Below are 575,422 nucleotides of genomic sequence, written 5' to 3'. Positions count from 1 at the left end.
ATATAATGCATCTCTACTAGCAGGGAAATAAAAATTTAAAGGCAAAACCTGTATGTTAAGACCAGTGTTTCCATTCCTCTGAAAGTCTTAGTTTGATTCTAGAACTGATCTCATCAAAATTCACTTTATGCAAAGTAATCAAATACTTCACTGTTTTAAAAACAATAAAATTATCATTCCTTCTCCCAAACAAGCTCACTGCTATTCAGAACACATTCTGGGGAAAATTAATGCTAATCAGTGCAGTGGCAGCAACCAAAATACCACTTTAATGTATTAAACAGTAATATAAGATTAAATTCACAGTAAACTCAAGAGCAAATAACCAATATCAATTTAAACAGATTAAATCCTGGGAAAGGGCAAAGGTTAGCAATGATTTGAAGAGATAACCAAATTCTATTGAGAACAATAGGTCTTGTATTAGACAACAGCAACCCCTACCGGAAGCTTGAGGCTGCCTGGGCAGGCGTTCATAGGGGCTACAAGAAAACATGTACAAGAAGAATGGATTTGTGAAGATGCTTAGACCTCTACTTGGCAGGTGGAGCCGCCATGGAATTCATGTGCGTTAGTCCCCAGATCAATCATTGCTTTCTAATATTGTGTAATCACAATCGTAATTTCATCACCTAGAATTTATAATGAGGAAGAAATTGACTCAGAATGTCTTACTTTAGAGTACCTTTTTTTTTTTTTAAAGAAAGCTAAATTTCTGTGATAAATACTCTACATGAAAAATCAATATCTGCTTCGGCAAATATTTTTAATTAGGTTTCCTTGAATTCCCCCACTGTGCTCAGAATTGGTCCTGCCCTTGGTAGAGAATTTTAGAGGGTGCTTTGATTTGACAACCCAACAAGCATGCACTGTGTATATATCTGTATACAAAACATACATACACACTCTCGCACACACATACTCTCTCTCTTACACACACACCCACCCATATATACAAACAGTGTGTTATTTATGGTTCAAAGTGGAACCGAAAGAAGCCTGCCTAAGATGGAAAGTCTGATGGAAAGTCTTCACCATCAGCCTGACCTGTTTGGTTCAGGTTTATGACTTTTTAATGTTATTCTCTGGGTGAGTAAGCATTCTTAACAATCACTTAAAAGAAGGAATATGGGACTTCTCTGGTGGTCTAGTGGTTAGGAATCCACCTGCCAACACAGTGGACATAGGTTCCATCCCTAGTCTGGAAAGATCCCACATGCTGCGGAGCAGCTAAGCCCATGCCCCACAGCTACTGAGCCCACGCTCTAGAGCCTGTGTGCTGCAATTACTGAAGCCCACGAGCCTACTGTCTGTGCTCTGCAATAAGAGAAGCCATCCCAATGAGAAGCCCATGCACTGCAAGGAAAAAATAGCCCTTCTCACAGCAACTAGAGAAAGCCTGTGCACAGCAGCGTAGCCAAAAATAAAAACAAAAAGAAATTTAAAAAAAAAATTTAGAAGCAACCTAGATGTCCATCAGCAGATGAATGGATAAGAAAGCTATGGTACATATACACAATGGAGTATTACTCAGCCATTAAAAAGAATACGTTTGAATCAGTTCTAATGAGGTGGATGAAACTGGAGCCTATTATACAGAGTGAAGTAAGCCAGAAGGAAAAACACCAATACAGTATACTAACGCATATATATGGAATTTAGAAAGATGGTAACGATAACCCTGTATACGAGACAGCAAAAGAGACACTGATGTATAGAACAGTCTTATGGACTCTGTGGGAGAGGGAGAGGGTGGGAAGATTTGGGAGAATGGCATTGAAACATGTAAAATATCATGTATGAAACGAGATGCCAGTCCAGGTTCAATGCACGATACTGGATGCTTGGGGCTAGTGCACTGGGACGACCCAGAGGGATGGTATGGGGAGGGAGGAGGGAGGAGGGTTCAGGATAGGGAACACATGTATACCTGTGGTGGATTCATTTTGATATTTGGCAAAACTAATACAATTATGTAAAGTTTAAAAATAAAATAAAATTAATTAAAAATAAATAAATAACAAAAAAAAATTTTTAAAGAATATGAAAACTTTTGAGAAATGGTACAAAGCAATAATCTAACAAACAGATTAGCCATCTGTAAAGCATACTCTTTTTAAAATTGCTGCAAAATGCCCAACAGTATTTTTAATTTAGCAATTCCAATAAATCAAAAGTTTAAATTGGGTTTTGTCATATAATTGAAGGAAATCTTCTCCAGGCTGACTTGCTAAACATGCCTAAATATCACAAGCAGTAAGTACAGTTATCAGAGAAATAAGCTGAAGAAAAATCAAGAGTGATCATTTTAACAGATGGGGGCAGAGTCAGAGAGAGGATGGAAGAAAGAAGGAAGCAGAAGCAAGTGCTAGAACTAGGCCTGACTTGAAAAGAAGCCTGAATTCCTGTGGAAAATGAGCACAGAAACAAATCTCAGCTTTGCTTGACTTTCTGAACACCCATCTCACCACCGCCAGCACCAACTGCTTTAGTTTCATGAAAGAAAAAAAAAAAGTGAAGTCACTCAGTCGTGTCCGACTCTTTGCAACCCCATGGAATGTAGCCTACCAGGCTCCTCCGTCCATGGGATTTTCCAGGCAAGAATACTGGAGTGGGTTGCCATTGCCTTCTTCAGGAGATCTTTCCGACCAAGAGATTGAACCAGGGTCTCCTGCATTATAGGCAGATGCTTTACCATCTGAACCACCAGGAAATTTCATGACTAACTTACAAATGGTTTTTATAAAAACCTACCAGGGAGGCCCAATACCCAACCAAGAAGATCCAATCCCAGAGTCCATGTTCATGTTCCCAGTCAGAGAGGAGAAGCTGACTTTATTTCCCTGGGAAAAGATTTTTGGGGACCATGCCATGCCACAAGGTATGTGGGATCTAGGGAGTAGACCCATGACCCCTGCATAGCAAGCATGGAGTCTTAACCACTGGACCATCCGGGAAGTTCCCCCTTCTTGGAATTTTTGAAGTACTTGGAGGAGACTGAGGGTAGCCAAGTTGGAAAGCACTTTGTTTAACCCTCCTGCCTGAAATACAGAGTAACGTGATTTTAGAAAGGAGTCAGATAATTTCTGGGAATTGTCTGCAGGTGAGAGTGTTGATTTCCTGAGGCTAGAAACACTCAACACATTCCTGTAAGAAACAGAACTAAAAGTATTTGAGATTACAAGTGCTTGAGGGAGGCAGCTTAGTAGTTGGGAGAGCACCCTGGGTCAGGACAGAAGAGCCCAAGATCCTATACCAGCTGTTGCATTTGAGTGTACAAACCTCTCTGTGCCTTATTTTCCTCATCTTTAAAATTAAAGACATTGACTATTTTTCTAGCTTTGATAGCAAAAGAAATTTTAATGAGGATACAGGATTCAGACAAAACATGATCTAGCAGAGCTTCGTAAAACCATCATTGTTCAAGAAGAGAAGGTGTCCACAGAATCCACGAACTAAAGTTAATGATGCATCTTCCCTGGATTCACTCATTTATTTATTCTTTAATTGTTTTTTTAAGGATCTAGTATGTGTCAGACTCCAAAGAGGAAATAGAATATAGATTTGTGTATAATTAAGTCTCTTCCCTCAAAGGACTTGGAACTCAGTGGGGAAAGAAGACAAATTCATTTTCACAACACAGAACAGTGAGTCCTCTGCTAGCCTATGCCACCACTTTAAGAGTGTTTGGAAGATCTCAGTCAAGGAGCCAAGGGTGAAAATGATGGTCACAAAGATAAGGTCACAAAGGATGCCCGGAGCCGCAACACCCAAATCCCTCCTTAAATCCTGAACAGAAGTTAGCCATGAAGGAAAAAAGAGGGTGCATTTTAGGCAAAGTGAGCAGCCTTTGAACTCAAGGCTGGAGCAAGGAGAGAACACGGAAGGTTCAGGAAACCACAAGCAGGGATGTGGCCAGAGAAGGGGCTGCAGAGACAGAAGGAGTGAGCTGAAGGACAAAGCTCCTTCTACCCAAGGTGAGAATAAGGGTGGGAATACGACAGTATAGATTGGTGGCAATCTAACTGGCAAGAAGACCAGTTAAGAGATTGTGATAAAGATCTGTACTAAGGCTTTAGCAGTGGAACAAGAGAGAAGGGAAAAAAATTACAAATGTTTATAAGGTAAAGTTAGCAGGGTTTGGGGATTGATTGTTCTTAAGGGTGAAGGAGAGGAAGATGTTGAGGATGACTTCCAGATGTCTAGCTTGGATGGGCAATGGAGTATGGAGATCAGTTTGGGTGGGGGAAATGAGGAATCTTATTTCCCAACATGGGTTGGGTTAATGAGGCATTCAGATGGAGATATCTCTAGGGGTTCTAGAGGATAAAGAAGAGACTAGAGCCAGAGGTATTGATTTGGGAATCATCTGGAGTGTTGTTCCAGAATCATATCCTCACAGCTCAGTGCCCAGTGGAAACTCTATTTTCTTTTCTCCTACCTACTTCACCAACCAAGTACTGAAAAGTCCTGTGGAAGAATTCTACAGGCTTTGATGATATGCCCAAACCTGTGGGGAAGAGGGTGGGTTTCTGTGATTTGCAGACTCTACTAGGCTTACTGATCCCCTGAAGAAGGCAATGGCAACCCACTCCAGGACTCTTGCCTGGAAAATCCCATGGATGGAGGCACCTGGTAGGCTTCTCCGTCCATGGGGTCACAAAGAGTCAGACACTTTTCACTAGGCTTACTGGAAGGATTGTTTACTTACTAGAAGGGTTGTTTCCCAAAGGATAAAAGAGGGCTGCACAAAGCAGCAAATGTCCCCAACTTCCCTCTATCCATCATTCATTCAGTTCAGTTTAGTTCATTACCTTCTGATAAGAACTCGTTCTCATGACTGCATCCTGAAAATGTATACTTCTGTAACTCCTCCACATCAGAAATTCCATGTTCCCATCACAGCCTTCTCTTATCCCACGTCTGTCTCCATCAGCCCCAATCTCATGCTTGCACTAAACCTAATTTTCAAGTTCATGTAGGACTCCAGTCTGCAGACCCTGCCCATTTCTCCCTTATACCATCCTCCTCTGAGGTCTACTTCCTTCTCTTTCCAGCCTGGACCATTTAGGCCATCAGGTTTGGTTATATAGGATCACAGGAGACTCACAGAAGACACTGAGCAGCCTGAGGACGGACCATGACTGTCCTCAATTATCTTCTGGACTCAGACCTGAATATTCACATACTCCTTGATTTGTCCTCCCCAAAACCCCTAGTTCAGATGATACTCAGCTTATTGGCCCATACTACCTCATATAACCCCAAATCAAATTGTTTTGAAGTGTTTTAAAGTGATATTGCATTCTTGACCAAATCCTTTCCTCCGAGGAAGTTCAGAAGATGCCAGTAAAAGTTACCACAATTTTAAAACGGCAGCTTCTCTATGCCACTAGAGAAATCCACAGTTCCTGGACATGATGAGTTACTCCATTTTTTTCATTAAATAATAAATATCCGTCAAGCATATATTTCAAGATATATCCATAGCCTTTAAATTTTTTTATTCTGTAACAATTTTAATAAATAGACTAAACCCTTTTTATTCTCTCTGCCAAAATGCCCAAGGTCCAGGGATCATTGATGAATATATTGATAAAGAAAAATAAGGTTACCCAGTTACCTAGAGTTAAGTAGTGATATCCACAAAAAATGAACAGCCATCTGAGGAAGTAAACTAAGACTTTGTCTATAAATATGTGACTTAAATTCCACAATGAGGAATTTCCACAATTTTAATTAAGAATATCTGAAACTTATGTTTAGAAAGGATAAACTAATATAGTGAATTATATAGTATTGAAATTGGAGATAGGCTGTATGAACTGTCCAGGAAAAAGAGTGACCTCTCTGAATAACAAGACTACATATATCTCATCTAATTCTGTTCATTAGTGAACTTCTGATTTTCTTTTGGGGAGTTGTTTGACTATAAAGGGGGAAGATACTGGTTGTACAGATGGAAATGCACCATATTCCTAGCAGTTATAGTTCTCATTGCCAATTAAAATTTTGGTGTTAATTTCACCATCTCTACTGTGAGTTTAGTTATGTGAGTTGGCATCTCCAAATCCTGCTTGCTTAGGCAATTGCAGGTTCTGCAAAATATCAGGTTTGGAAGCCTTAGAAAAGCTTGCATAAATGCCACTTTTTGGGACCCACTTGTAGAAGGCTTTTTAATCCCTCCAGCCATACTCTTGAACAGGATCCCCGCTACTACCTTCTATATTATTCAAAGGAACTCCAATTGATAAGCCAAAAAATAATTATTGATCACACTAAACTTGTGTGGTTGTTAGTGAAAATTATAATTCTTATTTGTTGAATGTCCACAATATGTCACAAGTAGCTGAAGGTAACTTTTATATATCGATATGCTCAGTCATGTCCTACTCTTTGCGATCCCCTGGACTGTAGCCTGTCCAGCTCCTCTGTCCATGGGATTTTCTAGGTAAGAATACTGGAGTATGTTGTCACTTCCTTCTCCAGGGTATCTTCCCAACCCAAGGACTGAACCTAGATCTCCTACTTTGGCAGGCAGATGCTTTACCACTGCACCACTTGGGAAGCCCGTAGGTAATTTATGGAGGTATACAAAAAAGGTAAAATTTCCCCTTGAAACCTTGTTTATAACAGTGTACTATGAACTGGATATTTGTATTCCTCAAAAATTCAAATGATGAAACCCTAATTCCCAACATTTGGAAGTGAGGCCTTTGGGAGGTGATTAGGTCGTGAGGATGGGGTCTCATGAATGGTATTAATGCCCTTATTAATGGTAGTGGGCAAGAGAGTTTGCCCACTCTTCCTATCCACTCTGTGCCATATGGGGATACAATCAGAAAGTGGTTGTCTGCAAACCAAGGAGACACTACCAACTCTCATCAGACACTGAATCTGCTAGCACTTTGATGTTGGACTTCCTAACCTCCAGAACTATGAGAAGTAGTAAATATTTGTTTTATAAACCACCCAGCCTACAGTAATTTGTTGTAGCAGCTAAGCTTCACCCAAGCTAAGATGGTGAAAAACTAGAATTAGCCCAAATATTCACCATACAATAATAAAGTACAATCCCATTTGGTAAAAACCCACAAATGAAAAAACTAAAGAACTACTCATGAAAACATGAACAGCCAGAATCAGGTGCTTTTTTTATTATTATTAATCTGATTTTTTTTCTTTTATTTATTTAAATTTTTTCCACAGCAAACATGTTTTATAATGGAGATGTTTTCATTCACTGCTAATTCACAAAAGGAAACTTTAATATTATTGTATAAGTCTTCAGAATGTTTTTAGATCTTGTTGTTTCAGAGGAATGTCAGATTTCTTATAAAGGTTATATTGAAATTATAGATGAAATACAGATAGACTGTCTTTTTGGTTTACTGAAGAGTTAATTTGTCATTTTCTTGCTCATAGTTGGTTCCTCATTCAAAACAAAACCATTAGAGCAGCATCCGCCTAATTTTGCTTCATTACCATAGCAACATAATAGTGAAAAAGCACACAGCTCCTTCCTTCCCTCTTACATATGTGCTCTGTTACTGTCGCTCTTCCACCTACTTTCATTCATCACCTTTTTCTTCCATGCAATTTTCTTCATCTTTTTTCATACATTGGCTTCCTTCCGCCCCACCAGATTTATATGTGGCAAAGAGTGTACGTGACTAACCAAAAGGCCCTAAATTCTAAATGCCAATTTGTTTGCTCTGGTTTCACTCTTCAGGAATCCTCCTGGACAACCATAAGTAAGGAATAGACAACCATAATAAGGAATAACTTTTCCCTGGGAAGTTTATCTGATTCAAACTCCTGAATGCAGATAATTTCAATATTCAGACTTAATTTAAATGAGCCCATAGGTAGAGGAGAGAAGACATATTGGCGGAGTTGCTAGTAGTAACTGGGTTTAATTGGACTTTGTTCCAACTCGTTTTCTCAATTCCTCCCACACAAATACAAAATAAATTCACTATTGATTCTGGCAGTTGAGAAGAGATGGGACTATGTAACAGGAGCCATCACAGACAATCATTTCAGTTGCATTTAAAATATAATCAAGGACATGGATACTGTTGTACTCTATGCACAGAGTATACAGGTGACCTGACTACCAAGTTTACTCTGGGCACCCCTTTTCCCACACCCCTTCTTCCTTCCTGTGAGTTCTGACTTCTCTCAGGTATCTGCCCTCTTCCTGGAAGCCATGTCCTTCCAGAGGAGATAGCACCAGCTCCAAAGCCTAGATGGTGAGTCTTGATTGATATGAGTTAATTATGATGGCAGCACTCTTTTGTCAGGATTGGCCTATGCATGGGCAAGCAATGTTCTTTTGGCCAATAAGACTTAAGGGGAAGCCTGAGACTTCGCTGGTGGTCCAGTGGTTAAGACTCCATGCTTCCACTGCACAGCACAGGTTCAATCCTTGATCAGGGAACTAAGATCCTGAATGCTGCATGCTGTGACCAAAAAAATAAATAATAATAAAAAGACATAAGGGGAAGCTGCTGGTGGCTCTGAGAAAGGTTGCTGAGAGGTAGCAGAATGCGGCAATGAATTCTCACTTAGTCCGTAGGCAAAACGGGCATGCATAATAAAGCAATGCGTATGTAAATATCTGAACTATTTATAAACTTCAAACATAGTCAGCTGAAGATTATCAGAGTTTTAGAAAATTTATCTTTGGCCTGACACACTTTACAAGGCCAAGTAACAAAAAGCTAGCTTTTTGTCTAACGTAAATATAATGGGAAGACCAGAAAATATTCACAAATAAATAAAAAGTGAAAGAGAATTTCAGGCACAAATAAACAATGAAAAAGAATGGAACTGTTAAAAAACCTTTACCAACCTTTACCAATGCATTCATGCTGACAGCACCATCAGAAAGTGGCTGAAATGTTTGTTGTCATCAAGAAATTGTGAATCAATGAAAAGCCAAGCAGGCACATAGAAAGAGCTTCACTGCACTGCACTGAGAAGACAGCCTAGGGTCCTGTGGGGAGAAGTAGGGCCGAAGGGTAGGGAGTCCAGAGGAGCCTGCTCTCAGGAACGCAGAGTTGTCACCTAGAGAAACGGCATCTCCCTTATCACCCCACTGTGCTTTTCTGCCACATCAAACACCAGATGGACAAGCAACTGTCAGAAAACACTGTCTGCTTGCCTCCTAAACGAGAGGACAGTGTGTGGAAGGTACTGTTTTAGAACCTTGTACTTTCATGTGAGAAGGGCTTGTAAGGCAGCAGGAGCTCAAGATAGGGGTTACGTGTTGCAAAAATGTCCAGAAACATCAAACGTTACTCTCTCTGCAGAAAGGTAGGCTCCAGCTTCAGTTGCTGATTCTTTGGTTCAAGCTGAGTCCAGCTGTACACAAAGAACAGACAAAATCCAGCAAAGGACTGGCAGTCACCATGGGGTACTACAAACCAGTGTGGCTAACTCTGGACACTGTTCCTTCTCTGTGGAAGAGAAGCACCTGAATTCAGCTTAAGCTTGGCCATGTCTCCTCCTCTGGACCTCTGGAAAAACTTTCCACGGCAAGAAGACGGGACTCTGGTCACAGAAGGTCCTTGTTTCTGTATATATTTGAATGCTTATTCATATGGAGATTTTATTCCTCAGGCTTCACTGATTTTAAGCTGAGCTTCTTTTTTTAATGAACTATAAATGAGGCATGACACAACTGTTGAAAATAATTTCTTTTTCAATAGCTGAACACAAGTGCAGTCTCCTTTTTCTGGAGGCATATGGCATTAGCCATATCTAATATTAGCATGTATATCTCCCACATAACCCTTTGACAACCCAAACTAATTTCTCTTTCAATTATCCATTTACTGTTTACTATAATACTAATCATCACAGACCACTCTTTTGAGCGTCTTCTGCCAGTTGTCATGGTATATCAACTTTTAAAATATCGTTGTTTTCTTCAATAAGAGGTAAAAAGAAAAAGCATTTTCTTTCATCTAATATTATGGATGTCAAGCATAATAAGATATTTATGGATCTTAAGAACTGTCTGCCTATAGCATTCATTTCTCCAATGAACATTTCTTAAATGTGTATAAAACATCCTATTACATAAGGAAGAATTACCCATTATGCTTTCCATTTTGTAGAAAAGGAAATAAAAGCCAGTTGCGTGATTTCTGCATACCTTTACCATGCAGTGGGGAATAAGAAGGTCCAGGAACATCACCCATTAAATTATTTAATTGCTATTACATTGTCATTTATCAGTGTAGAAACAATATTGAGAAATGTGCACGTTTCAAACCTCTATAGAATGCAATTTGGGGGGGAAAGACCCTTCTTTTACCACTTCTACTTTTGGATTTTCTCCTGTGTCAACTCTAAGCTAGGAGCACTGAACACTGTGTGATCCTGAGCATCTCTGAGACAGGTTCTCCCTGAGAAGGAGATGTCGAAGGGTGGGTGAAGCCCTCAGCACACTGAAAAAGCAGACACTAAGATAACTGGTCTGTCAAGTAAGGCTTTCTCTTCCTATTTGTAGTCATGTGGCTGGAAGATCTTCTTTCAGGTCAAGCATCTGCCCACTTCCACACAAGAACATGACTGCTTCTATGTTCACAAAACACTCTCTTCAAAAGTTGACCTTCAAATATCCTTGAAGGTAGAAAGACAAACAAACGTGCTATTGTTCCCATAGATGACACGAGGCACCTCCCAATGTTTGGTCTAATCTGCTAATATACTGCAGCAGGTGGAAACAGTCAACAGAATTCCCACAAGTGCCATTTTCTCATTTGAACAAAATGGAAATGTACTGGATTAAGTTTAAATATTATCCGTGACTGTAACACATAGACAGTAAGGAAGTTTACAATACTGTGACGACTAGCCTTGCCAACAATTACTATCTTTTAAAATTTACCCTGTAGCCTACTCCCACAACTTGTTAAGACAGTGTGAATGGGCCAAAAACAGATACCTCATAGGAGACCCAATAATCCACATATATTTTAGCAAGTCATTCATAGCATCCAATTTAAAAAGATAAAACAGGTCAAAATGCCACTGTGATTGTTTTTGCATGATCAGTCACACAGTTCCTCAGTGTGAACTGTGACAGTCATCATGAGACATGCAAAAGGCACCAATGATAGTGGTGGAAGCAAAAGGTTTGGCAAGATACACGTCAACATTTGCCACAAATAATTTCCATGGAAATTCACAGTTGGATAATTCCTACACAAGGTGACATCAAGAATAAAGTAGTAAATAATCTGGTTTCTGAGTACAGCTAAACAATGAAACATATAGAGAATGCACAAATCTTAAACAAGTATTATAGTACTGAAGAGATTATAAGTTCCTCTAATTTATACAGTCATACCAGTCCATAGACTCAACACAGTTGTTCTAAGATTCTATAAAGCAATAATTTTGGAGAAGGAACTGATACAACTCTCCCAATGAAACATCACAAAAATAATTAAGGTATTAGTTTTGGAAGAGGAAAAGTTAAATGAAGACGCAAAAAATAAGACAAGTAGTCATCTTGGTAAGTCTGGTTTCATGTAGACTGGTGACTCATTTTAATGACAACTCAGCAGGTAGTATCTTAAGGATATTTCTATGCTGACAACAGATACCTATTAAGTACATACTGTTACACATTTATAGCTGTTTCTATCAAAGGAATAGTTGAAATAAAAACATGAAAGTATAGAATATAGTATTTCTGTTGTCCTAAAAGAAATCAGAGCAAATAGATAAGCCTTTATCATATAGCAAAGACAACTGATTTTTAAAAGTATTTATTTATTTATTCAGCTGTATCAGGTCTTAGGTGTAGCACACGGGATCTTTGTTGCTGCACACGGGCTTCTCTCTAATCAGAGTCTGGGCTTAGTTGCCCCTTAGCGTGTGAGATCTTAGTTCCCCAACTAGGGATCAAACCTGCATTGGAAGGTGAATTCTTAACCACTGGACCACCAAGGCAGTCCCAAACACAATGATTTTAAACTTGATTCCTTACTGAATCTTTATTATCTCTGCTCCATGTTATGTTCTGAGTGAAAGGTACAAATTAGGGAAGTATAGAAAATAGCCTGAGTAGTACAATACATCTTGCAGCAAAACAATATGATCTGCGTTACAATACAAGGAAGAATATGCCATAGTTACCAAGAAAGACGCTAAGAGGTCCTTTTCAGTGGGAAAAGGAAAGAAAACATGAAAGAATTGTGATTATGAGGATAAAGATTTTCCTGAAGTAGCATTTTTCCAGAGGATAAACCAAGGGAAAGTAGAGGCAGAGAGACAGGAGTTAATCAAAGGAGCAACATCTGAAAAACAATGGTTAAAAAAAAAAACCTGTTAAAAGAGTTTGTGGATATTTGGTTGGCTTTTCTTCAGTGGAAAGAAAATTTTAATTATGTACATATGTATAAGGTATAAAAAAATCATTATTTAAAAATTGAGAGTAAAATATTTAATATAGTAAATGTGAAAGCACTTTGATAAATAAAAAGAACTGTAAAACTGCAAAGTGTTATTTTGCATTCTGTGATATTTTCCATGACATTTTGCATTCATCAAAATGCTTGTCTTGCTATTATTAATAATTGTCAACAACAATGTGATGCTGTAGGTTATTGACAATAATGTTTGAATGAAGGCTTGTCTTTGACGTTAAAGTCTATACATTTAGTTCTATTAGAATTTTTGAATAAGAAATTTTTTCTTTGTATATGCTTAATTACGTACTTATTTTCAGTTTTCCTTCAGAAGGAGTATTAATTTCATTTTGAAAAACTGCTTAAGGTTGCTCCATAAAATGAAACTTTATGACCATGATTTTTATAGTATTATAGGGATGTTATCTAATTAGCCTAATTTATTATATCCTTAGGAGAGTGAATATGGGGTAATTTTTCACTATTTATTTACCTAAAAATGATACTCCAGGTGAAGCAAAGGAACTAGTTGGTGGAGATGGTTATCTGGAAGTTCAGAATTTTAAACTTTAGCTAACCAATTAAAAAACCCCACTGCTTGGTTTACTTGATAAAGAGACAATATTGTTTTGCTTTCAAAGTCAGCCTCAACATCATAATATATCTTAGCTCTATGAGACTCTATGATTTCTTCACCTTGTCACTATATCAAGAAATTAAAAGTATAAGAAGGATATTATATATTAATATCTTTTCTCACTTTGACTCCCAGCTCAGCTCCTGTCTCAAAATTTTTTTAATTTATGAAAAAGTAGAGACTTTAGTATACAATATTAACACAATTGCACATGCTTTTACTTCCAGGTGAGAAATAAGACAGTATTGCTGAGAAAATTATTAGACATTTGAACTATAGCTCAGTTGTGATCATCTTAAAATCAATATACTTCTATTTTTTAACAATTTTATTTATTTGTTTTCTTTTTGGCTGTGTTGGGTATTTGCTGTTGCTTGGGCTTTTGTCTAGTTGTGGAGAGTGGAAAGCTACTCTCTAGTTGCGGCACGCAGGCTCAGTAGTTGTGGCACACGTGCTTAGTTGCCCTGCAATATGAGGGCTCCTCCTGGATCAGGGATCAAACCCGTGTCTTGTGCATTGGCAGACAGAGTCTTTACCACTGAGCCACCAGAGAAGCCCTCGATATTCTTTTATTGGAACAAACAGAAGCAAAATTCACTTAGATAGTACCCTAGCAAATCAGGATACATTAGAACTCAACTGTGAATTTATTAGATCATTTGGACAAATTGTTTCAACAACTTTCACTTCTGCCTCTTGTAAGTATAAGAAGCATTATCATCTTTGCAGGATGATGTGACTTTGAAGAACTTGTTTTTAGAAAAACTTTCCAGATTCTCCCATTCAAGTCAGAATTTCCTAGACAAGAATACAGGAGTGGGTTGCCATTTCCTCTTCCGGGGGATCCTCCTGGCCCAGGAATTGAACCTGCATCTTCTGCATTGTAAGTAGATTCTTTACCACTGAGCCATCTAGAAAACCATAATAAAAGAGGAGAACTGTTATTTACAAAAGTAGTATCTGTCAAGAGGTAAGTTTTCATCTTAAATATTTGAAAACATGCCCGTATTCCTATATGGGTAGCCTTTACATACAACTTCAGAGGAACACAATACTTCATGAAATAAAATCCAGAATAGGCTTTTAAAAATAATAAAAACTTGAGAAATAAAGCAGATGAATCAATTTAACTGCCTGAATCCTGAGGACTCTTTTATTCATTCCACATAGTGTCTAAAACATGCCAATGCCATAGATCCCTTTGTTGATCTTGTTTTGAATTTCCCAAGTGAAAAACACACTCAAGAAGCAAAATTGAATTTAGAACTAGCTACCGCGAGAGCCGAGGACATGACTGGTCATATTAAAACAGCTGCCTGCTTCCACGATGCGCGCAGGCCACCCTGCCACCCCTCACAGCACCCAGTTGTCCAGGGACAATGTTTCCACAGCTATCATCTACTACACCTCTGCATGCAGGTCTATTAGACAAAAACCCTCTGCTGTTTCTGAATAAGAGTGCTTGCAAAGCCACATAATTATCTTCTGTGACTTCAGTCTCTGAGCACTTGATCACTAGGTAAAACAGCCATTTAGCTGTTTTCATAAATCTTCTTTTTTTCAATTTTATTTCTAATGATTTTTCATATTATTGGATATGCTCTCCTTCTACAAAGTACATCCTATTTCCAATAGCTTTTGTCTAATTCTGCCTTAAACCTCTGCTAACACAATCACCTGTTTGTAACTAGCCATTCCTTTTTTCTTTTTTAAGACAGATGAACCACCATGAAGATACGCAGCTGGCTAAAAGTACACCATCAGGTGATCATACCACAGGCAGAAACTGCTAAGAAATACCAGAGGTTAAAAGGAAATTCTGCCTTTCAGACCTAGTAACGTAAGAACTGTCTTAGAATAGCACAGACTTAGCAGATATTAAGCCTCAGGAAGATGTATTCCAAATCACTGACCTTGGGGAGCTTATGAAATTTACCACAATAACTTGGTCTTTCAGTTCTGCCTGGTGTGTCCCTAAGAAAGGAAATTAGCTATAGTTTAGGTTTGGGACTAAAAGAGATTTGTAGATTCACAATGCTTTCCTTGTGTCTAGTAGCTTTAAAAGGTAAGTTTCCTTTTGTTTCAAAGATTATTATTATGAGTATTCAGCAATATAATTTATTATAAAAATCAGATCTTTTTAAAAGTCCAACATGCAGTTTGTTGATAAAGTACTTTTATAAAATTAAAATATTTATTTTTTATACTTTGAGTGGAAAAACTACTGAGTTTTAATTTTTACTTTCAACTATTCATGTTGTGTTAATTTAAACTGTGTCATCTTAAACTGTATAATTGCCATGCTCCTAACAGGCAATTTTATATTACAGAGAATGACATTTCCAATTTGCAATAAGTAGATTCCTTTCTTAGGTCCAGAGTCACATACCATTTATAAAAATGTGTTAAACAGATTTTTTTTTACGTTGTGTTGAACTATGTGCATTGACATTAATAGTATTAGAAGGCAAGTAATAACTTTTCTTCAGTTATGCACTATTCTCTTAATATTTCTGGAGAACAAAACTAGTTATATGGGGGCGGGGGATAGTAAGACACGTTCCTGAAATTTCAATTATCAAATATGAATTATGACAGTAACCCTGCAGCCACTTCCAGAAAACAAACAACACCCCTGTCTTCAAGCCACCTCACTGTCTTGAGTTGCCTGGCATGCTAGTTTTCTTACTGTCTATTTAAGGTGCTGTAAGGAAGGGTATAAGGGAATCCCTGGGGCTCAGCGGTAAAGGACCACCTGCAGTGCAGGAGACGCAGGTTCAATCCCTGGGCCAGGAAGATCCCCAGGAGAAAGAAATGGCTACCCATTCCAGTATTCATGCCTGGGAAATGCCATGGACAGAGGAGCCTGGCGGGCTACAGTTTATGAGGTGGCAAGAGTTGGACACGACTTAGCGATTAAACCACCATCACTGAAACCCTGTACAAGCCTCTTTGTCCTTCCTTATCTTCCCTTTTTTTTTTTTTTTTTTTGAGAGTTGAGTTTTATTTGGGGCAAAATGAGGACTGCAGCCTGAGAGGCAGCATCTCAGATAGCTCTGAGAGACTGCTCCAAAGCAGCAGTGGGGGAAAGTCAATACATTAGGTTTTGGTGAAGGGGGAGTTCGATGCCATGAAGCACTCATTTTACAAAAGGTTTTTGTTAGTCATGAGGAGCTGATGTCACCATGAAGAGATTTAGTGCTCCTCTAGATATGAGGAGATGCAAGGATAGAGATCATAAAATCTATTCCTAAAAACATCCGACTATCTAAAGACCTGTCCGGCAGATTCCCTGGAGCACAGAGTGCCTCACTCCACCCTGAACTTCCTCAGGGGTTGTTGAAGGTCAACAGCTGGAGCAGCATGAGCTTCAATCTCCATAGAGGCAGATGGCAAATGCTTTTGTTGTTCAGTCATTGGCAATGCTCTTGGTAAGTGCCAATTTGTAGTTGACACGGCCCCTGTGTGGTCATAAATGCGACCATACTTTGGGGGGCATTTCATGACCATTTTGTCCCGGGTTGCTGGGAAGGCTCATTCCCAGTTTTGTTTTGTTTTTTTAATGTATTTATTTATTTTAATTGGAGGCTAATTACTTTACAATATTGTAGTGGTTTTTGCCATACATTGACATGAATCAGCCATGGGTGTACATGTGTTCCCCCATCCTGAACCCCCTCCCACCTCCCTCCCCATCCCAGTGTGACGGCCCTGAGCGCTCTGTCTCATGCATCAACCTTGACTGGCAATCTATTTCACATATGGTAATATACATGTTTCAGTGTTATTCTCTCAAATCATCCCACCCTCGCCTTCTCTCACAGAGTCCAAAGTCTGTTCTTTACATCTGTGTCTCTTTTGCTGTCTCGCATATAGGGTCATTGTTACCATCTTTCTAAATTGCATATATATGTGTTAATATACTGTATTGGTGTTTTTCTTTCTGACTTACTTCACTCTGTATAATAGGCTCCAGTTTCATCCACCTCATTAGAACACATTCAAATGCATTCTTTTTAATAGCTGAGTAATATTCCATTGTGTATGCATATCACAGCTTTCTTATCCATTCATCTGCCGGTGGACATCTAGGTTCCTCTCAGCAATCCCACTGCTGGGCATACATACTGAGAAAACCGGAATTGAAGAGACACATGTACCCCAGTGATCATCATTGCAGCAGTGTTACAATAGCTAGGACATGGAGGCAACCTAGATGTCTTTATCTTTTGAAGTAAAATGCTGACTCTAGAGTTAATGATTGGGAAATGTGAAGATGTAGAAACAAAGACTAGCTGTTGGGCTGAGGAACTGGTAACAATTTAGACTCTAATTCTGCCACATAACAGAATCATCAAACTCCCAGTGTTGAAAGATACAGATAAGGCCTGACACACATTCCTAAGTTGTTTTTACAGGAAGCAGAGCCTTTCTGGAGGAAAACTGCAGACCACAAACACATAGACCCTAAACTGGTTGCAACCCGAAGGTTGATGATGCTTGAAACTTCACCTTGATGCCAACCAATCCAAGAACTGTCCACGAGCTGATCACACCCTGCTCCTTGAATACTATAAAACTCATGACCCCCACTAGGGAGGGTCACATGGTTTTCAGGGCATTTATCCACTGTGACCCCCTTTTCCTGGCAAAGCAATAAAAGTTACTCTTCTCTACTTCACCCAAAACTCTGTCTCTGTGTTTCTATTTGGCACCAGAGAACAGAGGCCAGGATTTTGGCAACACCACCACCAATGATGAGTACCTCCTCACTGGGGGTCTAATTCACCGACACTCAGAACTTCAAGTCAGAAAATTAGTTGATAAGTGACTCACTGTCACTTTCCAAACTCAAACATTCTCCAGCACATTAATTTTTCTTTGAAGAAAGGTGGAGTTCTAGCATTCATATCCTTTAAAACACTCCATAAATCTCACAGTATTTAGGTGACAAGTGACTCAACTCAAAGTGTACCACAATGTTGATAGTTCAAGAGGGACTGCTGGTGTAGTTATTGTTTCTTCCTTCAAGTTTCCTGAAGGGGAGAAACGTATTTACTGATGTGCTTGTGGGACTCTATAAGATACTCTCAAATTCACTCTGTTATTGAGTGCTTATTATATACCATACAGTATATGAAGCTCTAGGATATATCGTGATGAAGTAAATACACGAAGCCAGACACCAAAAGCCACACAGTGTATGATTTCCTTTACATTTCATTTAGTTCTTGCAATAACCCTGTAAGAGAGATATTGTTAATTCACATATTACAAGTAAAATTGCACTATCTAAATATTTTCACTGACAAAAATATTAAAAATTGAGTCATTTTACTGTGTATTTAAAAAGGAAATCTAATAAGTATATCTTTTTCTATGATGAAAGAAAATTTGGATTTTTTTCCCCCTATTGAAATCTGATTTAGGTTATACCTGAATGGTCTAGTGATTTTCCCTACTTTCTTCAATTTCAGTCTGAATTTGGCAATAAGGAGTTCATAATCTGAGCCACAGTCAGCTCCTGGTCTTGTTTTTGCTGACTGTATAGAGCTTCTCCATCTTTGGCTGCAAAGAATATAATCAGTCTGATTTCAGTGTTGACCATCTGGTGATGTCCATGTATAGAGTCTTCTCTTGTGTTGTTGGAAGAGGGTGTTTGTTATGACCAGTGTATTTTCTTGGCAAAACTCTATCAGTCTTTGCCCAACTTCATTCCGTATTCCAAGGCCAAATTTGCCTGTTACTCCAGGTGTTTCTTGACTTCCTACTTTTGCATTCCAGTCCCCTATAATGAAAAGGACATCCTTTTTGGGTGTTAGTTCTAAAAGGTCTTGTAGGTCTTCATAGAACCGTTCAACTTCAGCTTTTTCAGTGTCACTGGTTGGGGCATAGACTTGGATTACTGTGATATTGAATGGTTTGCCTTGGAAACGAACAGAGATCATTCTGTCGTTTTTGAGATTGCATCCAAGTACTGCATTTTGGACTCTTTTGTTGACCAGGATGGCCACTCCATTTTTTCTGAGGGATTCCTGCCCACAGTAGATATAATGGTCATCCGAGTTAAATTCACCCATTCCAGTCCATTTCAGTTCGCTGATTCCTAGAATGTCAACTTTCACTCTTGCCATCTCCTGTTTGACCACTTCCAATTTGCCTTGATTCATGGACCTGACATTCCAGGTTCCTATGCAATATTGCTCTTTACAGCATCGGACCTTGCTTCTATCACCAGTCACATCCATGGGTGGATATTGTTTTTGCTTTGGCTCCATCCCTTTATTCTTTCTGGAGTTATTTCTCCACTGATCTCCAGTAGCATATTGGGCACCTACTGTCCTGGGGAGTTTCTCTTTCAGTATCCTATCATTTTGCCTTTTCATACTGTTCATGGGGTTCTCAAGGCAAGAATACTGAAGTGGTTTGCCATTCCCTTCTCCAGTGGACCACATTCTGTCAAATCTCTCCACCATGACCCGCCCGTCTTCGGTTGCCCCACGGGCATGGCTTAGTTTCCTTGAGTTAGACAAGGCTGTGGTCCTAGTGTGATTGGATTGACTAGTTTTCTGTGAGTATGGTTTCAGTGTGTTTGTCCTCTGATGCCCTCTTGCAACACCTACCGTCTTACTTGGGTTTCTCTCACCTTGGGCGTGGAGTATCTCTTCACGAGGTCGCAAAGAGTCGGACAGACTCAGCGACTGATCTGATCTGATCTGATTGAAATCTGATAATAGTTTCCTTTATTCTATTTTCTTTTTCCTTTGGTTGGTTTTGGCTGCACGAGTTTTCTTTGCTGGGCTGGAGCAATCTCTAGTTGTGATGCAGGGAGGGAGGAGGGGGGATGGTGGCTTCTCTTGTTGCAGCACGCAGGCTCAGTAGTTGTGGAGCATGGGCTTAGTTGCCCCCAGGCATGTGGAATCTTCCAGGAACAGGGATTAAACCCATGTCCCCTGTACTGGCAGGCAGATTCTTAACCACTGGATGACGTGGGAGTCAGTTCAGTTCAGTCACTCAGTCATGTCCAACCATCCAACTCTTTGTGACCCCATGAATTGCAGCACGCCAGGCCTCCCTGTCCATCACCAACTCCCAGAGTTTACCCAAACTCATGTCCATCAAGTCAGTGATTCCATCCAGCCATCTCATCCTCTGTTGTCCCCTTCTCTTTCTGCCCCCAATCCCTCCCAGCATCAGGGTCTTTTCCAATGAGTCAACTCTTCGAATGAGGTGGCCAAAGTACTGGAGTTTCAGCTTCAGCATCAGTCCTTCCAATGAACACCCAGGACTAATCTCCTTTAGGATGGACTGGTGGGATCTCCTTGCAGTCCAAGGAACCCTCAAGAGTCTTCTCCAACACCACACTCAGAAGCATCAATTCTTCAGTGCTCAGCTTTCTTTATAGTTCAACTCTCACATCCATACATGACTACTGGAAAAACCATAGCCTTGACTAGACGGACCTTTGTTGGCAAAGTAATGTCTCTGCTTTTGAATATGCTATCTAGGTTGGCCATAACTTTCCTTCCAAGAAGTAAGCGTCTTTTAATTCCATGGCTGTAATCACCATCTGCAGTGATTTTGGAGCCCCCAAAAATAAAGTCTGCCACTGTTTCCACTGTTTCCCCATCTATTTCCCATGAAGTGATGGGACCAGATGCCACAATCTTAGTTTTCTGAATGTTGAGCTTTAAGCCAACTTTTTCATTCTCCTCTTTCACTTTCATCAAGAGGCTTTATAGTTCTTCTTCACTTTCTGCCATAAGGGTAGTGTCATCTGCATATCTGAGGTTATTGATATTTCTCCTGGCAATCTTGATTCCAGCTCGTGCTTCTTTTAGCCCAGTGTTTCTCATGATGTACTCTGCATAGAACTTAAATAAGCAGGGTGACAATATGCAGCCTTGACATACTCCTTTTCCTATTTGGAACCAGTCTGTTGTTCCATGTCCAGTTCTAGCTGTTGCTTCCTGACCTGCATACATGTTTCTCAAGAGGCAGGTCAGGTCATCTGGTATTCCCATCTCTTTCAGAATTTTCCACAGTTTATTGTGATCCACACAGTCAAAGGCTTTGGCATAGTCAATAAAGCAGATTTTTTTTGGAACTCTTTTGCTTTTTCCATGATCCAGCGGATGTTGGCAATTTGATCTCTGGTTCCTCTGCCTTTTCTAAAACCAGCTTGACCATCAAGAAGTTCATAGTTCATGTATTGCTGAACCCTGGCTTAGAGAATTTTGAGCATTACTTTACTAGTGCATGAGATAAGTGCAATTGTGCTGTAGTTTGAGCATTCTTTGGCATTGCTTTTCTTTGGGATTGGAATGAAAATCGACCTTTTCCAGTCCTGTGACCACCTGGGAAGTCCTCCTTTATTCTTAAATAATGATGATGTGTGGGTCTGGCTTTTGACAAACTCACGAAATGAAATCATAACAATAAAAAAGCAAGTTACACAAGTACAAAGTGGGCAAAGGATTTAGATAGACATCTCTCCAAAGAAGATATACAAAGGGCCAATAAACACATGAAAAGATGCTCATTATCATTAGTCATCAGGGATATGAAAGTCAAAACTACAGAGATATTACTTTCTACCCAGTAGGAGAGCTTTAATCAAAAAAGACAATCAACAATTGTTGACAAGAATGTGGAGAACTTGGAAACCCCATACATTGGTAATATAAATGTGATATATATTATATAATATATTATATTATAGTAAATATACAAAGTGATCCAGGTGCTGCGGAAAACAGTTTAGCAGTTCCTCAAAAAGTTAAACAAAAAATTGCCATACTACTTCTGGGTTTATTTCCAAAAGAACTAAAAACAGATACTCAGATAAGTGCTTGTACTTGAATATTCATAGCAGCACTTTTCACATAGCCAAGAGGCAGAAACTATCCAACTGTCCATCAGTTGATGAGCGGATAAACAAAATATGGTATATTCATCCATGCAAAGAAATTTAGCTATAAAAAGCAATGCAGTGTTGATACTCCTACAACATGGATAAACCTTGAAAACATTATGCTAAGTAAAATCCAACCAGTCCATTCTAAAGGAGATCAGTCCTGGGTGTTCTTTGGAAGGAATGATGCTAAAGCTGAAACTCCAATACTTTGGCCACCTCAAGCGAAGAGTTGACTCATTGGAAAAGACCCTGATGCTGGGAGGGATTGGGGGCAGGAGGAGAAGGGGACGACAGAGGATGAAATGGCTGGATGGCATCACCGACTCGATGGACATGGGTTTGGGTGGATTCGGGGAGTTGGTGGTGGACACGGACGCCTGGCGTGCTGCAATTCATGGGGTCACGAAGAGTCAGACATGACTGAGCGACTGAAATGAACTGTAGTAAAATAAGCCAGATACCAAAGGCCACATATTATATGACTCCATTTGTGTGAAATGTCCAAAATAGGCAAATCTGTAGAGACAGAAAGCAGATTATTGGTTGCCAGCAGCTGAGGGAGAGTGGGCATGGGATTTCTTTTGAGGGGGATGAAAATGTATTAGAATTAGGTCGTGGTAATAGTGCACAACTTTAAATATTTAAAAAGCTACTAAACTGTATGTATTAAAAGGGGCGACTTTATGGTATATGAATTTTATGTTAATTTTTTAAAAATAAATTTAAAGTGAGCCGGATTATTGTCTATTATAAAAAATCATAAGAATGCAGTTCTTGCTCCTCTTTACCCTAGAACATATCTAACACATGTGTCTGTCCTCAGTGTAATAAGTGTGACAGGACACGTAGCTTCACACTTCCTCAGTTTGTTTTAGAAATTATTTCACAGTGAAGTTTGAAGTTTTGAAGAAAGGCAGCAAAATGCAGGGATTTGACTGTGCATCAGCCTTATGGTTTGAGCTTTAGATTACTTGGAAAAAGCAACTCCTAATACACAACATCTCTATGTACTTTATATTTTGTACTCCAGTTCTTACAGACATAAACTGGGTTAGCTTTTTGAAAAAGAATTTCCTTTGGAGATGTGTAAAAATATTAAGAATAATTTTACCCAAGTCAGATGATAAATGCCTTACAATTTCAGTTCTAGTAAAAAAAAAAAGATGTGTGTATGTATTTGTGTGTGTATGTATGTGCACAATAGAGAGAATTCAAATATCTTCTTGTTCCATATGATTTTGACTTAAGCAAAATATTAGATCAGTGTCCCAATTCTTAATATATTTTGCAGAATCTAGTCCTATGTGAAAAGAATTTTAAAGGGGATGATATTTTCGTATTTCTTTATTAGTAGATAACAAGTTATCTTTGACTCATAAAACTTTTTCTGGTCCACAGAAAGTGAGGAATGAGTTAATTAATTGGAAATTAAATAGGAGAGGAATTAATTGGTTGGGATCTGATAAATTTACTGGCTTTTTAACTAGCATCACTTTGTACCAAAAATATCCTTGTCTTTATGCTCTAGAATCCTCAGAATCATTTCCAGCTTTCTCCTCTGACTCAGATCAGTTAAAGTGAAGTTCAGAAATTTTATTGGCAACTTTTGTCTTTTACTGACCCATGGACCTAAAACAGTCCATGTAGGAATCCGGAGTCAGAATTGTAAGAAGAGACTTGTAAGAATATTCTGTTAAGAAATTTAAAGCCAAGTATAGCTCTCCCAGGAAATATGTGTGCTTTGGGAAATAAGCTATTGAAATAACGATTTTTCATTCTGAACTCAAAGTGAGATGCTTCATTCTTACCTTTCCATACAAAAAGTAAGCAGGAATGTTCGAATTGTAATTATATTCTCTTCTTTGCAAACTTGTGGTTCTCTTAAAACTCAATGGCTATATACTAAGAAAAATGTTCAATACAAAAATAACCCAGACTCAGCAGTTAGTGTATAATCCCTGGTCCCTTTCCTCCTATACTTAAAAAAATTCTTTTAGTGCATCTATTCATGATTTTCAAAGACATTTCCATTGGCTATGAACTTGGGCAAATAAGATTCACACTTTCAGGAATCATTAAAAGGACAATATTTATCATTAGCAAGGTTCAATGCAACATTGACTGCTAAAACATTTTTGAATATTTATTCAACTGATAAGATAAAATATACAAACTTTCTAATTTGAATAGTATAACTTTAATAGGAATGCATGATAGACTTTAAAATAAGGTAATACTGAATAACTTAGATCTACATATGACAGAAGAAAGTTTAGAAAGCTAGGATGAATTTTAAAGGTATAGAACCTCCTGGAGATTAAAGAGTAAGATTGGGGCTGGTTTGAGTATAGTTATGCTCGATAGCAAAAGAATGAAACAGATCTATTATTCTATTACTCCAAGACATTGTGATAATACAGAAAATAGAATTATACAAGTTCTTAATACTCAAGGAAAAACAAACCTGTCCAAGGGATAGGACAATTTGGGGCAACTGATAATCCGCCTATACTTTTCAAAGCCACTAGAGTGACTAAATACAATAGTGATGCAAATAACTACTCTGAACACAAAAGCGTAATGAGTTAGGGGTTTGCTCTTTGTTTTGTCAGGTTTCAAACTTATTAAGGTCCTGAGTCCTAAACCCTGAGGAAAAGGTGAGAATATCCTGGTAGCTCTGGGGATGATACTCATCATAATACTTATGCTGAGTTAACAAATGCAAGACACATGCGTGGGAACGCCCTCCCTTGTGACCCACATCTCTACCTGATCATGACCTTACATCTCAGATTTGTCCACAGAACCCTTTTCAACAAACAGTACTATGATAATTCTCCTACATATGAACAAGTTCCTTTCCAAGAGTGTGTTCCATAAATCGTTTGTTCACAAGTCCAACAAAGTTAGCCTAGGTAACCAACTAACACAATTGGCTATATAGTACTGTACTGTAATAGTTTATAATACTTTTCGCACAAATAATACATAAACAGTAAACACAAAAATAAAGAAAATATTTTTAATCTTACAGTATAGTACCTCGAAAAGAACAGTAGTACAGTACAACAACTGGTAAACAGGAGAGATCATTGAGTGAACAGGCAAGAAGAGTTACTGACTGGAGGAAGGAAAGGAAGTGGGAGATGGTAGAGCTGAAGGATAATCAGCAACAGAAAACAATGGGTGAGATGTAATGCACTCACGCCTAACATTGATGGAATACGTTTGCATCTCTGAAACTATGCAACTTAAAGGTTCATACGTAGAGGACTTACTGTGTAGACAACAACTAATTTTCAGCTGGACCGGCTTCGAGAGAACAAGCTCATTCACCATGGTTGTCGAGGGTGCCCAATGAGGGGTGGGGGTGGCGATTCGTTAAGAAAGGAGACAGCGGGGGCAAAAGAAGGGGAAGTCCTAGAGTGCTAAAGAATGCCACATTGCATAAGAACAAAGAGTTTATCAAATCTAATTGTTCTCTTTCATAGATAGACACACTGATGCCATTATATGGCTTCTGCAGGTGGCACTATGGTAAAGAATCTGCCTGCCAATACAAGAGATCCAAGAAACTCAGGTTTAACCCCGGGGTTGGGAAGATGCCCTGCAGGGGGAAATGGCAACCCACTCCAGTATTCTTGCCTGGGAAATCCCATGGAGAGAGGAGCCTGGCGGGCTACAGTCCATGGGGTTGCAAAGAGTCAGACACAACTAGCATGCACACACACGTAGCTTCTGCAAAACTATAAGTGATCTTTTTTTTAAAAAAGCACACTGGACTTGAAATGAGAGGGGATGATATTTCTGCTTTATCTCAACTAACCACTCTGGTTTGCCTGCCATATTCCTTTGAGTTTTTTATATGTGTTCATTATATACTTAAATTTGTATATATTCCTGATAACAAAATCAATATATTCTTGTTTTGAAAATTCCACTGTTAGTAAAATATATAAAGAAGAAAATAAGTAAAGAACCTCCCTAAGACCTCTACTAGGGAGACAACCACTCTTAGTGATTTTGCATCCACTCCTCCATAGTCTCAGTGCATATTTAGGTTTATCTTTTTAACAGCTATATAGTAGTCTATGTCTGAATGCATCACACTGTATTTAATCAGCCCCCTTACTGATGGTCTTGGAGTTGGGGACGGTGTTATTTCATTGTAAACAATGCTTAGTGAACATCCGAGTACATGGGTTTCTGTGTACTTATGCAAACATTTCTGTAAGGGAAACCCCTAGAGGTAAAATTGCAAGAACAGAGAGTATAAACATTTAAAATTTTAATAAAAAGTGCTAAATTGACCTTCAAATATGTTGTATCAATTTTTACTCTATCAGTGTGTTAGACTGCCTGTTTCTCACTTGTTTTTAAAGGAACACAAAAATGATGAGAGGAAATTATTTAAAATTAGATTCATTTGGTCTTAAATTACAGTACTTATAGAAAACAAACAACAAACACAAGTCCAAAGAAAATAGTATCAGAGTTGCCAGTTGTCAGGGTAAGTAGATACCATAAATGTGGTTTGTTGGACATTTAATTGATTTTTAAGACTTCTCACCATTATCAGAATGGAAAAATAGGACAGTACTTATCTGACTTCACATTAAAGAAGTGAGATAACAGGAAAAAGTGAGAATTTCTTATTATTAGTGCTTTTTTTTGGTTCATTTTCAGTTCCAATATTTTGTCTCAAAGTATGAGGGCACAGTACTGAGAATAATTTAACATAAATTAGGTTCCTAAAAGTGATAACCTATTTTCTTCATGGAATTCCATGTTTGAAAAAACCCCAAATTAATTTGGGTGGAAAAAAATACATGCTTTTTAAAAATCACTTCTTATTTAGTTTAAACACTTACAGCATTGCCTACCTTTACGTGATACTTGTATTGCTTAATACAAAAGGAACTGTAAAGAAGTATAGCTTAATAGACATCACGCTTATTACTAGCAATGACCAGTAACTACTAGCATCCCTGAGTACTAACTCAGGCACCGTGTTAAGTGCTTTACATGAATTATCTCATTTAATCCTTATTATAACCCTATGAGGTAAGTATGATTATCATCCCCCAGATCCAATCCACAAATCTTTTCCCCTGATAAAACACTTGAAGCATAGTCACAAATACAGATGCTTTAGATAGTCATTTGTAATGTTGAAAAGCACCCTAAATCTCAACTTCCTCCCATGGCTCACATCTCTGAAAGGGGATACTAATTGATTATACCTTTGCTTTTCCTACCTTGGGTATTGTGAGGATTAAACATTAACACAAAAATAGGTCATGTAATCTGTTCTGGATTTACTTGACAATGAAAGGGACTCAGAATTTTAAACATGCCAATGGATCATCTCAGCTGGAGTGAGCTTGGAGTGGAGTTGGAACCTTGTCGGGAGCGTGGCCCTGATTCTCTTCTTTAATGCCCAGGTGGGTATAACATGGCTGTGCTCTTCTAAAGTTTTCTCTGCACAGAGAAGGTCTCAACAAGCAACAGGGATAGATTCTTGGTGCTCATGGATAAGCCATGAGGACAATTCACCTCACTGATGAATTTCTGTTGGACACTTGGTTGCATTATGAGAGCAAAAGAGGAGAAAGCCCCAAAGTATAGTAAAACCCAAACTACATTTGAAGGGAAAGGGATCTATAGAGAAAAAGAAGCTTGCAAATCTTAGTAGGTACATGCTGGGCAGAGCATGGGCAAAAACCTCTGAGATTTGTAGAAGAAAAAATGGCATTACTGAGACAAAGCAAAAGAAGAGAGAAATTGATTGAATGTTCAAAGGGGAATTAACATTCATTCCACTTCAGTCCAAAAGTATATCATGTTTGTACTGAAATATTAATTCTGAACAATACTTCATCTGTACCCTAGTCTGTAACAAAGGTGGTGTCCCTCGGGCATTTTGAAGTAGTCTCAGAAAATGAGCAGTTGGAGGGAAGATGATAATGAAGCAGCCTTGATGTCATTTGATCAAAAGTAATGAAAGAAATGGAGAGATGGTGAGTTGCCTGTGTAACAAATCCTAAAGGAAAGAACATCAGGTAATACTGGAATAATCTTTGGTGTTTAATGCAGTCCCAAATTAGACTCCATCTCCCAGACTGTCATTCTCCCTTCATCTGCACTTCAGTAGTTACTTAAATTCAGTTCCTAAATGAAATGTTAGCTGTGTCCAGTCATGATTTTATCTGAGAAGATTCAGCAAGACAAAAATATTCTAAAATGAATTTCTGGGCTTTAGGTTTCAAACTACTCTCTCTTTCTGGACCCTTAATTGTTTTCTGTCAAACTGGGAAGTTAATCTGGAATGTTTTCAGGATGTTCAAGTTTTTGCAAGCTTTATACCTAAAGCAGATTCACAGCTGTGCAGAGAACAACCTTTGAAGTTACCATGCTTTGCTAGTATCTCAAATATTTTTCTTTGATCTGGAGGCACCCTTTTTCCTAGGAAACTTTCTTATGATTACTATATTTTCTGTCACCAAGTGTTTTTATTCTATAATGCCCATATTTCTTATGAACCAAGGGTGACAAATATGCACAAATATTTTGCCGGTTGTGAGAAACAATATCACTGGAACTATGTGATTTAAGTTTTCATTTTAATGAATTTTGATTAGATAGTAATTTTATATTTTCTTTTTATTTTTATCTTGTGGTATTTCAATAAGAAATGTGGAATCATTTGTAAACATTATGTAAAATGAGAAAGAGGCAGGAAAAAATCAATCTCTTGATGAGTTTCATTTTTAATTTGTTATAGGACTGGGTTTCGAAAAGCTTTTTATTGAAATGCTTAATAAATAATATATGTTTAAAATCTAATGAAATAGCTAATAATAGTGCATGTGCGTGTGTGTTAAGTTGCTTCAGTCATGTCTAACTCTCTGCAATACGTAAATTTCATATTTACGAAATGTGATGGAGAAAGAGAAGAAAAGTCAAGGGGAGAAAAGAAAAAAAGAAAATTTAACAAGGGGAAGTAATAGTAGAAGTGAAAAGAACCACAATCAAGGAAGAACCTGAAAGGAAAAGAATACAGAAGTAGATAAAAGAAAGAAAAGAAGGCGAAAGGAAAAAGGGAGTAATCATGCCAAGATTATTCTCTGCAGATTTTAGTGCTATGGCTGGTCCTATACTTCAAACTATCTATGTGTGCATGGTAAGTAGCTTCAGTCATGTCCAATTCTGTGCGTAGCCTGCCACGCTCCTTTGTCCGTGGAATTCTCCAGGAAAAAACACTGGAGTGGGTTGCCATGCCCTCCTCCAGGGGATGGTCCCAACCCAGGGATCAAACCCATGTCTCTTATGTCTCCTGCATTGGCCAATGGGTTCTTTACCACTAGTGTGACCTGGGAAGCCGATACTTCATTAAATAAATGTCTTTATTTCATGAGTACATACAATACTAAAAAAGAGTGATCCTGAATGCTTTTCTTTCCCGTTATTTATTTTCTGTTTTTTAAAGTATCTTTATTTCCCCATGTTCTTATATACAAGGATATTGTATCCTTGCAGTGCGGTTATTATTTCTGGCTTAAAAAAGCGTTGATTGTGTAGATTTTCCTGCACTGATATTTGCTGTTAAGGTGTTCATATATTTGTTTATTCTAAAAGATAATTGAATAGCTTAGGGGATACTTCAGCTCCCACCACTGAAAGGTGCTAAAGATATTGAATAAATGAATAAACTGTCTACAAAAGCCATTTCTGTATTAAAGTCAAATTACTCTCTGAAAAACTGGTATCTAATTCTTCCAGAGGGCAATGAATACATTTGAGGTTGGAATCTGTAACACTGCATTAAGACATTGTATAATAATCAAGAGTCACTAATCTTGATACAAACATTTTTAGCGTAGTTTTTGTCTTGAATTCAGCTTTACTACAGGATCACAGTAATTATAAATGCTATGCTAGCAGTTAAAACTCAGCCTACTGCCTTCACTTTGTCTATCTGGGCAATTGTTTTTGGCCTCCTGCACACCTTGAGCATATGCATCGGCTACAGTGTGTACAGACAGACGCACAGCAGAACAGTCTGACACAGCATGCAGAACAAAACAAGTATTAGCACTGGGATCTGGATCAAATTTAAGTTGCTTTTTCAAGGTTTCCTCCTTGTTAGATGGTAGCCTTCTGAATTCTGGCCAGCTACTTGCAACACTGGGCACTGAGGCTAACCCATGCTCAGGCTTAAAAAGTTCCACTCTTCTTGTTCACTACCTGTGTGTTGGCACCTTGTGTTATATTTCAACAACAGAAGTAGCTAGGGATCAAGCCAATTGGCTACATGACTTTGAAAGTCAATTGCAGAGAAAGGTGAAGCCAAGTACAGCCTTCTCTGTAGAGAAGAGCCAAGAAGATTCTAAAAATATTTGAGGATCTCAAGAGAAACAGCTGCAAATAGGAACAGTACTTAGTCACTGGGAACGGCTGACACTTTATACGTACTCAGCTCCTTTTCTCCATGGAGCAGAAAACAAGACACTTTGAAATGTGCAACCGCCCTGCTCCTGAGTACCAGGGCACCTTTCATCTACTTCTGGTGACTTTTATTTTCTTTTGTTGTTGGATCCTCTACATAATTGCAAGCATATCGCAGACAAGCACAATCGTAAACAGTGGATGGACGCTTCCTCCTCAAATGCAGACAATATCTGCCTGGCTGGCACAGCTTAATTCAGCCATTAACCCACTTTTATATGCTCTTTTATATGCTAACGGTGCAAAAAAACTCTTCAGAACTTAGAGGAGAAGACGTTTTCCAAATTTCATTTCTGGTCCAAGATGTTTTGGTGAGTCACTCTGAAAATGCTAAGTAAAAAGCAGAAAGAAAGGCCTTCCAAAGAGTCGTAAACAACCCGGGGGCCTCTTTCAGAGTAAGCCATATGTGTAACCTTTGTTAGAGTGCAAGACTGCCACTCATAAAGCAACCCCATCAGATGAGTATATTTTGAGCAATTTTCTGATGGGGCTAGGACATCCCTCTGGATTGCAGGAATGTTCAAATCACAAGCAAGCAGCCCTTTTCTAGGGTCCTAGAGTGAGTGCAGGTGCCCTAACCCACTGTCTTTACAAGTTCATCCTTCACTCTCCGACTTCTCTAAGGACTTCCCTTGTGGCTCAGACGGTAAAGCATCTGCCTACAATGCAGGAGACCCGGGTTCGATCCCTGGGTCAGGAAGGTCCTCTGGAGAAGGAAATGGCAATCCACTCCAGTACTCTTGCCTGGAAAATCCCATGGATGGAGGAGCATGGTAGGCTACAGTCCATGGGGTCGCAAAGAGTTGGACACAACTGAGCGACTTCACTTCACTTCACCTCTCTGAGGCTTCCTTGATAGCTCAGCTGGTAAAGAATCCACCTGCCATGCAGGAGACCCATGTTTGATTGCTGGGTCTGGAAGATCCCTGGAGAAGGGATAGGCTACCCACTCCAGTATTCTTGGGCTTTCCTGGTGGCTCAGCCAGTAAAGAATCCGCCTGCAATGTGGGAGACCTGGGTTTGATCCCTGGGTTGGGAAGATCCCCTGGAGAAGGGAATGGCTACCCACTCCAGTATCCTGGCCTGGAGAATTCCATGGACTGTATAGTCCATGGGGTCGAAAAGAGTTGGACACGACTGAGTGACTTTCACTTTCACTTTCTCTGAGGCAGCTGCAGTGGTTCCCTCTCTGTTCATCCTGCCTTCACCAATTCCCCAGTTAATTCATTCTCTGCACAGTTACAGCACAGTCTCCTTAAGGCAGCCATGACTGAACTGAGCACTCTCTGGTTGAAAGCTTCAGTGGTTGCCCATCCCTTGGAGAAGGAATAGGCATAAGACTTTCTTCCAGAGTTTTCTTACCTTCTCCCAGTTTTCTTACATGCTCTTGAAAAACTGGACAAAGTACTTGATGTTTTCTAGACATGCCCTGTATATCCTACTGACAAGTTTCTATCCATTTGATTCTCTTCTCCTAGGATACCCACCCTTCACCAACTGCCCCCCACTTCTCCTCTGTTGAGAATACCTGTGAATGTAATCTTATTTTGAATAGGTTCTTCACAGATGATCAATTTAAATTAAGATGAGGTCATGAGGGTGTGTCCTAAACCAAAATGACTGTTTTCCTTATAAAAAAGGAAGTATGGATACAGACACAGATAGGTACAGGGGGAAGACAGTGTGAAGATGGTAAGGTGAAGACAGAGGCAGAGATTGGATTGACTCAGCCATGAGCCATGCAACACCAAGGATTGCTGGCCACCACCAGAAGCTAGGAAGAGGCAAGGAAGGATTCTATCCCAGGTTTCAGAGGCAGCATGGGTCTGCCAACAACTTAATTTTGGATATCTAGTCTCCAGAACTGTGAGAAATAAATGTATGCTATTTTATTTTATTTTTTGGCCATGCTGCTTACAGGATCTAGTTCTTCACCTTGGGACTGAACCCACGCCCTTGGCAGTGAAAGTGTGAAGTCCTAACCATTGGACCACCAGGGAATTCCCAAATTTTTGCTGTTTTAAAGCACTCAGTTTGTGGTACTTTATTACAGCGACTGTAGGAAGCCAATACATTTATCCTTCCAAGCCCAGTTCACAGGCTATTTACTTCATTAGACCTTCCTTGACTTCAATCTCTCAAAGTAATCTCTTGTGCTCTCCTGCAGCCTCATAATATTATTTTAAGAGCATGTCTCTCTGTCTATATTTTCTGTATTAAATTGTGAGCTCCCTGAAATAACCCTTTATCCATTTATTCACTTAATTTTGTGTCTCCACCAGGGTCTCCACCTCTACATTTGGAAAGTTTCCCTTAGATGTTTATTGAACTAAGTGGAACGGAATCTATGTTTTTAAAGATAACAATGACAAACAACTTATAAGAAACTATTTTTAGATAATATCTTATTATCACCTGTTAACTTTGTTTCTGGAAGAGCTCTTGGAAAAAAAAATACAATGGAAAAATGAGGACTAGATAGTAACAGGCAATCCTCAGAACAAAATACAAAAAATATGAAAAACTTGGAAAGATATCATATTACTCCTAATTCAAAGATTCCCAGTTAAAACAAGTTACTGTTTTCTACCAATCGGATAAGTAAAAGACCCAAGTTTGATAATATACTATGTTGGCATGGATTTAACAAGACCTGAATTCTCATACATGATTAGTGAGGCTACAAATTAGAACAATTTTTGAGAGTAATTTGAACAAATTACTGTTCACCCATAAAATGGATTATTAAGTAGTCCAGAGTAAGAATGGAGTAGAACTACATGAGATGGTAGGAAATGATCTCTAATACATATTATCATGAGAAAGTAAATAAAAATATACCATGCTAAATATAGGGTGCTTCTATTTCTCTATAAGAATGTACATTGTTGTTGTTCAGTCACTAAGAATTGTCCAACTCTTTGCAACCCCATGGAATGTAGCACGCCAGGCTTCTCTGTCCTTAACTGCCCGGAGTTTGCTCAATCTCATGTCCACTGAGTCAGTGATGCTATCCAACCATCTCATAAGAATGTATAGATACATACATATGCTTATGTATCATCTGATGATTTTTGTAATGGTATGTAAGAAACCAACAATTGTAGTTGTCTTTGGGAAAAAAGACTGGAAGTCTCAGAGGAAAATCACTTTATACTCTTTTGGAACTATTGTAAGTTTTATTATATAATTATTTTCAATTTTAAACGTTTTCTTAGAAATACTCTAGAGTATTAAATATATACATAAAAATACCTCAGAATTAAAATTTTTCTCTAGGCACAAGTTACAAAATTTTTTAAAATAAATATGTACATAAAATACTATTTGGTGATATCAGACTCATTTTGCTTAAATAAATGATTCATCTAATATGATTTAATTAACTTTAATTTTATACCTGTTAAAATTTATAATTTGGAAGTGCACATAAGTACCTATTTTAGAATCAGACATTCAAAATGTTTCACAATTTTTTTACAAAAGCAAAACATAATTACTAAAAAAATTAGAAAATAAAGACAAAAATAAATATTCTTATTTATACCAGCCAAACATCAAGGTAACAATTTGATGAGTATCTATCCAGAATTTATTCTATACTAAAATATATTTTGAACTGTGGTGTTGGAGAAGACTCTTGAGAGTCCCTTGGACTGCAAGGAGATTCAACCAGTCCATCCTAAAGGAGATCAGTCCTGGGTGTTCATTGGAAGGACTGAGGTTGAAGCTGAAACTCCAATATTTTGGCCACTTGATACAAAGAGCTGACTCATTTGAAAAGACCCTGATGCTGGGAAAGATTGAGGACAGGAGGAGAAGGGGATGACAGAGGATGAGATGATTGGATGGCATCACTGACTCAATGGACATGGGTTTGGGTGGACTCCGGGAGTTGGTGATGGACAGGGAGGCCTGGAGTGCTGCAGTTCATGGGGTCACAAAGAGTCAGACACGACTGAGTGACTGAACTGAACCGAACTGAAAATATATACAGAGAATGGATTTATACATGATTATATGTCTTAGGACAGGCTCATGTATTATACCAACAATGTGTTACAGTCTATGATGTACATCTTGGGACCATATTCCACCAACTGAAGATAATAAATACTTCTCAGTTGAATAAATAATAATGAACAAGCATTTATTGAGCATTTATTTTGTGCCAAGTATTGTGTTACATTCCGAGGCTATAAAGATTAGGCAGACACAGTTCCTGGCCTGAAAACCTTGCAGTGAGACACAGGAGACAGATATAAACAAGATCAGTTTTTCCACTGTGGATCTTTTCCAAGGTTTGTATTTATCTCATGGATGAAAAAAGAAGAGGCAATATTTACGAATCAAATATAAGTAATAATCTGTTTTTCCTTAATATTTTAAGAAATAAATGAGTAAATGGGACCTAATTAAACTTAAAATTAAATTTTAACTTAATTAAAATTAAACTAAACAGCAAAGACAGTATTGACAAAATGATAAGACAACCAACTAAATGGGAGAAAATATTTGCAAATGATATGACTGATAAGGGGTTAATATCCAACATTTATAAACATCTCATACAACTCAGCATCAAAAAAATAAATAAACAAACAAGTCCAATTAAAATGTGGGCAGAAGAAATGAATAAATATTTTCCAAAGAGGATATGCAGATGGCCAAGAGGCACATGAAAAGATGTTCAACATTGCTGATCATCAAGGAAATGCAAATCAAAGCCACAGTGAGATATCACCTCACACCTTTTAGAATGGCTATCATCAAAAAGAACACAAATAACAAATGTTGGCCAGAATGTGGAAAAAAGGGAACCTTTGTACCCTGTTGGTGAGTATGTAAATTGGTACAGCCACTATGGAGAACAGTATGGAGGTTTCTAAAAAAAAAAAAAACTAAAAATAGAGCTACCATATGACCCAGCAGTTCCACTCCCCAGTATACATCCAAAAAACCAAAACCACTAATTCCTAAAGATACATGTACCTCAAGTTCATAGCAGCATTATTTGCAATTGTCAAGATGTGGAAGCAACCTAAGTGTCCATCAACAGGTGAATGGATAAAGAAGATGTGGTACTAAATAGAACGGAATACCACTCAGCCATAAAAAAGAACTAAAATTTTGCTATTTATGGCAACATGGATGGACTTGGACATTATGCAAAGTGAAACAAGACAGAGAAAACCAAATACTGTATGATATCACTTATTTCCATTAGACATTTTCCTAGGCACCCTTGCATAACAGCAAATACATGAAGTTTACTTTGTACCAAATACTGCGTACTGTTATAATTGCATTATACAGAAAAGGAAAATAAGGCACAGAGAGGTTAAAAACTTGCCCAAAGTCACACAGCTAATATGTGGCAGAAACTAAGGATTCAAATTTCACATGATTTGATTAACTATTGTTATATTATATTTCTAAGTACCAGGTACTTGACCACAGAATTCTGAAGGCTTGCTCCCACCAGTATGCTCAGAAAAATACCTATTTCTATCCCCCCCCTTTTCTTAAATCCCATTTGGCATTCTAAACACTAAATTAGTTTGGGTGGAGAAGGTCCATGGGCTATGAGAAGTAAGAGCACCACAGATACTATCTCTGTGTTTGTTTTACAGATGAAACTAAGATCTCTGAGAATTAGCTCCTACAAAATTGCATGCAACTGCCTTAAACCTCTTATTTTCTCATGCCCTTAATTTTTAGGGTGTAGTGAGTTAACCAAAGTTACAGTCCTATTTAAGTGTCAGGAAATCAAAATTCGTAAAAGGCCATACATGTTTTCAAATTTAATCATTAGACAAAGTCCTGCCTTTAGCAATTCATTAATTTTTTTCATTTTTAAAAGTAGCCTTTTCAATGAGATTTAATGGATCACATTACTAATCGAAAAATATCAGAAAAAACTAAACAATTTCCACTTTGAGACACAAATATATATATATATATATATATATATATATATATATAAAGAGTGAATCCAGGACAAAATACTTTCAGTGTTTCTTTTATAGTAGATCTATTTCCTTGCTTTCTTATCAACTGAAACCAGGCCATAAGGTTCCAACAATGGAAAACAGATTGACTTCTTTTCAGGATTAACAAATAGACTTGAAATACTGCAGAATTTATTATATGGCTGCTGACACTAAATTTCTTTTCAAAGCCACACTTCCATCACTTAATAAAAAGATAATACATATTGACAAGATTTCAAATGTCTATTGGAAAAAATCACAATTAAAAATGTTGAATTATTTCTTCTGTCTTATGCAAACACATTTTATTGTTGTACAAGATTGCCCTCTTGTGTTTTCTCTAGTTAAGTCATTATCATTTTTTATCAATTTAATATTCGACTTGTAACTTTTCAATCTAAAATTAACTGAGTATTAAATGAACGTCAAAGCTGTATGTTCAAAACCATATAGATTAGAAATTAATGTTATGCTATGGTGTGTGGTACATTCTATTCCTTTAAATCTCTGAATTAATCTAAAAAGTACTATGGCCTAAAGTTGAGAAAAAGTAGAGTTAAGCAGAATTAATTACATAAAGAAAAATTTAGAATTATGTCAAGAAATTCTAAAACTCTGATATTAACTACCCACTTTACCAAGTTATGGAAAATGCAACCAATTTGTATAGGTCTGGCACAATATCCTCACAGTCAGTTTCTCCTTTTAGATACTTAGCTATTATGGGTACATAAAAGCACTATTATAATTTTTAATTATTTTGAAAAATTTTTCCTTGTATGTTAGCAATTTTCTTTTAAAAGTTACTTAATTAACAAATACTTTTATGTGTTGAAATGTAAATTTGGTACACTCCTTGTTTGTTAAGTCAAATTGGTAGCATAAGTTAAAAAATGTTTATCGGGTTTGCTCCTAGGAATTGGGCTCAAAAGCACAAACTCAAGTACCCCCAAAATTGAATGCCTGTAACACTTATCATAGTATTATTGGAAGTGCTAACACGTGGGCTACCCTGGTGGCTCAGCTGGTAAAGAATCTTCCTACAATGCAGGACATCCCAGTTCAATTCCTGGGTTGGGAAGATCCCCTGGAGAAGGGATAGGCTACCCACTCCAGTATTCTTGGGCCTCCATGGTGGCTCAGATGGTAAAGAATCCGCCTGCAACGGGGGATGTGGGTTCGATCCCAGGGTTCAGAAGATCCCCTGGAAGAGGGCACGCAACCCACTCCAGAATTTGTGCCTGGAGAAGCCCCATGGACAGAGGAGCCTGGTGGACTACAGTCCATAGGGTCACAAAGAGTTGGACACAACTGAATGCCTAAGCACACACAAACATGGCTGTGTGTTGAATTAGAGTGGAATATCCTTGGAAGAAAAGTTATGACCAATCTAGATAGCATATTGAAAAGGAGAGACATTAATTTGCCAACAAAGGTCTGTCTAGTCAAGGCTATGGTTTTTCCTGTGGTCATGTATGGATGTAAGAGTTGGACTCTGAAGAAAGCTGAGCACCGAAGAACTGATGCTTTTGAACTGTGGTGTTGGAGAAGACTCTTGAGAGTCCCTTGGACTGCAAAGAGATCCAACCAGTCCATTCTAAAGGAGATCAGCCCTGGGTGTTCTTTGGAAGGATTGATGCTAAAGCTGAAACTCCAGTATTTTGGCCACCTCATGCGAAGAGCTGACTCATTGGAAAAGACTCTGATGCTGGGAGGGATTGGGGGCAGGAGGAGAAGGGGGCGACAGAGGATGAGATGGCTGGATGGCATCACCGACTCGATGGACCTGAGTTTGAGTGAACTCCAGAAGATGGTGATGGACAGGGAGGCCTGGCATGCTGCGATTCATGGGGTCAAAAAGAGTCGGACATGACTGAGTGACTGATTTGATCTGATCTGATCTGATAATGACACAGAGGAATTTTTTGCAACAATTAAAATTTAATGCAATATTTAAAATAACTTTTTGTTACAATGTTAAGTTTTAAAAATTCAGGATATACATACGTGTGTGTGTGTGTATCACAATGATCTAAAAGCTGTTCTTCTGAAACTAAAGAAAGACTAAAATGAAATTCCTTAAAATATTATTAATAATGGTGGTTGTCATTTGAGGGTAGCACTATGGTAGCTTTTTCTATATTTTTTCACTTTTTTGTATTTTACCATGTTATTATGTTGAATACTATATTACTGTTGTAATGGGGAAAGTCCCTATGTTCCAAATATCAGCAGAATGAGATACTGCCTTCTTTATATAGATCAGGAATTTTCGGAGCTTTCTGTATAAGCTCAGAAAGCTTTTCTAAAGAAAACCAAGACTTCAGCAACTAGCACAGGATGTAGCCAGTTGAACCATTGAAGAAGAATGGAGGGGTCCCTAGATCACTACAAGAGTGGGAAAAGTTCTTAGGATGGATACTTTCTCTCCTAACACTTCATCCTTTGAAAGAAAAGAGAAATAGAGCCTGGTGATGAATTCCTTCTCCAAACACATGAAAGAGCAAACAAAACAACAATCACTTATTAAGTGCTAAATAGTGCTGTGTGCTAAGTTGCTTCAGTCATGTCTGACTCTTTGTGACCCTATGGACTATAGCTCGGCAGGCTCCTCTGTCCATGAGATTCTCCAGGCATGAATACTGGAGTGGGTTGCCATGCTCTCCTCCAAGGGATCTTCCTGACCCAGGGATTGAACCTGCTTCTCTCATGTTTCCTGCGTTGGCAGGCAGGCTCTTTACCACTAGCACTACCTGGCTAGGTTGGTTGAAAAGGGTCACAGGCTAAATGTGATGAGTGGATGAATGAAAAGAAGGATAGCTACAGCATTTTACCTCCAGGCTTCATGTAGGACCTTCTCAGCTAGACTGAAGCTAAAGACCTGGTCTTCCCACCTGCAGCCCTGCAACAGTTTTCCAGGCTGCAGCGAGAGTGATCTTTTTAAAGAGCAAACCTTCAACAGATTCCCAGTGCCTCTAAGGATAAACTCTAAACTCCTTATAGTGGCTGACAAGACCCTTTATCATCTGTCTTGGGCTTACATCTCTCACCTCCTCTTCCGCTTCCACTCCATGTTCCAGGCATTCTGACCTTCAATAAGCTTTTTCTCAGGTGTTCTCTCAGGTTGGACCCAGCCGGTCTCTATTGCATAGCTACCTCCTGCTTACTTTTCAAGTCTTTGGTTAAATGTTGCTTTCAGTGGGAAAACTTGGCTGAATCCACTATCTGCTCCTATTATAATCACTGCTTTCTCTGTCAAAATCCTTTCCATACATTATTAAATTCTCTGGTTTAACTGTCCCTCTCATCTGGACTGCAGGCTCTGTGAGGGCCAGGGCTGAGTCTGCCCTGTTCACTTCGATACTATAATACCTAAGCGAGGAACGATAAATATTTACTGAATGAATGAATAAGTGGATGAATAAGTGAAATAGCCTAATTACATTCAACTTGTTCAGACTTTCTTTAAAGAGGTACTCTAACTGATGCAAGTGCATATCAAACTAAAGAGGACAAAGGTAATGGTGGTGGGCCTGAGGATGCTGGGAGTGCTTCACTCAACACTTCAGTCCTGCGTCTTGTCCTCACTTAACAGATATGTGTATGTGCACGTAAGCTTTAAGAGATTTTTCAAATTAAATTTTCAAGCCCCTGTGGCTCAGCTGGTAAAGAATCCACCTGCAATGATGGAAACCTGGGTTCGATTCCTGGGTTGGGAAGATCCCCTGGAGAAGCGAAAGACTACCCCCTCCAGTATTCAGGCCTACAGAACCCCATGGACTGTATAGGCCATGGGGTCGCAAGGAGTCGGACATGACTGAGCGATGTTCATTCCACTTCATGGGAAAAAACACACTCTGATACATTGGCCAATTCGTTCTAATTATTAAGAAAAAGAGATCTCTTCATTCAACTACAGAGGAGCAAATTATGATTTGTAAAATAGTTATACATAGTCTTTAAAGACATGGGGAAGATATAACATTAAGTTTCTTTACAAAGTACACAAACTATTTGTACAGAATAAGCTAATTTCTCTTACACAAAAAGAAATTTACATAGGTTATATTGTATTTACATAATAAAAATTTGAAAGGAAATACATTGAAATCTAAATTGTGATGATTTCTGAGGGTCATCACATGTAAAATACTTCTCCTCCTTATACTTTTCAGGATTTCTCTCAGAATAAGCATGTATTACTTCTATCAAAACACTAAGGGTTATCAAAAATCTCTATAATAAAATAAATTTATTTATGTGTAGGCTGTTATTTCAAAATTGGTTTTAAGACTAAAGGGTCAGCATGAATATTTTTCATGTATCACAGATATACTTTAAAATATTTGATACTGGGTAGATTTAATAAGGCAATGACCTTTAATACAGATGTTATGAAAAGATATTACAAAATTATAATCTTAAATTTGACTTCTCAAATATCTTTATGTTCAAAATTTTTCATATTTCTCAAGGGAAAGCAATTTTATTAAAGAATGTTTACTTGGAAAGTAAATTAATGCACATATTATTAGGTTAAGCACAAATAAAATGACATTTTAAAGCAAGATTAAAGGATAGGCTAGACGCAATCAACTAAGTGTATAGTTACTTGAAGTGGATTAGGCAAGAGGCTAACTTGCACAGAATTACCTCTTGAAAATAGTCAGGCATAAGCAGCAGTTTAGACTGCCCGTCTGGGAAAATCCCTCACCTGCACTACCTATCTCAATACATCTAGGAAGTTCCTTTTTCCTTTGCTTTAACAATAGGTCCAGTGATAAGCAAAACTGCCCTCCTCCAAAGCTCCCTGAAGTGCAAAAAGACTAAGAAGATCAAAGAACCCATTAGCCACTCCCTGAACTTCAAAGCTTTCTCCTCTGGGAACTCTGAGGAGCAGCTGTGAGATTGCTCAGAGATTTCCATTACAGTGTATAAATCTATCAATAACATTACAAATGTCTTGGTCACTATATTCTTTTTATATCCTTACGATGACTGCATTTTAGGTTTCACAGTCTTGTAAACATATTAAGATGAGTAATAAGCCAAAATATATTAAGACTAGAGATCTACTCACCCCAGTGAGCACTGAGACACTCTTCTTAGCATTATCCTTTTGTGCTTTCTAAGTCTAGCTTTTCAATGCCTTGATCATTTCTATACTTCCTCATTTGGGAAAAAAAAAAAAGTAACAAAACAAGCATTTTATTTCACATAAGTTTGTGTTTTAATGCAATATTCAAACAAAGTCTACAAAGTAAGTTACCTTTCCTGGACTTCTTTCACAGACTCAGTCCCTGAGATGACCTAATGCCTCTTCTAACTAGCTTTAGGATGGAGCTGACTTTCTGAACAGCAGGAGAGAGGGAAAAACCTGTATTTTCAATAATATCACTGAACCAACTAACCCTGAACTTCACCCTACCTCTGATTTCTTTTACATGATAAAATTCACTTACTTATTTAAAAGCTAGATTGAGCTTGATTTCTGTTATTTGTGGCCAAAGCACCCGACCAAAATTTGGATTCGATTATTAGGCAGCGGAGAGTCACTGAAGAGGTTTAAGCGGGAGACTGACATAATCAGTTTGCATTAATTACTAGGACAGCAGTGGGAGAAGTGCTGAGGAGGGAGGGGTGGGATGGAAGATTGGCTAAACGTTACAGAGGGCTTATTATGTGCTTTGTATTATACTCATCTAACACTTTGCATATATTAATTCATTTTTCACTTTCATGCATTGGAGAAGGAAATGGCAACCCACTCCAGTGTTCTTGCCTGGAGAATCCCAGGGACGGGGAGCCTGGTGGGCTGCCGTCTATGGGGATCGCACAGAGTCAGACACAACTGAAGCGACTTAGCAGCAGCAGCAGCAACCCTTCCCAAATTCTATGAGGCATGTAATATATTATCCATGTTCAATGAGAGGAATCAGAAGTCCAGAGACATTAAGCTGTCCAAGACTACACAGCTAGTAAGTGGCAGAGTCAGGATTTGAACCCACTTTAATTATAGACATTTCTTTATGCCTCCCTCCTACCCTCCAACCCACATATATCAGGAGAAGCTCATCTCACTCTCAGCCTCAAATAGACCTAATTGATGTCAAAGTAAACCTAGGCTCTTTTCAGTGATTGACACAGACGTAGACTGACAACCCAATTCTGGTCTATTTATACTTCATAGGGTTATTGAGAAAACTGAATGGCTACTGCTCATAACACACTTGGTATGGGGTAGGCCCACAGTAAACTCTAGCTACTACTGTTATGATTATAGACCACGATCATCAAGAAAAACAGAAGTAGTGTTCAGAGAAAGAGAGCAAAGGAGAGTGGTATGGCAGAAGCCAAGGGAAGAGCTCTTGGTAGAGTACATCCGAATCAAACAACATGGAGAAATGAAGTGAAATGAGAGTCGAAAAGAAAAGTTCATTGGGTTTAGCCTTTGGGACATAATGGGTTACCTTTGCCAGAAAGGGGTTAGTGGAAGGGCTGAGGTGGAAGTCAACCAGTTGAAGAGCAAACTTGCACCTGAATTGGAGACAGTGGCTACGTATTTATTCCACATTAGCAGTTTCACTGTGATGTAAAGGGTGGGTCTCCAGATGGAGCACATTTTTATAAACTTTGAGCACTGTAGTGGTCAAGGATAGTCGCTTTTGGATGAAGTAAGCCTGGAAGATATGTAAAATAATTCTCAAATGCTGTGCTGAGAGTATAGCTAAACTGAAAACCAAGAGTTTTCAATGGCGTTAATCAGTTCAGTTCAGTTCAGTTGCTCAGTTGTGTCCAACTCTTTGTGACTCCATCAATTGCAGCATGCCAGGCCTCCCTGTCCATCACCAACTCCTGGAGTTCACCCAAACTCATGTGCATCGAGTTGGTGATGCCATCCAGCCATCTCATCCTCTGTCATCCCCTTTTCCTCCTGCCCCCAATCCCTCCCAGCATCAGAGTCTTTTCCAATGAGTCAACTCTTCACATGAGGTGGCCAAAGTACTGGAGTTTCAGCCTCAACATCAGTCCTTCCAATGAACACCCAGGACTGGTCTCCTTTAGGATGGACTGGTTGGATCTCCTTGCAGTCCAAGGGACTCTCAAGAGTCTTCTCCAACACCACAGTTCAAAACCATCAATTCTTCGATGGTCAGCTTTCTTCACAGTCCAACTCTCACATCCATACATGACCACAGGAAAAACCATAGCCTTGAATAGACAGACCTTTGTTGGCAAAGTAATATCTCTGCTTTTGAATATGCTATCTAGGTTGGTCATCACTTTCCTTCCAAGGAGTAAGCGTCTTTTAATTTCATGGCTGCAATTACCATCTTCAGTGATTTTGGAGCCCCCAAAAATAAAGTCTGCCACTGTTTCCACTGTTTCCTCATCTATTTCCCATGAAGTGATGGGACCAGATGCCATGATCTTAGTTTTCTGAATGTTGAGCTTTAAGCCAACTTTTTCACTCTCCTCTTTCACTTTCATCAAGAGGCTCTTTAGTTCTTCTTCACTTTCTGCCATAAGGGTGGTGTCATGTGCGTATCTGAGGTTATTGATATTTCTCCTGGAAATCTTGATTCCAGCTTGTGCTTCTTCCAGCCCAGCATTTCTCATGATGGCTTTAATGTGAGTGAGTGAGTGAGTGAAGTCGCTCAGTCATGTCCGACTCTTGGCGATCCCATGGACTGTAGCCTACCAGGCTGCTCCATCCATGGGATTCTCCAGGCAAGAATACTGGAGTGGGTTGCCATTAATATGTAGGTACAAATACATAATTCTCCCCAGTTCAAATAGAAATATATGAATCAGCCTGTCTGTGTCTTTGTGCAGGTTATGAAGATTAGAGTGAGATTGAAAATAATAGAAATGGGGACCGTTTGACCATAGTAACTCTCTGGTTCCTCATGTTTTTCTGGGGCCTCAGTTCCACAAACAAAATCTGTGCTTATAATTGGGATTGCCAACCACTGTTATCAAATGGAAAGATGGTCAAAGAATAGACTGTCAACATTTGCCCCCCTCTCCTACAAGTTCAAAGGGAAGAATCAAATTGTTAACGAAAGCATTTTACCTGTGAATCTCACAGTGTTCTAGGATTACATGTGGTAAAACAATATACTAATATCCATCCTTTGATTAAATTCTATAGCCCTCAAATTTGATGTATGCCTTTTTTTTTTTTTCATCTAAGATAAAACAAAGCTACTGCTGCTGCTGCTGCTGCTAAGTCACTTCAGTCATGTCCGACTCTGTGTGACCCCATAGACGGCAGCCCACCAGGCTCCCCGTCCCTGGGATTCTCCAGGCAAGAACACTGGAGTGGGTTGCCATTTCCTTCTCCAATGCATGAAAGTGAGAAGTGAAAGTGAAGTTGCTCAGTCGTGTCCGACTCTTTGCGACCCCATGGACTGCATGCAGCCTACCAGGCTCCTCCGCCCATGGGATTTTCCAGGCAAGAGTACTGGAGTGTGGTGCCACTGCCTTCTCCAAAACAAAGCTAAGGACACTCATATTTATGGCTTTATGTATAATAGATAGGATTAGTAGGATTAAGAACCACATGGCACATAAAATAAAACTATACAAATATTTCAATTATTCAGTATGTGTGAGTTAAGGGAACTTAAAGCATCTCTCCATTATTCATATCTTCATTCCCACAGCTATGTTTCAGGTAGGAACACAGCTAGGTCTCCCCTATAAACCTTGGCAATAAGAGGAAAATGTCTTACTGTTAGAAAGAATTAGAAAGGAACTTATCTCCTTCTAAGCTAATTTCAGGAAGCTGCTTTAGGACGTTATTTTGAAAATGCTGTTGGTTATTTTAACTTATTTAATGAGGAGTTTTTTGCTTCTAAAAACTAAGGTGTGTCCCTTCATTGTTCAAAAAAGAGCAAAGACAAGAGTAAGGAAAAAAAAAAAAGTGACTACTGCAACACAGTATATTACCAAGCAATGAAAATACCAATTATTCAGATAGAGAAGTATCACTCTAGACTTCCCCTGCTCTAAGACCATTCCTTCCTATGCAGTCATTGCTCATAGTGATAGTTGTCTTTTCAGAGTGTCAAAATAGGCAGATATGCCTAAAGAATTAGATAAATAGAACTAATTCTATTTCTTTGCCTAAAATAATGCTATTATCATATCAGCATATTACTCAAAAACATGAGTAAAAAACCCTGAATATTCATTAGAAGAACTGATGCTAAAGCTGAAGCTCCAACACTTTGGCTACTCGATGTGAAGAGCAAGGTCACTGGGAAAGACCCTTATGCTGGGCAAGATGGAGGGCAGGAGGAGAAGAGGGCTACAGAGTATGAGATGGTGGGATGGCATCACCGACTCAATGGACATAAGTTTGAGCAAACTCCAGGAGTTAGTGAAGGACTGGGAAGGAAGCCTGGCATGCTGTAGTCCATGGGGTTGTGAAAAAGTCACACATGACTTAGTGACTGAACAGCAACAACACGGGTAACAAAGAAAAGATTTCTTAAGTAGAAGGGCAAATTTCCTAGAGAAATCATCTGATTTAGAAGCTCATCATTGATATTTAACACTGGGATATAAAGCAGAGAAACTGGAGCTTAGATAGCAGAAATCTTATTAGCTTATTAACTAGCAAAGAGGTCAGAATTTACTTTGTAATTATAAATATCCTAATTATATGTAATTATAAATATCCTAAACTAATGAATGAAGGAATAGCATAATTTAGTCAAAAAACTTAAAAGATAAGATCAGATCAGTCACTCAGTCGTGTCCGACTCTTTGCGACCCCATGAATCACAGCACGCCAGGCCTCCCTGTCCATCACCAACTCCCGGAGTTCACTCAGACTCACGTCCATCGAGTCAGTGATGCCATCCAGCCATCTCATCCTCTGTCGTCCCCTATTCCTCCTGCCCCCAATCCCTCCCAGCATCAGAGTCTTTTCCAATGAGTCAACTCTTCGAATGAGGTGGCCAAACTACTGGAGTTTCAGCTTCAGCATCATTCCTTCCAAAGAAATCCTAGGGCTGATCTCCTTCAGAATGGACTGGTTGGATCTCCTTGCAGTCCAAGGGACTCTCAAGAGTCTTCTCCAACACCACAGTTCAAAAGCATCAATTCTTCAGCGCTCAGCCTTCTTCAGTCCAACTCTCACATCCATACATGACCACAGGAAAAACCATAGCCTTGACTAGACGGACCTTTGTTGGCAAAGTAATGTCTCTGCTTTTGAATATGCTATCTAGGTTGGTCATCACTTTCCTTCCAAGGAGTAAGCGTCTTTTAATTTCATGGCTGCAGTCACCATCTGTAGTGATTTTGGAGCCCAGAAAAATAAAGTCTGACACTGTTTCCACTGTTTCTCCATCTATTTCCCATGAAGTGATGGGACCGGATGCCATGATCTTCGTTTTCTGAATGTTGAGCTTTAAGCCAACTTTTTCACTCTCCACTTTCAGTTTCATCAAGAGGCTTTTGAGTTCCTCTTCGCTTTCTGCCATAAGGGTGGTGTCATCTGCATATCTGAGGTTATTGATATTTCTCCCGGCAATCTTGATTCCAGCTTGTGTTTCTTCCAGTCCAGCGTTTCTCATGATGTACTCTGCATATAAGTTAAATAAACAGGGTGACAATATACAGCCTTGATGAACTCCTTTTCCTATTTGGAACCAGTCTGTTGTGCCATGTCCAGTTCTAACTGTTGCTTCCTGACCTGCATACAAATTTCTCAAGAGGCAGATCAGGTGGTCTGGTATTCCCATCTCTTTCAGAATTTTCCACAGTTTATTGTGATCCACACAGTCAAAGGCTTTGGCATAGTCAATAAAGCAGAAGTAGATGTTTTTCTGGAACTCTCTTGCTTTTTCCATGATCCAGCTGATGTTGGCAATTTGATCTCTGGTTCCTCTGCCTTTTCTAAAACCAGCTTGAGCATCAGGAAGTTCACAGTTCACAAATTGCTGAAGCCTGGCTTGGAGAATTTTGAGCATTACTTTACTAGCATGTGAGATGAGTGCAATTGTGCGGTAGTTTGAGCATTCTTTGGCATTGCCTTTCTTTGGGATTGGAATGAAAAAAAAACAAACTTAACAAGACCCCTTTTTATGTGTTAGATAAGTGAATACAAAATGAATGACTCAGTTCCTGACCTTCAGGAGTTCTTCACAAATTTCATCTTTCTGAAAATATCTTTCAGAAAGAAACAACATCAAATCAGCCCTCTAGTATGAGAAACGGAGAAGGCAATGGCACCCCACTCCAGTACTCTTGCCTGGAGAATCCCATGGACGGAGGAGCCTGGTAGGCTGCAGTCCATGGGGTCGCTGAGGGTCGGACACGACTGAGCGACTTCACTTTCACTCTTCACTTTCATGCATTGGAGAAGGAAATGGCAACCCACTCCAGTGTTCTTGCCTGGAGAATCCCAGGGACGGGGGAACCTGGTGGGCTGCCGTCTCTGGGGTCGCACAGAGTCAGACACGACTGAAGTGACTTAGCAGCAGCAGTATGAGAAAACTGAATGACAACTTACAAGGTAGAAAGAATTTGAACACTTGTGGCCACTCATTCAGGACAATGGAATCACATCTATTTAAGGACAAGCTTATATTCCACAGTTAATAAGAGAGTTTTCTCAGCAAAATGACACTTCAACCTGTCTTGGGGAAATGGTGAGACCATTTTGGCCAGTTATTCCTGCATGACTTGAATGGATCATTGTTTCTTTGGCTGAACACCCAGGTTATACTTAGAAACTATGTAGTTTGAGAATACATATCTTTAAACATTGTGTGTTTACATTTGGAAATATGGTTTTGTATCACATTTTTTTTAAACCCATAAATGGGATCACAGTGTACTTATTACTCATCTCATTTATTTACCCTTAAGGAACTTAGGAGGTCTTTCCACATAAGCACTTGTGGCAACTTGTAATTTCCCAAAATGCCCACATGCTCTTTAAGAACTTTGCCTCTCCTCAGTCAAGAGGTAGAGTCTATTTCCCCTCCTCTGGAACTTGGACAGATAGAATACAGTACAACTGACACTGTATAACTTCTAAGGCTCAGTCATAAAAAGTATATGCTTTTTACCTGGCTCGGTCTCGGTCTTGGTCTCTCTCTTTCTCGGCATACTCGCCCTTGGAACCCAGCCATCAGGTTGTGAGGAAGCCTCAAACCAGTCCATACTAAGAGACAACATGGTCTACATTACATCAAACTGAGGTCTCCAGCCTGCAGCCTCCAGTCAGCATCAAACATCAATAGGAGAGTGAAAAGTTTTCAGATGATTCCAGTCCTCAGCCTTTGGCTCTTCTGGTTGGGGCTCTGTGCATAATGGAGCAGAGAAAGTCATCTCTGTTGTGCTCTGTATGAATTTTTGACCAACAGAATCTGTGAGCAATATAAATGATTGTTTCACACAACATTGTAGGGGTAATTTGCTATGCAGACACAGTAATGTGAAGAGTACCAATATAAGTCAATTTCAAATGATACAGAATGAATTGTACTGACAGATACTCAGATGATTTGGAATTATTTATTCCCTGGTAGCTCAGTCGGTTCTTGCCTGGAAAATCCCCAGGGACGGGGGTGCCCGGTGGGCTACCGTCTGTGGGGTTGCACAGATTCGGACACGACTGAAGTGACTTAGCAGCAGCAGCAGCTCAGTCGGTAAAGAATCTGCCTGCGGTGCAGGAGACTGGGATTCAATCCTGGTCGGGAAGATCCCCTGGAGAAGGAAATGGCAACCCACTCCAGTATTACTGCCTGGAAAATCCCATGGCCAGAGGAGACTGGCAGGCTACATCCATGGGGTCACAAGAGTTGGACACGACTTAGTGACTAAACCATCACCACCACCATTCCTACTATAGACAAGGCTGAAATAAGTTTCTGCATGTCTATTTGTCCACATATGATTTATTTTTAAAAAAGACATATATTTATTATATTGCTGTGTCAGGTCTCATTGTGGCACACCGGATCTTCATCATGGTGCCTGGGCTTCTCTCTAGTTGAGGCAGGAGGGCTTAGTTGCCCCTTAGCATGTGGGATCCTATTTCCCTGACCAAGAATGGAACCAAGGTCCCCTGTGTTGGAAGGTGGATTCTTAATCACTGCATTGCCAGGGAAGTCCCATAAATGTATTTCTATAAAAAACTATAAAAGAGTTAATAAATACACATAATATATTTAGGACAGTGCCTAGCCCAAGTAACACATTATGTTATTATTATCACTATAGGTTGACCTAGATTGTTGTTTAGAATGTAAGTCGTTTCTCTTTCGTGACTCCTACCAGACTGTAGTCCACCAGGCCCCTCTGTCCATGGGATTTCTCAGGCAAGAATACTGCAGAGGGTTGCCATTTCCTCCTCCAGTGGATCTTTCCAGTCCTGGGATTGAACCCACCTGTCCTACTGGGTTCTTTACCACTGAGCCACCTGGGAAGCCTTTGTCCTTCTAGATAGGTGGAAGTTTTTCTTTAACGTCTTTAGTGAGAGGGAAGCTAACAATTTTATCTAACAGCTATGCTACACTGTATCCTATTTTTTTAGTTTAGATTATGGCAAAAATTACAGTCAGAGAATTATATCTCTGAAAACATCCATCTATTGCACACGTGCCCAGCTCTACATTAAGCCTAAAAAACTTAACTTGCTCCGTGTGCTGGTGCGTTACACTACCTGCGCTCCTCTTAGAACAGAGGGACTGAACATCGCGGCTGTGGACCAGAGCCGAAAGAGCAGAGCCTCGCGCTCTGGCGCGGAGGGCAGTTCTTTTCCCTTTGCCTCCGCACTGGCAGATGACTTGGCAGAGAGGGCAGAGCGGGGCGGGGGCAGGTTCAGGACACCTTTTGGCCGGTGCTTCTCACCTATCACAATTCGGTTCACAAGTTTAGGAATGTGCTTCTTAGCCATTGTCATTCTCTTTCAACATCTCTAATTTTCCCCAGGTGTCTTTACAGCTGCCGAACACCTGTTAATCCCATTTACTTCCAGTCTTCCTGGGCGGGGTGAAAGGGATAAAGAACGAAGGAGAGAGGAAAAGGACTACCTGTCAACTTTCTCTTGCCTCAAAGAGGCAAAGACTAAATTCACGTTGCAAACGAACCAGTTTTCCTCAGTCATTCTCATAATTTTCACAGTTCAAAGTTTTAAACTTCCTCTCCTTTTCGGGGATTTTTCTCTCCTGATTGCTCCATTTTTAAGGGACACGGGTAACCCTCCCCCTACCCCACGTCAGAGCAAAGGTTAAACGTAGTACAGCTGAGGAAAAGCATTTTTAGAAGATTGGTCCAAGGCCCGGGGAGCAGGCCCAGAGCGGGTGAGCTTTGCGGCAGCTTCGTGGGAGCGCCAGTCTGGCCCATCCTTCCCGGGCTCTGCAAGGTCCGCGGGCCGAGCAGCCCGCAAGGCCGAAGATGGTGGGTTTAAGGCTGGTGACTCCCAAGCCCTCTGCAACTTCCCTGCCCTACAGCCCCACCCACTAGCACGCAGCCGCCACCGGGCCTCGGGAGACACCTTCGCCCCTCCCCTCCACAGGTCACCTCCCTCCACGCCCCTTTCCCTCGGCCCGGCAGCCGGCAGGCAGGGAAGTGTCGTAAAGCCAGGCCCAGGAAACTTTACCCGGGGTAACAGCCGAGGCGCTTTACGGCGACGGCGGCTGAGTGTGAGCCTTGGCGGCGGCGGAGGCAGCCGCGGCGGCGAGGGAGGCGGCGGCGGCTGAGGAGGAAGAGGAGTGGCGGCAGTGGCGGCGGGGACCTGTGCGGGGTGAGCCGCGCGGAGGGGACGGGGAGGGGCCGCGGGTGACAGGGCTGGCGGATGGGCGCGGGCGGACAGGGACGGTGGCCGGCTGAGCAGCTGGGCGGCGCTGAAGAGACGGGGCGGGGGGTGGCGCGGAATTGGGGGGCCAGCTCTGTTAGGGACGGTTTCTGCCTTTGTTTCCCCCCCTACTCCCGCCACCCCCCGCCCTCGGCTTCCTCTGCTCCGCGTTCGTCCGCCGGGTCTCATGGCCTCCCCTCTCGGTCTGTGTCGCCTCTAGGATGGCGGAGGTACCGCCTGGGCCTAGCAGCCTCCTCCCACCACCAGCACCTTCGGCCTCGGCCGCGGCCGAGCCCCGCTGTCCCTTCTCGGCGGGGGCCGCCCTCGCCTGCTGCAGCGAGGACGAGGAGGACGACGAGGAGCACGAAGGCGGCGGCTGCGGCGGGAGCCCGGCGGGCGGCGAGGCGGCGGCCAAGGGGCATCCGTGCCTCCGCTGCCCTCAGCCGCCGCAGGAGCAGCTGCAGCTCAACGGATTGATCAACCCCGAACTGCGGCACCTCCGGGCGGCCGCCTCCCTCAAGAGCAAGGTTTTGAGCTCGGCCGAGGCGGCCACGATCGCGGCCACCCCCGACGGTGGCCCCAGAGCGACTGCAACAAAAGGAGCCGGGGTACACTCGGGCGAGAGCCCCCCTCACTGCCTCCCCAGTAATGCAAGAACTGCGCTCCCCAGCCCGGCAGAGGCAGCGGCGGCGAGCGATCCCGCGGCGGCCCGCAATGGACTGGCGGAGGGCACGGAGCAGGAGGAGGAGGAAGACGAGCAGGTGCGGCTGCTGGCTTCATCCCTGACCGCAGGCTGCAGTTTAAGGAGCCCCTCAGGCCGGGAGGTTGAGCCGGGGGAGGATCGGACGATACGTTATGTCCGATATGAATCCGAGCTACAAATGCCCGATATCATGAGACTGATCACCAAAGATCTGTCTGAACCCTACTCCATATATACCTATAGATATTTTATCCACAACTGGCCACAGCTGTGCTTCTTGGTAAGTGGATGGAATGAAAAACGGGTGAACCCGGCAGAGATCCAGGCCGTGCGGGGCAGGGAGTGTGAGGGCTGGAATGTCAATGTATGTATTCTGCATTTCATAGTATGATACATGATGTAAAGTGCATGTACACACTCCTAGGTATTTAATGAAACAGTATGAAAGGTAAGACTTCGTGATCCGGGTCAACTTGACACTGATGTAAATGCAGTAAGCTAGTATGATGCATGTTGGGGGTCTCGTATCCTGTTTACACTAGCTTATCATCATGTTTAACCGTCTTTAATTATCCTCCTTCATCCTCAAAGCACTTTGCAATCATTTAATTTGCGCATGGTTCTGTTCAGATACGGGCCTTATTAATGTCTCAATTACACCCATAATCAGGGAAGAGTGTATGCATAAACATGTTTTGGTGAACATGATTGTCGGTAAACTTGCTGTGGCCACATTGGAGAATTAAATCTTACAAGCATATTCCGTAATTATGGAGATTGTTTCCTTTTACTTCAACAGGACAATTAGCAGTTGTAGCCAGCCTGTTTTCTGGTGCACAGTTGCAGAAGGCGATACTAACACTTCTGGTGCTTGAAAGACTCCTGAAACTTGAGCAAAATACCTTTTTTGGGAGTGTAGGAAACTAAGTGTGAAATTGTTACTAATCTATAATTTTTTTAAGAAGTTGGTCACAGGTATGTCAAAATGCTAGTACTAATGCTGGCTTGTGTGAAATATAATTGACAGAAATTTTTTACTTATATCTGAATAAGAAAGACTTAGCTTACCAAACAAGCTGAATATATATATATATATATATATTTTTTTTTTTTTAACTTACATAGTACTGGTAGTACCCATAGTTTCCCAATAATATTGACCAATTTCAGTCTGTACGAAACCTTTCACCTAAATATTGACTACAGGTATGTGCTTTGTATCATGTGCTCACAGCATGTTGTTTCCATTGAATTTTATTGAAGAAAGGCAACATGCTTTTAAGGAGTGTTTTATGATATGTGAAGGGAAAAGCCACTACCATTATTTATTGTTTAGAATTGACTTACTTTCACTTGTTACTTCCTTGTAAAATGCTCTGACCATACTTTAGAAATCTGTCTTTCTGATTCCATAGCTTGGTGGTAATCTCAAAATATAACCTCTGTATTGTTGTAATGGTAGTTGTGCTGTTTTCTGCATTCTCTTCACTAAACTTCAGTTTAGTATGTTTGTTTAAGCTGGGAAATATTTTATATTCTACAAAGCTACTCGTACAGGATTCTGACTGTTGCATCAAAGTAGAAGTTCTTAGACATGTCTGTGTCAATGAATATGGGAAAGTGGTTTTCATAACATTATTATAAATGTGATTATCAAATCCCAGTATAAATGCTAAAGATTGTAGATTGATTGTAAGTTAACTCACAAAAGCATACAGTTTAGTTACACTTTAAATTGAAATGGTGTGTGTGTGTATTTTTGTTAATTCCAGAAGATAGTTGTGTATGTATGATAGTCAACTTTTAAGTTCTGGTATTACCTCAACTTGTCTGCCATTTTAGAGTCTGATAAACTGGATATTAGTAAACTTTACTTTGATTATACATACACTCCTCCCAGTTCACCAGCTAATTGAACTTTAGCCCTTAATAGCTAATTTGTTTAACATTAAATTCTGAATATCTAGGAATAGTGATATACACAGTAGTTGACCTATAAGATTTACTAATACAAGTATGAAACTGGAGTATTGAACATAAAACAGTGGTTAAACAGACCATTTGGAACTGGGGCCTTTATATTGGAATTAAAAATTTTTGAATTTCTCATGAGAACTAATTTAAAACAAATATAAATGTATGTTTATTTCAAGTCATACCATTTTAAAATTATAAAGGATCCCAGATATAATCTAGTTCAACCTCTTTTTTTTTTTTTTAATGAAAAAAAATGAAAGACCAGAGAGACTTGAAATGTTCAAGTCTCCAGGTATTTTGTGTCCAGAGATATAAAGCTAGAACCCAGGTCTCCTGGCCTCTTATTATGGAAACAACTAAGAACTTGAAAAATGACATACTCTTGACTAATTCAGCCAAGATCCTGTGTCCCAAGTTATGCTTCGCCAAGGAATAGTTGTCCTTGAGAACATCAATCTCAAGAGACTAGAAGTCTCCAGAATGTTCCTGGTTTCCTTAAGTAACCTGCAGTGGATCAAATGGAGTATATAAGGTTGTTCCTTAGAAAATCACCAATCCTTGACCATATTTGACTAACAAAAATGGTTTTTAACGATTCTTCCTAATAATTGTAACATGTGAAAGTATGGTTCTGTACAAATAGGGACACTATCATTTACTCTGTTCTTAGCTAATTTACCTCTGTCTCTTTTGAGTTCATAGTATTTTCAGTTGTTGTTGCCTTTTTGAACTTCTTACCAGTGATATTCTATAGTACTTCTGTTATTTGTTCTAAATTTAAATTTCCAGCTTTTTCTGTTTTGCTGTTTGTGGTATTCTGGAATTTGGGAATCTATTTCACACAACTTATGTTTTTCAAGTTCCATAGATTGATAAGCATTTGACCTTTTAGAGTTAAATTTTAATCTTGCCTGAAATTTTTCAGTTCCCATCCTTGAAAAACATGAACACATTTTAATAGCAAGAGTTCCAAATGTAGATACAGAAGCTTTTATCTGGAAAAAATTGACATGCAGTTTAGTGATTTTTGTGTGTATATTCATCAACAGTTTGTCAGGAGAAAATACAGCATTAACCTTCCTCAGTACCAACATCTTACTAATAACTGTGTATCATATATTGGACTTTTATTTTTAAATGATGTTTACAGTTTGATTTTTTTCCTTCAGATTCTTGATTCGTAAGAAATCAACCTAGCCCAAGAGAGAACTCATATGATACTTTGCTAATTACTTTCTTGGTCAGAGGACAAAGATTTGTTTGAAATGGCTATCCAGTTTGAAAGTATTGTCTAGTTGTGTGCTAGTGGTTTTAATTTTTCCTCTTTTGGATGGTTTATTAACTGTGAAATCTAAGTGTCCTACAATTTTGTATCATAGATTTGTCTAGATTTCCATTTCCCCTAGCTTATGAGGTCAGGCCAAATTTTCTTTAATGTACCATCTTATCTCTAACATATACAGACAGACACCACACACACATATATTTGAAGTAAGTTATGTCCAAGTCAGAAAATGCTGTTCAAACAGGCAACTTTTGTATATATTTCAGTACTTCGTACAGAAAAAAATTTTTGTTTCCAAAAGAATTTTGAAAGAACCAAGTTGATTTATCATGAATAAAAATAGCAATAACAATTTTAGAGGTTTACTGGCCCCAAGTAATTTTGGATTGTGTTGATAAAACAGAAATGAATTAATGTGAATCATTGAATTTAATATCCTTTCAAAGTAAATCAGCTGCAGTTAAATCAACTGTACTTCAGTTAAATAAATAAAATTGATGTCTCTTCAAAAGGATTTTTCTGACCTAGTTTAGGCTTGCGTGAAATGGATTAGAATTATCTTGCCTAAAGATTTCTCCGCAGTTGGAAAAAAAGGCTTTTTAATCAATTTATAGAATGATGAACTAAGAACAAGTCATAACAAATTCAAGATAAAAGAGGTATTAAGTATATGTTGGGCTTTGCTTATTGATTTTTTTTTTAACCCATTCCTGGTTTTTGTTGTTACAATCATTTCTGAAAAATGAATTTTATTTAGAGATGATTTGAAACTTTCATTTTTTATTAAAATGAGGGCTCTTTATATTAGCAAGGTATTTCTATCTGATACATTAAACAATTGGAGCTGTTGCCCTTTTATATTTACCAGAATACAGTATTTAACTGGAACTTCTTGTCAGGGATGGAATGCTGGAAAAGCATGCTTTCACTGGTGATACTGGAAATTTTAATGAAAATGGAGGCTGATTAGCTTTTATTTAATATATAGTCTCTGTCTGGAAGACTGTACATTTTTATTGAAATAGGAAGCTCTGTAAAAATTAAGCTTTTACTTTAATATGAAACTTTGAGTTTCAGATATTCTATGAGCTTTACGGTAATGACTCACACTGTCAGGAGAGTCCTAAAAATGAGACCATTATATATCTAGTTTTTATAGTCCCTCAGTAACAAAACTGCTTGAGTAGGATCTAGGGAATACCTTAAAAACAATCCTTTTTCTGAAAATCTTTTAGTTTTTTTATTTTCCTGATCAAAATCTAACTCTGCTATTCAGGTATAAATGTCTTCTATCTGTCTTTGCTAAAACTTCATCATGATTGAACATAAATTTGTTGTACTCTGTTGATAAGTTTCACATTATAATATCTAATGAAAAGACTTTTTCTTAAAAAAATTATTTTCACGTTTCCTCTTTCCCAAATCTTAAACATATAGGTCTTTATTGCAATTGATTATAAGCACCTCTTATAAAGTACTTGAATGTTTACTATGTGGAAATTTATTTTCCCCCTATATAATGATAGGCTTTAATAATGAGCATAAGAAATTCATGTTGTAAAGAATGTTGAAATATTTTAAAACTAGAATATATGAAGGAGTTCTGGGATTTAGATTTCTGAAATTTCTGTGATTGCTCTCGCTAAAATTCTCATTATTTCTTCCTCCTCCAAAAACACTGACCAGTGGTTGGTTGCTCTTTCCCTGGGTAATTGTGCAGTACTTAATGGCAATGGCAATGTATTCTTTGTAACTGTTTGTTTATTTTTAAGGCCATGGTAGGGGAGGAGTGTGTAGGTGCCATCGTTTGCAAGTTGGATATGCACAAAAAGATGTTCCGCAGAGGTTATATAGCCATGTTAGCCGTGGATTCCAAATACAGGAGAAATGGCATTGGTAAGAAAAATATTATGTCAAAAAAAGAATGCCTAAATTATTTTCATTTTTTTAAGAAGCAGAAGACTTAAATGTAAATAGTATGTAGAAACAAGCATGAAGCTGAGAGAAGATTATTGATTGCTTTTGTTTCAAAATATTTTCAAAATGTTTTTTAAAATGAATTGTTTCCGTTATTACTGTTTAATTATTTGAGAGATTATCTTTCTAACAATTACTAGGTGATCAGTTTTCACCTCCAAACATTTTTTTGATCACATTCAAACTGTACTGTATTGAGTTCTACAGTTTTTAGAACTGTAGAATAATTCTACAGCATTATTAGGGTGCTTGATCACAGTGCTCAAGCAGCTGTCTGTACTGGGTTATGGGTTCAACGGTCTTCAATCAAGGCAACATGGAGAAATTACCATTATTCCATACTAGTCACCAAACATTGTATTAGCAATTCAGGGAGGTCCAGAAGAAAGCAGAATTGTTTGTTACTACTATTCCCAAACTTCCTGGGCTACCTTTCCTGGTATTTTCAGTTAATCTTATACTCATGGTTTATAATGTCATTAGAATCATCTGGGTGGTTTACAAACAAATGCTTAGGCCCCTCCCCTTAAGAATCTTGTTTGTCCTATTAGAAGTAGGGCTGAAATTTCCCCAAGTGACTATGTTGTCAGCCACTTAAGAACCACTGTCCTAGAGTCTTGAACCTACTGACTTTATTCAAAAATGGAGGAGCAAGTAGATAAGCACTTATCTTAACATGGCAAATTCTGAAATGTTCTGAAGCTAAGTAAGTGTTCATGACACAAGATTTGATGCCCTGTGCCTGCGTGCTAAGTTGCTTCAGTAATTTCAACTCTTTACAACCCCTTGGACTGTAGCCTGCCAGGCTCCTCTGTCCATGACATTCTCCAGGCAAGAATACTGGAGTGGGTTGCCATTCCCTTCTCCACGAGATCTTCTCCACCCAGGGATCGAACCCAGATCTCCTGCATTGCAGGCAGATTCTTTACCACCGAGCCACTAGTATGTAATTACTAGCAGCTTTGTCACTTACAGTTTTTTTTAAGCCTCTTATGAGTGGCTGTGTTCAATTTAAGACTAGTTTGCACAATCTGAGACATGAGATGTCATTATGAATGGATTTACTTAATACAGTAGGTTTAACCATCTTTTCTTACAGTGTTACAGTTTGCCACTAAGATTTTTAATGAATTGGGCTTATGTATAAGTCAAGTCCGTGTCTTAGATCTATTAATAAGAGCTGATAAGGATTCATGGCAAATGATAGCAAATTGTCTGGCTACTTCAGAGGTCAGAAACTAGTGCCTTGAGGATTGCATCTTGGCCCTCGAACATGTTTTGTATGGCCCATGTAGTGGGTGCTTGCTTGTGTACATGATGTGAAAATTTAAGGGAGTTCCTATAAAATTTGGATTTCTTCTCTTAAAATTAGATCTGGCATTTGTTTTCCTTTTAATGTACTAAGTATATCTACTCTAAACTAGAATACAGACACAGCACTGAAACCATCTGGTGTGCCCAGGCATACTATAGTACCCAAACTACAAGGTTTGTAGGAACTAACCCAGTATCTTGGGCCCACTTTGGGTCATAGCAGTTCTTATATGGTCTTGGCAAGATTGGCTTAGAGGTCACACAGTGAGTTCTTCCCAGCTGAAGGAGTTCCTGGGTGGTTCTGGCCATATCTTGCCTTTTTCTTGGAATAAAATAGCACTTACCTCTGAGAAAAAGATATATATCAGGAGATAGGTCTTTCAAAAGGAAACTTATTGCTATGCATAGGTTCTGTTGGGCCTCTCAGAATTATAAATATAATTTATAATGTAAATTACAAATATTATAATTTAGGTATCTGTAAGAAACTAATTACATTTTTACTTCATTAATACTCAGCTCTGTATTCTAGGTACTAACTTGGTTAAGAAAGCTATATATGCTATGGTTGAAGGAGACTGTGATGAGGTAAGTCTTGCTAAATGTTTAAGACCTTTTGTCCTGGGCTATATTCTACTGGGTATTTATATAAGTATCCCAAGTAAATTATACTGTAATTTCATTGCAGACTATTATTATATAAATATAACTTGTGCTAAAAATTATATTCCATTTAAAAACACATGAACTTTGATCTAGTACAAATTTTAAGATGATAATAGCTAAAATTTGTTGTGTCAAAATATAAAGGTAACATTTTAGATATTTTCAATAAATAATTGGTATTCAGAACTCCGATCTGTTATCAGTCAAATCATTTAAGGTAGTTCTTATTATAAACCTTATTGTAATGCAGTTGCATACTGGCCTTGGTTTCTCTCTAAATAATAGTTTTTCCCCTCTGTGGGTCAGCTATCAGCCAATATGAAAAACATTTCACATTTGAAAAAACTCTCAGCATTAAATAATAAGGCTGGAGGGGGGAAGACAACCACTTTTTAAATGCAGAACTACCTGTATATTAACATAAAAGCATCTTTTCTCTTCAGCTTGTTTGTAAAGCCTTATGGCAGGTAGTTTCTTTGTATGCTGCAGCACTGTGCTTTACATATGGTAGGTTCTCAATACATAATGGCAGTGGTTGGGAATATTAAGATTTACTATTACATAATGTGGAAGGAAATAAGTATAAACTAGGAAAGTATGGGTATCTTTAATATAATAGTGGTGACTAAGAAGTACCAGAGTTGTATTGTGCTAGTAATTTTGTGAGTAGTACTTCTAACACTTATCTTTCTTATTGGAGGGCAAATGTTCCTTAGAGAATTCTCAAAGTACTTGAAGTTAGGTAATTTTTTTTCTCAGACTGATGCTGTTAGGTAACTTACTTTGGTTACTTTATTTTTAAGTGGGTTTTTTTTGATACAGAATTTATACACAAATCATTAACCTTTATATATGTGTGTGTACTTGGAATGCAAAGTCCCCCTTTCCCCCCCATCTCCACACTTTTCAACTCTTCATCGTTCTTTCTACTTACAGCTACTATTCATCTTGCAATTTGCATCCTCCCGTTTTCTAAGCACACTTGAATGCAAATATTCACACTTTTTTTTATACAAATGAAATCACAAATTATTACTCTCTAATAACTACTTTTTCCACTAAACAGTATCTCATGAACAGGATTCCATGTCAGTACAGATGGACTGCAGAGTTACTATTCTCACACTGCTTGTCCACTTTTGTAGTTTGTAGCCTGACGGATCCCATTAGATGGTGGTTGTATGAGAAGGCCTACAGACATTGGACAGCACAGGGAAGTCATCCTGGGATTTACAGATATTTAATTATTTTACCCCAAATAAGAAAATTCACACATGATGAAGGATCTCATATTCACAGCTTTTAATCTCAAAAAGTAATAGGTGCCGTAACCCCGATTATTTACATTACTGGTAACTAAAATATGAGTATAAAATTGAGTATAAATTTTTCATGAACGTAGGTCTAATATGGACCATAGCTATATTGGCTTAGATGGTTCATCAAGAAGAGAAGTTGGGCTTCACAAAAGCTGTTCAACAGTTTGGATAAATCTTTGGATGAAAAGACCATGTTTTGTGCCTTTACTGAGTACTGTGGTTCCCAGTGAACAGAGATGTTATAAGAAGGAGTATTATGTTCCTAATGGATAGCTGTTTCTGATTTATCCTAGTTCTACCTGTGAGATAGGTAGTATGCTTTATCTTAACTGATCAGATGTTTAAATAGTATTAGTTTTTCTTTGAAAGTTCTGAGGAATGATGAGATTTTGGTTATACTGTTGTAATTTCAAGGTTAGGTCCTGAATCAGTGGTACATTTTATGGTAGGACTATTCACTGTGGGCCTAGGGTTCTAACTCTGATTTGTTTTTCTTACTCTTGAAGCAATGGGTTTTACTCAGTCTTAGAATGAAATGGGAATGATTTTTGCATTTTAAGTAGCTCTGTTTCTGGTTTAGGGTACTCTTCTATGGCTTAAAAAGATTGGTTATCTGTGTCCCATATTGTCCAGATAAAGAATTTGCTGTAGAAAGGGACAGAACTCTTGTTTACTCTTTATTAGGCTTTCCCTTTCCCTTTCATTGAGTTTTAAACCACATAAGCAGCAAACTCTTGTATCCCCTTTTTCTTTCTAATTTTTGATGGCAGTGTGTGTGTTGGCTCTACTTCCTTGTATCACCATTCCTTCCTGTTTGGTTTGGTTTTCTCCCCTCCACTCCAGTGTAACTACTTTGTATTTGCTAGACCCAGAAGTTTCTTGGTCTTCCTCTGCTTAGTAAAAAACTTCTCAGTCTTTTAAGACCCAACTCAAATATCAACAACTTCTTTTAAGTTTTCCTTGATCCATTTGGACAGAATCAGTTGCACCTTCCATGGTTTTTTTGACCTCCATTTCTGTAATACTTACTGTGCTTACATTTACTTGTTCGGAGTCTGCCTTAGACACTGAGAGCAGAGATACCATTTCCTATTTACTGCTGTATTTTTAATGCTTAGTATACAGCATTTGTGATAGAGTATGTGGTTCATAAATATTGGTTGAATGATTAGTCCTGTGCTTCACCATCTTAACTATATCTCTTTTGGGGGAGGGGAGAACTTTTGAATTTTGATTTGTTTAATTAGTTTTTAACTTGTCTTTCTGTCTAAGCTTTCTAGCTTTTTCTTATTTTTTTGCACATAAAAATATATCTGCAGGGTTAACAAGTTATTAAAATACCTTTTGATAAAAGCAATTTTATATAAAAATAGTCTTGTATATAATTCATTGTTCTGAGGAAAACTTTGAAACTATAATTTTCCAAGAATATAATGACTATAAAATAACCAACTTGTGATTTTACTTTCATTAGTTTAGGCCAGCCTTCATTTCTCTTAAAGTTAAGAAACTTAAGGTTAAGAAACTTTGACAAATTACCAGAAAGACGTTTGGGAAGGCTTTTAAATTACATTTTCTACTACATAGGTTGTGCTGCTATTTTTTTATTCTTACAGAGAGAGAGATTTTTTTTAATCTATGAGAAAAACATTAAGATAAATACATTTCGAAATTTGGAAATCTCTATGAAGCTTTATTGTGCACATCCAGTCAATTTTTACGTTCCTTCTGTTTGCAGAATTTATGACCTTGAGTCATGTTGCTTTTGGTTGCCACTGGTCATTTTAAGGTAAATTCAGAGTAAATTAAACTGAGGTTAGTTGAAATATAGATCTGTACATTTCACAGTCAAGATGTAAATCATGCTTTTGCCCAAATTACAATATTACCCTTCTGGTCTGATAGATCTGTCCATTTTGCCATTCTGTGACTTTCCTAACTGTTTATATCAGAATTAGACATGTTTAAACAGTCTAGGGAAAGACTTTTTTCATTTTCTGTATATTTGGAGCTGACTAAAAAGTTAATAGCATCAAAAAAAACCCAAAAAGAAACAGATGCATTCCTTCATGAGTAAGAAATGCATTATCTGTGTTGCTGATCTGGCCTGAATTTGGTTACTTCCTTATGTGCTCTGGCTGCCAAATGTTTAGTGGCTACTAGGACAAGCTTCCGGAGAAGACAGTGGCACCCCACTCCAGTACTCTTGCCTGGAAAATCCCATGGACGGAGGAGCCTGGTAGGCTGCAGTCCATGGGGTCGCTCAGAGTCGGACACGACTGAGCGACTTCACTTTCACTTTTCACTTTCACGCATTGGAGAAGGAAATGGCAACCCACTCCAGTGTTCTTGCCTGGAGAATCCCAGGGACGGGGAGCCTGGTTGGCTGCCGTCTGTGGGGTCGCACAGAGTCGGACACAACAGAAGCGACTTAGCAGCAGCAGCAGCAGGACAAGCTTCTTTGGTTTGGTTTTACATTAGGGGAAATAATAAGAATACATACAAATAATATATACGAATTTTTTTATGTACCTAAAATAATGAACCCACATGTGGCCATTTACTTTTATGTACTTAAAACAATTTTTTAGATTAATGTATGGTTACCATCATATTAATACTCAGAACTAACTCATAAATGATGAAAATATATTGGAATCAAAATTTCTTAATGGAGTTTAAGAGTGCAGTATGACCTTTAAAACATTTTTAGTTGACCAACATCTTATTTCCTCCTTTCCCCAGCCCCTGGCAGCTACTGTCCTACACTCTCTTCTATTAAGTTTGACTATTTTAGTTTATACACATAAGCAAGCTCACGAAGTATTCGCCTTTCTATTTTGACGATTCACTTTCTATTTTCCAGGTTCAGCCATGGTTGTCACTGTTTTTAGGCCAAAAAGTGTTCTGTGTGTGTGTAAGTGGCCTCCAGGTTCGCCCATGGTTGTCCCACTGGCAGGGTTTCTGTTTTTAAGGCCAAAAAGTATTCTGTGTGTGTGTGTAAGATATATGCCCTCCAGGTTCACCTGTGTGTGTGTATAAGATAAATGCTCTCCAGGTTCACCCGTGTGTGTGTATGTGTGTGTGTGTGTGTGTGTAAGATAATGCCTGTATGCCCTCCAGGTTCACCCGTGTGTGTGTGTGTGTGTAAGATATATGCCTTCCAGGTTCACCCGTGTGTGTGTGTAAGATATATGCCCATATGCCTTCCAGGTTCACCTGTGTGTGTGTGTGTGTGTGTGTGTGTGTGTAAGATATATGCTCTCCAGGTTCACCCGTGTGTGTGTGTGTATAAGATAAATGCTCTCCAGGTTCACCCGTGTGTGTGTGTGTGTGTGTCTCAGGTTCACCCGTGATATATAAATGCTCCAGGTTCACCCGTGTGTGTGTGTGTGTGTGTGTGTGTAAGATATATGCCCTCCAGGTTCACCCGTGTGTGTGTGTGTGTGTGTGTGTGTGTATATGCCCTAAATGTTCTCCAGGTTCACCCGTGTGTGTGTGTGTGTGTGTGTGTATAAAATGATACCCGTATGCCCTCAGGTTCACCCGTGTGTGTGTGTGTGTGTGTATATATGCCCTGTGTGTGTGTGTAAGATATATGCCCTCCAGGTTCACCCGTGTGTGTGTGTGTGTGTGTATAAGATATATGCCCTGTGTGTGTGTGTGTGTAAGATATATGCCCTCCAGGTTCACCCGTGTGTGTGTGTGTCTGTGTAAGATATATGCTCTCCAGGTTCACCCATGTGTGTGTGTAAGATATATGCCCATATGCCTTCCAGGTTCACCTGTGTGTGTGTGTGTGTGTGTATAAGATATATGCCCTCCAGGTTCACCCATGTGTGTGTGTGTATAAGATATATGCCCTTTGTGTGTGTGTGTGTATAAGATAAATGCTCTCCAGGTTCACCCGTGTGTGTGTGTGTGTAAGATATATGCCCTGTGTGTGTGTGTATGTGTGTGTATAAGATGTATGTCCTCCAGGTTCACCCGTGTGTGTGTGTGTGTGTATAAGATATATGCTCTCCAGGTTCACCCGTGTGTGTGTGTGTGTAAGATATATGCCCTCCAGGTTCACCCGTGTGTGTGTGTGTGTGTGTGTGTGTGTGTATAAGATATATGCTCTCCAGGTTCACCTGTGTGTGTGTGTGTATAAGATATATGCCCTCCAGGTTCACCCATGTGTGTGTGTAAGATACATACCCATATGCCCTCCAGGTTCATCCATGGTTGTCCCACTGGCAGGATTTCTGTTTTTAAGGCCAAAAAGTATTCTGTGTGTCTGTGTGTAAGATACAGCCAACTTTTTCTTTATCCATTTGTTGGATGTTTAAGTTGTTTCTTATTTTAGAAATTGTGATCATCATGAACATGGGAACCTTTTTGAGGTCCTGATTTTACTTCCTTTGGTTATATACCCAGAAGGGTGATTGCTGAATTGTATGATAGTTCTTTTTTTAATTTTTTCAGGAACCAGCACACTCTTTTCTATAATGACTGTAGCAGTTTACATTCCTACCAACAGTGGCTGAATTTACTTAAGTAACCAATAGTAAACTTGTTACACGTTAACAAAATAACATACAGTTTATGGTAATGTACAGGATGACTTAAGTATTTTGTGTTCAATAATTATATGTTTGACATTTTTAGTTTTTTCACTGGAAACATAGTTTATCTATGAGGCAGAGGCTGCCAGGTGAAGAACAGAGTAAAATGGAGTTATTTAAACTAGAAGGATTTTTGGTTGAGTAGTTTGGCCTAGTTAAAGAACTGGATATGGGAAGCCTGGGTTCTCGATACATCTTCTATCAGTATAGTTGTGTGATTGTAGGAAGGTCATTTAACTTTTCATAATCTGTCTCTTTGTCTCTGCAGTGTGATAGTAAAGGGATGTGATCTTAAAGGGATGTTTTGAAGAGAATAAAATTGTGTATTCAGCCCTGCCTCTAGGACTCCTAGCAGGTAGTTTTAAAAAAGGCTTTCTAAACTGTAATGGTTTGGCTTATCCTGACGGTGGTTTGTTCCTGAGAGAGTCTGTAGAACTTCACTGTAACCCGTTTTTTCTGTTGAGTAGAATTCAACTTGGCCAAGTTTCTTTAACATTAAAATAACCTTTGGCTTCCTATGTAGTATTCCCATGATGCAGACTAGATAATTTTATAGAAAATTTCCAATATAAGCCCAAATTCTGTTTTTGAGTATTTTGTATTTTGTGTATTTATAAAACTTTGTATTGTGTATTTATAAATACACAAAAACTCTGTTTTTGTGTATTTATAATTAAGTGTTACAAAGTAGTTACTTCTTTGTGAAATTTTCTGTTGTGTCAAATAAAACATGATTTCTTTGTTCATAGAATGTGAGGGTGCTGAGAGAATCTTTTCATTTTAATCAAGGTGTTAGTCCTCTGTGTAATGTTTTGCTATAAATTGGGCTTTATTTTATTAATCTGTTAGGATGCTAACAAATCTGAATTCAGCTCTTAAGTTATACCTCAAGTGTGTATTTATGTAGTCATAGTTAGCCTCAGCTGTTTTGAGTATTTTAGATTACTAAGTATTAATGAATATGAACTTGGAATCCCTGTATTATGTAGATCTCCCATTTGCTGCTTTGTTTTACTTTTGGAAACAATCAGAGTTACAGAAAAGTGGATACTATTAAGTTCTAGTTCACATTTTCAGTCTGGGCTCTATTTTTGTTCTACTGGTGACCTTGAGTTTCATTCACTTATAAGTTAGAGATACATCTATTTCATAGGGTTCTTGAAGAAAATCACATTATGTCAGATGCATGTAATATGACATAATGCATGTGAAATGCTTTATGTAGGACTTAGCCTTCAATAAATAGTATTTTTTTTAAACTGTCACTCTCCTTTTCATTTCTGTGAAATCTGTTTTAAGTTATGAGTTGTTGGAGCTTTATTGCTTCTCATATTAATTGTTTTAACATTTTAGGTGTAATTAGGTGCTGGCCTGAAACAGAACTGTAGGAATTACTCAAGAGAATAGTTCAAAATTGGTAAATTGCATTGTCCAGATGGGAGTGTTCCAAACAGAGGATGGCATACATCACTGATGGCATACATCACTGTTAAATTACAGTCTTTTAATTTAAGAGCAGAGAGAAATTGTTGATTTCTTATTCTCACCTTAAACCAGTTTGCTTGCTATATAATTTTTATTTAAGGTCTTCTTAGGAACATTTTCCCTTGATCCTGAACCATGAATTACTTTGTTTTTAGATCTTTTTAGAATTTGGATTTAGTATGTGATTTGACTTCATGAGTTTTTTTTGCATAGGTAATTGCCTCAAGATAATACTTTTTCTTAAAGTACTCTGGTCATTTAAAAGCTTGACAGCACTTTTGTTTGTTTCATATTTATGTAATATATGTAATATAATGAAAAGTGCTAAGGACGTATATAATTAACAAATGTTTAAGAGCCTTCCATGTGTCAGGCAGTATGTTAGGTGCAGAGGAAATGGCTGTGAACCAGGTACCCATGATCCCTGTCTTTGTTGAGCTCACCAGCTGGGAAAGATGACATAGCTCATCAAACATTAGACAAGAGTGCAGTTGAATGAAGAGCAGTGCGGAGTTCTGTGGGGCACTCTGAAGGGAAAGAGATATTCTACCCAGTATGGAAGTGACATACTAAAGCCAAAAGCAAGAATAGGAGAATGGGAAGAGCATTCTTCCAGACAGAGAAAACTGCTATGTGAAAGGTCTAGGGTGGGAAAAATAATGGTGAGTTCTAAAAACTGCAAATTTAGTGTTGATCATGGTGAGGAAGGGATGGGGACCTAAAGCACACTTGTGTGTGTGTGCTCAGTTGTGTCCGACTCTTTGCAGCCCCATGGACTGTAGCCTGCCAGACTCCTCTGTCCCTGGAATTCTCCAGGCAAGAATACTGGAGTGGGTTGCCATTCCCTCTTATAGAGGATCTTCCTGACCCAGGGATCAAACCTGCCTCTCTTGTGTCTCATGCATTGGCAGGAGGATTCTTTACCACTAGCACCACCTGGGAAGCCCAGTTATTAATAGCAGGGTAGGTGGAGGCCATATCTTGATGGATCTTTCAGTTCTCTTTAGATTACTGTTAGAGTGTGTACCCTTTCTTGAGGACAAAAAGGAGTCAATAAATGGTTTTAAGCAGGGGATTAACAAGAGCATCACTCAGAATGGGAGACCTTAAAGCTAGGAGGTAATAGTTGATGGCAGCTTAGACTAGAACGTTATCAATGGGAGCAGAAAGAAGAGGATCAATTTGAGAGAGATTTAAGAGATAAAGCTGAAATAGTGCTTGGAGTATTATATACAGGGGAGTGGAGGGGAATGAGGTACAGAGATGACTCCTAGGCTTTAGGTTTGAGGCATTCATGGATAGACATCTTGTTACTGATATGCAGAATTGTAGAGAAGTTGGTCATGAGTTTTTTGGATATGATAAGTTGAGTTTTTTCTCGTATCTGTTGCTTGAATTCTTGTCAGTTTTTTTTGTTTTAAATAGCTTGTGATAGAAAGAGATTCATAGGCTTTGCTTGGGCCTTTGTTTAATTATACTCTGCCCTTTTTTCCACTCTATAAACACCAGAGGGTTATGACATCCCAACAGTAACTGGCTCACTATGTTGATTCTCTGTGAGGTAAGTTGAGAATCAATAGAAAGGCAAATAGAGCTATGTATGTAAAAGATACATAGGGAGGATGGGATAGAGGATACTTTGGTAGAGGAATGTAAAAGTAAAGTAGAAGAACATCACATAATATTCAAAAGTATCAGTTCTTCATTGTCAGGGCCATTGGTTCAGTAATATTTAAGAAGACCTAGATAGAAGTTAATACTTGTATTCCTCTTAATATTATATTGATATCCATAATGTATGGACAGTGGTTCTCAGAATGTAGTCCCCTTACCAGCAGCATCAATATCACCTGTCAATTAAAAAAAAAATGCAGATCCTTGGGCACCACTCCAAACCTACTCAGAAACTCGAGTTGATATGCATTCTGTTTTAACAAATATTCCAGGTACACTAAAGTTTTGGTATCTTTGATCTAGTTTTGGCAAACTTTCTCTGCAAAGGGCCTGATAGTAAATATTTTAGGCTTTGCAGACCGCAAGTCTCTGGTGCAACTGCTCATATCTGCAGTTATATTGGGAAAGCAGCCAAAAACATTGTGTAGATCAGTGGACATGGCTGTGTTTCAATAAAACTTTACAAAAATAGGCAGTAGACACATTTGGCCTGAAAAGGGCTACAGTTTGCAGACTCTGGTCTTGACTCTAGATAAATGCGGTAGTTGTCACCAGGATAAAGAATGACATATTAATGAGCACGTAGGAGTTGGAGGTCAGTTTGAATAGTTTCAAGTACTGGTTTATTTTCTTAAACCTTTGATTGTTGATTTTTTTCTTTTCTTCATCTTTTTGTCACACTACTTTTCTTTACAAGAAACTAATTCATCATCATTTAGTATAAAACATATTTCTCATTGCTAAAAATTCCAAAGTGAAGGTGTTAGTCGTTCAGTCGTGTCTGACTCTGTGATCCCATGGGCTGTAGTCCACGAGGCTTCTCTGTCCATGGACGTTTTACAAAAACCAGTAGAAAAGAAGATGTTCCCAGTTTTCCCACTTCCCTTGCCCTGAGAGATAATTAACTTTTACAGTTCTCATACTTTTTCTGGATTCTTCCTATACATCATTAATGTTTATGCTTTTCACCATCAGTTTTAAAACAATTAAATGTAGTTTGTTTTTCTTAAATATTTGATCATATTGTTTATAAGTGATTTGTCAAATTATGAAATTATAAATTAGTTTCAAATATATAAAATTGTAACTTAGTTTTCTCTTTTTATTTTGAAGGTTGTTTTGGAAACAGAAATAACGAATAAGTCTGCTTTGAAACTTTATGAAAATCTTGGTTTTGTTCGAGATAAGAGGCTGTTCAGATACTATTTAAATGGAGTTGATGCACTGCGACTTAAATTGTGGCTGCGTTGAGAAACTGACATCAAGGAACAACTTTCCAACCATGCAGAATCGACCTTTGCATGCAATGCAATTTGTACAGAATTGCTTTGCAGGTGGAGTTAGTGATTTCCATGCAGCTCTTATCTGTCAGTGTCTCATTTGAGTGTCGCACAATATTTGTTGCACTTTGGCATGGCGCATTTCTTCTGAATTAAAAGAGATTGTTTTAAACTTAAAGAGTTCTTTTGGTACCAACAAGATGTGCCAGTTGATAGCCAAGATTTGTTTGTTCATTTGGAAAGTCTGCTGACATTATTTACACAGTGATAATTTTATCGCAGAACCAGGATGTGGAACATGATTTTTGTTTCTTAAAAAAAGCCAATGTAGGTTGTAAAAATCTCTGAATATACTAACATTTCACATGAAACCTGCCATAGTTTTTCTGAGGGGGTGGGGGAAAAGCTTCAATTTTAGGTTTTATTTTTTCAATATTAAATTTTCCATTCTTGAATATTGGTACCTCAGTGATTAGTGAATTAAAAAATTGTTACGTAGGGTTGGGTGTGTCTTACAATGAGTAAAGATAACCAATTGCGTCTGCCAGTGCCTGTGTAGATAAGTATATTTGTCTTCATCTCTATAGGTTTTGAATGCATGCTGTCTTTTCCTTTTCTTTAAGGCCTTTGCAAGCAAACTTGTTTTTATTTAAATTCTAAATTTGATAATAAATTATTTCAGATTTTTATAATTTGGATACTTTTTCCAGGTGAGTGACAGAGTGGTTTACTGTAGAAGTCCCTTCTTATCTTACAAGTTAAATCTACTTGGAATATCTTTAAGAAATGACTCAAAAGGGATGAGAAAAGTTGATGAAGCCGGGAATTGCTGGGTTTTAGATGCACTTTTTTTGAGAGTGAGGGAATTTTTGGAAAAGAATAGAAAAATTAATGTAAATTGGTATGATTTTATTTAATCAAAATTATTGCTCAGCTGTGAGGAACAGCTTTTACAAAGTAGTTGGAACTTTTTTCCCACTCAGTTTGAATTCACATTGCTTCCACTTTAAATGCTTTGCTTTTGGTTCTTGGTGTTGAAAATAAATTTCGAGGTGCACTGTATCTGTTTTAAACTGATATTATTTTCTTTTCATTTGTTTGTGCAAATTCTTGGGGGAACTTTGCTTAGTTCCCAGAAAACAAAAGGGAGACATGGAAATTTTTTTTTTTGGAATGAGTTCTATGGGTTTTCTTAATAGCCATCACCATGTTCATTAGTTATATTTTGTTTCAGCCAATCTGTGCAGTGTAATAAATTTTAAAGTTGATTGCTTTCAGTTGAGTTAAGAGACCTGTGATGGATAATTTATTTGACTGGAAAACCTAGGTACCCATTTAAAAAAAAAGATTCATTCTCTGTGAAAAATGTTTTGTAGGAATCTATTGTTTTTTCATTAATTTGCATATGCTTTTCTTCTGCTCTAGAATTTGGTTTGAATTTTATTTTATGGCTGTAATTACTGTATTTTTAAAAAACCCTACCTCCATTAACAGTTGGTAAAAGCCCCCTTTCAGGAAAGTTTGTTGCCTTTTTTTTTTTTTTTTAAAGGAAAGCTGCTCCTTGCTCAGTGTAGTGTCTTGAAAGTGAACATGGTAACAAGTACTTTTAAAATAAAGATTCATAAATTTGGTGAAAATAAAATCTTCCTGTTGATGGGATCATTTATATTAATAGTTCCTTATTTTTAAAGAAAACCTTTTTCTTTCCATCTTATATTGCTCTTGAAAGTTTAATGGGCAGAATACTTACATTAAAAATATGAAGACCACACAATACTCAGCTTTCAGGGTGACCTTTTTGAGTATGTTTTTGCTCAAACTTCATTTGGACTCTAGCACTTAGAGGAATATCAATTATAATGATGCTTCTGTTATTCTTGATATTGAGGGAATTGAACGAAGTGTATAGTTAGTACTTTCACTGTCAAATTTTATCTTACCACCTTACGTCTGACTTGCTGGTTAATGGGTAATGATTGTTGATGAACATACATTTGCTTGACTCACTAATAAGAACAGTTCTAAAGTAATACTTGCTTGGTTTTTAGCTCAGCCATTAATTTTTTGGCAGGTTGTCAGTGAAACCATCACTACTGACCTTTTCACCCAGAATTGGCCAATTTTGCTGAATTGACTGGGTGTTTTAATTGGGTATTTTAAACATGAACTTAGCCATGTGACTGAAAAGTCAAATGGTTGTTGTATTTTTTAGCTGGTATATGTTGAATATCATTGTCTACCTTGTATCTTTAATTGGCTGTGCAAAAATTGTTTACTTAAGTGCACTGAAATTTTCCTCTAGCTGATAACCCAGCACCAAAATTAAGTCTCAAAGTATCATCAAACGAATTTTTTATATTGGACGTTCATCTTTCTTATATAATCGTGAAACAGTTCCATTTGAAATTGATAGAGTGAGTTCACTTGGCTAAAACTGAGCAAAATTGGTGCAACTTTCTTTTAATGGGGTGCTGCCTCTTTAAGACTGACTGTACTATCCACTGACACTGGTTTGGCAGTTGGTACTGCTGAACATTTTTATACATGCTACCATGAAGCTATATATGTTAGTATTGAAGAAGCTAACGGGTATACTACCATTTTTGATGTGTGGGCTGATTATAATTTCCCTTACATGAGGATGAAACTACTCTAGAGAAGTCCACAGATCATAAACCAGATAGTAGTTTTGAATCTGAAGCCAGCAAAATTTAAAAAGTTACTAGTTAAAATATTGGTTTTAATATTTTCTGCCTCTTCCCCAAAGTACCCTCCCCATTTGCTTGACAAATCTGTGTAAAGTTTGTTTGTCACATGTTTTAGCTTTACCTTGCCCTGTGTTATGGTATTGGCTGACATGTATAAGACTGGATGTGTATATTATGGTGTCTAAAAATCATGAAGTTCATCACTTTCCAGGAGCATAGATAAAAGCAAATTGGTAGTGCATCAGTTACTTTTCAGTGCACCATGACATCACTAAAATGAGTGCTATATTGTTACAGGGCTTTCAGGTTTGTAAAAACATAACCATAAATTATACTGACGTCAGATATGAGTTGAGTATCTATAAAGTATCACGTGTATCAAAATATTGGACTGCTGTTTGATGACTGGATATTGCTGCATAATTTTCTTCTATTGTCCCATATCCTTTTGGAGAGAGAGATTTAATGGGATTTGAAATGTGCAAGCTGTCTCAATAAGATGCAGTCAAATAAAGTATGGTTAAGTTGTGTTTGCATTTTTCTTTTAGATACAGCTGTGTGCATTTTATGTTTGAGTTGTTTTACCTACTAAGAAGTGAAAAAAAAAAAAAGGCAAATCTGTTGTGTTCCCCACTTACTGCCTTGCATCTAAGAGTTATTTGGAAGAAGTTATATACAATTGTTATCTCTCTCACTTTGTATTCTGACAAAGTAAATGTGAAAATAACAACATGAACTTGATTTTCAGTATTCAAAGTTAGCTCATATACCAGCTATCAGTACAAATGAGCATTTTTGCATGCATTAAACCAAAACTTACTTTTCTGTCCTTATTCTGTAGAAGTTTATTTGTAAGACAGTTTTTATTTTAATTATTTTTTGTTGATAACCTAGGTAATGTCCCCTCACCCTCAAGACCAAAGTAAAATAGAGCAATATCTAAAGGGCTTTTGGTCTCGTTCTTGTGAGAAACTTTAAATGACAGTTATGTATTCTTTCTTATTTCAAAATTTATGGATATTAGTGGGAGATCTGTTATAAATATGGCTAAATTACTTTCATCATGCATGTCAAATTTTTACTTTGTTCTTTTACAGTCATGTAGTGAAAATAGAATGTGAGTTCATATTTTACTTGGCCCTATATGGAACTCTTAAGTACTTCATAAATTGTCTAAATAAGGACAGGAAAGTTGATATCATTCTTTCACACATATAAACAGAGATCAATAATAACCTGTAGCCTAAAGATATGATACTTTTAAACAACTTTTTAAAAATGAGTTTGAAAATTTCATGAGTATTGCACGATGCACTTTCTTCAGATCAGAGCTGTCCCCATGGCACTTTTTATGATAGACATGTTATTTGTGCTCTCCACTATGGTAGCCACTAGTCACGAAGCTACTGAGCCCCTGAAGAAAGGCTAGTATGATTGAATAACTGAATTTTTAATTGAAATTTACATAGCTACATGTGACTAGTGGCTCCTGCATTGGATAGCATAGCTTTAGGTAATATTTAGACAGTAATAACTGGGGAAAGCAGTTTTTGAAAAGGATTTTTTCAGACTAGCTTATTGAAGAATGAAATAAAAGGATCATGATTAAAAATTGCCTCTGAGCAATGTACGCTATACAAGAGTAAAGCTACAGTATTTATGTTGACAATATTTCATTAAAATAGTGTCTGTCATAGCGCCTTTTCATAGTGCTCTTGCTATGAATTAGCCTTTCTGAGAAAAGCAGCCCTTTCAGTTTTTTCCATTTGGTAGTTGTCTGGGTTGCAAAGGTGCACAGATTCAAGTGCCAAAAATTGGTTTCTGATAAGACTGTCATATCTTTTTAGCTTTAAAACATTTTACAACATTAGGCTTAACAACCTCTCATTTTAGGTGAATTCAAGATAATTTCACCTCTATTTGAGATTAGTCATTGCTTGTTTTATGAGTGGTCAAACTGAAACATGGAGGTATATCATTTTTAATCCATTTTAAAAATGCTAGATTATGTTGATACAAGAGCAAGTGTTTTTGTTTCTGAGAGAACCAGATTCATTTTGCTGTGTTCTCTGTTCACGGCATGTCACCCTTGACTCTAGCTGGACATCTAGTAAGTGTAATTCATCAAGAGAATAGGAGTGGAGATGGGAAATACCCGGCCCCAGGGAGTGCCAGGCTTGCTATGACACTGTTAACACTGCTGGAGAAAGCTCAAGGCACATGTTCTTTTGATAGTAATCAGTGTTAATCTTCATGTGAAAAAGATTTAGGAATAATAAAGATCACCAAAGTGCCAAAATCGACCTTATACTACTTAAAAAATGTAAACAACGCAGGAGTTGAAATGTAAGGTTTTTATAATACTAAGAAGCCTATTTTTAGTTGATTAATTTTCATGACTACCTCTTTGCTGTATGACTATATCTCAATTTTTTAATACCTCAATTTCCTGAGACTTTGTATGTACGCTTTTGTAAATAATTTACCATATGCTAGAGGAAAGGACCTGACTTAAATTGTATGAAGACATTTGTTACTGGATTTGTTACACAGTAAATTGATTTGAAATTTCTTTAAAACAGCCTTTTCTGCCCCCCTTGATTGAGGTTTTCTTTTTTGTTTTTGCTTTTGTTTTTGTTTTTTTTTCAGTAAACATATTCTTAGTGAGATTTGTGTTCCAGAAAGCGTGTATCCTCATTTGTTCTGCAAAGATTTGTATGTCTCCTATGTTTTCCTTTCATGCCAAAGAAATTCACTCTTTTAAAAAGTCAGCAGGTTGTACTAACTGAAAAAAATTTTTTGCCCCTTAAATAGGCATTAAGTTTTACTTCCTGAGACTTAAATATTTTCCAAAGGAAAATATATTCAATTTTTTAGTTAAAGCCATTAGTAAAAATTTGTAAAAATGTGTTTTTAGTAATTCACTAGTTCCATAGGAAATAATATTGGCAATTTTAAGGAACTGTGCTGCTTTAAAATCCACTTTTGTTTGAAACTTTTCAAAACTGATATATAAAGTGATTGCTAAATTTCATGTACATTTGTGAACTGTTCAGGGTTCAACGCCCTAACATATAGGGGATAGATTACTGACGTCTGTAACACCAGATAACCTGTGATTGTATATGTTTATTGATCATTTTAAAGGAGCTGAAGCTGCTGCCTTAAAGCTAAACCTGCTGCCTTAAACTTTGCTACCTCCCTCCAATTGTGGCTGTAAACAGTGACTGAAGAGTCAGCTAGCCTTATACTTGATTTTATTGTGAATGCTAATAAAATTTATAAGTCCACCAAGTATTGACTTAACTAGGAAAATGTAGATTGATTTCAACTGTGTCTTTGGCCAAGTCTACTTGATAGCTTATGATAATATGAAATGAAGTACACCAATATGGATGTGAGCATTGTGTTTGAGTTATTGTGAGAATAATTTTTCCTTAATATTTAGAACTGATAATGAGCATTCAAGGTGTCTATTTGCATCCTGATGATACTGAGCAAATTTCTTAATCTCTCTGAGCCTTTAGTGGTAACTGCTTGATAAACTTAGTATGAAGAATAAATGAGATAATTTATGTAAATTCACTGTAATGGTACCTAGTAGCTTGCTGTGCTGTGCTTAGTCTCTCAGTCACGTCTGACTCTCTGCAACTCCATGGAATGGGTTGCCATGCCGTCCAGGGGATCTTCCTGACCCAGGGGTCAAACCCAGGTCTCACACATTGCAGGCAGATTCTTTATTGTCTGAGCCACCAGGGGATCCCAATACTGGAGTGGGTAGCCTATCCCTTCTCCACGGAATTTTCCCGACCCAGGAATCAAACTGGAGTCTCCTGCATTGCCAGCGGATTCTTTACTGGCCAAGCTACCAGGGAAGCCCACTAGTAGCCTAATACAGGGTAAATAAAACGTGATAGCTATTATTAATATATATACTATAGTATATAGTAATTTTGTGTTGTGGTATTGGATTTTGTAGCACCTTTTAAATGGTAAAGGTCATCTAAATATTATATTAGGTCTGATGAGAGTAGCCCAAACCATAACAAGTGAAGAGAAAAACTTCTTTATTGTGGAGAATATTAAAATAGACTGAAGAGTGTAATGATCTCTCCATGCACTTATCAACTGTGCCCAAAGCCCATTGCCAATCTGGTTCTATCCATTCCCCTTTCCCCTTCTCATAGTTCCCCCCCCCCCAAAAAAAAAAAACAAATCCTAGAGATTATATCTTATCTATAAATATTTCAGTAGTTATTTCAAATGGTAAGGTCTTGTTTTTAAAAACAAAACCATAATATAATTACACATATACGCAGACACAAATTGTCAACTGTATAACCAGTATTAATGCTCCAATTTCTAGGAAACTGTTTTTAGTAGTATGAAATAAATATAATGACTACAGAAGAGGTTACTCTCAAAGAGCAAAGATTTCTGTTACAGGAACAGTTGACACCTTAGTAGACAAGTTTGGTGGTATAGACAAATGATTAAAGGAAAGATAAGTGAAAAGTAGAGGTGAGGTTGAAAGTGAGTGGCTGTGTCTTGCATATCCCAAATATGTAGTGTTTTCCTATGGGCATAATAAGACACAAATGTTTATTGTGGGGAAAATGGGGTAGATAAATAATGGTGCAATTGCTAGTGGCGATAAAGGAATGACTTTAGAAAGGGTTGGGTTTTTCAAATATAATCAGCAAAACAGGAGGAAAGATCACTGGGTAAGCAGGAAAGAAAAAGTGGATGGTAACAGGCGCAGAGTTTGAATAGAAATTGTTGAGTAGGTGAAGACCATTTTTCTTCTCTTTCAGAAGAAAACAAGATAGGGAAGGATAAGAACAATGCTGTATTCTAGCACCCCAGTGTTGTGTTCCAAAAGGAATTAGTAGAGAAATAATTCCAGATAAATTCATCACAGTCTGTGTCTGAACTTATAAAGAAACCTTAAACCACATGGCTAACTAGAGTTGCCATTAATGCATAAAATCAGGAGATGGTGAGTATGAGCTACAGAACTGTGGTTCTTATGCTAGGAGTCCAATTTTGCACCTGACTACAGATAGGGAAGAATACTCACACATCTTTGTGATCACTATTCTGTCCTGATTGGATGTGATCCCCCAGCTTGGGGTGGAGAGATCTGTGGTGAATGTTACTTCTTCACTGCCAGGAAGTGAAAGAAAAAGTATTAGTTGCTCAATCGTGTCCAACTCTGCGATCCCGTGGACTGTAACCCATCAGGTTCCTCTATCCGTGGGATTCTCCAGGCAAGAATGCTGGGTTGCCATGGGCTTCTCCAGGGGATCTTCCCAACCCAGGCATTGAACCGGGGTTTCCCACGTTGCAGGCAGATTCTTTACCATCTGAGTCACCAGGGAAGCTCTTGCCAGGAAGGCAGAAGGGTAATGATAATAGCATCCCGTGAGATGGTCTTTTTACAGTTTCCAAAGCAATTTCACTTATTTTTACTCAATCTTTAGAAAGATCTTTTGAGATGGAAGGATTACTACTCAAAAGTGCTTAACGGACACCTCTAAGGTCACAAAGCAGTGATGAGACCTGAACCCAGGCCTGAGTCTCCTAGATCTAGTTTTCTTACTGTCATACTCTGTGCTTGATGAAACCCAAAGAGGATAGAGTCCAATACATTTAATTTTGTTTGTAAAAATTAAAACTTTAACGAATCCTACAAAATTATTTAAATTCGGTTGTTTGATTCAGCGTAAAATTTAGACACTTTAAAAATGTTTAAGAAGTCTTATTTGTAAAATTCATCAAAGGATTTAGGATTAAGTGGTTTTCTTAACATTTAATTGGTTTCTAATAATAAAGTCTATTGGGCTTCCCAGATGGTGCTAGTGGTAAAAAACCCCAACGGCCAGTGCAGGAAACCTAAGAGACATGGGTTCGATCCCTGGGTCAGGAAGATCCCTTGGAGGAGGGCATGGCAACCCACTCCAATATTCTTGCCCGGAGAATCCCGTGGATGGAGGAGCCTGGCAGGCTCTGTTCCATCGGGTTGCAGAGTCAGACACGACTGAAATGACTTAGCATGCATCTTTCAAGGGAACTGCAATTGATTTCTTCTTTAAAAACAAACTTTTAATGTGTATTATCCTTTGTAAGTTGAACTGAATCCTCATTTATATACTTCACTTATGTTTGAAATGTTCTAAATATTATGCTCTTATAGGTAACTCTTGCCATATGTCCAGTAAACTTTGTCAAGTTTCAAATAAGCCAATAGAAATACTTTTTCTAAGGAAAAGTTCAAAGAAAAAAAAAAAAAACTACCTTGATTATGAATCAAATTCGAAGTCTAACTAAAATATGTAGAAATACTTAAAACCACTGCAAAATCAGGTCATATTTGTAATCTCTTTAAAGTACAAAGCCTGTAAAAATATGAACACCAGGAGATTATTTTTGTGTGTATATGTATGTGTGTGTGTACATGTATAAGTGTGTATATATCAGACCCTTTCCCTGGTGGTAAAAACTTGCTTTAATTAGAGTATTAGCTACTGGTTCAGTTCAGTTCAGTCGCTCAGTCGTGTCTGACTCTTTGTGACCCCATGAATTGCAGCACGCCAGGCCTCCCTGTCCATCACCAACTCCTGAAGTTCACTCAAACTCACGTCCATCGAGTCAGTGATACCATCCAGCCATCTCATCCTCTGTCGTCCCCTTTTCCTCCTGCCCCCAATCCCTCCCAGCATCAGAGTCTTTTCCAATGAGTCAACTCTTCCCATGAGGTGGCCAAAGTACTGGAGTTTCAGCTTTAGCATCATTCCTTCCAAAGAACACCCAGGACTGATCTCCTTTAGAATGGACTGGTTGGATCTCCTTGCAGTCCAGGGAACTCTCAAGAGTCTTCTCCAACACCACAGTTCAAAAGCATCAATTCTCCGGTGCTCAGCTTTCTTCACAGTCCAATTCTCACATCCATACATGACCACTGGAAAAACCATAGCCTTGACTAGACGGACCTTTGTTGGCAAAGTAATGTCTCTGCTTTTGAATATGCTATCTAGGTTGGTCATCACTTTCCTTCCAAGGAGTAAGCGTCTTTTAATTTCATGGCTGCAGTCAACCATCTGCAGTGATTTTGGAGCCCAGAAAAATAAAGTCTGACACTGTTTCCACTGTTTCCCCATCTATTTCCCCTCAAGTGATAGGACCAGATGCCATGATCTTTCTTTTCTGAATGTTGAGCTTTAAGCCAACTTTTTCACTCTCCTCTTTCACTTTCATCAAGAGGCTTTTTAGTTCCTCTTCACTTTCTGCCATAGGGTGGTGTCATCTGCATAAAGTTATTAATATTTCTCCTGGTAATTTTGATTCCGTCTTGTGCTTCTTCCAGCCCTGGTAATACAATGTTAAATATTTAGGTTGGTCTATAAAGCTGCCTTCAAATAGAGTAGGATGCTAATATGCAAAATCCATGCCATTGAAACCACTGGACAGTTCAGGAAGGTCAGTCATACTATTTTACTCATAAAAATGGAGTTATAAATACTTGTCTTTTAGGATGGTGATGTGGGTGCCATTGGAGTGTAATTCCATAACAGGGAATTTGTTCATGGCTGTATTTATTCACTGCCTAGAATAGTGCCTGGAACACATTAGGCATAAAATGGGTGCTTATTACATAAATGCTTTAATTGATGCAGAATACTTTTTAAGGTGCACAGCAGAAAATTTTGAGGCTTAAAATCATCAGAGTTATCAATGGTGTTAATGGCATACAATCTCTATGTGTTTCCCTCCCTCCCTTTCCCTCTCCACCCCTACATTTTTCATGAAAATGTACATCCTCTACTAACGTTCTTTACCTTTACATCATCAGGTCATACGAAGTTTATTTTTTTTGCCATAAGGCATAACTCTTCAGTTATGCATTAAGCAATTACTGAGAACCTGCTCTGGGCCAGGCATTGTGCAAGGCACTAAAAAGACAAAGTCAGACAAATGGCTCCTGTGGGGCTCACAGGCCTTCCTGAAGCTCTGATTTACAGAGTTGGTAGCTACCTTACTTTTTATGGTGCCAGAAATGTTAGCAAGGCAAAAACTCTGGACAATCAGTAAGATCCTAAATATTCTTCCTTCTGTATTATTTGCATGCATTTTCCAAAAAGAAGCCACGACCTAGTGTATTTGTTGTGAATATAAAGGAGATTTTTAAAAATCGTGTCACATTTAATTCATCAGACACATAAATCCAAATACGATTATCCCCAAATTGTAAATTAGAGTTAGAAAATTTTTTTAAATTTTTGCCGTGAGGGCTTTTCTCTAGTTGTGAATGAGTGCTACTCTAGTGGCGGTGGTCGGTTTCTCACTGTGGTGGCATCTCTCGTTGCAGAGCACAGGCTCTAGGGCATGCAGATGTCACTAGTTGTGGCCTGTGAGCTCTAGAGCACAGGCTCAGTAGTGTGGCACTTGGGCTTAGTTGCTCCGTGGCATGTGGGATCTTTCCAGATCAGGGGTCAAACCCATGTCCCCTGCATTGGCAGGCGGATTCTTTACCACTGAGCTACCAGGGAACCCCCTAGACCTAGGAATTTGAATGAGAAAATTTCATGAAAATTGAGGTCTCTAATTTATGTATGTTATCCAAATGAAACAATTTTGTATAAACCTAATGTGGTTGGACACATTTTATTTTAATGTTATTTATACATACTCTCAGTTACGAGGAACAACTTCAGTGCTTTACAACCAGCAGTGCTTTTACAATGTGCAGGGTACATTCTAAAGTTTTTCTAATCTGTAACATAAATTTTCACATTCCTTGGCCAACCTGATATGCCACTTCTGTCTTCCCCACCCACAGAACTTTGCCAATTCAGTTATAAAGTCAATTTATTGGTGAAGCCAAGAACACGAACACACCTTTTCAGTAAAAGCAGCCTACTGACAGCATAAAGAATCAATGCCAGAAAACAGGGTCATTTTTATGCACAGAAAAACAGATGGAGGCAAAGGGGATCCAGCTAAGGCCAAGAGTCTGCTTATTTAAACAGACAGAAGAAGGGGGAAGAATATCAGAGATATTTTGTGAATTGAAATAGAAGCTTCTGAGTCTTAAGCCAGAATAATTTTATTTTTACAAAAAAATTTTAAAAATATTGTAAGGATAAAATTTTTTCCAAGTGCAATATCAGCAAGAACCTTTACATCTACTTTGAAAAACAGGCAGCTTTTTGGGCTAAATTTAGTTTACCTTTACTAAGGAAAAGTGGCTGACTTTTGTGTATGTGTGAGTCAACCATATTTTTTACTTAATTGCAAATTGCTGAATTCTCTTTTGAATGTTAACTCTGTGTGAACCTCACTTTTTTTGTTTCAAATCTTAGGTGTTTAAAGTAAGTGCTAGCCTATGTATTTGGATACCTGGGTAGAGGGCTGCCTAGGAAGTAATCTTAATCCTTTTGGTCCCAAGTCTGAGCATAGTTCCTGGAAAATGGATCTGTGCCTTAAGTGTGTGCTAAATCACTTGAGTCACATCCGACTCTTTGCAACTCTATGGACTGTAGCCCACCAGGCTCCTCTGTTCATGGGATTCTCCAGGCAAGAATACTGGAGTGGGTTGTCATGCCCTCCTCCAGGGGATCTTCCTGACCCAGGGATCGAACCCATGTCTCTTGTATCTCCTGCATTGGCAGGTGGGTTCTTTACCACTAGTGCCACCTGTAACCTTGGGTAGCCAGTGGGAAACCCTGTGGCACAAACACTGAGGGAATGGTGAAAGGTTACTAGCATCAGAAGAAATGTTTTAAGTTTTCAACTAAAATGCACCATTTAGTTATCTAATCTTTATTGAACACCTATATATGGGCCAGACACTGCACCTGGTACCTCATGGAAGAAAAACTCCACTCCTTTAGCATCACATAACCTGTGAGGTCCAAGACAGCAGTAGTCTAGGGAAGGGAAGAGAAGGTACTGATTGAAAGTCTGCTGGTCTCTGGAGTTATCTATATTCTCAGAGCAGAGAGCAGTCCCCGAATTCCAATGGAAAGCTTGGAAACAAGCATTCAGATGTATGGTGAGTCAGAGTTATGGAAGGCAAATTTTGAAAGATTAAGCAGCAAAGGAAAAGTCCTCTTCCTTGTAAGCAGTTTAAAACAGCAATACAGGAGTTCCCTGGTTGCCTAATGGTGAGGATCCCAGGCTTTCACTACTGGTCCAGGAACTGAGATTCTGCAAGCTGTGTTGCATGGCCAAAAACAGACAAAAAAATCTGGGCAGTACAAGTAACACAAATATGTTTTCAGCAGTCTAATTCTCTCTTTTCAGGCCATAAGCAGTCTTTTGTAGCAACTCTCTTTCTTCTCTTAAAAAATCTAGAAGGGACTGGGTAGTGCCATGGATTGGCGTGTGTGTGTGTGTGTGTGTGTGTGTGTGTGTGTGTGTTGGGGAAGGTAGCAAAAACAAAGATCCTGAAGGGGATAATCTTATCCCCTTCAGGAATGAAGACCTCAATCTCCCCTAATGCTGGGAGTGCTGCTGCCAAGCCATCCTGTCCTCAGCTGTCAGTCCATCTCAGAAAGTACTTCGACCCAAAAGAGCTGCTTTGCTCAGACTTATACCTCTTTCCCAAACAGCCTGTATTCAAAGCCTAGTTGTGGCATGTAAAGGCCCAGCAGCCTTGCCCCAATTCTGAAGGGCCCCTCAGGGCCAGAATTCCCCCTGGGGATTGAGCGAATCCCCCTCAATTTTCTCATCTGGAAAACAGAAATAATAAAAGTGACTTCATATATTTGCAATTATAAAATAGTACTTGCTGAACTTCCCTGGTGGTACAATGGATAAGAATCCGCCTGCCAATGTAGGGGACACAGGTTCAAACTCTGGTCTGGGAAGATACCAGTGCTGCGAGGCAACTAAGCCTGCAAGCCACGACTACTGAGCCTCCTCTTCAGAGCCTGTGCTCTGCAACAAGAGAAGTCATCGCAATGAGAAGCCCATGCACCACAACTACAGAGTAGCCTCCCACTCTCCACAACTAGAGAAAGCGTGCACACAGCAACAAAGACCCAGCCGCTAGCAAAAATAAATAATTTTTTAAAATAGCACTTGCTGTGATGTGATGTACTTTATTACTACTAATGCTTCTTCTGTTATTTAATGCCAAAGTATTCAGAGCCTATTTCACACAAGGGCACCAAGAGCAGAGCTAGGAGGTAGCATGTGTGGCATCAACCTGTCTAGCTCTCTGGGTTCTGGGACTACAGGTAGAACCCAAATATAAGAATACACCACAGTGGCAGCCACCTGGACTGAGGAACCCATTCTCTGGTCCTTTTGGATCTTAACCCCTATCCTGTCACCTTTGAGTCAAATGTGCCTACCAAGGTCAGGCCATGAGGGCCTGGCTGATAACATTCTACAGCCAGAGGAGTCCTGTCCATGGGAATGACATAGTGAGATGAATACTGCATGATCTCAGTTATAAGTGGAAACCAAAAAATAGTCAAACTCTCATAAAAGCAGAGAGAATGGTGGTTGCCAGAAGCTGGAACTGGGGGAGGGGAACTACTAGACATTGGTCAAGGGGTAAAAAGTTTCCGCTATGCAAGATGAATGAGTTCTGGAGAAATAATATACAACAAAGTGACTGTGGTTAACAATACTGTATTGTAGACCTGAAGTTTGCTAAAAAGGTAGATCTTAAGCCCTCTTACCCGCCCCCTCCCCACACACAAAAGAATGAGAAGAAAATAAAAACTGTACAAGGTGATGGAGATGTTAAGTATCTTGATTGCAGTGTTCATTTCACAATGTATGTATATCAAAACATCAACTTGTACAACTTAAATATATACACTTTTATTTGTCAATTATACCTCAGTAAAGCTGTTAGAAAGAGAGAAGTGGGCAGGGGCGAGAGATTGTAAACCCTGCTCTCCACATCCCAGTTCTCAACCACCTCTGTCCCCCGGCTGATAATAGAGAGGTCCTGACTTAATCAGTATCAATTCATGGGCTGGAGCAATTTCTAACAGACTTCTGTGCTTCTGTCATCCTTCTCTCAGATATGCTATGGTAGGGATCTAGATAAAAACAATTGGAAAAGAGGAGAAAATGCAATAACACTAAAAGAAGCAACAATAAAATTTAACCTAGAATGTATACAAATAATATGTGTCATATCCATAGCTATTTGTGACTTATTACCAATAATAGTTGGCACTTAAGTTTACAAAAGGTATCCTTTTTCATAATTAGAATCAATGGCTTCCCTATAATAATGTCACTTGAGCTCACTTAACTCTGATAACTTACCTTGAATGAGAAATGAGCAAGGTTTCAGCTGATCCTGTGGGAAATGTACTAGGGAGCATGTTACACTTTGACTCTCCTCCCTTGTGTATTGAAGCCGAAAAAAACTGAATTAAGAGTTGGGGATGAGGATATTCTAGTTTGGCCCTAGCCCTTTGATGCTCCCATTTTATTTTAGTAGCTACTGTGTAGGAGCAGCGATTTGACATATTTAACATTCAACTGTGGGAAGAAAGAATGCTGAGTCAAGAGTTCCTTGAAAAGAGAAATTAATTGAATAAGTAAAGGAAGAAAAATTCATTACAATTAGAGATGAGTATTTTTCACTATCTTTTCCAAATAACCTCTCCCTCCTGACCTTTAACCGAAGCAACTAAAGACAGCTGGACCCTTATCAGTTTGCCACAGTAGTGAGGCAACCTGGATTAAACAGCATAATGTGAGTCAACTATAACCTAGGGTAGCTCTTATTTGTAAAGCAGCTCCCCTCTTATCTGGGTTTATATTGAAACAGTTACCTTAAATTGGTTTCCTTTTTGATACCTCAGGATTTTTCTTTTTTTGAAGTATACTTGATGTACAATGTTGTGTTAATTTCTGTTGTACAGCAAAGTGATTCAGTTATACATATATGTACATTCTTTTTTATATTCTTTCCCATTATGGTTTATCCCACGATGCTGAATATAACTCCCTGTACTATACAGAAGGACCTCCTTCTCCATCCATTCTGTCTGCAATAGTTTGTATCTGCTAATCCCAAACTCCTCACCCAGCCCTCCCCTCCTCACCTCCTCCTTGGCAACCACCAGGCTGTTCTGTATGTCTGTGATTGTGTTTCTGTTTCGTAGATAAGTTCATTTGTGAAGGACCTTCTAACTTTGAAGATCTGAACATTATGTTATTTTCTTAAGATAAGAATTTAGGCAAGAAAATCAAACTATGGACACAAGGTCATCTTTGCAATGGGTTATAGTCCGGAAAGCCACCAGCAGAGCCTTCTTGCTGAATGATTGTCCTACACTCAGCCTGAGATCGGTTGTCTGACAGTAAGGGCTGCATTTCCTACTTCAGAGCGCTGAGGATCCTGAATTATACCCTATTCTACCTGGATTAAGTTATTAACGTTCCTTACAGGGCCCTCTTCCTCAAGGGTAGATGCTTACTACTCACTTATTTTTAGAAATTAAAACTTTCCCTTTACATTCAATCCATTCTTTATAGTTGCCACTTCTTTAAGAAACAGATGAGCTGGAAATATTTCTAAAATTTCCAATTTGTTAGGATGGGGTGAACATACCTTTAAAAGTCTTTGTTTTTGAAATAATTTCAAATTTATAGAAAATTTACCAAAAAAAGTACAAGAAACACATACACATCTTTCATCAAGATTTCCCACTTGTTAATACTGGGACTCACTCAGAACCCCAGAGTTATTATAAAGATTATTTTAAGCTCAAGACATTTGAGCATCAACAGATGCAGAGAGAAGTCTTCTTGGAGCTTTCCATATCATACTAAAAGAAGCAGTGTCTGGAAAATAAGGCTGCCATAAATTCCTTCTTTGGGATGGATTTACTCCCAGAAGGAAGAATGTGAATAACATCTACCCCAAATTTCTTCTCCAGAGGAGTTTTATGGCCCTGAGGAGATAGAAAGACTATTTATATCTGTACAGACAAACATTATCTCTAACTTTCTTATCTCGGTTTGGTCTCCTAAAAACCCATTTGTCTTTCCTAAAGAAACCTATTTATTTCACCCAGAAAAGCCTTTCCTCCCCTCTCCTTTCTCCTGACTTAGGTTTATAAGTCTTTAACTTAAAACATTTAATAAGCCAGCTATTTCTTCTGCTGGCTCCCCTGTGTACATGAATAAACCTCTTTCTCCTATTAAGCTGGTTTTTGGTAAGTTTAATTTGCAGACCTCAGGGACAGAACACAGGTGAATAGAGGATGATATTTTTCTCCCCTACATTAACATTTTACCACTTTTTCTTTATTATTCCTTCTCTTTATATTTTTATTATTTTTTCTAAACCATTTGAAGGCTATAGACATGATACTCCATTGTCTCTTAATATTCAAATGTGTATTTCCTGAAAATAATCTCTCTTACAAAGTAGCAGGAAATTAATGTTGAACAATGCTATCATCTAATCCACAGACTTAACTAAAATTTGCCAATTATCCTAATAATGACCCCAAAATATCCTTTGTAAGCCCAGGGTCTAATCTAGGATCACATTTTGTGTTACAGTTCGTTGTCCTTTATCTTCATTTCCCTTAGTCTAGAAGAGTTTTCCAGTCCTTCCTTATCTTTTATAACACTAACAGTTTTTAAAATTTACTTTAAAATGTTCCTTAGTTTGGTTTTGTCTGGTGTTTCCTCATGATTAGATTCAGATTACACATTTCTGGCAAGAATACTACAGAAGTGATCTGTTCTTTTCAGTAGTATAATATAAGGAGGCACATCGCATTTATTTGTCCTGTTACTGTTGATGTTCACTTTTATCACGGGGTTAAGATGGTATCTGTCTTGTTACTGTTTTATAAAGTTAATAACTACTATGTACTTATTAATAAGCATTCAACAAATATTTCATGGACAGATGCTTTGAGACTCCTGTAGATATCATACTTCTTATTAAATTTTCACCTATTAGTTTTATCATCCATTGATAATTTATGATTAAATCAATTGTGACAGTTGTCAAATGGTGATATTCTAATTCCACTGTTTCCTTTATGTTTTTTATTTGACATTTTATTATAAGGTAGAGCTTTTCACGTCCCCTCATTAATTTATATGCTCACTCATTTATGTATGAACTTGCAGGCTTTTATTTTACTCAGTGTTCTTACCTGTTACTATTATTATTTATTAGACTCATAAAACTGGCTCCTATGTCCTTTTGTCATGTCTCTATCATCTCTGAGCACTTCCTTCCTTTCTGGCACAAAACAGCATTCTAGGCTCATCTGCCACTCCCCTGCTACAGCCCTGGACTTATTTTTTTAGAGTCCTGGTTCCTTCAGGGGAGAATGTAATTTAGAAACCATGACCTTGGTTCTCACTGGTATTGGCTGTCATTGCTTTTAGTTCTGAGCAGACTAGGATGTATGTACACATACACATCCGTATGTATACATACATATGTATACATACATTCACATTGACCCCTCTGACTCTAATCCAACACCACAGGTTTTATTCTTACTTCCTTTAGCTATTTGTAACTCCCTTCAGCACTGAAACACCTGGCCCTCATTAGCCTCAATATATTTACTTCTTGGTCAATTCTCCTGAGTGTAACCAGTATCCTAACCAGCAAGCTGCCTTTTTGACCCCAGCCACATTTACAGATAAAGCCTGACGTAGAATTTCTACTACTCAGTGTATTGTAAAGTATTTTTCCTACTTAAATCCAATTCTAAGTTCAAAATCGTGTAAAAACCCAAAGTGAATTCAGCTGTCATAGCTGGTAATAGACTTGCCAAGTGATTATCTACCTTGCTACTCTTATCACTGGGCTTCCCAGGTGGCGCTAGTGGTAAAGAATCCGCCTGCCAGTGCAGGTTAGATGGGAAGAGACTCGGGTGGATCCTGGTTGGGACGATCCCCTGGAGGAGGGCATGGCAACGTACACCAGTGTTCTTGCCTGGAGAATCCCATGGATAGCGGAGCCTGGCAGAGACTGATGTAACAGCCAACTGAACCCATTAAAATCAATCATTTTATTGCAGAGTGGACAGATTTATCCATTTGAGGGCAACCAGTTTGAGTGCGTGATTCATGTAGGTAAAATTCCCCAAATCTGATTTTCCATTAGTTTATGCTTCTCACATTCCACTCGTTTAAAAAAAAAAAATCATTACCGAATATTTTGGAACTCAACATTTTAACATATGTAAACACTGTTCTGGTTTGAAGTATTATCTGTTACATATAGCCCTTGAAGCCTTAGTAGTTTGAATGGTAATTTTCAGTTTGCTTAACCAGTCCTCAAACTGTTACTAGCCTTCCAGAGTGGGGCCCCAACAAGGATTCTTCTGCCTGATGTTACTGGCACCAGTAGTACCAGATGAAGTTCTTCGGTTGGGAAACAAAAGAAAGCTCTGTTCTTTGATTAAAGAATGGAGAGGTGAAAGCTCCAGCTCTAGAGCACGTGCTCTGCCTACGGGCTGTGGGCGGGGCTGCTTTACAGGGACCACGTCACGCGGAGGGGTGGGGTTTTCCCTAGGCAGCCTCCGCATGCTGCTCAGGCTCCAGCTCGTAGTGCGGGGCGCTGGGTCCCTGCACACGGTTCCCCAGCTGAACTGTCGCGCTGCCTTTTCGCACTAGGAACGCTGGTCTGAAGTGCCAGATGCAAGGCTTCTACACATAGCACCCCACAAGCAAGTGAAAAAGGTTAGACTTTATTACCCAAATTGTATTTTTATTCCCTGGGAACTGTTTATGGGCTTTGCTGATGACAAAACTTTAATAAGCATGGTGGTGCCTGATATCCTGTGGTGCTGGTGCTGATTCTGGGTCCATACCCAGAGATTCTGATTCAGTAACTCTGGGGAAAGTCTGCATTTTAATGAAATTCCCAGCAGGTTATGGAGCTGGAGGCCCAGGGAACCATACTTTGAGGAACGCTGAATTAGCATGCTTTTTACTCTAGTCCAGGAAAGTCCTACCTTAGAAGTTGTGGTCAAGCATTCCTGGTCATATGCAAGGTTGAACTGGTCATTGAGACCTATCAAAGATTTCATAATCGACAAGCAAATCAGTGTGTTGAAACTTAGCTGCCAACACCTGCAATTACAGGACAAATGTGTCAGTTTGTTCATCAAATTTCCTGTGTCAAGGCCATGGTAGTGTGTCTGAAAGTCATTGGTTGTTGATTGTTTAGCTGCAAAGTTGTGTCCGACTGTGTCTGAAAGGGGTGGCATCAAAGCCAGAGCCCTGGCCTGCCTGGCAGAGCTGCAGTGAGCTCCAGGATGCCACCTGGACAGCCCAGGCCTTTGGGTTTGGCTGGTTGGCATTCTTATTAACTAAGGCTGTTAAGGGACTAGAGACAGACTGCGTCCACATGCTCCACTTGGTTCAAGTTTGTCTCCTTTCTCCAGTTTTTCTTATGGAAAAAGAAGAGCATTGGAAAAATTATGCTTTTCCTCAGAAAGAAAGCAAACTAGCAGCACTTATTTAATCACTCATGCTGAGTGCTTTCACGAAGAATGTTGCAGTCTTCTAAATCACCTGATGAATGGATGATTTATGATCACATTTCCACAGATGAAGAGAGGGAGAGGCATTATCTGCAGTGTGCACATGATCACACAGCTAGTGAGTGGCCTGAAGAGTGCTGACCCTTGTCCTTTGTCCTTAAAGCCAGTGCTTCGTGTTGTAAATACTATATGGACCAACTTCTTCTATTTTGACTTTGTTTTCCCTTCCCATGGGATGATCTTCAGGAAAATAGAGACTCTATCTTGGATGAATTTAAGCTTAAAAATAGGATTCATTTTTGTTGGGAGCTTCCATCCTAGCAGACTTCTTAAAGCTGAATACAGAAATAAGGGTCAGTGATGAATGTTTTTAAGTTGATTAACATCTGTGCTTAACTTGTTGTGGGGGAAAAAATGAGAGTGATTTGACAGGTTTGTTTCACCTGAGGGTAGGAATCTTTCACAAGCAGGTAGTCTTTTAGAAAGAGAATATAAGTGGTGACCAGAGTAGGTGTCTTCCCTATATTCTGGGTGTAGGATCTTGCTGCTGCCAGTTAACTGGTTTTCTTCATCATTTATATGAGATACATATTTTGTCACATGGTTTTACTCTTCTTTTGTAATCTATCAAATGTCATGTCAAATATTATCAAAGGTTTACCTGTAACGCTGCCAGGTTTCGGCCATGCAAATTTAAAGCAAAGACCCTCTTCTGAAATGGAAATATTTCATGGAGGTTTTTTTCTCTACATTTGTATAATACAGACCATTTGGATAGTTTCACAAGAGAAAGGACCAGCCTTCTTTCCTCAGAACCTGGTGGTGGTGGGGTGAACATATGTGTGTGTGGTGGGCCAGGGTGGCAAGGCTGGATGGCAGCTCTTTGCACCATGTTTTCAAGGATGTTTGTATGGTGAACAGTCTTGGAAGAAAGAGCTAATACCTTCCACTAGAGCAGAGGACAGGCAAGCTGATTGTATAGGACAAAATATTAGAATTCTTTAGGCTTGGAGTTCCTTTCCTAATGCAATCCACTACATGTATAGGTCTTTTGTGTCACTGTTAGAAACAAGGCTCGGGGAACCAGTGTGAAAGTGGTGACACTCTGACTACTGCTATTGCTGTAATAGACTGTTCTTGGTTTCTATATTAGTGTGGGTTCTCCAGATCTGCCAAGATACACAGTCAGCAACCTAGAGATCCAGAAGAACAAAATGTGTAAGTTCCAGTCCAAGTCCAAAGGCCTGAGAAGCAGGAATGCACATAGTGTTAGAAGTTTCCATCTAAATATGAAGGTAGGAGAAGACCAATGTCCCAGCTCAAAGGCAGAATCCTTTTATTTTATTCAGGCCATTGACAGATCAGATGAGGCCCCGCAACACTGGGGAGGTGAGTCTGCTTTACTTAGTCTACTGATACAAACGTTAACTTCATCCAGGAACATCCTCACAGACACACCCAGAAATAATGTGTAACCAGGTATCTGGGCACCTCCTGCCCCAGTCAAGTTGACAGAAGAAATTAACCATCAGCTTCCATGAAATTGTGGCAGGTTACTTTGTTGGCTTGCAAATGGAATAAAATCTGGACCCTTCACAGCTCTTGATACACACTTTGAAAAATAATAGATTCATCAGTAGGTTCAGGTGGTGTCAGTTTGATGTGATTAGGAAATACCCATCAACTTTTCAACTAGGTTTAGTAGCCATTGGTGTCTATTGCTTCGATCCATTACTTTATTAGAGGTTGCAATATGGTGTCATTCTAACATTCTGTTTGTATATATTAGTGGAAATGTTTCTATAAAGAATTTTCTTTCATCAACTGTTTGATTATGCTGAAATCCAATTTGTATAAGAAAGGCAGGATTAATTGCTAGTCCTTTCCTGTTATTTACCAATTTTAAGACAGTGTGCTAGAAATCTTCAGGGTGATCAGTATATTCATCTTCTGAGTATTATTATGAACTAATTATTTTTATGTATTTCATATTTTAATTCATTGCAGTCTTTTCATCTTCAAATTGGCCAGGTGTAACCTCTTCACATGGCTATGATACCCTTTAAACATAATATCAATAGTATTTGATAATTTTCTTTCTCTCACGCACAATGAAATGGTCCAGGAGCATCTTGCACTTTCCCGCTGTTTACTGGAATCAGTCATTTCTCCAAGTAGCCCTGATTCTTTTTGGTAGGAAATGGTCTTCAGAGAACATAATTTGGGTGGTGGTAGTGGTATTGTTTTTGTTTCTAGGCTTGTTTAATGGCTAGAAAAATATATATATATATATACTGATATATTATATATATACATTATATAAGAAAAAATGCATTATATTTAAATTTTAGAGAATAGAGTTTTACTGAACTTTGATTTTACATTCATCTGTCTTTTATGCTGGAAATCTTAGTTCATAATTATCTATTTGTTTTACTTTAAACATACATATGATAGTGTCAAATACTACCACTGTAAGTAAGATAATTGATATAATTGTTTTCTTCATGATTCTTTTATCCCAAAGGATAAAAAAAAAGGCTTTCACTTTATATCCCACTCAAGATGCAGAGTCAAAATGCTGTGTTTAACAGTAACTTGAAATGATTATTCTCTGTATGGTTTTGCCAATAACTTTATATTCCTTTGTTTTCAATATTTAGAGATTGTAATTTTTCAATTTTATTTTTAATTATAAAAAATAATTATGTAATTCCAAATCTGCTACCTAATACATTAAGCTATATCAAAACTTGAAGTGGTCTTTTCATACCAAATATTCACTCATTCACTCAGTAGATATTTGTGGAACAGTTGTGCTGAGCCAGTGCTGGGCCTCTAGTGTTGAACAAAACAGACAAATCTTTACCCTCATGGAGCTTGCATTTTAGCACCATGTTCAGAGAAACAACTCTCTTGACAGTCTCTGCTGTTCTCTCCTGTGCCTTCTCTTCCTGGACCCAAAGAAAAGCAAAGGCTTCTCTTCTCCAAGGGATCTGTGTAAAGCACAAGTTACGAGTGTCTGGGGTTGTTAAGGAAAAGGAAGACTTCTTTGGTTCTTTCTTATTTCTCTCCATTATATTAGTCAAGATAATTAATATTTCTGGGGCTGAGTTTATACATATGAAAATTAGGGGGAATTTTTTTAAAGTGGAAAAACTGATTACCATTTCATAGTGTTTTGAAGACAAATGATGTGTATGTCATTTGTAAATATTACATAAAGATTCAAAAGGATGGGGAAACACTCCGATCTCTCCACAGAGAGAGTAACAAGGAGTTCATAGACACAGCAGCTCATCCTCTTGAATCTGGGCTAGACGTCTGACTGTTTTGACCAACTGAATGTGGCAAAAGTGACAGTGTGCCAGTTTGAAACCCAGTCTTTAAGAAGCTAGGAGTTTCCATTTCCTTCTTGGAATCAGTTGCCATGCCATTGGGAAGCCCAAGCAGACACGTGGAGTGATTCATACTGACGAGAAATGAAGCCCTGGGCTGACAGTTCTCAGCTGACGTTGAATGACACTTTGCCAACCACGTGAGTGAATCACCTTGTAATGGGTCCTCCAGGACCAGTAGAAGCACCCCAAACTGATGTCATTTGGCTCAGAGATACGTGGCTTTACAAAGCCCCACCCAAACTGCCAAATTGGAGCAAATAAATGACTATTTGAAACGATTACATTCTGTAGTGGTTTGATATGCAGCAATACAGAGGCAACATAACAGGTACTCATTGAGAGGTAGTTTGAATCTGGAAAAAAAGTATTTACAAGCTTAGACTTAAACAGTTTCTGCTCAGTTTGATGTAGCTATGTCTTATCAAGGATTTCTCTTAATGGATTAGCATTTAGATTGAGAAACTGAGACAGTGACTGTCACCCCCAATTTAAAGATTTGTGACCCTGGAAATACTTTTTCTAGTCTGTATCTGCTACAATCTCCCTGTTCCTAGTTTTTGAATTTCCATTCTCTTTTGCTAATGGTCATTTTTATTATCATTAGAAGCATATCTCTTCATAAGTCATAGTTCTTTTATTTTTTAAACTTTTTGTTTTGTATTGGGGTGCAGCCGTTTAACAATGTTGTGGTAGTTTCAGGTGAACAGTGAAGGGACTCAGCTATACATGTACATGTATCCATTCTCTCCCAACTCCCCTCCCATCCAGATTGCCATATAACATTGAGCAGAGTTCTCTGTGCTATACAGTAGGGCCTTGTTGGTTATCCGTTTTAAATATAGCAGTGCGTACAGTCAACCGTAAGTTTGTTCTATGAGTCTCTGTTTTGTAAGTTCACTTGTATTCTTTTTAGATTCCACATATAAGGGATGTCATACAATATGTCTCTTTCTCTGCCAGCATAAGTCATAGTTCTTAAAGGTGAATTCTTATTAGCTACTTTTCATTTATCTAAAAAACTTGCAGCTCATTTATATCTGTGTTAATGTTTTAAATCAGCTCTGCAGTGGATTGATTTATCACCCTAGAATCAGATGTCCATAAAAGATTTCAAAAATCTTCTGGTCATCCCACCCCTAAACAAATAAATACATATTTGATTTCCCAGTATTGACAAGGATGATCCTCACATGCAGGGAAGAGATAGCAGAGAAGCCCAGTAGATTCTTAACAGGAAATAGGGATGGGGAGAAATTAAAAATGGGAGTAGGGAGTAGGGAAGGGAGACTAATAGTGTCTCTAATACCAGAGACAAAAGACTCTGGTATTAGAATTTGGTGAGTGATACCCACAATGTGCATCTTTCCCTGACACGTTCACAGCCTAGTCTGCTGGGGTTCTCTGTGCAGTCCTGAGGATGGTGCCATGTGTCCACCTTTATGAGTTCCCAGGCTATTAGTGATTAGATAGTATTTTAAAGCATTGGTATGCTGTGTTTAGGACCACCTCTGAAATGCTAAGTCAGGAAAGAAGCCAAAAGCTAGATAGCAGGAACTTTGCAAAGAATAATGGAAACTCTGAAGCCAGCTCAGAACAAGATTAAAGGTCAGGGCCTGATCTTTTGATCTGTTTTCCAGAGATGGGGAATAAGGAATTTCTGGCAGCTGACTCAAACCCCAGTGAGGAACATGAGCAGTAAAAAGAAATGCTGGAGTCGGGTGAAAGAACTGGAGGCAGAAATGCTAGAAAAATATCTTCACTGTCTCCCGACTTTTGTGATTAATTTCACTTAAAAACAAGACCAAAAAAATGTTTAGGAGTTTTGGGAACTCATATAATGAGAATGGCCAGCAGAGGGCCTTTAGACGAACATGAACACTTTACTATTCAAGTGGAATCTTTGAGCTTTGATTCTTCTCACTGCTGGATTATTTTTTTTTAAGAAAGTGAAAAAAAGAACCTCATATTTTATTGGGAAATAGTTGCAAAATTCTTCAGCCTCGGTGTTTGTCAGTGGCATCGCTGTTAGCAATCTCCATTTCATGGAGGACAAGGTGCTTCAGCGGAAGGTCAGCAGGTGGCAAACTTCTACAACCCTTAGACAGAGGCCTGCAGTGGGCAGCTCCCGTTCTAGAGAAATATTTGGGGTTTGTGCTTCTTCTGGAGGGATGGGTGGTGTCAGTGTATGTGTATGTGTTACATTGTAAAATGCACTGAATGAAAAATAAGTTTCTTTTCAAATAATTGTGAAGGTATTTGCCAGTTAAGCTAAATCAGTTGGTATCAAAATCAGTTGGTCAACCAATCAGTCCTGAAGGTCATCTGTGAGTGCTGTGGTTATCTCTGTCCCTGTGGGAGAGAGGGTGGAATAGAAGATTCCTAAATTCCCCTTCGGTTCTGGTAGTCTGTGGTTGGAGATGGTCAGCCTTGACCTAAGTCTTACCTACTCTTAATGTCTTATGATCTGGAAGCAGATGTATAGAGTTCCTAATTTTACATGGTGTGATAATATTTCGATTAGATTTTTGGAAGAAAATTCTGAGAGCAAATGTTGAAGAATAACAGGAATATTTGAGTAAGTCCATTTGAGTGCAAAACATAGAAGGTTGTAAAATCACCTTTTGTTTCTTTACTGAAAACTTGGATTCAGTGTTAACTCTTTTTCATTGCTCAGATTCTCAAGATTTTAAGTTTATGCTGATAAATTCTGGGGAAAAATTATTTCTTCATTTGTTCTCCTGGAGAGTCATTTTCTAGTTAAAAGGCAACACAGCAGTCCCTTCTTCTCCAAGGCTTTTGCTTTGCGTGGTTTCACCTGTGGTGGTGGTGGTTTAGTTGCTAAGTCGTGTCCAATTCTTGTGATCCCATGGACTGTAGCCCGCCAGGCTCCTGTCCATGGAATTTTCCAGGCAAGAATACTGGTGTGGGTTTCCATTTCCTTCTCCAGGGGATCTTCCAGGGATTGAACTCGGTCGTCTGCATTGCAGGCAGATTCTTTACCCATTGAGCCGCCAGAGAAGCCCATGGTTTCACTTACCTGTAATCAACAGTGGTTTGAAAATTTTAAGTGGAAAATTCCAGAAATAAACAATTTATAAGTTTTAAATTGTGTGCCATTATTAGTAGTGTGGTAAAATTTCATACCAGTCCAGCTCCTTCCTGCTCAGGATGTGAATCATCCCTTTGTCCAGTATGCTCCACCTGTTAGTCATTTATAGCTGTTTCGATTGACTGTTAAGGTATCACAGTGCTTGTGTTCAAGGAAACCTTATTTTACTTGATAATAGCTCCAAAAAGCAATGGTAGTGATGCTGGCAATTTGGTTACACTGAAGGGAAGCTGCAAAAAAGTAAAAGTTTACTTTATGCAAAAAAGTAAAAGTTTTCAACTTAATAAGAAAAAAAATCATATACTGAGATTGCTGAGATCAGTAGTAAAAGCAAATTTTCTGTCCATGAAATTGCAAAGATGAAAAAAGAAATTTGTGCTCGTTTTGCTGTCATACTTCAAACAAGTGTGTATAGGGAGATATATATATATATATATATATAAAATGATTTGGCATTATTCACATTTTCAGGCATCCCGAAACTGGGGGTCTTGGGACTATCCCCCATGGATAAGGAGAGACTACTGTGCATTGTTTTCAGAACTAATAAGCACCTAAAAACTCCTCTCATTCTCTTCTACCACTATTAAGTTGTTCTTGGATAGGATCATACCATTGCTATGCTTTTCACCTGTGTGATGTGTTAGGAACGTAGCCAGTCCCTAAGCATTTATCTGTAGTGCATATCTGCTGCTTTTGTTCAGCATCTTTGAATCTGTCCTTTGGTAAGCTACGCATCTCAATTTCATGTGACTCTGTGAGGCTCTCAATCATCTGGACCTGCTTTCCCAAAGAGTGGCGGTGTGATTCAGTGTGGCTATCATTCCTTTTGGGGATTTGAGTTTAATACAGGTGGGAAGGGTGGGGGGGGTTCAATATGATCTTTTATTTCTGCCCTTGCTAAACTGGGTAGATATATACCTTTGGCTGCTAATGCTGCTGCTGCGTATTCTATACTCTGAAATTGACTTTGTGGTGACTCCACATTGGTTCGTGGGAGCACGGTATACCTTGTTTCACCCTTTTACTTTTCACTTTTCTGTGACTTTAAAGTTTGTTTCTTGAAGACAGCGTAGAATTGGTTCTTGCTCTTTTATTAAATCTGACCATCTTTGCATTTAAATAGTGCTTTTGATCATTTACATTTGATTATTGATATAGTTGGATTTAAATAGGGCATCTTGGCTTTTGGATCTACTTTATGTATCTTCTGTTTTGTCCATCTTTTCTTTCTTTTTGGTCTTATTTTTAATGATTTGATTCTATCTGCTCTTATTGGTGTATTTTCCTCTTTTTGTAATGGTTGTCATAGTATGCTTATAATATACTTATTTATATATCACAGTCTACCTTTTAGTAATATTAAGTCACTCATGTACAGTGGAAAAGCTGTTACAGTTGCAGTATGCTTCCATATCCTCTTTCCTGGCCTTTATTTTGTTGTCAATACATGTAAGACACACATTTTATGTATATATGTAAAAATATATGTAAGTAAAATGTAACATTTAACATATAAAATGTATATAAAATAAACCTCATAACACATTGTTGTTTTCTTTAGTCAATTAACTTTTACAGAAGTTCTAAAAATTTTTTTGAAGTATTTTATATTTACCCACATTATTTACCATTTTTAGTGCTCATCATCCCTTTGGGTAGATCCATAATTCCTTCTGATAGCATTTTCCTTCTGCCTAAAAACTTTGACATTTTTCTCAATGCTGGTCAGCTGATGATGAATTCTTTGAGCTTTGAATGTCTAAAATAGTCTTCATTTTGCCTTCATTTATGAAATATATTTTCTCTGGGTATAAAATTCTAGGTTGATGGGTTTTTTTCCTTTTAATACTTTAAAGATGTTATTGTTTTCTGGCTTGTATAGTAGACAAAAAGTCTACTGCTTTCTTTGTTCCTCTGTATGTCCTATCTTTTTTCTAAGGAAGGGAAATTATTAGGTCCATCTTTCATGTTTTTCCTCTTTATTCAACACTCTTGGAGATTACCTTGGACAAATATTTTAGCTCAATTAGTCTTTGATGTCAGTTATGCAGCTCATTTATTAAGCAACTATTTTTTAAAATTGTATTTTACATTTTCAGGATTTTGTATTGTCTTTTTCACCTGTTTGTATTTGTAAACACTTGCTTTTGTCAGCCTGTTTTATTTCTGTAAAATTAATATTTTTATTTTAAAGTTCTTTGTGTTTGTAATGCTGCATTGAATGTCTTTGTATTCAAATATTTACATGTTCATATCCTTTAAGAATTTATCCTATAAATAGAACACTGGGTCAGAGAGAATAAATAACTTTAAATACTCTCTTGGAAGCTTCTATTATTAGTTTGCTTCCTGGAAAAGTAAAATCATTGCCATGATCAACCATCTATCCATTACTCCAAAATAACAGTAACTGAGTGTGTATAATATGTATGGCATATGACAGGAATGTCTGTTTTGCTGCACCTTGCAATGATTCAAATTGTACTGATCATCTCCCCCTTCTACTCCGTGGTATATTCTGTTGCTCTTCCAGATCTCCTTGAATACATTTTGCCATTTGGTATGCCCTCTCTTTGGGACAAATTGCTTTCACTTTCAATGACCCTCACCTGAGACTTATCTTCAGTCTGCTTTGGGCTAGTGGAGCTCGTTGCCCCCATGGGCAGAGGGCCAGGGGTGCCAGGCAATTGCTCCACACCAGGGAATCCTTAGCCAATGACTGGAGGTTACAGGATTATGAAGAGCTTCCTGGTATCAGTCTCAACAATTCAGATCTCAATCATACTTCAGGGTCTCCTGTGAGATAAGTTACCTTCCTCAGAACTTTGCCTGAAATTGCACCTTTACTTGGGTTCTCCCCATTCCATGTCCTGGTTCCCCACTCCCTTATTAACTTTTTCTGGGATTTCGTCTTAAAAAATACTGCTACTGCTGCTAAGTCGCTTCAATTGTGTCTGACTCTGTACGACCCCAGAGACGGCAGCCCACCAGGCTCCCCCGTCCCTGGGATTCTCCAGGCAAGAACACTGGAGTGGGTTGCCATTTTCTTCTCCAGTGCATGAAAGTGAAAAGTGAAAGTGAAGTCGCGCAGTTGTGTCCGACTCTTTGCGACCCCATGAACTGCAGCCTACCAGGCTCCTCCGTCCATGGGATTTTCCAGGCAAGAGTACTGGAGTGGGGTGCCATTGCGTTAACTTGCACTCAAATCACTTCAGGATTTGTTTCTGGGAACCTGACCTAAGATATGCTCCAATCTCACTCTACTATAAATACTGTTAATTTGGAGTCTCTTGTCATATTTTTTTCTCTTGCTTCTACAACATATATAAACATGAAAATAAAGTTATAAATTATACATATTATTCTGTAATTCACCTTAGTTTTTTCATTTAGTAATATGGATGTCTAAGCAATCCATTAATTCTCTGTATTAAATGTTAAATTGATTTTATTGAGGTTTCATACTATAATTTTTCAACCCATGCCTCCTGCATTGGCAGATGGATTCATTAGCACTGAGGCACCTGGGAAGCCCCACTTCTTGGCTTAGAAGCAAGTGTTTTAGAAGAAACTGAGAGAAGGAAGCTTAGCTGAGGAACTGGTATGGGGCCTTCTTCCTGGCCTCTCCTTGGGTGTGAAAATGGGAGATGGGATCATGTAGAGACTCCAGGCAGATTTTCATTCAGAGTACCTTACTGGGGCCATTCTAACTGCTGTCCATACTCTGTTCAGAGTTAAATATTTTGACTACCATTGCTGCCTTCAGGAAGATTTGTTGATTTAAAAGTGGAAAGCTACATCTCTGTGGAGTGGAGAGAAACACATATTTGAGGGGCATGCTTTTTATTAAAAATAATAAAAATTATGAACCTGACATGAAGCAACATCTGGGGGCTGCAGCAGAGTAATAATGGCAACAAGATATGTTTCAGTAGAAAGGGCTTGCACCCCCAAGCCTTGACTCCCACAGGAGTCTGCAAGGAATAGGTGAAAAAATTTCCAAGGCCTCCCACAGGAACTGCAAGGAATAGGTGAAAAAATTTCCGAGGCCTCCAAAGAAGCCTGGGAGGGAGCTGAGAACTGAAAGCCTTGGGAACTCCTTTGCACAGTATGTGGAATGGACAGCCCACCCCAGGGACTGTGTAGAAAATGTAGTTGATTCTTGGTGGATGAGTAGCACCCTTTAAACTGAGGTGGGGCCCAACAGCAGGAGACCACCACAGGGCTTCCTCATAAGCAGTCAGTGTACAAGGCCAGTGCCAAAGAGTATGGCAGGAAGTAATGTAGATGGAGGTTTGGGATTGGGGTGCACACTAAGGAGAGGGAGGTCGATGCTCAAGATCATCAAGATGCTTATCTTTCGGTCAAGGCTGGAGAGGACGGAGGACAGTACTGATGAGATACTCCTCATACTCCTCAAGGGTGAGGCCATAAGCAGTCCTGTGCTTCTTCCCCCAAACATGGAGCCTGGCTGGGGAGAGAGAGAGGGGAGTGGAGGGGAAAACCTTAAGCGAACACAGAATTTTAAGACACAAGTGGTTGAAGTCCTTTGAACTGCTGAGAGGACAGTGATGGGAACGGGAGCTTGAGAGCTTGAGTTAGAGAAAGAAATCATTCTGAAACAGTATATCCTGAGACATTCCCTTACAATTAGTGAACCCACGATTCATCCTTGAACTTTTGACTTTGCGTACTGATATTTTTATTTCTGTTGGCTAACTTCTGAGAAATGGTTTGCAAAAACTGCTGATTTTTAAATATATCTTTTATCTAGATACCTAGTTTTCATTCCATTATTCACTCTACAAGTTTTTCAGCTGATTCCTTTGGGTAGTCTAGGCATATAATCACATCATTTGTGAATCATGGTAAATCTTTTCATAATTCCATAGTTATGTACTTCTGGCTTTTGTTTCATGTCTTGTACAGACCAGACTTCCAGAACCACAGATTTTTTCTTATTTTATTCCTAATTTCAATAAGAATAAAACTGCTATTATATAACATGTACAGAGAAGTTATTAGGTGCTGTTCCAAGCATTTTACATGTTATGATCTTATTTCTGTCACAGCAACACTGTGAGGCAGGCACTATCATAATCTTCATTTTACAATGAGAAGGCTGTAGCCAGAGAGGTTAAATAACTTACCTAAGGCAGGAAGTGGCGGTGCTGGCATGTGAATTCAGACTCTACAGCCCATTGGTCTGTACCTCTAGAAAGGTGTACTGGGAAATGTTTAGCAACTAGTGCTCTGGAAACGAAAAGTCCTGTTTCATAACATTTGCCAGTTCTTGTGGTGTAACTACTCCCATCAAGGTTGATGTGGTATCACTGAATATGGGTTTGAGAAGAGATCCTCATAATACCTGCTGGGAACCATAACTGGCCACACTCAGCAACTCAGCCCTCCACAGCCTCTAATAATGCATCATAAGGCAAGGAGGAGACTGCTGTGTAAGCTTTCTTTAGGCTAAGATTCTCTGGCCTTAAGGAACAGAAATCAGGTGGAACTGGCCCAAGCTGAAGGTGAATTTACTATAAGGATACAGTCTCAGAAGGAAGGACAAGAGGCAGCAGGGCCTTAGGAGGGCTGGGAATGAGGGACGGATGTGCTGTTGGGTCTCCGTGGATCCCTTGTCTCTGATTCTGTCTACTGCAGCCCCTGTGTTCCTGAATCTCCGGCCCACGGAGCAGAACACTACTATGCATCACTCCTGAATGTACTCAGGTTTTGGCATCAGCAGAAACTGAGACCCTCTCTGACTGGCTCAGCTGGGCCAAGGGTGAGCCCAGAAGGCCAGCTGTGGCCGCATGGCATTTGTGTGGGCCATAGTCTGTTTGCCTCTGTGCATGATCACATCAGAGATGTCAGTCTAGACTGGGACCAGCCCCTGCTGTCTCTAAATTCTGTTACACTTAATACTCATCATCACACCATGATCTTCTGGGCTCCTCATCAACTGTGTTTTGACAAGCTTTCTGAGATTTTTCCCTGTCAGGCAACTTTGCTGACTCAGCCATTCCAACCTTCTTGTTCGTCCTTGAAAATGACAAGCTTATCTCACCTCAGAGCTTTTTTTACTTGCTCTCATAGGTTTTCCCATGGCATCTACCCTCACTTCATTGAAATCTCTTCCTCAGAGATTCTAAAACCCTGGGTCAAATCCATTTCACCTGTCTTCACTAATCAAGGTCATCATCACTTCTGCTACAAAAGACTTGCCTATTATCCTCATAGCCTGTTTTTCCAAGAATGTACGGTCAGCTGTGCCTAGTTCAAGCCGAGTCAGTTAAAACTAAATGGGACCGGTGATCGTCCAAATGGGTATGTGCCAGTGTCCTTTAGCGATTAGAGGGCTGAAAACTCCATTCTTAGATCCTGCCAAGTGCCTACTTCTTGAATGTACCAAGGCCTGTGGCTTAGTTACACCTGTGCAGAACAACAATTACAGAAACTTTTTCTAGTCACCTTCCCCATGCTCTCCATTCCTCAGACCACCCCGCTACTTTAATCTTTATCTCATAAATACCGGCGCCCCTTGCCTTCAGGGAGGCAGATTTAAACTTGTTCACCTATCTCGGCTGCCTTGAGATAAACCCTCTTTTGCTGCAAACCTTGTTGTCCCAGTGTCTTGGCTTGAACAAACCTGGTTCCCTAACAAGTCCCTCCCTGAGCATCCTGCCTGAAACAGTCCGTTCCATTGCCTATCCTCAGATCTGCTTTACTTTCTTCATAATGCTTGATGTTACCTGAAATTGTATTGTGTTATTTGACTCTTTGCTCAGAGTCTCCCCACTGGAATATAACCCATGAGTCCAGGGATTTTTGTCTTGTTTATGGCTGTATTTTCAGCCTCTGGAACCATGCTTGGCATCTGATAGACACTTAAAACCTACTAGCTGAATGCTTGATTAAGTTAATGAACGAATTGCAGCCTTATTATGAAGTACACATTTAAAAATAAACCTTAACTCTTGACTTTGTTTTCAAATATATTTTTATTTTGTACATATTGAGTATTCCTTTAAAAATGAGACATAATTCAGATTTTTAATGGCCTCACCTTCCCTAATCTACCCCTTAGCCTATTTTCTCCCAAGCCCTCCCCAAAGTATTCTAAATTAGTGAGATTCTGTAGTAATATGTGGAAATAGGCTCTTGTTCATTTGAGGGAAAAAACAGTTGACTTTAATTATGATTTGATGATCAGCAAGCTTTCCTGTTCGGATGAAGGCAATGGCAGCCCACTTCAGTACTCTTGCCTGGAAAATCCCGTGGACAGAAGAGCCTGGTAGGCTGCAGTCCATGGGGTCGCTAGGAGTCGGACACGGCTGAGCAACTTCACTTTCACTTTTCACTTTCATGCATTGGAGAAGGAAATGGCAACCCACTCCAGTGTTCTTGCCTGGAGAATCCCAGGGACGGGGGAGCCTGGTGGGCTGCCGTCTATGGGGTCGCACAGAGTCAGAAACGAAAGAGGCGACTTAGCAGCAGCAGCAGCAGGCTTTCCTGGTAAGAAGGGAATAAAGAGCTGGTATCTTTATGAAGGCATGAAGAACTGGTGTTTTTCTGTCTCTAATGGCTCTGTGTGAACAGAAAAGATTATCTTTTTTGTTTACAAAACTATTTCATAGGTGACTCCATGAAGAGTCATCTTCAATTAACTCCCTGTACAGTAACTCAGAATTATCATCAAAATAGATGAACAAGAATGACCCGCTGCACAAAAAAATAATAATAATTGAGTAAAAACACATTTTCAAAAGCATCCCCAAAAGACTTCTCTTTCTCATGAAAAATTCAGAGCAAGAATGTTATTTTCCTAAGAGAAAGCATGTATTTGGCCATAGACAAGCCTTCCCCAGCTCCCCTCAAAGCTGAGATTTTCTGTTGGAGAAAATTGACAACTTTGCCTTGAGGCTTAATTTTATAGCTTTTACCAGCAGTGGCAGCTGTGTTTACTGATGGCCCTGCACTGCCCCTGAACAAATTCAAGATTAAGTAAAGGATTGCTGTTTTCAGACAATTACCAACAAAACGAGCAACCTCTTACTGTGCGTGAAGCTCCAGGCCTCATGTCCTTACCTTTAAAAATTACCTCAGAAGCTGCTGCTTTTAAAGATAGAAGTCGGTGTATCTGCTGCAGTAGCGTGTTGATAGCAGTGAAGCTGTGGTTTTCAGCCTTAGCTGCATGTTAGATTCACAGGGAGGAGCTTAAAAAGGGAGACGCCAACCTAGTGCCAGAGCTCTGGTGGGCCCATGAGTCCTTACCTGTTGTTACGTATTTGATCACTTGCCAGGTGCTTCCAGCGCCGGCTCTGAGAACCACCACTCTCTGGCCCAGGCCACAGTGCACCCCTGAGTTCCCTCCTGGATGGGGCATCTGATGGGGTTGCTCACTGATCCTGCTCCCAGGCCAAGTTGTAAAGACAGTTAAGTTTGCCTTTACTCTCTCATCTGCCTCTCTGTGCCCCTCACTCCTGGAAACTTCCCCTCCTGAAGTTTCTTGTTTCTGAAGCATTTGTTTCTCAGTGCTCTTATCCTGCCCTATGCCCACAGTTAAGCACCTGGGCTCCGAGGCATTTCTTTTTAAAAGAAAGCTCATACCTTTTCTAGTGCAGTAGTATTCTGCTCCAACACCAAAAAACAAGTAACTGAAAAGAAATGTGGAACGCTACAGAAAGTCACTGGTGAGCTGAGGTAAAATTAGGGAGAGGAGGAAGTGCTCCTGACTCACATCAGGTCCCTTCTGGTAAGCAACAGTCTGCTCAGAAACACGCTGTTCTGCTGGGTGACCCTGGAAGGTTAGTTAACCTCTCAGCACCTCAGTTTCATCATCTATAAAACAGGGGTAACCCACAAAATGGTCGTGAGGATTATATATGAAAAGCATCTGGAGAGTTCTTGACCCACAGTGAACAGTGCACATTAGCAATGATTAATATCACTGTTATTATAATTTAAAATTCTTGAATTTAAGATTGGGTGAGAATTCCACACAGAGCAGGCAAATAAACAGAGAAAACATCATGGTTTATTTCTTTCGCTGCTAACATTCTCTGAAGTTCAAGAAATACTTTGAGCCGTGTTATCCTCACCAGTACACATATGTGTCTAGTTCCTGTATCTCAAGACAATGTCTAATTTATGCTATCGATTTAGTTGTATAAATTCCAAGATCTAGGAAAAAACTCTGCACCTGAAACTAACTAAACTGTACTTCAATTAAAAAAAAAAAAAAAAGGTTCTTACTTTTCCAAAAAGGCTGAGTGGTCAAACAATCTATGCATTCCTTTGTAGGAAATATGCTTTCTACCTACCAAAGAAAAAGTATACTACTTGCAAAGAACTGGGAGTAGAAATGCCCAGAGATGACCTAATTAACTGACTTCTGTCCTTGGAAGAAACATGAGTGTGTGTCCCCTGACATAGAAGTTTTCATCTTCTTAGTGACTGATCTGAATGTACTGAATGTCAAAGTTAGAGGGTGTTTCTCTCTACTATTTTTGTTTTGGAAGTTTCCTAGAGAAAGCTTAAAAGAGAATTTTTCTTTCACTTTGTTTTAAAGTTCACTGAATTCTTAGAGGCTTCTGGATGCTTAAAATATTTTTAGGTGTTGCTAAAAGTGGAGTCTAGTTTTATACAAAAGAAGTTCTTGAAATTGCCTGAAAATTTCCTTTGCGGGGGGGCCTTTAGATAGCGAAAGGGATTCTAGTGATGGAACTGCTCTGTGTCTGATCATGCTGTTGCTCACATGAATCCATACATGTGATAAAACTGCACAGAAATAAATACACACACACACATGAGTGCATTAACTGGTAAAATCTGAATAGAGCAGATTGTTTAAAAGGTTAAAAAATCTAATTTTTGAGAATATAACTTTTGGATTGAACACTTCTAAGTGTCCTTTTGTAAATTTCTAAGGTCTATATCATAATCTAAGAGATTTCCATTTAATTTTGAGCTTTAATTCACAGTGACCTTCCACACTTAACATTTTTATATTGTTGTTCAGTTGCTAAGTTGTGTCCAATTCTTTGCTTCCCCACGGACTGCAGCATGCCAAGCTCCTCTGTCCTCCACTACCTCTGGAGTTTGCTCAGATTCATGTCCATTGAGTCCATGATGCTATCTAACCATCTCATCCTCTGCCACCCCCTTCTCCTTTTGCCTTCAATCTTTCCCAGCATCAGAGCCTTTTCCAATGGGTCAGCTCTTCACATCAGGTGGCCAAAGTATTGGAGTTTCAGCATCAGTCCTTCTAATGAATATTCAGGGTTGACTTCCTTTAGGATTGACTGGTTTGATATCTTGCTGTCCAAGGGACTCTCAAGAGTCTTCTCCAGCACCACAGTTTTAAAGCATCATTTCTTCGGCACGCAGCCTTTTTTATAGTACTGCTCTCACGTCCATACATGACTACTGGAAAAAACCATAGTTTTGACTATATGGACCTTTATCAGCAAACTGATGTCTCTGCTTTTTAATATGCTGTCTCGGTTTGTCATAGCTTTTCTTTCCAAGGAGCAAGCATCTAATTTCATAACTTTACATTTTTCCTATAGCCTCTTTGTTATGAGATAAAAAGTTTATAACTCACAAGAAAGTGACTTAAGTGAGCTTAGTGTCTAATGCAGCATCCTGTGATTTTCTTTAGAAAGTCATTTTTATTTCTATTAAATCTACTCTCTCATCTGTTTGTTTTAGAAGATATGATTTGCTTTTAAAGATATGGTGGGGTGCCATGTCTCAAAGGTGTACCCCAGTAGACCACCCTTCGGAATTGCTGACCTGCATAGCCCCTTTATCATTGCCTGTGACCTGGCCTATGACTTGCAGTAGTCAACAGAGTGTGGGGTCCATGATCGGATTAGAGTTAAGATTGGCAGCTTTCTCTCCCTCCTCTGGGAACGTCTGCTTTTGGGAGCCCTGGGCTGACATAAAAGCAAATTGACTACCCTCCAGGAGAGAGCACTCAGGAAATCCATGTAAGGAGGCTCTGGGATGATACAGCGTGGGGGTGAACTCCAGCTGTGTCAGTGTCCTTGTTGAGTTTCCAGATGACTCCAGTCCTACCTGCCATCCAGCTTCCATGGCATGAAAGGCTTCAAAGGAGACCAACAGAAGAACCACCCAACTGAGCCCAGCAACCCACAGAAAAGTGGGACAATACGTGGCTGCTAGTTAAGTCCCTAAGTTTTGAGGCAGTGGGTTATATGGTACTAATATATTAAAATATATCTCGCACCTTTAATCTTAGGATTTCAAATGAAAAGAAAGTGAATTGGTGTTCTTAGAATAATTCATATACTACCTTGAGGAATTTTTAAAGGAAAGAAAGCTTCCAATACATCCAGTAACTAATTAGTGAATAGTATTAACGATTATTATTCTTAATCAAAAAACTCATCAAAATGTTGGATTCTTTCTGTCCTAGTTCTCACCAGTGCTCTTTTTTTTTTCTCTACTTTCCCCGACTCATCTGAGTTAGAGCTGGAGCTGTCCCAGAGAAGCTCTCCCCGGGCCTCCTGTTCACGGAGCCATATTTCCATTTTGCCAATTTTCCTGGGACAGTGGTCATTCCTTGCTTGATGTTCCAGAAAGTCTTCATTCTGTGTATTTCCTACAAAGAATTGAAAGTCCATTTAATTTATTTTTACCCCAGACAATGATGTATTTGTTTAAGCTTGGGTTTTTATGAATACAAAATAATCTACACACCCACACACACATATATACATAAAGGATTTCACCTGGTGTTTCTGTAAGCATGTAAAATGTTTTTCTTGCTATTTATAAAACTTTCTAATCTTCTGAAAATCACAAGATGGTACAATACACTTTTGTACACTCCAGCTCATCAACATTGTGTCACAATATGTATATGTATACACACACACACACACACACACAAAACATGTCTTGAGCTGAGCCACTTGAGAATTAGTTGCAGAGTCACTTCCTCCCAAAATACAGCACCACAAATCCCCTAAGAAGATGGGCAATTTTCCTGTATAATCACAATACAGTTATTACACTTAGAATATATGACATTGATAAAATGCTATTTTCTAATATCTGGTCTGTATTCAAATATCCATGCTTATCTCAGTGATGCTCTTTGTAACTATTTTTTGTTTGCCTGTTTGCATTTTATTTTTTAAGTACAGGATCTAATCTGGGAATATGTGTTGCATTTTCTTATCGGTTAGTCTCCTTTAATTCAAGAACTTTCTCCCATCCTTTTCTTTCTTCTCTTCTCCTTCCTTCCTTTCCACACTCCTTTCTTCTCTCCCCATCTCTTCCCCTCCTCCTTTTTCTCCTCCTTGTTTCTTGCTCCCCGCTCCCCACTTTCTTACTGATTTTCCCCCTCCTCTTCCTGGATGTTTTCTTCCTCCTCTTCATTACCTTCCTTTTTCCTAACACAGACATTTGAAAGAACACAGAGTCAATTATTTGGTAGAATGACCCTAAATTTAGGCTTTCTCTGATCGTTCCCTTGTGATTAACTTAAGGTTAAATTGTTTTGGCAAGAGTATTGCACAGATGATGTTGCCTGGAGCTACTTATTGAACGTCTACTATGGCCTAGGCACACTATTCCATTTTCCTAACCCTCAATCAGCTCTGCCTTCACATCAGATTTAACTATGGAGACTTTCAGAAACACAGTAGCCTGGGTTGCATCCCAGACCTACAGAACTAGAGAGCTCAAAGGGTCAGGCATTTATTTTACCATCTATTCTTTGGGGAATAGATTTATTTTTTGGTGTTGGATTTTATCCAGATATGTCTTTACTTCTGCTTTTTTTTTAAAGTAGTACCTAATACCCTTTTAGAATGCACTTCAGAACAGCACACACAGCCTTATTCAAAGAAAGATTTTAAGAAAAAAAATCTTAGTGACCATTTTCAAATTTGGAAAATCATCCTAGGTCAAAGTCCAGATTTCCCCCTATGGAAGAATCAGGCACAACTTTCTAGATATTTTCTGAATGATCATTGGTTATCAAATCTTATGGCATATTTTATTTAAGCCCTTGATGTCTGAAATTGCATATTTTTACAAAGGATAATCAAACATTTCAATGTGAGGATTCACGCCTTATGATTCATGAGTTTCCTTTCAGCCTCACTGAGGGGCTGCCCTGCTCTCCCCTTGAATGTTGTACTTACGAGCCCTGTTTATATACATAGCAGTGACAGAAAGCTAGAGTTAATTTATGCCCGCAGCCCTAATCTGTCTCCTGAAATACACATTTTTTTTTTTTTTTTGGTATAACTGGACTCCTCCTCTTTGTCTCCTGGCGATATGTCAGCTTCATCTTCTTTTTCTGTCTTACACCTGCCTCTTCTCCTTGTTACCCTAGCCTGTGGTCCTACCTTTGCCCCAGCACCTCCTGGCCACCTCACTGTCTCCATGCTCTACGTATAATTCACCACCAGGTGTTCACCACTCCTGCAGAGCCATCTCCAGTCACTCTCTATCTGAATCTCTCTTCTCTAACTGGTGGCTACATATCTTGTATCTTGCTCTTTCTCTCACTCCTCATTGTCACCCTTCTCTCCTGGTCCAGACACCACCTCTATCTTGCACTACTGCTGTGTACTTCTAACCTGTCTCCCCACATCCTTTTGCATTCCTCTCCCATCCATTCACCACAGTTGAAACAGAGTAATATTGAAAATACGAACCTGTTAGTTTACTAACCTGCCCTTTCAGTGGCTTCCCATTGAATCTTAAGATAGAGTTCAAAGTCTTTATTTGACATGATTTATAAAACCCTGCATGCACTGGTCTCTCACTCTCACTATGCCTCCAGAACCATCTCCAGTCACTCTCCGTCTGAATCTCTCTTCTCTAACTGGTGTCTAGAGTCTGGCAGACTCCTTCCCACCCAAGGGCGTTTGTACATGCAGATACTGACCACAGTTTTTGATGTCGCAGCCCTTGGACATCACACTCATGTGCTCACCTGCTCCCATTGTTCAGCTACTTCCATCTCAGCTTAAATGCCACTTTCTCATAGAAACTGTCCAACTCCTCAGATTATTAGGTCTCTAGTTGTATTCTCATTGGACTTTCTTTTGTTCATTGTCTGTGCTATTGTAAGTACCACACCTACCCAGTTCAGTAAATATTTGTTGAATGAGTAAATAAAGGAATGAACAAGTGAGCCATCAGAGAATTTTGGAAGGTGGGAAATATTGATAAATAGGACCTGGGAAAGGCTTCATTCATTGGGGCCTGGAGCTGTCAATCGTCTCTGCTCTACAGATGAGCCCAGAATATTAGAAACATCACTCAGACTGAGAATAAGGATTTTCTGTGGACTAGAGGCAGGGAATTAGAAACAAGAAGAGACTGGTAATGGTGGAATCTAACGTAATATTAACAATAGCTTGAGTCTCCCGACACTCTTGGTGTTATGATGTTTCAGTTAGCATGTGAGGCAAAAGTCACATGTTCAGTATTATCCTTGAAAATCCCTTAAGTCACTAGCAAAGCACTGTATACAAATTTTTGTATGCTGCTTCTGCTGCTAAGTCACTTCAGTCGTGTCCGACTCTGCGTGACCCCATGGACGGCAGCCCACCAGGCTCCCCCGTCCCTGGGATTCTCCAGGAAAGAACACTGGGGTGCGTTGCCATTTCTTCCTCCAATGCATGAAAGTGAAAAGTGAAAGTGAAGTCTCTCAGTCGTATCCAACCCTCAGCAACCCCGTGGACTTGTAGCCCACCAGGCTCCTCCGTCCATGGGATTTTCCAGGCAGGAATACTGCTGCTGCTGCTGCTAAGTCACTTCAGTCGTGTCCAACTCTGTGCGACCCCACAGACGGCAGCCCACCAGGCTTCCCGTCCCTGGGATTCTCCAGGCAAGAACACTGGAGTGGGTTGCCATTTCCTTCTCCAATGCATGAAAGTGAAAAGTGAAAGTGAAGTGATCCCATGGACTGCAGCCTACCAGGCTCCTCCGTCCATGGGATTTTCTAGGCAAAAGTACTGGAGTGGGGTGCCATTGCCTTCTCCAAGAGCCTTAAATTTTGAGAACTTCTTAGCTAGATGTCTTATACTTGTTACACTTTGATAAATCCCTGTTGGATTCTTTATGGTTGCTAGACTTAAGAGAGAGAAATACAATGTTTAAAACCTAAATAGATTTGGGGTGAGCAAAGTAGAGGAAAGTGTATCCTATTGATACTTCAAAATGAATTTGGAGAGAGACGGGACTTCCCTGGTGGTCCAGTTGCTGAAAGTCTGCGCTTCCAGTGCAGGGGGCCTGGGTTTGATTCCTGGTCAGGAAACTAGATACCACATGCTGCAGCTAAAGATTCCATGTGCCACAACTAAGACCCAGTGAAGCCAAATAAATAATTATCTTAAAAAGTTAGTCTTGAGAGAGGAAAGAAACAGAGACCAGTAGGGAAAAATAGGGAATGATTTAGGTAGTACAAGGATCGTACAAAATATTAACATTTTCTGATGGTTATGTATTTTATAATATGTATTTTAGAAAAATGTTACTGCCACTATCAAACCCATAACCCATTTTTTTCCTCCTAAAAATGGAACATATCCAGAACATAGACTTCCATGGGCATTCTACTACTCAGGTTCTGGCACCTCTGCACCCAGCTCCTCTTATTTAAGGCTCTATTTGTCCATTTTTGTTCCCTCTTTTGGAAAGGAAGATGAGAATTTCAGGTTACAGCTGATTCACAGCAAAGATAAATTTTAAAAATAAAACTAAGCAAGATACCTTAAAGGAAAATGCTAAGTAAATAATAGTACAAGTGACCAGGTAAGACCAGAATTGTGAATGTGACATTCAAATGATGTATGTAGAGTGACACTTCCCCTGAAGCATATCTTATTTCTGCTGTAAGACATCAGTTCCATATTTCTTCAGTTTTGTCCATATTCATATGATACTTTATATTTTATATGTGTTTTTACACATTATAATATTGAAATTTACATAAACTCTGCATGGTAGACACAATGTTTTATTCCCATTTTACAAATGTGGAAACAGGTTCACAGAGGTTAGACAACTGGAAGTTAGCTACAATCTTTCTGTAGAATAAAGCTATATGAACAAATATATAGCTAATATTTATCAAGAGGCTACTATGTACCTGGTACTCTCCTAGTAATAAGAAAAGCTCCTGGCTCCCACAGAGCTTACATTGAGTAATGTACGGTCAGGATTCAAATAAAGGATTTTGATTACAAGTCCAGTGTTTTTTCTCCTCACTAGATTCATATCATGGCTTCTGGAAAGCGTAGGAGCCACATTAATATGTTAAAACTCGCAGAATTGCCTGCCTAAAAGGGTGATGTTCACTCTGTGTAAGTCATGTATCATTACATATTACACAGATAGCATGGCCACCCACTCCAGTATTCTTGCCTGGAGAATCCCAGGGATGGGAGCCTGGTGGGCTGCTGTCTATGGGGTCTCACAGAGTCGGACATGACTGATGTGACTTAGCAGCAGCAGCAGCACATGTAACTTACTATGTAAGTATATGTAAAATATAAGCAAAGCATGCATGATTTCATTTTAAAGAAGCAGCAGGAAAAACAAAAACTCGTTTTTAATCTCACAAGGGATCTGAAACTCTCATCCTCCCTTCCAAAAGAGGGAACAAAAATGAACAAATAGAGCCTTAAATAAGAGGAGCTAGGTGAAGAGGTACCAGACCCTGACTAGTAGCATGCCCACGGAAGTCTATGGTCTGGCTACATTCCATTTTTAGGAGAAAGCAAAGTAAACTGCTTTCAGAAACAGAGAAAGAAATCAAAGATGCTACTTGAGAATAAGTAAAAAGGAATCACTGCTTGAACATGTGCCTGCAGAGTGGTGAGTTCTATAGGTTTTGCAGAGGGAAGCCTGCTTTTGAGAGAGAGGGTGGAGGGAATCACAAACTGCATTTGCAGACTTTCCCAAGGTTGTCCTGGGCAGAGCTCTGGGCCACTAGAGTCCTGATGAGGCTAAACAAGGGGGTGGGTGGGAGTGCACCCTTTGGAGTCAGAAAGACCAGGCCTTGAATCCTGATTTGTCTCGTGGGAGCTAATAGTAACTCCTGCCTTAGAGGTTGTGTGAAGCTTAAATGTGATAATTCATGTTAAAGGTGGGCCATTTTGCCTGGCTTAGAGTAAGCACTTCATAAACTTTAGCTGGAACAAAATGAAGCAGTTTAAAAAAAAATATGTCAGGAGGGTAGAGGAGAACTCCCCTTCTCCATGTGACACAGTCTTCCAAAGACTTCGCCAGCATTGTTTTTTTTTTCCAGCCTGATCTCAAGCAATGACTCAAAGTGTTCAACTTTAGCTGAGGTATGTTTCTTGGTGGTTTCGCCAATATTTTTAAATGGTAAAAGTTGTTCATCTATGTGACTACTACATACTACTACTACTACTACTACACCAGGTTTCATCCTGCAACTCAGGAGTATAGGTTAGATAAATGCTCCAAGTAGATTTTCAATTATTCAGCTTTTTCTTGTTTAATTAACTCATTGATCAGGTATTTTGTTTTCCTGAGCAGTGGCAGTATCTCTTTCAGCTGGACTGCATCTTAGAAGCTCGAGACCTCCAGAGAAACAGCCAGCATTTCTGTTGCTCTCTCAGCGCTCAGTCTTGCAGACAGGGGATTGGCCCAGAGCACAGAGAGCTCTGTGTGTGTGAACAATACCTGGATTTGCAGTGATGGGCTTGCTCCGGGAGAGTACATACAGTGAAAACTTAACGAGACTCTAATTGATGGGGTGATACAGCACAGAGTTTGTGAATACAAATGTCCGTTGGAAATCACAGAGCCATCTGGGGCCACTGGGCAACCTGGCCTGGCTGGAGTATGGGGACTGGGTATGATAATAGTAGGTGATGAAGCCAGAAAGGTAGGCAGTGTACGGACTCTGAAGGCTTAGGGTATCAGGGTAAGGAGTTCAGACTTTGTCCTCAGGCTGATGGAGACTCACTGAAGGATTCTGCCAATGGTCAGATTGGCATTTCATAAGATTATCCTGGTAATAGTGAAGTGCTTCTAGAACTTTATTGTGCTTGAGAATCATTTTGATAAAATGCAGATCCTGATTGTGTAGGTCTGGGATGGGACCTGAAATTCTGTGTTTCTAATCAACTCCTAGGTGATTAGATGCCGCTAGTCTATGGACAACACTTTGATCACCAAGTGGAGCAGTAGTTCTTCAACTTTAGGGGTGTTGGAATCATGGGGGGAGATGAGGAGTTGTTAGACTGCTGGGCCCCCTCCCTACAGTTTCTGATTCAGTCGCTCTGCCTGGAGCCCTGACTGGTTCCCAGGTAATGCTGGTGCTGGTGGTCTGGGGACCACCGAGGTGAAGGGTTGATGGAAGGAAAGTAGGACCTGAGATAGGAGATAGTCAGGGGGCTATGGCAATAGCCCTGGTGTGACATGCTGACCTAAGGGTGGCATGGGGAACGGGATGGGGGCATAGTCAGCGTTAGGTGACATCAGCAGGACTTTGCGACTCACCGTCTTCCAGGAGAGGGGGTAGCAGGGCTGGAAAGGGGCCAAATCTTTGGCCTGAGTTGACGGACAGCACAGAGGCCACACCCATTGAGACAGTGGAGGCAGCATGACCAAGTTTGAAGAGGATGGTGATGCTGGATGGAGCGTTAGACATTGAGTGTGCGAAGAGGGCTGCAGGGGAGAGGGTGGTTGAGAAGAGAGTTTCTGCATGTGGTGCCAAACTAGCTGATACCAACGTGCTGTTTAATGTATTGATAATTCCACGTGCTTCACTGTCTCTAAGCACAAGATGAGGCCCTTTTTCTCCTCCTGGGGATGGTGCAAGGATTGCAATCATGCATGTAAAGTACAGTATATTTCTAAAAAGAGATCTCACCATAGCGCTGAAGTCTTACTCTTCTCGGCCATCCCAAACTACATGACAACAGGCCCATTATATTCCAGGAGATAAAATATCAATAGGGACCCAAGGGAAGCTCTGTGCTTTCCCAATCCATATCAGACATTTATTTGGTGAAGTTTTAAAAACACTTGATATATTATTTACTAAAAAAATTACATGACTCACCTAGACTTCTGCTCAAGGTTTCATCGGGCAACAAGGTTAGAAAGTCACCATCATCATTTCTTGGGATGCTTTGAAGGATTTTCTTGGCTTTATGGTCCCTCTGTTTCTGCTTATTGGTTCTTGGCTCCTTGTGAAGACTTTTCTTCAGTTCAACTTGTGCCTGAAATTGACCAGCTAGTGTTAGTGTTCTCCCCTCACACTGCCTTCACCAGAATAGGTCAACAAATCAGCTGCTTTACAAATTGTATGTGTATCTGTAGACAGATACGTAGAACATGGTTCTCTTTTTCCTCTTAAAAGATATGGAAACTTTCTTCATGTGTAGGTTTGTTAGGAGAAACAGGAGCATGCCAGTAGTCTCAAAATGGTGAAGACCTTTGTAAAACCATTTCTCCACAGGCCATCTTGTATATTTGGAACTGAAGAAGACAGGGACTACAGTGAAGAATTTGGAATATGACATTTATAGGAAACATGATTGTAAAGGGGTTTATTACAAGAGATCTTCCTTATCAAATGATTCTATGATTTAAATTATAGAGGGATGCCTAGGTTTCAATCCCTGGGTCAGGAAGATACCCTGGAGGAGGAAATGGCAACCCACTTCAGTATTCTTGTCTGAAAAACTCCATGGACAGAAATGCCTGGCCGACTACAGTTCACAGGGTCGCCAAGAGTCAGACACAGCTGAATGATTGAGTATGCAAGCATGTTTGCTCATTAGGTACAAGTACCAAAATAAAGACAAATTCACCCTCTGTCCTTTTAACTAAACCAGGAAAAATTATCTAACCTCATTTTCCTGCTGGAGCCCAAATGTGGTAGAAGAAACAGTTATGAAAAAGGGAAACTTGAGACACAGATGCGTCCTTGCATCTGGAATACAGATGGAACACAGAGAAAAGACTCCACAGAGTTGGTAGCAGAAGGGATCCTGATGTTTTCCTCTCAATCCCAGTAGAGGAAACTTTGGCTGCAGTAACTAAATTTAAAATGCTAGGTAAGGTCTGGAGATGAATGCTTAACATATTCATGTGCCAGAACAGCGATTATGTAGCATACATTTGGTAAATACGACTCTCTTCTTCTCCTCATATTTACCTCTTGTCTTTTACGGTTCATTTCCAGCATTTGCATCTTATGTAAATATTGTCTTTTCCCAGAAGGATACATTAGAGTCTGCATCTTCTTTTCCAGTTCCTGCTATGAAAGATGACACGCTTGTTAGGATAGGGGTAATTGGTTATTCTGCAATCCAAAACTTGAAATCCATTTTGGAACAGTGAGATCTTGTTTATCGGTTATAATCCATAAAGATCTCTTGAGACATCAAAGGTCTCAAGGGGCACTGCAGCTTCCAGACCAGTCCTTAGTGAAGCTATCAGTGAACGAAGGGGCTACTTGCTATGTGTATCATCTTGTTTTTAAAGTTCCTGTAGAGTTTTGCAAATGTTGAATGGAAATATCTTTCTATATCTCATTTTGACAAGATGTCACTTTCTGTGTCAACAGCTGCTTTAACTATCTTTCCAGAAATGTGTTCTGGTTTGGTGAGACCTGGTTCTCTCTCTCTGCTTCTTCTGCCATTGAATAACTGTCTGACTATGACATTAGAGAGATGGTAATCTATTTATGTAGTCCATATACTGTCCACTGTAGTTTAGGAAGGATTGAAAGTTGATTATTTAGAACTTGAGTGATCCTCCCCGGTGTATCAAAAACTCCAGTAGGACGATGTGGACAGTTATTAAGGGCAGTCAGGGGATGGCCAGGAAGGGGAAGAGACATGGCAGCCAAATGTGTTGAGAGATCCCTGTTATGTTGCCCTGTGGACAGTGTCTGTGGGCAGCTGTGAGCCTTGGGGAGGGGCCCATCTCTGCAGGTGTTTTGTCATCAGCATCACAAACATGGCCTTGAGGATCTAAGAGTAGCTGGACATCTTTTATCAAATAGCCACACAGCAGCATCTAGGTGACTCTGAAATGAATCAGGATAGGAAAGTGTTCACAAATTTTAACGCTTTACGAATCACCAATTTCCCAATAAAATTCCCCTCTCTCATCAACATCTCCCTGTTTTCACCAGGTAGCAGAGAAGGGCTCAGAGTTCATCTGAGAGGCAAGCATAATCTCCAATTGGAGACAGGCCCAGGAGAGAAAGGATAGCTTTAGAAAGTTCTAACTCTGCATTACTTAATAGTTTGCCCCGCCTTTGAAGTCTTCTGTGCAGGGAGGACAGGAAGAGGATGGCCCCTCAGCTTCCTCCCTCTCCAGGGTTTGCTCACCTTTGCTTTGTGAGTCCTCCTGGCTTCTTGCTGGTTCAGGAGCCTTTCAGAAGTAATTACTTGTGGCAGGTCAATGGGTTCAAGCTTCTAAAAGTCCAGCATTGAGAGCAGTCAGCATTCCTCATGCCAGGAGATGATGAAACATAAAAGCCCGAACTTAAGCTAGCTTAACACTCTGCACGTGTTCCCGAGAGCACACAGGGAAGGTGAGTTCAACAGGACTATAGTCCCACCTGTGTGAGAGGCTTTTGACCTACCTGGATTCGTCAGCGTTCTCTCGCACTGTTGCCAGTGGCATAGAGATCTAAACGCTGGTCAGAGAGTTAAAGGACTAAGAACCCTTTTCTGTCTGCACTGAGGGACCACGTCCACAGTTATCAAACAACAAGGGTCTTGGACTATTAGAGATGACGGAGGCCCCAGAAGTTCCTTTCCTGTATTCATTCCTTAACCACCCAGCTAAACCATTCCAGTCCTAGCGAAGTGGCCTACTTTTAAGATCCCCAGAGAAGCTCAGCCTTCTCAGTAAGAGTCCTGGGTGCTTATGAGGCACTTGGAAAATGAAAGTACAATATGCTAACAAATCTTAGACATGGATTTTTCCAACAGGGGCTTGGCTTTACGGGGAGATGATGCTGGAGTCTCAAGAGGTCACTGAGATTAGGCAGCAACTGATGATCTGTGATCTGCCTCCAGCTCTACTTGTCTCAGATAACTTAATGCCCCGGGAGCTGGAGCACTAGGAAGTAGCTAAGTAGGCTTGAGAAACAAAGGCTGATCTCCTCACATTCAGATGCAGTCCGCAATCTGGATGATCACAGAATTTATTGGTTCACTCTGGGCGTATTTACTGAATGACTGCTACATGCCAGACAGAGGCAGTGGTCAACAAAAATGGACATGCTCCCTCATGGCATTTGCAATCTATGGGGAAATAAATACACTATTGCTTGTGTGATCAGTGTTTTGCAGATAAATGCAGGATAGGACTGTGACAATATATAACTGGAGGACTCCACCTTGGAAATGTGGGGTGTTATGAGTTGAATTATGTTCTACCTCCTCCAAATTCATATGTCCTAAGCCCCCCAGTACCTCAGAGTGTGGTCTTATTGGGAAATAGGATCCTTGTAGATTTAGAGAAGATGAGGTCATCCCAGAATACAAACCCTCAATCCAATATGTCTGGTGTTTCCATAAAATGGGCAAATTTGGACACACATGCACACAGGGAGGCTGCCATGTGAAGATAAAGCAGAAACTGGGGTGCTGCTACAGCACCCCCAGGAACACCAAAGATTGTCAGCAAACCACCAGAAGCTGAGAGAGAGGCACAGACTCTTCCACATAACCCTCAGAAGGAACCAACCCTGACAACACCTTGATTTTGAACTTGTAGCTTCTAGAACTGTGAGACAATGCATCTATTATTTTAAGCCACACAGTTGTTATACTCTGTTATTACAGCACTAGAAAATTAACTCAAGGGAGAGAAGGATCAGGACACAGTCCAAGCAAGTTTCCCAAGGAAGTAAGTTTAAAGCAGACATTGGGAGGTTGGGAGTTTTCACAGGACTTGGGCTTCCCAGGTAGAGCTAGTGATAAAGAACCTGCCTGCCATTGCAGGAGACATAAGAGACTGGAATTTGATCCCTGGGTCAGGAAGATCCCCTTGAAGAGGGCATGACAACCCAATCCAATATTCTTGCTGGGAGAATCCCTTGGAAAGAGGAGCCTGGCGGGCTACAGCCCATGGGGTCACAAAGTCAGACACAACTGAAGTGACTTAGCATGCATGAGGTGTCCCAAGCAGAGGAACCACATGAGCAATAGCCCAGAGGCAGGAGTGAGCATGATCTCTTGAAGGAACCACAAGAAGTCAGTTGGCTGCTGTTGAGAGTGAGAGCAAGAGTGGCTCAAATGGGGCTGGAGAGGTCACAGGGACCAGGTCATGCAGGGCCTGATGGGGCATCACAAGCACATTGTCTTCTTAAGAGCAGCAGGCAGCTATTGACACATGGTAAGCCAAGTAGCCTGGAGAATCCCATGGATGGAGGAGCCTGGTAGGCTGCAGTCCATGGGGTCATGAAGAGTCAGACATGACTGAGTGACTTCACTTTTACTTTTCACTTTCATGCATTGGAGAAGGAAATGGCAACCCACTCCAGTGTTCTTGCCTGGAGAATCCCAGGGACAGGGGAGCCTGGTGGGCTGCCGTCTCTTTGGTTGCACAGAGTCAGACATGACTGAAGCGACTTAGCAGCAGCAGAAGCAGCAAGCCAAGTAGGGACATGATGACACTAGCTTTAAAAAATGACTGCTTTAGTGCAGTGTGGGACTAGACTGAAGAAGAGCAATTACAGATGGGGTTGAGCATTTAGGAGGACAAAGATGATGGGCTGGGGGCTCATGTGGGGAGATTGATGGGCTCTACAAATATTTAAAATGGACCAAGCAAGACTCGTGATGGTTACTGAAGGAGAGTGATGTGCCCACAGAAATCAATATAAGGGATGGATAGTGCAGTCATTCTCTGAGATGGGGAATCCTGGAAGAGGGCCAAGTTTGGGTGGAATGTAGAGGGGGAGGTTCGTGGTGGAGATGCATGTGTAGGAACCATCCCTGGGTAGAGAAGCATCCCTGAGTAGCCCGTCCTTGGCTCTGCTCTTCTCACTCGGTTCATTTGAAACTGTAAGATGAGTGAGGTCCAAAATGAGAAGAGCAGAATTGAGGATTGCAGACTTCAAGTGCTCCAACACTGAGAGGCTGATGAATGGGGATGAACTGGCCAAGGAGACTGAGGAATGACAGCTGGGAAGCAGGAGGAAAACCAGGACACCATGCCACAGAAAACAGTGTGATGAGGACATTGGCTAAGACGCCATGCTTCTAATGCAGAGGGCCAGGGTTCAATCCCTGGTCAGGGAACTGGATTCAAAAGTTCTCATGCTGTAACTAAGACCTGGTGTAGCCAAATAAATCAACAAAACAGCGTGAGCACCACTGCTGCCTTTGTCCAACTCTATAGGCAAATCCTAATATATTTGGAAAGGATTTTCCATAGTAATCTAATTGGTTCTGTTATCAAGGGGTAGGCCTGAAAGCTGGTTTGGTTTTCAAGGTGACCAGGGTGAAAAGAGAGGGACAGACCATGGGAAATGGCTGTTGAGCACCCATAATGGAGAGCGCGACTTGGGCCTGCACCACTCTCTACCACAGACCTTTCTGGTAGAGCAGCCCAAAGCTGACCTGACAGGGAAGGGAAAAGGAGCAAAGGATGTGGAGACAGGGAGGAGAGACAAAGGGGGAAGAACTCAAGATCTCACATGCTAAAAAATTTTTAAAAAGTTCCAGGCCATTTACATTTGTGGAAGGAAGTAGTTCTCTGTCTCATTCTCACTTCAGTGAAGAAGTGGATTTTTTTAAAAATATTAACTTAGCAAGGAGATAATGAGAGGTAATCAGTATTAATTAGAAAGAGGTTTGTTTATTGTCTTGGCTCTCATCTCTGCAGAACATGAAGATGCAGGGTAAATGAAACCTGCTGTCAATCAAGTCAGAGCCCTGAAGGACTGAGGATGGAGAAGAAAAGGAGGGGGGAGGGACCCCAAGGGAGGGGATACCGAAGCACCTATGGGAGGAAGACTCAGCAATGACTGAGGGGGGGATTCTGGGGTTGGGGTGGGCACAAAGAAAGTGTGCCATCCCTGGACTTGGTTCAAGATTGGATTCTTTCTGGTGATTAGGCCCCTTTGTCTGCAGCCACTGCTGTCCATCATGCCACGCTCACAGTGTCATTCAATCCTCATGGGAACCCTGTGGATAATTACAGTTACTCCCTATTTCACAGAGGTCAATGACTTGTGCAATTTTGCAGAGCTAGAAAGTGGTGATTCTGGGATTCAAACTTAGGTGTGTTCACTGCTAAATCCTATGTTACTTTCTTCAGACTTGCTTCCAAACCTGGTTTATCAGAATCTCCTGGAATCAAAGTAAAATTGCTAGGCTATTCATTGGGGATTGAGATTCAATCAGTCTGGGATATGTCCTGGCAGGAAGGGACATACATACATATATATATATATATATAAGGTCCAAATCGTTCTCTGAAAGAAACAGTTTATTATCTTGAGGGTGCTCACAGATACTCAGCATGCCTAGAAATAGAATTTTCCTTGTCCTAGGTCACTGATGCCGTAGTAGAGAACGGACAAGTCTCCCTGAGGATGTAAAATATTTGTAACTCTTTATATACGTATGTTGGCGCCCCACTCCAGTACTCTTGCCTGGAAAATCCCATGGACAGAGGAGCCTGGAAGGCTGGGGGTCTCTGAGGGTCGGACACGACTGAGCGATTTCACTTTCACTTTTCATTTTCATGCATTGGAGAAGGAAATGGCAACCCACTCCAGTGTTCTTGCCTGGAGAATCCCAGGGACGGAGGAGCCTGGTGGGCTGCCATCTATGGGGTCGCACAGAGTTGAACACGACTGAAGTGACTTAGCAGCAGCATATATGTATGTATACATATGCATATATATATGTGTATGTGTTTTCTCTGGGCATATTGCAAGAGCATGGTTTTAAGATACATGCCATCCAGTATTAATTGCAGCACTATTTACAAGAACTAGGACAGAGAAGCAACCTAAATGTCCATCAACAGAGGAATGGATAAAGAAGATATGATACATATATACAAGATATGATACATATATACAATGAAATATACAATTATATACATATATAAAAACACACATATATAATACATATATTGATACAGTATATATGTATTTTATATATTTGTATATAAAATATTTTTATATATTGATACAAATGTGTATGTATTTTACATATTTGTATATATATTATGTATTTTATATATTATTTACATGTATATATTTAATTAATAGAATTTATGTTTTAGAGAGATATAGGTTCATAGCAAAATTGAGCAGAAAGTACAGAGTTCCCATACTCTTGTCTCCAAACACATACAACCTTAGTACTATCGACGTCTCTCCCCAGAGTGCTACATCAGTGAGCCTATATGGGCAATCATTATTACTCAAAGTCCGTGATTTACTTTAGGGCTTACTCTTGATGTACATTCTCTGGGTTTGGATAAGTGTATCATGACATGTATCCATTATAGCATCATATAGAGAGTAATTTCACTATCCCCCAAAACCCTCTGTGCTCTGCCCATCCATTCCTTTCTCCCCTGAACCCCCTGGCAACCACAAATATTTTTGTTGTCTGCACAGTTTTACATTTAGTTGGAATCATATACTCTGTAGACTTTTCTGATTTCAGCCTCATTTTCTTTGGATCCACAGTTGTGATAATGGTTGAGTAGTAGTTCTATATATTTTTTTACTTTCCAATTTTTTTAAAAAATTGTTTTTTACTGAAGAATAATTGCTTTACAGAATTTTGTTTTCTGTCAAACCTCAACATGAATCAGCCATAGGGATATATGTATACACACACACATATATATACATATATCCCCTTCCTTTTGAACCTCCTTACCATCTCCCTCCCCATCCCAATCCAAAAGTCTACGAACAATAAATGCTAGAGAGGGTGTGGAGAAAAGGGAACGCTCTTGCATTGGTGGGAGTATACAGCTGCTGTGGAAGATGGCATGGAGATTCCTTAAAGAACTAGGAATAAAACCACCATATGACCCAGCAATCCCACTCCTAGGCATATACCCTGAGGAAACCAAAATTGAAAAAGACACATGTATCCCATTGTTCACTGCAGCGCTATTCACAATAGCTAGAACATGGAAGCAACCTAGATGCCCACTGACAGATGAATGGATAAAGAAGTTGTGGTACATATACACAGTGGAATATTACTCAGCCATAAAAAGGAATGTGTTCAAGTCAGTTCTAATGAGGTAGATGAACCTAGAACCTATCAGAGTGAAGTGAGTCAGAATGATAAATACCATATTCTAATGCATATAGAGGAAATCTAGAAAAATGGTACTGAAGAATTTATTTTCAGGGCAGCAGTGGAGAAACAGAAATAGAGAATAGACTTATGGACATGGGGAGAGGGGAGCAGAGGGTGAGATGTATGGAAAGAGTAACATGGAAACTTATGTTACCATATGTAAAATAGATAGCCAATGGAAACTTGCTGTACGGCTCAGGAAACTCGAACAGGGGCTCTGTAGTAACAGTAATCTTTAAGTACTCCTCCTAGGCAATTACTTTGTGGCCTTGAAAAGAACCTAAAGAATGCCATTTCTCCACAAAGGGCACTAGATGGCAGCAGCTAACATTGCAAATAGGATCCCTCAGTTAAATCATCTGCTCTTAGCCTGAGAAGCACTGCAGAAAAAAAAGTGTTGGAAAGCTAGCTTCTCCCAACAAACTGGTCAAATGAAATTGCTTCAGAATTCTGGGTTCATATCAATGTTCTTTTTCCTTGCCTGGAAAGCAAGATAAAGCTTCACTTTATCATCTTCAGAGAAAACACAATGGGAGGAATTACTGATGAATTGGTAGAATGATGCCTTTTTAAAATTCATGATATAAAAAATGATATGTCTAAAGATTTATGGATTATTCAGCTTCTCAAATAAAACAAATGGTCAGGATAATAAGTGGTGGAATGTCAGCAAGGAGATTCAGGAAAGGAGATTACATCAAGCATAAGTCACAGAGCTTGCTGACAAGTTCCAGCCTGAGATGATTGCTTCTGCTTACTAGCACGAAGATAAAGGTGGCAGGATCAACTGGAAGAAACTATAAAGTGTGTTTGTTATCAAGACTTAAGAATGTGTTCTTTAAGTTTCTAGGAGGAAGGTAAAGTTGTCCAAAGGAGCAAGAAATCATCAGGCCAAGGCGGAATTTCTGGTCAAGGCTTTGCAATGAGTTCACATTTCAGTAACATTCTTTGATTCAAATATCTGGCAATGAAAAATAAAACATAAACCAAAAAGATGTGGTCAGGCTTTAATATAAGATAATACCTCTTTAGATCAGAAAGCAGAACAGAAAACTTGGGGGAAGCTAATTCGTAAGCCATTTAGGGCTCCTGTTGGCTGTTAGTTATTTCCATAGGCTAAAGAGACCTAAAAAATGCTTCATATAAGGAGGAAACGTAAAGCCAGGCTCATGGTTTAAACTCAGGGACTGAGCTGTACTCACCTCTTTACCCAGTCTAAGGGCTGTATCAAAGTGTAAGCCAGATTTGTTTTACAGGTGTTATCAAAAAGTTGAATATAAAGAAGCTGAGACTTTATTCTTTATAACAATAAATTCAAAAGCTTAGAAAAATGGATAGTTTTCTGGGAAATATAAATTTAAAAAGTTAAATCAGGAAGAAATAAGATAACAAATCAACTAAGAACCATTCTTTTACTAATTAAGTTACTAGACTTCCCTGGTGGCTCAGACAGTAAAGCGTCTGCCTACAATGTGGGTGACCTGGTTTCAATCCCTGGGTGGGGAAGATGTCCTGGAGAAGGAAATGTCAACCCACTCCAGTATTCTTGCCTGGAAAATCCCATGGACTGAGAAGCCTGGTAGGCTACAGTCCATGGGGTCGCAAAGAGTCGGACACGACTGAACGACTTCACTTTCTTTCTCCACCAAATTCCAAGTGATCAAAGATGGTTTCACAGTTCTGTTTTTTGTTTTTATTGGAGTATAGATGCTATACAACATTGTTTTAATTTCTGCTGTACAACAGTGAATCAGTTTTGCATGCATATGTGCTTAGTCGCTCAGTCGTGTCTGACTCTTTGCCATCCCATGGACTGTAGCCTGCCAGGCTCCTCTGTCCGTGAGATTTCCCAGACAAGAATATTGGAGTGGGTTGCCATTTCCTCTGCCAGGGGATCTTCTCATTCCAGGGATCGAACCCACGTCTCCTGCATTGGCAGGCAAATTCTTCACCACTAAGCCACCAGGGAAGCCTGAATCAGGCCTGGCGTGCTGTGATTCATGGGGTCGCAAAGAATCGGACACAACTGAGCATCTGATCTGATCCCCATACTCTTGGCTTTCCACCCCCATTTCCCACCCTACCTCTAGGTCTTCACAGAGCATCGAGCTGAGCTCCATGTGCTACATACAATACTAGCTATCTATTTTACACCAGGCCCATTTTATTAAATTTTTAAGGAATAGATAAGAACTATGTTAAATCAAATGTTTTAGAGAACAGAAAAGAGGGAAAGATAATCAATTCACTTTATAAAACTAGTATAACCTCGAGGGGAAAAAAACTGGAAAAATATATAAAGAAATTATAGGACAATTCCACTTATGAAAATATATATAAAAACCCTAAGCACATAAAATTCAGCAGTGTATTTCTGTGTGTGTGTATATATCTCATGACCAAGTAGGGTTTATATCAGGAAGGCAAGCATGGTTCACATCATAAAATCTATTAGTGTAATATATTAGATCAACTGGTTAAAAAGAAAATCCATAGGATCATTTTAATAGGTTATTTAATAATTATTTAATAAAAACATCAGTAAAATTTAACACTCAGCCCTGGGAAAAACTTGCAGCATACTAGGAGTAAGATAAATGAGAGAAATGTTGGTAATTTAGTAAAAAGCATTGTGCCAGATAGCTTCTATTTATTTCTTCAGATCCACTTATCACATTACTCTGTTCTCTGCCTGTAAGAGAGTAAGCAGTTTCTCCTGCTTTCTGGCTTCCAGTTGGGTCAGCTACTAAAGAACCCTGGTAGGACATCTGAGAGAAGAAAGAGAATGGAGTCAGGATATTTCTTCCTCTGTCTCCCTCCCTGCAGTCATATTGGCTTGGCCGTGTCCCACCCTCCTCTCAAAGCAGCTTCCTCTACCTCACTCTCCCTTTCTAGGTTCTAGAAGTCCTTTGTGCTAAATATAGCCACTTCTCAGCTGCCACTAGTGGCTATTGCAATACCCTCTCTGGTTCCCCTTCAGTTCAGTCGCTCAGTCATGTCCGACTCTTTGAGACCCCATGGACCTCCATGTCCATCACCAACTCCTGGAGTTTACCCAAACTCATGTCCATTGAGTCAGTGATGCCATCCAACCATCTCATCCTCCGTCGTCCCCTTCTCCTCCTGCCTTTAATCTTTCCCAGCAACAGGGTCTTTTCCAGTGAGTCAGCTTTTCACATCAGGTGGCCAAAGTATTGGAGTTTCAGCTTCAACATCAGTCCTTCCAGTGAACACCCAGGACTGATCTCCTTTAGGATGGACTGGTTGGATCTCCTTGCAGTCCAAGGGACTCTCAAGAGTCTTCTCCAACACCCCTTATCCATGCTGTTTTTTTGAGTGCTCAGTCACTCAGTCATGTCCAGCTCTTTGCAACCCCATGGACTGTGGCCTGACAGGCTCCTCTGTCAATGGGACTTTTCAGGCAAGAATACTATAGTGGGTTGCCATTTCTTCCTCCAGGGGATCTTCTTGACCCCGGAATCAAATCCACTTCTTATGAATCTTCTGCATTGCAAGTGGACTCTTTACTGCTGAGCCACTGGGGAAACCCTATTACTTGTAAAGAAAACTTCCCTGATTTACCCTAATTTGAACATACTATCTTTATCCTTTGGGGACTCTGACAAGCACCTATCAAAATTCTATTGCAAATGTATTTAGTTTTAGAATCAGTCTCATTAATGACATGGATAAGGCAAGGTATGTCCATTATTACTGCTTGGGTTCAGCATTGCAAGGGAAGTTTTATTCATTGCAAAAGTCAAGAAAATCTGTATGAGGCACAATTGGGGAGAAATAGAAAAAATTATTCTTGTTTATAGAACATATTGTCTGTGTAGAAAATCAGAAAGAATCTATAGACAATTAGAATTACCAAGGTATTTCCATCAAGTTGTGGAACTCAAAATTTAATATATAAACATGATTAGCTTTCTTATTCACCAATAATCTTTTAGAAAATTAAATGGGAAAAATACCTCATTCATAGTAGGATAGAAAAACCAAATGAGATATTTTGATGGCCAGTTGTAGTTGTATGTGTCAGCTTGGTTAGGTTACAGTGTACAGTTATTCAAACAGTAATCTAGGAGCTCCTGTGAAATTCTTTTGCAGATTCAATTAAAGTCAGTAATCAGTTGACTTTAAGTAAAAAAGATTAAGGGGCTTCCCTGGTAGCTCAGTTAAAAAACTGCCTGCAGTGCAGGAGACCGGGGCTCAATCTCTGGGTCAGGAAGATCCCCTGGAGAGGGAAATGGCAACCCACTCCAGTACTCTAGCCTGGAGAACCCCATGGACAGAGGAGACTGGTGGGTTACAGTCCGTGGGGTCACAAGAGTTGGACATGACTTAGTGACTAAACTACCACACAACCTTGGAAGATTATTTTAGATAATCTGGGTGGGCCTGATTCAATCAATTGGAAGGCCTTAAGAGCAAAGCTGAGGTTTTCCTGAAGAAGAGGAAATTCTACTTGTGGTTAGCAGCTTCAGCTGATGCCCTGCAATTCCAATCTACCCTTTCTGATAGCCTGTCCTATGATTTAACCTTGCCTTGTCAATTATCCTCCAAATCATGTAACCATCATGTAACTTGTAATAAGTCTTTTGATATATACCTCCTTTTATAGATTCTGTTTCTCTGGTTGAACCCTGATACAGACGTAGAGAAACAAACCTAAGAATACATCACACAAGGCCCCTGTAGAGAAATGAAATATTATTGAAAGACCTAAAAGAAAATTTGAGTGAATTATTTATACCAAGTTCATGGTTTAAAAAACGATATTGTAAATGTGGTTAATTTCCCCCAGATTATTCCATGGATGCATTCCAATCAGAATGCTGAAAAGGTTTTTTGTGGAACTTGACAGGAAGAACCAAACTTTACATGGAAGAGCAAAGGACTGTAAATCGCAAAGACAATTCTGAAGAAGAAAAAGGCAAAGCAACTTGCCATCCTAGATATTAAGACTTAGCTTAAAGGTACATAGAGAAGAATTCCTGTGGATACATAAATAGGCCAGTTCAACAGAAGAGAGGACTCAGAAACAGACTCACTGAGCTATGGATGTCAGATATATGACAGAAGTAACATTTCAAATCAATGGTCACAAAGGATGATTCCATAAGCAGTTCTGGGACAAGAGACTCATCAAATGGAAAAAAACATAAGATCAGATTCCAACTTCACACCTGAATTTAATGGATTAATTAATTTAATCCATCTTAAATAGATGGATTAGGACCTAAATGTGAAAAGTTAAAGATTATAAATTTTAGAAATAAAAATATTCTTATGAACTTGGGGAATTTAAAAATTTCTTTGACAAAATATGAGATAGAAAACAGAGATAAAGATTGAGAAATGTGACAACATCAAACTCTTTGTGTACACACAAGCACACACATGCACACAAAATGAAAAGGCAAACCATAGACAGAAGATACTTGCAACACACATAAGTAACAAAGGGCTGGATCTAAAGCATACAAGGAACTCTCACCCATCAAAGAAGGAGACTATAGAAAATGGGCAAAGGATTAGAAACGTTGAGAGAGAATAAGTTTGTGACAAATTGTCTAAGACCTCAAACAGTGTAATGAATTATCCAGGTTGATGCTCATCTTTCTCTCCTCTCCATTCATTCTTTCAACATTGATTAATGCATACTTATAAATCACCATTTATGTGCTAGCTACTGCTCTAGGCACTTAGATGTGTAGCGAAGACAGCAGACAAAATTCCCTGCCTCTGTGAAGATTATACTCTAGCACTGGGGTGGAATTTGAGGGATTGGGAGGTGGTGGAAAAAACACACAATGAACCTAATATGTAAGCAAACTGCTTAGTGTGTTAGATGGAAATAAGTGCTCCAGAGAAAAAAACAGTGAAGAGTCAAGGGAATCAGGAGTGTCAAGAGTAAGAGCTGCAGTTGTCAATAGGTTGTCATGTAAGCCTTAAAGGAAAAGTGAGATTTAAGCAAATCTTTGAGAATCTGCCTGCTATGCAGGAGATCTAGGTTTGATCCCAGAGTCAAGAAAATCTCCTGGAGAAGGGAATGGCAACCACTCCAGTATTCTTGCCTGGAGAATTCTATGGATAGAGGAGCCTGGCTGGCCACAGTCCATGAGTCAAAAAGAGTTGGCCATGACTGAGCAGCTAAACTTTATTGGACATGAAGGAGTCATCCAAGGAGATCATTTGAGGAAACTCTATATGGGGTAGGGGTGGAAGACCATTTCCACCTTAGGCTGGACCCGAGATGGTTGGATGAGAAGGTGAATCTCTCAGAAAGGTTAGTGATGATCACCTCTTCAACATGGGGCAGATACATTTGAGTCAGGGCTCCCTGGCAGAGCTTCTCAGATCTCAGCATCTCCGAGCTGGAGAACCTTAGTTCAAGACCTGCTCTTTACTTGAGGAGTTATTAGATGTTCAGAAAGTGGAGTGTGCCAAATATGGAACTCAAATTATTTAGGTTGCAATTAGATTTGGTTTAATAATTAAAAATACTTTTATAATTTTCTTTGGCAGGGATTAGGCTATTAATTAGCATGTCATGGGAACCTAGCATTTATTATTCTCTCAAAAATCCATTTGTGGTGGAAAATGTGCTGAGCCTCATTTGTGAAGATAATTATAGTTGATATCTTTGGGAGTGTCTGCCAAGTTCCCAGTGATTTCCCTCTTCTCTGGGAGCTGCCTCTATAATCTACATGGAGTGGTAATTGGTGGGAGGAAGGGAGGCTCCCCTGCTCACACTTCTACTGTATGAGCATATTCTTTGGTCATAGCTCATTGGAACAGAGCTAGAATCACGAGGAAAGCTGAGCCAATACTATTTTAAAAATCTCCCAGGAATTTGGAATTAGAGCCAAGAGGGCTAGACAAGTTTGTCTGTTTGACTAGAATTATGAGATGCAAATTCAATGTGGCCAAATTTCACCAAATAGTCTTGAGGACTAGAGAAAGTCGACCAGCAAGGAGAGAGAAAGCGGATGCACAGAGAGCGAGTTCTTCTGCCTTTCAGGTTCTAAGACATAGCTCTTCCCTGAAGTCTAGATGCCTCCCAACTTTTGAGTTCATTAAAAAAAAAACTCCTATATCATTATAAATTATCACATTGGTTGCTTTGGCTAGTCCATTTGACTTCCAGTACAGTGATGCTACAGATATGAAATTGTAGGGAGGTCACTTTTTTTTTTTTCCCAGTAGGGATGTGCTGTGTGTGCTAATTCACTTCAGTTATATCTGACTCTTTGCAACCCCATGAACTGTAGACTGTCCCTGGGGCTCTCCAGACAAGACTACTGGAGTGGGTTGCCATTTCCATCTCCAGGGCATCTTGCCGACCCAGGGTCGAACCCGCATCTCTGTCTCCTGCATTCACAGGCAGGTTCTTCACCACTAAAGCCACCTGGGAAGTCTCACCAGGATAATGGGTTTCATTCATTCATCTGTCCATTAATTCATTTATTCATAAACTTTCAAGGGATACATACTGTGTTAGTGACTTAAGATATAAGACTGAATGTAGTTTGTATGCTCAAATAATTCATTTTGATTCTTCATTTTTAAGGTGGTTGGTTGGGATATGGGGAGGCAGTCTTTGACTCTGAAATACCAAATTTCTTTTTGAGTTTGATTGACTTGAGAAAGTCAAAGCCTGCCTTTAGCTTATTTATGGTTGATAGATATAAAAAAGGACTCTGTGGACTATAAACTCCTACACAAATGTTTTTCACTGTTTATAGTAGTAATCTTCTTTTTGAGTTATTCAGCTTAGAGGCTTCACAGGAACATATAAAATGAGCTTCTTTGAAAGGAAGCCTTTGATTTATAATGATTTAGAAACAAAATGTAAGTTTTAAAATTAGCACTTTAGGTAGAGATAGGCTCAAAATGTTAAAAATTATATATCAACTTGATAGAATTGCACTTTATTTTCCATTGACTAAACAATATTTTTAGGTTTCTAATATTTTGGGAAAAGATCCTCCTTTTTTGGTAACCAAAAGCTATAATCACTCAAATAATGATTGTGAGCTTCTGGAGAAGACAGGTAAATAAAAACCAACTTAAATAGAAATAATCCCCAACAAATGAGCTCAGATACCCCTGACTGAGTTGTGTAGCAGGTGGGGTTTGATTCCAATTCCATTTTTCAAATATCAGTGATAGATCCTGCTCACAAGAGAGCTCCAAACCCTCCTTTTAGCTGATGCTCACTTCAGAGGACCCATTCAGATGGATCTCTTTCCCTTTCTAGGATGAGGGTTCTTAAAATTTATAGGTCTCTACAGGGAATTCATTAAATATTTATTAAGGTGATGCATTTAAAACTCCTGCTTTGCTGCCTTGAAATCAGTGTGTTAAAGTCGCTTCAGTCTTGTCTGACTCTTTGTGACCCTATGGACTATAATCCGCCAGCTTCCTCTGTCCATGGGATTCTCCAGGCAGGAATACTGGAGTGGGTTGCCATGCCCTCCCCCAGGGCATCTTTTGGACCCAGGGATCTAACCTTTGTCTCTTACATCTCCCGCACTGGCAGGTGGGTTCTTTACTGCTAGTGCCACCTGCTGCTGCTGCTAAGTTGCTACAGTTGTATCCAACTCTGCGCGACCCCATAAATGGCAGCCCACAGCATCCGCCATCCTTGGGATTCTCCAGGCAAGAACGCTGGAGTGGGTTGCCATTTCCTTCTCCAGTGCATGAAAGTGAAAAGTGAAAGTGAAGTCACTCAATCGTGTCCAGCTCTTCGCGACCCCATGGACTGCAGCCTACCAGGCTTCTCTGTCCATGGGATTTTCCAGGCAAAAGTACTGGAGTGGGGTGCCGTTGCCTTCTCCACCTAGGAAGCCTTAAATTCAGTGTTCTCAATTTCGTTAACTAAACATTTCGAATGATGAAAGGTTAGGGATAGAAGGACTGTAGAGATCATCTATGCCAATGGTTAAGAGCACAGGCTTTGGAGGCCTGGTTGATATGTGGCCCCTGCTGTCCTTGGGCAAGTTACTTAACTCTCTGAAGCACATGTATAAAACAAGGATAATCCTTCCTTTCTTATTGAGGGGTATGAAAATTAAATGAATGACAAGATCATTATTGCTTAGAGTGTAACAGACTTGTATAGGTGGTAATTAGTTATAGTAGTTGTTACTGTTATATGTTACCATGATTGCCCCACAGTCATTCAATTAATCAGTGCAAGATTCAGATCCTTTGTGTCCCTTCATACCTATATCTTTGGTACTATACCTGCTTCCATTGGTGGTGGTCTTAAAAGTGAAATCATTACAAAAGGAAATCCTAAAGAAATATGGTTTACATTGACAGCATTCTCTTTAATAACACCATCATTCTCATTAGCTTAGTCATTGTCAATATCCCTCTTATATGATTATAGTTAAAAAGGGATATTACCATTAAATCCAAGAAATTCCTTATGAAGCCTTTTAAATGCATCTTACTTGAAGTCTTCGGGGTGGATGCCTTTTAATAATACTTGTTTCTTGCTGTTCCAGTGGGAAGTCAAAATACATGGCCCTCGGCCCTTGAAGGGTTGGAGAGAAACAAAAACAAACCATTAAAAGCAATTTCCTATGACATTAAATTCATCGTTAGTTATTAGACTCTGTTAACGCCATTTTGTATCTTTAGTTCTGTATATCTAACCAATAGGCTGAATGTGAAGACGAAAAATATAAAGCAGGGGCCCACATAATGGCAGATGATAGAATATTAGCCTAGACTCAGGATTTAATTTCTGCTTTCCTCATTTCCTCCCCGATTAATATTTAAAGGAATAATTGCACATTTAACAATGTATTGACTAGAAATGTTATTCAGACATGGAAAATAGAAACATTGATTTGTTTTAATTTTATGAAATCCCTCCCAAATAAATAGAAATCAGAAAAAAACCATAACTTTAAGAAGTGAAAATAAATTCTCTTTTCAGGTATAATAGATTAATAGATGGATAGGTATTAGAGAGGTGATAAAGAAATGGAACTTGAGTGTGTAATAGGAATATGCAATGCTTATCATTGAATGTTCCCAATTAAATAATCCACTCTCCCACTGCAAGTAGGGAAATAAATTCCCACAAGTTGCCTCTCTAATACAATATATCAATATTCTTCTTGATGAAATAACCCAGGGCTACAGTGTTAATGAACCAGAGAAGCTCATTAGGAAACAGAGAAGCTCAACAGATCCATGTGGATTTCATTTTTCAGTTTGATTAGCCTGGGCCCTTGGGACTACTACCATAACCAATGCTACGTGAATGACCTCCTTGTCCTTTCCTCATAACAATCTGGATGCATTCTGATGTTGAGATTGTTGTGCAGACTATCCTGTAGTCCCACTTTGCATTTTAAATGGAAAAATTCCTGGGTAATTATGTGTTTCTATCCTTAAAACATTTGAATGATCACCTGAAGAATATCTCTATGACCTTTTCTTTCAAGAATACCAGGATATCAAGCAAGACCCAAAACATGTTGGATTTTAAAATGTAAATATTTTCAGCAAAATATATTTCAGCAATGTGACTACACCTTATTTTTATGCTATGATTTGGGTAATATCACCCTATTATTTAATTTGCTTCTCCTGAAGTGGTATAGGCATGTGTTACTTTTACCTTTGATTTACAGGTGAAGAAAATTAATGAAGCAACTTGCCTAAAGTAATACTATTTGGTATTTGGTGAAGATGGGGTTACAATGTGGGTCTCTTGAAATAGTGTTCAGAATGCTTGCCATCCCATTGTTATTTATTATTAATGTGGTTTTGCGATTTCAAAAATAAGAATATTTCCAAGTTAGACTCTAGCACATTAGAATCAGCTTTTACCCTTTGGTTATCAAAATCTTAAAACTCTAGATGGAAGGTTTAGATAAAAAATGAATTATTCAATGAGTCTAAGAAGAATATTCCTACTAACATGCTTAGAAAGTCAAACAACAAAAGGCTATAGAGAACCAGTCAAAGGTTATCAGTTCTATAGAAAGTAGCCATGAAGATCATTCTAGATCTAGGTACTAGGTCTAGATACCTACCTAGTACTAGTACTCGGTCTAGATCTAAGACTTACTAGGTACTGAAAAGGAATGCGTATATATATATATATATACACACACAGAATATATATATCCTGGCCAATAATAGCAACTTACTTGTGTTAATAATACAGAATGTGAAGAAAAGAAAAAAAATAATGTACATATGTGTGTATGTGTGTATATGTATCACATATACATACGTATATATGCATGTATCTCTTCCCAGGTTAGAATGTCTAAGTATCATCTGTTTAAGTATCATCATGATTGTCATAAAATATTTTATATCTTGTAAAATGCCACAGGAGAATTTATAGCCCTTTCTGGCTTGGATCTTCCCATCATAATGGGAAAAATTCTCTTAGTTCTGCAGATGATCATGAAGAATCAGGGGTTGGGGAGAGGGTGCCCCATCCACTCATCTGTACTGCAATAAATGAGTTCAGATTGAAGTGGTTTCCAATTGCACATCAGAATGGATTCACTTCTATAGTACTGCTTTCAAAACAACAAAGCCTGATGCATGAAATGGTACTGGAGAGATTGATTTACATTTAAAATCCAACTGAAATGCATGATTATCATAATCACATTTTTATCTGTGGAACTGGTTTAATTTTTTTATTGTGGTAAAAGTCACATAATATAAAACATACTCTTTTAGTCATATTTAACTATATTTATACAAACCATATTTATGCAGATCAGTACATTCACATTGTTGTGCAACTCTCACCATCATCCATCTCCCAAACTTTTCACTTTCCTAGACTGAAACTCTGACCCATTAAACACTAATTCCCCATTCCCACCTCTCCTCCTGGCCCCTGCTGCTGCTAAGTCACTTCAGTCGTGTCCGACTCTGTGCGACCCCATAGACAGCAACCCACCAGGCTCCCCTGTCCCTGGGATTCTCCAGGCAAGAACACTGGAGTGGGTTGCCATTTCCTTCTCCAATGCGTGAAAGTGAAAAGTGAAAGTGAAATTGCTCAGTTGTGTCCGACTCCTAGCGACCCCATGGACTGCAGCCCACCAGCCTCCTCCGTCCATGGGATTTTCCAGGTAAGAGTACTGGAGTGGGATGCCATTACCTTCTCTGCCCCCTGGCCCCTAGCATCTACCATTGTACTTTCTGACTATAAATTTGACTCATAGTCATCTCATTTAAGTGGAATGAAACAGTATTTGTCACATCTAAGGTCTATTGGAAAAGAATTTTAATTGCCTGGCAAAGCTAGGTATAAATATCAAAAGGACTATAAACCAAGCTGACACAAAATGATTATTTCCTTCTCGTGTGGGATGATGAAAAACCCTTAGTTCCCAGTTCACACACCTATTCTAACGTGCCCAGAATACTTAAAATAGACAAACATTACCTCCTGTTGACAAATGTTCTTTTATATTTCAACAATTAAGAAACTTCATAGATTATAGATGTAGACAGGTTAATCTATCAGTAGCTCTCCACAAATTTCTTGCTGGGTTTTACATTTACCTTCAGAATATCTTCCATACCAGGTCTCTCGTAGAGGCGGCAACTGCCCTTCTAAAGCTTTATTCCGGTCCTGCAGTCTTGCAAATGAATATAAACTGTTTTCTTCCAGATTCTGAGTGAATGCAAAGTCCACAGGGCCAGCCAAGGGAGTCTCTTCCTCTTTGTTTTGCAAAGGTACTACCTTGGTCACCCTTGGGTGAGGCTTAGAGTGACTCAGGCCCATTTCACATTAAAGACACTCCATAAAACCATGAGGTTGGTGGTTTGGGGCCTTTAAAGTGGCTTATTTTAATCAAGGAACTTCTGAAGTTAGCCCAGCCCAGCTCCAAAGTATTTCCTCCCTTCGTGACATCTGTGTGGCTTTATTTCACTTCACACTAATCCTTTGGCCACTTCCTGGGAGGTTGGTTTCTATGGAGACTTCCCTTCAACTCCTACTTGGCCATTTCAGACCCAAAGAATCCAGTTAAACATTGACTTGGTTATGCTACTTTCTGAAACACTCAGTGGTAGGAAGAGAAACCACTATTGATCATTAAACAAATCTCTAACACCAGGAAGGCCATTAACAGAAATAGAGAGCAGAGGTTCAGAGAACCTCAATTTGACCCTTTCATTGTGCATACCTTTAGCCATCATCTGTAAGAATTACCAACTGAGAAGAGCTAAGTCCCCTTTGGAAATGTTGGGAGCTAATCACCTAGGGCTTTGTTAATCCTTAACTTTAATTGAAGAATTTATCTTCCAAATAGGAAACAGCAGAATAACTAAAATGATTTTTCTGTCAATAATTTGAATTGCCTTTGAAGGAGATGAATACATTACAGAAGGGTAGGGAGACAATAGCACTTTAATCCTGGGAATGAGGGGACAAACTTCTTGAATAGTTCAAGCAAAAGACAAAGATATGTTAGAAACAACAACAATGATGACAAAAAAGCAAACTCAAAGATAGCCTATTTGTTTTGTTTAAAAAAAATTGAAAAAAAAAAAGACTGAAGATAAATGTGCTGAAATGTTGAATAGTGATTTTTGAATGATGGGATTGTGGGTGATTTTTATTTTATTCTTTCTTTATATGTAGAAGCAGAACTCACTTTCAGTTTCTAATTGTCCATGAGCATAGATTATTTATGTTTTCATCACATCCCTACAGGGATACAGAGAAGTTCAAAGGTATGTATTTTTTTTACTTTTGCAAAAGTCATCTGCTAAGAGGCTAACATAGGTTTGGAAATTCTTACAAGCCAATAGAGTTCATTGAAAAAGAAATCTGAGTTTAATTTTCTCCCTTTGTGTTTTATACACAATCCTCTCTGTGGCAGAAATACTTGTAAGTGAGAATCATATATTAATAGTATCTGCAAATAATACTTTTGGTAACTAGAAACTAATTATAAAGGTTAAAATAGTTGAACAGTATCTAGTCAGGTTTATTTTTGGACACAATTAGTTTAAGTATTTCTAAAAGCAAGGGAAAGTATTGCAAGCTAACGAACTAGAAATTATACTGGAAACTCTGGACTTCATGGATCTGGACCAGTGAGAACCATTCAGTTCTCATTTTTTTGATTTACTGTTGTTTACTTTTGAGATATCTGTAGAGAATGTGAGGAAGTTGGTTAGCTGCTCAGGAAATAATGAAAGAAATGAAGATTCCTGCCATGTTTATTTCCATTTATCATTAACTACTTCCAAGTTTTGTAACTCATGCAGATTACTTAACCATTCCATGCCTGAGTTTTCTCATCTGTAAAATGGAGTTAATAGAAATGCATCATGAGCAATGAGTTAATTTATAGCTCTTAGAATAGTACCTGACATATAGCAGATTTGAAGTAAGCATTAGCCCATATCTTTATCACTCATTGATCAGAAACCATTAAAGTAGACTTAGTCCTGTCTAAAGGAGTTTATAATTCCTTGGACAGAAGAAAATGGTGGGCTACAATCCAGGGGGTCCCAAAGAGTCAGACACAATTGAGTGTGCACGCACCCATTTAACTGAGGAAACAAGGATGCTTTATATCTATTATTTTAAAAGTTATCATATGCTTTTTCTTAGAATGATAGTGAAAATAGTTTCAATTTCATTAAAAGAGGAAAAGGAGAATTTGACCTCACCTATAGAGTTTTATATATAGGATATGATTTCTTAATGATGAGATTTGGAAAACAAAAACTCTCATTCACAAAACCTTGTCCACTCCTCAGACTATCAGTGATACTTTATATATAATGACCCTTCCCCAGTTCAAGACTGGTTATGAATAGCCAATGATAGTGTGTAAAGATGATAAAAATAGTGTATATTATATGTAGTACTAAAAATTTATGAATATGAAATGAGAATCCAAGTTTATAAATTTGTAGGATAAAGCAGAGAAGGGGTTAAACTCTTCTAAATCTGAAGATAATGCCCAGAGAAAACTTTATTAAGACAGAGGGCACAGAGAAGAGAAAAGATGGTGAGGTGCTGGAGGAGATGGAGAGGAGTAGGGATCAAGAGCTAGGTGTACCATTTCCACATGTGAGGGATGGAAGTTGCAACTTGGAGCAGCTCCATAGACAGTCTGACCATGCAGCCCCCAGGCAGCTTCCTTGCATAGGCTCCCAGTGCTGGAATCTCTGAACGCAGGGTGTGGTGTGAGCCATGCACTTGTTAGCCCTGCTTCTCACCTGTGCTTCATCCTTTAGATCCAAAGGCAGGAAGAAAAGGAAAGCAAATGCTGCAAAGCTGTTTTTTGCAGCCAGAAATCTCTGCTTTTGTTTTTGGTTCGCTCTCAACTTGGGCAAAACTGTTAAGGAATCTTGTTGAGTGGATTTAAATTCTATAGAAACTCAATGCACACTCAGAGGAGATAGGTGGATTTTCCTCTTTGCTGCTGCTGCTACGTCGCTTCAGTCGTGTCCGACTCTGTGCGACCCCGTAGAAGCAGCCCACCAGGCTCCACCATCCCTGGGATTCTCCAGGCAAGAACACTAGAGTGGGTTGCCATTTCCTTCTCCAATGCATGAAAGTAAAAAGTGAAAGTGAAGTCGCTTAGTCGTGTCCAACTCTTAGCGACCCCATGGACAGCAGCCTACCAGGCTCCTCCGTCCATGGATTTTCCAGGCAAGAGTGCTGGAATGGGGTGCCATTGCCTTCTCCGTTCCTCTTGTCTAATAAGAGACAATTTTGCCTTTGAATACAGAGGGCTGAGTTGGGTAACAGAGCAGGTTAGGTGCCTTCTAAGTTTCCTTACAGTCTTTTCCAGCCCAATTTGCATGACAGTATCTCATCAGAGTCAGCAAGACTAGAGCTTTTTTTCCCTTTTACTTGTGTGGTGACATTACCTACCTTTGTGGGATTGTGATTTGATAGCTCTTGCCATAGTTTTGACAAACTTCCCAGGGTCATCCACACTCTCTTGGCCCTCCCCAACTCCTTTAGTAAAATGACTCTTGGAGGTTAAGAGGCTGCCAAGAAGAAAGGCAGATTTCCAGCAGGTAGCCCACTCGGTACTGTGTGAATCAAAAAGAAGTGGTGACTGCAGTAGCAATAGACTCTAAGCAGATACAAATAGAAAAGCATGCAAATGCTCAATGGCTCTTTATAGTCATGAGTAGTAATTTTAAAATTTCTGCAACCTAATATTGGATAAATGAACTTCTTTTTTAAGTGGGCTATGGGCATATCTATTTGGATGTTTTCTATTGAAGCAGATGGTGATTGCTAATGTGATATTCCTTGGAATAGGAGGTTGGCAGTTTGGAGTCAGGTTGGTTAAATTGCCTTTTGATCCTTCAGCATAGTATTTTCTTGGAAAGGCTTCAGACAGGATTAAAAACAACATGTATATAAATATTCCTTAGGGTTGGATTTAATTTCACACATGGATTACTTACTATGCATTGGCCTTTCAGTAAGTGGGATTTAAATACTAAATGCTTACAGGATTCCTGAACTATGCATTTGATAAAGTTATAGCCTTTTCAGCAATTGGTGTGTAATGGATAAGCAATCATGGAGGCTTTTTCAGCCATGTGAATTATGTGTTTGGATGCCAACTAAGCAGAGTTGTTATATGACCCAAATCTTAGTTTTCCTCCCATTGATTATTTCTCTCTATATTTATCCATATATTGGGTGTGAGGGTGAGAGTCCAAACAGAACTACTCAATTTGAAAGTGCTAAAGCAAAGCCAATGGAGAAAATGTGAATTGAGGCTTCTTGTATAAACTGTTAAATGAGATCAGTTGGATCAAATTTATATCTCTACACTTTAAATGCAGTCTGCAACTGCATCGCTGAATTAAATGCTAAAACCAAACCATCACATTCCTGCTACTCTGAAGACAGCCAGTGTGTGAGTTTCTTACCGCAGCCATGGAATTAAAAGATTCTTGCTCCTTGGAAGAAAAAACCTAGATAGCATATTAAAAGCAGAGACGTTACTTTGCTGACAGATGTCCATATAGTCAAAGCTGTGGTTTTTCCAGTAGTCATGTATGGATGTGACAGTTGGACCATAAAGACAACTGAGTGCCGAAGAATTGATGCTTTTGAACTGTGGTTTTGGAGAAGACTCTTGAGAGTCCCTTGGACTGCAAGGAGATCCAACCAGTCCATTCTAAAGGAAATAGGATGAAATAGTCCTGAATATTAGTTGGAAGGACTGATGCTGAAGCTTCAATACTTTGGCCACCTGATGTGAAGAACTGACTCATTGGAAAAGACCCTATACTGGAAAAGATTGAAGGCAGGAGGGAAAGGGGATAACAGAGGATAAGATGGTTGGATGTCATCACTGACTCAATGGACATGAGCTTGAGCAAGCTCGGGGAGTTGGTGATGGACAGGGAAGCCTGGCGTGCTGCAGTCCATGGGTTCACAAAGAGACAAAACTGAGTGACTGAACTGACTGAATGGACTTAACTTAGGGCAAAGAATTTTTGTATATTTCATCTCTAATTGGGAGAATATCAACTTTTGGTTATAATAACCCTTTTTAAGACATCTTTAGAAAAACTTTTTTCTCTCCTTCCTTCCTTCTTTCCTTGAAACAAGATTACATTTTAACTCTGTTAATCCATAGATGTTTGTCTCAAGAATTTACACTGAAATTTAATCTTTGATTCATGGTCTCTATCTGGTTTAAACAGTCACTCAAGATTTAGACCTAAATTGAATAATATGCATTTTTCTCCCAAGGCAAAATTATTGCTTTTACAAATGTCTACTAAAAACATTATTTGTTGTTGTTGTTGTTCAGTCACTAAGTTGTGTCTGACTCTTTGTGACCCCATGGACTGCAGCACACCATGCTTCCCTGTCCTTCACCATCTCCTGGAATTTTCTCAAACTTGTGTCCATTGAGTCGGTGATGCTAACCAGCTATCTCATCCTCTGCCACCCTCTTCTATGCCTACCTTCAATCTTTCCCAGCATCAGCGTCTTTTCCAATGAGTCAGCTCTTTGCATCAGGTGACCAAAGTACTAAAGCTTCAGCTTCACATCAGAGTTCCTCTTTTTCTGATAAATTTAAATTGTGTACCCAAAGGTAAGATATGGGCTTCTAATTTTTAAGGCAGCATAAGAACAGGGTAGAGAGGAGCATGGTGTACCAGATGTCCCAAAGTTCAGGGTAGGCCAAAGTGGCCCTGTGTGAAGTTTCATCTGGTGTCATTGAACTAAATGCTACCCAGGCAGAGCTAGTGGCCCCACTCAGAAATCTCAGCTGTTGGCCATGTGTTTTAAGGAGCATTTGTTCTGTATGTGCCTTCATGCTAAGTCAAGTCAGTTGTGTCCAGCTCATTGCGACCCTGTGGACTGCAGCCCACCAGGCTCCTCTGTCCATGGGATTCTCCAGGCAATAATACTGGAGTAGGTTGCCAAGCCCTTCTCCATGGAATCTTCATGACCCAGGGATCGAACCTGTGGCTCCTACATTGCAGGCAGATTCTTTACCGCTGACCCACAGGGGAGGCTCGCGTTGTTCTGGGTTCTCTGCAAATCAGGGATGCTTCCTTGTCCCGGGAAGGTCTGTACCTTGATTTTTTTTAAACTGCATTTAGATGAAATTTAGAGGGCACCAAATAAAGAGACCATTCCTAAAGATTTGTCTCACCCTCTTTTATTACTGTTTTTCCCCATCAAATGTGATACCCAGCAATCCTGAGATGTACCCTCACTACTCTGGACAGACTGTTGATCAGTCCAGGTGGCTTAGGAACCTGGACCTGGCTTAGGTCACTGGTGTAGTGAGGACACAGGGCTTACTGTTACCTGGGGCTGAGCTCCTGCCAGTGCAGTTGGGTGACCACCTGACCTCTTTTATTACTTTCCTTGGGGCAGAAATTATGCATCCATCATGACACCCAGTCTTAACTCTCTGATCTCTTTAGGGACCCTTGTAGGGCAAGTTTCTGCCTTTCTTTTTTTTTTGAAACTACAAACAAAAAGCAAATCAGAATGATTGATAAATGAAGAAGTAGAGGTGTCACGTGAGTGTATGCTCCTCAGTTCTTTGTCTTGTCACAACAAAGATTTGGAGTGACGGACATTAAAGCCCCCTCGGTGTGTCACAGCTCTTGGGTCCTGGATAGACCGTGTTATAGCTCTCAGGTCTCGAAAGGACCATGTTATAGCTCTTAGACAAATCAGTGTTACAGCTCTATTTTATTTAGAAGATAGCAGGAAAATCCATCTCTGAGGCATGAGGGCATGTCGATCCAAAGACGCGAGAAGAGCACCCCAGCGCAAGGGGGAGAGAGCGAGTGAGCTAGCTTTGGCTCTTCTTTTTATATGTTTATCTCTCCCTGGGCCTGTCCTATGTAAATTGGGCCAGCCAGGAGTGTTGTTTGTTTTACCTGAGGTCCTCACTCCAGTCCTCGGACCTTCTTTTGTTCTATTTTCTTGGGGTTTTCCATTCCTTTTCTTTTAGCCACCTCCATTATGGACTCCTTTTCCCTATTCTACCTACCTGAGGCCAAGGATTTCCTAACGTTACCTTCCAGTTTGTAGCCGAGATACAGGTTATTGGAGTGTCTTGCTTTACAATAATAATATAACAATAAGCTCAGTTCATTTATTCCATGTGCTGCGTATGAGAAGGGGAAAAAAATTGTTACCCAGAAGTGTTGGAGGGATGATCTTGCGTTCTGCTGGAAAGATTTTCACAAGGATATTCCGTTGTAACATATGGGTCCGTTGGACTCATACTGTTTCAGTAGTTCCTCGAGCAGTGTGCAAAGTCTTGACAGTGCATTAGCCAGCTGCCTGATCGTATTGCTTATGGTTTATTCTGGTCTCATCAGCATGCTTGTGGGTACTGCTTTTGAAGTATGACAGGGGGCTTAGGATCTTCTTTATTAGAGCAAAGCAGTTTCCCACCAGTCTTTCCCTGGGTTTTCTCTGTTATCCCTTGGAAGGTAGGTCCCCTGGCGCTGGACTCACAGGCAGCCAGATGCTTCCTCAAACCTTCATTCCTTCTAGATGTTTCTTGCTACAGCTGGCATGGTGTCTTCTCCAGGACTTTACACTTCAATTTCAGGTATCTCCAAGGGGAAAGCAACAGTTAATTTCTATGTGGCTGTTTGCAGCCAAGTGTCTACAATGCATATGCTCTGTGTAACAAGATCTCTGGGGTTACCTCCAACTTCTGTGCCTGTTGTTCCTGTTGAGAAGCAGAAAGGGGGTGGGTGCTGTCAAGCAGAAGATGGAGGCAGTCCACTGTGACAGGCACTACATGGGGAGCATCCGACGTAAATGAGACACAACCCTGATACTCGTACTAGATTCCAAACCTAGCACTGATAGTGGCAAGTCAAAGACTGGGGCAGAACTTGGATTTCTAGAATGATACGAATATTTGCAGTTCAGAGAGTATTTCAACAGCTTCCTGCTGCCCTTAGGGTAAAATCCAAACTCATTCATGTGGTGTCTTAGTTTGGGTTACCTTAGACTAAACTTCTGGCACAAGTGGCTTATTTGGGAGGTGGTCCTAGAACACATGGGTGGCAGGTTGGAAGGTAATTCGGAGGAGGGAAAAAAGCTAATAAGGGGGTGTGTGCAATTTAGCTTGTTCCACTGTGTCTGAGTAGAACTTAACCCTGCCATGGATTTCTGCATAACAGTTTGGAATACATTCACAGGGGCAAGGGAGCTGGGATATCTATTCCCCAACTCCTGTTTGTCTTTGACGGAAAATTGTTGAAAGGAGGACGGGGCGGGGGGTGCAGTGGTCTAATTTGCTGGCATTTCCATCTGGCTACACTTCTCTGGTCAGAGCGGCTTCTAGCCATCCAGGAAAGCCCTGGGACAAAGTGAGGAGTGCTGGAGGCAGGCCCTGAAATGGTAAAGGCCCAAGGGTCGGGGCAGGCCACCAGCAGCGTCTGCTCCACATGCTGTCATGTAGTCCTGCATAAGCAGGCCTCTGGCGCCTTTTCCATCTTCAACTCAGGAAGGGGTACTATGTGAAGGGGCTTTGTGTTTGGGAGGTGATATTTCCAATAGGGGGCTTCCCAGGTGACTCAGCGGTAAACAATCTGCCTGCAAATGCAAGAGATGCAAGAGACATGGGTTCAATCCCTGAGTCAGGAAGATTCCTTGGAGAAGGAAGTGGTAACCCACTCCAGTACTCTTGCCTGGAAAATCTCATGGACAGAGAAGCCTCGATGGGGCCGCAAAGAGTCAGATAGGACTGAGTGACTGAACACACACACATGCATTTCAATAGGGTGGGTTAGGCATTGTGAAGTAAAGCAACTGGTAAGTGGTGAGGAGGAAGACCGATAGCATCAGGTGGCAAGGCACGCCACAGGAATAGTTTGGTTCATCTGCAGGTCTCTGCTGTGATATTTACTAATGCTACTGACTTGGAGTATTCAGTATGCCCATGTACCGTGCTAAAGGCTTTTGTGCATTTTCTCAGTTAATCTTCACAGCAGCCCTGTGAAGTAGAATGCATTTATTCCTCTTTCACAGGTAAGGAAATAGGGCTCAGAGAAGTTGTCTGAGGCCACATGCCTATAAGTGGCAAAGACCAGATGTAAGTAAGCCCTGCCTGTCTGACTCTACAGCCCTTTGTTTTGTTCTTGGGTCTGTTGGGTTGTTCTTGGGTTTGTTCTTGGGTTGTTGTTGTTTCTGGTTGTTATAACTCTAAAATGTCAAATCTTTTCATCTAAAACAACCCCCACCTCAATTTTTACTTGTTGAAAAAGAATGAGTTGGCCTATAAAAGACTCTGATGCTGGGAGGGATTGGGGGCAGGAGGAGAAGGGGATGACAGAGGATGAGATAGCTGGATGGCATCACTGACTCAATGGACGTGAGTCTCCGGGAGTTGGTGATGGACAGGGAGGCCTGGCGTGCTGCAATTCATGGGGTCGAAAAGAGTCGGACACAACTGAGCGACTAATCTGATCTGATCTGATCTGATGACACATGCCATATTCTGGATCTGATTGTTTTATCTTGGTGTCATTTAACTTGTCCCTGCAGTTCCTGGATTTTCTGTAAGCTGGGAGTTAGGTCTAAAGGCTCACTAGATGCAGGTTCCATCATTTAGTGACACAGTTTCTAGCTGGTCTGGTACACAGAATACTGTATCCATGGGGAGGCTGGAGGCTAAGGTTGATCCACGGGTTCAGGACGTGACAGTGGATCCCTCCGTTACAAAGCTGCCCCCTTAACAATCAGCAAGTCATCCGTGGGGTGATACTTTCAATGTCTGTGCTCATAACCACAATATAATAGAACTGTCTCAACCCCAAAGTTTCAAATTAGATATGGCCATGCCAAACCTGACCCCACCAAGGTGCAGAGCCTGAACTGACAGAGGAGCCTCAGACTCCAGACAGCCTCAGGCTTTATTTTAAAAAGAAATGGAGAAGATTCCACTTATAAGGGATGTCATACAATATTTCTCCTTCTCTGTCTGGCTTAGTTCACTCAGAATGACACCCTATAGGTCCATCCATGTGTACACACTGCTCTACTTAAAATGGATAACCAGCAAGGACCTACTGTGTAGTATATCGAACTCTGCTCAATGTTATGTGGCAGCCTGGATGGGAGAGGGGATTTGGGGGAGAATGGATACATGTATATGTATGGCTGAGTCCCTTTGCAGTTCACCTGAAACTGTCACAACGTGGGCTATACCCCAATACAAAATGAAAAGTTCAAAAGGATAAAAATAGAGGAGGCATGCTTCCTTCGCTTCCCTAGACCTGATTTTTTCCTGGTGGAGATTAACAGTCACACCTTTGAGGGCTGCAGAGATTGAGCCCCAGGAGGTCAGGATGGGAGATGCTGGTGTGGGGCAGAGGACAGCAGCGTGCCTCCTGCCGCCGTCATTCCAGCCTGCCAAGCGGTAGGGGGCAGCCCCTGCCTTTCCTGCGCTTGCCCAGATTCACTCTCGATGATTCTGGGCCCCTCTGTCTCTCATGAGCCAGCCGCCACAGGTTCCAAACAAGCCAAGAAACTGCCAGCTTCCACTTCCAATTATGTCAAATGGGCCTATTATGCAATCAGACCTGGTTGAGCCCCAGAATAGACCCCAAAGCACCGAGTGATTTGATGACATTCCCACGCGCTTTGCTCTCATTAACATCCTGCCTGGGCTGGTGAGCGGCCCTACCTCATCCACATGTGTCCTGGAGGCTGGAACTCCACAGGGAGAGCCCCAGGCTGAATTGCTGCCGCTCCTCCTGGGGACCTGGAGGCAGTCCCCTCTGGCAGCACCTGTCATTTTCCTGCACCGCCGCTGCAGTTCCTTGACATCTGGGTCCAGGGAGGAAGTTCATGGGCCCCTCCACTTTGAAAAAGTGAAACCAAACAGCAATAATGGGGTTTGCCCTATAGGGCAAGGACAGGGGTTTAAAGCGGGTGAATGCTGGACTCCCCACCTAGAGGGGACTCCTAACAAACTTTCCCTCACCCCAAATCTTGCCAGGTCAGCAAAGGACACGTGGAAAGATCCCTAAGGGAGGAAAGTAGTTACCCAGACTTTTGGTCACATTTCTGATCTTTGTTCCTGGAGGGCAGGAAAAGAGTCTGCGAGAGAAGCAAGTTTTTACGGAAGAAAAAAAGATTTTAAGGCTACGTGAGGATGCGGTGTGAACAGTGGAGAACTGTCATAGGCAGCCGTGTAGGCGGAGGAGCTGGGAAGGTGGCAATGAGAAGATAAAGATGCAGGAGGGCTGCTTTTGCATTTGGAGGGACAGGGCCCTAGAAAACAAGGCTACAAAGTGAGACCTGGAGCGGAGAGCGGCCAACTCCAAAACACAGTGGGGTTAGCACGTGTAGCAATCCAGAGACAGGCTGAGCTTCAGGGGGCATTGCAGAGACAAGTCATCCTTATTTGGGGAGGACTTCACAGCTTTCATGCTTGTCAAATATTTTCTGAAACTTCTAATCTTACAGAGGACCAAACCCCTTCAAAGTGTATTTCTATTTGAAACACTGAATTTTATCTTTATGAATACCATGATTTATATGATTCTTATCTGCTTTTTGTTATTCATAAAAATACTAACATATAATGAGCTCCAATTATGTACTGGAGACTCTACAAAATTTTTTAAATGCATTATTTCATTTCTTCAGCAACATAGTAAGGACAGTCCTATAACTGTCTCCATTTTAATTATGAGGAAGTGGAAGCTTGGAGAAACTAGGTGGTTCACCCAGAGTACAGGGCGTGGATTCGCTGGGATTAGCCACAGTGCTAGTCTGGAGCCCTCACTCTGTGCGTGTGTGTGTGTGTGTGTGTTAGTCATTCAGTGGTGTCCAACTCTCTTTGATCCCATGGACTGTAGCCCGCCAGACTCCTCTGTTGTGGAATTCTCCAGGCAAGAATACTGGAGTGGGTTTCCATGTCCTTCTCCAGGGGATCTTCCCGACCCAGGGATTGAATCCAGGTCTCCTGCATTGCAGGCAGATTCTTTACTATCCGAGCCACCAGGGAAGCCCCTGTCTGTCACCTACCATGTAGTAAATCATAAATTAATGAAGAGGAGCAGCTGGACCCTACCCCCATCTTTGTACCATCTCTCACCTCCACTCTCTACATACTGAATCCAGAACCTTCCATTTAAAAGGCCCCTATAAGCGTCTATTGGAAGGATGGATATCTCACCAGATTTCCCCTCTCTTCTGCCCTAGGCTTGGGGAGAGAATTCTGGGTTTTTAATTAGTGCTAGGTCTTCAGATTAACATAAAGGAAAAAAATTCTCATTAAGCTCCTAATGAGTTTTATTATAGGCACAAAGAAGAAGCAGTGACCATTTTGGGTCTTGCAGCTGTTGATCTGTAATTGTCTCTATTGTTATGTACATTGTGAAGACTCCAGTGAAGCATTTTTGAGTCCCTCTATTTGGAGAAAATCTTGGATGCAGAAGCTGCTTTTTAAAAGCCAAGATGCCTGTTGCGGGGAGAATGCTTTGTAGACCGTGGCGTGCCCCCTACCTGGAAAGTTGAGGACCACTCCCTTTCCACCGTGGTCTGTGCTGTCTTGATCCTGGCCACTCAGCTACAGCCTTTACTCCCATCTCCAGCCCTTTCACCAGGATTGCTGACCAGGACACCCATTATGTCAAGAGGCGCCTTCCTCACTTAGAAGGGGAAGGTGTGCTCCTTTAAATGGAGGTGATTTCCAGCTGCTGCTGAGCTGGGTGGACCAGCCTGCTGGAAGCCAGCATGGTCTGGAGCTACTTTATCATGATTTGAACATTCATCATGAGGCACCATAATGGAAGATACAAAATCAGTTGTGTTACAATTATAAACTGAAACATCTCCACATACCCAGGACTACCAGATGGTGAATCATGACCCCCATGTATTAAGCAATGCTTGACTCAGCCCATTCCAACAGAACAAAAAAACCTTGGAATAACCCTTGAGACAGGGTTTGACCTATGGGCCATGAGACCTCTGAGCTTGGGAATTTCTCATTCTGAGTCATTTGGGCCCTGACTTTCTCTGTGGGAACAGTGGCTCTTTTCTGTTTGTCACATGACCTGATTTAGAGGCAGCAGCTGAACAATTGAGAGCTTGGATTCAGAAGCCAGCTGCCCTGCTTTGAATCTTGGTTCTATCACTTTCAGGCCATGCAACTAATGTCTTTCCATGCCTCGGTTCTGTGTTGCAAAATGGGAATAAAACTGGCTCTTATTTCACCAGGTTACTACAAAGGTTAATATGTGTGAGGCACTGAAAGAGTGACAGGCATGATGGATGTTTATAAGTGTTAAATAATAATAACAATAATGTGATGATGGAGATAAAGCTATGAAATATGCAGCTCTTATTTCTGTTTCAAAATGAGGAAACTGGTGGATCAAAGCAGTTTCTAAGCTGCTAAGAGAGAGAATCTGGATTCCAAACCATGATCTTACCCACACACCCCGCCTAGTTTTCTCAACTATAAAATAAGGTGGTAAGGTGGTCCTGAGGTTCCTTTCAAACCCTAACATTCGACAAACCGTCTGTCCCCTGGCCCTGTGCTCTCCACAACATCTGCACTTACTGTCTTTCGAGGGGCTTTCCCGTTCTAACTTCACATACTCCCAGATCGCCCTTAGTCTAAAAAGTCTTCATTGCACCTTTCTGTGTGTGCCAGCTTTAGTATTTCTCTCCTCTCTTGAAAGTTAGATGGTGTAGAGACCACTGTCACTATGCACCCATCATCTCCGTCCCTCTGCGGTCTTTTTCTTATCTCTCCTGCTCAACTTGAAGGTCAGTGATGGCCTCCTTTGACCCCAATCCACTGGCCTTTTCTTACTTCCTCCCTGACTCAGCATCTCTGCAGTGTGGACTGTGTCAACACATAATGACCTGCAATGACAAGTGTTGTCCCTGAAGGACCCTCTATGTTTGGCAAACCTCTTTCTCTCTGTCAAAAACAAAAACTGTTCGTATAGTTCATAATGGTGTGCCATTTTTTATCCCTCCCCAAAAGACGTGTATTGAGAGTGTCCCGTGTCAGTCACTAGGAACTACGTAATTATTTTTGATTGCTGTGTTTTATTTCAGTGCGTGCTAAGTCGCTTCAGTCACGTCTGACTCTTTGAGACCCTGTGGACTGTAGCCTGCCAGGCTGCTCTGTCCATGAAATTCTTCAAGTTAAAATACTGGAGTGGATTGCCATTTCTTCCTCCAGGGGATCTTCCCTACACAGGGTCGAAACCACTTCTCTTAATGTCTCCTTCATTGGCAGGCGGGTTCTTAACCACTAGAGCTACCTGGGAAGCCCTATTATTTCAGTATAGATACATATACTTAATTATTTCTTTATTTATGGACATGTTCTTTGATTGCAAACAATGTTTTTCCCCTAATTTAAGCCCAGTTCTCTTTGATTGATTTAAACAATTGAAGTAGAATTTGGACTTCTCTGGCAGGCCAGTGGTTAAGAGTCTGCACTTACACGCTTCCAGTGCAGGTTGAATCCCTGGTGGGGAACTAAAAGCCCCATGTCACACACACAAACAATAATAATAAAATTGAGCACTATAGTTCATTTACAATGTCATGTCAATTTCAGGCATACAGGACAGTGATTCAGTTATTTATATATACACATATTTTCTGTTTCAGATTCTTTTACAGGTTATTACAAAATAGAGTATAGCTGCCTGTGCTATCCAGTAGATCCTTGATGTTTATCTATTTTGTATATAGTAGTGTGTATATGTTAATCTCAACTTCCTAATTTATCCCTCCCTGCTTTCCCTTTTGGTAGCCAAAGGCTTGTTTTCTATGCCTGTTAAGTCTCTTTAATACATTAGGTGTCCTTATTTTAGCCTTTGTGACCCTATGGACTATAATCCGCCAGGCTCCTCTGTCCATGGGGAAAGAATACTGGAGTGGATTGCCATGCCCTTCTCCAGGGGATCTTCCCAACCTAGGGATTGAACCTGAGTCTCCTGCATTGCAGGCAGATTCTTTTATAGTTGAGCCACTGGGGAAACCCACTTTTTGGCTCAGCTCGGCTCAAATCCAGGATTAAGGCCTGTTCCTAGCAGGGAGGCTATTAGAGTTTCCTCTTCAGCTGTTAGGATTCACCTGACTAAGCTGACTCTGCTGCTTCCCCACCTCTGACTGGTATTATCTGAGCTCCTGCTTTTGTGTTTCCTTCTCAGTCTTGGAGACTTACCCTGATTTCCCCCATGTCTGAGTCTCCGAACCCCGTAGTTGTATCTCTGAGACACTCAACACCTAGCTGTTGGAATCTCCACCAGTTACTGGTTTTCTCTCCTCCCCAGCACACTGGCCTGGATGGACTCAGCAGTTCTTGGCCTCTGCTCTGACCCTGACTTGTCGGATTCTGATCTCACCTCTCCTTCTCCCTTAGTCTTGTGTGCTAGTGTCACAGGTCCCATCAAGTCCATATTCTTCAGCTTTACTTATGATATGAATACCTAAAGACCCCTTTGGGCCTCCTAGTCTAGCCTGAAGTTCTGTCTCAGCCACTTCCTGGTCTGGTGGCTATCTAAGCTTGCAGACTTTTATTGGGTTTCACATTATCGCACAACATTGATTATTTTCCATTTCTAACTGTATCTCTGATTTTTTTTCCTCCAGTGAAAAAGCTTCCTTTCTTCTTCTTTTCCCTGATGTTTGATATTCTTCAAGGCTAGGTCTTTGTCCTGATAGTCTAAGTACTTCTTTAATATTTTCCTACTCTTATGTACCTTAATAGACTTAGATACAGTTTATTCCCAAGTATACATACCCAGACTTCACCCTTCCCCATGCTCCATGACTGCATTTCCAGTTGTCTATATAACATCTCCATTTGAATGTTTCCCATCACTTCAGTTTCAGTATGTCTAAACCCAACAGAACCATCTGTTACTATCTCACCCCATCTGTTCCCTTTCCAACTTTTTCTGTCTTGTAAATATATCACATTTTTGTGATCACCCAGACTTGAAATCTTGGAATTATACCTGATTTCTTTCATTCCTCACCTCTTATAGACAATCCATCACTGAATCCTGCTAGTTTTTTCCTTCAAAAATAACTCTGTGGGTGACTTCTGAATGAAAAGTGGATTGGTACATGCATTTATCTCTCTCTCTCTTTTTTTTTAAAAATACCACTAAAATGGCAGTCAAGGTATGTTTTAAAAGGTTAAACCCCATGCAAGAGAGGAAAAGGAGAAAACTACAAGTTGGACAGTACGTGATAAATGATAACTTATTTAGTACATCCCTGAAAAACCCAAACTGTAAGCCAAGAGCAAAAAAGATCCTAAGAGCATCCCCCCCCTCTTTTTTTATCTCCAAGCAACTCAATAACCAAGAAATTTAGAGGCACACGGTACCTCGATATGTGGTGGTGATGGCAGAGTTAAAAAGAAGGGGAAAAAACTGTCTTTTTAGGGCAATTAGAACCCTAGTTGCCTTTCCCAGTCACCCCATCCCAGAAAAAGACAAGTGATTTATTCTTTGAAACAATGGGTTTCTGGCTTGGGGATACCAGTAACTGTTGTAGGTTGGTGCTGTACCAGAATACAGGTGATCAATTAGAATTTTATATGCTGAGTGCTGAGAGCATTGATTCTCTTTCCCTGCTAGCCCCCAGAGCTTCTTTGGGGCAGAAAATGGAGGGTACTTTTCTGGAGACTCTAGCAGCATCAAGAGAAAAGACCTAGAAATATTGATATGAGTGAGTCCTCAGTGACTTGCCCTGGCCACATCATGTTCCAGGAAAACTCATCATCAACAGGCATGTCCAGGCGACTTTTAGTGCCCCACTTTTAAATATGAGCAGACAGAGAAAGACTGCCAGACATCAGAGGAAAGCCTTTCATATGAAAGATCGAAGTGAAAATAAAATGAATTGGAAGAAACAGAAGATGCAGGGAGAAGAAAAAGAAAAAACAACCACCTTCTATTAATATCTTCAAAGATCTAGGAAAATATTTTACATCTGTAAAGCAAGACTACAGATGCCACATAAAAAAAGGAACATGCAGAAAACAAAAAAGAGCTCTTAGAAATTAGAAGTATTATTGAAGCAATTTTTGACAACTTTATAGAAATTTTGGAAAAAAAGGTTTAAATTTCTGCAAAAAAAAATAAATGAAAAATGTAAGGAGATAGAAAATAGGTAACAATGAAGAACAGCAAAAACAAATAATATTCCAGAGAAAGAGTTACTGATGCGATCCAACCATCTCATTCTCTATCTCCCCCTTCTGCTCCTGCCCTCAAACTTTCCCAGCATCAGGATCTTTTCCAATAAGTCGGTTCATTGCACCAGGTAGCCAAAGTAATGGAGCTTCAGCATCAGTCCTTCCAATGGATATTTGGACTGATTTCCTTTAGGATTAACTGGTTTGATCTCCTTACAGTCCAAGGAACTCTCAAGAGTCTTCTCCAGCACCACAGTTCAAAAGCATCAATTCTTTGGCGCTCAGCCTTCTTTATGGCCCAACTCTCACATCCATACATGACCACTGGAAAAACCATAGCTTTGACTATATGGACCTTTGTTAGCAAAGTGATGTCTCTGCTGTTTAATATGCTGTCTAGGTTTGTCATAGCTTTTCTTCCAAGGAGCAAGATCTTTTAATTTCGTGGCTTTAGTCATCGTCCACAGTGATTTTGGAGTCCAGGAAAATAAAGGCTGTCATTGTTTCCACTGTTTCCCCATCAATTTGTCATGAAGTGATGGGACTGGATGCTATGATCTTAGTTTTGTTTAATGTTGAATTTTAAGCCACCTTCTTCACTCTCCTCTTTCACCTTCATCAAGAGGCTCTTTAGTTCCTCTTCACTTTCTACCATTAGAGTAGTATCATCTGCATATCTGAGGTGGTTGATATTTCTCCTGGAAATCTTGATTCCAGCTTGTGATTCATCCAGCCCAGCATTTTGCATGATGTACTCTTCATATAAGTTAAATAAGCAGGGAGACAGTATACAGCCTTGATGTACTCCTTTCCCAATTTGCAACCAGTCCATTGTTCCATCTTCAGTTCTAACTGTTTTCTCTTGACCTGCATACAGATTTCTCAGGAGGCAAGTAAGGCAGTTTGGTGTTCCCATCTCTTTAAGAATGTTCCCCAGTTCATTATGGATCCACACAGTCAAAGGCTAGCATAGTCAATGAAGCAGAAGTAGATGCTTTTTTTTGGAATTCCCTTGTTTTTTCTATGATCCAACAGATGTCGACAATTTGATCTCTTGTTCTTCTGTTTTTTCTAAATACAGTTTGTACATCTGAAGTTCTTAGTTCACACACTGTTGAAGCCTTGCTTGAAGGATTTTGAGCATTACCTTGCTAGCCTGTATGAATTTGGTAGTCTGAACATTCTTTGGCATTGCCTTTCTTTGGGATTGGAATGAAAACGGATCTTTTCCAATCCTGTGACCACTGCTGAGTTTTCCAAATTTGATGGTGTATCGAGTGCAGCACTTTCACAGCATTATCTTTTAGGATTTGAAATAGCTCAGCTGGATTCCATCACCTACACTAGCTTTGTTCATAGTGATGCTTCCTAAGGCCCAGTTGGCTTCACACTCCAGGACGTCTGGCTCTAGGTGAATGATCACACCATCATAATTATTCAGGTCATTAAGATCTTTTTGTACAGTTCTTCTGTGTATTCTTGCCACCACTTCTTAATCTCTTCTGCTTCTGTTAGGTTCATACTGTTTCTGTCCTTTATTATGCCTATCTTTGCATGAAATGTTCCCTTGGTATCTCCAGTTTTCTTGAAGAGATCTCTGGTCTTTCCCATTCTATTGTTTACCTCTATTTCTTTGCGTTGCTCACTTAGGAAGGCTTTCTTATTTCTCCTATCTATTCTCTGGAGCCCTGCATTCAGTTGGATACATCTTTCCCTTTCTTCTTTGGCCTTTGCTTCTCTTCTTTTCTCAGCTATTTGTAAAGCCTCCTCAGACAACCACTTTGCTGTGGCATGTATCTTGCCGTATTTCTTTCATGTTTATATGAATATATGAACATATATATGGAGTTCTTTTCTTTTTTAAAATACATTGAAGCATATTGCATGTTTTCATTTTATTTCAATTAAAATTAATTGAATGTACATTTTGTTGGCACTATGCTAGTTCTTGGGATGAAATGAGAGTTATACAGTCTCTTCTTGTAAGGAGCTCTAGTAAATTGAATATCCTGGTTTATGGAGAGTTATTATCATAAACATCTTCTCAAAGAATTAGAGTACCGTAAATATATTCCATGTTTATACTAAATCTAAGCTTTGCTTTGATTCAAACACCACTTTCCTCTCTCGAAATACCTTTGCCTTTTTAGTATGAACATCAGACATCTTTGAATAATAGAGCAAAAAAATTCTGTTATTTGAATTTTCAGGTGTTTGGATTCTAGGGAAGTAAGTCTATATTATGCATTTAGTCAGCTCTCTGCCAACCCTTTTCTCTTAAATGCCATCCTCCCAGTAGACTCATGCTTTAATAGCATTTTCTTGACCCCAGGCCAGATCGCATGCAAGCTTAAAAAAAAATACCTAGATAATGTTGTCTAGTTTGTTGAGATGTCTAATTCTTGGACTAGTGACAAACTTTATGGTCTATTTAGCAGAGATTTTTGCTTCATCACTTCACCCCTGAAAGGATAAAATGGTAATAACTAAAAAATAAAGCCTGTTTAGTCAAAGACAAATTGTTGGCTCTGGACAATGTTTGTTTGCTGAGTGTAGCAAGGAGAAAGAAGGGAAGTCTTGTGACAGATTTGTTTCAAGAACTGCTAAGTTTTTTCTTGTGTGCTTTGCTAAAGCTCAATTAAAGATAGAGCTTGAGTAATAGCTGTTTCTTATTGGAATTTGTAAATTGTCTCTGTGGCATGACTTGTCTTAGAAATAATCAGCCACCTTTAAATCTGGGGACACTACCTCATTTGTAATCTTTATCTGGCATGGCTTTCCTACAGCCTTGTGTTTTGTCTGATAACAAGAAAAAAATGTTGATGTTAAACTGTATAAGAGAAGAAGATAGTAAGTAGATCAGTCTCCAGTTCTTTATCTGTAGAATTCAGTATTCCTTTGCAGGTGGTAGTGGCCTGTTTAAGGTCAGGCAATATATCAAATCCCCCAAACAAGCGCTGAAATATGACCTCTCCAGCATGATTGATGTTATACCAGCTGGGAGCAAGTGACTGGCTGGAATCCAGTTCCAAGGGCTGCCACAGAACAGCTGTGATTGCAATCCACAAATGATTTGTGAAGAGGAGTGTCTGAGCATGCCAGGATCACAACAATTTGTGCTGCTGCTTTTTTTTTTTTCTGATCAGCTTTGCTTAAGAATAGTTTACAAACAATAAAATCCATAAATTTTAGGTGTGTATTTCAACAAGTTTAGACAGATGTATACACCTGTGTAACTACCACCTCAGTCAATGTGCAGAGTATTCCCACCTCCCCAAAGAGTTCCCTTGTGCCCCATCCCATTCATTCTGCTCTCATGCCCCACACCCTTTGCCTTAGGCAACTGTGGATCTGCTTTGGTCACGGTAGATTAGATTTCTTCCTAGAGTTTCATGTAAATAGAATCACACAGTGCATTCTTTTTTGTGTCCATCTTCTGTGATTCAGCATGATTTTGAGATCCATCCATGTTGTTGTATACATGGGCAGTTTATTCCTTTTTGATGCTGTGTGGCGTTCCATTGTATGATTATGCCATAATTTGTTTATCCCTTCACCTGTTGATCAGTGGTTTAGAGTTGTTTTCAGTTGTTGGCTATTATGCCTAGAGTTGCTGTGAACATTTGTATACAAGTCTTTGCATGGACCCAAGTGTCATTTCTCTTGGGTAAATGCAGAGAAGTAGAATTGCTGAGTCATATGTTGAATGTATATTAATTTTTAAGAAACTGCCAACTTGTTTTTTAAAGTGGTTGTACAATTTTACATTTCCACCAACAATATATGAGAGCTCTAGGTAAGTATGTAGAGGTATCTCCTGGCAATTTTAGTTTGAATTTCCATTGGCTTATTTTACATCCATCTATCTTTGTTGGTGATTTATCTGTATCTTTTGCTATTTAAAATCTTTATTTGACCGTTACATTAAAAGATTTTTTTCTCTAAGACAATTTTCCTATTTTTGAGGTCTAAATGTTCTTTATGTATTCTGGAGAAAAGTCTTTTTTTTTTTTTTTAATCAGATTTATGCTTTGCAAATATTTTCTTCCAGCCTAGATTTGCCTTTGCATTTTCTTAAGAGTATCTTTTGAAAAGCAACAGTTATGAAATCTAATCTTTCTAATTTGTTTATGGTTTTTGCTTTTTGTATTCTGAGAAATCCCTGCCTAACTGTTCTGTTATTTTTTTAAAAAGAAGTTTCTCTTTTACTGATCAAATGAAGATACTATGACTATGTACTCAGAAAGACCAAGGCAATTAACTTAACAATTATGAGAGCTAATGAGAACTTCAAATAATATGACCAGAATGATATTCAGATTGCAACTTTTTTGTATCAGACAGGGAGCTGGCCCACATTTTCAAAAGGGGTGACTGAAAGGACTATTTATACAGGTCTGAGTAGTGTTAAGCACTCAGGATCTAATAACAGCAGGAAGCCAATACTAGCCCTTGGTCAAAGAAAAGGACTCAGGGAATCTTATAGCTGTATGAGTGGTCCTTCTAATGAGAGCTACGGCTTTTGGTAGAGGAATACAGCCACTCTCAGCCCATGCATGACCCAGGAGATCGCTCTCCTCCCATCCATTGGATCTTCTGCCAGTACCTTCCATTGGCCAAACTCAACTGGAAGCCAGATGGTAAGGAAGAGCAGCTGACAGAGTCAATAAAAATCAGCCTCTCAGAGCTGACTGTTGGTTCATTGGTACAAAGAACCCAAGTTGACTAGAGTGAAATACCAGCTTCCAATTTAACAGAACATTGCCTGTGTTTACTGGTGGAACCACTTCTCCCTTGGGTAGGATGCCTTACAGAACCATTAAACTCAAGGTTGCAGCATCAAAATGAAGAGCCAAGACACCTTATATGGGTTTTTAAATCTAATAGAAGAGCTAATCCCCACTCTACTCCTTGTTTTCCAGGCATGAGCACTTGGCTATGAGGAGATGGCACTATATACTTACCTTGGGCTTATTGCATATAATTTATCTTGCAGAAAAGTATCATATCTGAAGAATTAGATTCTAGGCCTGGCTTTCAGAAATCTCAAACCTGAGTCCATGGAGATATGGTTTCTCAGAATAGTCACAGGAGTTTTCTGATAACCTTCGCAGACCTTTAGTTGGAAATGTAAAACCCTAAGCTCATCAGTTTTTTCTCCGAGCTCTCCAGCTCAGTTAGAAGCAAGCAATCAACCAACCCCATAGTTTATACTATGTTTCCACTGAATGGTCTGTACATCAACTACTTGCTCATCCAAACCCTTTACCTTCTGTAGGATCTTGACTCTAGGTGACTACAGAGAGTACTTGAGGGAACTTTTTGGTCACCGTATACATGTATACCTTTTGCCAGTGGAAACATAGCCATTAATGCCTTCAAATCTAGCCAGAGAACCAATGGCAAATTCCCATCTTTACCTTTTTGCTTTCCTGGAAACAGTTCTGATATCAGTAACTTTTAAAATCAAGGTTTAGGAAAGAGGATGAAGGCCCTATGAAAATGGTGGGGCAGGGATTTATTATAGGAATTAGACAGTATATAATTATGGAAGAGGATGAAGAAGTGAAGATCTGGAGGTGATGGTACCTCCCAAGACAACAGCCTTTCCAGTTCTCACAGCGAGTTATATCCATCATCCCCAGATTTTCTTGGACTTCCCTGGTGGCTCAGACTCTAAAGAATCCACCTGCAATGCAGGAGACCTGGGTTTGATCCCCCAGTTCAGAAGATCCCTTGGAAAAGGGCATGGCAACCCACTCCAGTATTCTTGCCTGGAGAATCCACATGGACAGAGAAGCCTGGTGGGCTACAGTCCATGGGGTGGCAAGAGAGTATGGACATGACTGAGCGATCAAGCGACTAAGCACACAGACAGAGGAGATGGTATTTTGTTGCTCTTCAGTTTGTTTCCATAGCAAAGTAGAAAACTCTATGATGAGACAAACAGACATTGTTTTCTTTTCCCCTTTCAATCTGCTGTATGTTATTGAATCTGTTCATTCATCCAGTGAATATTTCTTAGGCACCTACTGGTCTAGGAGCTGGAGATGCATAAGTGAACAAAGCAGACAGAAAATTCATGCTTTGCAAAGCTTGCATTCTAATAAAGGCAGACTACAAACTGAGAAATTCAGTTGTTACAGGAGGTTGAAAGATGAAAGGAAGGGGCTATTGAAAGGGAGACTGACAAGCCTGGGGTCCAAATCCCCCACATTGGGGTTTTTGCATCTGGCCTTGGTGTCCCACAGTCTTGCCCAACCTTGCCTTACATACCTTATCCTTACATGTTCCCCAACACGAGTCCTACCTTCTTATCACATGAGTCCTTCCTCTCTGTCCTTGCAGCAAGCATTGCCTTACTTGAAAATTAAACATCCATGCCCCTGCAGCAGTCTTGGTGGGAGCCACTCCCAGAGGCCTCCCTCTGGCGTTCTAGGCTGTGGTGCATTCTCAAGCTAAGTGTACAGCCTCATGTATTCCCAGCACATCTCCTCCTGCCGCCAGACCCCTTTCGTGTCTCCCACAGGCACACAGCATTAGGCTTCAAGTCACTGCTTCTGATCCTCATTTGCAAATTTACATTTTCCATGGGGCGAATCTCAAGCAGAGCGAGCAAAGTGAAACAATATCTTACTTGACAAAAAGACGTGTTGGGTTGCTGGGGCAGAGAGAACGTGCACAGTTGGGGAGTCTAGATAAAAGAAGAGCAGGATGCAGAAAATAGACGGAGGTCAGGCAGGGGGATGATTTGCAAGTCAACGTCACATATTTTCCTTGGAGAAATTGACAGGGCTAATCTCCCACCCTAACAGGATTGGGATATTATTCTGCCTCAGAAAGAAAGGGTGATTGTCAGGGTGCAGATCAAACACTCTTTCCTGGAGGTATTGATGTTTCTCCATGCTGGGCACCACAGCAAGCACAATGGTTACAGAATGCAAATCATAGTATGCACACTTTCTTATATTCAGGGGTGTGATAGGTGCTGTGTGCTCCCAAGGTCTAGAGGCAGCTGGTGCTCTGAAGCCTTGGAAATTGTGCCCCCACAGCCAAGAATCATGTTCTGGATCTTGTCTAACCCTGTTACTCAGGATGATTAGGGGTAACACTGCCTCACGAGCTCACCAGCGTGGGGCGGACTGCGGAGCCAACGAACTATCCTCTTCCCCAGCTCAGTCAGTCCTCAGGTTTCCAGAGAAGGTGGTTTGGCTCAAGCTTTCTTTTGAGTGCTTTCTAGTCAGATTTTCACAGCAGAGCCAATTTCAACTCCAAAGTTAACTCTCAGAAAATTCTCCTGAAAGTCTAAGGAAACAGTTGTAAAGTACTTTTCATGGGTGCACATCACAGGTGAGCTATAGGCTTGGAGAGGTCACAGAGGACATATACAGAGGATTCAGGACTTAGCCCAGACATCCTGAGCCCAAAGCCTGTATTTCTTTTTTTCTTTTTTCACACTGTACAACCCCCCTCAGTGCTCATAGCCCACCGATAAGAAGGCTGGGCTGCAGTTTACTCTAGCATGGGTACACTATGTGAGGCCCACAGAGGTCAAAGTCTGTATTTTAATACCATTTTGCCTAATGGACTGTAAAATATTTGTCAGCCATTCTTTTCTGAGACTAACAACTGTAAGATTGTTACGGAAAAACCTGAACCAACTTTTTGGCCAACTCAATATTTTGCTTGAGAGTTTGTTAATTCTGGTGTGATGGAATTTTTATGTAGAATGGTAGGAGGCAGCATATTTTATGAGTAAGAGCACTAGATTAAAACTCAGGAGCCTTGAATTCAAGTCCCCGCTTGTCCACTAGATGGCTGTGTGACCCTGAGCTAGCTTCTTAACCTCTCTGGTTTTATATTCTATTAAACAAGGGGCTTGGATTTGATATTTGTGCTGTCTTAACAGTTTTTAAATTCTCAAGGGAGCCTCATTCAATTAGGGAAAACCATAGAGGTGCCAGGGAAGACAGACCTTCTAAAAAAACAAACTCCAATTCTGAATGCTCCATCAAGTCTTGACTTTTGTAAAGTCAAAGATTTGGCCCTAGAGTCCTTGTGGTTTCTGGGTGAACATAATGTTGTTCTCTGTTTCAGTTATCTAGTGTTATATAACCCAAGAATAGTGGCTTAAAAAAACAAGGATTTAGTATTTCTCACACCTCCATGAGTTGGTTAAGCTTGACAGTTCTTCTGATCCTTGTGGGGTCATTCATGTGGCTTTATTTATCCAGGCACTTAGTTGGGGATAGAGTGTCCAAGATGTTTTCATTTGTACACTGGGGTCTTGGTTCTGGTATTGCCTAGAGGTCTCAGCTCTGCTCAACTTACCTCTCCAGCACTATAGTTTGACTTCTTTTCATGGCAGTTCAAGGCTTTGAAGAAGGTGAAAATTCAAGTTGCAGGGCTTTAGCTTGGACATCATATGGCATCACTTCTGCCATATTCTTTTGGTCAGCACAAGTCAGGGCCATTCCAGATTCAAGAGAAGGAAACTTGACTGCTCCACCTCTGGGTGTAGTGGCAAAGCCCTTTGCAAAAGAGCACACAGCATGCCATCTTTGGAAATAATTGGCAAAAGGAAAAAGAAACTATCTGTGGAAGAACTGGTGATGTGGGAAAACAGCATCAGACAAGAAGACTCAGGATTCCTGAGTGTGTGCTGTCAATCAGGGATCTCCTTGGAGTGCACGTCGATTCCTGAGAAAACCGTGGGCCTCTGGAGGCGCATTGGTAGGATGCATTAACTGTTACCATTTGTCTGCTTTATTTTTTAATTAATATTTATTTATTTATTTGACTTTGCCAGGTCTTAGTTGTGGCACAGCGAATCTTCAGTTGATTCCAGCACGTGGGCTCAAACCCAGGCCCCCTGCATTAGGAGTGCAGAGTTTTAGCCGCTGGTGTGTGCGTGAGTGCTCAGTCATGTCCAGCTCTTTGCGACTCTATGGTCTATAGCCCACAAGTCTCCTCTGTCCGTGGGATTCTCTAGGCAAGAATATTGGAATGGATTGCTATTTTCTCCTCCAGGGGATCTTCCCAACCCAGGAATCAAACCCGCATCTCCTGCACTGGCAGGCAGATTCTTTACCACTGAGCCACCTCTTAGCCAATAGACAACCAGGGAAATCCTCAGTTGTCTGCTTTAAACTGTCACACTCCTTAGTCTCGCTTTATTCACTGATCCTCCCTGTACATTTTTCCCACCTCCCTCCACACTGCTATTATTGTGTAGCAGTTTCCAAACCCTTGTACTCAGACTACTCAACTTTTCAGGGTAGGGGGAAAGGAATCTGGTAGAGTCCTCTTCCTTAGCAACTTAATCACATGAGCATGTGCACACTCAAGGCTGTATCTTCTATGGATTATTAGAGCGTGTGCAATCTGGGGACCACAGTCTGACCGCCATGGGGTGTTTATGTTTTGTGGTCTTCATACAGGTGTGGGGCACACCTTGGGTACATGGCACTACTTTGTACCCCAGCAGTGCCATGTGCCCCAACCAAGTCTATTGTTTTACACCAAGGCTACCCCTTTTCACTTGTCGCTATTATCTGTGAGGCATTTATGTCTGCATCCTTGATCTAGTCCAACACCTCTGATTTGCAAGTAAGGGAAATAAGGCCCCAAAGGTGAGATAATTGACTGTTCTAACCAAAGCAAAACAAAAACCACACACAGCCTCTGCTTTCTAATTTATTATCTTTTTTCATTTTTTCTCAACAATCCAGTGTTAGTATTCATAGATGGAGAAATCAACATTTTGGGTGTTAAAAAAAAAAACCCTACAGCCTGGACCCTGGTTTCCCTTTGAGTACACGCTCCAAAACAGCATGTGGAGTGGGCCTGGAGTAAAAGGAAGGAAGAGTATTTTCTGTTTCTCAGGTTCAGTTCAGTTCATTCACTCAGTCGTGTCTAATTCTTTGCGACCCCATGAACCGCAGCACGCCAGGCCTCCCTGTCCATCACCAACTCCCGAAGTTCACCCAGACTCATGTCCATCGAGTCAGTGATGCCATCCAGCCATCTCATCCTCTGTCATCCCCTTCTCCTCCTGCCCCCAATCCCTCCCAGCATCAGAGTCTTTTCCAATGAGTCAACTCTTCCCATGAGGTGGCCAAAGTACTGGAGTTTCAGCCTCAACATCAGTCCTTCCAAAGAAATCCCAGGGCTGATCTCCTTCAGAATGGACTGGTTGGATCTCCTTGCAGTCCAAGGGACTCTCAAGAGTCTTCTCCAACACCACAGTTCAAAAGCATCAATTCTTCGGCGCTCAGCTTTCTTCACAGTCCAACTCTCACATCCATACATGGCCACAGGAAAAACCATAGCCTTGACTAGACAGACCTTTGTTGGCAAAGTAACGTCTCTGCTTTTCAATATGCTGTCTAGGTTGGTCATAACTTTTCTCAGGTTAGGCCAGCATTTTCCATGACATCTCGACTCTCCCTCTGCTGAGTCCCCAAGTAGAGAACAGATTTCATCTGATACGCTTGAAAAACCTTGAGCAAGTGAAGTTGTCTACAGATCCCCATGAATCATTTCACTTGTTATTTTGTAGCAAATAATGGAAGCCAATGTGAAACTCAAGTGACCAATATAGCTTTGTGAGAACACTGCAAAACCCCTCTTTCATCTTGCATTGTAGACTCCTAAAGAATTGGGCCTCCCTGGTAGCTTAGTTGGTAAAGAATCTGCCTGTAATGCAGGAGAACAGGGTTTGATCCCTGGGTTGGGAAGAGCCCCTGAGGAGGAAATGGCAACCCCCTCCAGTATTCTTGCCTGGAGAACCCCAGGGACAGAGTAGCTGGGCAGCCTCCAGCCCATAGGGTTGCAAAGAGTCAGACTCAACTGAGTGACTAAAGCACCATAGACAGTAGGTACCACTTTTTTTTTAGCATCTAGAACAATGAGTAGAACTCAGTAGGTGTTCAATAAATAGTTAAAATCATGAGTGGTTTTTCTGGGGTTCCTTGAGTGAGACTTCTTTGCTTTCTCCATGGATTACTAGTTAGAAACTTGGTGCCTAGGCTGGCCTCTCGTAACTGGCTCTGTTCAAACCCCCTAAGCCTCACTTTCCTCATCTATAAAATGAGATTACAGAAGACAATCTTTTGTATTCATCCCAGGTTCAAAAGTCCGTCATTCTTTCATATTACATTGGTTCGGGAAATGAGAAAAAGTACTTAAATATTTTCAAAGTTTCAGTATCTTTTTCTCACTTTTGAATTTTATAGTTTAAACCCTTCTACAGTAAGAAGCAGCAATCAGTGATCATTGAGATCTGTGCTTGGGAAGTTATACTTGAGTTGAAGGGATACATTGCCTCATGGTAGCTACTGAGTGTGGGTCCTCGGTGTCCATCTTTGTTACACAGCCAGATCTTGAAACACATGGACGTTTGGAGAATGAGAGAGCCAGAACAGCCTGAGTTTATACAGTAGGTCAACTGGTGAAATTGCTGTTCACTTAATAGACTACAAGATAGACCAAGAGGCATAAAACTAGGAGATAATTATTTCTGAGTTTTCTTAGACTAGGGATAGAGGCATTTCCTGAATATTATGCTATCACTGTGAACAGAGACATAATGCCTGGCATCTAACCAATACTTAATAAAATTCTGCCTACTGAGCAAATCCATGAATCAATGAGTGACCTATGCTGAGTCATTCTCTTTTCTACTTAAACAGGATTGAATCAATTGCATATTCTTCATTCTGTCTCTTTCTCTCTCCTGGTTTGATAGTTGTGCATATGTTTCACGTTCTTTTAGTGGTTGCCTTACTTATGCTTTCCACCAGATGCAAGAAAATGGAAGTCTTCTTAAGTCCTGATCCTGTGTTTCCCTCCAAGGAGAAAGCCACTGTTAGAATCTTGTTTTTTCCTGAGATAGAGAGGTAGATTTTCTCTGATGTGAATGAAGCTGAAGTTCATGGCCCCTCATTTGCATGCTTCAATATTTTAGTATATATTTTACAAGTGTGAATCTAATTATTATCTCTGTCATCATCCCATTAAGAGATGCAATTCATAGATAAAGAACTGCATGATTTTTCCAATTTATATGGACAGAAGTCTGGAGAATATATGTGGGAAGGGATATTGAGAATGTGTGCTTAAAGTAGAGGAATATAAACTTGGAAAGCCTTAAAAGTGGGGCTGAGGTTTCAGAGAGAGTGCATGAGGGGAGAAGGGGGAGGAAGAGGGAAGGAGAAAGAGAGGTGGAAAGAGAGGGAGAGAGAAAATTCCACCTGTGGACAGCCACTTTGGCCCATACCCGTGGGTTCCAGGCTTCTCTTGGTCCTCCCATCCTAACTGTTTTTCCTGTGGATTTTGAACTTGCTTAGCCAGCCCTTACAATTATATAAGCCAGTTCATTGCAGTAAATCTCTTAATACATTATCACCTACCTCCTTCACTTCTCTGATTGAGCCCTATTGTTCAATGTGTCTCCTGATTTCGAAGTGTCCTCTCTCAGTTCTTTCTGCTCCTGTCTTCTGGTTCTGTCCTGTTCCTTGATTGATCTCTTTGGATATTTGGAAAATTTTGATTTGGGAGCCTTTCAAAAATGATTTCCTTATTTTGAGTTCTTGGTTGCAAACTCTCCCATATGCTGAGTTGATACCTCTTTATTCAGGTGGTGTGTAACTTTTGAGTGTGAACATCACTGCAGCGGTCGTTGTTCTCTATGGGGGTCTGTGTGATTTGGGTCATGGAAATAGCTTCTTGTTGGATGCTCTCTGTGGTAAAATTTCACTGGAGGCCCAGTGGATTGTCACCAGTTCCAGACCATTTTTCATGCTAATTTATGCTCTTGAATGCGTACACCTTGAAGGGAATACGAATTCAGATCCTCACCCATGTAAGGTACCATCCTGGCTTCCAATATTTATGGTGATTCTTTTCCCACTCACAGAGTCCCAGGCAGATGGGAGGATTCCTCCCACCATCTGTAGTTAGTGGTCAGAATATTTCTATTTGGCAGTCCTGAGTAGGAAATGCACACTGTGACCATCAACTTTATTCCAATAGCTTGGTTATAGGTCCAAGTGTTCTGGAACCTGGGACCAGAATCCCCTTCTCAGGGTCCTAGAATCCTAACCTAAGACGTTATGGGCTCACCTGGCAACTTGGGCAGCTATCTGGATCCAGCTTCTTCTCACACCTCTGACTTCTAGTTCATTCTTTATTTCTGACACTGAAAGATTTCTTTTCCCTGGTTTCAAGCCCATTGTAATGTAATATTTGAAGAACAGGGAGATTTCCCACTCTAGTTTCATCAACCACGTTGACTAGAAATGGCCCTGAATGTAGTTTGAGAAAAATTACAATACCTCCTTAGTGTAGTTTGTGTTCTTTATGTCCAAAGTCTCAGAATAATTTTCCATGTGTCTTTAAAGACCATTTCAGAATCCTCCTTGGAGAAACCTCATTCTCCTGAGTCTGCCTTTCTGTTTTTATACAAACTATTTTCATCCACAGCTCATTCCTTATCCTGAGATGTGCAAGGACATAATTTACTTTCTGCCGTGAGTATAATCTTCCTCTTGTCCGTAGTGGCCACTTTCCCTAAAATTGGGAACGAGAGAAGGCAGTGCTCTGGTTATTTGAAGAACTTAAGATTCATTTCATCCTTAGAAGAAATATCTTGATTCTGTTTCACTCTTTGAGTAGCCTGGACTCAAATTTTTTTCTTCTCCTCTTTGTTTATAAAGGCGATGGCAGGGGTGTTGAAAAGATGAGAGGTTCGGAGAGAGGAGCTTTCCGGTCCTTCCCCTCCTTGTCTCCTGAAACTCAGACTCTACCTACTTCCCTGAACATAGATCCTCTCATGCTGAGTGAGGCTCATCAAAATGTGACTCAACAGCCTTGAGACTTAAAAATTTTTATTCCTTCTGTTTTTCTGTAAATGGAGGCTGTAACTTATAAAGACTATGGAGATATAGGAACCCTTAGAATATGATACAACACGAGGAAGGAGATGGGTATTCTTAGCAGAATACTTTGCAGAAGATGTGCTGCCTGGGGCTTAATCATTATAGCTGAAAAGTCTAGTTGTCTTTCAGATATTTCATCTGAGGGCTCTTGCCTCTCCTTTACTACAGTGAGGATTTGAATTGATCCCTCCCCGTTCTTTCCACTCAGGGGCATCAGAGAGAGACATAGAATTACTTATCCCTCACAATGAAGGTAAAAGACAGGCAAGGCAGGACTTTAATGCAGGAAAAGCTGTATGGAGAGCAGGGTGAAGAGGGCTAAGGACCTGGGGGTAGTAAGAGAGACTGAGGGTGTGAAGAAGGGGGAATGAAGGGATCTTCTGATGGGAGGTTAGCTGGCAGGTTCTGCTCAAGAGACTGGACCAAGACCCAGTAGCAAGGAGAGAGTACTTGGAGACATACTGAACAGATGAGAGATGTCACCTGACATGGTTACGAATTCTTCATTGGCTAGAAGTAAAGACTGACCAAACTGTGTGTGTGTGCCTCACTGGCCGACAGTAAGATCACTTTGTTCTGTGTTAAACCACCCATCCCTTTACAATAAAAACCACAGTGGCAGGATTACAGTAGAAAAAGAAAAGTCATGTGTCAGAGTAAAAACAGTCATGGAATTAGAGGATTCATATTTCATCACACTGCTTCTGACATCAAGTCCTCTCAATCTCTCTAGCCCCTCCATCAACTATAGCAAGTCAGATTTCATGGATATGTGCAGTAGCATTGAACCATTCTTAGGATTTGTCAACTTGCTGCACCTTCTTGCAGTATCATGAATGCTTTGTGTTGCACTTAACACACAGAGGAAGAAGTGTAAAGTTATTTTTCATCAGCTAAATTTAAGAGTGACTTTTTGACCAGTCAGCTATTATTTGATTAATTGACCCCTCAGTTAACCATGCACCAGGGTTAAAAGATAGTTGATGATGAAATTAAATTGGAAGGTTTTACGAATCAAACCATTCAGATGGAAGAAAAGCATTCAATTCACAAACTGCAAGACCTTTATAAATTGCTATTGTGCAAATGGGTACTTTAAAAATGATGTTCTGGGTTCTAGCTTAATTTTCAAATTTTCTGCATTTTAACTTTATAAGTGATGTGCTGTTTTAGGGAAATGGTGCTTTATTTATATTCTGGGCATGAAACTTTCCTGGTTTATCTGTAAAAGCAGAATCTTGTTCTACTTTCTCATCCAAATAAGAACAAAGACAATAGAAAAACAATGGTTAGAGGGGAAACAACCAAAAATATCTGCTTACCAATTTGAGATGGAAAGTTAAGTCTAATGACAAGAGCTGTGGACCAGGAGTCAGCCTGGGTTTAGGGAGAGACCCACCACAAGCTAATTCGCAGTCTTGGTCAGGCTACTTCTCTCCTCTGGGTCTTGGTTTTCTCCAGTGTCAAGCCAGGGGGCTAACTTGGGTAAGGTCTGAGATCCTTTCCTGCTCTGGCATCTAGAGCGCCTTAGTGGCTCCTCTGCCTTTCCCATCACTCCCAGCTCTGAGTCTAGGAATAGAAAGCTAGTGTGTGTGTGTGTGCACGTTGTTCTCTTTGCCAGCCTCTTCTTTATAAGATAGCGTGACCTCATTGTGAAAGGCCCCTGTGATCTTTGCCTCCTGCTTTTCATGTATTTGGGCAGTCCCTCCAACCCTGGCTGGGCTTATGATTTCATTTCTAACAAACAGAAAACAGCAGAAGTGATGGGCTATCTTTTCTGAGGTGAGGTTGCAAAAAGACTGTGGCTTCCATCTTGCTCACTTGCGCTGAGAAAAGCCCCTGTTGTGTTGTGAGCTGCCCTAAGAGAGGATCAGGTCTGTGACAAGGAATTGATGTCTGTCCAGCAACCAGCAGGGACTGAGTCCTGCCAGCAACTGGGCAAGTGAGTTTGTTGCAGTCCTCTAAGCCGCACCTGGATTCCTGACACTCTTAAGACTCTGATATGATAAATGTGTGTTGTTTTTAGTCATTAAAATTTTAATTAATTTATTATGCATCATTAGTTAACTAATATACTCATCAAAAGTGTTGCCTTCTAACTGAGAAGCATCTTTCGTTACCATTACTGAGATTTCATTCTCCGTCTTCAAACTGAGTGTATTTGGAAGTTGGGGACACTGTTAGAAAGGGAAATAGCATCCTTTTTGCCCTAAATTTTTAATGCTAATAGTAAGACCTTATTTGTGTTGAGTACTTCCTACTGCTAAACATTAGGCGCTAATGCCCATGGCAGTTCTCTAAGGGTTGATACTATTATTCTCATTGTATAGATATGGAAATTGAGACTTGGAGAGGGTAATTAACATAAGAAGGTGAATAATATATAAAATAAAGGAGTAGTGGATATAGAGTGGTGTTCAAAAGGAAACATTGTAAGCTGGTTAAACTATAAAATGAATATCAAGTTCAGGTTGGGGTACCTCACATTAAAAAGGATTTTTATATCACTTAGCATAACACCATCCAGGCTCATCCATGTTGTTGCAAACAGCAGAATTTCTATGTTTTGTATTGTATTATTTTATTGTAAATATGTAATAAAATATTTTCTTGATTCATTCATTCATTGATGGACACTTCGGTTGTTTCAACACCTTGGCTTTTGTGGATAACACTGCATTGAACATTGACTTCAGTATCTTCTCAAGAGAATGCTTTTGTTTCCTCTGGATAAGTACTCATAAGTGGGGTTTCTGGATCATATGGAATCTCTATTTTTAAAGGAGCTTCCATACTGTTTTCCAAAGTGACAGTACCAATTTACATTCCCACAAACAGAGTACAAGGGTTTACTTTTCTCCACATCCTCATCAGCATTTGTTATCTTTTGTCATTTTGATAATAGTCATTCTAATGGGTGTGAGATTTCACTGTAGTTTTTCATTTCCCTGATAAATAGTGATGGTGAGCACCTTTTCATGTCCCTATCGGTCATTTGTATGTGTTCTTTGGAAAAATGTCTATTCAGGTCCTTTGTCCATTTTTTAATTGTTATTTGGGTTTGTTTGTTTTTTTTTGCTCTTGAGTTATATGATGATGACGATAATGCCAAGTCACTTCAGTCGTGTCGGATGCTTTGCAACCCCATGGACTGTAGCCCACCAGCATCCTCTGTCTATGGAATTCTCCAGTCAAGAATACTAGAGTGGGTAGCCATTTCCTCCTTCAGGGGATTTCCCGGACCCAGGGATTGAACCCACATCCCTTATGTCTCCTGCATTGGCAGGAGGATTCTTTACTATTGACACCACCTGGAACGCCCATTGAGTTATATAAATTCCTTAATCTCTTATCAGATGTGTAGTTTGCAGATATTTTCTTCTGTTCCTTAAGTTGTCTTTTTATTTTGCTGTTGGTTTCTTTTTTTTTCAGTCGGATACAGTTTCACATGTTTCTTTTGCTTTTGCTGCCTTTGCTTTGGTGTCAGATCCAAAAACTCAATGCCAAGACCAACATCAATGAGCTTACCCTCTATGTTTTGTTCTAAGGATTTTATAGTTTCAGGTCTTGTAGTCATGTCTTCAATCCATTTTGTTTTTTGTGTATGGTGTAAGAAAGGCCAGACAAAGACAAATATGGCTTGGTATCACTTATGTGTGGAAAGTTAAAAAAAAAAAAATCAAGCTCATAGAGACAGAGTAGGGGCAGGGGAAATGGGAAGAGGCTGATGATGTGCACAAACTTTTAGTTATAAGATGAATAAGGTCTGAGGATCTAATGTATGACATGGAGACAGTAGCTGAAAACACTGTATTTTATTATATAATTGAAATTTGCTATAAGAGTAGAACTTAAAAGTTCTCACCAAAAAAGTAAATATGTATGTGATATATGTGTTAATTAACTCAAAAAGGATTTTTATATGTTGAAGTGGGATGCTCTCAGGGATGCGGTTATTTAGCTTAAAGGAAAAAGCCAGGAGGGCAATGACCTGCCTCTGTGTAAGAGAAATTTGATTTCTTTCTATGGCTCTGGGGAACAGAGAATCGTCAGGTGGGGGCTTCAGGAAGGCACATGTCAGCTCCTTACAGAGAGGAACTTAAACAATAACGAGAGTCTGAAATAGGTGGGTTGCTTAGAACCATCTCGTTTCCCCTGGGTGCTCAGGCGAAGGCTGGATGGCCACTCCCCTGGGACAGCCTAGCGGAGATATGGGTATTGCCCGGCACTGAGATTTGGGTTATCTTTTCGTTTTGTTGATGTTTGTTGATGTTGATGTTCTCTGCTGTGCAAAAGCTTTAAGGTTTGATTATGTCTCAATTCATTTACTTTTGCTTTTATTTCTTTTGCCTTGGGAGACGGATCTGTGAAAAGGTTGCTATGATTTACGTTAGAGAATGTTTTGCCTATGTTCTCTTCTAGCAGTTTTATGGTGTCATGTCTTATATTTAGATCTTTAAATCATTTTGAGTTTATTTTTGTATATTGTGTGAGGGAGTGTTCTAACTTCATTGATTTTAATGAGGCTGTCCAGCTTTCCCAACACTGATTGTTGAAAAGAATGTCTTTCTGCATTGTATATCCTTGCCTCCTGTGTTAAAGATTAATTGTCCATAGGTGTGTGGGTTTGTTTCTAGGTGCTCTATTCTATTGCATTGATCTGTATGTCTGTTTTTGTGCCAAGATTATATTATTTTGATTACTGTGGCTTTGTAGTATTGTCTGAAGTCTGGGAGGGTTATGCCTCCAGCTTTTTTCCCCAGAATTTCTGGGTCTTCTGTGGTCCCATATAAATTTTAGGGTTATTTGTTCTACTTTTGTAAAGAATATCATGGGTAATTTGATAGATTGCATTAAATCTGTAGATTACTTTAGGTAGTATAGCCATTTCTTCCAATCCAAGAGTGTGGGCTATCTTTCCATTTCTTGGAATCATCTTCAATTTCCTTTGTCAGCATTTTATAGTTTTCAGTGTATAAGGCTTTCAACTCATGGTTAGGTTTATTCATAGGTATTTTATTTATATTTTAAAAAATATTTCGTTGGCTGTTGCAGCTCTTAGTTGCTTAGTCATGGCATGCAAACTCTTAGTTGTGGCATGTGGGATCTAGTTTCCTGACCAGGGATCGAACCCTGGCCCCCTGCATTGGGAGGGTAGACTCTTAGCCACTGGACCACCAGTGAAGTCCCATAGGTATTTCATTTTTTGATATGATTTTAAAAGAGATATTTTTAAACTTTCTTTTTCTGACATTTCATTGTTAGTGTAAATAAATGCAGCAGATTTCTGTATACTAACCTTGTATCCTTCTACTTGTTGAATTCATTTATTAGTTCTAATAGTTTTTGTGTGGAACCTTTAGGGTTTTGATATAGAGTGTCATGTTATCTGCAAATAGGGACAGTTTTACCTCTTCCCTTCCAAATTTTGATACCTTTTATTTGCATCTCTTGTGTGACTGCTGTGGTGGCTAAGATTTGCAATACTATGCTGAATAGAAGTGGTGAGAGTGGGCATCTTTGTCTTTTTTCAGAATTTATCAGGAAGTTTTTCAGTTTTTCACCATTGGCTGTGGGTTTGTCATTAAATGGATAAATCTTTGTCTTGGCAGGACTGAGATTCTTTCCTTCTTCCTTACTGAGTGCCTATTGTGAGCTATTTCCAGGCACACAAAGATAGTAGGACAGAGTCTCTGTTTTCAAAAGCTCACAAATCTTTCTTAAAGTACCTGGTTCCGTAAGATTTTAATTACTTAATTGTCAACAGATGATATAAATATATGACAAAATAGATGACTGAATCTTGGCATCACATGATATATTCTATAATTACAACATAAGCTGTCATTTTTATGGTTCATGAATGTATTGTTTTCATTAAATGAATATTCCTGGTAATATATGGTTCTCATTTAGGAGAGATGGACTGCCAGTGCTCTAAGAATTATAGTCCATTCAAATAAACTCAGAAAGCTATTTTTGAACAGCAGTTTTTATTGATGATTCGGAAGATACTTTGGAACCTGTAGGACCACAGGATCAATATTATGAATGTGGACTTGTATTTTACCATACATCTAAAGAAAGAAGATAAGGATGAAGAGGAGAGACATAGATGTGCCAGAGAGGTTCTTGGAAAACTAAAAGTTAAATGATAAAAGTTAACACCATTATTAAAATTAGGTAATAGCAATGATATCTTGAATAGCACTCTTTTAAGGCCAGGAATAGGAAGAGCTTGAGTCCAGCTCAAATATAGCAGATGTATAGAACAGTCTTTCGGACTCTGTGGGAGAGGGCAAGGGCAGGATGATATGGGAGAATGGCATTGAAACATGTAAATTATCACATGTGAAATGAAAAAAAAAAAAATTAACATTTCTAAGAGAAGAAAACCAATCAACCAGAAGTAGGGATCTGCATGAAACAGAACATTGCAGTGTCCATTTAGCACTGATTGGTGATACAGGATCATGTGTAGGTGTTTCTGAAGGAAAGGGGAAATTTTTATATAAAAGGAGGGAATTGGACTGCTTTAGCTGATAGAACTGGGCTTCCCTGGTGGCTCAGATGGTAAAGAATCTGCCTGCAATGTGGGAGACCTGGGTTCCATCCCTGGTTTGGGAAGATCCTCTGGAGAAGGGAATGGCAACCCACTCCAGTATTCTTCCCTGGAGAATCCCATGGACAGAGGAGCCTGGTGGGCTACAGTCCATGGGGTCACAAAGAGTCAGACACGACTGAGCAACTACATGATGATGATGATGATGTAGTTCTGTCCTTTAGGGTAGAACTAGAATTATTAAAAGTAAAAATATGGGTGAAGTTTAAAAATTACAGGTCAAAGTTAGATTCTGTAGAAGGCTTTCTGAAAGATGATGAAAATTGGAAGTATTTTAACATGAAGATTAAGTAATGCAATTACAAATGTAAAGGATGGAAAAATTGGCTGTTATGGCAGATAAATCACATAACCAAAAAGATACAGAAGATGGAGAGAACCTGTTTCTGCCTTTTGGGGACTTTAATGGTCAGATAAACAAGGACACTGATGAAAGTAGAGCAGAGGTCTTAGCAAAGGTTGGATTTCAGTGCATCACTTTCAGTTTCCTAGGTAAATTGAACCCCTAATTATAACAAGAAAATCCATATATAAGGGAAGATTAACTTCAGTCTTGTTAGCTTTTCCCTTGAGGGAAAAGGAGTTTAGAAAAGATTTGTGTAACAAAGAATAAACTCTTAGAGAGGATGGTCTATCTGCTGGACACTTGTGGGTACCATGTGTACCTGCATTGACTGTTTTGGTCATAGCCAGTATCTGTAAATCAAGTGTTGCCAATATATGATGTCTGCTTGTTAATATTATTACCCAAAAGGGACTTCATCCTGTGACTTGGTAGAATACATCCTACGAGTGGGCTGTGTAACTGGCTTGAGTAGGAGCCATTGTAGCAGTCAGTTCCTCAGATTCTTCTGCTCACCACATGCTCTTGTCCAGCAGAGATGAACCCATCTTTACAAAGGAGGGGGAGTTGAAATGGAAATACAAAACAAAAGGGAAGAGTTTGAATCATACACCTGAGTCTCTCTGCTTTGATTTCAGCCTAACCAAGCAATCTTTTCATGAATGCACAAGCATCTCAGATAGATTTGCCTCTTAGGGAAAGATAGAACTAGTGTTACTAATGTGAGAATTTTTTTCCATATGACAGTTCAATTTATGATTATTAGTGAATACATTTGGTTTGTAGTACTGTGGTTATTAGTCTAGGAGTTCTTAAACTTGAGCATGCATTGGAATCACCAACATCATTGAGCATGTACTTGGTTAATTTCAAGCAGGACTTATTAAATATAGATTCCTGGGCCATTCTCCCAGAGATTCTGCTCCACTGGATCTGTGATAAGGCACAAGAATGTATGTTGCTACCAAGGTCTCAGGTGCACTGCTGCTGTAGAAGCATCACCATTTGAGAATGAATGGGCTAGTCTTTAGAGCATCGACAAGACTTAGTTTCTCGTCCACTATGCAGAGGATGAGTCTCCAAACATTGGTGACTTCTAGGAGATGCTGCCATATGAGGTTTCTTGATGGCTAGCTGAATCTCCTGTTCCTGGAAACCACCCTATCTTGGAAAGTATCTCTTAAATATTGATCAGAGTTATGGCCTATCAGTCAGTTCAGTCACTCAGTCGTGTCTGACTCTTTGCAACCCCATGGACTGCAGCATGCCAGGCTTCCTTGTCCATTACCAATTCCTGGAGTTTGCTCAGACTCACGTCCATTGAGTCCGTGATGCCATCCAACCATCTCATCCTCTGTCGTCCCTTTCTTCTCCTCCTCCAATATTTCCCAGCATTAGGGTTTTTTTCTAGTGAGTCAGTTCTTTGCATCAGGTGGCCAAAGTATTGGAGTTTCAGCATCAGTCTTTCCAATGAATATTCAAGACTGATTTCCTTTAGGATTGACTGGTTTGATTGACTGATATGACCTATAGGTCAAATCTGTCCTGATCTTATGATTTGTATCAGGAACTGTTTAATGAATTCCTGATTTTCACTTTGATTACGTGCTCTTTACGAGTGTCAAAAAAGCAGGCAGCTCCATTATTACCTTCTAAAGAATGCAATCTGAAATGGTAACTAATAAGGACCTACTACATAGCATAGGGAACTCTACTCAATGCTTTGTAGAGGCCTATATGGGAAGAGAATCTAGAATGGATCTATGTATTTGTATAACAGATTCACTTTGCTGTACACTTGAAACTGTCACGCGAGTGTATGTTCCTCAGTTCTTTGTCTTGTCACAACAAGGATTTGGAGCGACGGGCATTAAAGCCCTTGGCGCGTCACAGCTCTGGAGTCTTGGACAAACGGTGCTACAGCTCTTAGGCAAATCAGTGTTACAGCTCCATTTTATTTAGAAAGGAGAATCCATCCTCGATGTGGGAGGGCATGCCAACCCAAAGACTTGAAGAAGAGAGTGGAGGAGTGCGCAGGGAGGGAGGGAGGGAGGGAGAGAGAGAGAGAAACAGAGAGAGAGAGAGAGAGAGTGCACGCGTGGGAGAGGGAGTGAGACACCGTATGAGAAAGCGCTATGGCTCCTCCTCTTATATGTTTTTTCCTCCACCTGGGCCTGCCCTATGCAAATTGGGCTTAGCCAGGAGTGCTGTTTGTTCTGCCTGAAGTCTTCACTCTGGTCCTCGGACCTTCCTTTGACCTTCCTTGTCTTTTAGCCACTGCCATTTTGGACTCCTTTTCCCTATTCTACCTACCTAACACTAACACAGCATTGTGAATCAAATATACCTTAATAAAGATGTTAAAAATAATGAAATATCTTATAAGTAAAATATACTTAATAGTAACTAATCTTTAACTTCATAAAATAAATCATTATTTTATGTAAAAAAAAAAAAATGTAATCGGGTTTCTTTTCTGCAAGTTGATAACAATATCTAAAAGTCAAAGTAGTCTTTTCCAGAATACCTTCTTCCTTTTTACTGTTAATATGTTTGTCATTAGTATCTTCTGACTCTCTAGAATTCAAAGTAGTTTCTGTCACTTCTGCACCAGTAAAAACTAGTATCAAATGGAGTTTCCTTGCTGGTTTGAACCCAGCTATTCTTCCAGTTCTTTACAAAGTCTTCCAGTTGACTGCAATTTCAAGCTGTTGCCCTTGCTTCTGTCTCTCTCTCTCTGCTCATTGCTGGCAGTTTGAACTTGCATGATGTGAAAAACACTCAAGTCTATTTTGTCTTGACTGACAGAAGCTCACCAAATAATTGTTTCTTTCCAAAGCTATTTTCTTCTAAATTTCCTTCTTGATCCCTCTAAGCAAGTTATTTTTAACCTTTTAGAGAATTTCTGCCTAATAGAAATAAAATGTGAGCCACGAATAGAAGCCTTATGTACAATTTTAAGATTTCTAGTAGGTACATTAAAAGAGTGAAAAGAAATGAGTGAAATGAATTTTATAATGTATATTTAAAATTTTTCTTTCTTTTAAAAATATTTTATTTATTATTTATTTATTTGGCTGAGCCAAGTCTTGGTTGTGGCACGTGGGATCTTCTGCTTTGGTTGAGGCATGTGAGATCTTTAGTTTTGGCATGTGGGATATAGTTCCCTGACCAGGAATTGAACAGAGGTCCCCTGCATTGGGAATGCAGAGTCTTAGCCGCTGGACCACCAGGGAAGTCCCGATAGTATTTTTTATTTAACTCAACATATCCAAAATACTCTCATTTCAATATGGAATGAACATAGAATATTAATGAGATAGCCTATTTTCTCTCTTCATCCCAAGTCTTCAAACTGTAGTGCATTTGACACTGCACATCTCAATTTGGACCAGCCGTATCTCAACAACCACATGTGACTAGTAGCTAGTATATCAAACAATCGTGGATTTAGTGCTTCTAAATTCTCTGAATTGATTCCTCCAGAATAAAGCAGCTAAGTTCACATTTTGAAAACTCTGTCAAGGCTTTTGGGAACAAACCCCTGAAGCCCATCTTTGGAGCTCAGGTTAGATTTCTTGCTCTTAAGATCCCTCAAGTTTCCAAAGGACCTGGGTTCCTGCCTCTTGCAAACAATGACAAAGCAATTTCTGCCTTTGTGGCACATGTGGGAAGACCTGGCTAATCAGAGCTTTGAAACGCAGGGTGTCTGCTCTTTCTATCTGTGTTCTTGGCGCTAGCACCTGCACACCATCACCTCCTGTTCTTACTTTGCCTCCAGTTGCTATCTGTGAGGGTGGGAGATGCAAAATGAATTAGAATTAATGGAGACTTCTTAGCCTGCCAGATAAACTAGCATTGCCTGTGCTAGTGTTCTTTGTCCTTGTGACAAGGGTTTATTGATAAGAAAAAGGATTTGTACTTAAATACCAAACACTCAAATGCTTGGCTGGTTATACTGTTCGCTATCACTGGTGTTGTCCTTCTCCAAATCATTTGTCCTCTGGTGGATCTTGACAAAGCGCCTGCACAAAATTAACAGGCATGCAAAGCCTGGATGAGCAAAATCAATTTGCCTATAATTTGTTTGTGAAGCACTCAGGACGTGGTTGAAGTGATTTTAATTTCAAAGCCCAAGTTGCCCGTCTGTCTTTTTGTCAGGCAATTAGTTCCACTGGCTGGGCAAGAATGCTGTGATGCAGAGTGCTGAGAGGAGCCAACCAAGGAGAATGGCACCCCCTTTTTGGCTTCTTCCGCATGTTCCTCATGCCAAACTTCTTTTGTCTCTGGTTTATTTTGGGTAAAATCCCCTGCTTGGCACCAGGCTCTGTGACTGCTTGGCATAGTGCTGTGGATAAGTGCTTTGAAAAAGGACCTGGAGGGAGTAAACAGAGGAAATCCTAACAGTAGCTACTTCTGGATTGTCTGGCAGTGTGTTTTTATTGAATATACTCAACAACCTCAAATGATCAGTATTAATATCCTCATTGTACTGAACATGAAATCAAGGAGCAGAGAGATGTTGGTAATTAGCTAAAGTCCATGTCTTAGAAGTTCAGAACTGGGGCTACAACAGGGGTGCTCTTAATCCCTGTGCTGCCCATCTAGTCCAATCCCCATAGGAGCCATTGCCTCCTGGACTTTGGGGAGGAACCAAGTTTGAATAAGAGACAGGATAATAGGAACCTCAGTTAAGTACTTCCACCATGAGGACAGGGACTTTGTCAGTATCCTCTAAACCAAAGTGAACCTGGCTCATGGAAGTCACCTCATAAGGACATAGGGGCCCACCTGTGTTTGTTTAGCGACTAAAATGCATTATCTCTTCTGACTCACAATGACCATGGGAGGTAGGAAGGAAAGGTATTATCTTTTATTTATGAATCCCTTGTGGCTCAGCTGGTAAAGAATCCGCCTGCAATGTGGGAGACCATGGTTCGATCCCTGGGTTGGGAAGACCCCCTGGAGAAGGGCAAGCCTACCAGCTCCAGTATTCTGGCCTGGAGAATTCCATGGACTGTATAGTCCATGGGGTCGCAAAAAGTCGGACATGACTGAGTGACTTTCACTTTCACTTTATTTATGAATACTTTAGCTGAGTTAAAGGGAATATCTCACATTCCCAAAATGACTTAAATAAATGTCTGAGTTGTAATTGTGGTTGTTTTAATTGCCTCAGATTGTTTATGGCTCAGACAATAAAAATCTGCCTGCACAGTGGGAGACCTGTGTTCAATCCCTGGGTCGGGAAGATCCCCTGGAGAAAGGAATGCAATCCACTCCAGTATTCTTACCTGGAGAATCCCATGGACAGAGGAGCCTGGCAGGCTACAGTCCCTGGGATCACAAAGAGTCGAATTGGACTGAATGACTAAAACTTTCACTGTAATTGCCATGGTAATAACTTAGTGGTTGAAACTTCTGGAAGCAGGGACCATTTTCTATTCATTTTGTGTCCTTTTCCCCACAGTGCAGAGAGAGGACATTTCTACAAGCACAGAAAGTTCTATCAGACAGCGCTGCTCTAGAGGCAGGGAGAGGCCAGTGGGTGATAATCTGACATAATGCCCTACTTCACAGCAAGAAGTAGAATTTAATAATGTTTTAATGAATAAATGAATGAATACCATATGGAAGTGTTTTCGTAATATGACTAAGCTAATTACACTGATCAGTTATAGGTTGAATTTGGGCTTTCCAGGGCAGCTGATTCCATTTTTCAAAATGAATTATCAAAAAGAGAAAAACAACTCATTCCTTAAAGATGTCAAAATGCAACTTTAAATGCCATGCTAAGCAATGGGAAGGTGCTGGAGTGGGTTAGTCAGTGATTACTGCTATTTAACAGCAATTTAAAAACAAGGCAACAGCAATGTTTGTACTATTATGACATTTAAATAGTTAAAACCAACTCTACTTAGATAATGAATTAATTCATATTTACTGATAAAATACTTCATTTATTTTCTATCATTTTTCATGCAGCTTGAAGTATGTCATGATTATTGTTTTAATATCATGTCATCTATCAGTGCCCAGAGGTTGTCATTGCCTTTTCAAAAAATGACAGAGAAATGAAAAAATGGTGAGGTTTCTACTGACTATCATACTAAGTCAGCAAGTGTGATAACCCAAGTTCCTTTTTCTTGCCCATGACTCTCTAACCTACACTGTTGGAGCAACTTGGAAAAAAAAAAGAATTGTAAAACAGATGCCAGAAAGTGTAGATTATCTTAAATTTCTAGGTGCGCTAAACTACTCAGCCTCTTAGGGAAGAAGTGCCTTCTGTTGGTCTATGAGAATGTCTGTCCTTAACTGAGACTCATCTAATAAAGTTCAGGGAAGGGCCATATCTCCAGGGTAAAGCAGCCCATTCGTTCATTTACTGTGTATCTGTAACTGCCAGGCAAAACCCAATGGTGAATGTCACATAAGTCCTTCAAGGAACTCTTGGGCTACTGGGAACTCAGATGTGTAGACTGACAGTAACCACAGAGAGCGACCAGTGCTATAATGGGGTAAGCAGAAGTGTCTATGAAAGCCACACTGTTTAGTTTGGGGGATGAGAAAAGATCTTCCATGAAAATAGGAAGAAATCATGTCATGAAGCCCCTTCTCCAGGGGATCTTCCCAACCCAGGGATCAAACCTGGATCTGCCACATTGCAGGTAGATTCTTTACCAGCTGAGCCACAACAGAAACCCAAGAATACTGGAGTGGGTAGCCTATCACTTCTCCAGGGCATCTTCCTGACCCAGGAATTGAACCGGGGTCTCCTGCATTACAGGAATGTTCTTTACCAACTGAGCTATCAGGGAAGCACCATGAAACCTAGGTAAGGGTTATTCAGATGATGAGAGAGGAAAAGAAATTATAAGAAAGAGAATATGTCTTGATTCAGTTCAGTTTAGTCATTTAGTCGTGTCCGGCTCTTTGCGACCCCATAAATCACAGCACGCCAGGCCTCCCTGTCCATCACCAACTCCAAAAAACTATAAAAAGGAAGGTTGCTTTAAAGCATAAAGATTTCAGAGGGCCACAGAGGGTGGTGTGGTAGAAACTATGCTGTCCAATATGGTAGCCAAGAGAAACATGTGGCTAATTAACATTAACTTAAAATTAATTAAAAGTAAATAAAATTAGAAATGCAGTCCCTCAATTGCCTTAGCCATATTTAAAGAGATCAATAGTCAGTTGTGGACAGTGTTGAACAGTGCAGATCTGAACTATTTCCATCATCATAGAAAGTTCTACTGGATGATGCTTCTCTATAGGCAGGCAGGGGCCAATCAGTGATGAACTTTGAATGACCTGCAAAGATGTTTGGACCTTACTCCGAGGACAATGAGATGCCACTGAAGTATTATATATAGGGAAGTAGAGTGATCAAGTTTATATATTAGAAAAGTCATTCTGCAGGGCACAAAAAGGCTTAGAGAGAGGCAACACTGAGAATTAGACCAGTAAAAAGCATATTTCATTCATCAGGGGAAGAGATGATAGGCTCCTAGAACAGGTAGCATAATAGAGAAGTGCATGGATTCAGGAAATATTAAGGAAAACAATCAGTAGGACTTAATGGTTTAGATGTGGAGGGTTGAGGAAGGCAGATGTGAAGTTTGATCTCTGGCTTGGGCAGCCAGGGAATGATGGTACCATTGACCTAGACAGGAAACAAGAAAGAAGAAGGGGTAGAACTGAGGAGGAGAGATGATAAATTCAACTATGTCCTTGAATGCAAAATGAACAATGAGGCATCCAAGTGAGCTTGCAGGAAGCATTTAGATAGTCAGATCTGACCCTCAGGAGACAAATCTGGGCTGGAGACAAATATTATAAAGCTATCACCACATGGATGAATTGAAAGCCATGGAAACAAATGAGATCTGTGAGGAAGAGAGTATGGAATGATATGCTAAGAAGGACAAGGACTGAACACTCACAGTGATGAGACCAGCCTAGGAAGAGGAGTCCAGAGGAGAAGCCAGTCAGGCAGAAAGAGAACCAGGAGATCTCCTTCACCTAGAAGGGGATCTAGGTGAAGAGAATATGGTAGGAAAAAGGAGCGGTCATCATGTCAAATGCTACCCAGAGGACAATGTAACTGGAGTTGAACAGGGTTGTTATGGTTTTTCAGGAAAAAGGTCATTGGTGACTTTGGTGAATGCACTTCACCAGGGGAATGATGGGGGCAGAAGGTGGGCTGAAGAGTGACTTGGAGTTGAACAAGTAAGAGCAAACGTAGACAAGTCTAAAACCGGTGAAAGATTTAGAGATGGCTCGTAATAGACGTCTTCTCCATAACCACTGTACCATTTTCAAATGTCTAGCTCATATTAGAGACATTTGTGACTTCTTTTATGCTTGGTGCTCCTGAAAGCTTGTTGAAAGTCTAGAGGAGCCTTTTGCACCCTCAGATTTTCATTGTTCCTAGTAGCTCTATTAGTTCCTAGGAGTTCTTGCATTTGGAAGATGCTCTATTGGTATTTCATTACTTTCTAGATTTCAAATTAAAGGCTCTTATTGGCCTTAAATATATATAAAAGTATGCAGTTTTTTCTGACTAAATGAAAAGGTCTCAGTTCCAGGTGAGAAAAAGGTCATGACGAGCCCATAATTTAATAGAATCTCATTTTTTTTCTAATAGGAATGAATGTTATCTTTATTTATTTATTTTGAGCTTTTTATTTTGTGTTGGGGTACAGCTGATTAACAATGGGTAGTTTCAGGTGAACAGGGAAGGGACTCAGCCATACACAGACATGTCTCCATTCTCCCCTTCAGGCTTCCCTGGTGGCTCAGAGGGTAAAGAATATGCCTGCAGTGCAGGAGACCCGAGTTCAATCCCTGGGTTGGGAAGATCCCCTGGAGAAGGGAAGGCTACCCACTCCAATGTTCTTGCCTAAAGAAGTCCATGGATAGAGGAACCTGGTAGGCCCCAGTGTATGGGGCTGCAAAAGTTGGACACGACTAAGTGACTAACACATGCACATGGCTCTCCCCCAGCCCCACCTCCCATCCAGGCTGCCACACAACACTGAGCAGATTTCCATGTGCTATGCAATAGATCCCTGTTGGTTATCCCTTTAAATATAGCAGAGTTTGGGATGGTCATGCATATACTGCTATATTGAAAAGAATCTCATATTTTCAGGGAATTCTGTGAATTAGGGTGAAAATCCCCCCCCACCAAAAAAAAGCCAGAAGAAATAGAACTAGGATGAATATGTTTTAATAAAAAATTTATTATGACTATTTACACCAGTTCCTTGATAAGCATATAAATGTAAACTTTTATGTTGGCATTATTTCACACATGATTTATCCAAATGCAGAGTTAATACTGTCATTTGAGTGTACAGGTAGTGAGAAAATTTTATTATATTCACAGAATATACATACACGTGCATTCAAAATGTGTCCCTCCTTAAGCCAGTGGTATGGACACAGTCCCATTGGCCCTGCTTCTGCTTCGCAGGTGGACACTGGAATCAGTGATGTCATCCACGTGCTCCTCACTCTTCTTTTCCTTCAGGCTGTTGATGAATCTCAGGGTAATTTCGTCCCACTCCTCAGGCAACAGCATCAGCAGAAACCCAATGCAGATGATGATGGTAGCAGCCAGGCGGACGACATTGAATATTACCTCCTGCTTCAGGAGATCCACAGCTAGGGGAGCAACAGCAAGTCAGTCAGCCTATGACGGTTTCTAAGCTCCTCTGAAAACAAGTGACCCAAATCAGTGCTACTTCTAGAAGATTTCCAAAAGTCTCTCTCGTTCTCACAAGCTTATCTTTCCTTTTTCTATGTCGTTATTGACATGGCTCTCTACATCTGCTTTCCATTTCTTTTCTCTAAATCATACTCACCCCGCCAGGCAAATACCATCTGATTGAATAGCCTCTGCAATTTTAAAAAATAATTTTATTTTATATTGGAGCATAGTTGATTAACAGTGTTTCAGGTGTACAGTAAGGTGATTTAGTCACACATATCCATGTATCTATTCTTTTTCAAATTCTTGTCCCATTTAGGTTATTACAGAATATTAAGCAGAGTTCCCTGTGCTGTAATAGTCGGTCCTTGTTGATTATCTGTTTTAAATATGGCAGTGTATACATGCAGTTTTATTTCTTAATATCTTTCTTCTGTATTCCTTCATGCTTCTCCAGTTTCACTGGCCCACTGAAGATTTTTTAAATGAACCAAGATTATTAATGTCTAGGTCTTTGCAAATGCTAGTCTTTTTAAAATTTTTAGTTGCAGTGAAACTCATGCAAATTAAAATCAACCACTTTCAAGTGAGTTTACTAGCATTTTGTACATTCATTTTGTATAGATTAATGTACCAGCTTCTCCATCTGGTGTAAAACGTTTTCATCATTTCAAAATAAAACCCCATACCCATTAAGCAGTTACTCCCCAGTCTCCTACCCCCACCCCAAAACCTGGAAACCACCAGTCTGCTGTGTGTCTACGGATTTATCTATTCTAGATATTTCTTATAAATTGGAACATACACTATATGACATTTTATGTCTGGTTTCTTTTGATTCACATAATGTTTTTGAGGTTCAGCCACATCGTAGCATGCGTTAGTGCTTCCTTCCTTTTTATGGCTGAATTGTATCCCATTGTATCACAATTTGTGTATTGATTAATCTCTTGATGGACATCTGGGTGTTTCCACATTTGGCTTTTGTGAATAGTGCTGTGGTGAACATCTCATACAGGAATATTTTTGAGTCCTTGTTTTCAGTTTTGGGAGGCATGTATCAGTAGTAGAATCATATACATGCTCTTCTCTTTGTATGAAATGTTCTTTCCTCCTTGTATGCACTTCATCCAGCTAAACCCTCTGTTAAATTCCTCCTTTTATTCTTCTTGCAAGAAGCTTCCTTCAGTGCCCCTCCTGTGTGCTTTCAGAGCATTCAGTACATATCTTTGTCAAAGTCTTTCTCTCTCTACATTGTAATTACTGAGTTCCTTTTATCTCCCTTCTATATCACATGATCCTGAGGGCAGGGACCATGTCTTACTCAGGATTTATCATCAGTGTTAGCACAGTTGGTAGCATATACTAAGTACTCAGAAATTATTTATTAAATGAATGAATCAATGGATGAATGAATGGAATTCCTTGACAACCCCACTCCTCCCTGATATTTTCCTCTAAATATCTTATAGTCCTTGGAGTCTTTTACACAATTTAGCATTTAATGATAAGTTACTTTGTGGATCTCTAAGTTATTTCATATAGTCAGTCTTGTTTTCCATATTCAGCGTAAGTTGTTTTTTTCTCATAGAAAGTGAAGTCACTCAGTCGTGTCTGACTCTTTGCGACCCCATGGACTGTAGTCTACCAGGCTCCTCCGTCCATGGGATTTTCCAGGCGAGAATACTGGAGTGGGGTGCCATTTCCTTCTCCAGGAGATCTTCCTGACCCAGGGATTGAACCCGGGTCTCCAGCATTGTAGGCAGACGCTTTACTGTCTGAGCCACCAGGGAAGTCCTTTTTTCTCATAGCACTCCTGTTTTTCGGAGTTTAGTTGTTTTAGAATATTGTGTTAGTTTCTGTTGTACAGAAAAGTGAATTAGCTATATGTATACATATATCGCCTCTTCTTCAGCACAGAGCATTAAGTAGAGTTCCCTGTGCTATACAGAAGGTTCTCATTAGTTATCTATTTTATACATAATAGTGTATATGTTTCAGAGAAGGCAATGGCACCCCACTCCAGTACTCTTGCCTGGAAAATCCCATGGATGGAGGAGCCTGGTGGGCTGCAGTCCATGGGATTGCTAAGGGTCAGACACAACTGAGCGACTTCACTTTCACTTTCCACTTTCATGCATGGAGAAGGAAATGGCAACCCACTCCAGTGTTCTTGCCTGGAGAATCCCAGGGACGGGGGAGCCTGGTGGGCTGCCGTCTATGGGGTCATACAGAGTTGGACACGACTGAAGCGACTTAGCAACACTTAGCAGTGTATGTGTTAATCCCAATCTCCCAATTCATCCCACCCTACTTCCCCCTTTGGTGTACATACATTTGTTCTCTATATCTGTGTGTCTATTTCTGCTTTGCAAATAGATTCATCTGTACCATTTTCCTAGATTCCACATATATGCATATGCATTAATATATGATATTTGTTTTTTTTCTTTCTGACTTCACTCTGTATGATAGTCTCTAGGTCCATTTACATCTCTGCAAACGGCACTATTTCATTCCTTTTTATGGCTGAGTAATATTCCAGTATATGTATGTGCCAAATATTCTTTATCCATTCCTGTCCTGGCGGTTCTATATACCACTGTCATGAACACAGGCATGCATGTATCTTCTGTAATTACAGTTTTCTTTGGCTATATGCCCAGGAGTGGGATTGCTGGGTCACTGTTTTTAGGGCGCCTCCATATTGTTCTCTATAGTGGCTGTGTCAGTCTACATTCCAACCGATAGTGTAGGAGGATTCCCTTTTCTCCATGTCCTCTCCAGGATTTGTTTATAGATTTTTTGATGATGCCCATTCTGACCAGTGTGAGGTGATGCCTCATTTTAGTTTTGATTTGGATTTCTGTAATAATTAGTGATGTTGAGCATCTTTTCATGTGTCTCTTAGCCATCTGTAATGTCTTCTTTGGAGAAATATCTATTTAGGTCTTCTACCCATTTTTTGATCGGGTTGTTTGTTTTTAGGGAATTGAGCCACATGAGCTGTTTATATATCTTGGAGATTAATCCCTTGCCAGTTGCTTCATTGGCAAATATTTTCTCCTATTCTGAGGGTTGTCTTTTCATCTTGTTTATGATTTCTCTTGCTGTGCAAAAGCTTTTAAGTTCAATAAGGTCTATTTATTTTTGTTTTTCTTTTCATTACTTTAGGAGATAGGTCAAAAAAGATCTTGCTGTGATTTATGTCAAAGAGTGTTCTGCCTATGTTTTCCCCTAAGAGTTTTATAGTGTCTAGTCTTACATTTAGGTCTTTGATCCATTTTAAGTTTATTTTTGTATGATGTTAATGAGTGTTCTAATTTCATTCTTTTACATGTAGTTGTCTAGCTTTCCCAGCACCACTTATTGAAGAGACTGTTTTTTCCATTGTATATTCTTGCCTTCTTTGTCATAGATTAGGTGACTGTAGGTGGGTTTATCTCTCAGCTTTCTATTCTGTTCCATTGATCTATTGTTCTGTTTTTGTGCCAGTATCATACTGTCTGAATACTGTAGTATTCAGTGAAAGTTTATTATGGGACCAATACTATCTTTTCTCCCCCTACGCCCCAGTCTCTTCTATAATCCTGATCACATAGTAAGTGTTCAATAAACATTTGCTGATTATCCTGGGACAAAGAAAGAGGGCTATCAAAGACTTGGAAACATAGAATTTTAAAATTAGAAGGACTATATAGTCATCCAGATAATTCACTTTCATTATTTGTTCCACTGACAGTTTTCACTAGAAAGATTTTCCTGGAAAAACAGCTTTTCCCCTTGTCCCTGAAGTCAGTCAGATTGCTTTTTTCCTGTCTCTATTCCAGAGGGCCATCTGCTATGTCCCCGGGAGGAGCTTTCACAGCTCCCCATGGGCAGTCTGATGGGGAGCCAACACCCTACACTTTGAAAGTTCCCTACACTTTCATTAGTGACGTTGACATAAGAGTCCTGTGCTGGGATGCCTTTTGTTTCCATAGGACTTCCTCTAAAAATACCACAAAATTAGGTTGTCAGGGAGAGTACATGAAACCCAAATGATACATTTGGTATTTAATTCTAAAAGCACGACCACGTAAAAACAGTGTTTGTAGCTGCAATTTTTAAATCTGCTGTACAGTTATTCTGTTGTCTGCCACCTTCAAGATATTTAAAAACATGTTCCCAGGCAAGGGACACAATTCACAATTACTTGAAGAAATAACTCCGGGTGTAAAACAAACACAAGCAGGGAACTTCCTGTGCACATTTCAGTTTGTACAGTACCTGCATTTCCAGGAACGCTGAGCACTGTCCCGATGGAGATGAGGATTGGGTATGTCAGCACCACACCAACATTCACCAGGATGTTGAAGGCTGTCAAATAGAGGAGGATGGTGGCTCAGGTGGTAAAGAACCTGCCAGCAATGCAGAAGCCCCGGGTTTGATCCCTAGGTCAGGAAGATCCCTTGGAGAAGGGAATGGCAACCCACTCCAGTATTCTTGCCTCAAGAATTTCATGGACAGAGGAACCTGGTGGGCTATAGTCTATTGGGTTGCAAACAGTTGGACATGACTGAGTGACTAACACACACATATAGGATAAAGGGGAACTGAGATGCTGGTCTCTTTCCTTCTTTTAACATAAAAGAATCAATGTCTATGCTAAACATGCCTTCTAAATTATCTGTTCAGTTCAGTTCAGTCGCTCAGTCATGTCCGACTCTTTGCGACCCCATGAACCGCAGCATGCCAGGCCTCCATGTCCATCACCAACTCCAGTTACCAGACTCATGTCCATCAAGTCAGCAATGCCATCCAACTGTCTCATCCTCTGTCATCCCCTTCTCCTCCTGCCCTCAATCTTTCCCAGCATCAGGGTCTTTTCAAATGAGTAACATTGGTCAATTAATCCTCTAATTTTGGAGATGGATTCATATGTATCATACCTGAAAAAGTCATGTTCCTTGTTCCTCTTCTGCCACACTAGCTGCCTCATTTCTTACCAGTTGGCTCACAAAAGGGGTAGGGAGCCATGCAAAGAGGTGAAATAATGTGTTCACTACACTGCTTGTTAGCACTATAAAGTTGAGCCAGAGGTTGAGAGCTAAGGACTGACTGGGGCTTTCTCCCTTGCTAGTTTGCTGTATCATGCCATGTTCCTGGATAACTAAAAGGTCCTAGTGTTACTGCCTAACAGAAGATCTGTCCAAGGATGGCCTGTGCTGTTTTAGTCCCTCTCTTTTGGGGTGTGCATCACATGAACCAACAGAGGTACATATAATTCACTGAACACCAGGGAGCTTTTCCACATCCTGATTTTATACACAGATAACCTTAAGGCGCCTGATGGCCTGCCGTCTATGGGGTCACACAGAGTCGGACAAGACTGAAGCGACTTAGCAGCAGCAGCAGCAGCAACCTTAAGGCAGGTCCACAGAAAAACCTGAAGGTATAACTTGATATCCTTTAATTTGTATCTTTGGACACTTTAAACTAAATATAAAGTTATTCAAGTAATCACATACCCAACAGTGATCAAAAGTACTTGTTTTCAAAAAGAAAAACATTTATAAATTATATAGCATTATTTTAATAGATTTCAAGCCAATGTTTGTTTTGGGGGTTAGAGAAATATGACAACTATGAAAAATAACAACTATGAGAAGTCCTCAATTCAGGAAAGATCTCTATGGAAATGACCCCAAATCATTTGCCCATTTCTCTATAAAACCAAAGATGGTTCTAGAACCTTTACAGTTAGGACAGTGTTTATTCTTCTACTGCTTTCTGTAATTCTTGCTTTAGTTAAGCTCCAAAATTTAGGTATCTGGAGTTCCTCGTGCTTGTTAGAGACAATGGGTTGGATTTCCACAAGACTTGGGCTTGTTCATCATTTTCATACAATAGCAGTAGCAATCAAGGCCAAAGACCTTTGTAAGTTAATATCAATAACTACTCCTTCTTTCAGACACAGATGCAATGGGAATGGATATTCCAGCATCTCAACTCTCTCCTCAGATGTGGGGAGTCAAATACAACCAGTCCTAATAAATCAGAAATTTAATAAGCATAGCATAGACTCTGCTAAGATCCCCAACTGTCATTCTGTTGGCTGGACTGAGTATTTTAGCAGATTGATAGAAGTATTGGTCTTTGGTTGAGAACTGAGCTTTTCTCACTGAGCTTCATCAAAATGGGTAACTGCTTTTCCTTAGCACTTTCCATAGAACCCTTACAAGCTCTTTTGACAATCTAAGGACAAGAATATATAGTTCAATATGTTATCTGTAGCCCGGGGCCCTGCCTGAGACACATCAGGTAAATGGATGGATCCAATCTGCATGTGGACTAAGGCACTCCCTGAAGACAGGCCAAACCAAAGGCAGGAGCGAGGCCAGGTGAACCTAAGCAAATTAAAACTATAGTTCTAGGTGATCGGGTGGGGGCAGGACAGAGTACTGTCTACTGTTCACCTCTCAGATCTGTGTCCCAGCCTGGCTCTGACTAGATCATCTGATTCCTATGGAGAAGAGAAGGTAGCAAAAAAAAAAAACTTGAGAGCAGAAGCACTGAAGACTATAAAACCCTGGGGTGTGTAACACAGTCAGGAGAGAGGCTGTCTCCTCATTTTGTCTCAGGGCAACCTTAACACAGAGAGAACTCCGTGCACTGGGGATGGGCCAGGTGGGGCAGCCCTTAACCCATGGACATGCCAGTTGGACTGCTCTGACCTAATCAAGCAATAGCCTGCAAAGAACTTTATAACCATTGCTGCTGCTGCTGCTAAGTCGCGTCAGTCGTGTCCGACTCTGTGCAACCCCATAGACGGCAGCCCACCAGGCGTCCTCGTCCCTGGGATTCTCCAAGCAAGAACACTGGAGTGGGTTGCCATTTCCTTCTCCAATGCATGAAAGTGAAAAGTGAAAGTGAAGTCACTCAGTCGTGTCTGACTCTAGCGACGCCATGGACTGCTCCTCCATCCACGGGATTTTCCAGGCAAAAGTACTGGAGTGGGGTGCCATTGCCCAACCTTAGGTGAGTTTGGGAAATAGAAGACAGGGATGTCTATCTTTGATAGGCATCTAAGAAGGGAAGGCTTCTGTTATGACAATTTAACTCTCCAAGGAAAGGACAAGTGACATAGGAAATGGAAGGCAAGACTTGGCCACTCACCCAGCCAGAGCCCTGCCATCCCGCAGAGACAGCCCCATGGCAGAGCTGCAAATGAGGACCAGTGCTCCACCTTGGTGAAATACAGGATGACTGGGGTGAAGGAGATGAAGATTAAATTGAAGAAACCCAACGTGGAGACAAAGTGTGCTGCCTCACCAAAGTTAGCACTTCCAAGAAACATCTTAAACAAAACCTAGAACAGGAAAGGAACTTGTTAGCCACTCGGTCAGGGACTGTTGTTGGATCAGAAAGGCAAGTTCTACATCATGAGCTAACTGGCCCAGAACTTATGCTCTATGTCGTTTTATCCCAGCATTTCCATGACCCTAAATAGGCTGCTGAGCTAAGGAATTCAAATACACTCTAGCCTTTATGTAAAACAGAAATTGTCATAAAATAAATCCCACTTGGTATGCCACAGGGATACTGTAACTGGGAAAAGCCCACCGTCAGTTACAGGTATAGGGTAGATGATAAAGAAGAGTGCAGACCAGCCCAGAAACATTTAGGTTTGAGATGCCATTAGTTCTTTCCTTCGAGAATGGGGTTAATTTTATCCTTATTTTGATAATTACTGAAAACTAAATTGGACAGAGAAAACCTGTCGTCATGTTATTGAGAGAAGTAATAGCTTCCCTTGTGGCTCAGCTGGCAAAGAATCTGCCTGCAATGCATGAGACCTGGGTTTGATCCCTGAGTTGGGAAGACCCCTTGGAAAAGGGAAAGACTACCCACTCCAGTATTCTGGCCTGGAGAATTCCATGGACTGTATAGTCCACGGGATTGCAAAGAGTAGTACAGGACTGAGTGACTCTCGCTTTCAATAGTGATGCCTTGGATTTACAAGCACTTTTCTCTCTGAGTTTAAAACATTTTCACAAGGTCTGTATTTATTCTCCAGATTTTAAAGATGTTTTTCTTTTCTGGATTATAAATCTGTGTATAGAGAAAGATGACAAAGACATGTAAATAGCTAACCTAAATCATACATTTAGTTTGGGAGGAGACAGGTCTCTAGTCCATATTTCTTGGTTTCTTAACCCCTCTGCTTCCTTTATTAATCCTCAAACAATGTAGCACAGAATATATCTTTTCTGTGGTGTATATATGATGCTGTGTGTGTCAGCAAATATTACAGCTACCAGAATGAATACATCTGTAATGTGGTCAGGAGAATTCTCTCTATAAAAGAGACATTCCAGGCGTACAGCAAATCCAGGTATTTCTTTTACTTTCAACTAAACACATTGTGTTTTCTCTTGGGAGACTTAGAACGTGAGCACGTGCTGGTGGTCTCTGCTCACATCAGACATCTCAGAGGAGTCTCAGCCGGGGGCAAGTTAAACACTAACGGTGACCGAGTGAACACTTGTCGAGCTTGTCAGAGAATCAGTGGCCAGGAAATGTCAATACGGAAACAGACACAACGTCCTCTGAGCCGCAGAGTTGGTGAATAAGCAGAACAGGCATCTGGGAGGGATGCAGAGGGCATTTTCTGCCTTTCAGAGAAGATTTTCTCCTTGAAACACCATGAGAGGTGAAAGTGGAACAGTCATAACATCCAGAAAGTTGGCTCTGGAAAGCGGCACGTTGGTGAATAACCTTTTAGATCTGCTTTCTTAGTTCTTGCTTCTGAAGTCAGGGGCAGCGACTCTGAATAGAGCTTTCACTGATGACAGGTAGCTCCAGGGGAGAAAGAACTGTGAGGACATAGTTAGACCCAGCGTGTGCATCAGAGAGGGAAAGAGGCTCTTCATCTAGCTGATAACATAGCATGGGGTTAGTATGTAGCAAATAAACTCTCGAGTGATAGTTGGTTTAGGATTTTTAACACCTCATTGTAGTTAAAATAATGACCGAAGGTAGTTAAACATAGAGAAGTCTTTCTCAGCTCCTGCTACAACTGGTTGGCGATTTGGGAGGGGTGGAGTCATGGCCACCAGGGGAGTCCTTGGAGTTGACCAGTCCGAGTTTAAATCTTGTCTCTATCACTTCCTGGTTGGATGATATTGGACAAGTTACCTAATCTTTCAAAGTCTCAGTTTCCTCATCTGCAGAGTGGGAATAAGTACCTATGCCTCATAAAGGTATGTTAACAGGTGAAAATTCTGGCAAGTATACAGCCTGTAGCAAGTACTCAATAATTGGTACTTATTATTATTATTTAAACTATCTTTTCTTTTTGCTAGCCAAGATTTTCTTTGTCCTTTCTTTATAAAATATTACTTATTACTTTATAAAAATATAAGCTACAAAGATAATAAGCACATAAGAAAGTACACGAAATACCTTATACAGTGCAGATGTTGAGGCTGAGCCCACTGCAAATGCCACTCCTATGATGGAATCGGCATGGAAGTTATCTGCATACGCCATCATCACGATGCCAGTGATTGCCATTATTGCAGCGACTATCTGTCACAAAGAATGCAAAGAAAAAAATGTTTACATTGATGCCTCCATATCCCAGAGCAAGCATTTGAAAAACCCATGGGAGTTGCTACATGCTTCCTCAAACCCAATTACCTCTTGTACATCACTGTTTAAATGTAGGAGGGTCAGTGTTAGAAAGAAATCCATATACTCATGAGACATCCAGGCAGAGAATATAAAAGCTGCTCACATATTCTAATTAAGGACTAGTAATTTTAGTTTAATTTTTTAGCTCCGCTTCCTATAGATTAATACCCATATTGATGAAATAAATTTAATAGGAAGTCACTTCTTAGCATTTTCATCTATACTGTGTTCTTTTCCTTCAAATAATTCAGCACATATCAATCAGCTCCTTGGATCAATGCATGTTTCTGAAGATCTCCACATAATCAGAACTTGATTATGGTGATGTAATATTGATTGAGACATAATAAGAGACAAGTTTTAGGCCAAAGTAAAAAAAGAACTGAGAATAATCTTTCAGAATGATTTATAAGGAGTGAGTTGAGTTTGCATTGTCACTTGCCAGTGTCAAGCGGAGGCTACTTCCTTTTGTTTACATGTAAACTAAGCCACAGAAAGATAATTTCATTGAGCTATTCTAAAGCATTAGCTGTATAAAGTGAAATATTAATAATTGATTGAAATCATAATGGTTTACTGTAAATTAATATGATCCTTGATACATTCCAAAGAGAAGTCCACTTCCTTTGTGAAATGCTCATTGACATCTGTTTCTTTCATTATCTCGACCTGCTTTTACTGGAAAACATTTTAAAGATACAGTAAAAAGTAAAGTAACAACTCTGGAATAGGAAACACTATGTTATTTCATTGTGAAATAGTCTCACTGACTTTAAGATCACGATGCAACTTTGTGGGAAATTTAAAAATACTTGCTGATTGATTTTGTTAAGCTTCAGTTCTGAGTATTCCCAAGTAAACTTACCTCTGTAGATAGATTTCTCACATATGTGATTTTTTTCGACCCTTTGAAATATTATTAGTGAATTATTCATTACAATCAAATGTATATCTTTAACATGTAACTTGCTGGAGGGCAGTGTGAAGTATGATAACGATGACATGTATAATTTAGATGCTGTTAAAGCATTTCTTTTGTTAATGACCACCCAAAGCCAGGGCACAGTTGGTATCAGAGCCAGCTCCATACTGAAGCGTCTTTTATGAGAAACAGCAGGAGTACTTGAGAACAGACGCCGACTTGTCAGCAGTGAAAAACTGTCTTCATAAACCGTTATCCGGGAGGCTACATGATGGGGGGTGTTGCTCATGCTGAGTGAGTATTACAGTCTCTAGAGCTATCAGGCATGTGTTCCAGTTAGACTGTATGAAACAGAATTTAATACACACACTATGAGGCGCCAAGGACATTTTCCAAACAGGAAGTAATAGACTCATAAATAAACATGGTGGTTACCTAGGCCTGGAAGCTCTGCGAAGGTTATTATTTTCTTTGATTTGGGGATTTATAGTTCAGCTAGGGATTGCAGTCTTTGTTTGGGTAGTCTGATGTCAAAGAAATGAAAAGTTATGTTAGATATGGACAGTTTCTGATTTGTTTTTGTGTTTCATGAGTGTTCGTGTGTTCACAGATAGATTTCCCTCAAAATATTGAACTTGTAGGATAAAACATTTGAATTAATATTTGTTTTCTTTCTACCAAGCATCAGTTGTATTGTCTTGGTCAAATAAACAGGTGATATCTTCAAGACAGGGATAATAGAATATAATGTTAATCCTAAAGAACTTTAATGTGATATACTGCTTTGAACTTTAAAATATTAAAATTATTCTATAATATACAATATTCAGGCTTAGGCAATTGTGTATAATACATAATTCTTGATTTAGGGAATTCTGAAAATAAACAGTCCCTACAAAAATAGGGGAAAAAACCAAAAACACTGTGGAAAATGTTGAACAAGGAATACAGTTAGCCACAGGATATGACTCCAACTGGGAACTCTTCCTTTTCTGAGTCAGCCATTAGTAAAAATACATATGCACTATATTTCTGTTATATGTTTTCTCAATATAGGAATTAGACATGGACAAAGGTTACATAACTTAATAGCAATTCAGAATTATAACCATGATGAACCTCTTAAAGATCTCCATTATATTTAATATTCAAGTGCTTATGAAATTATTAGCTCAGACCATTTAAACTGACATATCAATTACACTAGCATCTCTCTGAATTGTGTTCATGGAGAGAAGCATTTTTCACTTCGGGGACCAGACAACACTATTAGTTAAGTTCCAAAAGCATGAAAATTTGATATTTTTGATGTTAGAAAAATTATTCTCTATGGTATGAACAGTTATTTATAGGTTAGTAGGTTATCTGGGGATAAAAGATAATTTAAATTATTTTCCACATTTCTATTTACATTTCACAACTATCTGATAGAACAAGTTCTCTGTGGCCATGTTTCAAAATGTTTTCATTATATTTCTTATCTACATAGTTGAAACTAAGGGAAAGGAACTCAGCTAATCTAGAAAATTCAGGGAAATTTTGGGTGGCAGGCTCATTTGGAGTGGTGGCTTGGATGATCTTGGAGTGGCTCTGTCTCCTACCATGGGTTAACTGCAAGAGTAAATATTCTTGAGATTGCTGGAAAACAGGTGACCTGAGTACAGGTCTGAATCACATGCATTTTCAGAAGTAATCAATCATTAAGGCAGGATTAATTGTCTTCACGATGGTGTGATCACTCATCTAGAGCCAGACATCCTGGAATGTGAAGTCAAGTGGGCCTTAGAAAGCATCACTATGAACAAAGCTAGTGGAGGTGATGAAATTCCAGTTGAGCTATTTCAAATCCTGAAAGATGATGCTGTGAAAGTGCTGCACTCAATATGCCAGCAAATTTGGAAAACTCAGCAGTGGCCACAGGACTGGAAAAGGTCAGTTTTCATTCCAATCCCAAAGAAAGGCAATGCCAAAGAATGCTCAAACCACACAATTGCACTCATCTCACACACTAGCAAAGTAATGCTCAAAATTCTCCAAGCCAGGCTTCAGTAATATGTGAACCGTGAACTTCCAGATGCTGGTTTTAGAAAAGGCAGAAGAACCAGAGATCAAATTGCCAACATCCGCTGGATCATGGAAAAAGCAAGAGAGTTCCAGAAAAACATCTATTTCTGCTTTGTTGACTATGCCAAAGCCTTTGACTGTACGGATCACAATAAACTGTGGAAAATTCTGAAAGAGATGGGAATACCAGACCACCTGACCTGCCTCTTGAGAAACCTGTATGCAGGTCAGGAAGCAACAGTTAGAACTGGACATGGAACAACAGACTGGTTGCAAATAGAAAAGGGAGTATGTCAAGGCTGTATATTGTCACCCTGCTTATTTAACTTATATGCAGTTTATATCATGAGAAACGCTGGGTTGGAAGAAGCACAAGCTGGAATCAAGATTGCTGGGAGAAATATCAATAACCTCAGATATGCAGATGACACCACCCTTATGGCAGAAAGTGAAGAGGAACTAAAAAGCCTCTTGATGAAAGTGAAGGAGGAGAGTGAAAAAGTTGGCTTAAAGCTCAACATTCAGACAATGAAGATCATGGCATCTGGTCCCATCACTTCATGGGAAATAGATGGGGAAACAGTGGAAACAGTGTCAGACTTTATTTTTCTGGGCTCCAAAATCACTGCAGATGGTGACTGCAGCCATGAAATTAAAAGACGCTTACTCCTTGGAAGGAAAGTTATGACCAACCTAGATAGCATATTCAAAAGCAGAGACATTACTTTGCCAACAAAGGTCTGTCTAGTCAAGGCTATGGTTTTTCCAGTGGTCATGTATGGATGTGAGAGTTGGACTGTGAAGAAAGCTGAGCACCAAAGAATTGATGTTTTTGAACTGTGGTGTTGGAGAAGACTCTTGAGAGTCCCTTGAACTGCAAGGAGATCCAACCAGTCCATCCTAAAGGAGATAGGTCCTGGGTGTTCATTGGAAGGACTGATGCTGAAGCTGAAACTCCAGTACTTTGGCCACCTCACGCGAAGAGCTGACTCACTGAAAAAGACCCTGATGTTGGGAGGGATTGGGGGCAGGAGGAGAAGGGGACGACAGAGGATGAGATGGTTGGATGGCATCACCGACTTGATGGACATGAGTTTAGGTGAACTCCGGGAGTTGGTGATAGACAAGGAGGCCTGGTGTGCTGCGATTCATGGGGTCGCAAAGAGTTGGACACGACTGAGCGGCTGAACTGAACTGAATATTCTTCTCAACAAAAAAACATAAAGTGATTCTTTTTGGGCTCAGGACGTTGAAAATGTGCCAGCAGAAAGCCAGCACTTTAAATACTGTGTCAGAAGTGCTCATATGTGACATCTACATGATGACAAACACACAAAAAAAGCTTCTGAGCATGTTAGTGTCCACAGGAGGGACTCCTGTGCTGAAAATGCACCATCTCATGGTGCCACCTGCTTGGCTTCAGAAAAACACGGCTCTCCTGACAACCTACTCCAGTTCTAGCTCCGTAACCAACCAGAGGTGTCTACACAAGATGGACACCCACCACTACCATTACTTGAATCTGACTTCAGTGAAAATGTTAGTAACCAGAGTGACCATAAAGCTCCAATGCCTCATTTTTAACCTTCTGAACCTCTGGGTTCCCTCCCATCATGGTGTGCCCACCTGGGGTGAGAACCCGGAGGGAGATAATTTATTTAGCCCATTACCCTTGCATGCTACTTGAGTGACATCACCACCTGATGCAGCTTCCTTCCTCTGCAGGCTCAGTCCCCTGAGATCTTAATCTGTATCAGCTCTCAGGGCCAGTCACAGAGGGACCTGGTTTGAGCCTGTTCTTAAAGCTCAAAGAGGGCGTTAACAATAAACATTTGGGGATTGCACAGATCTACATACCACCTGTGTCCCTGCCTGAAAGCTAGGTTTCTTTCCCCTCTCGAAGAATTAGTTTGTACAGATAACTGGCTTTTGCCTGTTTCTGTTTTCCTTTATCTTCATTTCCCCTCCTCTTTTGGCTCAGGTCCTCAAAAACTACAAGAGTCCAGCCCTTCTCTGGATCTCCAACCTCATTATAGTCACTGTGTTTCCCACTGACAAATGACTTCCAGAACTATTATTTGCATAACAATATCAGTTCTTCTCAATTCAGGGTATTGAGACGATCCTTTAACTGCTTCTCTTTCTAATTGTAATTGCTTAGTTTGTGATGTGGTTAACCCTGTTTCTGGAGCTGGGTGGAGCATGGATTCACTCACACTGGAGCCTTGAGTCCTAAGCCTACATCAGGCTCTGAAATTGAGGGCCTCAAAGTTATACTGCTGGCCAGACTATACTCGTCAGGACTCAAGGTCAGCAGTTGAAGGTGGATACACACCTTGGCCAATGAGACCTGCACTGATGATTATCCTTGTTTCCTGTGAGTGTCTAGGTAGAGTCCATTTCAGGGAAACATCGCTACACAGAATCCTTAAATTTGTCCACATTTTATGTTTGCATGAGTGCGTGCTAAGTCGCTTCAGTCGTGTCCAACTCTTTGCCATCCTATCAACTATAGCCTGCTAGGTTCCTTTGTCCGTGAGGATTCTCTAGGCAGGAATACTGGAGTGGGTTGCCATGCCCTCCTCCAGACATGTTATGTTTAAGCTTCCATAAAGAAGAGCCATCTATTTACTCAAAGCCAGTGAGATTGGACAAGAGTCAATGTGTGAGAAATAAAAGAGGTAAGCATTCTGCAGCAGTCCAGATATTATGTGTGTGTTCAGGGGTAGCGGGGTGAGGAGGTCCCAGGGTTTACATCTCAAACTAGATTCCCACCCTCCATCCCCATCACACACACACACACACACACACTCTCTCTCTCTCTCTCTCTCAAAGGGAGACCAGGATGGAAAAAAGAAGGAAAGAAATCCCAGAAGGAAAGACTCAAGAGTGTGTGGAAGCTGGTGTTGTTCAGTCACTCAGTTGTGTCCAACTCTTTGTGACCCCATGGACTGCAGCACACCAGGCTTCCCTGTCCTTCACCATCTCCCAGAGCTTGCTCAAACTCATGTCCATTGAGTTGGTGATGCCATCCAACCATCTCATCCTGTCATCCCCTTCTCCTTTTATCTTTCTCAGCATCAAGGTTTTTCCCAATATGCTGGCTTTTCATATCAAGTGGCCAAAGTATTAGAGCTTCAGCTTCAACATCAGTCCTTATAATGAATATTCAGAGTTGGTTTCCTTTAGAGTTGACTGGTTTGATCTCCTCATGGTCCAAGGAACTCTCAAGAGTCTTCTCCAACACCACAGTTCGAAAGCATCAGTACTTCGGCGCTCAGCCTTCTTTATGGTCCAACTCTCACATCCATACATGACTACTGGAAAAACCATAGCTTTGACTAGATGGACCTTTGTTGGCAAAGTAACATCTCTGCTTTTCAATACATTGTCTAGGTTTGTCATAGATTTTTTTCCCAGGACCAAGCGTCTTTTAATTTCATGGCTGCAGTCACTGTCCACAGCAATGATGTGGAAGGTAGATGGGACCTATTGACTGTAACTTGTTGACAGGGTTTATGGATTCCTTATGGGCATAAAATCAGAGAACCTTTCCAGTTCAACTTTCACTTCCTTGTATTCGTGAATTATTCTCCTGCCAAGAGGGGGAAGAAAGGGGAAGAGTCCCACTACCCATCCTCTGCTCTCTCCTCTAGGAAGCATGAAGATTCCAGACAGAGGAGCCTGCACTGCACATGAATAAAGAGTTACTGCATAAATGTCAATCAAAGGCAAGATGGAAACAAAAGGTTGCCTTGAATTTCATCTAAATATGTAATACTGGCATAAATCAGTAGAAGCTCAGAGCCCTGATTTAGAGTGCCCTGGAGCCCAGTTAGAATTCGGAGACGAGCAGTTTAAGCAATGAATGATTCCATTCAACTGACATACCCTGGTCGGTTCTTGGCAGATGGCGGCAAGTCTCCAAAAGAGCCAAAGCGTGGGAAGCTAAACACACAGGGAGCCAGTTATACCTAGAAAATAGGTGGGTGCCAAGCTGAAGGGACACAAATTCATTTCCTAAATCTGCTATAAAAGTCGAGGTCCACTGAACCATTCATTGCCCACCAATTTCCTTCATACTTTCAAGCAAATTTTAAAAGGAAAGAAAAATTTCAATTAATAATAGAAAAATAAGGGAGCAACAATATCTGAAAGAAAGTGTGTTAATTTTCTAGTCTGACTTTTACTTTTCCTTAGAGTGAAATGGACACTCATGACAGAAGAAAACCTGAAGCAGTGCCTCATTTTTATTTTTTTGGTGAGAACTTTTTTTATTAAGGTGATTTTTCTGGTTCTGATGAATTTAAGAATGCTAGCTAAATAAAACAGAATCTTGGAGATGGTTAAAACATCCATCTTCAATCCTGCAAGAGCTGGATTCTCAGTAACACTTTTGCAATTAGAAAAGGTCTTTTAAAGAAATTTGCTAATTTCCACAGGATAACCATACATCAGCTGTAAGCAAGTACTTATGAAAGGGTTTTTTTTTTTTTTTTAAACACACCAAAGCTTACCAGCCAGTTGGTTGAAAGGATTTCATAATAGAAAACTAAATGTATGAGTGATTACCTTTTCATCTGTAATTCAATCAATATTCCAAGGAAACTAAATATTAACAAGTTAAGGCTTCCCTGGTGGCTCAGATGGTAAAGAATCTGCCTGCAACGCAGGAGACCCAGATTTGATCCCTGGGTCAGGAAGATCCCCTGGAGAAGGAAATGGCAACCCACTCCAGTATTCTTGCCTGGAGAATCCCATGGAGGGAGGAGCCTGGCGGGCTACAGTCCACGGGGTCACAAAAAGTCGGACACAACTGAGTGACTGACACTGAGGCCACATGTTTCACCCTAAGGGTGATGATTCTTGGGTCATGCAAATTAGAATTATAACCCCCAGATTCTATTTTTCTGAACTACTGAAGACTTAGAATGAGTCAGAAATATGTTTTGATTTGATGACTGAAAGCAATCCTTTAACTGTTTTTAAAAAGAGTAGTCCAAGTGGGGTGGCATGTACAGGCAGTGTCTTATTTATGGATATAGGCAATAAGAGCTGCATTTTTGTTGTCTGTATTCTATTTGCCCTCCTCTGATTTCTCAAATGACCTAATTATACATGTTCTCAATATGTCTTATTAGGAAAAGAATTGCTGATATGGTCAGAAGGCAAAATGCTGAGTATGTTTTGGTGCTTCTTATATTCCATGGCCTGATTATGGGCATTATTAAAATTACATCTTGACATTCTTCTAGAATATGGCATTAAAAACTTCCTAACACTTTAACAGTCAGAAGTGAAGTGCCTCCTATCATTTTAAAAGAAAAATTCTGACTTCTCCAGCATGACTGACATTAATGCTCACCATTTTATCACCTATGATGTCTTAGTTTATGTATTTACTTATTAACAACTACTTATTGGCTACTTAATTTTTCTATCAGGTCTTCTCATTACTAACAGATACTGTATTAGTTTCTTGAGGCTGCTGTAACAAATGGCCACAAACTTGGTGACTGAAAACAGCAAATATCTATTCTGTCATAGTTGTGGAGGCCCGAAGTTCAAAATAGGCAGGGCCATGCTCACCACCGCAGTTCTGGGAGAGAATACATTCCTGCCTCTTCCAGTTTCTCGTTGCTGCCCCAGCTTTCCTAGGCTTGTGACCACATCACTCCAATCTCTGTCTCTGTGGGTACATCACTCCTCCTCTTCTGTGGGTCTTTCCTGTGTGTATCTCTTCTAAGGATACTTGTTACTGGATTTAGCAGACACCTTGTTACTGGATGGGCTTCCCTGGTGGCTCAGAGGGTAAAGCGTCTGCCTGCAATGCAGGAGACCTGGGTTCAATCCCAGGGTCGGGAAGATCCCCTGGAGAAGGAAATAGCAACCCACTCCAGTATTCTTGCCTGGAGAATCCCATGGACAGAGGAGCCTGGTGGGCTACAGTCCACAGGGTTGCAAAGAGTCGGACACGACTGAACGACTTCACTTTCATTTTCGCTTTGTTACTGGATTTAGCAGACACCCAGATCAACTAGGATGAGCTCCTGTTTGTAAAAATCCTTAAGTTAAATATGTCTGCAAAGGCTATTTTTTCAAGTAAGGTCACATTAATAGGTTCTGGAGATTAGGATGTGGACACCTTATTGGGGCCCACCATTTCACCCACCACAGATGCCAATTTTAAAATATTAAGTTGGCCAAAAAGTTCATAAGATGTTTTTCCATAACGTTATGGAAAAACTCTAATGGACTTTTTTGTTAGCCCAATAGCATGCTTTGTAACTTCTAGGTAGATTTCCTAAATCTGCCATTTAAATATAAGTTACACAGCTGAGTTTTTTCTTCTAAAAGACCTCAAATAAACGTTGTCTTTTTTTATACGACCTTTTGCATAAGTTTCATTCATTCATTCTAATACAACTGATTTCCTTACTGGTAAATCTAACAGCATCTTACTGCCTTTTTATACTGTTCATGGGGTTCTCATGGCAAGAATACTGAAGTGGGATGAGATGGTTGGACGGCATCACTGATACAATAGGCATGAACCTGAGTGAACTCTAGGAGATGGTGAGGGACAAGAAGGCCTGGTGTGCTGCCATTCATGGGGTTGCAAAAATTAGGACATGACTTAGCAACTGAACAACAACAGCAAATCTAACAGTGGGTGTGTTGATTTCCTTCTGGTAGTCACATTACACTGAAAAACCAGAAAAGCCCCTAAATCTCCTTTCTTTCCCTCTTGTCTGAAAAGATTTCCAAATTCTCATGGGTGATTCTCGTGGTGATAGATAGAAATGAGAAAGATCTTGTAAGTATGAGTTCATTCACTATATCCCTAAATATGTACAGTCCCTACTTTGTCCCTTGTATTGTTCTAGGTGTTAGAGATAGAGGCAGAGCCAGTTTCATGGGTATATGACCTGTACAGATGCACTGGGCCCCATAATGTTTCCATCTTGTAATTATTCACAATGTTTTTCAGCAAGGGGCTCTGCATTTTCACTTTTCACTGGGCCCCACAAATTATGTCAACCCCAGCTGAATGGATCAGTGAGCAGTGTGAAGAAGGTTCTTGTTCTCAAGGACTCGTTGGGGTTCCTGACACTAGACAGCCAGTGCTTCATGAGTAATGCCATTATGCTAAGCCTCTTGGGTGTGATATCTAAGATTAGCTAGTGGAGAATGAGTGTGAGGCTGTATCTGGTATAGTCGAATGGTATCATGAACTGATTGAGAATTTTTCATCTTGTTTTCTGCGGTAGCTTTCTACTTCTTGTCTGTGTCAAGTTTCAGTTCTGAATTTCTGAGCAGCATCCCCCAAGATACAACCAGAATTAGCTAACTGGCTATTAAGAAAATGTTTTCAGGATGATGGCTATCACAAATTCTCTAATATAGATGTGAATTTCAGCATTTAGCGAGGCAAGGACCCTGGAATCATTGCAACAGGAGCAAAAGTTTGCAATAGCAAAAAAAATGTTTCAACCCAGTCTTGGACATCTCTTTTGAAGAACAGCAATTGTGTGATGTTTATTTTCTGGAAAACGCTCTTTGTTTGGATCTACTTTTAAATAATTATTTACTCAATATTTTCGTCATGGTGGCATGCCAGATTATATGAATGAGATCTGGCTCCTTATGTCTGCATAGCTGTCAATCAATGTAACAAAGGTCAAATATACAAAAAACCTTTTATTTTTAAATCCAGAATATCTCTGAAAGGAATAAACTCAGAACTGAAGTGGTTGGTGGAAGTTTAATGCTATCCAATTAAGGATATGTACCCCAAAGTACAAGTTGTTGTTTTTAGTTCCATTTCTAGATTAGTCATACTAGATATATAGCCACTTTTAACAGCATTGTGCCACTACTGGTGACTTTAATTACTGTTTGGTAATCTTACTACTTACACCAATATTAATTAAATTCACGGTGGGGGGGGTGGGTGGTGCAAAAAACATGAGTTGTCCTAACATGTTGACTGGGGTGAAAAAAAAACAAACAAACAAATCATAATCTTTACTGTGGCTAATTTTCTCAGACCCTTCTTCCCCAAGTACAGAAGGAGTTGATCATACCATTAATTCTAAAAAAAGAACTTATTTTCCCTGAGTGCCTCCTGTTGACATCAGCTGACTGCCCAATGGAAAAAATCTTTTATCCTCTCATGACATTGTAACTGCCTGGGTGTTCTAGCGCATCTTCAAATTTCAATCTGTACTCAAAACCAAATAAGTTTTGCAGAAACTCCACAAAACAAAGCAGCTCTCCCAATGCCAAGGATTTATGATTAAATGCAGCCTCACGCATCGAATCAAGTGTGCTATTACCCTCACTCCCATGAACCTGTCTTTCAGCACGATCCATGACAGCAAGAAGACAAAGGCTTTGTTACAACAGAACAGAGCAGAGACATCCGTGGCTGTCAGCTTCTTTAAAGCCAGTAAATACAGGTAATTAGTCAAAGTCCATAGAATAGAAAAGGGAGCAGTTCTTTTAAGAAAGAGCTTCAACGTCAGACCATCTTCACCAAAAATTCGACTGCATTCCCTAAGGAAGAAAGAGAGGTTAATAGGTATTGATGTTAACACATCTTGTGTGGACTAGCTCTTGACAATCATTTTTAGGCAAGAGCACAAACCCTCAAGACCCATTATTCATGTGTGGAACCTACTGAACCCAGGGCTGTCATCTTCAGGCCATGAGTGGAAAGGGTTGCATGGAGGAGTTCCCATCTCCCCAAGCACAGGCCTTCCCTACCCATTCTGCAAGATTCTGGGGGTAGCCATTCTGCTTTTGCTGAATATTCTTAGAGAAACCTGGAGAAATCCAGAAATGAGTGGTTGCTGGAATCACTAGCTATTCAAAGATATAGAAGATGCTTTCCCAACGGACAAATGCAACAGTGTCAAGACACCTGCTACAGATTGAATAGGCTACAGACAATGTGCAACCTCACACAGCATGCAAAGGCAAGCGCAGCTCGGTATTTTATTATTCCTAAAACATTATGCCTCTTTCTAACATATCTGCCCACTGAACTAATTTCTTTTACACCTTCCCTGGTAGCTCAGCTGGTGAAGAATACACCTGCAACCCAGGAGACCCCAGTTCAATCCCTGGGTCAGGAAGATCCCCTAGAGAAGGGGTAGGCTACCCACTCCAGTATTCTTGGGCTTCCCTGGTGGCTCAGATGGTAAAGAATCCGCCTGCAATGCAGAAGATATGGGATCGATCGCTGGGTTGGGAAAATCCCCTGGAGAAGGCCATGGCAACCCACTCCAGTATTCTTGCCTGGAGAATCCCCCATGAACAGAGGAGCTTGGTGGGCTACGGTCCACGGGGTCACAAAGAGTCGGACACGAGCTGAGCCACTAAGCACAGCATAGCATTTTTAAGGCAGAAAAAATGAAGGAAGTTTCTGTGACAACCCCAAATCATAAAATAAATAAAATTCAAGTTGTATTTACATACAAACTTGGACCATTCTGGAGGAGTTGTCTGAATATACTGCTTAAAAATAGTCATTTCAGTTAAATCTTTGATTTGCATGGTTTCTGACTAAATTAATTATTTAGTCCAGAGGGTTGTTTTAATCAAATTGTTGAGGCTAGCAATATATACAGGTGATATTTAAAGTGATAGAATAACAATGCCTTTTTGATTATGGACTGAAAACAGGCTGGGAGTCGTTCATGAACATTCAAGCTTTCGTTAGGCAACTATCTCGTGTCAGGCATTGTTTTTCTTCAAGAGTAGTAAAAATATCCCGTTTAAAGCAACAAGTTATTCACAGTTGCACGTTTATGTTTATAAATCTATTTATATGGCTCTAGATAGCTCTAGTTTCTGGTTTCTCTTCTAGCTCTTTCTGAAGAGAGAGAATTGTGTCTCAAAGTATTACTTTGCCTCAAAGCAATCTCCAGGCAATGTTTGCCTCCCCTGTATGAAGTGATTCAGCCCACAGGAGGACAGCATGTGGGGAGGGCATGACCAAGTGGTGAGGCTTCAGGCTCAGGGGGATGAGCTTCAATATCAAGTCTCGTAGTAAACGTTGCTTCCAAGCAGCTGAGAACACAGGGAATTGTAGGCCAGTGACTCTCAGAAGGTTAAAAATCCATTTTGAACACATGGACATGCATGCCGTGGTTTTACTTTCATGTGAGAGACAACCAAAATGGAAAGGTTTCATAAAATCAAAATGGGATTTCCCAAAGCTAAATTTTAACTTGAAGGAGACAAAACTTCAGGGAAGGGACTAAATAAGCCAGAGGCAAAAGCTTTTGCAAAGTAAACAGAAATTACACATGCTCACACACACAGGAAAATGGATGGTGTCTCTGCTTTGTTTGGCTTTACTGAGGTGTAATTGATTTACAATATTATAAAATGGATGGCCTTTCTAAAGCCCTACTGTTGAGATACTCAGAATCAGAGGCACACACAGAGCAAGCAACAGTTTTTATGGAGCATCTAGGCACATGCTTTGTATTCTGTTCTTACAGAGAGATTTGGTCCTTGAGGAAATCTGCCAGGGAGAGCTGGAGTGGGGAGTCATGGGTTTATTTATCCTGACATCTATAACTTCTAAACGTCCTTTAAAATACATATTCATTAAGAACCACAACAAATCTATTTATGATTAAAGACTTTCTTTTCCTATCACAAGCCCTAGCCAGTGATGGTTCTTCTTACCAAGGGCTCCACCATCATGCTGGGTAGAATGCACTCAAAGACTTTGGATTCAGGAAAGGAAACACCCTGCCCCGTGGAGAAGCCAGCAGAGGCAGGTGGGCTGAGGAGAGTGCCCCCAGTATAGCACTGCTGCCTAGCAGAGGCTCTTGGCCTGGCTTATCCTGTCCCCCAAGAACTGGCTTCCTCCTTGTTACCCTTTCTTCCCCTTTCCTCTCAGTGCCAACCTTCTCCCCACTTGTCACTGCTGTTACAAGAATTAAAATTGGTCTCCAAACACCAGTTCACCTGAGTAAAACCTCTTGCTGTTTAAGCATTAAGTGCTAGGAAATGTGAAAATTTCTTTTAAAAAGATGAATTTCTGTGGAGAAACAGATAACAACAGCCTGTCTCTCCCTGGGATGATGAGATCAGAGATCAGAATTTCTAGACAAGAAGCATTGACAGGAGGCAAAATTTGGAAAGAAGCTTAGAAGTTGGGGGTACTGACAATGTAATCATGCTCATCGCTGTTCCAGCAGCTACTAGTTACGGAACACTTTCTGCATGTTGGATGGCATCTTAAGCACATTTCCTAGCTTCCTGACATATGGCAGGTGTATCTTTGGCTCTAGTTTCAGGCTTTCTAGAGATTTTTTTCCCTTAAGAAATGACCCTTTGATATTCTTTTGATATACCATCAAAACTGGTATATAATTTTTTTCTTAAATTTCAAATTCACCTGAGGCAATTGAATTCTCTTAACTGTATATAAATGGCATGATTGAAATATCAAAAACTACTTCCAAATGAACAATCCTTACCACCCAGTTTTGATACTTTGTTGAAAATTCTTTTGATGTTAGTGATACGGAAAAAAACTGGAAATGCTTTCATACCATTCAAGAGAAAGGGAGAAAACAGAGGGTTTGATGCTATGGGATACATCCAATAGACACTAACTATTCTCCCCTTGTTCTGCCATGAGAGCTTCGTGGGGTGACTTCTTGGCAGACAGTGTTAATGGCAGAGTCCCTTGGCAGATTCTCCTTTGGCAGAGTCCACAGGGAATAAAGATCAAGGATCTCAGAATTTTCTGGCAGTGTTTACCTTTCATATGGAGGGGGCCACTAGAGAATATTCCCTACAAAGACAATGTTTTCTGCTTGACAATAAAAGCTCTTTGATTCAGTTTCAGAAATGGTCAACTTCACGCTAGGACTAACAGGTGGAGGTGTCCTGTCAAGTCACAGATTTCACTAAATTCAGAGTTCATTCGGTGTGAGAGAAACTCATTCCCCAAACACCACTTCTGTCAGCAGGAGCCTCTTGTTGTAAATGTGTTCTCTTAAGTAACACTGACCTGGCTTGCTTTGAGGTCTTCTGAGGCATTACTTCCCATACTAACCTTTTGCTGTTTTTAATCTGCATATGTGTCTAAACCATAGGAACCTTTGAGTAGAACACATACCCTATAAGTAAATGGAGGTATCTGCAATCAGGGAGAACTTTATTCTGATGATCATGTCCCCTGCAATCATGTATTAAGTATTGTTATCTAAAAAGATCTTATGCCCCAGGATCATGTCTGTTTTAATGGGAAGAAATTAGTTTTAGCAATCCTTAACAGATATAAGGCTTTTTTCTTTCCTCCAAACAAGAAAACACTTCTCTTTGAACTGGTTTTTGTTGCTTTAATGATAGCAGAATGTTCATGCACACACAGAGAAAGTCAGCTCACAGTGTGACTTCAGGATTCCCGGGCAATTCCAAGCTGGTGATAGAAATTGGAAGTTGAAGATAAAGCCTTCAGAATGTCTTACGTTTTTAAGGACAGTCTTACCATGTTATCATAAGGTAAAAGGGCAAGGTAGAAAGGTTATTTGGGCTCCTGTAAGACAAATTTATTGCCATTCTGCTGAGGAGGAATAAGCAAAAAAGCTGTCACTCTCCCATTGCCATCTGCTGAAGTCAAGACCACTGTTTTCTCTTGGTGAGCAGAGTGACTGTCCTGGAAGTTGTTCCTTGATTCTGGTTTTTCTTTTCAAGAAGCTGTCTGTTGGCAAAGGACCTTTAACCCAAATGCTACTTTTGCCTTTCCTCAGTGCTGCACAGGACTAGATGACATGACTCTGCCAACTTTCCGATCTCTCCAAGATGGAGCTGCATAAGCCAGATCTAACTCAGAGCAACCAATACAACCATGGCAGTCAAGTTCATGGCCAGCAAACCAACAGACAAAGCTCTCTGTTCCTAGCCAGCAAAGAACAGCTTCTTTTAAACCATCCCAAGGCCAGACTTCCATTTGCATGAGACCAAGTCATTTTATCTGCTATAATACCACTGTGTCCAGAATACTGAGCAAGTGTTTTTGTAAGAATCTTATTAATACAGTGTTTTTTTTTCTTTCTGGGCTCGAGACCCTGGGTTGTTCTTTGAAAACATGATAGAGAGATTGAGCTGGATTAAAATCTGGGTTCCATTATTTATAAATGTGTGACCTTGGACAAGTCACTGAATCTCTCCAAACCTGTTATTCTTGTGCTAAAATAGGGATAATTAACACCACCTTAAAAGGTGGCTGTTACCACCAATGATAATTAGATAAGATCTGCAAAAGCACTAGCACAGTGCCTGGCATGTTGTAGACAATAATTTTGGAGGGAGGAGCGAGCTGATTCTGTTTCTTCATGTTCATATGTTCATTACTGACCTTAGATCCTGCCTCTCCACACTTAGCTCATCTTTCAAAGAGATGAAATCATGCATATTTGCATGAAATTATTTCAAACCATCTCCTATTGGCCATTTAATATGAAACCTACCTGAATTTTTTCATTGGAGATTGTTTTTCTTGAGCAGTGGCCAGATGACCAGAATAATAGACTGGGAAAAACATAATGTTCCAGTTCGTTGAAAACCAAGTCATGAAAAATGGACAGTAGAAGTTCTTATAAGTAATTTTTACAATCTGTGTGGTTCCAACCCAAGATGATGACACTGACAAGATGATCAAAAGTCCCCAGGCAGCCTTCAGAACCATGGACATGCAGGATAGGCAGCGAGCCTTGATTCTGTTTTCTTGGCTGCTGTTCTCAGGATGAGTCTGTGTTCCATCATCCCCTGCAAACAGGAAAGGAATACAAATGTGTGGAAATCAAGTTATAAAACAGAAATCAAAGAGACAGACAGTAGAATCACCAGTGTTTTGTTTTCCCTGCTATCATTTGAAGAGACAAATAACACTGGCTCATTTTCTGTCTGGAATCTCTGCTCTATAAGGTATACTGTGTATCTGGGACCCTTATCCAGGCCATGATGATGCTGATGAACTTGGTGGATGCTCTCTGTTCTCAGGGGAACCCTACCCACCTCCTTGTGAGAGCATTTCAGCTTCAAAGGCTTTGGCCTTGGCCACATGATCTGCTTTGCCTAATCAAACATGAACAGATGGTATGTTCACCATCTGTGGTATGGTATGCCAGCTCTCTGTAGAAGCTTTAAGAGGCTTCACACAGTCCCACTACCTATCTCTAGCTCTTCCTTTCTGCCAATAGAATGGAAAATCTCAAATAGAAGCTGGTCTATGTAGGAGAATGAGCAGGACCTAGTTAGAACCCTGTATTCACCAACATAAAAAGTGAATGAGAAATAAGTACTTATTGTTATTTCCCACTGAGTTTTTTTTTTTTTTTTTAAACTGCAGCAAAGATTAAATAGAGCAAGTCTGGACTGCACAAAATCACCTCCTACCTCAGAACAAATTACTATTTAATATATTTCTGGGAGCACAGTGAGTTCTGCTTTATATTTTTACAGTTACTAAGAAAATTTAGTAGCATTTTTTTTCACACTGAAATAGCCGAAGTTCTCCAAAAGTGACAATCATAAAGGCCTTCTCCCTAAGAGTGAAAACAAGTTCAACACAATGAATTTATATACCCATCAGGACATTAAATGAGAGCAGTGGTCATCCTGAGTCCCCAGATGGTAGAATCCGGGGAAAGGTAGACAGAATTGTCTGTAAAATTCCATGGTGTTTCCAGGGACCTCCTCTAAGCATATAAGGTTTATCCTGGGCTTACGCAAGTGGTACAGCCCACAGACTGAGAGTGATAGTGGATGGGTTTCTCACATTCCTCTTCAGAACCTGCCGGCTCTCTGCTGAATGTTTCCATTGCTTAATGACCCAGGCGTGACTGCCCCGCTTTGGCAAAGGCGTTCATCCAGCCATTTATTTGGGGAAAGCAGATAGCAAGCCTTGAAAGCGAATTTTTCACTGGAGAGTATAAACCAAGCAGGATGAACAGGCAATTACTACGTGACTTCCAAGTGTTATAAACAGAATTCTCAGAGCCTAGTCTCCGGAAGATGAAAACTGGTATTCTTTTTATTTATTCAACAAAGTCCTGTGGAGACTACCAGGAGCTAGTTAAATAGGTCCCAGGGGTTCAAAAATGAAAGACTTGAGCTCATAATCTAGAGGAAGGTCAGGAAACACATCTAAAACAGTGGGAGAAGGGCCGTGTATGGCAGATACAAGGCCACGTGGAGGCAGACAAGAAGCACTTGTTAAGATGAGGTGTAGTGGCCAGGAGAAACTTCCGTGATGCAGTAACATTGAGATGAGGCTGAAAGTATGCTAACCAGAATCCTTGGCTGTGTATAGACTAGACCTGATAACACTCTTCAAATTCACTATGTACACGTGGTTTATACAGAGAGTAGAGGGGAAAAAACGAAAATGAATAAGAGGGCAGAACAAGAGCTGTTGTCTTGGAAGGCTGGAAAGGGAACATGAGCCTACCCAAGTAAGTGGGTTATTACCAGTCCCATTTTACAGATGCAAAAACTGAGACTTGTATTAAAGGTTGTTCAAGGTTGAGCCCAAGTCAGTATGACTCCAGGGTCTAAACTTTTTATTCTGAATATTCATTCGGTCTACGTTTCAGGCTTGAGCTCCCCATTTAAGCACTGGAAGCTTCAAAAATGGTTTAGAGAAAAGTTTCCTGGCAGGAATGGCAGCCTTGCATGAGGTTTAATAGAAGAGAAAGGTATACTACACTTTAGATCACACTATTCTAAGGGACTAGCTCATAACGGAGGAATGATTATACAAAGATTATTTGTATTCCTTTGACATCTGCCTTTATTGTCACCTTTGAAGATGACATCTGTACCACTGTCAGAACATACAGAGTACTTTTGATGACACCAATAGTCACCTAAATCCTCCCATAGTACTGGCTCATCTTCTGCGAACTAGATTGAATTGTTGACAATTCTTTAATTTTACTATCTGTAGATACCATAGGAAGATTGACTCTCCAGGGTTCTTTTATTTTTCTGATCATTTAAATATGAGTTTCTATAGTCCTGCTTAGATTTATTGTTTTGTATACATCATTAAAATTGATTTATCAGTAATTCCATTCGTCTCTCTGAATCTTGATTAGAGTCACACAGATTGATGGTAGAGGCCACTGGAATTTGGAAGCATGAGTGAAAGTCCTAGCCCTGCCACCAGAAGGCCCTGAGTATATATTTAATTCTGGTCTTAGCGTCTCTGTCAAACACCAATAATACTTAGCTCATGGGATTCATTTTGAGGTTAAGTACCATAACATTCATGAGAACATCGAGCTGCTCTTTAGATTCTTCTCCTTTTCTTTTTCTTTTTGGTGTCTAGGAATATCCCCAAGTGTCTTCCGAATCATTGCAGAAAGAGTGAATTATGCCACATGTGGTCTTCAGTGGTACAGTCTTTGAGATTTGTAATTGGTATATGATAGAGAGGGCAAATTTATTAACCATACTTAATTAACTGCAACATTCTGTTCTGCAGATAACTGGGATAATAAGAATATTACTGCAACTAATTAAAGCCAATTAAAACTTTCTGAAGATTTACAATGTCATTTTCTTCACTTTTTACAAAGGAGTTTTGGCCCTGGGGTCCATAGTTGCTGAGATTCCATTTTAAAATATTGTCATTTTGGGGAAAAAAATCTTTTCTCATAAAAACCCCTAATCAAATAAGTAGGACCCTAGAAGAGGCTTTCACACCTCCTCTATGCCTTCATTTACCTTCGTCCCCTGAATTATTTCTCTTCTGCTTATTTTTTAAAGCTAGTGTTCTCAAAGTTATAAGGTTTTTGTTTTTTGATTTTTTTCACTACCCACTTGTTTTGAATAGAGTTATTTTGTTGTTTTTGCTGGTGTCACTATTGACTTTAAGGATGCAAGAGATTTTAATATATTGCTGGCCAAGCTGAAGGAATAAATGGAGAAGGGGAGATTGAAAATGTAGGTGGAAGATATGGAGAGGAGGTAATCACGGATGTAGGAGGAGTCGGCATCAGAATGATAGCAAACACAGAAGTCAAAAGCGGTCCCTGCAATGATGACAGTGAAAGTCTCTCAGTCAAGTCTGACTTTTTGCGACCCCGTGGACTGTAGCCTGACGGCTCCCTCTGTCCTTGGAATTCTCCAGGCCACGATACTGGAGTGGATAGCCGTTCCCTTCTCCAGGGGATCTTCCCAACCCAGGGATTGAACCCAGGTTTCCTGCATTGCAGGTGGATTCTTTACCATCTGAGCCACCAGGGAAGCCCCTGCAATGATGATAATTAGCAAATTAGCAAGCAAGAGAACTGAGACACTTTGAGGCAGGGAGGAAAGCATCTGTTAGCACACAATTGTTTCAGTCTTTTCAGGAAGGTAAAAGTGTGGTCATATGATGAGAGGAAGTGCATATGGACTCAAAGCTTGAGATTATCTCTGGGGAAGGCAGTATGATGTCCATCACCAAAATGTAACAGTATTGGGCAGCAGCCTCGTGGACCCAGCTGCATTTATTTTTTTCACGTGACTTGTTTTATTGTGATATTTGTTTTACCGCAAGAGTCTAGAAACAAACCCACAGTATCTCTGAGGTCTGTCTGTATACTGTACTTAACTATCTTTGCTTCTTTCCCACCCATTCTTCCTCAACTGCTACATTTTGGCTTTTGCCCCATGACTCTCTTGAAATTTCTCTTGCTAGATAATAATAAATAATCTCCTGTTTTTGAAGTTCAATGGATACTTTTTCACTACTTCCTTTAGATGAAATAACAACCTTCTATATCACTAACCTCTCCTTTTCAGTTTATTTTGCTGAGTCCTGTTCCTCATCCTCTTCTGATCATTTTAGAGTTTTCCAGAGTTCTGTCTCTATTTAGCTCTCTCTTGTGTCCTTCTTCATCCTTTAAGGATTTTATGCATACTCCTGCATTGCAGGCAGATTCTTTACCGTCTGAACCACTAGGGAAGTCCCATGCATGTTCCAGCTATGTTTTAAAATGATACATTCTCTGGGAAACCCATGGATATAGTTAAGAGATTTATCTAGTGAATCCAGTAACCCAAGTATTCCAGGGATTGGTAAGTGATCAGGCAGATGTGAGGAAAGGTTAAAGGTCTTGATCTAATAGTAAATGCTGATCAGGGAGGCAACTGAAGTGTCCTGAAGGAGGTATAAAATTGGGAAAACTAGAAGGGCTCCAAGGACTGGCAGTCCTAATAAAGATAAAAGCAGAGTCTGTGATTTTACTGGTGCTTTTATTCTTCTCAGAATGGGTACAGCTTGCTATTATTAAATCCCAGGACTGAGATAAAAGGTGCTGGCTTTTGCCATCTTGAAGATAAGAAAAATAGTTTCCTTATAAACTTCATTAGAAGTCACTGTTTAACCACGGGTTAAGCCCTCCAACTATAGGTTTTGGTATTGTTTCTCTGCTACACTGTACCCTGTCCATCATTAATGGATTATATCTATACATTTCTCTTCTTCCTTCTCCTCCCACTTGATAAACTTTGCTCACATGTACTCCTGAGAGTCAGTGTCACATCTCTACATTCTGTGCCAATGGTGAGATCTTTCACTGCTGGCTAGAAGCTTACCCCATGTACTGTTGTTTAAGAGGAGGTCACTCACATACCTGATCTGTTTTGCCTCTCAGCTCTGTGTCCACAAACTCCAGAGGATCCTCGACTCTGAAGTTCAAGAATAGGAGCAGAGGAATCTTCTGTGACAGAGAGAGGGGACAGTTGTCTGCTGATGCTACTGTGTGAACTGGGGCAGTTGGCTCCAGGTTTACATCGAGTAACCGATGATCTGGAGGTACCTGGGAAGAAAGAGATCAGTTTGAAAATTTCCTGGAGGAAAAACATATTTTAAATGTTGTGGCAGTAAAATATACGGCACATTCATTGAGTTCGTTTCTAATTTTACAAAAGGGCCTCCAAAAAGAAAATGCTATGTTGGTAAAGTCTGTTCCCTAAGATAAAGGGTCCTTTTAGACAAACCCATTAACTAAATGAACATTAGAAAATGGTGTTTGGGTTGATTTAGCTGTTCTGAATTAGAACTGTTCTTAAAGTCGAATAGTTTACCTCAGGGAAAGCAAAATGGTGTTATTTTTTTTCTCCCTTTTCTTCCTGAGGTTGACTGTTGAATTCCTACCTGGTAAAACTGCCAACTAGCTCTCCTACTAAATCTTCTATACACTTTTCCATCAGTTGGATCACTAAAATCCAGCTTCGTTGTATCTCCTCTGTTCTGGCTAGATTTATTCAATACGTTGAATAAAAGTGGTGAGAGTGGGATGCTTTCAACTTTTTTCACTGTTGAGAATGATGTTAGCTGTAGGTTTGTCATATATGCTCTTTATTATGTGGAGATAAATTCACTCTATTCCCACTTTCTGGAGAGTTTTTAATGATGAATGGAAGTTGAATTTTGTCAGAAGTGTTTTCTGCATCACATGATTTTTATTCTTCAATTTGTTAATGTGTATAGCACTGATTGCTTAGCAGATAATGAAAAGCTCTTGCATCTCTGGGATAAATTCCATTTGATCATGGTATACTATCTTTTGATGTATCTTTGAATTTGGTTTGCTAATATTTTGTTGAGGACTTCTGCATCTACATTGTTGCATCAGTGATATTGGCCTGAAGTTTTCTTTTTTGTCTGGTTTTGGTATCAGGATGATGGTAGCACCACAGAATGAGTTTGAAAGTGTTCGTGCCACTGCAATTTTTTTTGAATAATTTAAGAAAGATAGGTATTAATTATTCTCTAAATGTTGGGTAAAATTCACCTTCACCGTTTGGTCCTGGACTTTTGTTTACTGGTTTTTTTTTTTTTTCTTTTCTTTATTACTGATTCAATTTCATCACTGATAATTAGTCTGTTTGTATTTTGTATGTCTTCCTGGTTCAGATTTGGAAAATAGTACATATTAGGAATTTCTCTAGGCTGTCCATTTTATTTGCATATAGTTGCCCTTAGGAGTCTCTTATGATCCTTTGTATTTTCGTGGTGTTGGATGTAACTTCTTTTTCATTTCTGAAATTGCTGATTTGGACCTTCTCTTTTTCATGATGAGTCTGGCTAAAGTTTTATCAATTTTATCTTTTCAAAGAAACTGCTCTTAGTTTTGTTGATCTCTTCTATTTTTTCTATTTAATTTATTTCTGTTCTGATCTTTATTATTTATTTCCTTCTACTAATGGGTTTTGTTTGTTCTTTGCTTTCTAGCTCCATCTGGTCCAATGTGTCACTTCAGGCTAGTGTTTCCTTGTTAATTTTCCGTCTGAATGATCTGCCCATTGATGTAAGTGGGGTGTTCAAGTCCTCTATTAGTATTACATTACTGTTGATATATCCATTTATGTCTGTTAATATTTGCTTTTATGTATTTAGGTGCTCCTATGTTGGGTGTGTATTTATAATTGCTGTTATCTTCTTAGATTGATCCTTTGATCATTATGTAATGTCCTTTTTTTTGTCTGTTGTAACAGTCTCTGTTTTAACTATTTTAAGTCTATTTTATCTGATATAAGTATTGTGACCCTGGCTTTCTTTTGATTTCCATTAGCATGGAATACCTTTTTCTATTTCTCACTTTCAGTCTGTACGTGTCTTTGGACATGAAGTCTACTGTAGGTCTTGTTTTTATATCCCTTCAGCCTTTTTTGTTTTAGTAATACTTTTAAAAATTGAATTAAAGTTTATTTAAAATGTTGTGCCAATCTGTGCTATACAACAAACTGAGTTATACACATATGTACACTTTTTTTAAAATATTCTTTTCCATTATGGTTTATCCTAGGACACTGGGTATAGTTCCCTGTGCTGTACAATAGGAACATGTTTATCCATTCTAAATATGAGAGTTTGCATCTACCAGTTCCAAAGTCCCAGTCCCTCTCTCCCTCCCCCCATTCCCCTTGGCAACCACAGGTCTGATCTGTGTCTGTGAGTATGTTTCTGTCTTGTAGATAGACAGGTTCACATGTGCCATACCTTGGATTCTGCATATAAGTGATATCATATGGTATTTGTCTTTCTCTGACTTAGTTATGATAATCTCTAGTCACATCAATGTTGCTGCAAATGGCATTATCTTTTTTTTTATGGCCGAAGTAGTATTCCATTGTACATATGTACCACTTCTTTATCCATTCATCTGCTGATGGACATTTAGGTTGTCTCCATGTTTTGGCTTTTGTGAATAGTGCTGCTATGAACATAGGGGTGCATGGATCTTTTTAAATTAGTTTTCTCTGAATATATGCCCAGGAGTAGGATTTCTGGGTCATATAGTAGTTCTATTTTTAGTTTTCTGAGGAACATCCATACTGTTTTCTATAGTGGCTGCACCGACTTACATCCCACCAACCGTGTAGGATGGTTCCATTTTCTCCACACCCTCTCCATCATTTGTTATTTTTAATGACTTTTTAATGATGGCCATTCTTACTGGAGTGAGGTGGTACTTCCTTTTTCTTTTGATTTGCATTTCTCTAATACTTGGTAATGTCGAGCATCTTTTCACCTGCCTAAGGTCCATCTGTATATTGTCTTTGGAGAAATGTCTGTTAAGGTCTTCAGCCCATGTTTTGATTGGGTTGTTTGTTTTGTTGTTGTTGAGTTGTATGAGCTGTTTGTATATTTTGAGGATTAAGTCCTTATCTGTCACATCATTTGTGATCATTTTCTCCCTTTCTGCAGGTTGTCTTTTTTCTTTTTTTTTAAATGATTTCCTTTGCTGTGCAAACACTTGTAAGTTTGATTAGGTCCCGTTTGTTTACTTTTGTATTTTTTTTTCCTATTGCCTTGGGAGGCTGACCTAAGAAAACACTGGTTGGACTTATGTCAGAGAATGTTTTGCCTATGCTGTCTCCTAGGAGTTTTGAGGTGTCATATCTTATACTTAAGTTTTCAAGCCATTTTGAGTTTATTTTTGTGTATGGTGTGAGGATGTGTTCTAACTTCGTTGATTTACATGTAGCTGTCCAACTTTCCCAGCACCACTTGCTGAAGAGATTGTCATTTTCCCACTTTATATTTTTACCTTCTTTGCTGAAGAGTCATTGATCACAGGTGTGTGGATTTCTGGGTTTTCTATTCTGTTCCATTGATCCATATGTATGTTTCTGTACCAATATCACAGTTTTGATTACTGTAGCTTTGTAGTATGTGCTAAAGTCTGGGAGGGTTGTACCTCCTGCTTTGTTTTAGCTTTTTTGTTTTGTTTTTTTTCCCTCAGGATTGCTTTGGCAATTCTGGTCTTTCATGGATCTATAAGTTTTTGGAGAATCCCATGAACAGGGAAGCCTGGTGGGCCATAGTCCACAGGGTCGCAAAGAGTGGGGTATGACTTAGTACACATCTACATAAATTTTTGGATTATTTTTTCTAGTTCTGTAAAAAATGTCATGTGTAATTTGATAGGGATTACATTAAATCTCTAGATTGTTTTGGGTAGTATTGCCATTTTAGCCATATTAATTCTTCCAATCCAAGAGTATATCTTTCCATTCTTTGAATCCTCTTTAATTTCCTTTATTAATGTTTTATTGTTCTCAGGATATGTCTTTCACTTCCTCAGGTTTTTGGGGTTTTTCTTTTGGTGCAATTTTAAGAGGGACTGTTTTTTTTTGTTTGTTTGTTTTTTGATTTTTTTTTTTTTGCATTCCCTTTCTGATATTTCATTGTTAGAGCAAAGAAATGCAACTGATTTCTGAATGTTAATCTTGTATCCTGCTACTTTGCTGAATTAATTTATTAGACCTAGTAGTTTTTTTGTGGAGTCCTTAGGGTTTTCTAGGGGCTTCCCAGGTGGCTCAGATAGTAAAGAAACTGCTTACAATGTGGGAGGCCTGTGTTTGATCCCTGGGTTGGGAAGATCCCCTGGAGGAGGTCATGTCAACCCACTCCAGTATTCTTGCCTAGAGAATCCCATACAGAGGTGTCTGGCAGGCTGTAGTCCATGGGGTTGCAGAGTTGGACACAACTGAGTGACTAAGCACTAGGGTTTTCTATATATAGTATCAGGTCATCTACATATAGTGACACTTTCCCTCTTCCTTACAATTTGGATACCTTTTGTTTCTTTTGTTTGACTGCTGTGGCTAGGACTTCCAATACTATGTTGAATAGATGTGGTGAGAGTGGGCATCCTTGTCTTTAGTGTAAAGGCTTTCAGCTTTTCACTATTGAGTATCATGTTGGCTCTGGGTTTGTCATAAATAGCTTTTATTATGTTGAGATATGTCCCCTGTATACTCACTTTGGTAAGAGTTTTTTTCTTTTTATCATGAATGGATGTTGAATTTTGTCAGATGCTTTTTCTGCATCTCTTGAGATAATCACGTGGTTTTTAGATTTTCTTTTGTTGGTGTGGTGGCTTACACTGATTTGCATATATCGGACCATCACTGTGGTATATGATCTTTATTATTTGGTTTTGGATTTGGTTTGTTAGTATTTTGTTGAGAATTTTTGCATCTGTGTTTATCAAAGATGTTGGCCTGTAATTTTTTTTCTTGGTGGTTATCTTTGTCTTGCTTTGTCTTGTTTTGGTATCAGGATTATGGTGGCTTCGTAGAATGTCTTTGGGAATGTTCCTTTCTTTTCAATCTTTTGGAAGAGTTCGAGAAGAATTGGTGTAAGCTCTTTATATATTTGGTAAAATTTATCTACGAAGCCGTCTGATCCTAGACTTTTATTTGTAGGGAGTTTTTATTTTTTTTTACTACAGATTTTGTTTCACTTCTAGTGGCCAGTTGCACGAATCATCTATTTCTTCTTGATTCAATTTTGGAGTGCTGTAAGCTTCTAGAGAGTTGTCCGTTTCTTCCAGGTTGTCAAATTTGTTGGCATATAATTATTCATAGAATTCTCATCTTTTTTTGTATTTCTGCACTATCAGTTGAGATTTTTCCTTTTTCATTTCTTATTTTGTTTATTTGGGTTCTTTCTCTTCTTGGTGAGCCTGGCCAGAGGTTTGTCAATTTTCTTAACCCTTTAAAATAACCAGCTCTTGGTTCTATTGCTTTTTTTTTCCTTCTTTTTTCAATCCCTATTTTATTTATATCCTCCATATCTTATTATTATTTTTCTTCTGCTGACTTTAGATTTAGATTTCATTTGTTCTTCTCTAATTATTTTAGGTGGTAGGTTAGGTTGTTTATTTCAGATTTTTCCTGCTTTATGAGGAAGGCCTGTATTGCTATTAACTTCCCTCTAAGAACTGATTTTGCTGCATTCAGTGGATTTTGAATGGTTGTATTTTCATTGTCATGTGTCTCAAGGTATTTTTAAATTTCCATTTTGATTTCATTGACTCATTGATTTTTTAGTACATGCTGTTTAGACCCCGTGTAATCAATTTTTTCTCATTTCTTTTCACTATGTCTTCTGATTAGAGCATTTAGTCTATTTACATTTAAAATAATTATTGATATGACATTTTGTTAATTGCTTCTGGGTTGGTTTGGTAGGTCTTTTTTTTATTCCTTTGTTTTTGTTCTCATCTCTTACGATTTGATGATCATCTATAGTGTTATGTTTGGATTCCTTTATCTTTTTTATGTATGTATCACAGATTTTTGGTTTTAGGTTACTATGATGTTTTTATATAGCAATCTGTACATATGAATGGTTAAGTTGCTGATTCTTAATTTCAAATGCATTTCAACAACCCTGCGTTACGCTCTTCTCCCCTTAAAATTACTGTAAATATAGATAATTTTACTACTTTTTTCTTTTAACCTTCTTACTAACTTTATGAGGGGATGATTTCCTACCTTTACTGTGCATTTGCCTTTATTGATGAGCTTTCTCCTTGTATGATTTTCATGCTTCTCATTGTATCCTTTTTTGCTCAGAGAAGTTACTTTAACATTCCTTGGAAGCTTGTTTGGTGGTACTGAACTCTCTTAGCTTTTGCTTGTCTGTGAAGCTTTTGATCTCCCCATCAAATCTGAACAACAGCCTTGCTGGGTAGAATAATCTTGGTTGTAGTTTTTTCCCTTTCATTACTTTAAATATATTGTGTCACTCGCTTCTGGCTTAGAGTTTCTGCAGAAAAGTCAGCTGATAATCTTGTGAGTTCCCCTGTATGCAAAATGTTGCTGTTCTCTTGAAACTTTTGATATTCTCTATCTTCTGTTTTTGCCATTTTAATTACAATGTTTTGATGTGTTCCTCTTTGTGTTAATCCTGTATGGGACTCTCTGTACTTCCTGAATTTGGATGTCTGTTTCTTTTCCCAGGTTAGGGAGGTTTTCAGCTATTCTCTCTCCAATTATGTTCTCAGTCCTCCCCCTTCTCTTTGTGGGACCTGTATAATGTGAATATTAGTACATTTGATGTTGTCCCAGAGGGAATTATCCTCATTTCTTATTATTCCTTTTTCCGTTCAGCATCAGTGATTCCCACTACTCTATCTTCTAGCTCATGTTGTTCTATTCCTCTGAACCATTTAGTCTAATGTTGATCCCTTCTAGTGTATTATTTCATTTAAGTTATTGTATTCTTCATCTCTTTTATATTTATTATTTTTATCTTCTAACTCTTCATTAAAAACTTCCAACTTAGAAGTTTCTTCCAATAAGAAATTATTCTCCCAATTTCTTTGATCCTGTTTATGATCACTACCTTGAACTCTTTCTCAGGTAGCATGTCTATTTCCACTTGGTTCTTCTGGAGTTTATCTTGTTCCTTCATTTGGCATATGTTCTTCTATCACTTCATTTTACCTAACTTGCTATTTTTATGTATCTGGTAAGTTAGTTATATTTCCTGGTGAGACATCCTATGAGTCCAATAGCACACTCCCATCTTGTCACCAGAGCTATACACTCCAAATGTTCTATGAGGGCTGTGTGGGTTATTTCTGTTGTGGCGAGCAGACTATGTCAATGGTCTGGTAGGTTTATTTGGCTGTGGTCGGGTTGGTTGCCAGGTCCTGCCTGGTGCAGAGGCTGCCAGCTGCTGGTTATGGGGTCTGATCATGAGGCAGCTAATTGCATAAACCTGGAGGCCCTAGGCTAGTGCTATATTACTGATGGGCAGAGTCAGGATCCAGGAGAACCTGGGGCTGTTGTCTACTTACTGGTGGATGAAGCCAGATCCTGGGGCTAGTGCCAGCCTACTGGTGGACAGAGCCAGGTCCTGGGGCCTGCTTGCGGGCTTAGGGGTCCCAGAGCAAATGTCAGATTGCTGACTGTGGGGGCTGGTGTCTTGAAGCTTGTATTGGCCTACTAGTGGGTGGAGACCAGGCCCAGCCAGTTCCAGGGCAGGCCTGGTCTACAGACTGTGGTGGTGTTTTTTCTGTCTAGTGCCTGCCTGCTGGTGGGTCGAGTTGGATCTGAAACTAGGGCAGGCTCACTGATGGATGGGACCTGGGCCGGGGTCTCTGCTTGGAGGGTCTTGGGAGTCTTGGATCTATTGCCTGTGTACTGGTGTGTGGGGATAGGTCCTGGGTCCTCTGGTGGGCAAGGCTATGTCCAGAGGTGGCTGCAGACCCAGGGTTTTTGAGGCAACTGTCTGCTGGTAGATGGGGCTGTGTCAGTGTCCAGTTAACTGCTTGGCCTGAGGCATCCCAGTACTTGAGCCTGCAGACTGTTGGGCTACAGTGGGATTTTTCTGTGGTAATAAGCTATAAGAAAAATTCCAGGATAGTATTACCATGTCGTAGAAGGAGCTCCCCAAAATGGTTCAGGAATCTATGTACCCAGGGTGAAATGGAGTTATTTCCTACCTCTCCAGGAGGGGGTAGGTCTAACCCAGGCTACCACCAAATTACTGCTTCTACCCTGGGTAGACTTTGTGTGAATCCCTTACAAGTGAGGTCTCTATTTCCATCAGCCTTCTGGAACTCCCAGAAGTAAGCCTGTGGCCTTCAAAGCCAAATTCTCCAGGGGCGGGGGTGGGGGGGGGTGGGGGGAGTGTCTTCCCAGTGCTGGATCTCTGGGCTGTGGAGCCCAAAGTGGGATTCAGACCTCTCAATCCTTTGGGAGAATCTCTGCAGTTGTAATTGTTCTCCTGTTTGTGGATCACCCGCCTGGGGGTATGGGATTTGACTTTATCACTACTCAGCCCCTCCTGCTGTCTCATTATGATTCCTTCTTTATATTCTCATTGTAGATCTTTTCTGGTAGGTTTGGGTCTTTTTCATCGATGGCTGTCTGTAAATAATTGTGATTTTGGTGTGCCTGTGAGAGAAGCGCTCAAGGTCTTTCTATATCATCTTGTGACCAACAGTTTGTTTCTAATTGAATGTTTCAAATTCAATGAAAAGAGACTGTCTAAAATTCAGGAAACTCTCATTTACTATGTTCTTCAAGGGATGTGACATTTCAGATACGCCAAGAGTAATTTTTAATTTATCTTTCAAGTATCTTGTATAATTTATGTTTGCATGAGGTGTGCCTTCTCGTGTTTTCTTAGGTGAGTATCAGGTTTCATTTTGTGATTACTCAGCAGTTATAGGTGGAAAGGAGGAAGTCCAAAAACTGAGTAGCAAGTTGAGATGGAGCTGAGATAAAAATATTGGCCGTAGTTACTAAAAAGTTTGTGAATCACGTGTAACTAGCAAGTGTTGAATTTATAAGCCAAATTAGTGATTTCTTTTGCTTCCGCATTTTCACTGCAGTGTTATGTCCTGGCTTCAGTACCTCGTGGTCCTTATGCAATATAGCTCAAACCTCATTGCCTTCTGCCAGCTGCCTCCCACTTGGTGATTCACGGAAGAGGCCTGAAAATAGTTGAGCCACTGGACCCACTTTATTCCATTGTCCTAAAAAGGCAAATATAAACTAAGAGCCAGGTTCAGAGCTTAGTCCATAAAACAGTCATCTCCAGCCCTGGAAAGGCAGATGCTGGCCCATGCTACATGGTTTTGTACCATTCAATTAATATACAGCCAGCCCCAACAAAAATAAATATTCAGAATGTCACCTGGGATGCAATCAAGGATCACAAATAAATCATTTATATTGTGTTTTATATGCCACAGTGAGAGCCTGGATATTGCAAAAACAGTTAATGAACAGTCTTCAGACTTTGACAGGTTTTGAGGATAAACTGCATTAGGAACAAAGGACTGGAAGTCTCCCATTAATCACACTAGATGGTCCCTCTGCCCCTTGTAAAGACATCCGCTCACCTGAGCCATAATGTTTGGCCACCTTGTGCCATTTTTCATAATTGCCCAGACATAAAAATATGATTTCTTCATCTGTACTGGTTAGACTCCACATGCTCCCCAAATCAATGTAACTCAACAAGTAGTTATTAAGCGCCTATTCTAAGGCAGATATTTTGTCAGGTACAGGAGTTAGACAGATGATGACAGCATGGAACTCTCAACATAATATTAGAGTCAGGTATGTAACCAGTTAACTATAATGTGAACAGGAGAGCAGGAAGAAAGGGAGTGAGTGGTTTATTCAGCGGGAGTGCGAAAGGTTCTATGGGAGGTTACATCAGAGTTGGCTGTGAAGGATGAGCAAGACTTGGCCAGGCAGAATTTTATGCTGAGTCAGAAAATTGTAGGAACAGATAGTGCTGGAAAATGCATGCTATGAAACTTAATGGTAAGATGCTCAACTCTAAGATGCTAAATTCTGAGTACAAAAGAGCACTGAAAATTCCATTCTACCCTTGCCTATTACTTGAAAAGGAACTTTGGTCTAATTGAAATTCAGACAGAATATAGTGGTTATAAACACAGGGTGTTTAAATTTTGGGAGACATGGTAGGAATCTGGGTCCAGCCATGTATAACTGCACAATGTTGAGCCTGAAGAAGGCCATCCAATCTCAATTTGTTCTTCTGTTCTATTCACATCTGAGGAGCATTGTATGGCTTAAATGGTCCATAGAAAATTCTCAAGAAATGCATATATCATAACTAATAATGACCAGGTAAACAGAAATGAACATTTGTACTACTTTATCAATCACAGTGTTTGACTTCATGAAATAGAAATACAAACTGAACTGGTTTAGCAAAAATGGTGAGTTTTCATAAAGCTTAGCAATCAAAGGGTAGGATGACCAGAGATGTTCCTAATCCTTAGAAGCAGCTGGAACCCAAGGCATGGTGTAGCTGAACAGAGCACCCACATCTCTTTTTTAAAAAAATTTATTTATTTTTAATTGGAACATAATAGCTTTACAGTGTTGTGTTGGTTTCTGCTATCCAGTGTTAATTGGCTATATGTATACATATAACCCCCTCCCTCTTGAGCCTCCTGCTCTATCTCAGCCCTCTAGGTTATCACAGAGGACCAAGCTGAGCTCCCTGTGCTATACAATAGGTTCCCACTAGTCATCTATTTTACACATAATAGTGTATATATGTCAGTACTATTCTCTCAATTTACCCCACCCTCCTCTTCCTGCTCATGTCCACAAGTCCCTTCTTTACATCTGCATTTCCTACTGCTGAGTGCCAGTTTCATTTCTCCTCATGTGGCAGCCGCCTGTCTTTCTTTGCAGAAAATTTGTTGTTCAAGGCCCCCAAGTTTCCAATCTTACAGCTTTAGCCTCCTTGGAGAAATATAGTTGTCCACAGACAAAATCTTGAAGAAACTTGTGTCTTTTACTGATTCCTGGTCTAATGTCAGTGGCCAGAGAATACTGCAATGGGTGCAGCTCTCAGAAAAGTGTGGGTGGCGCTGGGCAGACAGTGCCTTGGGTTTCCACTTAGAAACTTGAAAAGGACGAAGAAGAACTACAACTGCTAAGTAAAGCAGCTGCCCAGCAGATGGAGGATAAGGTACAGAAGTCTCAGATAACAACTTGAAAGAGGTTCACTGGGTAAAGGTCTTTAGAAAGTAGGTGAGAGAGAAGCAAAGTGTCAGACTGAGTTTCTGTGTGACTGACTACAAGATGACATGGGACATAATGGATAGACCAGACTCACAGATATTATCAAACAGAGATCCTGCCATTAACTCTTATCTCCCTTCAGCACAAAACATCAATGAAATATTTGGTTCTACCAAGCCGTCTGCTGAAAACTGAGCTAGAGATCTTATCCTGAGAGGCCCCAAACTATGGTGCGTGCTTACCTGAAAATCACATGTACTGCAGGTGCCCAAACCTAAAGACAGAGATAACAGAAACACAGAAGGGGATTACACAATGTAAGGGAGGGGAGAGGGAGGTGGAGTGAGAGCCACTATTTGATAAGACACAGCAGTATCCTGGAAAGACTTTCCTGAAAAGCAGGGTATCAACTGGTTGATCTCTGTCTACAGTTTTTCTGCTCTGAAATTTAAATTGGACAAAATTAATTCCTAAATCCCTACAGCTTTCTCTTCTTTGATTTAAAGATTTTTCAAGTAAACACTTAAAAATCATGTTTAATTATAAGACTTTGTCTATTGTCAACAAATTTTTTTTAGCCATTTATATTAGTCAAGGTCTTGAAGGAAGAGAGAGCAAATGAGATTAGGATAATTTATAAAATGGTGGTCAAGGTAGAGAGCTACAGGGCCGTGGTTCTAGCATCGCCTGGGAGCTTGTTAAAAATGCAAATTATCAGCAGCTGACTCAGACACAGGTCTTCCTAGGTGGCACAGTGGTAAAGGCTCCACCTGCAAATGCAAGAGACATGGGTTGGTCCCTAGGTCGGGAGGACCCCCTGGAGTAGGAAATGGCAACCCCCTCCCAATATTTTTACCTGGGAAATCCCATGGACGGTGGTGCCTGGCAGGCTACAGTCCATAGTGTTGCAAAGAGTTGGACACAACTGAGCATGCATGCGAACACACAACTCAGACACAGAAATTAGAAACTTTGCCATGTGGTAACTAGCAACCTGGGTTTAAGGAGTCCTCCAGGTGATTCCAATGCAAGTTAAATGTGAGAACCAGTGCGGGTAAGAAACCAGAGTGAGTAGGACAGTATCCAGGTTTAACAACAGCTCTTATGACACTTGGGCCTGAAGGGACATGAAGAGGGGGTGAGTGATTAGAAAACTCTGGAAGGAGAGGGTTATGAGTTATGACTTTTCATTAAGGTAGGCATCCATCGGGAGAAATTCTAAAAATACTCTCTTCCTTTGATATCCTATAGGGATGCCCTGTAGGGGGTGGGATAAATCAAATCAATAAATCAAAAGCCAGAGAGCAAGAAAATCTGTTTCTGTAGTCCCTGGAGTTCTACTCTCAGAGGCAAGGTGGAGGAGGGGCAAGGAGAAGGCATCCAATACCCACGTTTCTACAGTAATATTATAATCACAAAATCAGGGGGTTGGACCATGTGATTTTCTAGCATTAAGCTTGTTTAATTGATGATTCTTCCAATCAGTCTCTTGCAAATTGTATTTTAAACATAAAACTAGCTTTGGCAATTTTCAACTTTTTTATTAGTTCATTTCTTTTAAACATCCGTGTATTTTCTGTAAAGCTGTTGTAATCACTCTTGAAATATCAAAGACAAAAATGTAATCCCAAAGTTGACTTAGAATTGGTTGGAAGCCATCATTATCACTGTGAGATTTTTGACTTATAAAAATAAAACATCAATAATTCAACAAAAGATTATGTAAAAAGCTGTATTTCAGCTTGTTTTGCAATGGCAGTAAATATATTCCTTGTAGTAAGAGTACTTAATGGCATCAGTATTAGTTGGATTTTCATAGAAGACCATATGGAATTTGCTGAAATTTCAATTAGTGGATTTATAATATTGTGTTAGTTTCAGGGGTACAGCTTCAGATTGTTTTCCATTATAGGTTATTACAAGATGCTGAATATAGTTCTCTGTGCTTTACAGGAAATCCTTGTTGTCTGTCTAATATATAGTGGTGTGTATCTGTTATTCTCATACTCCTAGTAAACTCCCCTCCCTTTCCCTGCTGTGGTAACTGTAAGTTTGTTTTCTATGTCTGTGAGTCTATTTTGTAAATAAGCTGATTTTTATTATTTTTTCAGATTCCATATATGAGTGATAGTAATTTGTCTTGGTTTGATTTCATTTAGAATGGTAATCTCTAGGTAATCTGCTGGCAATATTCCATTCTTTTTATGGCTGAATAATAATCCATTGTGTGTATGACCTTGGAGTGAATCCCACTTGATTATGGTGTACGATACCTCTCTGTGTTGTTGGATTTGTTTTGCTAATATGTTGCTGAGGATTTTTGCTTCTATATTCAAAGATACTGGCCTGTAATTTCTTTTTTTTTTTTTTTTTGGTGGTGTCTTTGTCAAGTTTGGTATCCTAGAATGACTTGTGGAATATTTTGAGAACGATAGGTGTAAGCTCTTCTTTGTATGTTTGATAGAATTCCTCAGTGAAGCCATCCAGTCTTGGAGTTCTGTTAGCAGGGAGTTTTCAGTCCTTCTTTTTATTATTATAGATGCTATTTCAATTCTAGTGATCAGTTTGTCTATTTCTTCTTGACTCAGTCTTGGCAGGCTATATGTTTCTAGAATCTTGTCCAATTCTTCTAGGTTGTCTATTTCGTTGGCATATATCTGGTCATAAATTTCTTATTATTTTTATTTCTGTAGTACTGATTTTTCTCCTCTCTTCATTTCTTATTCTGTTTATTTGGATCCTCTCTCTTCTTGGTGAGCTTGACTAAGAGGCTTGTCAATTTTATCAGTTATTTTCTTCTTAGGTAAACATTTCACCCTAGAATTACTAAAAGGGGCAGCATCGTGGATGGTTAATGCATAGGCAATATACTAACTTTGCATTTCAATTTATAGCACCTTATTCTTTAACTTATCAAGTACTATTTACTATATCTTTAACATTCATTTCATAGAGAAGTATCTTTTAAAATGACCTGTTTGAGCCTTAAAAGGAGAAATCGACAGTAACAAAATAATAGTGGGGGACTTTAACACCCCATTTACATCAATGGACAGATCACCCAGACATTAAACTAATAAGGAGTGCACATGGAACATTTCAGCCTCACCGCATGGATAAGCCTTCCTTCCTGGCCCATGCAGGCCTCAGTACCCTCATTCAGGCAACTCTTTCTCCCTTTGCTTTGTTTTTTTCCCCTCTCCTGATTCTTCTCTACTTTTCTCTCTGACCTCTTCTACGTCGGTCCTATCCTTCCTAGACACCGGGCAGCTACAGCATCAGTCCTCTCAGCTTGTGAGACCACGTTCCCACTGGTTGGCAAGAGCTCACCTTAAACGATAACAAGCAGAGCTAGGAGAGGCTCACCTCCCACCATGCACATCCTAGTCCAGCAGACTCACCCTGAGGGGAGATTTACGAGAGTGATCAAGGTTTCGACCTCATCTCGTCTGGTGACTGGCAGTCCTAACTTCCCAGTATTTTCACCGTATTTTCCTGCTCTCTTTCTCTTTCTCAGTCTTTTCTGTCCCTCCTCCTTTTACCTTTCCCTTGATCCTTTTACCTGCACTCCCACCCCCTTTATCCTGAACACTTGTTTTTTAAGTTGTTGGAATTGGTATCTTTTCTTAATGTAGTTTTGCTGTCCAACTGCTCCTGCAAGTCTCTGCCAAAATTGTGGGCATAGTGAAGCCTTTATTGCCTGAGATTCCAGCTTTGGGATACTTGGTGGGATTTTAAAGAATGAAAAGAAAAGAAAGGAGCTTGCATTTTTCCCTACTCTGCCTTTGCAATTTAACTATTTTGCCTTGGCCCTCAGGAACTACCTGATCCATCTGTAGTTCCCTAGACTGAGAGGGGGAGAGGGCCATTTTAAATTTTAGAAAACTATGAGATCTCTGGTTCTGTTCTTATGTGAAAACTAACTTGTAAATAAGCTGTATTTAATTAGTTTAAAGCAAACTGTCTATACACACTCTCAGAAATGTAAAAGATGCTTGCCAGAATATATTTCAGGTTCATATGATCAGGGAAATAGTCAATATTGAATACCTGGTATTAAAGTTAGCTTAAGTTTCTGGGTTTAATTAATACACACCTGTCTTTAGAGTATCAACATTAAATATAAAACTTATTGTACCCAGGGTTACTGAAAGTCAGTAAGTGCATATTGGTTTGGTTGTAACATTTGTCAAAGAGAAAATAACCTGATATGATTGAATTTTTAAGTAAATGTAACTGGGATAAGAACTTTTTGGTAAACTATAGAAATAATTATACTTTGGAAATATTGATCTAAAATTTTGGTAAATTGGAACTAAGTTAAATGATAATTCATTGAATATCCAAGCCATTTCAAAGATAAAATATCGGAACAGTAATTGCTAAACAGGTCTACATTTACCTAATTTCATCTTCTTGTGAAGGAGAAGCTAAAGCTGATTACTGCCTTGAGATATTCTCTACAAATTTACAAAATGCTACTGTAAAAGACAGTCAATAGTTGTGTAAGGAAAGCAGGATGAGTGTTTTCAGAAGAGAAGATATATAAGGAATGGAAATAAATTTTGTTAAAGGAACAGGGGGTGATTTCGTCCAATAGCTGGCCATTTTTGAATGGAAATAATGGACAAAAGTATGGCTATGGAAAGTTGCAGAAGGTTTGTGGAAAAGGAACATTTGAGAAAAGAATTTTGTATGTGCTAAGGATTTTCTAAGGTTGGATTAAATTCAATTAGGTAAATCGATTTTATTAAGAATAGGCTGATGCAAGACTGCATTTGGTTTCTTTCATAAGAGAACACAGAGTTTATTTACTTTTGAAATTTTTTTTTCACCTTAGCTCAAGGAATAATTGTTTCACAGCAACTTATGATTCTGTCTGACCAGATATGTTTCAAAAGTTTGAGATTTTTGACACACTTTACAAATATCAAAATCTAAAGTTCTTTTGAGATTTCTAGCTAACTTTAGGGCGCTTCAGAGGGCCCCTGGAGCATTCCAGAGAGAGATTCTAAACTGACTGGGTTAATTCATACGTTAAACTATCTGGGAAACATTGTCCAAACTCACTGCTGCCTGTGTCAGGGAGAAGCAGCAGGCTCTCCCCACTTTTATGGTAGCCACCAAAGGGGGAGATGGTCGGGGGTTCTGCCACTGTCTAGTTTCTCACCTTACTCTATGTCTAAAAAAATGCCCTACAGGTATCCTACCACCTCTAGGCTCTCCGGTTCGTGAGGCATTTCTACTGCGACAAACTCCAATTCGTCCAGGAGTTTCTTTTTGCACCTTTAGGGCTTCCTCACTCCAGGTTTTGACAGCCCATATCTTGTTGCAGACTACCTATTGTAATGGCACTTCTAAGCAGTCCACAGGTTTGCAACCCCTCACAGCCTATGTCTTAAAGATGCTTGATCTTGAGGAATACAGCCCAACGTAGGAAAAGCTATCAAAGGATATAGACAACAGATTTCCCTCAAGGAGGGCTCTGGCAACACACTGGTACTGGTTCAAACATGCCCCATCAAATGAGGGACCAGGTCAACCAGAGACGTCTAGTTAGGAATTGATGGGAGAGTTGAAGACACTCAAATCCCTTTCTGACAAAAGCTTCCTAGTAAATGTCTCAGGGATCCTGGACTTCATTTCTAGTAGCGCTCTCAGTTGCAGGGTACTCAACAAGGGTAAGTTCTTTCTTCTAAGCCAGAAGAAACGCCTCTGGAATGTATCCTTAAAAATTGGAAATTTTTAAAAATAGATGAGCTTAAAAGGGAAAAACTCTGCTGTAACACTGCTTGGTCTTTATATAAGTCTCTATAATACCATCTTGCAATTGAAACTTGACTGTCACAAGATGGGAAAATGGACTGAGGTTCCTTATGTTCAAGCCTTGGTGGTCCTTTATCAGAACCCTACTCTATGCAGCTCCTGTAATCAAAAGTCCAGGGAATCAGAAAGCACTCCTGACATTCAAGATGACCCCCTTCTAACCTTCACCAGGCCTCAGGAGAGAGACCAAATCTCCCCTGCTTCTCCAGAGCCACCTACTTCCTCAGATCCTTCTGACCAATCCCAAACTCTGCCTCCCTAAGTCCCTTTATCCCCTCCATTACTCCAGGAGGGAGAGACTAGTCCCTCTAGAGTAATTCACAGCTTCCAATCACCCCAAATTGGGAAAAGTGTATCCTCTTAGGGAAGTGGACAGAGAACATGTGCCCTTCTCTTTAACCAGTTTAGCTCAATGCAGAGGCTGGGTCAGTTTGCTGAAGACCCTAATAATGTTTGTTGAAGGGTTTCAGTCCCTAACTCTGTCCTTTGATTTAATCTGGAAGGATGTCCAAATAGTCCTATTTACTGCACCCTGAGGAAAAACAGAGAATTTGGACAGCGGCCTAAGGGCATGCTAACTAGCTTGCCAGGGACCAACTCAAACATTTTGTTATAGGTTGACATGCAGTCCCAAATTAGGAGCTCCCTTGGAATTATAATTCCTGGGAGGGAGGAGAAACCAGGAGGCACATGATCTAATGTGTATCAAAAAGCTAACTATGAAAGATTAAAGGAGTGACCCCAAAAAAAAAAATCCAGCCCTCTTTCAGACACAGCTTGTGGAAGCTTTTAGAAAATTTACTACCATTTAACCTTCCACTCCCGAGGAAGGTCAGTTGGGATTGCTGCTGCTAAATTGCTTCAGTCGTGTCCTACTCTTTGTGACCCCATGGACTGTAGCCCACCAGGCTCCTTTGTCTATGGGATTCTCCAGGCAAGAATACTGGAGTTGGTTGCCATTACCTGCTCCAGGGGGTCTTCCCTACCCAGGGATCAAGCCCACGGTTCTTACGTCCCCTGCACTGGCAGGCAGGTTCTTTACCACCAGTGCCACCTGGGAAGCCTCAGTTGGGATTTCCCAACCTCTAAAAATTAGCCTTAAGTCAGAAGTCGTTTATCCTAACAAGAGACAATACCCCAAAAAGTTGAAAGCAAAAAATGGTTTGCAACTCTTCATAGATAAATTTTTAAAACATAGCCTCTTAGTGCCTATTCAATATCTTTATTCTTTCAGCTGTTAAGCCAAATGGAGAATACTCAATTGTACAAGACCTTAGAGCAGTAAATGATGTAGTGGTCCTTATATTAGTCCAGATTCCTGGAGATGCCAGATGGTTGACTGTGCTTGACCTCAAGGATGGCTGCCTTCTTTTGCATCCCAGTTCATCCCTCATCTATCTTGTTTGCTTTTGAGTGGACTAACCTCCACTTGGGCCAAATGAAAAATTATACCTGGATGATACTGCCTCAGGGGTTTTGGGACAGCCCACATTTGTTCACCCAGGTCCAGAAAATAACCACGGAAAATACACCTAACAGAAGGGGCCATTCTACACTATGTAGATGATATAGTAATACAAAGCTAGTGGAGGTGATGGAATTCCAGTTGAGCTATTTCAAATCCTGAAAGATGATGCCGTGAAAGTGCTGCACTCAATATGCCAGCAAATTTGGAAAACTCAGCAGTGGCCACAGGACTGAAAAAGGTCAGTTTTCATTCCAATCCCAAAGAAAGGCAATGCCAAAGAATGCTCAAACTACCGCACAATTGCACTCATCTCACACGCTAGTAAAGTAATGCTCAAAATTCTCCAAGCCAGGCTTCAGCAATACGTGAACCGTGAACTTCCAGATGTTCAAGCTGGTTTTAGAAAAAGCAGAGGAACCAGAGATCAAATTGCCAACATCTGCTGGATCATGGAAAAAGTAAGAGAGTTCCAGAAAAACATCTGTTTCTGCTTTATTGACTGTGCCAAAGCCTTTGACTGTGTGGATCACAATAAACTGTGGAAAATTCTGAAAGAGATGGGAATACCAGACCACCTGACCTGACTCTTGAGAAATTTGTATGCAGGTCAGGAAGCAACAGTTAGAACTGGACATGGAACAACAGACTGGTTCCAAACAGGAAAAGGAGTACATCAAGGCTGTATATTATCACCCTGCTCATTTAACTTCTATGCAGAGTACATCATGAGAAACGCTGGGCTGGAAGAAGCACAAGCTGGAATCAAGATTGCTGGGAGAAATATCAGTAACCTCAGATATGCAGATGACACCACCCTTATGGCAGAAAGTGAAGAGGAACTAAAAAGCCTCTTGATGAAAGTGAAAGAGGAGAGTGAAAAAGTTGGCTTAAAACTCAACATTTAGAAAAAGAAGATCATGGCATTTGGTCCCATCACTTCATGGGAAATAGACGGGGAAACAGTGTCAGACTTTATTTTTGGGGGCTCCAAAATCACTGCAGATGGTGATTGCAGCCATGAAATTAAAAGACGCTTACTCCTTGGAAGGAAAGTTATGACCAACCTAGACAGCATATTCAAAAGCAGAGACATTACTTTGCCAACAAAGGTTCGTCTAGTCAAGGCTATGGTTTTTCCAGTGGACATGTATGGATGTGAGAGTTGGACTGTGAAGAAAGCTGAGCACCAAAGAACTGATGCTTTTGAACTGTGGTGTTGGAGAAGACTCTTGAGAGTCCCTTGGACTGTGAGGAGATCCAACCAGTCCATTCTGAAGGAGATCAGCCCTGGGATTTCTTTAGAAGGAATGATGCTGAAGCTGAAACTCCAGTACTTTGGCCACCTCATGCGAAGAGTTGACTCATTGGAAAAGACTCTGATGCTGGGAGGGATTGGGGGCAGGAGGAGAAGGGGACGACAGAGGATGAGATGGCTGGATGGCATCACTGACTCGATGGACGTGAGTCTGAGTGAACTCTGGGAGTTGGTGATGGACAGGGGGGCCTGGCGTGCTGCGATTCTTGGGGTTGCAAAGAGTCAGACATGACTGAGCAACTGAACTGAACTGAATCCCAAAATAGATGCCTCAGGGCAGAATACCATTGGTCCTTAATTTCCTTAGGGCCCAGAGTTACAGGATCTCCCAGAAAAAAGCACAAATCTAAAAACAGTCATTAAATATCTGAGATATAGTATAAACTCTGGAAGCAGACAGTTATCTCTAGAAAGAAAACAAGCTATATTAGGTTTAAGCATCCCAAAGACAAGAAAACATTTTCATACTTTCTTAGGCATAGCAGGATTTTGCCGAATTTGGATTCTAGGTTTTGGACTAATGGCTAAGCCTCTATATGAAGCAACTAAAGGTCCAGATACAGGACCATTACTTTGGACTAGAAAACAAGAAAAAGCTTTTGGTAATATCAAATAGGCCCTCACCAGAGCTCCTGCTCTGAGTCTCCCTGATTTAAAACAAACATTTTTCTTTTACATAGCTGAAACCCTTGGGACAGCCTGTGAAAGTGAAAGTGAAGTCGCTCAGTCGTGTCCAACTCTGCGACCCCATGGACTGCAGCCTACCAGGCTCTTCCCTCCATGGGATTCTCCAGGCAAGAGTACTGGAGTGGGGTCCCATTTCCTTCTCCAGCTGTAGGCGTCCTTATACAAAAGCTGGGAGAAGTTCCTCAGCCTATAGACTGTTTTCCAACTAGATTCCATGACCTGTGGTTGGCCTGGTTCCCTCCAAGTATGGAGGAAGAAGCTAACAAGCTTACTTTTGGACAGCCTCGGGAAATCCAGACCCCTCTTCAAATACAAGGGATCCTGGAGATGAAAGGCCATCACTGGCTCACTGAAGGCCACCCTACTAAGGTTTTACTCCTTGACTTTACTCCTTTACTCCAGGCTTTACTCCTTGACTCCCCAGAACTAAACAATCAAAACTTCCCACAGCAGGTTATGCTAAAGCCTATGGAGGGCCCAGAACTAACTTAACACATTCCTACCTTGAAACCCTTGATCAGGTTTATGCTTAGAGGCCTGATCTAACAGACAGGCCATAGAAAACCCTGAGGAAGAATGGCTTAATGATGGCAGTAGTTTTGCTCAAGATGGAGTCAGGAGGGCAGGATATGCTACTCTGTGTGCTCATAGTGTTATAGAATCAAAGCTTTTGCTACTTCAGCCCAGAAGTGAAGTGAAGTCTCAGTCGTGTCCGACTCTTTGTGACCCCATGAACTATAGCCTACCAGGATCCTCCGTCCATGGGATCTTCCAGGCAAGAGTACTGGAATGGGTTGCCATTTCCTTCTCCAGGGCATCTTCCCCACCCAGGGGTCAAACCTGGGTCTCCTGCATTATAGGCTTTACCATCTGAACCACCAGGGAGGTCCATAGGCCCAGAAGTCTGAGCTAATAGCCCCAACTCTAGCCTTAATCTAAGGGAAAGGAAAATTATAAATATATATATATATATTATATATATATAGACTCATGGAAGAAAGTGAAGAGGTGCTAAAGAGCCTCTTGATGAGGGTGAGAGGAGAGTGAAAAAGCTGGCTTAAAACTCAGCATTCAAAAACTAAGATCATGGCATCCAGTCCCATCACTTCGTGGCAAATAGAAGGGAAAAAGTGGAAGCAGTGACAGATTACATTTTCTTGGGTTCCAAAATCACTGCTGATAGTGACTGCAACCATGAAATTCAAAGATGCTTGCTCCTTGGAAGGAAAACTATGACAAACCTAGACAGCATACTAAAAAGCAGAGACATCACTTTGCTGACAAAGGTCTGTCTAGTCAAAATTAGGGTTTTTCCAGTAGTCATGTATGGATGTGAGAGTTGAACCATAAAGAAAGCTGAGCATGGAAGAATTGATGCTTTTGAACTGTGGTGTTGGAGAAGACTCTTGAGAGTCCCTTGGACTGCAAGGAGATCCAACCAGTTAATTCTAAATGAAATCAACCTTGAATGTTCATTGGAAGGATTGGTGCTGAAGCTCCAATCCTTTGGCCATCTGATGTGAAGAGCCAACTCATTGGAAAAGACCCTGATGCTGGGAAAGACTGAGGGCAGGAGGAGAAGTGGGCAACAGAGGATGAGATGATTAGATGGCATCACTGACTCAAAGGACATGAGTTTGAGCAAACTCTGAGAGATGGTGAAGGACAGGGAAGTCTAGCATGCTGTAGCCCTTGGGGTCACAAGGAGTCGGACATGATTTAGTGACTAAACAACAGAAATACAGACTCAAAACATACTTTCCTTATTTTACATGTCCATATAGCTATCAGGGTAGGAACAGGACTTAAATGCAAAAAAAAAAAAAATCCCTTGTAAAATATGTGGCTGAGATTTTATATCTCATAGAAGTGGCTAAAAATCAAAACAAGCGACAGTCATTCACTACTGTGGACACCAAAAGGAAACTGACCCTCAATTATCTATGCTAGAACAAGGTAGGGGGGTATGTGCCATTGCCAATACTTTTTGTTGCACATACATCAACATCTCTTCCCAGGTAAAAACCAGCATTGAGAAAATCTGACAAGACACTTGGCTTCAGCAGGCAATTTACCACCACTACTTGCCATTCAACGTGGGTGGGGAAACTGTAAACTGTTTCTCTAGTTTGTTCTCTTGGATCCCACAAGGTATAAAAAACTTTCTGGCAGGAGGTTTCATTCATATGATTTATGCCATATTTTATCTAGCGCTCTGTTGTCTTCCCTACTATTATAAACCTCTAAGACTTTTGGTTCAAGAAGATGACCTGGGATCAACATGTCCAGACCTTCCATTCTAAAGTGAAAGAAAGTGAAGTCACTCAGTCATGTCCAATTCTTTGTGACCCCTTAGACCACCAGGCTCCTCCATCCATGGGATTTTCCAGGCAAGAATACTGGAGTGGGTTGCCATTTCCTTCTCCAGGAGATCTTCCCAACCCAGGGATTGAACCTGAGTCTCTCGCATTGTAGGCAGACACTTTACCTTCTGAGCCACCAAATAAACATATTAAACCTAAACAGAATGGCTTCTTGACAGGGGTGACAGCACCTCCCTTGCCTAGTCAATAGTTAAGTAATCCCTCCCAAAATTTGTCTGGTTCCTTCTCTTTCTAGGTCCTTTAATGGCTACTGTTATTCTCCTTTCTAGCCCTTGTTTAATCTTTTGATTGTTTATGTCTTCTAGGCTCCAACAGTTTGAAGTAAAGCTCATCGTGAAATTCAATCCATTACAGCAGAGAATGGCCAAGGTCCCCACAGGTCCTTGGGAACAGTCAGCGAGGGACTTCTATGCTCTAGGGTAGGCTAGGGTTTACAACTCCTTTCCAGCAGGCAAAAGTTTCAGAAGAAGAGACCTTTCACCCCTTAAGAATAAGGGTATAGCGTCTCCTGCAGGGAATGAGTCAGACCTGGGACCTTTGCTGCAAGTGCTGCAGTGCTTACACCTGGACAAACCTCTCTTCCAGCAACAAAATACAAAGAAATTATATGGGACCAAAAATAATTTCATGCACTCACAGTTGGGTGTTTTGTCCACAAATTCTGGACAAAAGACACAGAGAGACCAAAAAACCCAAATGCCACTTTTAAAGGCCCAGAGCAAAAGCAGGGTACTGGCATGCTCCCTGCAATTGACACCACCAGAGGGGTGGACAAAACACCTAAGCCACCCCTCTAGCCTGACCTCTGAACATACCCCTCATCTTAACCCCATATAAGGAACAAGCCTACCCCCACTCAGGGAACAAATGAGCAAGGGAACCTGTTGGTTGTTCTCAATCCCCACTGCTGCAGCAGGGGCCCCAATAAAAGGAATTCAAATTGGAAAAGAAGTAGTAAAACTGTTACTGTTTGCAGATGACATGATACTAAACACCTAAAGATGCTACCAGAAAACTACTAGAGCTTGTCAATGAATTTGGTAAATGATATAAAATTGCAGGGTATAAAATATTCAGAAGTCTGTTGCATTTTTTATACTTTAACAATGAAAGATGAGAAAGAGAAATTAAAACAATCCCATTGACCATCACATCAAAAAGAATAAAATACCTAGGAATAAACCTACTTAAGGAGATATAAGACCTATACTCTGAAAACTTAAGACACTGATGAAAGAAATCAAAGATGACACAAACAGATGAAAAGATATATATTTAAGATGTCCTTGAATTGGAAGAATTAATATCATTAAAATGACTATACTACCCAAGGAAATCTTCAGATTCAGTGTAATCCCTACCAAATTAACAATAGCATTTTCCACAGAACTACAACAAAAACAATTTTAAATTAGTATGGACACACAAAAGACCCTGAATAGTCAAAGCAATCCTGAGAAAGAAAAACAGAACTGGAGGAATCAGGCCTCCTGACTTCAGACTATACTACAAGGCTACAGTAATCAAAAAAGTATGATACTCACCAGAAACAAAAATATAGATCTATGTTACAGGCTGGAAAGCCCAGAGATAAACCCACACACCTATAGGCAACTAATCTATGATAGAGGAGGCAAGAATATACAATGGAGAAAAGACAGTCTTTTCAACAAGTGGTGCTGAGAAAACTAGATAGCTACATGTAAAAGAATGAAATTAGAACATTCTCTAACATTATATACAAAAATAAACTCAAAATGAATAAAAGACCTAAATGTAAGGCCAGATACTATAAAACTCTTAGAGAAAAATATAGGCATAACAGTCTTTGACATAAATCATAGGCATGTCTTTTTGGATCCACCTCAGAGTAATGAAAATAAAAACAAAATTAAACAAATGGGACATAATTAAACTTAAAAACTTTTTCACAGCAAAGGAAAAGACAACCTACAGAATTGGAGAAAATATTTGCAAATAAAGAGACCAACAATGGATTAATCTCCAAAATATACAAATTACTCATATGGCTCAATTAGCATGGCAATTCCTTAAAAAGGTGGCACAGTAGTAAAGAATCTGCCTGCCAAGGCAGGAGACACAGGAGATGTGGGTTCAATCCTTGAGTTAATTGAAGATTCCTCTGGAGTTGGAACTGGCAACCCACTCCAGTATTCATTCCTAAAATATTCCATGAACAGAGAAGCCTGGTGGGCTACAGTCCATGGTGTCATAAAGAGTCAGACATGACCGAGTGACTGAGCAGTCCTTAAACTAAAAATAGAACTACCATATGATCCAGCTGTTCCACTCCTGAGCATATATCCATAGTAAACCATACTTTGACAAGATAAATACACCTCAGTGTTCATTGGAGCACTATTCACAATAGCCAAGAAAGGGAAACACCCTAATTGTCCATCAATGGATAAAGAAGATGTGGAACATTTATACAATGGAATAATTGTCATAAAAGAACAAAATAATGCTATTTACATTATTATTAGTGGATGGATGGACCTAGAGATTATCATACTAAGTGAAGTCAGACAAATATCATATCATTTATAAGTGGAATCTAAAAATTATACAAATGAACTTATTAAATAGAAACAAACTCACAGACTTTGAAAATAAACTTATTGTTACCAAAGAGAAAGATTGGGGAGAGGGATAAATTAGGAGTTTAGGATTAACATAGATACTAATAATCAACAAAGACCTACTGTATAGCACAGGGAACTCTACCTACTATTCTGTAATAACCTATATAAGAAAAAAATCTGAAAAGAATGGAGACATGTATGGGTATAACTGAAACACTTTACATCTGAAAATTATAACTATACTCCAGTATTAAAATAAAAGTTATTAATGCACAAATAAAAAATAAAATGACCTGGCTGTTTGTTATATTATTATCCATATTTTCTGTATGTATGATATGTTTCATACTAAAAATATTTTTGTAGTACTTACTAATTGTCTCATTTAAAATGACAATCAAAAATGCCCATTACCTAAAAACTAGATTTTCAAGACGTAAAACTGAAACATTTGGCTATTTATAAATGCATATTAAAGTGACTTTTTAAAAGAAACCTTTTGTGTATGGTGTTAGAAAGTGTTCTAGTTTCCTTCTTTTACAAGTGGTTGACCAGTTTTCCCAGCACCACTTGTTAAAGAGATTGTCTTTTATCCATTGTATATTCTTGCCTCCTTTGTCAAAGATAAGGTGTCCATAGGTGCGTGGGTTTATCTCTGGGCTTTCTATTTTGTTCCATTGATCTATATTTCTGTCTTTGTGCCAGTACCATACTGTCTTGATGACTGGCTTTGTAGTAGAGCCTAAAGTCAGGCAGGTTGATTCCTCCAGTTCCATTCTTCTTTCTCAAGATTGCTTTGGTTATTCAAGGTTTTTTGTATTTCCATACAAATTGTGAAATTATTTATTCTAGCTCTGTGAAAAATACCATTGGTAGCTTGATAGGGATTGCACTGAATCTATAGATTGCTTTGGGTAGTATACTCATTTTCACTATATTGATTCTTCCACTCTGAAGCAGTTCTATTGAGGTGGATGAAACTGGAGCCTATTATACAGAGTGAAGTAAGCCAGAAAGAAAAATACCAATACAGTATACTAACGCATATATATGGAATTTAGAAAGATGGTAATGACAACCCTGTATGCGAGACAGCAGAAGAGACACAGATGTATAGAACAGTCTTTTGGACTCTGTGGGAGAGGGAGAGGGGGATGATTTGGGAGAATGGCATTAAAACATGTGTAATATCATATAAGAAATGAATCGCCAGTCCAGGTTTGATGCAGGATACAGGATGCTTGGGGCTGGTGCGCTGGGATGACCCAGAGGGATGGTATGGGGAGGGAGGTGGGAGGGGGGTTCAGGATGGGGAACACGTGTACACCCGTGGCGGATTCATGTTGATGTATGGCAAAACCAATACAATATTGTAAAGTAAAAATAAAAATAAATTAATAAAAAAAATAAACCTTTTAAAGGTCATCTTTACCTAAAATTTGTAATTTTTGGAGGAAAAGACTAATAATTATTATATTTCTGACACATATATCTTATCCCAAAACAGTATTAATGTAATCTGTCTGGATTATGATTTTTCTCTACCTGTAACTAACTTTAAAACTAAAGAGCATATCACTTTTCCCTATATTTATGATGTAAAACTGAAAACACCTAGCACTCACTAAGAGCTTTACATATGATCTCCAGACATCACAACTGTACTGTAGGGTGAATTTTACAACCCCAATATGATACAATACAACCCAATATGAGTAAAGTAGATCTCCAATAGCCCAAGTAAGGATTAAAAGTCAGATGTGCCCAGTTCCAAAGCCCATATTCTTTCCAGTGTACTTCACCTCTTCCCATTTCAGTGAATCAGTATTGTCGGGCTCTTTCTGTATGCAAGAAACTAACAATCTTGTTGGGAAAATAAACAATAAAAATTCACAAGAATACCTAAGAATAGGAAAAGAAAATAGTTCAGTGGTACATCAAGTAAGGATAGTTATTGTTCAGAGAGTGCAGAGATTCATTTCAGACTGAAAAATTAGAGGATGCTTCATAGCTGATGAGGGAGTCCAGCAAATCCTAGAGCAGGACAGGGTTTGGATAGGAAGAGAGCCCAGGGCACCTCCTAGCAAAGCCAAGTGAGGGTGTTGCCATTTTAGCTGTTGAGAGGAAAAGAAGTATATTGACGAGGGATGATGGGTTGGAAGGAGAGTCACACGAAAGCAAAACTGGCATGAGAGGGCAGGATGCATAGAACAGATAGAACCTGGAGGGAAGGCACCTATTTGAAAAATTTCAAGCAAAAACATGTTCTTTAAAGAGAAATGGGAAGTCCCCTTTTGTAATGTGTATTATACTGGGACTGTTTTCTATCTGCTAAGATCAAGGCATTCACATGGTAAAAATAAAGAACATCACTAATCATAGTATCTTGTGCATGTAAACTGGTCTTAGTTATTCTTCCTGATCATGACCTCACTCTTATGCAATGTAACCCACAGCACTCCTCACCCAGGGCCTGTTTGCCCCCAAAGCTCCATTCTTTCTTAAGAAACCCTTATACTTGTCAAGCACATGTTCTGGATTTGTATTCTAAAGAAGAGGTTGAAGTCAAGATGCCTTTCTTCTGGTTCCTCTCTCCCAAATAAAATACCATCTTTAACACTTGCTTGTTTAATTTCTACCCTCTAGCTCCCTTAAATATCAAGATTTTATTTCCTCAGTGCTGCTCAAGGATGACTTCCTTCCCCTAACTGTGGCCCTAATCACACTCATATTTTATTGTCTAAAGTTGTTTTTCTAATTCCAGGTATCTCTTACTTTGCCCACATCCAGTCTGTCTGACTATTCACACTCCTTACTCCTTATACTTTCTGTCATCTGTAACAATTAGATTATGGGTTAACTTTGATGATTTCAGCTGAACATTCATAGAAATCTGAAAGAGATTTTAAAGTATTCCCAAGGAAACTAAGAAAGAATTTTGAATCTATCTGACTGATCCTAGCAGCAGATACTCAGCAGAGTATCACAAAATTACCTTTAAAATTTTAAGGGTGATAATTTTGGTCTTTTAATAATTTCCTATATATATAGAAAATGTTTTTCATGGCAATAGAACAAATAATTTTTAGAAATCTCTGAGTCCAGTTAATAACTCCCTGAATGTTTTTTTTTTTAATGTGGATACTTTGGCTGTCTGTCCAGTTTTTAACTGCCCAGTACCCAACTCCCTTCTCATTTAGGGGTGACCTATCCCCTCTATTTCATAAGCATTGGTGGAAAACTGCCCCATATCCCATGGTGAAAGCTAAAGGAAACAAATAACTCTCTCTGCCCCTGGCAACAGGGTACAGACACGGCTTGGTTTCAGCTGATCAGACTCTCCTATCTAGAACCTTGAATCTCAAGGAAGCCAGGCAGGTTAAAGCTCCATGAGCAGCAGTGGCGTGGTGTCTGGTCAGGGTGCTGGAAGTGATGGCAACAGCAGCAGCCTGGCAGGTTGTTCTCGCTGCTTGACTGTAAAGGTCTCTTAGCTCCTGCACATTTTCCAAGATTCTGGGGTACTCTCCTCCCAAGTCCACCCAGTAGATTTACCATTTTCTAACCAGCCGGAGCTAACTTCTGAGGCTTCTATGTCTGATACTGACTCTACAAGGCTTTTGCACATACCCAACCTCAAATCCCTCCTCATATGTCCTTTTCTCTTTGAAGTCTTTACTCGCTATTTCCATTTGTATTGCAATCATCTCTATGGGAGACAGCCTCTGTTCTCAGTGAGGGGCCCATTGTGAGTGTTTAGGAAGATTGGGGGAATTCTTACAAACTTTCCTATAAGAACCCAATAGCAGAATTCTTAAGTGGGTATAACAGAGCGTTACCCTTGCTGAACAGCTGGGGGCAAATATTCCACTGGAAGAGAGCTAACTGATTCCCAGGTGAAGGTAGAGAGGGAGAATCTCTTAAGATGCTCCAACCTCAATTCTCCCCTATTCAGTCACTCTGATGCCAACAAGTAGAGATTCATTGGTCATACAGTGAAAAGGTCAGTTCTGTTGATTCTGAAGTATTTACTTTATAAAACTTAGAATCCATTTTAGAACATTTCCCAAAGAGATCATCTCAATAATTTGAAGCAAAATATATAAGAAAATGCTATGGTATATAAAGAAAAATAAAACTGAAAGTGCTAACTACCCTGGTGTAAATCTATAGTCCAGCTACTCCTAGACTATTAAATACAGTTCTGGAAATTGTACCTTTGAATACACACCCCTTTCTCTTAGTTGGTAAGATGCTGGTATTAAGATTATACAACTATGGGAGCAAGGAACACTCCCAAATTCATCCTAGGAGGCCATCATTACCCTGATACCAAAACCAGAAAAAGATACTACAAAAAAAAAAAAAAAATACAGGCCAATATCTCTGATGAATATATATGCAAATATACTCAACAAAATACTAGTGAACTGAATCCAACAATACATTAAAAGGCTCAAACACCATGATCAAGTTAGATTCATTCCAGGGTTGTAGGGATAGTTCAATATATACAAATCAATGTGATACACCACATAAACAAAAATAAAGACAAAACCCATATGATTATCTCAATAGATGCAGGAAAAGCATTTGACAAAATTCAATATTCATTCATAAAAACACTCACCAAAATGGATATAGAGAGAACATATCTCAACGTAATAAAGGCCATTTATGACAAATGGGTAGCCAACATAAGACTTAACAGTGAAAAGCTGAAAGTCTTCCCACTAAATTCAGGAACAAGACAAGGATGCCCACTCTCACCACTTCTGTTCAACAGGGTATTGGAAGTCTTAGCCACCACAGTAATCAGATAAGAAAAACAAACAGTATCCAAATTGGAAAGGAAGAGATAAATCTGTCACTATTTGAAGATGACATGACACTCTACAAAGAAACCCCTAAAGTCTCCACACCAAAAGTCTTAGAACTGATAAATGAATTTAGCAAGATAACAGGATACAAGATCAATAGACAGAAATCTGTTGTATTTCTTTACACTAATAATGAAAAACTAGAAAGAAAAATGGCACCCCACTCTAGTACTCTTGCCTGGAAAATCCCATGGACGGAGGAGCCGGGTAGGCTGCAGTCCATGGGGTTGCGAAGAGTTGGACATGACTGAGTGACTTCACTTTCACTTTTCACCTTCATGCATTGGAGAAGGAAATGGCAACCCACTCCAGTGTTCTTGCCTGGAGAATCCCAGGGACGGTGGAGCCTGATGGGCTGCCGTCTGGGGTCACACAGAGTCGGACACGACTGAAGCGACTTAGCAGCAGCAGCAGCAGAAAGAAAAAAATTAAAATCACATCAAAAGGAATAAAATCTAGGAATAAGCTTAATTAAGGAGGTGAACAAATTGCCAATATCTGCTGGATCATTGAAAAAGCAAGAGAGTTCCAGAAAAACATCTGTTTCTGCTTTATTGACTGTGCCAAAGCCTTTGACTGTGTGGATCACAATAAACTGTGGAAAATTCTGAAAGAGATGGGAATACCAGACCACCTGACCTGCCTCTTGAGAAATCTGTATGCAGGTCAGGAAGCAACAGTTAGAACTGGACATGGAACAACAGACTGGTTCCAAATAGGAAAAGGAGTATGTCAAGGCTGTATATTGTCACCCTGCTTCTTTAACTTATATGCAGAGTACATCATGAGAAACACTGGGCTGGATGAAGCACAAGCTGGAATCAAGATTGCCAGGAGAAATATCAATAACCTCAGATATGCAGACAACACCACCCTTATGGCAGAAAGTGAAGAACTAAAGAGCCTCTTGATAAAAGTGAAAGAGGAGAGTGAAAAAGCTGGCTTAAAGCTCAATAGTCAGACAACTAAGATCATGGCATCTGGTCCCATCACTTCATGGGAAATAGATGGGGAAACAGTGGAAACAGTGTCAGACTTTAGTTTTCTGGGCTTCAAAATCCCTGCAGATGGTGACTGCAGCCATGAAATTAAAAGATGCTTACTCCTTGGAAGAAAGTTTATGACCAACCTAGACAGCATATTAAAAAGCAGAGACATTCGTCCGTCTAGTCAAGGCTATGGTTTTTCCAGTGGTCATGTATGGATGTGAGAGTTGGACTGTGAAGAAGGCTGAGTGCTGAAGAACTGATGCCTTTGAACTGTGGTGTTGGAGAAGACTCTTGAGAGTCCCTTGGACCGCAAGGAGATCCAGCCAGTCCATCCTAAAGGAGATCAGTCCTGGGTGTTCATTGGAAGAACTGAAGTTGAAGCTGAAACTCCAATACTTTGGCCGCCTCATGCAAAGAGCTGCCTCATTTGAAAGGACCCTGATGCTGGGAAAGATTGAGGGCAGGAGGAGAAGGCGATGACAGATGAGATGGTTGAACGGCATCACTGACTCAATGGACAACAACTCCGGGAGTTGGTGATGGACAGGGAGGCCTGGCATACTGCAATCCTTGGGGTCGCAAAGGGTCGGACACGACTGAGTAACTGAACTGAAGTAGGTGAAAGACCTGTACTCTGAGAACTATAAAATGTTGATAAAGGAAATTGAAGATGATACAAAGAAATGAAAAGATAGTCTCTGATTTTGCATTGGAAGAATTAATATTGTTAAAATGGCCATACTACCCAAAGCAGTCTACAGATTTAAAGCAATCTTTATCAAAACACCCACAGAACTAGAAGAAATAATCCTAAAATTTATATGAAACCACAAAAGATCCAGAAATTGCCAAAGTAATCTTGAGGAAAATGAATAAAGCTAAGATGTAACCTGTTTTCTCCAGTAGTCATGTATGGTTTTGAGAGTTGGACCATAAAGAAGGCTGAATGCAGAAGCATTGATGCTTTTGAATGGTGGTGTTGAAGACGACTCTTGAGAGTCCCTTGTCTTGGACAGCAAGATCAAACCAGTCAATCCTAAAAGAAATCAACCCTGAATATTCATTGGAAGGACCGATGCTGAAGCTGAAGTTCCAGTACTTCAGCTACCTGATGTGAAGAGCTGATGCACTGGAAAAGACCCTGATACTGGGAAAGATTGAGGGCAAGAGGAGAAGGGGCCAACAGAGGATGAGATGGTTGGATGGCACACTGATTCAATGGCATGAATTTGAGCAAACTCTGGGAGATATTGAAGGGAATCTTGGTGTGCTGCAGATCATGGGGTTGCAAAGAGTCGGACACGACTTAGTGACTGAACAACAACAAATAATCTTTTCAGACCTCAGACTGTACTACACAAAACTATAGTAATTAAACAACATTGTATTGGCACAAAAACAAACACATAGGTTAGTGGAATAGAATAGAGAACCCAGAAATAAACCCACACACCTATGGTCAATCTACAACAAAGAAGGCAAGAATATACAGTGGAGAAAAGACGGTCTCTTCAACAAGTGCTGTTGGCCAAGCTGGACAGCTTATATGTACATCAGTGAAATTAGGATACTTCCTCACATTGTGTACAAAAATAAACTCAAAATGGTTTAAATATTACTGTAGCTTTGTAGTATAGTCTGAAGTCAGGGAGCCTGATTCCTCCAGCTGTTTTCATTTCTCAAGATTGCTTTGTCTATTCAGGGTCTTTTGTGTTTCTATATAAATTTTAGGATTATTTCTAGTTCTTTGAAAGATGCCATTGTAATTTGATAGGTTGCATTGAATCTGTAGATTGCCTTGGGTAGAACAGTCATTTTGACAATATTGAATAAAACAGATAACCAACAAGGATCTACTATATAGCACAGGGAACTATACTCAATATTTTGTTATAATTGATAAGGGAAAAGAATCTGAAAAGGTATATATATGTATGTATGTGTGTATATATATATAAAAAACTAAATTGCCATTCTGTACATCTTAAACTAACATGATGTTGTCAATCAACTATACTTCAATTTTAAAAAATGGTTGGGAATTCCCTGGAAGTCTAGTGGTTAGGACTCCACACTTTCACTGCTGAGGGCCCAGGTTCAATTCCTGGTTGGAACATGGTGCAACCAAAAAAAAAAGTTTAAAGACCTAAATATAAGATATGACATCATAAAACTTCTACAAGAGAATATAGGCAGAATGTTCTTTGACATAAATTTTAGCAATATTTTCTTATATCAATCTCACAGAGTTAAAGAAATAAAAGCAAAAATCTACAAATGGGATCTAATCAAACTTACAAGCACAGCATAGGAAACGATCAATAAAATGAAAAGACAACCTACAGAATGGAAGAAAATATTGACAAATGATGTACTGCATAAAGGATTAATATCCAAAATATACAAAGAGCTCATACAACTTAATATTGAATAAACAACCCTATCAAAAAGATAGGCAGAAGGTCTAAATAGACATTTCTCCAAAGAAGCATACAGACAGCCAACAGGCATATGAAAACATGTTCAACATCACTAATTATTAGAAAAATGCCAGATCAAAATCACAGTGAGGTATCTCCTCACACCAGTCACAATGGCCTTCATCAAAAATTCTACAAATAATACATGAAGGGTGTGGAGAAAAGGGAACCCTCATGCACTCTTGGCGGGGGTGTAAACTGGTGCGCCCATTATGGTGGATGCAGTGTGGAGGTTCCATTAAAAACTAAAAATAGAGTTACCATTTGATTCAGCAATCCCTCTCCTGAATATATTATCTAGAAAAAATGAAAACCCTAATTTAAAAAGATAAATGCATACCAATATTCATAGTAGTACTATTTATAATAATCAAGACATGGAAACAACCCAAGTGTGCATCAACCAATGGTTGGCTTGAGAAGATATGGTGTATATGTATACAATGGATTATTATTCAGTTATAGAAAAGAAGAAAGTATTGCCATTTTCAGCAAAGCAGATGGACCTACAGAATATTATGCTTAGTGAAATGTCAAAGAAATGCAAATACTATACAATATCATTTACATGTGAACTCTTAACAAATAATACAAATGAATCTATATATCAAATAGAAGTAGACTCACAGACATAGAAAAAAAATTTGGTTACAAAGAGGAAAGAGAGGGGCAGTGGGACAAATTAGGAGTGTGAATTAACAGATACAAGCTACTATACCTAAAATGGATATGCAATAAGGATTTACTGTATAGCACAGAAAATTATATTCAATATCTTGTAATAATTTATAATGGAATATAATCTGCAAAAAAACCACTATGTTGTACACTTGAAACTAATACAATATTGTAAATCAACTATACCTCAATCAAAAAAAAGACTACCCAACTATTGTGCTTTTCATAATAGCAAATACACAATTCTTAAAACACAAATAAGGTAATGGTGCTTTAAGATCATATTTTAGATGCAGTGAGAGTATTTATGCTTGAAACAATAATTTCGTGCTAAAATAAGTAACTGATTCTGGTTTGTTTTCTAATTCTGATTTTTTATATGTTGAGTTTGCTTTGAATTACCCTGTTTTCCTTTAAACCTTCACACTGACTTTCTTCTAGTTGAGTCTTTGTCTCTTCTTTCCCCAAAATCTTAATTTCCTTGTAATTTTAACCAGGGTATTTATCCATATAGCAGTGCACATAAAAGGTACTAAGATTCCTCTGTACCTTGTAGCATTACTGTCATCCTCTTGCAATGTCACTGTGGGTCTGAAAATCTTGCAAAGTATTCCATACTGACTGTAGAAACCCTTACTTACAAATTCCTCCCTGGTAGGCTCTCCTGGAATACATTCCCTTCCAAATGGTCCCCATGAGCTTCTTGATTGATGCATCTGACAAAGTATTACCAAGGTGGCCTCATAATTCATTATTGCCAAAAGCCGATTCCGGTTAAACTGAAAGACCTGAAACGACTGGCCTAATTCTCTTATTAAAGTTATTGATGCCTACTATACGCTTAGCCCTTTGCTAAGTGTAAGGGAAATAAGAAGGCACAATGCCTGTCCTCTTTTTCTTATGGTCCAGAAGGGGAAAAGCAAATTGCATAGTAATTTGTACAAAGAATGCTACATGCCAAATGGATGGGAAAGTCAGCTTTTAATCTAGGAGCCAACTGACTTGCCACTGCCAGTGGTCTGGAAGTATCTCTTCATTTGGCAATTGACTTTCAAACCATAAGCCTATGGGATCAGTTCTCAAAATATTTATGCCTTTTTCATGAGCAGAAATAAATAAATGAGCACATGAGCATGCCAGGGTACAGTTGGTGCCGTTAGCATATACATTTGTCACTCGGGAGGAGTACAAGTCAGGAACTGGCAGCTACGTGGGCAGCTCTGCCATGATTTAAGCCACAATCTAAATAAAACTGCAAGTTTCTGCCTCAGGGGACATGGGGAAAGCTCAACAACCAGCGCTGGGTCATTTCCACAATGGTTATGGCATCGACCTATTGGGTGGGTGGGCTCTCACAGCCCTGGAACCTCAACCTGGCAGGGTTAAGTCCCAGCTCCAAACTCATACACACCTCCTCCTCCCTGCCTAGATCCTACTCTACCTTTAGTGTCCTGCTCAAGATCTACCACCTGCTGTCTGTGCCCAATGTTTACTTCCAAGGAAACTCACTGCCACTGAATGGCTTTAAGCAGGAAAATGGAATGATCAGATTTGGGTTTTCAGAAGGATACTCTACAATGTTGAGCACGGATTGAGAGGGAGTAAAATTAGAGACAGAATGACTTATTAAGAGAACACTGGAGTGGTCTAGAGGAGAGGGTAATGAAGAGGTGGTAGCAGTGAGTAGGAGAGAGGTAGACTTAAGTGTTACTGCAGAGACAGAATTGATTTAACTTGGGAAATGACTGGATGTGGTTATAGAAATGATGGTAAGGGAGGAGTCAAGAATAATATCAGTTTCTGTCCAGACAGTTGAACTGATACCATCATGCACTGAGCTAGAGGGAGGACTTAGCTCAGGGAGTAAGTAATGAATACAGTCTTAGACATGTTGACTTTAAGGCTCAGGAAAGTCCCTCAAGGAAAGATGGACAGTGTGCAGCTGAACACACAGGTCTACCGTTTAGGAGACAGGTATCAGATGGATTCACAGATTTGAGAGTCATCAGTAGATGGACAAGTCACTGAAGCCATAGCAGAGATTATGGATTGAAATGTGTCCACCCCCTAAGTGGCCAAATTCACACACTTAAGTCCAACTCCCCCAACCACCATATGTCAGAATATGATCCTTTTTAGAGAAAGGATACTTACAGAGGTAATAAAATGAAAGTGAAGCCATTAGGGTGGGCCCAATTCCATATGACTGGTGTCCTTATAAAAAGGGGAAACTTGGACACACACACACACACACTTACGTACACACAGAGTGAAAATACCATGTGAAGATGAAGGCGGATATTGGGGTCATGCTTCTACAAGCCAAAGAATCCCAAGACTTGTCAACAAATCACCAAGAGCCAGGCAAGAAGCATGGAACAGGTTTCCTCTAAGAGGCTTCAGAAAGGAAGCACCCCTGATGACACCTTGATCTTGGACTTCTAGTCTTCAGAACTATGAGATGATACATTTGTTTCTGCTTATTAAGCCACATTTGTAGTGCTTTATTATGGCAACCCCAGTAAACTCCTACAGGACAGAATGAGGTCATCAAGAGAGATTACTGAGAAATTCAGATAACTAAGCCTGAGAGGCAAGAAACCAATAGACAGGGATATCTTTATCCCTATATATAAAAAAGCAGCCCAGAAGGTGAGGGAAAACCAGGAGGATGTAATAATATGGAAGCCAAAGTCAGAGAGTGAATGAGAGAAGACAACGATGGCAGGCACAACGTGTGGGTTTAGTGACATGACAATCACTGTGGACTCTGGGAAAAGCACTACTGGCATAGTCCCAGGGACAACAGTATTGGCGTTTATTGAGAAAGGGGTGGGAGGGAAGAAACTGTGTGGAGGAAGTGTAGCGAGCACACAATGCCAAGAGAAAAGGTTTCCACACAGAGATCCTGAAAATAGAGAAATCATGTTCTTCTAACAGACAAACAATCCCAAATCTGTTATGTGGGAGATGGGAATGGACACATGCAGACACATGGTGAAGGAAGATGACCAAGTCTTTCTGCCTTGGTTCACAGAGTGAAGGGGTAAACAAGATGGAAAATAGGTGAATTATAAAACTCAACCCAATTAGGGAAAGCGCTAGTATACTGACAAATCCTGGGCTTAATGGAAACGAGGACCTGCAGGATAGTTGGGTGGATGGATGGATGGGTAAATGGATGACTAGGTGGATAGGTGGGTGGGTGGATGGAAGAAAAGACAGCAAAGCCAGGTAACTCAGGGTAGTTTGTTAGAAGAAAGATACTACTTTATTCACAGTCCAAAATATTCATAACAATCATGTGTGGCTTTATAGCTTAATAGAAGAAGATATGAAACTTTTTTAAGTTCCCTGAAATCTTCCTCCCTAGAATTCAGAGGAACTGGTGAGGCATGTTAATCACCTCCCTGCTGCAAATGTTCAATCAAAATCCTCACTAAAAAGGTCATGACTTGGCCAAAGAAGAGGAATAAATATTGAAGGTTTTGTTCTGTTCCTTTCGTAAGGAAACAAGAGTAAATTATCCTCTGGGAATGCTGTGTTCACCCATGTGAGGCAAATACAACAGTCCCACAAGTGTTAGCACACTTAATGCCCTGGTACTGACAGTTGAGCATAATTCTCTGGTAGAGGCAGCTCTCACAGTTTGCTTGGCATGCTCTCCTCTCCCAATCCTAAATTTATCTAATGGAGTGGAAGATACTTTTGATTTTCACACTGTCTGGAAGATGACAAATTCACTACACAGGCCCTGAAATAAAGTGTCTGCTATCATTCCCTTTCAAGCATTCCTTGAATCCATCTCCTCTTGCCATCCCTACTCCTCCACTCCCTCCCACATCATGCCCTCATTGGCTCTGACTGCCCTATGCTTACAGTCCCTAGGGCTGCACAGAGTTGCTGTCATGAGAGGATGGATAGTATTAAATGTCAGAGAGAAAACTCTGGATAACCCTTGATCTACACACCTAGAGCCCAAAGGCTAATTTTCCTGGCTATCTGTCTTGGCTAGGGGAGGCTTGACTTTCATTCATTCATAAACTTTTACTGAGGGGTCTTCTGTGTGCCAGATACTGAACTAGGTTACAGAAGATGTGAAAGAAAGTGAAGACCAAATCTCTCTGCCTTGGCTCATGATTTATTGGTCCAAAGAGGCTGGAAAGCAGGTGAATTATTATCCAAAATGAAAAGTGCTAATATACTGATAAATCTTGGGCTTAATGGAAAGAAGTATCTGAAGGACCTTGGGTCTGGAGGGTATGAGAAATTAAGCCCTCAGAAGAAAGGAACCACACTTACAGAGCAACCACTTCTTGGGAAACTGGTCAAAACCAGCTGGAAAACAGCCTAATGGGTGCTTATGGTCTGGAGGGTCAGCTGTACCCTCTGGACTCAACAATGATGAAGCTAACCATAATGAAGTGAATCTGGGTTTTGAGACCGACTGTGGTCTCAGCTTTAAAAACTCTATAACCAGCTCCTTTCCCCAAAGTCCTATCCTGCAGAACTTAGCTCCTTGGTTTATCTCAGCTCTGTGTTCATTTTGTGTCAGAAACTTTATTTTACTTTATTAATATATGAACAAAAGACTGCAGAATTATGGAAGACTACGATCTATATGTGTGTATTTCCAGCATCAGTGCTGCACACAGGAGACCTGGCATGGAGGAACTTTCTGTAGAGAAGAGAAGAGTGACTCTGGGCATGAGCTCACTCATGCGTCCAACAGATACTTAGAGTTTATTATGTGCCAAGCACTGTGATGAGTGCCAAGCAGAGATGACCTGATGAAACAGATATGGTCTCAGACTTAGAGTCAGTAAACAGACACATAAACATGAGCAAACAAACACATCAGCAAATATTACAAATTATCAGTACTATGAAGAAAGCAAGAAGGAATAGTGATATAGAATAACAGGCCACCTCGTTTTATTGTGCTTCACTTCATGGCACTCTGGAGACACTGTGTTTTTTGTTTTTACAAATTGAAGGCAGCCCTGCATTACAAGATGATGGTTAGCATTTTTTAACAAAAATGTATTTTTAAAAATTATGCCTCCAATATTGTTTTATTCATTTATTTTAGACAATATTCATTAAAAAAAAAGTTTTATTTATTTGACCACACCATGCAGCATGTGGGATCTTAGTTTCCTGACCAGGGATTGAAACCATGCCCCCTTCATTGAGAACATGGAGTCCCAACACTGGATCACCAAGGAAGTTCCAACAATGTGTTGAAACAACAATGTGTCTTTACATTAAGGTATGTGCACTGTTTTCTTAGACATAACACTGCTGCAAAATTAATAGACTATAGTATAGTGTTCTGCTTTATTGACTATGCCAAAGCCTTTGACTGTGTGGATTACAATAAACTGTGGAAAATTCTGAAGGATATGGGAATACCAGACCACCTGACCTGCCTCTTGAGAAACCTATATGCAGGTCAGGAAGCAACAGTTAGAACTGGACATGGAAAACAGACTGGTTCCAAATAGGAAAAGGAGTACGTCAAGGCTGTATATTGTCACCCTGCTTCTTTAACTTATATGCAGAGTACATCATGAGAAATGCTGGGCTGGAAGCACAAGCTGGAATCAAGATTGCCAGGAGAAATATCAATCACCTCAGATATGCAGATGACACCACCCTTAAGGCAGAAAGTGAAGAGGAACTAAAAAGTCCTCTTGATGACAGTGAAAGAGGAGAGTGAAAAAGTTGGCTTAAAGCTCAACATTCAGAAAACGAAGATCATGGCATCTGGTCCCATCACTTCATGGGAAATAGATGGGGAAACAGTGGAAACAGTGTCAGACTTTAGTTTTCTGGGCTCCAAAATCACTGCAGATGGTGATTGCAGCCATGAAATTAAAAGACGCTTACTCCTTGGAAGGAAAGTTATGTCCAACCTAGATAGCATATTCAAAAGCAGAGACATTACTTTGCCAACAAAGGTCCATCTAGTCAAGGCTATGGTTTTTCCAGTGGTCACGTATGGATGTGAGAGTTGGACTGTCAAGAAAGCTGAGCGCCGAAGAATTGATGCTTTTGAACTGTGGTGTTGGAGAAGACTCTTGAGAGAGTCCCTTGGACTGCAAGGAGATCCAACCAGTCCATTCTGAAGGAGATCAGTCCTGGGTGTTCTTTGGAAGGACTGATGCTAAAGCTGAAACTCCAGTACTTTGGCCATCTCATGCGGAGTTGACTCATTGGAAAAGACTCTGATGCTGGGAGGGATTGGGGGCAGAAGAAGGGGACGACAGAGGATGAGATGGCTGGGTGGCATCACCGACTCAATGGACGTGAGTTTGAGTGAACTCAGGAGTTGGTGATGGACAGGGAGGCCTGGCGTGCTGCAGTTCATGGGGTCACAAAGAGTCAGATATGACTGAGCGACTGAACTGAACTGAATAGTGTAAACACAACTTTTATATGCACTAGGAAACTGAAAACTTCATGTAACCCATTTTTTCGTGATAGTCACTTTACTGCAGTGGTCTGGAACCAAACCTGAAGTATCTCTGAAGTATGCCTATAGGGTCTAGGTGGATTATCGAAGGAAGTCTCTCAAATAAACTGAGATCTTAGGGTGAGGAAAAGATAGACATGCAGAACCAGAGGAAAGAAGTGAATCTCAGAGCAGCAACAGCATGTGCAAAGACCACGAGGTGGGAAAGAGTTAAATTTAATTTCTAAATTCAGGTAGATGGAGTACAGTAGACAAAGGGAAGAAGAGCGCAAGATAAAGTTAAACAGGAGACAGAGCCAGGTCAATTTTGAGGCAGGATATCCAGGATCTCCAGGCAACTGGAGAGCTCTGACGAGAGTTTGGGGAAAGACAGAATTGGTCACACAAAATTGGAATCATTAGCATAAAATACTCAGTGGAAGGCAGGACAAGAAATGAATAATTTAAAGCTGTGAACACAGAGTAGATGCCCAGAGGGTCCAAGGCAAGCACACTGGGGAACAGACCTGGGGAACACCTGTTATCTCGTGGTGGAGCAATTGAGACCAACAGATAAAACAGAAAAGGGGGTGTCAGAGGCAGTAGCTGAGTCACAAGGCTGAAAATCTGAAGAGTTTCACACAGGTGATACCAGTTAGCCAGATCAAATACTAACAAGCAGTCAGGGAGATCAAAGGTGGACGGAAAATACTCATTGACTATGGCACTGGGGATGTCACAAATGATTCATGACAGCAGTTTCTCTAGGGAGGAGGTGAAGGAAGTGAAAGGAATAGGAATGGAGGCAGAGGTTTAAGACACTGGAAGGTAGAATGCATTGGGGTCAAGTGAAGCATTATTCAAGACAGGTGGGAAGAACTAGTTCTCTTTCCCACTGCAAGCAAAATGAAACTGGACAAACATGAGGCAACTGTTTTCAGGCATTGGCCAGTCTCTAAGAAAAGGTCACAAAGTTGCCCAGGCATCTCCAGCTTCTGCGTGGGAACAGTTTCCTCCCTGTGATGTGAGCAGAGCCCTGAAGTTACATCAAGTAGAGGAGACAGAGATCAAAGTTTGGGGCAACTGAAGTAATTGGAATTTGTGGAACAGTCAGATAAGGGAGTTGTGACTTCTGAGGCTGCTGCAAGCAAGTCATAAACTTGCCTTTTTCTCCAGCCATGTACTTGATATTTCTCCCCATCCAACCCCTGGACCTACATTCTATGAACTCATATTTAAGTTTCAAGACTCAGTTCAAGCATTGTCCACCCTCAAGGGCATTCCTTGACCCTCTGCTCTCCTCTGCTAGACTTACCTAATTATTATATTGCATTGTAACTTCTGGTTTATTTTTCTCCCTGGCTGTCAGTTTCTTAATAACATGGGGTCTGTCTTGCCTGTTCTCTGTCCCCAGTCCTGCCATTTAGCAGCTTTTCATGAGCATTTGTTTTGCTGCCTGGCCCTTGAGGAGAAACTAAGTATAGCACTTAATTATGCTCAACTATGGTCAATAATTTTAGTGTGTACATGGCTTATCATCCTCACACATGCTCAAGAAATATTTGTTTCATGACTAAATAAATTGACAAGATCAGAAATGCCTTCATTAAGGACAAGAACCAATTTCTACCTCTTTTGAATCTCTTATGCCTCTGTGAATGGATGCTGGGTACACACTCACTATTCAGTAAATACTTATGAAATTGGTTGATTAGCAAGAAAGCCAATAAATTCCAGATGCATTAGCAGTTTCCTCATATTTGCATCTTTGAAATGTAAGCATGGAATGGCAACTGCACCTCAATTACTTTTAGATCTCCCATGAACACTGGGTACAATTCTAAGGAATTATCATGTTTAGGATCTGGGCAGCAGGGACAGAATTGTTTTTGCATCTGTCTTCTGGATGTAGATCATTAACAAACATGCTGGGCTGTTCTGATCAGCAGGTGCATGGAATAGAATCAGTTCTCTGGGCTTTTTGGCAAATCTTAATAGAGTAATTATATAATCTATTGTGTGTCTGGTTCCATCAGGGTTTTAGATCAAAGTGAAGTATCTGAGGCTTGATATTTACAAAGTCTCAAAGAAGAGTCTGTCTTCAGCTTCCCTGAGAAGATAAGAGTTTGTGTCTCCATTCATCTCCTGCTCTCATCAATGAACCTCCCTCCCACCTCCTACCCTATTCCACCCCTCTAGGCTGTCACAGAGCACTAGGTTTATAGCAATAGTCAGAAGGAATTTTTTTCCTATCTGATATTTAGCACAAATTCTTATCTCTCCCTGGAAGCTGCCAACAGCAGAGCTTCTGAAGATTTTCTAAGGTCCAACTTGGCATGGTTTCCCGAGTATATCATTTCTGCACCACAGCACAGGGGAATGAGCCCAAATTGGAAGGCAGACATCCTAAGATGGACTGTCAGCTCTGTCTCTCACCAGTGTGGTGCTCTTAAAAAAGTGATCTTTCCTCGCCAAGCCTCAGTTTCTTCATTGGCAAGTAAGAAAGTCCTATCTCCCTAGGAGAGTTGTTGTAAGGATTATATGAGATAATGTATTTCACTGTTATTTAATTTGAGGAACATTATAGAACCCAGGGTGGTGCCTTTCACCCAGAAGGCTCTCAGAACATATTTACTGATTGAATTTTACTTAAACCCAAGGCATATATTATAGACAGAATCTGACTCATATCTTGCAGTTTTCCCAACTCTAAATGCTTTTCACCATATAAACAAAGTTATAAATTGTGGTTTGACTGCAAATTGGTACAAAATTCCATTTTTAGTGCATAGTATTGCTAAAATACTGTAGGGAATCACAGTCATTAAGCATAATAAGAGACATTGACTAAAAACAGTTTTATATTGATCTTGAAAGTTTGTGTTTGAGGAAAAGTAGATTTTAGGAAGAGTAGGATGTTGTAGATATTATTAAATATTATTGCTGTAGATATTATTGGGGGGGATCCGAAGGGAAACATTTTCATATTTCCCCAAAACTTCATTTCCCATCAAACCTTAGGGGTGCCTTAGGGCTGCCTTCTTTGATTCAAGTATTAGCATCAGTTCTTGCCTATCAACAGTGACAATCATTTCTTTTAGCTTACAAATGGTAGGCTTCAAGAGTACAGTTGTTAGGGAATAGGAGATTGAAGAAAAGAGGATGAATGTGAAGTAGAGCAAAAAACAGAGATGTTAATAAGAGCTCTAACGAGTTGAAAAAGGAATTCAAAGTAAATAGAGTTAAAAGTGTATGCATGGGGACTTCCCTGGTTGTCCAGTGGTTAAGACTCTGAATTCACAATACAGGGGGCCTGGGTTTGACCCCTGTCGGGGAACCAGATCCCAGTGCTGCAAATAAGACCACATGAAGCCTAATCATTTTTTAAAAAGATGTATGTGTGTATGTGTGTGTGTGTGTGTGTGTGTGTTGGACTTTTCTGGTGGTCCTGTGGTTAGGAATCTGCCTACCAATCCAGACGACACGGGTTTGATCCCTGCTCTGGGAAGATCTGACATGCTGTGGGACAATTAAGCCCGTATGCCACGACTACCGAAGCCCACATGCCTAGAGCCTGTGCTCTGCAACAAGAGAAGCCACTGCAATGAGAAGACGGCACACAGCAACGAAGCGCAGCCTCTGCTCACCACAACTAGAGAAAGACCTCCCACAGCAGCGAAGACTCAGCACAACTGTAAGTAAAATAAATTTAAGTGCTGGCTTTTTTTTTTAAATGAGAGATGGAATTCTACCTCAAAGAATCATTTTAATAAACAGGCAAGCTGTCACAACAGAGGAAAATGGCATATGCATTCTCCTCTCTGTCTCTCTCTGTGAAAATGGCAGTGGTGGTCAAGATTTTGGAAGAGAGAGTGTTGTGTCAGCCATTCAGGAACATGATTCCTGTTGGAAACAAATATGTAAGAATGGTGTTTAAGGCAGCATGAAAGGAGGAGGCCTGGGGACTTTGGGAAGTCACTTAACCTTCCTGGATTCGGGTGTTCTCCTCTATAACATGTGAAGAAGTGGGACCAGACATGGCATGGGAAATTTCAGTGTAAAATTTTTAACTTCCATGAAGACCTTGTGACTTCTTAACAACCAGCCCTCTGTTTCCAGTTAAGTACAATTTAAAATCAGAGACTTTGCTTAGGGCTCCAATATGGATCTTCACCTCACCTCCCTAAAATGTTATCTTCTCTGAACATCACCACAACTGAGAAATAGCCCTAGATTTCTTCTAAGGAAGGGATTTGCAGGAATATACCGAGATACAGGGAAGGATATTTTTCAGGAAAATATCAGTGCATTTGGAACTTTCCCTGGGGTAAAACATCTTTTAGTAAGAATCCCTAAAAGAACAAGAGACAAATTTAAATATAAAACTGCTCATACTCTGCAGAGTTAAATGCTACTTTAAGGAGTGCATTTTCAAGAGAAAATTCAATAGGATATATGACAAACTTATCAAAGGACATAGTTTTAAAAATCTGCTGCACACACTGTGAAATTGATCATCTTTACAAAACAACATTACGAGGCTTCTAGACTCTCAATTATGCATAATGAAGGCATAGGTTGGATTTGGAGTTTTGCCTGGAAAGAACACTGTACCAGAAACCAGGATTCCTGTGGCTTAGTGGCCAGTTTAACCTCTGACTGAGCCTGAATGTTACTGTTGTTATTCTGTCTCTTGATCTATATTTTAAACGGGGAACCACCTGCCATTTCTTGATATCAAGTCCTTTTGCTCCTGTCTTTTATTTTTTTATTGTGGTGTACCATAAAATCTACCGTTTTAAATGTACAGGTCAGTGGCAATAAATGTATTCCTGTTTTTCAATCATCACTACTATCCAAAGCTTTCTCATCTCCCCCAACTGTAATCTGTCCCCCATTCTCTTAATTCAGTCAGATTTCTCTTGATCCACTCAAAGCATCAACCAATAGGGTTATCATACCATGTACCCTCTTAATATGGAGGCAAGAAGATAATTTTACCAAATTATGATAGGAAAGTACTGTAGGCTCCCTGGTGTGTGGTCAAATGGGCTGTAAGATTTACCTATCAAGGTGTGATGGGTAAAAGCCTCCTTGGGTGGTGTTCAAATGTGTCAATGTTTAATCTCTGTGATGGATATATTCCTGGGAAAAACCACACTAAGAGATTTCTTGCCCCTTTTGGTGAAAAACACCAAGTGTTCTCTGAGAGGACTGACAGAGAGAAGTGTCCCCAGAAGATCAAGCGTCCAGAGAAGTGGATGCATCTGGTGGGCTGGTTGCCCCTCCCCAGAAGAGACCCCGCTATGGGCCACCGCATCTGAGAATTTCCCTGGGCTCCCGGTCTCATGTCTCCGCTCAGTATTTGTTCTTCATCTCAAATCACATTCCGTTTTCTTGCTGCTTTAGAGCATCCTTAGTTTCCTGCTTCTCCTTCCCCATATACCACCCCCTGCCCGCTACCCTTCATCTATAGCCCCACCCTCATCTTGGATAAAGGCGGGGTTCCCTTTTGGTTAATTCTACTTCGTGGTAGGTCAGTTTACTCCTCTCCTGGGCCACTCCTCTCCTGGCCATAACTGGCTAAGCCTTAGCCCCTTCTCTAAAGCTTTTCCCGTCTCTCTTTTCCTTCCTTCACCATGAACCACAGCCATCGTTTGCATATCATGAAACTACGGTATTCTGTGTTTTACAAAAACATCAGTATTAATCAGATAATTGATTCAACATCAGTGTTCTGATGCTGATTTATAGGTCAGCCTTCCATGCAGGGAAATTTCAGAAATCTGAGCTCATTCTAACTGCACTTCTTTAAAAAAGCATGATAGAGTCACCTGGTCAGAGATATCTGAGAACTCAACAAGGAAACCATGTCCCCCAAAAGATCAAGAGCCATCACTCTGTAGGATGGCAGTGAGAGCTAACAGGACTAAAAGAGTTAGATGGCAATTTAGAAATCTTCAAACATGTATTATTCCATTTGCAGTTTAAGAAATGGAGGTAGTAAATATCCACTGACAAATAAATGGGTAAAAAATATGTAATATATATATATATAAATATATATATATATAATTACACATATTTGGTAACTTTGCCAACAAAGGACCGTCTAGTCAAGGCTATGGTTTTTCCAGTGGTCACGTATGGATGTGAGAGTTGGACTGTGAAGAAAGCTGAGTGCCGAAGAATTGATGCTTTTGAACTGTGGTGTTGGAGAAGACTCTTGAGAGTCCCTTGGACTGCAAGGAGATCCAACCAGTCCATTCTGAAGGAGATCAGTCCTTGGTGTTCACTGGAAGGACTGATGCTAAAGCTGAAACTCTGATACTTTGACCACCTCATGCGAAGAGGTGACTCATTGGAAAAGACTCTGATGCTGGGAGGGATTGGGAGCAGGAGGAGAAGGGGACGACAGAGGATGAGATGTCTGGATGGCATCATTGACTTGACGGACATGAGTTTGAGTAAACTCCAGGAGTTCATCATGGACAGGGAGGCCTGGCGTGCTTCGATTCATGGGGTCACAAAGAGTCAGACATGACTGAACTGAACTGAATGGAATATTACACAGCCATAAAAAGGAAAGGAAACAGTGCCATTTGCAGCAACATGTAATGGATATAAAGATTATCACACTAAACAAAGTAAGTCAGAAAGACAAATACCATATAATATCACCTATACGTGGAATCTAAAATATCACGCAAGTGAACAGATTTGAGAAACAGAAACAGACTCACAGACATAGAGAAAAGACTTATAGTTGCCAAGGGAGAGGGAAGGATGGGGAGTCTGGGATTAACAGATGCAAACTAGTATATTTAGAATGGATAAACAACAAAGGACCTACTGTATAGCACAGGGAACTATATTCAATGCCCTGTGGTAAACCATAAGGGAAAAGAATATGAAAATAATATGTATATATGTATAATTGAATCACATTTCTGTGCAACAGAAATTAACACAATATTGTGAATCAACTATACTTCAATAAAGTTTTTTTTTTTAAAGAAAAGAAATATAGATAGAATGTCATACTCATACAAACTGAATGTGTTCTCCAAGCAAGAGTATCAACTTATAACATGACAGTAAAGATTTTGGTTAACATTAATTAAGCCAATTTAAGAAAGAATTCCAAACAGTGAGGACTGATAATCAGTAGAATAGTGCTTCTAAAAAGGACTGTAGAACTCTCTCCTTTTGGAAAATTTTAAAGAAAAATATAGCATTTGTATCCCCTAGGAATGTAAAGTGAGGGTTCTTGGCTAAAAGCAAGAGAACAGACAGGGTAACAATGCAGTTCTTAAATGCTCCACTTCTTATTCCTCTACATTATAGCAAAATACATCACAAGCCCATTTAAAAGCAAATGCAACATCCGGTTATCAAAACACAGCCTTTTGTGTGTAAAATCAGCAGTTTGAAAAGTAGTGTGTTTACTTTTCCAGCTTTGCCAATTGGAAGTAATGGAAGACTGCAGGCCCCATAACTTGTTTTAGGATGGAAATAAAACTCAATTATTTGGGATTTGAGTAGTTTATATTCTGTGGTCAGCTGGACATGTGCCACATTGGAGTTTAAAAGCACTGCAGTCTCAAAAAGAATCTAGTGAATATATTTGGAGTAGACAAATAAGACTGAGGAAGAATGTTTAACCAGTCAGACTCCATTGTGAACATTTACCCACATGTGAAATATCAAAAGTGAATATGCTATCTAGCCATAGCATTTATTCCTTAAATCAGGGCTATGCAAAACTTGGTTAGCTCATTGCTTATGAAATCATGTCTACTTGAAACAATTCAGGTGCTTTTTAAAAAAGATTTTTTTTAGTTAAAACTTTGTATTATTTTATTACATTTACAGTTTAGCTAAGGTTTTGCCTAATTAATTCAACATTTATTCTTATTTATCACAGAAATATGAGTGATATTACAGGCTCTCAGATATAACCCAAGGAGTAATATAACATACATTACTACTCATTCTCGAATACAATACTTATGCAGCAGTTCTAAAACGTTCCCTAATTAAATAAAGACATTATTAACTTGCCTATCCAGAACTTGAAGACCTGATGTCTAAATTATTTTAGTTGGTAAAAAGAGAATTTAAATTCTTTTCTTAAAAAAAAAAAACAACAACAAAAAGCAAACCTCAAGACCAATTTTCAATCCACTGTGTGCTTAGCCACTCAGTCGTGTGTGACTCCTTGAGACCCCATGGAATGTAGCCCACCAGGCTCCTCTGTCCATGGGGATTCTCCAGGCAAGAATACTAGAGTGGGTTGCCGTACCATCCTTCCAGGGGATCATCCCAACCCAAGGATCAAACCCAGGTCTTCCACATTGAAGGCGGATTCTTTACCATCTGAGCCACCAGGGAAGCCCAAGAATACTGGAGTGGGTAGCTGACCGCTTCTCCAGGGGATTTTCCTGATCCAGAAATGCAACCAGAGTCTCCTGCAGTGCAGGTGGATTCTTTACCAGCTGGGGTACCAGGGAAGCCCAATGTATTAGTCTATTACTAAGTCAATGTGTTAGTCTATTAGATTTGTTACTACTTAACATCATCTATGAGAGCTGGACTGTGAAAAAAGCTGAACGCCAAAGAATTGATGCTTTTGAACTGTGGTATTGGAGAAGACTCTTGAGAGTCCCATGGACTGCAAGGAGATCCAACCAGTCCATTCTAAAGGAGATCAGTCCTGGGTGTTCTTTGGAAGGAATGATGCTAAAGCTGAAACTCCAGTACTTTGGCCACCTCATGTGAAGAGTTGACTCACCGGAAAAGACTGATGCTGGGGGCAGGAGGAAAAGGGGATGTCAGAGGATGAAATGGCTGGATGGCATCACTGACTCGATGGACAGGAGTCTGAGTGAACTGCGGGAGTTGGTGATGGACAGGGAGGCCTGGCGTGCTGCAATTCATGGGGTTGCAAAGAGTTGGACATGACTGAGCGACTGAACTGAACTGAACATCTATGTATCAAAGGACTGACAGTTCCATCTTAAACAACTTTTCCTTCCTTTTTTAGAATTAAACTCAACCCACACACCTGTGAAATGTTGATTACCTAACAAAAATCTCAATTCAACTCTGTAGGAAAATGTACATCTTATTTAATTCCTTAAGTATTTCTTTCTTCAAATGATGGACTCTAATACAAAAGTCTTACTTTGTCTACTTTCCTTATCTACACTGTTAAAAGAATAGCAGCTAATTCCTGAAATATTAGTGAAGTCAAAGACAGAGACCTCTGTCATAAGACAGTTCAGGCTTCTTATAAACTAATACCTAAATAAGTCAAATCTAAGCAACTTTTTAAAGTCTTCTTTTGGGGGGAATCTAACAAATTTTCCCTAAGGTAATTTTCATCTCCAAACTGCTAATTATGTAAGTAAAAACTGTACGTGGGCAATGGATAATTTCAACTAGACTTGAAGGATTTTTACAGAGAGTAAACACAGTGATGAAAACACCCACACAGACAAGGGCACCTGCCCAGGAGAACAGCGTTTACCGTCCGACAGAGGTGAGTTTTGTTCAGAAATGCTGTAGGATGCTAAGGGCACCCCCACTGCAGAATATTTCTTCATCTTTTGAGATGGTTCCCCTGTTCACCGGGCCTTCTATGAGCTCGTTTTGAGTCTCTGTTCTATAGCAAACAACCAGCTATGGCTGGTGTCTAGATGCCATTTGGAACACACTGAAGGCTACAAGTGCCGTTTCCCTGGGAAACCAGTTGCCACACGTTCAGTGTTTGACCTCCACTAAAATGTTTCTCTTAATTGTCAGGCACAGTGGAAAACTATGCAAAGTGAAAGGGGAGATCGAGATTGCTTTCTACTTAAAGTTCAAGGTCACTGAACTGCCCTTACCTTTCTAAAGATATAGAAATGTACAGATGTGTATCTCCACATATATACACAGGCACACACATACAAATACATGTGAAAACAAGGCATAGTATTTCCATGATCCAACCAGAAGGAAGCAAATGCAAAAGAATCTATGGAAGAATGTTGACTGCATTGTGCAAATCACACAGGAAGGCTGTGTCACAAGGGCACACTTTTTGACTTCCGTGAAAGGTGATTAATTTGTATAGACCCTTCAAGATGAAAATGTTGCCATAAATAGAAAAGAAACAGAATTTTCTCCTTTAGTGATCACAGAAATTACCTACCGCATATGCACCGATTTTCCCACAAGCATGGATAGTTCTATAAGGTTGTTATGCACTTGATGTCTAGAACTGGAGCCCTGAAAGAGGGATGGAGCTCAGGAGCTTCAGTGCAGTCATTCAGTCGTGTCTGACTCTTTGCAACTCCATGGACTGCAGCACACCAGGCTTCCCTGTCCATCACCAACTCCCCGAGTTTACCCAAACTCATGTCCATTGAGTCGGTGATGCCATCCAACCACCTCATCCTCTGTCGTCCCCTTCTCCTCCTGCCTTCAATCTTTCCCAGCATCAGGGTCTTTTCCAATGAGTCAGCTCTTTGCATCAGGTGGCCAAAGTATTGGAGTTTCAGCTTCAACATCAGTCCTTCCAATGAACACTCAGGACTGATCTCCTTTAGGATGGACTGGTTGGATCCCCTTGCAGTCCAAGGGACTCTCAAGAGTCTTCTCCAATGCCACAGTTTAAAAGCAGCAGTAGAGAGACTATAACCATAGGAGCAGCTGAGAACTCACAGGGAGAGCCTGTAGGAAGTAAAGAAAAGCAGGCCTCCTGCAGAGCCCTGAAAATACTTTTAAAAACTTTATCTCGAAATAATTTAAAACTTATTGCAAAATTGTACAAGACATTCTGTGAACCCTTCATCAAGCATTTTATCACATATACAGATGTGTCTAACCACCACCAGAGTCAGGATACACAACAGCTTCATCACTCCCCAAACACCCCACAGCATCATCCCTTTTTAGTGCTAAGTAGAATTCCACAGTATGAATCTCCCCAGTTAGAACACTAACTTTTAAGGAACTGAGAGAAGAAAAGGATCCCATATATGAGAGTAAGAAAAATGAAACCAGAGAAGGGGGAAGACAAAGAGCTGGAGAGCAGAAGTAGGACAGAGTGCCTTAGGAAGGATGGCATACTTAGCTGGGTCCAAGGCTGCTGAGGGCCACATGGGAAAAGGATTAAAAATTCAGCAGCCAACAGGGAGTGAGCACCCACCATGGGCTAGGAATGTGCCAGATTCTGCAAATAAAATGGGAAGCAAAGCCATTCATGGTTCCTGCTCTTGTGAAGCTAGATGGGGAGATGAAACCAAACAAGTAGTCTCACTAACAAAATATAAATGGTGATAAGTGTGGATGAAGAAAATATGTCACAGGATCGTATAACTGAGGGGGCAGACCTAAGCTAGTTTTCATTAATTCTTTCATTCCTTTCTTCTTTTATTTATTTTTTCATTTATTGTGCAAAATTTATTAAGTGCCTAGAATATGTCAGCTCTGTATTAGGTGATAGGGATACGTCAGCAAATAATATAGAGAAGGTCCCTATCCTTATGATGTTAACATTTGAGGGTGTAGAAATGATATTTGAGCTGAAAGATCTGAATGAAAAGAAGTAGTGAAGTGGGTGCAGGATGGCTAGTGCACAGAGAGGGAAAGCGTATGTATGAAAAGGTCCTATGTCAGGGTATAGCATGGTTCATCAGCGAAACTAAGGAAATTCCTATGTGGCTAGAATGTAGTGAGTGAGAAAGATACAAGGGTGAAAGAAAGGTGGAACAGCCGGCTTTGAGAATTTTTTCCTAATATTAACTTAAAGCTATTTCCATAATATTTCCTAATATTAATTTAAAGCTATTAACTTAATTATGATTTAAACAGGGAAGTCAGCTGATCTTACTTATGACTTAAAAGGTCACCCCAGGTGGCGCTAGTGGTTAAGAACATGCCTCCTTATGCAGGAGACTTAAGAGATGTGGGTTTGATCCCTGGGTTGGGAAGATCCCCTGAAGGAGGGTATGGCAATCCATTCCAGTATTTTTGCCCGGAGAATCCCATGCAAAGAGGAGCCTGGCGGGCTACAGTCCATGGGATCGCAAATAGTTTGATATGACTGAAGTGAATTAGCATGCATACCCTGGTGTTGTTTTGTGGAGTATGGACTATAGCGGAGTGGAGAGTTCAGATGAGAGATGGTGGTGGCTTTGGCTATACTGGTGGAGTGAGGATAAAGGTAAATAGCCAGGGCTGAGACAATTTTGGTGGAGAGAGACCTGATGAGATTTGATGATAGATTATCCTAATCCAAGCTGGGAGAGAGAAGAGATTATTCAGGCCAAGGCAGGAGATGAGGGGGAAACTCTTAAGAGGAACCCCCAAATGTCTGACTTTTGCAACTGGATGAGTATCACTCAATGATGGAGGAAGAACAAATACTGGAGAGGAAGGTGCATCAGGACATGGAGAGGCATAGGATTCAGAAAGGCTGAGGCATTGTACAATCTGGTGCTCAAAAGATAACACTGGGCTGGAGAAATATGGGCATCATCACAGAAACGTTTTAAACTGCTATAAGTTTGGGTGACATCAGTTCGCACACCAAGAGAGCTCCAAGAGGAAACAGTTTTGAGCTCCAAGACCTTCAGCATTTAGAGATGAAGTTGAAATGGAGCCAGTAAAGGATACAGATGCTTCATAAATAAGCATCTGTGAAACTGAAATTCAGAAAGACCTCAAGGATGGTAGCTTAATATGCCACATTTGAAATGCCAAAAGAAATTATTTCCTAGGAATTACAAATGTATTCTTGGTAGCTAATGGGCTGTTTTGATTTCTGAGGACAAATTTAAATATATATTTGAGGAATTGCATCGAACAATCTATGCCAGTGTGTGTAATCCAGCAACACATATGGCACCTAAAAACTACCTGCTACATTACATTGGTGGCATGTGAAAATGTTAGCAAAGCAAGGGAGATACAAACCTTAACTCATAGCTTCCTGGCTTTACCAGGTGGAGTAAAATAGCTTTTAGTTTCATTTAGGATTTTACTGTTGATCTACTGAAGTAGGTTTTGCATGCTTTTAACAGATGCTTCAAGAAAATGATCCAGAACTTCCACAGCAAACCTTACTGATTGCTTCACAATCAGCAAATTACACAGCCTGAAACATGAAGGGAGCAGAGATGGGTGTGTGGGGATCTAAGAGACCCAGAAGGAATTAGGCACAGTTTAATTTCCTGCAGAAGCCATCCCTAAGGGGGAAAAGAAGAACAGTATGAGAGGAACTGTTTTCTGTAAACTGGATTTACTTACTAAACAGGCAGATCTTACAAAAACATTCTGAAAATGTGCTTTCTGCTGTATTGCAGAGGCTACACTGAAAATACCATTCTCAGCAGCTCTTTCCCTTGTGCTGTTTATAACACCTTTGTAGCACATGTGCAGATTACTTTAACAATTTATAAAGACTGCTCTATATCCCATTTCATGTTTCCCTTCCATTAACCAGTGAGGCACTTCCTTATCTTTGTTCAACAAATGAGTGAACTGAAGCTCAGAAGGGTTCCTGAAAGTAGTTTGTCACATGATCAATAGTTTTCCAAGTAAATATACTGATTTCTTTATTCCAGAAATCATGTATTAGGCACTTGCTATAGTTCAGGCATTATGCTAGAATCTGGAAATATAAAAATAAATTAGGTAGCAATTTCTACTCACACTCCACTAATACTTATAGTGGGATTACCAGATAAAATTCTGTGCAATATGTGGGATAGACTAAAAATTATTCACTCTTTATTTGATTCACATTTAACTGGGTGTTCTATATTTTTATGTACAAAATCTGGCAACCCTATAAGTCATTAGAACTTTATGAGCTTCCCAGGCCAATAGAGCCCTCTTTGTCATTTTTACATTATACAAAGTGATTCTAAATATTTTACTGGCAGAAAAATTATATCTGCCAACAAATACAAAACACAGATGGATAGTTATTAAGTACAGCATACCCAGACAATCAATTATAAGGCTCTAGCTAAGCAAAATTTTATCTCAATTCATTACATATATATAAAGCACTTTTTAGTTTACAAAGAGTTTTGCATACATTATCTCATTGGACCTTGCACAGAGCAAGTGATATCAACCCCAGTTTATAAGAGAGGAAACCAAGACAGAGAAGCCAGGTGACTTGGGAGGGGATACTGAGTCATGGCACTCAGAAACCAGTTAATGAATGGAAAGATGTCAAGTGCTTCTTTTTCTATAGAATTCTGGTTGCTGATGACAATAATAACTGCAAAGTAGAATCCTAAAATTGAACTCTTCCTCTTTAATTTTTGGATGAGGCCACAAAGGCAGAAAAAAGTATAAAAGATGCCAACTGTCCCCCAGAACCTAAAGAAAAGAAACATCACCTAAGCCCACCTGTTAAAGAGGTGCTCTGGAGAGAGCTGTGATGTGCTGTGTCATGGCTGCCTTGGCCTCTTTCCTTGTGGAGGTGGAGGTGGAAGCGCAGGGCTTCTCCCTCACTTTAGGTGGATGGGCAGCCCAGGGATCACTTGGAGCACTTGGCATGTGTCTACTGGGGCCTGAGGGTCATTCGCTCTGCAGCGAGTCTCCTTCAGAAAAGTTCAAAGGTGGAATTCTGTGGCTGGAGATGTCCATGTGTGACAGCAGAGTATAAAGAGCAGCATTAGGAGCAAGCAACCCTTCTTCCAAAGGCTGGGCAAAACGATGTGTGCTGGGAATGCAAGGGAGCTATGGTCTTAAAAGGAATCCTGCCCAATATGGCTGCCAAGAGGGGCAACTTGACCCCAACAGAGCAGGGGTAGAGGAAACCCACAACTGAGGGCTGTGAACATCATGATCAGCCATTTGTGTGGGAGAGGCAATTTCTTAGAACTCTTTGAACTGCCTGATATATATTAACTCTTGTTAATTTTCATCTATGAACTCAGTGTTTTGCCCATTTAACAGATAAGGAACCTGAAGCACCCATGCAGGCGAATTACCAGCCCAAGGTTATACATAGGATGATAAAGCTGGAATGTAAACTAAGAACATCTACCTGCAGAGACAGGCTCTTAATCTTACCAATTCCATTTAGTCATTTTATTTAATCCTCAAACAACCCTATTATTGTCCTGTGGTTATATTCAGCTGGGTCAGTAGGATATGAAGTAAAAAGTTCTCAGAAACTGATAGTGTCCTAGGGGACAAAAAAATTAAGTTTCCTTTTCTTGATTTTGCACCACCACACACCAAGGAAGGAGGTGTGATACATATGTTTACTTTGAGTTAGAGAATAATTCAGCCCACCCTCCCCATCCCCTACTCCCAAAGGCTCTGGAGAGCATTTGACAAACTGAAGAAATGATGGAAGACAAAACAATGCCAAGTATGCTGTTGAAATATTGAAACTTATGTGGAGTCTCTGGTTATAAGTTTCTGATATCCAGTCACAAGTAGTAAGTATGTAGTAAGCTGAGAGACAAGAAATAAAGAAATTTTTACCTTAACTGGTATAATAAAAAATTAGTTTATAAAAAGGCATGCAGCCTTATACATGTTATATAGAAACACATGCAAATATATGAGGATATAAAATGAGATCCTCAGGAAGAAGATTCCAGCCAGGAATACTGTACTAAAAGTGAGCTCTGTCTTCCAAGCTAATTGATAGAGGTGCTAAAAGTCACCTCTGAAAGGAATTATCACCATTTGATGATACCATTTTACATATTCAAAATCACTGTTTTAATAGAATTTAATATGGAGCATTATTACTAACATTTCCTGAGGCGACTAAGGAATGAAGTCAGCTGGTTTGGTGCTTTACAGAGTCAACTGGGACTAAAGCAAGAGTCAGCCTTTCTGGCACAAGAAAGGCTACTGCAAAGAAAGGCAGGTGTGTGACTCTTGCCTGTCCCAGACTACTACTTCATGATAAGTGCTTCTGATTTTCCTGCAAGGTTCCACCTCCATTTCATTACAGGTCTATATGGTTGGAAGCTGGAAACCCCTCCCCACGTCCCTGAGTCAAGAACAGAGCTGGACACAAGACCCCGTGCTAACCATCAATCTGTCTACTCCATAACTCAGACATACAAGATTCAAGCAACTAAGAGTTGCCCCTTGGACTCTTGCCTGGGCCTTATAGAGAAGATACTCTTTATTTGTTGAGATTGCTTAAATTGGTAGAATGATGCCTGGAGTGGCTGGGGTCATCTTTGCCACAAAGGAGGGTGGAGAGAGGGGCATCGCTGTTTTCGCACTTGTATCAGGCCTCACAGGAATTCAAAACTCCCCTGGACTTTTCAGTTTTGAACCCAGTAAATTTTGTTTCTGTTCTTTTCTGAACCCAGTTTGAGTTCAGGATCTGTCACTTGTACGGGAACTGGTCAGGACCATGTCAATAGTCCCAAGCAAGGCAAGTTGATGACATATGGCCTAATCAGCTATTGCCAGTACTTAGAAAACAATCTGAAAAAACAACCTCAAGATTAAGTCAATTACACAGAGTTTGACCTGACAGGAGACAAAGAGAGATGCCCACGAATCACCACACTGGCTGCTTCCTGCCCAAAATGACACAAGCTATCCCTCAGGAATGACACAAGCTATCCCTTTGCTCATTTTTCTTTTGTGAAACCATCTTCTCATCCTCTTTAACCTCTGTTATAAATTAACAAGGCCATTAACAAGTGGTGGTGGTGGCTTAGTCGCTAAGTCATGTCCAACTCTTTGTGACCCTATGGACTATAACCTGCCAGGCTTCTCTGTCCATGGAATTCTCCAGGCAAGACTACTGGAGTGGGTGGCCATTTCCTTCTCCAGGGGCTCTTCCCAACCCAGGGATCGAACCCAGGTCTCCTGCATTGCAGGCAGATTCCTTACTGATTGAGCTATGAGGGAAGACAGATAGCAAGACAGAAGATTCACAGAAAAATCGCCATCTCCCCACCACCATATTACTGTAGTATCTTCTGATTGAGATTGGTTTCTATCTATAAAATGTTATGTCGTTTTATGTTCAGTTTACAGTTCACCAAAATACAAGTTAAAGAAAAGAATCTTCTGACATACACTGTAAATGTTCCAGATGGACCCATGTGTTTCCAACATCTTGACTTCACAGTCCTCCCGACATCTTGGCAACTCAAATTTCATGAATCCCACTGAGTAAACAAGGGAAAGATAAAAAACCCATCTCTGCCCACCTAAACCCTAATCACAAAAAGTACTAAGCCAAAACTTTGAAAAAGCCTCTAGCACTTAGAAAGGGCTAAGAAATGCCAGAAAGCTTCAAGTCAAGAGAACACATGGACACGGGGAGCTTGAACGATTTGCAGACTTAAGCATTTTCCACCTCTTAGGTTGTGACTTACAGTAACGCTTTTTGCTTTAGGTACTAGTCCCTTCTAGCCCCAAAATTCCAGTAACGCCTTTTATAATGTGCCAAATACTATGTCAGAGCATTAGAAGGATATTTTACTTGTTCCTTATTCAGTGAGATATTGTCCCTATTTTACATTTTTATATTTTTTTAAAATTTTTTTATTGTTTTTTAAAATTTTATTTTATTTTTAAACTTTACATAATTGTATTAGTTTTGCCAAATATCAAAATGAATCCGCCACAGGCATGACCCAGAGAAGTTAAGTAAAACAACTAAGGTGGTACAGTAAATCAATCACATAAAGCTCGGCTGTATCATTTTGGATAATATATCTCCCAGAAGTTTGGTTCACACAGATTATCTCTACTGAAATAGTATCTAGAAAAAATAAATATTTTTATGTTCAGTCCTTAAAAAGAGCCACCCAAGACTCAAATCAGATGGAATTATAGAAATGATAGTAACATAAAAATAGAACTCACATAGACTTACTACAGACAGACAGTCGATATACTATGGAATTTATGAAGTGACAGAAAACAGTTTACATGAACTATGAATTAACTAGCTAATGAGTTATTCACTAGGATATCATATAATGACTTTCTGGTCTTTTAAAAGTCTTTTTTTTTTTTTTTTTCTGGCTAGAAGGCATTATCACAAAAGTGAAAATCTATATAATGTTATAAAGAAACAGATGTCCTGTTAACAAATACTAACTAGGCTTAGAGAGGAAACAAAGGTAGTTGAGTTAGCTGTACAATGTAAGCCTCATTCTGTTTAATATAGAAAGCCCCTTTTCATCTTAATTATTTATTCAGAGGAAATGTGATCATTGACAAGCTGTGTTTATAAACAGACTATTTTCAAAATAAGGTGGTGAAATAATCCTGCCTCTGTTTCACTGAAAAGGAAAGTGAAGTTGCTCAACTGTGTCCAACTCTTCGTGACCCTATGGACTGTATGTAGCCTACCAGGCTCCTCCGTCCACGGGATTTTCCAGGCAAGAGTACTGGAGTGGGATTCCATTTCCCTCTCCAGGGGATCTTCCTGATCCAGGGATCAAACCCCAGTCTCCCATATTGCAGGCAGACACTTTACCTTCTAAACCACTAAATAAGTTTCACTGAAAACCTTATCAAAGTCAACAGAGACAGCTGCAGAATCAAATGCTAGGGACCTGGACTGCTAGAGATTAGGGGAGCCTAATCTCTCTGGGCCTCTTTTTTTTTTTTCCTGCTCCTCACTACATTCTTTATTTTTTTTTCCATTTGTAATTTTAATTTTTTTTTTCTAATTTTATTTTATTTTTAAACTTTACATAATTGTATTAGTTTTGCCAAATATCAAAATGAATCCGCCACAGGTATACATGTGTTCCCCATCCCGAACCCTCCTCCTCCCCCATACCATCCCTCTGGGCCGTCCCAGAGCACCAGCCCCAAGCATCCAGCATCGTGCATCGAACCTGGACTGGCAACTCGTTTCCTACATGATATTTTACATGTTTCAATGCCATTCTCCCAAATCTTCCCACCCTCTCCCTCTCCCACAGAGTCCATAAGACTGTTCTATACATCAGTGTCTCTTTTGCTGTCTCAAGTAACACGGGTTATTGTTACCATCTTTCTAAATTCCATATATATGCGTTAGTATACTGTATTTATGTTTTTCCTTCTGGCTTACTTCACTCTGTATAATAGGCTCCAGTTTCATCCACCTCATTAGAACTGATTCAAATGTATTCTTTTTAATGGCTGAGTAATACTCCATTGTGTATATGTACCACAGCTTTCTTATCCATTCATCTGCTGATGGACATCTAGGTTGCTTCATGTCTTGGCTATTATAAACAGTGCTGTGATGAACATTGGGGTACACGTGTCTCTTTCCCTTCTGGTTTCCTCAGTGTGTATGCCCAGCAGTGGGGTTGCTGGATCATAAGGCAGTTCTATTTCCAGTTTTTTAAGGAATCTCCACACTGTTCTCCATAGTGGCTGTACTAGTTTGCATTCCCACCAACAGTGTAAGAGGGTTCCTTTCTCCACACCCTCTCCAGCATTTATTATTTGTAGACTTTTGGATCGCAGCCATTCTGACTGGTGTGAAATGGTACCTCATAGTGGTTTTGATTTGCATTTCTCTGATAATGAGTGATGTTGAGCATCTTTTCATGTGTTTGTTAGCCATCTGTATGTCTTCTTTGGAGAAATGTCTATTTAGTTCTTTGGCCCATTTTTTGATTGGGTCATTTATTTTCTGGAGTTGAGCTGTAGGAGTTGCTTGTATATTTTTGAGATTAGTTGTTTGTCGGTTGCTTCATTTGCTATTATTTTCTCCCATTCTGAAGGCTGTCTTTTCACCTTGCTAATAGTTTCCTTTGATGTGCAGAAGCTTTTAAGGTTAATTAGGTCCCATTTGTTTATTTTTTGCTTTTATTTCCAATATTTTGGGGAGGTGGGTCATAGAGGATCCTGCTGTGATGTATGTCAGAGAGTGTTTTGCCTATGTTCTCCTCTAGGAGTTTTATAGTTTCTGGTCTTACGTTGAGATCTTTAATCCATTTTGAGTTTATTTTTGTGTATGGTGTTAGAAAGTGGTCCAGTTTCATTCTTTTACAAGTGGTTGACCAGATTTCCCAGCACCACTTGCTAAAGAGATTGTCTTTAATCCATTGTATATTCTTGCCTCCTTTGTCAAAGATAAGGTGTCCATATGTTGGATTTATCTCTGGGCTTTCTATTTTATTCCATTGATCAATATTTCTGTCTTTGTGCCAGTACCATACTGTCTTGATAACTGTGGCTTTGTAGTAGAGCCTGAAGTCAGGTAGGTTGATTCCTCCAGTTCCAATCTTCTTTCTCAAGATCGCTTTGGCTATTCGAGGTTTTTTGTATTTCCATACAAATTGTGAAATTATTTGTTCTAGCTCTGTGAAGAATACTGTTGGTAGCTTGATAGGGATTGCGTTGAATCTATAAATTGCTTTGGGTAGTATACTCATTATCACTATATTGATTCTTCCAATCCATGAACATGGTATAATCTATTAGTGTCCTCTTTGATTTCTTTCACCAGTGTTTTATAGTTTTCTATATATAGGTCTTTAGTTTCTTTAGGTAGATATATTCCTAAGTATTTTATACTTTCCATTGCAATGGTGAATGGAATTGTTTCCTTAATTTCTCTGTTTTCTCATTATTAGTGTATAGGAATGCAAGGGATTTCTGTGTGTTGATTTTATATCCTGCAACTTTACTATAGTCATTGATTAGTTCTAGTAATTTTCTGGTGGAATCTTTAGGTTTTCTATGTAGAGGATCATGTCATCTGCAAATAGTGAGAGTTTTACTTCTTCTTTTCCAATCTGGATTCCTTTTATTTCTTTTTCTGCTCTGATTGCTGTGGCCAAAACTTCCAAAACTATATTGAATAGTAATGGTGAAAGTGGGCACCCTTGTCTTGTCCCTGACTTTAGAGGAAATGCTTTCAATTTTCACCATTGAGGATAATGTTTGCTGTGGGTTTGTCATATAGCTTTATTATGTTGAGGTATGTTCCTTCTATTCCTGCTTTCTGCAGAGTTTTTATCATAAATGGATGTTGAATTTTGTCAAAGGCTTTCTCTGCATCTATTGAGATAATCATATGGTTTTTATTTTCAATTTGTTAATGTGGTGTATTACATTGATTGATTTGCGGATATTGAAGAATCCTTGCATCCCTGGGATAAAGCCCACTTGATCATGGTGTATGATCTTTTAATGTGTTGTTGGATTCTGATTGCTAGAATTTTGTTAAGGATTTTTGCATCTATGTTCATCAGTGATATTGGCCTGTAGTTTTCTTTTTGTGGCATCTTTGTCAGGTTTTGGTATTAGGGTGATGGTGGCCTCATAGAATGAGTTTGGAAGTTTACCTTCCTCTGCAATTTTCTGGAAGAGTTTGAGCAGGATAGGTGTTAGCTCTTCTCTAAATTTTTGGTAGAATTCAGCTGTGAAGCCAGTCTGGACCGGGCTTTTGTTTGCTGGAAGATTTTTTCAATTTCCATGCTTGTGATGGGTCTGTTAAGATTTTCTATTTCTTCCTGGTCCAGTTTTGGAAAGTTGTACTTTTCTAAGAATTTGTCCATTTCTTCCACGTTGTCCATTTTATTGGCATATAATGTAATTTTATTTTATTTTTAAACTTTACATAATTGTATTAGTTTTGCCAAATATCAAAATGAATCTGCCACAGGTATACAGGTGTTCCCCATCCTGAACCCTCCTTCCTCCTCCCTCCCCATACCATCCCTCTGGGCCGTCCCAGTGCACTAGCCCCAAGCATCCAGTATCGTGCATCAAACCTGGACTGGCAACTCGTTTCTTACATGATATTTTACATGTTTCAATGCCATTCTCCCAAATCTTCCCACCCTCTCCCTCTCCCACAGAGTCCATAAGACTGTTCTATATATCAGTGTCTCTTTTGCTGTCTCGTACACAGGGTTATTGTTACCATCTTTCTAAATTCCATATATATGCATTAGTATACTGTATTTATGTTTTTCCTTCTGGCTTACTTCACTCTGTATAATAGGCTCCAGTTTCATCCACCTCATTAGAACTGATTCAAATGTATTCTTTTTAATGGCTGAGTAATTCTCCATTGTGTATATGTACCACAGCTTTCTTATCCATTCATCTGCTGATGGACATCTAGGTTGCTTCCATGTCCTGGCTATTACAAACAGTGCTGCGATGAACATTGGGGTACACGTGTCTCTTTCCCTTCTGGTTTCCTCAGTGTGTATGCCCAGCAGTGGGATTGCTGGATCATAAGGCAACTCCTACAGCTCAACTCCAGAAAAATAAACGACCCAATCAAAAAATGGGCCAAAGAACTAAATAGACATTTCTCCAAAGAAGACATACAGATGGCTAACAAACACATGAAAAGATGCTCAACATCACTCATTATCAGAGAAATGCAAATCAAAACCACTATGAGGTACCATTTCACACCAGTCAGAATGGCTGCGATCCAAAAGTCTACAAATAATAAATGCTGGAGAGGGTGTGGAGAAAAGGGAACCCTCTTACACTGTTGGTGGGAATGCAAACTAGTACAGCCACTATGGAGAACAGTGTGGAGATTCCTTAAAAAACTGGAAATAGAACTGCCTTATGTTTCTTCATTATAAAGGAGAGCATTTCAGACAGGATGACCATAGACAGCAAGGAACCAACCACAAAACAAAAACCCTCCAGAACAACAAAGGAGGAAAGGTAGACACATTTTCTGGTTGAAGATGTGTCACTAGCCAATTACAATCGTGACCTGTTTCAAGAAACCTTAATACATAAGTATACAAACTCACAAAATGGATAAGCTGCTGCTGTTAAGTCACTTCAGTCGTGTCTCACTCTGTGCGACCCCATAGACGGCAGCCCACCAGGCTCCCCTGTCCCTGGGATTCTCCAGGCAAAAACACTGGAGTGGGCTGCCATTTCCTTCTCCAATGCATGAAAGTGAAAAGTGAAAGTGAAGTCGCTCAGTTGTGCCCAACTCTTAGTGACCCCATGGACTGCAGCCCACCAGGCTTCTCCATCCATGGGATTTTCCAGGCAAGAGTACTGGAGTGGGGTGTCATTGCCTTCTTTGCATAAAATAGATAAGCTAGGAATTACTAAAAAGTGATTCAACACACAGTTCATTTAAGTGTCAATATTCTATGATACAATGAAAACATGATTTAAGTAAAAAAAAAAATCACAAAATTTTAAGACTATAGTTGTTACCTAGAGCGAAATACTACATATTTATATGCAACAATTTATGAATCTCTTTGGATGTTGTTTATGAAGGACATGGACATCTTTATGAAGATAAGCAGCACTCTCCCGGGTAAATTAATTGAGGAATAGTACCATCTTCAAAGAGGTGAATGTAAGTAACTTCTAGGCTTATGAGCCTCTGTTCTACTAAAATATGATTTGGGGATGATTATACAGTGGAAGTGAGAAATAGATTTAAGGGACTAGATCTGATAGAGTGCCTGATGAATAATGGACAGAGGTTCATGACATTGTACAGGAGACAGGGATCAAGACCATCCCCATGGAAAAGAAATGCAAAAAAGCAAAATGGCTGTCCGAGGAGGCCTTACAAATAGCTGTGAAAAGAAGAGAAGTGAAAACCAAAGGAGAAAAGGAAAGATATAAGCATCTGAATGCAGAGTTCCAAAGAATAGCAAGGAGAGATAAGAAAGCCTTCCTCAGTGATCAATGCAAAGAAATAGAGGAAAACAATAGAATGGGAAAGACTAGAGATCTCTTCAAGAAAATTAGAGTTACCAAGGGAACATTTCATGCAAAGATGGGCTCGATAAAGGACAGAAATGGTATGGACCTAACAGAAGCAGAAGATATTAAGAAGAGGTGGCAAGAATACACAGAACTGTGCAAAAAAGATCTTCACAACCCAGATAATCATGATGGTGTGATCACTGACCTAGAGCCAGACATCCTGGAATGTGAAGTCAAGTGGGCCTTAGAAAGCATCACTATGAACAAAGCTAGTGGAGGTGATGGAATTCCAGTTGAGCTATTTCAAATCCTGAAAGATGATGCTGTGAAAGTGCTGCACTCAGTATGCCAGCAAATTTGGAAAACTCAGCAGTGGCCACAGGACTGGAAAAGGTCAGTTTTCATTCCAATCCCAAAGAAAGGCAATGCCAAAGAATGCTCAAACTACTGCACAATTGCACTCATCTCACACGCTAGTAATACAGTAATGCTCAAAATTCTCCAAGCCAGGCTTCAGCAATACATGAACCATGAACTTCCAGATGTTCAAGTTGGTTTTAGAAAAGGCAGAGGAACCAGAGATCAAATTGCCAACATCCGCTGGATCATGGAAAAAGCAAGAGAGTTCCAGAAAAACATCTATTTCTGTTTTATTGACTATGCCAAAGCCTTTGACTGTGTGGATCACAATAAACTGTGGAAAATTCTGAAAGAGATGGGAATACTGGACCACCTGACCTGCCTCTTGAGAAACCCATATGCAGGTCAGGAAGCAACAGTTAGAACTGGACATGGAACAACAGACTGGTTCCAAATAGGAAAAGGAGTACGTCAAGGCTGTATATTGCCGCCCTGCTTCTTTAACTTATATGCAGAGTACATCATGAGAAACACTGGGCTGGATGAAGCACAAGCTGGAATCAAGATTGCTGGGAGAAATATCAATAAGCTCAGATATACAGATGAACCACCCTTACGGTAGAAAATGAAGAGGAACTAAAAAGCCTTTTGATAAAAGTGAAAGAGGAGAGTGAAAAAGTTGGCTTAAAGCTCAACATTCAGAAAACGAAGATCATGGCATCTGGTCCCATCACTTCATGGGAAATAGATGGGGAAACAGTAGAAACAGTGTCAGACTTTATTTTTGGGGGCTCCAAAATCACTGCAGATGGTGATTGCAGCCATGAAATTAAAAGACGCTTACTCCTTGGAAGGAAAGTTATGTCCAACCTAGATAGCATATTCAAAAGCAGAGACATTACTTTGCCAACAAAGGTCCGTCTAGTCAAGGCTATGGTTTTTCCAGTGGTCATGTATGGCTGTGAGAGTTGGACTGTGAAGAAGGCTGAGTGCCAAAGAATTGATGCTTTTGAACTGTGGTGTTGGAGAAGACTCTTGAGAGTCCCTTGGACTGCAAGGAGATCCAACCAGTCCATCCTAGGAGATCAGTCCTGGATGTTCATTGGAGGAACTGATGCTGAAGCTGAAACTCCAATACTTTGGCCACCTCATGCGAAGAGTTGACTCACTGGAAAGACCCTGATGGTGGGAGGGATTGAGGCAGGAGGAGAAGAGGACGACAGAGGATGAGATGGTTGGATGGCATCACCGACTCGATGGACATGAGTTTGGGTAACCTCTGGGAGTTGGTGATGGACAGGGAGGCCTGGCGTGCTGCGATTCACGTGGTCGCAAAGAGTCAGGCACGACTAAGCAACTGAACTGAACGATTTTTTTATTTGGACATGCCATTAGGAACTACACAGTCAATTCTAATCTATAAACACAAATCATCATTGTGTTAGCACAAACAGGCAGACTCTATTTTGGATTGTCTGCATACCCAGAATGCTTGACCTTAGTGCTTCATTAGCGTTTAATAGCCTTACTTTCTTAGTTTATCCCACAGTTGCCCATTAATAAATGAAACAGCAATAAGGTCACTTTCTAAGGTGAAATGGGGGGTTATTTTTAAACTTACCAGGATAAACTCCTATTTACCCTTGGTTGCAATCACCATTTCTTTCTATGCTCAGCTCCTGCCATTGTTGATAAAGGTGTCTTCACTGTGGGTGCTCATGTAAAAGACACCCCACCTTCAGGGATGACTTCACATCAACAACAAAATAGCTCATGCTCAGTGGATAATTTCATTTTTCCAGAAGATTTACAGTTGTTTGAAGTAGTAATGATCATCCTAGAAATGCTGATTATACCATATTTAATGAGAGGTAAATTTATCTAATATTATGTCTACTTAGAATGTTCCAAACACCCCAGATACATTTCTCCCCTCCACATCTTAACAAATAACATCATCCAACCAGTTCACATTCTTCTCTCACTCCTTGTATCAAATTCGGTTGATTCTGTCAAATACGTACCTCACATGTATCCACTTTCCTCCATTTCTGTACCCATCACCCTATTTCACACATCCATCACCTTGAGCCTTGTCTGCCATATAATCTATCTCTCTGCTTCCAGTCTTCTTCCTGCATCGCATTCCAACACAGTAGCCAGTGTGGTCTTTATAAAATGTGGATCAGATCATGCTGTTTAAATCCTTTCAGGGGCCTCCCTGCTCTTAGACTCTTTTCTTTGGCTTTCAAAGTCCTCCATGATCTGACCTGCCCACCTGTCCAGCCCCATCTCATCGCACCCCTCTCCCTCACTGGTCCCTGTAGTATTCTCAAACTGGACAAGTTTGTTCAAGTGTCACAGTCTTACCATGGGCTGTTCCCTGTGCCTGGAACTCTTCCCCAGCTCTTTGCAGTGCTGGGAACTCACAGTCCTTCAGGTGTTAGATGAAATGTCACCTCCTCAGAGGTGATTCTCTAAAGCCTCTCCCTAAAGTAGCTACCCTCTCAGTCACATTCCATCCATTACCTTGTTGACTTCCTTTAGGCACATATTATACTCTGAAATCATCTTTTTATTGATGTGCTTATTTATATATGGCCTCTCTCTCCCATTAAGGTGTAAGCTCATGAAGACAGGGAGCTTGTCAGGTTGTTCACTACTAGATCAGGATCTAACACATAATAAGTGCTAAGAGAAGGTCAGTGGACTAACTGAACACTTATTTAATGAGACTAAATAGCCCAGAGCTCACCAAGTATATCAGAATCACACTGGTTTACTTTTTCACTTGCTTATTCGGGAGTTTCCAGTTGGGTATTCTGAGAAATGAGTCATCCTGGATGGGAACAAGAATACAGGGACTAGGAAACTGTCCCCAGACTCATGAACCCCACCAGTGCACCCTGGCCAGCACTGGCGAGTGTCTGAGGTTGCCCATTTTCTCTGCTGGGAAGGGAGAGGGCCAGCAGCAGCAATGGATGCTAGGAGTACTGTCTCAAAGGAGCACCTGAGTACCAGCACCCCATGCAGGCAGCAAGAGGAACGGACAGCTCTTTGGATGTGGGGAGAGCATTCTCCTTATAGTGGAAAGGGGAGCAAGGTCCAGCCTCAGTGTGTAACTAGACCTGCCATTGGAGCTGTGGCTTAGGAAAATGTCTCTGCATGAGTGTGAGCTGACAACCCTGTTGGCTTAACGTTCTGGGAGACCAGGCCCAAGGGTGCTGGGGAGGGGTGGGGTGACTGCAGCACTAAGGGAGAGAGGCTCATCCTTTTGAGTAAAAAAAAAAAGGGGGGGGGTTGTTGAGCAGGACCCTCCTGGCAAAGCAGGAGGCAGGGATGACACAGCAACAGCCAGAGAGCAGGTTTCTTCCCCTAGAGGAAATAATAAACCAGACTGATGCACCCGACTAAGTAAGCAGCCTTGGTTCCTGGGGAACCCCAGGAAAGGAGTTGCAAGAGCAAAGAATGGCATTTTAGCCATAGGCAGGAAGGAGGGTCTCTGAATCTCTAACATGAATCTCAAATGGGACATGACCCAACTTCTTTCCCAGTGGGTAAAATCAGATACATAAGCTTAGTGTGGATGAAACTAGAAGCTTTTGTAAGCTTGATTTTGAGTTCCACAGGGTTAATATTTCAATGAATGTCAGTAAACCAGAAACAAGAAATAATGCTAAGAAACCTGAGGTGCATGCATTGGGATACTCTGTGCTCTTTCCTGACTTTCCCAGTTTCCTCCTTTAAGTCAGGTACCTTGCTCTTGGTAACTAGAAACCAACCATGGTAAGTCCTCATTTCTCCCAAAAAGAATTAAAAAAATCAATGCTTTTGTAGCACATTTCCCCCCCCCCCCCCCATTTAGATCCATGGTTCTCAGCAGACGGTGATTTTGCCTCTCTGGACATTTAGTTGAGTTTGGAGACTTTTTTGGTTGTCACAACTGTAGGGGGCAGGATGCTGCTGGCATCTAGTGGGTGGGGGACAGGGATGCTGGTAAACATCCTACAATGCGCAGGATGGTAACCCTCCACAGCAGAACCAGTGCTGCACAAAGTCAGCAGCACTGACTGCCCAAGTCCTGACTTACACCAAGAAGACTCAAATCTTTTCTCTGCTTTGGCTCTGTCATCATAAGCATGAGAAGAAGAAGGGAAATTGACTTGTAACACTGAACTGAAGCTGACAATTCATCTGGCAAACAATTCAAACCCAGACCAATTTATCTGAGCACCCTTTTCCTATGTTTAGTGCTGATGCCACAGAAGACTGACACTTTTCTCCAGGCATTTCCCTCTTCACTGGGTAACTTTTTTAGATTGCAGGCAACTTCTTCAGACTGTTAAAAGCATTTACCTTCAATATATTAAAAAAATCTCACGTACGTATTCCTTTAGAAGTTCAATATCACAAAAGTCACAAGGCCATTTACAAGGATTACTTTCAAAGGCTTTTTATGGTTACTATTAAATAAATTATATGTTCAGTGTACTGGAGCTTGAGAGAAGGGATAATAGTAGAACCCCTGCCCTGAAGGTCTTGCAGTATCCTGATGGCCCAATAAAAAGAGGCACAAAAGAGCACTTCAGTGTAATGAAAACTGTCAGGTCTCACTGGGGAAAAAAGTCACAAGGGAGACTATTTCAAAGAGATGACCCAGCAGAATAAAGGCTATTTTCCCTGCTGAAGAACCAAGTGACTGAGGAGGAACGAGGCCTCACCGTTGCTGATTTTGCACCTGAGGTTAATGTGGAGGGAATGACTGGTGGACAGGAGGGGAGGCCCCCTAGGACCACCGCCCAAGCTGTTGGCTCCAACCTTGTAGTGAGAGCAGTTCAGCTCTGAGTCTTCAATTCACTTCTCATCACCTCAAATCTAGATGCCAAATAAAATGCTTGGAAACACAGATTTATTTAGCTTCCCTGTCTGCTTCCTGGGCTTCCCTGGTGGCTCAGATGGTAAAGAATTCTCCTGCAATGCGGAGACTTGGGTTCGATCCCTGGGTTGGGAAGATCCCTTGGAGAAGGAAATGGCAACCCACTCCAGGATTCTTGCCTGGAGAATACCCATGGACAGAGGAGCCTGGCAGGCTACAGTCCATGGGGGTCACAGAGTCAGACGTGACTGAGTGACTAAACATGACACACGTCTACTTCCTAATTGAGACCTTAACTATATCCTGCAAACGTTGCTCTGAATGAATACAGGCCAGGGGGCAGGTGATGTCAGCTGCCACTGTGTGTGCACAAGAGAGGTCCCCCCAAGGTGGCACCTTACCAGAGCTGGGGCCACTCTTGGTTAGCGTGTTCATTTGCTAGGGCTGCTGGAACAAAGCACCACAAAGCACCTTAAACAGCAGCAATTTATTGTCTTATAGCCCTGGAGGCTAGCAGGCTGAGATTAAAAACTGGTTCCTTCTGACAGCTCTGAGGAAGAATCTGTTCCAGGCTTCCCCTCTAGTTTCTAGTTATATTCTCTGGCTTGTACAAATGTCACCCTGATCTCTGCCTCTGTCTTCACAGAGTGTTGTGTGTGTCCAAATTTCCCCTTTGTATAAAGACAACAATCATAATGAATTAGGGGCCACCCTACCCCAATATGGCCTTATTTGTACTAATTTCATCTGCAACAACACTGTTTCCAAGTACAGTCACACTCTGAGGTCCTGGGGCTTAGGACTTTGACACTGAATTTTTGGCCGCTGTCATTCAACCCATAAAAGGAAGCTGCAAAGCAGGAAAAGTTTCTGAGCTCCCAGCAATCTAGCTAACTTCAAGGTCTGCTGATGAAGCCAAAATGCCTCCACAGCAAAGGACATGTTAATGTATCATCACAGCCCTTGATTCTGCACTCCATAGTGGCCCCAACTACTAAACTCATTAATGACTTGAGTCACTCTGGAAATGTCTCTCTCCATTGTCTGTAGTCACCCTGTCAATTCAGTGTATGTCAAGGTGTATCAGAAAGGGTGAACTGACACTGAACCACCTCTACTCTGCCTTTTAAAAATTAAATAATTGATAAACAATCTCTTTCTAGAATTGTATGTGATCCAACAAATAGTTGAGTGCCTGCTCTCTTTGGAGAGGTGAGGGCCATAGTGCCAAGAGCATGGAGGAACAGAAGACTGACAGGTGTGTATCCTCATCGAGCATTCTGCAGGGTAGACTGGAAGACAGAACAACAGGTCGTCAGGACTTTTGTATCCGAGTGATCTAAGGACCTAATTTAGGGCTTCAATATCCAGACACACTGTGAAACCCACAGTGGTAAGGAGGGGTTGCAGCAGAGTGTATGTGACATAACTCTAGGGGTTGCAATTCACAAAGGTCACCTATAAAACTTGTTCCAAACACAACCATACACTGTTGCTCCATGCTTACCATCCTCTCTTCACCTTCTCAGTCCTTGTACCTCCTCATCAAGCTGTTACTATAGACTGAGTATTCGTGTGTTAGCCACTCAGTCGTGTCCTACTCTTCAAGACCCCATGGACCACAGCCTGTCAGGCTCCTCTGTCCATGGCATTCTTTAGGCAAGAACACTGGAGTGGACTGCCATTCCCTTCTCCAGCCTGAGTATTTGTGCCTCCCTAACAGGGCTTCCCTGATGATGGTTCAGTCAGTAAAGAATCCACCTGTCAATGCAGGAGACCAGGACTCAGACCCTGGGTGAGGAAGATCCTCTGGCGAAGGAAATGGCAATCCACTCCAGTATACTTGCCTGGGAAATCCTGTGGACAGAGGAGCCTGCTAGGCTCTGTACAATCCACGGGGTTGCAAGAGTCAGACACGACCTAGTGTAAACTTCAAAGAGGCCACTGGGAAGTGATTAGGTCATGAGGATGGAGCCCTTGTGAATGAAATTAGTGCCCTTATAAAAGAGATCCCAGAGTGCTCCCTTGCCCCTTTCACCACGTGAGGACACAACAAGAACACAGCCCTTTATGTACCTTGATTCCCTCTCTGCCAAGCTGTCAGGAAGCATTTAACAGGAGGCTTCCTGTGTGCTGTTCTGGATCTGACAGGAATCCTCTGTTCCTTATTAATTCCTGAATATTCAGGAATTGAGAGGAGAGGCAAGCCTCTCCCGGGACTGAAGAATCCAGGCATTTCCTTCATTAGTTTTTCTATACAGTGATAAGTACCTTCTTCCTTTTTATGAACCATATGATAAAACTACTGTTTACAAATCTCTCTCTTTAATATGGATTGCCTATGTTTTGTAAGTCTGGAATTTTCATTTTTATCTGAGAATAACTACCTTGTAAGACAGTATATATGTGCCCACACCATGTTGATTAAAACACCTTTGCTCCATCAGAGCTTTGGTCCCCGTGTATTTCTTTCTCTCTCTATCTCTGTATTTCTGGCTGATTTCCTGGAACGCAAAGCTGGCTGCATAACCCAGGAAATATTAGCCTCTCTCCTTCTTTCACTTTCTCATCATTGACTCTGGGCCACCAGGTTCCGGTCCATTAAAGGACCTCAACAAGTCTTTTCCATATTAGTTTTCAAGTGTGTCTTTTTCTAGCTTTCAAACTTTCCAAGGATGGAGTAGGAAGGGGCACAAGATTTCCACCACAGCTTCATCTTGTTAGGATGTTGTCTCTTCAGTGAAGGACAGCACTGATCCTTCTGATACATCAATTTTAGATGTAAGTAGAATGGAAGACTGTCCCATTCTGTGGGTCTGTTTCTTCTGTTCATGAACTTTCTATATTAACAATTAACTTTCTATATTAACAGTACACATTGCAATTAGTGGTTTTGGGTGTGATATAATTTACCCTACCACCTCAGGCTAAAGATTGCTAGAAAGACTGTCACAATACCATATATGTATCATTTCCCCCTACCTCTACCTCTCCCCCACAATACAGGATTTATGCTGGTCCTTGCTTTTCTCCACTGTGTCATGGAGAGCCTTATCCAGGAGATTCTGTGCAGCTATAGAAAGTTCATGCTACCCTCTGGGACAGAATAGTTCTTCATATAGGCAGCAGTCCTGACTCAGAATTCAGGCTCTAACAATGGAGACATAGACATAGAGAACAGACTTATGGAGACAGGCAGGGCAGAGGAGGGGGAGGGTGGCACAAATGGAGAGTGACATGGAAGCATATATACTACCACATGTAACATAGATAACCAACCAATGGGAATTAGCTGTATGACTCAGGGAACTCAAACCAGGGCTCTGTAAAAATCTGGTGGGGGAACAGACGGGAGGCGGGAGGGAGGTTCAAGAAGGTGGGGACATAGTAAACCTACGCCTGACTCACGTAGATGTATGACAGAGGCCAACACAATATTATGAACCAATTACCCTTCAATTAAAAATAAATTTATTAAAAAAAATCAGGCCCTGACTCAGAAATCAGGCCCTGACTCAGATTTAGTTAGCATATTCATACTGGTAGGTAATTCATTATTCTAGGAAACTGGAGGCTTTAAAACATGCTAAAATAATTAGGTAAAGAACTATAGGCTTAGGTGCCAAGAAAGTTTCAGTTCTATGTTTGCCTCTAATTGACTACATATAACCCAGTGTAGATGGAGAAACAGTGGCAGACTTTATTTTGGGGGGCTCCAAAATCACTGCAGATGGTGACTGCAGCCATGAGATTAAAAGACACTTACTTCTTGGAAGGAAAGTTATGACCAACCTAGATAGCATATTCAAAAGCAGAGACATTACTTTGCCAACAAAGGTTCGTCTAGTCAAGGCTATGGTTTTTCCTGTGGTCACGTATGGATGTGAGAGTTGGACTGTGAAGAAGGCTGAGTGCCAAAGAATTGATGCTTTTGAACTGTGGTGTTGGAGAAGACTCTTGAGAGTCCCTTGGACTGCAAGGAGATCCAACCAGTCCATTCTGAAGGAGATCAGCCCTGGGTGTTCTTTGGAAGGAATGATGCTAAAGCTGAAACTCCAATACTTTGGCCACCTCATGCGAAGAGTTGACTCATTGGAAAAGACTCTGATGCTGGGAGGGATTGGGGGCAGGAGGAGAAGGGGACGACAGAGGATGAGATGGCTGGATGGCATCACTGACTCGATGGATGTGAGTCTGAGTGAACTCTGGGAGTTGGTGATGGACAGGGAGGCCTGGCGTGCTGCGATTCACGGGGTCGCAAAGAGTTGGACACAACTGAGCGACTGAACTGAACTGAGCACAGTGGGAGAGCTTGGGTAAGTTACTGTAACACTTTGAAGAAGTTACCTAACCTCTCTTAGTCTCAATTGTTGAACCAATTCATGGAGTTTTTAGGGAATCAAATGGAAATATACATGAAGCTTGTTAATAGCGTGCAGGACACATGGTAGATGTTTAATGTGAAAGAGCTTCTATGATTATGAAAACACAGGCAAGTTGCCTTTTTTCCTTGGTGACTCCATTCTTCCCTATTCAAAACAGAGATCATAGCTGTCACTCAGCATCATTTTATAAGAGCATTTTATATCTTAGTATCCATTAAATGCACTAACCATCTCAGATAAAAGCCTCTCTATGAAGGGAGAAGCAGTTAGCTATGATTTAATAGAAAATATTTGTTCTCCTAATACTTTATAAATAAAACTGATGCCAAACATGTAAGCTTTCTAGACGTTCCAATTCATTATTTTAAGTGCCTCTTTATCAAGTGGGAACATCTGTGTTGAAACAACTTTGATTCAGTGCTTGTCACAGCAACAGTGGTATTTGTCAGGCCTACAATAAATTTCTTTGTATGTTTGCATGTATTTGAGATGCTCAACAATTAATTAGAGAGGAAAGAAGCTCCTTTAGTAAAAAGAAAATAGCAGGTATTAATAAAATGTAAACTTTATCTGTCAGGGTTCCCAGGGGCTTTCTGATAGCTTTGCTTTTTTTCTTTTTTACATTTAAGAGCACATAATTGGTTGCTAATTTAAACACCAATTCCTAAACTGGTGCTGCTGCTGCTAAGTCACTTTAGTCACGTCCGACTCTGTGCGACCCCACAGACGGCAGCCCACCAGGCTCCCCCGTCCCTGGGATTCTCCAGGCAAGAACACTGGAGTGGGTTGCCATTTCCTTCTCCAATGCATGAAAGTGAAAAGTGAAAGTGAAGTCGCTCAGTCGTGTCCGACTCTCAGCGACCCCATGGATTGTAGCCCACCAGGCTCCTCCATCCATGGGAGTTTCCAGGCAAGAGTACTGGAGTGGGATGCCGTTGCCTTCTCCGATTCCTAAACTGAGATCAGTATAAATCCAGATATGACTCTTGTTTCCAAGGTTCTTTGAAAGGATGCTAAAGGTCATGAAACCTAAAGCAGTGGCCAATAAGCTGCAGATCTGGATGTTGCAGCCCCAAATGCAAAACAGACAAGGGAGCAACCCCTAGAAATGTGCCCAGTGTGTAACACTCAATATATATTTCTAATAAATAAATGCTCTAGCTTCTGTTCCTTGTTCCCTACTTGAATATTTTAGGTCTGTAAATCTAGAAGCAGAGTCTTCAGGCAGAAAGGAGTCAGGAAGACCCAGAGAGAAGGAGGAGGAGATGAGGAGAGGGTCTGGCATTCCTCCTTAGGAAAGAGAAGAGATGAGACTGCTGAACTTCTAGGGATCATCACACAGGAAGCCAAGTGACAACAAGGCAGAATCTCCAATCATACGAACTCAGGGGGATTTCTTTGGCTTTCTACCTTCTCTAGGTGTGGGACTGTTTTCCTGGAGTGGTTAGCAAGGAAATCGTAAAATAAGCAGAAATCATGTACCTGGCCTCCAAGACAACAAAGAGGTGGGAAGCCTTGGTCACAAGTGGAAAGGAATCCTAAGAGACAAAGGGATTGGAGAAATGAAGGAAAGGAAGTGGAAGGGGCAGGTGGGAAGAGAGTAATTGAATGGGAGTTTGGGATTAGTAGATGCAAACTGTTATACATAGAATGGATAAACAAGGTCCTACTGGATAGCAGAGCGAACTGTATTCAATATCCTGTGATAAACCATAATGGAAAAGAATATGAAAAATGTGTATACATACACAAATGTATGTGTACATATGTATAACTGAATTACATTTCTGTATAGTAGAAATTAAGACAACATTGTACATCAACTACATTTCAATAAGATAAATTTTTAAATAAGTAAATAAAATGCAATGATGAAGACTTTTGAAAATTTTTAGAAATTAAAATTAAAAAAAAAGGAAGCAGGCCAAGTCCCTGAAGCTGCAGCAAGGGAAAAAAGAAAAGAAGACTTGTAGATAGCCTAAGCCAAGAAGCATCCTTGGGGTCACAGCAGTTCTAGTACATAACTTCCTACCCTGAGCTGCATCTCTGCCACTCAGAGACCTCAAAGAGAGCAGCCTGTGTTAAATAACAAGAGGAGCTAATTTTTATACAGTGTTTCCTGTGACCTAGATACTGCTTATGGGCCAGGTGGTGTTAATGTTCCCATTTTACAGGTGAGGAGCCTGAGGCACAGAGGAGTTAAGTGTCTTTTTCAAGGTCTCACTTGTGGTAAATGGCAGAATCAGGATTTGATCCTAAATGATCTAGTCCTGGAGACTAGGCATCTAACCACTGCCTGCGTTCTTCCTCTGTGAATTGAAGGGCACATAACTGAGGGTATGCACCTCGGCTTTAACATCATCGTTTACTTAAATGTGAGAAAAATAAACAATTAAGTGACAAATCGATGTCTTCACTTAATAAACTCTTCCCTCAAAATAAGAGTAAAGTGCTTTTGGAAAATAATCACGAAAAAAATTACTTTCATGATGGAGCAGATCTACTATAAACATTAAAGTGACTCCAAGAAGCTAGTTGAAGAAGCAGGAAGTAGTGAGCTAGTCAGTTGTAAGCAAAGTTGTAGATTCCACGTCACCAAAAGTCAGGCCCACTGGAAATGTGTGGAGCTCTGTGTCTCCGCTTGGCAAGGCTAACTAACAGAAAAGGGCTCAGAAGACGCTTGTTGGTTTGTGAGAGATTATCAAATATGCTTAAGCACCCTGGAAAACTGGAGCTCAACTACAGGGAATAGGTCTGGCCCAAACGGGTAAATACAATACAATTAGCAAAGTCTCTTTGGCTGGTGAGCTCTTGTAGGCTGCTACCTTCAGGCGTATGTATGTGCACATATGACTGGCTCATGCTGTTGCAGTAGTGTGTAAACAAAACATCCCAAAGCAGTGCCTAGAATAGATTCGAAGGCATCGAAATCAGCAAAAGGATTTTGGTTCTCGACCAGTGCCTGCTGGGTCTACATTCACAGTTGTCAGCTGTTCTTAGAGCTAAACCAATCATAATCTGTGAAGTCGTAACCAGCCTCCAAGATGATCCCCAATGGTCCCTGTCTCCCTGTGTTCCCGCCCCTGTGCAGTCCCCTCCCACTATGCACTAGAGTTGGCCTGTATAACCAATAGAATACAGTAGAATTGAGGGTATGTCACTTTGGAGATTAGGGTGCCAATGACGCTGTCCCAGTTACTCATTTTTCTTCATCAGATCATCTACTCAGGGGGAAGACAGCTGCCCTATGTGAGCAGCCCTGAGAAGAGGCTCATGGAGCAACAAACTGAAGCCTCCTGTCAGCATGAGTAAGTTTGAAAGCAGATCCTCAAGCCCAATCAAGACATCAAACATTTGACTACAATCACATGAGAGACCCAGAGCCAGAACCAGCCAATTAATCCATTCTCAGATTCCTGACTCTCAGAAACTGTGAAATAATATGTTGTTGTAAGCTGTACATTATGGGATAATTTATGAAAGCAGCAATAGAGAATTAATGCATCTACTTGGCCAACATGTGCCAGTTTGAACTACCAATTTTCTTCTGCATGGAAGATGGTCTCAGGCAACAGTTTTACTGAAAATTAAATTGGGAAGACCAATCCTGTCACATGTAAGTAGTCAAAGAATACTGGAGTAGCACTTTCAGGACTCTCATTTCTGCAGATTCACATCCACAGAAGCGGCAAGACTTGTCCATGGACACCCAGTCACTGTTAAAATGTCACTGTCCTCTCAGGCACCTCAAATCCCTCAAGAGCCTCTGGGGCTCACAGCCAGTCACTGAGACCATGAGTAGGGGGAAAGAGAGAGCAGGAGCTGGGAAGAGTCTTTTTACCCTTGATAGTCTTATTTCTGTCTGTTTTCCCAAGGCAATTAGTCTCCAGGAATCCAGGGTAAAAAGGCTTGAGGAACCAGGGACCAAACCAGGTTAGGTTTTGCTTTTTCTCTTTACTGCTTGGCTGGGTAAATGCTTCCAGAGCTCAGATTTACCAAGCAGACAGCAGGCCCACAGTGGGACAGTATATTCTTATTTTCAGAAGTTTATTCCCGTATATCCTTCATGCCTACTAGGTCATGCTCTCAAGCTTTAGAATTTTAAGGATCTATTTCATTACAGTATTTTATCAGCCCAACACAGGGATGTCACACATAGGACCCAACATTATTGGCTTTTGGGTTCCACTTCCACCTTTCATGGACCTTTTAACATGATACTGGCAGTGCAAAGATTTCAAATCAGTAAATAATTCTAGCAATAATAAATCAGTAAGCATCATCCCAAAACCACTGCTAAGAGGCCAGCTTCCTGAAGGACTTGAGACAGGATGTGGAGCTACTGTGTGGGAAGGAATATGAAAGCTACAGATCCAGAGTGAATGCGCCCTATAGGACAGAATAGGGTCCTAACCTCTAGAGCAGTGCGTCTCAGACTTCAGTGAGCATCAGAAGGTCCCTCAGTCATATCCAACTCATTGCGACCCCATGGACTGCAGCACACCAGGCCTCCCTGTCCATCACCAACTCCCAGAGCTTACTCAAACTCATGTCCATTGAGTCAGTGATGCCATCCAACCATCTCATCCTCTGTCGTCCCCTTCTCCTCTCGCCTTCAATCTTTCCCAGCATCAGGGTCTCCAGCAGAAGGTCCCTGAAGGTTTGTTGGAACAGTTTACTTGCCCCATTCTCGAGGTTCCTGATTCAGTATACCTAGAGTGGAGTTGGATAATCTGCATTTCTAAAAGGTTCCCGCTAATACTGGCCTCACTCTGAAAACTCCTCCTCTAAGGTTTAGATTTAGGGTTATAATCTCAATGGAATTCAACAGCCAAGCAGAAACATAAAGAACTGGCATAACATTAGGGAGTAATGAAGCCTGTTTGAAGAGAATGCACTGGTTATAGTAAACGTTGTCTTCCAACAACACAAGAGAAGACTCTACACATGGACATCACCAGATGGTCAATTCCAAAATCAGATTGATTTTATTCTTTGCAGCCAAAGATGGAGAAGCTCTATACAGTTAATAAAAACAAGACCAGGAACTGACTGTGGCTCAGATCATGAACTCCTTATTGCCAAATTCAGACTTAAATTGAAGAAAGAGAAAACCACTAGGCCATTCAGATATGACCTAAATCAAATCCCTTATGATTATACAGTGGAAGTGACAAATAGATTTAGGGGATAAGATAGACAGAGTGCCTGAAGAACTACTGACGGAGGTTCGTGACATTGTACAGGAGGCAGTGATCAAGAGCATCCCCAAGAAAAAGAAATGCAAAAAGGCAAAATGGCTGCCTGAGGAGGTCCTACAAATAGCTAAGAAAAGAAGAGAAGTGAAAAGCAAAGGAGAAAAGGAAAGATACATCTATCTGAATGCAGAGTTCCAAAGAATAGCAGGGAGAGATAAGAAAGCCTTCCTCAGCGATCAATGCAAAGAAATAAAAGAAAGCAATAGAATGGGAAAGACTAGACATCTATTCAAAAAAATAAGAGATACCAAGGGAACATTTCATGCAAAGATGAGCACAATAAAGGACAGAAATGGTATGGACCTAACAGAAGCAGAAGATATTAAGAAGAGGTGGAAAGAATACACAGAAGAACTATACAAAAAAGATCTTCATGACCCAGATAACCATGATGGTGTGATCACTCACCTAGAGCCAGACATCCTGGAATGTGAAGTCAAGTGGGCCTTAGGAAACATCACTTCTATGAACAAAGCTACTGGAGGTGATGGAATTCCAGTTGAGCTATTTCAAATCCTAAAAGATGATGCTGTTAAAGTGCCACACTCAATGTGCCAGCAAATTTGGAAAACTCAGCAGTGGCCACAGGACTGAAAAAGGTCAGTTTTGATTCCAAGCCCAAAGAAGAGCAATGCCAAAGAATGCTCAAACTACTGCGTAATTGCACTCATTTCACACACTAGCAAATTAATGCTCAAAATTCTCCAAGACAGGCTTCAACAATATGTGAACCATCAACTTCCAGATGTTAAAGCTGGTTTTAGAAAAGGCAGAAGAACCAGAGATCAAATTGCCAATATCTTTTGGATTATAGAAAAGGCAAGAGAATCCCAGAAAAAAAAATCTACTGCTATACTGATTACGCCAAAATTTTGCCTGTGCAGATCACAAGAAACTGTGGACAATTCTTCAAGAGATGGAAATACTTGACCACCTTACCTGCCTCCTGAGAAATCTGTGTACAGGTCAGGAAGCAACAGTTAGAACCAGACATGGAACAACAGACTGGTTCCAAATTGGGAAAGGATTATGTCAATGATATATATTGTCACCCTGCTTATTTAACTTATATGCAGAATACATCATACGAAATGCAGGGCTGGATGAAGCACAAGCTGGAATCAAGAATGCAAGGATAAATGTCAATAACCTCAGATACACAGATGATACCACCCTTATGGCAGAAAGTGAAGAAACTGAAGAGCCTCTTGATGAAAATTAAAGAGGAGAGTGAAAAAGCTGGCTTAAAACTTAACATTCAAAAAACTAAGATCGCGGCATCTGGTCCCATCACTTCATGGCAAATACATGTGGAAACAATGGAAGCAGTGACAGACACTATTTTCTGGGCTCCAAAATCACTGCAGGTGGTGACTGCAGCCATGAAATTAAAAGACACTTGTTCCTGGGAAGAAAAGCTATGACCAACCCAGACAGCATATTAAAAAGTAGAGATGTTACTTTGCCAACAAAGGTCCATCTAGTCAAAGCTATGGTTTTTCCAGTAATCATGTATGGATGTGAGAGTTGGACCATAAAGAAGGCTGAATGCTGAAGAACTGATGCTTTTGAACTGTGGTGTTGGAGAAGACTCTTGAGAGTCCCTTGGACTGCAAGGAGATCCAACCAGTTAATCACAAAGGAAATCAGTCCTGAATATTCATTGAAAGGACTGATGCTGAAGCTTAAACTCCAATACTTTGGCCATTTGATGTGGAGAACTGACTCATTGGAAAAAACTCTGATGCAGGGAAAGATTGAAGGGAGGGGGACAAGGAGACAACAGAGGATGAGATGGTTGGATGGCATCACCGACTTAATGGACATGAGTTTGAGTAAGCTCCAGCAGTTGGTGATGGACAGGGAGGCCTGGTGTGCTACAGTCCATGGGGTTGCAGAGAGTCAGAAACAACTAACGCAACTGAACTCAATGAAGCCTGTGGTGAACTGAAAAAAATGTATCCATGATTTAAAAGCCATTCAAATCAAAAGCATTATTTTAAACATGGTGCAGGAAGGTAGACGTCTGGGACCCTGGCTCATGTGTTGGCTCTCACTGTTCACTCTAACAGCTCCACATGTACCCTCTGAAAACAGCATAGAAATTCATAACATAATCAGAGTTCTGTAACTTAAATTGGGCCTTTTTCCTCCTGAGTCCTTTTTCAGAGGAGTTATATAGATCATTCATAATTGGGGCACCATACTAATGCCCATTAGAAATGAGCTGACACAGATACCAGGGAAATGTAATTAAAGGACCTAAGAGTTGGCAAGTGTGCTGGATATTCCACATTTCCCCCTTCATACTCACTCTCCCACCCTACTGTGTTCCCAGAGACGGAGCTCTGGGGACCTAGTGAACTGGGCTCCCTAACCTTCCAGTTTCTGATTGGGATTGGCCAACATGAAGCTTTGGTAGGAGACAGGAAGGAGAAGGAGAGAGAGATCACTCCCCTGGGCCATGATTGTCAGTACTCATGCTCTTCTAAGACCACAACTCCAATTTGGTGGACCCCTCCTAGAGTCACAGCTTCTTCCTGGGAAGCCATCTGCTCCCCTGGTCACTTCATGTCCACAGGCAGAAGCAGCTCCCTGCTTCACTGTTCCCTGTTGGTTTCCCATAGCCCTGACCCAATTTCTAGTCCCCTTCAGTCACTTGTTCTGAGTGTGTTTTGTGTCATGATGGTGACTGCAGCCATGAAAGTAAAAGATGCTTGCTCCTTGGAAGAAGAAAAGCTATAATAAAGCTAGACAGCATATTAAAAAGCAGATGTATCACTTTGTTGACAAAGGCCCATATAGTCAAAGCTTTGGTTTTTCCAGTAGTCATGTACGGATGTGAGAGTTGGACTATAAAGAAAGCTGAGCACTGAAGAATTGATGCTTTCAAACTGTGGTGTTGGAGAAGACTCTGAGAGTTCCTTGAACAGCAAAGAGATCAAACCAGTCAATTCTAAAGGAAATCTACCCTGAATATTCATTGGAAGGACTGATGCTGAAGCTCCAATACTTTGGCAATGTGATGTGAAGAGCCAACTCATTGGGAAAGACCCTGATGCTGGGAAAGATTGAAGACAAGAGGAGAAGGGGATGACAGAGGATGAGATGGACGGCATCACCAACTCAATGGACATGAGTTTGAGCAAACTCCAAGAGATGGTGAACGACAGAGAAGCCTCGCATGCTGCAGTCCATGGGGTTGCAAAGAGGTGGACACGACTTAGTGACTGAACAACAATACCTGGAATGTCCTGATTCAGTTTTACTGTACGAGATGCAGAACGTTCCTCATTAGCATCACTGTTACATAAGACAATTTAGCAGCAACAAAGCAAACAGCAGAACAGTGGTCCTTTGTCCTTCAGTAAAACTAAATACTAACTGTTGTCCAATTATAGAATTTCACATTTTTCCTCCAAATGCCAATCATCCTTCCATTTCTGGAGCCCAGGTTGAGGTGGTTCAGGGGAAGACCGGAGAAGGCAATGGCAACCCACTCCAGTACTCTTGCCTGGAAAATCCCATGGGCAGAGGAGCCTGGTGGGCTGCAGTCTGTGGGGTCGCTGAGTCACACATGACTGAGCAGTTTCACTTTCATGCACTGGAGATGGAAACGGCAACCCACTCCAGTGTTCTTGCCTGGAGAATCCCAGGGACGGGGGAACCTGGTGGGCTGCCGTCTATGGGGTCGCGCAGAGTTGGACACAACTGAAGCAACTTAGCAGCTGCAGCAGCAGCTGCAGGGGAAGACCAGATAAGCACAACATTAGCCTCACCTGCAGGGATCTCCCTGCTGCCAAGCCTTCTGTTTGCTATTGTTCACTCAGAAGCCTCTAAAAGCACTACTAGGAGTCCCAAATGAGACCTGTCATTACAGTTCAGGGATCCCAAAGCTAGGACACAGTTGTGCACACCTGACATCTCCATGAGATTGCTCAGATTTCCCCAGTGTGTCAGTGACACATTTGGGACAACTGTCAACCTTTTAGTTCCTCAGGTTTCAGGCAACAGAAAGCGCCACAGGTAACTAAAAACAGAACTGGCCGATCTCCACAAATTGGTCTGCTGGTGAAATCAGGCTGCCGGGGTCTCGTTAAGAGTGACAGGTCAGTATCACTTCTTATTTCATGACAAGAAAATACAAACCATCCTGGGCTATGAGGCAAAGGCATACATGAGAAATCATAAATTGGCAGCTCGCAGGCATGTCTCGGTTGGCCCATGTAGTGTTTGGGTTTTTTTTTTTTTTTTTGGTTGCCAACATACAATGTTTGAGAGAATTCATATAAGAATCTAGAGTTTAAGCTTTTACTGGAAAAAAAAAATCTCTCAAAGCAGTATGATGCTGTACATGGAATAAAATAAACCATAAACCTTGATGGAAGTCTTAACAGCTGTAAACTAATAAGAGAATGACAATGGTTTAGTTTTGCTCATCACCTAGAGAGACACTAATAATTAGGTATCTGTTGATTGCAAGACAGCTACTGCAGACAGAAGTGCAGAGAATACATATTTACATCAGCCTGATGTTCAGCAAGCACACTGCTTGTGATTTCAAAATTGCTAAGGAATGACTGGGTCCCAGGGAGTTATCTCTTTTGTGACTGGAATGGTCGGAGACATCCATTTAATAGGTAGCAAGGGGGTAGGAAGCTGGACAGCCATGGATTACACTGATGTCAGGATGAAAACAATGCTTCCCTTCTTGTGTGGCAAAGAATATATCAGCTACCAGGGAGGTCCTTCTGTGAAAATCAGGCTTTCTGATCTCCAGGCCTGTCCCATTAACCAGAAGGCGACAGTGGCACAAGAGGCTCCAGGTGTGAAAACAGCCTAACTAAGCAGTGAGAGTTGGCTTCCCTGGAGACTCAGATGGTAAAAGAATCCACCTGTAATGCAGGAGACTCAGTCTGATCCCTAGATCAGGAAGATCTCCTGGAGAACGGAGTGACTACCCACTCCAGTATTCTTGCCTGGATAATTACATGAACAGAGAAGCCTGGCAGGCTACAGTCCATGGAGTCGCAAAGAACTGGACATGACTGAGCGACTAATATTTTCATTTTTTCACAAGCAATGAGAGTAAAACATAATCTTGAAAAAAAAGTGATGTTGGCGGCCCAAGAAGGTGAGGGAGGCTGTGTGCGCGCCGCCCCCGCCGCCGCCCCCCCCCCCCCCCCCCCGCCCCTCCTCACTGCCCTGCTCCATTCCTCCAAGGGCTAATTTAAGGCATGGTTTTGCTTCAGGAGCCAAACCACACTGGGACATTATTTCACTTTCTCCTTTCCTCCCCTTTGTCGTCCACTAGTCACACTTTAAAACACACATACATATACTACATCTTAGAGACAGAGAACAAGAAGAGATTTATAGCAAAAAAACACTTGAAGGAGTAGAAAATATTCTATTTCTCAACTCAAGCCTTTCAGACAGCCCACCCAGACTCTTCCCATCATCCTACAGTCTGTTTAACACGGACCACAACTATAAATTTTCAATGATAATAACAATAGCCAAAATTGATGGCACCAGGCATAGAATTATGGGCCAGCCGTGTGCACATCGCTTTATTTAGACCTCCTCATTTAATCCTCTTGATAATCCTATGAGGGCAGCACCATTATTATTTCAATTTTAAGGCTGAGGAGACTTTAGCTCAGGGATATTAAAATAGCTTGTTCAAGGTCATCAGACAGTAAGTAGTACAGCCAGGATTCAAAGGTGATTTCTCTGCTCCCAGAATCTGACACTGAAGATACTAAGGTAATTTTCTCAGAGGTTGTCATGGCAAAGACTTTGGTGCATGTACAGGTCAAAAGTGAAACACAAACGGGATGACAATTTCCTCACATCACAGCCTCGACACAAGTGAGTGTGATGAGACCCAGAACTTGAAGCAGGCTATTCCCAGAGTTCTAAGTTATCCAGTTCTACCCAGGCTTGTTTTCCTCATTGAGCACAATATCATGCACGCTTCATCTAAGTGAAGTTATTAATTAATGGCCTTCAGTCTTCCAGGACCTAAAGGCAGCCTTCAGCCTCCAGCCAGCAATAAGGTAGGACCCTCAGTCCAACAGCCACAAAGGAATTCTGCCAAGAACCTGAGTAAGCTGGGAATGAATTCTTCCCCAGTCGAGCTAAAAACACCACTCGGTTGATACCTCGATGACACAGTTTTGAGAGACTCTAAACAGAAGACCAAGTTAAGCTGTGCCCAAACTCCTGACCACACAACTGTAAAATAATAAATTTATTTTAAGTCATTAAGTTTGTGATAATTTGTTACACAGCAAAGGAAATCCCCCCACAAAGAAATCTGATACATAAACAGTAAAACAGGGATTATGGCCCAAAAAACTAGGTCTGAATTTTTTTTTTCCAACTGACTATTGTCACTCAGAGAAACAGAAGCAGGCAATAAAACTCCATGCAATTTCAGAATGTTTCATTACCAGGGACCTAGTATGTGCACCTCACTCAGCTTAGTGGAGGCTGGGCTTGCTAGCAGATACAAAGATGCCACAACACTGCCCTCAGGGAGACACAGACTCCAAGCAAAAACAGTGATATTGAAACTTCTAGGATGGTCACACGCAGGGAGGGCTCTAGGGTGAGGATGCAAGCTATGAATCTTCAGTGGGAGAAAGTGTGGGTAAGGGCATCAGATAGGGGCCACTTTTGACCTAGGTCTTCCAGGAAGAGAGAGAATACCTCTGGCAAACAAAGGGGTATAGAGCAGACTAAAGAAAACACGAAAATTGTCCGTAACATGACCACTCACAGAGGTACACTCCGTTCCCCACGTTTGTGTGAATAAGTAAACTGTAGGGGAGGGAGGGGAGGGTGAGCTATCTTCTACTAGATCATCTGTACATATGTCTGTTATATGGAGTGAGTCTTCACAGTCATAAAGAACAGACTTGTGGTTGCCAAAGAGGTGAGTGGGGAAGGGATGCATTTGGAGTTCTGGGTTAGCAGATGCAAACTAGTAAATATAGAATGGATAAACAACCAGATCCTACCGTATAGCCCAGGGAACTATATTCAATATCCAGTAATAAACCATAATGGAAAAGAATATAAAAAAGAATGCATGTGTATGCTCAACTGAATCACTTTGCCATACAGCAGAAACACAACACTGTATATCAACTATACTTCAATAAAATAAAGGTTAAAGTGAGTGAGTCTCAGAACTATGTTGGTGTGTCACTCAGTCGTGTCCGACTCTTTGCAACCCATGGACTGCAGAATGCCAGGCTTCCCTGTCCTTCACCATTTCCCAGAGCTTGCTCAAACTCATGTCCATTGAGTCGGTGATGCCACCCAACCATCTCATTTCTGTAATCCCCTTCTCCTCCTGCCTTCAATCTTTCCCAGAATCAGGGTCTTTTCTAATGAGTCAGTTCTTCACCTCAGGTGGCCAAAGGATTGGAGTTTCAGTTTCAGCATCAGCGCTTCCAATGAATATTCAGGACTGATTTACTTTAAGATTGACTGGTTTGATCTTCTTGCAGTACAAGGGACTCTCAAGAGTCTTCTCCAACACCAGAGTTCAAAAGCATCAATTCTTTGGTGCTCAGCTTTCTTTATGGTCCAACTTTCACATCTGTACATGACTACTGAAAAAACCATCAGTCAGTTCAGTTCAGTCGCTCAGCCGTGTCCGACTCTTTGCAACCCCATGAATCACAGCACGCCAGGCCTCCCTTTCCATCACAAACTCCCAGAGTTCACTCAGACTCATGTCCATCGAGTCAGTGATGCCATCCAGCCATCTCATCCTCTGTCGTCCCCTTCTCCTCCTGCCCCCAATCCCTCTCAGCATCAGAGTCTTTTCCAATGAGTCAACTCTTTGCATCAGGTGGCCAAAGTACTGGAGTTTCAGCTTCAGCATCATTCCCTCCAAAGAAATCCCAGAGCTGATCTCCTTCAGAATGGACTGGTTGGATCTCCTTGCAGTCCAAGGGACTCTCAAGAGTCTTCTCCAATACCACGGTTCAAAAGCATCAATTCTTCTCCACTCAGCTTTCTTTATAGTCCAACTCTCACATCCATACATGACCACTGGAAAAACCATAGCCTTGACTAGACAGACCTTTGTTGGCAAAGTAATGGCTCTGCTTTTGAATATGCTATCTAGGTTGGTCATAACTTTCCTTCCAAGGAGTGTCTTTTAATTTCATGGCTGCAGTCACCATCTGCAGTGATTTTGGAGCCCCCAAAAATAAAGTCTGACACTGTTTCCACTCTTTCCCCATCTATTTCCCATGAAGTGATGGGACCAGATGCCATGATCTTTGTTTTCTGAATGTTGAGCTTTAAGCCAACTTTTTCACTCTCCTCTTTCACTTTCATCAGGAGGCTTTTTAGTTCCTCTTCACTTTCTGCCATAAGGGTGGTGTCATCTGCATATCTGAGGTTACTGATATTTCTCCTGGCAATCTTGATTCCAGCTTGTGTTTCTTCCAGTCCAGTGTTTCTCATGATGTACTCTGCATATAAGTTAAATAAGCAGGGTGATAATATACAGCCTTGACATACTCCCTTTCCTATTTGGAACCAGTCTGTTGTTCCATGTCCAGTTCTAACTGTTGCTTCCTGACCTGCATACAGATTTCTCAAGAGGCAGGTCAGGTGGTCTGATATTCCCATCTCTTTCAGAAAAAACCATAGCTTTGACTATATGGACCTTTGTTGGCAAAGTAATGGCTCTGCTTTTTAATATGTTGTCTAGGTTGGTCCTATCTTTTCTTCCAAGGAGCAAGTGTCTTTTAATTTCATGGCCGAAATCATCATCCACAGTGATTTTGGAGCCCAAGAAAATAAAGTCTGTCACTGTCTCCACTGTTTCCCCATCTACTTGCCATGAAGTGATATGACCAGATGCCATGATCTTAGTTTTTTGAATGTTAGAGTTTTAAGCCAACTTTTTCTCTCTCCTTTTTCATTTTTATCAAGAGGCTCTTAAGTTCCTTTTCACTTTCTGCCATAAGGATTGTGTCATCTGCATATCTGAGGTTACTGATACTTATCCTGGCGATCTTGATTCCAGCTTGTGCTTTATCCAAACTGCTATTTCACATAATGCACTCTGCATATAAATTAAATAAGCAGGGTGATAATATACAGCCTTGACATATTTCTTTCCCAATCTGGAACCAGTCCATTGTTCCATTTCTGGTTCTAACTATTGCTTCTTGACCTGTACATAGATTTCTCAGGAGGCAGGTCAGGTGGTCTGGTATTCCCATCTCTTGAAGAATTTTCCACAGTTGTGACCCACACAGTCAAAGGCTTTGGTGTAGTCAGTGAAGCAGAACTAGATGTTTTTCTGGAACTCTCATGCTTTTTCTATGATCCAAAAGATGTTGGCAACTTGATTTCTGGTTCCTCTACTTTTCTAAATCCAGCTTGAACATCTGGAAGTTCTCAGTCATGCACTGTTGAAGCCTGCGAGAATTTTGAGCATTATTTTGCTAGCGTGTGGGATGAGTGCAATTGGGCAGTAGTTTGAACATTTTTTGGCATTGCCTTTCTTTGGGATTAGAATGAAAACTGATCTTTTCCGGTCTTGTGACCACTGCTGTTTTCCAAATTTTCTGGCATGTTGAGTGAAGCATTTTAACAGCATCATCTTTTAGGATTTGAAATAGCTCAACTGGAATTCCATCACCTCCACTAGCTTTGTTCATGGTGATGCTTCCTAAGGCCTCTTGATACTGCATTTTTCTAATCTGAGAAAGACCGAAGCTATAGGAGTTGTAGTGAACACTGGCTACTGCAGGTAATCAACATGCCTTTTATTGGCTCTGTGCACCCATCCACCTGTGACCTTCAGCACTAGAATTTCACCCCTGCAGAGAATGAATGCCTGGAGGTTACTCACCATCCTCACCCCAGCACCCCCAACTGGTAGTCAATGATAATGATGGGCTGGTTCCAAAGTACAAAAGCCTCAAACTGTATCCAAGCTTTTGGAATAGGAAATTGCAACCCACTAGTGGCTGACTATTTTTCTGGGCTCCAAAATCACTGCAGATGGTGACTGCAGCCATGAAGTTAAAAGACGCTTACTTCTTGGAAGGAAAGATATGACCAACCTAGACAGCATATTAAAAAGCAGAGACATGACTTTGTCAACAAAGGTCTATCTAGTCAAGGCTATGGTTTTTCCAGTGGATGTGAGAGTTGGACTATAAAGAAAGTTGAGCGCCAAAGAATTGATGCTTTTGAATTGTGGTGTTGGAGAAGACTCTTGAGAGTCCTTTGGACTGCAAGGAGATCCAACCAGTCCATCCTAAAGGAGACCAGTCCTGAGTGTTCATTGGAAGGACTGATGTTGAAGCTAAAACTCCAATACTTTGGCCACCTTATGCAAAGAACTGACTCATTTGAAAAGACCCTGATGCTGGGAAAGATTGAGGGCAGGAGGAGAAGGGAGCGACAGAGGATGAGATGGTTGGACGGCATCACCAATTCAATGGACATGGGTTTGGGTGGACTCTGAGAGTTGGTGATGGACAGGGAGGCCTGGCATGCTACAGTCACGGGGTTGCAAAGAGTCGGACACGACTGAGCGATTGAACTGAACTGAACAGTATTCTTGCCTGGAGAGTCCCGTGGACAGAGGAGCCTGGCAGGCTGCCGTCCATGGGACCACAAAGTGTTGGACATGACTGAGTTACTGAGCACACATGAATCCAAGCTCTTGTGTCCCTGTTCCTTACAATAAAAGGCTTTTGTTTTAGTCTCCCAAACCACCCCTGAGTCTTAAAATGCTGGCTCAAGAATCAATGATTAAGAAATGTGAAGATACAGAAATAAAGAATAGCTGTTAGGTCCAGAAACTGGTAACAATTTAGACCATAAACCAGTCCATGCTAGATAATAAGCCCAGCTTCTTTCTCATGAAGCAGTACAAACCCTAGAGCTTCCAATGGACAGGCTAATTATGAGACATCACTTGAAACTATATCCTGTCTTGGTCTCGTTTCCACCCCTATCCTGATTCCTTAGCTCCTGGAAGCATTTCCTTAATAAATTCCTTACACTTGTGTCCTTAGCTCAGGATCTGCTTCTAGGGGAACGCAATTCAAGAGAAAAAAAAAAAAATCCCGTGACTTCAGACATGTGGTGTTTGGCTGTTTTTTGGAGCTTGGTAATCTACATTGCTCAGAAAAACATGTCTAGAACATTCTCTGAGTTGGGCTGAGTCAGAGCATCATGCCTACCTGTAGGGGTCACACAGTACGTCCTCCATTACCTGTTGCTCACTCCTAAGATTCATCACTTCTGCTGTCACCTTATAGCTGCTGCTAAGTTCAGCCAGGCCATTGTTGACAAAGGTCCTGAAAACATTCTACTTGCCCTGGGCAGGGGCCTATGCAGCCCAGCTCTGACACTCAAATTTAAAAGTGAAAAATCAACATTTATTACAATAACAGTGATTTCAACACTCTAACCTAAAACTTGGGTTGTGATGACCCATGAGCTCTCTTATGGTCTATTGTGGAGGAAAAATTCAGGTCGCTAAGCTTACAGAGATATGCTATTGGCCCCTATGAAACACGTCAAATCAGGACTATTAACACTGCTATATAATTGTAAAATAACTCTCCTGAAAAGTGAAGCTCTTCCCTGTATCATATACTGCTTTTATTTATGCTAAGAAATTGCCAGATGCTTTTTAAGAGTTGGAAACCTATGAGAAAAAAAAAATGAAAAACAGATGTCTTTATTTGGATTATTATCCAGTATGGTAAGAAAGATCTAGAAGCTAGAAGGTAAGGTTTTTTTTTTTTTTTCCATTTAAGTTAGAATAACATAGTTAAGAAAGAAAAGTGGGCCATTGGCAAAAGCTGAACCCTTTCATGTAAAACAGATACTTTAAGCATATCACCTTCTTACCAAGTAGTTTTCACGATGACATGGTGCTAGTTTAAAATTTTCTTTAAGGAAAACAGAAATTAAAATTTGCCTAAAATAATCCTTTGAGAGAAGCAACAAAATACTTCAAATGTGAGTCAGCAACTTACTGCCTGAATCCTCTTAATAGGTTCATATACTACTTTCAATCTATCTCTTTGTTTTATAAGAGAAACCAATTAAGAAACAATATAGATGGGAAAGTTCAGAGGGTTGGAATGACAGCTAAATACAATGGGAGTGAAGCACCATGACAGCCAGCACGAATAGTGAATAGCATAGTCTCAGGGTAAGGGGAGTAGCGATGAACACAATTTGGGAATCAAAGATTTGTAGGTTTGCTTTCCCGCTGTAAAGCTGGATGATTTTGAGCAAATTACTTCATCTCTGTGAACCTCATTTTTCTGGATCTGTAAAACGGGGCTAATGATACCTTTCATGGAATCAGGATGTGGGATAAAGATATGTATATGTAGTAGGATGGAGAAATATTTATTCATCAGGATTCCAAGAGATTTGAGAAAGATATACTATACATGACTACTGGAAAAACCATAGCTTTGACTAGATGGACCTTTGTTGGCAAAGTAATGGCTCTGCTTTTGAATATGCTATCTAGGTTGGTCATAGCTTTTCTTCCAAGGAGCAAGCATCTTTTAATTTCATGGCTGCAGTCACCATCTGCAGTGATTTTGGAGCCCCCGCAAAATAAAGTCTCTCACTGTTTCCATTGTTTCACCATCTATTTGCCATGAAGTGATAGGACCAGATGCCATGATCTTAGTTTTTTGAATGTTGAGTTTTAAGCCAACTTTCTCACTCTCCTCTTTCACTTTCATCAAAAGGCTCTTTAGTTCTTTTTTGCTTTCTGCCATAAGGGTGGTGTTATATGCATATCTGAGGTTATTGATATTTCTCCCTGCAACCTTGATTCCAGCTTGTGTTTCATCTAGCCTGGCATTTTGCATGATGTACTCTGCATGTAAGTCAAATAAGCAGGGTGACAATATACAGCTTTGATGTACTCCTTTTCTGATTTGGAACCAGTCTGTTGTTCCATGTCTGGTTCTAACTGTTGCTTCTTGACCTGTATACAGATTTCTCAGGCAGGTCAGGTGGTTTGGTATTCCCATCTCTTGAAGAATTTTCCAGTTTGTTGTGATCCACATAGTCAGAGGCTTTGGTGTAGTCAATAAAGCAGAAATAGATGTTTTTCTGGAACTCTTGTTTTTTTGATTATCCAAAGGATATTGGCAATTTGATCTCTGATTCCTCTGCTGTTTCTAAATCCAGCTTGAACATATGGAAGTTCATAGTTCACGTACTGTTGAAGCCTGGCTTGGAGAATTTTGAGCATTACTTTACTAGCGTGTGAAATGAGTGCAATTCTGTGGTAGTTTGAACATTCTTTGGCATTCCCCTTCCTTGGGACTGGAATGAAAACTGACCTTTTCCAGTCCTGTGGCCACTGCTGAGTTTTCCAAATTTGCTGGCATATTGACTGCAGCACTTGCACAACATCATCTTTCAGGATTTGAAATAGCTCAACTGGAATTCCATCACCTCCACTAGCTTTGTCTGTAGTGATGCTTCCTAAGGCCCGCTTGACTTCACATTCCAGGATGTCTGGCTCTAGGTCAGTGATCACACCATCGTGATTATCTGGGTCATGAAGATCTTTTTTGTACAGTTCTTCTGTGTATTCTTGCCACCTCTTCTTAATATCTTCTGCTTCTGTTAGGTCCATACCATTTCTGTCCTTTATCGAGCCCATCTTTGCATGAAATGTTCCCTTGGTATCTCTAATTTTCTTGAAGAGATCTCTAGTGTTTCCCATTCTGTTGTTTTCCTCTATTTCTTTGCATTGATCACTGAGGCAGGCTTTCTTATCTGTCCTTGCTATTCTTTGGAACTCTGCATTCAAATGGGTATATCTTTCCTTTTTCTCCTTTGCCTTTTGCTTTTCTTCTTTTCTCAGCTCTTTGTAAGGCCTCCTCTGACAACCATTTTGCCTTTTTGCATTTCTTTTTCTTGGGGATGGTCTTGATTACAGCCTCCTGTACAACGTCACAAACCTCTGTCCATAGTTTTTCAGGCACTCTATCAGATCTAAATTGGGCCTTCCCTAGTGGCTTATATGGTAAAGAGTCTGCCTGCAGTGCAGCAGACCTGGGTTCAATCCCTGGGTTGGGAAGATCCCCTGGAGAAGGAAATAGCAACCCACTTCAGTATCCTTCCTTGGAAAATCCCATGGACAGAGGAGCCTGGTAGGCTACCATCTATGGGGTCGCTAAGAGTCAGACACAACTGAGTGACTTTACTTACTTACTTACTTATCAGATCTAATCCCTTAAATCTGTTTGTCACTTCCACTGTATAATCATAAGGGATTTGATTTAGGTCATACCTGAATGGTCTAGTGGTTTTCCCTACTTTCTTCAATTTAAGTCTGGTTTTAGCAATAAGGAGTTCATGATCTGAGCCACAGTCAGTTCCCAGTCTTGTTTTTGCTGACTGTATAGAGCTTCCTCATCTTTGGCTTCAAAGAATATAATCAATCTGATTTCAGTATTGACCATCTGGTGATGTCCATGTGTAGAGTCTTCTCTTGTGTTGTTGGAAGAGGATGTTTGCTATGACCAGTGCCTCAGTAACAAGCCATGCCCTGTAGGGCCACCCAAGATGACAGGTCATGTTGGAGACTTCTGACAAAATGTGGTCCAATGGAGAAGGGAATGGCAAACCACTTCAGTATTCTTGCCTTGAGAACCCCATAAATAGTATGAAAAGCAGCAACTGTACTCCAGGGCATTTACTACACCTATCCACAAATGAAAATATATATATTCATAAAACCTTGTACAAGAGTTTTCATAACAGTTTTATTCATAATAGTCGGAAAACTGGGCACCTCCTAACTTCACACATCCCCACTGGTGCAGGCTATTTGGCGGGCCTCTCAAGACCAGATGTGAATACCAGCCTCCATGCTTATGTTTCCCCTCAACCTGTCCCCGTCCAGCGCCTGAGCACTCTTTCCAGCCTCTCTCTTGGCAGACACTAAGACAGGTCTGTAGGATGATTAAAAGCCCTATGCCATATATTGTGTGATTCCATTATATGAAATGTCAAGAAATACAGAGATGCAGGAAGTAAATAAGTAGTTGTCAGAGTTTAAAGGGTGGGTGGAATGGGGACTATGAAGGGGTACAGGGTTTCTTTTGAGGGTGATGACATAGTTTAAAATAGTACTGATGGTTGTGCAATGCTGAATATATTAAAAGAACACTAAACAGTACATATTAAAAGAATGAAGAGTGAATTTTATGATATGTAGATTACATGTCAATAAAGCTAAACAAATTACTTAAAAAAAAATAAAAAGCAAAAATAAACTTTAATCTAGTCACCCCTTCTGAAAGTCACCCTCAGTCAATAAGAGTGATTCTCCAGGGTTCCCCACCCCTCACTTGACTTTGAGGAAGATAATGTCCCCTCTGTCCTCTCCCTCAAGGTCTCCTCAGGGTTGGACAAATTCTACAGCTCCTTAGTTAGCTGCCTACAGAGGTGCAGGTAAGGACATGGTGGGAGATGTCCAGCCTCACTTGTGAGTGGCTCATGGGATACTTAGCACCTTTTATTTGGAGCTTTAGGCCTTAACTATAAATCCGAATACTGCAAAAATTTCCCACTCAATATTATTAATACAAGTGACATGAATATTTCTTCCAGAAATTTGAAAGAATATAAATTATATATACAAGAAGAACCAGATCTTCAAAATGCTACAAAAGAGGTACATTAGTATATCTTTACTGCAAGTAAGAATAAGCAGTATTATTATTAATGCTGAGCAAAAATAAAGATGTTGCACAGATCCCTCAGCCTTCCACCAGTGGGTCTTTGGCGGCATCTGTTGCTAGATTTGCCTTGCTTGGCTAATAAGAAAGTCAGAGTTACAGAGGAAGTCAAGTACACGCAGGCACGGCCTTGGAGAAAGGTTAAGGCCTTCACCTGACAACTGGAGATTAGACCCAAATTGATTTTGTTAACTTTGAGGAGATTTAAAGGAAAGAGCAGAAAATGCCCTTTGGTTAGAAATGAACAATCTTTAGCTTCAGGCATCATTGGTAAATGGGTGATTTTTATCAAGTAGCAGAAGTATTACCTTTTTAGTACTAAAGTTACTTTTTTACTTGGACTGAATCCTCCAAACAATCATATACTTCTTTGCAGTCCTATCCACAGTAAACGGATCACATCACCCTCTTAGTTATTCGAGGTCATTACTACAAATCCTAACTGGTGCTCTAAGGATATAAAACAGTGACACACTCAAAAGCCATTTGACATGAGCAGGTTCTTTGCCCCAGACACTATGGCGGGAAAAAAACAACCCTTATTCACTGTTTTTTCAATTGTTTATTCCTTAGAGACTTTTCTGAATTATTCCTTACGCTCAATCAGATGACCCTTCTCACTGCTGCATACTGTGTACTGTGTATGTGTTAGTTGCTCAGTTGTGTCTGACTCTTTGCAACCCCTTGGACTGTAGCCCACCAGGCTTCTCTATCCATGGGATTCTCCAGGCAAGAATACTGGAGTGGACTGCCATTTCCTTCTCCAGAGGATGCTCCCGACCCATGGGTTGAACTCTGGTCTCCTACACTGCAGGCAGATTCTTTACAATTTGAGCTACAGTATAAGAGACATTAGGGCTTCCTTGTGGCTCAGACGGTAAAGCGTCTGCCTGCAATATGGGAGACCAGGGTTTGACTCCTGGGTCAGGAAGATCCCCTGGAGAAGGAAATGGCAATCCACTCCAGCACTCTTGCCTGGAAAATCCCATGTACAGAGGAGCCTGATAGGCTACAGTCCACGGGGTCGCAAAGAGTCAGACATGACTGAGCGACTTCACTTTCACTTTCATAAGAGACATTACTTTGCCAACAAAGGTCCGTCTAGTCAAGGCTACGTTTTTTTCCAATGGTCATGTATGGATGTGAGAGTTGGAATGTGAAGAAAGCTGAGCGCCGAAGAATTGATGCTTTTGAACTGTGGTGTTGGAGAAGACTCTTGAGAGTCCCTTGGACTGCAAGGAGATCCAACCAGTCCATCCTAAAGAAAATGAGTCCTGGGTGTTCATTGGAAGGACTGATGCTAAAGCTGAAACTCCAATACTTTGGCCACCTCAAACGAAGAGTTGACTCACTGGAAAAGACTCTGACGCTGGGAGGGATTGGGGGCAGGAGGAGAAGGGGACGACAGAGGATGAGATGGCTGGATGGCATGAGCGACTCGATGGACATGAGTTTGAGTGAACTCTGGGAGCTGGTGATGGTCAGGGAGCCCTGGCGTGCTGCGATTCATGGGGTCGCAAAGAGTCGGACACAACTGAGTGACTGAACTGATAGGAGGATTAAATTAGAAGCCCTTATAACCTGATGTTCCTGGTCTTTGGGCTTGGAAACCACATAACCATGTGCATTTGAACTTCATGAAAATAAAGAGTAGGTTATGACAATGCGTCTGAGCAGACCTCTAGGAAACAAAGTGTGTTATCTCCCCTGTATGTGAATCAAGGCTTGCTATTCAGGGACCATTTGTGGTTATTTCTTGGTTCTGGCTCTGTTTAGCATAGGTGAGGTTACCACATACTTTTTCTGAATTTCTAATAAGTAATGCTGAACCACAGTTTCCAGACAGAAATTAGACATCACAAGGAGGCATTAATTCTCATATCACTGGGTTATTATTTTAATTAAAAATCTATCAACAGATGAAAATAGTGCATCTTTGAAAGTGCCTTAATATTACTAAGGAGTTAGTTACTCACTTACCTGGCCCATATCTTGAAATTAATTCCTAAAGCTATTTATACTGTGTGGGCTGTCCCTGGAGCCACACTTTAAAGGATGCTATTTCCAGCACGAGCTCAGTCATTCAGGGAAGTATCCTGGGGTTTTCAGTTCAAAAAAATCAAATTAGTATAGCTGGGCCGATTACCAAAAGCCATTAGGAGACTTGGACTGCCTTTTTAACAGCTCCCTCTTCTCCTGCACTCTTCCTGCCTTGGCACCATGGATGTTCAGTGTGAGAGCCTTTCTTCTGAATTGCTTTTGGCACAGGCGGCAGGCAGGCAACCATGGAGTCAGAAGCTCATCCAGAATCAAAGTTAGACGACAATGTTGATCTTGGCTCCAAGAGTGAAAAGGAGAGTTCCATTTTGTCCTGCTCTGCCCCATGTCAAGGATAGTCGGTTATTTTTCAGGGCTTTTGATAACCTAATTTCAATGTGGGTCTCAATAATAAAAAATGGTCACCATATTTTTATCAATTATATTTTCAGAATTACAAAAAATAATTCTCTATCTGGGTTTATTATGGACTGAATTGTATTCCAACACCCCCACCCCCTGCAAATTCCTGTGTTTAAGTCTTAATCTCCCCACCCTCCAGTATTTCAGAATCTGACTGGATTTGGAGATAGTCTTTTAAGAGGTAATTAAGTTAAAATGAGGTCATTAGGATGCACCCTGATCCAATATGACTGGTGTTATTATAAGGAGATTAGGACACAGACACAGAATAGGGAGGAGACTGCCATCTACAAGTCAAGGAGAGACCGCAGAAGGAACTAACCCTGTGGACACCTTGATCTTGGGTTCCAGCCATCAGAACTGTGAGAAAACAAATTTCTGTTTTTCACGCCATCCAATCATTGCGAGCAACCCTAGAAGATTCATACAAGGTTTCACTGGTTAAAAATCCACATCATAAATCAGAATAGTAGAAGAAAGCTCAAAACCACATATGGCAGCAATGGTACCAAGGACAGTATTTCAGTTGGAATTTAAAAAGTGGTTTTTTGCTTTAACTGACCCTATTTAGATATGGCTTACGTATAAAATTTGAAATCACCCACTAGGTCCCCGTGAAATAGTTACTCTTTGAACAGAGGAGTTCTTTGTCCTATTCTAGAATCATGTTGCAACAATTTGTACAAACATTTTTACAAAACAATTTGTGCAAACAACAAATATTTTATGAACATTTTCTATACTCTTTGAACACCTCTCTCCTCTTCTAGAGCACAATGAACTCTTCTGAATTTCAAGTTTGGTGTCCTTTGTTCCTGCTCTAGGGTCTGTATGTTGTTCAACCAACCCTTTCCCTTCCTAGTATCAGCTAATTAGCTTCTCTCCCACCATTGCCTACATCCCTTGCTTCTCCAGCCAAAAAGGAGACCTTCCTGAGAGAAACACACATAGATAGGTGCTAATTTTCAACACCTTGTGGGTTATTTTCCTTATTGGTCTTCAGTCGCTCAGTCATGTCCGACTCTTTGTGACCCCATGAATCACAGCACGCCAGGCCTCCCTGTCCATCACCAACCCCTGGAGTTCACTCAGACTCACGTCTGTCGAGTCAGTGATGCCATCCAGCCATCTCATCCTCTGTCGTCCCCTTCTCCTCCTGCCCCAATCCCTCCCAGCATCAGAGTCTTTTTCAATGAGTCAACTCTTCGCATGTAGTCACTATGAATTAATCAGCCATTAGTGACAGAAGCTTTCTTTACTTGTAAAAATAAAAAAAATAAATAATGTACTGAAATGTAATTTCTGAAGAACATAAGCAAGATTATCCTAATTTGAGAAAAATTTTTTCAACAACTCCTGAAACTCCAATGCTTTGGCCATCTGATGCGAAGAACTGACTCATCTGAAAGGACCCTGGTGCTGGGAAAGATTGAAGATGGGAGGAGAAGGAAATGACAGAGGATGAGATGGTTGGATGGCATCACCGACTTGATGGACATGAGTTTGAGTAAACTCCGGGAGTTGGCTATGGACAGGGAGGCCTGGTGTGCTGCAGTCCATTGGGTCACAAAGAGTCGGACACAACTGAGCAACCGAACTGAACTGAAACAACTGTGCATTCAGATGAAAATTTCAAAGATAGGAGATGAACTGTCACAATGCAAGTCCATGGAATCACTCATGTGGACTTGCTCCTAGAGAGAGATGGTTCTCAATTCAAGGAAACTGAGGAATATTTAGAAAATTCTAATAGATACTATTCTCAGACATCCTGAGTTTATTGGTCTGGAGTAGAGTCCATTCACTGATATTTCAAAAATATATCAGAAATTTGAAGGAGGGTTATTAAAGAAGAAAAGAGAGGAAAAAAGTTAGTGAAAAGGAGCAGAGAGATTATAAGAGTGATTGAGAGATAAATAGCAGGGAGGAATTGGTTCATTTTTTGTTCCTAACTACTAGGACCCTTTGCAAGCAAAATTTGGGATAAATTAGATTTGATTGCAGCTAAGAGCATCATATTAAGACCTTGGAAAAACACAAAATTGTTGCATTGCAAAATGGATGTTATCTTTAACTGTGGCATCACCATGAGACAGCTTTATAAATTACAGGGTACAATGGGTTATTTTGATGAGATTATGGGTTCTTTATATTGCTTACTCAGACAGGGATAATAACAGAATATAATCATGTATATGTTTATAGTTTCTATTGAAAAATCCCTTAAAGATGACCAGGGTGAAATTAATGATGATTGCATTTCCAAGGTGTGCTTTCTTTATAATGAAGTTGGTACCACCTGTTAATCTGAGCAACCATATTTAGATGGCAAAGTGGGCAAGATTCCACCTAGACGTAACATAGTATGCTATCTAAATGCAACCTGGTTTTCCTGCTATTCTTCCTACTGGGTAATATTCATTTGTTGATCTTTTTGTGGTCTTCAAGTAACAAATACTTGGAAATTCAAGCAGTGTTTTAAGTTATTTAAAAGGGTTCATTATTTACCATTGTAAATTAATTAAAATTTTTGTTTTTGAATCAATTAGACAAGAAGAAAAAGCTGATTAAAATAGTGCCAAGGCAAAACAATATTTAGTACCAAAGTAACTGTACACAGAGAAGTTGGCTGAGATAATACCAAAGTTCTTTTGATTACACAGTAACCAAAGTTACTGTGTATATATTATTTGTCAACTGCAATAAAGAATATCTTTATAAAGGTGTTAAAGAAGGGACTTTCCTTGAAGTCCATTGTTTAAGACACCATGCTCCCAATTCAGGGTTCTATCCCTAGTCAGGAAACTACAATACCACATACCATGTGTGTAGCCAAAATAAAAATTAAATAACAGATATGAAAAGAAAACATGCCTTTCTCCATCTGAATATTCTGTTTCAAATTCAACATTCTTCAAAATGTGCTTATTTCCTCTCACTCCCCAAAGTCTTAACCCCAGTTCACAACATCATCCTCTCATCAAATTAGAAAGTTCCACTCCATCAACTTCTCTCTCTCCCCCTCTTATCCCCAATCCACTCCATCTATCTAGCCAATTCTACTTCCTGTTTTCTTCTGAAGTCTCTTCTACCACTCTCCAGTCCACCACCACAAGATTCCTGCAGGTCTACATCTTACCTGGAGAACGGCAAGTGTCTCCTGATAGAGTATTAAGTCATCTCAAAGGCACACATACTTTTAGGAATGAAGTCATTATTAAAACAACAAAACAACACCAACAACAAAGATCTCCCTGTATCTGATCTCGCCTCCCCATCCCAGCTCCCCATGCCATTTCCTATAACGTTTCCAGAAATATCTTTGCAAAATAAAAATTGAGTATATTATTCCTTTGCTTAAAACCTTTCGATGCTTAAAAGATATAGTTCAAATTTCTCAGCATTCTAACCATTTCATACCTGCCCACAAGGAATAATTACATTTATTTCTCTAACAAGCTACACTCCCTCCATATCACATCTTTGCACTCTCTACTTTCTCTTTCTAGAATATCCTTTAGCATTTTCTCTCACTAACCTTAAACTCCTTCTCTGCCTCAACTTTTAAGCCTGGAATAAAATATTGCCATTTGGCCCAGTCAGTGTCTCCTGGAATGAGTTAGTTGATCCTTTCTACCGATAGCCCTAACACTCTGTATAAACATTAACTGTAAGTTATGAATTGGGCAATAACTATAGAGCACCTACTGTGTACTAGATGCTAGTGATACTATAGCAAATAAGGTCAAGTCCATGTTCTCACAATGGACACAAATGTGTCCATTGGGAGAGACAGATAATAAACAAAAAGAGCAGTTTCTATAGTGATGTAGAGACAGAAATCCAACTGGAAGAGATTAAGAACAGAATAGGAGATGAGAGAGTGGAAACAACTTGGCACTTCTGGGGGTTTTATTTATTTTCATTTCTTCTTCGTCCTCTTGACTGTGACCCACAGATGAACAATGACATTTATTGACGTAATTGAGGGCACAGCAATACTATTTGGCTTGTAGTAAGTAATCAATACATGTTGGATAAAAAAAGAATGAAAAAGGAAGGGCAAGAAAAGATGAAACTTCATACCCAGTTTCTGCCATGCCAGCTTTTGGATAACTTACTCAACTGGGGACAGAAAGCCTACATGCTAAAGTTAGCAGATCAAATACTCTAACTCTGATGGACTGATAACTGACACTTAACTTTTTACATATTGAAGGTCAAAGGGAACTGCAGTCTGCAGCCAAGGGTGGGAATTCATGGGTAGTAAAGGATTTTATACATGTTATATAGAGTCAGATACTGAACTGGTATCAGGACACATATAAAGATGGACATGCTCCTTGGGAAAATTAAGAACATGGGTGCTAACTGTAATACTAGAGTATGAATAATCAACAGAAAAACTGAAACTTAAGTTGGATATACAAATTTTAACACTAATTGCAGTCATTTATGTTAACTACTGACCGTTTATACTTAATTATCTTGTAGCACAATGATAATTTTCACTCACGCGACATTACAATTTTAACATTAATTTAAGCCATTCAGGTATGACCTAAATCAAATCCCTTATTATTATACTGCTGCTGCTGCTAAGTCGCTTCAGTCATGTCCGACTCTGTACAACCCCATAGACGGCAGCCCACCAGGCTCCACCGTCCCTGGGATTCTCCAGGCAAGAACACTGGAATGGGTTGCCATTTCCTTCTCCAATTATTATACAGTGGAGGTAACAAATAGATTCAAGGGACTAGACCTGGTAGACAAAATGCCTGAACAACTATGGACGGAAGTTTGTAACACTGTACAGAAGTCAGTGACCAAAACCATCCCAAAGAAAAATGAATGCAAGAAGGCACAGTGGTTGTCTGAGGAGGCTTTACAAATAGCTGAAAAAGAAGAGAAGCAAAAGGCAAGGGTGAAAGGGAAAGATACACCCAGCTGAACGCAGAGTTCCAGAGAATAACAAGGAGAGATAAGAAAGTATTCTTAACTGAACAATGCAAAGACATAGAGGAAAACAATAGAATGGGAAACACTAGAAAACTGGAAATACGAAGGGAATATTTCATGCAAGAATAGGCCTGACAAAGACAGAAACAGTACGAACCTAACAGAACCAGAAGATATTACGAAGGTGACAAGAATACACAGACGAACTATACAAAAAAGATCTTCATGACCCAGATAACCATGATGGTGTGGTCACTCACCTAGAACCAGACATCATGGAGTATAAGTCAAGTAAGCCTTAGGAAACATTACTACAAACAAAGCTAATGGAGGTGATGGAATTCCAACTGAGCTATTTCACATCCTAAAAGATGATGCCATTAAAGAGCTGCACTCAATATGCCAACAAGTTTGGAAAACTCAGCAGTGGCCACAGGTCTGGAAAAGGTCAGTTTTCATTCCAATCCAAAAGAAGGGCAATGCAAAAGAATGTTCAAACTACCATACAGTTGTACTCATCTCACATGCTAACAAGGTTATGTTCAAAATCCTTCAAGCTAGGCTTCAGCAGTACATGAACCAAGAACTTCCAGATGTACAAGCTGGCTTTAGAAAAGGCAGAGGAACCAAAGATCAAATTGCTAACATTTGTTGGATCATAGAGAAAGCAAGGGAATTACAGAAAAACATCTACTTCTGCCTTATTGACTACACTAAAGACTTTAACTGTATGAATCACAACAAACTGTGGAAAATTCTTAAGGATATGGGAATAACAGACCACCTTACCTGTCTCCACAGAAACTTGTATGCAGGTCAAGAAGCAACAGTTAGAACCAGACGTGGAACAATAGACTGGTTCAAAATTGGGAAAGGAGTACAACAAGGCTGTATCATGTCCGACTCTTTGTGGACATGTAAAGTCCCAATGGACTGTAGCCCATTAGGCTCCTATGTCCATGGAATTCTCCAGGCAAGAATACTGGAGTGGGTAGCCATTCCCTTCTCCAAGGGATCTTCCTGATCCAGGTATCAAACCTGAGTCTCTTGCATTGCAGGCAGATTCTTTACTGTCTGAGTCACCAGGGAAGCCTGTATATGTCACCTTGCTTATTTAACTTCTATGCAAGTACATCATGAGAAATGCTGGGCTAGATGAATCAGAATCTGGAATCAAGATTGCTGGGAATATCTCAGATATGCAGATTATACCACTCCAATGGCAGAAAGTGAAGAGGAACTAGAGAGTCTCTTGATGACGGTGAAAGAGAAGAGTGAAAAGTTGGCTTAAAACTCAACATCAAAATAAGGTCATGGCACCCAGTCCCTTCACTTCATGGCAAATAGAAAGGGAAAAACTGGAAGTAGTATCAGCTTTTACTTTCTTGGGCTCCAAAATCACTTCGGATGGTGACTACAGGCATGAAATTAAAAGATGCTTGCTCTTTGGAAGGAAAGCTATGACAAACCTAGACAGTGTAGTAAAAAGCAGAGATAACATTTTGCTGACACAGACCCATATAATCAAGCTATGGTTTTTCCAGTAGTCATGTATGGATGTGAGAGTTGGACCATACAGAAAGTTGAGTGCCAAGAGTACATACTTTCAAATTGTGCTGCTGGAGAAGACTCTCGAGAGTCTTTCGAACTTCAAGGAGATCAAACCAGTCAATCCAAAAGGAAATCAAACCTGTGATCAGGGAAATCAAAGGAAGAACTGATGCTGAAGCTCCAATACTTTGGCCACCTGATGCGAAGAGCTGACTCATTGGAAAGGACCCCCATGCTGGGAAAGATTGAAAGCAAAAGGAAACGGGGGTGGCAGAGGATGAGATGGTTAGATGGCATTCTGACTCAATGCATGTGAGTCTGAGAACATTCCAGGAAACAGTGAAGGACAGGGGAGCCTGGCATGCTGTAGTCCGTGGGGTTGCAAAGAGTCAAACATGACTTAGCAACTCAACAACAACCAACTAATATTTATCTAGTGCCTGCCATGATAAAGACATTCAGTTTGGCTCTGTTAGGGGGCTGTGCAAAAGTTCAGAGAACAGGTCCCTTTCTTTAAGGAGTTACAATTAAAGGGGAGAAAAATGCTCACTGTGACAGATTCTTTATGAGATGATCAGTGCTAAGAAATGACAGGCCATATGGAAGATTAGTCTTGAAGGATGTGATAGAATTTGGTCAGATAAAGAAGGTGGGAGAAGTAAATATTGTCTTTCTTTGCAGAGTTTTTTGCAAATCTTATGATTTTATGTAACCTTAAATTCTATTTTTAAAAAGTCTGTTAGAACTAATCAACAAATTCAGTAAGTTGCAGAAAACAAAATCAACCCACAAAATCAGTGGCATTTCTGTATATCAACACTGAACCATCTGAAAAAGAATTAATTCCATTACATAGCATAAAAAATAATACTTAGGAATAAATTTAACCAAGAAGGTAAAACATATGTACACTGAAAACTATAAGACATTGATGAAAGAAATCAAGACACAAATAAGTGAGAAGATATCATGGATCAAAAGTTACTATTGTAAAAATATCCATACTAACCAAAGTCATCTATAGATCCAATGCAATCCCTATCAAAATTCCTATGGCATTTTCACAGAAATAGGAAAAACAATCTTAATATTTGTATGAAGCCATGAAAGACCCCAAATAAATGAAGCATCTGAGCAAAGACAAATCTGGAAGCCTTGTACTTTCTGATTTCACAAAGTAGAATGGGGTGGAAAGTAGAGTGGTGGTTGCCAGGAGTTACGGGAAGACGAAAATGGGCAGATATTGAAGTGTATAAAATTTCAGTTATGCAGGATGAGTGAGTTCTAGAGATCTAATGTACAGTATGGTGATTATAGTTAAGAATATACACTGTTGTGTACTTGAAAACTGCTGGAAGACTTCATCTTAAATATTCTTACCATGAAAAAGGAGGGTACCTATACAAGATGATGGATATGTTAATCAAATTAATTGTGGTAATCATTTCACAATATACATAAACATCAAATTATCATGAGTACACTTTAAATTTATATATTGTTATATGCCAATTGCATCTCAATAAACCTAGAAAAATATTTTAGAAAATAAAAATAAGATGGTTGGATAAAAGGGTATTCTAGAGTGAACAATGTGGGACACTATGGTGAGTATCAGGAAACTATGAAGAGTGCAGTCTAACAGAAAAAGTAAAACATGCAAAGGGGTGGAAAGGGAAGTAAGAATGGAAAAGTGGATTGAGGTGATATCATGGTGGCCAAGAATAAATTTTGTCCACTTTCTTATCAATTTCCAGAAAAGTTTTACTGAACATTTGGAATTCTCTATATCAATAAGGTTTTCTTATTCTCAAAGGCCCTACCATAATAAAGTTCCAACATGGAAGAATTTCTGAGGAGGAGATCATACATAGAAAGCCCATTTAGTTTCACTTAGTAGCTGTCATCCAGCCCTCTAGTCTCAACATTAAATTGTCACCCACTGTGCTATATCGGAGAAGGCAATGGCACCCCACTCCAGTACTCTTGCCTGGAAAATCCCATGGACGGAGGAGCCTGGTAGGCTGCAGTCTATGGGGTCGTGAAGAGTCGGACACATCTGAGCGACTTCATTTTCATTTTTCACTTTCATGCACTGGAGAAGGAAATGGCAACCCACTCCAGTGTTCTTGCCTGGAGAATCCCAGAAACAGCGGAGCCTGGTGGGCTGCCGACTCTGGGGTCGCACAGAGTCGGACACGACTGAAGCGACTTAGCAGCAGCAGCAGATTACAGTTACTCATTTTTCTTATTATTCGTGTGTAAATCTCTACCTCCAGGTGGAGCCAGTGTTCTAGGAAGTTCCAGTAAATGCAAATAAGTCTTTGAGATAAGTACTTCCAGAAAGACCTATCATCTACAAAATTGTGTCACATAATTTTTGATAACTATTTATTGGAGTACTTTGAACACAGCCAAAATTAGAACATACTATTTGTTTCATTATTCCAAAGACTCTTTTGTTAAAATTTTTTCAACAATGAATATGAGAACGGATTTTGACTTTCCATTCAAGGGAAATAAATGGAAGCTTTTCTTTTTGCATTCAACTCTATTTAAAATAAAGTAGGTATACTTCTCTGCAAAGAGCTGAACTTACAAATGAATTGGGCATTAAGACCAAGTTTGTGTAAGGGGAGTGTTTCCCAACAATATCGTTTGCCCCTCAACACTTTTTCTCAGTATGTGAAGCTCCTCTGCCCGCTCAGACTTCCAATTGGGATCTTAGCATGGACCAGATATATGTTCTTTTTGAAGAACTTAAAATCTGATGCAGTTTTGATGCTTAAACCCAGAGTCAAACTTCAGAAGGAAAAGAATTTAATCCAATTCAACTCCTTCATTTTTAATTTTTTTTTTAATTGTAGAATGTAACATAGATTTAGAAAAGTAGTATACAAAGGATACAAAATGATAATTTATAACAAAATGAGCACCATGTAATTGCTCCCTTGGTCAAGAAACAGAGCACTGCTGCTGCTGCTGCTGCTAAGTTGCTTCAGTTGTGTCTGACTCTGTGCGACCCCACAGCCCACCAGGCTCCCCCGTCCCTGGGATTCTCCAGGCAAGAACACTGGAGTGGGTTGCCATTTCCTCCTCCAATGCATGAAAGTGAAAAGTGAAAGTGAAGTCACTCAGTCGTGTCCGACTCAGCGACCCCATGGACTGCAGCCTACCAGGCTCCTCCGTCCATGGGATTTCCCAGGCAAGAGTACTGGAGTGGGGTGCCATTGCACTGGGAGCACCTGAAAAGCTGTCCTCATGATCTCTCCCAAACATGGTCTTCTGCCTTCATGGAGAACCCATATCCTTGGTTTTCTCCATGGTTTGGTGACCTAAGTGTACACCTCCAAACTCTACCTTAGTTTTGCCTCATTCTGTTTTTTGAACTCCATATACATGTGATCATATAGCATTTTTAACACACCTTGCTTCTTTCATTCTATGTAATGTTTGTGAGATTCATAAAACTTTTTGTGAAGCTGTATTCATTTTTATCACAGAATAGTATTCCTTTGTATGAGTACACCACAGTTAATTATCCATTCCAGTGTAAATAGACATTTTACTTTGTTCTCATTTGGAAACACTGAAAATAATGTTGAGAGTTTAACAAGGAATTCCTAGAATTTAATCAATCAGTTTTGGAAGAACTGACATCTTTCACATTGAGTCTTCCAATCTATAATCTTTGCCCATTTTTAAACTGCATTGTCTTCTTGCTATTAGGCTGTATGAATTCCTCACATATTTTGGATATAACACCTCATTAGATATGGGCTTCCCTGGTGGCTCAGATGGTGAAGAATCGGCCTGCAATGTGGGAGACCTGGGCTCGATTCCTAGGTTGGGAAGATCCCTTGGAGAAGGGAACAGCTACCCACTCCAGTATTCCTGCCTGGAGAATCCCATGGACAGAGGAACCTAACAGGCTGCACTCCATGGGGTTGCAAAGAGTCGGACATGACTGAGCAACCTTCACAGGCACAGCCTCATTAGATATACAGTTTGCATACGTTTCACCCATTCCATAGGTTGCCATTTCATTGATTGTTTCTTCTGCTGTGTAGTTGATTTTAGTTTGATGTAGCTGCAATTGTTGATTTTGCTTTTGTTGTTTTAGGTGTCATATGCAAAAAAAAATCACCAAGACCAATATCAAGCAGCTTTTTCTCTATGCTTTCTTCTAAGAGTTTTAAGGTTTAGCTCTATTTAAGTAATTTTGAATTAATTTTTGTGAGTTGTGTAAGACAGGGGTTCAAATTCATTCTTTTGCCTGTGAATACCCAGTTTTCCCAACACCGTTTATGGGAGAGACTATTCTTTCCCCATTTAGTATTCTTGGTTCCCTTGTGAAATATTGATTGCTGATTATATAAATATGGGTTTATTTCTGGGCTCTCTATTCTATTCATTGGTCTATATATCTGTTTTTATGCCAGCACCATATGGTTTTAACTGTAGATTTGTGAAGCAGTTTGAAATCAGAAAGTGTGATGCCTCAAAGTGTGTTCTTGTTCAAAACTGCCTTGGCCATTGTGGTCTTTTGTGGCTTAATACAAGTTTTAGAATTGTTTTTTGTATTTCTGTGAAAGATGCCATTGGAATTTTGATAGGGATTACAATGAATCTAATAGGTGGGGAAACAATGAAAACAGTGAGACTTTATTTTCATGGGCTCCAAAATCACTGCAGATGGTGACTGCAGCCATGAAATTAAAAGACACTTGCTCCTTGGAAGAAAAGCTATGACCAACCTAGACAGCATATTAAAAAGCAGAGACATTACTTTGCCAACAAAGGTCTGTCTAGTCAAAGCTATGGTTTTTCCAGTAGTCAGGTATGGATGTGAGAGTTGGGTATAAAGAAAGCTGAGCACCGAAGAATTGATGCTTTTGAACTGTGGTGTTGGAGGAGACTCTTGAGTGTCCCTTGGACTGCAAGGAGATCCAATCAGTCAATTTTAAAGGAAATCAGTCCTGAATATTCACTGGAAGGACTGATGCTGAAGCTGAAGCTCCAATACTTTGGCCACCTGATGTGAAGAACTGACTCATTGGAAAAGACCCTGATGCTGAGAAAGATTGAATGCGGAAGGAGAAGGGGAGGAGAGAGGATAAGATGGTTGGATGGCATCACCGACTCAATGGACATGAGTTTGAGTAAGTTCCGGGAGTTGGTGATGGATAGGGAAGCCTGGCATGCTGCAGTCCATGGGGTCACAGAGTCAGACACGACTGAACAACTAAACTGAACAATGAATCTGTAGGTGGCTTTGGGCAGTACGGATATTTTAACAACATGAACCCTTGGAACTCATGAAGATGGAATGTGTTTCCATTTATCTGCATCTTCTTTAATTTTTTCATTAATGTTTTGTAATTTTCAGCTTATTGGTTAAGCTTATTCCTAAGTATTTTATTCTTTTTGTTGCTATTGTAAGTAGGATTGTTTTCTTAATTTTTCTTCAGATAGTTTGTTGTATATGTATAGAATGAATGGTTTTTGTATGTTTTCACACCCTGAATATTTACTCAATTCATTTAATAGTTCTAACACACTTTTGTTTTTATTGAGTCTTTAGAGTTTTCCATGTATATAATAATGTTACCTGCAAAGAGAAATAATTTTTACTTCTTCCTTTGTGATTTAGATGCCTTTTGTTTCTTTTTCTTGTCTGTTGCTCTGGCTAGGACATTAGTACTATGTTGAATAGAAGCAGCAAGAGTGGGAATCCTTGCCTTGTACAGAATTTTAGAAGGAAAACATTTTTTCTCCAATTATGTTAGCTGTTAGCTTTTGAAATATGGCATTTATTAGATATTGAAATATGTTCATTCTATTACTATATTGTTGAGAAAATTTATCATAAGTGGATAAACAAAAAGCATTTTGTCAAATCATTCTTCTATATCTGTTATCATGTGAGTTTTTTCTTTTGTTCTGTTAATATGGTCACACTAATTGATTTGCATATTTTAAACAAATTCATATCCCAGGAATAAATACCATTTGGGCACAGTAAATAATTTTTTTCATGTGTCATTGAATTTGTCTTGCTAGTATTCTGAATATTTTTGCATTTATGTTCATCAGGGATATTGGCCTCTAGTTTTCTTATGTCTTTGTCTGGCTTTGATATGAGAGTAGTGTTGGCATCACAAAATAAGTTTGGAAGTATTCTTTCTCCTGTTTTTTGGAAAAGTTTAAGAATTGGTATTAATTCTTCTTTAAATGAATGACAGAATTCATTCATGAAGCCATGTGTTCTTAAGCTTTCCATGCTGGCAGGTTTTGGATTATTGGTTCAACCTCCTCATTTATCATTCAGGCTTTCTATTTCTTCTTAATTTCATTTTGTTAGGTTGAATGTTTCTGGGAATCTATTTATTACATCTAGGTTATTTAGTCTGTTGGCATTGTTGTAATAATTTATATTCCTCTAATGACAGGGCTTCCCTGGTGGCTCAGCGGTTAAAGCATCTGCCTGGAATGCGGGAGACCCAGGTTCGATCCCTGGGTCAGGAAGATCCCCTGGAGAAGGAAATGGCAACCCACTCCAGTACTCTTGCCTGGAGAATCCCATGGACAGAGGAGCCTGGTAGGTTACAGTCGATGGGGTCGCAAAGAGTCGGACACGACTGAGCGACTTCACTTTCACTTTCAATGACAAGGAAGCCTGGCATGCTGCAGTTCATGGGATAACAAAAAGTCAGACGTGACTTAGCAACTGAACGATAACAATAATTAATGATGTTGGTTTGTAGTTTTCTTTTCTTTTTTTAAACATTATTTATTTGGCTGCACTTGGTCTTACTTGCGGCATGTGGGATCTATTTCCCTAACCAGGTATTGAACCCGGGCCCCCTGCATTGGGAACACACAGTCTTGACCAATGGACCACCAGGGAAGTCCCTGCAGTTTTGTTTTAATGTCTTTGGTTATGGTGTCAGGATGATCCTGGAATTATAAAATGAACTGAGAAGTGTTCCTTCCTCCTCTATCTTCTTGGATAGATTGTGTAGCACTGGTATTATTTATTCCTTAAGTTATTAGTGGATTTCACTAGTGAAGTTATCTGGGCCTAGAAGGTTTTTGACTATGAATTCAATTTATTTAATATATATAAGACAACTCACATTTTCTGTTTCCTCCTCTGTAAGCTTTGTTAGTTTATGTCTTTCTAAGAATTTGTCTATTTTCATCTAAATGGGCATAAACCTGTAGTATTGCCTTATTATTTGTTTAATGTCTCAAGGGTCTATAGCAATGTCTCCTTTTCCATTCCTGATATTGGTAATTTGTCTTCTATTTTCTTGGTCAGCTTGGCTAGAGGCTTATCAGTTTTATTGATCTTTTTAGGGAATCAATCTTTGGTTTCATTGATTTCTTCTACTCTGTTCTCAATTTCATTTTTAATTTTTATTATTACCCTTTAATGCTTGCTTTGGTAAATTAAACATTTGCCTTTTTCTTTTTTAAGCTTCTAAAAGTAGAAACATATCTTTGACTTGAGACTTACATTACAATAAGTCCCCTATGTATGAACCTTCAAGTTGTGAACTTTCAAAGATGCAAATGAGCATTCCAAAAATGTCAGGCATGAGCAAAACTGCAGCTTGCCCTCTGTCTCCTATTGCTGACAATCCTTCAGCTCTATCATCTCTCACTTCTTCCTCCTCTAGTCAGTAACTGTTCTTGCCTGTTCGCCTGTGCCATCCCTGGTATGCCAGCTGTTGTACTGTACTACTGTACTTTTCAAGATATTGTACTGTAAGATTAAGAAGGCTTTATTTCTTGTGATTGATTTTTTTTTATGTATTATTTGTGTGAAAAGCATTATAAACCTATTACAGTACAATGGTATATAGTCAATTGTGTTAGTTGGGAACCTAGACTAACTTTGTTTTATTCTTTAGAATGAATTCATGGGCTTCCCTTGTGGCTCAGTTAGTAAAGACTCCGCCTGCAATGCAGGAGACCTGAGTTCGACCCCTGGGTTGGAAAGATCCCCTGGAGAAAGGAATAGCTACGCACTCCAGTATTCTGGCCTGGAGAACTCCATGGACTGTATAGTCCACGGGGTCGCAAAGAGTTGGATACGACTGAGCAACTTTCACTTAGAATGAATTCATAGAAATACAATCGCTATTTTGAAGGATGGGTGTATTTTTTAAAAATTTTTAATGTTTCTGCCCAAGTCCAGGAAGTTTTTATTTTTAATTCATTACCAACTCACAACTATGCTAAAAAGTAGCAAATATACCATTTTAGAAGGTATTTTGTAAAATCTTTCAAGACAATTCTTATTGAGATACAAGTAGATAATAGCATTAGAAGGCAATTTAATCTATCAAGTTTCAAAGAGCTACTCAGAGAAAGGATTTCATTCCAGGATCTCAGAGCATGAACATGATACTTTAACAAATGAATTCCAGAAAGATGACAGCAGATGCCAACCAGAAATACAGAGGAGATTGTGCTGCTCCATTGAACAAGTTTTTAAATTATCTTAATTAAAGCTGGAAAATCAATGAACTGATTAAGGAAAATTGCCCTTTAGGTATTTATAGCTCTTTTAAGTAAGATGTAAATCCATCTTCTGTGGGTATAGATCATATAGACTTTTCTTTAACGAAAATGTTTAATAGCCTATTGAGTATCTAGAAGTATAAATTTCTCTCTCTATATAAGTGTTAGTCACTCAAACTCTTTGTGACCCCATGGACTGTAGCCTGCCAGACTTCTCTGACCATGGAATTCTCCAGGCAAGAATAGTGGAGTGGATTGCCATGCCTTCCTCTTGCGGATCTTCTCTACACAGGATTGAATCCAGGTCTCCTGCATTGCAGGCAGGTTCTTTATCATCTGAGTATATTTAATTTATTATATACTATATCTAATGAACTGCGGAAAATTCCTAAAGAGATGGGAGTACTAGACCACCTTATCTGTCTCCTGAGAAATCTGTATGTGGGTCAAGAGGCAACAGTTAGAACCAGGCATGGAACAACAGACTGGTTCAAAATTGGGAACCAGGCTATATGTTGTCACCCTGCTTACTTAACTTATATGCAGAATACATCATGTGAAATGCCAGGATAAATGACTCACAAGGTAGAATCAAGACTGCCAGGAGAAATATTAACAACCTCAGATATGCAGATGATACCACTTTAATGGCAGAAAGTGAAGAGGAATTAAAGAGCCTCTTGATGAGGGTGAAAGAGGAGAGTGAAAAAGCTGGCTTGAAAGTCAGCATTCAAAAACTAAGACCATGGCATCCAATCCCATAACTTCATGGCAAATAAAAAGGGAAAAAGTGGAAGCAATGCCAGATTTTATCTTCTTGGGCTCCAAAATCACTGTGGACAATGACTGCAGCCATGAAATTAAAAGATGCTTGCCAATCCTTGGAAGAGAAGCTTTGACAAACCTAGAGAGCATATCAAAAAACAGAGATATCACTTTGCTGACAAAGGTCCATATAATCAAAGCTATGGTTTTTCCATTAGTCATGTAGGGATGTGAGAGTTGGACCATAAATAAGGTTGAGCAATGAAGAATTGATGCTTTTGAATTGTGGTGCTGGAGAGAAGACTCTCAAGAGTCCCTTGGACTACAAGGAGATCAAACCCGTCAACCAATCCTAAAGGATATCAACTTTGAATATTTATTGGAAGGACTGATGCTGAAGCTGAAGCTCCAATACTTTGGCCACCTGATTCTAAAAGCTGATTCATTGGAAAAGACCCTGATTCTTAGAAAGACTGAAGGCAAAAGGAGAAGGGGGTGGCAGAGAGATGGTTAGGTAGAATCACTGACTCAATGGACATGAATCTGAGCAAACTCTGGGACATAATGAGGAACAAGGGAGCCTGGTGTGCTGCAGTCCACGGGGTCATAAAGAGTCAGACATGACTTAGCAACTGAACAACAACAAAACATAATGAATTGAAAAGTGTTTTATACACACACACACACACACACACATATATAAAGAGGTATGTTGTTTCTTAAGTTTGCCAATTTGATGTAAAGGGGCATTAAGTTCATGACAACAGCAAATGGAGGATTTGGGAACAATTACTTCCATGTTTGAACTCTGAAATCCTAAATGGCCATTTTCAGAGAGGTGAGAAGTCTAGTTTAAAGAGATCTTCAAAAGTTTACCTTAACATCCTTCCACATTAGATCCCATCTCCCAACACAAATAGCATTATGTTCAAAAAAATTCTGTTCAGCAAGTAAATACAACCAAACCCAACAATCTGTTACTCTCAGCTACAAAAATGTGGCTCATAAAACCAGGCCAGATATTCTCCCATACTTAATCAAGCCTTAAAGGTACACGGCTTGAGCCATTCTTCTTACAAATCAAGATTTGGCATCAGATAACTTTAGTCATACTAAGAGAGAAGTCACTCCAGGGAAGTCATCTTACCTTAAAAAAATATAAAAATTCCAGCCCTATTTGAAGGGGGAAAATTAAAGAAATTCTATTTCTTGCATTAAACAAACCAACTGATAGTGAATGGACTGCTCAGTGTTAAAGACCCCTAGACTCAGGGAACTATAAAGATAAGGTGTACAAGTTTTATTTATTCTAAAAGCTCCCTTCAAAAAGAACTATAAAGATTTATGAAATATAATCTGTATTCCAAGGCTAACTTTTGATTGTACATAGTTTGGGATTTTTATTTAAAAATTAAAGGTTCAATTGTATAGAACAACTAATTTATTTTATTTTCAATATTCCAGGAATGTGAAGATCAAATATGAAACAACCTCCAAAAGGGACAAAACTGTGTCCATGAGCTCAATTTGAAGAGGATGGTCTATTTGGGAAACAGGGTACTTAACATAAAACTGGTACCAAACCTGAGTACATTCCATTAATTTTACTTTCTTCTATTTTTAAATAATCTTCTCTTACCAGTTTTGACTGTTTATGTCCTCCCATATGACAGGTCTTTGTGTGAAAAAATTCATAGCACTTTCTGTCATCTTTAATTTAATTGAATTAGAAAATCTCATTCTACCAATTGGCAATTATATTTTATCAAAATGTTTGTTCTGTGCCCTTTTTCAGAACAGTGCACATTAACAGAAATAGTGAAAAATACTATGCCAACCCCTCATCTAATTTAAACATCTTAAGACTAAGAGAGATCTCAAAATAATTTGTCCTAGACCAGCAGAGCATAGCATCAGCAGAACACTTTCTCTTTTCAAAGTGCTTTTCTATTATTAATCACTTTATCTGCACAACATTCCCAAGCTGGCGCAGTCTCATCCCTGTTTTATGGGTGAGTAGATTCGGGTGCACAAGAAGAAGATACGTAATATGCTACTGGCTGTAAAACGATGGCAGCGGACTATGCCACAACCCATGAGGATGATAATTTTCTGAGTCCTAATCCTACCTTTTCTGTGAGTTGTTGGGATACACTGACTTTTTTTTAAACACACACACACATGTTCTTTATATCACGCTACAATTAATACTGCCCTTGCATAGCTAGATATAAACAAACCAGCAACTGCTCTTTTGCAGCAGATGGCACAGAATAAAAGGAAACTAGAGCTCTGAAGTCAAGTAGAGCAATTCAAATCAATTCAGTTGAAACCTTCCAGCTAAATAACCTTCTCTGAGCATCATTTTGCTCATCTCTAAAATGGGGGTAATGGCATTATTGTAATGAGATAACAGAGCGAGTGAGAGCATAGTAAATGGTGCATAGTAGAGGCTTAAATGTCTGTTTCCTTCTTCCTTTACCATCTCATTAGAAAGTATAGTAGGTGGCAAATTAAGTTAAATCAGTGTCCTTTACTACTTAACCCTGAACAAGTGACAATTTTCAAGCTGTCGAATGCAAATGGTAAATAGCACAGGACAAGATGTGATCAATCCTCAGATAAACTGCTCACAAGTGGCTAAAGAGATGTGAGTAATCCACCTGATTCTGTCATTAGCTACTCTGCCCAAGGGGCTAATGGTGGTGGCAATTGTCAACAGGCAGGCAGTGGGAGAGGTGAGCTGTTATGGAAAGAGCAACCCCATATAATCAGCAGTTGAATCTGTACGCAACTCCTTCAACACTTCTCATTCCCATAGATGTTAAGCTGACCATAAGCAAGCAACTCTCATACTCCTTTTCACTTACGAGCATTAGCCTCAAAAATTACTCAGGAAAATTTTGCTGTTCACTCTAAAGAGAACCACCCTAAGAAGCTGAAAATACAGAGAAGCCTTTATAAACTACTTTCCTACTAATCACTTGCACTTGGCCAATTTGAAAGCAGGTGTCTCAACAGGCTCGTTTCCGTCTTCAAAAGGGCAGACTGTGTCTTATCCTTTGGAAAAGGACCATGGCATGACGCCGTGAGCTGCTGATTCCCCAAGATCCTTGAGGTTCCAGCTGGAACTGTCCACTGCTGCCATCTAAGGGCCATACAATAGGACCCGGATCCCAAAGTGTTTCTCCTCGCTTTTTCTCCAGCACACAGGAACTGGAGAGGAACAGCACACAATTCAAAACTATCCTTTTTTTGAATGTAAAGAAATGTAGTCATCCAAAATGTCATTGCATGACCTTGAACAAGTGTGCTAACTTTCCAGGACATCTTGACTGCCATTCCGTGGTTTCCTGTGTGGAAAGAAAGTATGGCAGAGGAAAACCTCTGAATGAGGAGTTAGAACCCCTGATTCTAGCCCCAGTTTTGATAACATTTATGTGGGACCTTGACATCTATAGCTTCAGCTTCTACATGTATCCAAAAAAGTCAATGGCAAGATCAGTGATTCTGATGGCAGCTGGACAGTCACCCCAGAAAATTGGTCAAGGTCACAGAGATTGGCACAAAATATCAGGAGGTGCCCTGGCCTGCAGGGTTGGATGGGTCTCCTCCATAGAGGACTCTATAGCTACTGCTCCCATGTATTTTGACAAGACTTAATATCATTTCCTCACTTAACAAGAAGGAATGTCTCCTCACTCTGGATGCAGAGCTCCTGCTGCTCTGGATACAGGACAGAAGAAAGAACAGATTAAGAAGAAAGAAGCATGAGAAGGCCAAAGTGAGAAGTGAAGACTACACCATTAGTTAGACATACTCTCCCTTCACATACACGAAGGTATGTATGTGCACAGAGCTCATACCTGTGCAAAGAGCTCACTTCTGTGAACCTTTGTGCATTCGCACCGGAAGTCGGCCAAAACGTCTCATTTATTGTTGATGTTATATGCATGAGAGAGAGCCTATTCTGAATCCTGAAGTCACTCCCTACCTAGGAAAACTCCAGAGGAAACTCATTCTGCAAACAAATTGCCCAGCAGAGCTGTGTGTGTGTGTGTGTGTGTGTGTGTGTGTGTTCCATTGTGTGTAAGTGTGTGTGTGTGTGTGTGTGTGTGTGTGTGTGTGTGTGTGTGTGTGTGTTTTCCATTGTGGTAAGCAATAGGGTTTTTTTCAATTGAAATATCGCTAACAGAGAATGTTTGTTTCAGGCTTACTACATAGTGATTTGACATTTGCATACATTATGAAATGATCATCATGATAATCTAGCAACCATCTAACCCCTGGTGGCTCAGACAGTAAAGAGTCAGCCTGCCATGCAGGAGACCTGGGTTCAGTCCCTGGGTTAGGAAGATCACCTGGAGAAGGGAATGACTACCCACTTGCCTGGAGAATTCCATGACAGAAGAGCCAGGCGGGCTACAGTCTATGAAGTCACAAAGAGTTGGACTCATCAGAATGACTTAACACTTTTTTCACTACAACATAGTGATTTGACACTTGCATACGTTATGAAATGATCACCATGATAATCTAGCAATCATTTGACCCCATGCAGTTATTACAGGGCTTCTTGCAGATTAGAAGTGAGAAGTACTCCTTGGCTAGTGCCTCATCCCAGTGAGGCCTGCATGGCAGCGGCCTGTGTAGCAACAAGGGAAGGTCACCAGAGCACCTCAGCAGCACATAGTATAAGGACAAAAAAAGGTACAGTTCTGCATTGCCTACTAATTAGGCAATAGTATACCTAGCTCATAAAATTGTTCTGAGAATTATTGAGTTAATATATGTAAAGGACTGAAGCAGTGCCTGTCACTAAGACAACACTAATACATGTTAACTATTAGTGACAAAACACAAATTCAGAAAGAAAAATACTACAGGAGTTCAACCCAACTCAAAGGCCAGGAACTATAAGATATTATAAGTCTTCAATTCATTTATTTAGCAAAATAAGAAATAACTGACTCAAATGCATGGTGATGGTTTAGTCACTAAGTCATGTCCACCTCTTGCAACCCCATGGACTGTAGCCTCCCAGGCTCCTCTGTCCATGGAATTCTCCAGGCAAGAATGAATACTAGAGTGGATTGCCATTTTCTTCTCTAGGGGATCTTCCCGACCCAGGGATCAAACCCAGGTCTCCTACATTGCAGGCAGATTCTTTACCAACTGAGCTACGAGCGAAGCTCATTAGCTATATTTTAATGCATATTCAATTATTATTGTGAGCAGCTCTTTATAGGAAGCCTCCCTCGGCAGGAAGCCCCTTTTCTTGTCACTTGAACAAAGCTATACTGTAAGTTTTAAAAATAGGCACCCCCATACTCTCATCTTAGGTCCAAGCTCACCTTTCAGATCTTTTAATCACACAATACCTTGCCTAACCTGTTAGTTCTTTCTGAAGATCAAAGAAGCAGGAATGAAGAATATGTAATTAACAGATAACCAGATCTCTTTCTTAGCTTCCCTTTCAATAATCTCCCAAATTGCTGAACAAGGTAACTTCTAGAGGAAGATCATAAGGAGTGAATAGCCTGAAAACAAGCCTGCACACAGTGAGAAATGGTGATGACTCTGACCCCCTATCCCAATGATTAACTGAGATTACTTCCCTCCTTCCAATTAAAAGTTCCAAAAAAAAAAAAAAAGTTCCACGCCCAAGCAGAATATTCGGAGGTGGTTTTTGAAGGATGCTGAGTTCACCATCTCCCCAGATTGCCCTCATTCTGATTAAAGGCACCTTTCCTTTCTACTGACATCTGTGAATATGTAATTGATCAAACCAGTCAATCCTAAAGGAAATAAACCCTGAATATTCACTGGAAGGACTAATGCTGAAGCTGAAGCTCTTATACTTTGGCCACCTGATGAGAAGAGACAACCCATTTGAAGACAACCCTGATGCTGGGAAAGATTGAGGGCAGAAGGAAAAAGGGGCAGCAGAGGATGAGATGGTTGGATGACATCAATGAGCAAATGAGCAAACTCTGGGAGATAGGGAAGGACAGGGAGACTTGGAGTGCTGCAGTCCATGAGGTCACAAAGAGTCAGACACCACAGAGTGACTGAACAAAAACGGTTGATTTTGTAAGGGGCGAGAAGCAGGACCCGCCTTTGATAACATTATCATGAAATCTAGCACTAGTTATATGCTATCTGTGTAGTTCTTTTTTGACCCCACTCCACCCAGATCCACTCTCTGCCTTTCTCTTCTGTACTCAGGATCCCAGAAAGCTGACCTCTATCATGTGGTCTCCCTCCCTTGCTGACTCCTGACCAGGTCTGGACAATGGGAGGCTCCAGCAGAGATGGGAAGAGCTGTATCCCTCCACCGCCAAGCTCCGGGTGAGTGGCCCCACTCCACTACTCCAGCTCTCTCAGGATTTTGGCAACACCATTTCCTCCTTTTTGCCCCTTCAGGCCAAAGGGTTGCAACAGTTTTCCACTGACTGGATTGGATGGTTCACCATCCCTTGTTGGTCCCCTTAACCATACCTCCAAAAATAAGGTGTTGCATTCTCGTTAGTTAAATCCTTTGGACTCTGGCATCTTTTCCTTTAGTTATACTCTGACTCCATCTGAAACACTCTTATTTTCTCATCTGGATGTTTCCTTAAAATACATTATTGACCAGGACGCTTTTTGCAGAAACTAATACCTGTGGCTGATGATTTATTATATATGTGAATATTGAAACACTTCAATTTGAGTAAATATTAACAACTATTTTTGCACTTAATGTATTTATCTGAAACTGTGTACATGTCTTACTGAAAAAGCGCCCTAATATCTGATTAGAGTGTGACAGGCAGTATAGCGGGGGACAGAACATCTATTACCAATATACCGTGTTTGGGGCATCTCTGGTGGCTCAGGGGTAAAGAATCTGCCTGCCAGTGCAGGAGACAAAGCTTTGATTCCTGGGTCAGGAAGATCCCACATGCCGTGGAACAACTAAGCCGGGCTCCACAACTATTGAGCCTGTGCTCTAGAGGCCAGGCACTGCAACTATTGAGCCCATGTGCCGCAACTACTAAAGCCCGCACACCGGAGAGCCTGTGCTCTGCAACGAGAGAAGCCACTGCAATGAGAAGCCTGTGCGCTGCCAAGAATAGCCCCTGTTCTCATCAACTAGAGATAAAAGCCCACATAGCAATGAAGATCCAACACAGCCAAAAATAAATAATAAAATTTAAAATATATATACCATGTTTTACTGCACTTTCCCCTGGAAAAGGAGACTACACTTTTTGGCTGCACTTCTTTTTCAGCCCTTTGGATATTATTTCCTTTTCTTTTTATTTTACCTGATAGTCTACAAGGTAGATCTTTGTGGGAAGGCTCTTTTAGAAATTAGAAGTTTCACAACGTGTCATTTTTGAAAATTTTATGGTAATAAACTCAAGTTTATAATATATACAAAACTGGAACAAAAACCTAATGTAACAAAATGTGAATGATAATCATAAGTTGTATAATGAATCCTTGATCAATTTTAAATTCTAACAACTTCACAAGGGGATGCTAATTGTGTCCCTCTATAAAGACATATTGATACATCTCTGGTCAGTAATGTTCAGGAAGCAAAAGACATATTAATACATCTCTGGTCAATGATTTGCTAAAGTTAAGTCTTTTCTCTCCAACTGGAAGTTCACAGAGTTGCCTTCAACTTTTTCCACGTTTCATCTCTTCCCCACACTCCCTACTCAAACACAAAGAGCAATGTACTCAGGGCCCAAAAATATGGCTGACATGCCTCATGCTCCATTCAACTCTGTTTCCCCTAAATGAAGGCTGCTGCTGCTGCTACTACTACTACTAAGTCGCTTCAGTCGTGTCCAACTCTGTGCGACCCCATAGACAGAAGCCCACCAAACTCCCCTGTCCCTGGGATTCTCCAGGCAAGAACACTGGAGTGGGTTGCCATTTCCTTCTCCAATGCATGAAAGTGAAAAGTGAAAGTGAAGTTGCTCAGTCGTGTCCGACTCTTAGCGACCCCATGGACTGCAGCCTACCAGGCTCCTCCATCCATGGGATTTTTCAGGCAAGAGTACTGGTATATGAAGGCATCTTTAACTAAAGAAAACATCTCTAAAACTTGACATGCCTGTGGCAATGTGTCTGTGCTTCAAGGCTGAGCTGTTCAAGGTAGATTAAACCAACTGCTCTCAATGGCCATGTCAGCCTTAATAGATGCTGAATCAACTATGAACTCTGCCACAATAAATTGGTTACTGATAGTAATTACATATACACATTATAGATACCATGTCTATGTCTATCTATATAAAAAATTGGGACATTTAAGTTTTGTCAAAAATATTTCTGTTCTAGCTTAACTTTTAGTCTTCTCTTTAAAGTAAGAAAGAGAAAAAGGATAGAATTACAAACAGGGCAATGGGAATTTTATAGAAAAAAACTAAGAATCTTATCTCATGCTGGACATGTTCATAAAAGTGTCATTTATTCATTTAATACATGTTAAAATCAGCCACATGGCAGATCCTGTGCCAAACACAGAGGACACAATAGTGAGCAAGACAGAAATAGTCTCTACCTGTAATGGTGCCTTCCCATGACAGACTCCCTCCCCTCCATGTCATCTGCCTGCTTCCTGTCAGTGATTAAATATATTCTTTGGCTAAAATTAATCAGAGAAATGAGAAAATGTGGAAACAAGGGGAAATGGTCAAGCAAGACAAATTAATAATACTTTAGCCATTAAACAAAGTCAAAGACTTTTAGTTTCTCCTCAAGGACTATAGATAATAATCTGAGCTATATCCTTTGGGCTGTTTTATAAAGACCAAAACCCCTACCAGGTGAAAGAAGTTAATTACGTGATGTTCAGATTGTAGTCAAGATAAACCTGTTCCATCTTACACAATTTCAAGAACTGGCCTCAATAAAATGAGAATAAATTAACTCTAGAACTGAAGTTTTAATGTACTTAAGAGGATGCTGATCAGACCACACATGACCAATTTTGAGTTAACTGTGCTGTTCTACACCTGGCCACCTTCCTCCATCTATACACCCTTGAAACTCCCCTTTAAAAATTCTTGCCCCCTGACTGACAACAGGGAATTGGCTTTTGAAAGTGAGCCCAGCTTCTCCCCTGTTGCCAGCTTCCTCAATAAAGCTATTTTTCCTTTAACCCAACACTTGTCTCTCAGTTTTGGATGTCTGAGGGACGAGCAGCTGAACCTGAGTTCGGTAACATACCTTCAAGGAGCTTACAGAGTGATGGTAAAGATGATTTTCTGAGTTCACGAGTTTGAGGAGTCCCATGAAGACAACATTCAGATGCCATGTGAGCATATGACAGGGGGCCCAGGTAATCAAAGAAGGCTTCTTTGAGGAAACAAAGTTTAAGCTGAGTGCTGAAAGATTGGCATTGGCTGGATGAGTGAGCAGGATGGAACAGAATGTGCAAAGACCAAGACACTGGAAAGAACACCACATGTTTAAGGGGTTGAAATAGGCCAGTGTGGCTATGGGAGAAGGAGAAGAAACTGAGGCTGGGGAAGTGGGCTGGATAATGCAGGACTTTGTAACCACATTAAGAATATGGATTTTATCTCAAGGCCAATATGAAATTATTGAAAGGCTTTATGAAGTGGAGTCATTACCAGATTATGAAAATATCTCTCTGGCTGCAGTAGAAAAGTTAGAGCAGTGAGCGCAGGAATGGATGTGGGAAACTTTTGAAACCTGGTTCATTTATTGTAGACCAAAAATGATGCTGGTTTGAACCAAGAGACTGGTGATAATGGAAAGTAGTAGGATTCAAAGGGCATTTAAAAAAGGAATCAGTAAGGCTTGGAAATTAGTGGAATGTGGAAAAAGAAAGGAGAAAGAGTTTTGACAACTTCCAGTTACTTGGCTTGAGAGCTGGATGGGGAGATCGAACTGAAGTTCCCCTTCAGTTGGGGAAATGCAGGATAAAGACAAGGCTAGGGATGTGAGAATATCACTCATCTAGTTAGATAAAAAATGGTTAAGAATGACTGAGTTAAACTATAGGTTGGATCAGATGAAACTGTCAGTATTAGACTATTTTTGATCTATGATAATTTAATTTGGTCCAATCTAATAGCAGATGCATATTAAAAATCAGAGACATTACTATGCCAACAAAGGTCTGTCTAGTCAAGGCTATGGTTTTTCCAGAGGTCATGTATGGATGTGAGAGTTGGACTATAAAAAAAAGCTGAGCACAGAAGAATTGATGCTTTTGAACTGTGGTGTTGGAGAAGACTCTTGAGAGTCCCTTGGACTGGAAGGAGATCCAACCAGTCCATTCTAAAGGAGATCAGTCCTGGGTGTTCATTGGAAGGACTGATGTTGAAGCTTAAACTCCAATACTTTGGCCACCTGATGCAAAGAGCTGACTCATTTGAAAAGACCCTGATGCTGGGAAAGATTGAGGGCAAGAGGAGAAGGGGACGACAGAGGATGAGATGGTTGGATGGCATCACCGAGTCGATGGACATGGGTTTGGGTGGACTCTGGGAGTTGGCGATGGACAGGGAGGCCTGGCGTGCTGTGGTTCATGGGGTCGCAAAGAGTCGGACATGACTGAGCAACTGAACTGACTGAATAGCAGATGCACTGGTATAAAAGTCACTCTTCCAGAATCACCATAATGTTTGGGGAACCACTATTTGATTATGGGACTCTATGAGCCTTTCTTCAAGACTTAGGGATGTCTACAGTGACAGTCAAGAAGAGTCTTAGAAAGGGGGCATAGAGGTTTCTGTACATAATGTACACCAGAGGCTAAATCAGGGTCTGAAAATGCAGACTCATCAAACCCAAGTGAAGACTATGAAGCTGTCTGTATACAGCAGTCGAAGATCAAACAAATCCATATACCCCAGAGCTATTCTAGGACTATTAGAAAACACTTATCTAATTAATTTAGAGCCAGCAGTAGAATCAAGAGTTTAAAAACTGGTTCACACTTATTCACCATAATACTGGGAAAAAGAGACAAGAAATGTACTGTGTTTCTAATTTTAAATAAGAATCCAGGTTTCTCACTCTGGAATTCACCTAGAGAAACAGGTACAAAGCACAGCATATGGAGTCTCCATCCTAGATCTTGGATCACTGTCAACTATCTCTTTTGCATATTGAAAGGCTGCAGCTCTTTTTTAATATCTCAAATGTGAAAAGTCCTGAACAGAACAGTAAGATCTAATATTTACCAGGGTCTAACATTTCTCATTGCACTTTCCGAGAGGCACCTGCCTCCTCCTCAGACTGTGTCCTGATATTGAATTCCAAGGTTCTGAGCCTACTTATCTTGAAGCCAAACCATGACTGTAACAGGGAGCAGCATCCATCGTCTTGCAATATCAGAGTGTTTTCCCCGAGCACAGCTTTATACTGAAGGTCACTTTAAATTAGGGCTTCACTTCCCTTTGCTTCTGTCTGATGTTAGGGTGTTACTCGTGAGTAAACAGGGGTTAGAGAAATATGCTGGCAGTGAAAAGTAAAATTTCACTTTTAAAGAACTCAAATCGAATCATTATCTAATAGCTCAAGTTAATATTAGCCTAGCATTTTTAAAGGTATTGATATTAAGAAAGTAGTTTCTTACACATAATATTTTCCATGTGAAGTCTCATTGCCAGGTTTATAACAGTATCTGACTCTTCATTCTCCCCAGCCGTAGGGGTATGGAGATGGGAATTTATACCCTATATTTAATTACTTTCCTTATTATATTTCTGAACTGATTTTATAAATAGATTTTTAAGTAGAAAAAGAATACTTGGAATTTCTATGACACACCTTAGTTTCTGTTAAGAAGTACATATTTATATTTCATAATTTTTAAATAACTTTTAAATGTCTATCAAAAGTGAAGACATTATTTACAATCTACTGTTGGGTGATTTAAAAAATATTATAGTCTTACCTGTGGCTAGGTGGTTACAGTAGCAATTCCCTACTTTGTGGATTATCAACAGCTTGCGTGTGTGTGCTAAGTTGCTTCAGTTATGTCCGACTCTTTGTGACCCTTTGGACCATAGCCCACCAGGCTCCCTCTGTCCATGGGATTCTCCAGGCAAGAATACTGGGGTGGGGTGCCATGTCCTCCTCCAGGGGATCTTCCTGACCCAGGGATCGAACCATGTCTCTTGCGTCTCCTGCACTGGCAGGCGGGTTCTTCACCACCAGTGCCACCTGGGAAGCCCATACTTTGTTGTTTTAAGTTTATATTTCCTACGACCTCCTCATTCTCAGGGACCACATACACACTTCTTCATGTAATGATCCAAGCCAGAAGCCCCCCCAAATAATCCTGAATTCTTTCCCTTCATCTAATCCTTTTCCCAGATTTAATCAAGTCACCAAATTCTGCTTGTTCTCCTTCTTAAGTGTCATCTAATCCCTCTGTCTGATCACCAAAGCTGTTACCTTGGTTTAATCTTTAAAATCTATCATCTGGGCAAGTGCCAGACCCTCCCAACTCTTTTCTCTGCTTCTAATTACTTCATCCGTTCAAGTAATCTACAGTATATCCAGTATGACCCTCCTCAACACACAGATTTTCCATTACAACCCTCTGATGGCTCTCCCTTGCCTGTAAACTTCAAGTGCTCTTAGCACAATGCACAAGGCTGTCTGTCTCATACCTCTTTTCCTCCCTTGCCAGCCTCATGCCTCCTTCTTCATCCATACCAGCCATGACCAATTTCTTGTAGGTTCCTGAATACACTGGATACTGATTTACACCTTTACACCATCATACATTTTATTCTCTCTACAAATCTCCCCCCACCAAATAAGGTTTTCCTCTTTTGTACCAGCACCAAACTGGGTAGATATCTCTATCTTTGCATTTATCATACGACACAATAATTCTGTCTCCATGGCTGCCTTCCTTTATAGAACACAAGAAGGGAAGGGAGCTTTCTTATTCATTCTACCTTTAACAATGCCTAGCATGGTGTCTGACTATGGTATATGCTCAGTGAATGGAATGGATGAGGTGTTAAGTGCTGTTTGCTTAATTTTTAAAAAATTTTAAATTTTATGAAATTTTGTTAAAAAATGAACATCATTCTTCGATAAGAATAAAGGAAATCCCTTTAAACATATAACTTGTAAAATGTTGCCCAATCTTCACCAAATTGTAGTAGCCCCACTTCCCCCATCCTCAATTGGTCTGCTTCTCTCTGTTCAAAAGCCACAGACAGTGTCTGATTCCCAATCTACAAATATTTCTACAAATAATGACTAGGCACAAATGTATCACCCAGAAAGAAAAATGTTTCACAGAAAACGCTAAATAGAGGGACAGTAAGTACACCTTTTTATATAATACATGACACTTATGGATATAAACTTAACATTGAAGAGAAGATATGCCTATTCAGAGTCAAAAGACAAGTTGGTAACCTTTCTTTATACCAAAATCAGATTATCTTTTAAAATATTATTATTCTCTCATTCATCGCAAAGGAAGGAGTTTCTCCAGAGTTGTTTAGGTCATAGACCTGAAAATGTACCCACAAAGTAGGCCAGAAATAAAGAGTTTTGAACCCAACACAGCACAAAGCAGAAGTACCAGTCCTGAGTAATGTTATTATTTACTCTTTTAAGAGTTTCAGCCAGAGCAGCTAAAATGTGTTTCTCCATCGAGAGTCTTAAAAATAAACTTTGAACTCAGGAACTCTGTGAATCCAGTCCCTTTACAGAATGAAACCATTTGCTGACTCTGCCTATAACTGAAAGCATATAGCCTCTGTTTAGTTCAGTGAACCATGGATATAAATAGCCCTGAAGTGTGCATTTTTCTTGCTGCTTGTAACTAAGACCATCAAGAAAAAATACAAAAGGTGTTGCCAGTGTACATCCACGCATTCAGCAAACATCTACTGAGAGCCCTTGCTAGACCCTGAGGCTCATGAGATGAGTAACTCACAGTCTTCTCATTCTAGAGGTTCCCAACTTGGAGCGGATAGGACACCCAAACAAGTAATTGTGAAACGGCGTGGGAGGTTAGAGGTAGAGCCACGTACAGGGTCTGATGTGAGCCCAGAAGAGGAGCATCTAACCCACAGGTGGCCGAGCAATAGAACAAAACCACATTTTTGAGTGTTAAGGGACCCAGGATAGGCATGTTAGAAGTAAACTTATAGTGAGACGTAAGGGATGGGAAGGTAAGGCAGTTTACAGATGCTGATCTCAGTTCTCTCAGTAATGGAGGGTTCTAGCTCATGTTTCGGGGGAAACGAGTCAGAAATTGAGTAGGGGAATCTAAGAGTAGTGAAAGTGTGCAAGTATTTTTGAATTAAATAAAGAAAAATGACTAAAGACAAGAAAAGTGGAAGAGTGGCTTTGAGGAGTCAGCGAACTAAATCTGTAGATAAGACCACCTGTCAAGCTGTAGGGGAGGAAAAGGCAAACAGGAATACATGGGTTTTATTAGCCAATATACAAAAGAATATAAGAGGAAAGAAGGAGATCGGTGAGAAAAGAATTCAGATAGCTAACCACAGGTTGGCTAGGAAAGGAAGAGTAGCACTCAGCATTGTATACTTGTGTGATCAGGCATTCCTATTTGCCCAGGAACATCCTAGCGTGGTTATTGTAGTGCCCACTTTCAACTGCAAAAGATTCCTGTTGGACAGTAAATTATATCATCCCTTAATGATGACCTGGGAGAAACAATAGGGGTCTGGGTCTCCATGAAATTAAAGGAATAAGGTATTGTTGCCAAAGAGTGGAATGAAGGGGTTATGCTTTAAGAAGGGAATGTTAGTATAGTGTTAGTTGCTCAGTTGTGTCCAACTCTTTGCGACCTCATCGACTGTAGCCCACCAGGCTTCTCTGTCCTTGGGATTTCCCAGGAAAGAATACTAGAGTGGGTTGCCATTCCCTTCTCCAGGGATCTTCCCAACCCAGGGATCAAACCCAGGTCTCCCATATTGCAGGCGGATTCTTTACCAAAGGGAGGGGTCTTGATAATGAGAAGAGAAAGGATGTGGCCCTGGGAATAGAATGGCTGAGATGCCTCTGAGATGACACTCTCTAGGGTTAAGATAGCCCAGGAAATATGAAGCTAATTGGTTGGATGGGTCATTCTCATGACCACTGAGATTGGCATCTAGCACTTGGTAGATATTCAACAAACAACTGAGGATATAGCAGGAGTTGGAGTGGGAAGGGAGACTATGCATCAGGTTTCAGCAAAAGAGACTTTAGGAAGTTTGCCAGGGGAGGAGAGATAGAAGAGAAGTTCAAGATGGCACAGCTGTGTGCCTGAGACACAATACAGGAATGTACTTTTAAGAGAGGGAGAAAGAGTAATGATCAGATAGCAAGCCAGTAGTTTGTGGGATATGGAAGAAAAAAAGAATTTCATAGTATAAGTCGCAGAAGTTCTGTCCCCAGAGAAGAAGAATGGTGACCACCACTGTGTGATGGTTTCTATGCCTGCTGCAGAGGGCAGCAAAAGTCCCATTAGCAGAGAGGCCATGGGCTCTGTCTTAAATGTAAGTGAATCCTAGTGACGTTAAAAAAAAAAAAAAAGTACAGAAACCAAATCCCAACCTTAATAGGAAGTTTGAAAGTATCAAGTAATTAATTTCCTTTCTTCCTTCCTCCCTGCTCCATATCCTAACTTATACCTTGAAGGGATGTTTAATAAAACAAAATTCACTGCTTTAAGGTTTTTGGGCTAAAGTTTTACTTCATTACATTACTTTATGTTATTGCTTAACAATTAGTAGATAAAAGACTAGTGACTACAAGCAAGTCATTTCCATTTCCCACGTATGTATCTTAAACAGTAATTTTTCCAAACCACTTGGAGAATGGAGCTTGTCCCAACATGCCTCTCCCCAACTGTGTAGAGAGGCAGATTTCGATAAAAAGCTCACCACAAGTGGTTTTGGAGTCCCCCAAAATATACAACATAATACATAGCCTAGAAATAGTTATCCATTAAAACTGCAAATTAAATTACTATGATCAGATACAAAGAAGGTAAAACTCAAAATGCTTTTTCAACTCCACTGAAAATTTCATCAAACTCAACATTTTTAGAATAATTTGAAAATGTCTCGGTTCTTCTGCCCTAAGATCATAACTTGGGGTGCAGTTGAAGAGAAGACAACAGGACAATTCTGGACCTAGGGAAAGGGAAAGACTGTAAAAGGAGTTGGAGAAAGGGTCATTCCAAAACCTATTCCAGTGAAACAGGTCCTGCTGAAGCCTCTGTGTGCCTCCCTGTTCCAGCACTGGGAGGCCAGACATGTGTCCTTGAGCACACGGCAAGAGCTATCTACCATATTTTCATGGTTTTTCTTAGGATCAACTCCAGTCTGAATACCAACCAAGATGATGCAAAGATTGTAAGTGAGGTCACTAGTTGGACAGAAATATGGGAGGTGACTTTTATTTTTTTCCTTACAGGGAACACTTTCATGTGAATAATCTATGCCTAATAAAAATGTCACTGTCTGAGCTAGGGGCATCTCTGAAAAATGGTAGCAATACGAGTGTGCTTTATTTCATTTCTCCCTGTTTCATTATTTAGATCTGCCCGCTTCTGCAGTGGTAGGTATCTATATTTATCTTACAAGTCTGTCAAAGAAACACTGCAGCTGCAACTATGAATTGAGCAAACATCTAGATACAAATAAGACACCAGCACCCTTTTAAAAGGATGTTAAATTTCAGATTGAAACTGTCCTATTGCATAGTGAAAGATACAGAGCTTTTTAGAATGTAGCTTCTTTCAGGGGAAGTGGTAACAGTGATGAGAAGAGTTGCTTAGGGAATGCATTCTATTTCAAGTAGAACTGGGAGATGCCTTTTGGAACAGGGACATTTTCTCTCAGATTTGTAGAACAGGAGACCTTGACAAAACAGAAGAGGTCATTTAATGCTACTTTTTCATTTCATCGAGGAAAGTGAAATTTCATTTCACTCAGACTTTTGGTTCAAAGACACACAGCAGAGTCCAAGTGAGAGCTGGGCAATCAGAATCCCAGGAGAAGGGTCACTTTTCTACTTTTCACAGCCTCTTCTTGAATAAACGGGCACCAAGCCCTGCCTCCATGCTCTGGTGATAACATACAAAGATTCCTACTAAACACTCCACAGCTATCATGAATTCCTGCCACATTTTGACCACCAAGTACTATTTCCTCTGATTCCTTTTATGGAATCACCTTTGTCCCACCAGGAGAGGTCTTAGATGGAAGATCAGTCCAGACAACTGCCCTTGTACTGTGGAAGTTAAAGCAGCCTGTGGAGTTTCTTCTCTCTCTCGCCCTAGAGCAGTCAGGAGCAGACATACAGTTGGGTCCAATGAATCCAGCAGCCAATTTAGCCAAGACTTCAGGCAATCAGATACTGCTCCTGAGACATAATAGCTTTATATATCTATATCTTACTCTTTATCAAATTTGTTACAATATTGCTTCTGTTGTTTCTATGTTCTGGCTTTTCGCCCATGAGGCATATGGAATCTTAGCTCCCTGAGCAGAAGTCAAACTGGCACCCCCTGCTTTGGAAGGTGAAGTCCTAACCAACCTGAAATCTTAATCACTGGACCACGACAAAAGCCCCAATACCTAGCTTTCTTAAATCCAAGTTTTGAGCACTGCCTTTGTTCTACGGATCTTCCTATTTCTTTGCAAGATATAGGAATCATTACCACTTGTGGCAAAAGCAGAGAAAACTTACAGGTCTCCTGAGATTCGTGTATAAACAGTTGATGAAAGTTTTGATGTTATGTTGGGATTATCTTGGTGTTAAAACCATTAAGCCTGGAGTCTTTTATTACCACAAGAATAAAGCTTTATTTCCAAGATAAAATTTAAGATGAGATGTAAAAAGGCAACATACACAAGTCTGAGGCAAAGACCAGGATTAGACTAAAATTTAATATTGAGTATTTTTATAATTTTATTCAATTTTATAAAAATATTGAATAGGATTAGTGAGAAAGAAATTATATCTAACATTCAAATCCTTCTCTATATTTATTTAAATTTAGTGCTATAGTAGTTTCATGATATTAAAATTTCCATTTTGGTTTTAGTTTTTAAAAAATAACAGATGGTAGACAACATGGTAAAACGAGGGGAAAAAAATTTATCTCAGGCAAAAAAAAAAAGTCACCTCTATACTCAAGCATTCCTATGGTCATGATTGAAGCAAGATTGCCTCTTTGTGGTGACATAATTTAATTGCAGGTTCCATTTGATAATAACTCACTGAAAGAGATTTTACAACCTAAAGGAAAATAAGGGCACTAAAGTCATGATTTGTATGTCGTAAAAAATGTTTCTGGAGAAGGCAATGGCACCCCACTCTAGTACTCTTGCCTGGAAAATCCCATGGACAGAGGAGCCTGGTGGGCTGCAGTCCATGGGGTCGCTAAGAGTCGGACACGACTGAGCGACTTCCCTTTCACTTTTCACTTTCATGCACTGGAGAAGGAAATGGCAACCTACTCCAGTGTTCTTGCCTGGAGAATCCCAGGGACAGGGGAGCTTGGTGGGCTGCCATCTATGGGGTCGCACAGAGTCGGACATGACTGAAGTGACTTAGCAGCAAAAAATGTTTCATATGATAGGAAAAGCATTTTAGTCTCAAAATGTTGTGAGAGTGAAAATTTCTGGTTAGTGGTAATTAAGACAAGCTAAAAGTCTAATCATACTGCTCAATGTCCAGGTTCTTCATTCTAAGATTTATAAATCAATATTTTGAGCCTACAACTCTTTGGAAACAGAAGTTGATTCCTCCAACTGTAGTAACCAGATGGCATTACAAATACAAACTTCTGTCAGAGCAACAGGTAATATAAGTGGTAGAGTTAAGTTACCTGAGGTTAAGTTCGGTTATGGGATTGCAATGGAATTCTCTGTCTTAATTGGACGGAAAATCTATCTACAAAAAGAGTCATCCAGAATATCATACATCAGAACACTTATGCAGGCAGATAAAAGCCAACGTGAATTTCTAACACATAAAAGCCATTTCACAGACGACATGGAAAAGTAAAAAGTTTATTTCAAGACTTACTTGAAGTAACTCAAAATTACATTTTGAAAATAAGCCATCTGTTGTCTCTATGGAAGCAAAACTTTGTGAAGAAAATAATCTGAAGTGAGCTTCAGAAGCAAAGGTGACAGAAAGGGCATAGATTCATCTATAAAGATGTAAATATGAAAACAAACAAACCCAGCCTTCAGACTTGTTTAGTTGCTGAGTCATGTCCAACTCTTTGCGACCCCATGGACTATAGCCCACCAGATTCTGCTGTCCATGAAATTTCCCAGGCCAGAATATTGGAGTGGGTTGCTATTTCCTTCTCCAGGGGATCTTCTTGACCCAGGGATTGAATCTGTATCTCCTGCTTTGGCAGGTGGATTCTTCACCACTGAGCCACCAGGGAAGCCCCTCCAGATTCCTAGAACACAGATAATTTATCACTTAAAATTGCTAACACTGGGGGCTACACTGCTTTGGCTTTGCTACTGTTTAGTTTGGGTCTCAGTTCAAAAGCTGTGTTATAGGTTCATGTAGGTATGCGAAGAGTTGACTCATTGGAAAAGACTCTGATGCTGGGAGGGATTGGGGGCAGGAGGAGAAGGGGACGACAGAGGATGAGATGGCTGGATGGCATCACTGACTCGATGGACGTGAGTCTGGGTGAACTCCGGGAGTTGGTGACAGGGAGGCCTGGCGTGCTGTGATTCATGGGGTCGCAAAGAGTCAGACACGACTCAGCGACTGAACTGAACTGAACTAAGGTAATGTAAGAAACCTAGTTCAGCCTACTGATTTTAAAAGTATCAAATTTGAAATGAAAGTTTTGATTCAGAAGTCAAGACAAATATCTGACTATAGTCTTTTCAAAATACATTTCTACTGTAACAAAGAATCAATTTTCTTAAAAAAAAAAAAAAAACTGGTCATGACTACAAAATCAGCTTATATATCTAAAGATCCTGAGAAACCTGTATGCAGATCAAGAAGCAACAACAGTTAGAACCAGATATGGAACAGTGGACTGGTTCAAAATTGGGAAAGAAGTATGTCAGGGCTATGTATTATCACCCTGCTTATTTAACTTATATGCAGAGTACATCATGTGAAATGCAAGGTTGGATGAATCACAAGCTGAAATTGCCCGGAGAAATATCAATAACCTCAGATATGCAGATGATACCACTTTAATGGCAGAAAGCAAAGAGGAACTAAAGAGCCTCTTGATGAAGGTGAAAGAGGAGAATGAAAAAGCTAGCTTAAAACTCAACATTCAAAAAACAAACATCATGGCATCTGGTCCCATCACTTCATGGCAAATAGATGGGGAAACAATGGAAACCATGACAGACTTCACTTTCTTGGGCTCCAAAATCACCATGGATGTTGACTGTGGCCATGAAATTAAAAGATGTTTGCTTCTTGGAAGAAAAATTATGACAAACCTAGACAACATACTAAAAAGCAAAGACATTATTTTGCCAACAAAGGTCTGTCTAGTCAAAGCTATGGTTTTTCCAGTAGTCATGTATGGATGGGAGAGTTGAACCATAAAGAAGGCTAAGCACCAAAGAACTGATGCTTTTGAATTGTGGTCCTCAAGAACACTCTTGAGAGTCCCTTGGACTGCAAGGAGATCAAACCTGTCAATCCTAAAGGAAATCAATTCCAAATATTCATTGGAAGGACTGATGCTAAAGCTCCAATACTTGGCTATCTGATGCAAAGAGCCAACTCATTGGAAAAGACCCTGATGCCGGGAAAGATCGAAGGTAGGAGAAGAAGGGGACAACAGAGAATGAGATGGTTGGATAGCATCCAACTCAAGCAAACTCTGGGAGATGGTGAAGGCCAAGAAAGCCTGATGTGCTGCAGTCCATGGGGTCGCAGAGTCATATGCAACTTAAAAGAACAACCAAAAAAAGAAAAAAACCAACTAATAAATTTAGAAATATCTATTAAAACTTTGGGGGGCAGCCCAGCATACACAAAAGCAGTCAAGACTGAATTTAGAGGCATATGTTGGTTGAAAAAACAAACATTTTCAAAAGTGGTATGTGTTAAGAAACCTGAACAGCTTTTCCACTGATATGTGGATAATATTAAGGGAGACATTTTCATATTATATTACAAAAACTGAATTTGAACATTTTTAAACTTTTAATTACGGAAAATTAAAAAGATATATATATAAAAGTAAGGAGGACAGTATAATGAATTTCCAAGTATCCTTCAACCAGCTTCAGGGGTTACCAGTTTATGGCCTGGGCATAATAAAGCCTAGGATATGGACAGTAATCTCACTATGTTCTAAGGGACACTTTTAATTTCCTTTCCAAAAGAACTGTTTAGCTTCGCTCTATTCCTTGGCTACCACCTGAATTTCTAAACCTAGCTAGCTATTCTTAGAATTAAAAAATAAGTTGAAATGGAAATTTGAGATCTTATCAGTTATGTGTATGCTCAGTCCTGTCTGACTCTTTGTGATCCCATTGACTGTAGCACGCCAGGTTCCTCTGTCCTTGGAATTGTCCAGGTAAGAATACTGGAATGAGTTGCCATTTCCTATTCTAGGAGATCTTCCCAACTCGGGGTTTCTCTTGAGTCTCTTGCATTGGCAGCTAGATTCTTTGCCACTGTGCCACATATATCCCCACTCAATTCAAGATCCTTTTACCCAAGATCCTCAGGCAGTATAAGGAAAGTCTTTTTAGAAACAATAAGAATCACTTAAAATCCATGAAAGCTTCCTTATGAAGCAGTGGGTGCCCCATTCCTAGAAAGGTTGACATAAAAACTGGAATTCAGCAAACACAGTGTCATGGTACAGAGGGAAGAGGATGTACCTGGAAAACAAACCTGACTTTGAATCCTAATTTTGCCTCCCCTCTGAATTTCAGCCCTTTCATCACATGGTTGCTATTAGGATCCAATGAGGTGACATAAATGTCCAGCACACAGGAGATACTTAAGACATCTCTTTCTTTTATCTACCTTTATCCCCCCAAATAATTTGCACAAAATGACAGAGGAAACACATAGATAAGGATATAAAAGTATTTTTACTGAATGAAGTCACATACATGTATAATTTTTCAGTCACTGTCATTATGGGATAACATTTACTGAAATATTACATTGGTAGACTTTTTCCTATGGCTAGATTTCTCCCTAGACAATCGACATGTAAAATGGAGTGAAGAATATAGTGCTTTCATAACAGTATATTAAGCTGGGACAACACAGAGCAAATCACTCCAGAGATTTATAACAATAAGAACTAAGCCCTCCTTTTTTTCAATCACATTCTTATGCTATAGAGAAAATATCAGATTTGGAAAAAGAAAAGATTTTGACAGAAGAATGAGAACCCCATTAAAAGGAAATGAAAAAAGAAATCCTAAAGTAGATAATTTAATTAAGTTTTCTCTCACTAGCTTAATACTCAGCTCCCAATGGTATAATATTTCAAATTAATGACTCCCAGGTGGTTTTAATGCCTAAGAACCTTCAGTGTGAAATAAGTCCTTATGTAGCCCTGTACCTGTAATCAGCATCTCTCAGAGGAATGGCTGGTTCTGTCCATCTTCCAACACTCACTCTTAATGTAGATAATAATCTAGCTGCTACATGAGGCATCATTATTATTCTATATGGAACCAGTGTGTTTTTTTTTAAGATTATTTCCTAGAAATACCTGCTATATGACAAGTAATCATATCTGTGACATATCCAATATGCTGGAGCATTTGAGAATCTCTCTGGATTTGATTTCTCATTTATGATATGTAGAGTTTTGGTGACTTGCTGCAGGTGTTTGTCTCCTAGCATGCTGCTCTGCTTTCCCTTTTTACACTGATGTCCCAGAGCCAAATTAAAAACTGTTCTATTTTTAAAGTCTAAACATTAAACTTATTTATTGAGCGTGTTTCAGTTAGTCTATGTGCGTAACAAATAAAACAACAATGTTTTGTCTTGCGGTCCTGAAGGTTAGTCACATGGTTCCTCTGCTGATCTCATGTGAGCTCACACGTGCAGCTGCCTTCAGCTGGAGAGTTGGAGGGGCCTGAAGGTGCAAGATGGCCTCACTCATGTCCAGCAGCTGATGTTGGTTATTGGCTAGGGTGCATGGCTTCTCCTTTTTTAGCCTCTTATCCTCTCATTTGTACCTGTTAACTATCAGCTCTATTTAATTTTAAAATGTACAAATTAGTTTGATATGCAGAAGAGTTTGAGGCTGTTGGATTTTTAAAACTCCATGTAAAACTGCCACAACAAAGAAATTCATACCAAATTAATCACTCCAGACTGCTAAATCCATCTACTAATTTAACTCTACAGTGTTCAGGATAAATGAAACAAGTTATATTATTAACCCTTAAAAAAAAAAAAAAGAACCCAACCAGTCATTTGCAATATGCTGCTTTAAGTCAAGCAACCAGACTACCGATTACCAGTACAGAGAATTTCAATGATAAACTTGGGCCAGTAGGCCAGACTGGCTCGCCTAACATGACTGCCTCAAGTAGTGTCCTTGTCCTAAGTGGTCTCTAGCAGAAAGTACAAGGCCTTTTAAAACCTCGAAAGTTGTATAACATTACTGCTATAGCATTCTATTGATTAAAACAAGTCAAAAGACCAGGCATTATTCAAGAAGTGGGGAAACAGACTCTGCCTCTTAATGGGAGAAATAGCAAAGTCACATTGCAAGAGTCAGGAGGAATGTTACAACCATTTTTTGAAAACAAGCAGTTATAGAGGCTTCTAAACAATGGTATCAAATTAAATGTCTTGTCTTTCTTAGAACTAGGCTTGCTTTTCTAAAGCCCAAGCACAGCACGATGCCTCTGGCTGTGATCTCCTAAGAAGCCTTTGCTTGGAATTACAACACATCTCTCAATGTTCTGGCTGCCTTAATAATCCTTTTATCCTCACCTGCAAGTAGAAGTTTGAAGAAAAAAAACCTTTATTTTGCTTTTCTTCACAGCATTTTTTTTCCAAAGAAGAATGTAGAAAAAAAAAAAAAGGTCTATCATGTAAAATACCAGTAACTGCCATGCTCAGAAGGTCCATGCAGTAAAATCTTTGAGATCCACAGGTGGAGAACTTAATTAGGATAGCATAGTGATCATCAGTGCATCCCCATAATGTCACCAAGAGTGCAGAACAGTCTCTTGCACAATCAAGAAGTCCCAACAGAAGCTGGGAGACAACTGAATAGCAAGTGACTAGATCATGCCTAGACTGGCACTCAGAAACCTACAGCTTGACCTCTGGTTGCTCCAAGTTGTGATCTGACCATGAACCTGACTCCTGTTTCTCTGCATGGCAGGATCTCAACTGCCCATAGGATATGCAGAAAGCATTTTAGATGTTTCTGGCAAAATAAGATGGTAAAATACCAGGGTATGATTTCCTCCAAATTTTGGCTGCTACTAATCAGTGGGACATTTTAAGAGAGTGGAGTGCAAATGGGAATGTTCCCTAAGTGTTCAAATATTTCATTTGGAAAAAAAAAAATACAATCACAGAGTAATTAGCTTTAAGAGCCAAAGCTTGGTTCCACAGTCATCATACTATACATTACAGTGAGAAACACTATACAGACACTTTTCTGTAAATCAACAATTAGTATTTTCCTTCTTAAAATATTTTGTGGAAGATACTTCAAGGTATCAGATGCCTACTTGGTGTTTTTACCACTTTATGAATTAGTCTTACATTTTGCTCTAGTCAAACATACAGAAAGATGACATCTGGGGAGAGAGAACCAGGGAGGAGAGGGAATGAGGGAAAGCTCATTCATCTATGCAATAGAAGGAACAATTCCCCCTAATATCCAAAGTAATATGTGTTTTTGTTGACTGCCTGGTTGTTGATCTGCCAAACTGGTTACAGTCAGTGATTAGAATTCTGGGATGCTATCATAGATGCCATAGCTTTTCTTCCAAGGAGCAAGCATCTTTTAATTTCATGGCTGCAGTCATCATCTGCAGTGATTCTGGAATAACCTAGACAGCATATTAAAAAGCAAAAACATCACTTTACTGACAAAAATCTGTACAATCAAAGCTATGGTTTTTCCAGTAGTCATGTACGGATGTGAGAGTTGTACCATAAAGAAGACTGAATGCCAGAGCATGGATGCTTTTGAACTGTGGTATTGGAGAAGACTCATGAGGAGTCCCTTGGACAGCAAGGAGATCAAATCAGTCAACCCTAAAGGAAATCAACCCTGAATATTCACTGGAAGGACTGATGCTGAAGCTCCAACATTTTGGCCGCCTGATGTGAAGAGTTGACTCGTTGCAAAAGACTCTGATGTTGGGAAAGATTGAAGGTGGGAAGAGAAGGGGGTGACAGGATGAGATAGTTGGATGGCATCACCAACTCAATGGACATGAGTCTGAGCACAGTCTGGGAGAAGGACAGGGAAGTCTGGCATGCTACAGAGTCCATGGGGTTGTAAAGAGTTGGATACAACTTAGCAACTGAACAAGCAACAACATAGCTGTAGATCAAGTTTCCTCCAACATACTTCCTCTTCTGTACCTGCTCAGATTCCTCAGTTTATTTTCTTCCTCCCTTTCTGGATTTAAGTGATAATAGATATTTTATTACTTTGAAAGTGAAAGTCAAGTCACTCAGTCGTGCCTGACTCTTTGCGACCCCATGGACTGTAGCCTACCAGGCTCCTCAGTCCATGGAATTTTCCAGGCAAGAGTACTGGAGTGGGTTGCCATTTCCTTCTCCAGTTCATTACTTTGAAAGGATCTAAACTCTGCTTTCATCTCCTGAATCTAGACACAACATCCATAACTGTGAGTAGATAACTGGAAAGGAGTTAATAGGGAGGTTGCCGCAATGGTCAAGTGATCCAGTTAGTTGTCAGAGGTTAAATGTATAAGCTGTGGATAGCAGTACTTGGCAAAGACTCATGGTTTTGGAATGCTAGAGTTCAGACCTCAGATTCTGACATATTATGCTCCTGATAAACTCTCCACTAATCTCATAATATACATTTTATTACTGTAAGCCATGCTACATTAGGCTTTCTCAAAGAGTGATGAAATGCTAAGAACTCCAGCGGAATGTAGCAGAACAATGGGAACAAAACCACAGACGAGCAGAAGCTTGGCACTTATTGCCTTGAAGGGCAGAGCGGGTGAATTAATTGTTTCCAAATGCAACTAATTGGATCTTCAACTCCAAAGTAAATAGAGATAAGGCTTATTAGATTACAATATTCATAAGTGGAGAAGGCTTAGAAAGTACTCAGGATGGCTGATGTAAAGAAACTATTAAGGCAAAGATTTAAATATGTTAAAACTCTAAATAAGGAAAGAAATATATTACTAATTTGCACATTAAAAAATTTGAGAGGGGTCCTAATTGTGTCTGCAAATGAAGGTTCAGTAATCTATGGCATTATTTTCCTATGCCAATAATGCTGGTACATGCCTACCTCGGAGAACATAAGATCTATCTTCAGGAACCTATTTGAAGGAGAGGTACTATCTGCATTCCTTAACTGATTTCAGATATTTTTGTTGACCTCCTGTTTATATGGCCTACATCCATCTTAGCATCACAGGAAGTATAAATCTGGACACAAAGCAAAATCGCCAGGGAGCTGCCAATACTTGGACTGGCCTTTCTTTCAGACAAGTCTACCTGGCTCCCCATCTCTGTCTACTCTCGGGGACTTCCTGAAACCTGGCTACCTCGACCTAGGTCTCCATCTACTGCTCTTCCACTGATTCTACTTCTCTCTCATGTGTGGCTTCTTGTCACCAAGGCTTGACTCTGCGGGCCTAGCTGGACCCTGCCACATACTGTTCTGGGTCCCCATGGCCTCCTGTGTTCTGGTACAGTGTAATCCATGCAAAGATGTTTAAGGGAAAAAAGTGAAATGGCAGATTTATTTAGACTACTCTTCAACCAAATTAACTTTTGTTTTATTTCTCATAATCTCTGGATGTTTGCCTCATACCACTAAGTTCACCATTCCAAATTTATTAACGGGTTTTGTTTCATAAATATTTGAATTTTTGTATATATAAAGCTGCTGTCAATGATGTAATTCATGAATTCTTGGAGCTGTGTTCTGGATAGCTTTACCTTCAGACTAGACATGAAGAAATGACTTTCACTCCCACTTTGCAACCTATAAAAATAAAGTTTCTTTTGTAATCAGTTCACTTATGGTGGCCAGACTCTGTGAGTGTGACAGTGTATTTATTATGCAGATGTTCTTGGAATATTCACAGATTATGTATCCTGCCAGGATGTGGAGCTTCTGAAAATAGGACTTGGGAACAGACGCATGGGACACAGAGTTCTCAGGGTGTCCCCAGATATTAATGCAATCACTTAGATGTCTAAGTGTTGTAAGGTCTCCATAAGACACCCCACACCGTCCACTGGAGGGTTCTGCGTTTGAGAAGCTCCATCCGGTAAATCTTGGGACCCAGAGAGCAGAAGGATCTCCTGCACATCAAGGTTTAACACTTTGTTAATGACATTTCTCTCTCCCTTTATTTGACTCTGAGAAGTTTTCTTTGTGTGATGAGAGTGAAACAAGGCAGCAGTGCTTTGGGAATGGTCTTAACCCCACAATTCCTGGGTATAATTGGAAGTACATGGTTTCCACAAGCAACTTTGAGCTTTGCACACTAGAACAGGTAGCATTCAAATGTCATTAGAAGAAAAAAGTCAGACTCCAAAGAGCCTCCCTTCCTGGATCCAACTGCCCTCTGCAGGTTGTACGGCAGACTGGGCTCGTCGGGGATGGTTTGAGAGTGAGATTTAGTCGACAGCAGTGTGTGGTCTCAGAGAAGGCAATGGCACCCCACTCCAATATTCTTGCCTGGAAAATCCTATGGACGGAGGAGCCTGGTAGGCTGCAGTCCATGGGGTCGCTAGGAGTCGGACACAACTGAGCGACTTCACTTTCACTTTTCACTTTCATGCACTGGAGAAGGAAATGGCAACCCACTCCAGTGTTCTTGCCTGGAGGATCCCAGGGACGGGGGAGCCTGGTGGGCTGCCACCTCTGGGGTCGCACAGAGTCGGACATGACTGAAGCAACTTAGCAGCAGCAGCAGTAGCAGTGTGTGGTCTCTTCCCTGGTAGCTCAGTCAGTAAAGAAACTGCCTCAGTGCAGGACACCCGGGTTCAATCCCTGGGTCAGGAAGATCCCCTGGAGAAGGAAAGGGCAAACCACTCCAGTATTCTTGCCTGGAAAAGCCCATGAAGAGAGAAGCCTGGTGGGCTACAGTCCATGGGGTTGCAAACAGTCAGACACGACTGAGTGACTAAACCACCACCAGCGTGTGGTCTCAGGCCAGGCCTGGGCTTGAAGAGTGCCTATGCCACTTAGTACATTTCTCACTCACTGAGCTACTTCATCTGTAAATCAGAAGTAATAATTCCTACCTGACAGATTCAGTGTGACAATAAAAAATAATCAATGCAGACACCTAGCATACAGCAGACTCTTGGCAAACACTAACTATAGTTATTTTTCATTTCAAATGCAAGAAAATGAAAACCTGACTTTTGTGAGATTATGCACATATTTGGGATAGTTTATAAAAGCCACAGAAGTCTATTTTGAAGAGTTTTGGTTTTTTTTTAAACTATCACTGCTAGTCACATATCACATTTTCCAACTACTTACTGACATAATTTGGGGCATTTGTTTCAAGACCGTGGGTAAGTTACCTAATTGTTGTTCCTCTATTTTTCCAATTGTATGCATATTTTGCCCCCAAATATGCTGAAACTCTCAGCTGCCTAAGTTCTGTCCCCTGGAGATCCACAAGGGATGCTTGCTGGAAGAATGATAAGGGTAAGTGCTTATAGTGTTTTGTTCATTTGTTTTGTGGAGTTGTGTGTGTGTGTATTGTGGGGTGTGACATGGGTTGTTTGTTTGGTCTTCCAAAGAATTGTGTCATTCCAAAATGAATCAAGGGATAGATATTATGGAAGTAACATTTATCATCCAGAAGTACAATGATAGAGAAAAGGTGATTTAAAAATATAGGAGGCAAGGAATAGTTAGGGAGTTTGCGGCTCACATGTACACACTGCTATATTTAAAATGGATACCCAATAAGGACTTATTGTACAGCACAGGGAACTCTGCTCAATATTCTGTAACAACATAAAGGGGAAAATAATTTTAAAAGGAATAGATACATGTATAACTGAATCACTTTGTTGTACATCTGAAACTAACACAACATTGCTAACCAACTATCAGACCAGATCAGCTCAGTCGCTCAGTCGTGTCTGACTCTTTGCAACCCCATGAATCACAGCATGCCAGGCCTCCCTGTCCATCACCAACTCCCAGAGTTCACTCAGACTCACGTCCATCGAGTTAGTGATGCCATCCAGCCATCTCATCCTCTGTCGTCCCCTTCTCCTCCTGCCCCCAATCCCTCGCAGCATCAGAGTCTTTTCCAATGAGTCAACTCTTCGCATGAGGTGGCCAAAGTACTGGAATTTCAGCTTTAGCCTCATTCCCTCCAAAGAAATCCCAGGGCTGATCTCCTTCAGAATGGACTGGTTGGATCTCCTTGCAGTCCAAGGGATACTTCAATATAAAATAAAAAGTCAAAAAATGCAGGAGGGTATTATGAAGGGGTGAAGGTACAGCGTAGAGTGTGGAGGCATGTCTGAGTTTGCGCTCAGTTCTAAGAGTCTGCAGCACCTCTGGGTGGGCCGGCTGGACCTCTCACTTGCCATCTGCTTCCCCTACAGGGAAGCGAACCTGGAAGAAATCCTAAGCATGCAAGCTTTTGAGATAATCCACTTCACTAAATAACTGAGATTTAAAAAAAAAAAAAGGATATTATCCAGTCTTGGGGACTAAAAACAAAAGGGAAATAAGCATGTGAGCAATAATGCCCCCTAAAGTATTTCTCTTGCTCTAAGTTATTTCAGAACAAAGGCCTGCTATTATGATACACTCAGACTTAAGTTGTAAAGCCAAGAACTTTAGAGCTTAAATTCTTAAACTTTAGAGGGTAAATGCTTATTGCACTGGGCAGTGTTAGACATCATGCTATTTAGGGACCCTCTAAAAAGACTCATTCTTCCTCAGTGAGAAATTTTGGAGTGTTTCATGCCCTTGGATAAAAATGTGAGATCCCTAATGGTTTAGCCCACATTTGCAATATGCACGCTGAAACACTGAACTTTGTCTTACAAATCACTAAAGCTGCTTCTAATTTTGACTATGTTTTTTCTTTAACAGTTTCATGTGAAATATATCAAACTAATTACAAAAGCAAAGACAACAGTGTAATGAAGCCTCAGGTACCCATCACCCAGCTTCAGCAATTAGCAACCCATGGCTCCATCTATACTCCTATTTCCCCTGTTCCTGGATTACTCTGAAACAATTTCCATTTCATTATCTCACTTCATCCATAAATATTTCAGCATATATCTTGAAAAGATTAGAATTCTATTCTTATACCTAACCACACACTAAGCTGTCAAAAAATATTTATCTCATTAAATATCCAACTCTGACTACCTTTTGCATAATTGTAAAAAGTTAATTATACACAAATTGAAGCAACCACATGAAAATGACAGCTGCCATAGGTAGAGACCCAAAATCTTTGAACATCTTTCATGAGAATTAAATTATTGATAGCAAAGAGTGTCTGGCATAAGCTTCAAAGACAAAAGTCTATTTTGGTGAAGAAAACGATCCACTTTCAGGAGCATTTGCTTTCCCTAGTGAACTTAAACAGTACATTTAACCTATCCACTTAACTCAAAGTGATGGAGTGCCTGCGCATGGAAAATTGAAAGCATGTTATTTTTAGGCTCAAGCTGTAGAACTCTATAGCTGACCAAAAAAAAAAAAATCAAAGAACTCAAATGCAGACAACTTGACCAAACCAGCACTTGGCTAATTTGTTGGTTTATTAAAGAAAATGAGTTTTTCACTGGTAGGTTAGAAAAATCAGGCATATAAACTATTGAAGCCCCAAATACTAAATACATCTGAACGTTGAGGTTGCTTTTCCAGGACTGTGTATAAGCTCTATGCCATTTTATCCTATGTGTAGATTTATGTGACCACTACCACAGTCAAGATACAGGATGGTTTCATTACAAGGGTCCCTCATGCTACTCTTTTACAGACACAGTGATTTTTTTAAAGTATGATTCATGAAGCACCTGCATCAAAATCACCTAGGAGCAGGGGCCAGGTGTTGCTTATAAATTCTGAGGTCTCACTAAAGAACAGCTGAGTCAGAGATGCTGCAGCTCTAGTCTGAGAATTTGCATTTTAACCAGCTGCTCAAAGAATTTTTATTAATACTATTGAGAACCTCTGTCATGTTTCAATATTCTGGCTATAATATATATTTTACTTAAAACTAGGCCCAAAGAGATGCAGAACTTTAAATGAAGGTATAATCAGAATTGCTACATCTAAATACAATGAATCTAGTCCAAGCTCAAGTGTGCAGGCTATTTTGGATTTTGAGGAAAAATCAAACATTTGCATAGTTGCATCTAGGGTCAACTAAAATTGCAAAGTTTAGATTCCAAATTCCCAAATACGCAATATAAAGCAATCCTCTTTGCCAGTTCCCACCTGGGCACTGTGCCAGGTATTTTTATCAACACAAGGTATTTTAATCCTCACCATAATTCTACACGGTAGATCTCAAGGTTCACATTTTACAGAAAAAAAGAGACTCAGAGAAATAACCTGTCCAACAGACACTTCTGGTAAGCAGCTGTGCAGGGATCAAGATACAGGTATGTCTGACACCACCATTCAAATTCCTTCCATAATGCTTAGAGGATTTAGATTTAAAACAGGGAAGTTGAGTTGACTTCACTTTCACTTTTCACTTTAATGCATTGGAGAAGGCAATGGCAACCCACTCTAGTACTCTTGCCTGGAGAATCCCATGGACGCAGGAGCCTGGTGGGCTGCCGTTTACGGGGTCGCACAGAGTCGGAGATGACTGAATCGACTTAGCTGAGTTAGATTGATAGGAACACTCTCTAAATTTTGTATTTTGTGCTTGAAATCTTAGCTTCATTAAATTTTGCTACTGTTATTTTTGTTTGGAAGTACAATTACAATAGAATAGGGCAGCTATCAGACAAAGTTAGTACATTTGACATTGCTATGACATCCAAGGAGTGATGGATGGGTTTACCTCCTTGAAGACAATACAAACCAGTTCAGGACGCAAACTTGCATGATGACTCCAGTGTGGTTCAAGTCATAAGTTGGTTCCTTGTGGAAGGATCATGTACTGGTTTGTGATGAACTTTGGGGAAAAAAACAAAACAAAACACTGGTCCTTCCCTACAGGTAGTTCGAAAAGCACCAGGTTTTGCAGTTGACCAGTTTAAAAGTTGATAGATGCACTTCACTTCCCATTTGGACATGAGGCAGGGCAGACATAGCTGGTCAGCAAGCCTCTCCAAAGCTGCCCAGGTCTGCTGCTGCTACTGCTGCTAAGTCGCTTCAGTCGTGGCCGATTCTGTGCGACCCCAGAGACGGCAGCTCATCAGGCTCCCCCGTCCCTGGGATTCTCCAGGCAAGAATACTGGAGTGGGTTGCCATTTCCTCCTCCAGTGCATGAAAGTGAAAAGTGAAAGTGAAGTCACTTAGTCGTGTCCGACTCCTAGCGAGCCCATGGACTGCAGCCTACCAGGCTCCCCCGTCCATGGGATTTTCCAAGCAAGAGTACTGGAGTGGGGTGCCATTGCCTTCTCCGTGCCCAGGTCTAACAGAGCCCAAAACTGTCACCCCTGGCAAAGGTCTGATTTCAAGCTCTATGTTCCACTCTAGATGAGTAAACACCCAACATATTAACATCTAATGTATGCAAGTCAGGAAGCAACAGTTAGAACTGGACATGGAACAACAGACTGGTTCCAAATAGGAAAAGGAGTACGTCAAGGCTGTATATTGTCACCCTGCTTATTTAACTTATATGCAGAGTACATCATGAGAAACACTGGACTGGAAGAAACACAAGCTGGAATCAAGATTGCCAGGAGAAATATCAATAACCTCAGATATGCAAATGACACCACCCTTATGGCAGAAAGTGAAGAGGAACTAAAAAGTCTCTTGATGAAAGTGAAAGTGGAGAGTGAAAAAGTTGGCTTAAAGTTCAACATTCAGAAAACGAAGATCATGGCATCCGGTCCCATCACTTCATGGCAAATAGATGGGGAAACAGTGGAAACAGTGTCAGACTTTATTTTTCTGGGCTCCAAAATCACTGCAGATGGTGACTGCAGCCATGAAATTAAAAGACGCTTACTCCTTGGAAGGAAAGTTATGACCAACCTAGATAGCATGTTCAAAAGCAGAGCCATTACTTTGCCAACAAAGGTTCATCTAGTCAAGGCTATGGTTTTTCCTGTGGTCATGTATGGATGTGAGAGTTGGACTGTGAAGAAAGCTGAGCACCGAAGAATTCATGCTTTTAAACTGTGGTGTTGGAGAAGACTCCTGAGAGTCCCTTGGACTGCAAGGAGATCCAACCAGTCCATTCTGAAGGAGATCAGCCCTGGGATTTCTTTGGAGGGAATGAAGCTGAAACTCCAGTACTTTGGCCACCTCATGCGAAGAGTTGACTCATTGGAAAAGACTCTGATGCTGGGAGGGATTGGGGGCAGGAGGAGAAGGGGACAACAGAGGATGAGATGGCTGGGTGGCATCACTGACTCAATGGACGTGAGTCTGAGTGAACTCCGGGAGTTGGTGATGGACAGGGAGGCCTGGCGTGCTGTGATTCATGGGGTTGTGAACAGTCAGACAGGACTGAGCGACTGAACTGAACTGAACACATAGTGTTAGTAACTCAGTCATGTCTGACTCTTTGCAATCCCATGATGGTAGCCTGCCAGGCTCCTTTGTCCATGGGATTCTCCAGGCAAGAATGTTGGAGCGGGTTGCCATTTCCTTCTCCAGGGGATCTTCCTGACCCAGGGATCAAACTCGGCTCTCCCACACTGCAGGCAGATTCTTTACCATCTGAGCCCCAGGGATAGTTAGTGGTAAATATATCCACTGTATAGATAAGAAAACTAAGGTAGAGAGAAGCTCAGATACCTGGTACTAAGTTCTCATGACAGAGTGATGACCTTCAAATTAAGACTCATATAAAAACTTTTTTTTCCTTGTTACTACTGCTCACAAATATCTCACTCTGGTGTTTTCAAGTCATTACCTGTACTGTGTAAATGGAGATTTAATTGAGCTGAATATCTCAGAAAAGGCAACAGCGAAACAAAAAAAATGTACTCAAGGTTACGAATGCCTAGGGCTTCTGGACAGTGTTTTTATTTTGGTTAATATTTAATTTAGGCTCCTTGCAGGCGAAGGCAAAATGGGATTGAATACAAAGAGTGAAAACTGAATGAGATTATAAGGAAAAGGATAAAAATAGAAGGATGGTAGTTCACAAAAATGATGGTGGCTATATAAAAATACTATGTTCACAGTGAAAATCTCATATTAACATTTATAGAGGCACTGACAGCTTTTTGAGGCATAGAATTTGGCCTTCATAAGTCAACATGGAAGACTAAATCCAAAAGCTGAGGTTCTAAAAATAAGCCCTTTAAAAATATGTCCTGTGTGTGTGAGTGTGTGTTTCCTCTCAACCAGGCAATCCAGTACTTTTCCCAGATACTTGGGTAGGGAAACAAGATCACTAATTAGACCCTCTTAGTTCAGGTTCCCGGAAGAGTTCATCTCTCTCCCGCTACTGCTTCCACCTTTCTGATGCAGCCAAGGTACTCAATGGGTGGCTCAGATGCTAAAGAATCACCTGCAATGCAGGAGACCCAGGTTCAGTCGCTGAGTTGGGAAGATCCCCTGGAGAAGGGAATGGAAACCCACTCCAGTATTCCTGCCTAGAGAATTCCATGGTCAGAGGGGCCTGGCGGGCTACAGTCCATGTGGTTGCAAAGAGTGGGACACAACTGAGCAACTAACACAGAAGACAACTCTAGGAAGAGAGATGAAGTTTGGCAGGAGTGGGCAAAGGATTTCTAAGAAGATTTCTTACAATTTAATGATTTGGGTTTTGTTGACTTCTTAATCCTTTTTCATGACAATTTGCTGACATGCATCTATCATTTAAAAATGTAACTTGCTCTTCCAAAAGAGCAACCTCCTTCCACAACTCCAGATCCAGCTTTTCAGAGGGAAGTACAGGGCCAAGAGTCCAGCAGTCAGCCCTGGCCAGGTGGATGCACAGTATTTGGATGGGAAGTCCCACGTCTTGCAGGGAGTCCAGTATGGCCAGTACCCATCAGAGCCTGATGCAGCCTTTCCTATTTTAAGAAGCCCTGACCCCTCGAGAAAGCATGTGTGGTCCTGCAGTGGCTCCAGCAGGAGCAGGAGGGCAGGGGTGCATGACCTTGGGAGGCAGGTAAAAGCCCCAGGGCAAGGGGGGGTCATGTAACTGGAAACTCCATCTGAGCATTGCACACTGTCATGGACACTGTCCCCACCCCTCCTTTCAGACTCCGGGACCCTCTCCAGGGGCTTTGCTTTAGCATTGAAGAACCACGAGAAATAAAAAAAAATTTGTTTACATGACAGGGCCACATGTTCAAGGTGGGGCTGTGCCTATGGCCTTTTTATGATTGGGGATGTGTGTGGGGGTGTGGGTGTGTGTGTGTGTGTGTGTGAGTCATTTAGTTGTGTCTGACTCCTTGCGACCCCATGGACTGTAGCCCACCAGGCTCCTCTTCTGTGGGATTCTGTAAGCAAGAATACTGGAGTAGGTTGCATTCCCTTCTCCAGGGGATCTTCCAGACCCAGGGATCGAACCCAGGTCTCCTGCACTGCGGGCATATTTTTAACCATCTGAGCCACCAAGAAAGCCCATGATTGGGGATATTCCTGATAAGTACTGGTGACCTCTGATAAAGAGGTGGTCTCTACAAGATGGCATGTGCAAGCTTCTTGGGGCCATGTTCAGCAGCACCCAAGCCCCCGCTATCACTGAGGACTCCCCTTTCAGGAGCAGCCACAGCCTCCTTTGGTTTAGATCCTTTATTCTGGTTGGGTCTCCCCAACATTTGGCCCAGCGGCACCTGGACAGCGCCATGATTCTTGACTCTACCAACCTACATGAGCCTTTATAGGGAACCATGTAGAGATATTCTACATCCTCTGAGGGCTGAAGAGATGGATATGGTTTTCCTTCTTTTTTCCGGGAACCTCATGCCATGGCTTTTTCAAATCCCATTGGCATGGGCTGCTCCACTGGGCCTTCAGAAATCTCTAGACCACATGCAGGTACCCAATGCTCTGTCCCTCCCAGGCCCTCAGACTCCAGGGAAACCATGTAAACTTCCTCCCACGTAATTCTCTCACTCACACCACTTTGAAGGCAGCGCTAGCAAGGGACTGTGGTGTTCAAATCCAGCCAGCTGTGCCTTCTCCAGGCTCCCCAACCTCTAGTGATCCTCCTGCTGTCCCTCACCCTTAGGGGGAGCAGGGAAAATAGCTCCTATTTTCCACAGACATCCCCCTATACCCCCTACCTCAAATCAACTCCTTCCACTTGGCCCTTTTCTTATACTGTCTGAAGTTGGAAGTACCTGTCCCAGTTCCAGTATACTTGGCATCTCATGGTTGTCATAGCACGAAGCTGTCTGTCCCATATGGCCAGACCAGCTCATTGGGCAGCTCTCTGGATTGAGAACATGTACAATGAACAGTGCCCTTCTCTTCCAAGTTTAGTGAAATTACCAGGATAATAGGGAAAAAAATCTCTTTAAACAGCCTTTGAAAGTGAAAGTGTTAATTGCTCAGTCATGTCCGACTCTTTGTGACCCCATGGATTATAGCCCACCAGGTCTGCTGTCCATGGAATCCTCCAGGCAAGGATACCGGAGTGGGTAGCCTATGCCTTCTCCAGGAGATCTTCCCAACTCAGGGATTGAACCTAAGTCCCCCACGTTACAGGAAGATTCTTTTCTGTCTGAGCTACCAGAGAATCCTTTGCAATTACTAAACAACACATTTTAATTTTCCCTAACTTAGACCTCAGTTCCTTGAATCCTTCTTCCTGTGTGGTTTATCACCCAAAGGAAGAAGAGAGCTCACACTTAGGACTTCTTTAACACGACTCCAGGCTTTGCTGAGGAATAATTTTGACTAAAAGCCTCTGTATCCCATTCAGGGCCAGCTTCCCAGGCATATGATCTTTGGAACTGCACAGAGCCACGTGCTTGTTGGCTGAATGTTCTGCTACTGCTGTTCTGAACTCTAATACTTTTTGAAAAAGGGCCTGCATTTCCATCTTGCACTCGACCAGGTGAATTATGTAGCCATCTGCTGGCTTTAACACAGCCCACCTCATGCAGGCCTCAGGGCTTCCAGGTAAAATAAAGATAAGAAGAAGTGGAAGAAACAGGGAAAAAAAGTCATTGTGTTCAAGAGTCAGGGAAAAAGCCGGGAGGTGGGGGCTGCAAGGGAGCAAAGTGCTCACAAGGTGTCTTGCTGCTGCTGCTGCTAAGTCGCTTCAGTCGTGTCCGACTCTGTGCGACCCCATAGATGGCAGCCCACCAGGCTCCCCCGTCCCTGGGATTCTCTAGGTAAGAACACTAGAGTGGGTTGCCATTTCTTTCTCCAATCAAGGTGTCTTGATTTCCCCTCAACTCCATTTCTTTGGACAGAAGCCCAGAAAGGGGAGGAGTGTTACGTAGTATCAGGGAGCCACATAGAAGAGAGACCTCAACTCCCAATGCTGATCAGAAATCTGGCGAGGATTCGCCTGCCTGTTACCACAGGCGCCTGGCCCAGCAAGGTAGACTCGGTGCTGTGTGGCCAGGCACGGGGCCCTGACATCTAGCTCTCCTGATCAGTCTGGCTTCTATGTCCTGTGCATCAGAAGTAGATGTTTCCTTGGCCCCCAAGGGCAGACTCAAAGACTTCCAGTGGACCCTAATTGAACAACCCTCCAACCTACTCTGGGCCTGCAACCAGGCTGTGTTGATAGGATTCCAGGAGGTGGTTGACGTGGCCAAGACTCCCATGCAGCTCTGACCGAAGGGTGTGTGTGTGTGTGTGTTAGTCACTCAGTCATGTCCAACTCTCTGTGACCCCAGGGACTGTAGTGTGCCAGGCTCCTCTGTCCATGGAATTTTCCAGATAAGAACACTGGAGTGGGTTGCCATTCCCTTCAACAGGGGATCTTCCTGACCCAGGGGTCAAACCTTGGTCTCCTGCACTGCAGGAAAATTCTTTACACTGAGTCACCAGAGAAGGGTCCCACCCACCGAACTAAATGAGTGTAGGATGGATCTGAGGGCCCCAATACTCTGTCACCACAAAGTCCTATGAGCCCTACTCACCAATCTAGAGACCATGCCAGAGAGATGGGGCAGAAATAGGAGAGGAAGCCTGATCTAAAGGGCCTATTTATTTCCATTTTGTTTTTGTCATTTTTGTTTTTCAAATAAATGAGATCACACTTATCACATACAATTTTCTATACCATGTTCTTCTCACTCAATAATATTTCATGTAAATATCTCTAAGACAGTGATTTAGCTCTAATTCATTACTACAATGGCTGAATTGCATTTCATACTGTCATTATATTCAGTAAATAAACTCAACATTCAGAAAACTAAGATCACGGCATCTGGTCCCATCACTTCATGGCAAATAGATGGGGAAACAATGGAAACAGTGAGATACTTTATTTTGGGGGGTTCCAAAATCACTGCAGATGGTGACTGTAGCCATGAAATTAAAAGATGCTTGCTCCTTCGAAGAAAAGCTATGACCAACCTAGACAGCATATTAAAAAGCAGAGGTATTACTTTACCAACAAAGGTCCATCTAGTCAAGGCTATGGTTTTTTCAGTAGTCATGTATGGATGTGAGAGTTGGACTATAAAGAAGGCTGAGCGCCGAAGAATTGATGCTTTTGAACTGTGGTGTTGGAGAAGACTCTTGAGAGTCCCTTGGACTGCAAGGAGATCCAATCAGTCCATCCTAAAGGAAATCAGTCCTGAATATTCATTAGAAGGACTGACAGTGAAGTGGAAACTCCAATACTTTGGCCACCTGATGCCACCTAACTCATTGGAAAAGACCCTGATGCTGGGAAAGATTGAAGGCGGGAGGAGAAGGGGATGACAGAGGATGAGATGGTTGGATGGCATCACTGACTCGATGGACATGAGTTTGAGCAAGCTCTGTGAGTTGATGATGGACAGGGAAGCCTGGCATGCTGCAGTCCACGGGGTTGCAAAGAGTTGGACACGACTGAGTGACTGAACTGTCACTATACCATAATTTATTTCAACCATTATCCTAACAATGGACATTCAACTTATATTTAGTTTTTTTTTTTCATTTTTCATTCTAAAGTGCCTATTTTAAATTATAGCCCAATCAGTTTAATGTGAGGTTGACTTCTTTCCTATCCCCTTGCAGGTGGGAGTTTCTAAGGAAGACTAGGTTAATTATAAACACAAACAATGGAATGTATTTCTTCTGCACCGGTAAGCTCATAACCCTACATTTTATGTTGTCCCAGGTGTCTTATTAAAATTTAAATATCCACTGAAAACACAAAGATGACTTGTATCTACACATATAACCACAAAGTTTCAGTTTATCTAGTAATTCCAAATTTCTCTTTATCAAATCTACCCTTCATATTTTTTCAGTGGTTTTACGTAAATTACATTCATATGCATCATCTTATTTCCCTTCCCCACAAACCCTGCAAGGCAAGTAGGAAAAGATACCATTGTCCACATTTGGCAGGGGACTTGGGATTGCTAACCGACTTGTCCAAGATCATAGGGCCATTAGAGACAGTACCAGGCCCAGAAGCCAGGCCAGACTCCACATCCAATGCTCTTTCTACCACACCATCCATGCCTCCTCAAACCTATATAATCAGACTGTTAAAATGTGATGACTGTAGTGGGTGTTTTCTTTATTAATCCACTTTCCTTCAAGGTGGCAACTTTCTGGACAGCTGTTCCATTTTCTATTTCATTGTTTTCTGCTCTTTCATATTTTCCTGTCTGTTTTCATTTTCTCCTTGTTGCTAGTCTCTTAAGATGAAAGCTGAGGCCTTTGAGATTTTTACTTTTATACTATTAGCATTTTAGTACTATACATTTTCCTCCAAGTGCTGCTCTAGCAGCATCCCACACATATTGATGTGAGGTATTTTATTTCATTATCATGTTTCATTCAGCTAAAATTTCTAAGAATACATCTTTGGCCTATTTCTTAGAAGTGTGCTATTTAGTTTCCAAATATTTGAGGATTTTCCAGACCTATTCTTGATTTCCAACTTAATTCTATTGAAAACAGAAAACATACTATGTATGACAAACCTTTTTAGACTTGTTTTTATAGCCAGAATATGGTCTATCTTGGTAAATAGTCTCCATTCATGCTACTCTTTGGGGACATTATGTTTTATAATCATTTAAGTCATAATTGACCATAACTCTATTAGTTTAATAGTGTTGTTTGAGTTCTCTTATATATGTCCTTACTGATTTTCATCTACTTGTTCTATCAACTATTTAGAGTAAATACTGAAATATTAAATTTTTGTCTACTTATTCTATCAATTATTTAGAAATGGATATAGACATATTTGATTATAACTGTAATTTTTTATTTATCTATATTTTGCTTCATGTATTTTGAAGTTCTGATGTTAGGTAGATTAAATATTTAGAATTGTTATCTCTTATCTAATTGATATTATCATTACAAAATGACCTTCTTTATCCCTGGTATTATTCTTTGGTCTGAAATCTTTGTTTGATATTAATATAGTCAGCCACTTGTTTTCTCTTTTCAATTCTACCATTCTATTCTGTTTCTGTAAGTTTGACTTTTAACATATATATATATATATGGCTTTCCATTGGAGAAGGAACTGGCAACCCACTCCAGTGTTCTTGCCTAGAGAATCCCAGGGATGGGGGAGCCTGGTGGGCTGCCATCTATGGGGTTGCACAGAGTCGGACACGACTGAAGCAACTTAGCAGCAGCAACAGAATGGCTTTCCATACTTTTACTTTTAACCTATTTGTATCAATAGATTTAAAGTAGCATACTTTTAATCACTGTAGTTTTGTCATATATTTTGAAACCAGAAAGTGCTATGCCTCTAAACCAGAAAGTTTTATTCTTCTTTCTCAAGATTCTTTGACTATTTGAGGTCTCTTGTGATTCCAGATGAATTTTATAATTTTTTTTCTATTTATATTGGATGATATACATTTTATTTTTGTATTCTTACAAATACCTGAGTTTTTTCCTGGGATATAGTTCAGGTACTGGTAAACCATTTTATTTTAGGCGGGGTGGTCTTACTTTTAAGATCTGTTAGGCAAGACCATAGCAGTATTTAGTCTAGGATTAATTATTTCCTACTACTGAGACAAAACCCTACTGAATACTCTCCCATTGCTCCATGAATTAGGAAGCTCTCCTATCTGGCTGGTGTGAATAGCTGGTGTGAATTCTCAATCTTATGGAAGCCTCAGATATTTGTAACCCTTTTGGAAGACTATTTCCCTGGCCCTGGGTATTTTCCTCACAGGGATGTAATTAGTTGAAAATTTAAAGTGAATCCTCTGCAGATCTCTTGAGTTCTATTATGGGTCTCTGCTCTCTGGCACTCTGCCCTTTGAAATCTAGCCAAATTGTTTTGTCCCAATTCTCTAGATTCTTAATTCATCTCCTCAACTCAGGAAATTTGTTAGACTCTGTGGATTCCCTCTTTTTGCAGTGCAGATAAGAAATTCATCCCAGGCAACAAGGTGGGGGTAACTGTGGGACCTGACCCATTTATTTTCCATCTTTGAGGGGTCACTGTCCTTCACCGCCTGAAATTCAGTATCTTGAAAAGTGGCTGCACATACTTTATCCAATCTTTAATCATTTCAGGAAAAAAGATCAATCTGGTCCTTATTACTGCATACTGACCAGAACCAGACATTCTTCCATTCCTAACATAAACACATGCAGTTTCTCTTGACAGGAGAAACCCTCTTACACTGGAGTGGGTTCCCATTTTCTCATCCAGGGATCAAACTGTGTCACCTAAATTGCTGGTGGATTCTTTACCCCTTGAGCCATAAGGGAAGCCCACTTATTCTGTAGAATATCCTAATATTATTTCATTATCTTAAAAAGATGCAAAATGACTCAAGGATAGTTAAAGACTGATGATAGCTATAACCAGGAAAACTTAAAAAGGTCATTGGAAAAGTCTGGATAATGAAGACTTTATTTAGAAAGTTAATGAAGATTTTGTTTAGAAAATTAACTTTCAAGAAAAGTAAATTATTGCTTCATTATTAAATTATTATCAATAATTCTTAATGTACACTGATTTAGGAAATATTAAAGTTATCCACTGTACATTAAAATATCTGTTTTGTACAGACTTTTATACTTTCATCTTCACATAACTAATTCTCACACTCACAGAGACGTGGAGTCAATAAGGCAGATTTTTTAAAATTAGAAAATGCCTATCAGCCCATATTTTTAACCAGAGACTAAGGGAATTTTCCCTTAAATAAAACACAAAATTGCATCTGAGATAAGCATAAAAGGTTTTGCAAAGAGAGCTAATTCATCAGGAGAGGACAACTGCACAAATGTTGGTTAAATCTGGCAAGTATGACTATCTACAGATACTTTAGTCTTTTGGATTATAAGCCACAGACACCATTTCCTGCTACGTATGAAGAAATAAAGGAAGCTTACAGAACTGATGTGAAAGCTGTAGTATCTAGCTAGCAAAGTAGCTGAAAGCAAGATATTTGAAAGAATAGACCCACTGCTAAGCTATGCCCTAAGAACAACCTGAGTGCATGGGGGTGGGGGGGGGGCGGTGGGGGCAGGGAGGGAACGGGGACAGGATCTTTGCTGACACAGCTGGCAAAACTCTTACTACCAGTGAAATAAATTCAACCCAGCATTACTTCTTTGTATCACTCACTCAGGCAAGAGTATCTAGTTGATACTCTTTGCCTAGTTGGGCAAATCTAATTTATAAGCCTGTATCCTTGCTATCCAGATTCAGAGAGAGCATGAAACCCTGCTTCTCTCCAAGACTCACACTGCGGTGGCTTTCCTAAACAAAGAGAATAAGTGCTGATGCTGGATAGCAAATAAAGCAACTAACATTCATTGTATCTGTCTTTGGGGAACTTTTATTTTTATTCTATTATGCTTAGACAAGGAAAAATTGTCTAAGACTTGGTCATGGGGTAAAGGGATTACTGAGACTCCTTTCTGTGTAGTGCTGGGTATTATTGAGCACTGCCCAAGGGTTGGTCCCATCACTTCATGGGAAATAGATGGGGAAACAGTGGAAACAGTGGCAGACTTTATGTTTTTGGGCTCCAAAATCACTGCAGATGGTGATTGCAGCCATGAAATTAAAAGACACTTACTCCTTGGAAGGAAAGTTATGACCAACCTAGACAGCACATTCAAAAGCAGAGACATTACTTTGCCAACAAAGGTCCGTCTAGTCAAGGCTATGGTTTTTCCAGTAGTCATGTATGGATGTGAGAGTTGGACTGTGAAGAAAGCTGAGAGCTGAAGAATTGATGCTTTTGAACTGTGGTGTTGGAGAAGACTCTTGAGAGTCCCGTGGACTGCAAGGAGATCCAACCAGTCCATTCTGAAGATCAGCCCTGGGATTTCTTTGGAAGGAATGATGCTAAAGCTGAAACTCCAGTACTTTGGCCACCTCATGCGAAGAGTTGACTCATTGGAAAAGACTCTGATGCTGTGAGGGATTGGGGGCAGGAGGAGAAGGGGACGACAGAGGATGAGATGGCTGGATGGCATCACCGACTTGATGGACAAGAGTTTGGGTGAACTCCAGGAGCTGGTGATGGACAGGGAGGCCTGGCATGCTGCAATTCTGAGCGACTGAACTGAACCGAACTGAAGGGTTACTCTGGTGGCTCAGACAGTAACGAATCTGCCTGCAATACAGGAGAACCAGATTCAATCCATGGGTTGGGAAGATCCCTTGGAAACAGCAACTCATTCTAGTATTATTGCCCGGAGAATTCCATGGACCAAGGAGTCCGGCGGGCTACCATCCATGGGGTCACAAAGATAAGGGCACAACTGAGTAACTAACATTTTCACTTCACTTTCAAGCATTATCTGATTTTCTATGGATCTGTACCTTTGTTCCTCCTACAAAATGTTATTGACTAGGACAGCTAACAATTCGGTAAAGGTAGGAATTAATTGCAGAAAATAGTGATGTCAGTTCAGGTCAGTCTCATAACAATGCAAATGAATTATTCCAATGATACCAATAATTTCTATCTAAAAGAAAAGAGAACCTCATAGTTGTAGTTTTACTGGCTTGTAGATCATTAACCACTTTTTAAATCTAAATTATCAATCTTATTCCAACAGCCTTTCTGTTAATATAACAAATCAGTGTTTTTCCAGCTCTCTTTCGACCAACTTTCCTACCATTAATGTGTTAAATAAGTTTTTGAAAAGTATTCATTTTATATAAGTCATGCTTTTAACTTTTTGGAATTTATACTTTGATAATATTTTCTGCCAATATCAAAATAACCAGCTTCAAGAGATACCTTGCCAAACCTACTTTCTCTAGCTAATTTATAGACAAAGTATTAAGGAAAGACATCTATTCTCCTTAATACAATTAATAAGGCACACTAAAGAATAGTTTCAATTTTTAAAAAATCTAAGGTGAAAGAAAATCAAGTATTCAGAGACAAGATGGCATCATGATTGAGACTGCAAACTTTAGAACCAGAATAGTTGCTATTTACTGGCTTTGTAACACCAGGCAAGTGACACAATCTTTCTTTGCATCAGTTTCATCTTCTATAAATTTATAATAACATCTACTAAGTTATTATGAGGACTAAATGACTTAATACTTACAAAAATCTTAGATTAGTGCCTGAAGCATAGAAAATGTTATGCAAATATACTTATTAACTATATTATATATATTATTAAGTATAATTAATATTATTGTCTGTGTTTCAGGTTTGCAAAGTGCAGATTTATAATCCTTTAACAGTAAATGCAACCACTTTCCAAACACTGTATCTACCATTTCACATTATTGTAGCTTGTATTTTCTAAAGGAAACATTCCAATAGACACAGTGCTATTTCTAATCTTATTTACTACTTCAGAATGCAACCTTGGTACACTCTTATCAAGAGGTAATGTCTAATTATACATTCATTGAGTCTAAGCTGGTCTTAGTGACTTGCTTGGCCAGTAGAATACAGAAAAATTGACATTCTGTGATTTCTGAGGATGAGGACATAAGAAGTCTTGGAACAATTACTATTGGGATGCTTCTTTTTGGAATCCAGTCACCGTGCCCCATGAAGCACAAACCACATGGAAAGACTACATGTAGGCACTTTAGTCAATTGCTTTAGTCGAGTTCCCAACCAACTGCCAACTAGATAACTGAGTCACTTTGGGTTTTCACTTAATTGGGACTTCACTAATATTTGACTAAAACTGCATAAAATACCCCAAGCAAGAATCTCCTAGCCCATACCAGTTAGCCCACAAAACCATAAGAAGTGACGAGAAAGTGGTTCAGTCGTGTCCAACTCTTTGAGACCCCGTGGACTACACAGTCCATGGAATTCTCCAGGCCAGAATACTGGAGTGGGTAGCTATTCCCTTCTCCAGAAGATCTTCCGAAACCAGGGATCAAACCCAGGTATCCCACATTGCCGGTGGATTCTGTACTGTCTGAGCTACCAGGGAAGCCCACATAACCGTAAGAAATAATAACTAATTTTTATTTTAAGTCACTAAGCTTTGAGACAGTTTGTCACAGAGCAATGGATGACTAAAACACACATCTTTTTGGTCTCCCTGCCATGTGGTTCTAAGAACAAGACCATCTTTATCTATCTACAAGTTAAGCTACCTAAATTATTATGCATAAGAAAAATAAGCTAAAATTCCAGCTGTTTCAAACCATCAGTTCTCTTGGCCATGATCTAGAGTCTACAAGTTCACAGCTCATTTATGAAATAGTAATTTTCAGCATAAATATTTGAAATTAATAAAAAGTTTTGAAGTACTTCTCAGCTTAAGCTTTCCCCTCCTTTCAAGAATTCTAAATTGCCTTCTTATCAAAGTGACCCTGACTGTTACTGAGTTCTAGGATTTTTTAAAACTTATATGGGGGAAAACTGAAAAACATACCATTTGAAAGTTGCAAGCAGTTTTATGCCACTTTAAGAAAGTGTAAGCATTTGATTATCCTTTGTGGCAAATGAACCTTTGGTTCAAGCCAAGGAAAGCTAATGGACTTCCAGCTAGACAAAAATATTGCAAAGACTCCTTTCTAAAAACAGGGAGGTTTTGAGGCTGCCATTCTAAGGAGCTTGTTGGAGTTCCATCCAACAATGCAAACTTTTGTCTCATGGGTGGACAGAGTGATAGCTTTGTAGATAACACTATCTTTAAAGCAGAGATTCTCAAACTTGAAGTCATTTTTAAAAGAAAAAACTTATTAGAAATGCTCAGCACTGTTTTAGATTATTTTTATTAAAAATATTTAAATATTTACAAACATGTACTGCATGCCTATGTGCTAGACTATGTCCTTGACCTCAAGGAGTTGATAAACGGTGAAACTATAAGTGGACTAGACCACTTATTTCCTACACATGATATTATTCAATACAGGAAAGTCCAAATCTAGGGAAATGTATATACGCTACACCACTATAATCTGATGTTTTTGGAAGGCAAAAGGGCAAGGCACATGTGTGGATGGAGATGGAATTGCCCTGTAAAGGAGTTGATGTTCATGCCGTCAGTTGTCCTGGAAAAGGGTCAAGCAAGTGGTAAGCAAATACGGACTCAGAAAGCAGGCCTTACAGATGAGGTGAAAATAATTTCTCTTCAGGTTCTGGGCAGTCAGATCTGGACTAGGCAGCAGTTGCCCACAAAACCCATTCTACAGAAGGAACCACAGACACAAGCATTTTAATAGTCTACACAAATGTTTTAGAATTGCAGGGGAGGGGGAGGATTACTGACTCCAGAAGAAAATTGCTAAATTAATATCAATAGATGCTTAATTAAATGCCTACAAAAGGTAACATTGTATCAACAGCACTAACTGTTACACTGGTATTCATTAAAATGTCATTACATTTGGAAACAACTGGTCAGATTATCTCTTTTTGTAAGAATTCTTGAAAGTGTACAATTGCCAAGAAAACTATTGCCAATCATAAATGAGTTTGCAAATAATTTCCAGAAGAAACTGACAAAAATCCTTTCAAGTAATATTAAGTTAATGTGGGATGTAAGTTTATGTCAATGTGTTTGGTAAGAAGTATAGTCTTGAAAAGTTTGAGAATTTAACAGGCGACAAACAACTTAAATGCTGAACAAAGCTCTGGTTCCCTAATATCCTCTCGACAATGAGGGGTACTAGCAAAAGGTTCACTAGGGTCACTTTAAACCCATACACTAACTCTCTGTGTAATTTAAGAAAAGGTTCAAGTAGTTGCAGCCCCAGTCAAAACACAGAGCATGATGATCTGGGAGCGAACTAGATTTCCTCCTCTATGTATCTCCTGGGCTAGATGCTGTATCTCCTGTTCAGTCCTATATCTCCTATTCAGGACACAACGTGCACATGCACTCAGGGCAGCCATGCTGTGAAAGTGTCTGAGTTTGTGAGTTTTTGTAGTAACTGTTGGCTATTCTATGGCTCTTCTTCCCTCCCATAGTACTGATCCCTTAACCAAATGTTCTTGGTCTGGTCACTGTTTTGCCTTAGGAAACTGATGGGAAGAACTTAGGACAAAAAGAAGAGCAGGAGGAGTCCCTTCTCTTAGCTCAATATAGGTAACCAGAGATAGTTGTGTGCAGTAATGTGGGGATGTGGTGAGAGTCACTGACAGTCAAGGCAGGTTAGGCAAGAACCCAAGAGCTCGGAAACCTATTCCTGAGCATGAGACAACACACAGAGCCCTGAGAAATAACTGGGGACCCATATGAGCACAGCATGTGATAACCAGATGACTGGGTACTTAAAATGAAATCCAGATTTATTTTGTAGTCACAGGTTAATGAAGCCAAGGTAAGTGAAGCCAAGGCACTAGGCTAATCACTTCTTTCCTTCATGTAGTCTCTAGTCCAACAAAAAATGGAGACAGAACAAGAGAATGTTAGACGGAAAATAAAAAGTTGCTTTCCCAACTCAAGTTCTAGCATACTAATAATTACTTTAAAAATTAATAGACCAAATAATTTAAAATTAAATATACCAATCAAAGTCACGAACCTCCATCCATACTTCAGGCACTCTATCAGATCTAATCCCTATTTCTGTCTATAGGATCTAATCCCTCAAGGCTGTATATTGTCACCATGCTTATTTATCTTATATGTAGAATACATCATGTGACATGCCGAGCTGGATGAAGCACAAACTGGAATCAAGATTGCTGGGAGAAATATCAATAACCTCAGATATGCAAATGACACCACCCTTATGGCAGAAAGTGAAGAAGAACTAAAGAGCTTCTTGATGAAAGTGAAAGAGGAAACTGAAAAAGTTGGCTTAAAACTCAACATTCAAAAAACTAAGATCATGGCATCTGGTCCCATCACTTCATGGCAAATGGAGGGGGAAACAATGGAAACAGTGACAGACTTTATTTTCTTGGGCTCCAAAATCACTGCAGGTGGTGACTATAGCCATGAAATTAAAAGACACTTGTTCCTTGGAAGAAAAGCTATGATCAACCTAGTCAGCATATTTAAAAGCAGAGACATTACTTTGCCAACAAAGGTCTGTCTAGTCAAGGCTATGGTTTTTCCAGTAGTCAGGTATGGATGTGAGAGTTGGACTATAAAGAAAGCTGAGCACCAAAGAACTGATGCTTTTGAACTGTGGTGTTGGAGAAGACTCTTGAGAGTCCCTTGGACTACAAGGAGATCCAACCAGTCCATCCTAAAGGAAATCAGTCCTGAATATTCATTGGAAGGACTGATGCTGAAGCTGAAACTCCAATACTTTGGCCACCTGGTGCGAAGAACTGACTCACTGGAAAAGACCCTGATGCTGGGAAAGATTGAAGGTAGGAGGAGAAGGGGATGACAGACGATGAGATGGTTGGATGGCATTACCAACTTGATGTTCATGAGTTTGGGGTATGTTCCAGGAGTTGGTGATGGACAGGGAAGCCTGGTGTGCTGCAGCCCATGGGGTCGCAAAGAGTTGGACACAACTGAGAGACTGAACGGAACACCAATCAAAGGAGGGGTTGGCAGAGTGGAAGAGTAAAACATACTTCATCTATATGCCATTTGTAAGAAATTTACTTCAAATTCAACAATATTTAGGTCAAAAGTAAAACACTGGGGAAAGACATACCATGCAAATATTAATTTTGAAGAGCAGGAGGGACTATATTAATATCTAATAAGGCACACTTAAGAGAAATGAAAATTACTAGAGACAAAGAAGGGCACTAATAAGGACTGAAGGATCCATCCACCCAGAAGACATAAATATCCTGAAAGTGGATCCTGAATGCGGATCACCAAGCACAGCTTTGTTGCTGTTTAGTTGCTAAATCTTGTCTAACTCTAAACAACACAGCCTTAATAAATATGAAATAAAAACGTGGACAGAGCTGAAAGGAGAAATAGGCTAATCCACAGTTACATGGTGGAATTCTGATACTCCTCTCTAACCAACTGATTTAACTAGGAGACAGAAAATCAGTAAGAACATACAAGATCTGCAAAATACAATCAACAGGTGTGATCTAACTGCCGCACATAGAGCACTAAGGTGAACAATGGCAGAACACATTTAAAAAACTCACTCAGGGAACATTCACTAAGATAGTCCATATCCATGACAGTAAGACAAAGCTAACAAATTTAAAAGAAATGAAATCTGACCATGTATCCTCCTATCATAATGGAATAAAACCAAAAATCAGTAACAAAGAAAACAAGACCAACCTCTAAATGCGTGAAAATTAAACAACACACTTTTATATAACCCTGGGTCAACAAGAAAGTCTCAAAGGAAATTTTAAAAATGCTTAGAACTGAAATTTTAAAAAACCAATGTATCAAAACATGTAGAACATACCTAAAGCAGTGCTGAGAGGGTAATTTATTGTTTTACAAAGCTTACATTAGAAATGCAGAAAGGTCTTGAAAGGATCAAGAAATAGAAAAAGGAGAAGAAAATAAACCCAAAGGATGTTAATAATAAAGATAATAGCATAAATAAATGAAATTGAAAACAGGTATATAGAGAAAATCAATGAAACAAAAAGCTGGTCCTTAAAAAAAGAAAATCCTACTAAGCCACTGGTCCTTTAAAAAAACAAAACCCTACTAAGCCATTCTGCTGCTCTGCCTCAGTACTGTGTTAATAAACCCCAGCTGCCCAGCTGGGCAAGAGCAGTCATGGCCCCAACTTACCCACAGGACCTTCATTTTCATAACATGATTTCTTTCAGCTCAGCCACAAGACCTGATGTGCATGTTTTCCTTGAAAGTGCCTCTATGCAAGCCAGGTGAATTTATTCTCAGAGGAGTACATGCCAGACTATTCAACATTCTTCCATAGAGATGCAAGACTGGGCTCTGAATCTCTGCAGATGCAATCAGCTAAAAATTCATAAAATAATCCCATTAAGTTCCGTGTCACACATCCAACATTTTACCTATTTAACATTTAGTGAATAGAACCTGCCCTTTTCATTCTGGAAGGCAAATGTGGCTTCTAGTAAGAAATCTCTGAACAAAGGCTGCACGGAACCACAAAGGCAAGCAGGCATTCAACCAGAAAGACTAAGTCAGTGCTGGACGAGCCATCCCATCACTGACTACAAGGCCCCTGTGAAAAGTACAGAAATGTGGACAAAGGGTGCCTGGTACAGTGTTGCTGAGGTGCTTAGAGATTCTGTAACAGTGCTTTAAGTGGGGGTTTTGAAAGAAATGAATATGAGTTTTTGCTTCTCTCTTTGTAAGATCTAACGTAATATAACTTTTAAGTGGATTTTGACCACAATTTCCCATAGCCTAAGGGTGATCCTTTTTTGAAAAAGAGCAGCCATATTTTCAATATTTCACTAATGCTTTGCATTAATCATTTAAAAACACCATCTGCCTCCTTTGCCAAGGATCCCAGTTCTGAATGTAGAAGACAACGTACAACAGCAGCAGCAAAAAACAAAAAAAAACCCTCACAGAAAAAAACAAACCTATAAAAGCACTAATCCAGTGATTAGTTCTGTAGATGGGGGTCCTAGGCTGTCCATTTGGAACAATGAGATGGAAGCCTGCACTAGTGAGGGGACAGTCTCGTAAATACCTCTCAGCAGTGGCACACTTCAGAGGGCAATTTAAAGGTAAGGACAGGGGGTCACAAGGCTCTTCCATCTGATGAAGTGGTGGCAGTGCAAGGCCCAAATGACGGGACATCTGTCTGATTATTATGCAGTGTGGTCATTGGTCATTGTGGTCATTGCAGTATGGTCTAGCATTTAGGAGTTGTTTTGCAAGGGTGGTGGGGGTGAAATTGGGGGGTGTCAGAACTGGCATGTTTCACTTCTTAATAGAAGCCAGAAGTATTATATTTCCTACTTGTGTGTACTAAGCTGCTTCAGTTGTGTCCAGCTCTTTGCAACTCCATGGACTGTAGCCCACCAGGCTACTCTGTCCATGGGATTTTCCAGGCAAAAATACTGGAGTGAGTTGTTGTACCCTCTTCCAAGGGAATCTTCCTGACCCAGGGATCGAACATGCATCTCTTGTCTCCTGCAATGGCAGGCAGGTTCTTTACCACTAGCACCAACAGAGAAGCCCCTTTGTTATTATCATTAAGCTAAAGGCCACCTCATAACTGATGATCAAAGTTCCCAGAAAAATAAGGTATAAAATTAAGCGTTCTGAGGGGTAGGGGAAAAGGCGAAGACAGTTTAACCTCCTGGGTTATTTTTCCACCTCTGTGGCCTCTCTCTTCCTTGTGAGCTGTCCAAGCTGTGCAGCAGGAGAATCTGTCAGCAAGTTGGGTTAACAGGAGGAGAGTTTGCATATACGGGATTTGCAACAACTATCTATCTTGTCAAATCTCCTAGGTGCCTTTCTCTTGGACCAGAAAATGAATATGGATCTTCGTATGTTTAGTAATCTAGTACATGGTTTGGAAATCTTAGGTCAACTTATTATCCAGTAAGTCACAGAACAGTAAGTCACAGTACAGAAGAATAAAATCTGGTTGGGTGTCTACCTCAGTGTGTCGAAAAACAATGAGAAGGGACTCCCCTGGCAGTCCGGTGGCTAAGACTCTGAGCTCCTGCTGCAGGGGGCCCAGGTTCAATCCCTGGTCAGGAAATTAGATCCCGCCTGCTGCAGCTAAAGATGCCACACGCTGTTACAGAAGATCGAAGACCCCACATGTCACAGCTAAGACCCAGCACAGCCAAATAGAATTTAAAAAGAACATGGGAAGGACTAATATCTGAAACTTTCGTCTGGCACACTCAAGGGGATAGGATTTCCACACTTCAAATTTCTTGGTGTGAAAAACAGAGGCAGTAGTATTTAACATACTCAAAACTTCACCAGCCAATATCAAATTTCAAATCAGGCTTTCCCCCCATGGATTCCTCACAGGTTCCTCCTCATTTCATAAACAATTCCAGTGTTATTTCCGGGCCTCCAACTGCTTTTATAGCATCGATGGAGTATTTCAGAGAGTATAATTTTACCTCATATGCTTCTAATGATTTTGCTCCTACTCTAGTTCCTCCAAGGCCATTAAGTCAGGTTTTCCCCCTCACTCTGCACTTGTTACATGTGAATTAACCTGATTGAAAATCTCACTTCACCCGCTTCATTTCCCTTTGTGTTCACATCCCACAGTTCCATTCAATAACTTTAGAAACTAATTTCTAACATGCAGTCTGAAATTCCTCTGCTTTCCAGGAGTGGGGCTGAAAGTATGCTCCCCAGCCTACAAGTCCCTTTCAAACGAAGGTGCTATGAAGCTGTAATGAAACTGTACAAATACTGCAATAACATGTGTGGAGGAACTAGTAGGGGGATATTTCCTGTCAACATGGAATGGAAGGTAAAAGGTAAATTTCATATACATAAATCCTGTCCCCCACTGGTTCTCTGAAGTTACAGGCTGTAACTTTCTAAAATTGTCCAGTATCTTTTTAAACTGTATAATTAGGTTTTTCTAGGTGTATCTGTACTTCACAGTATGTTCTCATAATTAATTTCACCTTGTATAGCATGCATTGTCTTTGGCTCTATTGTCCCTTTTCCAATCCCTATCTATCCCTGTGATGATGCATAGAAATAGAAAAACCTACCTGTGATGCAACACAGAGAAATACATGCAAGGCTTATATAATATGCTATGCTACACGGACTCTTAGTCACTTTTTCATTAGGAAGGAAAAGGCCATGAAGAGTAAATAAGCAGGAGGGGGAACACTTTTCTCAAATTTTCTCTTCCAGATCACAGAAGTAAATGTAGTGTTCATGGGCAAATTTCAAGAAAATAAATTCTGGAATAAAAAATAGAGGGAAACCAGACTATTTGCTACTTCCCAGAAGACAACAGTCTTCCTTGATGTATGTTAAATAGTATCAGTGAGTTTTTATTGAGCACTTACTATGCTCAAGGAATATGCATTAGGTACATATACCACAGGGAAATTATCCTTGGATCGATGCTACAGATGAGGCAACAAGCAACAGCCTGTTGAGGTCTTAAGCTAGTATACAACAAAGTGAAGTGACGTGAAAGTCACTCAGTCATGTCTGAGTCTTTGCAACGCCACGGACTATATAGTCCAAGGAATTCTCCAGGCCAGAATACTGGAGTGGGTAGCATTTCCCTTCTCCAGGGGATCTTCTCAACCCAGAGACTGAACCTAGGTCTCCCACATTGCAGGTGGATTCTTTACCAGCTGAGCCACAAGGGAAGCCCAGTATAGAATAAAGCTGGGAAACAAACAAGCCTGTCAGTGTGAGACAAAGCCAGAATTCATACCCATGTCATTAAGGCTTGTGCTTTTTTTCTCTGCCACAGTTAAGGGACATCTTTTATCAGGAAAGCCAGACCAGTGTATTTAGCTATAACTTTTCCATCACAGATTTTAGCTACTCAACTCAAAAAAACAGCTGTGTAAACAATAGTCTTTCTAAACCTAAACAGACATTTCCCCAAAGAAGACATATAGATGCCTAATAAACACAAGAAAAAATGTTCAACATTGCTCATTATTAGACAAATCCAAGTCAAAACTACAATGAGGTATCACCTCACACCAGTCAGAATGGCCATCATCAAAAAGTCTACCAACCATAAATGCTGGACAGGGTGTGAAGAAAACAGAACCCTCTTGCACTGTTGGGAAGGTAAATTGATATAGCCACTATGGAAGACAGTATGGAAATTCCTTTAAAATACTAGAAATAAAACCACCTTATGACCCAGCAATACCACTACCAGGCATATATCCTGAGAAAAATAAAACTGAAAAAGACACATGTACCCCAATGTTTTTTGCAGCACTATTTACAATAGCTAGGACATAGAAGCAACCTAGATGTCCATGGACAGATGAATGGAGAAAGAGGCAGTGAAATATTATTCAGCCATAAAAAGGAATGCATTTTAGTCAGTCCTAATGAGGTAGATGAAGCCAGAGCCTATTATATAGAGTGAAGTTAAGTCAGAAAGAGAAAAACAAATATTGTATACTAACACATACATATGGAATCTAGAAAGATAGTACTGATTAACCTATTTGCAGGGCAGCAATGGAGATAGACATAGAGAACAGACTTATTTATGGACACGAGTTGGGGAGAGAAAGGAGAGGGTAGGATGTATGGAGAGAGTAACACACACTACCATATGTAAAACAGACAGCCAATGGGAATTTGCTGTATGACTCAGGAAACTCAAAACCAGGGTTCTATAACAACCCAGAGGAGTGGGATGGGGAGGAAGGTGGGAAAGATGTTCAAAAGGGAGGTGACACAGTTATACCTATGGCTGATTCATGTTGATGCTTGGCAGAAACAAACAATACAGTTATGCAATTATTCTTCAATTAAAAATAAATTTAATTTAAAATATGAAAACAACAACAACAAAAAAGAATAGTCTTTTTAAACAGAAACTGTGGCAAAAGAGGCTCTAGAAACAATCCCTCTAACATGACCTGAAATGTGAAACTAATTGACGGGTCCTTAAGTATGACAACTGCCAATTACTTTGTGAAAGCAGATTTCATACAGTCAGTGCTATGTTGTCCTCAGCATCTCAAATGGAGTTTTTCAGAAGCCAGTATGCATTAGTCACAGAAACCATGTATTCAAATCATGCCACCAATAAATAAATTTCCCAGAACCCATCTTTCCAAGAATTTCCAGGCAGATTCTTTACCACTGAGCCACCTGGGAAACCATAGGGTTCAGTTACCTGGAGTATTATATGACATGAACTATCTCTGGGATGATGCCAGACATCACAACTGAACCTAGATGGCAACGGTGGTAGTACCCCCAACTTCTGGCCTGGGGCCATTCTCTGGTTGATAGATGACGCAGCCACTTTAATGAGCACTCCTCTGCCTGCTTTCCCCAAGATAAAATGAGGCCACAGTTGAGAAATTGCTTTTGTTTTTTTAGCACCCAACAAAACCAAGGTGTATGAATTTTTTTTAATAGAAACTTGTATCTGAAAAGCAGGAAAGGGAATTCTCTAAACATTTCAACTACTACATAACTCCCCAAATCCGAAGAATGTGTTTTGGGACCTCTGATAAACAGAGTACCATTCCTGATGAAAGGAGTATACCTGAGAAAAATCATATTGTTTCTCCTTTTCTATGTTCATTTCTCAAATGGTCTTTTCCAACTTCCTTTTTCACAGCAGCTGTGAACACATCACCACAACTGTGGCTTCATGTGGCCCATTTTAACTCACCCTTTGGCTTGGGCTTCACATGGAAACTTACATTACCATACGTAAAACAGATAGCCAACGGGAATTTGTTGTATGGCTCAGGAAACTCAAACAGGGGCTCTGTATCAACCTAGAGGAATGGGATGGGAAAGGAGATGGGAGGGAGTTTCTAAAGGGAGGGGATGTATGTATACCTATGGCTGATTCATGCTGAGGTTTGACAGAAAACAGCTAAATTCTGTAAAGCAATTATCCTTCAATAAAAAATAAATTAATTAAAAAAAAGAAAAAGATTTCCCATTTCATTTATCATTCTGGCCACTGGACCTAGGACAAAAAGGCCTCTTTGGGTATGTTCTAAAAATGTTATGACTGTAATACCCTTCAAACAATATATGAATAAAACTACAAGATTGCGTGCTTCAGATGCACAGATAAAACACACTCCCCCACCCCCAACCAAAAAAAAAAATGAACTTCTAAGGATTCAACTATCACACCATATTGGCATCAAAGATTAATGAAAAGACCAGAAATCTTGAAGATGTTGGTGAAATTCAGAGGATATCTGTTCTACTGTTTACTAGGTACATAACTTTGAACAAGTTACATTATTTCTGGAAACCAAATTTTCTCATCTGTTAAAAGAGAGTAAATGAGCTCCTTGCCCCAAAGGGTTCTAACAGGATTTAAAAGAGATTGTATGCTTAATCACACATATTGGCATTTTATAAGTTAGTTGCTAACATTTCCATTAAATGTAGCCATCGTCTTCCCTAGTCTGGTTGTATATATGGCTACAACTTCAGATACCTGCCAGATTTGGATCAAGGGGAAAATAGAAGCCTTGGCATGCAAACTTTCATCTTTTGTGTCTATAGCTTTCATGAGTGTTCTCAGCGCTCAAATTACTCTTAAGTAAACTAAAAAAAACTCAAAGACTTCATTCATTTAGGAAGCATTCACTGAGGCCCCAATGTATATAAAGAAAAAAACGAAAAAAAGATTCAAGAGTTTGCACCTTGTTAACTTCAAATGACGGAGAAGGCAATAGCACCCCACTCCAGTACTCTTGCCTGGAAAATCGCATGGACGGAGGAGCCTGGTAGGCTGCAGTCCATGGGGCCGCTAAGAGTCAGACACGACTGAGTGACTTCACTTTCACTTTTCACTTTCATGCACTGGAGAAGGAAATGGCAACCCATTCCAGTGTTCTTGCCTGGAGAATCCCAGGGACGGGGCAGCCTGGTAGGCTGCTGTCTATGGGGTCACACAGAGTCGGACACGACTGAGTTGACTTAGCAGCAGCAACTTCAAATGATCCAACTGACCACAGTGAAGTCATCAGAATTTCTGGCCACCTTTACACATGCAAGTCATTTAACCAATCTGGCCATGTGGTGGTTCAGCACAATTAAAAAAAAAATATTCATGACACAGCACTATAGATTCTGTCAGAAATATCAACTGCCGAAAAATGACTCAGAAATCAATTGGACTAGAAGCAACTTGATAGAAAAGATTCAATCTCACACCTTTGAAAAAGGAATATAAAGAAATAAGATCAATTTCTAAGTAAATTATTTAAAGTGATGTATAAATTACAGTATAAAATACTTCTACAGTGAACTTGTGAATAATTATAAAAGTAACAATAAAAATATTTAACTTTTTATTTCTATAGAGTAAAAGTCTCCACTCTTGAATTGCAAGTTTCATTTCTGATGAATAAGCATTTCTTATTGTCAACAGGTCATTAGTCTTTGCTTGATCACCAACTGCAAAATAAACTACTAATTCTGATCTGTGAATTTTCATTTTTATATAACTTTTTTCAAAGTTATAGATGATTAGAAGTATTATCATCCTATTTATGCAACTTGTCTCAAATTGACATCAATGTGACATATCAGATCAAAATCATATAATAAAGCCTTCTTCAGTGATCAATGCAAAGAAATAGAGGAAAACAACAGAATGGGAAAGACTAGAGATCTCTTCAAGAAAATCAGATTTTTGAGATTAGTTGTTTGTCAATTGCTTCATTTGCTATTACAACTAATCTCAAAAATATACAAGCAACTCCTACAGCTCAACTCCAGAAAAATAAATGACCCAATGAAAAAATGGGCCAAAGAACTAAATAGACATTTTTCCAAAGAAGATATACAGATGGCTAACAAACACATGAAAAGATGCTCAACATCACTCATTATCAGAGAAATGCAAATCAAAACCACTATGAGGTACCATTTCACGCCAGTAAGAATGGCTGCGATCCAAAAGTCTACAAGCAATAAATGCTGGAGAGGGTGTGGAGAAAAGGGAACCCTCTTACACTGTTGGTGGGAATGCAAACTAGTACAGCCACTATGGAGAACAGTGTGGAGATTCCTTAAGAAACTGGAAATAGAACTGGCTTATGATCCAGCAATCCCACTGCTGGGCATACACACTGAGGAAACCAGAAGGGAAAGAGACATGTATACCCCAACGTTCATCGCAGCACTGTTTATAATAGCCAGGACATGGAAGCAACCCAGATGTCCATCAGCAGATGAATGGATAAGAAAGCTGTGGTACATATACACAATGGAGTATTACTCAGCCATTAAAAAGAATACATTTGAATCAGTTCTAATGAGATGGATGAAACTGGAGCCTATTATACAGAGTGAAGTAAGCCAGAAAGAAAAACACCAATACAGTATACTAACGCTTATATACGGAATTTAGAAAGATGGTAACAATAACCCTGTGTACGAGACAGCAAAAGAGACACTGATGTATAGAACAGTCTTTTGGACTCTGTGGGAGAGGGAGAGTGTGGGAAGATTTGGGAGAATGGCATTGAAACATGTATAATATCATGTATGAAACGAGTCACCAGTCCAGGTTCGATGCACAATACTGGATGCTTGGGGCTAGTGCACTGGGACGACCCAGAGGGATGGTATGGGGAGGGAGGAGGCGGGAGGGTTTAGGATGGGGAACACATGTATACCTGTGGTGGATTCATTTCGATATTTGGCAGAACTACTACAATATTGTAAAGTATCAATTTATCAAAGTATCAGTATTGTAAAGTACTTTGGCCACCTGATGCGAAGAGTTGACTTATTGGAAAAGACTCTGATGCTGGGAGGGATTGGGGGCAAGAGAAGAAGGGGACGACAGAGGATGAGATGGCTGGATGGCATCACTGACTCGATGGACGTGAGTCTGAGTGAACTCTGGGAGTTGGTGATGGACAGGGAGGCCTGTAGTGCTGCGATTCATGGGGTTGCAAAGAGTCGGACACGACTGAGCGACTGATCTGATCTGAAGAAAGTGAAGTGAAATGAAAGTCGCTCAGTCGAGTCCGACTCTTTGCGACCCTGTATAGTCCATGGAATTCTCTAGGCCAGAATACTGGAGTGGGTAGCCTTTCCCATCTCCAGGGGATCTTTCTAACCCAGGGATCGAACCCAGGTCTCCCGCATTGTAGGCAGATACTTCACCTCTGAGCCACAAGGGAATAGATAGGTTAAAAAAAAAAAAAATGGATAGGTAATGAAAGGAATTTCTCAGATAGCAAAACAATCAACTGGATTTTAGTTCTTCCTCCAAACAATGGTTTGTTTTTTTTTTTAATTTTCATGTAAATAGTGTCATTCTAAAGCACCATATGTGCAGAATGAAACAAGTAGGCACAGCTGGCTCCTGGCCATAGCAGATGGAAGGAAACCAATGAAGCAGTTAAGCATCAAGCTGAGGGGCTTACAGACACACACACACACACAGTTCATAAATATTACCTGATGTGAGGTACTGGGAATTTCGCTGGGAATCTTAGATGATAGGTGACACAGATGAAACTATTAACAATTTTATATACACCTACAAGGTGGATGTGCTCTTGCTGCTCCATTAAAATATGGAAACACATTAATTTGCACTTGCACATGCACAAATCATCTCAAAACTCATTCCATGACTTTCTCACACCGAAGGCCTTTTGAAATCATGCCCAAGTGTCCACACAAAGTACCTTGCTATCGTCTCCCAGCAACCTTAAGGATTCATGGAACCATTTTAAAAGGCATTCTCGGTGAGAAGTCATCAACCTGACCTTCAGAAGACCTGTGCCTCTTCCCCAGAGCTTGGGGCTCTGCCACATCTGTTGGGGAGGAAAGACACTGCCCGCTGGCCAACTGACAGCAGGGCGGGAAGCAGCGCTCATTCACGCTCCCTCTGCCCTGGCCAACTATTACTCTGTGTTCAGTGTTTCCAACATAGGCAGGCCAGCTGGACTCCTCCCAGGGAGGTGGCACTGGGAATTGGCACAGAATGAGATAGGACATAAGGGTCGAAAGGAAAAAGGAACTTTAAAATGTCCTGCTTCTCACTTTGCACGGGAAAACACGTTGTCATTAGCGAGCTGTGTGTTCTTATGCGATTTGCCTAACCTCTTTGGACTTTAGTTTTCTGACCTGCAAAGTGATAGACCTGAATCTCTAAGGCACCTTCCAACCCAACATTCTATGAGGAGTAACAGCAAAGTATCCCATGCCCATAAAACTCATGCAGAGCTATCTGGGAGGAAAAGTCTCCAATGAAAAAAGCATTTTAAAAGGCACAGAAAAGACCAGTTGCCTTATAAAAATGGAAACCAAAAGAGGAAAAAAAACAAGCTCCAAATACAACATATACTTTAAGTCTATGCAGTAAATAGTAGTCTCAATTTGTCTCTCTCCTATAGTAGTATCATACATCCTTGCCATATTCCAGCAGTGTGTGGAAGGTACTGCCCCATCCTGTTGCTGGCCAAAATCTTGGTCTTCTCTGCCCACTGAAGCCAAACGAAGAAATACAGAGACAGAGTTTGGAAGAAATAGAAAAGTGGCTTTAACTCTCAGCTGGCAGAAAGGGGAACACAGTATTCTCATGCCTCAAGAACTGTGTCCCCCCGCCCCCCATGAGGAATCTAGGGGCAAGGGCTGGTGGTCAGCAGTCGTTGATGAGGAAAAAGATGATAGGATCTTGATTTCTTCCTCTCGCGTTGTTTCAAAAACAGTCATAAACTGGAGTCAGTAACCCAGGAATTCAGTCTGGCAGTTAGTGGCTCTGAGGCCTTCTTTCTGATATGTAACTACAAGCAGAAGGGTGTTGTAAGGGAACACCAGATAGGGGGTATATTCAGAATAGAGACAAAGGAAAAAATGTGAATTGTAGCTCCCGCAGAGTTAGGGGGCAGAAAAGCAAACTCAGTTATAGACATTCAGAGTGAGGAGGCAGAAAAGCAAAGTTAGTTACAGACATGCAGAATTAGGAGCAGTTGAAGTAAAAAACTAGGAACGTTCAGGCCTGCCCCTGTTCTCTTTATCTTCTTTGTTCTCAGGAAGAGGAAAGAGAAAAACTCATTCCTTGTTTTTCCTTTTCACCGCAACAATCCCTTAACCTCAGATTTGGCCCTGTGAAAAGCACTTTTTCAATGGGATATCACTAACAGTAACACAGTTCAGTTCAGTCACTCAGTCGTGTCCTACTCTTTGTGACCCCATGGACTGCAGCACACCAGGCCTCCCAGTCCATCACCAACTCCTGGAGTTTACCCAAACTCATGTTCATTGAGTCAGTGATGCCATCCAACCATATCATCCTCTGTCGTCCCCTTCTTCTCCCGCCTTCAGTCAGTAATACAAGTATAGACTTAAAATGGGTTGGGCCCTCCTCTACTTCTGCCATTGCCACAAGGAAATATATATAAGCAGTCACTATGCATTCAGCATGAATCCCAGAAGAGACCCATGGAGCAGGCCTGAACACAGCCTGAAGCTATTAATACCTGAGTCCAAGGAAACAACACAGACCCACGAGCAAGGTAGCAAGTCCTTTGGTGTAAGTCTGAGATTTTGAGGTTGTTACATATCATCATAATGAAAAAGGCTGACTGACAGACCTTGTAAAGGAAATCACATAAAGCGAATGAAGAGAACAAGAGACGATAACATCTAACCATCTGTATAGGAATCACAGAACCGGAGCCAAGTGTACTCAACATGATCACAAGTGTGACATGGTCATGTCAATTTGAGAACTGCACACAAATTACAACAGGATTTTCCAAACTCAATTTTAAGTGATCCTAATTAATGACCCTAAGTAGTTGGCTTGATTTAAAAAAAAAAAAAATTTTAATCTTTATTGGGAAAGAGGTAAAATTGTAGAAAAACCTAAAAATTCCTGAAACGTCATTTAGATGAACTGGTTTTCACAAACTACCACATACTCTCTTCTACATCACAATCAGCCTGGGGATGCTGCAGATGTTTGAGATGTCTGTCACTATAAGCCATGGGACTGTCAAGCACATACCTTTAATTTGTAAATGGACTTTTACTCTTTCTTAAAATTGAGATATAATTGACATGCAATATTGTGTAAGTTTAAATACCGGTAGGTTTGATACATTTATATATTTCAGTATAATTACTACCCAAGAGGGCAGCTAATACCTCTACTATGTAACATAATTAACATTTATTTTTTTCTGTTGAGAACAATTAAGAGCTAGTCTCTTGGCAACTTTGAAATAATACAGCATTGTTGACTATTATTCCTTATGCTTATTTATCTATTAACTGTAAACACCATCTTAAACAACATCTCCCCAATTCTTCCACCCCTCAGCCTCTGGTAACTACTGTTCTGCTGTTTTTATGAGTCTGACATTTTGAGATTGCAACTTTGTGATCTTAACAGTATTTGTCTTTCTTTGATGGATTTATCTCACTTAGCACAATGTCCTCAAGGTTCAACCACACTGTCACAAGTGGCAAGATTGCCTTCTTTCTCAAAGCTGAATAACATTCTATTGTATGTATATACTACATCTTCTTAATCCATTTAACCGTTAACAGACACTTAGGTTGTTTCCATAGCTTGGCTATGGTGAATAATGCTGCAATGAACATGGGTGTGTGGGTATCTCTTTGAAATACTAATTTCAGTTCCTTCTCTCTTTTTTTGGCCTCTCCTGGCAGCTTCCGGAATCTCAGTTTCCTGATGAAGGATTGAACAAGGTCCTCAGCAGTGACAGCACAGAATCCTAACCACTGGACAGCCAGGGAATTCCCCCAATTCCTCCTTGCATGCACCTAGATTAAGATTGCTGAGTCACCAGCAGTTCTATTTGTAGTTTTTTGAGGAACTACCATATTGTTTTCCATAATGACTATACCAGTTTATATTCCCACCAATAGTACACAAGTGTTCCTTTTTCTCCACACTTCTCCAAATCTTCTTTCTTGTTTTTTTTGATAATAGCCATTCTAAGAGGTGTGAGGTGGTATCTCACTGTGGTTTTGATTTTCATTTCCCTGATTACTAATGTTGAGCATCTTTTCATATACCTGTTGGCCATTTATATGCCTTCTTTGGAAAAATGTGTATTTAGGTTCTTTACCCACCTTTGAGTTGAATTACTTGCTTTTTTGCTATTGAGTTGTATGAGTAATTTATATATTTTAATCTCCTATTAGATATATGACTTGTGAATATTTTTCCCATGTTGTAGATCGCCCTTTCTATTTGTTGATTGTTTCCCTTGCTGTACTTAGTTTAATGTAGTCTCATTTATTTATTTTCATTTTTTGTTGCCTGAGCACACACCTTCTCTAGAGATAACGTTTCAATTTCTCCCAGGATCCAGAAGCTGAGTCTGAACAAAACAATTTTACAGAGAAATGTGAACATATTTGTCTCATAATTGAATAATGTAATTACCATGTTGCCTCTGAGTTTTATGCTGCTCTGTCTATTGGAGGCAGAAGACCTGCTGAGGCAATTTTAGAAATTTCATAGCAAGTGCATTAAAGTCTTAGTTTTGTTTAGCAGACTATGAAGAGGAGGGGAGAAAAAAATGAGGCAGAGAGGATAAACTCCCAACACTGAATAAATATCAGAGCATCAATTACACTAATAAGAGTGAGTAATATGTTATTTTATACCATTTGATAATAGATTGTTTTCATTGGCAACATAAAGTTTGTGACATTTCATAACTGCTTTTGCTGTAATATTAAAAGAAATAACAGCATATAAGTAGTATCTATAGTACAGTCATACCAATGTAAAAAAGGAAGTGCACTAGAAAACCAGATTTGAAATTTTCTCAGAATTGTTAACACACTGCCTTTAAGTAATAGAACATTTGAGTGATTCTTTTTCCCCGCATTATCCATACTTTTCATATTGAATATGCATTACTCAAATAAATTATCTTTTGAAATTATCATTCCTAAATTACAACTTTCTTTTCAAACTGTTCTTTCTAACTATCATTTCTCATTTTGGTATCCTTTGTCCTGTCTTCTTCCACATCCTTAGCAGAAAAAGGGGAAATGCAAACTAATATTGCAATGGAATTTATGTATTTATATCTGATCTTCAAAAGTTTTGTTAATTACCAACAAATATTTGGCCACATAGGTAAAATTACAGCCACAAAAAGCCTAATGTTAACCAGAACAATGAAATTATATAATCTCTAAAACAGAGTTGACAGTTCCCGACTTCCCTGGTGGCTCAGTGGTGAAGAATCCACCTGCCAATTCAGGAGACACAGGTTTGATCCCTGATCAAGAAAGATCTCACAAGCCAAGGAGCCAGTTAAGCCTGTATGCCACAACTACTGAGCCTGTGCTCTAGAGCCTAGGAACCGCAACTATTGAGCCCACGTGCCCTAGAGTCATGCTTCACAACAAGAGAAGCCATCGCAATGAGAAGCCTGCACACTGCAACAAGGCAGCCCCTGATCTCTGCAACTAGAGAAAAAAGCCCCCGCAGCAATGAAGACCCAGCACAGCTAAAAATAAATGAAAAAAAAAATTTTTTTAAAGAGTTGACAGTGCCTTACAGAATGGTCATTAAAAATGAAGCTGCCATCTTATTGCAACACCAAGGAAATTTTGAGATTACACAAGACATGGAAATACTGTGTCCCAAAGACATACCAATCGTATCTCCAAATTTGTCATTATTTCAGTAGAAAAGACTGGTCTCACTCAATTTATATTTAAATAAATTATAAATATTATAATCTCAAAAGAATAATTTGCATATTCTTTATCCCAGAGACTTCAAAGATGTTAACAGATTACCATGATCTCTATTTCTTCAAAGACAAGTAGAAAATAGAAATGTGAAATCATTTTCCTACAGTCACACAGAGTAAAACATGATTGTGCTAGATACTTACTGATTTATGAATGCTTCCTGAGTGTGTTAATAGAATCTTAAAAATATGTTACCACTAGACTATACAGAAACAATGTCTCCTTTTTAATCAAAATCCCCATATTGCAAAAGTAATCTTGCATAAAGCAATAACCTTTTCATTTCCAAAGCAAACTTTGAAAAAAATAAAACTACTTCCCACCTGGTTTTGTGAGGGATTGCTGTTAATAACTATTATTAACGGTTTGTAAAATTATGACATACTATTTCATTGTCTAGTAGTGATAAGCTTATCAGAACAAAGCATAAATAAATAACTGTGCTAATGTTTTTCAGCTTCAGAAAATTACACATACTATTACTAGTTGATAATTTTGTGTGCTTAAAATCTACATTCATGAAAAATTAATAGTCTTAATGCACAAGCATTTACATTGGTATATCACTTCTGAAATTCTTCAAGACATTTGTCATTTTTTGTCATTAAATACTTACAAAGGTAAAAAAAATTAATAGTAATGTCACAATACAAGCATATCTTTAAAAGATAAGGAAGATAGATTGTTGACATTTTGTAAAACAAGCAATGAAAGACTATTATGTCCCACTTCAAAGATCTACCTAAATTCCTAGGCAGGCTCAGGAACAACTTGGGGAATTTGCTTAATATATAAATTCTCTTATCATCTGAAAGTGCCAAAAATTAACAAAAGTACCTCCTATTTATTCCAACATACACACACCAGTTAGCATACACATACCATTAGCATTTAAGGTCACTCATGAATTGATTTTTCTTAAAGCAGGTACTCAATATCTTTTCTTCCTTATAAAGAGAAAATACCTTAACTTGCCCCCAGTTGTCTATGGATAAAGTAGAAGTCTCATCAGGAAGAAGGACAAATTCATGGAGGAGATTCCAGTGAATGATGTTATATATAGTTAATACTAGAAATGTTAATAAATAACATTTAATTCAAGAGAATACTAGAAAGAGAATCTGGAAGGAATCTGCCTTCCAACACAGGGGACATGGGTTTGATCCCAAGTCCAGGAACTAGGATCCCACATGCCTCAGGGCCACTAAGCCTGTGTGTGGCAACTGGAGAGCCCTGGAAACCCAACTACTGAGCCATGTGCTCTAAAGCTCCCGCACCCTAATGCTAATAGAAATAGTAAATCAGACTATTACAAAGAAGACCAAATAATAGAGCACCCTAATAGTTTGGGCTTTATTGCAGAGAGCAGGTTTTTCCTTCCTGAAAAGGAATTTTTCCTAAGTACATTCTTTGCCCCTGAGGAAGAGGGGTCACCAGTGAGGATTGTTAAATTTGGGGCAAATGGAAAGGACAAACCCTGCTCCCTGTTCTAGTTTCTATCTCTTGAGAGTGTGCCCATTCACACCAAACACAAGTTCTCTCTGCTCCTCCATCTGTCCAGAGCCTCACTTGAGTGTGTCTCCTCCTCCTCTGGGGTTTTTTCCCTAGCCTACAGGACCTGGGGAGGAGGACAGTTCTGTGTAACTCAAGGGTCACAGCTGTTAGCAGCCCAGGAGGCCAGTATACTAAAGCCATTGCCTTGCTCCTGGCTTCTGACAGTAAACAGGAGATAATTGGTCCTTGTCTTTGCACTGTTCTACATCTCAACTTGTTCAGAACCAAGCCTCTTCAAGTATCAGTATTAGGCTCTTGAGAATCCCTTGAACTGCAAGGAAATCAAGCCAATCAATCCTAAAGAAAATCAGCCCTGAATATTCATTGGTAGGACCGGTGCTGACACTCCACTACGCTGGCCACCTGATGCAAAGGGCTGACTCTCTGGAAAGGACCCTGATGCTGGGATAGATTGAAGGCAGGAGGAGAAGGGGACACTAGAGGACGAGATGGCTGGATGGCATCACCGACACAACGGACCTGAATTTGAGTAGACTTCGGGAGTTGGTGATGGACAGGGAAGCCTGGTGTGCTGCAGTCCATGGATGGGGTCACAAAGAGTCAAACATGACTCTGAACTCATGAGCTACTGAACTGATACTCTCAGAAAAGAGCTTTCATTCATTGCCGATTGATTTGTCAAACCTCCAGGTCAAATCTACTGCCTGATTTCTATGGAAGCCGTTGATCATCACACAAGACACCGAGTCCACACTTGAATTATCTGTTTACCAACATCACAGTTCTGGCCACAGCACTCTACAACAACTTGTGCTGTTATTTATTAATATTTCTCTTTTAAAAGGCTCACTGTTTTTTTACTTTAAAGTAATACCCAAATGGAAACTACTGCAAAAGGAAAATGAGTATCACTTGTCAGAGATTAACACCAAAAACATACATAGCACTTAGTCTATGCCAGGCTTTATAAATATGAACTCACTGAATTCTCAGCACAATCCTGTGAGGTAGGTACTGTTACTGCTATCATTTTATAGATGAGAGAACTGAGGCATCGAGAGATCAGGAAATTTGCTCAAAGTCAGGGAGCTAGCAAGGGGCAAGCTGAGCTCTGGCCCAGGCGTCCTGGCTCCAAAGCCAGCTCTGACCCACCTCAAGTACAGAAAGTGACCGTGTATAGACAAAGTCAGTGAGAAAATAAACACTTTCACAGTATAAAAATAAAATTCAAAGAAAAATCAGTTAGCAAAAATGCACACCTAAAAATACAATTTTTCTTGTGCAAGAAATAACTTAAAATCACTCAATAATAAAATTTTAAATTTAAAAATGAAATACAAAGAACAGCCAATTGACTTGTAAAAATCCACTCCGGAAAATTCTATTTTTTTCTTGCAGGAAATAACTATTGATAAGTCAATCATAAAAGGTTCATTTTAAGTAGCCTTATTTTAAGGTCAGTTAGAGTCAAATACCCTGAAGGGAACATGTTTTAATTCATTTTTGCTCCTTTTTTGCTATGCCCTAAGCAGAAAGGTACAGACCTGAATAGACCTCAATCACTCTGGGTTTTCCTAATGGCATTTTGCCCCACCACATTCTTCTTCATCCTTGTCTGTAGTGATGTTTACTCCCCACCACACCTCTTTCCCCACAGGAACCTGCCTTCGAGTGATTCATGTAGTCAGCAGGAAGTGAATTACTGTTGTTGGCGCTACCACTTTAGTTTTAATCTAAGCAATAATACTGTGTCTGTGAAATTAGGGATTTGATGGGCTGCACTTCTCATAAAGTGTCCGTGAAGAGAGACAGTGGGAGTCCTTCTTCCCCATTTCCTTTGCCAACTGGTCACACAGGTATTAGACATTTCCCATACAACATTTCATATGACAGGCTCTGGCCAGCGGACAGTGCATACAAGTGATTCCTGGCACCTTCAGTAATCCTGAAAGTCCCCTCTTTATCTGCCTGTGGCTGGAGGAAGCCAACTCAAGGGTCAGAGGAAACTAAAGCCCACAAATAGGACTCTGAGTCCTTGAATGACTGTGGGACAGAGGACCCACTCCCACGAGAGCCCACACTGGACTATGATGTGAAGTGAAAAATAAACTTTTACTCTCTCAACTCACTTTGAGAAAGTTTATGACAGCACTTAGTTTATTCTGTTTAATACATTAACACAAATGGAAAATTACTTCTTTATATCCCTTTAAATGACCACTCTTTGATAAATGCTGACTCTTTGCGACCCCATGGACTGTAGCCTATCAGGCTCCTCTGTCCATGGGATTTTCCAAGCAAGAGTGCTGGAGTGGATTGCCATTTCCTTCTCCAGGAAGTAAAAGGCACTGCCCACAAATACACAGTTTGGTCTCCATAGGAAAATGTGTTTCCAGACACTGCCCCAACTCACACCAAGTCATCTAGCTAGCACGCCTCTGAACTTACAGGTGTTTCTCTTCCTACTAATCCTTCACTGTAACTGGCATATTGAATAAGCAGGAGTCAGGGGTTTAATCACAAAAACTTTTTTCCACTTGTCTCGTAATTTAAACCCAGTCAGGTGCTTCCATTAACCTTGACGTTTATGGTCATGCTTAAGTTAGACAATCTATTATCATTTTAAACTTCAATTGCAACCCCAATTCAGTATTTTAAAACATCTAGCCAGATTCAGTAATTAACAGATCAATCACTATTCAAACATCTCCCTCCCACATGTCCCTGCCCATCCTGGAGCAGCTTCAAGACACCTCCCCTCCTCCCCTCTCTGCTCTCGCCTCCGCTACCACACTGCCTCAGGGGAGGAAGGTCTGCTTAACACTTTGTTTTAAACTCTTTCTCCCAGAACTTACCTGCTATTTCTGACCTGTGTCTCAACCAGAGTTGAAGCTTCAAAGGGTTTAAGTAAATGGGCAGGAGAATTCCTACTTAATAAGTTCTATATAGTAAGATAGTGCTGTTCTTTCTGGAGTTAGAGGATATTTAGAGCTGACATTTATATGGTGGGTATCTTTACAGATTATCTAGAGACTTCCTTTGAAGTCCCTCCGACTGCAACCCCCTTTACATATCAGCCTCTCGCTTGGCTGCCCATTTCCAACAACCTCTGTTTCCTATTTCCCACCCCACCCCACCCCACCACCACCAACGTCACCTCACAGCCTTTTGGCCATGGTCTCCTCACCTTGGGTGAACCCTGTTAAAATTATTCCCAGCCACTGGCTCCCCGTCTTGTCACTGGGATCCACATTCTGCCCGAGGGCAGTGTGACGATTCAAACACAGCAGCTTTGCTCCTCTGCCAGAGGATTCACCATCCCTTCTCCCCTTTGATTTCCCAGAGGGCTTAGGTGACAGCTGGTTACCAGCGCTTCTACTCACAAGAGTCACATTTTAAACTCTCTGGTTAGTGAGGTATCTCCTCCTCAGATGTGAGATGAGGGCATTGAGCACCTCCCAACTCTTTGCTCGTGCTCAGTTTAGGTAACACGGTTCTCCCCCGAGAAGTCCTCCTCACAATATCGTCTTAATTTTAGACCCTTAATTCACTTGGCTTTGACAAAGTGTCACCAGCAAAGCCCATTAACAATTCCTGGGAAATAAAAATAGAACCTGAGTAATAAAATTAAGTCTAACCTTTTCCTTGCTATTTCCTCCAGTTTCACTTGCTCATAAGGCGCTGCACGCAGAGGCCTTGCAACCAGTCCTTAAGACCAGAGTTCCTGGTTCAAAATGGCTGCCCGAACACTTCCGCTTGGGGCCGTGTGCAGAATCACGTGAGCATGATTCTGACTCAGGAGGCCTGGAGTGGATCCTGGGAGCTGATTTTCTAACAAGCTCCCAGGTGATGCCAATGGTTATAAACAACCACACTGAGTAACACAGCGAAAAATAGTTGTTGAATGATCTTCACTTTTTGCTTGTTAATTTGTTGTTTACAATAGTTTAGAGAGGTTGATAAAGATTACAGGGCAGGGAACCTCCCCAAATTGTTACTTGCCACCATCACTGACTACCCCCGATTTTGGCCTCTGCTCTCACCTTTCTTAGCATCAATAGCTGATGTCTTTGCCCAGGTTCCTGTGAACCCATCCTTTCTGCAACAAAGTCTCCAAATGTCTGACAGCTCTAAGACTGTCCATAGTGAGCAGTTTTTCCAGTTGAAAAATGATAGCTCTTTGACCGTGGTCAGAACTTGTTCATGATCTAGGCAGTATGTCAGAGAATGCTGTGCAGTAAGGCCAGAACTAAGTATAAGGTCAAGGACTCAGAACTGCACAAGTCTCAGTAAAAATCAAAGAAAAGGGCTCATCCCTTCCCACATGGAAGTAAAAGTGACTGTTCAGACAATTTACCTGGAAGGTGTGGGCCCATCTTATTTTAATCTCCTCTAAGGCAGATAGATACTTTGCATAAATTTGCATGATATTATCAATTCTTATATTGTAAAGTAGTAAACTGACTTCTTCAGAGAAATTTTTATCCTAAATTCCAGTTTGGGAGACAATAAAACTGCTATTTCCCAGAAACTACCTGAGTTGGAAGCAGAGTCCCTGGCAGAACTGGCTGGAGAAAGGACTGGGTGAAGTTTGGGGATCTGGGATTACAGCTGAAGCAGCAGCTTCTCCAAATTCCAGTTTGTGTTACTTACTATTGAATTCGGTACTTCTTCCTTATTTCCCACCATAAATAAGCACCAGAGCTCATAAAGGTGAGGGAAAGCTGGGTGAAAAGAGCAAAGATTTCAGAGTGTAAGTTTACTTCCAGATTCTCCACTTATTTGCTGTGTGGCTTGGAGCAAGTTAACAGTCTTTCTCAACCTGAAATGCCTCATCTTGAAAATAAGAATAAGAATAGAAGTCTTGCAAGGGCATCATGAGAGTTGAATAAAATTTATACCAAGAGGCCTCATTCAAGGCCTGGCCTTTAATAGGTACTGACCACATAAACTTCTCCCCCTTCAAGGACAACAGGGAAGTGAAAGACACTCGGTATTCTGCGAGCACCAAAGGTTTGTAAAGTACTTTAACTTTCAAAGTACCTTCATAGCTGTATTCTTACCTAGTGTGGGGAGAAAGGAAGATGTGAAGGAAAGAGATACAAAAAGCAGCAACTGCAGAAGAAACACAGGATACCGCAAAACAAAATCGAGAGCCTACACGTTTCCATCAGATGGAAAGATGTGGCGTTTGATGCAGGCGGCAGAGGCTCTCACAAGGCAGGTGAAGGTCAAAAGACAGCCGGTGAAGTCTGCAGCAAATGCTCTCCAATTAAAATTATAATCAGTCAAATAACTGAGTTTGTTTTGATTTTGACCCAGAAATTAATTTTTGAGAAGAAAGTCTTGCTATTCCAATCGTCGGCAAGTGAAACAACAGTGGAGCGCTCGGCCTTGCTAATCACTGATGTGTATTCTCTGTGTATACAGTGGCACCATGCACCCTATTAAAACTGCCTAAATATAGCCTCTGTGGTGTAATGTTTGTGGGACCCTTTCACATCAAGATTCAAAGCAAGGACAAATCTGCAGGACAGATAGAATTAGGGCCCTGCTGAAACCCAAACTCTGCCCTTCCCCTCTGCTCCTCCCTTGGTGTGTGTGCTTAGTTGCTCAGTTGTGTCCAACTCTTGCAACCCTGTAGACTGTAGCCTGCCAGGCTCCTCTGTCCATGGGATTCTCCAAGCAAGAATACTGAAATGGGTTGCCATTTCCTTCTCTGCTCCTCCCTTTAGAAATATACAAAAGAACCACTAAGCATCCTCCAAAACAGAAATCAGGCTAAAGGAAGAGAGCCTCAGTCCTCCTCTAGCCTGGCCCCACAGCATCACCCCTCTGGGCTTTGACCAAGTTCCTGAAAAAGGGCAGCTGGGGAGATAAAATATATTCACGGTTATTTGAGAGATGTGGGACACAATAGGAAGCAGAACTTGGGGAACATATGTCAAAGTGGGATAAAGAATAGGGAAAGGAGTTGTCCCCACATCCCTGGAGGAAACTGTGTGGCATTTTACCTAGTGGCGCTCAGCCTTCTTCACAGTCCAACTCTCGCGTGCACACATGACACTGGAAAAACCATAGCCTTGACTAGACGGACCTTTGTTGGCAAAGTAATGTCTCTGCTTTTGAAAATGCTATCTAGGTTGGTCGTAACTTTTCTTCCAAGGAGTAAGCGTCTTTTAATTTCATGGCTGCAGTCACCATCTGCAGTGATTTTGGAGCCTGCAAAAATAAAGTCTGACACTGTTTCCACTGTTTCTCCATCTATTTCCCGTGAAGTGATGGGACCAGATGCCATGATATGATTATAGACTAGAAATTCCTAAAAGGCAGAGTGTGTATCTCTCACATTTTGATAGCCCTTAGCAGTCATCAGGGACCTTTTTTTCATAGTAGGCCATCAATAAGTGTGTTTAAGTGAATCAAGTACATTTAATAAAGATTTAGGGCTAGCCCTTAAAACAGTTACTTCTAACTTCAAAGTCTTCTTTGGCAGCAGCTATGACATACACTGATTTCTCTGCTCTAAGTTGGAAGTAAGAATAGGAAAACTCACAATGGCAAAACCTAAGACTTAAACAAAACTCTGAACACATTTATTGCACACCAGCTCTGGGAAAGACTCCTTTACACTAAGGCAGAGGCTTTCCTATGTAAATAAATGTGTACCAAACCCAGAAGTTGCTGTTTGCACACTTACTCTTGTTGTTTTCCGTAAGTCAAAGAATCCATGGCTAACAGCAGTTTTCACTATTATCATTTTTTATTATCATCATTATCATCATCATTATCATTTTTGTTAATTTATTACCAACTCTGAGTGTTTTAAACCGTATAGTATTGACGAAATGACTGAGGGAACAACAATTGCTGCAGTTGGTACCAAAACACTTTAAGTCAATGGTTTCCCAATGTATAAAGGCGGTTTTAGGTCAGTTTGGATCATTGGTTGTCAAGTGCCAACATCTGCACCACTGGTGTGAGGGTGGAATCAGGCCAGGAAGTGAGGGAGTGAACATGAATTAAATGAGGCTGCACTTTCCTTCATGCAACCCCCAGTGATTCTGATCATGTAAGCTGAAAACTCCTCTTCTAAAACAAATGTAATTTAGCAGTGCTTTGCCAGATACCAACATCTCAATGACAATTTAGACCAGAGGTTGACATACTACGCGTGTCAGCCAAATCCAGCCTACCTTTTATTTTCATAAGTAAAACTTCATTAAACATAGTCACACCCATTCATTTATATATTGTCTATGGCTGCCTTCACCACACTGTAAGTGCAGAGTTGATTAGTCTCAAAAGAGACACAACGGTCTGCAAAGCCCAACATATTTACCATCTGGTCCTCTGGAGAAAAAGTTTGCCAACTCCTGAGATAGAATAATACCAAAAGTCACAGATGTTAATATTTCAGTGACAATTTACAATGCTACCAAAATTCTTTCACCAATCCACAACCTAACCTCCTAACATATCTGAGTTTATTAGGGTCATTAAGTGTTTTAAGTGTTTTGAACTATAGATATAGTTTATTTCTTGAATTTTGGTGTTTGTTAAAGGAGCACACTCTTTGCCTTACATAAAGTATGGATCTTGCCCTTGATGTTGACAATAGACATCTTCATCCTGTGCAGGAATCAGATTTGTGGTTCCTATTGCATTTCCTTCCATATATCAGTATTTGACCTGTCCCTTAACCTCAAGGGTTGGGACAAACTCTAAAACATTAAAAAGTATAAGAAATTTAATTGAAAACTTTATCCCCCAATTCCTAAGATAGCACCTTTCTTATTTCTACCTTTGATGCTTTTCTAGCTGTAGCCTTGTTATCTTGCTCCCTAGCCAGGCAGTATTTGCTTAATGATGTCCCAGTAGGAGCCCCCTCTTCCCTACTCATTGAATCCTTTTCTCCCCTCACCTCACATTCCTTCTAAACATGACTGCATCTCTCAGGATGCTTAACTAGCCAAGAACAGCAGTATTAACCACTCTTTCCAGCAATAACTTGCTTTTTTGTACACTGCACCAGCATAAACAAAGGAAACGTGCAAAAAGAGCAATATTTAAGAAGTAAAAAAAAAGGGGGGGGCGGGTAAGAAGTTGACTCAAAGTAAAGGAAACGATTGTAGGGAAAAGGGAAACAGAAGGGCAGAACTACACCAACCTGTCAATAAAGAAGCAATAAAGAATCACAGAGTCAAAAAAAAAGTAAAGTCTAACAGTGCAGCCAAAAGCAGGACATTTGAGTCTTGCCCACTAACCTTGCTCTTCCAGGGCACATCTCACATTTTCTCAGAGGGAATGCACAGATGTCACACTTCACATCCCTGCCATGCAGAAAGAATCACAATGATGGTCTCTCTCTCAATAGTTATTAAGCCCCATGCACGTAGAATCCCATTCTCACAAACCTCCTAGCACACTGTAATGTCTTTGCTTTACTTCTCATTAAATGGTTCCGAATGGCTACACTGCAGTAGAGGCTTCTGTCTGCTGATAGTTATTGAGCAAAATCAAATCAAGTACTGAAACACAAATAGCAGCTCAAGATCTACCCCAGCCTCAACTCTCTCAGCCCTCCCAGTCATGCAGAAAATGAATCTCCCCATGTTCCACATTCCTACTATTCAGAAGCCTAGCTCAAGGCCGGCCTGATTTGGGACTCATCTCTCCAGCCTCTGAACAAAGTATCTGTTTACCACCTCAAAACCAGGAAAGATGTAAAGGCTTTTAACATTTAGCAGGTATTGAGAACAACAAATACCATGTGATATCACTTCTGTGTGAAATCTAAAATATGACACAAATGAATATAACACAAATGTTAACTACAAAACAGAAACAGAGTCACCGATAGAGAACAAACCTGTGGGTGCCAAGGGGGAGGGGGTGGGGGTAGGGATGAAGTGGGAGGTTGGGGTTAGCAGAGGTAAGCTATTGTGTATGGAATGGACGAACAATAAAGTCCTATTGTATAGCGCAGAGAACTATATTCAGCATCCTATGATAAATCATGATGGAAAAGAATACACCTATGGCTGATTCATGTTGATGTATGGCAGAAACCAACACAATATTGTAAAGCAATTATCCTTCAATTAAAAATAAATTAATTTTCAAAAAGTTTTTAAAAGAATACAAAAAGAATGTGTATATATATATATTTTTATAAGCTGTGCTGTGCTATATCACTTCAGTCATGTCTGACTCTTTGTGACCCCTATGGACTGTAGCTCACCAGGCTCCTCTGTCCATGGGGATTCTCTGGGCAAGAATACTGGAGTGGGTCGCCATGTCCTCCTCCAGGGCATCTTCCCAATCCAGGGATCAAACCTGTGACTCTATGTCTCCAGCACTGGAAGGCAGTTTCCTTACCATATATATATGTCAGTTAGATATGACTGAAGCAACTTAGCATATATATATAGATAGATAGATATAGATATAGATCTCCATCATTTTTGCTATATACCTGAAACTAGCACAACATTCAAAATCAACTATTTGTCGTTTAGTTTCTAAGTCATATCTGACTTTCTGTGACCCCATGGACTACAGCCATCCAGGTTCCTCTATCCATGGGATTCTCCAGGCAAGAATACCAGAGTGGCTTGCTATTTCCTACTCCAGGGAATCTTGCCAACCCAGGGATCAAATTCGAGTCCCTTGCATTGCAGGTAGATTCTTTACTGCTGAGCCACCAGGAAAGCTAATACTTCAATTAAAAAAAAAAAGAAAGAAAAAGGCAGTAGTGACAGGCCTAAAACAACATTTAGTAGGTGTTAATTTCTTGCACTAAATTCATTCACATACTACTAATAAAATTATGGTATTACCTGTTTTATAGACACTTAACTCACTATGGTAACAGATTGGTAGACAGAGCTGGAACAGGGATGAGGCACATAAGGTGCCTAGAGAAAAAATGGTAAGGAGGCACCCACTATCAGGGTTATGTAAGTACAGTCAGTCACCTCTGAGCCATGGGTGACCGGAGTTTATGGGAAAATGCTCCACCTTTCCATGCCTCAGTACACAATGTGAGTTGGCTCTATTCACTAGACAGAAGGGCTGTATAATGTGTTCTGGTTTTCCACAGCAGTGGCCCCTTAATAATAAACCTTTACATTTGCCTTTCCCTCTGCCTTCATTTCACTGTTTAGAAACTCACACCAGCAGCATGGACTCACCTCTCAACTACCACTTCCTAAATGCAAGCCTGTATCCCATGCTCTGCTTTCTGGAAAGAAATTACCCTAACAGAATTGGTGTCAGGGTTTGCTTTAGGAAGCAGGCCCTCAGGATGGGGCTCTGAAATTAATGACTCACCAATGATCCAGCATCACCATCATACGACTTCACCTTAGAAGATGGAAATGAGGTAAGGTGGAAGGTGAACCATTGGTTTCTGCACTTGAACACAGTATGGGGGAGAGGACTAATAAGGATAGTGGGATAGACTGGCTTTAAATGCAACCACAGAGCAGACTGTGTTGCAAATTAGGTTCAGGATTTACTGTTAAAAGACACAGAACTACAAGAGATCTGTGATAGAATTCCTACATCTAAAGCAGAAACTTGATAGGATAAGAGTGAGCCCTTGAGACCTGGATGTAGAAAGACCTGAGAACTTTGCATCCCTTGAATCTTTTGAATTTCTCCACACTAGAAGAAGTAGCATCTTCCCTTTCTAGAATATAGCTCCCTCTCACCTGGAGATGTGGGAAAACACCACCTGAGGCAGGTACACCTTATGATCAAGCTTGTCTACCTCAAGAACTAACCCATCTTGCCTTACCGCCTTCATGCTACATTGCAGCACAACCCAAGGAAAGAAAGAAAGCCCCTACTGTGGTAAGAACATGGAAACATGTTCTTAGAATTGCAAGACCTGCCCATGGGCATAAATAGGTACCCAGAGAATGGAGAATACATTTGACAATGGATCTTTGAGGTTCTGAATTAGAAGACAAAAATATAGCTATAATAGAAAGGAATGTATTGATATAAGAGCTTTTACCTGTGATTTAGGAGCTTAATATCCTGGGAAAATCACCTGAGACTGGTCTAAAAATGTGCCTGGTGTGGCCTCTTGGGAGACTGAACATAATAATGGCCTACAGTACATTGGCTTGCTCTACCTCTACAGGATGTAATGATATGGAATCATCCTAGCAGAGTATTAAGGGAGGAGTCAAAGGGCTCTGAGAGGTGAGTATACTGCTAATGCTACTGCTAAGTCACTTCAGTCGTGTCTGACTCTGTGCAACCCCATAAACGGCAGCCTACCAGGCTTCTCCGTCCCTGGGATTCTCCAGGCAAGAACACTGGAGTGGGTTGCCATTTCCTTCTCCAGTGCATGAAAGTGAAAAGTCAAAGTGAAGTCACTTAGTCGTGTCTGACTCTTCGTGACCCCATGGACCACAGCCAACCAGGCTCCTCCATCCACGGGATTTTCCAGGCAAGAGTACTGGAGTGGGGTGCCATCGCCTTCTCCAGAGAGGTGAGTATATTAGGATGGATTTAAGAGAGGCTAGAGAACTCAACACCTGAGTGTGTTCTCCAGCAATGGCCAAAGGTAGAATGCACAGGCAAGAGTCATATCAGACTCACTGAGAAGTTGGGCAATGGTGGTCCTCTGTAGATTAAAGTCAAAGGGGATACCACATGGACCAGTGACCCTGACTATAACATCACTATATCTGTGGTGTTGATGGGATTTGGGGATAGCAGGGGCCAAATGGTGACACTTAATCATCAGAGACAATGTAGAAATAATTACCCTCATGGCATCGAGGTTGGAGTGGCCATCCAGGGGCTTCATCTCTAATAACTAGAATGCGTGGGTCTGAAACCAACAAGTATGATTGGGCCCTGTCAGCATTCTTCTCAGTGGCCCACTTGCTCCCTCTCTCCACAACCTTAGCATCAGCTTGTGAACCCTGGTTCACAGGGAAGGGGAAACTTTTAGCAGAGGACGCAGTGTGAACAAAAAGCTATAACATCTAGTCAGTCATATCGGCTTCTCATTCCAGCAGACCAGTAGCCAAAGAAAGGATCGCTGTCAAAGTAGGTGTTTATTGACCCTGATTATGATAAAGATCTATGATTGATACTATACAATTGGAGCAGAAACCAGGGTGTCTATAAACCAGAGAATTCCCTGGGCTATTTCTGTGCCTTGTGATCATACTAAATGGGAAATCTCAGCAACTATGGTCCACAGGTGTTAAAAATAAAGATAAAAATAGACAAAGGCTCAGATCATAAGGAATGAAGATCTAGATGATTGACCAGGAAAACAACTCAGACCTGTTTAAATGCTGTCTGGTGTGAATGAACTCGAGTGAGGTAGAGAGGGGTGTGATGAGGAATATCAATCATAGCCTCAGGACCAATTGCAAAGTGAAGACCGAATCTTGTTCCGATAACCTGTTTTACACTTTTCATAGGACTGCAGCAATTTTGCTGATTACCTGATAATATTTTTACCAAACCCTATGGCCAACATCACTCTTAATATTAAAACTTTAGAACAATTCCCTTTAAATTCTATTTCAAGGTAAGGATCCCTCCTATTCAGACAGATAATTAGTATCCTACAGACATCCTAGCCAGTACATTAAATCAAGAAAAATATTGAGAGGAATAACAATTGGAAAAGAAGAGAAAAAATGGTCCCTTATTATACATGATATGATTGTTAACACAAAAAATACAAGAAAATATATGAATAAATTACTAGGAGGGATAAAAAGGTTGGCCAAGTTGTGAAATACAAGATCCACATTCTAAAATCAATAATATTCCATTATACATGTAATATTGGATTAGAAAATAAAAATTCAAGAATATTTCATTCACAATGAACTGTATAAGGATATGTTATATGGAACAAATTACAAAACATCATGGAGAAACTTAAAATACAGGAATAAACAAAGGTATAAACAATATTCAAAAGGAGAATCTCCTCATCTGTGAATCAAATGCAGTTCCAATGAAAATATCAACAAAGTTGTTCATGAAATTTGATAAGCTGATTCTATAATTTTTATGAAGAGCTAAATGCCAAGAATAGCCTAGTGATTTTGAACTAGGTAGAAGAACCAATACTCCCAAATATCAAAGCTTCTTATAAACTTGTAGTAATTAAGACTGTGGTATTGGTAAGAGGAGTGGCAAAGTGTCTGATGGAAGAGAGGATTCTGAAGTAAAGCTCTGCCTCTGTGAAAACTTGATACATGGAAAGGTATAACTGCAAATAACTAGGAGAACATATGGATAAATATTTCAATAAATATTCTGGAACAACCAGTTATCCATGTGAGAAAAATAATAAATTTGGATGCCTATATTACATTGTAAAGAGACATTTTCCCCCAGTAGTTCAGTGGTAAAGAATCTGCCTGCAATGCAGGAGACATGGGCAGGAGACATGCGTTCAATCCTTGGGTCAGGAAGATCCCATGGAATAGGACACAGTAACCAGCTCCAGTATTCTTGCCTGGAAAATTACACAGACAGAGGAGACTGGAAGGCTTGGGACTGCAGAGTTAGACACAACTAAACACATATATACACACACACAACATCATAAACAAAAACTAATTCTGAGTATATTAAAGACATATATATTAAAAACAAAACTTTAAAATTTTAGAAGACAATAGAGAATTTTTATGACCTTTTGCTAAGAAAAGATTTCTGGAAAAAACATGCACAAACTGAGGAATCAGAAAATAAGTCATAGGAATGTAATGTATAGCATGGTGACTATAGTTATTATTACTGCATTGCATATTTGAAAGTTGCTAAGACAGGAAATCTTAAAAATCTTCATCATAACAAAAAAAATTTTTTGTAACCATGCATGGTGATGGGTGTTAACTAGACCTATTGTGGTGATCATTCTGCAAGTCATACAAATATCAAATCATTATGTTGTACATCTAAAACTAGTGTAATGTTCTATGTCAATTATAGCTCAAAAATAAGAAATCACAAAAGAAAAAAGACCAGCATAGTATTAAACTTATGATATATACAATTTTCAGAATAGGCTTATTATTATTAACCAATTGCATGCATCTACACATCATCTGTGCCACTTTCTAAATAAATTAACTTAATCAAGAGTAGGATGAAGAGCTTTTAAGGCAGCAGTTGAAGGCAAAATATGATACTAGGTGAGTAAGATAAAATGCTATATACTATATGTAATTACAGTTGGAAGTCTTTATAGCACATAGAGCAAGCCAATAGGGGAGGCAAATTAAAAACCAATGCAAGGTATGTTTCTCATCAGAGGTGACTTGACTGGCAGACATCTCAGTAATTAACATCTCGTTCTGAACTTCATTAACTGTCCTCTTCAGAGTATCTATAATACATAAGCCCAAATTACTTTATGTATTCTTCCCTTATGAAAGTATTTATCAAATGAGTATGAATAGAAAGGAAAGAAAACTTCCTTTTTGGAGACATAAAACTTGAGTTTTAGAGTAGAAAAGAGTAAGCCCCTGAGACTGGTATTTTTAGCATCAGATCTCAACACAAGGACCTGCTTCTGTAAGGATCATCACTTTCACAAATTTAAACTGATTGAAGTAATAAGAATATTGACAAAGATGTAATCTAAATTAGAGAATGGACCGAGATTTCTAATAATATAGCTAATGCCTTGCAGATGTGTGTTTGAAAAAAGGGAAAGCTTGCTATGCTATAAAGTTACTAAAACACCTGATTCTCTAATGTGCCCTAATTTTTGCAGCTTGATTTACTCTATCAGTTGTTAGTCCTATTTCATTTTTTTGTCATTTTAAAAATTTATTTATTTAAAAAAATTTTTATTGAAGTATAGTTGACTTACAATGTTGTGTTGGTTTCTGGTGCACAGCAAAGTGAATCGGTTACACATACACACATATCCCCTCTTTTCTTAGCTTCTCTTCCCATATAGGCCATATACAGAGTACTGAGTAGAGTACACAGCAAGTTCTTATTAGTTGTCTACTTTATTTATAGTAGTATGTATTTTGCCAATCACGTATTTCATTTTTTTTAAGATTTAACTTGTTCCTTATTGCTATTGTTGCCTGATTTGTCATATACCTGATTTCTTCCTTTAAAAAAAAGCCAAAGGCTAAAACAATGTTATTTCAGCCACAGTTTCAAAGTCACAGAGACAACCTTTTCCCATGCTTTAAGCTTCTTGGGAATATCAGACCACCTTACCTGCCTCCTGAGAAATCTGTGTGCAGGTCAAGAAGCAACAGTTAGAACCAGACATGGAACAACAGACTGGTTCCATATTGGGAAAGGAATACATCAAGGCTGTATATTGTCAACCTGCTTATTTAACTTAATGCAGAATAATGTGAAATGCCGGGCTGAATGAAGCACAAGCTGGAATCAAGACTGCCAGGAGAAATATCAATAACCTCAGATACGCAGATGACACCACCCTTAAGGCAGAAAGTGAAGAGGAATTAAAGAGCCTCTTGATGAAAGTGAAAGAGGAGTGTGAAAAAGCTGGTTTAAAACTCAACATTCAGAAAACTAAGATCATGGCATCTGGTCCCACCACTTCATGGCAAATAGATGGGGAAACAATGGAAACAGTGACAGACTTTATTTTTTGGGGCTCCAAAATCACTGCAGATGGTGACTGCAGCCATGAAATTAAAAGACACTTGCTCCTTGGAAGAAAAGCTATGACCAATCTAGACAGCATATTAAAAAGCAGAGACATTACTTTGCCAACAAAGGTCTGTTTAATCAATGCTATGGTATTTCCAGTAATTATGTATGGATATGAGAGTTGGACCATAAAGAAAGCTGAATGCTGAAGAACTGACGCTTTTGAACTGTGGTGTTGGAAAAGACTCTTGAGAGTCCCCTTAGACTGCAAGGAGATCCAACCACTCAGTCCTAAAAGGAAATCAGTCTTGAATATTCATTGGAAGGACTGATGCTGAAGCTGAAACTCCAATACTTTGATGTGAAGAACTGACTCATTGGAAAAGACCCTGATGCTGGGAAAGACTGAAGGCAGGAGAAGGGGACGACAGAGGATGAGATGGTTGGATGGCATCACCAACGCAATGGACATGAGTTTGAGCAAGCTCCAGGAGTTGGTGATGGACAGGGAAGCCTGGCATGCTGCAGTCCATGGGGTCGCAAAGAATTGCACACAACCAAGCAACTAAACTGAACTGATAGCCCACCAAATTATACCAGAATCTAAAGTTGTCTCTTTTAGCAAACAGTGATTACAATCTAGTCTAGAAATTCACTTTACAGCTCAGTGTACCATGAGGTAAAAGCAAATTTTTAAAAACCAATAGGTTCCTAAGGGTAAGATTAAGGGTGTGTTCATGCACCATAATAACTACATCAGCAGGTAACAAAGGTATTTTGCAAAACTAAAGCAAGCCATTAAGGGGCCTGGAGAAACAAACTCAGCAGGGGAGTTACTTAATAACTTGCCCCATCAAGTAAATGTTATCTGTGGACAAATATGACCATCTCAGGTGCAGTTAATGCTTTTTCTTCCACCGTAGTGGGAAGGCTGCTCAAATCAAATATTCTGGTCAACTATAGTACTAGAAAAATTAATTTGCTTCTGCAAATGGACTTCCAAAAAACCCAAAGCCTGGTTCTGCTCTCAATATTCAGAGATGCCTGGGAACTTGACCTCAATTTCACCTGCTGCTGAAGCTATCACTCAGAAATATGAATCTGGTGAGGGGGGCGGGGGCGGCATACAGGAAATCCAGAACAGTTGGGAGAGGCTGGGAGCAGACACTGGACTTGGGTGAGGTGAGTATGATGCCTTGGTGTAAAATTTAAGGAGGCACTCACACGCTCAGGCACTGATCCTACATTTGCACAACCCTGTGAATGTCTTCTTAAAAACTGTGCCCTGGCCACTTCACTCCCCTCTTCCTGGTCCTAGCCCTGGCCAAGGGACACAAACAAACAAAGTGGCAAACAAAACCTGAGAATGAACCCAGTGACACCCTCAGGCCATGCTGATGCGTCTTTGGAGTCCCCATGGGAAACCTGGGAATCTGGAAAGCCCGAGCCTGTGCCTGGGAGCATAGTGAACAGTTTGATTCTTGTCGTTACCTGCTTAGAGGTAAATTTCTGTGCCTTTTGCAATAAAATAAGTTTTCCATCTTTTAACTGTGTTTCTTGGCACTTTTCCATCAATTACATCATTGTCCTGTGGTATCACCCATGCAACACTTGACACTAAAATAAGATACAGAAAATCAAGGTCAGCATAATGAACATCAGTGGTTGCACTGCAGGTGTAAGGAGTTAGACAATAGCAGACCTGTGGCAAGAAGGTAAACTAGGTTATTCTTCACATTCACTTAAAAATTCTGTTTATTAACTGACAGTTCCTTCAATAAGTTTTTCTCTTTTATTGCCTCTTATATGCTAAAAAAAGATTTGACTGGCACCAAATAAAAATAGATAATTCAAATAGCAACAAGGAAACAATATTGCTCTTGTGCAGAGGACAGTGGGTCTTCTGATTAAGGAAAACTAACCTAAATGCCCAAAGGGCCTCCTAGGGCTCCTCTTGTCTATTGCTACATTACAATCTACCCTAAAATTTCATGCATCAAAACAATAAGAATGTTTTAATATATCTTTTGACTTTATGGGTTACGAATTCTACCCCCAAACATCAATCATTCGATTGTATTCAGCAAATAGGTGGGCTGATCTGAAAAACACAAGACAGTTTCATTCACACGCCTGGAAGGCTTGGCTCAGTTAGGTAGCCTCTTCTTATCCTCCTGGTAATCTTAGGGTCTCTCCATGTAGTCTCTCCAGCAGGGAAGTCAGACTCCTTACATGGCCTCCCAGGGCTCCAAATGTGTTTCCAGAGACAGGATTTAGAAGGTGCCAATATGATGTTAAGCTGAAACTCCAGTACTTTGGCCACCTCATGCGAAGAGTTGACTCATTGGAAAAGACTCTGATGGAGGGAGGGATTGGGGGCAGGAGGAGAAGGGGACGACAGAGGATGAGATGGCTGGATGGCATCACTGACTCGATGGGCGTGAGTTTGAGTGAACTCCAGGAGTTGGTGATGGACAGGGAGGCCTGGTGTTCTGCGATTCATGGGGTCGCAAAGAGTCGGACACGACTGAGCGACTGAACTGAACTGAATATCTTAAGGCCAGGAATGGAAACTGGCCCAACATCACTTTTACACTTCTGCCCTGTTCTGTAAAGGCAGCTATAGAGCCCCCAGTTTCAGGAGAAGGGTGACAGAGCCCACCTCTCAATAAGATGAATATCAAAGAGTTTTTGGCCATCTTTATCCTTCTATCCTCAGTATCTTCCATATAGAAGTTATAACGCACTGGAGTAGTACCAGAGATATGCAGCCCCCGTGGAGCATGTTATATTCTCTTTCTGGGTTGTGTTCAAGATTAAGCCTCAACTTCCTCAAAGCAGAGAGGGAGGGCCAGACCAGATCTTTAGGGAACCAGAGAAGTTACTCATCCAGGATACCTGAGTGGACTCAACAAAGCACCTGGAACTCAGGTAAGCCCTAGGCTGTGTAGGATGAAGCTAATATGAAGCATCTAGGTGGCTTGACTTGGTTTGTCCATCACTTCACTGAGATCCTGACCAAAGTACCATGTTTGATGACCACATTATCATACTTGACTTCTGAGTAGGACCAGACATAGCTTAGCAATCCCACATCTGTTACATGGTATTATCTCTTGGTTTTTCCAGTAGTCATGTATGGATGTGAGAGTAGGACCATAAAGAAGGCTGAGCACTGAAGAACTGATGCTTTTAAACTGTGGTGTTGGAGAAGACTCTTGAGAGTCCCTTGGACTGCAAGGGAATCAAACCAGTCCATCCTAAAGGAAATCAACTCTGAATATTCATTGGAAGGACTGATGCTGAAGCTGAAGCTCCAAAACTTTAGCCACCTGATGTGAAGAGCTGACTCATTAGAAAACACCTGATGCTGGGAAAGATTGAAGGCAGGAGGAGAAGGGGACGACAGAGGATGAGATGTTTGGAAGGCATCACCGACTCAATGGACATGAGTTTGAGCAAGCCCAGGGAGATGGTAAAGGATAAGGAAGCCTGGCATGCTGCAGTCCATGGGGTCACAAAGAGTCGGACACAACTGAGCAACTGAACAACAAATCTCTTGGTTTTCATAACATATACCCCTGACTTTCATCACTCTTGCTGCTGTCCCCTCCTTTGCCAAATCTGTAAAACGTATGTGCTTTGTTCTGGGCCTTGTCTCATCTGTATCTACAGTTCATCCCCCAAGTGCTCCCATCCATATATACACTGGTGCGAAAAGAATCCATATATTGATGCATGCCACGTTTGAATCTCCCGTCTAGACTTCATTTGTCAGCTCCAGGTTCATGCTTTTGGCTGCCTATTTGATATTCCCACTCGGATGGAAAGAGGCATTTCAAACTCAACACAATCAAACCAAAATTATTTTCATCCACTCAAAGCCAATTTCTCCTCCAGTCTTTCTAATGCACCAGTTGCTCAGTTAAGATCTAGAAGCCATCCTTAGTTTAACCCTTTACCTTCACCACCCGTTCCCCATCCTTCTCTGAACCCCTAGATCTCCCTCACCTACCACATCTAAGACAAGCAAGATCTCTCAGCATCCAAAACGTATTTTAAATCTAGCTATTTAGGATTTACGATATCCAGCTACACTTCCATCTCTTGCCTTGTCTGCAACTAAAACATTTCAACACGTTATTCTCTTTTGATTCTCATCCTTCTACATTATCTCCTTTCAGTGGCCCAAAGAGATCTTAAGACAGAATCAGAGCAATGTAGGCTCTTTTCCCAAGTTTGCAATGTAAGGTGTGAAGGCTCAATCCCTGGTCAAGGAAATAAGATCCCATATTCCCACATGGTGTAGCCAATAAATAAATTTTAAAAAATTATTAAAAGACAGTAGGCCCTTTTTAAAACCATTCATAGCCCCGCTGCTCCATACTCCTTACCACAGCCCAAATCCTAAATAATTTGATCCCAGCCATCTTTCTGGCACTGAATTCTGCTCCTTGTTCACTAGGGTCCAAACTTGCTGGCCTCCTTTTTCTTCCCCTCCACCTGGAACACTCTTGTTAAGCTGCCTTAGCCTCATTCTTCAGGCCTCTGCTTGGATGACCACCCCCTTAATTGGTCTTCCGACCGCTTACCCCACCCTCACACATGCGTGTCTGCATGCTAAGTTACTTCAGTCATGTCCGACTCTTTTCCACCCTATGGATTGTAGCCTGCTAGGCTTCTCTGTTCATGGGATTTCCCAGGCAAGAATACTGGAATGGGTTGCCATTTTCTTCTCCATCTTCTCTCAATAGGTACATGTTACCCATAGGAACTGAAAACACATTGTTAAAATATGATAGATGCCTTTTCTCTATTTCATTGTTTTGAAATTAGTTTGTTGTGTAATACTTTCAGATTTTTATATTTAGTGCATAAAATTTTAAAAAACAGGTATTAAAAAAAACTCACTCATAATCTCACCCTTTAGGTGGCTAATGTCCTAAATGTTACATCCTTTACTATTTTGTTTTCTTGTGCTTCTTGAAATTTGTCTCTACCCTTTCTCAGACATTTCTCAGTATAGAATTCTCAGTATAGAATTTCAGCTGTTTAATACCATATTCCCCAGAAACAGGGAGAAATAAAGAACAATACTGTAACAACTATCTTCAAGAAAGCCTGGAGGACTATTTTGATGCTGTAGACGATCCTTATTAGCTTATTAGAGTAAAGTATCTCACCTAAAAGATTTTTAATCAAACATTAATCTTAAAATCCAGAATTCTGTTTCCATGAATCACAGAAGTTTGGTACCTATGTCAGAAGCCAAATCACTAGTATGCTAATGTAAATTAGAATACATTATTCATTCCTTCAATGTTCAATCAACAAGTCCTTCTGAGCATCTACAGTCAGCAGTCTTCTAGATCCTGGCAACACAGGAGTGACCAGAGCGTGGGCTAAGGGGAGGACAAAGAGAGATGGTAGATAGATGGTAGGTAGGTAGACTGCTGTTGTTGTTGTTTTTGTTTAGTTGCTAAGTCATTTCAGACTCTTTTGTGAGACACCCTGGAGCCTGCCATGTTCCCCTGTTCATGGAATTTCCCAGGCAAGAATACTGGAGTAGGTTACCATTTCCTACTCTAGAGGATCTTCTAGACTCAGGGATTGAACCTATGTCTCCTGCACTGGCAGGCAGGTCCTTTACTACTGAGCCACCAAGGAAGCCCAGGTAGGTTGTTGCTGTTTTTCAGTCTCTAAGTTGTGTCCAAATCTTTGTGATCGCAGTAACTGCAGCATGCCAGGCTTCCCTGTCCTTCACTATCTCCCAGAGTTTGCTCACACTCATGTCCATTGAATCGGTAATGCCATTAACCATCTCATCCTCTGTTGTCCTCTTCTCCTCCTACCCTCAGTCTTTCCCAGCATCAGGGTCTTCTCCAGTTAATCAGCTCTTCTCATCAGGTAGCCAAAGTATTGGAGCTTCAGCTGTAGCAAAGTTCTTTCAGTGAATATTCAGGGTTGATTTCTTTTAGGATAGACTGGTTTGATCTCCTTGCTGTCCAAGGGACTTTGAAGAGCCTTCTCCACCAACACAGTTCGAAAACATCAATTCTTTGACATTCAGCCTTCTTTATGGTCCAACTCTCAGATCCATACATGACTACTGGAAAAGCCATAGCTTCGTTTATACAGAACCTTTGTTGGCAAAGTGATGTCTCTGCTTTTTAATACACTGTCCAGGTTTGTCACAGCTTTTCTTCCAAGAAGCAAACATCTTTTATTTTTGTGCCTGCAGTCACTGTCCACAGTGATTTCAGAGTCCAAGGAAATGAAATCTGTCACTGTTTCCACTTTTTCCTTGTCTATTTGCCATGAAGTGATGGGACTGGATGCCATGATCTTAGCTTTTGAATGTTGAGTTTTAAGGATGTCAAGACTGTATATTTTCACCCTCCTCATTTAACTTCTTTGCAGCGTACATCAGGCAAAATGCTGGACTGGATAACTCACAAGCTGGAATCAAGACTGATGGGAGAAATATGAACAACCTCAGATATGCAGATGATACCACCCTAATGGCAGAAAGTGAAAAGGAACTAAGGAGCCTATTGATGAGGGTGAAAGAAGAGACTAAAAAAGCAGATAGGTAGATAGACATTACAAAATAAATAGAGATAGATAGCGTACATAACATGTGTGATGGTGATAAGTGCTTTGAGGAAAAAGTGGCAGGGAAGAATGATGAAAAAGTTGCAATTTTAATTTGTCATTGGACTTATGAAGTCAAATAACAGATCTGAAAGAGGAGAGGAAGTCCAGCAGAGAGAGATCTTGAGGAAGAGTGTTCTAGACAGAGGAAACACCCATTGCAAAGGCTCAGAGGTAGAGAGTCAGGTTTGTTCTAGAAAGCATAAAGTCAATGTGGCTAGAGCTGAGTGACCAAGGAAGAAAGTAGTAGAAAATACAGCCGCAGAAGTACCAAATTAATCAGAGCCATAGAAGCTTTTATAAAGACTATGGCTGTTACATTGAATGAAACGGAAAGCTATTAGAAGACTTAGGACTTAAGAATGATATCATCTTACTTAATATGTAAAAGGATTCCTCTGGCTACTGTGCTAGAAGTAGCTGAGGGTGAAGGGCAGAAGGAGAAAGGGTGGTCAAGGGAGTTCAGCAATATACCAGGAGAGAGAAGGGATGACTTGGACTAGGTGGAACAGAGCAACAAAGGTTATATTTTGAAGGTACAGTTAAAAATCTTTGTGGAGGACTTGCAGGTGAAATCTTGATCATCCCAAAGTCCTAATCTGAGCAACTAGAAAGAAGGGAGTTCTCATTTACACAGAAGAGAAAGATCATGAGAGAAGCAAATATCAGGGAATATTAGGACATTCAAAGGGAAAAAAGTTTAAGATTTTAAAATGTATGGGAAAGAATTGCTTGACTATGTTAAAGGGGAGAAAACAGGTAGCAGAGTGCATAATAAATGAAAATAAGTGGGGTTTTAAGTACTACTACAATTAATAGACCTGGAGGAGGAAATGGCAACCCACTCCAGTATTCCTGCCTGGAGAATCCCATGGACAGAGGAGCCTGGTGGGCTACAGTCCATGGGGTCACAAAGAGTCAGACACAACTTGAGTGACTGAGCACAATTAATAGAGGGACTTCCTAGGTGGCAAGCAGGGGAAGTGGTAAAGAATCTGTCTGCCAGGAGATGCCAGGAGATCCCTGTATCAGAATGATCTGCTGGAGGAGGAAATGGCAACCCAATCCAGTATTCTTGCTTGGAAAAACATCCCATGGACAGAGAAGCCCGGCAGGCAATAGTCCATGGGATTACAGAGTTAGACACAACTGAGCGACTGAGCATGAGCACAGTTAATAGAAGAAACGGGGTCTGTTCTGATACTGGATGTGTTTCTTTTAAAAGAGCCCAAAAAACAAACAGAGTCTTTAAGCAGCAATCAGAGGGATTTGACACTGCCTACATACCCATGCAGAATAGCTTCTCAGAAAGCATCAATTCACCAAGCATAAAAATACAATTCTACAAGCTTTAAAACACTAACAGGAAAGTAATTATGGATTTTTCTTATGAGACAGTTATTTTCTATCTTCATCAAATATTTCTCTAGATGTCCATATGAAAGGCAGAAGAACACAGAATTCTGCAGCGAGTAGTATCTGGTTGTCTACAAACAGTGTTTGAGAGAAAAATTAACAGTCCTACATGAGATTCCCCCAAATGGGGCTCTATAGAAGTCCACACTTTAGGGACTTTTTGTTGTTGTTGTTAACTACCTTGCCTCATCTTCCCTGGTGGCTCAGGCAGTAAAGAATCTGCCTGCAAATGTGGGAGACCTGGGTTCAATCCCTGGGTTGGGAAGATCTCCTGGAGAAGGAAATGGCACCCCACTCCAGTATTCTTGCCTGGAGAATTCCATAGACAGAGGAGCCTGGCAGGCTACAGTCCATAGGGTCACAAAGAGTAGGACATGACTGAGTGACTAACACACACACCCACACACACCTTGTCTCATATACAGGTATAAGGCAGTCTCTCAGCTTTTTAAACAGGTACTTGGACATAGTTATCTTTTTAAATGCATGGAGGACTTTTATAAACATAACATTCATCCTAAGACATAATTAGGCTTTCAGCTAATAACCTACATCTACATTTGTTTTGGTCAGGAAGGGGTACTTTGATGAATCCCCAAACCCTCCTAATGATGTCTTCTCCCCAGTCTCTTCTCATATAATTTCTATAAAAAGGAAATACAGAAGTAATCACCAAGTCAGGCAAAAATCAATACAGCCACTCACCACGGGCAGGCACTTCCCCACGAGCTTCAACTGAGATCTCAGGTAGCTGCTGGATCAGAGCTTCTCAAGCTGAGATGTATGTCTGAATCTTGTGAAAACCTCACATGCACATTTGAATTTGCCAAGAGTTTGTCAATATATATATATATATCCATGCCCCAAACTCAATGTCAGAGATTTTCCTTTCATTGGTCTAGGAAAGTGTGAAGAGTTTTTTAAAAAATTCCCTACACATTATAATGTATATCCAGGGCTGAAACCACCACCCTAGAAAAGGTTATGAGCACAGAATGTTTTGTAGGGAATTTCAACACCTACAGAAAGAATATATTCTAAATAATAATACTTGGCAATCCAATAGACACACTGGGCCAAATACTTAGATGACAGGGAAATTAATGAGAATTAGAAAATTCAGGCAATGGGAATATTTAAATTTTAAAAAGACTACACATCTACTGCAGTAGTAGACCTCTATCCATGACCTGCAGAATGCTTTCAAACCAATTTTTTTTAAATCCCATAATAGCAGTCCGTGCTCCTCAGCAGATTCTTAAATACCACAAGGAATCCATTGCATCATGGAACATTGCTCCTCCTCATGGCAGCCAGCTCCTTTCACAGGTTGATGGTGATCTGGAGAACTGGGTGGGGTGGGGGGGTGGCGGTGGAGGGGGGCAGATAGAGAACTATTCTTCCAAAACACAGCAAAGTTCCCTAGGCAGCCATGGGGTGGAATTCAGCAGTTCCACCTGGGAAACCAAGGAGAGCAGAGCTCCACAAGAGTATCTTGAAAAGGAAACAATATTATGCAACAACAATAATAATTTCCCCATAGCCCAAGCTCACCCACAGGACTCTTCTTAGCTGTATTACACAACTGGCTGTTTTTAAACAGCCCTCCTAGTTATGCCTCATAAAGAGAAATGTCTCTGTACAATCTCCAGTAGGTTAAAAACACCTTCCGATTTGGATTTCTGGGCACCCGTTATGCACAAAAGCAGTGTGTGAGGTGCTGTGGATACAAAATAAAACCCATGGCCCTGGTCATCAGGGCTCATGATCGTGCTAAGTCATTTCAGTCATGTTCGACTCTGTGCAATCCTATGGACTATATAGCCCACCAGGATCCTCTGTCCATGGGATTCTCCAGGCAAGAATACTGGAGTGGGTTGCCATGCCCTCCTCCAGGGGATATTCCTGACCCAGGGATAGAATCTGCATCTCCTGCATTCCAGGTGGATTCTTTACTGCTGAGTACTTAATTGTACAGTACTGTATAGAGTGGGCTTCCCTTCTGGCTCAGTGGTAAAAAATGCACCTGCCAATTCAGGTGATGCAGGTTCAATCCCTGCTTCAGGAAGATCCCTTTGAGAAGGATATGGCAACCCACTCCAGTATTCTTGCTTGGGAAATCCCATGGATAGAGGAGCCTGGTGAGCTACAGTCCAACTGGTAGAAAAAGGTCCAACACACCTTAGTGACTAAACAACAATAACCGTAGAGAGTACAGTGGTACAACATCTTTATTTCAAGCCCAGGATGCCCAGAAGCAAGCATAAAGGCAGCAGCGATATAGCCGGTACTGCTCAGAAGTGTCAAGTGATGATGATGGAAACAAAAGAGAAAATAATTAAGATCATGGACTGTAGAATTAGCTTGTTCTTATCATATGAATCATTCAACCATCTGCATGATTCTAAAGAACAAGACAGTGGGACATGTGAAGTCTACTGTGCCAATGATGCCAGTAATATTAATACTATTGAAGAAGCTTGGAAAAGTGATGGAGGAGTTGGAGAAACTTCTCAGTGTATGGGTACAGGATCAGCATCAGTGCCAAGTCCCACTCAGCTTAACAACGATTCAAGAGAAAGTTAAAAGTCTTTATGAAGACTTGAAGAAGAAACACAGCAAAGAATCGGGGGCACATCTCTTAATGCCAGCCGTGACTGGTTTCATCAGCTCAAAGCTGTACTATACTACTGTGCTGTTCAGGGTACTGTATAGAAGATTTTAAATGTTTAGTTTTTTATGTATTTATGTATTATTTGTGTGAAAAGTATTATAAACCTATTATAGTACGGTACTACTAATAAATAGCCGATCGTGTTGGTTGAGTACCTAGGCTAACTTTGTTGGACTTATGAACAAATTGGACTTACAGACATGCTCTTGGACTGGAACACATTCATATATAGGGGACTTACTATATATTTGTAATTCCCATTGCCTTTATGGTAAGATCTGCATTCTTAACTTGATATTCAAGATCCAGACGATCCATCCTGAAAATACTTTTCTTTTCTTCCACTGTTTTGCTGTATTCTCAATTGTATTAATAGAAGCCATTCCTCATAGGAGAGCTAGCAATAACTGTATGTTATAAAGTGTTACAACACACACATAAACAGTTATGTATCCAATACACAGCCTTTTAAAATGGCCCAGAGATCCCAGCCTCCCAGTAGTCACATCTTTTGTGTAGTTCCTTCCCCTTTGAGTTGACCTAGTAACTTGCTTCTAATAAATAGAATTCAGCAAATGTGTGTAAGTCACTTCCAAGGCTGGTTTATAAAAGAGTCTGATTCCCCTTGTTCCTTCTCTTTTTCCCTGTCACTTGTTTAAGCCAATAAAACAAACAGCCATGTTTTGAGATGTTCTGTGGAGACGCCCATATGGCAAGGGATCAAAGGGAGCCTCAAGTCAGCAACTCATGAGGACCTGAGGTCTCAGTCCAACAGCTTACTTGGAAATGACCCTGCCAATAACTGTGCAGGTAAGCTAGGAAGGAGATCCTTCCCAGGTGAGCCTTGAGGTGATGACAACATTGTGAGAGATCCAGAGAGAGAGAAGGCTCAGTTAAGTATCACCTGTATTTCCAACCCAAAGCAACTGTGAGATAATAAATGGTGTTGTCTTAAGCCCCTGAATTTTGGAATAATTTATTACATAGCAAAATAGAAATAAGACAGTCACCTTTGCTGAGCACATAATTTTTTGAAAAATAATTTGATGTTATAATAAATAACAGTGTTTTCCCATCTCTAGTTTTCTTTGAAAGTTAAAGCTAGAAATATTTATTCATCTGACAGAGATCTACTGAAAGATTTCTACGTGCAAGGCACTCATTGAAGTATCGGAGGAGGACGAAAAGCTGAAGAAGGCTGGATGCCTGCTCTCAGTGCGTTTATGGTCTGAATAGAGAGATGATATTAGAAACTATAACCATAGAGTAAAGAGAGTTAAAGGGGAGAAGTGAGAGGAAGTTAAAGGCATTTACAGTCTGTTGGGGATACAAGAAAAAAAACATATCAGTAGGCAGCAAATGAGTGCTACGAGTAAAAGGAGAGAGATCAATACAGCCCTGTGGGAAGGAAGGGGAGGGAGGAGGCCATCCATGTACGATAATCAGGGAAGCATTTTTGAGGGACACGCATTTGACAGGAACCATGATTGTCAACGAGAATTTTGACATAAAGGGTTAAGGAAAGGGCATGATGGGGAAAGAAATAGTTTAAGAAAAACAGGATGGGGAACACATGGATACCTGTGATGGATTCATTTTGATATTTGGCAAAACTAATACAATTATGTAAAGTTTAAAAATAAAATTAAAAAGAAAAGAAAAACAAAGAAGTTGAAATGTACAGAAAGAAGATAAGAAGTAGTCAAATCCAAACAAAATGTACAGTGAGTCACCTGCATATGAATGAGTTCTGTTCCAAGAGCAAGTTCTAAGTCCAATTTGTTCTTAAGTCCAACAAAGTCAGCCTAGGTACCCAACTAACATAATCGGCTATATAGTACTGTATTGAAATAGGTTTATAATACTTTTCATACAGACAATACATAAAAACCAAACACAAAAAATAAAACATTTTCAATCTTACAGTCCGGTTCCTTGAAAAGTACCGTAGTACAGCATAACAGCTGACACACGGGGGCTGGCATCGGGTAAACAGTGAGAAGAGTTACTGACTGGAGGAGGGAGAAGGTGGGACATGGCAGAGCTGAAGGATCATCAGCAGTAGGAGACGGAGGGCAAGCTGCACAACCACGTGTAGACGAGGCACACACAGGTCAATGTACGCCAGACACGTGAACTAACCTACTTGATTGGACATGCGGACGCTCGTTTGCATCTTTGAACGTTCACAATTTGAAGGTTCATACGTAGGGGGCTTGAGTATTCCCAACTCAACCTCCCCTTAACTGGATCCCAAAACTTCCAGCAGTCTCTGCAACACCACTGGCAATGAATGACAAGCAGCATTGAGAGGGGATAAACTCATTTTGGGGCCACTCCCAGGGCCTCGGAAGGGGTTCATGCAAGTGAAGGATCCTGAAGCTCCACCTCCAAGAGGGTCTGCCTAAGAATCTTTATTCTTCGTTTTCCTCTGGGTCCTGGCTTGTGAGTAAGTGGACTGAACAGGATGAGCTACAAGTCTTATTAACAAAGCAACTGTTTTGTGAGTGTAGAAAGATTGGCAAGGTTTCTCCAAGTCCATTTTATAGATCTAATAATAAAGCAGGTTTGTAGAATAGGTATTATGTTTGATATGTCTCAGAACTGCTGGGAGGATAAAATTAAAGGATTTGTTAGAAAGCACTTTGCAAACTCTAATGCATCTGACATGATCCAGTTATGTGTAAGCTGTGAGTTCTAGCACAGGAGTCTGATCACTGGAGATGTTAGTGCTGGTGAAAGCTCACTGCTATGATCAGAGCTGGGACAAATCCAGAACCTCCACTGTGAGGGACATCCACTTTGTATTTAGTAACAACATATAGAGTATGGGATCAAAACTCAACTGGATCATTTATCAACTATGGTTCAGATGAGTTCCTTCATTTCACTGAGGGTTAGTTTCCTCACCCACAGTAGGAGTTTTAAAATCTACTTTGTAGCATCGTTGAGAGGATAAAAAGGTATAAAATATATAAGCGCTCAGCACAGCCTGGCACATAGCAAATGCTCAATAAATAGAAGTTATGATGATGAAATTATGATGAAGGCAGAAGGAGAAGAGGGCTACGAAGGAAGAGTTGATTGGATGGCATTACCAATTCAATGCACATGAATTCGGGCAAGCTCTGGGAGATGGTGAGGGACAGGGAAGCCTGGCGTGCTGCAGTCCATGGGGTTGAGAAGAGTCGGACACGACTTGGCAACTGAACAACAAAAATTACCATTTTGTGCCATTTTCACTGCACCAGACCACACCCAATTCTAGTAGCTCACTGTCATGATTTCTGGTGCCAGGAAGTATGAAAAATAGGTTAATTTTTTTTTAAAAAAGAGAGGTAAAATTCATCTTTGACATCTTACCACTGCCATTTCCCAGTGCTTCCTCCTCAGATTTCACCACCTAGGCTGAATATTCATATCAAGTGAGGCTTGAGCTAGTATCCCCAAGGGTCCTTATTGTCTCCTTCCTCCCTTTCCATCTAAGCTTCAACTGTGCTTCATTCCTTCTGGACCTGCGTCTGCTTTTCAAAGTAACAGCTAATTATCTGACAGACCACTAAGGTATTGACTGCTAACATTGTATAGTGCATTCCTCTCCCCAACTCCCCTCACCCCATCTGAGCTATCTTCATCTTAACAGGAGCCCCACAGGCACACAAACTGTGTGTAAACCATAACAATGGCCTTGCTTCCTATAAATATATCTCTGTAACTCCATGTCTGAAAGTCTATAGGACACAGAAAACTAGGAGGTTGGATCAAGTTTTGCATAATTATGAGGGAGAATGAACAAAAAGAAAATCAATTTCCCATAACCTGATCTGAAAGAATAGTTTAAAAGTCCACACCTGGCAAGAAAAAAAGATGTGGCATGAGAAAAAAAAAAGAACTAGATTCCCAGAAGAGACCCAGAAATAAAACCAACATGCTAGGTAGATGTGAGGGCAGACCAAATTTCTCTCTTTAAAAATAAGTAGGAAATGCAATATATAACCAGGTTTATCTGGCAAGGAGAGAAATAAAGTTAGTAAAGGCAGTCACCCAAGCTATCCCCCTCTGCAGAGAGAAATCAGGTTAGAGCTGGGCCCTGGATGCCAACTCTCTGCTCCTCAGTTTTGCAACAGAATATTACTCAGTAATATCAAGACCATGCTATACTATTTACAAATAACCCTTGTTTTACTGAAGGTTTCATGTTGAAACAATTTTTCATTTATAGTAATATGTGTGCTTAAATATAGAAAAGTAATGTTTACTTTACAGGAATATATATTTGGAGAATATGGAAAATCACAAGAGGAAAAATCAGTCATTCATAATCTCTCTGCCAAAGGATAACTGCAAGATTATTCAATGTGTAGTTTTTCTTTCTGATTTCCTACCAGGGTCTTCCATTAAACAAGTTCAGCTTGACTCCAAAAGGCAAGGCAAGAGATCCTGGTTACTATGAGCTGGGTCCCCCCACCCCCACCCCTCAATTCACATGTTGAAGCCCTAACCCCAGTAAGATAGTGGTAGGATGTGGGCCTTAGGAAGGCTTTCCTGGTGGCTCAGACAGTAAAGAATCTGCCTGCAATGCGGGAAACCTGGCTTCTATCCCTGGGTTGGAAAGATCCCCTTGGGCTTGGCAACCCACTCTAGTATCTTGCTTGGAGAATTCACATGGACAAAGGAGCCTGACGGGCTACCATCCCTGGGGTCACACAGAGTTGGACAAGACTGAGTGACTAAGCACAGGATGTGGGCCTTTAGGAGGTACTTAAGACTAGAGGTGGTCCTGAGGGTGGGGCCCCTTTATAAGATTGTGTGTGCTCACTCATTCAGTCACATCTGACTCTTTGGGACCCTATGGACTGTAGCCTTCCAGGCTCCTCTATCCATGGGATTCTCCAGGCAAGAATACCAGAGTGGGTTGCCATTTCCTTCTCCAGGGGATCTTCCTGACACAGGGATCAAACCTGCATTTCTTACATTTCCTGCACTGGCAGGCGGATTCCTTACCACTAGTGCCACCTGGGGAGCACCTTATGAGGTTAGTGCCCTTGTAAGAAGAGGAGGAGACCAGGGCCCTATATCTCTCTGCTGTGTAAGATACAGCAAGCAGACAGCCATCTGCAAGCCAGGAAGAGCCCTCACCAGAAACAAAACTGACTGGCACATTGATCTTAGACTTCCCAGTCTCCAAGACAGTGAGAAATAAATGCACTTCATGGCAAATAGATGGGGAAACAATGGAAACAGTGACAGACTTTACTTTCTTGGGCTCCAAAATCACTGTGGATGGTGACTATAGCCATGAAATCAAAAGACGCTTGCTTCTTGGAAGAAAAGCTATAACCAACCTAGACAGCATATTAAAAAGCAGAGACATTACTTTGCCAACAAAGGTCCATCTAGTCAAAGCTATGGTTTCTCCAGTAGTCATGTGTGCGTGTGAGAGCTGGACAATAAAAAAGGCTGAGTGCTAAAGAATTGGTCCCTTTCAACTGTAGTGCTAGAGAAGACTCTTGGGAGTCCCTTGGACTGCAAGGAGATCAAACCAGTCAATCCTAAAGGAAATCAACTCTGAATATTCACTGGAAGGACTGATGCTGAAGCTGAAGCTCCAATACTTTGGCCACCTGATGCAAAGAGCCAACTCATTGGAAAAGACCTTGATGCTGGGAAAGATTGAAGGCAGCAGTAGAAGGGGGCAACAGAAGATGAAATGGTTGGATGGCATCACCGACTCAATGGACATCAGTTTGAGCAAACTCTGGGAGATGGTGAAGAACAGGGAAGCCTGCAGCCCTGCTGCAGTCCATGAGGTCTCAAAGATTCGGACACAACTGAGTGACTGAACAAGAGCCAGTCCCAGCAGACTAAGAAATTGGTAGATTCAGTCTCATAGCTCAGCCTTCCAGGTATCAGAGGAGGGTGGAGGGAGTGAAGAGTGAAGGGAGGAGGGAAAAATTCAACCCTTCCAGAGCAGACAACAGGTAGGAGACAAGCCAGGTTTGCAGTATGGCAGCAGTCATGGTTCACAAACCACCACAGTAAATAATCCACCCTGTGTTATTGTTTTCTGTGAAATTCTCAAGCAGCCAGTGGGGATATTACAATGTAATCATTTCCCTTTACTTCTGTAATTTGGAACAGTGAAAATCTTACAGCTTTTTTCTTCTCAAGAGGCCAGAGTATATTTGTGGGTCCAATAATATCTTTGCAAAATAGAAGAAACATTAACTGTATCTTTATACTACCCAGGCAGAGGAATGCATTCTAATAAGCAACTGAGTGAGAAACAAAAAAACAAAAAATCCTACTGTGATTGAATTTGTTTTTCCAGGGAAATGTAAGAAATAGTCATAAATGTTTCATTAAAATTCTTCCTAATCATAAATGTATATCCATATCTTAACAAGTTCATTTTTCAGCACTGCAACTCTCCAAGTCAGCAAACAACTCTGTGAAATTGTCTTTAATCCCTCGCAAATGACTCAGGAGTCCTACTGAGGCTTTATCACACATTATTTAGTAAATCCATGAATCTACAAGCCAGGAGACATGGAAAACCATAGCAACCAAGGACAAAACTGAAGAGGCGGCCAGGGTTTAAAGAACAACATTTGGAGGGATATACAGCCTTCCTGAGCTCAGAAGCCCACTTCCTCCCTGCCCACTCGACTGGACTTGACCTGGCCTTAGACACTCCTCTCTCCTCTGCAGACTCAGTACAGGAACTGGCAGGTGGAATGTGTTTCAAGAGTTCAACAGGTCTAGTCCCCTGCTTTCAAACACATTATAATAATTTTATAAATGAGGATGATGAGACCCTGAAAATTCAAGCGGCTTGTCCAAGGTTACAAAACTCATAAAAAGAAATAGAAAATACTAGAGCTCAAGTCCTGATCTTCCTAACTTAGTGTTTTACTAACTCCAGTTTTGGCATGGCACCCCACTCCAGCACTCTTGCCTGGAAAATCCCATGGATGGAGGAGCCTGGTGGGCTGCAGTCCATGGGGTCACTAAGAGTCGGACACGACTGAGCGACTTCACTTTCACTTTTCACTTTCATGCACTGGAGAAGGAAATGGCAACCCGCTCCAGTGTTCTTGCCTGGAGAATCCCAGGGATGGTGGAGCCTAATGGGCTGCTATCTATGGGGTCGCACAGAGTCAGACACGTCTGAAGTGACTTAGCAGCAGCAGCAGCACATATAGGGTGAGAGAAAAGGGTCTCAGGTTCTCCATAATCTCTGGCAGCCATAAACATGCTGCTATGGCCACTGAAAATAGCCTGCTGAAACTGAAATTAATCTATAAAGTTTTACTTACTGATAAGGACATTTCACATTTAATATTAGAAATTTCAAATTTCACATAGCACATGTACCTTTCTGAGAATATATGAAATATATTAGGTGTTGATTTCTGTGAGCACTGCCAATAAAGGCCCAGTGTATTATTATTCTCCCAAACTCCTCATAATTGTTGGAGAATTTGTTCACTTAATGATAAATATTTCAAGAATATGAGAGCTGGTATCCACTGAATGATGTTAATTAAACAGACAGAAGTCACATATGCATAAAGAAGAATAGGCACAAAAGTCCTCTCAGTCAGTTCAGTTCAGTCGCTCAGTCGTGTCCGACTCTTTGCAGCCCCATGAATCGCAGCACACCAGGCCTCCCTGTCCATCACCAACTCCCGGAGTTCACCCAGACTCACGTCCATCGAGTCAGTGATGCCATCCAGCCATCTCATCCTCTGTCGTCCCCTTTTCCTCCTGCCTCCAATCCCTCCCAGCATCAGAGTCTTTTCCAATGAGTCAACTCTTCGCATGAGGTGGCCAAAGTACTGGAGTTTCAGCTTTAGCATCATTCCTTTCAAAGAAATCCTAGGGCTGTTCTCCTTCAGAATGGACTGGTTGGATCTCTTTGCAGTCCAAGGGACTCTCAAGAGTCTTCTCCAACACCACAGTTCAAAAGCATCAATTCTTTGGTGCTCAGCCTTTGCTCAGGCAAAGTAATGTTTCTGCTTTTGAATATGCTATCTAGGTTGGTCATAACTTTCCTTCCAAGGAGTAAGTGTCTTTTAATTTCATGGCTGCAGTCACCATCTGCAGTGATTTTGGAGCCCAGAAAAATAAAGTCTGACACTGTTTCCACTGTTTCCCCATCTATTTCCCATGAAGTGATGGGACTGGACGCCATGATCTTCGTTTTCTGAATGTTGAGTTTTAAGCCAACTTTTTCACTCTCCACTTTCACTTTCATCAAGAGGCTTTTGAGTTCCTCTTCACTTTCTGCCATAAGGGTGGTGTCATCTGCATATCTGAGGTTATTGATATTTCTCCCATCCTCTGCTTAGAGCTAATAGAAGCAAGACTGATAGAAAGTTTACAGCTACTTTGTACCATCATCAAGATCAACATCATCATCATATCATCTAGTCTCAGAGCAATCTCCCTGGAAATAGACAGAATTCTCATCTTTCATCATCTCTCAAGGCCATGAGAGACCTCAATCTTATTCCTAGCTCTGCATGTTCTGGGATGTTAAATAATATTTGCCAAGGACCATCCCTCTAGGTAAGTCAGATGTTTTCATTCTTTTGTGACCATTAGCACAGACCTCGCAGACCTCATACCTCCAGAGGATGTGAGTCCGTGTTCTGGATGGAGCCCAGGTACCAGAGTGTTCTGGAAGCTCCCCAGGTGATTCTGGTGAATCAAAACACAGATGCCTGGGTTCTGTCCCAGAACAACTGGCTCACAATCTCCAGGGTTCAAGGCCTGGGAGATCTGTACTGTGAAGAAGCTCCCCTAAGTTGACTCGGATGCATACCAAAAACTGAGAATTGCTCTCTAGTTGACAGGCATCCACACCATCCAGTGGAATACAATGGATCAACAATCTATGTTAAATGAATATTCTAATACAGACTTCAGCCATGCCCACAGCTAACCTCTTATTGGCTTTCCAATTTGGATAAGTGCTTAATTTGCTCCTTAGGGAAGCTACAGAGTGTATTTAAATATACCACGGAGATTGCATGCACAATTCTGATGCGTCTCTCATTATTTTTTCATATATTCACAAATCACCTTTATGAACACTAGCTTCATATCAAACAATAAAAATGCACATTAAACAAGAACACAAACCACGCAACAGCCTCAATTTGAAAAAGAGTTTAATTTTACTACAAGAATCTTTTTGTTCCCTCTCTTTTCATATGTTAAAATAAATCTGACTTTATTCACAAAATCTTGTGCTGAATTAAGTGAAACAGAAAAGAAATACCACACATCATTAGAAGTTTATAACTTAAAATAATATCAGAGGCAGACTCTAAAATCCAACTAAGACAAGAGCAATCTAACATTTTAAGAAACGCTTTACCAGAAAACAAGTCTCCAAACATGACATCTTAAACTTTAGAATACAAAATGTCAATACCAAGAGGACTAAACTAGTAACAATTAAGAAAAATTAACAAGTGGGTCTTGAGAAGTAAAATCTATTTCAGACAAAACAAGCTACTTCAAGATTTTGCATATCACTGAATAATGTAGTACATTGATGTATTCACTTTTCTTATTTTCTTTTTCCTCTACAGATTCATTCTATTTTGTATAAGCCCTAACAGTGAGCTACAAAAAAGTCATAATTATAGCATGCAAATAGTGTCAAACCCCGTGTTCACAAGGAGACCCAAAATGGTAATCATGTATTTCTCAGTTTTAAATGCATAGAAAAACATGCTTCTTGCCTATAAAACAAAGTGATGGGAATTGCAAAAGCATCTCAGTAGAGCTTATCTCTGGTCCCTGCTGCTGATGAAGGAAGGGGAGATAATAAGATGGGTGTTAGGACAGTGGCATAACTAAACCACCATTCTATTAATGGAAACTGCAAACACAATGGAGGAGCAGCACCGTATTTACTTCAACTAAAATTAGATAAAATCTTTCTCCCTAGCATGTCAGTAGAGTGAGCTGTTTCTCAAAATAATAGAATAGTCAAAGTATTAACACACCAGTAGCAAAGCTGCTCTTTGCAGCAGAAACTTGAAAACCAGTGTAATTTGCTCTCCCCATGGATGACCCAGGCTTGGGGTGAAGGACTCACCCCATTTCCCACAGATTCTATATTGATATTATTGCTCTTCACTAAAGAACAAGTTGTTTAAAAGACCACAGAATCTAGATGAGTCTTGTAAGATATCTCCAATAGCCCCTGCAGTATACAAGCCAAGGTGAAGCCACATTAACTACAGCTGCCTCTCAACAATCTGAAGTCAGATTAGAACTCAGTAACATACGAAATGAGAGAGTAGCATTGAAACATGTACATTGCTGCTGCTGCTGCTAAGTCACTTCAGTCGTGTCCGACTCTGTGCGACCCCACAGACGGCAGCCCACCAGGCTCCCCCGTCCCTGGGATTCTCCAGGCAAGAACACTGGAGTGGGCTGCCATTTCCTTCTCCAATGCATGAAAGCGAAAAGTGAAAGTGAAGTCGCTCAGTCATGTCTGACTCTTAGCGATCCCATAGACTGCAGCCTACCAGGCTCCTCCGTCCATGGGATTTTCCAGGCAAGAGCACTGGAGTGGGGTGCCATTGCCTTCTCTGAACATGTACATTACTGTATGTAAAATAGATAGCTAATGGGAAGTTGCTAGATAACACAGGCAGCCCAACCCGGGGCTCTGTGACAACCTAAAGGGCTGGGCTTGGGTGGTGGATGGAAAGAAGGGGGACATTTGTATATTTAGGGCTGATTTATGTTGCTGTATGGTAGAAAATAAGACAACATCGTAAAGCAATTATCCTCCAATTAAAAATAAAATGAAGAATTCAGTAACAACTAATAGTTTCCAACTGTCCCATCCCCAAGCCTTGGTCAACACCCCTGCTGCTGCTGCTGCTTCTGCTGTTGCTGCTGCTGAGTCACTTCAGTCGTGTCCAACTCTGTGCGACCCCATAGACGGCAGCCCACCAGGCTCCCCCGTCCCTGGGATTCTCCAGGCAAGAGTACTGGAGTGGGTTGCCATTGCTTCTCCGGTCAACACCCCTAAAAAGCAGCAAATGATTTGCATTTCACTCTCACTCTTTTTTTGTTCTGCGTCACTGTCTGTCAGCAAACTACTACTTAAAAGATGACTGACAGGAAAGGGAGAGGGAAAGAACAGACTCGTTCATATTTCTGCCACGTAATTAGTCACAGAATTCTCAAGAGCTGGTCGAAGAGAAATGACCCCTGCCAGCTTTCTACTATCAACATCCTAAACCCCTGGAGGATATTCCAAATTCAACATGCCTAAAGCCCAAAGCCTCATTTACCAATGATAATTCAAGAAGACCTCCCCTTTTGCAGTTTCCCCAAATTTGTCATCATTCCACTATGAAAACCTTGGAGTGACACTTGGCTCCTTTTCCTGGTAGTCCCAGCTAGTCCTGAGTGATTTCAACTTTTCCTTCAGGGCCTCTAAGAATATTCCTGTCTTTCCAATCTTTAGGCTGAGAGTTAATGGATGAGCTACTGGAAAGCTGCTGTATAACAGGGAGCTCAGCTCAGTGCTCTGTGATGACCTAGAGGGGTGGGATGGGGAAGGGACGCTCAAGAGAGAGGAGATATATATGGCTGATTCATGTTGTTGTACAGCAGAAACTAACACAACATTGTAAAGCAATTATCCTTCAATTAAACATTATTTTAAAAATTTAAAAAAGAATGAGCAGGAATTCTCCAAGCAAATGTGTGTGGATGGCATTCTGAGAAACAGAAGAGTTTGCATCAAGACATAGGTGTGTGAGACTGACACACCAGGAAACTCCCGGTAGTCTGATTTTGTTGCATCTGGAGAGGCAAGAAAGGAGATGCCAAAGCTCTAACAGAAAGGACCTTAGATCCCGCAATGTGAAACTTGGAACTTTTTCCAGTAGACCAGTATGCTGCAGACTTCAAGTAATTTGACTAATGCTTTATCCATATACCATCCATATTATTTGATTTGGTTTTTCTATAAATTACTCATTTTTCTACATTAATCAATTTTTTAACATTGAAATTTTCCTTTAGCTTTTAAACATAGGAATTTTCAAATACATACAAAAGTAGAGGTAACAGTAAAACAAATCTACATGAACCCAGCACAACAGATATCAACCCATGTCTAACCTCATTTCTTTCTATATTCCCTTTCCACATCACTTCCACCAGCACACATGGGTGAATTAAGTGATCTGTGATAAGCAGATCACAGATACTATATCATTTCATAGTGTGTGTGTGTGTGTGTGTGTGTGTAGGCTCTTCTCAGGTGGCACAGTGGTAAAGAATCCACCTGCCAATGCAGGAGCAAGAGATACAGGCATACATGCATATGTGTGTATACATGCATACATAGGGCTTCCCTGGTTATGTATATACAAACATTTTTTAAAGAATATTTGTAGTAGTTTTAGGTTTACAAGAAAATTGAGGGGACGACACGGAAATTTCCTAAATGCCTTCAGCCTGCACACTTACACAACTTCCCCCATTACCACTCACCAAAATGGTACATTTTCTCCCAAGGACAATCCTCCATTGATATATCATAATCACCCAGAGTCTAGTTTACCTTAAAAGTTCACTCTTGGTGTTTTCTGAGCTGCCAGGATCTGTAGTTTGGTGTCCAATGTTAATTCGTGGGATTCTCAATCATTATTTTAAGGACTTTTTCAAAACATAATTATCACATCAAGAAAGTAATAATAATGCCTAAATATCCAGGACGTTGAAATTTTATATCACTTCCATATATGAAAAATTGAAATACTTTGCCATAAATTTTTTAAAGAAAATAATATCCTAAAAATTATGGCATGATATGCTTGCATTTGGAACACTTACCTTAAGACCCTTTCTCCGTATTAAAAGTGGAGATTAGAAGTGTTAGATAGACTAGTCTTACTCCCTCATTGTCAAAAGCAGGACTCCAAGAGAATTTCAAAAGGAATACATTTCTCAGTATGCGACCTAAGATGATTCAATGCCACGCTTATGGACCACCTAAATCAGCTTACATTTCCCCAGGAATATTTATCCCACACTGGGGCACACACTGCTATAGGGAACAGGGAAGCATCTGAGAATTCTGGGCTTGACGGAATTCATAATTTGGGGAAATTGTTCTAGTAGCAGCAAGAACAGAAGGGAATTATGAAGTAGGGAAGGAGAGTTGAAGGAAGAGGTCCCCCAACTTATTGAGTCACCCCATTTACTTCTTGAGAGCCTGTTTGGTTCTTGTAGAGGAATTCATCTAATGCTCTAATAAAGGAACACATGCACTCATACACCCTTGATGGAAGAAGAGATCAACCTCTATTGGGGAAGGTTTTCTTTGAATGATCTCACAGCTTCAGGGGTAGGGGATCCATATGAATATGGAGAGAGAAAGAGGTACTATGTAGCTGGTCAAATCAGTTGAATCAATGAGGTGACTGGTGTCACAGGCACATGACCCCATATCCCTCCACATCATTTCTTGAAACTTCACTGTTATCTAAGCTACCCCCACCTCTCCAAAGCTAATCTTCCCCAGAAGGTGTTTTAGTGCCAGGCCTGAGACTCTTCTTCCTCATGAGTACTCTCTCTTGCAACTAAATCACCAAGCCTTCAAGAAATGCCAAAATATGACATTTTCCAGAATATTTCTCACCCTACCCCCACAAACATACACTCAACTATCTTCCATGCTCCCCTTTCACCCAGAGAAAAGTTCACATCTTTGTAGTACCCTTCAAGGATCTCCCAGATGTCACTCTTTCTCATCCTCCCAACTTTATTTCCTAATATTTTTCCAGAGGTCTTTGCTTTAGGTTACTTGATATAGCTGCAATCATTCAAATATGCCCAGGCACAAAGCCATCTATAGTTAATTTATAGTTTAATATATATTAATATATAATTATATATTATATTCTATAATTATAATAATTAATATATATTTATTATATATAATATAGTTTATATATATAGGAGAAGGAAATGGTAACCCACTCCAGTACTCTTGCCTGGAAACTCCATGGATGGAGGAGCCTGGTAGGCTGCAGTCCATGGGGTCGTAAAGAGTTGGACACAACTGAGCGACTTCACTACTTATACATATATATATAATACTGCATTATAGTTTAATTAATAGTTTAATACTACCCGGCATTCTGATTATTTCACTGATTATTTCACTCATCACTTGTCCCACCTTCCAAAGGTATAAGTCAGAAAGTTTACAAGTCCACAGACTCTTTCATATTAGGAATATTAGAGTATGGGAATGCTCCTTAGCATCTAAGTATTACTCTCAGATGAAGAGATTGTGTGAGCTTTCTAAATCCTTTAATAAATTCCTTTTTCACTTAAACCAGCTAGAGTTGATTCCGTCATGTACAACCAAAACCCTTACTGATGTCCTACCCTTGTTCCTTAACTCGGCTCATTTCCTCCGCTAGAAATCACCTCCTCCATCCCCTCTACACGTGGCCCCATCTGACCCCTCCATCAAGTTCTACCTTGTCCAAGGTTTCTTCCTAATGTTTCCTCGAATATTCTTTTCAAAGTCACTGGCCTGTTGTTTATATCACTCATTGGAACCTTAATACAGGCTTTTCTATGTTATTGCTACTGTCTTTTGCCATATCCTACCTCTGCAACTTGAAGGAGTCCCTGTGTTCTCACATTAGCTCAGGAGTTAATGAGTTTTTCTATGGGTAAATCACTGTGCTTAATACCAGTGATACCAAGATAACTAAGTCAAAACCTGTGTCCTCAGCAACATACAGGCCAGTGGAAGAAATAAACGGATAAACAGAGTATAAAGCAATGTTCCATAATGGAGGGTATAAGCTCAGGTGGAAGAACTCACGTTCCCTGGGAGGTTCTGGGAAGGTGGGGAGGGCAAAAATGAGGCTTAAAGAGCAGGTAGGAATTCACTAAGCAGGCAAACAAGAGAGATGATGTTTCTTCCTTCTTACACACTTAGTATATACACCCAAATTTAGAATATTACCCAAACATTCTTTGTGCTCAATTTATCTTCTAGCCAGGGCCAGCAATGTGTATGTCTAAGAATTTCAACAACAACAACAACAAAAAAAACCTTGATTAAAAACCCATAAGAGAAAATGAAGGAATCAAAAGAAAACAGCGTGAAACAAATTTTTTTCTAAATCAATGCATCTTCCTGAACTCTTGCTATGTGAAATGCACTTTAATACTGTCCCTACCATCAAGGTCCAATGCCTGTCTAAAAGCAATCTAGCTGAGGAGCTATGTATATAAATTCACGGAGAGTTAAACAACAATAAAAGACTTGACAGTTCAGTCTAATAATAGAAAAAAGACACATATAGCACAGGATCAAGTGACAAAATTAACACAGCCATTTCTTTTAAAGAATGATCACTTCATATTATGTGAGTCGGGGGGAACTTTATGGAGACATATACGAATAGAGACAAGTGCTAAATGAAAAGTAGAAAAATACAGGACAAGTTCAAGGGCTGGTAAATAAATCTATTTGGTTGGAAGAAAGAATATGAGTGGCAGAACAGCATGAATTAAAAACCTAGAAAAATAGGGAGAGTGTTCGTCTACAAACTCAGACGCTTCCCGGGTGAAATATGAAACTAGTCCCTGGACAAGGAGGGCAAAGAGAGACCTAAGATAGAGACAGACGACTCCAGAGTAGTAGGTTGTAGATTTAATCAGCAAGGAACTTCCCTGGGAGGCTTGAATTGGGCAATCATAAGACAAATAAATGTAGGCCCCATTTTCCAAATCTTAAGGTTTATGGAGAGACTTGAGTGGGTGCAGTCAGGTGTTCAGTTCAGATGGTCTCAACAGCACATCACTATCGCAAGGCCATGTCCTTGAAAATGGCTCCTGCTGTAGCAAGGTGGGAAGAATGCATTCTGGGGTCAGGGGCGGGGTGGGGGGGTGGGGCGCAGTCAGGAACCTCCATCTGCCTTGATTTAGCTTGTGAAAGCTAGCAATCACGTCTTCTTGATGACCTCCTCCAGCAAGGGGGTCACTTCTGAGAATGCAGCATGCACACACACACACACACACACACACACACAAAAGGACAGGAACTACTTACTGAGCATCTATTACTCATAAATTACATAGGTACCCATAAGTTATCTAAATTAATTCTCAGACAAGAACACAGGGGAATTAAGTTATGACCAACCTAGATAGCATATTCAAAAGCAGAGACATTACTTTGCCAACAAAGGTCCATTTAGTCAAGGCTATGGTTTTTCCTGTGGTCATGTATGGATGTAAGAGTTGGACTGTGAAGAAGGCTGAACGCTGAAGAATTGATGCTTTTGAACTGTGGTGTTGGAGAAGACTCCTGAGAGTCCCTTGGACTGCAAGGAGATCCAACCAGTCCATTCTGAAGGACATCAGCCCTGGGATTTCTTTGGAAGGAATGATGATAAAGCTGAAACTCCAGTACTTTGGCCGCCTCATGCGAAGAGTTGACTCATTGGAAAAGACTCTGATGCTGGGAGGGATTGGGGGCAGGAGGAGAAGGGGATGACAGAGGATGAGATGGCTGGATGGCATCACTGACTCGACGGACGTGAGTCTGAGTGAACTCCGGGAGTTGGTGATGGACAGGGAGGCCTGGCGTGCTGTGATTCATGGGGTCGCAAAGAGTCGGACACAACTGAGCGACTGAACTGAACTGACTGATGCAGTTTGTTCAAGGTCACTCTAGTAGGAACACACAGATGCACAAGACAGATATGGCTCCTCACCTCCAGGGGTTACAGTCTTTCGTCCACAGAGCTCATAGGTTCATGGACTGAATTCATATCCTGGACTCCCAAGCCCAAGGGACTCTAGTACCCCTCTGTTCCTATCTAAGACCTATCTAAGTGGGCCCCTCCCTTTTCACCTCACATTTTGAAGCCACTCTTTATATAATACCTATGGCAATAATTCTTGAACTAGTCTGTACATCATTATCACCTGTTGGGCTTTTAAAAAATATACACGCCCTTGACATAGCCCCAGTGTCCTGAATTGGAGCCTCTGTATTTTTTAAAATATTCCACAGGTGATCCTGATGTATAGCCAGAATTAAGAACTTGATAGATACTCAATAGTCCAAAGCATGCTCCAAACTTATTACCTAAGATCTGAATGAAATACACACACACACACACACACACTTTATTCTACTCTTTTACAGGCAATCCAGACAAGTGATCCAATAATGATGCTATGATAATAATAACTTTAATAGCTACTTTTTATTGAGTGCCTACTCTGCCCCCAGGCACTGTAATTTTTTTATCCATATTATTTGATCTAATTCTCACATAACCCATAGAGGAAAAAAATTTAATATTCCTATTTCCAAAGTCATAAATTAGAACAGCTAGAATTTACACCAAAGAATGCATTGATCCAAAATAAATTCTTTTTAGCCATTTCACTACACTGTTCCTAAAACTAATAATATTCATTTATTCACTGAATATCTGATCAAGCACTGTCTATACACCAGCTACAGTGTCCTTAGTCATATACAGTATACATCAATACTCATGCACTCCAAAGTAACAGTATATTTACTCAAGCTTCAAGGGATAAAATTAGTCACAGAGACTATATCAAATAGGCTGAAAATAGAATAAACAAGCTTTGCTACTCAGCAACTTAACAAGATAAAGGCTTCACCATCAGAAAATTATGTTTTCCTGGGGAGGAAATATATAATTTATAGTTATGGAAAAACATCAATGAAACTTTAAGGAAGTGGAGTTCAATTCCCATGGGTCAGAGGACCATCAAAATCTGAGTCCTACTCATTCTCATTGATTTCCAAAAGCTAAAGGTTAACCATCAGATCACTACATCACTACATCATTAACTCCCAAAGAGAAACCCTGTACTCATTACTTAAGCTTACCTAATCATCAAGTGGTATTGCTGTTTTTCAATACATTGCTACACAATATCCAAATGCCCTAAAAGAATGAATCTTTTCAAAAGGGGAAGTCATGTATGCCTTTCTCTCCTGTACATTTTAAGCTGGTGGTCATTTCAGTCTTTTGAGGGCCACGAGTGCTGCTGAGAATCTAAAGAATTTTATGAAGACTTTCAGAGAAACATACACATGTTCATGCACATATGTTTATATTAAGAATCTCTCATCTAAACAGCTATTTCATCTGTAAGTTCTGTATTTAATTTTAAAAAATAAGTGCTATTTTAGGGACTGCTGCTGCTGCTGCTGCTAAGTCACTTCAGTCATGTCTGACTCTGCGCGACCCCATAGACGGCGGCCCACCAGGCTACCCTGTCCCTGGGATTCTCCAGGCAAGAACACTGGAGCATGTTGCCATTTCCTTCTCCAATGCATGAAAGGGAAAAGTGAAAGTGAAGTCACTCAGTCCTGTCCGACTCTTCGAGACCCCATGGTCTGCAGCCTACCAGGCTCCTCTGTCCATGGGATTTTCAAGGCAAGAGTACTGGAGTGGGGTGCCATTGCCTTCTCCATTCAGGGACTGGGAGTTCCTTGATAAAAAGAGAGAGATTCCTTGTCCCAGAGGAACTCACCTATGCTCTAGCAAGCTTATTTATTACCAGCTTTTGAAGAAGAAATTATGTATGGAACCAGATTATCAATTAACAGAAGCACATAAACCAGGTATGATTAGCTATACAGGTATGGCTAATAACCTGGTACCAGTTAGAATGCAGAGCTGAGTGGGAGATCAAAGAAAGTTTGATCCCAGATGATGGGAGATCATCCAAGAAAGAGAGAAGTTTGTAGTTTGGGAAATCTGTCAACAAGTAGTAGGGACCAGGCAGAGGGGTTGGGTTCACTGACAGAGCTCCAATCCCTAAGAAAACATAGGTCAAAATTTCAAGCAAAGCACCAGTCTCCAGAATACAAGGCAGGAAACCAAAATAGGGATCGAGACAATGGGGTCTCAGAGACCCAGACTCATTCACTGACACTGGGTTATGGTAGGGGCTTGGCACCACACTTCAGATGGGCACAAGATCAGAAGAAGACTCACAGGGCACTGTCTGAAGCTGGGCGCCACTGGCCTACTGCTTCTCAGCTCCATCCAGTCTCCAGTCACCAAAAGACAAAGCTCTGATACCAGGGACCGTGGCAAATGGCAGATCTACAGGTGAGGTCCAAATGGTTAAATCCAGCTGTGGAGGTTGTCAATCTACAGGGACTAGGAGCTAAGAAGATCATTATGAGTAGTAACCATGCTTGACAAAATAGCTATTCTCTTGAAATTATGGTATGTATTTCTACTGAAACAAAAAGAATCGAAAACTAGAATAAAAAACAGCAAAATGCTTCAAAATTTTTGTGAACTGAATGTCAGGCACCTTGATATTCAGAAATTACATAAAGGAGATATTTGGAATACCAAGTTACTGTTGTGCCTCTGTCAGATGTTGGCAGAAATAATGATCTGTTTTTGTGATGGGAGCAAATCCTTCACAACAGGTAATTCTATGTAGTGCCATATTTCCCTCATTTCTCTCTCTCTAAGAGAAATGCTGGGCGATGGACTACTTATTCTGAGATTGTGGAAAAGGGTAGAAAAATAACCAAGCTAAACATGATAAACAACTAAGATGGCTTATGGTGTGTCTAGGCCATTAGAAAAATCACACACCATTTGTTTCCATCACATTTTCACATATCCATTCTATATATGGAGTCAGAGCTGTTAAATGGAGAAATTTCTCATTTCTCCTCTAGAAGAGCCTTCTGAAATGGGGCAGAGAGTCAAGCCAGCTAAACCTGAAAGGGGAAGGATAAAAGAAGACCCTCCTTGCTGGAGTCCTGAAGATACTCTCTATGTCTCTCCGCTCTGCTGTGTGGCCTGAAGGCTGATGCTATGTGTTCTCCAAATATGGGGCCCTTTGCCCCTTGACTTTCATGTTGTTTGGCCAACAGAGAGCCCCTACCTGTGAAAGGTGTGAAGCAGAGAGGAAAATGATGTCAAGATATCTATACCCCAGCTCTGTCCCTGAAGGGGGGGTCACAGGCTGCACGGTCCCTCCATTCAACACAAGTCCTGCCAGGCAGCCCTCTGCACACAGACATCCCTCTTTTCCATGTTTCAGAAACTGCTCCCTCCTCTTGCATCCTCTCAGCCCAGTCTAACCAAATTCTTTTGCTTTATCTACACCCTTCCAACCAATAGGAGTGTGTATCTGTTTCCTGCCAGGACCTGGACTGAATATCATCATTCCATAGTCACCCCTCCAGTAGTCACAGTGGGGAAAGTAATGTAACTCCTTTGGCAGTGCTGTTTAAGTTAGTATCCAAACATTTCAGTCCTGGATGCAAGGAAAGAGGGTCTCCTCTTTCTACTTGGCCAATCATCATGAGGGCAGATGCCCTCCCCTAAATTTGCTCAGTAAGTTTAGAGATTTCAGTTTCTGAGCATTATGAGGGGAACAAAATCACTTATTCATAAAATAAGCCACCAGCAACTCCCCAAAACAGAGTACCCAAGAGAAAGGGCTAAAAGGCTGGAGTAGAAGGAATTTGGAGCTCAGTTTCTCCCCATTTGGGTTTTTTCCTAATGTACTTGGAACATCTCTCTGAATTACATAATAAAAAAAGTTAAAAATTGAATTTATACTCTTCACTTGTCATATTATCAAAAGAAGTAGAATATAATATTTCTGCAACAAACTCAAAACTGCATAGCAATTTCATAGCTGTGCAGGATGTTATAACCTCCTGGTAACTTCTCTTAAATTCAGCTTTTGTTTTGGTTTCCATCAAGTAGTCACAGAGTTTATATTCAACTTTTATTTAAGATAGGAGCAGGTCAGAGGAATATCATCTTAATGTGTAAATGGTTACTCATTAAGCATAAATATAATTGATTTAACATTTTTAAAAACCTACTGATCTTATTAATGCCACAGCACAGCCACCTGGACACTTGTCTATAAAGACATTCACACAGAAATGTTGGAAACAAGCATGGTTTAGTTACAACAGGGGTGAATATAATGGTGTTCAAATCCCACCTGTAATGAGGCATCACTACAATCACACATGCATTTCCAAGGCCACTGGGAGAGGTCTGCAGTGAATCCTGTAGAAGCCTCGGTAATGTGAATAAAACAATAGAAGGTAAGTGAGACAGTTAAGACTCAAAGAACCAATATTAGAGCAATATTGGACTCCATTTTCTGCAAAGGACAATAGCAACACCAGTAGCAACATTCCAATGACTTAAAACTAGAGAGATTTTATTAGATATTAGAGCAAGTATTGACAGCCAAGGAAGATGCCTGGTTAAAATTCCCTAAATACTATTCTCAGGTACTATCAGTTCAGTTCAGTCCAGTCGTTTAGTCATGTCCAACTCTTTGTGACCCCATGGACTGCAGCATGCCATGCTACCCTATCCTCAGGTACCATGCCAGGCACAAATGACTCAAAACTACAGATATCTGTACTTTGCCACAAAAATAAAGAACATCCTCATCCTCCATTCGCTTAATAGGCTTATTTCTTTTTAACTTGTGGATGCAGGAAATAGGAAACATGGTTTCCCTCAGTGTGACCAGGAAGACAGCTCCTCAAATATCCAGGTAAAATCTGGAGAAAGCCAGGAGCTTGAAATATCCAGCCAAAGAGGGGCAGAGGGCAGGCATCTCCTCCTGTCTCTCCACTGCCCTTCTCCCTTCCCTAGAAAAAGGTACGATTCCAAATACCAATTGCATCTTAGCAGACATGTCTAACCCTCTTTCTCTCTCTTTTCCTCTTTCTCCCTCTTTTTCACACACACACATACACCCCAGCCTAATTCTCAAGGTCATCTTATTCAATCTCTCTCTTTCCAGAAAGAGCCTTCAAGCACAGTATCCATTCAAGGTAAAATTCAGACTTAGGGGAAAGGGAGAAGCCTCGCTTAGGTCCTGAAGTTAAGCCCTTTACCAGAGCCATGTTTTGTGAGTTAAGGGCATTGCTAAAAATGAAGTGAAGTTTACCATTTTCTCCCATAATATCAGGAGGAAGTAAAGGAGCTGGGCCACTGGAGGATCTGAATTTTACAATTTTGACTTCTTGTTACTGTCCCTGGGGTGGAGTATGGATTTAAGAAGCAGACAGCTCTGAGTTCAAACCCTAAGCCTGACACCCGGGAGCTGTGCCCTTGGGCAAGCTAGCCTCTCTGGGCCTCAATTTCCTCACCTGTAACATATTGATACTTATACAGACTTCACAGAGGGGCTGGGAGTTTTTATGAAATCATACATGCTATTGCCTCATAGAGTAAAAAACCATGATCAAGCTGTCACAGAGCAGTAGCAGCATGATTCAGAATTGCCAGCCTGAATCCTTTGGGTGCTATGCTAAGTTAAGGCTCTGGCTAGCTCTTTCAGAGTGTTTTAAGTCTCCTAAACATTTCATCTATACTCAATATTCAAAGATTACTCTGCACACAGTTCTGCCTTGCACTAGTTACAGTCTCACCAAGACCGTACTCAGTACATATTTCAGTATAATTTTCTTTAAAATAACAAGCTCTTTCTTAAGTTGTGGCTTAGGCTGAGATTTCCATTCCTGGTTTTCTTCCCTAATAAGTTCTCATGTGCTAGATATTATATGTGCTAGCAGTTTTACATGCATGAGCTTTTCATAGAGTGTAAAACTTTAAAGAAGATAGATCTCTACATGCAAGTATGTTGGACATTTAATCTCTGTTTTCCATCTCTTATCAAGTAACCAAATTTGAGTTGGGAAGGGTCCCCAAGTCCAAAGTCCCAGAGCATGTTCCCCATCTCCTTTCTGCTTCCTTTCTGGAGGAGTAAAATTCTACATACCCAAATATAATCAGAATGTAACAGAGATCTAGATGTGTAGTAAGGGCATTGAAGACAGCTTCATTAAAAACTACACAAGAGACTGAGAATGGAATTAATAATATCAGATGTGGCCTTTGGTTCTCTAACCAGCATCATTGTGCCATCTTTTCTGAAACAGATGAGCCAAGATTTAGAAAGGAAAAAAATCAGAGATGTCTTGAACCACGGGAATCAGATAACCTGCTTCAACCAGAATTCAATTGCATTCTCATCAGAATAATCGCCCAAAGGGAAAGGGCTAAGAGGTCCTCATCAGAAGATTCATCTGAATCATTCTGAACTTCTCCTTCAGATGAAGTTCCCTCCAATCCCAAACCTTGTTCTCTAGTCCATGCTTCATAAACCTAATGGGATTCCATCCACATGGGCAAATGTCCATGCTGCCAGACAACTAGGACAAGTGTCCAACATAGCAGATTATGGCAGCCCACTCTCATTCAGTCCTACGAATGCAACAAGCAGCTTTCTGTGGGTGAAACTCTACTTGTTCTTTAGATATTCCAGCCCAAGTAACAGAAGAGTTTTTACTGCATTCTAGCCAAAGTGCACAATTACTAAGAATAAAGAGAATTTTTGTTCCTGAGGGTCTTCAGTGAATTTTTCCCTGAAACTCACTTGCACACACAACTTACAGATTGCTGTTCTTGTTTAGGTACTAAGTCATGTACAACTCTTTGCAACCCCATGAACTGTAGCACGCCAGCTCCTTTGTCCTCCACTATCTGGCAGAATTTGCTGAAATTCATGTCCACTGAGCCGGTGATGCTATCTAACTATCTCATCCTCTGCCACCCTCTTCTCCTTTTGCAGTCAATCTTTCCCAGCATCGGGGTCTTTTCCAATCAGTCAGCCCCTCACATTAAGTGGCCAAAGTATTGGAGCTTCAACTTCAGCATCAGTCCTTCCAATGGATATTCAGGGTTGATTTCCTTTAGGATTGCCTGGGTTGATCTCCTTGCAGTCCAAGGGACTCTCAAGAGTCTTCTCCAACACCGTAATTAGAAAGCATCAATTCTTAGGTGCTCAGTCTTCTTTATGGCCCAACTCTCACATTCATACATGACTACTGGAAAAACCATAGCTTTGACTATGAGGACCTTTGTTGACAAACTTATGTCCCTGCTTTTTAATACATTCTCTTGTTTATTACAACTTTCCTTCCAGGGAGCAAGTGTCTTTTAATTTCATGGCTGCAGTCACTGTCTGTCTGCAGTGATTTTGAAGCCCAAGAAAGTAAAATCTGTCACTTTTTCCCTTCTTTTGCCATGAAATGATGGGACCAGATGCCATGATCTTAGTTTTTTTAAGGTTAAGTTTTAAGCCAGCTTTTTCATTCTCTTCTTTCACCTTCATCAAGAGGCTCTTTAGTTCCTATTCACTTTCTGCCATTAAAGTGACATTACCTGCATATCTAAGGTTATTGACATTTCTCCCAGCAATCTTGATTCCAGCTTGTGATTCATCCAGCCTGGTATTTTGCATGATGAACTCTGCACAAAAGTGAGATAAGCAGGGCAACAATACATAGTCTTGACGTACATGTCCAGTTCCAACTGCTGCTTCTCGACTCACATACAGATTTCTCAAGGGACAGAAAAATTGTCTGGTACTCCCACCTCTTTAAGAATTTTCCATAGTTTGTTGTGATACACACTGTCAAAGACTTTAGAATAGTCAATGAAGCAGAAGTAGATGTTTTTCTGGAATTCCCTTGCTTTTTCCATGATCCAACAACTGTTGGCAATTTGATTTCTGGTTTCTCTGCCTCTTTGATATATAGCTTGTACATCTGGAATTTCTCATTTCATATACTGATGAAGCCTAGCTTGAAAGCTTTTGAGCATAACCTTACTAGCATATGAAATGAGTTCAATTGTGTGGTAGTTTAAACATTCTTTGGCATTGACCTTCTTTGGGATTGGAATGAAAATTGACCTTTTCCAGTCCTGTGGCTACTGCTGAGTTTTCTAAATTTGGTGATATACTGGGTGCAGCACTTTAATAGCATCATCTTTTAGGATTTGAAATAGCTCAGCTGGAATTCTGTCACCTCCACTAGCTTTGTTCATACTATTGCTTCCTAAAATATTGTTTCCCTTCAGCTAATTAAAAAAAAGAAAGAAAGAACAGCTCTGACTACTAAAATCTTAGAATGTGATCTCATGTATCTTTGTAGTGGAATACATGAGATCACATTCTAAGATTTTAATAGTCAACAGTTGTTTTTTTTAAATTAATATAGCTGAAGTGAAACAATACTTAGAAAATCTCAAACAACCTATGGGTTATTCACCTCATGCATTCAGGGCCCAGAAATGTATCTGAGTGGATGCAATGTGTCAATGGGTCTATGGAGAAAGGACAGGGAGCACAAATGGCCCCGGGGGAAACTCCCCTGTCTCAAAAAAGATTCTTTGCACAGAGAGGGGAGGATATGAATACTGGGCTTGTGCTAGGAAAGAGAAAGAGTATTCCAGTGTTTTAAGTCAGTGCTACCCAACTGTGCTCTGTGGACTGTCACTGATCATGAACTGTGACTAGTCTGTGGCAAGATAAATATAGACATCAAGAATAAGCATTGAGAAAACTTGATAGTAAGTTGACATTGCTTTGATAGTTCAGCATATGATTACTTTTCTATTAGTTAATTTTTATTGATTTTGCAAGAATTTTTATCTGTGATGAGCCAGTACTATTAAAAACACAAACTAGTTCTTCACCACAGATAGCCTGAGAAGCATCATCCTAGACCTATATCCACAGCCCTGACTGTTCATTGAACTCTCCTGCAGGGCTTTAAAAAGTACTGATGCCTGGGTCTCCATCCCAGAGACTCTGTTTTAATTAGGATGGAATGCAGCCTTGGCAGTGGGATTTTTTAGAACTCCCAGGTGTTTCTAATACACACAAAGTATTTAAGAACAATTTCCTTCATACAGTTAAGAGATTGGGGGATGCACTTAGGGGTGAGTGAACTGGGAAAACACAGAAGTAACTGTTTATTTTATGTTACTTTGAAAAATATTTTTAAGTTATAATTCACAACAGTAGCTAGACTATACCAAGACAGTCTTCTTCTTCCCTTCACTCAGTCATGTCCTACTCTTTGCGACCCCATGGACAGTAGCCTACCAGGCTCCGCTGTCCATGGGATTTTCCAGGCAAGAATACTGGAGTGGGCTGCCATTTCCTCCTCCAGGGGATCTTCCCAATCCAGGGATCGAACCCAGGTCTCCTGCGTTGCAGAGAGACGCTTTACTGTCTGAGCCACCAGGGAAGCCCAACCAAGACAGTAGCCTAGACTATACCTTGCACCTGGTTATCATCCATAATTATTCTGAAAGGATGTACCAGGAGAACAATCGAGGAACTGGCTGGTTTATGTTCTATAGATGAAAATATGAACTTAACCTAATTGAGGTTAACACGAATAAAGAGAAAAATAATGTCCTTATTAAAATACTTTATAGATGGGATTTCCCATCTATAAAGGGAAATTTATATTTCCCTGATGGTCCATTGGTTAGGGTTAGGGTTTCCTTGTGGCTCAGCTGGTAAAAAATCCACCTGAAATATGGGAGACCTGGGTTTGATCCCTGGGTTGGGAAGATCCCCTGGAGAAGGGAAAGGCTACCCACTCCAGTATTCTGACCTGGAGAATTCCATGAACTGTATAGTTCATGGGGCCACAAAGAGTCAGACATGACTGAGAAACTTTCATTTTCTTTCCAGTGGTTAAAAATCCTCCTGACAATGCAAGGGACATGGGTTTGGTCCCTGCTCTGGGAAGATCCTATATGCCAGGGGGCCACTAAGCCCATGTGCCACAACTATTGAGCCTGTGCTCTAGAGCCTGGGAGCCACAACTACTGAGCCCTTGAGCTCTAGAGCCCGTGCTCTCAATAAGGGAAGGCACCACAATGAGAAGCCCACACACCACGAGAGAGTACTCCCCCACTCGCGACAACTAGAGAAAGCCCATGCACAGAACCAAGACCCAACACAGCTAAAAATAAATAAGTAGACAAAAAAAAAAAAAAAACAGTAAAATGGACTGAATGCTTTGATACAGTCATATTTTGTACAATTTTAATGTAAACCTTTGATAGCAATATAACGTGCATACAAAAAGTACGTAAGCCTTAAGTGCACAGCTTGGTATTTTCATAAAGTAAACACTCCTGTGAAACTAACATTCAGACAAAGAAATAGATGATGCATAATACTATTTGCCCTGGTGTTATGACATCTTAAAATAGCTTCCCACTGAGAGGAAATAAAGACAATGTACTCTGCCACTATGAATATGATATTTATCTTGGTAGATCTAGTTTAAGCTGGAAGACTTCAAAAAATAGGAACAGAAAGTACAATGATTCTTCCTGGTAAAGATGCCAGATTGAAATACATACATATCTAATTTCCTCATTTCATTCAGGAAATTCCACTACAATGACAGTAATGTGTCTTATTTAAAGGCATAAATCCATAAGAATCAGGAATGAAAACAGAACAAAACAAAAATTTAAGAAGCTAGAAAGTGGTAAATGACTTGTCAGGCTTGAGGAAACTAAAACCTAAGTTGCGGGTAGAAAAATTAGATAACAGTTCAATTTATAAAACAGAATTTTAAAAACTTACCAGTTACCAAATTAAGAGGGATGACAATGAGGACTCGGTCAGTATCCTTGGTTAAGTCTATTTGAGAAGTCCTAACCCCCATCTTCAAAGAGACTTAACCAAAGCTACTGATTGTAGTCTCATTGTCATCCCTCTTAATTTGGTTTGAGAAGTCCTAATCCCAAGCCTCAGGCTTCCCTGGTGACTAAGATGATAAAGAATCTGCCTGCAATGCTGGAGACCTGGGTTCAATCTGTGGGTTGGGAAGACTTCCTGGAGAAGAGAATACTCCAGTATTCTTGCCTGGAGAATCCCATGGACAGAGAGCCTGGTGGGCTACATTCCATGGGGTTGCAAAGAGTCAGACACTACTGAACAATTCTCACAATCTCCACCCTTATTTGTATAGCATATGCCTCCTTTCACTTTGGCAAAGGGCAGAGCTTTACTCTGTGGCCAAACAGAAGTCTACAGTGACATCAAGTATGGTTGAAGACTGGAGTACCCTACCAATGTCACAGACGAATTAGCTGAAACTATGCATACTGCTCACTGAAATGCCCAGGCCACCTTCCTACTTGGTTCACAGAAAGCTAGCAGCCAGTCAGGAGGTTAGAAAAGACTTCTGTGATCCGGGAACAGCTCTCACAAAAATGAAATTGAAGGTTCTCAAGGAAACAGCCCAGCTATTTGACAGTAAAGTCACAATAGACAAGCCCTTGTTGATAATTCTCCACAGGTCTTTCTTCCATTTCTGAACATCTTGTGCAGGATTTGACAATTTTTTTGTCTTAGACTAGCTTTTCAAGACCCTGTATAGTGAAGTTTGTCTCCCTCTAGAATAGCAGGCAGGTTTGTTTGCTAATGTCTCCCTCTGGAGCAAAGATTGGGTAGCTTTGCTTGTAGACACTATGAAAGTGAAAGTATTAGTCACTTAGTCCTGTCTGACTCTTTACAACTCCATGGAATGTAGCTCACCAGGCTCCTCTGTCCATGGGATTCCCCAGGCAAGAATACTGGAGTGCGTGTTCATTCCCTTTTCCAGGAGATCTTCCTGACTCAGGAATTGAACTCAGGGTCCTGCATTGCAGGTGGATTCTTTACCATCTGAGCCAACAGGGAAGCCTATGTAGACCATTATAAATGATAAGAATTTCTTTAACTCAGGAGGTCTCAGGTATAACATAAACCTGCTATAATGAGGGCCCACTTTGCTTGCTCTGTATTGTCCCTGTGAACTTTCAGAGTGAGGGGAACCACCATGTGCATGAAGCTCATGCTGCTTGCTCAACTGTGAGTAGTAATGTCCTTTGTATCTGACCCAGGAATCTCCTATTTTTGGAAGCATCCTTCAAAACACAGCAGACTAACTTGTTAGCTTGTAAGTGGGGTAAGACCCTTCATAGTTCCTGACCTCCTCAATCATTCTCACAGCTCCCAAATAGTTTTGGAGCCCTCTAGTCTTAAATATATGCAGACACAAAAATCACAAAACATCCAAGAATATTGGCTAACAATAATAAGAAATTTTTGAAAAGCAACTTAGAGGAAATGGCCCATTCAAGAGAAGAAAACTTTCCCCCAAAAGTGTTAGTAATATCCTCAGGGAATAATAAGAGAAGCTATTATATCCATAAAACAAGAATAAGATAATATTTTTTAGAATATTAAACATTTTTGTAGTGAAATTCAGATAACATAAAATTTGCCATTTTAACCATTTTAAAGTCTTCAATTCAATGTCTTTTACTACATCCACAGCACGACCCAGCATATCTCTCACTACAACAATAAACATCTCTAGACAAGTGCTAGATTTTGCTTTTTGTCCACACAATTTGAAAACAGAGGTGATGCAGCTTCTAATGAGCCTATTTCTGAAGATCAGAGTCATTGGAAAAATAAGATGCTATACATTTTTTTAAAGTACTAGGAAAATAAAAGAACCACTATAACTTAACTTTAAGTGAAAAACTTAATAGAATAATTTGAAAATAAAGCAAAGAAAATATCCTATAAAGTACAGCACACAGAGAAGAAAACCAAAAAAGATTATAATCTGCATACCTCATTCTAGCATAAGCTGTTAATTCAGGCACCCCACCTCTCAACTTCCTGTTTGGAAAGAGTAAATTTCCTCACTGCTTAAGCCAATATAAACTGAGTTTTCTTTCCTTGCTGCTAAATTAATCTTAGGAAGACCTTGGGAACTAGTGTGACTTGGAAGAGAATAAACTAGCCTGTGGTGTGCAACAGGGAATAAAAATGGAAGCGTGCCTTTATCGAATAAAGTCCTCCTCAAAACTTGCTCTTTTGCCATAATTTTGATGTAAACATTAGAGATACTAGCAGCTATGCTATTTCCCTTTGGCGAATAACTGCATATCTCATAATATTCCCAACTCCTGATTTTCTATTACGTGTGTATGAATGTCATCTAAGGAGAACACTGTTCTGTGAGCTTTTTAGGAAATGTGAGAGTTTTCAATGTGGAACCAATCGCACACGGGAGGAAAGCAGGTTGTGCTGCTTGGTGATGAGAGTAGCTTTGCGTGTTTGTGTAACTTACTGCATGTGGTACACCTGAAATATTGCCAATGATCCAAGAAGAAACATTTTCTATTGCCTTGAAAGTCAATTCCATCAGAGCCAGTGAAGAGAACATGGAGTTCTGTCTGACTACTTGGAAGTTAATGTCTTTTCAGAAATCCTGACTTGAAATCTTTATTTTTTTATAGGACATTTTTATTACCTTTCCACCTTTGAGAAAATAGTGAAGCACATCCTTAGTCGCTCAGTAGGAGACATTTTCATTCTTTACTTTGTTTACTTTATGGATATGAACATGATACAATTTTTCATTGGAAACCTTAAAGTAATTATTATAATGCAGCTGAAAACAAGTTCTTTAGGAAACAGAGCTCCTCAGGAAAATAAGGATCCAGAGTGACATGTCTTAAAATGTGATGTGCAGACAAAAACCTGGAAGTATCTGGATACACTGTAAGATATATTTGAAGGCTAGTTCTGCTTGCTGCTGCTGCTGCTGCTAAGTCGCTTCAATCGTGTCCGACTCTGTGCGACCCCATTGACGGCAGCCCACCAAGCTCCCCCATCCCTGGGATTCTCCAGGAAAGAATACTGGAGTGGGTTGCCATTTCCTTCTCCAAAGGATTCATCATTCTTTCTTTGCTGATGAAGACAGCATGGATGATGCAGATCTTGCCTCAAAGAAGACCTCAGTGACTTGAGTCCAAATGGAATGATGTGACATTAGTTCCCCTTTCAGAGTCTTCAAGAAGTCTGGTGTTTCTTAATACAAATCTATTCAGCCAGCCATATAATCTGTGGGATCTCTAATTTCATTTGCCACCTCATATCCTTGCAAGTCACAGTTTTTAGAAAATATTAATATTTTAATTAAGAAAATTAGAAATACCAGGGGAATATTTCATGTGAAGATGGGCACAATAAAGGACAGAAACAGTATGGACTTAACAGAAACAGAAGATATTAAGAAGAGGTGGCAAAAATACACAGAACTGTACAAAAAAGTTCTTAATGACTCAGATAACCACAGTGGTGTGATCACTCACCTAGAGACAGACATTCTGGAGTGTGAAATCAAGTGAGCCTTAGGAAGCATCACTATGAACAAAGCTAGTGGAGGTGATGGTATTCCACCTGAGCTATTTGAAATCCTAAATAAGATGATGCTGTGAAAGTGCTGCAGTTAATATGCCAGCACATTTGGAAAACTCAGCAGTGGCCACAGGACTTGAAAAGGTCAGTTTTCATTCCAATCCCAAAGAAAGGCAATGCCAAAGAATGTTCAAACTACCACACAACTGTACTCATTTCACATACTAGCAAGGTAATGCTCAAAACCCTTTAAAATAGGCTTCAACAGTATGTGAACTGAGAAATTCCAGATGTACAAGTTGGATTTAGACAAGGCAGAAGAACCAGAGATCAACCTGCCAACATTTGTTGGATCATAGAAAAAGCAACAGAATTCCCAAAATCATTTACATCTGCTTCATTGACTATGCTGAAGCCTTTGACTGTGTTTTTCCACAACAAACTGTGGAAAATTCTTAGAGATGGGAATACCAGACCACCTTCCTAACTCCTAAGGCACCTATATCCAGGTCAAGAAGCAACAGTTAGGACCGGACATGGAACAGTGGACTGGTTCCAAATTGTGAAAGGAGTATGACAAGGATGTATATTGTCACCCTGCTTATTTAACTTACATGCAGAATATATCATGTGAAATGCCAGGCTGGATAACTCACAAACTGGAATCAAGATTCCTGGAAATAACCTCAGATATGCAGATGACACCACTCTAATGGCAGACAGAGAAGAAGAACTAAAGTGCTTCTTGATGAAGGTGAAAGAGAGTAAAAAAGCTGGCTTAAAACTCAACATTCAGAAAACTAAGATCATGGCATCTGGTCCCATCACTTCATAGTAAATGCTGCTGCTGCTAAGTCACTTCAGTCGTGTCCGACTCTGCAAGACCCCATAGACGGCAGCCCACCAGGCTCCCCCGTCCCTGGGATTCTCCAGGCAAGAACACTGGAGTGGGTGGCCATTTCCTTCTCCAGTGCATGAAAGTGAAAAGTGAAAGTGAAGTCGCTCAGTCATGTCCGACTCAGTGACACCACGGACTGCAGCCTACCAGCCTCCTCTGTCCATGGGATTTTCCAGGCAAGAGTACTGGAGTGGGTTGCCATTGCCTTCTCCGTCATAGTAAATAGATGGGGGAAAAATAACAGTGACAGATTTTATTTTCTTGGGCTCCAAATTCACTGCAGATGGTGACTGCAGCCATGAAATTAAAAGATGCTTCCTCCTTGGAAGAAAAGCTATGACAAACCTAGACAGCATATTAAAAACCAGAGACATCACTTTGCTGGCAAAAGTCCATATAGTCAAAGCTATGGTTTTTCCAATTGTTGTTATTCAGTCACTTAGTAATGGCTCACTCTTTGTGACCCCATGGAATGCAGCATGCCAGGCTTCCCTGTCCATCACTAACTCCCAGAGCTTGCTCAAACTCATGTCCATCAAGTCAGTGATGCCATCCAACCATCTCATCTTCTGTCCCCTCCTTCTCCTCCTGCCTTCAATCTTTCCCAGCATCAGGGTCTTTTCAAACAAGTCAGCTCTTCATATCAGGTGGCCAAAGTATTGGAGTTTCAGCTTCAGCATCAGTCCTTCCAATGAATATTCAGGATTGATTTCCTTTAGGATTGACGAGTTTGATCGCCTTGTAGTCCAAGGACTCTCAAGAGTCTTCTCCAGCACCACAGCTTGAATGCATCAATGCTTTGGCCATCAGCTTTGTCTATGATCCAACTCTCACATCTATAAATGACTACTGAAAAACCTGGACCATCATGAAGGTGGAGCACCAAATAATTGATGCTTTCAAAGTGTGGTGCTGGAGAAGACTCTTGTGAGTCCCTTGGACTGCAAGATCAAACCCGTTGATCCTAAAGGAAATCAATCCTGAATATTCATTGAAAAGATTGATGCTAAAGTTGAAGCTCCAATACTTTGGCCACCTGACGTGAAGACCTGACTTGTTTGAAAATGCCCTGATCCTGGGAAAGATTGAAGGCGGGAGAAGGGGGAGACAGAGGGTGAGATGGTTGGATGGCATCACCGACTCAATGGACATGAGTTTGTGCAGGATCCAGGAGTTGGTGAGGGACAAGGAAGCCTGGCATGCTGCAGTCCATCTGGTCACAAAGAGTTGGACACGACTGAGTGATTGAATATCAACAACAATATTTTAATCAGTTGCAGTAAACTGAATGTCAAAGATGAGCTGCATATCCTCATGCCTAAGGACATTCCAGAATTTCAGCTTCTTATTCAATCCAAACTATGAGAACTTTCTCACTAAAATTCACTTTTGAAAATGGAATAAAACTGAAATTTATTTTCATGTTAGTTAACAAATTTTAATTATTTCAGTTTTTCTAGATATTACCATTAAATTTTGTGCACATTCCAATAAAATAGAAAAATAGATATGACTCATTGGACTTATCACTTTTATAGCCTGTTCCTATGAAGTAATAAATTTCCAGTATAATAAAGTGAACCGCATGAAAACATTTGGTGTATATATACATGGGGCAGGGTAATTTATAGTTTCATTTAGATTTTCAAAAATACCTAGTTTCCCCCAAAATGTTAAAAAGCAGAAACACTAAAACCTACTATTCTACACTATAGAACAGTCCTCTAAAATAGTACGTAATTACCATGTGATTTCACAGGTCATTTCTAACATGAATTTAATCCAATGTCACCTTAAAAACTAGTAATTAAAATTTCAGATGTGATCTGATCCAAGCCCTAAAAGAATGGTCAGGAAATTTCTATAAAATTGAAATTATCTTTTCAAGTTCATTGCATTAAAAGCTTACTTAAGAGACATGACAACTAAGTGCAATGCAGTACTTTGGTTTGAATCCTAAAACAGGAGGAGAGTCCTTAATTGGAAAACTGGTGAGATCCAAATAAGACCTAGAGTTTAATTAATGGTAATGTACCAGTAGTGGTTTCTGAGTTCTGACCAATACATGAGTAAGATAAAATGACAATAACAGGGGAAACTGGGCGAGGGGCACACAGGAATATGGTGAATTACCTTCGCAACTTTTCTGTAAGTCTAAAATTGTTCCAAATAAGTGTTTTTAGGTCTGCTCTTTTTGCTTTATGGATTATGCCTAAGCCTTTATGTGGATCACAACAAACTGTGGAAAATTTTTAAAGAGATGGGAATACCAGATCACCTGACTGGTCTCCTGAGAAATCTGTATGCAGGTCAAGAAGCAACAGTTAGAACCAGACATGGAACAACAGACTGGTTCCAAATAGGGGAAGGAATACATCAAGGCTGTATGTTTTCACCCTGCAACTTATTTAACTTACATGCAGAGTACATCATGCAAAATGCCAGGCTGGATGACTCACAAACTGGAATCAAGATTCCCAGGATAAATATCAATAACCTCAGATATGCAGATGACACCACCCTTATGGCAGAAAGCGAAGAAGAACTAAAGAGTCTCTTGATGAAAGTGAAAGAGGAGAGTGAAAAAGTTGGCTTAAATCTCAGCATTCAGAAAATTAAGATCATGGCATCTGGTCCCATCACTTCATGGCAAATAGATGGGGAAACAATGGAAACAGTGAGAGACTTTATTTTCTTGGGCTCCAAAATCACTGCCGATGGTGATTGCACCCATGAAATTAAAAGATGCTTGCTCCTTGGAAGACAAGCTATAACCAAACTAGACAGCATATTAAAAAGCAGAGATGTTACTTTGCCAACAAAGGTCTATCTAGTCAAGGCTATGGTTTTTCCAATAGTCATGTATGGATGTGAGAGTTGGACCATAAAGAAGGCTGAATGCTGAAGAATTGATGCTTTTGAACTGTGGTGTTGGAAAAGACTCTTGAGAGTCCCTTGAACTGCAAGGAGATCCAACTAGTCCATCCTAAAGGAAATCAGTCCTAAATATTCATTGGAAGGACTGATGCTGAAGCTGAAACTCTAATACTTTGGCCACCTGATGTGAAGAACCGACTCATTGGAACAGACTCTGATGCTGGGAAAGATTGAAGGTGGGAGGAGAAGGGGACGACAGAGGATGAGATGGTTGGATGGCATCACCAATGCAGTGGACATGAGTTGGAGTAGGCTCTGTGAGTTGGTGATAGACAGGGAAGCCTGGCATGCTGCAGTCCATGTGATCGCAGAGTCAGACACAAATGAGCAACTGAACTTAACTGAAGTGAAATACGCTCCAACTTTTTAACAAGAATTAATCACTCAGCAACTATTTATGGAATATCCAGGTCCTCTATGATGAGTACCTAGTGCTGACCTAAACGGATTCAGCCCTTCCTTTGTGGAGCTAAGAGAGTTAGCAGGCAGGAAAGAAACCGAACAGTCACAAGAATCAACATAAATTGTAACCACAGTTTGCAGTAAGTGCTGTAAAGGAAAATTACATGAGATGAGAAAGGTGCAAAGCTGCAAAGGCCTCCCTGAGGCAGTAGCACTTATTACAAGACCTGAATGATGATGAGGAGCCAGCCAGGTAACCGCACTAGGAAGAGGGATGTGCTTGTACATCAGCCTGGAGGAAGAAAGGACCTGGAGAACGTGCCAGTATGACCAAAGCATCAAGAGTACATGGAAGAGTGGTGCCATCGGAAGAACCAAACCACATAAGGACCCTGTAGGCCCGGTTTAGGCTTTTATAGTTTTCCAAAGAAATATGAGAAGCCACTGAAGACTTTAACTGGAGGAATGGCATGATCCAATTAAAGTTTCTAAAAGATCACAATGACTGGTCTGTGATGTGGACAAGAAAGGAGAAAGCAAGAGGCTACATTTGAGGCCCTCCCTATTTTTTTTAATTACAGAGAAATTAAAATTTCATAGCTTCTAAATATTAAATGTATTTGTTCTAGCCTGTCCCTGGGAAATAATAATTCATTTCTTCATCTGCCACCATAGCTCCAGGAAAGATGGTGCTCCAAATGGTTCCCAGCTCACTTGACCTGGATCTTTCCTCTAGGATGCCTATATTAAATGTGGGTATGAATCAAAAATGCAAGATACGTACGCATGACGTGGAGCAAGGCATCAGCAGCAAAAACGTGCAAACTCTAACACCCTTAGAATCTAAGATCTAAGCTTCACAAGAGATAAAGAATTCTTGTACGTCCAGTTTTCAGGACCATAAAACCATTATTGACCTCCACTAGTGCCATCTTGGCATTAATGCAGAACTAAATATAGAAATTCCCAGACTGCAGAATAGTGTAATTTTCATTCCCTGTTTAAAATATACAATGTTAAATGTCATCTTCAGTTACTATACCTTGAGTCTGAAGGAACTGATGTTTTGCCCTATCTGACTGAGAAAAAGAAAAATGTCTTCCAAATGTGATATAACCAGCAGCACTTCAATAAAACTTAATAAGCAGTCCCACTCCAGTACTCTTGCCTGGAAAATCCCATGGACGGAGGAGCCTGGTAGGCTGCAGTCCATGAGGTCTTGAAGAGTCGGACACGACTGAGCGACTTCACTTTCACTTTTCACTTTCATGCATTGGAGAAGGAAATGGCAACCCACTCCAGTGTTCTTGCCTGGAGAATCCCAGGGATGGTGGAGCCTGGTGGGCTGCCGTCTATGGGGTCGCACAGAGTTGGACATGACTGAAGTGACTTAGCAGCAGCAGCAGCAGCAGCAGCAGTGCTGGTTGAATACTTTTAAACAGAACTCCCTAGTGACTTACACTCTAAACAAACACTTGGATTTTCTCAGTTTGTAGGAATACACTATCTATAACCTCACTATGTATTATGTAGGCACATTCTAAGGACTATCAAAACTAGAAAATAGAAAAGATTGGATCTTGATTGAAGCCTATGATTTAATATGAAAAAATTCTTTGTGCAAAGCTCTGTGAACCAAAACGCTATTAAGTTGACTGTCCAGACAAACCCTTCTTTTCTCTGGAAACTACTTCTTGCCCTACAGTCAGTAGGATTACAGGAGAAAGCCTCTGGCAGCCAGGATGGCAGAGATTGACCCCGTCCCGGACGCCCACAGTCAAGACAATCAAGAGTGTACACCTGACACAAATTTGGCCAAAAAGTCCCTGTCCCTGGGAATCTGGTTTTAGAAGTTAGAGATTCTTGCTCAGTCTGTCTTCTCTCTTGACTAGAGGACATATAAACACTGGAACTGCTTACAGAGGCTATTTTCAACCATTTGTACAAGGAATAGAGAAAGCCAGCCTGCAGCAAGAGACAAGAATGGGGAACACGTGCCAGGAAAAAAAAGAAAGAAAGAAAGAAAGAAATGAAAGGCAGAGAGAGAGGGCTTCCTATTTTCCCTACAGCAACAGTCGGGGACCTGACGTTTATCCCACCTTGCTGCTGCTGCTTTCAGTCGTGTCCGACTCTGTGCAACCCTGTGGACTGCTGCCAGGCTCCTCCATCCATGGAATTCTCCAGACAAGAGTACTGGAGTGGGTTGCCATGCCCTCCTCCAGGAGATCTTCCCAACCCAGGGATCAAATCCGGGTCTCCTGCACTGCAGGCAGATTCTGTACCACTGAGTCACCAGGGAAGCCCTTAAGCCACCTTACCCCAGCCCTTAAAATCCATGGAAGACTCCTAGTATCATTTCAATCACTTCCATTTTTGCCTAAGCCAGTTCAAGTGGAATCCTGTGATGAGAAACCACACAAGCCCTCTCTAACACTCCAAGTTTCTCCATTTCATCTAGTCTCAAAGAACTGAGAATCAGCTTGCCCAAATTTTTTAAGCCAAGATCTCTGAAAGGGAATCTAATTCCAGCCTCTCCAAGCAGGCACATGCAATGAAATGAAAATCCTAAAATGTCAAGTAGGAAAGAAGCAGGGCACAAAACTGTATATATCAGAATTATGACTATACTATAGTTTAAATTTGTCAATAAATCAAGAAGTGAAGCCCTATATGCATTTTGCAGATTGGAAGAAAATTAACCAAAGTAATAGTAGTCATGTTAGGGTAACAGGATTATTTTCCTTTTTCTCTATATTCTTCTGTGTCTTTAAGTAGTAACTTTAAGAATTGTATCTTCAAAGACTATGTAACTGTGTTTACAACATAATGGTGTCTTTTTAAAAGTAGAACTTGAAAGACTCTATCTGTAATGTTCACCACTATATAAATAGACCAAAAAGCAATGTCCCTTTAAGACTCCACATGTAAAAGCAACAGTGAAATTTCCAACAGACTAGTCCCCAGTAATCCTTAGGCTTCTTTTCTCCAGGCCTTCTTGGTGGCACAGATGGGAAAGCATCTTCCTACAATGCAGGACACTGGGGTTTGATCTCTGGGTGGGGAAGATCCCCTGGAGAAGAGAATGGCAACCAACTCCAGTATTCTTGCCTGGAGAATCCCATGGACCGAGAAGCCTGATGGGGTCCAAAGAGTCGGACACAACTGAGTGACTAACACTACACATTTTCATTCTTCTCCACCTATCTGCCAGCCCAATCCTATATAATCCCACCTTATCCCATGCTACTCATCTTTAGCTGAGATTTCATCCTTCCTCTCCCCCACTCTCCCCCACCACTCTTCCACTTCCCATCCCCAATTCCTACACTCCTCTCTACTTTGATGTTTGAGGATCTGCATCTCCAGACATGTAGACCCATCCTGTCACCTGTAAGCCCTAGATTTTTCTCGTCTATTTTGGATTGGCCCCTTGGGAATAACCTCATCACAAAAGGTTCCAACCCACTTTAAACTATTCCTAGGGGTGATCCAGGTAAATAAGCAGAAGGCAATCTCCAAAAATAAAACACGTTGCAAACCTGGATAATTTGTAAATTATCTTTAACATTGCTGTAACACAATTTTCATTAACAATTCAAACTACAACATTGGATAGGAGGAAAATGTGAGTGGTGAACCATTTATTTACAAGAAAAAAGTGAGCAAGCCTTTTTGAAATCATCAAGTTGATTCTACTGGTTTCATCCATGATCATAACAGCTTCCTTATGCTGAACTAGGCATTGTGCCAGCCTTTTATATATGTTATCTTACATAACCTTCCCAATGACCTATGAAGCAATTATTATTATTTCCATTTTACAGGAGCAAGCTGTTGATCTGAGAAGTTACTTATGCAAGTTTAAAAGTCTAACAAGTAGAAGAGAACAGTCATTAAAACCTCAAACCTGAAGACTAACAGTAATCACTTCACAAGGGGGGTGGACCACATTTTATTTCTTATAGTTGTAATAACTTTATACTATTTTGTATTTTAAAGATTGCCTTCTACCCATTCAATTACAGAGAATGTTATAAAGGCAATAAGGACACAAGGTTTAGTGATACAAAATACCGTTTGGTGTACTCACTCTCTGAGTAGGCACATCTGTTTGATTCACTCATAGCTGGTGAGTTTTTTCTTTCCCTCCAATCACTACCATCATGTACTCTTTCTTTTTCTATGTGAAAAGAATTAACTCTCCAGTTTCTTCAACAGAAACTATAATCATTCATTCATTACTACAATAAACTTTATTGAGCACCCAGAATGTACTCTAGTACACTTTCATGTTGTCTGAGATAAAAATAAATAAAGATAAGTCCCTGCCTTCCCCAAGCTCTGTGGTGAGACAGTCTTATGAAAAGTAAACAGCCCAAAATACCGTGCTAAACACTGGAGCAGAGGTGAGTACACAGTATTACAGGAGCCCAGAGGAGGATCAACCCAGCCTGGGGCAATCAGGGAGCTTCACAGAGGACGGAGCTTTTAAACTCAGCCTCGAAAGATAAATACGAGCTTTTCAGGGAGTGAAGAAGGAGACATGAGAAGAGGAAGCCGTTCAGGCCATAGTATAAAAAGGCACTGAGGACCAGAAGAACATGGGGACAAGAATGTTATTAAAACAATAAGCTGCTTGATGAGACTATTAACAGGTTTGTGGAGGACAAGTGAGATATGAAATTAAAAAGAAAAATTGGACAAAAAAATTCAACAATGTAAGTAGATTAAGGTGTTTAAATATATTGAAGACTATGCATACATTAAATTTCAGTTATTAAAATCTATAGACCAGTGACAGAAATGCTCAGTACAAAATAAATAGCATTTGCATGTGTCTATGGATATAAAAGAGACGGAAAGGATAGTGTTAGCCAAAATGTTAGCACTAATCACCTCTGGGTGGTGGAATTATGAGTAATTTTGTTTTAATCTCTCTTTGTCTCTCTGCCTTCCAGATTTTCTGCATTAAGCCTGCATTACTTTGGCAATTAGAGGGCGAAATGTGTGCTAAAATAGAACAGTGTAAGCTGGCCTCAGACTGTGGCATGCTAAGGAATTTGGACACTATCCTACAGAAAATGCAGGTTTATTTCAGGCATTTGATCAGGGACGTGAGAGGAAGATTTGCAGTTTTACAGAATTCAGTGTTGTTAAGGTGTGCATACTAGATTAAAAAGATTTGAGACCGGGTGAAAGATATGACAGGGAGAACTAAGGCAGGTGATAATAGGGATGGAAACACGTATTTGGGGTAAAATAGATAGAACTTGCAGAGAAGGCAATGGCACCCCACTCCAGTACTCTTGCCTGGAAAATCCCATGGACGGAGGAGCCTGGAAGGCTGCAGTCCATGGGGTCGCTGAGGGTCAGACACGACTGAGTGACTTCACTTTCACTTTTCACTTTCATGCATTAGAGAAGGAAATGGCAACTCACTCCAGTGTTCTTGCCTGGAGAATCCCAGGGACGGGGGAGCCTGGTGGGCTGCTGTCTATGGGGTTGCACAGAGTCAGACACGACTGAAGTGACTTAGCAGCAGCAGCAGCAGATAGAATTTGTTAACTGAATATAAGGAAAGGGGGAAGGGCAGAGTTTAAGTATAACTCCAGGTTTCTGGGCACTTGGTTAGATACAGATATTGGAAGCTTAAAAAGCATAATAAGCAAAAGGCACATTTTAAGGACAGAATGATGAATTTAGTTTTATGTGTGACATGCCTGGAGGACATTCAGGTAAGAATTCTAGTAGAAAGTTGAAATATGAACCTAGGCTCAGAAAAAGTGGACCTAGAAATAGAGACATATAGAAGATAGTGAAGCCATGAAATTGAATAAGCTTGCTCAGTGAAGGTAAAGTGAAAGGACAGAGCTGAGGCTGGCACCTTGGGAAATGCTAAGTCATAGCACAAGTTGGAGAATTCAGAGAGCCAGAAGAGCCAGAAGTTAGTAGAGTTCTTTTTGGAAACAGGGTAGTCAGGGCTGGCATCAGAGCAAGGACAAGAAGTTTTACTATAAATTTTTAGCTACTGATAGGAAATAACAGAAAGCTGACGAGTACAAAAGGCAGAGAGAGGCCATTGGCCACCATCTGAGATGGAAAGTGGAGTGTGGAGAGGCAAAATCAACAAAAAGAGTTTACTGAGATAGATTCCTTCATGGAAGTTGGGGCTTTTCTGAAAGCTGTCAAAGCCAACCTACCGCATGGCTGTTCTAAGACAGTAACTTCTCAGACAGAAAAGGAGAAACACCATAGGATATCCCTTATATGCAGAATCTTCAAAAAAACACAAATGAACTTATTTATAAAACAGAAACAGAGTCACAGAGTTAGCAAACAAACTTATGGTTATCAGGGAGGAAGGATGGGGTCAAGGGATAGTTATGGAGTTTGGAATGGTCATGTACACACTGCTATATTTAAGATGGATGACCAACAAGGACCTACTGTATAGCACAGGGAACTCTGCTCAATGTTATGTGGCAGCCTGGATGGGAGGGGAGTTTCAGGGAGAACAGATACATGTATGTCTATGGCTGAGTGCCTTTATTATCCACCTGAAACTGTCACAACGTTGTTAATTGTTATGACAATTAACTATATTCCAGCTATATTCCAATATAAAATAAAAAGTTTCTTTTAAAAAAGACAGTGACTTCTACCCCCTCCCCCATTTTTTTTTTTTTTTCAAGAAAGGAAACTGTTGGCCACAAAGAGATGCCCAGGTCTCAGGCTTAGTTACTGGCAAGTTTAACAAGAATAAATTTCCAACCCCCTAGAGTTTACTTCACTGCACATCAACACACTGCCTCCTTATACCAATACATAAAGAAGACTCAGCTCAAAGATATCGATAATAGAATACAGTAAAATATAAATGAATTTATCCTTTGACTTGACTTGTGGAAAGAATAACTTCTTACAGCCATACAACCCTCTCTGATTACCACCTCTTTTCTCCCAGAAAACATCCACTAGCCTTTGATCCCACTGAGATTTCCAATCCATTGATCCTACCAACTTTCCACTCTCCCTAGTCATCTCAATTTTCTCTCTTCTGTACTCCCCAGCTTTAAACGCTACCGCCATTCATTATAATTCCTTTCTTGTATACATTCATGACTCCCTTGCTACTATTATTTTATTACACCCACTGGATAATCTGCAACTCCTGTTAAATCCTTCTCTTCACTTGCTCCATGCCTCCACTGTGTCAATGATCATAACAATCTACTGACTGATCTCACTTTAAATATGTGACCAGAAACTAAATGTGCCCTTTAAAGCAGCCAGACAACCTTACTGTACTTCCTGAGACTGTTCACTCTCCCTCTCAAACTATTTATACATTCTCTCTCCTCCAACATCCACCACCTCCTCCTCTATCCTCACTCTCAGTTGATGACCTTGCTTTCTATTTGGAGAAAATGAAAGCAATCAGAAGAGAACCTCAGCAGACCCCCACCATCTCAGTTATCCACCTTCCAGACCCTTTATCCATACCCTTGCCCTATATCCATGTTCCTGTCTAAAGCAATATTCCTTCCTTTGTGCACTAGATTTGGTATACCCTATCTCTCCAATATCACAGATTTTTCTTTCTCTATTGAGTCATTCTCAGGGGCTTGCAAACACGCTGCTACTGCTAGCCATCTTTAAAATAAAAAGAAACTTTTTAACCCCACCGCAACTCCCATTTCCTCTGCTCCCCTGCTCCTGCTTCCTCCAAAAATTACTGAAGAATTGTCTACACTCACTTTTCCAATTCCTCCGATTCTTGTTTGCTGTTGTTCAGTCGGGCCCAACTTTTTTGTGACCCTATGGACTGTAGTCCCCCAGGCTCCTCTGTCCATGTGATTTTCCAGAAAGTATACTGGAGTGAGTTGCCATGCCCTCCTCCAGGGGATCTTCCCAACCCAGGGATCAAACTCTCATCTTCTGCATTGGCAGGCAGATTCTTTACTGCTGAGCCACCAGGGAAGCCCAATTCTTGCTTTAGCACATTCGAATCCATCTTAGGCTTTCTTATTTGTTCCCGTCAAGGTAGCTAACGATGCCCAGTCACCAAATTCATGGTCAGTTTTCATTTTACTTGGCCTTTCAGCAGCACTGGATTCAGCTAATCTCTTCCCTCTGAGACTCTTCTCTGCCTTCCAGGGTATCACATGCTCTTCTCCTCACCCTCTTAATGTCTCAGTGCCCCAGAGTTCAGTCCTTGCTCCTCTTCTCTTCTCTATATACATTGACTTCTTGAAGATCCCTTTAGTGTTAGACTATGAATAACACCCAAATACTGGAAAATCTCTAATTTACATCTCTAGTAGACATCTCCTCTGAACTCCAGGATTATTTTACATCTCCAATTACATTTCCTTTCCAAAATGTTATCCTTATCCCTTGAACCCATAAACTTCTCTACCTTGAAGCTTGCCACACTTCAGCCATTGGCAACTCAAACTTGGTCAAACCAGAAAAGATGGAATCAATTTTTATTCCTTTCTTTCTTGTAGATACCATATCCAACCATCAGGAAACCCTATTCAAATAGAGAATTTAAATATAGACAATCTAACTTCAAATATAAAGAGAATCTGATCACCTCTCACCACTGCTACTGCTAACCCTCTTGTTCAAGCCACTATCATCTCCCACCTTGGTTATTACAGTGATATATACCAACTAGCCTCTTTGCTTCCACCTCTTCCCCAGTAGAGCAGTCAACTTGATCCTTTTGAGATGTAAGTCAAGTCTCATCCCTCCTCTGTTAAAACCATTAAAACCCTACAAAGAACCCTCTTACACTGTTGGTGGGAATGCAAACTAGTACAGCCACTATGGAAAACAGTGTGGAGACTCCTTAAAAAACTGGAAATAGAACTCCCATACGACCCAGCAATCCCACTGCTGGGCATACACACTGAGGAAACCAGAATTGAATGAGACATGTGTACCCCAATGTTCATCGCAGCACTGTTTACAATAGCCAGGACATGGAAGCAACCTAGATGTCCATCAGCAGATGAATGGATAAGAAAGTTGTGGTACATATATACAATGGAGTATTACTCAGCCATTAAAAAGAATACATTTAAATCAGTTCTAATGAGGTGGATGAAACTGGAGCCGATTATACAGAGTGAAGTAAGCCAGAAAGAAAAACACCAATACAGTATACTAATGCATATATATGGAATTTAGGAAGATGGTAACAATAACACTATATGTGAGACAGCAAAAGAGACACAGATATATAGAAGTCTTTTGGACTCTGTGGGAGAGGGATGGAGGGGATGATTTGGGAGACTGGCATTGAAACATGTATAATATCATATAAGAAATGAATCACCAGTCCAGGTTTGATGCAGGATACAGGATGCTTGGGGCTGGTGCACTGGGATGACCCAGAGGGATGGTATGGGGAGAGAGGTGGGAGGGGGGTTCAGGATTGGGAACACGTGTACACCCGTGGCGGATTCATGTTGATGTATGGCAAAACCAATACAATATTGTAAAGTAATTAGCCTCTAATTAAAATAAATAAATTTAAATTTAACAACAACACCAAAAACAAAAACAAAAAACACCCTACAAAGGCTCCCAATTTCATTCAGAGTATAAGCCAAAGGACTTAAAATGACCTGTAAAATGCTACTTTCTGTGAGTCCTTGTATCCACAGTGACCTCGTCTCCAACTACTTGCCCAATTCTTCACCCAACTCCAGCCACACAGGAGACCTCCTCACTCTTTCTCTAGCAGGCTCAGCATGCTCTGCCTCAGAGCTTTGCACAGGCTGTTCCTTTTGCCTGTAAGAGATTCCTCCCAATGTCTACACAGCAAACTCCTTCACATATTTCAGGTCTTTTCCCAAAGGTGACCTTCTCAGTGAGGTCTCACCTGCCCAGTCTATTTAAAACTTCCACAATCCTTTATTCTTTTAACTCTTCTGATACTTTTTTGTTAAAGCAGCTATCACCTTGCAATATACAGCTTTATTTATGTATGTATATGTTTGTTTATTATTGTCTGTCTCTTCCCACTAGAACTTAAGCTTTAAAAAGACAAATACCTTTGTCTGTTCTGTTCACAGGTGTATTCCTGGCACATAGAAGGTACTCAATTAGCACCTGTTGAATGAGTGAATCTATTTTCCTTACCAGACCATAACTTGAGGTTAGACAAATGCTTTAATCACCTATGTACCCACCTAACCATCTAAATTTATAGATACAGAGATGATTATATATATCTTTTATATACAATACATGTATACTTTTATATATAATATTTATATATATCTTATGCATATTATATGTATCTTTTAAATACATAATTATGTACACATATATTTCTTTCTTTTTTGTATCAGCCTGACTACTAGAATGTGTTCTGAACCAGGTTATCAAGCTGAAATAAAAATGATATTGCTGGGAGAAATATCAATAATCTCTTATATGCAGATGATACCACTCTAATGGCTGAAAGCAAAGAAGAACTAAAGAGCCTCTTGATGAAGGTGAACGATGAGAGTGAAAAAGCTGGCTTAAAACTCAACATTAAAAAAACAAAGATCATGTTATCCAGTCCCATCATTTCATGGCAAATAGAAAGGGAAAAAGTGGAAGCAATGATAGATTTTATTTTCCTGGGCTCAAAAATTACTGTGGATAGTGACGGCAGACATGAAATTAAAATATGCTTGGTCCTTGGAAGAAAAGTTATAACAAACCTACACAGTGCATTAAAAAGCAGAGACATTACTTTGCCAACAAAGGTCTGTATAGTCAAACCTATGGTTTTTCCAGTAGTCATGTATGGATGTGAGAGTTGGACCATAAAGAAGGCTGAGCACCAAAGAATTAATGCTTTTTAACTGTGGTACTGGAGAAAACTGAGAGTCCCTTGGACTGCAAGGAGATCAAACCAGTCAATCTTAAAGGAAATCAACCATGAATATTCATTGGAAGGACTGATACTGAAGCTGAAACTGCAATAGTTTGGCCATCTGATTCAAAGAACTGACTCATTGGAAAAGACCCTGATGCTGAGAAAGATTGAAGGCAGGAGGAGAAGGGGACGACAGAGGATGAGATGGTTGGATGGTATCATCAACTCAATGGACATGAGTTTGAGCAAACTCTGAGAGATAATGAAGGACAGGGAAGTCTGGCGTGCTATAGTCCATGTGGTCACAAAGAGGAGGACACGACTTAGTGACTGAACAACAACAACAACAAGTTTCTCATCTTCCTGGTTGACAGGGATGGCAGGAGGATGCATTACCATGAGGTTGATCATTCATGCATATCGTCAGAGATGAGTTTCTACCTACCTCTAGAAAAGTAAATGTCACTAATATTAAGAGATCATCCCATCCTTAAGGCCTTAGACATGATCATCAAAAAATGGGAAAGTCACGTTGCCTTCACATATTACATATTCCTCACCACAGGCTTTTTCTTAACTATATCTTTCCAGACTTCCCCCAAGTTATTGCTCATTCCTGGTAACAGCTAAATCAACTGACCATCTTGTACTGGTTTGCCTCAATGTGTTTGTTTACTAGTTGAAGCCTGCATTAAGGGCACGATTATTTATTTCATGGTGCTCAGCTGCCTGGCCCTCTTCCAGCTCTCTTTCCCTAGCCTTTCACCCTGCAAAATGGCAATCTCCTTCTACCTCTGAAAGCTTAAACATTCTGAAAGTTATTTGACAATCATATAATTCTCTGTCCTTGTGAGATTATCTGTCTTCACTCTTTGAACACTGGCCTGAAGTTAGCCCATCACAAATAACCATACCAAATGCATTTTTATCCCCTTTAGCCTCAGTTACTGTCTTAACCAATGCTCTTCTCTCTTTTTGTCCAGTTCTTGTATGGCAAATGAAACGTGTAGCTATTTCAGCAAGTACAAAAAGATAATACGAACATGCCTCTGTTTAAAATATCACTTTTCCAGTATTCTTTTTAGTTTGTTCTTTATTAACCACAGTTACATTGTTATAAAAGCCATAATAATATACTACCCTGAGTCTTGTAATCTCACAGACAGCTTCTACATTCTCTAGGCAACCAAAATCCCATGGTTCCTAATTAAAATATTCAAAGGTGAAATCTAAGTAATCTCCACGTGGTATACTAGTGCTTTTGCTTAAGTTTCTAGGGTTAAAAAAGAAAGCCTTTGCCAATAGGAAAAAAAAAGTTCTGAGTCTATAGTACAAAGACTTCAAACTGCATTTCATAGCATGTTATTTTCCTTCTAGAAAATTCTAACACTATATAATTACTTTTGTATGGAAAATGAATAATGTAAGCCCCTAATGCTAAAAACAGCTAGACAGAGACCATACAAATCAGATAGGCCTTTCCTGAAGCCAAATGAAATATTAAACTAGAAAATATCTGTGTAAGGACAGCCCATGCAGGAAAGCTCAACAGAGATAGAGCATAGTGAGGGGGGTTGGGCCGGGGGAGTTACCGGAAAAAAAGTTGATTTTCCCTCTATGTGTTAGGGTTTACTCCCTTCAGAGAAACTGTAACGCTGATTGTACCTCAAGTGTCTCAGAAATATACCAATCAGAAATGCATCTAGGAGCTTCCAAGGCTTCTGGTTAAAAATAACAGCAAAAACATCAATTATGCTCCATCTATTGCGACAGAAATGCGTTGATAAAAAAGTGAAATCCCACCTACATGGGAATTAAGCCGCAGCTACTCGCTCAATTCAGAGAAAAAAAACGAGGTTCACTTGGGTCACTGGCAGAACTAATCCCAGCAAATACAGCCAGTGGGTTTGTGTGTTGGGGGAGAGGGACAGAGTAGAGAGCGCACCTCAGCGTCCTCCCGGCAAAACTGCTCCAGAAACGTGAATCCGCACCACAGGACCTCGCTTAGCCGGAAGAAAGCCAGAATCCATGGAGCAGTCTGCCGCGGCTCAGAGGTAGCCGCGACGTGCGGCAGGCATTTGGGGCTGGCCGGGGGCCCGATCGCGCCTCCCCATCTCATCCACCCTAGCCTCCAGTCTTTTCACGGGTCTCTGGCTCCAAGATCACGGACTCGGAGACCTGAAGAGGTTCTTTCTCTACCCAAGGTGGAGAACCTCCCAAAAGACATCTTAACAGGAGTAACTCCCGCGCTGGCAACGTTTCAACAGCCCGGAGTGAACAGCCTGACCCATCGGCGTTGGGACCTACGTCTGGGTCGGCCTTCCCCGCCAGCCCCACCCCCGAGCCTATCCAGCCTCAGCGCCCAGCTCCCAGCCCGCAGCCTGTACCCAGTAGGGACTTTGGGGGAGTGCAGCCCCAACGGCTGACTTTCGCTAAGTAAACAGCCATATTAGCCTCCTCAGCCGTAAGTACACCGGGGCTGAGCCGGCAGACGGCTGTCAGGAGCGCTCACAGGGTTGCCTCTGCGCTTCTGCCCCCAAGGCTGCCACTATTTCCAAACTCCTAGGCGCCAACAGTCCGGACACCGTTCTCGCTCACGGTTCAGCACCGAGGACAGCGGACATACTTTCAGCCAGGGTGGCCCCACCGCCAGGAGATCCGCGGTAGCCACGCCGGCAGGGCTGCAGGTGTCCGGACGGCGCGCCCTCCCGCATCCTACCCCCTCCGGCGTCTGGAGCCAGGCAGAGCCCGCGGCGTCTTACTTTTCTGACTGGAGTAACCCGGGTAATAGCCATAGTAGCCGGTGATCCGCAGGATGCGGTCCTCGATGGTGGCCACCCCGTTGGGGGCCGCCTTGACATCCATAGAGAGTACGGGGCGGCGGCCCCGGGCGCGGCGGGGCGGAGAGCTCAGCGCGGGGCCCGAGAGCTGGTGCAGGTGTCGCCGCCGCCGCCGGTGCTGATGTTGCAGCTCGTGCTCCCGCGCCCGGGCTCTGACTCCACCGCCCGGCGCAGCACCGGCTTCGCATCACAGCAGCGGCGGCGGCGGCGGCGGCGGCGAAGCGGCCCCCACTCAGGCCGGCCTCTCCGTCAGCCTGGCGGCTCTCCCGCCTGAACAGCGCCCCCTCACCTCCGACGCCCACCGCGGCCGGGGGCGGCCCCACCTGCGCGGACTCTCATCGTTAACCCTTTTGCCCCCTTCCGGGAAAAGTAAACATCCCCCAACCCCACCTGACAGAAGGGATGCTTGGTCCAGGGCGTGGGAGGAGAGAAGGTGAGATGGTGGCAAGGGCTCAGGGAGGAGGGCCGGGGGTGAGAGAGACCCGAGCGGAACCAAGGGCTGTTAATGTGAGAGGTGTGCACTGTTGCTCGGGGAGATGACACCTTGGGGATGCCCCCGGGGCTTCGCCTGAGCTAGGCGTCTGCACCACCAGGGGTCTGCTGATCTGCAAGCTTCCCGGGAGTTAATCAGTTTCCTCCGCTTGCCTAGACGACGGAAAGGCTTTTTCCTTAAGAAATAAAAAAAAAAAAATGAGGCCCCAGCAGGTGATGCTTGGAGTGATTATTCAGGTATCGTGGACACAAAGACTGTAAGAGCTCAAGCTTCCAAGTCTAACAGTCGGTACCCGGCCGGACCCTCCAGCCTCCTAGGGAAATCATCAAAGGCTTGGAAGCCGCAGCTGTGCACTGCATGTTTATTTTGCCCATTCCAAATGCCCCGAGGAAAAATGATTTTCTTCTTATTGTCAAAACATCAGGGGTAAGCCCTTCAAACCGTAAATATCTCTGGGCGGGTGAAAGTTTTAGCTACAATCCAGAGACCTTCCACTAGGATGTAGAACGTCCTTGAAGCTGTGTGTTCAGAATGAACCCCTCCCCTCAGGTGTGACTTTTCTTCTTTGGCTAGAGAGCCACCAGGTTAGAGTTCCTGAGCAGTAAGATGATTCTTCTATTCATATCTGGCAATCACAGCCTCCTAAAAAATAATCCTGAAAGTTTCATCCCAGAAACTAAAGGGTGCCTTGAAATGAGGCTGGGTGTGAGCTAATCAGCTTAGAGGTCATTATGTCCACCTGCCATCCAGAGCCGGTTTAAGACACCCCTGCCAGACTTCACATTTCTAAAGCCTAGAGGAAAAAAAGGACAAACACAAGTCGATTTCAGTGCCCCCTCAGAAACCGCCAAGGAACCTATCACATCATTCTGCCTTCAAGCATTTCCCACACTGTGTGTGGGTCCTTAAGGGGGAAGAAATAGGCAATTTTTTTTAAAGGTGAATTAGTTTGAGGCATGTGAAAATACAGAATTAAATTTCACAATGTGTTAAGGGTTTTCATGTGGACACAAAGGCTATCACAGGATCTTGAGAGTGGAGTGAATCTGAGATGATTGTGGCTGGGAGGAGAGTTCATAAAGAAACCAATTTCCTCCCACACCTGCTTTCTTGGGCCAGGAAGATGGAAGGGTAGAAAGAACTAAAAGGTCAAAATGAACTTCAAGGAGAAAGCAACTCTACTGCAACAGTGGGAGCTGACTATTTAAAGCAGAAATGAAAGAATTGGGCCTTTACACTCTACCACCTGCCCCACCCCAAAGCAATTTTCAACGCACTTCTGTTACTTTTATTATGGCCAGCTCAGTATGTTTATTTCTGTGGCACACCTTATATAGAACATTTGCACTGCACATGGTAAGTGGGTTGACCATATTAATGTAAGATGCTCCTCTGGTTTGAAGTTTCCATAAAACAAATTTGCCTCTGACCCAGGAGTCGAACCGGGGTCTCCTGCTTTGCAGGTGGATTCTTTACCAACTATCCACTTTACAGACCTATCAAAGTGAAGTCGCTCAGTCGTGTCTGACTCATTGTGATCCCATGGACTGTAGCTTGCCAGGCTCCTCCATCCATGGGATTTTCCAGGCAAAAGTACTGGAGTGGGTTACCATTTCCTATATTACTTCTAATATGCATTTAATAACATCATAATCCATAGCATATTGATACATAAATTCAACAAGAGAGAAATTAAGAAATTGAAGCAAAAAGCTAATGTAACAGGAATATGACTATGCATAGACTTTAAAGACAAATGGTTTTATCCTATTCATGGTTATAATTTATTTTATCATAATTAATGTATTTAAATTCTAAATCACATTTATTGTGTAGTTGTTGCCATCTTCCTAGTTTTTCTTTGTTTTCAGAAATTTCCAGAGAAGTAGAAAAGTATTTAACCAGACCTCATCATCCATATAAACAGCAAATTCAGCATAAATTTAAATAATGTAAATACTAGACGCACAAGAGTCCATGTTTCCTTAAAGAAATCATAAAAACTCTCCGATTGACCTGGAAATTAATTTTAAAGTAGCAGAGCAGATTTTCCCGGTGGCATAGTGGTTAAGCATCTGCCTGTCAATACAGAGGACACGGGTTAAATCCCTAGTCCAGAAAGATCCTACAGGCCACAGAGCAACTAAGCCCATGGACCACAACTACTGAGCCCAAGTGCTACAGTTATGGAAGCCCATGTGCCTAGAGCATGTGCTCCCCAACAAGAGAAGCCACGGCAATGAGAAGCCCGCACACAGCAACAAAGAGTAGCCTTCCATTCTCCACAACTGGAGAAAGCCCGTGTGCAGCAACAAAGACCCAGCATAGCCATAAATAAATAAATAAAATTTAAAAAATTAAGAAAGTGTGATAAAATAAAACAGCAGAGCATTTACAAATGTCTCCATAATCATCTGTAATACGGTGACTAAAACAGTAAATGCAATTGGGTGCCATGGTCTAGGACACACTTTTTTTAATGGAATTAAAATCCTACAACTATAAATTGATCAACAATAAAAAGTAAATTTCTGCTAGTGATAAGCACTCTTTGGTACATAAAAAATGATTTAACCTTTAAAATGTATAGAAATTATTTTGACAGGAGATTTTCTAAAGTATTTTCATTTGTTTGCCTGCTGGTTTCCACAAACCCAATACACAAATTCAAATTTACAAAATGTGAACTATCAGCATACCACAAATCTATTCTGAAAAGCTTAGGAAAGACATAATTAAACAAATAAATGCTGAAGACCCTTGATTCACAAAATGTTTCCTCATAGTAGCCAGTTTCACATAATCAGTTTCCCTAGTAAGTCAATTTTCTGAGTAACTTACAACTCAACCTTACAACTTACAACTCAACTTACAACTCATCAAAAATTTGATTTCTCTGCACATTTTCAAAAATATTTCTGCCTTTTCAAAAATATTTGTAGGGCACTAAGTGCAGGGCATCTGTTTCCAGTGAATTTTGATATCTGGACCATATTTATTTTGATGATCCAATCAAGTTAGATCAGATATTTATATTAGGTGAATATACATAACTTGGCTATGTATGCTATAAAAAATCATTTGTAAGGTAATCCATGTGATAGTTAATATCTTTTTGTCTGATACTAAAATAACTGTACCAAGTAATAACATTAAAAGCTAAATATGATCACTGGGCATAAATTCTATTCAAGATAAATAGTCTGACATAAAATTGTTAAAATACCACATCAGCCTTTGTACTTTGGAAGGATTTGTAAAATAAAATCCATGGAATCTAGTCTCCCTTACTCTGATTAGCAGTCAGGGGTCCTCTTTCATGTCAGGAACCAGTCAATCTTTTTGACCATATATTATTCAGAGTTACCATTAAAACATGCTGAAAGAAAGGAAAGCAATCATTTTTTCCCTCTGAGAAACTAATATAATGCACCTACCTCTTTGAGCTAAGACTAACTTGGCTGCTTGGAGAGCCAAGAATGTTTAAGCTTTAATACCCAAGGGCCATGTTGCCGTGTACAATCATCAGCACTATTTACAAAGAGTCAACCCTACAGTTTGCTTGGTGTATGTGTTTAAAAGCAACTGGTGTATACTTCAATTTAAAAAAAAAAATCTGGTGTCTAGGCAACCAGGTGACAGTAGTCCCATCTGGGAAGAAAAAAAAGTGTAGTTTTCATATTCCATTTTCTGAAAAGCAGTTTTGAGTATTTAACCAGCAAGTCATCAACTGACCCACACTTGGATTGCTGACTCTGCCTTTCTATTTATTCTTAGGCAATGGTCAGCACTGTTAATTTACCTTTCAGCTGATGATGGGACTGAAAGGGCTTGGGGCCCAACCCTCAGCGTTTGTCTAAGAAGTCAGGGCAAGGCCCATTCATCATTGTCCTCTGGTACCAGGCTCCACCCACAGGACTGTTTTTGGAAATACACTGAAATCCTTTGGAAAATGTCCTAAGAAATTTTAACAAATGCACTCAAATCTTAGAATTTGTCTATGACCTGTGGTTGGAGGCGGGGTGTCGGTGGTGTTTGTGTCTGTCTCTGACTCTCTTTCTCCCTCCATCCTTCCCTCCTTCCCTTTCTCCTTCTCCACCTCCCTCTCAGCCATATAGTACAGTGCTTTAGAGCAAGGTCTGTAGAGCCAGACTGTCAGGGGTTGAATCTGACCTCATTATTTTCTAGTGATTTTGGGTTAGTCTCTTAAACTCTATGACTCAATTTTCTCAACAACAAGGTAAGAATATTGTACCTGCCTCATAGAACTATTGTGAAGATTATATGAGTTTACATCCATAAAGAGTTGATAACAGTGGCTGGCATCTAAAAAGCATCATGCTGTGCTGTGCTTAGTTGCTCAGTCGTGTCTGACTCTTTCGGATCTCATGGACTGTATCCCACCAGGCTCCTCTGTCCATGGGGATTCTCCAGGCAAGAAAACTGGGGTGGGTTGCCATGTCCTCCTCCAGGGGATTGTCCCAACCCCTGGGTCGAACCCAGCTCTCCCACACTGCAGGTGGATTCTTTACCATCTGAGCCACCAGGAAAGCTCAAGAATACTAGAGTGGATAGCCTATCCCTTCTCCAGGGGATCTTCCCAACCCAGGAATTGAACTAGGGTCTCCTGCACTGCTGGCAGATTTTTTACCAGCTGAACTACCAGGGAAGCCCCATAAGGATAATAAATGCCAGCTAATATTGTTTTGTTGAATACATACACAGAACCATCTGAGCTTCCAGTTTTCTCTGTAAAATGGGCTTGTACCCTCTATTTAGTAGTTGCTGTGATGATTAAGTCAGATAACATATGAAAATATCAAGTTCTGGCACATAATAGGTGCACAGTAAAGACATATTTCCTTCTCCCAACACCTCCCCTGCTCTGTCCATTATTTATTATCAAAGTTAATTCATTCACAGTTCACTCACAATAATAAGAACTTCTCTGTGGCAGTTGCTTGTTTTCTTAATTGAACTATGGTTGATTTATAATATCATTTTAGTTTCAGGTGTACAGCAGTGAGATATATGTGTATATGTGTGTATATATATGTATATGTATGTGTGTGTGTATATATATATATATATATAGAACTGAGTGACTAAGCACAGCATATAGGTTATTACAAAATATTGAGTATAGTTCCTGTACTATACAATAGGTCCTCGTTGGTCATCTATTTTATAAATAGTAGTGTGTATATGTTGGAGAAGGCAATGGCACCCCACTCCAGTACTCTTGCCTGGAAAATCCCATGGATGGAGGAGCCTGGTAGACTGCAGTCCATGGGGTCGCGAAGAGTCCGACACGACTGAGCGACTTCCCTTTCACTTTTCACTTTCATGCATTGGAGAAGGAAATGGCAACATGCTCCAGTGTTCTTGCCTGGAGAATCCCAGAGACGGTGGAGCCTGATGTGCTGCCGTCTATGGGGTCGTACAGAGTCGGACACGACTGAAGCGACTTAGCAGCAGCAGCAGCAGCAGTGTGTATATGTTAATCCAAACCTAATTTATCCCCTACCCTTTCCCCTTTGATAACTATAAGTTTGTTTTCTATGTCTGTGAGTCTTTCTGTTTTATAAATAAGTTCATTTGTATCTTTTTTTAGATTCCACATCTAAGTGATAGTGATAATGTTAGTTGCTCAGTCGTGTCTGGCTCTTTGTGACCCCATGGACTGTAGCCCGCCAGACTCCTCTGTCCATGGAATTCTCCAGGCAAGAATACTGGAGTGGGTTGCCATTCCCTTCTCCAGAAAATCTTCTCAACCCAGGGATTGCACCTACCTAAGTGATATCATATGATATTAGTCTTTGTCTGTTCACTTAGTATGATAATCTCCGGGTTCATGTTTTTGCATGCTTTTACAACTATCCTTAAAACCTTCCAACCATGATGATAATCTCAAGAGGCAGATCTTGTGAACCAATGGAGAGGTGGGCTACAGAACTTCAGTGCTTTGAAGAAAGAGAAGTGGCTCGGGGCTAGCAGTTCTTCCTGTCCTTTGAGAAGACCAGAGGACACAGAGAGCTTGCTTCAGAGTGAGACAGGAACAAAGTTGGTGGTCCCCAAGCATCGGAGTTCTGCTTGATGACAGTGCCCCAGGAAAGTGGAGTAACCTTAAAGAGGTCCTAGGGTAGGATGCTGGGCCATTAACTCCAGACTTCCCAGCTTCAGCAGAGATTCTGGTGCTTCCAAGCTCAGCCCAGAAGCAGTAGAGCCATCATCCCGAGAAGGATGGAATATGGGCTTGATAGCCTACAACTCAAAAGTGACCAGAGGGCTGACGACCAACTCCCTCATGGTTGGTGATGATCAGCTTAGCCAAAGATCTCCCCTGACCATATAATCCTGCAGCAAGGGAGCCCCAGTAATACTGAAAAATGCATTTTCCACTATTCTTATGGAGAATGGACACTCAGAGTAAACATTACGGTAACTTGAAGCTAATAAAGACTGTTATAACATTTTTAAACAGCTGTTTTAGTGGTTACACATTTAAACCTGCTACATATTCATTTTTACATGTAAGACTTTCTGTAATTCAAACATGTAGAAATGCCATGCATGCCACAACTTCCAGCCTACTGCATATTATTTATCACACACAACAGCCTCCAACCTACTGCACATTATCTATCACACAAAGCTTTTGTAACATTGTCTGTTAAAAATGCCAAATTGCTGTGGTAGTCATTGGTATTGTTTGCCAAATACTTTACGTTTCTCCTCCATTTTAGGCATTCCGCAGGATGGCATTTCCTGCCCCCTTGTGGTTGTATGGGGTCTATGTGGCTGACTCTAGTTTGGAATGATCAGCCAAAGCTAATACAAGGCACTGGGATTTTTCTCTTTTCTCTGGCATAAGGACCATATCAACATTCAAGGTGATACTGATACACAAAAAGTGAAGTTACAAAAAACTTTAAATCAAGAGGATTTTGAATCCTTCCATAAACACTACATTTAATTTTTAAATCTTATTTTCTGTATCTTTTGTTTTCTAAGGACATACTATGCATGTTTCAAGTTTCACCAGTTCCTGAGGCAATTTACCAGTAAACAATACTAAAGACATCATAAACTACTGGAAAGAAGCATGATGAGTGGTATAGAAAATCAGAGAGAACAGAAAATTTAAAACTCTTTAGAAAGCATAAATAAGACAAAGAGAGCCCAGAACACATCCCCACAGTTCAATACATCCACATCTTAAATATTCAAAAGCAATCCCAGGAATAACTTTGCCTTTAGCCTCAATAACTGTTAATTTACAAGGAATATGTTTATAAGGTTTGATTTCATCATTATTTTCATTGTCAGTGAAGCTCATCAATAAAATTTGCTCTTCAAATACCCTGATATAACATAGATCATCAGTACTGACATTCATCTTTTTTCCTCCAGTTATCCAGATGATACTGGAGGACACTCTACACTTACCAGAAAGAGAAAGCAAAAAGATGGAATCAAATATCATTTAAACTCCAATTCACTTCCTCTTGCTTCACCTTGGCAGTGACCAACTCTGTGTGGATTCATATCAGCTTCACACAGACACAGCCTGACAGCACCTCACATCCTGCCAGGGCCAGGCACCTCTAGCCTCCTGCCCCAGGGCTTCTTCCTTGATGCTGACACATGAAGGTGCATCCGCTTGAATCAAGCATGTACAGCCTGTAAGTACAGGGTTCAGATGCAACACGGAGCAAACCTGTGAGTGTGGAGGATTGGAGCTGGGTTGTGAATGCTTCTCCATTCTATTCAAAAGGGACTGAACTGGGTCTGGTGCCTTAGACCCCCTCGGCCACCCTGATACGCTAGGGACTGCACTGAGAAGCGGTGGCTTCCCAGCCTCTTGCCCCCAAATAGACCAATCAGTCCAAGCACTCAATCTTGAGCCAAAGGATGATCAGTTCAGCAACATGCCTTAGTATTGTTATGAAAAGCATTGTCAGGATATTCAAAATGCACAAAAGTGACCGTTAGAGAAATAAGATTAGGAGAAGTCTGTCATTTTCCAAATTTTCTCAAATATGGTTTTGCTTGTCTTAAAATGAATGCATACCCACATGCGAGTGCGTGCGTGCACACGCGCGCGCGCGCACACACACACACACACACACACACACACAAAACAAACCCTAAAACCTATTTCGGCTCATTGTTCTCCAGGGAGACTGGGCATTTCTGTGCAGTACATTGGAGAAGGCTGCCTGCCTGCACATTAATCTCTGCAGTAATTGCAATTATCTCCTTTGCAGTGGATGTGATGGAGACTGACTACAGGTCTCTAAGTCTGCTGGCTCTCCTCGTTCTCATAAATAATAAAACAAGGCTCCATGACAACGAGTACATAAAAAGTTTTGAAACAGCTCAAGGTAGTCCTGAAATCTTCAAATTCCTAAGCTAATAAAATACCCTCGGTACAGTTTTCTGGGCATACATAGCTTTGTAGCAGAACTAAGTGATAAGACCATGCATGAATATCCATGCATGAATAGCTGTGACAAATGTCACTTCACCCAACTGGTGCTACTCATCCTTCAGCTATTTTTTAGGGAGTTTCTCTTCTGGGCTTCCCCCTTCCTGGGGATTCAGCTCTTCCTGTGCTATGTGGTCCTCTCCACTGTACACTTGAGTTCCTCAAAGGCACGGGCCGAGTTTTGTTCACGACTGTGAACACACCAGACAATCAAAACACATTAAGGACTAAAAGCGTCATTATAATAAATAAAGTCTGTCATCAGGATCACCTCCTTGAAGGCACAGGGCACATACTCTCACTCATACAAGACAAACTTCTCTTGGTGGCACTAGGGGTAAAGAATACACCTGTCAATGCTGGAGACCTGGGTTTGATCCCTGGGTTGGGAAGATCCCCTGTAGTAGGAAATGGCAACCCACTCTAATATTCTTGCCTGGAAAATTCCAAGAACAGAGAAGCCTGGTGGGCTACAGTCCATGGGGTCACAAAGAGTCAGACATAACTGAGTCTGCACACACACAGAGACACACAGACACACAGACACACACACACACACAATATGTCTCAAGGCCAGAAATGTAACAGCTTGCCCCATGCAAAGTTTATAAATGAGGAAACTGAGACTGGAGAGCCTAAATCAATGGTTCAAAGGCTCCGCAGCAAGTTGCTGGCAGCCCTCCCCACTCCCGGAGCATAATCCTTTCCCCAGTACTGCTTGGTGCCACCTTCTCCTGCATTACTTTCTGATGACCCATCAGCCCCTTTCACTCCTCCGCAGGCAAGTCATGCTCATTTCTTTTTCATCTTTTTACCTTCCCCTAGTTGAGCTCTGGGCTCAGCAGATGGTAGAGATATCTGTCCATCAAGTGAAATCAAAGTGAAAGTATTAGTCATTCAGTTGTGTCTGACTCTTTGTGACCCCATGGACTGTAGCCTGGCAGGCTCCATGGGATTTTTCAGGCAAGAATACTAGAGCAGGTTGCCATTCCCTCCTCTAGGGGATCTTCCTGACCCAGGGATCAAACCCAGGTCTACTGGATTGCAGAAGGATTCTTTACCACCTGAGCCCCCAGGGAAACCCTCAAGGGCTCTGTTAAATGAAATTTAAACCCAAGAAGATGTCTATTATCTGGAGTGTGTTTGAATTCCATTTCTGGAATCAGTATCTGGTTATTTATCCAATTTGGCAGTCAGTTGAATTGAACCACTACCCCTAATCTTTTGAATTGTAGGAGTGGGGATAAATAAACTGTCAGCCCTTGTCTTTTGGGTGGTGGGGATAGGGGTAAATAAAGGTTTGTGTTGCCTATAGATATGAGTAAATGAACAAAATTATATACTTTCTCATTATAGGCTTGATTATTTTCAAAATTCACTACCATAAATATCACTGGCTTGTTTTGACAAATCTTTTTGTAATCATAATTAATTAGGAAGCTTGACTCTCGTCCTTTATGTATAATCTATTAAAGTGTTCATAAAACTGTTTACTTATTTCTTCATTAATTTAGATTTAAAATATCATCATCTAGGATTTCCCTGGTGGTCCAGTGGTTAAGAATCTACCTGCCAATGCAGGGGGTGGGGGTTCTATCCCTGGTCTGGGAAGATCCCACTTGCTGCAGGGCAGCTAAGCCCATGTACCGCAACTACTGAGCCCAAGTGCTGCAACTCCTGAAGCCTGTACATCGAGAGCCTGTGCTCTACAGAGGAGAGGTCACCACAATGAGAAGCCCACGCACTGGAATGACGGGTAGCCCCTGTGCACCACAACTAGAGAAGAGCTCACCTGCAGCAATGAAGACCCAGCACAGACCAAAAAAAAAAAAAATTAGCTTTTAAGGAGTGCATGTTACTCCTCTTCCTTTTTCATTAATTCTCTTCCTTCCTTCCTTCCTTCTTTCCTTCCTTCTACTCTTCTTTGAAGTCTACTGGTACCTGCATATCCACTGCAGGGATGTCAAAACTGCACTGCTACTGTCTAGCCTTAACTGCACATCAAACAACCCCAAACCCTGGTGGCTTAAAATAAAAACCTTCTTAAAAGCTGAGTGGTCCTTTATTTATTACTTCTTAAAAGCTGAGTGGTCCTACTGATTTGCTCATGCTTGGCTGATCTTGGCCACTTATGCATTTGTGGCCAACAGATGGATCAGCTGGGGACTGAATAGCCTAGGATAACCTCTCTCACATATCTAGTGGATGGAGAGACAGAGATTACTAGGCCACACATCTCATCATCCAGCAGGTGAGCCCAGGCTTATTCAAGTTAGCAGAAAAGTCCCAAGAATAAAGTCAAGCTCGCAAGGCCTCTTGAGGCCCAGACTCAGAATTTGCACTATATTGCTTCTTCCATTTCTATTGACCAAAGCAAGTTCCAAGCTAGCCCAGATTCAACAGTTGGAGAAACAGATTCAGCCTCTTGATGGGATTGTTGCAAATGGACCTGTCCATCATTAGACTCTACCACAGCCACCAGTGTAAACCAATGCCAGTGTTGCAAAGCAGACTGATCAGGCACTTAGTAAGCAAGTCCTTTCTTAACTGGAGACTAAATAAAAATGTCCCTGTCTCCTTTAAAAGAATTCTTTGGTTCCAGATCAGCAAACCAATCTTCCAATCAATCATTAATAGAAAAGTAACTTTATTAAGGAAACTCTGGCATTAAAATGTTACCTACAATCATAAGATTTTGCCTAAATAGAAGCTGCAGCTATTTGCATAACATGTAATTCCAAACCCTCTGCCTTCAAAACAGGGAGCAAGAAGTTGGACCCTTACACAGGCTGGGTCTGCACAATGTTGGTACAGTCAGACACAGAACAAAGAAATGCAGTGAGTTTGACTCAGCAGGGCTATTCCCACAACCACAACAGAAAGTAGGGCTCTTTCACTGTGCTCACCTCCTGTGGGGGCATTTATCACACTACACAGTGAAAATCTAATTGACTTCCCACCTCCAGTAGATTTCTAGTTTCTTTGGGATACAAATAAATCTTTAAATCCATATTTCTAGTATATAGACAGAGCCTGATTGTTAAAGGAAAAGAGAGAGGAAGAGATTTATTTCTGTGACTCAGAATAAAAACTAACCCAATATAACCAGATTTATATTTTTAAATGAATCTGTGCAAATACTCAAAGATCCTCCCACATGAAAGATAACAGAATTACTGGAAAAGATAAGTTACCCCTTACAAGAACAGAAAGCACTACTTTTCAGCTTAAATCAGAAGGGAAAAGTTGGTGATACTCAAATTATAATCTGAAGGAGAAAAGACCAAGAAATACAGTTAAGCAGTATAAGTGAAGAGAAACCCTTAGATTTTCAAAAACTTGAGTCTAAATTTTTAACTCACAATTAAACACTTAAGTGTATATATCCAATATTAACTTCCTAAGTGTCCTGTAGCACAAAGATCCAGGAAGTTCTTTTCATATTATTATAATTATTTATACTCAGTCTCAGGAATTAAAGTGACTTATGCAGATACTATATTGCAAGATTTAAGATAATAAAAATAAACAAGTAGGGAACTGGGAAGAAAGTAAAACTAAAAATAGAAACCAGAAAATGAAGCCAGAATGAGGTCAGTAAATGCCACAAGGACTAATACACTTTTCTAAAAGAAGCAGGAATTTAGCTTGGGGCTTCCTAGACATCAACCAAAGAGGAATTTGTGGTCGCTAACACTACTCATCCCAGTCAGAGCTCAAAACACAGTCAGGAGAAACACAGCCCATCACTGGTGTGGCCCCTGAAAGCAAGTTTTGCCAGGCATGTTCCTAAAGAGGATCTCAGGTAATATTCTAAACAGCAGACTGAAAAACCATCCATAGGAAGATAAGCAAACATATAACCTGATGGACCCATGTTAAAGCACCCTTGAGTAAAATCACCCTGATAAAGCACTTCCATTACAACATCTTCTTACCATTCCTAACTAATCCAAAACCAAAGGTTGGAGACTCACAGGCTACTAACCTTCAGGGAAGTCTCTGTAAATACGGATTCCCTCGAATGCAACACTGGTAAATATCACTAATCCTGTAGTAGGTCCCAACTGGTCTTTTTCTCTTTTTTAAATGTCCCTCCCCGAGGTCAGGTGACCCTCATTTTAGCCTGGATTTACCACCCAGCCTTCTCATTTGTTTGCCCTATTCTAATCTCTCCCTCAAACCGCAGCCAGTCTGCTTTCTCTAAAACAAAGCTCCACTTGAAACACATAAGGGGTGGTGGGGAGCAAAATAGGGACAGAGGATTAAAAGGTACAAACTATTAGGTATAAAATAAGCTACAAGGAAATACTGTACAAAATATTGTACAAAAAATATTTCACAGAAATAGTCAATATTTTAATGACTATAAATGAGTATAACTTTTAAAAACTGGGAATCACTATATTGTACACCTGTAATTTATATGATATACATCAAATATACTTCGATTAAAAATAATAATTATTTGGCAGAAACCAACACAATATAGTAAAGTAATTATCCTTCAATTAAAAGTAGATAAACCAACCAGACAATAATAATAATAATTTTAAAAGGAAAAAATGAATGGCTGAATGGCTCCACAAGTCCCCTAGCATCAATTCCACACCCCCAGTGGTTGAATACAGATAGCCTCCATCTGCGTCTTCAATCTCGACTCTCTATTTCCTTCATCCTAGCAATCGGGATGAACTTTTTCAAGTTTACTGAAAAAGTCACATTCTCTCCCCACTCCAATCCTTAAATGGGCTGTTCCCTCTATCTTGAACACGGTCTCCCTCAATCCTTTGGCCCCTGCCTTGGTCTGGAACTTTTCCTTCACATCTTGAGCTACAGGCTACTTCTTCAGGGAAGCCCTCTTTACCTGTGTGCCTTCACTACCAGACTGTGTGCTCCTCAGGGCAGCTCCTGGCTCGCTTTTGCTTATCATTCTATTCCCAACACCTAGCACAGTGCCAAGTACTGAGAAAGTGTTTAATAGACATTTGCATACTTCACTGACTCACTTAATATTGGTTATTACAGACAAATCCTTGGAGCCAAATATTCTGCATTACTCCTTGAAGGAAGACCCATGTGCCTCTTTAACAAGCAACAAATCTAAAGATATGCTTGATGGTATCTAATGTATTGACTCATGCCTACACTGGAGAGCGTAGCATCTCTGGCATTTCATCCAGGCAGGGTCAAAATTTTCCTTGGGAAACAAATCATGGTCTTCTCCTAAACAAGAACATGTGGGTAATTGAGGCCCCAACCTTTTACATCCTTAGAACATTATCATAAGCTTGGTGTAGGAAAACCTTTAAATCAAGTGTTGCCAAATCTCTAAGTCTAAGGAGTTTTGCAAGGTATTTGACACTGCACTTTTCAAGTTAATACTAGTTTGAAGATCATGTCTGGTCAGGCAACAATAGAAAGATTCAGGTCTACAGCCATACCACACTGAATGTACCCAGTCTCATCTGATCTTGGAACCTAAGCAAGGTTGGGCCTGGTTAGTACTGTATTGGAGAAAGAATCAGGAGAACTAGGTTCTTCTGACTTTGTCACTAACTACAGGACCATGAGGGTCAGGATCTGGTGCACTCCTTGCCCTGGAGCTGACAACTTAATGCTTCCCCCTGAGCCTGGCTATGCCCAGGGTTTGAACCATCAAATTTGAGCCCTGGGACCTGCCCTCATCCTCCAACCAGGAGTGGCCATACTGAGCAAGGCAGGATTCTCTGCTCTCGGCTCCACATCAGCCAGATGTTGTCAACTTTAATCTCTTTTGATACATCAAGTTTATGGATAGTATTTTATTTGAAGAAAATATTCCACAACTAAGAAGTAACATGAATCTGTAGACTCACTGGTCTTTAAGTTTATTTTCTGCTCAATTATCTACTGCACAGTCTGAGGCAGAGAATTTGGAAGTCATCTAGTGTGTTTGCATGCTAAGTCATGTCAGTCATGTTTGACTCTTGGTGACCCTATGAACTGTAACCCACCAGGCTCCTCTGTCCGTGGGATTCTCCCAGAAAGAATACTGGCGTGGGTTGCCATGCCCTCCTCCAGGGGATCTTCCCCACCCAAGGATCTAACCCATGTCACTCAAGTCTCCTACATTGACAAATGGGTTCTTTACCACTAGCACCACCTGGGAAGCTAGTGTGTTTAACATCTTTCAAATGAGGACACTCAAGTCCAGATAATTTTGGTGATGTGTCCAGCGGCAAACAACTGTGTGAAGACAGAACTAGAACCAGAACTAAATCCTCCCGGGCCTCAGGTCAGAGCTCTGATGGAGGGATGGTGTTCAGGGGCATCTGAGATGGTGGGCAGCCTACAGAAGTGTTAGGAGAGGAGAATCACTCTCCTTGGCATCCCCACTGAGACCTGGTGTGATCTGGGCCTCCCTATCTCTCACTTGGACCAATGCCCCGCCTCCTCAGAGGGTTCCTCACCTCCAGTCTCGTCTTCTTCCGACCTGCCTGCCACACTATGTAGGATAGTTCCAAAACACAAATGTCATCCCATCACTATCCTTGTTCAAAAAAACCTTTACTGTTTCTCCATCATCTACAAGATGAAGGTGAGTTTTCTAGTGTAAGTACCAAGCCTTTCACAGTCAGCCCTGGCTCTGGTACAGTCACCCAGCAGAGCCCAGCGTATATGCACCAACCCCCCAGGTGACCACAGACACGTGACAAATAAATGCTTATAGTTGTGTGCCTGAGATTTGTTCATCATGCAGAATGATCGTGGAAAGAACCAACTGATTCAAGATGGAAATTAGACGATGTCCATTTAATATTTGTAAAATATCATTTGTCACATTCTCACGGTCTTGGGGTGAGAAGGTCCCTGGGGTAGTCACTCTTCCATAGGTTGTTCACTCAAAAGCAATGGCACCAGAATGAGTGTTTCTTTGAATGGCATTGTCATTTTAGCATTTAACTTCTACAAATAAAACACATCATCGTTTCAGGATTTTAACCTCTGGAATTGGGAAGGACTTTCTAATTTAGGTGAAGAAGGATGACTTGCAGTCTTAAAATGAAAAAAAAAAAAAGAGAGAGAGAGAAAGAGGTAAAGTAACTCATTCACACACAGGCACAAACAAGGAGACTTAACAATGTTAATAGGCTATCTCTGTTTTGACCGCATCCCCATCCTCTGGAACTCTGATTTAAGTATTCTGGAGTGGGGCCTCATCATTGGTATGTTTTAGTTTTCTTCTGGTGATTCCAATGCACAGTCAAGGTTGAGGTGACAAAAATGAAGATCAAGCTTGTATTAACTTGGCCTTTTCTTTCCTGAATCCCATGGCTATTTTCTAAACCAACTCTCCCCTCTAGATTTTTAGGAAGAATTATTATTTGGTTGTCTGTGTTATTTACAAACTCCAACTAATTTCTAACTTTAAAATCACAAACACAAGGAGAAAGGAGCCTTTTCCAACTAAAAGGTCGGGTGACAGAGTTAAAAATATAAAGGATAAAAATAACTTACAAATTTTATCTCCAGGTTCTTTTACTATTTAAGGTACTTTTCTAAATGTTCTAATTTAGCAACCATTAGAACCCTTCTCTGGCATTTTGAGAATAATGCCAAATGCTGAAGCCTTTTCTGTCAAAGCATGATCAATTCTTTTAGGTACTTCTTATTTTCAGGAATCCAATTAAACAAAGCCGATGGTAACTGAGCGTCTGTTCTTCAAGATATTTTGACTTTTAATCATATATGAAATCACCTTTATTTGTAACACTAAAGCAGCCAGTAGAGGATGTTCAGAGATAGGATTAAAAGTTTAAAAAACGCAATCCCACTCCCTCTGGAGGTATAATCTCCAAATACCCACTGGGTTTGCAACTTGGTTAAAATGTTCAAGATGGATTAGGAACTCTTTTACATTTAGTCCCCTTTTCACCCAGGAGATGCTGACACTACAGCATCCCTCCAAGGGGGATATTTTAGTCTTACAAGCTTCATAAAAATGAATGGCAAAAAAAGCAGCCACGGGCTCCCCTGGTGGCTCAGTAGTAAAGAATCTGCTTGCCAATGCAAGAGACACACATTCGAATCCTAGTCCAAGAAGATCCCACATGCCACAGAGCAACTAAGCCCATGCACCACAGCTATTGAGCCTGTGCCCTAGAGCCTGGGAACCCCCACTACTGAGCCCACCCGCCACAGCTACTGAAGCCTGTGCACCTAGAGCCCGTGCTCTGCAACAAGAGAAGCCACCACAATGAGAAGGCCGTACATTGCAATTAGAGAGTCTCCCCATCTTGACACAACTAGAGAAAGCCAGCACAGCCTTAAGCAAATTAATTTAAAAAGCAGCCACTTATTTTCATAGTCCCTGATGTCTTACATCCATTATGCCATCGTATAAAGAGAACCTCTCTAGAACGGGTCTAAGCATCCATTATGTACCTCTGCAAATCAGAAATACATTTCTTAAAGTTTTAAGATTTTATACAAGCTTTGTTGCTGTGACTAGCATAAAACAAAAATAATAACTATGCCCTGTGCCACTGACTCCCCAAGTTCATGGAAACAGTTACTAAATGATCAAGTTAGAGTAAAACAAAGAAGGTTATGAACTCCCTTGTTGAAAAACTCTCTTCTCTCTATACTTCCACAAGGATATCATAAACAGTAGGAATACCAAAGATTTTCCAAAGGATGTAATTCAAGAAGAGCTCACTAGATACACATATCTTGTTATTTGGAATTTTTCTTTTCCACCTGAAGATGTTTCATTTCTGTAATATACACAGGTACAGTGGTCTAAGTAGGGAACTGAAGAGCCCTCTGCTCCTAAACTCGCCTTACCATTCTTTTCTGTGCCTCTGAAAGTCAACGCTGTGCAGTAGACAAAGCACAGACTCTGGACCCAGCCTGCCCAGCTCAGCTAATCACTTGATACATCCCTGGGGACAAGCAAATTGAACCCTACCGCACCTTTGTAATGCAGGTAACGAAAGCTCTCATTCACGGGGTTGTTGTCGGGTATAAATAAGCTTGCATAGGAAAGACGCTTAGGACAGTGCCTGGTACAGAATAAGTGCTGTGTAAGTGGGCATTGGTATTGCTGATGTTTGGCTGAATAACAGAATTATAAAATAGTCTTAGCTTCAGTCAAACTGTACTTCTCTCAGTGGTTTTAATAAAATATATTTTCTCCAGCCTTAGAATCCTTTCACATGGTTTTCCCTCTTCCCTACACTGTCCAATACTGTGGGAATGTTTTCATGCAGTTGAATCAAAATAAAATTTAAAAGTCAGTTCATCAGTTGCACTGGCCATGCTTAAAGCAATTAGTTGTCATAAATGGCTAGTGGCTACTAGACTGGACAGAACAGACATTTCCATCCTCTCAGAAAGTTCCACTGGGCAGCGCTGATCAAGACTCATCTTTCCCCCACTGTTTATCCCTCCCTCCTACTCAGCCTTCATTTTGCTGCTTAAACATCACCTCAACCAATCCTTCTCTCTCTTTAAGTCAATGCTGGGTCCTTCTATGTCCTTCCATAGCCCACTGAATTTTCCCTTTATAGTACTCTTCCCTATATAGTACTCTTTATAGCTATAAACAATTTTAATGAATTATTTTCCCACTAGGCTATAAGGAGCTTGAAAAGGGGGGAGTACACAGCCACATGGTGAGCACCCAATAAATATGTCAACAGAGTGATATGAGAGGAAATTTATAAAAGGCACTGTTACTTTATAGCTAACATCTGCTTACTGTGCACCAGGCTCTATTTTGAACACATTACATGTTTTAGCTCCTTTAATTCTAACAACTCCATGAGGTAGGTGCTTTTATTCATTACACACGGCTGCACAATACTTACCACAAACACAGCGGCTTAGAACAACATGATTGGCTACCTCACAGATTCTGTGGTCCAGCTGAGTCCTCTGTTCAGGGTCTCACAGGGTATAGTCAAGGTGGTGGCTGGGCTGTGATCTCACTTGGAGGCTCAAATGGGGAAGAGTCTGTTTCCAGGTACACTCAGGTTGCTGACAGAATTCTTTTCCAGAATTAGAGTAGATAACATCCTGAATAAGATCTATCTCTGCCCTAAGCATGAAGTAGGGATTTTTCAAAATCAACATCTTAATGTAACTCAGAGGTAGGGGATAATATTTTGGTCCTTCTAGAAAGAGGGAGGAAGTAGGAAGAAGGAGGAAATTAATATATTTTTCCACCATCCTCGTTCCACTTACCAAAAACTGGTTAGGTAGTTCTAATAATTTGACTCTTACCATATTAAGGAAAAAATGTGATTTCCAAGTTCCTGCTGGCTTTTTGTACAGCTCAAGGTATAGCCATGTGTGTAAGGCTATGTCTTTTAGCCAAACTCCTGATTAAACTTTTGATCATACAACAGCAGGCCAAGGAACTAGTTTGGAGTGAAGAAAGGAGTATGACAAGCTAAATTACTAGGGATAATAAAGGAAGAATGAATTGGGTGTTGCAGGCTCATCTAGAAAGTGAGGAGAGGGAAAGAGGAAGGACCCCTAACAAGGTCGGGAAGCCAGGGGAAGAAGTTCCCTGTGGTAAATGGTCAAGACATTTAAGAATAGCACTGTCCTTAAGTACTTTACTATCCTTAAGTAAAAATGTTTTTCCATTTTTAATGTCACCCATTTCCTGCTGTGCTATACTTTCCCTCTGGTACCTGAAAAACCTAGCTAAAAGTCTCTACACAGTAGCCTTCAGCGAGGGACTCTGAATAATTTACGGACAAAGCAGTAAAGAAAATTATAATTTCCCTATGGAACCAGCACTGCAGAGCAGGTTTACATGGAGGGAGGCCCACAGTCCTGCCATTTTGAGCAGAAACAAGGGCAGTGCTGGAAAAAAATGGTTGAAGGCCAGGTAACAACCTGGTGGAATTGACGACCTAAATACCGTAGAGGCAGGTGACCCCTGATGAGAGAGAGGCAGTATGGGACCACAGGCAGACTCTGATGCTTTCCCCACACTTCGTATGTTAAAGTCATGTCAGGTCAACTGTTATACAGGTAATACAGACTCTTCCCGGCAACTGTCCTGCAGAACCTGATAAATGGGCTGCTATCATGTCACCTTGGGAATGATGCTGTCTGCTAAGACTGAAAACTGAAAACCAACACCCTTCACTGCTGCCCCACTGACTGGGCAGCCTCTCTGTGAGTGACAAGCGTGGCTTTCTCGAGTGTCACTTTGAAGGATGTGCATCTCATCACCTCAGTGGAGAGTTACCTGTGATCAGAGAGCTGCAAGCTGGGGCCCTGTCTCTCTCCTGCTGTCAAGGGAATCATTGCTTACAGAGCTCCAGCAACGGAATCCATCCAGGAAAGTGTCAAAGGCAAGGTAAAGATTAGCAGAGCTACTGGCAGCCTCTGCACAGCCTCTTCTGGGCACTATTCGCAAGAGGGAAACTCAACACATCACCTTCACTAGAGTGATTCAAAGTCACAGCTAACTAGGCGAAGTTTGTAGTTGCCTGCTTCTTGGGTATCAGCGGACAGCCACACACACACACACGCACACACACAGATCTGCTCAAGATAATTTCCCTGCAATAAACCATGGCAAACATCTTCTCCTGCCCCATGAAAACACTGATGGCACAGATTCCTTGACCAAGAGACACAGTAGCCTCTGGTGTCTCTGTTAAACTCTAGAAAGTCCTCCATGGTGACTTCTCTGGTGGTCCAGTGGCTAAGCCTATGTGCTCCCAAAGCAGGGGGCAGGGGTTCAATCCCTGGTCAGGGAACTAGATCCCACATGTCACAACTAAAGATCAAGCAGGCTGCAATGAAGACTGAGGATCCCGTATGCCACGACAAAGAGCCACCACAGCAAATAAATAAATATTATTTTTAAAAAGTAAATAAAAAGTCCTCCATGGAATTCTTGGTCGTAGAAGACCCACTCTGCTTAATTAACTTCACTGTAGACATTATTACCATCTCCTTTCATACTTACTCATGAACCAAGTCTGAGCCCAGAAGGACCTCAGAGGAAAGAAGATTTGGGTTCTTCCTAAATTTCAGGCCAAATTGTTAAGAAACAGGTTAAAAGCCTCAGATCTCAATTACCTCCCTCAAGACAGAAAAGATGTGTTCTCAGAGGCACTTTATAGAACCTGTGTACTGCTTTCAATGAGTACTTGATGTCAACATGACTTCAACAGGAGAGTCAAGAGGGCTTCCACCTGCAGTCTCCTTCAATGTTGGAAACACAGCAATAAAAAACAGACTTTGGAATCAGAAAGACTACCTTTGCAAAAAGATACTAATAATATGCTCCACCTAATACATTTGTTTTAAGAATTAAATGAAATAATGCATGCTAAGCACTTAGCACGTTGCCTGGTGCATAGTAAATGCTCCATCAATACTAGGTGTTATTATCATATTATTATCTTCATCAACATCATCACTTTAAGTGATATGATCTGTTTGATGGGAGACACTGGGAGAACCAGGAGCCATGATAGAGAAGTTAGAATATTTGTACTTTGTTCCAACTTGGAAAAAATATAAACAATAAAGTAACTTCATCTTTGTTTGCAATTTAGTTTGTCAAGTACTATATAGTGCTAGAGGGCTTCCCTGGTGGCTCAGAGGTTAAAGCGTCTGCCTGGAACGTGGGAGACCTGGGTTCGATCCCTGGGTCGGGAAGACCCCCTGGAGAAGGAAATGGCAACCCACTCCAGTACTCTTGCCTGGAGAATCCCGTGGACAGAGAAGCCTGGCAGGCTACAATCCATGGGGTTGCGAAGAGTCAGAAATAGCTTAGCAACTAAACAATAACAATACAGTGCTTACTGTGTGCAAGTTACTGCTCTAATCATAGACCTTATTGAATCAAAATCCATTTAATTTTAAAGTATCACTAAAGCATTTCATTTTTTTTAAATGAAAGCTTTTGTTATAAGGAAAATACCCTACTCTGTTGCCATTAGTATTCTTCATCTGCTCTTGCTGGGTCTATATTATTGGCTTCCTCATTCATTCATTTGACAAATGTTCATTGAGCCACAACATTTGCAGGGCCCTGGGGATACATTGTCGAGCAAAACAAACAAAAGTCCTGCTTTTGTAAAGTTTGCAGTCCGGTGAGTTGGGTGACCATTTCGATCACTGTATAACAAATATTCTATCCCTGCCTCTTCCCACTGTGGCTACAGTATCCTCCCATGTCCCCCATGATATTGTACATTAACGTGTGACTTGTTTTAACCAAAAGAATGTCAACAGACAAAGCATAAACAGGGGCCTTCCACATGCTAGCCTCTTGCGCTCCTGCCCTTCTTCACAGGAACATGCTTCGTGCTGCCACTGGCCCTAGGCGGCTGGGAGGACAGAGGGGGCAGACAGGAATCTACCCACACCCTGGAGACAAGCCCAGGCGACCAACAGCCTAAAAGAAAGCTGCCCGGCTGGTGCCAGCCTAGCTCAGCTGAGTCAGCTGACCCCTCAGCATGAGTTACAATTTGTTTCCAGCTAGCTTATTCAGGGGTTCCATTTTCACTCCTCAGTAGATTTTATGTGTTTCTCATATGCTTCTTCACTCATTAGTTCATCTAGTTCTGAAGGGTAACTCAGTTTCATCTTGATTAGCCAACCATCTTCCTATCAAGATTGTTAACAAGTCCTGAATTTTCTGCAGAAGTGTCATTAACTTCTCCTGATAGAGGAGAATGGAGTTCACTGGCAGCTTTCACACTTTCCAGAGAATCTAACTCATCTTGTTTGTCCCTATTTCAGGCAAACTACAGTAAACTCTTTCTTATTATAAAATAGAGAGTTATTTATTAAGGATTATTTAGTTTCTGCATAAAAATCACCAATTACTCTTCACTGGCATTTTAACACACATCAATTCCTTTGGGGTTGTTTTGTTTAACCCAACACTTTAAGCTCTTTTTATCTCCAAGAAGGGACAGTTCAGGTGGTTCTTGGCCTGTTCTATGGCTTCAGCACCTGGGTGTGGAGGGCCTTCATCCTCTTCCCCTTGTTTGGCTTTTGTAAGCTTCTGAGTTTGCGGGTGGTTTGTTACACAACATAATTGTGACAATAACACTCTAATACAGAGCCAAATAAAGCAAGAAAATTTCCAGCATTTTGAAAGTTTGATTATAATGTGCTATTTATTCTCTATGAAAGAAAAATTATATACTACAGGAGACATTTTGGAAAACATCAAGTTTCTTACCCTGTCTCCATGCTTGTAACCCCCTCTGCCCATGCCACAGCTGCATTCATTCATCAATACCTCTTTTTCTGAATATGAATAAAAGGAAGTCTAGGTCTCCCTGGAAAACCTGTGCCCAAGCTGATTTTCCTCATGCACTTGACCACTGTATGCCAAATTTTGTGGATTCATATTTTAAGCAAGCTGTGGACAAACTGGAGAAGATTTAGAGAAGAATGAAAAAAGTGTTATTGAAAGTCTTATAAATAAGGCATGAAGCAATGGGAAGGTAGAGTGCTGGGCTCCCAGCAGAAGCTTCATAAATACTATTGGTTGATGTTAGAGGAGAAAAACTAGAAGACAAGTTAACAGTTTTCCCCAAAATATGAATGTTAATATATATTGACAAACTCTTTCTTCGTTCTGCAGAGGGGCAAAAAAACTAAGCAAGCTCTATGGAGCCTGAGAGTTTAAGTTTAGATGCAGGAGAAAAAAATACCAGCTGCAAGAAGTGTCTAGGGAAGGCTGAACATCTCTCGTAAACTTGCTTAACATGAGGAAAAACAAGGGATGCTGGGGCCTGATCAGAGGAATGTATCAAATTGCTGTTTCCCCAGTATTTGCAGATGGTGGATCTCTTTTATGGGTTAAAAAGAGACAAACAAACAAAAACAAAGACCTTTTTGTTGACTTCAAAAGCATTAAAAAAAATTTTTTTTAACCCAGTGGATCTACTGGGAAAGCTTAAGTTGCCTTTGAAATGCCTCACTAAAATGATATCTTTTATTTAAAAATAAATATTCATTCATTCATTCAACAAATTTTCACTAAGCATCTACTCTGTTCATCATGTTTTGGTGTAGTTTTAATACCGTGGTAAACTAAGCAAGTGACCTGCCCTCATGGGGTCTATGTTCTATCACCAGTGTGGTAGCTTACAGTAGAAATAATAAGAACACAGTAAATGGACTAAGAGCTTAAGACTCTTTATGGGTTTATAATTCTTAGATTACTATTATTACTACTATTACTTATAGAAGGCCTATATAGTTTTGTATACATACTATAAAGACAAAGAACTCCCAGAGTTTTGCTAAAATGAGAATACAAGTACAGAAATCATTTTCCAAAATCCCTGTGCTCATGTATTGTTCATGAAATTCTAAAATTCTAACAGGGAGTATATGGGAAATCTCTGTATCTTCCCTTCAATTTTGCTGTGGACCTAAAACTGCTCCAAAAAGTAAAGTCCTCATGATATAAAAATGATAAGCAACAAGGTCCTACTGCTAGCACATGAAACTATTTTCAATATCTTATAATACATTATAATGGAAAAGAATATATAACTGAATCACTTTAGGTACATCAGAAACTAATACTACATTGTAAATTTTTTTAAGTCCTAATGAATAAAATTGAATATGCATTATAAAAAAATGAAATAAAATAAAATTTCAAGTTAAAGTTAGTTTGGGAGATATTTCTCATGTCCTTGTCTAAGTGTGTTTTCCCTCATCTCTTCACTTTTAATCAGCAGGGAAAGAGATCCAGAACATGTGGCTTGAAGAGTTTGTGGTAATGCCACAACGCCATATTGGAGGGAGGGTCTGAGATCAAGCGTGATCACTAGGCTTTCCATTTTTGAAAAGCCATGTCTAGACACATTAGTCAGAGGACACTTTTGGTCTCAAGAAAAGAAGAACTTCCTCGCACCCTTCCCACACTGGCCTCCAGGAGGGGCATTCAGCGGGCAGAGGGTGTGGCTACCCATCACCAAGTCCATTAACAAGTCTCAGGCAGCTATAAAGTGAGCCAAAAATAATTCCACTCCTCGATCCACAGCTCCCAGAACTACTCGGCAGGAGAGGAACCTGCTGGCAGATGTGACAGAAACAATTCATTTGAAGTTTCAAAGCTGATTACGGTTTTCAATACCCAATACTCCTTCTCTCCTGAGGGATGAAGTGTGGATTACAAATTTTTTTTTGTTTGTTTTGCATCAGAGACACAAATGACTCGGATTAGCACCTTGGTGTTAGAGGTAGTATCCAGTCCACGGTTGGTATTTTTCACAAAAGGAGTCATACTCATCCAGTGAATACAGTCTTGTAGAGAGTTGAACTCCAGGTCATCTTCCTTTCTCCAAAAAATAATAAATGTTCTTCCTGTATACTTCTGCAAGGTTTTAGCAGCCTGCAAACCCATGTGGACGTGTCTTTCTAAAATTCGTCTTGTTAAAAAAAAAAAAATCAGTGAATAGTTTTTATTGCAGGTTACCTTTAGCTTTTGCTTCCCTGGTAGCTCAGCTGGTAAAGAATTTTTCTGCAATGCAGGAGACCCTGGTTTGATTCCTGGGTCAGGAGGTTCCCCTGGAGAAGTGGTAGGCTACCCACTCCAGTATTCTTGAACTTCCCTGGTGGCTCAGATGGTAAAGAATCCATTCACAATGTGGGAAACCTTGGTTTGATCCCTGGGTTGGGAAGATTCCCCCCAAGGCGGGCATGGCAACCCACTCCAATATTCTTGCCTAGAGAATCCCCACGGACAGAGGAGCCTGGTGGACTATAGTCCACGGAGTCGCAGAGTCAGATATGACTGAGCAACTAAGCACAGCACAGCACATATTTAGCTTATATTACCCTGTTTCTTGATTAAAAGAGAGAAAAACATTTAAGGGATAGAATTGGACCTTTTTGAAGATAGGAAAAAATAGTCAGGGCTCTAAATACTTTTTTATCAGTTGAGAATCCCAGCTGCTTATGGAAATCTCTGCCACCTGCTTAGGAAACTTCAGCTCTTTTTCTATCCTAAAGCCATCTTCACAAGATTGAGAAGAAACCAGTTTTCTTCTAGTGTCCCCTTTGTGCTGCCATCACCATCTTTATGGAGCTTGACCCAGAGGGATGGTACAAGGAGGGAGGAGGGTTCAGGATGGGGAACACGTGTATACCTGTGGCGGATTCATGTTGATATATGGCAAAACCAATACAATATTGTAAAGTTAAAAAAAAATGAAATAAAAAAATAAAAACAAGCAGAACTTAAAATGACTTTTTTAACCATTCCAAATAAAGGTAATTATATTTTTGTCTTTAAAAAAAAAGAAAAAAGTTAAAGTCTCCACATTCACCCACAGAAGACCAATACCTAACCTATACTGAACAGATGTTATGTGTCACTTTTTATATATATATTATCTTGCTTTAACTTGACAGTTACTCCTTGAGATAGATTTGATTCCCATTTTTCAAACTGTGAAAGTAAGGCTTAGAAAGCCTAAAAATCTTCTCCAAGTTTACCTAACTAGTAAGGGAAAAAGCAGGATTCAAATCCAGCTCTATTCGTCTCCAAAGCACACATTCTCTAGCACACAATTATACCTCATTGCCTCCCAAGAAGTCATTTATTTTATTCTAGAAGCTTGATCTCCTTTATAAACTGCAATAACTTGTGGGTAACTCAATTCAAGCTGTTTGTGTATAAGTACATAACTCATAACATGATTCCATTTGCCATTATTTATTGGAAGCCCTAGCTCTTAACAGCTTTTTCCTTCAAAAAGAACTAGGCTATGTTGTTCTTAGTCAACATGTACATACATGCTCTTTCCTAGACCACAGGACACTAACAGCCAATCAACAAGAGAAGGAGGCCAAGCTTTAAGGTCTCAGACCCAGCAAACTTGTTTTGTTGGTGCCTTGTTACCCTCTCCTCTTTAAAGAGCTAAATAGAGTGAGGGATGGGTGACGGTTGTCCAAAGGCACAAACTTCCAGTTGTAAAATAAATAAGGCCTGGGAATGTAATGTACAGCACAGTGACTATAGCTAATAATACCACATAGTATATTTGAAAATTGCTAAGAGAACAGATCTTAGAAGTTCTCAACACAAGAACAAAAATTTGTAATTCTGTGGTGATGGATGTTAACTAACTTACTGTGGTGATCATTTTGTAATATATAAACATATCAAATCATTGTATTGTACCCCTGAATCTAATATGTCATATGTCAATTATATCTCAATAAAAATGAAAAATAAAAAATAAACAGAGCTCTCAGGTTTATGGGATCCTCTTTTTCATGTCAACAAAACAAACCAACCCCTCAAAGTGGGTGCTGAGTAAATTTCAATTAAAGTACATGATAGTTCAAACCCCTTCCCAAATCAAAATAATCACTGGGATTCTTTTTATCCTCCATGAAAATTCAAAAGTATGTTGGTTTAATTTTAAATTCAGATAACTGACTATTAACTATATCATACACCCACAACCTTACATATAGTTAGGAGATACACCTATGCATCAAAATTTTATTAACCAGCTCATAAAAAGATAATGAATGGAGATAGACCACATCAGATCCCTTATACAGTTATACTGAAACATGGTAAAATAAACAAAAAACTTATAAAACATGATATTTAGCATTAGTATACAGGTATACATAGGTATTATTCAAGGCACTATTCATTGCTATTATAACGAGCAACCTGAAACTGAGGAAAAAGAGCCCTGAAACAATTTATGAGTTTTGAACTGGTAATTTCACGTTCCAAGAAACTGATAATTTAATGTTCCAAGCTCAAGAGGAGGAAAAAAGACAATCATACAAATAGTTCCCTTGCAGTACTATTTAAACAGCAAAAGGATTAACATTCAAGTGCCCAACAAGAGAAGAAATGGCTCCACAAGTTATATAAACACAATAACCTTTAAGAGAGAGTTAGTTAGATCTATTAGTGCCTAGATATATAAAACAACAGTCAGTGAAAAAACAAAGAACAAAAGCAACAACAAAAAGCTGTATAAAATATGTACAGTTGCTCCACTTTTCACTGGCACCATTTTCCTTAGGATGATTTGTTGAACTGAATATGATTTGTGTGCTTCCCTATAACTATTTCAGTAAACAAGCTTCTAAAATCTATTGCTGAATTTATACCATACTCAGAGAAAAACTATTTATTGTCATGAAAAAGAAAACTTATCACTCACTAAAAACTAATGACAATGAAAACCAACCAGTGATTTCAATTTTTCACATGGTGTCACTTGGTAAACTTAATCAGGTCATAAAGGAGGGCCTCACCTTGACAGGACTGGAAAAAGTGAGAAGTTATTTGAGAATTTCAGGCCTAGAGACTTTCCTGGCATCATCAACAAAAGAAGACTATCTTAATATAACTAAGGAGCTGACCATTTGTCTTCTTGTCAACACCTGTTTTAAATAAGCAGATAAGCTTTTTATTATACTTCACTGTCAGGTCAAATTGAAAATTATGCACTGGGTGACTAATTTGTTAAGTATCCTGAACTGAATACAGTTGGAAGCTATAGAACTACAGATGTCAGAAAAGGAGGCTTCCTGGTACCCAAATGATGCCACTTGGCAGCACATTTGTAGAGCCTGATTCTCAGCATCTCAGAGCAGAAACACACTCTTCTCCATATCCGCACAATATCTCAAAGATGGGATCATACTACCCACACCCAGGACATGGCAACAAAACAAACCCTTCTGTGAACCCAGAAGCCCAATGTATCTTTTTAACGATGAGGTTTTTGACTCATCTGCTTCCACTTCCTATTTAGGACCCACTTCCAGATATAGATATCCTGGAGGCCAATCAGTTATGAGATGGTTTCTCAGTGAGGGTGGACTCAAAGCCAAGGAAAGAAATCTTGAAGAGGATTTTATCCTCTTTGTGATCTCCCTGAACCTGGTATTGAGTACAACCAACCCCACTGAACAGAATTTGTTAATTTATGCCCTGTCTTCCTATGAACTTCCTGTACACTCTTAAAGAGCAGAAGCCATGCCTTGGCTGTACAAGAAGTGTACACTGCATTGAAATTTTTCAGTTGTACTCTTCACCCCTAATTTCAACCCAGCCTGGTCAGAATACTAGTGGTCGCTAGATTCAGTGTGCATATCTCCCTTAGAAAGGACCATTCTGTAAAAGGACCATTCGGAGTAAACCATTCTGGCTATGGAGTGGAGAAAAGATCAGAAGGCAATTGGAGAGACCCACAGACCAGTTAGCCAAGGGGCTAATTGGTAATTTAAGCAAGAAACAATTGTGGATGAACAAATAATCGTATATTCATATGAGGGGAAATGACACAATAGAGAAAAAAAGCAAACCATTGATCTATGCAACAACTTGAATGAATCTCATAGAAATAATGTTACATGAAAGAAAACAGACTCTAGACATATATAGTATGAGTCCATTTATATGAAGTTCAAGAACAGGCAAGACCAGTGTATCGTGACAGGGGTCAGAATAACAGTTTCCTTTGAGAGGGTGTCCAGTGGGAGGGGCCTGAGGGAGCCCTCTAGACCACTCGAGATGGTCCCTATCTTGATCAAGGCAGTCCCTTTAAGGATGTATATGTATATGCATTTAAAATGTGGGCACTTGATTGCATTGTGCCCTTTTCTGTAAGCTCTTTATTTTATGTTAAAAAGTTTTCAAATCTTGTTGGTGGCCTAGTGTATGGTGGGGGCAGTAGAGTCTAATAAAAGTAGATAGATACTGGAGAGAGATTTGAAAGCCAAAGCCACCGAGAAGAAAAACTGAGCTAATGCCTATGACCGTGCTTAGCACGGTGACATATGGTAAAGCTCAGAAAGGGTTTGTTATGACAGTAAGTCCCTGAAAAGGTTGGTAAGTAGATTAAACAATGTATGCAAAGTATTTAGAACTCTTCTGGAATATAGCAAATTCTCAGTGAGTGGTAACTTTTTCTTTGAACTGAGTAGGTTGTAACCTCTTTTCACACTCATTTTGCCTTGCTAGACCCTGATCTTCTTTCTATTATCTAGAAGACAACCTGTGCTGTACTATGGTATTACCAGAAAATTCACTTCATTCTCTCCTATGACTTTTATTAACTTAACCAAGTGGAACATTCTAGTTGCCTACATATTGGCCCCCAAGGGATCTAAATAATCCCTCTTCATAAACTTTGCCAGAAGCACTGATGATAAAACCATATGAAATTGATGCATGCAGCTTTGTACTCCCCTTCTGGTTGCTGCTTTGTCAGGATTGTTAGCACCATTTCTCGCCATAGTGTGTCAAGAGATTCCCTGATAGGGTTAAAGCTCCTTAGCATCGTGTGGGAAAGGACATCCCAGCTCCATCTGCCAGGCCTGGGATTCTATTAAACTGTCAGCATGATAAATGACAAAGAGAAGGCACTGAAACAGGAGAAAATCTACGGCGAAACACTGTGGTCATAAAACAAGAAGAACCAAAAGGATTTAGGGCAAGTACACAAACCATCCTTTCTAATAAAATTTTCACTTGCAAGGAGGGAATGAAGAAGCTGAACTCTAACTCCCGGATCCATGCAGGAGGCAGTCAGACCATCAGTCCTCCCACACCCAGCCCTGATGTGCAGTCACAGATCAGTGATGCACGCGCCAGCAGATCCATCTCTGCTTCCAACCGGATCTCCTGGGACTCACTGAAAACACACCTCATCCACTTTGTGCAAGGAGATGCTATTTAGATAGCTAGTTACCCCATGCATCGCTTTTGCTTACAAAAATAGACAGATAAATAAATAAATCAACATCTCTGAAATGAAAAATAATTTGGTTACTGCTCTTCAACGGCAAATTATCTCAAAAGAGCAGTCACCCAGCACATCACTGCCCTGCTTCTAAATTTAGCCCCCACCAATGACATACTCTGTAAACAGAGCATAGGTAACCAGTTTCTGGATATTTGGGTTTTTGAATGAGTTCCATGGAGTCTCATTTAGAATCTCCAGAAATAATATTAAAAGCAATATTGACTCTATGGATGCTAATAAATGACTACTGAAGTGCTAAGAAATTTAAATGGCTTTGAATATACCTTCTCCAGGTAGCAAAGAACTACTGACAGCAAAATCATGAATAATCTCCATGCATATCATGTTTCAGAAGTATCCCTAGAGACTAATGTTTCTAAAGAGAAACATTATAATCACTGAATAACAATTAGCATTTATAGCATCTTGGGTTTTCCTGACACTTTAACCAAAACTAGGAAAACAAGAATATTAGTAGTGTCATAGTGAAAATGCAATGATCTCACTAATAAAACGGGGCAAAACAGGTTCCTAGTAATGTTGCATCTTCTGCATTTTCTGTGTATATGCTCTATCACCACACTGGAATACTTTAATTCTGCAAGTTAAACACGATTCATTGCCTGTCTTCAGTTCAAGATATAAAATGATTTTCCTTCTGGGATTAAGACACATGGGATTGGGGTATTTTATTGCCTGGGGAATGGAAAGTTAATAACTATGTTAACCAGTTGGATACGTGGGTGCTTCAAGCAGATCGTTAAATACACCATAATGAGTTTCTTGGGCAAAAAACAGAAGGAAACAGAGACACAAGAAACAGACCCATGAAAACACCTTCTGTCTCTCCTAATATACAGGCATATGATGCAATTATTCATCCATTTCAAGTGAGGCAACAAACACTTAAAAAATCTGGCAGTTGTTCCACTACACAATTTGCATGTCAACATTTCCATTATATTAAAAGAGAGAGAAGTGAGATCAGCAAATTCAGCAGGACCCCTGTTGTTTTTTGCCAACTTACTCAATCTGCAAACAGATATCGTTATTTGATACATTCCCGCATGTTGCCTTATAGATTCAGCTAATCTTTGCTATGAGTTTTCTTAATAGGCTCTCTTCACTTTCACTTTTCACTTTCATGCATTGGAGAAGGAAATGGCAACCCACTCCAGTGTTCTTGCCTGGAGAATCCCAGGGATGGTGGGGCCTGGTGGGCTGCATCTATGGGGTCGCACAGAGTCAGACACGACTGAAGCGACTTAGCAGCAGCAACAGCAGCAGAAATATCCTTCAATATTTCTATAAATTAGAACTCATGATTTAAAACCACTTTGGCTGAGTAATACTCCATCGTGTATATGTACCATAGCTTTCTTATCCATTCATCTGCTGATGGACATCTAGGTTGCTTCCATGTCCTGGCTATTATAAACAGTGCTGCGATGAACATTGGGGTACACGTGTCTCTTTCCCATGTATGAAACGAGATGCCAGTCCAGGTTCGATGCACGATACTGGATGCTTGGGGCTAGTGCACTGGGACGACACAGAGGGATGGTATGGGGAGGGAGGAGGGAGGAGGGTTCAGGATGGGGAACACATGTATACCTGTGGTGGATTCATTTTGATATTTGGCAAAACTAATACAATTATGTAAAGTTTAAAAATAAAATAAAATTTAAAAATATATATATGAGAAAAAAAAAAAAAAAACCACTTTGGGAAAGGGTTCAAAAGTAAGAAGTAACAGGTCTAACCTGAGTGTTGAACTGGCTCAGAATGACCACACATACTGCTCCAGGTGTTTCACCTTTAAAATTATATGATAGCACTTACCATGCTTATCCCTCAAGGATGCTAGGAGAAACCAACAGTTAACATAATATGTGAAACAGTTTGGGAACCAAAAAGTGCTATGCAAATGTACAGGCTTTCTGTAACTCTGAAATCTTTGGGCTTCAAATCACAGGTCATCCTTCTGAAACTGCATTATGCAATAAGAATGCATTGATTCATATAACTGGAAAGTGAAAGTCACTCAGTCGTGTCCAACTCTTAATCCATGGACTATACACACCATGGAATTCTCAAGGCCAGAATACTGGAGAGGGTAGCCGTTCCCTTCTCCAGAAGATCTTTCCAACCCAGGGACTGAACCAAGGTCTCCCACATTGTAGGCAGATTCTTTGCCAGCTGAGCCACAAGGGAAGCATGAAACTGGCAAGTCCAGGGCAAACAGCGCTGGACTAGGGGGCTCAGACAATCGTGTCAGGGCTTTCTCTTTGCATCTTTTGGCTCTCCTTTCTCCTGCTTTGGCTGCATGGTTATTCAGGCTCTTCTTCTATAGTGGCAAGACACTCAACTTGCTCTCAGGGCAGGAAAAGGAAGATGCTCTCTGGGATGCTACAGCAAATATTCCAGGATTACTTCTCATTATGTCACATGCCCATCCCTGGACTCATCACTGGGGTCAGGAAGGGGAGTGATATACTGATTGGTTTAAGACTAGGTCATGTGCTCAACTCAAGAGTCTACTGCAAAGTCAGCTTCCCACATACCACCTGGCCTGAGGGAGTGAGAGGTGAAGGGTGATGGTACCCAAAGGACACTGAAGCTCTCTTCCTACGACAGGAAACCACCAGAAAAAGAGTCACTAAAATATTTTCATAATAAATCTGTGCTTCAAATCTGCTTACAGAAGAATGACAGTGAATGCCTAGTAAATAAGGAGTAACATGCTTCAGAGTTAGAAATTGCTTCCACATACAATGTATAATTCTATTCTCTTTATATCCTAACCAAATACAAATCACCATTTCACAGATGAGCACACTGAGTCTCAGCACAGTTAAGAGATTTACCCAAAGCTATCCAGCTATTAATAAGAGGCAAAGCCAGAAATGGAACCTCTTCTGATCCCAGCTCAGGGCTCTGACAAGCTGGTATCAGTTTATACTGTAACTTTTGATCAAATGTTCCCTGGTGGCAACTTTTCTTTAAAGAAGGCATTGCTAAGCACAAAACTTCATCTTTTTGCCCTATACTTGAGGAAATATCAACCCGTCCCTTTGTGTGTGAACATTCATAGCAAAACAAGCCATTCCAGTACTTCTTTACTAAATTGGACATTCCTGATGGCAATGTAAATTGTCAGTCTAGTCCTTTGGAAAGGTAATTTGGTAATAAAGCATTGAGAGTTATAAAAATATTCATATTCTTTAACTTAAAATTCTACTGCTGAGAATTCACCCTATGAAAATGATTGAAATAAATGGAGAAAAATTTATGTGTATAAAAATGCTCATAGCAACATTAATCATAACATTAACATTTCAGAATTCAGAGAGATAATATATGTAAGTGCTTAGCAGGATGCCTTGTGATCAATTAATGTAAGCTACAGTAATTCCCTGCTTAGTCTTGAATGCTAATGGGCCTTCAAGTTCATGTTCCATCTGCATGGAAGTTTCCTCCCTCAAATCTCTCTGACTCAGCCCTTTCCTTTAGTCTCTGCCCAAATGGGACCCCAACAGAGAGGACTTTCCAATCCACCCTCTCTAAATAGCACATGCTCCCTGTCCTTTTTCTACCTCCTTACTGTGCTTTATTTTCTTTGGCTCTTATTTCTACCTCATATATTTGGATTTTGCTACTGTCTTTCTCTTCCCTATAGAAGGTGAGTTCCATGGGGGCAAGGACTTTGGTTAGCTCGCTGCAAGGTGTCCAACATCTAGAACAATATCTGAAACACTGTTGGATATACTTTTTTCCTGTCTTTACTCTTATTCTTCAAACTTTGACCTCCATATTTCTTCACTTATCAAAAATTGTTACCTTCCACCTCCTTCTTTTGTTTGTTAGAAACAGGCTTCGGCAGAAGCAAGATGGATCAGTTTGGGGAAGGCTCTAACAAGCAGATCCAGAAAGTCTGCTGGTTGCTCAAAGGGCAAACATCTGAACCTTTAAGCACAAGCCAGAGTTGACAGTTTGGGAAAGGGTATGTGAGAGGTAAGTCTTATGGTGAGTCCAGACCTGGATCATCAGCTCACAGAAAAGAATGGGGGATCTAGGATCTAGGATGTCTATCAAATGAGGTAGGGGTCAGGTCATCACAAAGACTGTTCATCAATTCCAGAGAATCACAGCTTCTCTCAGGGATCTTGTCATAGAAAAATAACATTCTGGAAAAAATTTTTCAGCCACTGGGCCATATGAGACATCAGAGAAGACTTTTATTAATGAGAAACTTAGATTCCAGTTACTGGGATACACAGAGGACGGACCCACTTGTTAGTTATAGGTCAAGGGCTGCCTGGAGGGAAGGAAACTTCCAGGCAGCTCCAGAGAAAGTCATTCCAGTAGCTTGAACTTGTCCCTCTGAAAGAAGAGCCACAAGTGCTGGTTGAGAGCATAAAGAACACTGAAAGCAGGTAGAGAGAGTCGGCACAAAAAAAAAAAAAAAATGGTTTAATGGATCCATGGCTGTGGAAGCTTTGTAATATGGCAATGTTGTTAGACTGAACTTCATCTCTCAGAATCCCCTTCCACTAGGGAGTGCCAAAAACATACTATGTGAAAGATCTGGAGGGTGAAATTGGAGTAGCGGCACTTTATTTTTCCTCATCTTTTTTAAAAAATGGGATTTCATTGCTTTACAATGTTGTGCTAGTTCCTGCTGCATGACGAAGTGAATCGGCTACATGTATACATATATTCCCTCCCTTTTGGACCTTCCTCCTGCCCACCCCCATCCCATCCATCTAGTCATCACAGAGCACTGAGCTGAGCTGCCTGTGCTATACAGCCACTACGGAGAACAGTATGGAGGTTCTTTAAAACATTAAAGACAGAACTACCATGTGACTCAGAAATCTTACTGCTGGGTGTATATCCTGGCAAAAACCATAATTCAAAAAGACACATGAACCCTAATGTTCACTGCAGCATTATTTACAACAGCCACAACAATGTAATTTAAATGTCCTAAATGTCCGTCAACAAAGGAATGGATAAAGAAGATGTGGTACAGGACTTCCTTGGTGGGGCAGTAGATAAACATCTGCATGCCAAAGAAGGAGACATGGGTTCGATCCCTGATCTGGGAGAATTCCACTTGCCTCAGAGTAACCAAGCCCTCAAGCCACAAATACTGAACCTGCGTGCTGCAACCACTGAAGCCTGGGCACCTTAGAGCCTATATTCCAACTACTGAGCCCACGTGCCTAAAGCCTGTGCTCCACAACGAGAGAAGCCACTGCAATGAGAAGCCCGTGCACTGCAATGAAGAGTAGCCCCCACTCGCTGCAAAGAGAGAAAGACTGAGTGCAGCAACGATAACCCAGCACAACCACAAATAAATAAAGGAGATGTGGTACATATATACAGTGGAATATTACTCAGCCACAAATGGCACTTTATTTTTTATGCTCAGAAGATGGAGTCAGGCATTTTTTGTAACTTACCTGTTGTTGATTATCTGCAGGCCCACCTGGCTGATGTGGGCTGGTGGCCTATAACTTACCCTTGGGTAAGAGAACTCCAAGGGGACTCTACTTGCTCTGGTTCCTCCCACATCCTGTCTCACTCCTGCATCAGGTCCTTGTTTAGCTCCATGATGAAGGACACAAGCTTCTCCTTTAGGACACCCTGACATCAAGGCAGGAGGCAGTGAGAACTGACACAGGTTCAACTCATGCTGGTGGATTCCAACTGGTCCTTGTTTTCCCCGCTTTCTATCTACCTTCCATTCTGAACTGTCTGCTCTGCTTGCAGACTTCAGGATCCACCCTCAAATATGAGATGACAGCCTCGCAGGACACTGTTTAACGAGCTTCTACAATTGTTTAAGAGGAAATTTCTATTTTTAAAATCCTACACATACATATACATATATGCATATATATGTATACAAATATACACACACAAATCATGAATACAGACATACACACACACACGCCTCCTGATAGTTCTATTTCTCTATTTGAACCCTAATCAATACAAAGTAGATCTGGGTGGAGGACTGACTTGAGGTAAAAGTCTACTTTAGGTCAAAATTGGGTCAAATTTATTTGGAAAAAAACATTAAAAACATGCACATTATGAAAGCCTAATATAATGTAATGCTTATTTAATAATAATATAATTAATGTTTATTTTAAGTATTAGTCTACTCCCCTAAAACAAGGTTTACACACAACTATTTAAAAGTACAATAACAGAAAACCCTGGTAAGAAAAAAAATTATGTAAAAATTTCTCAAATCATTTACTTTGAATAAAGTTAATGCTTATCAGTAATGCTGGTAATCTATCCTAATAGACTATTTAAAACTAATTTTCATAGATTTCTTTTGATCCAGCAATAGATTTTCCTCAACATATCATCAATAAATCTTTTGATTCTGCCATTTGACATAAATCTTACAAGTTATTTCCATAAACAACTTAATTAACTGGTTGTGAGATTGAAGAATATTCTTGCAAAACAAAAAAAATTTCTACCATTACAGATCAAGTTACTAGCTTGTGAAAGTGGAATCACTCAGTAACTGAATAAAGAAAACACTATAAATATTTAGTAGTTTTATATTCTGATGCAACTCTGCATCAATCTGTCACACTGATAAAATCATTAACAATTTAATCCAGAAATTTGGGGCCTACACAAACTCTGAATTATTCATTCCACCATAAAACTGTACAGCATCTCTGGAAGGTGTATCTGTCAGTAGTAAGGTTTCACTAATGTGCATTTATAATAATAGAAGCAAAGACAACCATGTCTCTCATGATCTGACTCAGAGAAAATACTAAGTCCATTGAGAAAGTGCCTATTTTCATAATGAAAATCTGAACAGTGTTGCTGTATCCATAATGGAAGGCAAACACCAGTTTCATATTCCTATTGATTTAATGGACAGTCAAAGCATTCTCATTGACTCCTGCATCCCATTCTAAATTTAGAACAATTCCATTCACACAAAAGCAAGATGGTGAATTAGCAATGAATTTAGAAGCAAAACAAAACTGAACTAAATTCAAATTATTGTTAATTTTATATATATATATATATATATATATATATATATATATGTTAGTGTTAAAAGTGTTAGTTGCTCAGTTGTGTCCAACTCTCTGTGACCTGAATCTTTATGACCCCATGGACTGTAGCCAGCCAGGCTTCTCTGTCCATGGGATTTCCCAGGCAAGAATACTGGAGTGGGTTGCTATTTCTTTCTCCAGGGGATCTTCCCAACCCCGGGTTTGAACCTGGATCTCCCACATTGTGGGCAGATTCTTTACTGTCTGAGCCACCAGGGAAGCCCCAATATATATATACATCTAGCCAGAAAAGAAGGAAAGAGAGAAACATGGAGAGGCATTTTCTGCCTTTGCTGCTGGATCTTTGTCTTCTTTTAAGATGACATTTACTGGGCTTCCTTGGTGGTCCAGCAGTAGAGAATCTACCTCCCAGTACAGGAGACATGGGTTCAATCCCTGGTGGGGGAAAGATCCCACATGCCGGGGTGCAACAAAGCTCCAGAGTCACAACTACTAAAGCCTGGGCACCTAGAGCCTGTGCTCTGCAACAGGAGAAGCCTCTGCAATGAGAAGCCCACACACAACAATGAAGAGTGAAGCAGCAAAGACCTAGAATAGCCAAAATTAAGTTTAAAATTTTTTTTTAATCTAAAAAAAGATGACTTTTACTAAACATTGACCCTGTGTCAGGATCTGCTGCTGCTGCTGCTGCTGTTGCTGCTGTGTCAGGATCTGGGATACTTTTAAATATACATATCAGTTCAGTTCAGTTCAGTTGACTGACTCTTTGCGACCCCACAGACTACAGCATGCCAGGCCTCCCTGTCCATCACCAGCTCCCAGAGTTTACTCAAACTCACGTCCTCACTCAGTGATGCCATCCAGCCATCTCATCCTCTGTTGTCCCCTTCTCCTCCTGCCTTCAATCTTTCCCAGCATCAGGGTCTTTTCCAATGAGTCAGTTCTTTGCATCAGGTGGCCAAAGTATTGGAGTTTCAGCTTCAGCATCAGTCCTTCCAAAGAATATTCAGGACTATTTCCTTTAGGATGGACTGGTTGGATCTCCTTGCAGTCCAAGGGACTTTCAAGCATCTTCTCCAACACCACAGTTCAAAAGCATCAATTCTATGGCACTCAGCTTTCTTTATACTCCAACTCTCACATCCATACATGACCACTGGAAAAACCATAGCTTTGACTAGATGAACTTTTGTTGGCAAAGTAATGTCTCTGCTTTTTAATATGCTGTCTAGGTTGGTCATAACTTTTCATATAAGTATCCATATGTGTGTGTGTGTGTGTGTGTATATGTATATGTATATATATATATATATATATGTCATTCTTAGTATACAGCTCTGCTGTGACTTCCACATTGTTCTACTGGTCACACAGGTCCAGGGAGGACCACAGAGGGTGTGACATCAAGAGGTAAGGATTCCAGGGGCCAACTTGGAGGCTGATCACTTCAGCCCCTCTTGCTATTTATTCCTCTATTCCAGCTTACACGCTGCCCATGAGTGTTTCAGTTGCCTCTCTAGCCATGCACAGTTAGGAAGTCAGGAAATTACTGTGAATCTGCTGAACCTCAGAGTATCTTTAGCTAGTGGCATGAATGCCTGCCTCTGAAAGCAGGTGAGTACAGATTTGCAGTTACAGTAGGTGAAGAAGAACTTGCTACCCCCTTTGAAGTGGGAGGCAGTAAACAACAGCAGTTAGAAAAAGACAGTTTTTAGAGAATGGGATCCTTCAGAGAGAAAGAAAGTCCACGTGAAAAAGACAGTAGAGAGCAGAGCATGGAGAAAACCACAGGAGGGGGAAGGAGCCTGATGGAAACTGAAAGAACAAGGAAAGGGTGTCTGAAGAAGGGAAAGTAAGTCTAAAAGGATTTGAAGTGAGACATCAAATTCTAAAAGATCCAGGCACTGTCCTTGAGTTAATAAGAAGGAAACCCTGTCTCCAGACACAGTAGAGGGCAGGAGATTGGAAACAGCACATAGAAACGGAACTGGGACACACACACAGCACTGCAGGAGTGAGAAGAAAGAGCATTCCCCTGGTGAGGAGGGCTTGTGACCAAAACTGAGCCACGCCTTGGTGGGATATAGTTTCAACAATAACTTTATTGCAAAAGTAATGGATATTGTTGAAAATTCAAACAGCACAGGAATAATGAAAACAGAAAGTTGAAGACCCTCATCCCCTTAAGTTAGCTACCACTTACAATTGGTATATGTCCTTTGGTATATGTCTCAGTGATCTGGGGCTCCAAAATCACTGCAGATGGTGACTGCAGCCATGAAATTAAAAGACGCTTGCTACTTGGAAGAAAAGCTATGACCAACCCAGACAGCATATTGAAAAGCAGAGACATTGCTTTGCCAACAAAGGTCCATCTAGTCAACGCTATGGTTTTCCCAGTAGTCATGTGTGGATGTGAGAGTTGGACTATAAAGAAAGCTGAGCACCGAAGAATTGATGCTTTTGAACTGTGGTGTTGGAGAAGACTCTAGAGAGTCCCTAGGACTGCATGGAGATCAAACCAGTCAATCCTAAAGGAAATCAGTCCTGAATATTCATTGGAAGGACTGATTCTAAAGCTAAAACTCCAATACTTTGACCATGTGATGTAAAGAACTGACTCATTGGAAAAGACCCTGATGCTGGGAAAGACTGAAGGCAGGAAGAGAAGGGGATGACAGAGGATGAGATGGTTGGATGGCTTCACCGACTTAATGGACATGAATTTGAGCAAGCTCCAGGAGTTGATGATGGACAGGGAAGCCTGGCGAGCTGCAGTCCATGGGCTCACCACGAGTCGGACATGACTGAGCGACTAAACTGAACTGATATGTCTCAGACCTTTTCTGAGACTGTACAGCCATAGAGAATTGTATCAGATTCCACTTGCTTTTTCACATAGTAACCTTGCTTAGACATCTCTCAGTATCAGTAACTGCAGAAATGCCTCACCCTTCTCAGGTTTTTTGGTATTCTTCTATACAGCTGTTGCATGATTTATTTAACAAATCTCCTTTAAAAAGATACTTGAATTATTTTTGATTATTCAGCACTATAAGCAATGCTTAAGGAAACATCCAATGCAATATTCTAGCATTACTGTGGGAATATTTCAGTGGAAAAATTCCCAGAAGTAGGATTGCCAGATCAAAGAGTATACATATGCAAATTTTAATAGATATTGTCTTCCCAAAAGGTATACCAATTTGCATGCATATATTTTACATTAGATGTTTATCATTAACTTAACTTCTTCTAAGCAAACTCAACTCTAAACTTATTCATAGTGTAAATAAGTTATTGTCAAATAGCTCTAAGGCTAGTGTGCTATGTGTGAAAACACACATTTGGGAAGAGTCATCATATTCTTATTGTAAAATATGTCAAATGAACAAGGCATTATACTTACCTAAGCATTTATGTACATGTTTCCACAGACTTGAGGTGTACATTAAAGACTGATGAGCTATTAAATAGCTCCAGTCCAGAAGCCACAGAGTCTCCTTGACTTTCCTTCCACTTCCCTATTCCCAACATGCTTCAGGATTTCCTCCTATTGACAGAAAGCATCTAATAAGCCAGGATCATGTTAGTGTGTATAGACAACATTTGTGACTCTTTTCAGGGATATTTGCATCTTAGAATTGAGTTCAGAGAAATTAATTCAAAATGGTATTATTTCTGAAGACAATGTTAAAGGGGATTTAAACAAATATGGGGGAGATGAAAGTCACTAAAAAACAATCTCAGAGTTGCCTAGAAACTACTTCCTGTAAATGAATAGAAGGTACTGCTATTCACTCTTAGATGTGTCTGGGAGCATAGGTTTGCGGACCCAATCAGTAGATTGGCATCTACTATTAAATATTTCAGTTTCCTGGTAGATCTCTAAAATGGTTCCTAGCAGCCAGCCTTCTCCTTTCCCTGCCCTCCATTGACCCCCTCATGCACTTCATTTGCCAGGCTTCCCAGCAGGCACAGGGCACAGCTAGACAGAAGCCTCCCCCCACCCTCTTCCTGAATCTTTAGAGAACCTGCATCTAAGTGCATTCAACCTCCCCCAGGGAGTTCACTGCAAACCACCTCCCAGATGCCTTCCAGGTTTAAATGAAATAAAGTTAGTCTGCTTCACTAACTGAGGATGAATCAAATAGCTGAACATTTCATTTAGGCCAATCTGTGGGATATTGGGAATGTTTTCACGATATTATTTTCTTCTCACAAAAACTTTCTGTACTTCTGTCTTTCTGATTTCTCTATCTGGCCATAAGTTTTGTTCAGTGAATTCTAGATAGGCATTAAAGCACCTACTCGATATCCATTTGTCTCCCCTTTAAGAATTATATCACTTCATCTTTCCCTCCCTTCAAATCCAGCCCCACAGCCCCCAGGATGACAACCATGATCTCCCTGCCTCCAACTTAAGTGGTGAGAGAGCTACTAGGCTTTGATGTGCTGAGTTCTGTGATAGGGGCCTGGCTGGCCAGGTGCTTATGGTCAAAGTAACTAAGATCCCAGTAGAGCGATTTATACCAGCCCAGCTCAACCTGGAAAACCAATATACTCAGTTACAGTCCTAAATAACAATCCACTATTCTTAGCAAATAGTGACTGGAAACGACCCATCAAAAGCATTATTTCATGAGCACTGACGTCAAAGAACTTGGGTTGAGGTGCCTGCCTTGCATTGGGTGGTCCCCATCTCATGTTTGCATGAATAAGCCCCATTCTCCTTATTTCGGAGGCATGGGTTAGTTGGTGTATAAAATGTCTAAGACCCTAACATGGAGCTTCCCTTGGACGTTATTAAGCCATTAATGTTAGTTTGCCTATTCATTCAACACACCTGTCTGAGCAAAGCACTCTGTTGGGGCTGATGTGGAAACAGTCATAGATGCTAAAAGAGAAGCAAGCATAATAACCAGGACATGCTTTTTTAAAAACATATTTATTTTAGCAATGCCAACAGAGGATTGAAAAAGGATATGAAAAAATAAGCATATCATTTTCCAAACTTGTAATTATCTACAGTTGCAGAGCAGGAAAGGGCTGATGCAGGCAGTCGGTGGTGACCCTGACCCACAACTTGCTGCTACCCTTTCCATGATAGCCCCTGCCATATACTGCCAACGCTCAAAGGCTTGGCTTACTTCTGATGGTGGAAATTGAACAGTACGGGGTCCAATCCAAATAAAGGACAGCTTTGGAATCTCTGTTGGCTGGAGTGGAATGAGGCTGTTAAGCTGGGGGTAAATATATTAAAATCATGGTTCTCACCCACACTAAGATAGTGTGACAGACTGCTGGCTAACCCCCCAAAATTTATGTTCTCCCTTCTGTATTAAGAATTCATTGCTGGGATATTACTGTCCAGCCAGAGATTTATTTCCCAGTATCCCTTGTATCCTGGTGTGGCCATATGGCTAGTTCTCACCAAGGAAATGTGATCACAATGACATGAGCCATTTTTAGAATTTTCCATTAACTAGAAGCAGGAGATAAGATCCACAAGATGGAAGGAACCTAGGTGTCTGAGATACCTAAGTAAGAACCTCCTTCCTGAGTAAAATTATATACATCAGACTGTTACATGATAGGGAAATGAACTTACCTTGTGTTAAGCCACTAAAAGTTCGAGGTTTCTCTACACTTGGTGGGAATGTAAATTGGTGAGGCCAATGTGGAAAACAGTCTGGAGATTGCTCAAAAAACTAAATACAGAGCTACCATATGATCCAGCAATCCTACTCCTGGACACATATCTGGACAAAACTCTAATTTGAAAAGATACATACACCCCTATATTCATAGCAGCACTATTTACAATAGTCAAGACATGAAAGCAACTTAAATGTCCATGGACAGATGAACGGATAAAGAAAATGTAGTGTGTATATGCATAAAATACCACTCAGCCATAAAAAAAAACCTGAAATTATGTCATTTGTAGCAACACGGATGGACCTAGAGATTATCACACTAACTGAAGCCAGAAAGAGCAAGACAAATGCCATATGATGCCACTTGTATGTGGAATCTAAAATAGTGATACAAATGAGCTTATTTACAAAACAGAAATAGACTCATAGACATACAAAACAAACTTATGGTTACCAAAGGGGAAAGGAGGAAGGGATAAATTAGGAGTTTGGGATCAGCAGATACAAACTGCTCTAGTAAAATAGATTAATGAAAAGCTCTTGTTTAGCACAGGGAACTATATTTAATATCTTATGATAATTTATAATTGAAAAGAATATAAAAAAGAATGTATATATGTATTATTGAATCATTTTGCTTCCCCTAAAAACTAAGACACCATTGTAAATCAACTATGCTTCCATTTTTTTTAAGTTTGAAGTTTATTTATTATAGCAGATAGTTTTATTCTAACAGAGAGAGAGAGAACCAAACTTATGGAATAAGAGGAAATCATCTACTCCCTTCCTTCTGCCCATAAGGAAAAAAGCATTTGTAAGTTTTCTAATTCATAACACATAGAAGGAAAAAGTAGCAGGGGAAAGGGTTTTTGACAAGCAGTTAACACATGTCAGGGAGCTCATGTCTCAAGGTATATGGTCTGTTCTCTGTTTTCCTGGTTTCCCATCATCCTTGACTTCTCAGGCAGGGAGTGGTCAGGAAGCAGGGAAGAGAAGGCTGGATCTTCTGTAGACAAGCTCATCTGAGGCACAGGGGCTTCACATCCCCTAGGTGGGCCAGTAACCAAGGCTCACAGATCAAGGAGTTTTCATTTGTAGACCCTAGGGGTGAGGAAGGGTGGTCCCAAATAACCACAACACCAGGCAGAGAAGGTGCCAGCCTAGATGTCCAGTGATGACCAGTGGGGATTTCAGGGGAGGATGTCACGGCCCCTTGGAGGGTGTGGAAGGTTGACAGGAGGGCATTAGAGAGTCAACCCAAGGATGGAGTATGATTTTGACAAGGACTTTCATATGGGAAAAGGACCGGTGAAAAAATGGTGATTCTTTTGGATACAATCATGCTTTGCCTCTATAAATCACTCCACCATCTTTTGAATCACTTCCTCAAGCCCTACCTCTTCACATGTTTGCCCACAACCCCGGGAGATGAATTTCCCTGTTCAACCTGTCTCGTAAAATCTGTGATATAGACATAATGCTTACACATTTTTTCCTTATCTTTCAACCAAAAACTCACATTCCTTACTGTATAAATGTATGCCTTCAAAAAATCAATTTTATTTATTTAACCATGCTGGCTCAAGTGAATTACTACCAACAGTCTCAGTCTACATTTGCCTTTGGCTATAAATTCTTCTGATTCTGTATTTCCTGAATCAGATATAAAATATTAATGAACATATATAAAAATCAGAGCAATTACTTCACATAGGACTGGAAGCTTCAGAAACTCTGTCCAGTTAAATCTAGTCACCATTTCCCCACCCAAGGAGCAGTTTAGGCTCTTAGGTCACATAATAACAATGGTAAAATTCATGGGTTGATAGAATGAATTAACAATGTATTATAATCAAGGCTATAACCTGTTGTGGGATTTCTAGTCCAATGGCCTTGAATCTTTTTGAAGGATTCTTTCAGTATCAAGAAGCTTGAGAAGAAAAAATAGCTGAGGCCTCTGGAAACAAATGAACACATTACAAAGCTTTTTAAAATAGCAACATAAACAATGATATCACAGATATAAACCTCCCTCCCCCCTGAAAAGAAGAAAAATTAACAATGATTCCACTTTCACATGTTCTAATATTTTAGACACAGACCATCATTCCATAAAGAAAGTGGAATGCCGAAGAATTGATGCTTTCAAATTGTGGTGCTGGAGAAGACTCTTGAGAATCCCTTGGACAGTAAGGACATTAAACCAGCCAATCCTAAAGGAAATCAACCCTGAATATTCATTGGAAGCACTTGATGCCGAAGCTGAAGCTCCAATACTTAGGCCACCTGATGTGAAGAGCTGACTCATTTGAAAAGACCCTGATGCTGGGAAAGATTGAGGGCAAGAGGAGAAGGCAGTGACAGAGGATGAGATGGTTAGATAGCTTTACAGACCCAATGGACATGAATTTGAGCAAACTCCAGGAGATAGTGGAGGACAGGGAAGCTTGGCATGCTGCAGCCCATGGAGTTGCAAAGAGTTGGACATGACTTGGTGAGTGAACAACAAAAAGAGCAATCTTCCAAGCGTACTCTGTACTTCTTTCATGGCTTCAGTCACTATGATGTTTATTTCAGGAGATTATTCATCTTGTTGAATCAGGACACTTGACAATATTGTGGAAGCTCAGGGAGATGTAAGCTCATGATCACTCAGGGTGGTGACAGCACAGAAATGAGGCAGAACCCAGAGCTGGGCTGGTTATTGGCTGTAGGAATCCAAGTCAACAGAGCGCACCATGCAGGGGCCAGGAAGGCAGAAAAGTGTGAGGCAGATTCAGGATTAAGAAGTTGGTAACTGCTTTCAGGAGAGGTAACCCCATGACCAGAGAAGGGCTAAATCTGGGATTCAGCCTCACCTCACCACTTGGTAGCTGTATGACCTTGGGCAGTTCCCTGAAACCTCTCTATCCCATGGCTATTCATCTCTAAGGTCCTTAGACCTGGGTGTTAATTCATGAGGGCTGCCTTAACAAACAACCACAAACTGGATAGCTTAAACAACAGAACATTTACTGTCACACAGTTCTGAAACTGTTAGAAGGTTACAAATCTAAAATCAAAGTGTTGGCAATATAGGTTCCTTCTGACATCTCTGACTAGAGGCCTCTATTCCTGACCTGCAGATGGCCATCTTCTCTGTGTATCTCTTCACATTGTCTTCCCTCTGCATGGGTCTACTTCTGTATCAAATTTCCCCTTTTTCAAGGACAGCAGTCATATTGGGTTAGGGGGCCCATTCTATTCCAGTATGACCTCATCTTAACTAATTGAATTTATCTGCTGCAAACCTATTTTCCAAGCAAGATCACAATTTGAGGTACTGGGGGTTAGAACATCACCATATGCCTTTTGGGAGGAAAGCAATTCAAACGATGACAATCAGTTTGCAGAACATGTAATCCGCTGTTTTCCTGTGACTATCCCAGTGCCTTTGAGAGCTATCTCAGACCTCAAGGACAGCTCAGATAGACTGATGGTAGACTGAGGAGGACTCTGGACAAACTGGCATCTCCTCAGGCTCCACTGCTGGGTGAGATCTTTCCTCCTAAATCACACATTTCATTAACTGCTGGGTGGGACCTTCTGGGCTAGGTCCTAGGGGACCTATGGCACACTCAGAGGGATTTTAACTTTATCCACTAGGTAAGTGGTTCTCAAACTTCATACACCCAGGGAGCTTATTTAAAATGCAGATTCCTGAGCTACATCCCTGGAGATTCTGATTCAGCAGCATCCATTGAAGATAGAGTCCAGGAATTCATGCTGCTACTTCCCCCACACCCAAAGCAGATATTGTTCATCCATCATAGAACCCTGTCTTGTTGAATCTGGAAATGGTCACAGAATACTCTCAACAACTCCCCAGGCAACTCCAAATGAATTGATGGTGAGATGAAATCAATTTACCTTTTCTACCTAAACCTTAGGGCAGCTCTGGGTCTCCTGGAGTGGAGGAGCCACATAGAGCCTTTATTATCTGTGCCTGAAAGGAAAGTTGAACTTGGGGCACATTCACAGTTCTCATTGTCCCTCTTCTCCCCACCCTGGGTTTCTGCTGGATGGATTTGAGATGGAAGATCAGCCCAACTCTCTTATGCAACTCAGTTGACCCTCCGGAACTGGCAGCCTGGACCTGGCAGCAAGGATTTTGACACTGGCTTAGTTTTGTGACCTAGGGAAGCGTCCCCTGGCTTGGATTTCTACATATGTAAAGTGTAGCCTTAGGCTAGATGAGCTGGCAAATCCCTTCTTCCTCTTATGCAATTGATTCTGAGTGCTCAGTTCAGTTCAGTTCAGTCGCTCAGTCCTGTCCGGCTCTTTGCGACCCCGTGGACTGCAGCACGCCAGGCCTCCCTGTTCATCACCACAAAATTCCAGGGAAATGAACTACTGTTCAACGTTTCTAGCAAATCAAAGCTAAAGACCTCAATGAAGTGGGTTCAGTAGACTAACCTTTGAGTGCCTACAATGTCCTGAAAGCTCTACATGCCTTATCATCTCTCACTCCATCCCTATGAGGTGTTATTATATCTATTTTTCAGATGAGAAAACTGAGACTCAGAGCAGTTGCACTAACTTGTACACATCCATACATCTACTAAGTAAAAAAGTCCAGAATTCAAATATCTTTTGACATCAAAGTCCATTTCTTTCCACATATTCAGTTTCAATGTCCCTTTTAAATATTCAATAATAGACATTTAACATTTCTAAATATTCAACAATATTTCTGCTAAAAATGGCAGTTTGAAAAGTTTAAGCTAATACCTCACTCACAGGTGATCCATCCAACATTGGTTGTTCCCAAGTTGATTGAGTTGGCTCATCTACCTTCCTCCAGCTACCCAGAAAGCCAGGTGAGCTGATCCTTGCTGGTCTTTAAGTCTTAGAGTGGAACCAGTCTGTTGTTCCATGTCCAGTTCTAACTGTTGCTTCCTGACCTGCATACAGATTTCTCAAGAGGCAGGTCAGGTGGTCTAGTATTCCCATCTCTTTCAGAATTTTCCACAGTTTATTGGGAAAACAGTTAGAACTGGACATGGAACAACAGACTGGTTCCAAATAGGAAAAGGAGTACGTCAAGGCTGTATATTGTCACCCTGCTTATTTAACTTCTATGCAGAGTACATCATCAGAAACGCTGGGCTGGAGGAGCACAAGCTGGAATCAAGATTGCCAGAAGAAATATCAACAATCTCAGATAGGTAGATGACACCACCCTTATGGCAGAAAGTGAAGAGGAACTACAGAGCCTTTTGATGAAAGTGAAAGAGGAGAAGGAAAAAGTTGGCTTAAAGCTCAACATTCAGAAAACAAAGATCATGGCATCCGGTCCCATCACCTCATGGCAAATAAATGGGGAGACAGTGGCTGACTTTATTTTTGGGGGCTCCAAAATCACTACAGGTGGTGACTGCAGCCATAAAATTAAAAGACGCTTACTCCTTGGAAGGAAAATTATGACCAACCTAGACAGCATATTAAAAAGCAGAGACATTACTTTGCTAACAAAGGTCTGTCTCATCAAGGCAATGGTTATTCCAGTAGTCATGTATGGATGTGAGAGTTGGACTATAAAGAAAGCTGAGTGCTGAAGAACTGATGCTTTTGAACTGTGGTGTTGGAAAAGACTCTTGAGAGTCCCTTGGACTGCAAGGAGATCCAACCAGTCCATCCTAAAGGAGATCAGTCCTGGGTGTTCATTGGAAGGTCTGATCCTGAAACTAAAACTCCAATACTTTGGCCACCTGATACGAAAAGCTGACTCATTGGAAAAGACCCTGATGCTGGGAAAGATTGAAGGTAGAAGGAAAAGGGGATGACAGAGGATGAGATGGTTGGATGGCATCACTGACTCAATGGACATGAGTTTGGGTAAACTCTGGGAGTTGGTGATGGACAGGGAGGCCTGGTGTGCTGTGCTCCATGGGGTCACGAACAGTCAGACAAGACTGAATGACTGAACTGAAAACTGAAGTCATAGAATGCTGTAAGTTTGGCAGGGCTTCCAGATGTGGCTCTGGTTCCTGGAAATGCATAAACTCTATCCACCAACAACCTAAAGTAACCAGGAAATTACTCAAAAAACTGCCTCAACTTAACTGAAGTCTTTGAAGATCCAAATACATAATTCCACCCAAAAACATGGCTTCCCTATTTCACATCTACTCCAAAGACTGCATCCTGATGCTTTTAATCTTTTTCTCTTCTTTTCCCTGCTCCCATCTCTTCATCCTGTGGATTGATGTAGTTTCTCTGGAAGTAAGAACGGATCATCCCTCTTTAGTTGGGTGAAGAGGTGGGGAACTGAGCTCCTGATTGGGGGAGGCTTGTCAGAGAGCAGGAAGGAGGCAAGTTGTTTGAACATTCCCATGGTAATCATTTCTGCCCCAACACGGACATCGGGATGGTTTGTTGTTTGCTTTTCACATATATTCTCCGTTGCCTATGTGGAGTCCCAAAGGATGAAGAGCTTCTTGGAATAATGATGTACTGGTAGTAGTTTATTTTAGTGCTCATTCTGTATTTTCTACATTTTGGTGGACAGTTGACTACAAAATTCAAGATTTGGCAGGAATAGATCCTCTGAAGAAATGGGAAGGAAGGAAGGAGACAGGCAGGAAGGACCCAGAATAAAATAAAATAGAGAAACTCTCCTCCTAAGTGGAAAGTTCTGCCAAAATTTGAAGGAATTTTTCCTTTTAATGTAAATGGAAGGGTAGCATTTATTAATGCTTTGTCAACAGGATAATGCATGTCACATTACCAAGTAAATAGACATGCTTGTGTTGGCTCACTGTTGCAGCACACATGGCCAATTAAAACAATACTGAAATACCCTCTGTATGGGTGGGTGCTCAGTCACGTCTGAGCTCAGTTGTGTCTGTTTCTTTGCAATGCCCATGGTCTGTAGTCTGCCAGGCTCCTTTGTCCATGGGATTTTCCCAGCCAGAATACTGTAGTGGGTAGCCATTTCCTCCTCCAAACAATTTTCCCAACGCAGGAACTGAACCCACATCTCCTGCATCTCTTTCATTGTAGGGGGATTCTTTACTGCTGAGCCATCAGAAAATATCCTCTAGCTTAGACATGAAAGTGAGTTCACAATTCCTATTTATAATGTGCTTATTCTTGGTATAACCATCTCTCCCCCATAACTGTCTCTATTATTTGCCACTTTCTGAACATTTAGATCAATTGTCTCCCTTAGAATCTGTGGGGGACTGGTGCCAGGACCCCCGAGGACACCAAAATCCATGGATGCTCAGGTCCCTTATATCAAATGGCCTAATACAATGGGCCCTCCTTTATCTGCAGGTTCTGCATCTATTGATTCAAACAGATACAGACTGAATTCCAGACCCCACAGATAAGGAAGGCTGATGGAACCTGCCCATTTCTGATTGTGTTTTCTTTCCTGTTTAGAGATAGTCTGGCATGTGCATATCTGGTTCGTACCTGAACACCAACATTGACTTGTTCTCTGAGAATAAGCAAGCTCTTTTACATCTTTGACTCCGTTTCCGCATGTGTGAAGGAGGATTGCTTGTCACTCCCTTGCAGAGTGGCTGAGAGCACTTAGCAACACTGCCAGTGACCTGCCTGGCCTACAGCAGATGCTCCAAACAAGCCAGCTACCATTTTACTAGCACACCATAAAGCCCTTGTGGCAGGGCCTGTGTCACCAACCTCAGACCTCTCCGGTGTTTGACACATGACCCAAAATGCTTGCTTTGTAATGCTCTGGCTGCCAACTCAGGGTATTTCCATTGTTTCTTTAGAAAGGAACTTTGATGCTTACCTTCATTAAGAAAATTTACAAGCAGACACCACATGCGACTTTTCCCCATCATTATAAAAGTTGTATATATCTTCTTTAGTAAAATGTCTCTCCATGTCTTTTGTTTATTTTGAATTAAAGTGTTTGGTGGTTTTTTTTTTACTGTTGAACTTTGAGGTTTTTTTAATTAATTTATTTTTTATTGGAGGATAATTGCTTTACAGAATTTTGCTGTTTTCTGTCAAACCTCAACATGAATCAGCCATATATATACATATACCCCAGTGTATTCTAGATACTATTCCATTGGTGAATATGTGGTTTGCAATTATTTTCTCTGAATCTATAGCTTGTCTCTTCATCATCTTAACATAATCATAGAACAAAAGTTTTTAAATTTGATGAAGTCCAATGTATCAATTTTTCCTATTTAGTTCATTCTTTTACTGTCAAGTCTAAGAACTATTTGTCTAGCCCTAAACACCCAATATAGTCTTCTATATTTTTTCTAAAAGCTCTCTAAATGTTAGGTTTTACATTTAAATCTGTGATCTATGACAAAAAATTTTCAGATAGAAACTGTTCTACTCCAACATAACACCACAGGAAAAACTGTAGATCCCCCCTCATTCATTCCAGCAAAGGCTAAGTGGACAGCCCAGACCTCCATCCTCAGCAGGCTCGAATGAGGCACACCAAAACCCTGGCCAGGGTGGTATCAGAGAAGGCCAAGAAGGAAGCCAGTCTTTTTATCCTTGTCAGTAGCAAGTCTCCTCTCTTCTCGCCTGCTGACCTCTCACTCTGTTAGTGGGGACTGAGTGAGACCTATACTTCTACCTTCACCAGAAAGAAGAAGGCATCCCTCCTCCTCCTCACTAGGGTGGTGTCAGAGGTGGCCTAGTAGACAGTCAAGACTTTTACCATCACCCATTGGTAACGAGGTCACCACCACTGCAGTGTCAGTTAGTGGAGACCACTTTGGAAGTTGAACCTCCCATCCATCAGTAATGAGGAGCCCCCTCCCTCTGGTATCAACTGAAGCTCAGGGGGAAACCCGGACATCCACCTCCACCCAGCAAAAACAAAGCAAAGAGCCTCCCTTCCCTGCCAGAGTGGTGTCAGATAAAGTCAGTTAAAATAGAAGGCTTAAGTAAGATTCAGAGTCTCATAATATAATCTAAAAAGCCTCATCAATTCAACTGAAAAATCTATTGTCATATCAAGAACCAGGATGTCATATCAAGAACCAGGAAGATCTCGAACTGGATGAAAGCAATTAAAATATGTCAACACCAAAATGACAGAGATGTTAGAATTACCTGACACAATTTTTGAAACAGCTATGATCATAATACTTCAACAAGCAATTATGAATACTCTTAAATGAAAAAAAAAATGGAAAACCTCAGCAAAGAAATAGGAGAGCTAAGAGGAAGTTTACAACTGAAGATTTCTATTCTTCTACCTTGTAAGTCACTGATTTTTTTCCCTCTGGTTTCTTCTATTCAGTTATTGAATAATTGAAAACAACTAATGACACCACCCTTATGGCAGAAAGTGAAGAGGAACTACACAGCCTCTTGATAAAAGTGAAAGAGGAGAGTGAAAAAGTTGGCTTAAAGCTCAACATTCAGAAAACTAAGATCATGGCATCCGGTCCCATCACTTCATGGCAAATAGATGGGGAAACAGTGTCAGACTTTATTTTTGGGGGCTCCAAAATCACTGCAGATGGTGACTGCAGCCATGAAATTAAAAGACGCTTACTCCTTAGAAGGAAAGTTATGACCAACCTAGAAAGCATATTCAAAAGCAGAGACATTACTTTGCCAACAAAGGTCCGTCTAGTCAAGGCTATGGTTTTTCCAGTGGTCATGTATGGATGTGAGAGTTGGACTGTGAAGAAAGTTGAGCACTGAAGAATTGATACTTTTAAACTGTGGTGTTGGAGAAGACTCTTGAGAGTCCCTTGGACTGGAAGGAGATCCAACCAGTCCATTCTAAAGGAGATCAGTCCTGGGTGTTCTTTGGAAGGAATGATGCTAAAGCTGAAACTCCAGTACTTTGGCCACCTCATGCGAAGAGTTGACTCATTGGAGAAGACTCTGATGCTGGGAGGGATTGGGGGCTGGAGGAGAAGGGGACGACAGAGGATGAGATGGCTGGATGGCATCACCGACTCGATGGACGTGAGTTTGAGTGAACTCCAGGAGTTGGTGATGGGCAGGGAGGCCTGGCATGCTGCAATTCATAGGGTTGCAAAGAGTTGGACACAACTGAGTGACTGAACTGAACTGAACTGGAGACTGAAAAAAATAAACTGATTTAAATCTGCACAGGAAAAAGTACTGAAATTTAAGCAGTTTTGAGGTGTAAGAGATTGTGTTACCACTGTAAGGGCAGTGGACCTGAACTGAGGGATACATGGTAACTAGTTGTTTGTAGGTGTTTAGTCACTAAGTCGTGTCCAACTCTTCTGCAGTCCCATGGACTGTCCTGGGATTTGTTTGCAGAAATCCCTCTGTCCTGGGATATCCCTGTCCTCCTCTATCCATGGGATTTCCCAGGCAAGAATACTGGAGTGGGTTACCATTTCCTTCCCTATGGTAACTAGAGGTCTAGAAATATGCTTCTATTGCTTCATTAGCTATGTCCTCCTCATTGATTCTCTAGTTTCTTATCCTCTCCTAGTCCAGTGGACTAAATGAACAAATTAAGCAAAAGTAAATAAACAAAGTAGAACAAAAATAGAATACTTTTCACCTTTAATATGGCCTCTTTGTTTGGTGTGATCAATTTCACCAAGAAGAAAGGAATCATTGGCATTCAGGAGATACTGACGCTAAGGTCAGTAACTGTTGAGGAGTGTTCCTTACTTTTGTGTATCCATTCTTTTCAAAAATCCTCTAGCAGCTACCATTCCTTTAGGAAACACACAAATTTGATGCATAACATTGTCCACCAAACTTCCTTAACCACTCCATTGCTATAACATCAAGAGTTGCTTGTAAGGTTAAACACATGAATTATTAAAGAGAGAAAAGACACTGTGTAATCAACTTTCACCAGAAGAAAGCCACCTTTTACAAAATGTCAGGACAGCATGAAACAAAGACACATCAAATAAATGAAACCTCTGCTCCACCAGCACAGCCCCAGAAAAAAGTGAATCTCCCAGCATGTACCTCCAACCCTGCACTCTCAAAAGCTGCAGGGTGGCACTAGAAAGCTAGGAGACTAGGTATTCTTTTCTCTCTTCACAGAAACAAGGTCTTCTAGAAAGAAACTGCAGCAAGCTACCTTTCTTAGATTCTTAACAGAGAGTGTGTTTTGTAAAGAGATGGGGGAAGATTTACTGTATTCTTCACCTCTAAAAAAACTTCCTCTCTAAAAAAACGGTGGTGTTAGCAAAACTCCAAGTGCAGAACATTTTCTTCTCAACTCTAATTATAGGTCTGAAATTCAGGCAAAATGCAGACAAAGAGACTCTGGAGGAGCCATGAGAAAGTGTCACAAGTTAATACAATGTGATTCCCTTCCCTGCCTTTTGGCTCTCAAGTGCTCATTGAGAACCACACTAGTTTCCTACAGAGTAATGGACAGACCCAAGCTAAGGGAAATTATGCAGCAAATTTGGGGGCGGGGGCTTGGTGTCTGCTGACTTCCTTCTTTGCAGCTGCCTTCAAGTTTCCCCATTCAGTGTTCCACGACTCTCTCCTTCACCTCCCTCCCAAGTTCCTCATTGTCTCTGACTCTGATTCCCACCAGGTAGCAACACCAGGCATTGTCCAGACTTTTGATGTATCACTCACTCCTATGACCTATAAAAATGATGCCATTGTTTCTCTCCTGCTCAGAGGTGCTGTGGTCAGTTAGCCAGCTCAATGTGAAAACCCAGATAAATGCATTCCAATTAAGCTGAAACAAGCTTAAGGTGTTGCTTCTCCCAGGCCAAATGTATATTAATAGAGTGCAGGTGACTTATAGGCAGGAAACAAACTCCTGAGGATGAAATTTCAGATATCAGAGGCAGGTCAATGTGAGAAATACTTGCAGGGTGCCCCCAACCAACAATGTTTAAAAAGCAGTCTTGTGATCTGGCCGCACCTCAAGTCTAACAGTGCCTGCCAAGACATAAAGAAAGGAAGAGGAGCAGAACCAGAAGGATGCCTTCCCCAGGGAAGCTCTGAAGTGGTAATTCAGAAAAAAAACAATTAGAAATGAATGTAAAGTCAAGAAAAACATTTTTGTGATTTTTCACTTTGTAAGAAAACAAAGTAGCAAAATCAGAGATAATGTTAGACCTGAAGGGAACCATAGAAATTGTGGATGAAGAATGTCACCTGCCATACTGCAGAGTCCCCTGACTGTGTACCCTAAGGGGATTCAGGCTGGAAAAAAACTAGGATACTAGCCCTAGACAGTTAAGATGCCTATCAAAGGAATGATTTGAATGAACCCAGACTCTTGCATCTTCTCATACATAGACAAGTACTAAATTCATTAACTTGAGATGTCTGGTTTTTCTTTAAATCACAGTAATCTTCTGAATATCTGATTTTTGTTGCAAAAACTCCTATATGTTCTTGCTTCTCTCTTACCTCTTCTGAACAGTCTATCAGAGCTGGGAGGCTGTCTCCCAGTCTTAAGTCCTCAGTATGTCCACAAATAAAACATGATTCTCAACTTTTAGATTGTGCCTTTTTTCAGTCAACAAATTCAATTGTTTTACCCTTCTGTGCAAAGAAGAAAACTGAAGTCCAGAATCTTGCCCAAGACTACAGAGTGAATCAGTGTCAGAACCAGGATCAGAACTCAGATCTGATTGCCAGTCCAGCTCTTCTAGTACACCTCATTGGTGGTGTCCAGATTCATAGACTAGATACCCAGAGATGAGAAAAATAACTTTCCAATGCTTTTGTCTATACTTCTTACATTATCATACTTGAATTCTGAATTTGTCATATTTCACTTTATCCCTTTCTAGAGTCAAAAGAGGACTTATAATCAATCTTCACAAAACTGTCTGACAAATATCAAACTAAAAAGAAAGACATAGGACAAGTAGATTCTCTACAAGGCATGTGCAGACGTGCCAGCCAGCTGGCTTGGTGATGTGAATTTGGAAAACAGTCTGTGAGAAATGAGAAACTATAAGTACAAGTCACATAAAAATGAAATTAGTCCTTTCCACGTAGCTAAGGGGAAAACAACAATCTACTGCATCAAACAGAAATGGGTGACACCCCCTCCTCCCCTTTGAACATTATATTGTTTCTTCTGACTGTGAGAGCTCCAATTGCCCGAGATTTGTGGCTCCTCCACTCTCTGGTCACCAATTATCTCACAGCTGCTTCTCTATCAAAGAAAACACCCCGAGCCCCACACTGACTTTATATGAAATGAAGCACAAAGCACAATAGAGAACCAAAAATGCCCGAAGGAAATTGTGCAAAATTCTGTATGTGAAGGATGAGAAGTAAACTACCATCTGTGGGGTAGACTTCAAGTTCTATAGGAGTACGATCAACAGAAGCCCTAATTTATTCTTGCCAGTTCCCTGTGTCCTTCCAGGAGATCTTCATTCTTTCTCTTATCCATCTCACTGCTTTGCTGACATGGTTAAAATATTCCAATCTATTATGAGGGATGTGTCCTCCTTTACCACCTTCTCCCTGTTTTCCATTCATGTAACTCGAGGACAAATATTGTCATGTCAACTTGCTAGAGTTGGCAGTGTTAGTTTGTTTGTTTAGCCAAAACTTTCCACAGTTTTTATGATGAGAATATCTCTAGTTCTTGTTTGCTGATGGATTCCTCCTTCACTTTATCCCTTCTCAAAACATTACATTTTTCAGGCAAACGAACAGAGGCTGACTTCAAACCATGATCTATAGACAGTGGGACCAAACACTCAGAACATTTCCAGTTCATTCCTGTTGTCCCATTCTGTGAATACAGCACTCCCAGTCACTCAACAAGTGTCTCTGGATGAAGTATACAGTCATCCTCATATATATTTATATACATGAACATGAAGATGTCAAAACTATGTTGGGAAAAAAATAAAGTCACCTGCTGCTGCTGCTAAGTCGCTTCAGTCGTGTCCGACTCTGTGCGACCCCATAGACGGCAGCCCACCAGGCTCCCCCGTCCCTGGGATTCTCCAGGCAAGAACACTAAAGTCACCTAATAGAGTGTAAAGTACAATCCCATTTGTGTAAAAACACAAATTCAAATCTGTGTGACGCATGTGCACTGCCATGGGCATATATGTTTACGTATAGGTGATTCACTTTGCTGCAGACAGCAGATGCTAACACAACACTGTAAGGCAACTAAACTCCAATAAAAATTAATTTTAAAAACCTTGAAGGAACTCATTGCCAAAAAAAAATATGTATGTATAAAAGTGATGAAAGACTCTGCAATGAATACCTTAAAGAAATAAGAATTGAGAGTGGAGGAGGTGAAGAGTTTCCTTCATGTCAATCTATTTGATTTCTTTAAAATAACAGGTATTTATTTTATAATAATAGAAGAATGATCTATGGACTGAAGGTTTAGAATTTCTGTAATGCCAATATTTAATTACCAAGGTTAGTATTTTATCAGCTTATTTACCTGCCCCAAATGGTAAACCAAATAGAGCGTAGCAGCAGTCAGTACCGTGAAATACGATAGAGAGTGACCTCTGCCCCACCCAACCCCCATTTTCTGTCCTTTTTCTCTCCTCTTACGTGTGTGTATATGCACACACATGTGCATGCACTCAGTTGCTCAATCGTGTGGGACCCTTGCAATCCCATGGGCTGTAGCCCACCAGACTCCTCTGTCCATGGGATTTTCCAGGCAAGAATACTGCAGTGGGTTGCCATTTCCTTCTCCAGGGCATCTTCCTACCCCAGGAATCGAACTTGTGTCTCCTGTGTCTCCTGCATTGCAGGCAGATTCTTTACCACTGAGCCATCAGGCAAGCCCCGCTCCATCTTATATGGGTGAGAGAGAACAATTAGGTACATAAAGTAAGAATAATAAAATTCACTGGTAAATGAATGGTGACATGACGGACTTGAACCGACCTGGGATGGGATTCCCGCCAGGCATGTCTCATGACTAGCCTTCACTTCTCTCTCCCTTCCTGCCTACTTCTCCCCTCAAGACACACGTGCATCCTGACTTTTCTCTGGCTACAGTTATGGACAGCATGTAATACCATGTGTAACACTCCCAGCTGAATAGAAACCATGGATGTAGATTAAAGAAGAGCTCTGCACTTCTGATGCAATATGGATTTCATCCTCTAGAATTACAAGACATTCTAGAAGTAACACTAAAAAAAGATGTCCTTTTCAGCACAGGAGATTGGAATGCAAAAGTAGGCAGTCAAGAGATACCTGGAGAACCAGGCAAGTTTGGCTTTGGAGTACAAAATGAAGGTCAAAGACTAACAGACTTTCGTCAAGAGAACACACTGCTCATAGCAAACACACTTTTCCAACAATGCAGGACATGACTCTTCACATGGACATCCCCAAATGATAAATACTGAAATCAGATTGATTATATTCTTTGCAGCCAAAGATGGAGAAGCTCTATACACTCAGCAAAAAACAAGACCTGGAGCTGACTGTGGCTCAGATCATCATCTCCTTATTGCAAAATTCAGGCTTAAATGGCAGAAAGTAGGGAAAACCACTAGGCAATTCAAGTATGATCTAAATCAAATCCCTTATGATTATACACTGGAGGTGATGAATTGATTCAAAAGATCAGATCTGGTAGACAGAGTTCCGGAGAACTATGGATGGAGGTGTATAACACGGTATAGGAGTCAGTGACCAAAACCATACAAAACAAAAAGATATGCAAGAAGGCAAAGTGGTTGTCTGAGGAGGCTCTACACACAGCTGAGAAAAAAGAGAAGCAAAGAGCAAGGGGGAAAGGGAAAGATACATGCACTGAATGCAGAGTTCCAGAGAATCGCAGGAGAGATGAGAAGGCCTTTGTAAATGAACAGTGCAAAGAAGTAGAGGAAAACAATAGAATGGGAAAGATTAAGCTCTCTTCAAGAAAGTTGGGGATGTCAAGGGAACATTTCATGCAAGGATGGGCCCCATAAAGGACAGAAATGGTAAGGACCTAACAGAAGCAGAAGAGATTAAAAAGAGGTGGCAAGAATATACAGAAGAATTATACAAAAAAGATCTTAATAACACGATAACCACAATGGTGTGGTAACTCACCTAGAGTCAGACATCCTGGAGTCTAAAGTCAAGTGGCCCTTAAGAAGAATTACTACAAACAAGGCAAGTGGAAGTGATGAAATTCCAGCTGAGCTATTTCAAATCCTAAAAGATGATGCTGTTAAAGTGTTGCACTCAGTATGTCAGCAAATTTGGAAAACTCAGCAGTGGCCACAGAACTGGAAAAGGTCGGTTTTCATTCCAATCCCAAAGAAGGGAAATGACTGAGAATGTACAAACTATCCTACAATTGCACCCATTTAGCATGCTAGTAAGTTTATGCTTAAAATCCTTCAAGCTAGGCTTCAGTAGTAAGTGAACCAAGGACAAGCACAGTTTAGAAAATGCAGAGGAACCAGAGATCAAATTGCCAACATTTGTTGGATCACAGAAAAAACAAGGGAATTCCAGAAAAACATCTACTTCTGCTTCATTGACTGCACTAAAGCCTTTGACTGTGTGGATCACAAGAAACTGTGGGAAATTCTTAAAGAAATAGGAATACCAGACCACCTTACCTGTCTCCTGAGAAAACTGTGTGGGTCAAAAAAGCAACAGTTAGAACCAGACATGGAACAACTGACTGGTTCAAAGTTGGGAAAGGAGTACAACATGGCTGTATATCATCACCCTACTTGCAGAGTACATCATGTGAAAAGCCAGACTGGATGAATCACAAGCTGGAATTAAGACTGCCAGGAGAAATATTGACAGTCTTAGATATGCAGATGATACCACTCTAATAGTAAAAAGTGAAGAGGAACTAAAGAGCCTCTTGATAAGAGTGAAAAAGCTGGCTTAAAACTCAACGTTAAAAAAAAATCTAGGATTATGGTATCGAGTTCAATCATTTCATGGCAAACAGATGGAGAAGCAATGGAAACTGTGACAGACTTTATTTTCTTGGGCTCCAAATCACTGTGATTGGTGACTGCAGTCATGAAATTAAAAGACAATTGCTCCTCGGAAAGAATGCTATGACAAAACTAGACAGCATATTAAAAAGTAAAGACATTGCTTTGCCAACAAAAGCACATATAGTCAAAGCTATGTTTTCTCCGCTAGTCATGTATGGATGTGAGTGTTGGACCAAAAAGGTTGAGCACCAGAAACTGATGCTTTCAAATTGTGGTGCTGGAGAAGACTCTTGAGAGTCCCTTGGACTGCAAGGAGATCAAACCAGTCAACCCTAAAGGAAATCAACCCTGAATATTCATTGGAAGGACTGATGCTAAAGCTGAAGCTCCAATACTTTGGTCACCTGATGCAAAGAGCTGACTCATTGGAAGAGACACTGATGCTGGGAAAGATTGAAGGCAAGAGAAGAGGGCGGCAGAGGATGAGATGGTTAGATAGCATGACCAACTCAATGAACATGAATCTGAGCAAACTCTGGGAGGTAGTGAAGGACAGGGAAGCCTGGTGCCCTGCAGTCCATGGGTTCACAGAGTTGGAAATGACTTAGCAACGGAACAACAGCAACCAGGGGAAAATAACATCCCTCCATTTCCCTGCTGGTATCAACCACAGAAGGTCAATGAAGCAAATTCTCTCCTATTACTTTTGGCATGTAGTGCAGTAAGTTTGGTATCTCATTCACAGACCCTACACATTGCTGGGTTCCCTACAGCACAAAGCCCTTAAGCTGTGGGGTGAATAAAGCCAGTTACTTGGTCTCCTTGTTTAATCAGTAAGGTACCTTTCCCTTTTATATGCTGTTTCTTCTCTTATTGAAAACAAGAGAACACCGCTGTTGCCAGTCAATTGAGTGGTTGAGTCAGCCAAGAAGGGTTTGGCAGAAGATTCCTTTCTGCTCTGGCACATCGCCATTTATTTGAAAAGGTAGCTGGAATGCATCTCTTCATTGAAATCAATGTAGATTGCTTAACACAAATATTGACAAAATGAAATAGAACCAAATGGGAAAAAAAACTTTGGGGATTTTAGACCTACATAATCAATAGTCAGCTAAAACCTTCCTCTTAAAATTGCATTAAGGACCAAGCATAACATGAATCAGGAAGAAATTACAGCAATTATCTCTCATTGAGTGTTCCTGAAGCAAGAAATAAAGTCTTAGCATGAAAATATAATTAAAATACCTTAACAGTTTGAGCAGAATAGGTCTGTTTAAAGAACACGACATTTTGCCACGGTCACCAGGGGTTTGCCCTCAGCCTCTATCTATATATATTTTTTTTATTTCTATAAATTTCAGTCTAAGTCCAATTACATGAATGATGCAGGTTATTGATTCATTCTGACAAAAAATCAACAAAGAAAATTTAAAGTGTGGGGGCCCTCATGGCCAAGTCATAAGTGAGCTAGGCTCCTTGCTTTGAGGCTTTGGAGCATCCTTATTAAACAATTTCCAGAGAGGCTCAAGCACACAAAAAGAGCCTACTTCCTTCCTGCTTTTCCCTTAGAAAGGCATTTTCTCTTTCTCATCCAAGACACACAGTACAGTTGTCTTGACCCCAAATTTACAGGCTGGTTCATTCGCCTGAAGGCAAACATCACCTGAGCAAGGTTATCCTAACAGGGTATCCATTCTCTCATCTGTTTCACTGCCCTGGCCAGGGTCACACTCATGCACTTCATGAAGCATCTTGACACACAGTTACATTTAAAATGAAAGGAGATCCAAGACATGGAAATGATCATATCCAATCTCTTACCAGACACTGCAGTTGATGCCTTTCTTCTCTTGAAGTACCAAGTCCAGAAACTGAGCTAGATCCTTCCAGGATCTCCGTCGCCCTCTAGTTGTTGGATGTATTTGATCACCGCAAGCACCTCTCACCCGGTGAAGACGCTGTCCAAGCACCCGCGTCAGCAAAACACAAGCTGGCCTCAATTCTCCTTAGGGTCAATAGCTTTCAGGTGGGTTTTCCAAATTTTAGGCCTCATTCCATAGATTGTTTGGGCAAATTGGAAGAGAAAAGGTTGCTACACCTCCCCTAACAACCATCCTCCTCATCACTGCCAGGTGGTGAGGAGGATGGTTGTAACAGCTGCAGGCCAGCCTCCAGTTCCCGAGGCAGGTGAGGGGTGGGGGTACCTCTCCTGCCACTCTCTTCCTCACTCACTCTGAAATCACACTGGCTTCTTCTCTGTTCCTCAAACACCTAAAGCTCATACCCAGACTGTCTCATGATGGACCTGTTCTGATTACTTGGCTCTGGGCTCAGAGGGCATCCCTCAGGGAGGCCTTCCTGCTCACCCACTAAACAGGATTGCTTCTCCACTTCCTGGGTTGAGTATCCTAGAAGCAAACCCTGAGCTGCGGATTCATGTGCAGGTGGTTTATTAAGGATGCACCACCCAGGGAAACCAGTGAGGGAGGGAGGCGCAGGGACACAGGGTGAAACGTTAGAACAAGCCAGGCGAGGGAGTGAACTGAGGCAGAGGCCCAGCCTCAGCTTGATCCCATGGGAGCTCTGGGGTCAGTTAGGCCTGAGAGTTTGCCTGGACGAGTTGCAAGGGAGCTGGGCTTGCGCACTCCCGTACCGGTCAGTCAGTCATTGGGCAAAGCTGGCTGCAGGACGGTAATGTGAACAGAAGCTCCCGGCACCCCTAGCTCTCTCTCCTGCCCAGGAAGTGGCTCCAGCAAGACAAAGGCAGACCTTTGAAGAGTCGCAGGTGTGGGCTGTGGGAGGGCAAACGCCAGCCACACAAGGCACCGGCTCACAGCAAACGCACCAATAGCACTTACTCACCTCCAACCCCACCACTCTCCAACGTGCATCCTTGCTTTGTTTTCTTTTTTTTATTTTATTTAACTTTACAATATTGTATTGGTTTTGCCATATATCAAAATGAATCTGCCACAGGTATACATGTGTTCCCCATCATGAACCCTCCTCCCTCCTCCCTCCCCATACCATCCCTCTGGGTCGTCCCAGTGCACCAGCCCCAAACATCCAGTAGCGTGCATCGAACCTGGACTGGCGACTCATTTCATATATGATATTATACAGATTTCAATGCCATTCTCCCAAATCATCCCACCCTCTCCCTCTCCCACAGAGTCCAAAAGACTGTTCAATACATCTGTGTCTCTTTTGCTGTCTCATATACAGGGTTATTGTTACCATCTTTCTAAATTCCATATATATGCGTTAGTATACTGTATTGGTGTTTTTCTTTCTGGCTTACTTCACTCTGTATAATAGGCTCCAGTTTCATCCACCTCATTAGAACTGATTCAAATGTATTCTTTGTTTTCTTAAGCGCCCTTAGCACTATCCGAGATTATCTTGTTTATAAACATATTTACTTATTGTCTGTCTTCCCAACTAGAGTAACATCCCCTTGAGAGCAAAGATCCATCTGTCTTGTTCACTGCCCAGTCCCAGGGGAGAACCAGTGTCTAGAACATGGAGGATGCTCAACAAATTTTTGTTGAATAAATGAATGCATCAGGCTGACATGCTCTGACACGCTACACACCCGCATGGGACCCAGAGGAGGCTAGGCTGACTAGTGCTGACTGAATGCTGCTGCTGCTGCTGCTGCTAAGTCACTTCAGTCGTGTCCGACTCTGTGCGACCCCATAAACGGCAGCCCACCAGGCTCCCCCGTCCCTGGGATTCTCCAGGCAAGAACACTGGAGTGGGTTGCCATTTCCTTCTCCAGTGCATGAAAGTGAAGAGTGAAAGTGAAGTCGCTCAGTTGTGTCCGACTCTTTGTGGCCCCATGGACTGTAGCCTGCCAGGCTCCTCTGTCCATGGGATTAGGCTGACTTTTTTACAGTGAGTACACGATAACAACTCCTGTCCAGAAGGACCCCATGGGATGAGGCATTCTAAGCACTTGTCACCTGCTTGAACACAGCAATAAAGGGGTTGTTGTCCCCTAATGGGGCTAAGTCCTCCCGAAAAGTTCTCTCATGGGTAACCAATAGCAGAGCTATTGCTCATGCTTAATAATATTCATGATACTGACTGAGAGGGTGGGTGCAGAAAGTTGGAGGCTGATAAGTAATCACCTCTTTCTCTTCTCTGACTTCTGAGAAAAACGAAAAGACACTAAAATGATGGAGGATCAACAAGTCCATCTGATTCCTGACCAGCTTGATTGCTGATATGGATGAGACAACTTGGGTCTACAGTCACAGCTGGGGTCTGCCTACTTTACCTGAGCATTGAATTACCCACCCCAAAGCACAGAGACACAGGCTCCAAAGGGAGCACTCTACTGGAAGGAGCAGCAAGACATGCTTCAGAAAGAGAGAAGGGAGACGTGATCATGAGTCACACCCAATTTCCCAGTTTCAAGGACCAGATAGGACTGGGGAGGTGTGGGGAGACTGAGTGAGAGTGATGGAGGGAAGGCTAGAAGTTAGCATCCCATTATTTTTCTTTCTTGGAGTCAGATGTTGCTTCTTGAAATAGAATGTAACCTCCCCCAAGGATTTCTCTGTTTTATTCACTGCTAAATCCCAAGCCCCTAGATCTCAGTAAATACCCACTGAAGAATGAATGACTAGAAACACGAAAACTAGAGGAAAGGATTTTTCCCAACAGTAAGAAGTTCTTTGCAATCATTTCTACAGCTCAACTACCTATCCATTTGTTCAATTGGAAGTACCAGATATAAAAGAGCAGTACTGTATTGTCTGTCTTTGTTGAAAGGGGTCTTGATGGCTTTAACAATCAGTCAAAACACCGAATACATGCCCTGAGGGGTCTTGGAGAGACTGTAGGAAGAGGCTTATTGGACCCCAAGCCATTAAACTGAGCTCTCCTTTAGGATCAGGCAAAAGATAACAAGTTACCAAATCTTCTGGACCCTACTTTTATCATTTACAAAATGGCCTCTACTAGTCTTATCTTCCTTAGAGTCTAGAAAACAAAGACCAAGAATAGGCATGGTGTTGGTAGAACGATTATCTATCCAATCAATTCTAGGGTCCATGTCCCTACAGTTCAGTTGGTGTTCCATTTATTGTTACTACTAATACTTTGCCATGTCCATACATCCTGTTTCTTCCAGGGATGTAAACCAACTGGAAAAATTTTGTACAGTCACAATAATTACTAATTCATTCCTATAATCCAAAAGCTCTGCACTATTTCAGGAATTTTTTAAAAATCCAATTTAAAATTAGGATTTTGATCTTGAAAGTAATGGTATTAAAGCCAATTCCTAATATCAAAAATTGATTTAGAAAGAAGTTTGAATTGAATCAGCAGTATGTGTACTTGGAATAAATGTAGGGAGTTATGAAAACATCTCTGCAAAGATCTATATATTAAGTTTCAGTTTTGTTCTTTACTGTATCCCTGAATTACAGACATGCTGAATTCAGACCTCCATTTAAGCATTCTCATTTTTGTTAGTTTAGATTCTGCACCAAATAGATATTCTCCAAGGAATTCTCAGCATATTCATTGGAACTTCTCTTTTAGTCATTTCAAATGCAAAAAGGAGGGCCATTTTTAAGCTTAAAAAACATAACAAAGATACTACGAGATAGAAGTAGGCATGGACAGGATATATTTTTCTTTCTAAAGGCTATTGCAGCCATACAAAGGGAATGAGACTACAGAGTTTGAGGTTCATACAGAATATAAGCATATTTATTATGGTGTCCTCCAACTCAATATTCTAAATCAATTAGAAGACATCCTGTGACATGACTCTGTGTCCCAGAAAATAGCTCCCATCTCTAACTCTTCTGCAAATACTGATCACTCCATTGGTTCAGATCTTCTTTCATTATATTAGACCAGTGTCTCTTATTTGGGGGATGATTTTGGGTCTCTCCTTCCCCAGGGTACACTTGGTAAAGTCTGGGGTATTTTGGGTTGTTAGAAATAAGGAAAAGTGTGCTGTTGGCATCTGGGGTACAGACCAGAGACACAGCTAAGCATCCTATGATGCAAGGAACAGCCCCCTACAACAAAGAATTATCTTTCCCAACAAGTCAATAATGCCATGATTGGAAACTCTGCACTAGACCCTTAATATTGTGCAATCTTCTGTATCTCTGCTGTGGGATGACTATGGGAAGATTCATGGGGGAGACAAGTCTTCTGTTGAGCCTTAAAAAGGGGGGCATAGAAGGGAACCAAACTGGGTCCTTTGTAGAGACATGGAAGGACCTAGAGTCTGTCAAACTGAGTGAAGTAAATCAGAAAGAGAAAATAAATATCATATATTAACACATGTATGTGGAACCTAGAAAAATGGTACATATGAACCTATTCACAGGTCAGGAATAGAGTCGCTGACATAGGGAACAGACACGTGGACAAGGGGTGAGGAGCAGGATGACTTGGGAGATTGGGATTGACCTATGTGCCCTGCCACATGAGAAATAGACAGCTAGTGGGAACTTGCTGAATAGCACAGGATGCTCAGCTCAGTGCTCTGTGGCGACCTGGGTGGGTGGCATTGGGGCTTGGGGGCAGAGGTGGTGAGAGGGAAGGCCAAGAGGAAAGGGAATATATGTATACACACAGCTGATTCACACCATTATACAGCAGAAACGAACACAACTTTGTAATGCAACTATACTTTAATAAAAAATAAAAATTTTTAATTAAAAATAAAAAAGATGAGCATGATTTGGGTAGGTAGAGGGCCATTCCAGGAGGAAATTTCAGTTGAGAAAAGCAAGCACATGCTTGAAATACTGAAGGAACACTGTTCAAGGAAGTGTATCTTAAATGGGGAGCCCACATTGGGACATGATAAGACGTGACACGGTGAAGCTGGATTTGGGAAGACCTTAAGTGCGTAACATTAAGGAACTGAGTGCTACCCTTTTATTTAGCAGTGCAAAATCGACAACTTTAGAGCAAGAAATGAATAGGTATTTTACCCACTTTTGAAATGTAACTGCCCTGAACCAGGCCCAGGAGTTCCATAATATGTAGTCCAGTTTAGAGATGAAAAGGCAGAAGACAGGAAGGCCACTTACTAGGGTATCATAAATAACCAAATATATGAGCCCAAATTATAGGACTGATGATCAGAATGGAAGAAAGGGACCAGGAAAAAATTAAGATATCACAAAGAATGAAAGATTGGACTGTTCCTCTGGGAGTCTGGTGATGATGGTAAATGAAGGAATTTGAAGGTAGGAAGCTGAGACTCGAAGAACAAAGAATATACTGAAGCCAGAGTTCTGGTTAGGAAGTGAGTCAACAACCAGACAGGTGATAAAGGATAAAGAAGTGCACCTGAGTCAGAGAAATCCATCATGACATCAGATCCTAGCCAGGCAGACAGCAAGAAAGTATCCTCTCCCCAACATCACATGCATATTCTTACTTTTGAACCTTTTCCCTTTAAATTCTCATCTGTAAGACTCTCTACTCTCTCTCCACTTCCCAATAAGACCCACCTTGGAGGCCAGCTGAAGACACATCTTCCTTATTTATGCTTTTCTTGTCACCACAGAGCAAGAATCCAGAAGATCACCTGATATTCATTCTTAATGGTACAAACAGACATGAGCTAAGGAGACATGAATATTTACAAATGAGAGATACAGCCTAGAACACTGTAGAGCAGGCAGGGGCAGAAATTCAGCAGCCAAATAATGCAATACTAAGAAAATCCAGACAGCAAAGAGAACAGCCAGGGAACTCTCAGGCAGGCAATGGGGAAAAGAAAGTGGTAAGAGGGACTTCCCTGGTGGTCCAGTGGCTAAGGCTGCATGCTCCCAAGGCAGGCGGCCCGGGTTCCATCCCTGGTCAGAGAACTAGATCCCACATTCGCAACTAAGAGTTCAAACGCCACAACTAAGCATCCCACATGCCTCAGTGAAGATCGAAGAGCCTGCATGCCACAACTAAGACTCAGCATAGCCAAATAAATAAAGTAAATATTTTAAAAGGTGGGTAAAAGAGGAGATTGTGTTTAGTGACAAACAGCGGGGGAAGATGTTAAGAGGAGTGTGGTGAACAGTCCAGTGGGATGGCATAGCCTGCTTGAGCTGAGAAGTCAGACAGGCCAGACTCGGAGCTGGTGCCCTGGCCCACTTGAGTGAGGTCAGCAGCACATCATTTAACTTTCCTGAGCCTGTTCACCATACCATAAGATGGGGTAAACTATAGCCACCTACCAGGACCGTTGTGGTTACATGAGATGGTTGATGAGATGTGACTAAATAAAATTATTAATAAATGATACATATGCAACAGAAAAATGTTTCAAATTTATTAAAGAGGTTTTTTTTCTTTTGTCTTTGATAACATCCTGGCAGGCTACTGTCCATGGGGTCACAAAGAGACGGACACAATCAAGGATTGATTCTTTTTGACAACATGGCATTTGTCCTAGTCAACTGCATCTCAAATTTTGATGTTCACACTTATCACCTGAAGATTTTGCTCCAGTACAGATTCTGGTTCAGTAGGACTGGGTGGCATCTATATCCACACTCCTGACACTCTGCTGTGTAGACCACACTTTTGAGGCAAGACTACAGAGACCCCAACACATTCAACTGATGGGATTTGTTGCAGGTGAGGGTTTGTGACAGAAAGGATACAAAAATAAGACTGAGGTAATATTCAACTCCTGATATGCAAAACTAGGATTCTGCAATAAGACCATAGACACAGAAGCAAGTTCAGGACTAGACCCTCATTTTATGTAAATGGTGTCCATATCTGAAGGGGAAGAGGAGGTGACCGACTTCATTCCAGCCCCAGAGGATTGTGGGAAGAAGAAGCTGGAGGGAAGTAGCTGACCAAAGTGGGGAGGTGCATGCTTCAGGGCTCCTCATTCTGGGCTTTTGGCCAGAGAGGGAGAGATGCATCTGATGAATGAGGTTAGTACTGAGGAAAAGATTCAGCTTTCCCAAACTGCCCTGGAATTCCATGTTGCTTTGGTAGCTCAGACAGTAAAGAATGTCTGCAATGCGGAAGATCTGGGTTAGATCTGGGGTCAGGAAGATGCCCTGGAGAAGGGATTGGCGACCCACTCCAGGAATCTTGCCTGTGGAATTTCACGGACAGAGGATCCTGCTGGGCTACAGCCCATGGGGTCACAAGAGTTGGACACAACTGAGCAACTAGCACTTTCACACTCTGGGAGGTTTCTCCATCAGCTGAGATTCTGCCTTGGAAACTATTCAGGGATTAGCTCCATGGTGGTGGTGAAGGTCTCCAGTGCAGACCTCCTGAGCCAGAGCCAAAAGGAGATTCAGCAGATCTCAGAGGAGTCTCTCAATCAGCTAGACTGGAGGAAGACTAAGTTAGCCAGGGAGCAGGACCACAGCATGCCCAGAGCAAGAGAGCACAGCCACAGACTTCAGCCACCTGTCAGCAGAGCCAATAGCACCCAGATCACAAGGGACATTGACCAGGAGGCCAGAAGAGAAAAGGACATCTTCCCTAAGGACACCAGTTCTTCCATGTTACCCGTTACTATGGTTATAGAAAGTTGCCCCCTCCCTGCAAATCCCTAAACAACATTTTAGAAAAGAAACAAGAGAGAGGGGGAGGATCTTGAAGAAACTGAGCATTTTAATCCAACAAATTCTCCATGCTACCTAAGGGAACTATTTAATTGGACTAAGTCTGAAATGGATTTGAATAGCTAAATCATTTTCCTCAGTGAGTTGGGGCTTGAAAAGAAGACCAAACCTCTTAGAGATAAAATAAAGATATTACATTTTCCTCTAAATACCCAAGTTATGCAGTGAATTAAATTTACAACCACGTTACAAACATAGAAAGTACTTAGCAATGTGCCTGGTATATAGAAAGTGATCAATAAATGATATCTAGGCTAAATAGGTGAAGTAAGAACTGAGAAAAGGCCACTGGATCTGGAAATTAAGAAACTATCATTCCCTTTTGGGACAGCAGTTTCAGCAAATGATGAGGAGGGAAAGGAGCCACAGAGGATGCTCAGCCCGATCGTGAGAGTCATTACAGCCAACATTCTACAACTCTCAGCATAGCTCTCATTTTGCATAGAGACTGGAAGAGGTGTGAACTGAGTCAAGATGAAGCCTGACCTTTCCAGGTCAAGGCTCAGGATTATCATTCACTGAGCAGAAATATCCCTTAAGGGAGTTTAAATCCTATTTCCAGAAATTGGCTCCAAAGCAATTTTATGGATGAGAATGGGTTTTTTTGAGTGAGATGGCAGATACATAGGGGGAAAAATTATGTATTCCAAAACAATAACCAAGAATTCTTCATTTTAAAAAAATGATATAGGTGAAACTTATTTGCAAAGCAGACAGAGACACAGATATAGAGAACAAATGTATGTACACCAAGGGGGCTGAGGGGGTGGGATGGATTGAGAGACTGGGATTGACATGTACACACCACTATGTATAAATTAGATAACTAATGAGAACACACTGTATAGCAAAGAGAACTCTACTCAATACTGTGGTGACATGAATGGAAAGGAAATCTAAGGAAGAGGGGACATATTTATACGTGTGACTGGTCCATTGTGCTGTACAGTAGAAACTAACATAACATTGTAAAGCAAGCATACTCCAATTAAATAAACAAATAAATATAATCCTTAAAAGATTAGTTCATTCTACTTACCCCCAAATTTTGGTTTTTAAAGACAAGGCTTTCACTACTCCTCAATCTGGTAAGAATCTTGATTTTCTCAAGGTGGTCTCACCTTTCTTATCTCAGATAAAGGCTGCTTTCACCTGTGATCCCAGCCATAGTGGGTTTCTGATGACCAGTCCATAGTTCTGCTTCTTCTCCCTGAACACTGTAGGTCATTTATTCATCGGCATAGTAGTCACTCTTAGAGAAACTGTGAAATAAGAAGGCTGGTCCTACCATCACATTTATCTCCCTGGGATTACTCAAGCTGCTGCTGCTGCTATCTTGCCATTAATCCAACCTCACCAATACACAAAGCCCTCAGTCCATATCCTTACTGCCTAGGCATCTCCTCTCCCAAATGCTCTTATACAACTTCTCCCCTCCACTAAACTCAAGCTAAGACCAGGCCTGGCCTTCTCTTCTCTGTTCCTCCTCCTCTCAAAACTTACCATTCCTTTGTTCTATGATCTCATGCCCCACTCCCTTCCAGGGACAAAGTTGATCATGCCTTTCAGATGACCTGGCATTATTACTCAGCTTGGTTATCTAATATTAGTAAAACTATTTAATGTCACATGAAAAGATGCTAGCATGATAATTCATTGAAAGTGAAAGTTGCTCAGTGATGTCCAACTCTTTGCGACCCCATGGACTATACAGTCCATGGAATTTTCCAGGCCAGAATACTGGAGTGGGTAGCCCTTCCATTCTCCAGGGCATCTTCCCAACCCAGCGATCAAACCCAGGTCTCACAGATTGCAGGCAGATTCTTCATCAGCTGAGCCGCCAGGGAAGCCAAAGAATACTGGAATGGGAAGCCTATCCCTTCTCCAGTGGATCTTCCCAACCCAGGAATAGAACCAGGGTCTCCCACATTGCAGGTGAATTCTTATCAGCTGAGCTAGATTATTCATTAGAAAAATGCAAATCAAAACCACAGTGAAATAACACTGCATGCCCACAAGGATGGCTATAATCAAAAATGTTGAAACTAACAAGGATAGCAAGTTTAACTAGGGTATGGAGATGGGAACCCTTGTGCATTGCTGTAGAAATCTAAAATGATGCAGCTACTGTGGAAGACAGTTTGGCGGCTTCTCAAAAATATAACTATAGAATTACCATCAGATCAGATCAGATCAGTCGCTCAGTCATGTCCAACACTTTGCGACCCCATGAATCGCAGCATGCCAGGCCTCCCTGTCCATCACCAACACCCGGAGTTCATGCAAACTCATGTCCTTCGAGTCGGTGATGCCATCCAGCTATCTCATCCTCTGTCATCCCCTTTTCTTCCTGCCCCCAATCCCTCCCAGCATCAGAGTCTTTTCCAATGAGTCAACTCTTTGAAAGAGGTGGCCAAAGTACTGGAGTTACAGCTTTAGCATCATTCCTTCCAAAGAACACCCAGGGCTGATCTCCTTTAGAATAGACTGGTTGGATCTCCTTGCAGTCCCAGGGACTCTCAAGAGTGTTCTCCAACACCACAGTTCAAAAGCATCAATTCTTTGGCGCTCAGCTTTCTTCACAGTCCAACTCTTGCATCCACATGACCACTGGAAAAACCATAGCCTTGACCAGATGGAACTTTGTTGGCAAAGTAATGTTTCCATATGACTCAGCAATTCTACTCCTAGATATATACCCAAAAGACTTGAATACTTGTACTCAAACAAGTACTTACACACAAATATTCATTGTATCACTATTCACAATAACGGAAAGGTAGAAACACCCAAATATCCACCAACAAATGAATGGATAAATTGTGTTATATCCATATAATAGAATATTGTTCGGCTGTTTGAAGAAAAAAAGTAAAATACTGGAAAAGGCAACAACAATGTGGATGAACCTTGAAAACATTACATTAAGTCAAAGAAGCCAGACATGAAAACTCACGTAATGTTTGATTCCTTTCATATGAAGTACTCAGAATAGGTAAATACAAGGAGACAGAGAAGAAGGGAGGATGGGGGAAAAGGAGGTAGGGAGTAACTGCTTACTAAGATGAGGTTTTACTTTGGAGTGATTTAAGTGTTTTGGAACTAGATAGAGATGATGGTGGAGAAGGCAATGGCACCCCACTCCAGTACTCTTGCCTGGAAAATCCCATGGATGGAGGAGCCTGGTAGGCTGCAGTCCATGGGGTCGCTAGGAGTCAGACACGACTGAGCGACTTCACTTTCACTTTTCACTTTCATGCACTGGCGAAGGAAATGGCAACCCACTCCAGTGTTCTTGCCTGGAGAATCCCAGGGATAGCGGAGCCTGGTGGGCTGCTGTCTATGGGGCTGCACAGAGCCGGACACGACTGAAGCGACTTAGCAGCAGAGATGATGGTTATACAATAGTGTCTATGTACTAAATAGCACTGGATTGTTCACTTTAAAATGGTTCATTTTATGTCAGGTGAATTTCACCGCAATTTGTTAAAAAAAAAATCCTTACATGTGCTTAAGAGCATGAAAATGTAACCCAGAGCAAGAATACACAGCCTATAAACATCTTGAGCATAGAGGTTATATCTCACGATAATTTATATCCCCTATAGAGGCTACCAATGGAGAAGGCAATGGCACCCCACTCCAGTACTCTTGCCTTGAAAATCCCATGGATGGAGGAGCCTGGTAGGCTCCAGTCCATGGGTCGCTAAGAGTCAGACACGACTGAGTGACTTCACTTTCATTTTTCCCTTTCATGCATTGGAGAAGGAAATGGCAACCCACTCCAGTGTTCTTGCCTGGAGAATCCCAGGGACGGGGGAGCCTGGTGGGCTGCCATCTATGGGGTCGCACAGAGTCAGACACGACTGAAGCGACTTAGCAGATAGAGGCTACCAAAGTGCTTAGGATATAGATATTTAATAAATCTATAGTATGGATGAATAAGTGAATCCATTTCCAGGGCTATGTATTTTGTAATTGCCAATTCTGCATCTCATCAGAAGATGATTTCATCCATAAGTTGCAAAGCATTTTGGGCTGCAAAATCCATTCCTGTGTCCTAATACTTTCAGACTTAGTAAGAAATTTGTATCATTCTTTTCTGCAACTAAAAATTGTACACTTAGCTATCCTGGTTAGAGAGATGACCCTGACTGAAATATCTTGCCCCAAGAATGAGTGATGTCAGCATCTTATTATCAAAATTTTTCTCCATACAAAGCTTTCATGTTTTTACAGAGAATGTTCCAGTTTAATGTTCAGTTCAGACAGTCGCTCAGTTGTGTCCAACTCTTTGCTACCCCATGAACCGCAGCATGCCAGGCCTCTCTGTCCATCACCAACTCCCAGAGTTTACTCAAACTCATGTCCATTGAGTCGGTGATGCCATCCAACCATCTCATCCTCTGTTGTCCCCTTCTCCTCCTGCCCTCAATCTTTCCCAGCATCAGAGTCTTTTCAAATGAGTCAACTCTTCTCATCAGGTGGCCAAAGTATTGGAGTTTCAGCTTCAACATCAGTCCTTCCAATGAACACTCAGGACTGATCTCCTTTAGGATGGACTGGTTGGATCCCCTTGCAGTCCAAGGGACTCTCAAGAGTCTTCTCAAACACCACAGTTCAAAAGCATCAATTCTTTGGTGCTCAGCTTTCTTTATTGTCCAACTCTCACATCCATACATGACTAAGGGAAAAACCATAGCCTTGACTAGATGGACCTTTGTTGGCAAAGCAATGTCTCTGCTTTTAAATATGCTGTCTAAGTTGGTCATAACTTTCCTTCCAAGGAGTAAGCGTCTTTTAATTTCATGGCTGCAATCACCATCTGCAATGATTTTGGAGCCCAAAACACAAAGTCAGCCACTGTTTCCACTGTTTCCCCATCTATTTGCCATGAAGTGATTCTATTTGCCATGAAGTGATGAGACCAGATGCCATGATCTTTGTTTTCTGAATGTTGAGCTTTAAGCCAACTTTCTCACTCTCCTCTTTCACTTTCACCAAGAGGCTTTTTAGTTCCTCTTCACTTTCTGCCATAAGGGTGGTGTCATCTGCATATCTGAAGTTATTGATATTTCTCCCGGCAATCTTGATTCCAGCTTGTGTTTCTTCCAGTCCAGCGTTTCTCATGATGTACTCTGCATATAAGTAAAATAAACAGGGTGACAATATACAGCCTTGACGTACTCCTTTTTCAATTTGGAACCAGTCTGTTGTTCCATGTCCAGTTCTAACTGTTGCTTCCTGACCTGCATACAGATTTCTCAAGAGGCAGGTCAGGTGGTCAGGTATTCCCATCTCTTGAAGAATTTTCCAGTTTATTGTGATCCACATAGTCAAAGGCTTTGGCATAGTCAATAAAGCAGAAATAGATGTTTTTCTGGAACTCTCTTGCTTTTCTGATGATCCAGCAGATGTTGGCAATTTGATCTCTAGTTCCTCTGCCTTTTCTAAAACTGGCTTGAACATCTGGAAGTTCACGGTTCACATATTGCTGAAGCCTGGCTTGGAGAATTTTGAGCATTACTTTACTAGCATGTGAGATGAGTGCAATTGTGTGGTAGTTTGAGTACTTTTGGCATTGCCTTTCTTTAGGATTGGAATGAAAACTGACCTTTTCCAGTCCTGTGGCCACCACTGAGTTTTCCAAATTTGCTGACATATTGAGTTTAATGTTAAGCCCCTTAAAATGCAGGGTTGTAACTAATTGCAAGGAAGGGATAACTCTGTTGTAGCACAAGGTGACTAGCCCTTTCAAACATGAAACAGAGTTGAATTTCCTGTAATAAGTTGAATCTTATTCCCAGGCCCTGATTCTGGACTGAATTTATTTTGTAGCTCATTCAGTATCTCAGGTCCTAAAGTCTCTTTCAAGACACCATTACTTTATTGCCTAACTTGACTCTAGGTGAGATAACGTAAAAACATTTTTGAGGTTTACATACTTAATCCTGATCCTTTCCCCAAGTTAAATATAGGAGGAAACAGGCTCCAATGGAGCTTTTGTTTTTTGTCTCAGTCATGTGGCATTTTCAGAATTCCAATACAAGTTTATCAATACCAATGAATACAAATCTGTTTCCCAAAGCCAGATATGTCCCTGGAAGAAGAGTGTTAATGATAAATACAATTAAGAACTAACTGGAACTATGCTCTTGGATAGCACTGTTTATACTTGGCCTTGATAATATGGCACCCAAGTCAACTGAAGTTATTGGTCTTATAATAAAAATGCTTAAAAGCCATGATACAACTAAAAAAATTAAAATGTAGATTGTTTCAGTTTAACAAGCAATTTCACATACCTTATTTAATTTGATCTTTCCCACTGCCAATGAGATGAGTGAGACGGTTATTGTTACTTCTATTTTAAAATTCAGAAACTGAGATTTAAGAATTTTAGGAACGGGCTCAAGGTCACAGATGGCGACCTTGAATCCCGGTCTTTAGAAGCCTCTCACTTCTATACTGATGCTTCTAATCCCTGTTCCCCAAGAACAATCGCAAACCACCAAAATGATTAGAGATTTTTGCTGAGGCATTCCCGTCTAGATTGCCTCCTTTTGCCTTGCAGAAGGACTTACTATGCCCTCAGTGCCTGCTGCAGCCCCCATCAGTTTCTATACACCACTGACTATACTAAAGACACCATGGGTGGGAGTTGAGTGCCTTCTTCATCTACATCTACCCAGCTGCTGTTTACTGAAGACTTCGGCAAAGAGCAGTGGGATCCTTACCCTGTTTCTGGTGTGATTTTTAATTTCCTGCTATTCCCCAAATCTTCTTTCATTAAGTGCCTTCCTCCCATGTACAAACATGTACCCTTTCCAAAAGCAGAGAGGCCTAATGTCATGTGTTGTGATAGCTGTGATTTTTCTGGCTCCTTGATTTTTTTCTTTCTCTCCTGTAGTTAATACTTGAACTGCACAGTGCTTTAGCCTGGCAAAGAGCAGAGCCTGTTCCGGCGAGCTTCCTCTGGGTCCTGCTCACCCTCCCCTGAGTTACTGCAGTGCCATGATGCCACAGGATTCATCCCCATCCTGCTGCTTCCCTGGCTCCTCATCTTTCCCTACTGCCTCTGCCCATCCCAGAGGTGGATGTCCCAGCCCATGCCCTTATGGACCATGGACAAACCCAGCTGAATTTCTTCCCTAACATTATTTGATGTTGTTAACTACCAATGCTGGTTTTGATTCTAAATCTTGGGAAAGTGCCAGGTTTGCTAAAGGTTATTGGGGAAGTGAATATCCCCAGGGGATCTTCCTGTCATGGAGTCCTTGATAACAACTCCCTACTTCCTTCCCTCTGGATCTTCCTTCCCTTCTGGGAGGAAACTGATGGCAGGTTCACAAACACTTGGGTTCTTTCTATTCTTTTTACTCTTTTAGACCAGGCATGGGAGAGACAACAGGCAGCACCAGGCTCATGATGACTCTAGCACACTGCCTCAGCACATTGCCTTCTATGCACAAATCATCCCCCTTCCCAGATGAACAGATAAGGTATATTGTCCTCTGTGCAAACACCCCCCAAGTTCCACAGTAGTTTCTGTCTCACTCTTGTGGTTGCTAGAACGTCAACACTGTTCTTTCTTTTAATTTATAATTGAAGGATAATTGCCTTACAATATTGGTTTCATTTCTGCCATACATCAACATGAGTTAGCCATAGGTGTACATATGTCCCCTCCTTCTTGAACCTCCCTCCCACTTCCCACCCTTTCCCACCCCTCTAGGTTGTTATAGAGAACCAGTATGAGTTCCTTGAGTCATACAGCAAATTTCCACTGGCTCTCTATTTTACATATAGTAGAGTATATTCTCCCATACTGCTCTCTCCATTCATCTCACCCTCTCCTCCCTGCCCCCTGCCATGTTCCTAGTATGTTCTCTACATCTGCATCTCCACTGCTGCTCTGCAAACAGGTTCATCAGTATCATTTTTCTAGATTTCATGTATATGCATTGATATACGATATTTGTTTTCTCTCTCTGAACACTGTTCTCGCTCCTCCTGACTCATCCCCACATCGCCAAATATCATGCTGACCAACACAGGTTCTCCTAACTCTACTGGTCCAAGTAGTCTATTTCTACCAAGAAAACATAAACACAAATATTCCCAGAAATCCATAACCACAAACAAAGCTTCTTATAAGTGACCTTTCCCATACACACATATGAAAGAGCCCAATAATTTCTCCTATGTTAAAAACATAGTTTTCTTCCTGAATAGTCCTACCAAGCTCTCCCACACTTGAGAAATGAGCTTTTACATATATTTCACCTTTCCTAATAAAAAGTATCCAAACCTTTCATCACTTCCACTGTGTGCATTTCCCTCATCCCTCTCTTCTTGCCCAGGGCTGCTTACCTTCTCAGCTCATGTTCATTACTAACTCTTCAAAATTATACTTCGTGAGGCTTTTATGAAATACCACACAATTAAGGTAGCCACTTGCTAGAAGTCATGCATCTACAAAATAGGCTGTGAGTCCATGAATTTCCAGAAAGGACAGAGCTAAGAACCCATAAAGCTACGATTTCTGCCTTCAGCAAAGCAGAAAAAGAAGTTGCTGCCTGAGTGGAAGTGAATCCCACTGTGATACAAGGTGATGAAAAGCTAGCTGTCGTCATCATTGCCCTTTAGTAGGTGAAAAAACTGGGGTTCAGGTAAGTGAAGTGCATTGCTCAGACAGTCACAGCTGACAAATGGCAGAGCTGGACCTCAACCCTCTGACTGCGGGCATAACCAGGCACCAACCTGTCATTACAACCAGGGTGTCTTGCCCCAATTGCAGCTTCACCAACAAACTTGCTGCTAGTAGTTTGGCTTCCTTTGTGGCTTTCCTCGGGTTTAGAACTGACCAACCAGTGCAGAGCAGCAAAAATGTTGAGCCTCCTGCAGTGCTCATATCCAGCTGAGATGGGAAAGGTGACTCTGCATGCTCTTTTCAGCTTCATGCAGAAGTGCCCAGTGCACGAGCCAGTTAGGGGTAGCACAGTGTAGAGCAGGAAGCTCTGGCTCTGGGGCCAGCTTGACGGGATTTGTATTCCTACCTGGCCTGGTACCTGTTAGTGAGGCAGCATCAAGAAGTCATTTAACACTTCTGAATCTCCTATCCCAGGGAGAGAGAAAGAGAAAGCAAAGAAAGAAATTAGAATCTATCAGAATGAGTTACTTTTCAGATTTAAGATTATAATCTATGTGATATACATGTATATATTTCTCCTAGAACCAAGGGTTCAATATCTGCTAATTCATCATTTACAGTGACTTCATAGACTAGAACTACTGTGAATAAGGAAAACCAACTGTATTAGCCACAAAAAAGAATTAATCATATGTTACAATGTGGATGAAACTTGAAAACATTATGCTCAGTAAAAGGAAGCAGGTGTGAAAGGTATGTACAGGTCCACTTATGTGAAATGTCCTGAACAAGCAAATCCATGGAAACATAAAGAAGATTAATGGTTTCTAGAGCCTGTAGGTAGAAGGAAGTGGAAGTGATTGCCAATATGTATGGGGTTTCTTTCTGGAGTGATGAAAATGTTACAGAATTAGTGGTGATGCTTTCTTACTTTTGGATGAAAACCATTGAATTCTGTACTTTAAAAAGATGCTAAAGCATCTTTTGTGGCTTGTGAATTGTATTTCAATTTTTAGAAACAATGGTATTCTTCTACATAATTTATAATACCTAAAATCTAACAACAACAACAACAAAACATGATCATGCCAAGTGTTGACAACGATGTGGAAGAATTAGAACTCTCATATACTGTTGGTGGGAATGTTAAATGGTGCAACAACTGGAAAATTGATACTTTTCCATAAAGTTAGACATACATCTAACATATAACTCAGCAGTCTCACTCCTAGGTTTATCAAAATGAAATTAAAAGCTGTTTTCACACAATAACCTGTATGTGAATGTTTATAGCAGTTTTATTTGTAATCATCATAATCTGGAAACATTCCAAATGTCCCTCAACTGGGAAATGGATTTAAAAATTGTGGCATACAGAGCTAGAACAAATAATACAAAAATTTATATGAAATCACAAAAGACCCAGGACTACCAAAGCAATCCTGAGAAAAAATAACAAAGCTGGAGGCATAACTCTCCCAGACTTCAGACAATGATACAAAGCTACAGTAATCAATACAGTGTGGTATTGGCACAAAAACAGACATATAGATCAATGGGATGGAATAGAGAGCCCAGAAATAAACTTATGCACTTACAGTCAATTAATCTTCAACAAAGGAAGCAAGAATATACAATGGAGAAAAGACAATCTCTTCAGCAAGTGGTGCTGGGACAGCTGGAGAGCCGTAAATCAATGAAGTTAGAACACTCCCTCACACCACATACAAAAATATAGTCAAAATAACTTAAAGACTTAACTTTTAGACATGATACCATAAAACTTCTAGAAGAGAACATAGGCAAAACATTCTGGTATAAATTGTAGCAAAACTTTTTTCAATCAGCATCCTGAAGTGAAAGAACTAAAAGTAAACAAATGGGACCTAATCAAATTTATAAGGTTTTGCACAGCAAAGGAAGCCATAAACAAAACGCAAAAATAACCTACAGAATGGGAGAAGATATTTACAAATGATGAAACTGACAATGGATTCATTTCCAAAATACACAAACGGCTCAAATAACTCAAATAACTCAAAAACCGCTCAAACCCAGTCAAAATATGGACAAAAAGCTAAGTATTACTACATTATTTCTCCAAAGAACCTATATAGATGAACAAGAGGCTCATAAAAAGATCTTCAACATTACTAGTTATTAGAGAAATGCAAATCACAATGACAATGAAGTAACACTACATACCAGTCAGAGTGACTATCATTAAAAAAAAATCTACAAATAATAGATCCTGGAAACGGTGTGGAGAAAAGGGAACCCACCTACACTGTTGGAAGGAATGTAAATTGGTGCAGCCATTATAAAAAACAGTATGAAGTTTCCTTATAAAACTAAAAGTAGAGCTACAGTATGATCCAGCAATCCCACTCCTGGGCATATATCATGAAAGGATGAAAACTCTAATTCAAAAAGATACATGCATCTCAATGTTCATAGCAGCACTATTTATAACAGTTAAGACATGGAACATAACCTCATATGTCTTCCATGAGCAGACATATCAATAACCTCAGATATGCAGATGACACCACCCTTATGGCAGAAAGGGAAGAATAACTAAAGAGCCCCTTGATGAAAGCAAAAGAGGAGACTGAAAAAGTTGGCTTAAAGCTCCACATTCAGAAAACTAAGATCATGGCATCTGGTCTCATCACTTCAGGGCAAACAGATGGGGAAACAATGGAAACAGTGAGAGACTTTATTTCTGGGGGCTCCAAAATCACTGCAGATGGTGATTGCAGTCATGAAATTAAAAGATGCTTACTCCTTGGAAGGAAAGTTATGACCAACCTAGACAGCACATTCAAAAGCAGAGACATTACTTTGCCAACAAAGGTCCATCTAGTCAAGGCTATGGTTTTTCCCTTAGTCTTGTATGGATGTGAGAGTTGGACAATAAAGAAAGCTGAGCACCAAAGAATTGATGCTTTTGAACTGTGGTGTTTGAGAAGACTCTTGAGAGTCCCTTGGACTGCAGGCAGATCCAACGAGTTCATCCTAAAGGAAATCAGTCCTGAATATTCATTGGAAGAACTGATGTTGAAGCTGAAACTCCAATACTTCAGCTACCTTATGTGAAGAACTGCTGCTGCTGCTGCTAAGTCACTTCAGTCGTGTCCAACTCTGTGCGACCCCATAGACAGCAGCCCACCAGGCTCCACCATCCCTGGGATTCTCCAGGCAAGAACACTGGAGTGGGTTGCCATTTCCTTCTCCAATGCATGAAAGTGGAAAGTGAAATTGAAAGTGAAGTCACTCAGTCGTGTCTGACTCTTAGCGACCCCATGGACTGGAGCCTACCAGGCTCCTCCATCCATGGGATTTTCCAGGCAAGAGTACTGGACTGGGTTGCCATTGCTTCTCTGTGTGAAGAACTGACTCATTTGAAAAGACTCTGATCCTGGGAAAAATTGAAGGCAGGAGGAGAAGGGGACAACAGAGGATGAAATGGTTGGATGGCATCACCGATTCAATGGACATGACTCTGAGTAAACACCAGGAGTTGGTGATGGACACGGAGGCCTGGCATGCTGCAGTCCATGGGGTCACAAAGAGTCGGACACAACTGAGTGACTGAACTGATACTCATAAGACATGGAAGCAACTTAAGTGTCCATCAACAATAAATGGATAAGGAAGAGTTGATACACACACACACACATACATATACACACAATGGAATATTACTCAGCCATTCAGCCATGAAAAAGAATGAAATCGTGCCTGCCATTTGCAGCAACATGGATGGATCTAGAGACAATCATATTGAGTGAAGTAAGTAGGATAAAGACAAATATTTTATGATACCACTTATATGTGGAATCTAATAATACAAATGAATCTATATGCAAAACAGAAACAGACTCACAGACTTAGGAAACAAACATATGGTTACCAAAGGGGAAAGCTGGGGGAAGGGATAAACTAGGAATATGAGATTAACAGATACACGCTGCTGCTGCTGCTAAGTCGCTTCAGTCGTGTCCGACTCTGTGCGACCCCATAGACAGCAGCCCACCAGGCTCCCCCGTCCCTGGGATTCTCCAGGCAAGAACACTGGAGTGGGTTGCCATTTCCTTCTCCAATGCATGAAAGTGAAAAGTGAAAGTGAAGTTGCTAAGTCATGTCCAACTCTTAGCGACCCCATGGACTGCAGCCTACCAGGCTCCTCCGTCCATGGGATTTTCCAGGCAAGAGTACTGGAGTGGGGTGCCATTGCCTTCTCCAGATACACGCTACTACATATAAAATAGATAAACAACAAGGATTTACTATATAGCACAGAGAACTATATTCAGTATCTTGCAATTACCTTTAATGAAATATACCTGAAACTGACACAATATATCAACTACAGTTCAATTTTAAAAGTTTTGGTATAGCGTAACAGTGGAATACTATTCAACAACAAAACAGACTAATGATAGAAGTAATGACATGGATGAATCTCAAATGCATCACGCTAAGTGAAACAAGGAATATTCAAGAAAAATTATGTATTGCTTGACTTCATTTATATGAAATTCTGTAAAAGGCAAAACTAAAGACATAAAAACAATCAGCAATAGCCAAAGGTTGAAGACGGGGGCAGGATATAACTATCAAGGGGTAACATGAGGGAATTTTGGGGAGCACTGTGGATGACCAAACTCTTCCGTATCTTGCTTGTGGTGATGACTATAGGACTCTATCTATCAAATCTCATATAACTATACATTAAAATGTGGATTTTATTGAATGTGAATTAAAATAAAAATTTTAAAACTTACTAAAGAAAAATCCAACTTCATAATCACTTCATAGATCATTTCTTCCTTTTTAAACTGATTTTTGGGAAAGTAGTGACTTAGCCTAGTCTCTTAAGGGTAGCTGGGTACCTGGGTATACAAGAGTCAGGATGAATTTTAAGGGCCAGAACAGCAGCAAGCAGCCAGGCCTTAGGTCATGCTCAGTGTCCCACATGCCACATCATCAAGGGGCCAAGGCTACCTCCTCACGGCAGCCCTTCCTGGAGGGTCTCCCTCCCTGCATAGAGAGATATACAAAAGGTAGACATAGAACCTCTTCCAAACAGGCCAAGGAGAATGGCATAGTTCCAGTTGGAGAATGGCATAGTGCCAGTTGCAGAATGTTCTGAGAGCAAAGAAAGGCAGAGGCACAGTTGTGCAGACTGGGGCATCGTGGCAGGGACAGGGATGAGAATGGGCACCAAAATAGGGACAAGAAGAAAGGAGATGGGCAGGAGGAGAATGGCTACCATTTACTGATCACCTACTCTGTGCTGAGCTCTGATCTAGGCACTTTATAAACAGCATTTCAGTATTTTCTATGGCATATGGGCTTCTGCTTATAATAATGGGTCATTTTAAAGATACAAAAAAAAATTAATTCTACCTAAAACAGTTATGGATTTTTAGTTATATTCCATTTATAGATTTTCAATCATGGTGGTAATATGGTTTCCTTTTTCAATTACTTACTTTTCTTTAAGTCAGCCTGTGGCAAATTTTAAATAATTGGCAAAAACCATAAAGGCATGAAATTTAGGAAATCCAGCATTATCTTTTTTGATCTCAAAATCACCCAGTATGAGGTAGGTATAATTAGACCCAGGTTACAGAAGAGGAAACTGAGGTTCCAAGAGGTTAAGTAACACTTAAGTCACATAACTACTGGTAGAGTTAGAATTTAACATCAGGTCTGTCTGACTACAAAACATATCACCTGGTCAGGTGACCCTACCACCCAAGACCTCCCCCAATCCTGACAAGTGTGACCATCTTTGTGGTATTAAAAAGAAACCCATGAGCTGCATTGCATGATGATTCAACACACCAACTTGAGTCACACATTATCACCCACCAGCCCCATGACCTTGGGTAGGTAACTTACATTCCCTAAGCTATGTTTCCCCTATCCGAAAGTGAGACTGCTAATGCCTGTCTTGTGCATCAGTAATGAGGATTTTGTTTTTATTGGAGGATAATTGCTTTACAATATTGTATTGGTTTTTGCCATACATCAACATGAATCAGCCGCAGGTATACATATGCCCCCTGCCTCCTGAACCCCCATCCCATCTCCCACCCCATCCCACTCCTCTAGGTTGTCACAGAACACCAAGTTGAGCTCCCTGTGTCACACAGCAAATTTCCACTTGGTATTTATTTTACATAAGGTAATGTGTATGTTTCCATGCTATTCTTTCCCACTCTCTTCTCCCTCTCAGTCCACGAGCCTGTTCTCTATGTCTGCATCTTCATTCAGTTCAGTTCAGTTCAGTCACTCAGTCGTGTCCGACTCTTTGTGATCCCATGAATCGCAGCACGCCAGGCCTCCCTGTCCATCACCAACTCCCAGAGTTCACTCAGACTCACGTCCATTGAGTCGGTGATGCCATCCAGCCATCTCATCCTCTGTCGTCCCCTTCTCCTCCTGCCCCCAATCCCTCCCAGCATCAGAGTCTTTTCCAATGAGTCAACTCTTCACATGACGTGGCCAAAGTACTGGACTTTCAGCTTTAGCATCATTCCCTCCAAAGAAATCCCAGGGCTGATCTCCCTCAGAATGGACTGGTTGGATCTCCTTGCAGTCCAAGGGACTCTCAAGAGTCTTCTCCAACACCACAGTTCAAAAGCATCAATTCTTCGTTGCTCAGCTTTCTTCACAGTCCAACTCTCACATCCATACGTGACCACTGGAAAAACCATAGCCTGGACTAGACGGACCTTTGTTGGCAAAGTAATGTCTCTGCTTTTCAATATGCTATCTAGGCTGGTCATAACTTTTCTTCCAAGGAGTAAGCATCTTTTAATTTCATGGCTGCAGTCACCATGTGCAGTGATTTTGGACACCCTGCAAATAGGTTTATCAGTACCATCTTTCTAGATTCCATGCACATGCATTAATATGCAATATTTGTCTTTCTTGTTCTGGCTTACTTCACTGTGTATAATAGGCTCTAAGTTCATTCACCTGATTAGGACTGATTCAAATGAGTCTTTTTTATAACTGAGAAATATTCTATTGTATATATGTACCACAATTTCTGTATCCATTTGTCTGTCGATGGATATCTAGGTTACTTCCATGCCCACTCACCTATGGGCACCTTGTCTTTGACAAAGGAGGCAAAAATATACAATGGAGAAAGCATAGTCTCTTCAATAAGTTATACTGAGAAAACTGGACAACTACATGTAAAAGAATGAAACTAGAACACTTTCTAACACCACACACAAAAAAAAACTCAAAATGGATTAAAAACTTAAATGTAATGCCAGAAACAATAAAGCTCTTAGAGGAAAACACCGGCAGTACACTCTTTGACATACATCACAGCAAGATCCTCTTTGACCCAGCTCCTAGAGTAATGGAAATTAAAAAAAAAAAAAAAAGTAAACAAATGAGACTTAACTTAAAACCTTTTGCACAGCAAAGGAAACAATAAACAAGATTAAAAAACAACCCTCAGAATGGGAGGGTTGCAAACAAAACAACTGACAAAGGATTAATCTCCAAAATGTACAAACAGCTCATGCAGCTCAGCACCAGAAAAACAAACAACCCAATCAAAAACTGGGCAGAAGACCTAAACAGACATTTCTCCAAAGAAGACAGATGGCCAACAAACACATGAAAAGATGCTCAAAAGTGCTCTTTATTAGAGAAATGCAAATCAAAACTACCATGAGGTATCCCCTCACACGGGTCAGAATGACCATCATTGAAAAAATCTACAAACAATAAATGCTGGAGAGGATGTGGAGAAAAGGGAACCCTCTGGCACTGCTGGTGGGAATGTAAATTGAAACAGCTGCTATGGAGAACAGTATGGAGATTTCTTTAAAAACTAGGAATAGAACTACCATATGACCCAATAATCCCACTATATATATATATATACCCTAAGAAAACTGTAACTGAAAGAGACGTGTGTATCCCAATGTTTGTTGCTGCACTTTTTACAGCTATGAGGATTTTTATTAAGAGTTTATAAAATGTCTGGTATATACAAAGTGCTCCATAAATGTTACTTACAGTTGTTATTGTTACTAATATTAATAAGACTGTTCCAGGCTCTTAAATGGAAGCTATGGACATTCCTTTGCAAGCCAGGCTTGGAAAATGAGCTGGCCTGAGGCTCCATCTTGGAAGAGAACCTTAGGGACTCCTACTGGGAGCAACTAGGAAAAGCCAGATCTGACCAGGTGCAGTTCAGGCACTAACTGGAGACAGGGGAGTATGGCCAGGGCTCTGGAGCTGGTCTACCCATTCCTGACACGCATCTAAGCTGTCTAACACTATCTGACCCCTGGATGCCTGTGATGTGCTGGGAATCCCCTGAAGCAAAGTGTTCACAGCCATAAGTAGCAGCCCCAGGGGACTACATAGCCATTAGATCAATTGTTGATTAAAACCATGAAGAAACTTGGGAATCTCCTGGCAGAGCTTCTTTGTAAAAAGAAAACTTCTGTGCTGGTCTGTCTCCCAGGAGAAAGTTTAGAAAGTGCACTTCCCACCTCTTCTGGATACCTCCTCCCTGGTTACTCCCTTGCTGCTACTGCCCTCTGAGTAAAACCTCAGGCTCGTCTGCTCTTCTGTTCCTGTTTATGTTCATCAGTCCTGCAGCAGGCTACAGGCAGAGGCTGAGGGAACACATGGGGCAGTCTTTTTGCCCACTAGGTAGGAAGAAAAAGGGAAGGAAGACTTACACTTCTCAGTTGTGGGGACTGCTGGATGCTGCTAGGTGATGCAAGTTGCACGAATCCCAAAGAAGAGCAGAAGGAAATCACTCTGAGTCCACTCCTTCCTCTGGACCTTCTTTCTTGGGTGACTGATCTATAGAAGGTCTATTGTCTTCTCAAGTTAAAACTCAGGATAAACCCCTAGCTTTGTTTGTTTTGGGCCACATGGATTCTTCCAGTCCCTCCCTGTGGCTGCTGGACGAGCCTACCACATGATGGGAACTCAGTTCTTCTCATGCTCCCCAGACATGGCTTGCTGACCCCTGAAGCTGATTACCTGGGCTGAGACTGGTCAGCACAAATGGAGCACAGACAGAGCCCCAGTACTGGTGCAGAGCAGGCGGTGTGCCCTCCTCCTGAGCCCCTCGTGCACAGCTCTTCAGCTCAGTGGTTCAGCAGCATCTTCTTCACAGCAGCCCCTGAGGCTGGAGACTCATTGGAGAAAGAGAATGAAGGGACACAGGCTTAGTAGCTGGGCCCTTAGCACTGTTTCCTAAAAGTGGGCCCTTAGCACTGTTTCCTAGAAAAGATAAGCTGTCACCAAACAGAAATAAGCCATCTGACTTCTGCCAAGCAAGTCAGTAGTCTGCATTCACAAAGGGCTCCTGGGCATCTGGAAAAACATAGGCAGCCCAGGGCCCACCCTGAGGGTAGTGGGCTGCCCGTCTGCTGAACCCTCTGAATTTTCATTCTAGTTTCTCATTAATAAACAGAATTTCTGTGTTGATTATTGTACTTGAACATTTACTAGGACAGGCAGATTTGGGAGAAGATCTGTTTTCACTCAGGAGGGATAAATCACTTTCCTGGTACATGAAAATGTGATATCAACAATTTTGGGAGATACAGCCACGGGAAGAGAAAGACAGTTGGCTTGGCTGGCAGGTGAAGGGGTCCTGGGGGGATGGGCCCCAGTTGTAATAATCCACTAGCCTCCCACAGCCACCAGAGTGTCCAGCTTCTCTGCAGAAGTAAGGAGGAGAAGAGGGAGAATAGGGAGGCAAAAGATGCACCTTGACCGTGGTCTGAATCTTTCCCCAGGAAAAGAGATTCTAGAACTTTTGAAAAACCAAAGAAAAATGAAGTAGAAAACAAACTACAAGAGTAATACTTTGTAGACATGTATTCATCGAAAATGGCAATGAAAGGGCAAGACCCCAGTAAAGGAAAACTGAGTTACTGTTATAAGAACAGCAAAGGATTTGAATGTGTTTCTCATAAGGTGAGCACCTGTCATTCCATCTAGTCAAATGTATTCTTTATGCTTAACAGATGATGTTTTCCTATAATTAATTCTATCACTGACCATTAACAAGTCAGACAATTTTAGACTGTTTCAAAGGTATCATGTTGGTCAGATGGAATGTAGATTGTGATAAGAATATTAGATATTTGATCACAATGGTATTAACTTTTTAAAAAATAAGTGAATAAATAAATGCATTAACAATTTATTAATTTTTTAAAAATCATATCTCTTGCAGAAAAACTAGAACCAATACTTCCACAATTGTGAAACCAACTTTCTAAGTTGCCTAATTATTAAGCAAACACCAAATTTGGAAGTTTGTCATAAGTCAAGAAGGTTAGAAGGGTGATTTTCAAGTTCTTTTCTTCCTATGTCTGATCTCACTGAACCTAATCTACCATGGAAAGAAATCTTCTTTTTCCTTTCTGGAGGAAGGACTTGTACAGAATTCCTCATGATGGTGCAGAAACAACTGGATGCGTGTAGAAGGCTGCTGTGTGGGGAAGGCAAGGGCCCCAGCATTACAGGCAACCACAGAAGTGAAATTACAGCCCCAGGTGCAGGTCAGGGTCACTGTTGTTGAAGTGGAGTCTCTGAATGAACATACTTCATGTATGTTGGGATTTGAGAAAGTCACCAGGTTTTCACGTACCTCCAGGTATCTCCCAAACTTGTCTTCCATCATGGCTAATGTTCCCATAGGAAAAAAAATCACTGTTTTAGATTAAGGGACTGTGACCCCAAGAGGCCTTGTCTAGTGCACTTATTTCCTAGTGCTACTGTAACAAATAACCACAAACCCAGGGCTTAAACCAATACAAATTTATTATCTTACAGTTCTGTATGCCAGGAAGTTGACAAGGATCTCACTGGATTATAATCAAGAGGTCAGCAAGGCTGCATTTCCATCTGGAGGTGCCAGGGGAGAATCCATTTCCTTGTTTTTCCAGCTTCTAGAAGCTACTACCCCCACCCCTTAGCTAGTGGTCCCCTCCCTCCATCGTCAAAGCCAGCAATTGCAGCTGGAGTCCTTCTTATATTGCATCATTCTGCTCTCTTATTCTACCTCCCTCTTCTACTTGTAAGGACCCTTGAGTTTACACTGGGGCCACATGGAAATCCAGGATAATCTCCCTATTTTAAGGTTGGTTGATTAGCAACCTTAATTTCATCTGCAACCTTAATTCCCATTTGCCATGAAATGTAACATGATTACAGGTTCTAGCGATTGAGACATGGGTGTCTTGAAGGAGGGCAAATTAAAAGATGCTTGCTCCTTAGAAGAAAAGCTATAACAAACCTAGACAGCACTTTAAAAAAGTAGAGATATCAATTTGCCAACAAAGGTCCATATAGTCAAAGCTATGTATAGATGTATGTCATGTATAGATGTGAGAGTTGGACCATAAAAAAGGCTGAGAACCCAAGAACTGATGCTTTCAAACTGTGGGGCTGGAAAAGACTTTTGAGAGTCCCTTGGACAGCAAGGAGATGAAACCAGTCAATTCAAAAAGAAATCAGCCCTGAATATTCATTGGAAGGACTGATGCTGAAGCTCCAATATTTTGGCCACCTGATACAAACAGCTGATTCACTGGAAAAGACCCTGATGCTGGGAAAGATTGAGGGCAAGTGGGAAAGATCAAGGGCAGGTGGAGAAGGGGATGACAGAGGACTGGATGGCATCACTGATTCAATGCACCTCTTTGCAGTCCCAAAGAGGTGGACACAACTGAGCAACTGAAAATGACAACACACTTGGTATGTAGATGTGTTGCCTAACCATAAATTAAATTACAAAATAAATTAGCAGTCCCCCAGGAGAATGCATGAACTTGAGCTCCTGAAGATAAAAGATCTTTTTTTTTTTTTTTTTTTTTGAAAAAGGGCATCTCATTGAGCACATAAAGGGCTACAAGTTCTAATGGGGACCTTATGTGTACTGTGAGGATATGAGAAATAAAAAGTCAGTCTATAGGCCTACTTGCTCTATTCTTTATTTCATTTATCAAGGATTCATGAAGACTCTTAACCTGAAGATACATGAGCCACCTATTCCAATGGCTCTCAGAACTTCAGCAGCCTGATTTCCTCCCCACCAGTGTGGTATACTTTTGTTTCCTAATCTCTGGGCAGGTGAAGAAAAAACAGGTTATATTTTGGACCAGAGCAGCCCTTGAAACTAGTATGTGGGAGCAGCAGCAGTAGCTAACAGTGGGGCTCCAGCAATGCTTCTCAATGTACAGCCCATAATCCGCCTGCATCAGAATCCTCTAATGCTCTCTCTGGGAATAGGATCCAGGAATCTGCATTTTAAAGAGACCTTTGGAGATTCTGATGCAAACTAAAACTTGACAGCCACTATGTTAAAAGTTCCCCGATCTATCTGTAGCCTCTCCTGGCTCTTAACAGCATTCATAAATCATTTGCTTAATCAATGCTCTATCCCTACTGTGATTCTCAGATATACATTTTTATCAGTTTGTTCTCCTACCTGGAGAGAGAAGTAGAGTGAGCATAATAATTCAGTGCAGGTCTATGGTCTATAACTGAGAATTTGCCAACATATCTTAAAAATAACCAAGATGAAAACTGATTGATGCATAATTCAGTAGTGGAGCTAGTAGACCAAAATGCCTTTCATAATTTAACATATTGACATAAACTATTAAAAACTGTAAAAGAGACAGTGTTGATTTATGCCGATTGATCCTGACTGTGAATAAATACAGTACAAAAGAAACTAATTGTATCACTTCTGCCAAACTACTAATAGCAAGCAACATACTTGGGGAATTAAAAATGCACTTCTTCAAAACTGAAAAAATTTTGAAACATTTTAAGGGGAAAAAAAGTCTGAAAACAAATTTCAGTTTGTTGTTTTCATTAGCAAATTAAATAAATCAATGTTAACAGCAGGTCTGAATTATTACCCAAAATTTTTTAAAAAACAAAAATTTCAGTTTTATTAAGATAATTTTTTCCTATGTAACAATCATTTACTTTCTTCAGTTTGAATTCAAATTGTGAATTACTTTTGTAATCCTTAATAAACCCATTAGGTAGCTTTCTCTGAGACAAATAGGTTGTCTTAGTAATTTTTAACTGCATAAATATTATCAAATAAATCTATCATGTAAAAATTAAAATAACATTACCAAAAAAGCTAAAGTCCTCTTACCCACATTTCCAGGTAATCTAGTTCCTCCCTCCCCTCTCCAGAGATGAGCACTGACATCAATTTCCAAAATATTTTTTCAGATCTTGTTTTTTGTGTTTACATGCATGTACATTGACCCATGAAAAGCATTCAGAATTTTTTTGAGAATTTTTATATAAACAGTATCATACTGGATACATTCTTCTACAACTTGATTTTTTTCACCCACTATGCCTTAAAGCACTCTTTCCATGTCTAATAATACCAGCTTTGAGTCAAATATTCTTCTGAATACTAATGTGTGCCCACTCACTCAGTCATGTCCAATTCTTTGCGACTCCATGGACTGTAGCCTGCCAGGCTCCTCCACCCATGGAGTTTTCCAGGCAAGAATACTGGAGTGGGTTGACATTTCCTACTCCAGGGGATCTTCCTGACCCAGGGATCGAGTCTGTGTCTCCTGCATATCTTGCATTGGCAAGTGGATTCTTTACCACTGTGCCACCTGGGAACATATTCTCTAATTTAATCCTCATAGCAACCCCTTGAGGGTGGAACTGGTAGCATCACCTCACAGGTGAAGAAACTGAAGCACAGAGGGAAGAAATGAGCTTTCACAGTCACATAGCTTGTAGCCAAAGTAGAATTAAAAATCATAGCCCCAAATATTTAACGTGACTCTTGATCAAAATTAACTTGAAACAAGAAGACATCAGCTTCTCACCATCGCTAATTATCAGAGAAAGGCAAATCAGAACTACAATGAGGTATCACCTCACACCAGTCCAAATGGCCATCATTAAAAAATCTGCAAGCAACAAATGCGGGAAAGGATATGAAGAAAAGGGAACCCTCCTGCACTGTTGGTTGGAATGTAAATTGGTGCAACCACTATGAAGAATAGTTTAGAGTTTCCTTAAAAAACTACAACTAGAGCTACCATATGATCCAGCAATCCCACTCCCAGGCATTTATCCAGAGAAAACAATAAACAAAAAGATATATGCACCCCAGTGTTCACTGCAGCACTGTTTACAACAGCCAAGACATAGAAGCAACCTAAATAACCATCAACAAATTAATGGATAAAGAAGATGTGGTACATATATATAATATTACTCAGCCATTAAAAAAGAATGAAATAATGCCATTTGCATCAACATGGATTGACTTGGAGATTATTATACTAAGTAAAATAAGTCAGACAAGAGAAATGCAAATATCATGTGATATCACTTACTTATGGAATCTAAAAAATGATACAAATGAACTTATTTACAAAACAGAAATAGACTCACAGACTTAGAAAACAAATTTATGGTTACCAAAGGGAAAAGGGGGCTTCCTAGGTGGAGCTAGTGGTAAAGAACCCACCTGCTGACGCAGGAGACAATAAGAGATGCGGGTTCGATCCCTGGGTTGGGAATATCCCCTGGAGAAGGGCATGGTAATCCATTACCATGGATTACCATCTCTTGCCTGGAGAATCCTACGGACAGAAGAGCCTGGCAGGCTACAGTCCATGGGGTCACAAAGAGTTGCACTACTGAAATGACTTAGCACACATGCACAATGGGAAAAGATAGGCAGGATAAATTAAAAGACGGGGATTAACATATACACACTATTGTATATAAAATAGATGATCAACAAGGACTACTGTATAACACAGGGAACTGTACTCAATAGTATGTAATAACCTTTACGGGAAAAGAATCTGAAAAAGAACAGATACATGAACATGTAGAGCTAAGTCAGATTGCTGTACACCTGAAAATAACACAGCATTGTAAATCAACTATATTCCAACATAAAATAAAAAATTTTAGAAAGAAGACTTCAGCTTCAATTGCAGAAAACTTCAGGGTAAACTGCTTTCTGAATCCAAAACTATGAATTAACAATTAGCTTCTTTTTTGATAGGTAAGAGGGAAGGTAAGTAAATTCTAGTAATTATAAAGGTCAAATAAATCTGTAATTATTTTGAATCTTGACAATACGCATTTTAAACTGTTAGTATGTTTGTTGTGAAAGGCAAAGAACTCTAATAAAGCCCAGGACTTTGACTTATAACCTTGAGATCATGAATGCATGCAACAAATAAAAACACACATTTGTCAGAATATTTATTGTAGAAACTGTCACCCCAACCTCATGATTATTTACCCATGACTCCGACTTCACTGATCTGATTCTAATGAACTCAACAAGTGCAGATCCACTTCAAATTAGGAGCATAGCTAAAGGCATCATTCCCTTTAAAAAATTTTTATGAGTAAAATAAAATGACTCCAACATATTAAATTAAAATTATAATGCAGAGTCTTCATTGCTTTCAATGTTGAAGAGTTGTTTCCAAACACAGACAATCTGACTCCAGAACTAACACTCCTAACCACTATACAATGGCACAGTGATACCTACCTCCCTCTTTTTACCTGCCATATAAAATACCACAGAATGAATATAACCACAGTTCATTTGGCCATTCACCTGTTGGTCACTGAAGTGGTTTCTAACACTTTGCAATTCATAACAGCATGCCCATTCTTCTACATGCCTCCTTGTGCTGCTATACAAGCATTTCTTGAGAGCAGTCATCCTCCAAGAGTGGTCCCCAGACCAGTGCAATTGCCATCAGCTAGAATTTATTAAAACTTCAGACTCAGGTCTGATCCCCGTGTTTTCTGAACCAGAAACTCTGGGGCTGAAAGCCTGGAAATCTGTGTTTTAATAAGCCCACCAGGGGATTTTGATATACACTCAAAATTGGGAATCATCTCACTAGAGATACAGACAGCACAATGGTTGGGACACAGGAAACCCCTTATTTGAAGCCAAAATTTAAACCACTCCAAAGAAGCAAAAGTAAAGATGAAATGTCAAAAACATTAGGATTTTAACCTGACTTTTCAGGAATCTCTTCCCAGACTTAGAACTCTATTAAACTTGTCAAAAAAAAAAGACTAATTTCAGAACTCAAATAGGTTATCTAACAAAGCATGAGATTAAGAAAAGTAAATTTGAAATTAAAATTTATATTCAATTATAAACTTAGAAGAAACGGACAAATTCTTAGAAAAGTACAACTTTCCAAAACCGAACTAGGAAGAAATAGAAAATTTTAACAGACCCATCACAAGCACGGAAGTTGAAACTGTAATCAGAAATCTTCCAACAAACAAAGCTCAGGACCAGACGGCTTCACAGCTGAATTCTACCAAAAATTTAGAGAAGAACTAACACCTATCCTACTCAAACTCTTCCAGAAAATTGCAGAGGAAGGTAAATTTCCAAACTCATTCTGTGAGGCCACCATCACCCTAATACCAAAACCTGACAAAGATGCCACAAAAAAAAAAAAACTATAGGCCAATATCACTGACAAACATAGATGCAAAAATCCTTAACAAAATTCTACCAATCAGAATCCAACAACATATTAAAAAGATCATACACCATGACCAAGTGGGCTTTATCCCAGGGATGCAAGGATTCTTCAATATCCGCAAATCAATCAATGTAATACACCACATTAACAAATTGAAAAATAGAAACCATATGATTATCTCAATAGATGCAGAGAAAGCCTTTGACAAAATTCAACATCCATTTATGATAAAAACTCTCCAGAAAGCAGGAATAGAAGGAACATACCTCAACATAATAAAAGCTATATATGACAAACCCTCAGCAAACATTATCCTCAATGGTGAAAAATTGAAAGCATTTCCCCTAAAGTCAGGAACAAGACAAGGGTGCCCACTCTCACCACTACTATTCAACATAGTTTTGGAAGTTTTGGCCACAGCAATTAGAGCAGAAAAATAAATAAAAGGAATCCAGATTGGAAAAAAAGAAGTAAAACTCTCACTGTTTGCAGATGACATGATCCTCTATATAGAAAACCTTAAAAACTCCACCAGAAAATTACTAGAGCTAATCAATGAATATAGTAAAGTTGCAGGATATAAAATTAACACACAGAAATCCCTTGCATTCCTATATACTAACAATGAGAAAGCAGAAAGAGAAGTTAAGGAAACAATTTCATTTATCATTGCAACGAAAAGAATAAAATACTTAGGAATATATTTACTTAAAGAAACAAAAGACCTATATATAGAAAACTATAAAACACTGGTGAAAGAAATCAAAGAGGACACAAATAGATGGAGAAATATACTGTGTTCATGGATCAGAAGAATCAATATAGTGAAAATGAGTATACTACCCAAAGCAATCTATAGATTCAATGCAATCCCTATCAAGCTACCAATGGTATTTTTCAGAGAACTAGAACAAATAATTTCACAATTTGTATGGAAATACAAAAAACCTTGACTAGCCAAAGCAATCCTGAGAAAGAAGAATGGAGCTGGAGGAATCAACCTGCCTGACTTCAGTCTCTACTACAAAGCCACAGTCATCAAGACAGTATGGTACTGGCACAAAGACAGAAATATTGATCAATGGAACAAAATAGAAAGCCCAGAGATAAATCCACACACCTATGGACACCTTATCTTTGACAAAGGAGGCAAAAATATACAATGGAGAAAAGACAATCTCTTTAACAAGTGGTGCTGGGAAAATTGGTCAACCACTTGTAAAAGAATGAAACTAGAACATTTTCTAACACCATACACAAAAATAAACTCAAAATGGATTAAAGATTTAAACATAAGGCCAGAAACTATTAAACTCCTAGAGGAAAACATAGGCAAAACACTCTCCGACATAAACCACAGCAGGATCCTCTATGACTCACCTCCCAGAATATTGGAAATAAAAGCAAAAATAAACAAATGGGACCTAATTAAAATTAAAAGCTTCTGCACAACAAAGGAAACTATCAGCAAGGTGAAAAGACAGCCTTCAGAATGGGAGAAAATAATAGCAAATGAAGCAACGGACAAAAAATTAATCTCAAAAATATACAAGCAACTCCTGCAGCTCAATTCCAGAAAAATAAAAATGACCCAATCAAAAAGTGGGCTACAGAACTAAACAGACATTTCTCCAAAAAAGACATACAGATGGCTAACAAACACATGAAAAGATGCTCAACATCACTCATTATCTGCTGCTAAGTCACTTCAGTCGTGTACGACTCTGCGCGACCCCATAGACAGAAGCCCACCAGGCTCCCCCACCCCTGGGATTCTCCAGGCAAGAACACTGGAGTGGGTTGCCATTTCCTTCTCCAATGCATGAAAGTGAAAAGTGAAAGTGAAGTCGCTCAGTCGTGTCCAACTCCTAGTGACCCCATGGACTGCAGCCCACCAGGCTCCTCCATCCATGGAATTTTCAAGGCAAGAGTACTGGAGTGGGGGTGCCATTGCCTTCTCCGTCACTCATTATCAGAGAAACGCAAATCAAAACCACAATGAGGTACCATTTCATGCCAGTCAGAATGGCTGCTATCCAAAAGTCTACAAGCAATAAATGCTGGAGAGGGTGTGGAGAAAAAGGAACCCTCTTACACTGTTGGTGGGAATGCAAACTAGTACAGCCACTATGGAGAACAGTGTGGAGATTCCTTAAAGGCTCTGTGGGAGAGGGAGAGGGTGGGATGATTCGGGAGAATGGCATTGAAACATGTATAATATCATATATGAAACGAGTCACCAGTCCAGGTCTGATGCACAATACTGGATGCTTGGGGCTGGCGCACTGGGATGACCCAGAGGGATGGTATGGGGAGGGAGGAGGGAGGAGGTTCAGGATGGGGAACACATGTATACCTGTGGCAGATTCATGTTGATATATGGCAAAACCAATACAATATTGTAAAGTTAAAAAAAAAAACTGGATATAGAACTCCCATATGACCCAGCAATCCCACTGCTGGGCATACACACTGAGGAAACCAGAATCGAAAGAGACACATGTACCCCAATGTTCATCGCAGCACTGTTTATAATAGCCAGGACATGGAAGCAACCTAGATGTCCATCAGCATGAATGGATAAGAAAGCTGTGGTACATATACACAGTGGAGTATTACTCAGCCATTAAGAAGAATACATTTGAGTCAGTTCTAATGAGGTGGATGAAACTGGAGCCTATTATACAGAGTGAAGTAAGCCAGAAAGAAAAACACCAATACAGTATACTAATGCATATATATGGAATTTAGAAAGAAGGTAACAATAACCCTGTATGTGAGACAGCAAAAGACACACAGATGTATTGAACAGTCTTTTGGACTCTGTGGGAGAGGGTGAGAGTGGGATGATATGGGAGAATGGCACTGAAACATGTAAAATATCATATGTGAAACAAATTGCGAGTCCAGGTTTGATGCAGGATACAGGGTGCTTGCAGCTGGTGCACTGGGATGACCCAGAGGGATGGGATGGGGAGGGAGGTGGGAGGGGGGTTCAGGATGGAGAACACATGTACACTCATGGTGGATTCAAGTCAATGTATGGCAAAACCAATACAATATTGTAAAGTAAAATTAATTAATTAAAAATAAATAGATAAATTTATATTCAACGATAAAGAGATCTTGAAAGATCATAGTCTGAGAAGGTCATCTGACACATGAAGGGACCAACCCCAGAGAAATGAAACACCTTTTCCAAGTTCACTGGACTGGTTAGAAGCATAGTGATGGTGAGAGCTTTGGACCTTGGTCTTAGACAGGCACACCAGATGTTGCATCACCGAGTATTATGCTTTGATCAAAGACATTCCTCAAGGAAGATTTTATGACAAACTAAGGAAAGCTTACTTCAAATATTATCCTGAGAATAATTTAGAAAAGAATAAAATCTGGGTATTTATTCTAGAAGAAAGATGCCAAAACCAAATGATTCCAGTGTAAGGAAGATATTACATTACCCAAAATGTATACCAGTAAAGCTAATCATGAACCTCCTCAATGATATTCTCATTGTCTTATAATTTTGACATTTTTATCAAAATGAAATAATGTTTATTGATGTGTGATATTGTAACATGATAGGAAAATTCTAAAATGTACTACATCTCTAATACACTTGCTTTAAATAGATGTACTATTTCCTATATACATACATTTATTTTCATCAAATTGTGATAAAGGGAACACAAGTGTTCTGAACATTTTTAATCTTAAAATATTTGGTAAAAACTTAAAATATTCTTCCATATTTCAATGTTACTAAATAATATCCATACTTTATTTATAACTGTCCAATGGTCTATAAGATATGCCATAATTCACTTGGACATGTTTTTGGATCTGTGAATGGTTTCATATTTATTTTATATTGTAAGCAATGCTATAATAAAATTCTCATATTTTTCTTTCTTCTTTTGAATTATTTCCTTTGGCTAGATTTCAAAGAGCAGACTGTGGAGTTGTGACCATTGATCTATTTATGGTTCTTGACCTGAAATACCAAACCCACTCCTCAATGATTCAGCAGAATTTTCACTGGAACCTTAAAAAAAGTTTCACACCAAGTACTCATGCCAGGGAGGTGTTGGGGTCAGGGGAGAGAATTAAATTAGGTTAATGTTATGGGTCTAATTTTAATGGGCTAATATTCATGATTTTCCTTATCTGAATCCTGGTTTCTTTTAAACTAAAAGAAACTTTCAGACTAAAATTCCAAGTAATATTACAATTTAGACTAGAAAAAACCATACTCCAAAAAAGGAAAATTACAATTATTAAAACATTTAAATAAACCCCAAACAGTAACCTGGATTCACACTCTTAATTATTTACATTTAACTGGAGTTCAATTCCAAGAATCCTCCTCAGTACCTTGAGAAAATATAAAATGGATATACAATGCCTGACTTCAAGAGCTTATAAGCTAGTATGAAATTTAATTAATTAGTCTTGGAAAATCTTCATTTGTCAATTTTCCACCTGCTAACTGGGAGGAGACATATTTGCCTATCTTGAGGAAGGAATATAAACAGAAATGAGATGAGATTGGTAAATAAATACTCTACTTAATTGCAATGCAGACTGATCACTTTAAAGAAGTTTTAGTCTAATTTGTCCAAAGAGAACATCCAGATGGCTGGTGGTGTTGTGGATAAGAATCCATCTGCCAATGCAGGGGACACATGTTCAATACCTGGTCTAGGAAGATTCCACATCCTGCAGAGCAACTGAGCCCATATCCTGCAACTACTGAGCCTGCGTGCCAGAACTAAAGAAGCACACTCACCCTAGAGACCGGGCTCCGCAACGAAAGAAGCCACCACAGTGAGAAGCCCAAATACCACAACTATGAAGCCTGCATGCTCTAGGGCCCATGACCCCCAAGTGATGAGCCCTTGTTCTGCAACTACTGAAGCCCACATGCTCTAGAGCCAGCAAGTCACAACCACCAAGCCTGCATGCTGCAACGACTGAAGATCACATGCCTAGAGCCTGTGCTCTGCAACCAGAGAAGTCACCACAATGAGAAGCCCATGCACCACAAGTAGAGAGTAACCCCACTCTATGCAACTAGAAAAAGCCCATGTGCAGCAGCAAAGATGCAACACAGACAAAAATAAGTAAAATACAGCAGTGTGTACAGGTCAAAAATAAATACATAAATAAATAAAACCTTTCAAAAAAGAAAACATACAGATGGCCAACAGGCACATGAAAAGATGCTCAACATTGCTAATTATCAGAGAAATGCAAATCAAAGCTACAAAGAGGTAAAATGACCGTCATCAAAGAGTCTACCAATAACAAATGTGGAAGAGGGTAGGTAGAAAAGAGAAACCTTCTTACACTGTTGGTAGGAATGTAAATTGGTGCAGCCACTGTGGAGAATAGTATGGAAGTTCCCTAAAAAACTAAAAACAGAGTTACCATGTGATCTAGCAATCTCATTCCTTGGCATCTATTTTGGAGAAAACTCAAATTTGAAAAGACGCATGCTCCTCAACGATCATAGCAGCACTATTTACAATACACACACACACACACACACACATATACATACATAAATATACACGGTGGAATACTACTCAGCCATAAAAAAGAATGAAATAATAGCACTTGCAGCAACAGAGACGGACCTAGAGATTATCATACTAAGTGAAGTAAGTCAGACAGAAAAAGACAAATATCATATGATATCACTTAGATGTTCAGTTCAGTTCACTCCATTGTGTCTGACTCTTTGCGACCCCATGGACTGAGGCACATCAGGCCTACCTGTCCATCACCAACTCCCAGAGTTTACTCAAACTCCTGTACATTGAGTCGGTGATGCCATCCAACCATCTCATCCTCTGTCGTCTCCTTCTCCTCCCACTTTCAATCTTTCCCAGGATCAGGGTCTTCTCAAATGAGTCAGTTCTTCCCATCAGGTGGCCAAAGTACTGGAGTTTCAGCTTCAGCATCAGTCCTTCCAGTGAATATTCAGGACAGATTTCCTTTAAGATGAACTGGTTGGATCTGCCTGCAGTCCAGGGACTCTCAAGGGTCTTCTCCAACACCACAGTTCAAAAGCATCAATACTTTGGCGCTCAGCTTTCTTTATAGTCCAACTCTCACATCCATACATGACTACTGGAAAAACCATAGCTTTGACTAAATAGACCTTTGTTGGCAAAGTAATGTCTCTGCTTTTGAATATGCTGTCTAGGTTGGTCATAACTTTTCTTCCAAGGAGCAAGCGTCTTTTAATTTCATGGCTGCAATCACCATCTGCAGTGATTTTAGAGCCCCCAAAATAAAGTCTGACACTGTTTCCATTGTTTCCCTATCTATTTGCTATGAAATGTGGGGCCAGATGCCATGATCTTAGTTTTCTGAATGTCGAGTTTTAAGCCAACTTTTTCACCCTCCTCTCACTTTCATCAAAAAGCTCTTTAGTTATGCTTCAATTTCTGCCATAATGGTGGTGTCATCTACATATCTGAGGTTATTGATATTTCTCCTGGCAATCTTAATTCCAGCTTGTGCTTATAAGCAGGGTGACAATATACAGCCTTGATGTACTCCTTTTCCTATTTGGAACCAGTCTGTTGTTCCATGTTCAGTTCTAACTGTTGCTTCCTGACATGCATATAGGTTTCTCAAGAGGCAGGTCAGGTGGTCTGGTATTCCCATCTCTTTCAGAATTTTCCACAGTTTGTTGTGATCCACACAGTCAAAGGCTTTAGCATAGTCAATAAAGCAGAAATAGATGTTTTTCTGGAACTCTATTGTTTTTTCAATGATCCAACAGATGTTGGCAATTTGATCTCAGGTTCCTCTGCCTTTTATAAAACCAGCTTGAACATCTGGAAGTTCACAGTTCATGTACTGTTGAAGCCTGGCTTGGAGAATTCTGAGTATTACTCTGCTAGTGTGTGAGATGAGTACAATTGTGCGGTAGTTTGAGCATTCTTTGGCATTGCCTTTCTTTGGGATTGGAATGAAAACTGACCTTTTCCAGTCCTATGGCCACTCCTGGTTTTCCAAATTTGCTGATATATTGAGTGCAGCACTTTCACAACACCATCTTTCAGGATTTGGAATAGCTCAACTGGAATTCCATCACCTCCACTAGTTTTGTTCGTAGTGATGCTTTCTAAGGCCCACTTGACTTCGCATTCCAGGATGTCTGGCTCTAGGTGAGTGATCATACCATTGTGATTACCTGGGTCCTGAAGATCTTTTTTGTACAGTTCTTCTGTGTATTCCTGCCACCTCTTCTTAATATCTTCTGCTTCTGTTAGGTCCATACCATTGCTGTCCTTTATTGTGCCATCTTTGCATGAAATGTTCCCTTGGTATCTCTAATTTTCTTGAAGAGATGTCTAGTCTTTCCCATTCTATTGTTTTCCTCTATTTCTTTGCACTGATCTCTGAGGAAGGCTTTCTTATCTCTCCTTGCTAGTCTTTGAAACTCTGCATTCGGATGGATATATCTTTCCTTTTCTCCTTTACCTTTCTCTTCTCTTCTTTCTCTATTTGTAAGGCCTCCTCAGACAACCACTTTGCCTTTTTGCATTTCTTTTTTTTTTTTTTTTGAGATGGTCTTGATCACTGCCTCCTGTACAATGTCACAAACCTCCGTCCATAACTCTTCAGGCACACTGTGTATCAGATCTAATCCCTTAAATCTATTTCTCACTTCCACTGTATAATCATTAGGGATTTGATTTAGGTCATACCTGAATGGTCTAGTGGTTTTCTCTACTTTCTTCAATTTAAGTCTGAATTTGTCAACGAGTTCATGATCTGAGCCACAGTCAGTTCCCAGTCTTGTTTTTGCTGACTGTATAGAGCTTCTCCATCTTTAGCTGCAATTAATATAATTAATCTGCTTTTGGTGTTGACCATCTGGTGATGTCCATGTATAGCCTTCTCTTGTGTTGTTGGAAGAGGGTGTTTGCTATGACCAGTGCGTTCTCTTGGCAAAACTCTATTAGCCTTTACCCTGCTCCATTCTGTAACTCCAAGCCAAATTTGCCTGTTACTCCAGGTGTTTCTTAACTTCCTACTTTTGCATTCCAGTCCCCTATAATGAAAAGGACATCTTTTTTGGGTGTTTGTTAGTTCTAGAAGGTATTGTAGGTCTTCATAAAACTGTTCAAATTCAGCTTCTTCAGCATTACTGGTCAGGGCATAGACTTGGATTACCATGATATTGAATGGTTTGCCTTGGAAATGAACGGAGATCATTCTGTCGTTTTTGAGATTGCATTCACTTAGATGGAGAATCTAAAATATGATACAAATTAACTTATTTATAAAACAGAAACAGGCTCACAGACATAGAAAAAAAAGTTATCGTTATCAAAGTGAAAACAGAGGAGGGATAAATCTGGAGTTTTGGATTAACAGATACAAACCGCTGCTGCTGCTGCTGCTGCTTCTGCTAAGTTGCTTCAGTCGTGTCCGATTCTGTGCTACCCCATAGATGGCAGCCCACCAGGCTTCCCCGCCCCTGGGATTCTCCAGGCAAGAACACTGCAGTGGGTTGCCATTTCCTTCTCCAATGCACAAAAGTGAAAAGTGAAAGTGAAAGTGAAGTCGCTCAATTGTGCCTGACTCTTAGCGACCTCATGGACTGCAGCCTACCAGGTTCCTCTGTCCATGGATTTTCCAGGCAAGAGTACTGGAGTGGGGTGCCATTGCCTTCTCCAACAGATACACACTACCATATAAAAACATAAAAAGTAAGGAACTACTGTATAGCACAGGGAACTGTATTCAAACTATATTCACTGTAATATCTATAATGGAAAAGAATATTATACATATACATATATACACATATATATTCATATATATATGAATCACTTTGCTCTACACCAGAAACTGTATATATAAACATAATATATATAAACATAATACTGTAAATCAACTATACCTCAACAAAAAAAAAAAGAGAGAGAGAGAGGAAGAAGAAAATGTTCAAGTTTAACTGGAAGCCATGAAGTTGCCATCAGTGGTCAG

At 40.4% G+C, this 575,422-nt stretch overlaps 3 protein-coding genes, 1 long non-coding RNA gene and 1 other non-coding gene across 6 annotated transcripts; 2 read left to right on the top strand and 3 right to left on the bottom strand.

Moving 5' to 3' along the window:
• Nucleotides 1-11,560: 11,560 nt before the first annotated feature.
• LOC138989393 (uncharacterized) lies at nt 11,561-51,244 on the bottom strand. Its single transcript, XR_011465641.1, has 3 exons — nt 51,116-51,244; nt 48,579-48,812; nt 11,561-13,979 (listed from the first exon to the last, which is right to left on the bottom strand). It is a non-coding gene; the product is annotated as an uncharacterized lncRNA (long non-coding RNA).
• On the top strand, nt 51,102-73,138 carry NAA30 (N-alpha-acetyltransferase 30, NatC catalytic subunit). The gene is made up of 5 exons (XM_070377781.1): nt 51,102-51,259; nt 51,531-52,293; nt 57,048-57,171; nt 59,099-59,154; nt 69,431-73,138. The coding sequence occupies exons 2-5, from the start codon at nt 51,532-51,534 to the stop codon at nt 69,566-69,568; spliced, it is 1,080 nt and encodes a 359-aa protein (XP_070233882.1). The 5' UTR covers nt 51,102-51,259; nt 51,531; the 3' UTR covers nt 69,569-73,138.
• Nucleotides 73,139-107,727: 34,589 nt separating this feature from the next.
• On the bottom strand, nt 107,728-136,468 carry CCDC198 (coiled-coil domain containing 198). Of its 2 annotated transcripts, none has more exons than XM_005898779.2 (6): nt 136,246-136,468; nt 133,146-133,228; nt 117,706-117,792; nt 116,523-116,624; nt 115,422-115,581; nt 107,728-107,957 (listed from the first exon to the last, which is right to left on the bottom strand). In XM_005898779.2, the coding sequence occupies exons 1-6, from the start codon at nt 136,466-136,468 to the stop codon at nt 107,728-107,730; spliced, it is 885 nt and encodes a 294-aa protein (XP_005898841.2). The 2 variants fall into 2 exon arrangements, with proteins under 2 accessions (XP_005898841.2, XP_005898842.2); XM_005898780.2 differs by having other exon boundaries at nt 116,523-116,621.
• A 47,241-nt stretch (nt 136,469-183,709) lies between these two features.
• SLC35F4 (solute carrier family 35 member F4) lies at nt 183,710-471,185 on the bottom strand. The gene is made up of 8 exons (XM_070378514.1): nt 471,083-471,185; nt 215,324-215,509; nt 210,167-210,464; nt 205,001-205,220; nt 193,445-193,570; nt 191,156-191,348; nt 188,267-188,356; nt 183,710-183,951 (listed from the first exon to the last, which is right to left on the bottom strand). The coding sequence occupies exons 1-8, from the start codon at nt 471,183-471,185 to the stop codon at nt 183,710-183,712; spliced, it is 1,458 nt and encodes a 485-aa protein (XP_070234615.1).
• On the top strand, nt 326,063-326,135 carry TRNAS-GGA (transfer RNA serine (anticodon GGA)). The gene has a single exon. It is a non-coding gene; the product is annotated as a tRNA-Ser (tRNA).
• Nucleotides 471,186-575,422: the final 104,237 nt, after the last annotated feature.

Source organism: Bos mutus, chromosome 10 (genome assembly GCF_027580195.1).
Source record: "Bos mutus isolate GX-2022 chromosome 10, NWIPB_WYAK_1.1, whole genome shotgun sequence".
Lineage (NCBI taxonomy): Eukaryota > Metazoa > Chordata > Mammalia > Artiodactyla > Bovidae > Bos > Bos mutus.
The sequence above is the reverse complement of the archived record's forward strand: the minus strand, read 5'-3'. Positions and strand labels throughout refer to the sequence as shown.

Coding starts and splice junctions, on each gene's coding strand:
- SLC35F4 (XM_070378514.1), bottom strand. CDS start 471,185: ATGGATGTCAAGGCGGCCCCCAACGGGGTGGCCACCATCGAGGACCGC. Junction 210,465..215,323: donor TGAGAGGCAAAACAGATCAG/GTATGTGAGTGA, acceptor TCCTGTTTGCAG/GGGATGATGGAACACAGACT. Junction 205,221..210,166: donor TCTCCAATGAAAAAATTCAG/GTAGGTTTCATA, acceptor TTTCTTCCTTAG/GGAATGCAGTCGAATTTTTG.
- CCDC198 (XM_005898779.2), bottom strand. CDS start 136,468: ATGGGCCTGAGTCACTCTAAGCCTCACCCAAGGGTGACCAAGGTAGTA. Junction 115,582..116,522: donor TGAACCGTAAAAGACAAGAG/GTAAATATGAGG, acceptor GGTCAATTTCAG/GCACAAGTTGAACTGAAGAA. Junction 107,958..115,421: donor AACCTTGAGCAGAAGTCTAG/GTGAGTCATGTA, acceptor AATTCTTTGTAG/GAAATACACAGAATGAAGAC.
- NAA30 (XM_070377781.1), top strand. CDS start 51,532: ATGGCGGAGGTACCGCCTGGGCCTAGCAGCCTCCTCCCACCACCAGCA. Junction 52,294..57,047: donor GGCCACAGCTGTGCTTCTTG/GTAAGTGGATGG, acceptor TTTATTTTTAAG/GCCATGGTAGGGGAGGAGTG. Junction 59,155..69,430: donor TTGAAGGAGACTGTGATGAG/GTAAGTCTTGCT, acceptor TTTATTTTGAAG/GTTGTTTTGGAAACAGAAAT.